Source organism: Mustela erminea, chromosome 20 (genome assembly GCF_009829155.1).
Source record: "Mustela erminea isolate mMusErm1 chromosome 20, mMusErm1.Pri, whole genome shotgun sequence".
NCBI classification, from domain to species: Eukaryota; Metazoa; Chordata; class Mammalia; order Carnivora; family Mustelidae; genus Mustela; species Mustela erminea.
The window spans coordinates 7160584-7700360 of record NC_045633.1 but is presented as its reverse complement, the minus strand read 5'-3'; the positions used below and the strand labels follow the sequence as shown (position 1 = coordinate 7700360).

General features: G+C 37.8%; 6 protein-coding genes and 3 pseudogenes across 15 annotated transcripts; 5 read left to right on the top strand and 4 right to left on the bottom strand.

The window, feature by feature from the left end:
• Positions 1 to 12949: 12949 nt before the first annotated feature.
• Positions 12950 to 24778, bottom strand: ZP2 (zona pellucida glycoprotein 2). Its single transcript, XM_032328496.1, has 18 exons — positions 24690 to 24778; positions 24512 to 24600; positions 23229 to 23312; positions 22746 to 22840; positions 21005 to 21157; positions 20176 to 20217; positions 19640 to 19807; positions 18793 to 18889; positions 18518 to 18699; positions 17418 to 17544; positions 16584 to 16771; positions 16409 to 16500; positions 16183 to 16307; positions 15829 to 16018; positions 15076 to 15211; positions 14908 to 15004; positions 14213 to 14296; positions 12950 to 13095 (listed from the first exon to the last, which is right to left on the bottom strand). The coding sequence occupies exons 1-18, from the start codon at positions 24764 to 24766 to the stop codon at positions 12950 to 12952; spliced, it is 2172 nt and encodes a 723-aa protein (XP_032184387.1). The 5' UTR covers positions 24767 to 24778.
• An 11330-nt stretch (positions 24779 to 36108) lies between these two features.
• ANKS4B (ankyrin repeat and sterile alpha motif domain containing 4B) lies at positions 36109 to 45114 on the top strand. The gene is made up of 2 exons (XM_032328599.1): positions 36109 to 36329; positions 43091 to 45114. Exons 1-2 carry the CDS (start codon positions 36166 to 36168, stop codon positions 44157 to 44159), a joined length of 1233 nt encoding a protein of 410 aa, XP_032184490.1. The 5' UTR covers positions 36109 to 36165; the 3' UTR covers positions 44160 to 45114.
• A 5226-nt stretch (positions 45115 to 50340) lies between these two features.
• CRYM (crystallin mu) lies at positions 50341 to 67675 on the bottom strand. The gene is made up of 8 exons (XM_032328508.1): positions 67404 to 67675; positions 66747 to 66900; positions 64251 to 64313; positions 59782 to 59883; positions 57315 to 57498; positions 54044 to 54165; positions 52845 to 52929; positions 50341 to 50684 (listed from the first exon to the last, which is right to left on the bottom strand). Exons 1-8 carry the CDS (start codon positions 67571 to 67573, stop codon positions 50620 to 50622), a joined length of 945 nt encoding a protein of 314 aa, XP_032184399.1. The 5' UTR covers positions 67574 to 67675; the 3' UTR covers positions 50341 to 50619.
• A 5841-nt stretch (positions 67676 to 73516) lies between these two features.
• LOC116581395 (ATP-binding cassette sub-family A member 3-like) lies at positions 73517 to 224358 on the top strand. 4 transcript variants are annotated; one of them, XM_032328561.1, is made up of 31 exons: positions 73517 to 73674; positions 86744 to 86860; positions 87211 to 87466; positions 103284 to 103414; positions 108731 to 108884; positions 120104 to 120363; positions 127768 to 127884; positions 128230 to 128347; positions 132703 to 132876; positions 139827 to 140008; positions 142298 to 142435; positions 146933 to 147062; positions 154365 to 154519; positions 154762 to 154917; positions 155223 to 155433; positions 157397 to 157547; positions 166020 to 166118; positions 177393 to 177546; positions 179726 to 180026; positions 181660 to 181903; positions 182120 to 182324; positions 190523 to 190742; positions 194542 to 194694; positions 195555 to 195733; positions 202356 to 202481; positions 202709 to 202903; positions 215015 to 215202; positions 215827 to 215997; positions 216365 to 216555; positions 223649 to 223722; positions 224118 to 224358. In XM_032328561.1, exons 2-31 carry the CDS (start codon positions 86801 to 86803, stop codon positions 224238 to 224240), a joined length of 5016 nt encoding a protein of 1671 aa, XP_032184452.1. In that variant the 5' UTR covers positions 73517 to 73674; positions 86744 to 86800; the 3' UTR covers positions 224241 to 224358. The 4 variants fall into 4 exon arrangements, with proteins under 4 accessions (XP_032184452.1, XP_032184454.1, XP_032184453.1 ...); XM_032328563.1 differs by lacking the exon at positions 132703 to 132876; XM_032328562.1 differs by lacking the exons at positions 223649 to 223722; positions 224118 to 224358 and adding an exon at positions 216718 to 216811.
• Positions 157748 to 158274, top strand: LOC116580967 (annotated as a pseudogene).
• A 2672-nt stretch (positions 224359 to 227030) lies between the features above and the next one.
• Positions 227031 to 351450, top strand: LOC116581390 (ATP-binding cassette sub-family A member 3-like). 2 transcript variants are annotated; one of them, XM_032328554.1, is made up of 32 exons: positions 227031 to 227116; positions 241214 to 241282; positions 241630 to 241894; positions 246332 to 246459; positions 248221 to 248368; positions 250338 to 250597; positions 258546 to 258662; positions 259018 to 259135; positions 267547 to 267720; positions 268415 to 268593; positions 269366 to 269500; positions 278875 to 279004; positions 287297 to 287451; positions 287701 to 287856; positions 288205 to 288415; positions 293982 to 294132; positions 299959 to 300057; positions 300567 to 300723; positions 301721 to 302021; positions 307816 to 308065; positions 308987 to 309191; positions 312291 to 312507; positions 316603 to 316773; positions 318975 to 319153; positions 331589 to 331714; positions 331962 to 332156; positions 343546 to 343733; positions 344348 to 344518; positions 344897 to 345087; positions 349930 to 350003; positions 350405 to 350519; positions 351196 to 351450. In XM_032328554.1, the coding sequence occupies exons 2-32, from the start codon at positions 241223 to 241225 to the stop codon at positions 351213 to 351215; spliced, it is 5046 nt and encodes a 1681-aa protein (XP_032184445.1). In that variant the 5' UTR covers positions 227031 to 227116; positions 241214 to 241222; the 3' UTR covers positions 351216 to 351450. The 2 variants fall into 2 exon arrangements, with proteins under 2 accessions (XP_032184445.1, XP_032184446.1); XM_032328555.1 differs by lacking the exon at positions 278875 to 279004 and adding an exon at positions 272443 to 272557.
• Positions 351451 to 353496: 2046 nt separating this feature from the next.
• On the top strand, positions 353497 to 537047 carry LOC116581350 (ATP-binding cassette sub-family A member 3-like). 6 transcript variants are annotated; one of them, XM_032328502.1, is made up of 31 exons: positions 353497 to 353650; positions 360973 to 361085; positions 361637 to 361889; positions 367423 to 367550; positions 377263 to 377404; positions 381641 to 381900; positions 384346 to 384462; positions 386060 to 386177; positions 391397 to 391570; positions 394445 to 394626; positions 398167 to 398304; positions 410271 to 410388; positions 420179 to 420333; positions 427807 to 427962; positions 428287 to 428497; positions 431201 to 431351; positions 442727 to 442825; positions 464637 to 464808; positions 465763 to 466057; positions 471194 to 471440; positions 471580 to 471784; positions 472688 to 472907; positions 490895 to 491059; positions 504546 to 504733; positions 512682 to 512807; positions 513088 to 513282; positions 527162 to 527349; positions 527828 to 527998; positions 528383 to 528573; positions 536450 to 536523; positions 536899 to 537047. In XM_032328502.1, the coding sequence occupies exons 2-31, from the start codon at positions 361026 to 361028 to the stop codon at positions 537037 to 537039; spliced, it is 5040 nt and encodes a 1679-aa protein (XP_032184393.1). In that variant the 5' UTR covers positions 353497 to 353650; positions 360973 to 361025; the 3' UTR covers positions 537040 to 537047. The 6 variants fall into 6 exon arrangements, with proteins under 6 accessions (XP_032184393.1, XP_032184394.1, XP_032184395.1 ...); XM_032328503.1 differs by lacking the exon at positions 360973 to 361085; XM_032328504.1 differs by lacking the exon at positions 490895 to 491059.
• Positions 420333 to 420500, bottom strand: LOC116581544 (annotated as a pseudogene).
• On the bottom strand, positions 453326 to 453659 carry LOC116581352 (annotated as a pseudogene).
• Positions 537048 to 539777: the final 2730 nt, after the last annotated feature.

Sequence of the window (539777 nt, the reverse complement as noted above, 5' to 3'; positions counted from 1 at the left end):
TGATTGGACAGACTTGGGTCATGTGAGCAATCCTGAACCAGTCACAGGGGTCAGGAGGGTAAACCATGGTGATGGGGCAGGGCTGGGCTATAGGTTCAAGCCGGAACCATGGGTGGTTTACGTAAGCCCCACTGGTTTCACATGGGGTAGGGTGCATACTACTAAAGGAATATGAAACGGAGAGGAAGTATTTGCTGGGCAGACAAAATATAAGCCAAGACATAAAAGCCTTAATCTGGAAACTTCTGAATCCCATGACAGCCACGCCTGTCCCTTAAAGGTGGCTTTCCTTCTTAGAGGGAAAAGAACTGCCTTTTCTGCCAGCACATGGAGTAGTACTAATTGGTGTTTATTACATTTTTCTTTTCTTCATGCAATTGTCTGCTCACATCTGTCTACTGCCATCTACCCATCTGGGTAGTAATGAGAAATGAAAAGGTCCCTGGCCTCCAGAAGTTTGCTTTCTAATACAAAAGTCGCTTAACAAGTGTATTAACTGTTGCTGTATAACAGTTTCCCACAAACTATAGACTTTAAAGAATATATGTTATCTCACATTTTCAGTGTGTTGGTAGTCCTGGCTCAGCCAGGTCCTTTGCAAAACTTCCAAGCACAGTGTTGCCAGGGCTGGGTTCTCATCTGAGGCTCAACTGGGGAAGGATCCACATCCAAGCCCACATGGTCATTGGTGGCATCCCGTTCTTTGCAGGCTATATGGGACATCACACATGGCAGCTTGCATCTTTGAAGCCACCAAGAGAGAGATTCTCTTAGCAAGGCAGGCATTACATTCTTATGTAGCATAAGCATATATGTATTATCACGTGTATCTTGTCACTTTCACCATATTCCATGGGTTAGAAGCAATCGCGGGTCCCAACCACACTCGAGAGGGGAATCACACAAAGGCATGTGTACCAGAGGTCAGGATCATGGACTCGACTCTAGGGGCTACCTGCTACAACCAGTAAACAAAATAGTAGATTGTGATAAGCGTATCAGGAGAAAGTAAAAGGGTGACATACAACCAGGGGAGGCCACTTTCATCGGAGCAAGCAAAGATTTCTTCTCTGAACCAAAGAATGAGAAGTTACAGCCATGCCAAGAGTTCGGGGTGGGTGTTCCCAGAACAGGGCACAGGGATGCAAAGGCCCAAAGATTGGGAAAGAAATGATATCAGTGTGGCTGGACCTGGTGAGCAAAGGGTAGATGAAAGAGAGACAGAAGCCCATCATTCAGGGCCCCTTAGAGTAAGAAGTTTACTCCAAAGAGCAAAGGGAAGATGATGCACTTTTTTCTTTTTATTTTGAAGATTTTATTTATTTACTTAATAGACAGATCACAAGTAGGCAGACAGAGGCAGGCAGAGAGAGAGGAGGAAGCAGGCTCCCTGCTAAGCGGAGAGCCCGATGCGGGGCTCGATCCCAGGACACTGGGATCATGACCCGAGCCGAAGGCAGAGGCTTTAACCCACTGAGCCACCCAGGCGCCCCGGGAAGATGATGCACTTTAAAGGGACATAATCAGACTTGGATTTTTAAAGATAACTCCATGGCCAATGGATGAAGGCCAGTTAGGTCTGCAGAAGATGGTTATGGTGCCACGCGAGGATGGAGGTATGAAGACCTTCCTCATTTGGAGAGCTGGCAGCAGTTGGTGATTGGTTGCCTGTGGGTGATGAAGGAAAGTGGAACATGGGATGGCACCTAAATTTTTAAACTTGAGCCAAAAGGTAGATGGGGACGCTATTTTCTGAGATGGGGCTGGGTGAATATTCAAGATCTCCTTTGCTCATATGAAGTCAGGTAGGCCTTTTTTAACACTACTAGGGTGTGTGAAGTAGACAGTTGGTTTAGAGTGTAAGGGATCGAGCCCAACATCAGGCTCTGTGCTCAGCAGGAAGCCTGCTTCCTCCTCTCTCTCTGCCTGCCTCTCTCTGCCTACTTGTGATCTGCCAAGTAAATAAATAAAATCTTTTTAAAAAAATATTTCTGATTCCATAAACATCCTTGCTTCAAACTCTGCAAACTGCAAGGTGCTTTCCCTTTCCCACTGTACTTGGGTAAGACCCATCACAAGCTGCCTCTACTGGCTTCTCATTTTTTATATCCCATCAGCCTCTGGATTTTAGAGGTGAAACTAAGGTTTAGAGCAGAACTGACTAATTCTGCCAGAAAACGTGGCATCTAAATCATGGCTTTGCAATTCAGGCTCTCCATCACATTGGCTAGAGCTCAAGGCCTTTTCTGATCAAACAAAGTAAAATAATGTACAAAACCCAGCAGAACGCCTGCCCCAGAATAGGGCCATAAAGCACAGTTGTCAAAACGCACAGTGCACCATCATTTAAAACTGACTGGAACAGAAATGTGTGAAAGGCTTATTGTCAGCCAGGCTTGAAGGAATTTTAGGACTCCCCGATTATTCAAAAGGTGCCTGCCTTTTAGACATAGTTCAATGTGTGGCTCATTTGGAAAGGTAATTTATCCTTACAGCATGAAAACCATGATTTTATACAGCCAGAATGTTAATTTATCAGTTAGTTTGTCCAGGTGTCTGTTTTTTTTTGTTTTGTTTTATTTTGTTTGTTTGTTTGTTTGTTTAAGAGTTTATTTATTTGACAGAGAGTACAAGCAGGGGGAGTAGCAGAGAGAGAGAGAGGCAGGCTCCCGCTGAGCAGAGAGCGCGATGCGGGGCTTGATCCCAGGACCCTGAGATCAGGACCTGAGCTGAAGGCGATGCCCAACGACTGAGCCACCCAGGCACCCCCAGGTGTCTGTTTTTGCCATGTGTTGGGTGCTATCTTAAACCCTCTACAAATCAATACACATTTTCGGTCAGTCCTCACTACTACCCATCTTAGAGATAAAAATGCTGACAGATTGAGCGGTTAAGTTGTCAAGGGCCCATGGAAACAAGTGGGATGCAAGCCCAGTTTGCCTGACTGCAAAACCGACCCTTGTACTCAGCATGTGGTTCAATGTCAACTCCTCCACCTGCCTTTGAGGCCTTATGAGATTTGGACCCGTGCCCTAATATATGCTGTCTCTGACAGTATCCATAACCTTTGCCGCTGTGTCAGATGACTCCAGGGTTTGCTGGTTTCATTAAATGCAATGGGAATGGTTGGCTTCCCTAGAGTTGTCCCCAAAGAGGTACCCTTTCAACTAGCACTGTGTGTGGCTTCTGTTGTCTGTTCTGCATAGACCAGAGGATTCAGGGTTGTCTGGCTGGCTCATTCGGTGGAGCATGTGACTCTGGATTTCGGGCTTGTGAGTTTGAGCCCCACATTGGGTATAGAGATTACCCTAAATAAATAAATAAATAAAATTAAAAAAAAAAAAACAAAAACCCAAAGACAAACAGGAGATTCAGCCCAGAAGTTGCAACACTCTGGCAAAGGCATGATCGGGTGTGAGTTGTCACAAGGTTGAGTACTTTCATGTAGGTTTTGCTGTGCTTCCTTGAGTGGGAGAGAAAAAGTGGAGCTAGAGAGAGGGGGTAGAATTTGAGAATAACCTGCTTTCCCTTACCTATGCCATGGTACCACCCAAAACATGTGCACGCATGCATATACGTATGGTGAGTGATCCAATAGGTGTGCACGCGCGCACACACACACACACACACACACATCTGGAGTGATTGGTGAGAGTTGTGACAATTATGAATTAATGAAGCGCTCTCTTTGCCTTCCTGGGGGAAAGGTGTGGGGATTACATACAAATCTGGCGGGCCTCTTGGGTGTGTCGTTATGGTGGATAGTATCCCTCATATGTGGCCGAAAAGTTGAAAACCAGTGATGCCAGAGCATCCCTTGTCCAAACCTCCCATCTCAAAAGATTTCCACCTTCCACAGTCCAGCTCCAGGTTCATACCTCTGTGAAGTTATGTCTTGCTATGTGCACCCTCTTTATACTTACAGCCCTCGTGGAACAGGCCTGTTGAGCAAGTGACAGCCTCTCTGTGCATTGACTTCCTCAGTCTGTAAAGAGAACGCATCCGACTGGAGTCTTTGGGAAACTGAGGCAAGTGGTCTCTAGATTATGAAAGTGCTACAACACCATCAAAAAATTATACCCCTGCTCAACTGACGTGTCTCTCATTTGCTGCTATTCTCTTGCATTTACCTTTCCTCCCACCCTCCCTACCTGCCCCCTCTCCACCAGTGCTCTGGGGATGGAAACAAGGCCTGCATATTCACTTTGGATAGCCTAGAACCTTATACATAGAAACCCCTGGACAACATTTTCCATTGATTAGAAAATTCTGAGAGGTGCGAATCTAGAGCCTGTATATCCCAGGACATTTGGCAGCGTGTGGAGGCATTTTTGATTCTCATGACTGTGTGTGTTTGGGAGAGGGGTTGCCCCTGACATGCTCCTGGTGGTGGATGAGGTCAGGGATGCTGTTAACCGTCCTACAATGCACATGACAGCCCCTTACAGAAAGAATTATTTGGGCACAAATGTCAGTGCTGAGGTTGAGAAATCCTGATGGAGACAAGAATTAAGAACATCAGGCTTCACGACAGCAGAGCTCATCTGGGATGAGGCTGGAATCGGCCAGGCCTGTACTAGATCTGCCAGTTATAGTAATGGCATCAGGAAAACTACCTTGACATTTGTGAAAGATGTCATTACCATTTTTGACCTTTCACAACAGTTTTGCAAGTTCCCTCTGTTCCATCTTCCTGCCATACTCCTCAACCGGCAGAAGACGAAACTGGGCCAACAGGTAATAATTTGCCAAATGTCTCAGAGCTGGCTAGTGACTGTGCCACAAGAACAGCATCATTGGCTGCCAGCTCAGGCTTGGTTTTCTCCCCTCTCCCTGCTTTTCTGTTAAAGCAGAATGACAAGGATGAGACATAGGGAAGGTGGGCTACTTAGGCAGTTGGGAATTGGAGAGCCGTCTAGGTCGGAGAGGACAGTGGGTGTCGTTTGGCTTCCCATGACTTGAGAGGAGACTCAAGGCCCCATACACTGTGCTAGGAGACCTTATGCCCCTACTTAGGTGCTGGAGCTTCAATCCCCATCTGAACCCCTTAAAAACAAACAAACGGAAAACCAGCAGGTGGAAATGGAACAGAGATGTTTCCTGAAGTCGGTGCTTACTTGTTGAGCCAGAAGAGGGAGCTCACATCTAGCGATCTGAAGCTGGCTCTGCCCGGAACAGCCCTGAGAGCTGAAAGAGACTTTGCACTTGTGCATCTTAGATGTTACTATGCATCTGTACAAGGGGTCCTGCTAAAAGGCAGGTCCTAAGTCTGTAGGTCTGAGTTTCTTCCAGCTCCCAGGGAAAGCCTTCCACAGACCACACCTTGGGTAACAAGGCCATAGAAACCCTCTTCAGTCCTCCTTCTAAAGATGGCACACCTGGGGGAGCCTGGGTGGCTCAATGGGTTAAAGCCTCTGCCTTCGGCTCAGGTCATGATTCCAGAGTTCTGGGATCGAGCCCCGCATCATCTGGCTCTCTGCTCAGTGGGGAGCCTGCTTCCTCCTCTCTCTCTGCCTGCCTCTCTGCCTGCTTGTAATCTCCGTCTGTCAAATAAATAAATAAAGTCTTAAAAAAAAATTCTTTAAAGATGGCACACCTGAAGCCAGAGAGGAGCCATGACTCTACCTGCAGCCACTGTAAGTCTGCAGCACCTGGGCTGGGACCCATGCCTTGCATCTGGGGCTTGCTTCACAGCATCTTCCCTGCTCCTCTGACCCTAACAGAATGAAGTGGGGAGGATCCATCTCCAGGTATGGAAGCAAAGAGACCATATTATCTGCTTTGAATTCTTTTTTTTTTTTTTTTAAGATTTTATTTATTTGACAGAAATCACAAGTAGGCAGAGAGGCAGGAAGGGAAGCAGGCTCCCACTGAGCAGAGAGTCCGATGTGGAACTCGATCCCAGGACCCTGAGATCATGACCTGAGCCGAAGGCAGAGGCTTTAACCCACTGAGCCACCCAGGCGTCCCTCTGCTTTGAATTCTTAACCTCAAAAATATACTGCCAGTTACTTTCCCAGCAGAAGAGGTGTTTATTTGGGAATCAACGAGAATCGCAATCTGGGGCAAACAAGCTGCGGCAAAACTGTAGGCAAGTCCAGGGAATAAAGGAGAGGCACACCTATTCATTCATTCATTCATTCATTTGAGAGAGAGCGTGAGAGCACACAAGTGGGAGGGGCAGAGGGAGAGAGAGAATCTCAAGTGGACTCCACCCTGATCAGCGGAGCCTGATGTAGGGCTTGATCTCATCACCCTGAGATCATGACCTGAGTCAAACCCAAGAATCAGACAACTAACCGACTGCACCATCCAGGTGCCCCAAGGCTCACTTCTATAAGGAGAGAAGGGGTGAATTGGGAATGCTGTTATGAACTGAAAGTCCATTAGAGAAAACTGGGAGTCAAAAGTATAGTGGCTTCTCATTGGCTGTTGCCTAGAGGCTGGCGGTGGGGAATGAGGAAATCAGCTCTTCCTCCGGCTGGAATAGAAGAGTGGTATCTATGTTCACAGTCAAATCAGTCTCTTCCTGTTGGGTCTGCAGTTGATTCAGAGTGTTAGGGTGTGGGAACTCCCCCTGCCAAAACTTCCAGGTTCCATTTAGTGGGGTTTCCCTTTACTAATTTTCACAGAATCAAGCTTCTTTGTACTATATTTTTGGTGAAATCACTTCCCTCCCATAAGGACCTCTGGGAATCCAAAGATGAACAGAATAAGACTCTGGTTCTCTTGCGCCTTGGGGGAGCCAAAGCAAAGTAAATTCGTTAACAGAAGGTGTTCTTATTTGTGGTTTATATAAATTTGGTTATTAATCTGAAGGAAACCTTACATGTAACTTGGTGTGTTCTTAGAGATGCAAACTATAGCCATAGCTGATCTCCTAAAAGTAATGCTGTTTTAATCCTGAATCATTTTGAATGCTTTTATCTGCAAGAAACAAACTACATCCCTTAAAAAAAGGGAACCCTTAGCATCTCACTAAACATGAAAGATTGCTAAAGAACAAAATTTCAATTGAGTAAACTTGAAGATCTAATTGGTTTTATGAATCGAGTCATGAATCCCACCTAGCGTGTAGAGGGGAGCTCTGAGGAGTTGTAGAAAATGGAAGGTTTCTATAGGAAGGAGGGTCGAGCAAAGACGTTATTAGCTAAAGAAAAGATTGCTTTAGGCAAGGTCACTTACCCTTAGGTGGAAGGGCTGGGAGTCTTACACAGATGACCTCATCTTCCTTTGGGGAATGGAGGGCCCATGTGACAATTACCTCATTAGTGCTGACTAGAAAAGTCCTGACTGACCAGTTAAGACTTCATTTCTGGGGAAGGTTAAAACTGTAATTAGATTAGGTATTAAGCTCCCTTTGAGGTCCTGTGGTTTTCTTCTTAACAAGATGCAAGTGATTGCAGGGTTGATTGAGGAAACACAACAAAGTAATCAGGAATCTAGATTTTCCATGTTTTTAGTCTACCATTCTCAGTGTCATTAGGCTGTTTCCTCATGGTCACAAGATGGCTGCCACAACTCAAAGACTCACAATGTCACACCACCACATCCATAGACAGGAAGAAAAGGGGCTAGCTTTACATACTTTTTTTTTTTTTTTTTAAACAAGGAAGAAAAAGACAGATGCCTCCCTTGCAATATCCCTTTAAATCTCATTGAACAGAAACATATGCCTCCTGGTAGCTGATCTGCAAGGGAAGTGAGAGTTCATCTTGATTATTTAGCACCATCAGGGTGTGTCACCTAGGGATATATTATGCCATTCCAGAACAGTCAAAGTTCTCTTATTAGGGAAGAAGGGGACAGGGAGAAAAATGAGGATTCTGGGACCCAATTCTATGTGTATGGGGGTTACCCCACCAAGCAATTCTCTGGTGCCATTTGGGTGTCCTACAATTCAACTCACTTCTCACTACCTACTTGGAGATAGCATCAGATACCACAGGTTAAGGGCTCAGTCCTACAAGACTGTTCCTACCTACCGTACCCCACTTTAGATGCCAGTCACAAGTCCAGGTACGTGTGGTCCTCATGATCTGGCTACAGGTGGGAGGTTCTGATGACACCTTATTGGGTTTGATTGATTTGCTAGAGTGTCCCACAGAACTCAGAAAAACAGTGTATTTATTAGATTACTGGTTTATTATTAAAGGATGTAACTCAGGAACAGCCAGATGGAAGAGAAGCATAGGGATGGAGAAAGGACAAGGAACTTCCATGTCCTCTCTGAAAACACCATTCTCCCCAAATCTCCACATGTTCTCCAACCTGGAAGCTCTCTGAACCCTCTGCTTTGGGGTTTTAATGGAAGCTTCATTATATAGGCATGATCAACTGGCCGAGTCCCAGAAATCAAGGGGGTAAGACTGAAAGTTTCTACCTTCTGTTCAAGATTGGTTTCCCTGGCAACCAGCCCCCTTCTCTAAGTTATTTAGGGGCTTTCCCAAAGTCATCTATTAATGTAACAAAAGGCTCCTTAATTGCTCTCAACACTTAAGAAGTTCCAAGTGTTTTAGGAGCTCTATGCTACAGGGGGACAAAGACCAAATAAATATTTCTTACTATAAATCACAATATCACAGGAAGAGAAAGTGGGAAGGAAACCTTTTCAGATTAAGCAGCCTACGCCAACTATTAGTGGCAGTTCAGTCATGAGTTTATTCACAAAGCAAAGTTCCTTGGGTGTTGTGTGATCAAAGGTCAGGGTCAAGGAGAGGTTAGGCAGAATTCTAACCTCTGTCAGGGAAATCTACTCTCAAGAGAGGAAGTGGTACTTAGGCTACCCAAGAGCCCAGCCTACACACAATGGAGTCCGTTGACTCATCAGGGGGAAGCTGCTATGACCAAGACTATGGATATGCCAGGCACTATATGTTCTACCTTCTGCTGATCCCCTGTCCTCCAGCAGTGAGGTAGCTTCCTACTCCATGCACCACCACCTTCAAGCCAGAAGCAATGTTACCCCATGGATTTTCTACTTATTGGCACAGTAGTGACAACCGTAGAAGGTAATTCTAATTCTGGTACCTCAGTGGGTTACAACTTCAATTCCCATCTCAGGATGGACTTGTGTTCTCAGCAACTCTTCAATTCCACCAGGATATACTATGGTTTAGAAATGAAGCTGATTGCAACTTGAATCTGCCAAGCCCTTGAAACAATAAACCGCTCCCATGTTAGTCCCCGTGTAGGAGCAACAGTGTGAGTTTGTAACACGTTGTCTATGACAAAGTTTGCTGGCTTCTGCCTTAGTCTAACACAGCAATTCTTACCCAGAGGTGTATGTCAGATCACTGGAGGAGCTTGTATTAGTTTCTTCTTTCTGCTGTAACAAATTATCACAAGGTCAGTGGCTTAAAAATAACCAATTTATTCTGGAGGTCAGAGGTTTGAAATCAGTTTCACTGGGCTAAATTCCAGGTGCCAGTGAGGCTGGTCCCTTCTAGAGGCTCTAGAGGAGAGTCCTTTTCTTGAACTCCTTTAGTTCAGTGTCCATCTGTGGTCCTCAGCTGGTAGCCCCTCCCTTGTCATCATGGTGCATCACTCCAGTCCCTGCCTCCATCATCACATTACCTTTCCCTTCCTGTCGCCAGATCTCACCCTGTCTCCCTCTTATAGGGATCCCTGTGATTGCAGTTAGGTCCCACCTGGGTGATCCAGAGAATTTCCCCATGCAGGATCCTTAAATTAATCATGTACATAAAGTCCCTTTTTCCCATGGAAGGGAACATTCACAGGTTTCTGAGATTAGGACATAGATATTTGGGGGCTATTATATGGCTTCAGAGCCCAAACATGCTTAGACCCCTCTCTTTAAAGGTTCTAGTTTAGTAGGTAGGGTCAGGACATGTATATTTTTCGAAATATGTGCCTGATTAAGAATCTCTCACCTAGCACATAGCTTTATCCAACCCTCAGTTGCTTATAATTTTCCCCTGAGGTTTTATTTAGATGGCTGCAGTGCTGACTGGGCAGCTCAGACACTAAGACTTTGACTACTGACTATCTCATTGAACCCTCACGTGCTTTCAGAGTAGGTTTTGTTTTTAAGACTTTGTGTAATCTCTACACTCAACACGGGGCTCAGACCAACAACCCCAAGATCAAGAGTCACATGTCCTACTGACTGAGCCATCTGTGTGCCCCCAAAATAAGTTTTTTGTTTTGTTTTTATCAAAATAGGTTTTATTCTCATTTTAAAGATGTGGAAATAGGCTCAGAGATTGTTCCACCTGCCTAAGGTCACACAGCAAGAGCGACATATATCCAGAACCCAAACACAACTCTTATTCTAGAACTTGACAAATTTCATGAAACTGCCTGAGTCAGCAGATCGGGGCAGGGAAGGAAAGTTAAACATGACAGGGGCCTTCCCAAGGCATGTAGGTCCATTCCCAGCTCCTGTAACCTTTGCTGTTCAAACTGTTGGGTCGAGTGTTAGAATCCACATACCCCTCATCTACCTCCTGGGACCTGTTACAACTATGGCTCATCCCTACTGCATAAGCAAGATTGCAAACATGAGTTTGGTGAGGGAGCAGTCTCTCGGGATTTGAGCTCCCTCTCTCCCCATAGCACAAGGCTGCCTCTCCCACGTACAGTAGGAGGATGTGAACCTTTGGAAGTTGAGAGCATAACTTGAGTCAGTCACTTATTGTACTTGTTCCTGGCTTCCATGGCAACAAGTGTTCATCCCAGCAGTTGCTCCACAGTTGGCTTAGCTTTTCTCCCAAGTTCTGTCCCAGCATTTGTGGCAAACATCAGAACCAAGCCCTGCTGTGGGGACAGGCTGGAGACCAGGTCACCGTGATCCTGACTTGTGACCATATACAAACAGACCAACCTGGAGAAGAGAGGCTCCAGCTCCTTCATCAAGATCATATATCTTGGATAAGCTACCCTAGGGCCCATGTTGCTCTTCTGTAAAATGTGTGCATTTCTAGCAAAGTGATGGCTTTAGGGACTCATTAGAGTTTGTATTTATTACCTATTGCTGTTGTAACAAATTCATATAAACTTAGCATCTTGAAATACAGGTTATTTCACAACTCTGGAATTCAGAAGTCCAAAACGGGGCAGTGGAATTGTATTCCTTGAGGCTCTAGTGGAGACCCATTTCCTTGCCATCCCTAGCTAATATTGGCTCCCCATATTCCATAGCTTGTGACCCCCATCACTCTGATTTCTGCTTCCATTGGGACATCTTCTAACTCTGATCCTTCTGCCCTTTTTATAAGGATCCTTGTGATTGGGTCTTATTGGATAATATCCCCGTGTCAGGACTCTCGGGCACATCTGCAAGGTCCATTTGGAACCATGTAAAGAGAATATTCAAATTCTGGGGAATAAGAAGTGGACCTGTTGGGGTGGTCATTATTTAGCCTATCACTGGGGATCAGGAAGCCCCTTAAGTGGCCAAATTTAAATGCCATTTTAAAAAGTACAACATACACGGGTTTTCTGGCTCTAATGTGGAACACTGTGCCTGGTCAGTCACAGAAAAGCTTGACTCCAAGACCATTTATCATTATCAAATTAAGGCCTTATTCCCTTCTAAAGCAATATCCCAAGAATGGCTTTGATGACTAACTTGAACTTTTGACTCCTAGAACTCTAGAAAGACCAGAGCTTTCACACAATGTGAGTAGTTTCCTTCCCCACACCATAGCTGAGTTCTACTGTATAAATGTAGTCAAATAATTTAGAATGAAAAGGTGTATTGGGAGAGGAGGCAGAATGCATCTCAAAGAGCTGCAGTATAGGTCGCCTGGGAGGCTCAGTGGGTTGGGTCTCTGCCTTCTGCTCCAGTCATGATCTCAGGGTCCTGGGATCCAGCCCCGAATCCCAGCTCTCTGCTCAGCGGGGAGCCTGCAACCCCCTTCCTCTCTGCCTGCCTCTCTGTCTACTTGTGATCTCTGTCAAATAAATAAAATCTTAAAAAAAAAAAAGAGCTACAGTATATTTAACATTCTTCAAATTTTAAAAAGCGAGACTATGACTACTCCGAAAAAAGTTCCCAACACACTGAAGACTTTGTTTTTACCTCCTAGCCCCGTACAGATATTTTAAAGCTTTTTGAGTTTTTTTTCCTAGCCAAAGCTCTCGTACAATCTATGTTTTTTCTAGTTGAAGGATACAAGCGAGTTCATTTCTGTATTACCTTGAACATAGTCTGTTAAGAGCTACAGTGGGAAGCAAACACTAGTCCTTTTGATATAATTGTGGTGTAGAAGCTGGGGGACCCTGAGGGGGACAAGACACAGAAGGAAGGAATAATCGCATGTAGGCAGTGGGAAAGCCACTCTCCAGCCTCAGCTAAGGGGCTGGTGTACAGCTGTGGAGTCTTAACGAGACTAGGAATGTTGTAACTGCACCTAAGAAAACCAGAACCTTTATTCATTTCCATTCCCCCAGGGAGATTGCTGGTCTCAAATTGCATGATGAATTCAGGGAACAATGTAACTGAAAACCTTGAAGTTCTCAGGCAAAGTTTCTTTCAAAGAGTAATTTGAGTTAGGAAATATGGAAGCAGAACGCTAGATTAATTCCTTGGGAACACCTCCTTACCCTGCCCTTCTAGGGCAGGGAAATCGTGCCCATGACTAAGGCTGAGCTTTCATCTCCACATCTTGCATATGTGAATGGAGGAGTGAAAGACGAGTCGCCTGAAGGCAGCCCCAGAGGGGCGCTGGAGCGAAGACCTGCTGCTGGTTCAGTTTTCCAGCTCAGCCAGTTTGGGGAGTGGAGGTCAGAGAAAGCTGAATGACAGGAAACAATTAAGTCCTGAATTTCCTTATTCTTATCTACACAGCCAAAGCCCATTAGGATGGTGGAGAGGTTCTACATGACCTCTACCGAGTGACCCCAAGAAGCCATCCTTGAACTCCATGTAAGGTTAATGAGGTAAGAGCAAGCAGCTTGCTTCAACCACTTTATTTGAAAATCCTTAGTGATTTAACATCATGATTCTTTTCTTGCGGAGGTAGCTAATGAGGCCTAGAGTTGCCAGCAGGCCTGCTAAGGCAGTCACAACCACCATAGTCTTAAAAGCAACATATCCGGCAGCCTTGGGCTGTTTCGAGTCCACAGCATCTGGGAAGGAAGGAGACATTCAAGTCTTAAGATCATTAAAAATCAAAAGGCCTAAGTTAAAGTCTGAGGCTGCCCAGCGAAGTGATATGAAGCCTCACAGGGCTCATTTGGGAAGCTCATAACAAGGTATACAGTCTTACTCCTGGAGCCAACCTCCACCTCTCGCTGCTCTGCTCCCACAGCTGTTCCCACCTCCCGCTTGCTTCTTTTCCTTCTACAATCAGATGAACTGACACTCAAAAAGAACCTTACTGTTTCAGCCTTTTTAACATTATGGCACTAATAGAAATGATCCCGAGTGCATGGTTTCTTGCAGGTTGTTAGGGATTTAAGGCCACTTACTTTCAAATTATGGGTCTGTAATTAAGACCAGCTGGGATCAAGATAGGAGATATTAACAAGAACACAACCTAGTACAGAATGAAGTTTGGCAGGAGTAAGTCACATGCCTTCCGATTGAATAGTTCACTTCTAGAAAGATATCCCAGGGGTGCCTGAGTGTTTCAGTCAGTTAAGTGTCTGACTCTTGCTTTTGGCTCAGGTTGTGATCTCAGGGTCTTGAGTCAGAGCTCCCAGGATGAGATCCGGGCTCAACCGAAATCTGCTTGACATTCTCTTCCCCTCTCCCTGCCCCTTCAGTTTGTGTTCTAAAATAAATCTTAAAGAAAAAAAAAAAAAAAGCTATCCTGGATTTGTGTAGTAGGCAAAGATTTAAGAGGAGGATTCTACTGGAGCATTAGTGACAAAATTGGAAATAACCTGGACACCCATGAATGAAGACTGTGGTTAAGACAGAGCCATGTGGATGGAATCCTATATAGCTGTTAGCAGTGAGGTAGTTCTCTGTGCAGATTAAATGCTTCAAAACAAGTAAAAAAAAATTTACAGCAAGTAGGTAGAATATGTGATAATGATGTTTTCACTTGCATTAAAAGCTTTTTTTTTTAAGGGGGGTTTTTGGAAGAGTACACAAGAAACTTAGAGTTATGGCTAGGAAGAGAGACTCATTCTTTTATTATATTTAGGATTACCATAGGCATGTATTATTTGTGCATGGTTAAATTTAACAAAGCCAAGAACTTGAGTCCAGGAAGTGCCCTAGGCTTTAAATCCATACCTCTGAGTGAAGAGCCATTTGACAACAGGAGGATGGGTCCCGGGAGACTTACTATCATTTTCTCTTCTTCAGTGGTACCTGTGGCTGGGGACAGAGATTGGACTTAGTATCTGACCTTGGGAGTAGTGACCCAGAGAGAGGTGTGTCGATGAACTTAGACAACATCTCTGCCGAGTTCCCTGCTCTATGTAGGGTTTTGCCTCTCCTACCTTTGTAGGAGGGCATAAACTTTACTGTAAAAACAGAATAAACTCTCCAGGAATATCCCCAGGAAGATTAAGTTCCCAGTCCACCCAGACTTTGCAAGAGTAACTTTGCAGAGTCACCTGTGCAGAAGATCAGGCTCCAGTCCATGTGCAAAACCAGACTTGCTCATAGTCTGATCCGGAACTTGCCATCTCAGCCTTATCCTATGGGCAGGGAGGCAGTCCTCCCTGAGGTTTCTTGGAACAAGAAACCTGAGAACACTTCTTAGAAGATAAAGAGTCCCAATAAAGCCCCCCCACTTTTTTTTTTTTCATTTTATATGACTTGTACACTCATTGGTACCCACTAGCAGCTCAAGATCAAGAGTTGTAGGCTCTACTGACTGAGGCAGTCAGGCTCTCCACAGCCCTCATTCTTAAGGTTTCCAGTTCTGAGAAGATAAGGCTTGCTTTGAGGGCTCATGGTAATGAAGACTTGAAGTTTTTTACCTCGCCTGTGTCTGAATGACACAGGGCAAGTCACAGAACACAGAGGGGAGTCTGGAGAAAGTTGATTGCAGATTAACGCGCTGCAGTGGAAGTAGACCTGGAGATAGAAGAGTCGAGTGGAACTGATGCACTCACATTCAGTCTGTCCCAGGGGACTTAATTGCTTACCAGGCTAGAGAGCACTTGGGCCTCGGATACAAAGGCAAAGGTCTTCACATCGAACCTCTGATAGTGATTAGGATAGGTCACAGATGAACCAACTGGATGGAAGGTAGTTCTGTGGTTGTCTAGATTGTATTCACAGCTGGAAGGCACACACCAGGGCAGAACATCAGCAATGTTATTCCCTACCCCCCCCCACCCCAAGTTTGACTCAACAATTGCCCAAATTCAGCCACACGTATTCTAACACCTTGTGAACTGTTCTACTTTCTACCTGTGCCTTTTATTTAATATACTTTCTGATGTGGTCTACCCAACAATATCAAGTCATGAGTTGTACATACTAGTTCTATTTTTCTAACATAGTAATACAATGTAAGTACTGATTAGTTTGCTAGGTAAGCCTCTCAGGAGCCTCAAGTTTTATATGTAGTTTTTATATTGGCTTAATTCTTCCTACTAATCTGAGTGCCTAGTATGTCCCAGGCAGTTAGAATGGTTACTAATGAACACAGACAAAGATCAGGGCCTTTGTGACTGTGCTCTTCTGAAACCCAGGGGGGTGTTATTTCCTCTTCACTGTCACTTTTTTTTTTTTAAGATTTTTTTTTTTTTAAAGTCATCTCTACCCCCAACATGGGGCCCAAACTCATAACCCAGAGATCAAGAGTCTCATGCTTTATTGACTGAGCCAGGTAGGCACCCTTTCGCTGGTAATTTTTCATTAACGGAGCTACCTTATGGGTGGAGAATACCTACCCATCCATGATAATATTCCACTGGGGAAGTGAGGCTGGGTTCACAGTGGGTGTTGCCCAGCAGTCATCTAAGACCAGCTTGATATTGGGGTCAGCCCTATTAAGGACTCTTAGTTCCAGGTAAATTGGTTGGCGGAGGTATCTCACCACAGGGTACTCCTTGTCCCCATAAGGTCGAAGGTAAGATTGGTCTGAAATGGAATAGGAACATCTTCACTACGCAAGTTGTTGATGGTTGCAGTATGAGCTAAAGCATCATTACTATTCCATTAGTCTGGCAGCATCAGAAAGCTCAGGTTGGGGCAGAGTTCTCTGAAAGTATTTAAGCGGGGTGTCTTAGGTTATGATGGCTCACCTGGGTAGGTTTGCATGCTCAAGGCAAGTGGACCTGGCCTCACAGAGGCCACTGGAGGAGGAAGGCTTTGGACATCAGTGTTTATTAGCAGGTCATCTCTGCTGTAATGGCACCTCACAGTCATTCTGTAATGAATGTGGGGAGGGGCCAAGTGGTAAGAAGAATTTTAGGTTAGAAGACTGCTTTAACCTAACGTGGAGCTTAAGAAGTAGCAATTTCATCACACCTGAATTCACTATCTCTGGAAATTGTGCGTGGAGGGAGATCTGCCCAGAGAGCATGTATTTCATTTTCATAGATGACTTTGTCGTCCTTGAACTTAAAATTAGAGGAAGGTTAGAAGTGGGTGACCAGTGATCTTAAGGTCCAGTCTTAACACCTCGAAGTCTGCTGGTACTCACCTTATGTCTTGTTCCGCATCTGCTCAGGGGGATATGAAACACTGTCAGCCCTTGAGATGGAACCTTGAAGGTAGGTTGGCAGGTTGAGTCCCCCACCCTGAGGGTATCCAAGTTTAGAGCTGGTTTTGTTTGGTGGCTGTAGACCTTGACATCCATAAACCCATCCTGGTTGCACAGGTCACCTATAACTAGATGGTGTTAAGAGTTTAAAGAAACATGTCTGCCATATTAATGGTCCTCTACCAACCTTCAAGTGTGGATGAAGAGAACTGTGAGAAAACTCTGAGGGGCTAAAGTGAGTTGAGGGTCAGATTATGGCTTCAAGTGTAATGTCTTGTGTCATTATGTATCTTCTTTCAAGTCTCACAAATCCTGAGTGCTTTGAGGAAAGGAATGGGTGGGGGGTGGTTAGTTGATGCAGGAACTAGTTTTTCCCATTGGCCTGATGGGATATGGTAAATAAGTAAGCACAGGGACAGAGCCAATACTGAACAAAACCACCTATTCCACATCCTTATGCAATTTGTAGGCATTTGGGTGATGTCCCTTAAACTTTAGTAGTCCTTCTGACTACAGGTTGGAATCAATCTTATTTAGATAATGGGCTCAGGCTCCTAATGCAGAATATATCCTGGCTACTTAAACATGGATACATTATAGTGAGATCTACCCGTATATATATTTTGGAGATACTATCTTCTTAGGGCTCTGTTCATGGCAGCTACACTGAGGTTTCTGATCTGATGAGTTTCCTCACAATGTAAGCAATACAGAGTCTGAAACGCTGTATGTTTTCCCCTATACACAAGAGCTGAGGGAGAAGAGATTTCTTACCTACAGAAACCGGTGACTCACAGACACACTCAGGATAAACTACCATTGATACAGTCTCACGTTTGAAGGTGAAGGTCAGCTTGAGTGAAGCTAAGTAGAACTGATGGGGTAGGCATTTTTCAGAGGACTGAAAGGAGACAAGAATGTCGATGAGCAGCTGCAGCCATGTGGGCCCAGCAAAGCCCACAGTGAGGCAGGAAGGAAGTACACTGAATACCTGTAGGGCACCCTCCAGAATTAATCGGGTTTCCCTTTAAACCAGAACAAGAGAGAGCCTATCACTTCTCCAGATCAGGATGCTTTCCTAGGCAGGAAATTTATTGCTTTAAACTCATGCCCTGAAATACCCAGCTCTGCATGCTCTTTGTATTAGATACCGAAGCCTGAATTAACAGATCAGATTCCAAAGAGCTGAGTACTCTGCCAAGCCAGGTCTGAGTAAAAAGGACTCTGCAAATGTTGTCAGATGTCACTGCAAACCACCCCTTACCCCGACATAAGATTACTCTCTGCTCTCCCTGGCAACTGCATCTGTTAAGAATGGCCTCAGTAAGAACAATTGAGGACAGTTTTGTTTGGATCAAGCTGCCCTATTAAAAATAGGGCATAAGAGGGTCATCATTAGCAACTTAAAAGCAGTGCAATGAATGGAGGGGGTAAAAAAAAAACCACACACAAGAAAACTTCCATTGCAGTGGCTCAAAGAGGCTTGGTGTTTGAGAGTGAATTTCAGTTATTTAAAAATTCACTTAGGCAAAGTGATCAAATGAGGCCTTCCAGAATTTGAATCCATTATATGGATAATTAAGAATTTATGGTCAGGGTGCCTGGGTGGCTCAGTGGGTTAAGCCTCTGCCTTGGGCTCAGGTCATGATCTCAGGGTCCTGGGATCAAGCCCCACGTTAGGCTCTCTGCTCAGCAGGGAGCCTACTCCTCCCACCCCAGCCCTCTCTCTGCCTGCCTCTCTGCCTACTTGTGATCTTTGTCAAATAAATAAAATCTTAAAAAAAAAAAAAAAGAATTTATGGTCAAGCCGTCAACTGTATCCTCAAGACTGTGCTTCAAGCTAGGCTTCCATAAAGTTCATGCTTGGAACATACTTTGATTTTGAGTAGGGTTTTGCTGAAGTGCAATCTCAAGCCCTTGGATTCTTCCTTATGGATCCCATGGTCATGCAGCTGGCTTAGAGCAAAGCTCCTGTTTTCAAAGCTCACAGAGGTCAACTTCCAAGGAAACTCCGGTATGGTGACCGTCACATGTGTGGCATTACAGTTCACGGGATCTAGAAGGAATGGCCGACATGATGTCTGTGATCAGCTTTAAGGCCCCGGAACAGTGTCTCCCACAACGGAGTTGCCCTTTCCTAGGGCCTTACCTGATATACAAAGCACTCGTGTTGTTAAGATGAGCTTCTGCCCAGTAGATTCTTGTATCAACTTCAGAGGTGCAGTGTAGAGGTGCCTGTTACCTTGCTGAGCGTGAGGTTTGGGGTAGAAACAGTTTTAAAGACATCTGTTTACTTGAATATCTAACCAATGCTGGAAGAATTGTCAGAGCAAACATATGCTTAAGTATTGACACTATTTTGGTCCGAGTAGAATTTAAGCATTCTGCCTAGGGACTGTTCGTCAGGTGTTCTAGTTTTAAAATCTTGTATTTCGTAACATCTGGCAAGTTAGTGTTGTCTACTGATAGGACCTATAGGCGATTGCTAGGCAGATGTGAGCAAAAGCTGATTTTATGGTAACAGCATTCAGAGAAAAGTGTTTGCAGGACTCCACCCGCACATTTATAATCAATGACTAACAGGGCTGTTCTTGTTAAGATGGCGGACGTGTAAGTGCTTTCTTAGGTGCCAAGACCTGTTCCAAGTACTTTGGCACATTAACTCATTAACTTCATTTCTTGGTCGCTGGCCCCCCAAAGCACCAATTCCTACAGTAGAACCATATTATAGGAAAATGATAAAACAGAACACCTTAATTCATAGAAGAATTTAGTACCACCTCCTATCACATTATAGAATCAGTATTCATCTATTGGAAGAACAATCTGTTCTATTCACCTTTGCATCTTTAGTTTTCAGTGCAGGGCTTAGCACATTAAGATACCTGTTAAATCAGTTGTATTCTCAGTTCATATGAACACATGGTTGAGAGGACATTTGGACTTAGAAATACTGGTCTGTGCTTGGGTGGTGGTACAAGGAGATTCACACCTACCACATAGTCAGTCACTCCGATGGCATTGAATGGCATTTGGATGCTCAGCTTTTGTTTCTCGTCGAAGAAGATACTATATCCTCGGGTCACAGCCTCCTGCAAAGTCAGAGTTTGGACTTTTGCACCGTCACCAATCTCCAAGATCCATCTCAGCAGAGTCTTGGAATCCTAAAGACACAAGTTTCATTTAGAGGGCTGGTGCTCACCTTAATCCCGAGACTATTTGTCTATTTAATGTTTTATTTAATTTTTTATTTTTTAAGGTTTTATTTGTCAGAGAGAGAGAGAGAACAAGTGTGCACATAAGCAGCAGGAACTGCAGGCAGAGAGAGAAGCAGGCTCCCTGCTGAGCAAGGAGCCCGATGCGGGACTCGATCCCAGGACCCTGCGATCATGATCTGAGTGGAAGGCAGACACTTAATTGACTGAGCCATCCAGGCATCCTATACTTCATATTTTAAAACCAGGATTCAAGTTCGGTTACTTTCACTATAGAAGTAAAGTTACTTAGGTAATTTAAAAAGTTACTTCCATACCGAATTTTCATCAGCCATGTCTGGAATAACATTGAAGGTAAACTGAAAAAAAAAAAAAAGAAAAAGAAAAGAAAGAAACCATGATGTGAGGTCTTGATTTAGAAGAGCAAGTTTCTGAAATCCCACTACCTGACAGCATGTGCAAGATGCCCAGAGCAACTGCTATGCAGTTCTTACACCAAGAGGCCTGATAGTGGGCATAGTAAGAAAACGCACAGGCCCACTTGTGAAAACTACCCTGAGCTTCTGATCGGAAGATCTAAGCTCCCTTCCAGTTCTAAGTTAAGACCGTGGATTCTTAGGTGCACATTTTTTACCTTCATGAATAGGAATCAATAATTAGGTCAAACCACGCAGTTCTATCATTGTTCTAACAAAACATGAATGTATTTTAGTTGTCCATTATCAATATTTGTTAGGTTAGACTATAGACGTCCTAAATAGGTGATTGGAATATTGTGCTTTTTAACTATATACTATCATCTGGCAAAGAACCTGGGACATGATAGCTATTCCATTTGCTGAATGATTATTATTAACATGACTGCAGCTACCAATGGAATCTTTTCTACTACCAGGTATGATGTTCTGAGGACTATAGTATATACCCTCTCAATTGTTATCACCACCCTCTGAGATATTATTGCCCCCTCTTTGGGACCTGAAATCAAAAGCTCAATGTGGTTAAGAAATCAATCCAAAGCCACCCAACAAGTTAGTAGTTGAATACAGGATGGTAAGCCTGATCCTGTTCCTAACCCCAGCTCTGTGTAGACCAGCACATTTCCCCCGCAGTAGCCATGAGAAGCAGTCACCCTGCTTCACTCACAGACATGGAATCCTTTGTGCAGATAGTGGATCCGGCATGCTCCTGGGTTTCTTCTGCTTGTGCAACTGGACATCTGATGTGATATATGAAAGTCGTAGATGGTAAAGCAGTAGTGTTGTCCAGGAGACCGATGGCAATCAGGTGCTGGCCATGCTGTGTGTAAATGGCACGATAAGAAGAGTAAGTGCTGGGACCTCCGTGGGAAAGCCAAATCTGTGATACCATTGGACCCAGCTGAGTAGTCCAACTCTTGAGGTTACCAATATCACAGGTTCTGGAAGGTACCTCATTGCTCTATCAACAGACTCTACAACTAGCCCTTTTAGATATCCCAGGAAGATGCCGGTCTTGGCAGCAAATAGCTCCTTGAGCTTCAGGGATTGGAGTTCTATTTTTGAATTCTTGACATTTACCTTTGTCTGAATATCATGGTTCTGGCTAATTTGGAGTCTCTACCCAAGTCATTCTCACATGTATTGAGCACCTACATAGCAGTCATTGCTCCAGGTGCTGGACAGAGCCAACTTTGGTATTTCCCCTGGTTTAGGAAAGTCATAGTTTCAAGTAAGGGAGAGCCACCCTTTTTCTATAAAATATCAGTAAATATTTTAGGCATCTTAGGCCACATATGATTTCTAGCATGTACTTTAAGTCCTTAAAAACCTAACCATTCTTAGCTCAAGGACCATTACACACATGCACACGTGCATACCATGAGCTAAATGTGCCCATCCCCAGGTTTTAGTTTGCAAACCCTTGATCTACAGGAAATCAACCCTAAGCTCCCAAGTTGCTAAGGGCTATTTCAGAAAGGGAAAAATTACTGAAGATCCTCACCGAGTAATTAGATGAAGTGGTCAGTTAAATATACAGATTTCTACCGTGTATCTCAGACCTAAGTCATCAACTAAAGGAACTAAAGGAACTAAGTCTATACTTTCCCAATTCCCCAAGGGAGTCTTTGCATACAAGCTGGAGAACTGCTTGACGGGTTTCTTTTACTGCTCCCAATAACCCTGATTAGGCAATACCGTTGCTTGGCAATGGAGAAAACCCTATTGCTCAGCTGCTGTTTTCCTTCCCACACCTGTTTTTATAGCATAGCAGTTCTGTTTGCCAGCACCAAAATAGCCTTCCCTTTCCCATGGAGGTTACAGATCAAAATAGCTCCTTTTGAGCGTTTGTTCTATCTTGTTGCTGTGCCAGGTTCTTCATCTGCATCTTATCATTCATCTTTAGATACCCTTTGAAGAGGGTGCCAAGCAAAGAAAGATTAGATCACTTGCTAGAGATCACAACTAGATAGTGGCAAAGCCAGGACTCACACCAAGGCTCCAACTTCAGGATTTCTCTACCTCAGCGTTATTGGCATTTCAGGCCTGAAATCCCTGTCAGAGGGGGCCCCCTGGGCAAATGTGGGCTATTGAGCTGCAACCTCAACTTGTACAGACAGCCCCCCACTCTAGTTGTGGCAGCCAATAAGGTCTTCAAAATGTTTCCAAACACTACCAAATATTCCCTGGGCAGACAAAACAGAAAGCAAAAACAAAACAATACAAAACAAAAAACAAAACAAAACAAAAAAAACCAACCAACCAATGTCCCAATGCTTAGGGACTTTAAACAACCCTGGTTGAGAATAAAAGCTCTACTCTCAAGCCTATACCCTTAATTAGTAGGGTTACTAGTAGTAACCACTAGGTTACTCTTTCCCAAATCACTCTTCAAAGCTATTACTTACCACTCTCTTGGTACAGGTCTCATATGGGACATTCAGGGTGAGCTTTTCTGAGTCCAGGATGGAAATGCAGTTCCATGATTTAAAACTAGTGGGATCTACAGAAGCCAGAGCAAAGAGCCAAAAAGTACATTTCAGTGGCAAAGTAAACCAGAGCTACGTAGCCAGTCCTGCCAATCCATTTCTAAGTGATTTCAAACCACTTCACGTTTTATTGTCCCATCTGGTGATAGGACCCAAGCTTTGAGAGATGCTGTGATTTGCAACTAAAGAATTCCCAGGGGATTCTGAGAGAAGACACATTTCTGAGGAAAGACAAGGTCTTCCACTCTTGGTGGTATCATGCAAATCAGAGACCCCTAGGGCATCGTGGTAATTGGATGCCAGTTGCTCCCGAGTGTGTATTCTGTTCACCTGAAAAATGGGGCTAGCCTTGAGCCCAGGCCTTCCTACTAAGACCAAGATAAGAATATCCACATTACCTACCCACCACAGATGCATGCCATTTTTCGGCGCCCAGATTGCTTGGAAATTCCACTACCATTCTATTTTCATTGCAAATGACAGTACCTGAAGAGAAAAGGAAGCAACTGGAGTATATCTGAGCTGTAGGAGACAGGATTCCTCCAGAAGGATATGGAGGACCTCTTCTCCAATAGGTATCAAGGAAGGGTACCATTTTTGAGAGGCAAAGCTTGACGCCCCCACCCTCAAGGAGCTCACAGATTGGTGAAAAGATGTACTTACTGTGCAACATACTAACTATAAGAAAGATATCAAATGCCTGGGACTTTCTGAAGTTCTAGCTTAGGTTTAACCACGCATACAGAGACCGGTCTAGAACCTTCACAGCAGAGCTGTTGGAGGTGGGGATGGTAGGTCTGTGAAGAACTGGAGAAGAAATGTTCTGTCTAAACACTTTTGAACTTGCAGTTTAAAAAAACAAAAAACCCCACAAAAAACCCTACATGGAGCACCTGGCTGGCTCGGTCGGAAGAGCATGTGGGACTCTTGATCTTGGGGTGGGAAGTTCGAGCCCCACATTGAGTGTAGAGATTACTTAAGTAAACTTCAAATGAAATGCCCCTTGTAAGCCAAAGGACACTTCTTAAAGGCTAAATTCTCTTTTAGCCTTTTTTTAAAGGCTAAATTCTACTTATAATCTGCTACTTTACATCCTCTCACTCAGGTGAAAGTTTGAAAAGCTCTTATGAGTGGAACAACTTCAGTTTTGTCTGTTATGCTGATGCTTTCCTTAAGTACGAGTTTGGGTTTGAAAATGACTACTCCTGAAGATGGGGGCTTAATATTGTGTTTCACTGTTCTTTAGACAGATACCATAAATCTTGAGGTAATGAGGGAGTAGAAAGTAGTATGGGTGTTTTTGTTTTGTTTTGTTTTTTTATTTGACAGAGAGATCACAAGTAGGCAGAGAGGCAGGCAGAGAGAGGAGGGGAAGCAGGCTCCCCGCTGAGCAGAGAGCCCGATGTGGGGCTTGATCCCAGGACCCTGAGATCATGACCTAAGTTGAAGGCAGTGGCTTGACCCACTGAGCCACCTAGGCGCCCCAGTAGTATGGGTGTTTTGCAAGATCTTTTGTTTAGCTAGTATAGCAAGCCATAGGAGAGCAATGAAAAAATCTTCTGACTTGATCAATGTAAGAAAGGGGTGAGTCGAGATTGTCTGAGCCGTATTCAGGTTCCCTAGCTATCTAGTTGCAACCTGTTTTAGAGATGCTAAGAGCATTTCCCCTCACCCAACAGGCATACCTGGGAAGACAGGATCTCCCAACTGAAAAGCACCTGTTGAGCTCACTGAAGTCACAAGGATGAAGAATAAAGAAAGTGACCTGTAGGTGCTAAAAGGGGATTGGAGAGGATTAAGGAGGAATGAATTCCAACAGATAAGGCCATTGTGTCCCCTCCCTCTACTGTCAGGATTACTCACCTCCAATCTGCTCTAAACCAGCTTGAGGGGCTCCCACACGCTCCCTTCTGTCTGCACGCCATGACCAAATGTATCATCAAATCAGCCAGGTAGGTGGGTGGGCGCCTCCTTTTTTTTTTTTTATAGCAGAAAACAGGATGTGACCCTGCCCTCTCCCATTGGAGACACCTGAGTCCTCTCCAGCCCTCGGAGCTGAGAGGGAGGGATTTGGAACAGGAGAGGCTTTCTGGAAGGCCTGAAGGAAGCATCATTCTGCCCTTTCTGACACTTGCATTTCTGTTATCCTACCAGGTGCTCTGCAGGCTGCCATGAAACCAGAGCTCCCTGAAATTGGCTCCAGGTGAATGAATTGGTGTTTTTCTCCATAACACTGGGCAAAATTAGTTTCTTTGGGCGAAATATTTACAACTCCAATGTGGAGTGAAAGAAGGAGGTGGGTTTTATTGAGGAATGAATATCTCTTGTTCATACCACCTTTCCTTTAAGTAACCCCCCTAGTCTCCTGGCTATTGGAGACATTACCCTGGTAACTAACCTTTACAGAAAATGGATGATCTAAAGGGGTGCCTGGGTGGCTCAGTGGGTTAAAGCCTCTGACTTTGGCTCAGGTCATGATCTCGGGGTCCTGGGATCGAGCCCCACCTCAGGCTCTCTGCTCAGTGGGGAGCCTGTTTCCACCCTTCCCATTGCCTCCCTCTCTGACTACTTGTGATCTCTATCTGTCAAATAAATAAATAAAATCTTAAAAAAAAAAAGAAAATGGATAATATATTATTTACCCCAAGTATAAAATTTAAAACCTACTGCAAAAAAATGTAGGCAATTATAGAAGGCTACAAAGAAAAGGAAATAGTCACCTGTAATCTCGTCACTGCTGAGATTTAGGTATGTAACTTTATGGACTTTTTATACAAACACCACACACACTTAAAACCAACAACTTGGGATCAAAGTTTAAGTTATGTTTCATAACCAGCTTTTACTATTTTACACGTGGTGGACATTTTATTTATCAAACATAAAGATTGCCATTACCATTTTTAAGGATGCATCACGTTCAATGTCTAGATAAATCAGTGTTTAACTGTTTCTAATGACGGACATTAAAAAGCTTCCAATTTTCCCGTTCATTCAGGATGAAATCCTGGAGGTAGAAATTCTGGGTCAAAAAGAGTAGTGATCTAAATAAGAGTGTCATATTGTACCAGTGGGGAGTTTACACATGGGGAAGAGGAGGCAAAGCAACTTGTCTCAGCCTGTTGACAACTGAGTGTCAGAGCCATGTTGAGAACTCAGATTTTCTAAGGCCCAATTGACATATCTTTTCAGCATCTCCCACTGCAATTTGAGAACCTAGATGTCTGCAACCCTTGTTCTATTAATAGGTGATTAATGTTCAAAGTCTGTGCAAGTTGCAGGGTCACATTTGCAATTATTGATTTATGTGTTGTCTTTGTGGTGTAACTTTAGGAGTAATCTCCACTCCCCGTTACAGGTGTCTGAAATGCAATTGTAGGTTAGAGTAGTATTTCCCCAACCTCCTTGATCAAAACATCACATGCATCTCTCATTAACAGCACAGATTCCTGGGTCTCACCCAAAAGCTGTGGAATCAGGCTTCAGGGGAGCGTCCAGAGTGGATGGATGTATTGTTTAACAAGCACTCCAGGTGAGTCTTAAGATCAAGGAAATTTGGCAAATACCTGGAGGGAGGGAGGCAAGACAATGAGTGGTTGCTAGCAGTTAACTTCTTCATGGGAATTAACCCATTCTGTTATAAGGAATTGGGGGGCCAGAGCAAAAGCCAAGATAAGCAAGTTTCTGGGAGTAGACGTGGTGAAAGAATTTGGATTCGGAGCAGAGGCACAATAGCAACAGTTAATCCTTTCCTCTGAAGTGTATTTTCTGAAAAGCGACACCTGTTCTGCAAATGTGAAGGTATTCTACCATGATGGTTAAGACTATGATGGGAAGGCAGTAGAGTGTGGAGGGATGATTCCGAGAAACCTGGTCAGAAGGTGGTCAGAGAGCCAGTAGGCGAATGTGTTGCTCTACCTTCTGAGGTCCCACCCCCAGGCTCTTCCCCCCTTCCCCCATGCTGTGCTTTTTGTCTAGAGTGTTAGGTCTTGCTTTAGGAAGGGCAGCTCTGGTCTCAGCCCCAAACTCGGGGTTGTGGGAGATGAAAGGGCAACACAAAAGCCCTGAGCAGGAGGCATGGAGAGAAGGAGGATCCCTATGGGCGCTGGAGAAGGTGGTGAGCCCACCAGAGACTTATTTCATTAGCACACTTCGCTAATCACTACAAGGTATTTCCTCTTCTCTCCGAATGGGTCTCTCCTGGAATGTCTTGAGGTGACTTACCTCTTGCTAATTGCCAGGCATTTCTTGAAGGGAATTTTGGGTTGTTATGCATAGGACCAAGAGTATTGTTGCCCCATTTGGGCAGGTGCCCTCCTTACTTCTGAAAACCAGTTCTTACAAACAACAGTTTAAAATTCTTAAATTCCAAGCTTGTTGTCTTATTTTCTACAATATGAACATATTAATAGAATACAGCCTAAATGTTATCATCAGGAGATGGTTAGATGAACCATCTTCAAATACTAAGATGGATCTGTGGATTCAGGTGATCTGTGGAGGCTGATATTGAAGATGTCCACAATGAAATCGGAGCTTGGAGGTGTATAATTGTTTTCATATTTTACTTTAAAAAAAGAAAGTAACTGTGTGTGTGTCTATACATTTATGTGTCCTTGCATGGGTATATAAATGTGCATTTGCACTGAAAAGCCAGGAAGGCATTTCCGGCAAGCTAACCATGTTACCCAGGGAAGGAGACCATGCAGGTCTTTAGGCGGTCCAGCCCAGTCCAGCTATGCTCGCCATTTATAACTGTTGTCGATTCTGATTGGTTTGTGCTCTCGTTCTACTACTGGTTATAAATGTATGTACTGTATCATCCGTAGGAATAGGGAGGTGGGAAACTCCTGTTTTCTGACTTTATTTTTTTCTGTGTTGATTGAATTGTCTTGTGATAAAATAACAAAATAACTTCAGGGGCACCTGAGTGGCCCAGTCATTAAAGCATCTGCCTTTCGCTCAGATCATGAACTCAGCGTCCTGGGATCGAGTTCCGCATCAGGCTCCCTGCTTGGCAGAAGTCTGCTTCTCCCTCTCCCACTCCCCCTGCTTGTGTTCCTTCTCTCACTGAGTTTCTCTCTGTCAAATAAATAAATAAAATCTTAAAAAAAAAAAGACCCTAATATTAAATAAAATAAAATAATTTTAAAGTGATAACAGCAGTAACAGTAAATCTGAGTTATATTTAAGTGAACAGTGTAAGCTGTAGAATCACAGGCTCTGGTGGGGTTATGGACATTGGGGAGGGAATGTGCTATGGTGAGTGATGTGAAGTGTGTAAACCTGGCGATTCACAGACCTGTACCTCTGGGGCTAATAATACATTATATGTTTATAAAAAAAAAAAAATTAAAAAAAAATCAAAGGCTCATGGGTTCCAACTTCCTGAAATAAAGGTATAACACCCGAATGAGTGGATTTGGTTCATGAGGCTTCCAAAGTCCATATCCCTATTGTAAAATGCAGAAATGATGCTTAAGAGGTTTAATAACTTGCTCAAGATCATATGGAAAATTAGCAGCAGAGCTCCAGTGATAAACTAGGTCTCAATGTCCATTCCCCAGCTCTAATTCATTATGATTTTCTCTCTCTTTCTCCCTCTCTGTGTGCGTGTCTGTGCATGTATGAGGGGGTGTTTTAAAACTCCGTGCTTCTCCTGCAGTTTCAGTTAGCTTTAGAAGTACAAGATGGCATTAATTAGAATTTAGCAGTATAAGATAAATAAGAAGTCTAGAAACTTCTACCAGCTATGCTAATAGCACTTAAAATAGCTTTCAAATGTCAGATATGAATTTAACTTGGGAAAATAAGTTAGACTATGTCAATGAGAATGCTCATGAACATCATATGGTAGTTCCTTTAACACTGTAACTCTACATTGTTAATGTCATTTCCCCCTTTGGTTCTTTAGAGAGATCCAAGTTGAATAAGCTTCCTGATAATCATGGGCTCAGAAAGAACTAGGACAAAGGCATACGAAGTTTCAGTGACCTGTAAATATAAGGACAGGGAAGCTTAGGGAATAGGATGACAGAGATGGCTCAAAAGCTCTACGTAAAAATCCATTTATATACAAGTATTAACATGAATTGCTCCACAGGTAGCTAGGGCAGTGGTTACCACAGAAATAGAGAAAAGGTTTCCTTGGCAATGCAGTTTATTCCTTTTAGTTGATAGAATATATGTTAAATACGAAAGTTCTGAAGCTGATGCAGAGATCTGTTGCAAAAGTCACAATCTTCCACCTCTTCCTATACTTCTGTCCCTTTATTATATGCTTTGAGGTCAGCTTATTCCCTGTGCCCTTCCTTCCCCCTAAATCTGGCTGGTTTGACCAACAGAATGTGGTAGAAATGGGAATATGCCAGTCTGAGCCTCGCTCTTTGGAGGTCTTTTTATTTAGAGGTAGAACCTCTAAATTAACTTAAAATGACATCATTAGAGTGGGCCATAATGCAGTATGCCTGCTGTCCCTAACAGAAGAGGAAATTTGGGCACAGACATACACCAAGGGAAGACAATGTGAAGACACAAGGAGAAGATGGCCACCTATAAGCCAAGGACAGAGGCCCAGAACAGTCCCTCACAGCCCTTCGGAGGAGCCAACCCTGCTCACACTTTGATTTCAGATTTCTAACTTCCAGAACTATAAGAAAAAAAATTCTGTTGGCTAAGCCACCAAGTTTGAGGCATTTTATTGTGGTAGCCCTAGAAGACAAATACATATGTTCTCATTTTACTGTAACATGGGGATAGGACCAAAAAAACTGAGTCCTAGTTATTGTTACTTAGGAAAAAAATGCAGAGAAGTTTTAAGAAAATGCAGTAATTAGGGGCGCCTGAGTGGCTCAGTGGGTTAAACCTTTTACTTCAGTTCAGGTTATGGTCTCAGGGTTCTGGGATTGGAGGCCCACATCGGGCTCTCTGCTTGGCAGGGAGCCTGCTTCCCTCTCTCTCTCTGCCTGTAACTCTGCCTACTTGTGATCTCTCTCTGTCAAATAAATAAATAAAATCTTAAAAAAAGAAAATGAAGTAATTATACATCTATGATTGACCTAAAGAAGAGGGAGAGAGTTCCTACTTTTCTAGTAGTAGTACTTCTGCTTCTACTCTACTTCTGCTTCTATTTCCAGTAGAATGACTACTAATTTACGTTCACTGAGTAATGACTACACACCACACACTGTGTGAAGTATTTTACAAAGACTAACTCTATATCTAGTTACTTGCAACAGCCCTGTAAATAATATTACTTGCAATAACTCTGTGAAGTTTTCTCTTGATTTTACTGGCAAGGAAATGAAACTCAGAAGTAATCTGTCCAAATGAATGGCATAATCGAATTTCTGGTTTAGTGTCTGTCAGTCTCTGACTTAAGAATCTGTGTTCTTAACCGTTACTGTGTTAGAAATTTGTTTCAACACAATGCATGGTGTTCACATTTGCCTGGTTTCCAATCCAACTATCATCTTTGAGAGAACTGAATGGTTTTGATGGTATTTGATTATTTGCTAAAGGGTGCTAAAACATACCTCCCTTGTGGTAAATTCTGCCATCTTGAAAAAAAAATGGCAGTGAATATTGGTTTCCCAGTGATCATTGTTCTTGCAATTTGTTTTAAGAACTTAAGCTTTGGGTAAGGATTCATGTCATATGAGTTTATTGATTGAAGTCCTCAATTCACAGAGCCACTCATTAAGGAGAAAGGGGAAAAGGCAAAAGAAAAAGGAAATTTGTCTAGCTAATAAAGCCAGCTGATTGAAGTGTAGAATTTAAATTCATAGTCCCTGCTTAGACTATCCAGTGTTCACATTTTAAAGAATTTGTTTTTGGAAACCTTTCTAAAACTCTCCACTGTTACAATGTAATGCCATCTGGGATTTAGCATTTATAAAATGTGCAGTTAAGAGATGCCAAGAGATTCCTCATGCAAACCAGATGGTACAATAACAGCTCTGTCTGTTTTTCTGGCAGAGAAATGGGGCTTTGAATGGCTTGAAACTTATGTGAATAAATTAAGCCCAATCAATACTTCAGGGACATTACAATTTCAATAGTCAACTTACCCACCTAAATATTTTCATAAATGTTTTCATTTGGAGAAGGAAAAAACAAAAGTGCAGACAATGGTTCCTTTGATTGCCTCATGTTTGTATTTAACAATGTTTCTAAGAAAAATACCACCAATGACCTTCAACGTGGGAAAGAAAGTTTCTCCGTATTTTAAGAGTGGTATATGTGTTTAAATAAGAAGCAAGGTTTTTCAGTCTCTTTTGAATAGGAAAAATCCACATCAGATAGGTTGAAGAGTTTTATTGCTATGCAGAGGAGGAAAAAAAATACATGTGTGAGTGACATTTTCTTGATAATGGACTTGAGAATGTCTTTACCTCAACAGGTAGGTTTCTCACAAACCCAAGTTCAGCACATAAAGTCGTGTATTAATGATGCCTTTTATGACCTTGCTTAATTTCTGTAAGTTTTCTATGCAACAACAGGGCTTTTGTAATCCTTTTTAATTATTTTCACTTTCTGTTTTTGCCTTTATTTTCATTAGAATTCATAATAAGATGCTCATTAGATGAAGTAATCTTGTTAAAAGCAAACATTTTGCTTAGCTCTTTTCTTTTTCCTTATTAGGTGAAAATGTGCTTCCCTACCATACAAGTGAATTTCCTCTGTAATTAGGCATGAATAGCTTTGGAGAACAAATACAGGCTGCTTTTGAAAACCAGATCTCTTGAGGTTTAGGGGGCAATCTCATTAATAAAAATATGTGTTTCTGGATTGCACAAGCCATTGAATTCCTTTCCCAATTAGCAGTGAATGGTTTTTCAGAACAAAGGAGAAGTTTGGTTTCCACTTTGCTGGCATTGGTTTGCCTTGGTGTAGACTGGAGGTACCACTTACTACTAATCTTTGTTCCTTCCATCTCTTTCCCTGGGCAAAGAAACACACAGGACTCTGTTTTATAGATAAGACAGAATCCCAGGTAAATTCTCCATCCAAAGGCTTCTTCCTCTCAGCCAGGATTGGACTCCAGGGTAGATGGGACAACTGCTCAGATGGGACAACAACACTCAGCTGTCATGTAGCTGGGTGGTGGCAGGAGAGGCCAGAAAATGATAAACACAGCAGTAAAGAGTGGACAATGCCTTTACTTTTTGCGTGGAGGAGGAGACCCTTAGTGAGAGACTCTTTCCAAGTGCTTTCCCTGGGGGCCCAATTAACCCTTTTTTTCCTGAGTCATTGGCAAAAAAGAAAGAGTATTTGGGTCTATGGGCCTCTCAAAAGTGAAATAGTTAAATGCTTGAAATGTCAGGTAATAAGTGAGGTTTCAGGAAAACGAAGGAGGAAAGGAAGCCTACTCCCTTTGAACCTAAGTGGCAGCCAGAGGAACATAGAAGTCCATAGCTAGATGTTTCTCTAAAGTTATACTAATATCACAGAGTATAGGCAGGTGGGGAAGGGCAGGTTTTTGTTACAGGAGAAGTTGATGAAGACCTTGCTTGCCTTGCTTGGTAATGGAACAATTTGGGAGAGGGTCATGGACATTTAAGTCTGACCCTTAAAGTCTCTCCACCAGTGTAGAGGGCAGATATTTTTCTCTGAGCTTCAAAGAGCCCAACAGCATACTGTTGGAACAGATTCAACTACTTATTTCCACAAGGCCAATTACCATCAAAACATAAAGTCACAAGCCACAGTTGCCCCACAATTATCCAGACCCGTTATGAACAGTTAGGGTCTAAATTATATGCAAATCTGTCTTATTTTCATTAATCTCTGCTCTCATCATCTCCTACCAATTTTTTTCCTTTGTACTTTGAGAAGTACAGCAGAAAATAAGAAAAAAAAGACCAATTACTAAGTTTCAATTCTCTACTCCCTTAGCCACAATCACATGGCTCCTTCCCATTTGTAAAACCATACTTTACAGTTTGTAAGAAATTTTATCTCATTTCACTTTCACTACTATAAGCTTAGATGATGATATGATCATACGCAATATTCCCGGATCTTAATATTTTTAATATATTTAATATTTTAATATTTTTTCTTCACAAAGAAATGGAGATTCAAGTAGATGCTGTAATTTCTTCTAGATCATATGGACTTCAGGTCTTCTAGGTCTCAGTTCAACCCCCTTTGAAGAAGTTTTTCCAAGCAGATGCCAAAGGGTGCCAGCATATTTACTATTAAAAAAACAAACAAACCAACTCAGATGTCTTACTGTTTCACAGGAGAGTTTAGGTCCAAGACATAAATACTGCTGGAGTTGAGAAACTTCCTTCTTCCTCCATTTTCAACGCTTCTTTTCATCTGACGTTTACTGAGGCCTGTACTGATTTTATTAGGGGGACAATTTTTATAAAATTTTTCTGTTTGCTTGAAAAGAACATGTATTTTCTAAAGAGTATAGAGTTCTACATAGGATTTTTAAATCAAGCTTTTTAACTGTGTTCAGATCTTTTGTATTTTTACTGATCTTTTGTCTGATATATAATGTCAAGACGGAATATTAAAATCTACTGTGATTGTGGATTTGTTCTTTCTCTTCTAATTCTATTAGTTTTTTGTTTTTTTTTTTCTATTTTGGGGCTATGTTATTATGTACATACCAGTTTAGGACTATCATATTTTCTTGATGATTTTTTCCTTTCATTGTTACATATTATCTGTCTTTATCCCTAGCAATATTTTTTTGGCTTAAACTGTATTTTGTCTGATGTAAATATAGCTATACCGTTTTTTTGGTCAGTATTTCCTTTTTATTAAGATTTGATTTATTTATTGAGAAAGAGAGAGAGTGCATGTGCTTGTGTGTGGCAGGGAAAGGCAGAGGGAGAGAGAGAGAATTTCAAGCAGACTCCGTGCAGGGTGCAGAGTCCAAAGCAGGGTTCTATCTCACCATCCTGAAATCATGACCTTAGAGGAAATAAAGGGTTGAATGCTTAACCAACTGAACCACCGAGGTGTCCCTGTCAGCATTTTCTTGATGAAACTTTTCCATTTTTGTTCTCAATTTTTCTGCAATTTTATATTTTAGCTCTATTAGAAATAACATATGGCTGGGTCTTCTGACTGATGAACTTGATCCATTTACTTTTTTTTTTAAAGATTTTATTTCTTTGACAGAGAGAGATCACAAGTAGGCAGAGAGGCAGGCAGAGAGAGAGGAGGAAGCAGGCTTCCTGCCGAGCAGAGAGCCCGATGTGGGACTTGATCCCAAGACCCTGAGATCATGACCTGAGCTGAAGGCAGAGGCTTAACACACTGAGCCAACCAGGCGCTCCTACATTTATTTTTATTACAGATAGATTTGAACAATTTTTTGGTTTTATATTATGCTCTTTATTTACTAATTTTTCCATTGTTTTTTCCTTTCTTTAGGGTGGAAGTTTAAATTATTGATTTGAGATATTTTTCCTTTTCAGAACCAGTCATAAAATTGCTGATTTCTTCCCCAAGTTCTGTTTTACATGCATCCTATAAATTTTGAGATGTTGTGTTCTCATTTTCATTCAGTTTAAAATAAATCTGGTAAAGAATTTTTGTCCAAAATATATAAAGAAGTCTGGGGCACCTGAGTAGTCGAGTCGGTTAAGTATCTGCCTTTGTCTCAGGTCATGATCCCAGGGTCCTGTGATGAAGCCCTACATCCAGCACCCTGCTCAGTGGAGAGCCTGCTTCTCCCTCTCCCTTTGCCTGTCTACCCCACTCCCTTCTGCTGCTTGTGTACTCTCTCTTTCTGAAAGAAAGAAATAAATAATCTTATTTCAGAAATACTCTTTCTGAAATAAATAAATAAATAAACAATCTCTTTCTGAAATAAATAAATAATCTTTAGAGAACTCTTGTAACTCAATAATATGATAATATCCCAATGAGAAAAATGGGCAAAGAATTCAAACATAAGATGTAAGAATGGTTAGTAAGCACAGTGACAATATGCTCAACATCATTAACCAGTAGGAAATGCAAATTAAAAACCAGAATGATACCACTTCATACCCACTAAGGATAGCCATAAACAAAAAGACAATAGAGGCTGCAAGAATAGGGAGAAATTTTTACCATCCATTGCTGATGGGACCGTAAAACAGTCTGGTCACTTTGGGAAACAATTTGGCAATTTCTGAAAAAGTTAAATATAAATTGCCATATAACCCAGCCATTCCACTCTTTGGTACAAACATGACACACAAAACGAGGCATAAAATTATATGTCTACACAGACACATGTTTGAATGCTCAGAGCAGCGTTACTCATAAAACCAAAAAGAGGAAACAATCTAAATGTCCATCAGCTCCTGGTTGAATAATGAAAATTTGGTATATTGGTATAATAGAATATTACTCAGCAATAAAAAGGAAGTATTGTTACATGCTAAAAAATAAATGAACCTCAAAAAATTATGCGAAGCTTAAAAAAACCTCTGGACAGGGCGCCTGGGTGGCTCAGTGGGTTAAGTCGATGCCTTTGGCTCGGGTCATGATCTCAGGGTCCTGGGATCGAGGCCCGCATCGGGCTCTCTGCTAAGCTGGGAGCCTGCTTCCCTCTCTCTCTCTCTCTCTGCCTGCCTCTCTGTCTACTTGTGATCTCTCTCTGTCAAATAAATAAATAAAATCTTAAAAACCAAACAAACAAACAAACGAAAAAAAAAACACCTCTGGACAGAAAGACCATATATTTTACGATTTCATTTATATGAAATGCCCATATAAAGCAAATCTATAGAGATCGAGAATGCTGATTAGTGGTTTCCTGAGGTTGGGCATGGGAATGGGGACTGACTACAGATGAACATGAGGAATATTTTAAGAGTGATAGATATGTTCTAAAATTTGATTATAGTGATCCTTGCACCACTGTAAATTTGCTGACAATCTTTGAATTAGACACTTAAAATGGGTGAATTTCATAGTATATAAATTATACCTCAATAAAAGAGTTTTAAAAAATAGACCCTCCCCTGAGAACTAGACTAGTTCTGAATGGTTTGGAAATTATCTAGGCACATTCTGTGCCTAGATGACCAACATTACATTCAAGACTTGCTAATGGACATAAATTAAATGTGACTCACAGCACTAAAGATGAACCCAGCAGGCCTCAATACTCGATGTCCTAGCTATGCCAGAAAGGAAAGGTCCAAGGTCAGGGCCATGAACCTTTCTGGCTGCCTTCCATGGGGGGAAGCTGGAATGAGCTTTGTCCTGGGGTGACGCTCTACCTTGTCACTGATTAACCAGCTTTGTAGGAAGGCTGCTTCACTGACAACCTGCTCTGCCTGGAGAGTGATATCAGGCCAGGCTTTGGCAAGCAGAAAAAATGTCCACTCGCTACCACCAAGCGGCTAGTGATAGCTACCTGGAACTTCTGAAAGAGGCTACTAAGAGAGATCTGAATCTTTCTGATGAAGATGGCATGACTCCCACACTCCTGGCAGCCTACCATGGGAATCTGGAAGCCCTAGAAATAATCTGCAGCCGAGGGTGAGTTCAACCTACTAGTTTTGACTGGATACAGTGCTTCTGGTAGGATTTTGCAGACAATAGCAAGAGACAGGGAAGTCAATGAAAATACTTTGTCCTTTCTAGACTGTGTAAATAATTGGCTTTTTAGAGAAAGTGAAAAAACTGCCTGGAGGTGCTCTTTTCACACTAACAGCAGGTACCATGGGGATGGCTTATCCCTTATGAGCCACACAGAGAATGATTCTAAGCCCTTAGGCTTTGTTATCTGCCTTGGGGATGAGACATATATTTTAATTCTGTGCTTTTAAAAATCTTTTCCCTGAAATGTAAACGGTTGACTTTAAAAACGAATCACTATTCTACTTGACTTGAAGATGTCAAACTTGATTGGAACAAATGGTGTGTTTTTTATTTTTTATTTATTTATTTTTTGTCTGTGGCATTATGATCCCGCAGCCTTTTATTAATATTCAGTCCTGACTCAAGCCCGTGATTCTTAGATGAAGTAGTTGGCTTTACAAGCTATTAAAGGGAACCTCAGCCTGTCTGAACTTTACTAGCTATTAGATACATACACATGACCACACACCACCCTCCAAATTTCTAATGCTGGAATTAGCTAGCTCTTTTCTTCTGCTTGTTCCCATAGGGGCTAGGCAGTGTTGGCAACTGTAACCCAATACATGAAAAAAAGGAAAAAAAGAAAATGTTAATAAAGGCGCTAAGTGAGTTAATTTCAAATTCGTACATATTGATTTATATATATATCTGCAATGTACCGGCCATTTTATTGGCCACTGGAGATGCTGGGAGGAACAAGAGAGACACCATTCCCCTCCTCATGGTGATCAGATTTAAGAGAGGAAGACAGAAATTAAGTAAGTCATGTTTAATATAGGTTACAAAGTGGGGGGAAAGGCAGCACTAAATCGGTAACACAGGCATCTATCCCAATCCAAGGAGTGTGGATAGGCTTTCCAGAGCCTTGGAGCTGGGACTTGAAAGGTGAGGAGAAGCTGGCCAGAAGATGGAAGGAAGAATGTTTCCTGCAAGTGAGAGCGCTGTGCATTCCAGACATTGAAGCTGAGCATGGCTGGGTGTGGATTTCACGGGGAGAGGCCAGGATTTAAGGAGGAAGACCAGATCCCAAGAGCCTTAGAAACTCTGTTGCAGAGTTAATTGAACTTTGTCCCAAAGACACAAGAAGCCATTGTCAGGTTTACTCTGGGTAACTGACGTGGTAGATTTGTGTTTATAAAACTTGCTTGGGCACCTGTATAGCAGGCACAGAAAATGTTCTGGGGCATTTTAGTGGTTGAGATGAGAGACAAACTGGACAAGGGCAGTGGCCATGGGGATGAGGAGACAGGGATGTTTTTGAGTGGCAGTTTGGATGCTGCATCAATTACAGTTGACTGGATGTTGTGGTGGGTAGAGGAAGAGGAAGGTGAGGCCCCATGTTCTGTTGTGTTAAGTTTCCCTGAGGTACACAGGTTGAAAAAAATGTCTTGTACAGGTTTTCTTAGGTTCCCATACTGACCATAGCTTAGGAGCTGTGTGAGATCAGTTTGCCAATCAGATTTAAGAGGCTTCAAAAGGGAAACAAATTAAAAATTGAATTTAGATGTTAATCAATCATGTATCATTGACAGTGGCTCACGTGGTAACCATTAATATCCAATATCTGGCTTTGTTAAAAATTGTTTCTTGCTTTTCAAAATTTAAAGATGAAAAGCAGTAATTACATATGTTATCTTACACTTGGAAGATGGCCCCAATTAACAAAATTTCATTTTGCCTATAAAGTATACATGGATTTTTTTTAGTTTTGTTTCTTTCTCTAATGGAAGCAAGTGATATACCTCCCTGATTTTTTTTTCCAAGACTTTATTTATTTGACACAGAGAGAGAGAGAGAGAGAGAGCACAAGGAGGGGGAGCCTGAGGAGGAGAATCAGGATCCCTGCTGAGCAAGGGGGCCTACGTAGAACTCAATCCCAGAGGCCCCTGGATCATGACCTGAACAGAAGTCAGATGTTTAACTAACTGAGCCACCTAAGCGCCCCTTCCTCCCTGATTCTTAGTGGAACACACACTTATTGCAAAATTTTGCATTGTTCTTAGAAAGACATATTTAGGGTCACATGGGTGGCTCAGCTGGTTAAGTGGCTGCCTTCGGCTCATGTCATGATCCCAGGATCCTGGGGTTGAGCCCTGCATCGGGCTCCCTGCTCCATGGAGAGCCTATTTCTCCCTTTCCCTGCCAGTCTGCCTACTTGGGCTTTCTCTCTCTCTCTGTCTTTGTCAAATAAATAAATAAAATCTTAAAAAAAAAAAAGAAAGAAAGAAAGACATTTAATAAAATAAAAATCAAACCAATTTTCACAGTCATTAACATTTGGGCATATATTCTTCCAGACTTTTTCCTTTTTGAACATATACACATAAGCACATTCCCCCCCCCCCCTTATAAAAGGCAATCATGTTATACAAACTATTCTAAAGCCTGATTCTAATTATTTAAGAATAGATTATGGGCCATTTGAACTTTTTTTTTTTCCATTTGTAACTTTAAAGGAGAAATCTACTCCACTGTTTTGTTTTTTTTTTTAAAGATTTTTTATTTATTTGACAGAGAGAGAAATCACAAGTAGGCAGAGGGCAGGCAGAGAGAGAGAGAGAGGGGAGGAAGCAGCCCGATACAGGGCTCCATCCCAGGACCCTGGGATCATGACCTGAGCTGAAGGCAGAGGCTTTAACCCACTGAGCCATCCAGGCGCCCCTACTCCACTGTTTTTTAACGACTACGTGGTATTCTGTTTTATGGTTTCTTCATAATTTATTTAATCAGTTGCTTGGTCATGACATTTAAATTTGAATCCAGTCTTTTAACATATAAATAAGTTGAAGTGAACATCCTTGCTTATTCATCTTTGTACAAAGGTCTAATATTTCCTTAGAATAAACTCTTAAAGGCAGAATTGTTGATTCAAGAGAGTGCTATGTTTTAAAAGCTTTTGGCACATGTTGTGCCAGGAAATTTGAACCACTTTATAATTCCTCCATCAATGTTTATTTGCCAATACTCTTGCCAAAACTGAGTATTACTATTCTTTTTAATCCTTGCTTATCTGATGGGCAGGAAAATTGTTTTCATTTACATTTCTTTGATTATTAGTAAGTCCAAATATTCTTTATGTAGAAAAACCTTTTTGAAAGACTGATTTTTTTCAGAGAACAGCTTCACCAAAAAAAAAAAAAAAAAAAAAAAAAAATCAAATTAACTCCAAAAGAAAGATTTGAAAAGGACCAGATGCTCAGAGTAAGTTGATATAAGCAAATTGTCTATTTAGTGACCATACCAATCCAGCTTTAGAAACTGATGGGAATAGCATGAGGGGAAACTCCTGAATTAGCTTTCCAACAGTCTCATCTATAAATTTGAAATTTTGCATTTGAAATTTTCTTAAGATGAGACCCATCTTTGGGGTCATCTCAAGGTTTTCTTCATGTTCTTCCTCCCATTTTGAAAGGTTCATTTAAGTTCTCTTGAGAAAGGAAAACTCCACTACTTTACTTGTCTCAAAGCGTGTAGATTTAACCCAAACGTCTTACTACCCTTAACATCCCCACCATAGCTCACTCCGCTCAGTAATTTCTTTTTTAAGTTATCCAATTCAATAATAATTTCAGCAAATTTAGCCAGTTTGTTTCTGTTTAGGTTTACAGTACCATCCTGGATGTTTTTAACAATCCTTCTTTGATGTCTAGAGTACTTAAGGAGTCTTTTAGATATGGTGCTTGGTTAAAATAAATAAAAAGTAAAACTACACCTTTGGGGGTGAGGCACTATGTGCCCCCCTAAGGTACACATTTGTGCTAAGGCTGGAAGAGCTTTCCTTTGCTCCAAAACAAATCAGGAGTACTGACCAGATCTCTTGGAAGTGACTGCCCAACAGAACTGTCTTATTTAATATTTTCTTTCCTTAGATTAAATTCCATTTTCATGCCTTCCTCTTTGCCTGGATTTCTCTCGCCCCCATCTCCATGCACTCTGGTCACGCTGAAAGGTCCTCCTGGTCCCCCAGATATGCCATGTTTAACATCACCCATATGGGCATCTGTTCATGCTGTTCTCTGCTCAGAAGGAAGTTGCCAGCGGCCAGCTTATGGGCTGGATCTAGTCCACAAATGTGTTTTATTTGGACTTCACAGTATTTTTCTTTTAAATTTGAGCCAACATTAAAAAAAAAAAAAATCTCGCATGAAATTCCTGACTTCTGGCTCCACTTGGAAAATGGAAGGTCTGGCCATACCATGTCCGCTGGGATTCAAGGTGGCAGTCAGATGCTTCTGAATGACAGCTCTCCTTTTGCATTGAAGCTTGCACTCAGCTATGACTTTATAGAAAGAAGAAACCCGGCTCCATTCAGCTACCTGCTTGGTTTCTTTGGGTTGAGTTTGAGACTTCTGCTGGGAGATCCCACACAAAGGACAAAAAGACACAGGTGTGGCTCTCCAAGGCCTATTATCTAATTAGGGAGACTGACAAATGTAAATGTTGGACAAATTAAGTAAGATTTCAAGTGTTAAAAAGTTGCAGACGCTATTACGGGCGCTATTACGGAAATTCATCAGATGGGTGTGAGGAAAAAATAAATATATGAAATTAGGGATTATGAGTTTAGAGACAAGGGAAATTATAATAAATTTATTGGAGATTAACTAGGTACCAAGCACTTGTCTAATGCTTTATGTTAACTTTTTCACATAACAAATCCATGAAAATTATCCTCATCCTCATCCAGGGGAGGACACCAAGTCCTATAAAAGTTCAGCTTGAGGCCTTATAGCTGGGCAGGTAGAAAAACGGAGGTGTGTTAAGGTAAGACTCTATTGTGCTAGAGACCATTCGACTTCAGGACAGGCCTGATCCCAAGTGTGCTGCCTGTGTCACACCAGACCAATGAGTTAGGCACTTGGAGCCTTATTTTATCCCTCTGATAATTATCCTGGTCTTTATCCAAGAAGGAGATGGTGACAGTTTTGGCTGGAATGGCACTGAATGTATAGATGCTCATAACTGAAGAGCAGGAGGAGATCAGGGGTTCCCAAGAGGAGTTTTATAAATCTGATCCATTAAATTACGGGACACCAGTTGGGCTGCATTAACCGGGAGGACTCTTTTCAATCTGCAGTGAGCCTATCTATCACCTTGGGATCTTGTTAAACTTCAGATCCTGATTCAGGAAGTCTGGGCAGGGGTCCAAGATTCCGCATGTATAGAAAACTAGCAGCCGCAGGCACTCTTACTAATGTAGGGACCAAATTTGAGTAGCACAGAATAGTGGAAGCGCCCCAGACCATTGAGGTGTCTGTCGCAAGGGCACAGATCTTCTCTCCTCTTTCCACATCCTACTGACCAAGAATGTCAAGAAGCCTTCTCAGGCCCTCTTTCCTGACCTCCCGCAGGGCCAGCCTGGGGAAAGTTTAGTGAGGTCCTGATTTGGGGATCTAGTCTAGGGTGGGGAAAGATGACCTTTAGTCCCTGTATTATTAGAGTTCTCAGCGGGGATTTGGGCTTAAGGCCAGAGCCATAGTAACTATAAGTTACTACTTTATTTTCTGTTTGTGTCTGTCGGTAACTCATCATCTCATAGGAGGGGTGCGGTGGTAGCCTGGGGCAAGATTCTATTAGGCATTCATTCATCTCACACATGTTTACTGAGCATTGACCAAGTGCCTGTTTCTGTGCTGGCATGGGGTTTCTGGCCATCTAACAGTGCCCCTAATTCCACCCCAAACTGTTATAGAACTATTCACAAAGGGGACACTATAATTACAGGGAAGTAAGTTGGGGAATCAATGGAAATGTTCTACCCTTTATATGAATACTGGTTATAGTAGACATGGTTACTTACCCAATATTCATTCCCCTCTTTTTGCTGGTGGGATTCCAGTTTTGTTCAGATATTTGTTTTCCTACACATGACTCTGGTGACATAACACTGTCAGAGTGAAAACCTGCTCTTACCAGCTCATGAGAGATGATTCTAAGTTTTCAGAAGTCTGAGAGTCTGTTAAAGAGGCATTACTAAAAATATTTAAACTTAAAATTTAACAAACTGTATTTTTAAATACTCAAAATGTAACACTTCCTAATGATTTGAGTACATTTTACTATTATTTATACTCTTAAGATTTTGCATGTCTATTACATCTTTATGTATGGTGGGAATAATTTATGAAGATGTGGTACTGTACATCTCTTCCCAACTCCTGTAATATAACATTAGTAGCTTGGATTTTGCCACGGTGGGTATATTTCCAACCAAAAACTGGCACATGCTATAAATCAGAGCTTTGATCTCCCCCCTTAACAGGTTGTTAAACATTTACCAGCACACCACTGGATAATCTTATCCCTAACTGCAGGGGAAGATTTTAATCGACTTAAGTTTAAAATGGTAGCTCTTTCTCTCTTCCTAGAGAAAAGAAATGGCATGTGACCCAATTGTGGACAACAAGACACGAAAATTGCTTTTTTGCGAGAGTTCTTGGAAAGCTTTCCCTGCTTCTAAAAAGGAGATAAAAGGTAGAGGTTAGTTCTTTCTGTTTCTGATCCTATGATGCCTAGATGTGATATAGCTGGACTTTCAGAATGCTGAGGCAGGATTAACATTTTTATTATTTATTTTTATTAATATTTCTTTTTTTTTTGGACCTCACATTCTAAGAAAAAACACTTTTTGTATGTATTTTTCATATTTTCTCTTCCAGAGGGGACCCCAATAGATGTGACATCTGGGGAAATACTCCTCTGCACGTTGCAGCCTCCAATGGTCATACCCACTGTGTTTCATTCCTGGTCAACTTTGGTGCCAACATCTTTGCCCTGGACAACAACTTCCAGTCTCCGCTGGATGCTGCTGCCAGTAGAGAACAAAATGAATGTGTTGCTCTCCTGGATAAGGCTGCCACTGCCCAGAATATCATGAACCCCAAGAAAGTTATCAGGCTGAAGGAGCAAGCTCAGAAGAATGCTAGGAGGCAGATCAAAGAATGTGAGAAGCTCCAAGAGAAGCATGAAAGTAAGATGGCTCGAAACTACAACAAGGAGGAATCTGGGACTCTTTCCTCTTCCATGTCATCCCTTTCAAAAGCTTCTGCTCCTGGTACATTTGGGTCCCTGTCTAAGGGCATTAAAGACACCTTCAAGATAAAGTTCAAGAAGAACAAAGACACAGCAGAGCAGGTAGGAAAGGAGAGGAGGAGTGAGCAGAGGAATGTGATGGAAGTGTTCAGAGAAGAGGAAGAAGACAGATTCTCAGGGGATTTCCAAGACAGACTCCAGTTCTCGGAAGAGGAGGGCAGTTGTGTGCAACAGGAATCCATTCTCAACCGTCCAGGTCTAGGAAATATTGTTTTTAGAAGGAACAAACTATCAAGTGCCGAAGACATCTCAGACAGCAAGAGGGAGTTAGGGTTTAAAATGAGCAGCGAATTGCTGCAGAGACAAGGAGCAGCAGAGGCTGATGAAGCCGAGGCTGGTAGAGAGGACAACAGCCATGAAGACGTTCTGCCTTGGGATGAGGATGAAGTGGAGTGGGAGGAAGATGTGGTTGATGCTACTCCTCTGGAAGTATTTTTGCAGTCCCATCATCTGGAAGAATTCCTTCCCATTTTCATGAGAGAGCAGATTGATCTAGAAGCTCTGTTGCTTTGCACTGATGAGGACCTTCAGAGTATACAGATGCAGCTTGGTCCCAGGAAGAAAGTTCTTAATGCCATAAACAGAAGGAAGCAGGTGCTACAACAGCCTGGGCAACTGGTCGACACCAGCCTCTGATGGAATGTTGGGTCCACAGGGTGAGCCTGCAGCGATGGGGTGATGCTGTGGCCCACTGGAAACACTCAGGCAACACCCCCTCTGCCCAATGCCAGACCACTGGGATTGGTTTCTAGGGTTTCAGAGATACCCTCCTAAAAAAAGAAGCCCAAATTATACTCTGAGAAATACTCTATACCTGTGTACTCTGACCACCAGTGAGCAACTCAGGGAGACCTGGGATTAAGAAAAGGGTGTTTCTCTTCAATTGTCTTTTTGATATTTTTGGGTATAGAAAGTGTTAACTGGATGACAGAGAAGAGAGAAACTTTCTTTACTTTTCCAACTCTGGACTTAAAAAGTATAATCTCTCATCACGCAAGTGTGGTGCATACTTTCTAATCCTCGTAGCCTGGGGACTTCCAACTCCAGTTCTGTCCTTAGCTCTATGACTTTGTCTGTTGGTGGAGACTTGACTTCCTCCACTGGCCTGAGGCTTCACGCCCAACTTGAATGTGTCTAACCCATCAACACATGTCTGCATGTTTACAAGTAATGGACATGGGTCTGTAATACGCCTTCCTGGGAACAGAGACAGAGTGGCACATAGGGAGAGTGAAGAATGAAATAGAATACTGGGTACCTTTTATAAAATATGAATTGTATCTCTCCTAAATTCATATATTGAAACTTAAGCCCCAACATAGCTGTATTTGGAGGTAGGACATTTAAAGGGGTGATTAAGGCTAAATGATGTCATAAGGGTCATAAGGGACACAAGTGGATGGTGTCCTTGTAAGAGGAAGAGACACTGGGGATGCACATGCACAGAGAAAAGGTCATGTGAGGACCCAGCAAGAAGACAGCCCCCTACAAGCCAAAGAGAGAGGCTTCAGGAAAAACCAAACCTTCCAACACCTTGACCTTGCATTTCCAGGCTTCAGAGATGTAAGAAAATAAATTTCTGTTGTTTAAGCCACCCAGTCTGTGGTATTCTGTTATGGCAGTCTTAGCAGTCTAACACAGTGCTGAAGCAAGAGGATAAGAGTGGAGAGAAAAGAAGGATAGTGAAAAAAGGTCTGACCTCTTTGATAATTTTCCTAAAGGTAAGTGGCTTCTGAGATTTCAAAAAGGAGGGAAAACCCAGGTCATTTGTAGGAGAAGGCTGATGATAAAAGGAAATTTTACATTTTCAAGTGTGTTATGTGCTCATCTTTTATTTACTGTTGTCTGTCACCATTACCACATGTCTGAATACACGTACATTCTGCAATATAAATTGGCAGCATTGCTGCTGACATTTCTGAATGGCAATCCCAAATTCAAATTGAAGCCCAAATGAATAGTTAAGCTTCCCTGGATTTTTATAGCCAGGACTTACATCAAGTGGAATTTACCATTGATTGTGTGTGTAATATAGAAACAGCTGTTCATCTTCAGCATGGTTTCTCTCGCGCATCTGTTTGGGTTGCTTCAAGAGGCACCATGGAGAGGATACGCTTAAGGAGGATACAGATGTTTACATCTGATGAACAATTGGCTCATTCTTCCTCAATAGATTGATTCAGAAAGATTGTCAGTCATAGAATAAATATGTTGCCCTAGGAGATGATTGTGTTTGCAAATACCATATTTTGTTGGTCTGGAACAAAACGGAGGTTGCATTTGTTTTCAAAAAACGTGCACAAAAACAGTTGCTGTATAGAAGACACCCAGAAAAAGTTCATTGTATCTGAACCTGCCAGTATTGTACCTCCTTATTTTAGATGCCAGGATCCTCTCTCTACGTATTCCCCAGAATCTGCCTAATGAGATCTTGGTTCCCAGGATATAGGAGAAGTAGAAGTCACCAGAAGAGTGTTGCTGTTAAGAAAAAAGGTGCTTTCTAGTGGTGCTTTGTACATCATTGTCAGAAGTAAAAGTAATATAGAAAGCCTGGTGATATATTCTAGCAAATGAGAGGCAGCATGAGGTTGTACAAAGAATTTTGAGCTGGAAACCAGCATTGCTGTGCGGAGGATAGAATATCACATTATGGAAATGGAAAGATACCTCTTTGGGAGAACGAGAAAAGTCAGGCCAGTGGAAATGTTACCGGATCTTAGATTTAAAGGATTTAATTCTAAGTGCTTCGTGGGAGTTCCTCGTTTCTATTTGGAATTTTCCAGGCTGTCCTACTGGAGGGGCAGCATTTGGCTCAGAAAATACAGGAAGGAGAATGTTTATTTGTCCAGTAGAACTGGAGCTCTGACCGCGACCACCCCCTTGGCCTTCATGTCAATTTTGTGCTGAGAGAAAAGGATATGTATTTGAAGGACATGTGGGTTGTAAAACATCACCTAAAAATTCCATCAAAAATTCCTAGAGGAAAAGGAGGAACCAAACATAATCCCTTTATGTTATCCCTATGAATAATCATAAACCTTTGTGAGGCCAGAATGGGTGGTCAGAGTTGTATTTTTTTTTCAACTGCTGAATTTTATTTTCATGAAGGTAACTCAGCTTGTAGGCTCCATTGGCTTCTCTACCACTCCCCAAACATCTTCTGTTGCTTCATCTAAAGGGTAATTACCATATCGGCAATAGTCGCAAAAATTGTCTCAAAATATATGAGTGAAACAGTGAGAATTACTGCTGTGGCTCCGATACGTGCCGAGTTCCCTAACTGCTTATGCCAACTCAGCGAGGATTGGTAGCATCTTCCTACTGTTGCTGGCCCTGCCAGGCTTTACCATCCCTTCCTGCTCCCTGTAACTCGCCCCTCTCCTTTCTCAACAGTCCCTTCATGAAATTCTCTCCAATCCCCCCTTTTTGAGTGTGGCAATAATTTCCTGCTGGGCCCTTGACTGTGTGTTTCTGCGACACTGAGGCATGGTCCTGTAATTGTCTTTTTACAGCTCTGTTATCCTAGACTGTGTGCTTTTGGAGATGAGGACTTTGGTTTTTGTTTGTGTTTGTGTTTTTATTAACATATACTTGACATACAATATTACATTCGTTTCAGGTGTACAACACAGTAATTTGACAATTATATACTTTATGAAATGGGCAACCATGATAAGTGTAGTCACTCTCTGTCCCTGTACAATGTTATCACAATATTATTGACTATAGTGCCTGTGCTGTACTTTTCATCTCCATGACTTATTTTTAGAACTAGAAGTTTATACCTCTTAATTACCTCTGTGAGGACTGTTTCTTTTCTGTTCTAACTTGGTGGTCTAGAATAGAGTTATGGTATGGGTTCTTCAAGAAAGAACAAAAGAAGATCTCTATGAATTAAGGCAATTTTAAAAAATTTTAATTTCAGTATAGTTAATGTACAGTGTTATATTAGTTTCAGGTACACAATATAGTGATTAAATAATTCTACACAGTACTCAGTGCTCTTCGGGATACGTGTATTTCTTAATCCCCTTCACCCATCCTCTGGCTCGCCTTCCCTCTAGTAACCATCAGTTTGTTCTGTGTAGTTAAGGGTCTGGTTTTTTTGGTTTCTTTCTTTCTTTCGTTTTTTTTTTTTTTTAGTTTTGCTCAATTGTTTCTTAAATTCTACATGTGAGTGAAGTCATATGGGATTTGCCTTTCTCTGACTGACTTATTTCACTTAGCATTATATCTTCTAGATCCACCCATGTTGTTGCAAATGGCAAGATTTCATTCTTTTTTATGATTGAGTGATATTCCATTAAATACACACACACACACACACACACACACACACACACACACATATCTTTATCCATTCATCTATCAATGGATACTTGTACTGTTTCCATAATTTGGCTATTCTAAATAATGCTGCAATAAACACAGGGGTGCATCTATCTTTTTTGAATTATGTTTTCATTTTCTTTAAGTCAATACCCAATAATGGAATTACTGGATCATATGGTAGTTCTATTTTTAAGTTTTTTCTATTTTTAGTTCTTTGAGGAACCTCCATACTCTTTTCCACAGTGGCTGCACAAATTTGCATTCCCAGCAACAACACATAATAATTCCTTTTTCTCTACATCCTTGCCAGCACTTGTTGCTGCTTGTGGTTTTGATTCTAGCCATTCTGACAGGTGCGAGGTGATACCTCATTGTGGTTTTGATTTGCATGTCCCTGATGATGAGTGATGTGGAGCATTGTTTCATGTGTCTGTTGGCCATCTGGATGTCATCTTGGGAGAAATGTCTGTTCAAATCTTCTGCCCATTTTTTAACTGGATTGTTTGTTTTTCTGGTGTTGAGTTGTATATATTTTTTATACATTTTGGATACTAACTCTTTATTATATATGTCACTTGCAAATATCCTCTCCCATTCAGTAAGTTGTCTTTTAGTTTTGTTGTTTGTTTCCTTTGCTGTGCAGAAGTTTTTTATTTTTATGTGGTCCCAATAGTTTATTCTTGCTTTTGTTTCCCTTGCCTAAGAGACATATCTAGAAAGAAGTTGCTATGGCCAACGTCAGAGAAATTACTGTAATCGAGGCAATTTTAATAATCCCATTACCATACACCCTTCCCTACACATCCTTTAGTGTTGTGACCATTAAGGTCCCCAGAAGGACTTCACAGTCACTTGGGATGTGCAGATGCAGATCAAATGGATATTTTATTCCAGTGCAATGGCCCCCATTCAGACAGTCTGGCAAACATGATAAACTAGGGTAGGGGTTAGGTCACGTAGAACATGAAAAAAGGACCTATTAGGAAGAGTTTGGGTAGGAAAACAAAGTAATAGAAAATGCTTTTGTTTGCTGCTGACTTATCTGATAACCAGCCTGGGAATGGGGGTGGATTTGGATGGGGTCTTCGGCAGGCCAAAGGTCACACAACTCTGCTAGTGATTCAGGGGAGCTAGGGAAAACACACCTCAGTTTCCCCAACTGTAAGTTGGGAAGGTTGGACTAGATGACTCTTTTTTTTTTTTTTTAAATTTATTTTTTATTTTCAGCAGAACAGTATTCATTATTTTTGCACCACCCCCAGTGCTCCATGCAATCCGTGCCCTCTATAATACCCACCACCTGGTACCCCAACCTCCCACCCCCTGCCCCTTCAAAACCCTCAAATTGTTTTTCAGAGTCCATAGTCTCTCATGGTTCACCTCCCCTTCCAATTTCCCCCAACTCCCTTCTCCTCTCTAACTCCCCATGTCCTCCATGCTATTTGTTATGGACTAGATGATTCTTAATGACCCTCTCAACACTGATACTTTGGTGGACATCTATAGATTTGCCTATCCAATATTCATTTCTCCCTCTTTTTGCTAAGAGACCCCTTCCCTTCTATTAGTTCATGTGGTCAGGTGGGCTGAGTCTATTCTTGACTTCAAGGGGGAGCTTGTGACCCAGGCCTGGATAATAGGGACATCAGATTCCCCTGGATGATATTTCTTTGGGATAGGCAAATGGCACTGGCCTGGACCAGATTGATCTATCTCATTTAGCCAGAATGTTAAGCACGGAAATGGGCACATAACCTACAGGGTCCACTGAGTCTCAGTTCTGGGATAATCTCCATTTCTGCTAGGGTTGCTAAAGAGGATAGCCAGGGGGAAAACTTACTTAGTAATGGGACCAACACTGAAGAAAACAGAGCTGAGGGATTGGGGAGAGCAAAACTGGGTCCTGTGGACACTTGGAGACCTGGAAACAGCTGTAGCTTATGACCTGTTACATGGGTTCTTCTTAAATACTAGAAACAATACATTCCACTCCTCTTTCATTCATTCTGCCTAAGGTAGTTTGCGTTGTGGTCGCTACCACTTGTGACCAAAGGAGTCTTGGCCAATATAGAAGCTCCACTGTTTCTTGAGATTTAAATTCTAAAAAGCCAGAAATGAAAGTCTACATAATGTTTGATTCCATTTATGTGAAATGTCCAGAGGAGGCAAGTCCATAAAGATAGAAAGTAGATCAGTGGTTGGCAGGGCTGGGAAGAAGGGAGAAAGGGGAGTGACTGCTATTGAGTACCAGGGTTCTTTTTGGGAGTGCTGAAATGTTCTGGAATTAGAGAGTCTTGATGGTTGCTCCCTGTAAGCATGCTAAAAGCACTGAATTGTGTACTTCACACGGGTATAAGAATTGTATGCTAATTTAAAAAATAGAAATAAATTTAATTATAGTCATTGAAACTCCCCCAGGGAATGAATGGAAGCAGATGCTCCCCTCACTTTCTTTGCCATGAAACACAGAAATGACCAAAGCAAGAACAGCAGAATTGGAAATGCTTTATTTCAAGGAATTACAAAATGCAGTGAAATACAGGGGAAAGGGAGTATTACTATAAACAGATGTAACAGAAGAAATGGCCACCTAGTTTTGCTACACACACAAATAGGGATCTCATTATTTAAGGTAAGATATGATAAGCTCAAAACTATAGCTCCCTAGGCATGGGGCTCCCTTATTTGATCTAGAAATCACAAGACAGCTGGTAACAACATCCCTTGAGCCGTAGCTTCTACCTCAATGGAAAGTTCCTTTGTTTTATTTACCAGATGACCAGGATTCATACACTAGCTTGGCTGCAACCAGGTCTTCCACCGCCATTCCTGGAATGGACAGAAATGTGGTTCATTTTTTGTCAGAACAACTTTTCCTGCCACAGCCCAGGCCCTGTGACTTGCAGTTTCCTAATACATTGTCCGTGCTACTAATGCCCGTCTGGGGAAACATGGACTGATATCCAGAGGTGAGCTTAGGCTTGGGAGGTCTGTGAGGGAATGGGGGGCAGGGGGGAGGGGGAAGGGGTCAGGGAAACGATGCTAAGTGAGCAATGCCCACTAAACACATTTTAAGGGTCCTTCAAAGTTGAGTTCAGGGGCCAGAAAACTTTCTATAAGGGTCCAGATGGTACATGTGTAGGCTTTGCAGGCCCTGTGGTGTCTTGGGATTAAGTCTGCCATTGTACTGCAAAAGCAGTCCTACCAGAGAGGTAAACAAATGAGCCTGGCCATGTTCCAATAACATTTTCTTTATGGACACTGAAGTTTGAATTTCATATAATTTTCATCTGTCATAAAATAGTCTTCCTTTATTATTTTTTTTTCCCAGTCATTTCATAAGAAAACTTTCCTAGTTTGAAGGCAGGATAAAAACAGGTGATGGGCTTGGTATGGCCCACAGGCTATCGTTTGTGGATCCTTGGTCTAGTCTAATCCCCACATCCTTCAGCAACCCCACTTGTCTTGCTATTTTGGATACATAACTTCACCTCAAGTGGGTATAGGTTCTCCAAGGACAGGGGCTGATTTTTATTAATTTTCATAGACACCCCTGCCCCCAGTACAGATTCTAATACATAATAAGTATTTAATATGCACTTGCTAGATGAAAAAATGTGTCAATAAACCAATCCCCAAAGCAAGAAAACAAGCATTGCTCAAAAAGGGTACAGCAGGGGTGCCTGGGTGGCTCAGTGGGTTAAAGCCTCTGCCTTCGGCTCAGGTCATGATCCCAGGGTCATGGGATGGAGCCCCGCATCAGGCTCTCTGCTAAGCAGAGAGCCTGCCTCCTCCTTTCTCTCAGCCTGCCTCTCTGCCTGCTTGTGATCTCTCTCTGTGACAAATAAATAAATAAAATCTTAAAAAAAAAAAAAAGAAAAGCTTTGGGTGCTTGATACTAGGAAATAGGGGAGATCTTGAGAGATGGCAGATGGCATCCCTGAGGGGCTCAGGGCAGTAACTACTTATCAACCGATTTGGGAGTCTTTCAGTATTTTAGATGTATCAGAAAATTATCAGCTCTGTTACTACACGTGTCCATTTCCTTAGGTCTGCTGGGGTGGAGTTGCTGCACTCAGGGGCAGACCGGCCAGGTTCAAGGGAGCCTGCCCTTGGTTGGGCTTCTGCCTGCACAACTCTGGTGGTAACGAGGCTCCCCATGGAAGCCCTTCTCCAGTCAGCAAGCAGGAGGATAGGAGGGGAAGGGAATAAAGGGGTCTCAGGTCATACTTCCTGTGTGGGTCTCTTCCGGTGGGTCTCCCTGCTATTTCTCTTAAGCTCTCTGTCTTGTAACAACTTTATCCCCCATCCCCACCTCTGATGGATACTTTCTTTCTGACTTTCATCACTTTATTATTATTTTTTTGGTTTTATTTAAATCTAAGGTAGTTAACACCTAGTGTATTATAAACTTCAGGAGTAGAGTTTAGTGATTCGTCAGTTGGGTATAGCACCCTGGGCTCATTACCTCTCACGTCCTCCTTAATGCCCATCACCCAGTTACCCCATCTCCCCATCCCCCACCCCTCCAGCAACCCTCAATTTGTTTCTGATGATTCAGAGTCTCATGGTTTGTCTCCCTCTCTGTTTTCAATCTTATTTGATTCTTCTGACTTCCGTTTAGATCTAAGTCTAAATTATTTACTGCTGACACTTGCTATGTGCAAATCATTGTACATACACATCACTGAATTCTCATAAACACTAGAGGTAACAAGCAGTGAAGAGACCGCCGTGGCTCAGACAGGTGAGGTGAGGTCCCTTGCCCAAGGACGCATGTCCAGGGAGTGGCAGAGAAGGGAAGCCCAGGACCACCCAGTTTCAGAGTTCCTGGGCTTACCTACTATTCTAAGACATGTAAATAATTGACCCAAGTGACGGATTTTATAACTCAGCTGTTGAGTCAGGTGACTCATTCCTCTTTCCACCAGTGGGCAAATCTGCGTTGTGCTCTGGTTGGATATATGCCCTGGGAGCTAGAGTCCTTACCCAAAGACTTGAACACCGTAGTCTTGTCACAGAGTGCTGGTTTCACTCCCTTCACCACTTCTCCCAGCTCAGCAAAAATCTCGGCCTGGGAAACAAACACACACTGACCTAGACCATGGAGCCAATGTCCACTCCAGCCACATTCTGAGGGAGGACAGGGAGGGCAGCCACCACTGGTAAGGGAGAAACTTGACAAAAAGACCATATGCAAACTGGCTTTCCCCATTAAAAAAATAAATAAGCATATATCATAAATAAGCATATATATGCTTATTTAATTAAAAATAATATATATATATTTAATAGAAATAAATAAATAAAAATAAATGTATACATTTAAATAATATATATTTGAATATATAAATATATTAAAACAATATACTTAATATATATGAATAACATTTCTATATATTTAAATAATATATAATAAATAATATATAAATATGTATTTAAATAATATATAAATATATATCTCTATATATTTAAATAATATATAAAATATATATTTCTATATATTTAAATAATATATAAAATATATATTTAATTATATATAAATAATATATAATTAATATATAATATATATAACAATATAAATGACATATAATATATGATATATATATAATATATATGTTATATATATATTATATATATATATATGCTATTTGCATAGCATCTGTCTTTGTGATACCATGAATGTCGAGATATAAGTTTGTGGCTGGGGTAATGTCTGGCCAAGATGGTATGTCAGTGAGGAAATCAGCATGTTCTTATCTGAACACTCATTTTGGCAGCCCTCTTCTGGATCCTATGCTCTGTTTACAAAAGAATGAGGCCAGAAAGTGGCCAACCCCAGTCCTGTGTTGTTGGCCACACTGGGAAGGTTTCCGGGCACTTCTCTCCCAATCTTACCGCCTTATAGGACAACTCAGTCTGACGGAAAAAATCCGTCAAGCTGCTCTCTCCAGGCAAAGGGGACAGGAAAACACATGTCAACACCATAATGGCCACATTACCCTAGACTGGGATTAGAAAGGGTTAAGAGATGTTTTAGGAGCTGCCAATTTTTCCCCCTCCCCAACCCCCAAAAGAGGTGGGGGTGACTGAGGTTTGGAGGAGTCCAAATGGAAGGGGAGGTTAATGGAACCCTGGGATCCCACTGAAGCCTCCTGGACAGCAGCCTCCCAGGAGGAGGGGCTCACCCCTGACAAGAGGACATCTCCGGACTCTTTCAGGGCAGCCTCATGGGAGTCCACGTAAAGCACAGCCTGTTTCATCAGCTCATCATCCAGCTCTCTCCAGTCGGGTCTGCTGGCTCCGATGGCTAAGAGACAGCAAAACAGACCGTGAGCCCAGAAACAGTGACAAAGGACACTACACGTGCCAAAGAACGGAAGAAGGGTGGGGGGAAAGCGGTGACCTAGGACACATGAGAACATTCAGATTTGGGGTGCCGCCTTTCCCAATGCCAACCCCTCCTGATCAGCAAGAATGAACACTCATCAGTAAGAACTCCTTTTTTTTTTCTTTCTTTCATTTCATATCATGATCTTTCTAAAAGATTTTGAAGCAACTTAGCATTCATTTATTGGTTGCCTCCTAGCCGTGGGATGTTTCACACATATTATTTATAGTCCTCACAAGTACGCTTCGTGTCTGATTCTCACTTAAAAGATGCACACACAGAAGTTCAAAGAAGTGGAGGTGCCTGCCACAGTTCTGTCTCTGATAAGTGCACCTAACGACTCAGAGGGAGCCATGCATTCCACGCCTCTTCTGTTTATCCGGGGCAGCGACTTCTGGACAAAAACCCTGAAACAGAGACATCACCCGCCGCTTATTCACAACCCATTCTCCTCCGTCTTTTGCCGATCTGCTTCCTCCTGAATCATTCTCATTCGTCACCCCTAACCATTTCTCTCTTAACTTTGACAAAAGAGCCCAGCACCAGGGTCACGGAGTAACCCTGATCAAGAGGAAGCTGGCTCCATCCTGGTCCCGAGATTTCATGTCCTTTGCAGAGAGCCCAGGAATTTAATGAAGAATCCAAGGAAACATGCCTCCTGGCAGATAAGACAATGCAGAGGCCACCACCAAATGCCCGCGGGGCTGGTCAGAGGGACCGCACTGGAAATGGTGGGGACCTAAGTTCACAGAAGAAAGCCGGCCCATGTAGAGAGGGCAGGCATCCTGCAGCTCAAGCTGATTGAGGCCATGTGAGAAAGCAGGGCTGCCATTAGTCTCTCCTTCCTCCTTTTTTCCCCCTTTTTTCTTAAAAGAGAAGCAGGAAATCTATTTGCATGTGTTATTTCTTGATTTTTTAGAGCATGCTATGGTCCAAACAAAACACATCTGCTGGCTGGAAGCAGCCCATGGCCAACTAGTCTTTGGAAACCACTACAAAGCCTCATGCCAACATATTATGTGCCTTCTCACACTGCGTCCAGTTTTCCCTACTTGCTCCCGCTCCTGCTGTGGTCCCTCCTCTAATTTTCAAAGAGAGTGGTGTAAAAATGTCCTTGAAGGTCATTTGTGTGAGGGGTTCTACAGAACAAAAGCACGAACCAAATGAAGCTTGTAAATAAATCATAAGCTGGTGGGAAAAACCCTGGTTTCTCAAGCCATCCCTTCTCATGGCACTTGGGTCTCCCCCCAACCCTCCCCTGCCCCAATTCTTCTGAGCAGGGCGAGTTCTCAAAGGGCTGTGGGAGGCCACTTGGGCAGATGGAGGTGTGCCAGGCAGCAAAGGGAGGGGCCTGACTTAGACGCGACCCTGGCCTTGCTTCAGTGAAGCTAGAATGGGTGAGGGTCAGACCCTGGCTGGGGGAGGGGGGCAGTGGTGCGGGGAGAGGATGAGCGAAATGCAGGCGAGAGTGGAATTGGGCCTATCTCTTAGCCAAGCTGCAAAGCAAGTAAAATCTGTTGCTGGTGTTTCCCTGTCAACCGCACTGGTAACATACTCTGAAGTATATGTGATGCCTCTGTAAACACACAAACCAATTTTGTCTTTAGGCTAGGGACGCAGAAGCGATGCCTTGACTCACAATTGAGGCAGCCCTTCCTGGAGATTCACAGTGTGAGAGAGATTCCCTGTTGCTGGCACTGAAAATGGAGCATCCACATTACAGGGAACGTGGGCGGCCTCTAGAAGCTGAGATTCGCCCCCAGGAAGCCAGCACTCTTGTCCTACCTGAGCCTGGAACAGGGGTCTGGCCTCTAGCTGAAACCGAAGCTTGGACAACACCTTGATTTCCCCCTTGTGTGAGCAGAGGACCCAGCTGACCCCTGCCCAGCCTTCCGAAACCACAGAAACTACAAGGTAATAAGTACACGCTGTTTTAGGCTGGGGAAAAAAAAAATCATTTCCATCTTGCTGAAGATTCAGCTCTTGTCTGTTTCTCCAAGAATGGGTTTCTCGTGATTTCCGATGACCTTCCAGAAAAGGGGGCTACTGTCCATAAAGCCAGAACTCACCCATCTCTTGTCTACTTATTCCCTGAAGCCTCGTCCTAACACCAGTCCCACTGAGACCTTCACTTCACTTTGGCCCTTTCCTCAGACGTGCCACACTTTTGTCTACTCCACAGAAATTAATCTTTAGCTGGAACCATCTATTTGTTTCATCTGTTTGTTTATCTGTTATCTACTCCCCCTCCCTAGAATGCAAGCACCAGGAAGGCAGTGACCTTGAGTGTGGCTTATTCTGGCCTGCCCAGCATCTAGAACAGTGCCTGGCACATGGTAGGAACGCAATACACATTAGGGATAGAATGCGTAATCTTGGCTCCTGCTTGCTCATCTGCCAGTAGGTACAGAAATCTCAGCTTCTGAGTTCACACCATGTGCTTGTCACTAAAACAGAAAACCGATAACATGTTTAAATCTCTAGTATTTGCCTCGCTATGCACAGACTCCAGTCTTCTTACTGGAAGATAATATAGAACGTAATTTAAGAGCTTGGGCTCTGAGGGTAGATCGCCCCAGTTCAAATCTTCAGAAAAATCTTCAAAACTTCAGAAGCCCCAGGAACTCTTATATTTGGAGTCCCACCCATTCCAGCACACGTGCTAATGAGCGCCCACAAGTCACAAGAAATGTCTTTTGTGCTGTAATAAAAAAACTATTTTGAGGGAGGGTGGGAATAATTCTAAGTATTGTTAAGAAAGAATGACTCATGTGGCTTTTGTGATTTAAATTTCATTACATTTATGAACTTAGCGGTGCCTGACCACCTGCCATAATGTTACCTTTTATAGAACTTTAATTAAATTTGTTGTAAGTTTCAGGCTTGTGACTTTTGTTTCATAATTTTTGAGTGAATATTGTTTTTCGGGGCTCACATGTTTCTGAAAACCTTAAAAGGCTTGGCCATTCTGCATGAGTAAAAGAGCTCTGCAGATGCAGCCACTCGGTCCAGCCTAAGGGACAACTCTGGTCACCACCTACCCACACTCACGGAGCCATTCTACTTACCATTGATGTGAGCCCCAGGCTTCACCCATTCACCAAACAAAATGGGCTCTGTTGCCATGGTAACTGTGATGATCACATCTGCTCCTGTCACAGCCTCCTGGACCGATGAACAGACCTCTACCTCTCCTTGAACCGTGTCCGCAAACTTCTCTGCATTTTCTTTGGTGCGGTTCCATATCCTCACCTTCGTTGGGGGGTAACAAGAGGGACACTGGTGTCATGATTGTTTGGCTGTTTAAGTTTCATCCAGCCCAGAGTACCAGGGGAAAGATGAGCCTCTCTAGGGTAAGGGCTTTGGTTATTTAAATCATCTCCTACGGAGAAAGAACATCTAACCAAGGGCACAGCATTGATTGCGGCAGACACCTGACCAAATATTTGAAAATGACCTTTCTCTACTCCTTTCTCCTTGCAAGAAGCAGGAACAGTCTTTCACTTCTAGCCAGAGATACCCTGCCTCTGTAGCTTAATAGCTACATAATCTAATCATTAGTGGAGCAAATTGTGGAGCTAGGAAGGCTTGGAATCAATCCTCACTCTGTCCCATACTGCTCACTCCTGAAATGACTCAACCTCACGCAGCCTAAGTTTTCAGGTCTACGAAACGCACATGATAACTGGGCACGGTCAGCATCCAACTCCCACCTTGTGTTTGAGACTGTAAAGGAGTCAGAGCAGATGTGGGCTTCTAGGACAGCACTGTGTGTGGAATAACTTGATCTCTGAAGGGGAGGTAGGGGGTTGAAAACAAGAAGGGTTTGAGCAGTGAGGAGTGCAGGGAGTAGTGACTAGTTAGAGTCCTGGCAGACGCTGGCAGGAGCCGGATAGTTCGCCTCACCAGGTGGCAGGGAGTTGCTGGCTTGCTTAGCGAACTTGCAAGCGAGGAGTGGGGGTTGTCGACCCTCAACAGAAAACAAGGCCTAAAGCATCTCCCAAAAGGAAAGGTAAGAAATACAGAAGTAAATGTTATGCCTAACTAAGTTCATCAACCAAGGTAAAAAAGAATACAGTATACCCTATCAAAGGAGAATGGTTACCCACAGCACCTTCTGGATAAAAAAATGATGCAAGTGGATATAAAAAATGGGTAACCTGCAAAGTGATGATGTTAGCACATTTCATGGAAAGATAGGATATACAACTGGGTATATCTAACATGATGGACACTACTTTATGAAAAACTAAAGAGAGGATTGGAAAGTGGTAACTGCTTATCTCTGAAAACAGATAAAAGGCATTTTTCTTTGTTCTTCCTTACAGTCGATATTTGCCAAAGCAGGGGTATTATTTTTATCATTAAAAAGTCATATTTTATGGAATGCCTGGGTGGCTCAATCCACTGAGGGCTGACTCTTGATTTCAGCTCAGGTCATGACCTCAGGGTTGTGGGATCAAGCCCTGCTTAGGGAATCCTTGCTCAGTGGGGAGTCTGCTTGCTTGATTCTCTCTCTCCCTTTGCCCCTCCGTTCTCTATGTTTTTTCTCTCTTTCTGTCTCAAATGAGTAAATAAGTCATTTTTTTAAAATGTCATATTGAGGCACCTGGGTGGCTCCATCTGTTAAGCATCTGCCTTTGGCTCAGGTCCTGATCCCAGGATTCTGGGATGGAGCCCTGCTTGGGGAGTCCTTGCTCAGTGGGGAGTCTGCTTCTCCCTCTTCATCTGCCCCCCCTCCTACCTGGGCTTGCTCGCTTTCTCAAATAAATAAAATCTTAAGAAATTAAAAAAAAAATTTAAAAATGCCATATTTTAAATCTGCCCTACCTCTCTTACACATGTGCAAAAAATAAAAGCATAAAATGTTTCCATAAGAAGTGGGAGGCAGGGATGCCTGGGTGGCTCAGTTGGTTGGACGACTGCCTTCGGCTCAGGTCATGATCCTGGAGTCCGGGGATCGAGTCCCACATCGGGCTCCCAGCTCCATGGGGAGTCTGCTTCTCTCTCTGACCTTCTCCTCACTCATGATCTCTCTCACTGTCTCTCTCTCAAATAAATAAATAAATAATCTTTTTTTAAAAAATTAATTAATTAAAAAAAAAAAAAAAGAAGTGGGAGGCATAACTGGGGCAAAGGCAGACCAGCACTGGGGCTATTGAGGCAGGGTGCTGTGGTCTCTTGCCCTCTAGGCCTCGTTCCCAGTTTGTGTGTCCATACCCATGAATGCCTAAAAAATCCCAGAGTCTCCTTAGAGAAGCACAGAGAGGGACAGAAAGGAAAACTGAATGTATGCAATGGATATAACACAATCTTTTAACCAAGTGGGCTTGCTGCGTCCTCTGGCATACCCTAGGAATGGGAAGCTGGAGACAGGTGATTCAGGTCTCTTTGCCTCCAACGGGACTTCTGGGCGAGTCATGAAAAGAGATCAGACTTGACCTATTTCAGAATAGCCCAGGTCGCAGTGAAGGAGTAGAGCTAAAGGCCCCAACTGCTCCCTCCCCTCTTCTCCCTCAAGCTTCCTGGACTTACCTCCTTAAAGGAGAACTGCTCTGTGAAGACCTCGTAGTGGCTGTAGGCCTGGACGCCAGCCCCAAGGATGCACAACACTTGACTGCTGGGTGGTTTCAAAAACTATGGGAGACAAACGAGGTGAAGGTCAAGGGAGAAAGAGCGGCCAGATGAAGAACAGATACAGTTTGAACATGAGGTGCCCAATGCTCTATCTTTGTCTCCCTCCCTATGTCAGGCAATGAAGAAGATGGAATTTTATGTTTCAGTTTCCCCTCTGTGGCGTGTGGAGAGGAGGAAGGAGCCTTCACCGAGCACCCAGTATATACCAATGCTTTATCCTCCTGATCTCATTTAGACCAGCCAAGGACCCCATGAGCTAGGCACTCCTACTTTCATCTTCCTCTTCCAGATAAAGAAATCGGGGTCTGGAGAGGTTAAGGAACTTGCTCAGAGTCCTACAACTATGACATGGCACGCTGAGGCTCCAAAACCACGTCTCTGATTCTCCAAAACCCACATTTGTTCTCCTGGGCTGCCCTGTCTTGGGGACATGAGAAGCTACACCCACTTCTCAGAGCCCCGAGTTACTTTGAAGAGCTACCTAGAACCCATGGCTCAGCCTCCATGTAGAGCCAGCCTCTGGGGCACATGCTCTGGATGTATGTGTGTCCGTGTTTGGGAGTGGGATTTATGATCACCTTCCATCAATGACTCCAGTGAAGTCATTCTGACCTCCCTGGGTGAAGTTACCACTTCACAATGCTTATTTGTTTACAGAGTCATTTTCTTGTCCTGGTCTATGAGCCCATGAGGACAGAGATGGTCTCATGTGCACAGATTTAGCACATACCTACAACTATGCATAAGAAATCAAGTGAGGTTGTTAAACCTCAGCTCTACTGACATTTAGGCTGGATAATTCCCCATTGGCTGGGGTGGGGGGCTGGGTCGTCCCATGCTTTACAGGTTGTTCAGCAGCTTCCCTAACTATGCATTAGATGCAGTATCCCCTACCTCCCCTAGTTGTGACAACCAAAAATGTCTCCCACTCCTCGATGTCCTTGGGGCCAGAGGCAAAATCATTCTGTGTGGAGAACTACTGGCATAGAGGATATCACTTGCTCCTCAAACCATCCATATTAAGCAAGACCCTCTCTTGCCGTTTCTCTATCTCATGTAGCAAATTTTAGTTCCTTGGGCCTGCTCTTTCTTACAATGTTAATTATAGCATTTCTGGAATGTAATCTTAAAAGTGAAAGTCTCTTGAATTATTAATTACTAGCAAAACGGAGTCTCAGAAATACGAGCAGATGTTCATCTCTCCTATAGCTGCAGAAGGGGAGATATCATTTTGTGCCATTAAATAGCATTCAAAGTATCTGATTTGAAACATTTTCAGAATTACAATATCCACAGAACCCCTCAATCTTATGCTCTTATGCAACGAGGAGAATTAGCTGATTTTTCTTTAACTAAATCAATCGTTTTTTCTGTTCTCAGTTAATATGAATCTATTCTAAGAAGTATGCGTGGGTTTCAGAAATTGTTGTTGTGTCCTGTAAAAGTAACCTTCAACTTCTGAAACTAAATCTTTAATTCTGATTGTTGTCTTGATAATTTGTTGCCTTGGTAATAATGTTACAATTGACATCCCTTTCCCTAAATAGTATAACTTTTGTAAGATTTATTTAAAAAAAAGAAGAGGACTAGTGGTACTTCATTCTTTTACCATAGCATGCAGATAATAAAAATATGTTGAATCTGGTAGGTTTCTTATGGTAGAGTTTGAAAGTGTGTGTGTCATCGGCGTCTGCTAATGAGTAGCACTGTGTCCGTCTAGCCTTGCCATGTCTCCAGCTCCCACTTAAGAAATGCTCCCCTGCACTTCCTGTCCTTTAGCCACACCAGCTTCTTTGCAGACTCCCAAGCACATGTACTTCCATCAACCACAGGGCCTTTGCACAGATTTTCCTCTTCATGGAATACTTTCCTTTCTGTCCCTTACGAGTAATTCCTACTAAACTTCAAATTTCTGCTCAGATATCCTTTATACAGGAAAAGCCTTCCCAAATTCAACAGACCTTCTGTTATACCCTCTCACAGCATTTCTTCTCTTGCATTCAATGTATTTGTCAGGGTTGTGATTTTACATTTGTTGGTATGATCTTTGGGTTAATATCTGTTTCCGCAAATGGACTCTGTGTTCCATGATGGCAGGTACTGTTTAGCTCACCATTCTATGCTCTATGCGGAGCACTGGGCCTGGACCCTGGTGGGCACTCAAATATTTGTTGAACAGATACATGCCAGGGATAAACCCTGATATATACTGTCATCTTGAGAAAGCATGTCAGAGTACTCAACTCAGGTTACGTGCAACCCATATGCAAAGAAGTTGTTACAGTGACTGTCAGGCCCGAAAACTTCCCATACATCTCATCCTCCCTAAAGCCCTAAACGAAAGAGAAGCAGAAAAGAAAACATTCTCTGTTCCAGGGAAAAAAGTATAATAGCCCCTTTGTTCCTTATTGAAATAACCCATCTGTATCCTTGGGCATAAAGCTGTGACATTTCAGCCTAAGTTCTGAGCATCAACTCAATGATTCTTAACTCTTGTGGGAGTGCAGATTTTTATCAATGCAAAAAAGCCCAGTGTAACTGGATGCTGCAAGAGTTTGGTTTCCACAGGGTGCCTGGGTGGTTCAGTTGGTTAAGCATCTGCCTCCGGTTCAGGTTATGATCCTGGAGTCCTGGGACTGAGCCTCGGAAGACCCCGCAGCTACACGGCATCAGGAAGCCCTAGCCTCCATCTCCTCCCACAGCAAATGGGGCCAATAATATCTTCTTTGCTTTCCTCACAGAAACCCAAAGATATGTCAAGACAATGGGCTGGAAATTATTTTGACAAGACCTTCACACACAAATGTAAGGCAGTATTGTACCCTTGAACATACATGTGTTCCTCAGGGAGTCCCTTGCTCATTTCAGTCTGAGTTAGGTCTGGAGATAATTCAAAAAACCAGTTCGTCCAGCTGTGTCCTGTAGTCTGCCCCCTTCCTACACGATTACCAGATTAATCCTACATTCTTCTCCCCCCATCCTGCGTTTAAAAAATCTTAACCATCTTACGATCTGAACACCTGGTGTATGCTCCTCTCCACATCCCACACTTCCTTTATGCTCAGGCGTCACAAACTAGCATCAGCAGACCTTGTACTTCTCCATTTCATGTGAAGACACCCGGTTTTCCAATGCTCCTCTTCTTAACCCTAACCTAACCTCTAAAAATACTGTTTTTCTTGTAGGATGACCTGACACTGCTTGGGAACATCATCGCTTTCCCTTCTGCCTGAAGAGTGTCCCCCTCCCCTCTTCACTCACTTGCTTCCTTCAGTCTCTACTCCAATGTCACCTTCTGGGAGGGGTGAGGTCCTCCCTGGATAATTTGGGAAGTCACCACTCCCAACTGAGGATATTCTCAATTCTGCTTTAGTTTGTCCAGCACACTGTTTTCTGCTGGAAGTAGGTTTTGTTTTGTTTTTAAAAGCAAATCCTGGGTGCCTGGGTGGCTCAGTGGGTTAAGCCGCTGCCTTCGGCTCAGGTCATGATCTCAGGGTCCTGGGATCGAGTCCCGCATCGGGCTCTCTGCTCAGCAGGGAGCCTGCTTCCTCCTCTCTCTCTCTCTCTCTGCCTGCCTTTCTGCCTACTTGTGATCTCTCTCTGTCAAATAAATAAATAAAATCTAAAAAGAATTAAAAAAAAAAAAAGCAAATCCTATTATATTATATTATATTATATTATATTATATATAGTATAGTATATTATTAAATTCAAAAGGGATTTGTTGTTGGTTAATTATTTTCTTGGCAAATCAAACTTTTCACCTTGTTTATTGTCTAACCAACCGTGCCTGTTTTGCGCATTGCCATATCCCTGATATTTAGAACAGTGCCCAATACATGGTAGGATCTCAGACAGTATTAGCCAAATGAATACATGAATCTGCTCAGATCTCTTCAGCTCCCCCTCAGCTTCTTGGCTTTGACCTGTGGCAACCACACTGATTTACCAGGAGCAATGTGGGATAGGGGCCGCAAAGCAGTCCTGGAGTCATAAAAGTCAAATATTAAATTCTTGCTCTGTCACTTAGTAGCTGTGCAATCTTGGGCAACTCACCTAACCTCTCTGAACCACATTCACTAAATCTGGCAAATGAAGATAATCGTATCTACTTTGCAAGGTTGATGTGAAGATTGGGCATAATGTATGTAGAGTACCTAGAATCCAGTAGTGCTCATTAAATGGTAGCTAATAATTTCGTGAATCACTGTGTTCACCTTATGTCCCATACTTGTCATTTGGAGTTCCAGCTGTGTCCAAAGGAATACCAAAATAAGTTCCTCACATCGTCCTTAGGCTTTCAAGCTGGAGACACCCAACCTGACTCTCCAGCAAACCTTAGCAGTACAGCCTGGCACTAGTCTTACCTTGGTGGCGATGGCAGAAACTGCAGCTGTTCTCTTTGCAGTTATGATGTTTCCATCCATGACCTTGGAGGAAAGGAGCGACAGTGAGCAAGGGGCACTCCTCACCAGAACTTAAGCAGAGAGAAGCAGCTCAAAATGAGCAGCCCTAGGAAGCATCATACTATCCTACAGAGAGCACAGGCTTGCTATCAGATTTGGATCAAATTCTTCCACTTAATGAGAAATGCAACTTTGAAGAAACATCTTACTCTCTAAGGACCATTTTCCTCACCTGTAAAAACAAAGAAATAATGCCAACCATTCAGAGGATTTTTATGAGGCTTAAAAGCAGTCACAGAAATGTAGATGTCTCATATACGATGAGCCCTCAAGAATTGCCCATTTTCTTCTCTTGCCCTGGGTTTCTCAAAGCATCAAGTGAAGGAGGAATTTGAGGAATTAGAGTAAGTCATCTGACATCTGTTCAAGGGCCATGAAATTCTGTCTCTGCCACACATGTGGGGAGCTTTGTGAAGTTACAGAGGCCCAGACACATTAACTACTCTGTATCTCGAAGGGAGGGACACAGGCATCCTTGTTTTCAAAAGCTCCCCAGGTGATTCTGAATTACATCTTGCTAAAAATAATCACCATCCTTTGCACTATCCTCCTGTTTTTAAGTTAGCCATCTTGGTTGAAATTTACCAGGTAGCACCAGTGTTCTCATATTTACAGAAAAGGAAGTGAATCACTTACTACTGAACAGATTCAGGAAGGATCTAAAGGTCTTGTCATTTCGTTAAAAGCCCGAGGTCGTCCCGCTTTGCTAGGGAACCACCTTTGGCAGGTGGTGTGAATGTCATCTCCTTTGAATGAGTGTAGGTTGGGAAGAGCTAGTCTTTCCAGAGGAGTAATGTACAGCTGGGTTCCTGTACTCAGGGAGCCTGAAATTCAGGGGAGGAGGATTTAAGATCCAGAGATTTGGGTGGAATAATGAAGATTGTCCCTGGTAACAACTCAACTGCCTGGTCTCAGAGCCAGCTTGCAGGGTAGAGGGCACAGAGCACATGAGTACAGAGTACAAGTCCCATGATCATACAGGTCTAGCAACGATTCCCTGGGCCTTTCACAAACCAGCTGTGTGACCTCAAGCAAAGTGGGCTCAACTACTTTGAGCCTCAGGGACTCCAACAGAAATTGGGGGAGGGGGATGTGAATTAAAATCTCCCGGGTCTCCTGGGTGGCTCAGATGGCTAAGCGTCTGCCTTCGGCTCAGGTCATGATCTCAGGGTCCTGGGATCCAGCCCTGCATCGAGCTCTCTGCTCAGCAGGAAGCCTGCTTCCCCCTCTGTCAGCCTGCCTCTCTGCCTACTTGTGATTTCTCTTTCTCTGTCAAATAAATAAATAGAATCTTTCAAAAAAAAACAACAAAAAACCTCTCCGCATATTAATTCACTGGGAGAAGGCATCTTGTGATAGTGCTCCATTTAATAGGGAATATATCATTAACGGATGCCTGGGTGGCTCAGTGGGTTAAGCCTCTGCCTTCGGCTCAGGTCATGCTCTCAGGGTCCTGGGTCCTGGGTCCTGATCGAACCCCGCATTGGGCTCTCTGCTCAACAGGGAGCCTGCTTCCCCCTCTCTCCCTGCCTGCCTCTCTGCCTACTTGTGATCTCTCTCTCTCTGTCAAATAAATAAATAAAATCTTTAAAAAAAACCCCTCCCATCGAGGAATATTGTCATAACTGAGATCAATTTCTCTTCCTTAGCACATGGTAAGCTCTCAGTAAATGGCAGTTGGAAAGGCAGGAGACACAGTCTCCAGAGGATATGGACCATGGACTTAACACTGAATAGGTCTGAAGTATAGTTATGTAAACCTGGGTAAGATGGGCATCGTTGCTCTAGGACTCAGTTTCCTCATCTGTAAAATGGGGGCAAATACTACTACTTACCTCACAGAGTGGCTTTAAGTATTGAGGGAGTGAATACAGGTAAAGCGTTCAGAACCATGCCTAGCCAATACAAAGTGCTCAGTAAAAGGACTACTGCTCTATTTTGATGCTATCATGAAATGTTAAAACAGGTTACTGTGTATCTCTCAGGAAAGACTCCCCAGGATTACAGGACACTCGTTTTCTTCCACATTACAGAGGTTCACTAAATAAATGTTTCCTTGGCTACTGAGTTTGATTAAACTGTATATTGGAGTAACTTGTATAGGACAAGAAGCTCTTGTCCTATACAAGCTCAGGAATGAGGAGATTGTTACTTCCACACTGTCTGTCACACACTTGAAGCAACAGTGGGCTCTGGTGCTGGGCTATATGCATCTTCAGGCAGGCCTAGAAACAGACACACGCTCACAGGTAATCTTCACCGCGGCTAGTATCCAGAGACATCATCATCGTTCAGACAGGGGCACGTGTCTCCCCGTGCTCACTCAGAGAACTAATTTCGGAGGCTAGCGCTGGGCCCAGGGGCCCCACCTCACCCCAGGGCAGGGAGTTTGCTCACCGCCAGAAGGGAGCCATTGCTGGGCTCAAAGAGCAGCACAGTGGCCTGGTGAGAAGGGACCGTGGAGGCGGTGCTGTGGCCCTCGTAGAAGGTGACCAGCTTGGTGGTCAGGGCATCCTCGGCAGCACTGTAGGCGGGCATGACCCCCAGGAAACTACAAAGAGAGAGGGAGTGAGTAGCTTCAATCCCTTCTTACCAAGACTGGGGGTGTCCTATCAAGTCCCCATATACCTTCCTTTCTCTTTCCTCAGTCACTGCCCTACTGTCCTCCGTTGCCCCCACTCCTCTGTCCTACCTTTAGGCAGTACATAGAGTACATTCAACAGCACAGAGCCATCTGGATGAGAAAAACCATTCCAGTTCTGCCACTACCTATGTCATCTTGGGTAAGTCACTTCACCTCTCTGAGTCTCAATTGTCCCCATCAATAAAATATTATCAATACCTACCTATACGGATAATGTGTTGAATTTAACAAGATAAATCTCTATAAAGCGTCACTTGACCGGTGGCTAGCGCCAATATTAGGTGGCAGCTGTTACCAGCAATGATTAGGCAGGCAAGCCCTCTTTTCCTTTCTCCCGCTGCCCCCTTCGCTTGCCTCGCGTTCCACCTTTCCAGTTTCTCCAGCCCTTAACCCCGGCCTTCCTCACTCACCCCCTGTGCTTGGCCACGGGCACCACGGTGCGCACCGGCTGCATAACTCCTCCGTCGGGGCCGCTGGAGAAGTTGGCCAGAGCCGCCTCCAGCGGCGGGATGAGGAGGCTGGAGCTGCGGAGGTGCTTTTGCACCTCGGCTGCGCTCAAGAACGCTGGCGCCCGGCTCATCTTGCCACCGACCTCCTAATTGCAGCTAGGGCAAAGCGCTCGGTGTTTCCTGGGGCTGCGCCCTATATGAGCGCACGGCGCCGCGGTGCCGCCTACTGGTCACCGCCCAGCTTCAGGGGCGGAGCAATGCTGGTCTCCGCCCACACCCCCCCTCCCCCGCGCCCCCAACCCGCGCCGGCCTCGGTTGGTTGAGCTGGGTCCCCTCCAGCTACGGATTCCCCAGGATCGCAGTTCAGGCGGTGGGTTGGTAGGTAGTATTCTTGGGTCCGGTTTCACAATTCCTCTGGTTAGCTGTAGTCACGTTACTTGCAAAGGGCTTAGGCACCCCCCATCCCTCCGCCCCCCACCCCCACCAGTCGTCCCCTCCGGGAAAGAGGAGGCAGGGGAGATGGAGGGCAAATGTTAGTGAGGGTCCCTTTTTCTTAAATTATTATCTGCTGCTAGGAGACCTTAGATCAAAGGAGATGGTTATTAAAAAAAAAAAAATCATTTCTTTTCAGTTCTGCCCCTACCTGGAGTCCCTTACCTCAACCACCTTCCTACTCCCACCGCCAGATCCTACACCACTGATTGCTTTAAGTGCAATTTTCTTTTAGGCTAACTCAACTAACCTTCACGTTTTTAAAAGGGGAAAGTTTCCAGGACAATATGTAACGGCCTCAGTCACACAAAGAGCCAAAATGCCTAAGGATGCTTACGACGATTTAGATCTTTTCTTCAAGGAGCTTGTTCTAGAGAAGAGGAAATAAGACAGTGGGTGCACAGGAAGGAAACCACCAATACGGGGCACTAAATTCTAGCTGTCAAATCAGTGATAGGAAAAATAAATGTTTGATAATTTAAAGAAAAGTGATCATTTTGACATTGATTGCTTAGATAAAGGTTTTATGAAGGATGGGGAACAAATCAAATAAAATTAATGGTAACAGCAACAACAAATGATAACAGGGACAGATTACTAATCTTTATTATGTACCAAGTACTGTACCATGCATTTTATGTGCATCATCTCATTGAATTATCCAACAACCTCTGTGATAGGTAGGTAGGTGTTTTTAGCTGTGCTATTTGAGGCTCTGAGAGGTGAAGGGCTTTGTCCAAGGTCATCCAACATATCAGTAGGGATTAGATCAGTTGGGATCTGTCAGTCTCCAGAACTCTACTCCTAACAGTTAAGCTACACTGGCAGAAAGAGAGAAAGGGGGCACTTCAGGCTAGGTGAAACCTATGGTGGAAGGAATATTGTCTAGTCTTTAGAAACAGTATCTTGCCAGACAGAACTGGGTTGGAACAGGGTGTGTGTATTGGGATGGGAGCTGATGTCTGGGGAGCACCAGAAGATAAAACTAGGAAAGCTTTAAGAAGCTTTCCTAGAAGGCTAAGAAGTGTGATTCTTTGAAAAGAAACAACAGACTCCAAAAAGCTGACAGTTGGGGCACCTGGGTGGCTCAGTGGATTGAGCCGCTGCCTTTGGCTCAGGTCATGATCTCAGGGTCCTGGGATCGAGTCCCGCGTCGGGCTCTCTGCTCAGTGGTGAGCCTGCTTCCCTCTCTCTCTCTCTACCTGCCTCTCTGTCTACTGTGATCTCTCTCTGTCAAATAAATAAATAAAATATAAAAAAAAAACAACAGGGGCGCCTGGGTGGCTCAGTTGGTTAAGCCGCTGCCTTCGGCACGGGTCGTGATCTCAGGGTCCTGAGATCGAGTCCCGCGCCGGGCTCTCTGCTCAGCAGGGGGCCTGCTTCCCTTCCTCTCTCTGTGATCTCTTCCCTTCCTCTCTCCTACTGTGATCTCTCTCTGTCAAATAAATAAATAAAATCTAAAAAAAAAACCAACAACAAAACAAACAAACAAAAAAACCTGACAGTTTAAAAAAGATGATTCTTGCATCAATGTATGGGATGAAGCAGAGGACCAAAAGTGTATTCTGGGAGACAGATCAGGAGGTTGGAGTACCTGTGTTGTCACTCCTCTAATATTTGGGTTGGGAGCTGTGTAGGACATTTTTCAGGAAATGGTCACATTGCAATAAAAGGCAGTGTGTGGGGGAAGTGTCAAAATATTTACCGAAGAAATAAATTGTATATCATATACTTAACACAGGTCTTGGCACAATAAATTATATGGCATATACTTAGCACGGGTCTTGGAATTACAGAAACATTTATGGGACATTACTTGTGTTGTTATTATTATGTCATATTCATTGGATTTAAAAAATATAGAAGCATAGGGGTGCTTGGGTGGCCTAGTCTGTTAAGCATCTGCCTTCAGCTCAGGTCATGATCCCAGGGCCCTAGGATAGAGCCTCATATCGGGCTCTCTGTTGAGCGGGAAGCCTGCTTCTGCCGCTCCCTCTGGGTGCTGCTCCCCCTGCTTGTGCTCTCTCATACTCTCTCAAATACATAAATTAAAATTTTAAAAAATATTTAGAGGTATAAAGAAAATAAAGAGTTCAGCCTGTTATTCTTGAGGGGAAAAGAAGCAAAACTAAATACTCACTAACTCAAATGATTTTCCTTACAAAGCTTTGGGTATCATTACCCAGGTCCTCAGTAAAGTAGCGCTGGGAAAATTGGTCATGATTGACTTAATTCTGTTGTGGCCAGTGACACAGAGTAGTTACTAGTCTCGATGCTCCAGAAACTTCTCTTTTCTTTTCTTTCTTTCTTTTTTTTTTTTTTTAAGATTTTATTTATTTATTTATTTGAGAGAGTGCAAGAGAGAAAGAGAGAGCACACAAGCAGAGGCTGAGCTCCCATTGAGCAAGGAGCCAGTGTGGGGCTCCATCCCAGGACCCTGGGATCATGACCTGAGCCAAATGTAGAGGCTTAACCAACTGAGACACCCAAGTGCTCCAACTTCCTATGAAATATATAGATATAAAAGAATTTCACTCATGTCTTATTGGAGCTATATTCCTCTGGTGTTTAAATTCCCCTAGGTTGTGTGTTTTAGTAAAGTACTTTAAATAACTATTTGTATCTCTTGTTTCACGAATTAAGCAATATTCGACTATTTGTAACCCTTGAAAGTTTGGAGCTAGAAGAACTGTTAGAAAATATTTCCTGAGCCGAAGGCAGACACTTAACTGACTGAGCCACCCAGGCACCCCTCCAGAACCTTTTCAAAATGAAAGTTATGCAATATCTCTGGCTGGGATCAGGAGTTGTACCACCTGGCAGGTAGAAGGGAAATTTTAGGTGACCACATATACCAGAAGTCCAACTGCCAAGTTCTGTGGAGGATCTACCACCTCCTGATGTCTCTTTTATCATTTACTTAACATATTTTGTTAAAAATTAAAATACCTTCTTTAGCTTTAGTAGGAGCAAAATTAGCACATGATTTAATGTGCTGTTTTAGTCATTTTTAATTTGCATCAAAATAAGTGCATAACTATTTAAAAGACAGGGTCTGGGAATTATCTAAAATTATCTTCCTTACATGGCTTTGGGTAAGGTCACCCAAGTCCTTAATAGAATTTTAGTTGTCAAACATGAAGGTCTGGTTTGAAGAAGTCCTGGTTGGAAGAAGTCCTCATAAAAGTGTAGGGCAGCCTTCTTCCTCCTACACAGACTGCTGGTAGCAGCAGTGGTTTTAGGGAGGCTGGTTGGCTCTGAATTCCAGGTGCCCAGCACAAGTTTGATGTCCAGCTGTAGAGCATGATCCAGAATCTACATTAGAAACTGGTTTTGCAGGTACGGACAGAAAGTAGACCAACCAATTGTACAACAAACACCCCCTTGCCCCAAATGTTCCAGAGGGGGGGTGTCACTGAAGTACCAGTGTCCTATCGCTTGGCTGAGGCAGTGGGGGATACAGCATGCTTTTGGGTGACATAGAAATAAACACCCTTTTATGCCTACTTTAGAAAGAGCTTTCATCTGAAATGGTTGTTACAAGTTTTATATACATTTTGGGATTTATGGAAGTAATTACTATCGACACTTGAACAACATGGCAGTTAGGAGTACCAATATACCCCCTCAAAAATCTGCACATATCTTTTGACTCCCAAAAGCATAACTACTTTTGACCAGAAGACTTATCGATAACATAACATACCCATGAATATATAATTTGTATTGTATACTGTATTCTTCAGCTAGAGAAAAGAAAATGTTAGTAAGAAAATCATAAGGAAGAGAAAATACACTTACAATACTGCAGTGTATTTATTAAAAGAATCTGAAGTGGACCTGTGTACTTGAAACGTGTATTGCTGAAGCCCCAACTACAAAATGTTTTCCTAGTTTAACTCATTGATGTGATGCGCTGTAACAGATGTCCTCATATCCCAATTTGTTTCTAAAGTTTTTATTGGCATTTTAATGCCTTTTCTGATGAAATTTCCACCAAATCACTCGCAGGTAGAGGATTAGGAGCTTCTTGATTAGTGATTCCCAAGAAAGGGCTCTGAGGTTAGCTAGTATGGATTTGGATCCTGCTTCTACCACTTGTGCATTCTGGAGGTACAAGAGACTTCACCACCTTGGCCCTTTAACTATAAAATCAGATAATACTAATAATATTAGAACCAAGAATTGTCATGAGGCGTAAATGAAATAATTTTATTGTGTTTAGCAGGTTGGTGTCTTAGTAACAAGTATTGCATTAGTATTACTTGCTGTTATTGATTTTTTACTTTATTATTATTAAAATGATTATTCTTAGTAATAATGACTTATTAGAAAGAATATTAATAAACTTGTTAGTAATGTAGGGGCCGGTAAATAGGTCACAGGTATAACTCTCCCTTCCCTATCCTCCCCCAAGGCTTTGTCCTGGGACAGGGCAAACCTGCTTTTGGAATTCCGGAAGTTCCCTGCTATCCCCTTCGACCACCTGCCCCCCCAACCCTGCCCCTTGCACTTTAGATTTTCTGCCACTACGATACTGAAGGTGACAGCAGGACAGAGCTGTCACTAGGATGAGGAGAACACAGTTGCTGAGGTAATCACTCTCAGCGCCAAATTAAAGGGACATATTGAGAACTCAAAATACACAGTGCTGAAGATTTTTAAAAAACTATTTTAAGGGACGCCTGGGAGGCTCAGCTGGTTAAGCGTCTGCCTTCCGCTGGGGTCATGATCCTGAGGTCTAGGTATCCAGTCCTGCAGTGGGCGCCTTGTTGGGCTGGGAGTCTGCTTCTCCCTCTGCCTGCCTCTTCCCTGCTTGTACATGCTCTCTCTTGGGCACACACTCTCTCTCTGGCAAATAAATAATTAAAATTTAAAAAAAAAAAAAAAAACCCCAAACCCTTCTTAATTATGCAATGTTGAAAAAAATTAAAACACCAAAAACAATGCATGATGAACACAATATTAAAATTTTAAATAAAAACAGGGTCAGGATTCCTGATTTCTCCCTTTTGCTTTAGCCTCCCATGTAGCACTTTATGGCACTTAAAAAAAAATTTTTTTTAAGATTTTATTTATTTTTTTTGACAGATCACAAGTAGGCAGAGAGGCAGGCAGGGGGGGGGGGGAGCAGGCTCCCCGCCAAGCAGAGAGCCCAATGTGGGGCTCGATCCTAGGACCCTGGGATCATGACCTGAGCCGAAGGCAGAGGCTTTAAACCCACTGTGCCACCCAGGTGCCCCTTTCATGGCACTTTTATATTTAATTATTTTTTTAATTTGGAAATTAAAAATTAATTAAAAATTTTATCTCCAATACTGAGTTCGCGTCCCCTATGTGCGGCAGCCAAGGCAAGCGTCTTACGGCCCTCCTAATCTCTGCAGAGAGTGGCCGAACTGCGGGGTGGGCAGGAAGGAGGAAGCAGTGAGTGTTGGGAAATCCGGAAGCGGGGTCGGCCTTCTGCGGGTTGGATGGGTGGTGAGAAGGGACAAGCCCAGGACCCGCGCTCTTGGGCACGTGGGCGCAGGCGCGGTGCTGGAGCGCAGACGGCGCGCTCTGCGCGCTTCTGTCGGCGCGTGGGCTAGCGCACCTTTGAGAGGTCGCAAGACACCGAGGCGATAACCGGCTGCTGGGCGGTTGCGGGGGGCGTTGGGTGGTGGTGTCTGAGGACCAAGCGCTCACACTTGAGCCGCAGAGGTGCACCGGGAGGCGCCGGGGGTGCTGCTTGGAGGCTTGTGTGGTGAGTATTGGAATCTCTCCGCCCTGGTGTCCTCCCAGCCCTGGCTTGTCCTCCCCAAGTGCCCAGGCTGAGGCAGAGGTGCTCCCTGAACTTCCCCATAGGCCAACCCCGCTGTCCGTATCCCATCTCCAAATCCGTACGTCCACATTCCCCCAAAACAAATACAAACACCAAAACCCACTGGAGACTTAGGGTTTAATTTGAACGGTTTTAAATTTTATGTTGATTGTAGCTTAGTGGTTAGAAGGTTTTGGCGAACAACAGGGTGGCTCAGTCGGTTGAGCCGCCTAGTCTTGGTTTCCTCCTGGTTGTGGTCTGGGGGTTGTGAGGTCGAGCCCCGCTGGGGCTCCAACCTTAGCAAGGAGTCGGCATGGGATTCTCTCTCTCTCCCCCTGGCCGCCCCCCCCCCCCCCCCGCTGTGAGTGCAGGCGTATTCTTTATCTCTAGAAGAAATCAATCTTTTCTTAAAAGATTGATTTATTAGAGAGCGCACAGTGGAGGAGGTGCAGAGAGGGAGAGAGAAACTCAAGAAGATTCCCTGTTGAGCGCCAGCTCAAGGTGGGGCCTCCATCCATCTCAGGATCCTGAGATTATGACCTGAGGGGAAGCCAGAAGTCCAAAGCTTAGCGGATTGTGCCACCCGAGGGTCCCATAAATACATAAATCTGTAAAAAAAAAAAAAAAAGTTTTAGGAGATGCCGCAGCTTTGGTTTTAATTTGAATTTAGGGAAGTGAGTTGATCTTTGCAAACCTCAGCTATAATGTAGGAATATCCTCTTACCCATCTCATGGGGTTTTTCTTTTTTTACATTGAGGAAAAAATTATTTCTACCATTTTATTTTACTTTTTATTTATTTTTCATCTCTACCATTTAAAGTATTAGAACTCTGTGGTTTTGTTACATTCACAGGGTTGTGCCACCATTACCACTATCTAATTCCAGAACATTTTTGTTTGGTTTTGTTTTATTTACAGCATTTTTTATCATCCTTAAAATAAATCCTGTACTCATTGAACAGTCACTTGCTGTTATTACCTCTTATCTCTAGTCCCTGGCTACCACTGATCTATCTCCATGGATTTGCCAATTCTGGGTATTTCACATAAATAGAATCAAAAAATATGTTGCCTTTTGCGTTTGGCTTCTTTTACTTAGCATAATATTTTCAGGGTTCTTGAATGTTGTTCCATACTTCATTCTTCTTTTGGATATACTACATTTGTTTATCCTTTCATCAGTTGATTAACTTTTGGGTTTCTACTTTTTGACTATCGCCGGTAATGCTGCTATGAACTTTAGTATACATGTTTTTGCATGGACAGGTTTTCTGTTCCATTGGTTATATAGGAGTGGAGTTGCAGGAACTCCCAGACATTTTTACAGCAGCTATACCATTTTACATTCCTACCAGCAGTGTTTTAGGGTTCCAGTTTTCCAAGTTCTTGCCAACAGTTGTTTTTTTATTTTTTTTCCATTAAAAAAAGTTATTGTTTTGGGGTGCCTGAGTGGCTCAGTGGTTGAAGCCTCTGCCTTCAGCTCAGGTCGTGATCCCAGGGTCCTGGGATCCAGCCCTGCATTGGGCTCTCTGCTTGGTGGGGAGCCTGCTTCCTCTTCTCTCTGCCTGCCTCTCTGCCTACTTGTGACCTCTCTCTGTCAAATAAATAAATAAAATCTTAAAAAAAAATTACTGTTTTGTTTTCTATTATAACCATTCTAGTGCGTAAGTGGTATCTCACTATAGTTTCGATTTGTGTTTCTCTAATGACTAGTGACGTTGAGCATCTTTTTATGTCCTTCTTGGCCATTTGTGTAATTTCTTTGGAGAAATGTCTTTTTAAATCTTTTGCTCATTACTGAATTGGTTTGTCATTTTGTTGTTGAGTTGTAAGAATGGTTTATATATATTCAGTATATGAAACCCTTAACAGATATATAATATGAAAATATTTTATTCCATTCATGAGTTGCTTTTTTGTGTCCTTAAATACTCAAAAGGTTTTGATTTTGATGAAGCCAAACTTACCTACATTTTTATTTGGTGTTCTAAGAATGCATTGCTACATCGAGATTATGAAGATTTACTCCAGTATTTTCTTCTAAGAGTTTATTGTTTTAGCTCTTACATTTGACTGTTTGATTCATTTTGAATTAGTGTTTGTATATGGTACAGGCAGGAGTTCAATTTTATCCTTTTGTAAGTTGCTTAAGCACTATTTGTTTGAAAGACTGCCATTTCCATATTGAGTGAACTTGGCCCTCTTACTGAAAATCAGTTGACCATAGATGACTGGGTTTATTTATAGACTCCTAATTCTGTTCCCTTGATTTATGTATCTGTGTGCTTATGTCAGTACCATACTGTTTTGATTATTGTCCCTTTGTAGGAACTATTGAAATCAGTAAGTGTGAGACCTCAAACTTAGTTTTTCTTCAGGATTCTTTCAGCTATCCAGGGTTCCTTGACATTCCATATGAGTTTTGAATCAGTGTGTTCATGTCTGAAAAAGGGCAGCTGGGGATTGATTGGTTCTCAAGATCAATTTGAGGAGTGCTGCCTTCTCAAAATATTAAATCTTTAGTCCATGAACATGGGATGTCTTTTCATTTATTTAGATGTTCTTTAATTTCTTATTTTTTCTAGTTTTAGTGAGGTATAATTGATAAATGAAATTGTAGTGTATTTAAAGTGTACAACATGATGATTTGGTGTACATATACACTGTGGAAGAATCCCCTCATTCGAGTTGATTAACACATCTGTCACCTCACATAGTTTTCCCTTTGTGTGTGTGAGAGAGAACACTTGAGATCTACTGTTACAGCAAACTTCAATTGTACAATACAGTTTAATCAAATATAGTCATATTATACATTAAATCCTCAGAATTTATTAATCTTATAACTGAAAGTTTGTCCCCTTTTACCATTCTTTCCCTACTTCCCTCCACTTCTCAGCCCTTGGCAGCCTGGAGATTACATAGAATCTATAGATGACTTGAGGCAATATGGACATTTTAACAATAAGGAACTCAGGATAACTTTTCTGTTCATTTGTATATTCAATTTCTTTCATAAGTGACTTATAGTTTTCAGTGAGTGTATCTTTCATTTCCTTATTTTAAATTTATTTCCAAGTATTTTATTATTTTTGATGCTATTGTGACTAGGGTGGTTTTCTCTCTCTTTGTTGAACTTCTTTATTTTTTTTTAAGATTTTATTTATTTGACAGATAAGGATCACAGATAGGCAGAGAGGCGGGTGGGGGGGTGGGCAGCAGGCTTCCTGCTGAGCAGATAGCCTGATGTGGGGCTCTATCCTAGGATCCTGGGACCATGACCTGAGCCGAAGACAGAGGCTTTAACCCACTGAGCCATCCAGGCGCCCCATCATTTTGTTATTTTTTTAAAAACTTTGTTCTTCTCTTGTTTTTCTAATTCATTATATTGTTTATCTGTTTTCTCTGGAAATCTTTGAGCATCTTTGGAACATTTATTTTGAAGTATTTCTTGGGCAATTGAATTATCTCTGCTTGGGGTCAGTTACTGAAAGTTTACTTTTTTGAAAGTTTACAAGATGTCATCTTTCTCCTATTCTTTGTGATTCTAGTAGCCTTGCATTTGAGTCTGCATATTGGAAGAGGCAGTCACCTTTTCCAGACCTTATGGGTCAACTTTGGTAATGAAAGACCTTCACTTGTTGGTGGGAATATGCTGAAGTGTGTTGTGACACCTGGTCTAGTGATACAGGATTCCAGGTGCATATGGATGCTCTGGGTCTAGGGGAACAGGATGTCTTTTAGGGGATCCACAGCATTGGGGGGTCAACACTGCTGGAGTCCACAGCATTGACAACAGTGTAGCCTTTGGTGAGCACCAAGGGGGGGTTCACTTTTACTGCAAAGACTGCTGGGGTCCTCAGAGACACTTCCAGATATGAGGCTATGGTCCAGGACAGGTAGCAGTGGTGGCTGGAGCACATAGTGTATACATTCTTAGCTCTGATGGCCAGTTGCTGGTACCCATGTAGTGGCAGGGGATGGTTGCAGACAGACACACCGTGGTGGGAACCAGAGCCAACTGAGGATACACTGACAGCTCTGGGTGCCCTGAATGTTGGCATGCCCTCTGTGGCTAGGATCTCATGTTAAGTACTTACTACAGTAGAGGCTGGGGACATAAGTCTGGCTATTTGGGTGCAGATGTACAGCTAGTGGGGCTAGCTTCGGGTAAGCCCAGTGGTGCAGGCCAGTGACGGGAGACAAAGCTGGACCTGGGCCCACAGGAAGCTCTGGATGCCCTGGCTGTCAGTGTGCACTATTATGGCTGCAATCTCCACAGCATTGGAGGCCAGTGTTAAGAGTCAGGTTAGGGGTTTGCAGGTGCATAGCTGGAGGGGCTAGCTGCAGATCAACCCAGTAGTGCTGGCCAGCGCCTAGAGATAGGGCCAAATCTGGGCCCACAAGCAGCCTTAGGGGCTTTGGCTGTTGTGTGCATTTTGTGGCTGTAGACTATGGGCCACAGGTAGGCACACTTTAGTAGAATCTGGTGATGGGAAATCAGGCTGGTAGTAGGCAGGTGCATAGCTGGAGGCGCTAGCATCATGTGTATGAGGGTGGAGGTCAGTCACAGAGTGCCAGATTGACATTTTGTACTTGTGCAGCTACAGAAGCCTGAGCCTGGCTGCCAGTGTGGATCCTGGGATTTGGTATGGATAGGGAGCCTGGGAGGGGTGCAAGTATCTGGTGTTTACAAGTCCAAATACATGTGGGATGAAAACTAGTGAAATCTGGAGGCTATCTGCAGTTGGCTTTGCTGCCCAATGTTTTCTTCATTGGTGAAAATTCCTTTGCAGAACAAGTCACTGAGAACCAGGGTCACTCCTACTACTTGGCTGATACTGGTAGCCCCTGACTTTCTTCCTTGTTACTAGCCATCTCTCTCTATATATCAGCTTTGCTGGTCTCTGGGTGGGGTGAAACATATTCGGGTACTTTGTGTGGTGCACCAAGACTGCGAAAGCCTGTTGCTCAACTTGATCTCCCTTTCCGTAGATGGGAACTCTTTCTAGGTGGGGTACTTCCTCTTGGTATTGAGAAGTGCCAGTCTGGGGGACCAGGATGATGCAGACCAAATGAATCTGTTCTGTCTACTCTTTTTCTGTGGTTATTCCCAGTTTTTGGTTCCATTGTGTTCTTGAAGTTTCTTAAATGGACTCAGGGGCAATCCCAGAGCTATTTTTGTTCATGGAGAGCTGTCTAATTGTTGATATTTGTGAAGGAATGGAGAGGCTGGGGTTTCCTACTTTGCCATCTTGGTATTATCATTCCCTTTTTTTCCTAAATGTAGGCAATCATTACTATCAACTTACTTCTTAGAACTGCTTTTGTTAGCATTCTGTAAGTTTTGGTGTGTTGTGTTTCCATTTTAATTTGTTCCAAGATTTTTTTTTAAATGCAGGCTCCATACCTGGTTGTGGAGCCCAAAGTGGGGCTTGGACTCATGACCCTGAGATCAATACCTGAGCTGAAATCAAGAGTCAGATGCTTAACTGACTGAGCTGCCTAGGTGCCCCTCAAAATTATTTTTTATTTCCCTTTTGATTTCTTCTTTGACTCATTGATATTTCAGGAGCATGTTGTTTAATTTCCACATATTTTAAAATTTCCACTGAATTTTCCAGTTTTCCTCTTGTTATGGGTTTCTAGTTTTACACCATTTATTGTTGGAAATGATGCTTGATGTGATTTCAGTGTTCTTACACTTGTTAAGATTTCTTGTGTGGTGTAACATATTATCTCTCCCTGAAAATGCTCTGTGTGTGCTTGAGAAGAATGTACATTGCTTTTCTTTCTTTCTTTCTTTCTTTCTTCCTTCCTTCCTTCCTTCCTTCCTTCCTTTCTTTCTTTCTTTCTTTCTTTCTTTCTTTCTTTCTCTTTTTTTTTAAAGTAGGCTCCACACCTAGAATGAATCCCAGCATGGGGTTGGAACTCAAAACCCTGAGATCAAGACCTGAGCTGAGATCAAGAATTGGATGCTTAACTGACAGAGCTACCCAGGTGCCCCTGGGAAGAATGTATATTCTGCCGCTGTTTGGTGAAATATTCTACATATGCCCATTAGGTCCATCTGGTCTAGTGTATAGTTTAAGTCCCATGTTCCTTGGATTTTCTGTCTGGATGATAAATCCCTTGTTGGAAACAGGGTATTGAAGACCCTTCTATTATTATTGTATTGCTGACTATTTCTCCCTTCACTTCTTCTAATACTTGCTTTATACATTTAGGTGCTCTGATGTCTGATGCATAAATATTTACAATTGTTATATCCTCTTAATTGACCCCTTTATTATTATGCAATGACCTCATTTGTCTCTTGTTATAATCCTAGGGCTTAAAGTCTACTTTGTTTGCTATAACTATAGCTACCCCTGCCTTCTTGTGGTCTCCATTTGCATGGAATATGTTTTTTCTTTTTAAAATTTTATTTTATTTTATTTATTTATATGATAGAGACCACAAGCAGAGAGAGAGGCAGACAGAGAGAGAGGAAGGGAAGCAGGCTCCCTGCCAAGCAGAGAGCCAATACGGTGCTCGATCCCAGGATCCTGGGATCATGGCCTGAGCCGAAGGCAGAGGCTTTAACCCACTGAGCCACCCAGGTGCCCCCATGGAATGTGTTTTTTCTTTCCCTTTAGTTTGAGCCTATGTGTCTCCTTAAAGCTGAAGTGAGTCTTTTTATATATTCAGCTACTCTGTGTCTTTCGATTAGAGAATTTAGTACATTTACATTTAAAATAATTATTGACAAGTATGGATTTACTCTTGTCATCTTATTAATTTTTTTTCTCTTTTATAGTTCCTTTGCTCCTTTCTCCTTCTCTTGCTCTCTTCCTTTATGATTTAATAATTTTCTGTAGTGGTGTGCTTTGATTCTTTTTTTTTTTTTGTAAAGATTTTCTTTATTTCTTAGACAGACAGAGATTATAAGTAGGCAGAGAGACAAGCAGAGAGAGAGGAGAAAGCAGGCTCCCCTCTAAGCAGAGAGCCTGATGCGGGGCTCAATGCCAGTACGCTGGGATCATGACCCGAGCTGAAGGCAGAGACTTTAACCGGCTGAGCCACCCAGGCACCCTGATTCCTTTCTTTTTACCTTTTTTAAAATTTATTTATTTTAATTTATTTTTTATTTTTTATAAACATATAATATATTTTTACCCCAGGGGTAGAGGTCTGTGAATTGCCAGGTTTACACACTTCACAATGCTCACCAAAGCACATACCCTCCCCAATATCCATAACCGCACCCCCTTCTCCCAACCCCCTCCCCCCAGCAACCCTCAGTTTGTTTTGTGAGATTAAGAGTCACTTATGGTTTGTCTCCCTCTCAATCCCATCTTATTTCATTTATTCTTCTCCTACCCCCTTAAGCCCCCATGTTGCATCACCACTTCCTCATATCAGGGAGATCATATGATAGTTGTCTTTCTCCACTTGACTTATTTTCCTAAGCATGATACCCTCTAGTTCCATCCACATTGTCGCAAATGGCAAGATTTCTTCTTTTGATGGCTGCATAGTATTCCATTGTGTATATATACAACGTCTTCTTTATCCATTCATCTGTTGATGGACATCTAGGTTCTTTCCATAGTTTGGCTATTGTGGACATTGCTGCTATAAACATTTGGGTGCACGTGCCCCTTCAGATCACTACGTTTGTATCTTTAGGGTAAATACCCAGTAGTGCGATTGCTGGGTCATAGGGCAGTTCTATTTTCAACATTTTGAGGAACCTCCATGCTATTTTCCAGAGTGGTTGCACGAGCTTGCATTCCCACCGACAGTGTAGGAGGGTTCCCCTTTCTCCGCATCCTCACCAGCATCTATCATTTCCTGACTTGTTAATTTTAGCCATTCTGACTGGTGTGAGGTGATATCTCATTGTGGTTTTGATTTGTATTTCCCTGATGCTGAGTGATATGGAGCACTTTTTCATGTGTCTGTTGGCCATCTGGATGTCTTCTTTGCATAAATTTCTGTTCATGTCCTCTGCCCATTTCTTGATTGGATTATTTGTTTTTGAGTGTTGAGTTTGCTAAGTTCTTTATAGATTTTGGACACCAGCCCTTTATCTGATATGTCGTTTGCAAATATCCTCTCCCATTCTGTCAGTTGTCTTTTGGTTTTGTTAACTGTTTCCTTTGCTGTGCAAAAGCTTTTGATCTTGATAAAATCTCAATAGTTCATTTTTGCCCTTGCTTCCCTTGCCTTTGGCGATGTTCCTAGGAAGATGTTGCTGCAGCTGAGGTCAAAGAGGTTGATGCTTGTGTTCTCCTCAAGGATTTTGATGGATTCCTTTCTCACATTGAGGTCCTTCATCCATTTTGAGTCTGTTTTCGTGTGTGGTTTAAGGAAATGGTCCAATTTCATTTTTCTGCATGTGGATGTCCAATTTTCCCGACACCGTTTATTGAAGAGGCTGTCTTTTTTCCATTGGACATTCTTTTCTGCTTTGCTGAAGATTAGTTGACCATAGAGTTGAGGGTCTATTTCTGGGCTCTCTATTCTTTTCCATTGATCTTTGTGTCTGTTTTTGTGCCAGTACCATGCTGTCTTGATGATGACAGCTTTGTAATAGAGCTTGAAGTCCGGAATTGTGATGCCACCAAGTTTGGCTTTCTTTTTCAATATTCCTTTGGCTATTCGAGGTCTTTTCTGGTTCCATATAAATTTTAGGATTATTTGTTCCATTTCTTTGAAAAAGATGGATGGTACTTTGATAGGAATTGCATTAAATGTGTAGATTGCTTTAGGTAGCATAGACATTTTCACAATATTTATTCTTCCAATCCAGGAGCATGGAACATTTTTCCATTTCTTTCTGTCTTCCTCAATTTCTTTCATGAGTACTTTATAGTTTTCTGAGTATAGATTCTGTGCCTCTTTGGTTAGGTTTATTCCTAGGTATCTTATGGTTTTGGGTGCAATTGTAAATGGGGTTGACTCCTTAATTTCTCTTTCTTCTGTCTTGTTGGTGTAGAGAAATGCAACTGATTTCTGTGCATTGATTTTATATCCTGACACTTTACTGAATTCCTGTACAAGTTCTAGCAGTTTTGGAGTGGAGTCTTTTGGGTTTTCCACATATAGTATCATATCATCTGCGAAGAGTGATAGTTTGACTTCTTCTTTGCCGATTTGGATGCCTTTAATTTCCTTTTGTTGTCTGATTGCTGAGGCTAGGACTTCTAGTACTATGTTGAATAGCAGTGGTGATAATGGACATCCCTGCCGTGTTCCTGGCCTTAGCGGAAAAGTTTTCAGTTTTTCTCCATTGAGAATGATATTTGCTCTGGGTGTTTCATAAATGGCTTTGATAATCTTGAGGTATGTGCCCTCTATCCCTACACTTTGTTCAGAGTTTTGATCAGGAAGGGATGCTGTACTTTGTCAAATGCTTTTTCAGCATCTATTGAGAGTATCATATGGTTCTTGTTCTTTTCTTTTATTGATGTGTTGTATCACATTGATTGATTTGTGGATGTTGAACCAACCTTGCAGCCTTGGAATAAATCCCACTTGGTCGTGGTGAATAATCCTTTTAATGTACTGTTGAATCCTATTGGGTAGTATTTTGGCGAGGATTTTTGCATCTGTGTTCATCAAGGATATTGGTCTATAGCTCTCTTTTTTGATGGGATCCTTGTCTGGTTTTGGGATCAAGGTGATGCTGGCCCCATAAAATGAGTTTGGAAGTTTTCCTTCCATTTCTATTTTTTGGAACAGTTTCAGGAGAATAGGAATTAGTTCTTCTTTAAATTTTTGGTAGAATTCCCCCGGGAAGCCGTCTGGCCCTGGGCTTTTGTTTGTTTGGAGATTTTTAGTGACTGTTTCAATCTCCTTACTGGTTATGGGTCTGTTCAGGCTTTCTATTTCTTCCTGGTTCAATTGTGGTAGTTTATGTGTTTCTAGGAATGCATCCATTTCTTCCAGATTGTCAAATTTGTTGGCGTAGAGTTGCTCATAATATGTTCTTATAATTGTTTGTATTTCTTCAGTGTTAGTTGTGATCTCTCCTCTATCATTCATGATTTTATTAATTTGGGTCCTTTCTCTTTTCTTTTTGATAAGTCTCTCCAGGGGTTTATCAATTTTATTAATTCTTTGAAAGAACCAGCTCCTAGTTTCGTTGATTTGTTCTGTTGTTTTTTTGGTTTCTGTTTCATTAATTTCTGCTCTGATCTTTATGATTTCTCTTCTCCTGTTAGGTTTAGGGTTTCTTTCTTGTTCTTTTTCCAGCTCCTTTAGGTGTAGGATTAGTTTGTGTACCTGAGACCTTTCTTGTTTCTTGAGAAAGGCTTGTACCGCTATATATTTTCCTCACAGGACTGCCTTTGTTGTTTCCCACAGATTTTGAACCGTTGTATTTTCATTATCATTTGTTTCCATGATTTTTTTCATTTCTTCCTTAATTTCCTGGTTGACCCATTCATTCTTAGGAAGGATGCTGTTTAGTCTCCATGTATTTGGGTTCTTTCCAAACTCCCTCTTGTGGTTGAGTTCTAGCTTCAGAGCATTGTGGTCTGAAAATATGCAGGGAATGATCCCAATCTGTTAATACCAGTTGAGTCCTGATTTAGGACCGAGGATGTGATCAGTTCTGGAGAATGTTCCATGTGCACTAGAGAGGAATGTGTATTCTGTTGTTTTGGGATGAAATGTTCTGAATATATCTGTGATGTCCATCTGGTCCAGTGTGTCATTTAAGGCCTTTATTTCCTTGTTGATCTTTTGCTTGGATGATCTGTCCATTTCAGTGAGGGGAGTGTTAGAGTCCCCTACTATTATTGTATTATTGTTGATGTGTTTCTTTGATTTTGTTATTAATTGGTTTATATAGTCTGCTGCTCCCACGTTGGGGGCATAGATATTTAAAATTGTTAGATCTTCTTGTTGGACAGACCCTTTGAGTATGGTATCGTGTCCTTCCTCATCTCTTATTATAGTCTTTGGCTTAAAATCTAATTAATCTGATATAAGGATTGCCACTCCAGCTTTCTTCTCATGTCCATTAGCATGGTAACTTGTTTTCCACCCCCTCACTTTAAATCTGGAGGTGTCTTCGGGCTTAAAATGAGTTTCTTGTAGGCAACATATAGATGGTTTTTATAGCCTATCTCTGTGGGCTGTGGTTGCAATGTCAATTCAGTTTTTTTTTTAATTTGTAATTTTTTATTTGAGAAATTGACAGTCACTTCAGGCACGGGAACAATATAAGTTTTTAGGACATGTTAAACCATCGTCTTATTTATTTATTTTTGAAGTATAGTTGACACACAATGTTACGTTAGTTTCAGGTGTACAACATAGTGATTCAGCAACTTTTTATATTATACTATGCTCACTATAAGCATAGCCATCACCTGTTAGTATACAATACTATTAAAATACCATTGACTGTGTTCCCTATGTTGTACCTTTCATCCTCGTGAGTTATTCATTCCATAACTGGAAACACTCCCCTTCACCCACTTTTGCCCATTTCCCCATCCTCCTCCCCTCTGGGATGCACTGCTTTGTTTTCCATTTCACCCGTTTCTGCTTTACTTGTTTTTTTTTTTTTTTTCAATTCCACGTACAAGTGAAATCACATGGTGGTTGTTTTTCTCTGTCTGACACATCTTACTTAGCATAATTTCCCCTAGGTCCATCCATGTTAATCACTGTCAATTCATCTTTTTAAAACTGTGCTGTTCTATCTGGATCTTCCTGGGTCTTAGTCTTACAGCTCACTCATTGAAGTGATTAGTATGCTAACTGGGATGAGATCAATTTATGTTCAGGCCAAGGCTGAGCTCCTCCTGTTCCTCTCTCTCTCTCTCCTGTACCTTTAGGTTCTCTGAGGCAGTATTCATCTTGGTCTTCTGGCCAGAAACTGCCTTTACCGTGAATCTTTGCCACCAAAAATTCAGAAGCACTTAAGGTGCTTCTCCTTGCTGCAGTCCCTGATTACTCTTTCTGATTCACTCACTGAAAGCATGTGACACCTTTTAGTACTAATGCAATACACACCACATCCTTCTGTCCCTTTAGTATGTCTTGAAGTCTAGTTCTGGTTTTGAAAGCCCTATGAGACTGTTAAAAGTGGTACATTTATGAAGGCAGTTCTGGCACATGGTGCAATATGGATAAACTTCGAAGACATTTTATGCTAAGTGAAATAAGCCAGTTACAAAAGGACAAATACTGTCACAATGAAGTAATTCCACCTATATGAGGTCCCTAAAGGAGTCAAATTCATAGGTACAGAATGTGGAATGGTGGTTGCCAGTGACCAGGGGGAGTAAGGAATAGAGAGTGATTGTTTAGTGGCCATGGAGTATTAGTTTGGGAAGATGAAAAAATTTCTAGGGGTAGATAATGGTGATGGTTGCACAACAACATGAATGTGACTGGTGTCGTTGAACTGTACAATTAAGCATGGTTAAAGTGGCAGATCTTACCTTCTGAATATTTTATCATAGTTTTTAAAAGGGCATAGTAACAAATCGCTCCAGGGGAATACGTTATAAGGTAAGTACTGTGATTTTTCTGATTTTACAGATGATAAGCAGCTATAGGTTATTTTGCTCAAAATTTTACACCTTGTGAGAGAGTTAGGATTTGAACTCAAATGGCCCAACTTTAGATCAATTACTGTACTATTCATACCATGAGGAAAGGATCACAATTGTTTTGAATATACTTAATGCCTAGCATAGAATATAGCACAGAGTAGATATTAAATAGGAAGCTCCCAGAATTATAATTTGTAGGAATTTATCTCAGAGCCAATCAGAATGATAATTAACATTCCAAATTTACAGTTTAAGTCTTTCTTTGTGAATGTGGGTCTGCAACCTATTACATTTTGCATCTCTGTCATCTAATATTTTCCTGCATATTAGAAGACCATTAGATGTCTAATATAAAAATAGGAGCAGACGAATACTTATTTCAAGATTGATGAAAGAAGAGTAAAACAATGAAGTAATCCTTTCAGTTGACTAAATTTAACATTTTTGCCAGGTGATGTAAGTTTTTGAAATGTTTACTTCCCGTTGAAATTCCATTCTTTGTGATAAAATGGACTTGTTGTGGCTCAACCAATTTGCAGTCCTCCTCTGGAAAAATTTCGTTTTAAAGGTAAGTGGAGGTGTCTGTGGGAAATGATTGTAAAGGCTAATGAACCTGAAGGGGAGAACTTTAAATAGTTTTTTTCACTTCATTTTAGTTTATGGGGGTTTTTTGGTCCTTTTAGTTCCATGGCTTAATGTAGCAATTCTAATTCTGAAGAGTACTCATAGGATGTATCAATAGAATAGATAATGAAATGTGGAAAAGGGTGAAAAAGGCTAGAAAGCCATTCATATTGTAGAATGGAGCTGAACAATATATTTAAATTGTATACACATATATGCACAAGAATATAGAATCACACACAGATACACGTATATAGACTCTTAATTATCACAATCCTTTTGTTTCTTTTGCAGAAAAGGAAGATACTTTCTTTAGTTGTGGAAATCTGCATGACAGTCTTCTTCTCTCTATTGATTTTGCTTTATCGCAGCAATACAAAGAAGACGTTTCAGAATGTCACGGTTTTCCGTCCTCTTTATTTGATGACTCCGCCTGATTTCATCTTTAAGGGGGACCTTGAATATGAATTAGCTTATGTGCCTTCTACAAGTGATGTGGTAAAAAATATTACTGAGACAGTGAAAAACAAATTAAATATCAATTTTACAGGTTAGAAATTGTGATGTCTAAAATGTTTTTTGTAAGGATGCCTGGGTGGCTTAGTTGGTTAAGCATCTGCTTTTGGGTCAGGTCATGATCCCAGGGTCCTGGGATGGAACCCTGCATCTGGCCCACTGCTTTTCTGGGAGCCTGCTTTTCTCTTTCCGTTTCTTTGCGACCCCCTGCCCCCAACTTATGTGTGCTCTCTCTCTTTCTCTGTCAAACAAAAATCTTAAAAAAATTTTTTTGGTAGCGTAATTATTAGCTTGTTTTTGAAGAGACATACTTCAGTGAGCATGAACTTGTGCATTAGTCTCCTGAGTATAATAATATGAGCTCTGTCACATAATATCAGACATATTCTTGTCATAGTCATAAACAAAATATATTTAAAATTAGATGATGAAATTATGTAATTGTAAATCTTTGTCTCTGACTGCATTCTTTTTTTTAATTTTTTTTAAAGGTTTTATTTATTTATTTGACAGAGAGGGAGAGGCAGAGATCACAAGCAGGCAGAGAGGCAGGCAGAGGCAGAGAGAGAAGCAGGCTCCCCGCTGAGCAAGGAGCCGATGCGGGGCTCGATCCCAGGACCCTGATCATGACCTGAGCTGAAGGCAGCAGCTTAACCCACTGAGCCACCCAGGCGCCCCTCTGACTGCATTCTTAAACTAGGGTCAGCACTTAGTAGTGTGCCAAAGAGACACAGAACGTCAGAATGACTTGAGCAGTTTCTTCTTGAATGCAAGCATAAACTCTACCTCGAGGTGGTTAATTTTAATGAAAATATTACTTAAGTGTGATATATGAATACATCTGAAAAGAGTAAAACAGTGTAGAATTATACCAGAACAATCCTCATTGCCTTACAGTCGCCTCCCTCTGCACCTGTTTCTCTTCTCTGTCTCCAATGTTAAAAACACTGTCAGAATTTTGGTAAGCATCTCTCCCATCTTGTCTCATGATTTTACACGTGTGTGGGGGTTTATTCTGTTACATACTCACACAATTATGTATTTATTTTCCTCATTTTAAGGGCAGGGCTTTGAGATGGGGGGAAGGATAGAAACTATATATTTACTTTGCTATCTTAAAAACCATCTTTAAAAAATAAAGCTTTACATTGTATAACTTAATGCAAAATTCCCATGGATTTTAAAATTAGAGATGAATCTCCAAAGAAAATTAGTGCTTGTGGTGGGCTTAAAGTTACCTTTTTAACTATCCCTTTATGTGAGGGTGGGGAATAGAGAACAGGCTGCTGTGCTCTCATGGGAAAGTCTAAGAGGTATTGTTACTCTGTCATAAAGCCTTCATGAGAAAGTCTGAAGAATGGAGTAGAAATCTGATGCATTGAAAGTCCGTGGTGGCATTTGTTAATTAATGTCTAATAGAGTAAAGCACTAATTTAAAGGGAAGGAAGCTGAGAAATTTTCCTCCTCTTGACTGGGCCAGACACCTTGTTCTAGTTTCTGTTGAACCATTTCTAGCAAAATAGCTCAGTAGATTTGAGAGGATATGTGCAAAAGTCTTCATTTGGAAAACTTCCATATTCAGATTATAATCTACTCTGAAGAATTATAACTTCTTTTTTTGAATTAACATATAATGTATTATAGGCCCCAGGGGTACAGGTCTGTGAATCGCCAGGATTACACACTTCACAGCACTCACCATAGCACATACCATCCCCAGTGTCCATAACCCCACCACCCTCTCCCTACCTACCTCCCCCGGCAACCCTCATTTTGTTTTGTGAGATTAAGAGTCTCTTATGGTTTGTCTCCCGATCCCATCTTGTTTCATGTATTCTTTTCCTACACCCCAAACCCCAACCCCCATTGCATCTCCACTTCCTCATATCAGGGAGATCACATGATATTTGTCTTTCTCCAATTGACTTATTTCACTAAGCATGATACCCTTTAGTTCATCCATGTCATCGTTAATGGCAAAATTTCATTTCTTTTGATGGCTGCATAGTATTCCATTGTGTGTGTGTGTGTGTGTGTGTGTGTGTGTGTGTGTGTGTATGTATGTATGCGTATACACACACCACATCTTTATCCATTCATCTGTTGATGGACATCTATTTTCTTTCCATAGTTTGGTTATTGTGGATATTGCTGCTATAAACATTCAGGTGCATGTGCCCTTCAGATCACTACGTTTGTATCTTTAGGGTAAATACCCAGTAGTGCAATTGCTGGGTCATAGGGCAGTTCTATTTTCAACATTTTGAGGAACCTCCATGCTGTTTTCCAGAGTGGTTGCACCAGCTTGCATTCCCACCGACAGTGTAGGAGGGTTCCCCTTTCTCCGCATCCTCGCCAGCATCTGTGCTTTCCTGACTTGTTAATTTTAGCCATTCTGACTGGTGTGAGGTGATATCTCATTGTGGTTTTGATTTGTATTTCCTTGATTCCAAGTGATATGGAGCACTTTTTCATGTGTCTGTTGGCCATCTGGATGTCTTCTTTGCAGAAATATCTGTTCATGTCTTCTGCCCATTTCTTGATTGGATTATTTGTTCCTTGGGTGTTGAGTTTGCTAAGTTCTTTATAGATTTTGGACACTAGCCCTTTATCTGATATGTCATTTGCAAATATCTTCTCCCATTCTGTCAGTTGTATTTTGGTTTTGTTAACTGTTTCCTTTGCTGTGCAAAAGCTTTTGATCTTGATAAAATCCCAATAAAAGTTCATTTTTGCCCTTGCTTCCCTTGCCTTTGGCAATGTTCCTAGGAAGATGTTGCTGCAGCTGAGGTCGAAGAGGTTGATGCCTGTGTTATCAAGGATTTTGATGGATTCCTTTCTCACATTGAGGTCCTTCATCCATTTTGAGTCTGTTTTCATGTGTGGTGTAAGGAATTGGTGCAATTTCATTTTTCTGCATGTGGCTGTTCAGTTTTTCCAAAACCATTTGTTGAAGAGGCTGTCTTTTTTCTTTTTCTTTTTTAAAAGATTTTAGTTATTCATTTGACAGAGAGAAAGATCACAAGTAGAGAGAGAGGGGGAAGCAGGCTCCCCGCTGAGCAGAGAGCCTGACGTGGGGCTCGATCCCAGGATGCTGAGCTCATGACCTGAGCCAAAAGCAGAGGCTTAACCCGCTGAACCACGCAGGCGCCCCAAAGAGAAAAATGCCCATTTTTCCAATGGACATTCTTTCCTGCTTTGTTGAAGATTAGTTGACCATAGAGTTGAGGGTCTATTTCTGGGCTGTCTATTCTGTTCCATTCATCTATGTGTCTGTTTTTGTGCCAGTACCTTACTGTCTTGATGATGACAGCTTTGTAATAGAGCTTAAAGTCTGGACTTGTGATGCCACCAACTTTGGCTTTCTTTTTCAATATTCTTTTGGTTATTCGAGGTCTTTTCTGGTTCCATATAAATTTTAGGATTATTTGTTCCAGTTCTTTGAAAAAAATGGATGAATTTTGATAGGAATTGCCTTAAATGTGTAGATTGCTGTAGGTAGCATAGACATTTTCACAATACTTGCTCTTCCAATCCATGAGCATGGAACATTTTTCCTTCACTTTGTGTCTTCCTCAATTTCTTTCATGAGTACTTTATAGTTTTCTGAGTATAGATTCTTTGCCTCCTTGGTTAGGTTTATTCCTAGATATCTTTTGGTTTTGGGTGCAGTTGTAAATGGGATTGGCTCCTTAATTTCTCTTTCTTCTGTCTTGTTGTTGGTGTAAAGAAATGCAACTGATTTCTGTGCATTGATTTTATACCCTGAGAGTTTACTGAATTTCTGTACAAATTCTAGCAGAGTTGTTGTGGAGTCTTTGAGTTTTCCACATATAGTATCATATCATCTGTGAAGAGTGATAGTTTGACTTCTTCTTTTCCAATTTGGATGCCTTTAATTTTTGTTGTCTGATTGCTGAGGCTAGGACTTCTAGTACTATATTGAATAGCAGTGGTGATAATGGACATCCCTACCGTGTTCCTGACCTTAGCTGAAAAGTTTTCAGTTTTTCTCCATTGAGAATAATATTCGCGGTGGGTTTTTCATAGATGGCTTTGATAATCTTGAGGTATGTGCCCTCTATCCCTACACTTTGAAGAGTTTTGATCAGGAAGGGATGCTGTACTTTGTCAAATGCTTTTTCAGCATCTATTGAGAGTATCGTATGGATCTTGTTCTTTCTTTTATTAATGTATTATATCACACTGATTGATTTGAGGATGTTGAATCAACCAACCTTGCAGCCCTGGAATAAATCCCACTTGGTCGTGGTGAATAATCCTTTTAATGTACTGTTGGATCCTGTTGGCTAGTATTTTAGTGAGAACTTTCACATCTGTGTTCATCAAGGATATTGGTCTGTAATTCTCTTTTTTGATGGTATCCTCGTCTGGTTTGGGGATCAAGGTGATGCTGGCCTCATAAAATGCGTTTGGAAGTTTTCTTTCCATTTCTACTTTTTGGAACAGTTTCAGGAGAATAGGTATTAATTCTTCTTTAAATGTTTGGTAGAATTCCCCTGGGAAGCTCTCTGGTCCTGAGCTTTTGTTTGTTTGGAGATTTTTTTTTTAAAGATTATTACTATTTTTTAAAATTTTTTTCAGCATAACAGAATTCATTGTTTTTGCACCACACCCAGTGCTCCATGCAATACGTGCCCTCCTTAATACACTCCACCTGGCTTCCCCAACCTCCCACCCCTGACCCTTTAAAACCCTCAGATTGTTTTTCAGAGTCCATAGTCTCTCATGGTTCACGTCCCCTTCCAATTTCCCTCAACTCCCATCTCTTCTCCATCTCCCTAAGTCCTCCATGTTATTTGTTATGCTCCACAAATAAGTGAAACCATGTGATAACTGACTCTGCTTGACTTATTTTGCTCAGCATAATCTCTTTGAGTCCCATCCATGTTGCTACAAAAGTTGGGTATTCATCCTTTCTGATGGAGGCATAATACTCCATAGTGTATATGGACTGCATCTTCCTTATCCATTCGTCCGTTGAAGGGCATCTTGGTTCTTTCCACAGATTGGTGACCATGGCCATCGCTGCTATAAACATTGGGGTACAGATGGCCTTTCTTTTCACTACATCTTAATCTTTGGGGTAAATACCCAGTAGTGCAATTGCAGGGTCATAGGGAAGTTCTATTTTTAATTTCTTGAGGAATCTCCACACTGTTCTCCAAAGTGGCTGCACCAACTTGCATTCCCACCAACAGTGTAAGAGGGTTCCCCTTTCTCCACATCCCCTCCAACACATGTTGTTTCCTGTCTTACTAATTTTGGCCATTCTAACTGGTGTAAGGTGGTATCTCAATGTGGTTTTAATTTTAATCTCCCTGATGGCTAGTGATGATGAACATTTTTTCATGTGTCTGATAGCCATTTGTATGTCTTTATTGGAGAAGTGTCTGTTCATATCTTCTGCCCATTTTTTGATATAATTATCTGTTTTGTGTGTGTTGAGTTTGAGAAGTTCTTTATAGATCGTGGATATCAATCTTTTGTCTGTACTGTCATTTGCAGTATCTTCTCCCATTCCGTGGGTTGCCTCTTTGTTTTGTTGACTGTTTCCTTTGCTGTGCAGAAGCTTTTGATCTTGATGAAGTCCCAAAAGTTGATCTTTGCTTTTGTTTTCTTTGCCTTTGGAGACATATCTTGAAAGAAGTTGCTGTGGCTGATATCGAAGAGGTTACTGCCTATGTTCTCCTCTAGGATTCTGATGGATTCTTGTCTCACATTGAGGTCTTTTATCCATTTTGAGTTTATCTTTGTGTACGGTGTAAGAGAATGGTCGATTTTCATTCTTCTACATATAGCTGTCCAGTTTTCCCAGCACCATTTATTGAAGAGATTGTCTTTTTTCCACTGTATATTTTTTTCCTGCTTTGTCGAAGATTATTTGCCCATAGAGTTGAGGGTCCATATCTGGGCTCTCTACTCTGTTCCACTGGTCTATATGTCTGTTTTTATGCCAGTACCATGCTGTCTTGGTGATCACAGCTTTGTAGTAAAGCTTGAAATCAGGTAATGTGATGCTGCCTGTTTTATTTTTGTTTTTCAACATTTCCTTAGCAATTCGGGGCTCTTCTGATTCCATACAAATTTTAGGATTATTTGCTCCAGCTCTTTGAGAAATACCGGTGGAATTTTTTTTTTGTCTTTTTTTTTTAATTTTTTATTTTTTATAAACATATATTTTTATCCCCAGGGGCTGGTGGAAATTTTTTTAAAGATTTTTATTTATTTATTTGACAGGCAGAGATCACAAGTAGGCAGAGAGGCAGGCAGAAAGAGAGGAAGGGAAATAGGCTCCCCACTGAGCAGAGAGCCCAATACGAGGCTCAATCCCAGGACCCTGGGATCATGACCTGAGCAGAAGGCAGAGGCTTTAACCCACTGAGCCACCCAGGTGCCCCAATACCAGTGGAATTTTGATCAGAATGTTCCCAAACCAGTGAAAGACCCCACTAAAAAGGAGAATTTCAAACCAATATCATTGATGAATATGGATGCTAAGATTCTCAACAAGTTCCTAGCAAACAGGATCCAACAGCACATTAAAAAGATTATGTACCATGACCAGGTGGGATTCATCCCTGGATTATAAGGATGATTCAACATTTTCAAATCAATCAATGTGATAGAACATATCAATAAGAGAAGAGAGAAGAACCACATGGTCCTCTCAATTGATGCAGAAAAAGCATTTGACAAAATCCAGCATCCGTTCCTGATTAAAATGCTTTAAAGTGTAGGGATTCCTGAACTTCATCAAATCTATCTATGAAAGACCCACAGCAAATATCATCCTCAGTGGGAAAAAGCTCACAGCCTTCCTGTTGAGATCAGGAACACGATAAGGATGCCCACTCTCACCATTCTTGTTCAGCATAGTATTAGAAGTCCTAGCAACAACAATCAGGCAACAAAGAGAAATAAAAGATATCCAAATTGGCAATGAAGAAGTCAAATTCTCTCTCTTCGCAGATGACATGATTCTTTATATGGAAAACTCAAAAGACTCCACCCCCAAAGTACTAGAACTCATACAGCCATTCAGTAATGTGGCAGGATACAAAGTCAATGTATAGAAATCAGTGGCTTTCTTATACATTAACAATGAAAATACAGAAAGGGAAATTAGAGAATCGATTTCATTTACTATAGCACCAAGAACCATAAGCTACCTGGGACTAAACTTAACCAATGAGGTAAAGGATCTGTGCTTGAGGAACTACAGAACACTCATGAAAGAAATCGAAGAAGACACAAAAAGGTGGAAGAGCATTCCATGCTCTTGGATCAGACGAATAAACATTGTTACAATGTTTGGAGATTTTTGATGACTGCTTCAATCTCCTTACTGGTTAGGGGTTTGTTCAGGTTTTCTATTTCTTCCTAGTTCAGTTTTGGTAGTTTATATGTCTCTAGGAATGAATCCATTTCTTCCAGATTGTCAAATTTGCTGGCATAGAGTTGCTCATAATATGTTCTTATAATTGTTTGTATTTCTTTGGTGTTGGTTGTGATCTCTCCTCTTTCATTCATGATTTTATTTATTTGGGTCCTTTCTCTTTTCTTTTTCTTAATTCTGGTCAGGGGTTTATCAATCTTATTAATTCTTTCAAAGAACCAGCTCCTAGTTTTGTTGATTTGTTCTGTTGTTTTTTTTTGGTTTCTATTTCATTGATTTCTGCTCTGATCTTTATTATTTCTCTTCTCCTGCTGGGTTTAGGCTTTCTTTGTTGTTCTTTCTCTAGCTCCTTTAGGTGTAGTGTTAGGTTGTGTATTTGAGACTTTTATTGTTTCTTGAGAAAATCTTGTATCACTATATACTTTCCTCTCAGGACTGCCTTTGCTGTGTCCCACAGATTTTGAACCATTGTGTTTTTATTATCATTTGTTTCCATGAATTTTTTCAATTCTTCTTTAATTTTATGGTTGACCCATTCATTCTTTAGAAGGATGTTGTTTAGTTTCCATGCATTTGGGATCTTTCCAAATTTCTTCTTGTGATTGAGTTCTAGCTTCAGAGCATTGTGGTCTGAAAATATGCAGGGAATGTTCCCAATACTGGTTGAGACCTGATTTATGATCCAGGATGTGTTCTGGAGAATGTTCCATGTACACTAGAGAAGAATTTGTATTCTGTTGCTTTGGGATGGAATGTTCTATATATATTTGTGATGTCCATCTGGTCCAGTGTGTCATTTAAGGCCTTTATTTCCATGTTGATCTTTGGCTTGAATGATCTGTCCATTTCAGTGAAGGGAGTGTTAAAGTCCCCTACTCATTATGACTGTATTATTGTTGATGTATTTCTTTGATTTTGTTATTAATTGGTTTATGTAGTTGGCTCCTCCCATGTTAGGAGCATAGATATTTAAAGTTGTTAGATCTTCTTGTTGGACGGACCCTTTGAGTATGATATAGTGTCCTTTCTCATCTATTATAGTCTTTAGCTTAAAATCTAATTGATCTGATACAAGGATTGCCACCCCAGCTTTCTTTTGATGTCCATTAGCATGGTAAATTGTTTTCCACCCCCCTTACTTTAAATCTGGAGGCATCTTTGGGTCTAAAATGAGTTTCTTGTAGACAGCATATTGATGGTTTTTTTTTAAAAATATTTTATTTATTTATTTGTCAGAGAGAGAGGGAGAGAGAGCGAGCACAGGTGGACAGAATGGCAGACAGAGGCAGAGGGAGAAGCAGGCTCCCTGCCAAGCAAGGAGCCTGATGTGGGACTCGATCCCAGGACACTGGGATCATGACCTGAGCCTAAGGCAGTGGCTTAACCCACTGAGCCACCCAGGCGTCCCTGATGGTTTTTTTTTTTTAATCCATTCTGATACCCTTTGTCTTTTGACTGGGGCATTTAGCCCTTTTACATTCAGGGTAACTATTGAGAGATATGAATTTAGTGCCATTGTATTACCTGTGAGGTGACTGTTACTGTTTATTGTCTCTATTCTTTTCTGATCTACTATTTTTAGGCTCTCTCTTTGCATAGAAGACCCCTTTCATTATTTTCTATAGAGCTGGTTTGGTGTTTGCAAATTCTTTTAGTTTTTGTTTGTTCTGGAAGCTTTTTATCTCTCCTTTTATCTTCAATGATAGCCTAGTTGGATATTGTATTCTTGGCTGCATATTTTTCTTGTTTAGTGCTCTGAATATATCATGCCAGTTCTTTCTGGCCTTCCAGGTCTCTGGGGATAAGTCTATTGCCAATCTAATATTTTTACCATTGTATGTTACAGACTTCTTGTCCTGGGCTGCTTTTAGGATTTTCTCTTTGTCGCTAAGACTTGTAAATTTTACTATTAGATGACAGGGTGTGGACCTATTCTTATTGATTTTGAGGGGTGTTCTCTGTGCCTCCTGGATTTTGATACTTGTTCCCTTTGCCATGTTAGGAAAATTCTCTACAATAATTATTTCCAATATACCTTCTGCTCCCCTCTCTCTTTCTTCTTCCAGAATCCCAGTTATTCAAATATTGTTTTGTCTTATGGTATCACTTATCTCTCGAATTCTCCCTTCGGCATCCAGTAGTTGTTTGTCTGTTTTGCTCGGCTTCTTTATTCTCTGTCATTTGGTCTTCTGTATCACTAATTATCTCTTCTGACTCACATGTCCTAGCAGTAAGAGCCTCCATTTTTTATTGCACCTCATTAATAGCTTTTTTGATTTCAATTTGGTTAGATTTTAATTCCTTTATTTCTCCAGAAAGGGCTTTTATTTCTCCAGACAGGATTTGTCTAATATCTTCCATGCCTTTTTCGAGCCCGGCTAGCACCTTCAGAATCGTCATTCTGAACACTAGATCTGACGTTATTACCAATATCTGTATTGATTAGGTCCTGGTCTTTGGTACTGCCTCTTGTTCTTTTTTTTTGTGGTGAGTTTTTCTGCCTTGTCATTTTATCCAGGTAAGAATATAAGAAAGAGTGAATAAAATACTAAAAGGGTGGTAAAGACCCCAGTAAAATGTGCTTTAACCAAATCAGAGGAGACCCCAAATTGTGGGGGGAAGAAAGAGGCTAAAAAGAAGTTCAGAGAAAAAAATTAAAAAGAGAAAAAAATAAAACAAAATATAAAAAAGAAAATATGTATATATTAGACTGGTGAATAGGACAAGTTCACTCACTTAATTTTGGGAGTATTTTGGTGTCTTAGAAGAAACTACGTCCCAGAATTTTTAAGAATGAAAAACATATATAAGGGTAGACACAATGAAGGGATGGAATATGAGTATAAAGATGAAAAAAATGTTTTTTTAATTTCTAAAAAAGGTGTTGATAAGTTGTTTGGGGGAATAAAGAAAATGAAAGTGGAGAGAATTGCTCAGGCTGGAGATTAGAACAAAACCCTGTTCTAGATTTAGGGAATATTTTGATCTGTTAGAAGTTTATCCCAGATATTTTTAGAAGAAAAAAACCCTTTATGTATATAAAAAAAAAGTTAGATACAATGAAGGATAAAATGTGAGTATAATAATGAAGGTTCAAAAAAGATTTTTTTTGAAAGGTGTTGTTAAGATAAACTAGTTAAAAAATGTTAAAAGAGAAAAGGGTAAAAGTTAAAAAAATTTAGCAGAAGAAAAAAATAAAATAAAATAAATTAATTAACTTTGCAAGACTAAAGAATCATGGGGAGAAAGCCATGAATTCCATGCTTAGCTTTCTCCTCCTCTGGAATTCCACTGTTCTCCTTGGTAAGTGAACTTGGTTGTGGCTGGATTTCTTGCTGATCTTCTTGGGGAGGGGCCTATTGTAATGATTCTCAAATGTCTTCGTCCAGGACAAAACGGCAGCGCCCTTACCAGGGGCCAGGCTAAGTAATCCACTCGGGTTCCCTTTTGGGAGGTTTTGTTTCCTGAACACTTTCCATAGAGTTCCGGAGGACAGGAATGATAATGGTGGCCTCCCAGTCCCTGGCCCGGAGTAGCGGAGAGCTCGGGCCCCACTCCTCAGTGCACCCTCAGAAAAAGTACTCAATCACTCCCGTCTCCCTGGCCTCTGGCTGAGTTCTGAGCTCACCCAGGCTGTGACCAAGTGTCTCTGTCTCTGGCACACAGCCCTGCCTGGAGTCTCTGAACCCCGCAGATCCCTGAGCTCTTCCGGGAGAGTCTCCGCAGGTCTTTTGGGGTCTCCGCTCACAGAGCAGTGACCTGTGCCACAGATCACGGTAAGGTAACCCTGAAATGAGAGCTCATTCCTCGGCTCTGTCTCTGTAGCCGGCTTCTCTGTGGAGCAGACTTAAAAGTTCTGATTTTGTGCTCCCTTGCTCTGCCACTTGCTGGGAGCCGGCCCCTCCCCCAGTGGTCTATCTTCCCGCCGCTTTAGATTCACTTCTCTGCTGATCCTACCTTTTAGAAAGTGGTCGATTTTCTGTTTCTAGAATTGTTGCTCTTCTTCTCTTCGATCTCCTGTTGGATTTGTAGGTGTTTGGGATGGCTTGATAAGCTATCTAGCTGATCTGCTACCTGCTGTCCTCTCAGCCTGCTACTTCTCCACCATCTTGACTCCTCCTGAATTATAACTTCTTAAAACAACTATTCACTAGAAACTTTTATTTATTATGTTTATTTTTATTTTATTTTTTAAAAGATTTTATTTATTGATTTGACAAGAGAGAGAGATCACAAGCAGACAGAGAAGCAGGCAGAGAGAGAGGGGCAAGCAGGCTCCCTGCTGAGCAGAGAGCCCGAAGTGGGGCTCAATCCTAGGACCCTGAGATCATGACCTGAGCCAAAGGCAGAGGCTTAACCCACTAAGCCACCCAGGTGCCCCTATTATGTTTTAAAGATTTTATTTATTTAAGAGAGAGTGTGCAGCATGTACAAGTGGGAGGGAGAAGCAGACTCCCAGGACCTGGGAATCAGGTTTTTAGCCAAAGACAGACACTTAACTAACTGAACCACCCAGATGCCCCTACAAGCTTTTTATATACCAATTCAAGTTCAGATGATACAGTATCTGAATAGCATAGTATAGTGTATCTACTATTAGTATAATTGTGATAAGAAAGCTGGTGTTGGGTAAGACACTGATAATGGTATTTGATAACTTGGTTTAGTCAGTATGTAGCAATAATGTCTGTTAAAATCTGTGGCAGAGGGGACCCCTGGGTGGCTCGGTCAGTTAAGTGTCTGCCCAGGGTCCTGGGTTTGACTCCTGCATTGGGCTCCCTGCTTGGTGGGGAGCCTGCTGCTCCCTCTCCCTCTGCCTGCTGCTCTGCCTGCTTGTGCTCTCTCTCTGTCAAATAAATAAATAAAATCTTAAAAAAAAAATCTGTGGCAAAGAATTCTTGAGGATTATGTAGTACTTTACTTTTAGCACAGTGGAAGGGCCCAGTAGACACATACACACTTGATTTTGAAAAATTTCAAACCTATGGAGAAAATGCAAATATGCTGCAATTTACCAAATAACATTTGCCACACTTACTTTTTTATTAGCCCTCTATATACACACACATTTACATGCACACATGTAATATGTATGTAAGTATGTGAAACTAAAAGGATATATATAAAATTGCTGGATTTTTTTTCCTCATCCATTGAGAATAAGTTGTATTCATCATGACATATCACCTTCAAACACTATATATATCTCCTAATAATGACGTTGTCCAATATAACCTTTACAGTTATTATACCCAAGAATTTTAAAATTGATACAATGATGTTATCTAATATATGGTCAATATCTGTATTTTCCTAATTGTCCTAATGAGGTTCTTTAGAGCTTTTTTTTCTTTTTTGTAATCCAGCATCCAGTTATTGATTTTTAAAAAAGATTTTACTTATTTATTTACTTATTATTTATTTAGAGAGTGTGTGTGAGTGTAGTTGGGGAGCAGAAGAAAACAGAATCTCAAGCAGACTCTACTCCTCAAGCACAGAGCCTGTCTTGGGGCCTGATCCCAGAACCCTAAGATAGTGACCTGAGCTGAAACCAAGAGTTGGATACCCAACCAACAGCCACCCAGGCTCCTCCCTGTTGGAGATTTTAAAAAATTCACTGGGCTTGGCAAACTTTTCTGTGAAGGGCCAGACAGGAAATATGTTAGGTTTTATGGGCTATGTGGGTTTCTATCAAATATTCTTTTTTTTTTTTTTTTTTTTTTTTTTATTGAGGAGCCCTTTAGAGATGTTAAAAACATCCAAAGCTCCCAGGCCCATACCAAAGCAGACTGGGGTAGATTTGACCTGCACAGGACCGTAATTTGCTGACCTCTGGCTTAGAATACTTTCTTAGATTGTTTTTGTTGTTTTGTCTTTAATGACATTGATATTTTTAAAAGACTTGGCCAGTTATTTTGCAGAAGTCTTAATTTGTATTTGCTTGTTTCTTTACATTTAGTTCAGTTTGGTCATTTGTGTTGAAAATACTACATCTTTCTTATAAGATCCTCTTAGTGAATCACTTTTGAAACCTTATTACCTGTTTGTTCCTCAACTCGTGGTATCATGCTTGCTCATTTTAGAGTAAGATGGATTCCCACCAGTTTCCATTATCAAGGCAGTTTTCCTTCTTGCAGTTAATAAGGAATCTGTAATTTTAAGTTAGAGCACTTTCAGCACTCTAGAAGCTTCTTTTGTGCCAAAGTTGCAGTTAAGACTCCTCCAAATTTAATTACTATTTTGACTTCTAAGACCATAGATTAGTTTTGCCTGCTTCTCACCTTACATAAATGAAGATATTCGCTATGTCCCGTTATGGCATTCTCTGTTATATATGGTATGATATAGTTTTAGTGTGCGTGCTTTCACGTAGCAGCACATTTGTAAGAGTCATCCAAATTGTGTGAGATCATAAATCACTAATTTTCTTTATAGAATCCGATTATGTTAATATTATACAACCAATTTATCTGTTTATTATTGATGAACATTTGAGTAGATTCCACATTTTAACTATTATGAGTAGTGCTTTATGAACATAACAAAAGGTTAAGAGCCTTTTGATGAACATAAAATACATATATACACGTTTTTGTTTGGTATATAGCTAGGAGTGAAATTGTTGGGTCTTGGGGGATATAACATACAGAAATGTATGAGAGTTTCAGTTCCATATCTTCACCAACACTTGATATGTTATATCTTTTGATAGGAAGTAACTAATAAAGCTATTCTTCTCTGTTCCCTGTCTCTGGAGAAAATTTTTCAGTATTTACCCAGTGAGCAACATATTTATTATATGTTACTTGTAGATGTTCTTTATCGGGTTTAGAAAGCTTCCTTCTATTCCTTGTTTACCAAGATTTAAAAAAAATCATTAATTAGTATTAAATTTTGTCAAATGCCTTTTCTGTTGTTCTTGAGATGGTCATGTGACTTTTCTTATTTTTGTTAATGTAATGATTTTTCAACTATTGAATCATTCATCCATTTACTTGTGTTTATTCTGTGAATTTTATTTGCTTCTATTTTGTTAAAAAATTTTACATGCATGTTTAAGACATCAGTCTGTTTTTTAAAGTTTTACTTATTTATTTGAGAGAGAGAGTGAGTGTAGGGTGAGGGTCAGAGAGAGAAGGAGACTCGCCAAGCAGGAAGCCTGATGTGGAACTCCACCCTGGGACTCCGGAATAACGACCTGAGCCAAGGGGAGATGCTTAACCAACTGAGCCCCAAGACATTAGTCTATTTTGTGTTCTTTGTTCCATGAGTTATTGAGAGTATATTTCCTCCACACCCAGTGTGGAGCACATGCAAGACTTGAACTCACAACCCTGAGATCAAGAATCAGATGCTTAACCAGCTGAGCACGGAGATGCCCTAAAAGCTCATCTTTTAATACACTTTGTTATTCACCCATTGTGTTTCCATATAAATTTTAGAATTGGTTTGTAATTTTTCATAAAAATTGTTCGGATTTTTTTGGGAAATGTTTTATTTTTTTAATTTTATTTACCAGTTTTATTTTTATATTATTTATGATTGACAAAAACTGTATATATTTAGGTCATATAATAGGATGTTTTGGTATACATATACCTTTAGTGTCACAATCAAGCTAATTAACATATCCATCAGCTTACATATTTACCTTTTTTTGTGGTGAGACCTCTTGAGATCTAGAAGATTGATATTTTATTATGTTTTGTTTTGTTTTATTTAAATCCAAGTTAGTTAACAGATTGTTTGGATTTTTACTAGAATTACATTGACTTTATATGTCAATTTTTACAGAAGAGACATCTTTATGGTATGGATCTTTGCACATGTTATATAACTTTATTTTTAAAAAAACTTTAGTCATTTAAGTTACCTGTATGTGTGTGGTTGTGTGTGTTTTGTTTTGAGAGTGTGTTTTTTAAAATTTCATACAGATTCATTTGTGAATAAGAAAAGTACTACTTTTATTAATTTTTTATTTTTTAAAAATTTTATTTTTAAATTTATAATTTAAATTCACAATGGTTTTCTAGAATACAATTTATTCTACAATTACTTTTCAAAATAAACCTTCTACAGAAATAATTTTGTCACTTATTTCCTCTCAAATTTTTTTTAATCACTATATTTCAAAATACAATTGAAAAACTCCCCTTGTCACAGTTTACTTTAATACACAGTTATTGTAATGATTAAATATTGTTTATAATGTGTTCCAACTTTTATAAAACACAAGAGTTTTTGTGTAGCCCAGATATCCATTAGGTCACCTTGATATTGTTTTAAAATGAGTAATAATGTTTTAATTGAGTAATAATGTTTTAAAATGTATTGTGTTATGACAGAATTATGGTATTCATGGTACAGATAGGGATAATCATTAGACATTTTCCATTTATGTGATGACTTACTGAGATTTTTTTCTCTACAGTTCGAGGCTTTTCTTCAGAAGCACAGTTTGAGAAGTATGTTCAGTATGAAAAGAAGCCTACGGTTCGTGTGGTGGCTGCTGTTGTATTTGATCATGACTTCAAAAATAGCGATGACCGTTTGCCACTTCAGGTAAGAAATTTTTGTCTAAAGAATTTATAATTAAATGTTAGGTTTCAGAGGTTTAATGAGATACAGGTAACCTCCCCATTTTATAAATGGGAAAAATTTTAAGTTGCCCAAGATCTTAACTTCTAGTAGATAATAAAACCAGGATTTGAATCCTGTGCCAATTTATTTTATTATATTTTACTTTTTAAAATGTTTATATATTTGTCAGAGAGTGCATAAGCTGAGGGAGTGGCAGGCAGAGGGAGAGGGAGAAGTAGGTTCCACTGAGCAAGGCACCCAATGTAGGACTGGATCCCAGGACACTGGGATCATGACCTGAGCCCAAGGGAGCTGCTTAACCAACTGAGCCACCCAGGTGTTTCTGTGCCAACTTATTTTAATACCTTTTGTTTTTACTCTGAGGAGAAAACGGTTTCCTGCTACCTTATGGTCTTAAATTCAGAAGATAGAATAATAGGAGCTTTAGTAAGGATATTCACTTTACAAATCTCCCTGGCCAAGCAGATCCTTCCAGTCTTGCCGATGGTGGTTAAGAAAATAACAATGTAGCTAGGTAAAAAAGATGGGTAGCAATGTCCGTTCCCTGTTCAAATGCCTTCTGGAATTTCATATAGTGCATATCTGTAATATGATATTTAAACTCTTTAATGAGCTAATTTTAAGTGTAATTGGCATTCTAACTTTGTATATGAAGTGACTTTCATAACAAAGCTATTATTATATGAAAGTTAAAAGTCAAAGTAAAAACAAGAACTGAACACTTCACTCATATCTGGGTGTCTTTTAAGCTGAGGTAGCCCCCTTTCCTGGGACTGTGAACTCCAGAAGGCATTTTTATGTCCTCCTAGAACAATCCACTTGCTTCTTGTTTTGCTTTGGTGAATGCCCCCTGTTTTTTACTTTGTATAAAGTTTTAATGTATTTGTTTTAGGTCTCCAAAGAGGTAATTGCTTTAACTTTCAGAATTCTTGATTATCACTGGTAGTGTGAATGGAAGGTTCTGTAACCCCACCAGTAACTGGTCTGGAGGTCCTTGAAATGTTAAAGTTTGGCCATTAAAAAAAACAAAAGGCATATGCGTATATACCAGCAGAGATTCCAGCATGAAAGACTTATTTCTTTTGAGTGAATTACCTAATTTCTAAATCTCTAGTGTCAGCTTTTAGGGTTTTCCAACTTGATTCAGAATTAGGACAGACCCCAGGAAAGACTCTGATAACATCCCTTAAGGAGAGAAAATGGGTAGTGTTCGAACTTTGGTAACTTGGTGTATCTCTTTACCACAAGTTAGAGATGAGCCAGCTAGGGTTGAGGGAAATGCTCAAACTATAGTATTTATGCACAGAGCTAAATCCTGTTTAGGATACAAGTTTGCTAATGGAAGGAAGGAAAGAGAAAGGAAAATCACTGGTAGGACAGTAGGTAGCCTTTCTTTCTGTTCTGTCCTCTCCTCACTTTTCCTAGCTGTGCCTACTTTACACTAATTATAACATCAGAAGTATATGCTGATGGCGATACAGGTTCATTGGTATATGTAGAGCTTCTGGTTCAAATTTCAAATAACTTTGGTGCGGTACAAGCTTCCATTTTGTTGATGTTTCACTGTGTCTAGCATTTAGAATGGATACCTGACAAGATTTTTCCCCAGGTTATTTCCCTAGGTGTCTGTTCTCTTTTTCCACAGTTTATCAAACAAGATGTCTTACCTGTTTTCTGAGTTTGTGGCCAGCTCTACCCTCCCTGCCCCTGAAAACCAACTCTTCTGTAACTTAGCTGATTTTCCTGGTCAAGACCTCTCTCTACTATAGATACCACAATGATACACCAAGAACACAGAAAAGACCATGTCATTGTGCTGTGTAAAACACTCCAGGGGTTCTCCATGAACTACAGAAGGTCTTTTGTGTGGAATTCAAGGTCATTAGTAACCCGTTTTCTGAATAACCCTTCGCCTCATGTTGCCTCTTCTTTCTTTGAACTTCATGCTTTAGCAATATTGAACCAGTAGTAGTTGTTTGTATATATTATGTGGTCTATTACTTCTCTACCTTTGATCACATTATCCTCTTTCCTTTTGATGCTCTGCCTGTCCTTCTTTTTCTGGAGTAACTCTTAGTATTAATTTCTATAAAACTCGTGCTGTAAGTATCTATCCAAATTCTCCCCTTCTCTCTTCTGTGCTTCCTGAATACTTGGTCACTTCCTTGGGCTAAAGAATTGTATATTGATAGTATGTAGCTACTTAAAATGTTGCTTTTGAATTACTGAATTGTGTGAATGTTTCTAGACTTGGTGCACTTGCCAGTTCCTTCTCAGGCTATTGACTTCTTTCTCTGTTCAGCCTCTACTGGCTTTTGGCAACTGTAGGTTCTTGCTTTGTTAGGCTACTCAGATCTACCATAATTTACCCTGAGGTTGGCTCAGCTCTCTAGATAAATCATTTTCTTTTCATGTAATTTATAAAATACATAGCATTCTACATTTTAATTTTATTAACCCTACTTTCATTATATCTGGGCTTTTTCCTTTTCTGTTAGTCACTTTTTAAAGGGGGAGATAATCACTATATCTGGGCTTTTTCCTTTTCTGTTAGTCACCTTTTAAAGGGGGAGATAATCACTATATCTGGGCTTTTTCCTTTTCTGTTGGTCACTTTTTAAAGGGGGAGATAATCTTTATCATAGTTGGCTAACATAATAGGAAAGAAAATAAATAGAATTGTTGAAGTAGTTAGGCAAGCCAGTTGTGGATGTAGAAAAATAACATTGGTAATCATCAAGGTACCACTGTTGGAATCAATTCTCTAATTTCCCTTTCTATATTTTCATTGTTAGTGGATAAGAATGCAACTGATTTCTGTGCTTTGGCTTTGTATCCTGCCAACATTACTGAATTGCTATATGAGTTTTAGTAGTTTGGGGGTGGAGTCTTTTGGGTTTTCCATATAAAGAATCATGTCATCTGTGAAGAGAGACAGTTTGACGTATTCTTTGCCAGTTTGAATAACTTTTATTTCTTTTTGTTGTCTGATTGCTGTTGCTAGGACTTTTAGTACTATAATGAACAAGGGTGGTGAGAGTGGGCATCCCTGTTGTGTTCCTGATCTTGATGGGAGGGCTGTCAGCTTTTCCCCAATGAGGATGATATTCGCTATGGATTTTTCATAGATAGATTTTATGAACTTTAGGAATGTTCCCTCTATCTGTATACTTTGAAGAGTTATGGCACCAAGAACCATGCGATACCTTGGAATAAACCTAACCAAAGAGGTAAAGGATCTGTACTCTAGGAACTACAGAACATTCATGAAAGAAATTGAAGAAGACATAAAAAGATGGAAAAGTGTTCCATGGTCATGGATCAGAAGAATGAACATTGCTAACTGTCTGTACTGCCCAGAGCAGTCTATACTTTCAATGCCATCCCAATCAAAATTCCACTGGCATTTTTCAAAGTGCTGGAACAAACAATCCTTAAATTTATTTTGAACCAGAAAAGACCCCAAATCACTAAGGAAATGTTGAAGAAAAAAAAAAAAAAGCTGGGGGCATCATGTTGCCTGATTTTACTACTAATTTGTGATCACCAAGACAACATGGTACTGGCACAAAAACAGACACATAGACCAATGAAACAGAGTAGAGAGTACAGATATGGACCCTCAACTCTGTGGTTAAATAATCTTTGGCAAGGCAGAAAAAAATGCCTAGTGGAAAAAAGACAGCATCTTCAATAAATGGTGCTGAGAAAATTGGATAGCTATGTATAGAAGAATGAAGCTCGACCATTCTCTTACATGATACACAAAGATAAACTTGAAGTGGATAAAAGACCACAACATGAGACAGGAATTTATCAAAATCCTAGAGTAGAACATAGGCAGTAACCTCTTCACATCATCCATGGCAACTTCTTTCAAGACATGTCTCCATAGGCAAAGGAAACAAAAGCAAAAATGAACTTTTGGGACTTCCATCAAGATAAAAGCTTCTGCACAGCAAAGGAAGCAGTCAACAAAACAAAGAGGCAACCCAAAGAATAGGAGAAGATATTTGCAAATGACACTACAGACAAAGGATTGATATCCAAGATCTATAAAGAACTCCTCAAACTCAACACCCAGAAAATAGATAATCACATCAAAAAATGGGCAGAAGACATGAACAGACACTTCTCCAAAGAAGACATACAAATGGCTATCAGAGACATGAAAAATTTTCATCATCATTAGCCATCATGGAAATTCAAATCAAAAAAACCACATTGAGATACCATCTTACACCAGTTAGAACGGCCAAAATTAACAAGACAGTAAACAACAAGCATTGGAGAGGATGTAGGGAAAGAGGAAGGGTGCAAATGCAAGTTGGTGCAGCCACTTTGGAAAACAGTGTTGTGATTCTTCAAAAAATTAAAGATAGAGCTACCCTATGACCCTGCAATTGCACTACTGGGTATTTACCCCAAAGATACAGATGTAGTGAAAGGAAGGCCCAAATGTACCCCAATGTTCATAGCAGCAATGGCCACAATCACCAAACTGTGGAAAGAGCCAAGATGCCCTTCAACAGATGAATGGATAAAGAATATATGGTCCATATATATAATGGAATATTATGTCTCCATCAGAAAGGATGAATACCCAACTTTGTATCAAGATGGACAGGACTGGAAGAGATAATGCTGAGTGAAATAAGTCAAGCAGAGGGAGTCAGTTATATGGTTTCATTTACTTATGGAGCATAAAGAATAACATGGAGGACATTAGGAGAAGGAAAGGAAAAGTTAATTGGGGTAAATCAGAGGGGGAGATGAACCATGAGAGACTGTGGACTCTGAGAAACAAACAGGCTTTTGGAAGGGGAGGTGGTTGGGGGAATGGGTGAGTCTGGTGGCTAGTATTAAGGAGGGCACGTATTGCATGGAGCACTGGGTTTGGTGTAATAACAGTGAATCTTGGAACACTGGAAAAAAATGAACAATAAAAAGAAATTTTTAAAAAAAGGTACCACTGTTGGCATCTTTGTAACTCAAAAATCCTAAAGATGATAGAGCAGAGATACAAATTTAATTGATTTCAGACTTTTTGATTATGGCACATGAGGCTTGCTTCTTGTCCCTTGCATCAGTGATACTATTATTTCTTACCATTTAGAATACTGAATTGCTCACATTTCTTACCATTTGGAATACTGAATTGCTCACTCTGCTAAAACACAAATTTTAGCTTTGTATTTTCTTTTCCTCTCACTGTTGATACTTGCTTTTAGTGTTCATTGATCTAACATGTTGTTTGTATTCTATTGTCTATTCCAGGTAAAATATCATCTGCGTTTTGGTACAGGTACTGAGAGAACTTCGGATTTTCTAAGCTCCTTAGTAGATACTGGATGGCATACACACATTCTGTTTCCAGAGGTACCTGATATAGGACCCAGGAGCCCATTAAGTAATGATGGGGGAGATCCTGGTGAGCTGTCCCTCAGAATTCTTACATTAATATTTTGCATTCAAGCTAGCAGTCATATCAACATGTGTGAATCATTTTTTTTCAGTGAGTGAAAAAGTTTATTCATTGTGGCAGTTCATATTTAAAATTGAGTTTTTATTGTAAAAACAAGCATTTAGAAAACCTTATACATTTGAAAAATATCTTCCTATTACTGTAAATCATTTCCCGAATTTTATCAGTATGTATCCTTGCATTTATATAGTCTTCATTAGTAAACATTGACTCTGCTGACTTAATAGACACATCTTCGTAAACTAACATTGTCTGCATATTTATGGTTCTAAATTTATTTTTTTAATTTAAATTTTGGATAGTTAACATAGGATGCAATATTGGTTTCTGGAGTAGAGTTAAGTGACTCATCACTTACATACAATGCTCAATGCTCAGCACAGCACATGCCTTCTTTAATACCCATTGCCCATCTAGCTCATCCCCTACCCACCTCTCTGTTTGTTCTCTATCCTTGCATGGCTTGTTTCCCCCTCTCTCTTTTTTCTTTCCCCCCTTCCATATGTTTATCTGTTTTCTTTCTTAAATTCCACATGAGTGAGATCATATAGTATTTATCTTTCTCTAACTTATTTCACTTAGCATAATATCTGTTAGCTCCATCCACATCTTTGCAAATAGCAAGATTTCATTCTTTTTTTTTTTCATTCTTTTTTTTTAAATTTAATTTCTTTTCAGTGTAACAGAATTCATTGTTTATGCACCACACCCAGTGCTCCATGCGATACATGCCCTCCATAATACCACCAGCCTGCTGGTATTATGGAGGGCACAATACCACAATACCACCAGGGCATAATACCACCAGCCTGGTAGTGCTGGTGGCATAATACCACCAGCACTACCAGGCTGGTGGTATTATGGTAGAGATTGCCTTAAATGTATAGATTGCTTTGGGTAATAGAGACATTTTAATAATATGAGTTCCTCTAGTTCTTAAAATATAGAGATTTTAATAATATGAGTTCTTCTAGTTCATGAGTATGGAATACTTTTCCATTTCTTTGTGTCCTCTTCAGTTTCTTTCCTCTTCTGTAGTTTTCAGAATACAGATCTTTTACTTCTTTAGTTAGATTATTCCTAGGTATCTTATTGTTTTTGGTGCAGTTGCAAATAGGATCAATTCCTTGATTTTTTTTTTGGCTGCTTTGTTATTGGCATATAGAAATGTAACAGATTTCTACACATTGATTTTATATACTGCAACTTTGCTGAATTCATGTATGAGTTCTAGTAATTTTTTGGTGGAGACTTTCAGAGTATTATGTCAACTGTAAATAATGAAATAATGAAAGTTTGACTTCTACCTTGCCACCTTGCCAATTTGGATGCCTTTTATTTCTTTTTGTTGTCTATTCAAACAGGCTAAGACTTCCAGTACTATGTTAAGTACCAGTGGTGAGAATGGACATCCTTGTCTTTTTCCTGACTGTAGGGGAAATGCTCTCAGTTTTTCCTTACTGAGAATGATATTAGCTGTTGGCCTTTCATATATGACCTTTAGGATGTTGTGATATGTTCCGTCTATCCCTACTTTGTTGAGGTTTTTTTTGGGGGGGGGAGATTTTATTTATTTATTTGACAGAGAGAGAGAGAGAGCCCAGCAGGGGGAGGAGCAGGCAGAGGGAGAGGGAGAAGCAGGCTCACCGACCAGGGATCCCAATGCAGGACTCGATCCTGGGACCCCGGGATTATGACCAGAGCTGAAGGCAGATGCTTAACTGACTAAGCTACCGAGGTGCCCCAGATTGAGGGTTTGGAATAGGATGCTGTATTTTGTCAAATGCTTTTTCTTCATTTATTGACAGGATCATATGGTTCCTATCCTTTCTTTAATTAATATGGTGTATCCTGTTGATTGATTTGCAGATGTTGAACCACTCTTGTAGCCCAGGAATAAATCCTGCTTGATTATGGTGAACAATTCATTAAATGTATTTTTGAATTCAATTTTCTAGTATTTTGTTGCATCTATGTTCATCAGGGATATTGACCTATAATTTTGGAATTTGGAGAATAGTATTAACTCTTCTTTCAGTGTCTGGTAGAATTCTCCTGGGAATTTGTCTGCCCCTAGGCTTTTGTTTGTTGGGAAATTTTTAATTACTGAGTCAATTTCTTTGCTGGTTATGGTCTGTTCAAATTTTCTATTTCTTTTTCAGTTTTGGTAGTTTGTAGGTTCATAGAAATTTGTCCATTTCTTCTTGTTTGCTCAGTTTGTTGCATATAATTTTTTATAGTATTCTAGTTGTATTTCTGTGGTATTGGTTGTGATATGTCCTCTTTCATTTATTATTTTACCTATTTGGGTCCTTTTATATTTTTGATAAATATGACTATGGTTTTATCAATTTTATTCATTCTTTTAGAGAATTCTTTGAAAAATGAGCTCTTAGTTTCATTAATATGAAATCTCTTAATTTTGTTATATTTTTGTTTCTATATCATTTATTTCTGCTCTAATCTTTTATTATTTCCCTTTTTCTACTGGCCTGAGGCTTTATTTGCTGTTCCTTTTCTAGCTCCTTTAGGTGTAAGGTTACGTTGTATATTTTAGACTATTTTTGCTTCTTGAATTAGGCTTGTATTGCAATAAACTTCCCCATAGGACTGCTTTCACTGCATCAGGTTTAGATTGTTTTGTTTTCATTTTTACTTGCTGCCTTGTATTTTTTTTTTTTAAAGATTTTATTTATTTATTTGACAGACAGAGATCACAAGTAGGCAGAGAGGCAGGCAGAGAGAGAGAGAGGGAAGCAGGCTCTCCGCTGAGCAGAGAGCCCGATGCGGGGCTCGATCCCAGGACCCTGAGATCATGACCTGAGCCGAAGGCAGCGGCTTAACCCACTGAGCCACGCAGGTGCCCCATATTTTTTTAATTTCTTTTTTTAAAGATTTTATTTATTTATTTGACAGACAGAGATCACAAGTAGGCAGAGGCAGGCAGAGAGAGAGGTGGAAGCAGGCTCCCTGCTGAGCAGAGAGCCCGATGCGGGGCTCTGTCCCAGGACTCTGGGATCATGACCTGAGCTGAAGGCAGAGGCTTTAACCCACTGAGCCACCCAGGTGCCCCTTTATTTCTTTTTTTAATGTAATGACTGTATATTTATTGTGTTCAGTTAGCCAGCATATAGTACATCATTAATTTTTTTATTAATTTATTTATTTTCAGCATAACAGTATTCATTATTTTTTCACCACACCCAGTGCTCCATGAAGTCCGTGCCCTCTATAGTACCCACCACCTGGAACCCCGACCTCCCACCCCCCACTTCAAACCCCTCAGATTGTTTTTCAGAGTCCATAGTCTCTCATGGTTCACCTCCCCTTCCAATTTACCCCAACTCCCTTCTCCTCTCTAACACCCCTTGTCCTCCATGATATTTGTTATGCTCCACAAATAAGTGAAACCATATGATAATTAACTCTCTCTGCTTGACTTATTTCACTCAGCATAATCTCTTCCAGTCCCGTCCATGTTGCTACAAAAGTTGAGTATTCATCCTTTCTGATGGAAGCATAATACTCCATAGTGTATATGAACCACATTGTCCTTATCCATTCGTCCGTTGAAGGGCATCTTGGTTCTTTCCATAGTTTGGCGACAGTGGCCATTGCTGCTATAAACATTGGGGTACAGATAGCCCTTTTTTTCACGACATCTGTTAATTTTTGATGTAGTGTTCAGTGATTCATTAGTTGCATATAATGCTCAGAGCTCATCACAACATGTGCCCTCCTTAGTACCCATCACCTGGTTACCCCATCCCTCCTCACTTCTATAACCCTCAGTTTGTTTTCCAGAGTCCAGAGTCTCTCATGGTTTGTCTCCCTCTCTGATTTCTTCCCATTCAGTTTTCCCTCCCTTTCACTGTGGTCCTCTGTACTTACTAAAAATTTCTTCTTTAATTTTCTGCTTAACTAATTCATTCATTTTCTTTAATTTTTTAAATAAGTCAAGCAGACAGAGTCAATTATCATACGGTTTCACTTATCTGTGGAGCATAACAAATAGCATGGAGTACAAGGGGAGTTAGAGAAGAGAAGGGAGTTGAGGGAAATTGGAAGGGGAGGTGAACCATGAGAGTCTACGGACTCTGAAAAACAATCTGAGGGGTTTGAAGGGGCAGGGGGTGGGAGGTTGGGGGAACCAGGTGGTGGGTATTAGAGAGGGCACGGATTGCTTGGAGCACTGGGTGTGGTGCAAAAACAATGAATACTATTATGCTGAAAATAAAAATAAATAAATAAACAAACAAATAAATAAATTTTAGCTTTATTCGTTTTTTAGTAGGATGCTCTTTAACTTCCAGGTATTTGTGGTCTTTCCAATTTTTTTTGTGGTTGACTTAAAGTTTCATAGCATTGTGGTTAAATTATTCTTTTTGGTTGATGAATGAGTTTTAATTATGCAGTGGTAATTTAAAATTCTTTTTTAATACCTTGAAAGAAAAAAGTAAACAGTAAGGGCTTTGAACTGGTTAACTAACAATATTGAGAAGTATCTTTTTTTAAAAAAAATTTTATTTTTTATAAACATATATTTTTAACCCCAGGGGTACAGGTCTATGAATCGTTACGTTTACACACTTCACAATGCTCACCATACCACATACCCCCGCCAATGTCTATAACCCCACCCCTCTTCTCCCAACCCCCTATTCTCCAGCAATCCTCAGTTTGTTTTGTGAGATTTAGAGTCACTTATGGTTTGTCTCCCTCCCAATCCCATCTTGTTTCATTTATTCTTCTCCTGCCCTCTTAACCCCCCATGTTGCATCTCCACTTCCTCATATCAGGGAGATCATATGATAGTTGTCTTTCTCCTCTTGACTTATTTCGTTAATCACGATACCCTCTAGTTCCATTCACGTCGTCGCAAATGGCAAGATTTTATTTCTTTTGATGGCTGCATAGTATTCCATTGTGTATGTATCTTCTTTATCCATTCATCTGTTGATGGACATTTGGGTTCTTTCCATAGTTTGGCTATTGTGGACATTGCTGCTATAAACATTCGGGTGCACGCGCCCCTTTGGATCACTACGTTTGTATCTTTAGGGTAAATACCCAGTAGTGCAATTGCTGGGTCATAGGGTAGTTCTATTTATTCTATTTATTTATTTGACAGTCTCCCACAATCATCAAGGTTGGAGGTGGTAACACATGCAGATTCCGGTTTGTCCTAAGTTCCATGCTGTCATTCTCTCCAGTATACCTTTTGCTCGCCTCTCTCTTTCTTCTTCTTCTGGAATCCCAATTATTCTAATGTTGTTTCGTCTTATGGTGTCACTTATCTCTCAAATTCTCCCCTCGTGGTCCAGTAGCTGTTGTGCCTCTTTTGCTCAGTTTCTTTATTCTCTGTCATTTGGTCTTCTATATCACTAATTCTTTCTTCTGCCTCATTTATCCTAGCAGTGAGAGCCTCCATTTTTGATTGCACCTCATTAATAGCTTTTTTTATTTCAACTTGGTTAGATTTTAGTTCTTTTATTTCTCCAGAAAGGGCTTTTATATCTCCTGAGAGGGTTTCTCTAATATCTTCCATGCCTTTTTTGAGCCTGACTAGAACCTTGAGAATCGTCATTCTGAACTCTAGATCTGACATATTACCAATGTCTGTGTTGATTAGGTCCCTAGCCTTCGGTACTGCCTCTTGTTCTTTTTTTTGTGGTGAAATTTTCCGCCTTGTCATTTTGTCCAGGTAAGAGTATATGAAGGAGCAAGTAAAATACTAAACGGGTGGCAACAACCCCAGGAAAATATGCTTTAACCAAATCAGAAGAGATCCCAAATCATGAAGGGGAAGAAAGGGGATAAAAAGAGGTTCAGAAAGAAAAAAAAAAAGAAAAGAAACAATTAAAAAAAAATGAATAAAGAAAAAGTATAAAAAAGAAAAAAAATATATATATATTAGATAAACTAGTTAAAAAACGTTAAAAAAGAAAAAGGTAAAAGTTAAAAAAAATTTAGCAGAAGAAGAGAAAAAAATTGAAAAAGAAAAAAAATTAAATTAATGCAAGACTAAAGAATCATGGGGAGAAAGCCATGAGTTCCATGCTTTGCTTTCTCCTCCTCTGGAATTCAACTGCTCTCCTTGGTATTGAAAGTGTACTCCTTGGTAGGTGAACTTGGTCTTACCTGGATTTCTTGTTGATCTTCTCCGGGAGGGGCCTGTTGTGGGATTCTCAAGTGTCTTTGCCCAAGGTGGAATTGCACCGCCCTTACCAGGGGCCGGCCTGAGTGATCTGCTTGAGTTCACTTTTGGGAGCTTTTGTTCCCTGAGCACTTTCCGTAGAGTTCCAGAGAACAGGAATGAAAATGGCGGCCTCCTGGTCTCAGGCCTGGAAGAGCCGGGACCTCGGGGCCCCACTCCTCGGTGTGCCCTCAGAGAACAGTGCCCATTTACTCCCGTCTCCCTAGCCTCCAGCCACGCTCCGAGCTCACCGAGCTTGCGACCAGTTCAAGGTAACGCCGAGCTGAGAGCCCACTCCTCAGCTCTGTCTCTGTAGCCGGCTTCCCCATTTTAATGCCTGCAAGCTCTGTGACACTCAGACACCCCTGATCCTTCTGTGACCATGCGGGACCTGAGGCCACGCTGACCCTGCATGGTCTTCACCCTGGTTTAGCCTCTGGAGTGATGTCCCTCAGCAGAACAGACTTTTCAAAGTCCTGATTTTGTGCTCCATTGCTCCGCTGCTTGCCGGGAGCTGGCCACTACCCCCCGCCCCAGGTCCATCTTCCCATCACTTCTCCGCCAGTCCTACCTTTCAGAAAGTGGTTGATTTTCTGTTTCTAGAGTTGCTGTTCTTCTCTTAGATCTCCCGTTGGATTTGTAGTTGTTTGCAATCTTTAGATAAGCTATCTAGCTGATCTCCTGCTAGCTGAAATAGTCTCAGCCTGCTACTTCTCCGCCATCTTGACTCCTCTTTGAGAAGTTATCTTTAAGAAATCATTCAACAGCAGACAAAAGCTATGTGTAATTGAACTATTATGAATAAAAATTGGCAACAATCAAAACCGTGTATAATAAGTATCTGGTTAAGAATATGAGGATATGTCAGTTTGGTAACTACCATGTAGTGGTTAAATATAATCCTTATTAGGCCTAATAAATAGGGAACCATATATATAGAATCATAACTATGAGACGTATGTATAAACCTATACAACAATTGAGATGGCTGTCCAAAAATGAATATAGTTAAACTAGAGTGATGGTATTGATTGCATGTTGTTATTTCATCTTATCAAAAACATCTTGAATATTTTTCCAAGCAAAAGTTAAAAAGGAATCTGGTGGTGCGCCTGGGTGGTTTAGTGGGTTAAAGCCTCTGCTTTCGGCTCAGGTCATGATCCCAGGGTCCCGGGATCAAGCCCCGCATCGGACTCTCTGCTCGGCAGGGAGCCTGCTTCCACCTCTCTCTCTGCCTGCCTCTCTGCCTACTTGTGATCTATTCCTCTCAGATAAATAAATAAAATCTTAAAAAAAAAAGGAATCTGGCCTTTCTTACAATTAATCTTCTGTAAATTAAATGTAATTTGTGAGAGTAAGTTAATTGAAAATAGCATGATCTTGGTAGAAAAAGTAATTTAAACGAGAAAGAAGAGTTGGTCACATAAAAATATTTTAAATAGAGCATTTCTTCTGGAAGGAGGTGTTTCCTTAAAAAGACCATTTTCTATAAAACAAGAAAGAAGATAATCAGGCAAATTCCAACGATTGAGTGATACTGTATAGCAAATTTACATTAAAAAATTGGTGTAAGGGGACACTCTGGTTAAAGTGTGGTGACTAGGAGTTAGGTGACTTGATGTATTTTGTTCAGACTCTATTCATTGGTAGCTTTATTATCCTAAACGTTCTGGATTAAGTTTCTTCATCTGAAAAAGGAATGTTTGGATGAGGTCACCATTTAGGTCCCTTTTGACTGAAGATTCTATGATATTAATTATTAGAACTTTAGCTGATTAAATTAGCTGAGGATAGGTGATGAGAGAGAAGATCAGAATTAGTTCAGTGAAATTTAAAAGTGAGATTTTAAAATTGTAATAAGAACACTTAAGATGAGATATACCCTCTAACTTTTAAGTGCCCAATACAATATTGTTAATTATAGCCATGTTGTTGTACAATAGATTTTTTTAAATTTTATTTTTTCAGTGTTCCAAGATTCATTGTTTATGTACCACACTCAGTGCTCTATGCAATACATGCCCTCCTTAATACCACCATCAGGCTCACCCATCCCCCCAACTCCCCTCCCCTCCAAAACCCTCAGTTTTTTTCTCAGAGTCCACAGTCTCTGATTTCTAAAACTTTTAATATTGCAAACCTGAAATGCTATCCATTAAACACTTCTTAATATTTCCCTCTATCCAGCTGCTGGAAACAAAGATTCTGCTTTCTGTTTCCATGAATGTAGGTCAAATGCCCAATATAAGTAGAATCATGCATTAATTGTCCTTTTGTGCATAATGTCTTCAGGGTGCATCCATGTTGTAGAATATGACAGAATTTCTCTCTTTTTAAAGGCTTAATAATATTTTACACTATGTATATGGTGTATTTTGTTTATCCATTCATCTGTGGAGGGACAGAGGTTGCTTTTACCTCTTGGCTATTGTGAATAATGCTGAATGAACATAAGTGTGCAGATTATCTTTTTGAGATCCTTTCTTCGGTTCTTTTGGTTATATGCCCAAAAGTGGGATTGCTAGATCATACGGTAGTCATTTTTAGTATCTTGAGAAACTTCCATACTGTGCACCATTTTATATTCCTATCAACAGAGCACAAGTTTTCTGATTTCTTTACATCATCATTAACACTTGTTCTTTTATGGTTTTTTGGTAGTGGCCATCCTAACAGTTATGAAGTGATCTTTCATTGTGATTTGGATATGTATTTCTGTGATAATTAGTGAAGTTGAATGTTTTTTCCTGTGTTTTTTTTGACCATTCGTGTGTTTTCTTTGGAGAAATGTCTTTATGAGTACTTTGCCCATTGTTTTTTCTTTGCCCATTTTAGAATCAGCTTATTTTTGTTATTGAGTTAGAGGAATTCTTTATGTACTCTTTTTTTTAAAGATTTATTTACTTTATTTTTATTTTACTTTTACTTTTTATTTATTTATTTTTAAACATCTTAATTTTTTTTTTCAGTGTTCCAAGGTTCATTGTTTATGCGCCAAACCAGTGATCCATGCAATACATGCCCTCCTTAATACCCACCACCAGGCTCACCCATCCTCTCCAAACCCTCCTTTTCAAAACCCTCTTTGTTTCTCAGAGTCCACAGTCTCTCATGGTTCATCTCCTCCTATGATTTCCCCCAATTCACTTTTTCTTTCTTTCTCCTAATGTCCTCAATGATATTCCTTATGCTTCTCAAGTAAGTGAAACCATATGATAATTGACTTTCTCCGCTTGACTTATTTCACTCAGCATGATCTCCTCCAAGTCCTGTCCATGTTGATAACAAAAGTTGAGTTCATTAAATGATCTGTCTATTGCTGAAAGTGGTGTGTTAAGATACCCTACAATTAATGTATTCATATCAATATAACTCTTTATTTTGTTTAACAGTTGGCTTCTGTAGTTGGTTGCTCCCATGTTGGGGGCATAAATATTTATAATTGTTAGATCTTCTTGGTGGATAGACCCTTTAAGAATTATGTAGTATCCTTCTGTATCTCTGACTAGTGTTTAGCTTAAAATCTAATTTTTCTAACATGAGAATCACTACCCCAGCTTTCTTTTGAGGCCCATTGGCATGAAAGATGGTTCTCCATTCCTTTACTTTCAGTCTGGATGTATCTTTAGGTTCAAAATGTGTCTTTTGTAGACAGCATATGGACGGGTCTTGTTGTTTTATCCAGTCTGTAACTCTGTGCCATTTTATGGGAGCATTTAGGCCATTCACATTGAGAGTGATAATTGAAAGATAAGTTATTATTGACATTATGTTGCCTGTGAAGTCCTTGTTTCTATAGATTGTCTTTTTAAATTTCTGTTCTGTGTCACTCTTGGGTTCTTTCTTCTTTTATAGAACCTCCTTAATATTTCTTGTAGTGCTGGCTTGGTGGTCACATAACCTTTTAAACTTTGACGGTCTTGGAGGCTCTTTATCTCTTTTGTTTTAACTTTTGCATGCAGTTTAAGGTAAGGATCTAACTTCATTCTTTGGCATGTGGATATCCAGTTTATCCACCACCATTTGTTTTGAAGAGAGTATCCTTTCTCCTGGTGGCCTTGTCAAAGACATTTGACCATGTATGTGAGAATTTATTTCTGAGATGTCTGTTCTGTTGGTCTCTATGCTGCTAGTATACCAGTACTGTTTTGATTACTGTAATTTTGCATTATATTTTGAATCAGGAAGTACAAGGCCTTCAGCTCACAAGAGCAAGTACTCTCTTTTCTTGGGATTATTTTGGCTATTCGAGATTCTTTACAATTTCATATGGATTTTAGGATTGTTTTTTTCTGTTTCTGAAAAAAATGCCATTGGGATTTTTAAAAAAGTTTTTAAAAGAATTCTGGTTAGTTAACATACAGTGTAATATTAGCTTGGGTATACAATTTAATGCTTCAGCACTTCCATACATACACCTGGTGCTCATCACAAGGATTTTGATAGAGGTTGCATTGAATCTGTAGATAATTCTGGGTAATATGGATATTTTAACAACAGTGAGTCTCCCAATCCAGGAACATGGAATGTCTTACATTTACTTGTGTCATCTTTAATTTCTTTCTGCAGTGTTTAGTAGTTTTCAGTGTAGAAGTCTTTTCACCTCCTTGGTTAAGTTTATTCCTATGTATTTTATTCTTTTTGATGCTATTATAAATGGGATTGTTTCACATCTTGTTTTGAGCATCACTTCTGTTTACATGTCGGGTATGTCTAGTATTGAATTCTCATTTATTTTGGCTGATAAAATTACATAAAGCAACAGTATCATTTTCATATAGTATTTTAGTTTTGAAAAGATAGTAATACAATTTCATGTTATCTATTATCTGTGTCCCAAATCACTATAGGTTTTGGGAAATTGTTTTGTTCTTTGAGTTAAAAGCTTTGAATTACCCAAATTGCCTTCTTTGTTTGCCTGGCTATTTCTTGGTATACTGAACTTGATCATCTTTGTTTTCTCATTTAGGGTACATCAGAGAAGGGTTCCTGCTTTTGCAGCATATCATAGACCAGGCCATCATTATATACCACAACGGCGAAGCTGCAGAACAAATGTTAAATGATGCCATCATTTTTCTTAATAGGTTTCCATACCCTGCTTATTATATGGATTCTTTTTGGTACAGTTTTTCAGCTCTCTTCCCTTTGATAGTTGTACTTGCATTTTCTCTAACTGAACTTACCCTCATCAGGACCATTGTTTCAGAAAAGGAAAAGAGATTAAAGGTAATTTCACTTTCTTTGTAGCATTTTGGGCCCAAGGAACAGATTTTGTGCTCTATACCTTTGACATTGGTAAATAATTATATCACAATAACAGTGTACAAATATACAAATTTTCTGATGGCCTACTTTTATCTAAATTCTTGATTTGGCCTATAGCTTTATTGACTAATGGCTAGTTAACATGAATATTATGGAGAGAGGTCATATATTAAATATGCTGAATCTTTTTTGGAATAAAATAGGCAACAAAGAAATAATCATATGAGGTCTTGAGTTAGACTGATTTAAGATGCACTACAATTCCAAGATTTGAGATGCATGTCAGTGTTGAGTCAAATTAAGACCAAATTGTAACAGTGGCTCTAAAGTAGCTAAGAATACATTATATGTATTTTTATACATATATTAAATGTATAAATTTTATATGTGGGGCTAAAATACATTATATGTTTATAAAAAATTTTAAAAAAAGGGAAAACCATTGATTCATCCATCTGTCCATTAATCTGTTCATTTATTTATTAATTACCAACTTCTTATCAGGGACTTTGATAGAGCTTAATTTTAAATATTGGCTCCACCAATAATTAACTCTGTGATAATAGCCTGCTTCTTAAGATGTAAATTGAAGATAATACCAAATTTCTAGGGTTATCAGGGGGATTAAGTGATGTTTTGTTTTAAAAACTACCTAGGTCAGTCTCTCACCTATAGTAAGAACTCAACAAATGGCAGTTAAAAAGAGAGGACACAATTTCTACCTACTAGTAAAGGTTTAGTTGAGGAGATAGTAATAAACTGAGTTACTTTTATAATATTAAGTACCTACAGGTGTGGAAAAGCTATTCTTAAAGTATTGAGGTTGTACTGCTTGATCTGTGCAATGGGGGACGGCACCAGAGGATGGACTTTAAGACAACTGGTGTCCTATCAGTGCTGCTGGCAGAAGAATGACTCTGGAAAGGAATGTGGGGGTAGCATGGTTTAGATTAAGGGTTGGCAAGCTTTGTGTGGAAAGCACAGAATAGTAAATTTTTTAGGCTTGTGGGCCACATGCATCTCTGTCACATATCCTTTTCCTTTACTCCTCCCCCTCCCATTTGGTCCATAGACGTAGTTGGCTCACATAAAGTTTAACTATGATATCAAGACTGAAGATGTGGAACCAATTGTGAAGCAACTAGATCAGGAGAAAAGCAGGGAGTGCCTATGGCAGGGTGATTTAGTATAAAGGAGGGAAGAGTTTAGGAAGTATTTGGGTGGTAGAAACCAGTGGAAATGGATATGTACATAGTTAACTTCATATTCTGAAATTTTGCACATACTTTTTTCAGTAGCTTTCTTTTCCACAAATCATGTTGTTCTTAAGGTAGTTTGATCTTACTGTATTGGGGTGAGGATATATGCTATGTTTCCTTAAGGGATGGTGATGGTTGGGTTTAATGAAGACAGAAAAATACAGAAAGATAAATCATTCTTTTCTGAGGCAGGGTATTTTCCCTCTTTCCAGATTGCCTGGATATGCTAATGAAACTTACCATCCTCCAAATCACTAAGGCTTGAAACCTCAGTCTTATCAGTATAGTATAGTATAGTATAGTACAGTGTTGTGTAGTATGGTATATACAGTATTTAGAATGCTGCCATTCTTTGCCTCTATAACTTCTAGGTACGTTTCTTAACTTCTCTGTGCCTTGACAGTAAAATGGAGGTAAAAGTATTCCTATCACATAGGGTTATGGCAATAATTCAAGAGATACTGGCTATAGTATATAGAAAATGTGATGTAGATGTCCACAATAGTTATCTGTTTTCTAAATTCTGCTTCTTTCTCTCTATGTGTAGAAATGTCATTTTCTAGTGTAAACTCTTACTGATTTTTTACCATCCAGCAATTTCAGAAATTCTCTCATTGGTTTCCCTAACCACTGTTTTTCCTTAGTCTTATTTTACATTAAGCCCTTTTCTTTCCACCCCAAGTGGTTAATTTTGTACCATTCTTATTTTTGTTTCTCTGACCAGCATGTCTTTTTCTCTCTTTTCTAAGTAGTGAGTAATCTCTTTGAAATCTATTTTCGACTACAATTTACTAGTTTTCTCTTTGTGTCTCCAGGTCATGTTATACAAACTTCCATCAGGTAGTTTAGATTTCTAATTAGTTTTTCATTTTAAAGTTTATAATTGAACTATAAAATACATACATATAAAATATACATACCTATGTGTGGATCACTGAGTTATCCAACATGAACACACCCATATAACTACTATTCCAGTCAAGAAATATAATGCCTGCAATCCAGAATTCCTCACATTCCTTCCAAATCACTGCACCTTCCCTCTTCCACAAAGATAACCACTAACTTCTAAAACCCTATGTCGGCATTACCTGGTTTTAAACTTTATTTGAATAGGATTATACAATAGCTATCCTTTTGTGGCCTGTATAGTTATAACTCTGCCATTTTCTTTGCTGTGTACTATTACATTTAATGAATATATCACAGTTTATCACTCTTCTGTGGATGGATGCATGATTGTTCCAGTATTGGGCTATTACAGTAAGCTACTGTGAATATGCACATGTGCACATTTTTTTGTTGGGCTTATACCTAGGATTGAGGTTGATGGAGTATACAGTATACATGTTTTCAACCCTGTTAAATGAGGCCAAATGTTTTGCCAAAATGTTTGTGTCAGTTTGTTCTCTTAATCAGTAATGTATGGGAGTTAACTCTTGGTCTGTATGTATGCCGACACTTGGTGGTGTTAGTCTTTTTAAATATTAACCATTCTGGAAGGCATATATTGATGCCTCATTGTGGTTTTATTTTATTTTAATATTTATGTATTTATACATTTATTTATTAAATTTAAGTTCAGTTAGCCAAGGTACAGTATAATCATTGTTGTTTTAATTTGATTCACCTCATTAACTGATGTTGTTGAACATCTTTTCATATACTTATTGGCCACATGGATATCCTCTTTTGTGAAGTATCAGTTCAGAAGTCTTTTCCCCATTTTTCTGTGGGGTTGTGTGTCATTCATCTATTTATAAGCATTCTTTATATTTTTGAATACTAGTTTTTAGTATGATGTTTATATTGCAAGTATTAACTCCCAGTCTCTAGCTTGTCTTAATGGTGTCTTTGGATTTATAAAAGTTACTAATTTTAATGTAAGTCTTTAACCTTATGATTAGTGCTTTCTGTGTCCAGCCTATGCTGGCTGAGTTCTCCCCAGGTCTTTAGATACTCTTCTTTTCTAAACTTTGTATTTAAGCTTCTTTTTTTTTTAAATTAAATTTATTTGTTTTCAGCATAACAGTATTCATTATTTTTTCACCACACCCAGTGCTCCATGCAATCTGTGTCCTCTCTAATACCCACCACCTTGTACCCCAACCTCCTACCTCTCTGCCACTTCAAACCCTTCAGATTGTTTTTCAGAGTCCATAGTCTCTCATGATTCACCTACCCTTCTAATTTCCCCCAACTCCCTTCTCCTCTCTAACTCCCCATTGTATTTAAGCTTCTAAATTTCCCTCTAGTCCTAATTTTAGTTGCATCCTACAAATTGAAGTATAGTATTTTCTTTATCATATAGTTCAAAGAGTTTCTAATTTTCATTTTCATTTTTTCTTTGACCCATAAGATAATTAGAAAAGCATTTAAAATTTTTCAAATATATTAGGAGCCAGTATTTGAGTTAAAATTTTTGAAATTTTGATGGCATTAGCTTTGTGGGCTAGACTGTAGCCAATTTTAGCAAATATTCCACATGCATGTGTGCACTAAAGCCAATGTGTACTGTGTGTTCAATGGGTGCAGTTTTCTCTGCATGTTATAATAAGTTAGTCATGTTGTTCATATTTTTTTTTTAGAGAGAGAGAGGAGGTTGGGAGGGACAGAGGAAGAAGGTGAGTGAGAATGTTAAGCAGGCCCTATGCCCATTGTGGAGCCTGATTGTGGAGGCTGGATCTCACAACCCTGAGATCATGACTTGAAACAAAATCAAGAGCTAGGCACTTCTCCAACTGAACCACCCAAGCACCCCTGTATTGTTCATTACTTTTTAAAAATTTTTATTATCTTTTTTTTTTAAGTGATCTATACACCCAGTGTAGAGTGTAGAGATCTCTACACTGGGTGTAGAGATTACTTAAACCCCCAGTGGGGGTTGAACTCACAACCCTTAGGTCAAGAGTCACATCATGCTCTACTGACTTGAGTCAGACAGGCTTCCCTGTTGTTCATATTTTTAAAAGATTTTATTTATTTATCTGAGAGAGAGAGAGCATGCACATGTGTCAGGGAGAGGGACAAGTAGATTCGCTGCTGTGCAGGGAGCCCGATGCAGGGCTTGATCCTAGCCCACCGAGATCATTACCTAAACTGAATGCAGACGCTTAACTGATCCACCCAGGTGTCCCTGTTTAGATCTTTAACATGGACTTTTATGTTAATATATCAGTTATGGGGAGAAGTATGTTGAAGATCTCCCTCTATTATTATTGATTATTGAGTTGTTGGTGTTCATGATTGATTGTTATTAGAGCACTTTTTTATGATAGCTGCTTTAAAGTCATTATTAGATAATTCTAATATCTATGTCATCTTGATTTGGCATTTGAGGATTTTCTTTTTGTTTTTAGAGCTTAGATTTTCCTTATCTTGGTTTGTTGAATAATTTGGGGTTGTATCTTGAATATTTTGAATATTGTGTTATAAATCCCTTGACCATTTTGAAAATTTTCCATTTCAGTTTCTAGCTATCTCTTCGTGCTTAGAATACACATCTTTGCAAATGGCAAAATCCCATTCTTGTTTTTGGCTGATTAATATTTCATTATATATATGCTACATCTTCCTGATCCATCTGTTGATAGGCCCTTGGGTTGCTTGCGTATCTTGGCTACTATAAATAATGCTGCGGTAGACATAGGGAAACATATATCTTTTGGAATTAGTGGTTTCATTTTCTTTGGGTAAATACCCAATAGTGGAATTAGTAGATCATATGGTAATTCTATTTTTAATTTTCTGAGGAACCTCTACACTGTTTTCCACAGTAGCTACACCCATTTGCATTCCCACCAACAGTATGAGAGGGTTCCTTTTTCTTATTATCCTCACCAATACTTATTTCTTGTCTTTCTGATTCTAGCCATTCTGGCAGATATGAAGTGTTATATCTTATATTTTGATTTGCATTTCCTGAGGATTAGTAATCTTGAACATCTTTTCATGTCTGTTGATTATCTGTATGTCTTCTTTGGAAAAATGTCTATTCAGGGCCTCTCTATATGTTAAGTGGATCATTTGTTTTTTTGGGGATTGAGTTGTGTAAGTTCTTAATATATTTTGGGATGATAACCCCTTACTGGATATATCATTTAGAAAGACCTTCTCCCATTCAGTGGCTTGTCTTATTTTTGTTGCTTGTTTCCTTTAATGTGCAGAAGCTTTTTATTCTGATGTAGTCCCAATAGTTTATTTTTGCTTTTGTTTCTAGATATATCTAGAAGAATGTCACTATGACTGATGTCAAAGAAGTTACTGACTGTCTTCTCCTCTGGGATTTTAATGGTTTCCTGTCTCATGTGAGGTCTTTAATCCATTTTGAATCTTTGTCTGTGGTATAAAAGATGGTCCAGTTTCATTCTTTTGCATGTTGCTGTCCGGTTTCCCCAACACCATTTGCTGCAGAGACTATTTCCATTGTATGATCTTTCCTTTTTTGTAGAAGATTAATTGACCACGTAGTTGTGGTTGATTTCTCAATTTTCTCTTCTATTCTGTTGGTCACTGTGTCTGTTTTTGTGCCAGTACCATACTGTTTTGATCACTACAGTTTTGTAGTATAACTTGAAATCTGGAATTGTAATACCTCTAGTTTTTTCTTTTCAAGACTACTTTGGTTATTCAGGGTCTTTTGTGGTTTCATATAAATTCTAGGATTGTTTGTTCTAGTTCTGTGAAAAATGCTGGTGGTATTTTGATGGGGATTTCATTAAATTTGTAGATTGCTCTGGGAGTGTAGACATTTTAACAATCTATGTTCTTCTAATCTGTAAGCATGGAATTTCTTTCCATTTGTGTCATCTTTAGTTTCTTTCATTGATATTTTATAGTTTCAGAGTATGGGTCTGTCAGTTCTTCAGTTAAGTTTATTACTAGGGTTTGTTTTTTTCTCCACATCCTTACCAACACCTATTGTTTATTATGTTTTTGATTTTAGCCATTCTGATAAGTGTGAGGTGATACCTCATTTGATTTGCATTTCCCTGATGATAAGTGATGATGAGCATCTTTTCGTGTGTCGTGGTTGTTTATATTGTTTGTATGTCTTCTTTGGAGAAATTTCTGTTCCTGCCTTCTACCCATTTTTAATTGGATTTTTTGGCTTTTGGGTGTTGAATTTTGTAGGTTCTTTATATATTTTTGCATACTATGCTGACTTATGGTTCATGAAGCTCACTTTTAAAACTCCACTTCTAAAACAATCTTGCCCATTATGTTATTTGGATTTTAGTGTTCATAGATGAGGACATTGAGGCACAGAGAGGTAAAGGAGTTTGCTCAAGGTTATATTGCTGGTAAGTGGCCGGAAGAATGAGGATTCAAACTGGGGGTATCAGTCTCAGGTTTATTACCAGGGAAACTTAGCCTCAGAAATGTACAGAGACAGCATGATGGAAGGGGAGGAGCACAGAACACGGAGCTCTCACACAGAACAGGGAGCAACTCACCCTCTTTGAGTCTGGCTTTTATGATCTGTAAAATTAGGAGGGTGTATATAAATTAGGGAATGGCAAACTTTACCTGTAAACAAAACCAGATAACACATATTTCAGGCCGTGCAGCCCTTACTACAGCTATCAGCTCTATTGTAGGATGAATGCAGCCACAGTACAGAAATGAGGGAGCAGGGTTCTATGCCAATAAAGCTTTAGTTATAAAAGTATGAGGCAGCCTGGATTTAGGCCATAGGCTGTGGTTTTGCCTGTCCCTGCTTTAATCTGTAATTGAATTAAAGCTTATATACCTTCCTTTAATATTTCTGGAGGTAGAACATAATAAAAAGAAAGGTGGTCTTATTTTTTGTGTTTAAATTTTTAATTAAGTATTTCTTGTGTTAGAACCACAGTTGGTAAGTTATCAGGGAGAAGATCTGGACTCAGAATTCTGAGTTGGAATTGTAGCCCTGCTGCTCATTAGACGGATGATTTTGGTCGGATCACTTAACTATTCTGAGACTTGATTTCTCTGTAAAATGAGGGTGATAATACTTAGCTTATGTAGGTTTTTGTGGGAAATAAGTCAGTTAATATTTATGAATGCATTTTGAAAACTATGAATTGTTTTTCATGACATTTGATTTGTGTTTACTCTCCTACAGGAGTACCAGCTCATGATAGGACTCAGTAATGCTATGCTCTGGGCTTCCTATTTTGTCTCATTCTTTCTGATGTTTTTAATTATCATCTGTTTACTGTGCGTGATTTTATTTGTCAAGGCAAGTATGTATTTGAATGCAGTAGGCTGCATCTAAAGCTCGAGAGGGATAAAATAACTGGGGATGGGCTGAGTGAGTTTTAGGTTACAAAAGAATATATGCATTTTTCTTTGAGTCCCCTTGGGAATTCAGAAGCTGCTCAGTTTTATCAGCACACAAAACCATAGACCTAGATGGGCAACCCTTCCCCAAGAAAAGAGTTACTTAGTTAACTTTGCATCTCTCTGAGCAGTGACTCTTTCACTAGGGTTATTGAAGTGGTAAGGGTATTTTCTTTGGCCTCCCTTGTTTATCTATGACACCTCTTACAGTAGGACTAAACTGGCATCCCGGTTGTTTTGTTAGATTGCACCTGAAGTAGTCATCCAGTACAGTGACCCGTCTCTTGTCTTCGTCTTTTTCCTGTGCTTTGTCATCACCTCTATATCCTTCGGCTTTCTGATTTCCACACTTTTTGATACAGGTGAGTCTAAGACTCCCCCACTTGACAGATTCTCAGCATTTCGGTTGACAAAAGAGGATTTCGTTTGGGAGCTCCTTCCAGACCTCAGCTGCCAACTCATATCCAGCGTCTGCTTATTACACTTTAACAAAAAAGACAGATATCATATGCATGTAAAATGATTTGAGAGGAAGGACAAAGATCAGGAAAATCAATACAGCAGAGGATGCCCATAAGAAGAGGATAAAAACCAACATAAGATTACATGTGACAGTAGGGTATTGACTAAAATAGGGTGATGTGGAAATATTCATTCACTCACCTGCTCTTTTAAGTCTTTGGATCACTCTTCACATGCCAGGAACCATGTCGAGTATGCAAAATGCTCCTGAGAATCGACTTCCTGCCCTTCATGTTCTCACGTATGAGAGGGATGTGTAACTGGATAAATTCAGACTGGGCTAAGTTAGGAAATTTGTACAATTACTTCTCCAGTGGTCATTTTCTGTTATCACTTACTAAAAAAAAAATGTCTTCTTTTTCAGACAACAAATATTCACCATTTTCATTTTTATAACTTAGATATGCTGAATAATTAGAGTATTACTTTCAGTCATTTAAGGTATAAGTACTATAAAACAAATTGCTTTATGGTAAAATTTACATTTCATAGGTATTTTTATTGTTTTCAGCAATAACACTGCTACCAGTTGGTGCATTCTTACAAAATAGAGAGTCATACCTACCACCTATCATGATGTATAGTAAAACTTCGAGTGCAGAGAATCATTATGTCAAAGTTAGGCTGAAGGTGACTTGCTGAAGAGCAGGTTAAAGTGGACTAATGCCAAGGAACAAATCATTGGCCAAAACAACTATGATACTGATTAAATATTTTTAAAAATCCCTTCTGTTTATAAAATCCAAAAATTAGGTGACCTAGAAGGTGATTGAAAACCAAAGATAGCTTTTGTGTTGGGATTTTCTGTTGAGCACCAGAGATTTTGGTGTTTTCTTCTGCCAGCAATTCAGGAGCTAATTTAAGTCCAGAGAACCTGCCAAAAGTGGACTATGTAAGAAGACTCCTCAAATAAAGGTAAAACCTCAAAGAGCCGCTCTTCCTGTGCAGGTGAATGAGAAACAGAGGTGCCGCACAGACTGCAAATTCTTGCCTTCCTTAAATTCACCAAGGTCTTAAGATTGTGGTTTATGTGAGAAGGACATCAGTGAATGCAGTCAGCAGATAAAAATTCCAAGTTTTAATAGCAGAAGATTAGTGAGTTATATAAAGTTTTATATTTTGGAAGTTACAGAAGTGCCTCTTTATCCCTCTTGCAGTCTCCTTATATTCTGAAGTTTTTTGGTTGTTTTTTGTGATTCCAGTTTTAGTTGGCTTTTTGACTAAATGAAACTGCATGTATTATGTAGGGAATGATCTATATATGAAGTGGTATCATTCTGTTATTTTTCTACTGATGCTTTTCCATATCTGCTTTTTTATTATAAGTCCTTTAAGTTTTTTCATGGCATGAAATGGATAACAAATGCAAGAGTGTATATACAGTGTACCTAATAATAAAATGAACACCGAGGTGCTCACCCAAGTACCGAACATACCATATTGAAAAATTGCTAGTACCTAAGGAACACTTTAGGTGTTCCTTTCTAATAATAACCACTATTCTGACTGACTTTTCTTTACAGCTTTTCTGCTTATATGTCTATCACTAGCTAATGTATTGCTAGTGTTATAGTGAAATTATACCGTATGATTTGGATACAACATGGTGTTATGATTTAAGTGTTATCTACATAGTTGTGATTTAATTTTTACCGCGGTATAGTGTTCTCTTGTACAATCATCAGTTTTATACTTCATAGGTATTTATATTATTTCTAGTTAGTTATTGTTATGAATAATATTGATGTGAACATTCTTGTATATGTCAGCTGGTAGAGCTGTACAAGATTTTTTCTGGGGCACATAATTAGGAGTGAAATTTCTTACTCAGGTAGGATATGTGAGCATGTTACCTTACTGGATTATAGAAAAACTGTTTCCAAAGAGGTTGTACAATTTCAAATTCCTCCTAGAAGTAGGTAAGAATCTCTATTGTTACTAGCTTTTAAAATTTGTATCATATTTTGAGGTGTGAAAGGCATCTCATTGATGCCAATCATGTTTTTAGGTTAATAAGAACCCTGTGTGTTTTTCTCTATAAAATGCCTGTTTATATCTTTTGACCACATATTTTTATAGCTTTATAAATGTATAATATACATGCTATAAAATTCACCCACTAGTAAATTTTTCAAGTTATGCAACCATCACCAAATCTCATTTTAGAAATTTTCCATCACTCCTGAAATTTCCTTTGAGCTAATTTTTGGTCAGTCCTCATTTTTATCTCTCTGGTACAAGGCAACAAGTCAACTGCTTTCTCTCTACATAAATCTGGGTTATCTTGCCATTTGGTATATATAGATAAAATGTGGAGTCTTCTAAAACATTTAGTTTCTTTTACTTATAATGATTTTGAAATCCATTCATGTTTTAGCATGTATCAGTATTTCCTTTCTGTTAATTGTTGAATAATATTTTAATTATATGGATATACAACATTTTGTTTATACATCCCAGGGTTAAAGGACATTTAAATTGTTCATAGTATTTTTGGCCATTAATAACACTGCTATGGCTATTTACATGCAAGTCTTTGTGTGGACATATGTTTTCACTTCTCCACGAAATGGAATTGTTGGATTGTGAGATAAATTTATATTTAACTTTTAGAGAACATCCTCAAATTTTTCCAGTGTGGCTGTATAATTTTATATGTATCCCTATCAGTCATTTAGGTGTGGGGCTCTAGGACCCCTAGGTTAGGGGTTTGATAATAATCCAATAAGGACTTAAGGTGATTGAAAAGGATCTGTTTCTGTTACATCCATACTTTAGATGTAGCCCTTCAGGGCACGCAGTAAAAGTTTGAGGTATTAATTATGGCTTCTTTTCTTTAGTATGTCTTAATTTCTGTATGCCTTTGACACTGTCAGAAACTCTGCTCAGTCCCTCAGACTCTTTTTAAAAAATTATTTTATGTCAGTCACCATACTGTACATTATGAGTTTTTGATGTAGTGTTCCATGATTCATTGTTTGCGTATAACACCCAGTGCTCCATGCAGTCCAGGGCTTCCTTAATACACATCACCTGGTTCAAATAGGCAGTAACCTCTTTGACATCAGCCACAGCAACTTCTTTCAAGACACACCTCCAAAGGCAAGGGAAACAAAAGCAAAAATGAGCTTTTGGGACTTCATTTTGGGACTCTCCTGTGCACAGCAAAGGAAATCATCAAGACAAGAGGCAACCCACAGGATGGGAGAAGATATTTGTAAATGACACTATAGACAAAGGGCTGATATCCAAGATCTGTAAAAAACATCAAACTCAACACCCAAAAACTAAATAATCTAGTAAAAAAAATGGGCAGAAGACATGAGCAGACACTTCTCCAAAGTCCCTCAGACTCTAAGCCATAGTTTGGATTTTACAAATGCTTCGAGGTGGAAATTAGCACCAAATTTTAGACTGATTGCTCTTGAGTTCTTGTCTTTTACCTTGATTTTGGCCGTATAAATTGTCCTTGCTTGGTAGCTTTCTGTCACTCAACATACTTAAAAAGTAATACTTTAACAAATCAATCAATCAATCAACAAACAAAAAATAATTTTTCTAGATTTTTCTGTTGTCATTGCAAGAGTTGGTCTGAAATAATGCAGTCCCCATAATACAGAGCTAATCCAGATGCTTCTGTTACACTTTTTCCCTGTCTTCTTAATGTACTGTTTTATAAAGTATTATAAATAAATATTCAAAGTAACATAAATAAGACTGGAAATATATCTAAAACCACTGTCAACTTTTTCAGTTTTCATCTTCCAAAATTCCAAAATAAATGGAAATGTGTAGGTGTATTCATACGATGTAATTAGTGGTAGTGTACATCTTGAGATTGTTAGACTGAGTAGTCATGAATAAAAATGAAAAAGAATGTTTCTATAAACATAAGGATAAATCCTTTTTTAGATTAGTAAATATCCACAATTATAGCCTTAGAAGGAGGATAAATTCCAGAAAAGTTTATTCCTTGTATCATTCATTCATTCATTCATTTGAGCAAATATATTTACTGAGCACCTGTCTATGTTCAACACTGTTCTAGATGCTCATGAGAGAGTGGTGACCAAGACTGTTTCCCTTCTTTTGTAGGATCTACATTTTAGAGCTCTTTTATAATAAGATGAGATTTCTACATTAAGCTTTTGTAGTTTACTTGAACTGATTCTATATTTTCCTTCTTTCTTTTCAGCTACTTTGGCTGTTTCTGTTGGAGGTTTCCTCTATTTTCTCACCTTCTTTCCATATATATTCGTGCAAACCATATATACACAAATGGCCCTCACCGAGAAGCTGGTTTTCTGTCTCCTTTCAAATGTTGCAGTAGCTTTGGGGGCTAATATTATAAGCCAGATGGAAATGAAGCGTGAGTCTTTCCTTTATAAAATTAACTTTGATGATGATCCCAGGAAGAAAAGGCATGTTGTCTGGGGTTGCCAGTGGAGTGGGTGGGGCAGTGGGTGAGAGATGATTGTAATGTTTCCTAAATATTTTTTCTGGATTGTAATTTTTTTATCATAAAAATGATATCTCTGTATTATATGTATGCATGCACCATATATATGTATACCTGTGTACATGAACATGTATATGCAAATATGTATTTACGTATGTATTTACATGTCTTTATATCAGTATGCTCATCTTGGTGGGCAGTTTTGCCACCTAGGGGATATTGAGAATTCTGGAGATATATTTGGTGTTTGATGATCATGTCTAGTGAAGGATTGCTACTGATATCTAGTGTGTAGAAGCCAGAGATGCCACTAAATATCCTACAAAGTACAGGACATTCCCTGAAACAGAAGTATACAGGCTCAAATGTCAGTAGTGCCAAGGATGAGACATCCAGCTAATATCCATATTTTAACATCTGTGAGTTCACACTGTTGGATCCAATTCCTATCTAGTATCAAGAGTTCTTCCTAGTTTTTCCCTATCCCATATATATACTTCCCTGTCCAACCATGAGAAATGTTGCTTGCTACCATTATCAGTATAATTACACATTTGTTCAGTTTTGCCTTACTCTGGAAATAGGGAACCACTCATCCATACCACTGTAAACAACAAACATATTAAGTATGGTAATTGTTTGTAATTCTACATTTCTCCTTCAGAATCTTCAGATTCTCTCCAGAATCTTTAGGATTTTCCATATATAAGCTTAAGTCATCTGTGAGTAAGAGTAGTTTTAGTTCCTCCTACGTAATTTGCCTTATCTTTTTATTTGGCTTAACTTCTATGGCTGTAACTTCACGTGTGTACAGTGTTGAATAGAAGTGGGAGAGTGAACATGTTTATCTTGTTCCTGATCTTTGGAAGAAAGCTTTCTGTCTTTTACGGGTTTTTTTTTTAAGATTTTTATTTATTTACTTGACAGACGGAGCTCACAAGTAGTCATAGAGGCAGGCAGAGAGAGAGATGTGGAAGCAGGTTCCCTGCTGAGCAGAGAGCCAGATGCGATGCGGGGCTGGATCCCAGGACCTTGAGATCATGACCTGAGCCGAAGGCAGAGGCTTAATGCACTGAGCCACCAAGGCGCCGTGTCTTTTACTTTTTTTTTTATTATTTAGTTGTGGGTTTTTCATAGGTGACCTTTATCCAATTAAGAAAATGCTTTCTCTTTCCATTTTTAAATGTTTTATTATTGTTGTTATTATGAAAGAGTATTGGTATTGTCAGATATTCTTTCTGCATCAATAGGAATGAGCATGTAACTTTTTTCCCTCCTTTTTTCCAGCTTTATTGAGGTATAACTCATAAAAAATGTATATATTTAGGTTTTCAGTGCGATTCTTTAAAGGTGTACAGTCATACATGATGATTTAATATATAACATATAGACTGTGACATGACGATCAGAATAAAGTTAACACATCTATTACTTTAGATACTATATGTGTCTGTGTGTGCGTGTGTGGTAATAACTTTTAAGATCAATTTCTTAGCAAATTTCAAGTATACAAAAATTATTATTAACTATAATTACCATATTGTACATCAGATTCACAGAATTTATTCATCTTAAACTGAAAACTTATACCCTTTGACCAACATCTCACAATTATACCCAACCCACAGTCCCAGGAAATCATTCTTTTGCTCTCTGGTTCCATGAGCTTTTTAGATAAAATACATAAATGAGATCATACATTATTTGTATTTCTGTGTCTGGCCAGTTTCACTTAGTATAATGTATTCCAAATTCATTCATGTTGTTGCAAATGGCAGGATTTCCTTCCTTTTTATGGTCAAATAATATTCCTGTGTGTGTGTGTGTGTGTGTGTGTACATGTATGTATATATACACATAGTTGACCCTTGAACAATATGGGGGTTAGGGCACTGACTGCCCATACAGTTGAAAATCTGTATATAACTTCTGACTCCCTAAAAATGTTACTAATAGTCTAGTATTGGCTGGAAGTCTTACCAATAGCATAAGCATTTGCTTAATTCATATTTTGTATGTTATATGTATTATATACTATATTCTTTTAATAAAGTAAGCTAAAAAAGAAAATTTTATTAAGAAGATCATGAGGAAGACAAAATGCATTTACAGTATTGTACATATATATTTTTTAAGATTTTTATTTATCTGAGAGCACAGACATGAGAAGGGGCAGAGCGGGGAGAGAGAATCTCTCAAGCAGACTGTGCACTGAGTGTGGAGCCTAACATGGGGCTCTATCTCACAGTCTTGAGATCATGACTTCAGCCTAAACCAAGAGTCAGACACTCAACTGACTGAGCCACCCAGGCACCCCTGTACATGTATTTATTGGAAAAAAAATGTATAAGTAGACCCACAGTTCAAACCCATGTCGTTCATGGGTCAAATGTGTATATATCACATATTTTCTTGGTTAATGGAATGGGTATTTTCTTTTTCCATTCATCTGTTGATGGATACTTAGGTTGTTTCCATACCTCGGCTGCCAGAATAATGGTGAAGTGAATTTGGGGGTACAGCTATCTTCAAGATCCTGTTTTCATTTCATTTCTTTTTTTTATCTGTTTTCATTTCTTTTGGATATATACCTAGGAGAGGGGTTGCTGAATCATATGTTCTAAATTTTTTAGGAACTTCTCCTGCTTTCTGTAGTGGCTGTATCAGTTTACAGTCCCATTAACGGTGCATCTGGGTCAAGAAAAGAATATGTAGGAGAGGGATGTTATTTTAACACAAACGGTAAAAGGGAATAAAATGGAAAGTTTGTCTACATTAGAGTTCAGTTCATATATCCTGATATAATTAAATCACATAAGTAGGAACGAATAGTTCTATATACATTTCCATTTCCCTGAGGGCTCATTCTAAATGCAAGTGTACATAGTGTAAGAACGTATAGAGCCTGCTTCTCTGGTGTCATTGCCTAGTAAAAAAGTAATAGACACCACCAACAAAATAGTCTAAAAGCTGCCTCCAAAATTAACATTAAAGGGGTTCTCAGGGAAGTCATTATGTAGTATGTTTGTTTTGTCTTTGACTATGTGTTTAACTATCACATTCAATAGGAGTTCATATACAATATAAAAATTAAAAAAAAAAACAGAAAAACTCAGACTACCCTACAATACACAGATATAACAAAGTATACATGGTCAGAGATTCCATAAAGTATTTAAAGATGCATTTACTTATATTCTATTTTTAGTACCTAAAGTGTTTTGAGTGTCCATTTTTTAGTATATGTATTTTTTTTTAAATTTTTTTTTTTATTTCCAGCATAACAGTATTCATTATTTTTGCACCACACCCCGTGCTCCATGCAATCCGTGCCCTCTATAATACCCACCACCCGGTACCCCAACCTCCCACCCCCCCGTCATGGAGTATAGTAGTAACAAATCCTGTATTAAGTTCAATTCAAATTGGGTTTTGCAAGTTAGTAACTTAAGTGCTTTGACAAAGTTATAGAAAGTACATTTTCTTATTTTCTATTTTCATACAGTATATAATTTTTTGGTGTTTATACCTTTTAAAAGTTAAAGTCAACCAAATATTAAGCAATACGTACCCTAAAAGTTTAGGTGGTAGTTTGTATTTTAAAAGAAGCAATTTCCTTATGATTTGCCTCAAGTAAGTAGCATTAATAATAAAAATTGAGAAAAGCCCATTGAAAATACTGATTTAATTTGGCAGCAAATGGTTATTCTTTGGAGACTAATGAAGGTAGACATGACCCATCAAGATGAAGTGGGCCCTTTCAAATACTCAGTAGTCTACATAAAATTAAAAAAATATATTTCTAAAGAAGCATCTGTAGCTACTAACAAAGCGATGCCATGTTTATAATAACTTGAAGCAAAACAAATGCTCATGGGAAAAAAGCTGTGTTTTAATATTATCTAAATACACATTTAGTTAATAGCCCAGTAACATTTTCCTTTCAGTGCAATTCTCTTTCTGTATAAGGCAGTTCCTGGAAGCCAGACAGTTTAGATAATGAAGGAGTTAAGTTAGGGAGTAATTGCTTGCAGGTTTTTTTTTTTTTCAAGATTTTATTTATTTGTCAGCAAGAGAGAGAGAGCACAGGCTGGGAGAGCTGCAAGCAGAGGGAGAAGCAGGCCCCCCGCTGAGCAGGGAGCCTGTGTCTAGGGCTCAATCCCAGGACCCTGGGATTATGACCTGAGCCAAAGGCCGATGCTTAGCAACTGAGCTACCCAGGTGCACCTACTTGCAGTTTAAATAGCAACTTTTTGCTTTCCAGTCAGTGTGCTAATAGTTGTGCCTAACAAAAAAAGCGCTTCTTAAAAGGTACCATTTCTGATTTTTTCATTATATGTAATCTTTGTATATGAATCATGGGAAACTACAAAATTAGCAAATGTCTTGAGATCCTTATGTACAACATACATTATCCCTGAAATCCATGTATCTGTGTATTCAAATTCCATGTACTCAAATCCATGTATTTGTGTAGCACTTAACCTTTACAAAGAAAAGCAGCTCCAAAGATAGTCTTAGACACAGGAAACTGATCCTTTTTCACTTTGTACCCACCTCACACCCTGATTTTAATTGTCTTGGTCATGGACCTTTCCAAGAAGAGATTTTTTATATTTCAGTTCCATAGTTGGTTATCAGGAAACCCTCCTTTCCTCTCTTGAAGGGGTTAGGTCCAATATATTGATGTTGGTGTATCCCCTCCAATATTTTCCAGTTTCAGGAAGCATGTCCTCTGGTTCTCTGCCTTCGCCTTCATTTAAAGCTGCTGCCACTTACAGGTTTGTGGAGCAAGAAATGGAAGTTTCTTTAATTTGGGTGTACTTGATCCAAGTTAAATGAGTACGGATAATTCTTTCTCTGCCATCTGACCCCACACCCAGACTTGGAGGTCTGCGGCTTCTCATTCAGCTGGTCACTTCTCAGCACTGTGACTGGAACTTCCCCCCGTTACTCCATAGCCTGCAGTTAGATGTGGCTTTTTTTTTTACTTCTCTCTCTTACCTTTCTGTCCATCATTGTCGCTGCCCCATCCCCTCCTGTAGCTTTTACACCAAGGACTCTGGCATTTCTTTTTTATTCTTTCTTAGAATTTCCATCTCTCTGCACACATTATCCATCTGATCTTGCATGTTGTATATTTCTTCCATTAAAGCACTTACCATGGGGTGCCTGGGTGGCTCATTCGTTAAGCTCTGCCTTCAGCTCAGGTCATGATCTCAGAGTCCTAGGATGGAGCCCCACATTGGGCTCTCTGCTTGACAGGACGCCTGCTTCTCCCTCTCCCACTCCCCCTGCTTGTATTCCCTCTCTCACTGTATCTCTCCCTATCAAATAAAAGCACTTACCATGTTAATCACAGTTTTTAAAAATTCCTGGTCTGATGATCCTAACATCTTTGTTATATCAAAGTCTAATTCAGATGCTTGTTCACTCTCTTCAAACTGTGTTCTTTGACCTTCAGTATGCCTGATAATTTTTTGTTGTAAGATGGACAAGAGGGGGGCACCTGGGTACTCAGTCAGTTAAGTGTCTGACTCTTGATTGCAGCTCAGGTCATGATCTTAGGATCCTGAGACTGAGACCCCCGTCAGGCTCTGTGCTTAGCAGGGAGTCTGCTTGGGATTCTTTCCCTCCCTCTCCCCTTCCCACTTTCGTTCTGTCTCTCTCAAATTAAATAAATCAAATCAAATCTTAACATAAAAAAATAATGAAAATAAAGTGAATCCCTTATAAGCAGTTTAAAAAAAAAAAGGTGGCTATGGAGTACTGGGTAAAAGGAACACACAGTAAATAGGCCTTTAGCGATGTAGAGGTAGGATGTGTAGCTCTATGACTTGGCTTCAATCACTTGGTAAGTTTGTACCCTTGGACTATGAACTCCATTAGTGCTTCTCAGTTTTTTGCCCTGCTTAGATGGGGCAGGATGGCTCGAGGGAACTAGAGTTAGGTATTTACCTTCCCCTAGGTGAGTTAGGCTCTGGTAAGATAGTTTCTTATGAAGAAAGGCCTGATTAGGAATGAAGTGCACAAGAACATTTCCAAATAGCTCTTTCCCTCTCCCTGCTAGGAGTATGAGGGGATTTTTCTCTGATATTCACTGTAAGGAATTGGCAGGGCTCCCAAAGGTAAAACTTGCAAAAGCCTCAATGACTTGATCCCCTGGAATATTTAATCCTCAGGCTTGTTTACCCTGGGTTTGGCAATTCATCAGTTATAGTTTAGGTTTTCCTACCCCAGTTCTCATTCCCTTGGAGGTTTTTGCTCGAAGTTTGTTTCATTAAATTCTCTGTGCCTGCCTGTCTGTCTCTCCAGTTGTGGGGGCAGTGGTTTGCCTTGTGACCTCATGTCTCTAATAGATCTAAGAAAAATTTCAGTTCACCTTTTTACTTCTTGTTAGAATGGAGCGGTGGTTCCTGCATTCCTTACAGGCCAGACTTGAAACTAGAAGCCAAACCTTGTTTTTGTATTTATGAATGTTATTTCCAAATGTATATATCTTGCTGGTTATTTCGGTGGAGATTCACATGAAAGAGAATGGAGTAATAGGGCCGCCATCACAACCAGTAGGTCTGTTATGGCTTTAAAGCTTACCTTATGGACTTTTTGTGACTATTTTTGTTTCAGTCACTACTAACTTTTAGTTGAGTTTGGCTGTAGAAGGAGGCAAATTGTTTCATTACTTACTTTATTATTGTCTTGGACAGCCTGAATTTCAAAGTATCAGTGAATAGCAAACAGACAGTACCTGTCTTCAGAGAATACCAATACTTTCTTATTGTTTAATGATGAAGTAGCTGGATAAGTTTGTTCTAGTCACAGTTGGGCACCTCAGGTAACTGTCTACTATTGTGTTTCAGAATATGGTGTCCAGTGGGATAACATCCAGTCACCCGTGAGCCCAGATGATGATCTTCGTTTTGTCCATATTATGGGAATGCTTTTATTTGATGCTGCCTTGTTTGGCCTTATGGCCTGGTATATGGATGCTGTCTTTCCAGGGAGGTATGGTGTTCCCAAGCCTTGGTATTTCTTTGTGCAGGTAAGTTCTAATGATTCTATCATTGAGAGAAACCCCAGTTCTTATGTATTTAGTTTGTTAAACAGTGAACGTTGTTACCTTAAACACCCTCTCTGTGGTTCTCCAGTCTTATGATACTAATACAGTTTTTATTCTTTCTGAAGTAAAACCATTACAAGTCAACTTTGTGACATGTACAATAGAATCAAATAGCTTTCTACAGGAAAAAAAAAAATCACCTGTCTGAGTGAATGTGTGGTGGTGCCCTTAGATCCTAGTGAGGACGAAATGAATTGTGTCTCATATCTGGTTTATCAGCACCTGCTTTTTTTTCTACTATTAGCCCAAATTACTTAGAATCAAAGCCACAGCAAAGTGAGAAGCATCTCTATCTTAGTCTATTTGCAGTCTACTTCTTTATTGTTCTGTGATTCAAAGTGAGTGGTTCCCAAACTCTTAGTCTCAGAAATCCTTTATACTCCTAAAAATTATTGAGCACCCCAAAGAGCTGTGATTAATATGGGTTTTATCTATCAATATTAACCATATTTAGAAATTTAAAAAATATTTGTCAACTTATTTAAATATATTACTAATAAATGCATTGCATGTTGAGGTCAGGATTTTGGGGATAAATAGCTTTTTTTCAAAATTTAAAAATATTTGAAGAGTGTCCTGTTTTATAATTTTTTTCAAATATTTTTTATATTTACTTAATAAAATAACTAGATTCTCATTGGAGAGCGTATTTCTGCTTTTAATTTTTTACATTGTTTTTTTGCTTAAAATATATGGAGAAAATAAAGCCTCACGCAGATACATAGTTGAAAGATGAGGAGTATATCAGTAGACTTTTAAACAAATTTGGGTATTTGCTGTGTCAAGACTAATGATAATTTTCTACCAGGTAGTTGAAGTTTGGAATCTGAAAACACATTAACAAGCATTTCTTATTCTGTTTTATAATAATATTCATTGGTGTATCTTGTGATCTGATAGATCTTTAACCATGCATAAATTTATAACATCATATTTTGGTTATTTGAAAAATATTGGTTCATCAATACAAACCTTCCAAGTGATGACACATTTCATCATACATTATCAAAGCATCATCTATTAATATCAACATGATGTTATGATAGTTTTCAAGAATTATAAATTTGTCACGCAAGAGTAGGTATCAGTTTTTCAAAATTCTAGTTTTCACTTGAAAGTTCCAGTTACATCATTAGCAGCAAGTATTGTCAGTTCCTTTCTTTTAAGTAATAAGATTTCTCCATTAATTTTCTTTTTTTTCATGGGTAAAGTGATAGAAGTTTATTAAGTGAAGATACAGTAAAAGCTCTTAAGAGTGAGAGAGGTCCCGACAGGATTGCTAACAAGGGCCTTTACAGTTGGTCTTTTATAGAAAGCTAACCAGCGAACTTAAATCCTTTCAGCACCTTCAATGGCTTCCTTCCTTTTTAGGGTCTTCATTAATTTTCAAGAAAATGTCTGCTAGATATCCAAATCTAAAGAACCATAATTTTTGTATCTGTCATTCTTTCAGAAAAAAGTGGTTTCCATGAAAAAAGTGGCTAGTTCATAACTCAAATGACACAAGTAATTTTTCTTAGAGCTTCCATTATATTTTCATTTGCTATAGAAATGCTTTATTCATATTTCCCACTTCATCACACAGAATATTTAAAGTATCATATTCAAGGAATGAAACTTAATAACTAATTTTTACTTTTTCATAAAAGACACAATTAAGTGAAATAAATTGATTTATTACTGTGTCTAGTGGTGAAGAGGATGGTGATTGCTTAGTACACTTTTATGCTACTAATTTGATTCGCATTAAAGCACCAGGCATTTTATGCAACATTTCTTTTATACCACCAATGAAGATATCAATGCAATAGAAAGATGAATAATGTATTTTTAGAAGTATTTTTATGAAAAAGAATTTTGAACTCACAGACTCATGAAAATGTTTAAGGAATCTCCAGGTATCTATCTGTATACTGCATGTCCAAATAAAGACACTCAACTTAGAGTGATAGAATGCTTTTTGCCAAACCATTTTTAAGTAGATTTTATTTTGTTTTTCTTCTTGGACAGTGAGCTTTTAAATAACAGGTTTTGTGCTTACTGTGTAGAAGTTCACATTCTAGGTAGTTTGCTTTCAATTTTGTTTCAATGTATGTGTTTCAACCCATCTTGAAACCAAAGTGAAATGAGCCAAAGTGTTAAGAGCGTTTCATTTTTCATTGACATCATTTCACTGACATCCTGATGACTATGGTTTTGGTCTTTTCTTAGAAGTCCTACTGGTTTGGCAAAGCTTTAAGCGTTAAGTATAAAGAAGATAAGCGAATTATTGACACAATTAAAAGTGATTATTTTGAAGAAGAGCCTGTTGATTTGGTGGCTGGTATTAGGATCCAACATCTATACAAGGTACTGTTTTCTAAGTCTCTTTTCCCCAATGCACAGAAAGTTAGTTGATGGTGTATAGTAAATGTTTTCACTGGCCATGGTCCTACCCCCCCACCATAAGATGTTAATAAAAGTTGTATTCAGCACATTAATTGTTTGAGAAAATGAAAATGAAAGATGTGCAAGTAAAGTAAAAATCCATGTATTTCTCATTTCTTCAGAATGGAATACAGCTTTGTATTATGATAATGGTGTCTTTTACAGTATTCCCACTATAAGAGCTAATGTCTAGCTGGGACCATGATGATTTGATGTGTAAATATTAATTTATGTTTACAGTTATGGTTTTACTTGTTCTACCAATTATGCATTAGACTATTTGGCTGAATTCTCTTTTGTCCAAATTTTTGGTGAGGAGATGTTCCTGGATATATTAGTTTATTTGGATCAATTAAGTGCCCCTATGTAGGCCTTTGTTGCTATAAACGTTGCTCTTAGTACAGCTTTTTGTTATATGAGCAATTACTTGCGAAAAATGAAATGGAGGAATCTGGAAGAAATGGAGGCATTCCTAGAAACATATAAACTACCAGACTGAACAGGAGGAAATAGACAACCTGAACAGACCCATAACCAACAAAGAAATGGAATCAATAATCAAAAATCTCCAAACAAAAGTCCAGGGCCAGATAGCCTCCCTGTGAAATTCTACAAAACATTTAAAGAATTAATACATGTTCTTCTTAAGCTGTTTCAAAAAAATAGAAATGGAAGGAATATTTCCAAACACTTTGACCAGAATTACCTTGATCCCAAAACTGGACATAGACCCTACCAAAAAGTAGAATTACAGACCAATATTCTGGGTGCAAAATTTCTCAACAAGGTACTAGCTAATAGGATCCAGTGGGCAACATTTAAAGGATTATTCACCATGATAAAGGGGGATTTATTCCTGGGCTGCAAGCCTGATTAAACATCCACAGATCAATCAATATGATACACCACATTAATAAAAGAAAGGGTAAGAACCATATGGTCCTATCAATAGATGCAGAAAAAGCATTTGACAAAATACAGCATCCTTTCTTGATAAAAACTTTCTGCAGTGTAGGGATAGATGGTACATACCTCAATACCATAAAAGCCATATATGAAAACCCCACAGTGAATATCATCCTCAATGGAGAAAAACTGAGAGCTTTCCCTCTAAGGTCAGGAACATGACAGGGATGTCCACTCTCACCACTGTTGTTTAACATGGTACAGGAAGTCCTAGCCTCAGCAATAGACAACAAAAAGAAATGAAAGTCATCCAAATTGACAAGGAAGAAGTCAGACTCACTCTTTGTAGACAACATGATACTCCGTGTAGAAAACCTAAAAGATTCCACCCCAAAATTGCTAGAACCGATACAGGAATTCAGCAGAGCCACAGGATATAAATCGATGCACAACAGTTAGTTACATTTCTATTCACTAACAATGAGGCAGAAGAAAGAGAAATCAAGGAATTGATCCCATTTTCATTTGCACAAAAACCAGTAAGAGACCTGGGAATAAACCTAATCAAACAGGTAAAAGATCTGTACTCTGAAAACTGGAGAACGCTTATTTTTTTAAAGATTTTATTTACTTATTTGACAGAGAGAGAGAGAGCGCGAGCATAAGCAAGGCGAGTGGCAGGCAGAAGGAGAGGGGCAAGCACTGAGCAGGGTGCCTGATGTGGGGTCTGATCTAGGACCTTGGGGTCATGACATGAGCCAAAGGCAGTTGCTTAACAACTGAGCCACCAGGCACCCCTGGAGAACACTTATGAAAGAAATTGAGGAAGACACAAAAAATGGAAAACCATTCCATGCTCATAGATTGGAAGAACACATGTTAAAATATCTGTGCTACCCAAAGCAGTCTACAAATTCAGTGCAATCCCTATCAAAACACCATCAGCGTTTTTTTCACAGCACTAGAACAAACAATCCTAAAATTTGTATGGAACTGGAAAAGACCCGAATAGCCAAAGCAATCCTGAAAAAGAAAAGCAGAGCTGAAGGTATGAAATTCTGGACTTCAAGCTGTATTGCAAAGCTGTAATCATCAAGAGAGTATGTAATGACACAAAAACAGACACATAGATCAATGGAACAGAATAGAGAGCCCAGAAATGGACCCTCAGCTCTATGGCCAACTAATCTTCAACAAAGCAGGAAATGATATCCAATGGAAAGAAGGCAGTCTTTTCAACAAATGGTGTTGGGAAAATGAGACACATGCCGAAGAATGAAACTGAAGCACTTCCTACACCATACAAAAAAATAAAATAAAATAAAATGGATGAAAGACCTAAATATGAGACAGGAATCCATCAAAATTCCAGAAGAGAACACAGGAAGCAACCTCTTCTCCCTCACCGCAATGACTTTTCATCGGACCTTCCCCTTTTACCAGCAAAACACTTTTCCACTCCTCCTACTGGCCTGCATTGGCTTGGAGTCTCTGCTGGACCCAGGCCGTGGTGGCCGCCCACAGACTCTGTCTGCTCTCAGAGGTGATTAGTCTGGGGAATACATAAAAGCACTCAGAATACTACCCAGGCCCAGTATCATACACTCCCACAAGTAAAGTAAAAATCCTTTTCCTTCCTGCCTGCTGGACACATCTCCAAAGGCAAGGGAAACAAAAGCAAAAATGAACTGAACATAATAAAAAAATTTTTAAATTTACCCCAAAGATACAGATGTAGTGAACAGAAGGGCCGTCTTTACCCCAATGTTCATAGCAGCAATGGCCACAGTTGCCAGACTGTGGAAAGAGCCAAGATGCCCTTCAGCAGACGAATGGATAAAGAAGATATGGTCCATATATATGATAGAGTTTTATGCCTCCATCAGAAAGGATGAATACCCAACTTTTGTATCAACATGGACAGGACTGGAGGAGATTATGCTGAGTGAAATAAGTCAAACAGAGTCAATTATCATATGGTTTCACTTACTTGTGGAGCATAAGGAATAACAGAGGACACTGGGAGAAGGAGAGGAGAAGTGAGTTGGGAAATCGAAGGGGGTGATGAAGCATGAGAGACTGTGGACTCTGAGAAACAATCTGAGGGTTTTGAAGGGGAGGGGGGTAAGGGTTGGGAGGGCCTGGTGGTGGGTATTAAGGAGGGCACATATTGCATGGAGCACTGGGTGTGTGCATAAACATTGAATCTTGGAACACTGAAAAAATAAATAAAGAAAAGAATTTAAAATAGAGACTTTAAAAAATGAACTATTAGGACTTCATCAGGGTAGGAAGCTTTTGCACAGCCAAGGAAACAGTTAACTAAAAGGCAAAATACATGTGGTGTGTGTGTGTATACACACCTAGACACACACACACACACACACACACACACACACACACACACTGGAATTTTACTCAGCCATATAAAAGAATGAAATCTTGCCATTTGCAATGTCATGGATGAAACTAGAGGGTATTATGTTAAGTGAAGTAAGTCAGAGAAAGACAAATACCATATGATGTCATTCATATGTGAAATTTAGGAAACAAAACAGATAAACATAGAGGAAATGAAGGAAAAATAAAATAGGATGAAAATTGAGAGAGAGGCAAACCAGAAGAGATGCTGAACTCTAAGAAACAAACTGAGGGCTGCTGGAGGGGACATGGGGTGGGGGATGGAATAACTGGATAGGGTACTGGTTGTAATGAGCACTAGGTGTTATATGCAACAGATGAATCCCTAAATTATACCTCCGAACCTAATCAGAAAAGCTATATGACTTCAAGGAGCTTTACTTGACTATTTTATACAAAGTAGCACCATCTACCAATGTTACTACGATAGATAATCATTTACAGGTTTTTGATTTCTATGTGTTCCTTCTACTGGAATTTTTCTGTCAGGAGAGCAGGAGCTGTTTTGGTCTTCTTCATTAATGTATTCATAGTACCTTACACAATGTATGCCACAAAGTATGGGCCCACAGTAAATATTTGTTGACTGAAGGGATTGATTAGCAGTGATTTGTTTTAGTAGACGAGGCAGAAGGAAGTGTGTAAGGTAAGTCAGTCTCAGGTTTCTCTCTTTATATCTACGTGGGTTGTGGTAAGGAATGTGGCACGAGGAATACATTTTCCGGTATGCTAATGAGTAGTGTTTGGAGTACCTCAAGGAAAGTATAATGTGTGTCCACCATGAAGTTCTAGAACTTAGCAGGAAGACATAGAGAAGCAGACTGTGGTGTTATCAGCCTCAGGACAGTAGATGGACTGAAGTGGGACTGACTGAGATGAGGAGTTTTGTAGACCTACTTTTAAGGTCTCTGCATATATTGCCTTTAAATATTGTTTATTTTTCAGTTTTATCTTTTTAATGCTTTGGCTTTTTCTTCTTTTGAGATTAATGTTCTGTCATTTTGTCCTTTTCTAGATAGTTGATAGACATACCTGCCCTTTATAAGCAGTAATAATAAACAGAAAGCTAGTACTTTTTAAAAATTTTCACAGGAATTCACAGTGGAGAAGGATACCATCGTAGCAGTAAAAAACTTAACTTTCAATGTATATGAGGGTCAAATCACTATTCTTCTGGGACCTAATGGAGCAGGAAAGACTACCACCTTATCGATTCTTACAGGTAAGTTTTTAGGGTCACCCTGATCACAGATACCATACATCAAACTCTGAAGCTTCTGTGTACCCTCTTGACATTGACATCATTGTTATTTAAGTTATATACACAGTTGTTGATTAATTCACACTCTTCTTAAAGTGCAGAACATTTGTTACAAAGTTTAAAAATCAGTATTTGTTTTTGCATCTCACATGCCTTTTCTTCATAATATATTATTCCCATTGGTGAATGCAAACGCCCTTTAATTTTCAATTCTTACTCATTTATTCTTTCCTGTTCTTTTGTCTTACTTTCACTTTTATTCCCCTGTCCCCTTTGTAGGAAAATCATTCTAATTCAATTTACATAGTTTTCATTGTAAAATATCTGATATATATTCTGATGAATGGATTATTATATATATTAAAAATTTTTCAATCAACAAAACTAAAAGGCAATCTACAGAATGAGAGAAGATATTTGCAAATGACATTACAAATAAAGGGCTGGTATCCAAGATCCATAAAGAACTTCTCAAACTCAACACCCAAAAAACAAATAATCCAGTCAAAAATGGGCGGAAGACATGAACAGACACTTCTCCAGAGAAGACATACAAGTGGCCAATAGACACATGAAAAAATGCTCCACATCAGTCGTCATCAGGGAAATACAAATAAAAACCACAATGAGATACCACCTTTTACCAGTTAAAATGGCAAACAAAATAGGAAACAACAAATATTGGCAAGGATATGGAGAAAGGGGAACACTCTTATGCTGTTGGTGGGAATCCAAGCTGGTGCAGCTATTCTGGAAAACAGTATGGATCTTCCTCAAAAAGTTAAAAATAGAGCCACCCTACAGCCCTAGCAGCAGTGTCCACAATAGCCAAACTGCAGAAGGAGCCAAGATGTCCTTCAATGGATGAATTGATAAAGAAGAAGTGGTACATATATGTACAATGGAATATTATTCAGCCATCAGAAAGGATGAATATCTAGCATTTACATCGACATGGATGGAACTAGAGGGTATTATGCTGAATGAAATAAAGTCAGTCAGAGAAAGATAATTATCATATGGTTTCACTCATATGTGGAACATGAAGAATAGTGCAGAGGACAATAGGGATGGGGGGAAAATGGAATGGAATCAGAGAGGGAGACCAACCATATGAGACTCTTGATTCTGAGAAACTAAGGGTTTCAGAAAGGGATATAGGTGAGGGGATAGGGTAACTGGGTGATGGCATTAACGAGGGTACATGATGTGATGAGCACTGGGTGTTATACTGAACTGATGAATCATTGAACGTTATCTTAGAAACCAATGATGTACTGTACCTTGGCTAATTGAATTTTTTTTTTTTTTTTTTTACTTGCAGTCAAACTATTTTATTTTTATTTATTTATTTATTTATTTATTTATTTATTTATTTATTTTTATTTCCAGCATAACAGTATTCATTATTTTTGTACCACACCCCGTGCTCCATGCAATCCGTGCCCTCTATAATACCCACCACCTGGTTTTTAAAAAAGATTTTATTTATTTATTTGACACAGAGAGATCACAAGCAGGCAGAGAGGCAGGCAGAGAGAGAGAGGGGGAAGCAGGCTCCCCACTGAGCAGAGAGCCCGATGTGGGGCTCGATCCCAGGACCCTGAGATCATGACCTGAGGCGAAGGCAGAGGCTTTAACCCACTGAGCCACCCAGGCTCCCCTTGGCTAATTGAATTTAAGTAAAAAAATGTCAAACATTCATCCAAGATGAAAGATTTTGCACCCTTCTCTACCAACTAGATTCTACTATTTTTGTATTTTGCCACACTTGTCACATGTCTATTGATCCCAATTTTAGGCATCTCAAAATTAATTTTAGATGTTAGTATACTTCTTACTAAATAATTTGATAATATCATTAACTATAATTTTCTTTTGTGTAAAACCTTATTATGATGAAACACTTAAATTTTGTGAGTGTGTGTGTGTGTGTGTTTTGCTGAATTTTGACATGTGCATACATCTCTGTAATCCAATTGCCTGTTAAGCTGGAGAAATTCACTACTATGCCAGAAGAGTCTCACTTTGCTCGAGTGATCCACTTGTAATTCATAGCAACTGATAGATTTCAGATGAGGCAGTAATTTCATTCATGTCATCATTGTATACTAATAAGCCAGGTGTTTGAGTTTTTAAAAAGGAGTTAAGGTTCATTTATTTATTTATTTAATTTTTCAAATTTTATTTAAATTCCACTTAACCTATAGTGTAATACTAGATTCAAGAGTAGAATTCAGTGATTCCTTACTACATATAAGACCCAGTGCTCATCACAGAAAATGACCTCCTAATAGCTATCACTCATTTAACACAACCTCAGCCTACCTCCCCTCCAGCAGCCCTCAGTTCATTCTGTGTAGTTTTTTGTTTCCCTTCCCCTATTTTCATCAGTTTTATTTATTAAATTCCACATAAGTGAAATCATATATTGTCTTTCTCTGACTTATTTTACTTAGCAAGATACACGCTAGCTCCATCCTGGTCATTACAAATGGCATTCTTTTTGGTGACTGAGTAATATTCTGTTGTACATATATGCCACATCATCTATACCCATTCTTCAGCTGATTGCCATTTGGGCTCTTTCCACAGTTTGGCTATTGTTGATAATGCTGCTGTAAACATCAGGGTACATGTACTCCTTTAAACCAGTATTTTTGTATCCTTTGGATAAATACCTAGTAAGCACTTGCTGGGTTGTAAGGTAGTTCTATTTTTAATGTTTTTGAGGCACCACCATACTGTTTTCCAGAGTGGCTGCATCAGTTTGCATTCCCACCAACAGTGTAAAAGGGTTCCCCTTTGTCCACATCCTCACCAAAATCAGTTGTTTCTTGTGTTGTTTATTTTAGCCATTTAGACGTGTGAGGTGGTATCTCATTTTGGTTTTGATTTGCATTTCCTGGGATGCTCAGGTGATGTTGAACATCTTTTCATATGTCTGTTAGCCATCTGGCTATCCTCTTTGGAAAAGTGTCTATTCATGTCTTCTCCCCATTTCCTAACTGGCTTATTTGTTTTTTGAATTTGTTGAATTTGGTAAGTTCTGTATAGATTTTGGGTAGTAACCTTTTTATCAAATATGTCATTGCAAGTATCTTTTCCTATTCCAAAGGTTGCCTTTTAGTTTTGTTGATTATTTCCTTCACTGTGCAGAAGCTTTTTATCCTAATGAAGTCCCAGTAGTTCATTTTTGCTTTTGTTTCCCTTGTCTCTGGAGATGTCTCTAGTAAGTTGCTATGGCTGATGTTATAGAGGTTGCTGCCTTTGTTCTCCTCCAGGATTTTAATGTTTCCTGTCTCACATTTAGGTCTTTCATCCATTTTGAGTTTATTTTTGTGTATAGAGTAAGAAAGTGGTCCAGTTTCATTCTTCTGCATGTTGCTGTCCAGTTTTCCCAACGCCGTTTGTTAGACTGTCTTTCTTTCCATTGGTTATCCTTTCCTGCATTGCCAACGATTAGTTGACCATACAGTTGTGAGTTCATTTCTGGGTTCTCTGTTCTGTTCCACTGATCTATGTGTCTATTTTTGTGCCAGTATCCTACTGTCTTGATGACTACAGCATTTTAATACAGCTTGAAGTCCAGAATTTGATGCCTCCAGATTTTCTTTTCTTTTACAAGATTGCTTTGGCTATTCTGGTCTTTGGTGATTCCATACAAATTTTAGGATTGTTTATTTTAGTTCTGTGAGAAATTCTTATTGTATTTTGATAGGGACTGCATTAAATATGTGGATTGCCTTGGGTAGTATAGATATTTCAACAATGGGTAATCTTTCAATCCATTAGCATGGAATGCTATTCCATTTCTTTGTGTCCTCTTCAATTTCTTTCATAAGTGTTCTCTAGTTTTCAGAGTATAGATCTTTTCCCTGTTTGGTTAGGTTTATTCCTAGGTATCTTATTGTTTCTGTTGCAGTTGTAAATGGGATTGATTCCTTGATTTCTCTTCCTTCTGCTTCATTATTCAGGTATAGAAATGCAACAGATTTCTGTATGTTGATTTTGTATTGTATGACTTTCCTGAATTTCGGTATCAGTTCTAGCAACTTTTTGGTGTAATATTTTTGTTTTTCTGCAAAGAGTATCATGGCATCTACAAATAGAGAAAGTTTGACTTCTTCTTTACCAATTTGGATTCCTTTTATTTCTGTTGTCTGATTGCTGAGGCTAGTACTTCCAGTTCTTTGTTAAATAACAGTGGTGAGGGAGGATATCCTTTTCTTGTTCCTGACCACAGAGGGAAAAGTTCTGAGGATAATATTTGTTGTGGGTCTTTCATCTATGCCCTTTATGATGTTGAGGTATATTCCCTCTATTTCTACTTTATTTAAGGTTTTTATCAAGAATGGGTGCTATACTTTGTCAAATGCTTTTTCTCCATCTATTGAGAGGATCACATGGTTCATATCCTTTTTAAAAAAAATTTTTTTCAATTTATTTATTTTCAGAAAAACAGTATTCATTATTTTTTCACCACACCCAGTGCTCCATACAATCCGTGCCCTCTATAATACCCACCCCCCGGTACCCCAACCTTCCACACCCCCGCCACTTCACACCCCTTAGATTGTTTTTCAGGGTCCATAGTCTCTCATGATTCACCTCCCCTTCCAATTTACCCCAGCTCCCTTCTCCTCTCTAACACCCCTTGTCCTCCATATTTGTTATGCTCCACAAATAAGTGAAACCATATGATAATTGACTCTCTCTGCTGACTTATTTCACTCAGCATAATCTCTTCTAGTCCCGTCCATGTTGCTACAAAAGTTGGGTATTCGTCCTTTCTGATGGAGGCATAATACTCCCTAGTGTATATGGACCACATCTTCCTTATCCATTCGTCCGTTGAAGGGCATCTTGGTTCTTTCCATAGTTTGGCGACCGTGGCCATTGCTGCTATAAACATTGGGATACAGATGGCCCTTCTTTTCACAACATCTGTATCTTTGGCGTAAATACCCAGGAGTGCAATTCCAGGGTCATAGGAAAGTTCTATTTTTAATTTCTTGAGGAATCTCCACACTGTTCTGTTTATAATAATAAATTATTATTTATTTTTTTTAGAGCGTTGTTGGGGAGGGGCAGTGGGAGAAAGAGAATCTCAACAAACTACATGCTGGGTGCAGAGCCCCACACAGGGCTTAGCCTCACAATCCCGAGATCATGACCCGGGCTGAAATCAAGAGCTGGTTGCTTAATTGACAGAGCCACCCAGGTGCCCCTCGGAGTGTACTTTTTAAAGTGGATTTTTTTTTTAAAGATCTATTTTATTTATTTTAGAGAGAGAGCATGTGGTGGGAAGAAAAGAGAAACACAAGCAGACTCCATGCTGAGCAGGAAGCTCAGCACGGGGCTCGATCCCATGACCCTGAGATCAGATCAGAGCCAAAACCAAGAGTCCAGTGCTCAACCACTTTAAGTGCCCCTTAGAATGGAATTATTGAGTTGTAGAACTTAAGAAGGAGTTTTGTAACTATATTTAGTATATTATCCAACTGTTTCACCAGAAAAGTGGCCCAGTTGCCATCTATGCATAAATGTTATACAAATATTTTTAGACTATTACACATGATTATGTTTTATCTTCCAACAAAATTTTAACTTCTAGAGGGTAGGGGGCCTACATTCTGAATTTTTCATTTAAAAAAAAATCACCAGGACAGCATGGTACTGGCATAAAAACAGACATATAGACCAGTGGAACAGAGTAGAGAGCCCATATATGGACCCTCAACTCTGGTCAATTAATCTTCGACAAAACAGGAAAAAATATACAGTGGAAAAAAGACAGTCTCTTCAATAAATGGTGCTGGGAAAACTGGACAGCTATAAGTAGAAGAATGAAACTCGACCATTCTCTTACACCGTACACAAAGATAAACTCAAAATGGATAAAAGACCTCAATGTGAGACAGGAATCCATCAGAATCCTAGAGGAGAACATAGGCAGTAATCTCTTCGATATCAGCCACAGCAACTTCTTTCAAGATATGTCTCCAAAGGCAAAGGAAACAAAAGTGAAAATAAACTTTTGGGACTTCATCAAAATCAAAAGCTTCTGCACAGCAAAGGAAACAGTCAACAAAACAAAGAGGCAACCCACGGAATGGGAGAAGATATTTGCAAATGACAATACAGACAAAAGGTTAATATCCAGGATCTATAATGAACTCCTCAAACTCAACACACATGAAACAGGCAAACATATCAAAAAAGGGGAAGAAGATATGAACAGACATTTCTCTAATCAAGACATACAAATGGCTATCAGACACATGAAAAAATGTTCATCATCATTAGCCCTCAGGGAGATTCAAATTAAAACCACATTGAAATATCACCTTACACCAGTTAGAATGGCCAAAATTAACAAAACAGGAAACACATGTGTTGGAGAGGATGTGGAGAAAGGGGAACCCTCTTACACTGTTGGTGGGAATGCAAGTTGGTGCAGCCTCTTTGGAGAACAGTGTGGAGATTCCTCAAGAAATTAAAAATAGAACTTTCCTATGACCCTGGAATTGCACTCCTGGGTATTTACCCCAAAGATACAGATGTTGTGAAAAGAAGGGCCATCTGTACCCCAATGTTTATAGCAGCAATGGCCACGGTCGCCAAACTATGGAAAGAACCAAGATGCCCTTCAACGGACGAATGGATAAGGAAGATGTGGTCCATATACACTAGGGAGTATTATGTCTCCATCAGAAAGGATGAATACCCAACTTTTGTAGCAACATGGACGGGACTAGAAGAGATTATGCTGAGTGAAATAAGTCAGCAGAGAGAGTCAATTATCATATGGTTTCACTTATTTGTGGAGCATAACAAATATCATGGAGGACAAGGGTTATTAGAGAGAAGAAGGGAGTTGGGGTAAATTGGAAGGGGAGGTGAATCATGAGAGACTATGGACTCTGAAAAACAATCTAAGGGGTTTGAAGTGGCGGGGTGGTGGGAGGTTGGGGTACCGGGTGGTGGGTATTATGGAGGGCACGGATTGCATAGAGCACTGGGTGTGGTGAAAAAATAATGAATATTGTTTTTCTGAAAATAAATAAATAAATTTTAAAAAAATTTATTTAAAAAAATTTTATTTAAAAAATTTGTATTTACCAGACTGTTTCTTCTGTAGAAGACTCTGATAACTTTTTTTAGTAATCCTAGAGTAGACTGAAGTTTAGGTGCTAATGGACAGTTGTCAGGTTCTCTCACAGAAGCTAAGCTTCTGTGATGTCTTCTGCTTAATTCCAGGTTTGACTCTTCCTACAAGTGGAAAGGTGTATATTAGTGGATATGATATCTCAAAAGACATGGTTCACATCAGGAATGACTTGGGCTTTTGCCCCCAGGATGACATATTGTTTTCAGAATTGACAGTATCAGAACATCTCTATTTCTACTGTGTGGTGAGTCAGAGTGATGTTCTTTTCCTCCACTCATATGCTTCAGGCAGTGTGACCAAGGATCAACATCCTTACCCTAATTTAGTGGAAGCGTTTTTGGCATTGTTCTTTTACCATAAAGGAAAAAACAAAAGGATAAAGAATTGTCTTATATATAGATAACTGTGTAAGAGAAGTTCTGATATAAGAATTTTTTTAAGCATAAAGTTGGAAGCACCTTGTAAACTCTGGTCCTCTCTTTCTAGATAAAAGGAGTACCTCCAGAGATACGTGCCACAGAAGTTAATAACGTGCTGACTTCTTTTGATCTGCTGGAAAAGCGTGATGCACTTGCACAGTCACTGAGTGGAGGAATGAAGCGCAAACTCTCTATCATTATAGCACTTATAGGAGGCTCCAAGGTAAAGGATGGTTAACATGAGTCCCTGCTCCAGCTGATAAATGAAATTCACCTGACACAAACCTAAGAGCTGATATGAATCTAACTTTCTAAAAGGAACTTCTGAAATGATAAGCAGAGGGGGTTCCCATTATTGACCTGGTGGTGTAATGTGATTATGGGTTTTGAGATTATTATTAATTTTGCAGAGTTCTTAATATAATGTAGTGTAGCTTTTGTATCTTAACTTACATAGGCACCCCACAAACAGTAAGTTATCCCATAAGGGACACAGCATGGATCATGAATTGTTCTTTTGGTCTTCAGGTGGTGATACTTGATGAGCCAACATCTGGCATGGACCCAGTTTCGAGAAGATTCACCTGGAGTGTCCTTGAGCAGTATAGATATGATCGTACCATCTTACTCACCACCCATCACATGGATGAAGCTGATGTCCTGGGTGACCGTATAGCCATCATGGTCAAGGGATCCCTTCAGTGTTGTGGCTCTTCAATTTTCCTGAAAAGAATATACGGTCTCTCTCTCTGATCATTGTTTGGATGCTAATGGCTTAATTATATTATTCTAACATGATTATTACAATTTTTTGTCGCTCTACACAGGTCTTCAAAAGCTTCCTGTGTCCTATTATGTTAGATCTAAACTATTTAAATCAACTCTTTGTAATTTAGACAGTTCCTATCTAGTTGATTACTTCCCATTATTACTTAACAAGTATATTCTAACTTGGAAAATATTCTTTTTTGACCCCACAAAGGTCATGTTTATTTCTTTCATATAGCTTCTACTGAAATGTTAATTTGTTGCAGGAGTAAGGTAATTCTTCTGAAGGATTTGGTACATATATTCATGGCTTGGAGAGGAAAAAATCAGTGACTAGATATTTCTTACCCTTTCCAATAAAATCAATATCAAACTCCCAGTATAATGAGTTAAATACTTTCAGGTTTATTTTCATGAATAATATTCCTGAGATGTGGCAGTTGATCAATAAGAATTTACTGAACAGAAAATGAACAATGGAATAAAATTATCTTGACTTTGATAAATACAGTCTGGTTAGTCAGTGAAACTAGTAAAATGAAAATGAACAATATAAAAACCTACATAATTACATGGCTCAAAGCAGTGAGTGCTTCAAAATTGGGAGGAAACATGAGAATAGTTAAACATGGTGTTCCTTTAATCATGAATTCAGTATTTGAATTCATTCATCCAATCACATATATTATAGGTAAGTTACTATATTCATATTTACACACATTATCTCATCTAATCTTTATGAAATCACCATTTTAATGAAGCAGAACACTGGAGCTTTTACTAGGTAATGTATTCAAACCATGTGAGTAAGTGGACCTATGGGTCCCTCTGGCACCAAAACCCATGCTTTGTACTCTCATATGCTACTACTTCCCATGCAAGAAGATGTTGGGTTTAAATAGTCAGTTTGGTGAATGTCAGAAAGAGAGGGACTCATATTGTTGAATGCTTTTGTACTAACAGACGAGGATATAGAAATAGATATACCCATAGTAGGTTAGTTATAGACACAAAAGTGTTACTCAAGTATATTGATTATCCATAGAATGTCTTTAGTTGCAGGCTCTTTAAAGGCAATGGAGAAAAGAACGTGATTTTTAAGGAAGTTGGATAAGTAAATGAAAGCAAGTGACTATATTACCCCTAGAACAATGAGTAAGTCAGCCTGGATCGTAAGGTTTTTTGGGAGGATCAATAAGAAATTAAGTGTGATGGTTAGGGATAGAAAATGGAAGGGCATTGAAAAAAAACAAGAGTGGTTTTCATTAGATGTACACATGTATATATAAGAAGAAGTTAGAAATAGTGGATTTCAAAGCTCCATTCTAGGATTTAACCGTAAGCCACCTTAATGTGATGAATTATAAAATAATAAGAGCAACAAGACCAGAAAAATGAATATGTGTGTATACCTATACACACATGTGTGCACATGAACGTGAGCGTGTGTATAAAATTCCAAAGGTATCAGGCAGACTTGGTGTTAGAAGTCCATATAGCCTGTTTTCATATGACAAAGTGAAGACCTCCTAGTACAGTAAGGTAAAATTTTACAGTTTTCGTTCATTAACATGAATGACATGTGTCTGAAACTTTGACATGTGTCTGAAAAGTGGTGAGTAAGCATTAAGTATTTAAAGAATGATGGAAGGAAGAAAATCCAAATAAAAAAGATATATAACAATAAAACTTTAACAAGTTTAAATTGTGGTCAGAGTAAAAAACCTATATACCCAAAGGTTAAAGAGTCAGGGACTGTCTAAGAGGAATGGATTGAAGGTAATTTGAAATCCATTTGCTCTTAAGCACAAACATGATTCCTCTTAAAAAAAAATGATATTTTTAACAGGCAAGAGCCTGTTTTTTATGGGGGGGGTTGTTTAATTTGGAAGGTTACCTTTTTAAAATTTTGATTTTTAAATGGTTGTTTTCAGGTGTGGGATACCACATAATTGTGGTGAAGGAACCTCACTGTAATGTTGAAGAAGTTATTGAAGTGATTGATCAACATATACCTGAGGCCAGATTGGAGAGCGATGTTGCAGCTGAATTATCATTTATCTTACCCAAAAAGTACACACACAGGTACGGATCCAGAAAAATCTCAGATAAGTGATTTTGGGTTACCAGAAATAACTATTGCTTTTCCGGGTTTTCTTGGGCTTGGCAAGCAGATTATTTCTCATTGCCACTTGACAAGTAATAGTCAGTTTACTTTCCAGGGCACCCGGTGAGAGAGCCTATTACTAGTCTTCAGCTTCAGTGGGCTTTGAAGCCCCAGAAGTTTCAGCACAGTGAGCTCAGTTGGGGCAGGGTATAAATTGTCAGCCTCTACATTCTGTCCTGATGGAAGAGTTTTTCAAGTTGTATATGCTGTTAAGGCTGTGAATAGTAGTATAGCTATTGGAATCAGATGTAAAAATGGTGTCATCTTTGGGGTAGAAAAGCTAGTCCTTTCTCAGCTATACAAAAGGGTTCCAATGAATGACTTTTTAATGTTGGTCGGCTTTTGGAATGACACTGGCAGATTTGTTGGCAGATGCTTATTCCTTAGCAGACATTGCAAGAGAAGCAGCTTCCAACTTTAGATCTAATTTTGCCCATAACTTTCCATTACAATGTCTTGCAGATAGAGTGGCTATGTATATACATACATATACACTGTACAGTGCTGTTAGACCTTTTGGTTCTGTCTACATATTAGGGTCTTATAGTGTGAATGATGGTGCACAGCTCTACATCAGAAGTTTCATATGGAAATTGGGACTGTGCCATTGCCAAAGCGAGGCAAACAACAAAGACCAGAAACTAAGGGAAGAGGAAACTTACCATAAACTTCCAGGACCAGGCCAACTTCATCTTCTTGCAAGATGTAATTACTAGCTTCATATTCCTTTAAAGCAAGCTTGTTGGCATTCTCAAAAGAAAAGTAGAGGGGAACTTCTTCAACTGGATAAGGAATATCTACAAAAAGCCTGTAGCTAACATCATGCTCAATGGTGAGAAACTTGAAGCTTTCCCATTAATAGCAGGAACAAAGCAAGGAAGTCCTCTCTCACCACCTCTCTCAACATCATGCTGAAAGTCCTAGCTAATGTGATAAGAAAAGACAAGGAAATGTATGTAGATTGGGAAAGAAGAAATAAAACTGCCTTTGTTTACAGATGATATGATCATCTTATACAAAATGTCTGAAAGAATTGACCAAAAAAACCCCCCCAAACTTCTGGAATTAATAAGTGATTAAAGCAAAGATTCAGTATACAAAGTTAATATGCAAAAGTAAGTCACTTTCCTATATATTAGCAATGAATAAGTGTAATTTGAAATTATAAACACAGTTCTAAATTTAGCACCTCCAAAAATGAAATGCTTAGGTATAAGTCTACCAAATATATGCAAGCTCTATATGAGGAAAACTATCAAACTTGGATGAATGAAATAAAAAAACTAAAAAACAAGATATTTTATGTTTATGTATAGATGTCAGATTACTGTCAATATTGTCAGATGTCTGTTTTTCCCAGTTCGCTCTATAATTCAGTGCAGTCCGTTTTTTTTTTTTTCTTTTTAAGTATGCTCCATGCCCAGCATGGAGCTCAGACTCACAAACCTAAGATCAAATTCTGAGCTGAGATCAAGAGTCAGACCCTCAACTGACTGAGCCATACAGTCACTCCGTCATTCAATGCAATCTAAATCAAAATCTCAATAAATTATTTGATAGATATCAACAAATTGATTCTAAAGTTTATGGAGAGGTAAAAGGCAGGCAACACAGTATTGAAGGAGAACAGTTGGAGGACTGACACTCACCAGTTTCAAGACTTGTTATAAATCTGCCATAATCATGACAGTATGATATTAGTGAGAGAATAGAAAAATAAATCAATGGAACAGAAACATGTCCAGAAATAGACCCAACATCAGTATAGGCAACTGATCTTTGTCAAAAAAGCAAAGGCAATACAGTGGAAAAAAGATTGTATCTTCAGCAAATGGTACTAGAACCACTGGACATCCATACGCAAAAAAGTTAGTAAGACACGTATCTTAACACCCTTCACAAAAGTAACTCAAAATGGATCGTAGGTCTAAATGTGAAATGAAAACCTATAAAACTGCTAGAAGATGGGGCACCTGAGTGTCTCAGATGGTTAAACCACTGCCTTCGGCTCAGGTCATGATCCCGGAGTCCAAGGATCAAGTCCTGCATTGGACTCTCAGCTCCACAGGGAGTCTGCCTCTCCCTCTGACCTTCTCCCCTCTCATGCTCTCTCTCTCTCTCTCTCTCTCAAATAAATAAAATAAAAACTGCTGGAGATCTAGGAGAAAACCTAGATGCCCTTTGGTATGGCAATGAGTTTTTAGATACAAAACCAGCAGCAGGATCTCTGAAAGAAATCATTGAAAAGCTGGGCTTTATTAAAATGAAAAATTGCTCTGTGATGGGCAATATCCAGAGAATTAGAAATCAAGCCACAGATTGGGAGAAATATTTGTAGGAGACACAAGTGATAAAGGACTGTTATCCAAAATATTCAAAGAACTCTTAGAACACAACAATAAGAAGACATACAACTCAATTTTAAAATGGGCCAAAAACTTTTTTAAAAGACTTATTTATTTGTTTTAGAGAGAGAGAAAAAGAGTATGCGAGGGGGAAAGGCAGAGGGAGAGGTAAACAGAGAATCCCAAGCAGACTATGCACTGAGTGCAGAGCCCAACATGGGGCTCAGTCTCATGACCCATGAGATAACAACTTGAGCCAAAACCAAAAGTCTGATGCTTAACTGACTGAGCCACTCATGCACTCCTAAAAATGAGCCAAAGACTTTAACAGACACCTCACCAAAGAAGACATATGAGTGGCAGATAAACATACGAAAAGATGCTTACCTCGTATCAGGTAAATACAAATTAAAACAATAATTAGATACCACTACACACTGATTAGGATGACCTAAATCCGGAGCACTGACAACACCAAATACTGACAAGGCTGTGGATTTGACAAGGACTTCTCAGAATGTAAAATGGCACAACCACTTTGGAAGACAATTTGGTGGTTGTCTACAAAACTAAACATAATTTTGCCATTTGATTCAGCAATAACATGCCTTGGTATATATCCAAAGTAGTTAAAAACTTACATACACACAAAACCCTACACATAGATACTTATAACAACTTTATTCATAATTACCAAGACTTGGGAAGCAAGCAAGATGTCCTCAGTAAGTGAATGGATGAACATTCATCCTGACAATGAAATATTATTCAGCATTTCGCAGAAATGAGGTATCAAACTGTGAGGAGACATGGGGACCTTAAATGCATATTATTAAGTGAAAGAAGCCAATCTGAAAAGGCTACATACCAGATGATTTCAACTCTCAAAATTCTGGAAAAGGTAAAACTATGGAGACAATGAAAAGATGAGTGGTTGCCAAGGGTGTAGGTGGGGTGAGGTAAGTAGGCACAGATATTTAGGGCAGTGAAAATACTCTGTAATAATACTCTGTAATGTCCAAACTTTTGAATATATAGCACTTTGAGTAAACTCTCGATGTTAGGTGAGTATGATATGTCAATGAAAGCTCATTTTTGGTGAAAAAAAACCGTGATATTCTGGTGAGTGATAGTGGTAGTGGGGGTGGCTATGTTTGTTGGAGCAGGGGTATATAGGAAATCTCTGTACCTTTCTTTCAATTTTATTGTAAACCTAAAACTATTTTAAAAATAAAGTATTAAAAGTTACTTATGGTTTATTTTTAGAATAGTTTTAGGTTTACAATAAAATTGAAAGAAAGGTACAGAGATTTCCTATATACCCCTGCTCCAACCATAAGTGATTCTTAATCTTACAAAACAAACTGAGGGTTGCTGGGGGGATGGGGGTTGGGAGAAGGGGCGGTGGGGTTATGGACATTGGTGAGGGTATGTGCTTTGGTGAGTGCTGATTCACAGACCTGTACCCCTGGGGATAAAAATACATGTTTATAAAAAACAAAAAATTAAAAAAAAAGTTATCTACTCTAAAAAAAAATTAAAAAAATAAAGTATTAAAAAAAGACTCAAGAAAAAAAATCTGATTAGACCTCTAGCAAGTTGAGATTGAATTAGGAATCAGAATCTTTCATAGTGAAACGACAAGGGTCAGGTGGCTTCAGTGGTGAGTCTACCAAATGTTTAAGTAAAGATGAATACAGTCTTTTGCAAACTGTTCCATAATAGAAGAAGGAACTAGTTCCATTTTATGCAGCCAGTATAACCATATAATAAAACTAGAAAAAGAAAACTATAGAAAATCATTTTTAGAATATTGAGGCAAAAAAGCCAAAACAAAAACAAAAACAATTCAACCCAAACACAAAATACTAGCAAAACCAATCCACAAGCATTTAAAAAGGATTATATACCTCGACCTAGTCAGATTTGTCTCAGGAGTACAGGGTTGGTCCACATGCAAAAATTATCAATGTAGCATACCACATTAATAGAATAAAGAACAAACATGATGATCTCAAAAAATGAAGTACCTTTGACACAATCCAGAGCCATTCATTACAAAAAAAAAAAAAAAACAACCCTCAACAAATTAGGAATAGAAAGCAAGTTTCTCAGCTTGTTAACAGGCATCTGTGAAAAACCCACAACTAGCATCATATTTAGTGGTGAAAGGATAAAAGCTTTCCCTGTAGGATAAGGAACAAACTAAGACATCTTTTACCATTTGTATGAAACCTTGTACCAGCAGGCAATTAGAGATGAAAGATAAGTAAAAGGAATCCAAATCAGAAAGAGGAGTGAAACTATCTATCTTCATAGATAACATGTTCTTATATAGGGAAAATTATAAACAACAAACTTGAAAAATGTATTAGGACTAATAAACTATCTCAGTGAAGTTTCAAGATATAATATTAAAATATTACTTATATTCTCTGTATACTAGCAGTGAGCAGTCCAAAAATGAAATTAAGAAAGTAATTCCATATACAAGACTATAGAAATAATAAAATAGCAAAAATTTAACAAAAGAACTGTATGACATACAACTTTTTGAAAACTATAAAAAATCATTGAAAGAAGTTAAAGAAGACCCAAGGAAATGGAATGACATCCTGTTTTCATGGATTGATATTAAGATGGCAGTACTCCCTACATAATCAACATGATGCCTATAAAAAATTCCAACTGTTTCAAGATACAACCTAGGATTCTAACTGTATTTAGTTATCATGTCTCCTTATTCTCCTACATTCTTTGACAGTTGTTCTTTCTTTTGTTTCATGACCTTGACATTTTTTTAACATCTTAATTTAATTTTATTTTTTTCAGTGTTCCAAGATTCACTGTTTATGCACCACACCCAGTGCTCCATGCAATACGTGCCCTCCTTAATACCCACCACCAGGCTCATCCATCCCCCTCCCAAAACCCTCAGTTTGTTTCTCAGAGTCCACAGACTCTCATTCATGTTTCATTTCTCCCTCCTATTTCCCCCAATTCACCTTTCCTTTCCTTCTCCTAATGTCCTCCATGTTGTTCCTTATACTCCATAAGTAAGTGAAACCATATGATAATTGACTTTCTCTGCTTGGCTTATTGAACCACTGTTAATTTCTTATTTTAGTAGGTGAAATATGTTAATGTTAGAGAAATCTGGATGAAGGGTATACAGGAATTTTTCTTAATATCTTCACAACTCTTCCATAAAATTACTCCAAAATAAAAAGTCTTTAAGAAGTAAAAAATTCCAACTGCCATTTTTTTTTTGCAGAAATTAACAGGCTGATCCTAAAATTAATATGGAATGTAAGGGTTGCTAAATAACCAAACAATCTTGAAAAAGAGGAAAGTTTGAGGATTCATATTTCTTGATTTCAAAACTTGTTATGAAACTATAGAAATCAAACTATGTGGTACTAGAATAAGGATAGACATGCACAGAAATGAAGTAAATCAGAATTCAAGATAACTGTATTACATAAAATTGAGTTTCTCAATCACCCAGAAATAGTTCAGTTGGGGAAATAATAGTCTTTTTAGCAAACGATGCCAGAACATTGGGTATTCACATGCAAAAGAATAAAGCTGGATCCTCACTCTCACACCATAGACGAAAAATTAGGTTGGGGTGCCTGGGTGGCTCAGTGGATTAAAGCCTCTGCCTTCTGCTCAGGTCATGATCTCAGGGTCCTGGGATCGAGTCCCACATTGGGCTCTCTGCTCGGCAGGGAGCCAGCTTCCCCCTTTCTCTCTGCCTGCCTCTCCCTACTTGTGATCTCTATCTCTCAAATAAATAAATAAAATCTTTTTAAAAATGTCAAATGGAGCAAAGGCCTAAATATAAGAGTGGAGCTTTTAGGAAAAATATACAGGCATAAATCTTAGTGACCTTGGATTAGGCAATTTTTCTTAGATATTACATGAAAAGTATAAGCAACCAAGAAATAGAAACAGATAAATTGACTTCATGAAAAATTAAAACGTTTCACCTTCAAGTACACTATCAAGAAAAAGACAGCCCAAATAATGGGGGAAAATTGTAAATTACATATATCTGATAAATGACTAGTACACAGAATATATAAAATATCTTTTCACCTTACTCTTAAAAGACCAGTCATTCCCACCAACAGTGTAAGAGGGTTCCCCTTTCTCCACATCCTCTCCAACACTTCAGAAAGGATGAACACCCAACTTTTGGACGGGATTGGAGGAGATTATGCTGAGTGAAATAAGTCAAGCAGAGAGAGTCAGTTATCATATGGTTTCACTTATTTGTGGAACATAACAAATAGCATGGTGGACATGGGGAGTTAGGAGAAGGGAGTTAGGGGGAATTGGAGGGGGAGGTGAACCATGAGAGACTATGGACTCTGAAAAACAATCTGAGGGTTTTGAAGGGGCGGAGGGTAGGAGGTTGGGGGAACCAGGTGGGTATTGGAGAGGGCACGGATTGCATGGAGCACTGGGTCTGGTGCAAAAAACAATGAATACTGTTACGCTGAAAAAAATAAATATTTTTAAAAAGGCAATTCATTTAATTTAGAAATGGGCAAAGAATTTGAATAGATGTTTTTCAAAAAATATGTATAAATGACCAAGACACATGAATTGGTGCTCAATATCATTAGTATTATAAAAGCAGAAAATAATATCCACAGTGAGATACTGCTGTACATCCAGTAGATGGGATAATATTTTCTTAAAGAAAATACAAGTTTGAGTTTGGATATGGAGAAGTCAGAACCCTTATACATTGCTGGTAAGCATGTAGAATAGTGTAGCCACTTTGGAAAAGTATTTATGAATTCCTCAAAAAGATTGAGTTACCATTTGATCCAGTAATTCCACATCTTGGTATATACCCAGGAGTTTTGGAAATTTTATGTCCACAAATGCCTCTCCATCTACTTGTGATTTCTCTCTGTCAAATAAATAAATAAAATCTTTTTAAAAAAAAGTTTTTAGTAGCATTATTAATAATAGTCAAAAAGTAGAAGTTACCCAAATGTCCATTGATTCATGTATGGTAAAATAAAATATGGTATATCCATATAATGGAATAAAAAATATTAAAGGAATGAAATGTTCTATATGCTACAACTTGGATGAACTTTGAAGTCATTAAGACAAGTGAAAGAAGACATAAAGGGCACATACTGTATAATTCCATTTATATGACATATTCAGAATAGGCAAATCCAAATAGGATGTTTATATGTAATTTTTTTCTTTTCATGATTGCTCGATGTAGACTCACAGTGTCCTTTTTAATCTTAACTGAGATAATGAAGAAGAAAATTTCCAAATTTTTAAAATTTATATAGTTCTATATTGTGCAAGGGATACAGGACTGAATAGTAATAGAAAGTTGATATGCCTGACATCATATTATTCATCTATTTGTTTATTGTATTGACTTATACTAAAATGTTATATCGGGGACTTAGTTTTTTTCACTTCTGTGTCTCTTGGACCCAGAACATTTTCTAGCACATATTTGGCACTACATAAATATTTGATGGATGGGTGAAATAATCATTGATGAGTCAAAATTATAAAAATTATTTAGAGAAGGGCAAGATGCTCTTATATTAGAATCATGAGGAAAAGTGAGCAACATGTAAACCAATATTCAAATGATGAATAAAATTTAGGTAGGAGAGGAGGTGGGTTAGAAACAATTTTTGGAAAAAAAAATCAGAAATTAAAAAGGACAAGTCACATTTGAGAGCCTAGACAAAGGCCAGTATGGCTGGAGCATGCAGGGATAAGTACACAGATATGACTGTTGTTGAATTGGAATCTTTTTCTGTCCCTTCGCTTTAGTTTTTTGACACTCAATTTCTTTTATTTTCCTTTTTTCTTTTCTTTCTTCTCTTCTCTCTTTTCTCTTCTTTACTTTTCTCTCTCCCTTTCTTTTTTCCTTCCTTCCTTCCTTCCTTCCTCCACTGCTGAAGGAAATTAATTAGGAACAAGAAATATTAATTTGAAAATAATCTGTTTTGGTGGTAACTTTCACTCTTCTTTTCCTTACTCTAGGTTTAAAGACCTGCTTAGTGATCTGGAAAACAGGCAGAAAGAGCTGGGCATTAGTAGCTTTGGTGTCTCAATTACTACCATGGAAGAAGTTTTCCTTAGGTGAGTAATGATGCTGGGAGGGACAGGAGAGAGGAAAAATCTCTTCCTCTATAATTGGATTTCATTTTGAAATCAAACCCCATAACTGGAGTCATTGAAGAAATAGTATTAGATTGTTATGTATGGTAATCTTCTATGAAGGCCAACAGACCAGTGTATGCCCCTTGCTCCTCTGATGGGCTGAGGCTCCTATGAGTCGTGGGACTAGGGTGAGAATAGCAATTCATTGAGCTGAAAAGACAGGATCTTCCCTGCAAATCATGAGGGTGTGGAACCGCAGAAAATAACTAAACCCAGGTACTAAATACCCAGGGTAGTGGAGTATTGGGTGGGAAAGTTATTTATGAAACTTTTGGGTTTGTATTTGGGTGCCTGTGCCTTTCAAGAGTGGGGATTAGGACTGGCCTAGAGCAAAGAGAATTTATGGGTCACAGCGCAAGTCCAGTATCTAAATTAGAGGTCGAAAAATAAATAAATAAATAAATTAGAGGTCGTAGTGAGGATGACTTTAAAATCTTTAATCTAGTCATGTCTCTGTAACCTACTTAAATTGTCCATGGTTTATGGTCTGAGATTACCTTGCACTGTCTGAAAGCTCAAAGAGAAGGTGCCCAGGGATTTCAGGATGCTGCTAAGAGAAGGCCAACTGGTTAGCAGTGAAAAGATCTCACAAAAAGTCTTTTCTGGACTTTTCTAGACTTCAGTCTCTCAGGCTTAGAAATAGTCCCCCCCCCTTTTTTTTTAAAAGATTCTATTTATTTATTTGACAGACAGAGATCACAACTAGGCAGAGAGAGAGGAGGAAGCAGGCTCCCTGCTGAGCAGAGAGCCTAATGCAGGGCTTGATCCCAGGACCCTGAGATCATGACCTGAGCCAAAGGCAGAGGCTTTAACCCACTAAGCCACCCAGGTGCCCCAGCATGTGACTCTTGATCTCAGAGTTTTGAGTTTGAGCCCCATGTTGAATATAGAAATTGCTTAAAAACAATAGCAGACATCAGAAAGGATGAATTCCCAACTTTTGTAGCAACATGGACAGGACTGGAAGAGATTATGCTGAGTGAAATAAATCAAGCAGAGAGAGTCAATTATCATATGGTTTCACTTATTTGTGGAGCATAACAAATAGCAGGACAAGGGGACAAGGGGAGTTAGAGAGCAGAAGGGAGTTGGGGGAAATTGGAAGGGGAGGTGAACCATGAGAGACTATGGACTCTGAAAAACAATCTGAGGGTTTTGAAGGGGCAGGGGGGGTGGGAGGTTGGGGGAACCAGGTGGTGGGTATTAGAGAGGGCACTGATTACATGGAGCACTGGGTGTGGTGCAAAAACAAGGAATACTGTTATGCTGAAAATTAAAAAAAAATATTAACATTGAAGTAAAGTTAAAAAAAAAAAGCAAACAAAACCAAAAAACAGTGGTACCAAAACCCTAAGATACCTAGTAATAAACCTAACCAAAGAGATAAAAGAACTGTGCTCTGAATGCTCTAGAACACGTATGAAAGAAATTGAAGAGGATACAAAGAGAAAAACATTCCATGTTCTTGGATTAGAATAAGAAATAATGTTAAAATGTCTATATTACCCAAAGCAATCTACACATTTAATGTAATCCCTATCAAAATAACAGCAGCATTTTTCACAGAGCTAGAACAATTAATCCTAAGGGGTGCTTCAGTGGCTCAGTCAGTTAAGTGTTCAGCTCTTGATTTCTGCTCAGGTCATGATATTGGGGTCCTGGGATTGAGACCCATGTCAGGCTCTCTGCTCAGCAAACCAAGGAATCTACATGAGGATTCTCTTTTCCTCTCCCCCTCTCCACCAACTTACATGTGTGCTCTCTCTCCCTCTCTCTCTCTCAAATAAATAAGTCTTCAACAATCCTAAAATTTGTATGGAACCACAAAAGACCCTGAATAGCTAAAGCAATCTTGAAAAAGAAAAGCAAAGCTGAAGATACCAAAATTCCGAATTTCAAGCTATATTACAAAGCTGTAATCATCAGAACAATATGATACTGACATAAAAACTGACACACAGATCATTGGAACAAAACTCGAAAACCCAGAAAAGGCCTACAACTATGTGGTCAATTCATCTTTGACAGAGCAGGAAAGAATATCCAATGGAGAAATCACAGTCTTTTCAACATCTGGGGTTGGGAAAATGGGACAGCAATATAGACGAATGAAACCGGGCCACTTTCTTACACATACACAAAAATAAATTCAAAATGAATGAGAGACCTTAGTGTGAGGCAGTGCCTCCTCTCAGTAGGAGAACAGAGGCAGCAACCTCTTTGACCTTGGCTGCAGCAACTTCTTACTATACACATCACCGGAGGCAAGGAAGACAAAAGCAAAAATGAACTATTGGAACTTCATCAAGATAAAAACTTTGGTGCCTGGGTGGCTCAGTTGGTTAAGTAACTGCCTTCAGCTCAGGTCATGATCCCAGAGTCCTGGGATTGAGTCCTGCATCAGGCTCCAGGCTCCATGGGGAGTCTGCTTCTCCCTTTGACCTTCTCCCTTCTCATGCTCTCTGTCTCACTCTCTCTTTCTCAAATAAATATATAAAATCTTAAAAAACAACACCAACAACAAAAACCTCTGTCCAGCAAAGGAAGCAACCAAGAAAACTAAAAGTCAGCCTATGTAATGGGAGAAGATACTTGCAAATGACATATCTGATAAAGGGTTGGTATGAAAAATCTATAAAGAACTTATCAATCTCAACAGCCAAAAAACCAGATAATTCAATTAAGAAATGAGCAGAAGATATTGTTGTAGGATTGCAGGGTTCTTGTCTCATTGAGTTGAAGAATGAATCTCTGGACACAAAAGGGTGAAATGAAGTGTAAGTTTATTAAGTGAAGGTGAGAGCAGAAAAGAAAGAAAAAGCTCTCTATAGAGTGAGAGAAGACCCCTGAGTTGCCAGTGAGTGTTTTAGGACTGGTCTTTTATTGAAAAGTTAACCAGAAAGCTTGTGGCCTTGAGATTCTTATGCCATCTTGATTTCTGCAATTGATGACATCCTTAATGACTTACTTCTTTGAGGTAAATTTTTAATAATAGAATGGCTTTATATTTACAGAAAAGTAGCAAAGATAATGCAGAAATACTGTATGCCCCTCATGCAGTTTCCCAGTTGTTAACACCCTTCACTACCACAGTACATTGGTCATGACTAAGAAACCAACATTGGCAAATTGCTATTAATTAAGCCTACATTTTATTCACATTTCACTAGTTTTTCCACTAAAGTCCACTAAAGTCCATTTTCTCTTCCAGGATCCCATCCAGCATATGTTATATTTAGTCATTTCTCTTTAGTCTCATCTGGTTTGTGAGAGTTTCTTATACCTTCCTTGTTTTCATAACCTTGGACATTCTGATCAGATGTTTTGTGTAATATTCTTGAATTTGGGTTTGTCTTATGTTTTTCTCATGGTTAGAATGGGGTTATGGCTTTTGGGGAAGAATATTGCAAAGATGAAGTGCCTTCTTCCTCTTATCCTGTGGGGGGTTACATGATAGTAACATGACATATTACTGTGATGGAACTACTACTTTGATCACCTGGCCAAGGTAGTATGGACATGAGTCCATACTGATATAAGTAGGGGGCTGAATGAATAAATGGAGAAGAGAGACAAATCTTCCTTGTAGAATTCCAGATAATGTTATAGCTACTGTCCTTCCAGGAAGAGTATGTATTCAGCCCTTCTCGCCTTGAGTATTGAGTATGATCTGTGTCTGATGACGTTTCTAAAGAACACAGTACAAAATGGGGAGAAAAGGTAATTTTACAGTGGAAAAATCATATTTTAATATTATTGTATATACATTTTTGCATCCGTAAACATGTATAAGCATGTTTTATGAGCTTAATGTTTTATATAAATGGTATATTTTTTTTTTAGATTTTTTATTTATTTATCAGAGAGAGAGAGGAGCGAGAGTGAGCACAGGCAGACAGAGTGGCAGGTAGAGGCAGAGGGAGAAGCAGGCTCCCTGCCAAGCAAGGAGCCCGATGTGGGACTCGATCCCAGGACGCTGGGATCATGACCTGGGCTGAAGGCAGCTGCTTAACCAACTGAGCCACCCAGGCGTCCCTATAAATGGTATATTTAACAGCCCTGAAAAATACTTTTTTCCCTCTAAAAGATTAGACATTTTATATCTCTCCATGTTGACATTTGTATAAGGAGAAATTTCGTTCATTCCCTCCAATTGATATATATCATATTTCATTACATAAATATCGTGTTTTTTATTACATTGTATTATTTATTCCAGTATTTTGCCATTACACACTTTAGTGAATATCTTTGTATCTGTCTTCTGGGCAAATATGTGAGATTTCTCTAGAGTGTATATCTAACAATGGAATTTCTAAATTGTGGAAGGTGGGTATTTTCAACTCACTGGATGTTGTCATGTATTCACCAATGCATTAGAACTAGCTCACTGTACAATTGGCAGGATTTGAGTCTTTCCTTTTCATCAGCACAATACTAGACATGCATTGACAAAGTACTAGACATGCATTGACAAAGTTATTTTGCCCATTCTAAGTCCTCTTTATTGAATCAGAAATTTTAGAATCAGCTGATTAGTTGTTACAAAAACTTCTAGTATGCTGGTTTATCTGGCTGGAATTGATCTGATTAGAAACCATAGGTCAATTTGGGGAGAATTTATATCTTTAAAATATTGAGTCTTCTAACTGAACTCTGTATAGTATATCTGCATTTATTTTAATCTTCCTTAATCTTTCTCAGTAATGCTTTACTGTGTAGATTTTATACATCTTTTGTCAGATTCATCCCAAAGTATTCTTCATTTTTAGATGCTATTGAAGATGGAGTTTTTTAAAATTTCAATTTCAGATTGTTCCTTACCAGTATATAGAAAATATTTGACTTTTGGATGTTACATTTTCTTACCCTGCTGCAATGGGTAGACCTCTAGTAAAGTCTTGAATGGAAGTACTTAAGAATATTCCTTTCTGAACTCAGAGAAAAAACATTTAGTTTTTCATAAGTAAGTATGATACAAGCTGTAGGTTTTTTATAGTTGCCCTTTATAAGTTTGAGAAAGATCTCTTCCATTCCTATATTAATGATAGTTTTTATCAGGAATGAATATTGGATTTTGTCAATTTTTTTCCATATCTAATGAGATGATTAAGTGCCTTTCTTTTTTAGTTTCATAAAATGGTAAATTTTATGAATTTTTGAATGTTAAAACATTAAATGAACCCTTGCATTATTATAACAAACCCTGTTTAGTTTTGATATATCATTAATTTTATTATCATATTGTTAAATTTGATTTCAAATTTTGTTCAGAATTTTTGCATTTATGTTCATGAGATACTGGTTTGTGATTTTTTTTTAACATTGAATCAACTTTCTTTCTTTCTTTTTCTTTCTGTTTTTATTTAAATTCTATTTAGTTTTTTAAATTCTAATTAATTGAGGTACTGGCTCAGTCAATTAAGTGTCTGCTCTGAACTTGGGGTTGTAAGATTGATTCCAGTGTCAGGTTTTGGGATTCTCTCTCTCTACCTCTTCCTCTGCCCCTCCCCCATACTGTTCACACACTCTCTCTCTCTAAAAGAAAATTCTAGTTACTTGACATGTAGTGTAATATAGGTTTCAGGAGTAGAATTTAGTGGCTCATCACTTACATATAACACCCAGTGCTCACGATAAGAGTGTCGTTCTCGACCCGCAAGAACGACCCGCAGACGAGGTTGAGTGGCAAACTTCTTTATTGTCAGTCTTCTACATATCTTGATTCGGGAACCCCGCTCCTCAAATTAAGCCCCTTATTATAGTATCAGTAGTTACAAATGCCCAATCACCATATCACGTGATTCACCTAAACACCAATCAGAAGGACTACTAGTGACCTTATCCATGAGCATGTGAGATGCTCGTGAGCACCTACGTGACTCCATAGGTTTCTATTGTTCTACAGATCTTGTGCCTTTCCCAAAACTGCAGGTTAATCATATACCCTCCTTGTGACTCCAGGCATTGAACGTGCGTCGTCCATGAGCGCACCCATTTTTCTTTGGGTTAAACATTCACAGCCCTTCCTCCTCAGGCATATCCATCTACGTGACTTCCAGCTCTTGCTACATGGCTCCCCACATCTCCCCCTTTTTTTATTATTTATATGGCAGGGATCGTGCCTGTCTTAGGTTGCCAATCCTCAACACGCATGCTTACCCGTCATCGGGTACTCCCCCTGGTCGAGGAGCCCCTGTCTTAGGTTGCTATGGTGAGGGATCAGTCTTACCCGTCTTTGGCTGCCGATCCAGCATACTAAGCCATATTTGGGGAGGTACCAGCTTCTAGAGCCCTTATCGTGAGCGTCTGAGTCAGGTCTGGCTTGAGGAGGAGGCCGGCATAGTTTGTTTAACCAATATTGGAGTCAAAGGGTAACTTGGTGACGACTAAGGCCGTTCCTTGAGCTTGCCGCGATTGGCCAGCTGCTGGTTACGTACGGTGGCTCTTAGCTTGTAAACTTCTGCAAGAATTATTTTAGCCGCATAGGGCAAGAGACACATGAAAAGAATAACTACTACTAGCACACCTATAATAGTTCCTATAACATACCATACATGCGTCAGGGAAGGAAAGTGAGAAAATAAAGAGCTTACAAAGTTTTAAGCGTCAGTAACAAACATGAGTTAGGGTGAGAAGATTGCACTCTATGCTGAGCCATTTAAAGAAGGGCTTGAAGCTGGGCAGTCTCTTGTCTCGACCACAGTTGAATTGGCTCCGCCTTCATGGGAACAGGCTGTAGGACAGTCATCGTCACTATCATCACCATCACTAGCACCCTCCACAGGTTCCACTCCGGCACCCAGAGTGGAGCAGGCGCATCCTGTGGGAAAACACAAAGGGAACCTCGGTGCCATCTAAGCACCGGGTCGGGTTTGGATAATTGGCCTTGCAAGTCTCCTGCCCCTTTCAGTGTCTTCCAAGCCCTGAGGGCCGCTGTGGCTATCTGTTGATACATCGCAGGGGGGTATGTACTCTGCACTTGGGCCCCGAGGTATGGCCCCGTGCCTGTCAGCATTTCCAAATTCCATTGCAGGTTACCCGCGGCTGCATTTCTCCGTGCTGTGTCCAGACAATTGTCCTGATTTTGGATTTTCCATTCTAGATATTGCCCTCCACTTAATATCGCCCTGGCCAAGTTGGCCCAATCCTCGGGAACCAGGTAGAGTGCTCCCAGCGACTCCACAAGGGAGACCGTAAAGGCTGCCTGGGGCCCATAGCCGGTAACTGCCTCCTTCAGCTGCTTTACCAACTTAAAATCTAGTGGCTGGTGGTACCTCTGCTGATTCTGATCTTCTAACACTGGGAAAAAACCTTTTCCCGGGCCAAGGACCTCTCTCCAATTTTCCGCAGCGCAGCCCGAACAATAGCACGTCTTGGTGCAGTTGGGCTTATAAGGCGGGGGCCACTCATGGGGTGGCGCTGTGGAGCTAGAATGCGGAAGCGGCGTAACTTTCGTTTTTAATTTCGATTGCGCTACAACTGCGGCTTTCGCCCCTGCTCTCAGCTGCGCCATTACTTCTCCCTGTGTCGTTCTCGACCCGCAAGAACGACCCGCAGACGAGGTTGAGTGGCAAACTTCTTTATTGTCAGTCTTCTACATATCTTGATTCGGGAACCCCGCTCCTCAAATTAAGCCCCTTATTATAGTATCAGTAGTTACAAATGCCCAATCACCATATCACGCGATTCACCTAAACACCAATCAGAAGGACTACTAGTGACCTTATCCATGAGCATGTGAGATGCTCGTGAGCACCTACGTGACTCCATAGGTTTCTATTGTTCTACAGATCTTGTGCCTTTCCCAAAACTGCAGGTTAATCATATACCCTCCTTGTGACTCCAGGCATTGAACGTGCGTCGTCCATGAGCGCACCCATTTTTCTTTGGGTTAAACATTCACAGCCCTTCCTCCTCAGGCATATCCATCTATGTGACTTCCAGCTCTTGCTACATGGCTCCCCACATAAGAGGGTTCTTCTTTCTCTGCATCCCCATCAGCATCTGTTTTTTCCTGTGTTGTTCATTTTAGCCATTCTGACTGGTGTGAGGCGGTATTTTATAGTGGTTTTGATTTGTATTTCCCTGATGCTGAATGATGTTGAGCATTTTCTCATGTTTCTGTTGGCCATTTGTATGACTTCTTTGCAGAAATGTCTTTTCATGTCTTCTGTCCATTTCCTTTTTTTTCCCCCTAAGATTTTATTTATTTATTTGAGAGAGAGAGAGAGAGGGAGAGAGAGCATGAGAGGGGAAAAGGTCAGAAGGAGAAGCAGACTCCCCTTGGACCAGGGAGCCTGATGGCAGGACTCGATCCCGGGACTCCAGGATCCTGACTCCAGCTAAAGGCAGTCTCCCAACCAACAGAACTACCCGGGCGCCCTCTTCTCTCCATTTCTTGATGGATTTTTTTGGGGGGGTGGGAGGGGGATGTTAAATTTGTTAAGTTCTTTGTTGGTTTTGAATACTAGGCCTTTATCTGATAAGTCATTTGCAAATATCTTCTCCTGTTCCATAGGTTGCCTTTTAGTTTTGTTGACTGTTTCCTGACCTATGCAAAGCTATTTATCCTGTTGAAGTCCCAGTAGTTCATTTTGCTTTTGTTTCCGTTGTCTCTGGAGATGTGTTTAGTAAGTAGTTAATGCGTCTGAGGTCAGAGATGTTGTTGCCTGTGTTCACCTCTAGGATTCTGATGGATTCCTGTCTCACATTTAGGTCTTTCATCCATTTTGAGTTTATTTTTGTATATGGTGTAAGAAAGTGGTCCAATTTCATTCTTTTGCATGTGGCTGTCCAATTTTCCCAACACCTAGAATGAATGTAAATAATTTTAGAAGCAAGTTGCATTACAGTGTATTATAGCAGATCCAAATTTTGCATTTTATGTGTGTGTATACATACATTCATGCCTGTGCATATGTGGACGTAGAAAAATCATTTGTATCTGCCTGGGTTGTAAGATCTTGAGTATTTTTTTTCCTCTGGCTTATTGTAATTTTTAAAACTTTTCCCATTCTTCTACATATAGCTGTCCAGTTTTCCCAGCACCATTTATTGAAGAGACTGTCTTTTTTCCACTGTATATTTTTTCCTGTTTTGTCGAAGATTATTTGACTATAGAGTTGAGGGTCCATATCTGGGCTCTCTACTCTGTTCCACTGGTCTATGTGTCTGTTTTTATGCCAGTACCATGCTGTCTTGGTGATCACAGCTTTGTAGTAAAGCTTGAAATCAGAATAACGTGATGCCCCCAGTTTTTTTCTTTTTTCAACATTTCCTTAGCGATTCGGGGTCTCTTCTGATTCCATACAAATTTTTGGATTATTTGCTCCAGCTCTTTGAAAAATACCGGTGGAATTTTGATCGGAATGGCATTAAAAGTATAGATTGCTCTAGGCAGTATAGACATTTTAACAATGTTTATTCTTCCGATCCAAGAGCATGGAATGGTCTTCCATCTTTTTGTGTCTTCAATTTCTTTCATGAGTGTTCTGTAGTTCCTCGAGTACATATCCTTTACCTCTTTGGTTAGGTTTATTCCCAGGTATCTTATGGTTCTTGGTGCTATAGTAAATGGAATTGATTCTCTAATTTCCCTTTCTGTATTTTCATTGTCTTACACTGTACACAAAGATAAACTCAAAATGGATAAAAGACCTCAACATGAGACAGGAATCCATCAGAATCCTAGAGGAGAACATAGGCAGTAACCTCTTTGATATCAGCCACAGCAACTTCTTTCAAGATATGTCTCCAAAGGCAAAGGAAACAAAAGCGAAAATAAACTTTTGGGACTTCATCAAAATCAACAGCTTCTGCACAGCAAAGGAAACAGTCAACAAAACAAAGAGGCAACCCATGGAATGGGAGAAGATATTTGCAAATGACAGTACAGACAAAAGGTTGATATCCAGGATCTATAATGAACTCCTCAAACTCAACACACACAAAACAGGCAAACATATCAAAAAAGGGGAAGAAGATATGAACAGACATTTCTCTAATCAAGACATACAAATGGCTATCAGACACATGAAAAAATGTTCATCATCACTGGGACTGGAAGAGATTATGCTGAGTGAAATAAGTCAGCAGAGAGAGTCAATTATCATATGGTTTCACTTATTTGTGGAGCATAACAAATATCATGGAGGGCAAGGGTTGTTAGAGAGAAGAAGGGAGTTGGGGTAAATTGGAAGGAGAGGTGAATCATGAGAGACTATGGACTCTGAAAAACAATCTAAGGGGTTTGAAGTGGCGGGGTGGTGGGAGGTTGGGGTACCGGGTGGTGGGTATTATGGAGGGCACGGATTGCATAGAGCACTGGGTGTGGTGAAAAAATAATGAATATTGTTTTTCTGAAAATAAATAAATAAATTAAAAAAAAAATTAAAAAAAACTTTTCCCATTGACTGTGTCTTATAAAATTAATAAAAACCTAATAAAGGAGTTAGAAGAAAAAGGCAAGGTAAGAGCTGTACTCGTCTTCAGTAGTATCTTTTTTTTTTTTTTTTTTTACTGTTTTATCACAGTGAACAGATATAGCACAAATACTACCTTGAATTTAAAACATTATTATCAGACCAAATCAGTATCTGATGTGCTTTTTTGTGGTCCTGGTCAAAGAAAGGTATTAAAAAGTCTTGCTGGTTCACTGGTTTAGAGTGAAAAATTTATCTTTTCAAATCATGAGATTTCATCACAGGTTTCAGAATGACCGTGGTTGGACCTCAGATCTCTATAGTATGAATTTTATGATTCCATTTATCATTTTTTCCATATATTAAAATTAAATAACAATGTCTGTTTCTCCCATAGAGTCGTGAACTCTTAGAGGATAACTGAACTCTGTGGTCATTTGCTCATAAACCATTACAGATGTTTAGATTGCCTGGAGCAGAAAGTTGAGAAAACAAATCTGTTAAACTGGCATACACTTAGAAACATTATAGAAATAAAAGTCTGCTAGAATTAGTATCATTCTTCAAAATAAATGTACTAGCTCTCTCTTCCAAAAAAAGATACTGTCTTATACCTTTAACTTAATTAAGTTCAGTTTATTTTATCCAATATTAGTATTAACATTATATAACTGTGCTTGTTTTTTTTTTTTTAATTTTTGCCATCAACCATGAGAATCTTGCAATGAAACCACTGTTATGGTTAAAATGAATATTTGCTTGTGTGTAGGGTCATCAGGAAGGATGAGGAAGCTTTCCAGACCCCATCCCTAAAGGAGAAAAACAGAAGAGAAGACATGAACCAGAATATGAATGCTTCTGGAAGTTTTGAGAGATACTCTCCTACTGCAAGTGAACACTCTAATATTAAGTTTAATACTGGGGTGAGCATTTCTACTAAGAATGCTATGCTAGTGGTATACATTTGGATGGGATAAAAGATAAATTTTATTTTAATGTTTGAATTCAAAGGAGACTTTGAATTTTGAGTTCTTAGCCAAGGAAGGCCAAGTAAGGAAGAGTCTGTAAAACAATCCAATTAATTATCTAATTCAAAAGTTAAAATATGATAGTTAAAAATCAGATTTTACTTTCAGCATTATTTCATTTTTTTAAAATTTAATTTAATTTTTTCAGTGTTCCAAGATTCATTGTTTATGCACCACACCCAGTGCTCCATGCAATACATGCCCTCCTTAATACCCATCAGCAGGCTCACACCTCCACCCCACCCCAATACCCTCAGTTTGTTTCTGAGTCTACAGCCTCTCATGATTCGTCTTCCCCTCCAATTTCCCCCAATTCACTTTTCCTTTCCTTCTCCTAATGTCCTCCATGTTATTGCTTATGCTCCTTATTTCTGAGTTACTTATCTCGGTTTTTAAAATTGCTTGTTCATTCAGAGTTGAAAAAGGGCCTTAACAAAAGTTACCACTATTTATACATATAAAAGCCATTAAAATTTTTTTTTAAATTCTATTAGCCAGCATATAGTACATACTTAGTATCACATGTAGTGTTCAATAATTTATCGTGTCTAGGAACCAGTGCATTAAAGCCACTTAAATTTATGCCTCGGAATGTGTTGCACTTCTAATAGACTGTTCCCCAACCATTTCCTCATTAGTATGGGAAAATTCATTGGATTGCCAGTAATTTCTTTTGTTGTTCTCCGATTGTCTTTTCCCTACAGTTTCCCTAATGAAGACTAGGGATTCTGAGATGATCAGCATTTTTCAGAGTTGCCCATAAGCATGCCTTCACTGAGGGGCCTATGAGCTAGTTGTGAAGCAGAATGGGTATTGTACAACCAGAGTGCAGAATTTTGAGCCAATTGGAACTGGAATTCCTATTCTATCATTTCCTGTCTATTTGACTTTGACCAAAATAGTTACCATATTTGTGTTTCAATTTCATTCTCTGTGAGACTGTTTTAATGAGTTAATACTAGTAAAGTTTGATTTTCATGATGTTTGGCATGAATCAGTTATAAAATGTGGTTTTTCTTGTCTTCTTGCTTTCTCATTTCTCCTTCTCTATCACTCTTCCCTATTTCCCTCTCTTATGAAGATGTAGATGAAGGAAGATTTGCAGACTAGTCTAGAAAAGTTGTTTCTTAGCTTCGTATATTCTTTCACTCTAGTAATATATTTAATAAACCATCTTATAAAAGTCAGAAAGCACATTCTTCTACTTTGAAGACAATGTGTGAAAAAATTTTTCCTTCTAAACTTTACCTTATTTTTGGCCAGCGACAATAACCAAATGCTGATTTTTTTTTCATTCAGATGATATTAGTTGATTGATTAGGGATTTTTTTTTTCATGATGAATTGTGGGGTGTCCAAAATGTTGGGAAATATTGTTAAGCTATTGGTTACATATTCCAAGTAATATGCTCTCTATGCTTATCTTTAATATTCACACTACCTTTTCAGGATTTGTCTCTACATTTAAAACAACAGGTTTTTGTTGTTAACCTGATAAAAATATATAATCAACTATAGCTGGGCCAAAAAGCTTGAAAAAATAAAGAAAATAGTATATTTAGGTACATTTTTCAAAATAACAATTAGACACTTTGCTTTAAATTTAGAAGTTGAAGAAAAGGGGCTGAACACATTATTGCAGTTTAAAAATAAATTCATTTTCTGTTTCCTGACTATCCACTATCACATGAATTAAAACCTAACAATGGAAACTCTTACATACGTACATTTTGGGAATGCTTTACTTATCAAATAGAGATAGGATTGAAGAATCATGATTTAATATTGATGAAGACTGATGTCATGTTGTCTGCTCAGAGAGGCTACGAATATGTTAGTGATAAAAATCATCCTTTTGAGTTTTCCAGTATAATTTGATTAGAAGCCAAGCCTCAACAAACTACCCAGGAAGGAGTTTTTGCTTGTTACCTGTGTGCTCACCATGGCTGTGTTCTATTCAAGGATATATTTATAGAATGTGTACATCTTGTACCATAAGATTCAGAAAATTAATGTCAGTGAGTTTCATTAAGGTTTGTAACCATTGTAATGCCATCTTTCTCTCCTCTTTTCAGTGGTCTCTTCACTGGCAGCAGTTCTACGCCATGTTCATAAAGAGGGCTATGTTCTCTTGGCGCAACTGGAGTTTGTTGTTGATGCAGATACTGGGACTTCTGGGCATTGTTTATTTTCTCATGAAAGGAGACAAGATTTCAAGAAATACAATTGAACCTGCCAGGGAAATGGATTTGGAACAATATGGTCAAACCACTGTGCTTTTCTCAGATGATAGCCATTCTGAATTTTCTCAGAATTTAACAAAAATTCTTGATATCATGCTAAAGGCTAAGAAACAAAAACTTCAGGAAGTGAAAGGTAAGGCTCTTTCAGAAAGAAAACGACTGCTAATAGATGAAAACTTGCTTGTATCACTCCCAAAGAGAGGTCCTAACTGGAATATCATTGCTCTTTTCTTTCTTGAGACTCACCAATCTCACAAAGGCAGCCCAATCAGAGACAAGGATCATCCTTTAAGGAGACTGGCCACAAAAGTTAATTATTAATGGAGGCACTTTGACCGTGGGTCATCTGACAGCTTTAGCTACACCTTCTAGGGAATGAATTGAATTAAAATACTTTGTTTTGTAAAATTTAGGACAAAATCTCACATAAAACCAGGCTCACAGTGTGATACTAAATCCCAAAAGCCTTCGCAGCAGTCTCTAGATTAGCTATATTTTAAAACAGGTTAGGTTGAAGACTTTATGGGCAGGCTTACTTATTTGGAAGGCAGTAGTAATAATTGATTCCATGTACTGAATACTACCTTTGGCAAGAACTTTTCTAAATATTTCAATTATCTCAATTTCTATAACATACTTGCTTGAGGCTTAGAGATGTTAACTAAGTTGCCCCAGATAATGTATCTAGTATGTATTAGAGGAGGGACTAGATTTTAGGACTTCCTGGTGGGTGTCTGCAATATTAACCCACTCACCACACTAAATCACAAGGAGCAAATATCGTCTTTCAAGGCTGATCATTTCCTTACAGGTGTTTGCATTTCCTTCAGCTACTGCCTTGTTGACTGTTGGTTTAAGTTAGCATAGAGCCTGTGCAGTTCGGCAGGTTTTTTCTCTTTTATCCTTTAGGTTCCATTGTCAGAGATGAAAATGCACTGCGAAATATTGGTTATTACTCCTATCATAATCCTGATTTTACAACATGCACATTATAGGTTGGGTGGTATAAAAGCTGTCATTAAATCACATATCCCTTTTCTTCCTCCATGACAGGAGTACTAGATGAACACTTACTGTCAAAGATCACATAGTTTAGCAGAGAAGAGGGGAGAGAAAAGGGAGAAATTAATTACCATAATGCATAATGTGGTCCCTTTTCTACTATATTATGTTGTTTATACAAAAATAAAGACTGTACCTCACAGATATATCAGTAGTAATGTTTCAAATGGCAAGATTGCATTCCTTTTTCATGCTGAGTAATATGCATGTGTGTATCTAACATATACATGTATATATGTGTGTATATATATCTACTCTTCATCTGTTCATCTGTCACTGGACACTTGGGTTGCTTCCATAATTTGGCTATTGTAAATAATTCTGCAGTAAACAGAGGGGTTTCAAGTTAGTGTTTTTGTTTTCCTTGGGTCAGTACCCAGTAGTGGAATCACTGGATCATATGGTATTTCTATTTTCAATGTTTTGGGGAACCTCCATAACATTTTCCACAGTGGCTATACCAGTTCGTATTACCACCAACAGTACACAAGTGTTATCTGTTCTCCACATCCTCATCAAAATCATCCTGACTCTATTAATAGAATAGAGTTCTTGACCAAGATGTGTCAGAGCTGTTGTGAGACACTGGAAATAGAAAAAGTATCAGGCAAGTGAAATGATTGGGTTCTCCCTCTCCACACTGCATATTAAGTGATCTCTACCGCATGCTGAGCCTGTGGTCATTTATTGTTTTCTCATTCCAGGTGACTTACAGACATACTTGCAGGACAGTCAAGAATGCATTTACTCGTGCATTATCGCAATTTCCTTTAGGGATCAAAAGGTAGTTACACTTTGGTTCAACAACGTGGCATACCATTCACCACCATTATCCCTGGCAGTATTAGACAATCTTATTTTTATGGCACTTTCTGGCCCTGATGCTTCAATTACGGTCTCCAACAAACCTCAGCCTCAAAATATTGTTTCTAAAAAACTTGAGGGAAGGTATGTATGCTTTTTTATTGGGATTGTGCTTGGTATTTAAATATAGCCCTATTCCCCTATCTGAACACATTCTTCATAAAAAGTTAATTTTAAAGTTAATAAAGTAATAAAATAAATAAAAATATAATTTATAATAAATAAAAAGTTATTTTTAGAAACTAATATTTTCCACTTCATTATCTTACCAATGTATCCTCTTTATTCATTCCTTTGTAGAAGAATCCCAGGACAGCAGGTAGCCTTGAATTTGTATCTTGGTGTGAGTATTTTCGTCAGTGGCTTTTGTCTTCTGACAGTGACTGAGAGAATCAATAAGGCAAAGCACATCCAGTTTGTGAGTGGGGTCTCTGCTATTAATTTCTGGCTCTCTGCTCTGCTGTGGGACTTCATGCTCTACTTCATTGCCTGCTGCTTACTCTTGGTGAGTGTTAAAGTCCTTTGTGGGGCTTAGTTTCTGGTACATCCCAGAAAATTCTACTCAGATAATATTAATTATCCTAATTAATATTAATATTGAAATCTCTCAAGAAAGAAAGAAATACTTTGTCACATTATATCAGGGAATACATTGTGGAATATGTCCCAGTGAAAATCTTTTCCTTTACATTCTTCTTTTAAAACAAAATGTTCTCGTTTGAAGAAACAACCGTCTTTTAAGATACCTTCCAGACATGCTTGCTCTCTAATATGTATTGGCCCCACAGCTGCTACAAATATGGAAGGGTTTGACCTGTTATACTACAACACCAATCCCATATTAAACGAAGACAAATATTTTTATAAATTCTTTTCTCCTCCCTGTAGTCATCTGATTGCACTGCAAGAATAGTAGTGGAATCACTGGATCATATGGTATTTCTATTTTCAGTGTTTTGGGGAACCTCCATACAGTTTTCCACAGTGGCTGCACCAGTTTGCATTCCCACCAGTAGTGCACAAGAGTTATCTGTTCTCCACATCCTCATCAGTAGCTATGTGTGAGGTAGTATCTCATTGTGGTTTTGATTTGTATTTCCTGGTGGACTATATTTTCTCAGTGAAATTAAGCTAAAAGGTGTGAGGTTTGTGTGGATTATTAATAGAACAGAGTTCTTGAGTTAAATGGTTAAAATGTTTGACTTTGTGCCATGGACCATTCAAATTTTATGCATGTGTTCAAGCACTTGAACACTGAATAGATAATGAAGAATTATTGAAACTCTTATTTTTTTAAAGTTTTTATTTATTTTTTTGACAGAGAGTGACTGCGAGAGAGGGAACACAAGCAGGGGAAGTGGGAGAGGGAAAACAGGCTTTCCGGGGAGAGCAGGGAGCCTGATGTGGGCGAGGCTTAATCCTAGGATCCTGGGATCATGACCTGAGCCAAAGGCAGAGGCTTAACAGCTGAGCCACCCAGGCGCCCCTGAAAATCTTATTATTGAAAGTAAAGTCAGGAGGATGTTTGTGGTCTGTTTTTACTTGTCACTTTCCTCATCTTTTCTACATCTGGCATCTCCGGAGCCATCCTTCTATGAGAAGGCCAGTGAGGTACTGCTGTGAAAGTTAAAGCAAACCCATTTGTTTTTTTTGTTTGTTTTGTTTTTTTAAATTTTCTTTTTCTTTTTCTTTTTCTTTTTCATTTATTTATTTTCAGCATCACAGTATCATTATTTTTTCACCACACCCAGTGCTCCATGCAATCCCTGCCCTCTATAATACCCACCACCTGGTACCCCGACCTCCCACCCCGCCCCCCCGCCACTTCAAACCCCTCAGATTGTTTTTCAGAGTCCATAGTCTCTCATGATTCACCTCCCCTTCCAATTTACCCCAACCCCCTTCTCTCTAACTCCCCATGTCCTCCATGCTTTTTCAGACCCGTTTGTTTAAAAACAAAACAAAACAAAAAACCCCATTTGTTTTAAATGAAATGTAGGTCATAGTAACACCCACTCATGACAACACGTGCTGTCCTTAATACCCATTTCGTTTGGTGTGCTCCCTCCTTGCCTCTGTGAATGAATCATTAAACACTACATCAGAAACTCTAATGATGTCCTATAGAGTAGCTAACTGAACATAATTTTAAAAAGGAATTAAAAAGACAAAATAAATTTAAAAATAAATGAGATGTGGGGCTCGGAGGCCAGTTTCACTGGCTCCCATGCCGTTAGAAAACAGGATCATTGTTCATGGTGCTCTAGGGTTGGAAGATTATAACTTTTGGTTCTGAGGAGGAATGATGCTCCTGTGTAAACTAGAACAGATTTAAAAGAGATTAGAGGCTGGAAGTGGTGGGGAGAGCACTTCATGAATACAGAGATCTTTTATTTAAAAATTTTAAGGAGACACATGATATGAGTGCTGGGGTTACACTGAACTGATGAATCATTGAACATTGTATCAAAAACCAGTGATGTACTATACCTTGGCTAATTGGATTTAAATAAAAATAAATAAAAGTAAAATATATATAAAAATATTTTAAAGACTTTATTTACTTGAGAGAGAGAGAGAGAGAGAGAACAAATGAGAGAGAATCCACCAGTGGGGGAGAGGTATAAGGGAGAGGGAAAAGCAAACTCTCTGCTGAGCAGGGAGCCTGACCTGGGGCTCAATCCCAGCATCCCAGGACCATGACCTGACCCAAAGGCAGATGCTTAAGTGACTGAACCACCAAGGTACCCCAAACATGCACATTGGATTAATTACTGCCAGTGCAAGTTACTGCTTTTACCACTTTCCTGATAGTGCTAAGACCTTACAGCCTTGTCATTCCAATGATGCCCTCCAACTTTTTGATTATGATAAGTCATTTTAATTTTACATATTTATCATACAAAATCTGCTGTGATTTTTGTTACAATAAATATTGACTCATGATTTTTTCCATTGCTTTTGTTTCATTTCTGAAATTTTATCTGGGATCATTTTTCTCTTCCTGAAGAACTTCCTATGATACTTCTTTTAGGAAAGTTTGGACTTCCAAAACAAAACATCTTGTAGATTTTGTTTGGGAATAATTTCATTTTTCTTATCCTTTGAAGAATATTTTACTGGGTTTCCCCCCTGCTCTTTAGTGATGCTGTTCCCTTGTCATGGCTTGCTTTATCATTTTTCAACAAGGACTCAGCTGTCAGACTTCTTATATTTACTTGGAAAGTAATATGTCTTTTTTGCCCTGTTTTCTTTTACTATTCATCCTTTGAGGTAGGTTTAGCATTCTTACTGTAATGTGCTTAGCTTTCTTTGCATTTACCCTGCTTGGTGTGTTCAAAGCTTCCTGAGTCTAAAGATTGGTGTCTATTATCAGTTTTGTAAATTTCCTGGTAATTCTCTTACTTTGCCTCATCTTCCTTCTCTTTTTGTTCTCTGTTTGCACCTGTATTGTTTTTTTTCACTGTGTCATGGATGTCTCAAGCACTGTTCTCTTTATTTCCCTTTTTTTCTTCCTTTTTTTTTTTAAGATTTTATTTATTCATTTAACAGAGAGAGAAATCACAAGTAGGCAAAGAGGCAGAGAGAGAGAAGGGGGGAAACAGGCTCCCCACCAAGCAGAGAGCCCGATATGGGACTCGATCCCAGGACCTCGAGATCATGACCTGAGCCGAAGGCAGAGGCCCAATTCACTGAGCCACCCAGGTGCCCCTTATTTCCCTTTTTTTCTTCTCTACTTTGTATTTCTTGGTGTATTTTCTATTGACTTCTTTTCCAATTTATCAATCCTACTTTCTGCCTCCATCTACTCAACTGTTAAACCTATCTAATGAGTTCTTAATTTCAGATTTGTGTTCCTCAGATATAAAACTTCCAGTTAATTCTTTTCTTTTCTTTTAAAAAGATTTTGTTTATTTGACAGAGATCACAAGTAGGCAGAGAGGCAGGCAGCAGGGGGAACCAGTTAATTCTTTTCAAAAATTTAAATTATCTTGTGACATCATTCATCTATGAACCTATGCTCTTTGCTTTTTTATTTTCTCAGACATAGTCAGCATAGTTCTTTTAATGTTCTTAGGAGTAACTTCATATCTGGATCATATTCTGTGTATAATTCTTTAGCAGTAAGACTAGGACAGTTAAATAAAAAAAAAAGAGAAAGAGGTTAGAACTGGTATATCATAAAAGAAGATATCCAAGTGGCCCAAAAACATATGGAAAAGCATCAATTGCATTAATTATTGAGAAAATACTTAGCAAAAACATAATGATAAATGTTTTCAACAAGATAGCATAGGAGGAAGTCCCAAGTCCTTTCTCCCCTGTGGAGGAAAAAAGAAAACAAGTGAAATTCAACCAAGTTTATAGGAACTCTAGAAAACAGTCATAGGTCTGTGCCCCAAACAAAAAAATGTCACATTCAAAATGACAGGAATTTCATAGCATGTTTATGGGCTCTTTTTTTTTTTTTTTTTTTTAATCACAAGTAGTCAGAGAGGCAGGCAGAGAGAGAGAGAGGGAAGCAGGCTCCCTGCTGATCAGAGAGCCCAACGTGGGACTCGATCCCAGGACCCTGAGGCAGCGGCTTAACCCACTGAGCCACCCAGGTGCCCCTGTTTATGGGCTCTTGACTCAGCCTGTCCCTAGTATAGCTCTGGAGGGTATAGCAGTCCAGTTGCCACCTGTCCGCTGAAGTGGAAGAAATAGAACAGACCTTCCTTATTTTCAACATTTTGGCCTGTCTAGAGGCTGAAAGAAGGATTGCTCTCTTTCTTGTCTAAGATTTTAGGTATGGAAAAGCAATAGTAGCTACTGGCTGTGAACCTGCAGGGGCACCACAGACCTGAAGATGCCTGGAAGAAAAAATGATGAGTTGAAACATAAAATAGACTGCCTAAGGCTTCAAGGAGAGCCTAGTGTAAGGTCCTGGGAAATTAAGACATGTCAAAGCAGCTCTATATATAAGGGAGGGAATCAAGAAACAATACATAGGCCAAGACAGTGCACATGCTCATAAAGACCTGAGAATACTTTAATCTTGATGGTATAGGAATGATCCCTAGTCTCAGAACTGCCCTGACAGTGTCAGTACAAGGATTGAAAGAGGTGCCTGGGTATTTTAAATACCCAAGTTTATACAGCAACATCATAAGGCCTACAAATAAAAAGGAAAATATGGTCTATTCAAGGGAAGAAAATTAAATGACAGCAACCATCCCTGAAGTACAAACAGGGGAGCTGTTAGACAAAGACTTAAAACTACTGTCTTAAGTAAGTGGAGGAAGTTAATTACCACTAAACTTACCCCACAAGAAATGCTGAAGGATTCCTTTAGGTTGAAATGAAAGAATGCTGGACAGTAATTCAAACAATGTAAAGGTCTCCAGAAAAGGAAATACAAAAACTAGTTGTCTTAGTCAGCTCTGACCACTCTAACAAAATAGATACAGTGGATTACATAGCACAAATTTATTTTCTCACAGTTCCATAGGCTAGGAAGTCCAAGACCAAGGGGCATTTGATTTGGTTTTCCAATGAGGGCTCTCTTCCTGGTTTGAAGATGACTATCTTCTCACTGTGTCACACATGGCAGAGAGGGGAGAGAGGGAGAAGGAGAGAGCGAGCTAGAAAGAGTGGGAGAGGGAGAGAGAGAGAGCAAGAGAGCAAGAGGTCGAGCTCAAGAGCCTGCTTTCACCTTTTTTATTGTAAGGATACTATCCCATCACAGGACCCCACCCTCAAGGCCTTGTCTTAACCTGATTACATCCCAAAGGCCACACCTCCAGATACTAGCACAGTGGAGATTAGGGCTCAAAAATACTAAGCTTCCAGCTTTGAAGATAAAGGAAGCTGCCTTGAGCTGAGAGATACAAACAGCCTCTGGAAGCTTGAAAAGGCAAAAAATGGAATTTCTCCTAGAGCCTCCAGAAGGAATACAGTCCTGTGGACTTTTTTATCTTAGTCTAGTGAGAACCATTCCAAAACTGTAAGATAACTTTGTGTTGTTTTAGCCACTAATTTGTGAATTTGGTACAACAGCATTAGAAAACAAATACAGAGGCTAATATATACCTATCAGAATAGCTAAAATCTAGAAAGCTAAAATACCAAATATGGATAATAATTTAATGCAGTGGAGGGGGCAGTTATTACTGATGGGAACATAAATTGGTCCAGTTACTTTGGTAAACAATTTGACATTTTCTTCTAAAACTTTGAAGATATATATATATATACATATATATGTAAACACACACAATATGTATATATGGTATATATATCTAAAACTTTTTTAGATATATATATCTAAACTTTATATATATTCTAAAACTTTGAAGATATATATATGATATATATATATGATCTCCAATGCATATATATGTGCAAGAGACATGTACAAAAAGGTTTTTAAGAATGCTATTAATAATTGACTCTCTCTGCTTGACTTATTTCACTCAGCATAATCTCTTCCAGTCCCGTCCATGTTGCTACAAAAGTTGGGTATTCATCCTTTCTGATGGAGGCATAATACTCTATCCCCAGGGGTACAGGTCTGTGAATCACCAGGTTTACACACTTCACAGCACTCACCAAAGCACGCATAACAAATAGCATGGAGGACATGGGGACTTAGAGTGGAGAAGGGAGTTGGGGGAAATTGGAAGGGGAGGTGAACCATGAGAGACTATGGACTCTGAAAAACAATCTGAGGGTTTTGAAGGGACGGGGGGTGGGAGGTTGGGGTACCAGGTGGTGGGTATTATAGAGGGCACGGATTGCATGGAGCACGGGGTGTGGTGCAAAAATAATGAATACTGTTATGCTGGAAATAAAAAAAAAAAAAAAAAAAAAAGAATGCTATTAATAAACAATAAACATGGCAAACAACTCAAGTATTTATCAAATATAACAGACGAATAAAAGTGATACAATAATACCCTAGAATACTAAAGAGCAATGAAAATGAACTGCCACACTAGGCAACAGTAGGGATGAATTTCACAAATACAATGTTAGCAAAAGAAGCCAGGTAGGAAGAAGTACGTACTATATAGCTCCATGTATAGTTGAAAAATAAAAGTAGTATTTAGGGATGTTTTTGTTAAAACTGTAAAGAAAAGAAGGAAAGTAATTATCATAGAGGTTAGGATAGTGTTGACCTTCACAGAGGAGGGAGATGTTGTGCCTTGAGTTGCATTGGTATCTTTGGTAATTTTCACAGCAGTGTTTGTTTTGTAATATTTGAGTGATCTGTTCATCTGTATTTTGTACAATTTTGAATGTGTTACATTTCAAAATAAAATTTTCACTTGATAATTATTTTTAGAGACTGTCTACAAAAGTTTTTTTAAGACCCAAGATAAAATAAATTACAGTGCTCATTCTGGCTGTTTATATGCCTGATTTAAAAGATACTTCCATGGGGCACCTGGGCGGTTCAGTCAGTTAAGTGTCTGGCTTCAGCTCAGGTCATTGTCCCAGGGTCCTGGGATCGAGCCCCATACGGGCTCCCTACTTGGCAGAGAGTCTGCTTCTCCCTCCCTTTACCCCTGCTTATACTCTCTCTCTTTCTCTCTCTCTCTCAAATAAATAAATAAAATCTGTAAAAAAATAATAAAATATTCAAATGAATATCTTATTGATATTTTTGTTTATAGACTAATTTGGGGAATAGCTGCATTCTTACAATGTTGAGTCTTCCTACCTAAAAATGTACATTTTATAACTAGTGAAATCCCTAAGCATCATAAATCTTTCAATGAAAAAAATACCTAGATCATTCAAAATTCTAAATAAGTATTTACATTCACTTCATTTCTCTTGAGACTGAAAGTCTGTGATGACAGAAGCAAAGTAGCCATGCTTATAATTCCCAAATATTTTCATCTATGCTGTGTTTGTTTGTTTGTTTGTTTATTTACTTATTTTTGCTGCTTTTTCTACTACCACTGAGAACCTGCTTTCAATCACTGGTAGCAATTCTCAATTTAATCCTACCATCCACTTCTCAAGGTTCTTGCTACATAAACATTTAATAGCTCAAAATAAATGATTCTGGAATATTTGGAGAAACCACAGTTTTAACAACTTATAAGATGTCGATTTCTGGAGATTTATTTTCTGTAACAACTCTATATATTCTCTGTTACCCTTCTTAGATCCCCTCTTAATTTTGAGTTTCCCTGTGTGCTTCTCAACTGAGTGGCTGACATGGGGAAAGGAGGAGTAGGAAAACAGAGTAGAGCCAATAGGCAGAATCTAAAAATGGAGAGCCATGAAAGGCATGTCCTTAGCATTACAGTTTACATCTGCCAGAATGTAAATCTTAAAAAAAAAAAAAAAAAAAAAAAAAAGGTTTTTCTCCTAGGGGATCTCATTTCTGGGAATACTGAGAATTTGGTTTACTTGGGGTTAGAGGAAGGAAAAGAAAGAATATACTTTGATCTTGTTCAAGGAGAACAAAATGAAACTTTCAAGTAGATGAAAACAAAGAGAATGGCAGTTGGAGGCAATTCTCCCTCACTTGAGGGAGAAGCCGAAGAACCTCAATAGACAGGCTCACAGACAAAATTGTTTGGTTAATAAAATACTTAGTGTTCTAACAAAGGAAGACTTTTCCACTTTTCTAAGTTATTAGACTGAATTCTTAGTCATTGCATAGTTTTCTCCACTTTGACTTTACTTGTGTACTCTCCGTCTCAGGTGGTGTTCCTGTTATCTGGATTGGATGAACTGACCAAGAATTACCGCTTTCTAGACACACTGATCATCTTCATGCTGTTTGGCTGGTCCGTCATTCCCTTCACGTACCTGATAAGTTTCCTTTTTTCTAGTCATACCAGCGCCTACATCAAGCTTGTGATGTTAAACTACTTTGCAGGAGTTTTCGGCATAGTACTGGAGTCAGTAATAACTACATCAGGTAAGGACATCACACCATTTCCCCCATAAATAAAGAAATACAGTCTTGAAGATAAGAACAATACAAAGTTATTTTGTTCTGGATTTCTGGGAAAACTTACACTGCTTGTAAGTTAATAATCTTTTGTTAAGCGTCACTGATGTTATAGGCATTATGTTGGGGGCAATGCAAGACGAGTTAAGACACTACATTTTCACTAACCCAGTCCTTCAGTCCGTTGGCCCAGGCTCAGTACAATATTTATTATTTCATTTTCCTCCTTTGACTTTAAGATTATGGAGAGATTGATTGGATTGGCAATGATGGCAAAGAGAAGTTTCTTAGAGCACAAATGCTGCCACTACTTTATTAAATGACCCTGTGAACATTAATTAGATCTGTTTTAAGTAATTCAGCCATACTAGGTCTTGCAAAGACTGAGACCAAGAGGCTTCTAACCCATTTACTGACCTTGGGTCTTGCCCTCCCACAAAAGAATTCCCTGAGATAGTTGGAAACATATTTTAATACTCCTTGCCCACCTCTTCAAGGTGCAATATTAAGCCACATGAAGAAGAACTGATCTCTGAATAATAGACTAAGAAACATGTAGAAGTATTTATACTGTGGTGCTCATTTATAATGTGACTACTGAGTTAGTCACATTGCTGTCAATTAGTTTCTGTGTTAGTTTTCTATTGCTGCAGTAGCAGGTCACTGCAAACTTAGTAAATTATACAAATGTATCATCCTACAGCTCTGTAGATGAGAAGTCTATCAGAGGGCACATTGGGCTAAAATCAAGTTGGCTGGGCTGCAAGGCAGCATCCCTCTCAGAGGTCTTTTTATTTTTATTTATTTATTTATTTTTATTATGTTCAGTTAGCCACCATATAGTACATCATTAGTTTTTGATATAGTGTTCAGTGATTCATCAGTTGCACATGACATCCAGTACTCATCACAACACGTGCTCTTCTTAATACCCATCACCCTGCTACTCCACCCCCAAAGCCCCTCCCTTCTGTAACCCTCAGTTCGTTTCCCAGCGTCTATAGTCCCTCATGGTTTGTCTCCCTCTCTGATCCACCCGCCTTCAGTTTTCCCTCCCTTCCCCAATGGTCCTCTGTGCTATTCTTTATGTTCCACATATTAGTGAAACCATGTGATGATTGTCTTTCTCTGCTTATTTCACTTAGCATAATCCCCTCCACTTCCATCCATGTCGATGTGGATGGTGGGTTTTCAACCTTTCTGATGGTTGAGTAATACTCCATTGTATATATGAACCACATCTTCTTTATCCATTCATCTGTTGAAATGCATCTCAGCATCTTCCACAGTTTGGCTATTGTGAACATTGCTGCTATGAACATTGGGGTGCATGTGCTCCTTCTTTGACTACATCTGTATCTTTGGGGTAAATACCTAGTGGTGCAGTTTCTGGATTGTAGGGTAGCTCTATTTTTAACGTCTTGAGGAACCTCTGTACTCTTTACCAAAGTGAAGCTTACATTCCCACCAACAATGTAAGAGTACTCCCCTTTATCTACAACCTTGCCAACATTCGTTTCCTGCCTTGTTAATTTGTGCCATTCTAACTGGTGTAAGGTGGTATCTCAGTGTGGTTTTGATTTGAATTTCCCTGATGACTAATGATGATGAACACGTTTTCATGTGTCTGTTAGCCATTTGTATGCTGCCTTCTTTTTTTTTTTTTTTAAGATTTTATTTATTTATTTGACCGAGAAATACACAGCAGTGAGAGAGGGAACACAGGCAGGGGGAGTAGGAGAGAGAGAAACAGGCTTCCTGCCGAGCAGGGAACCTGGCATGGGGCTCAATTCCAGGACCCTAGGATCATGACCTGAGATGGAGGCAGATGCTTAGCGACTGAGCCACCCAGGCATCCCACTTCTTTCTTTTTTTTTTTAAATTTTTTTTTTTCCAGTGTTCCAAGATTCACTGTTTATGTACCACACCCAGTGCTTCATGCAATACGTGCCCTCCTTAAAACCCACTACCAGGCTTCTTTGGAGAAGTGTCTGTTCGTGTCTTCTGCCCATTTTTTTACTTCGTTATCTGTTTTGGGGGTGTTGAATTTGAGAAGTTCTTTATAGATCTTGGATATCAGCCCTTTGTCTGTAGTGTCATTTGCAAATATATTCTCCCATTCTGTGGGTTGCCAACATTCCCTTTCAAATCAATGTTACACCTAAGGCCCTAGTTAATGTAGTAATAGGTGAGAATAAAGAATGTGAAATTAGAAAAGATACTGAACTCATTATTCAGAGATGATAAGAAAATCAGGAAACTATTTTCAGAAATATGGAGAATATAGAGAGGCAAACCAAAACAACAGATAGTAATTCTCCTTTTCTCTAAATCCTACAGAGTGAGTTAATTTTTGGTCATTACACACAAAATGGCCGCACTGTTTATGATTGTATCTAGTTTGGTTGATTGGTATTCTACTCCTATTGGTTTGTACACATGCTGATCTGGAAGATAAGTATTTTTAAAACATTATCCATGCATTTACAACCATTTTTTCCTCAGTTTTTGTATCCCTCCACACCCCATTCTTATGGTGCCCTTCAGCAGTTTGCCAGCTAAGGAATCATATTACTTAAAAAATTTTTTTAAATTTTTTTATTGATTGCGTAAATTGATTTTTGTTTTTGTTACATGACAAAATTGAATCAAAACCAGTTATATTAGCATATTACTTTATGCAGGAAGATCTTCCTCTACTCCTTAGAAGTAAGAGGATATTTATAGGGGCACCTGGGTGGCTCAGTCGGTTAAGCTTCAGCTCAGGTCATGATCCCAAAGTCCTGGGATCAAGCCCCACATCAGCCTCCCTATTCAGCGGAAAGCCTGCTTCTCCCTTTACATCTGCCACTCCCACTGCTTGTTCTCTCTCTTTCTGTCAAATGCATAAATAGATTTTTTTTTAAGATGAAAAGAGAATATTTGTATTCTATGGAGAAAGGCTAAATACTTTATAACATTAGCTCCTTGTTATTTTTGGCATCTATTCAGGTGGCCAGTCAGTGTCCAGAATTCTTTCTGGATAATAGATTATTTGCATATATGCCAATTGTTAGCCTCTTTGAGGCAGGGTTGGTATGACTTTACCACTTAGAAAATTTGTATCTTAGGAACTTCACTCATTCCCTGTCTTCCTTGGTTGACCATCTCACTTTTATCAAAGTGTCTTACAAAGATGTTTTCTGCCCAGGCATATCATCTTATATTTATTACCAACAGTCTGAGGTCGGTCTTGAAGTCCTACAATGACCTTCGTTAACTTAACTTGTAATCGTGTTGCCTATTCCTTCATATATAGTCTTCAACTATTATACACATTAAGTTAATATTTAAAGAAACCTCAGTGAGCTTTAGACTTGGTTCTCTGAAGATCTATCTCCTTTCAGCTGATAAAATATTTATCTCTTTCCTACTGTTGTCATATGCTGACTTTTCTACCACAACTTTGTTTCTTTATTCATCCGTGATAAGAAAAATGATAAGATAAGATAAAGAAAAATGAGAAATCAGTATGCATTTCCTATTCACATCAGATGACAGAAGACAGGTTATATGGATATCAACTTTGCCAAGGATTTTCTAGTGCTATAATTATCAATATAAACTATGCTACAGAACATATACTTAGTGGCAAGAAGTGAGAGTTTTGTGAGGATAATAATATAGCTTTGTAATTTTCTCCATTTAATTCATTGGGGCGGTTTTGTTTTCCTGGAGCAATTCATTTTGTATAAAGCATGCTAATGTTATCTTTTTAATCACAAAGGATCTGATTCTAAAAGCCTTCTGCTTGATTCATTGATGGTGTTACCCATATATAACTTTGGGATGAGCATCAGTAAATATTTTAATAACCAAAATACAAGGCTGCTGTGTTCCTCAAAAGACGTTCCTGCCTTCGTAAATTGTAGTAAAGCAAGTGAGTATCTGGGACTTGTCAGACACCACTGGCCTATTACTTTTTTGACATACATAGCTCTACCTTTATTATTTTGAATCTTCACAATGACCATCAAGTTATGTGTTGTTATATTCACTATGAGGAAACTAAAGTTTATATAAAATTGAATAACTTACTCTGTCACACAATTTGTACAAGTTAGAGCTAAGATTCAAAACTTTAGCATAATGCATTTTCTCATGGGATAGAATCTCCATGGATGAATGGATAAAGAAAATGTGATACATACTTATGCATATATGCATATATTATACACACACACACACACACACACACACATATATATAAATTTAGAACCTTGTAATTATTACCTTTTTCTCATAAGCAATTGAAAAAGTGTCAGCTGTTTAGCACTTCCAACTCAGCTTAAATGTTAGTATTCCCTTATAGGTAAGAGTGTTTGCATATGTAGCATATTCCAGGTGATTCTACTGCCACCGCTCCACATTTTCAGACCCAACATCTGAAGTAGTTTCAAAGGAAATGTATTTTGGGGCAAGGAAAGCCTCTGTTGCTACCCACTACTCTGATTAGTGTGAACAGGCATTCGCCCAAAGGTTCTGGCTGTATGGTACCATATTGGTAATGGATGCCTAGAACTATAGCAAGACAAAATTCATGGAATTAAAGGATCTTGAAGATATTTTGCATGACATATGAAGTCATCAAAAATACCATTAAATATAGTATTTTGTGTTTATTTGGTAATCATTCTATTTGATTCTGTAGTACTTCCAGTTTGTTGACTTCTTATAGTTTTCTTATTGAAATAATTTTTTAAAATAAACCTGTATCTTTTTCTTTGTCATTGACATCAGTAACTGAGATGAATGTATATGGTTTGGAAAAAGATGCAATAGGAAAATTTTTAATTGCGATGGCTGTTTTGGGATTTATTTTCTTCGTCTTGATTTTCCTTTTGGAGACCACCTCATGGAAAGTGAAAACCTTTGTGTTTCACTATATTTTCTTTGGTATCTACAAGAAATTTAATAAGGTAAGTACCTGGCTATGGATCTTAGGGATATCTCTAAGACCAAAAACATGTCTCCACATATGCCGAATTCCATTATTGGATATGGAAATATAAATCAGTTTATATTGATTGAAATCCATGTTAATCAAAGATCTTCATTGTAATTTGAACTTTGTGGTTTCTAAACATTCTGAGCTTTGCTAGTCAAAATATGGTTATTTTTTATAGTTTTATTATAATAGAAAGCTTTCCTTTGAACATCTCTTATCAGAGGTCCATTTCCTCCCAAAGTGCTCATGCACCCTAATTTGGTCCCTAGCTATTTAACAAACTCCCAGGTGGTATTGATTCTGCCAGCCTACAGAGTGCACACTTCATAGTAAGACTCTGTAGCAGTTGCTCTCAAAATCTGGCATTTACCAGACTCCTGGAAGTCTTCTTAAAATACAAGTTGCTGGTCTCTGCTCCATGAGTTGCTGATTTTGTGAACCTTAGGTAGGGCCTGAACTTGCATATGTAATACATTTTCAAGTAGTGCTTCTGCAACTCCTTCATGCTTTGAGAACCACTGTCTGAAGTGTTTTTAGAAGAAAGAATATTTTGAGGCAAAAGGAGCCTCCCTGTTATCAAAATAGATGAAATTGCATGACTGTCCCATAAGCTTAGACTTCAGTCCAAAGTCTTACTATGCCAATGTGGTCTTTCTTCACATTTCCCAGTACAGATCTGACTCCATAGGTACTCAAGATACAATGTGCATGAGTAAGGTATGAATGATAGCACTAATGGAGGCATAAAAGGCAGGGAATATCCCAGAATTGCCTCCAGAAGTGGGGAAGATGCTGAGCAAAGGCTCAGCTCTGGTGTCATCAATAGAGCCAGCACCTGGTGTCCAGATCTTATGAGTGTCTCCTATTCAGCTGAACCATTAATCTGCAAGATTACATAGGGAATTTCTCAGTGGGTAGGAAAAGCCCAGGAACTGAAGGGTCAGGTCAAGTGAACACGCAAAAAGCTTGTTAGCACCAGCAAAGTCCAACACCCAAGGCTGAGGTCATACATTCCAAAGATATGCCTCAGGTACCTACTATGTACCTGGTATCATACTAGATGTTGGACAGGTCTCAGATTCCTGGGAGAGGCCCAGAAGGAACAAACAGATTCCCAGACTTGGAAGAGAGGGTAAAGGAGACCTCCATAGAGATATAAGAGAAAGGGTTTCAAGACAGGGACCAAATCAGAGTTCAGACAAATACAATCCAAAAAATATGTGCTCTAATAAACAGAAACTCAAAATACTGTAAATGCATCTAGGTGTCACAAAACCAAGCTTTGGGCATTGGGTGACACTTGAGAAAGTGAGTCCAAGGCATAGAGGTCAACTTATGAACAGACAAGGAGCTGGAAAACATTCAAGGAGCTATTATTATGTCTGGAGCCAAGGTTTTGGAAGGCAGGACAGGATGACTGCAACAAATAATACATTATATGTCCAAAAAAAAAAAAAAAAAGAAAAGAAAAGAAAGAAAAAAGAAAAAAAGTGATGTGGCTGAGCTGGGAAAGGCCTCCAAAGTGCCATGCTAAGGATCTTGAACTTCATTCTGAGGGCAGTCGAGTTTTGGGAATGAGGAATTTAATGGCAAAATTATATGGACTTGGGATTTTTTTTGAGGGAAAGTTTGTAATAAGAGTTTCAAATTACATAACGTTGGAATGTGCAGGTTTTCTCTTCTTTTCTCATTTTGCACTTTCCAAGGAATGTGCCAGTTTCATCTAAATCATCAAATGTATCGACAACAATCTGTTCGCAGTGTTCTTCTGTTTTGTTCTTAATATCCGTTAGTAGTTTGTAGTTTTTCTGCACCCCCAACCTTGTTTTCTTAATTACTCTTGATAGGTGTTTGTTTAACCAGTTAATCTCTCCGAAGAACCAACTTTTGAATTTTTTACTTCTCTGTTATATGTTTTGTTTTCTATTTTATTGATTTATTTTCTTACCTTTATTTTTCTGTCTTACTGTCTTGTGAGGCCATAATAACTTAGAGAATAATAGCTATAAATAATGCTACAAAACAGAAAAATTACAGATGAATTATATTTATGGACACAGATGCAAAAATCCTTCACAAAAATGTTAGTTTGAATTCATCACCTGGTAAGGTTTATTACAGGAATGCAAGCATAGTGTAACACTTTATTTTTTCTTAATTTTTAACTTAAATTCAATTTAAGTTAACAGTGTAACACTTTAAGTCATCATACTAATAAAACATAATTCACTATATTAATAAGAAAAATCAGAAAAACAATTACAGTCCTGAGAGATTCAGAAAAAAGATTTGATAAAATTATATTTCTTATAAAATTCTTTAGCAAACCAAAACCAGAAAGGAACTTCCTTAATATGGTAAAAAGTAACCACAAGAAGAATCTACATCAAATAATATTATTTTTTTTTAAGATTTCATTTATTTACCTGACAGAGAGCACAAGCAGGAGAAGTGGCAGGCAGAGGGAGAGGGAGAAGCAGGCTCTGCACTGAGCAGGGAACCCACTGCAGAGCTTGATCCCAGGACCCTAGGATCATGACCCAAGTTGAACAATGTTAGATTAGTTTCAAGTGTCAACATAGTAAGTTCACAAGTTTATATGTTATGCTATGCTTACCACAAGTGTAGCTACCATCTGTCACCATACAACACTACTGCAACACCATTAACTATATTCCCTATGCTATACCTTTTATTCCCTTTTATTCCATTTTTTTAAAAGATTTTATTTATTTATTTATTTGACAAAGAGAGACCACAAGTAGGCAGAGAGGCAGGCAGAGAGAGAAGGAAGCGGGCTCCCTGCCAAGCAGAGAGCCCGATGCGGGACTCAATCCCAGGACCCTGAGATCATGACCTGAGCCAAAGGCAGCGGCTGAACCCACTGAGCCACCCAGGTGCCCTCTTTTATTCCATTTTTAAATTCAATTTTTATCCAAGCTATTATAGGTATTAATGCAATAGGGCAAGAAAAAAAATGATGAGCATAAAATTATAAAAATTTAAAAATTCATTATTTACAAATGACACCATTGTGTACATAGTTAAAGGAATGAAATGTTAAAATTAATATGCTAAATACAAAGTCTGTATAGAAAAATCAGTTATATATCCATATATAAGCCACAAACAAGTGACATGTCAAATGTTGTTATTCAAATAACATAAAAAGAAAAAGTATCTAGGAATAAGTCTAACAGAATTTATACAAGACCTTTATATGGAGAAGTACAAAACAGTATTGAAAGATTGAAGAAGACCTATAAATGAAGGAATACCATGTACTTGCTTTGGAAAACCCAATATTGGGAAAATGATAGTTTTTTCCCAAATTGATCTAAAGATTCAAAACAATTCCAATCAAAATGCTAGTGGGTATTTTTGTGTGTACATGTTTGTGTGTGGAAAATGATCAGCTGATTCTAAAGTTTGCATGGAAATGCAAAATGCCAAGGATAGCCAAGGAAGTGTTGAAGGAGAACAAAAGTGGTGCACTAACACTACCATATATAAGTATTTTTTTAAATAAACTATAGTAACTAAAACAGACAAATAAAACAATGTATTAGAAAAATAATTTTCCTTAAGGCATGGTTTTTTGTAGTAGCTTGGAATTTTTCTTTTTTAAAAATGCAAGTTCTTGGGGCACCTGGGTGGCTCAATGGGTTAAAGCCTCTGCCTTCGGCTCAGGTCATGATCTCAGGGTCCTGGGATCGAGCCCCACATTGGGCTCTCTGCTCAGCAGGGAGCCTGCTTCCCCCACTCTCTCTGCCTGCCACTCTGCCTACTTGTAATCTCTGTCTGTCAAATTAAAAAAAAAAAAAAGGAAATGCAAGTTCTTGGACCCCACCCCAGACCTACTAAAATCAGAAGCTTTTGGTTTTATTTTATGTTTTATAAGCCATCCAGCTGATTCTGACACATGCTAAAATTCAAGAACAAATGGAATAGAATGTCTAGAAATAGATGCACAAATATGTGGTCACCTGATATATGACAACATTGACACATAATGCAGTGGAGAAAGGATATTCTTTTCAATTAATGGTGCTGATCCAGTTGGTTATCCACATTGAGAATAAGGAAGTTGACTCCTGTCTTACTCTGTACAAATAATTTGTAACTTAACAACTTTTCTGTAGATCTAAATGTGAAAGGTAAAATAATAAACTTTTAGAACAAAAACATAACAAATACCTTCATGATAGTGAGGGCATCATTATCAAAAGACATCAAGTGAATGAAAAGGCAAGTCACCAACTGGAAAAAGATTTTTGAATTGTTAATTAGTAAGAAAAAGACAGAAAGCCCAATTTAAAAGTGGGCAAAAGACTTGAGACACTGACTTTACAGAAAAGAATATCCAAATATGCAATAAATATACGTAAAAATTCACAACATTAGTAGTCATCAGTAAATGTTAATTAAAGCCACTAAAGGACACCACAGCATACTCATAAAAATAGTAAGTGCTGAGGCTGCAGAATGACTAGAAATCTCAAACACTGGTGTTGGGAATATAAACTGATCACTCTTTAGAAAACTGTCTGGCATTACCTTCTAAAGTATTGTCTTCATATGTTTATGAAAATGAGCACATACTCAGACCCAGAAGCTCCCCTTCTAGGTATAAATCCAACATAAATGCAGGCTCATGTTCACCAAAAGACATTTACAAGAATGTTCACACAGCATTATTCATATAGACCCCCTTTAAAAAAGAGAAAGAAGCAGACCACATGTTTGTCAGTCATATAATGGGCATTAGGGGAAAGAAGGGAAAACTGAAGTGGGGGAGAAATCAGAGAGGAGTGTGAACCATGACTGATTATGGATTCTGGGAAATAATCTGAGGGTTTCAGAGGGGAGACAGGTTGGGGGGGGAATGGGTTAGCCTCATCATGGTTATTAAGGAAGGCATGTGTTGTAATGAGCCCAGGGTGTTATATACAAAAATGAATCCAGGGATGCTACATCAAAAACTAATGACGTACTGTATGATGAATAACATAACAAAAGAAATGTCTGTTCTCATAATAGAATATAGCAATAAGAAGAAGCAGGCTATAAACTCATATGAAACAGCATGGAATAATAACACAACTATCATATTGCCCCAAAGAAGCCAGACACAGAAAAGTTACATAAAGTAGAATTCTTTTAAGAGAAAGAGACTGTCAGACCAAGAAACAGACTCTTAACTATAGAGAACAAACTCACAGTCACCAGAGGTGAGGTTGGTGGGTGGAATGGGTGAAATAGGTGAAGGGGATTAAGAGTACACATCACAATGAACTTGAGTCATATGTAGAATTGTCGAATCACTATATTATACACCAAAAACCAATTTAAAGCTCTGTGTTTACTGGAATTAAACTTAATTTAAAAATTAAAAAATAAAGTAGAATTCCATTCATATAAATTTCAAAAACAGACAAAACTAATATATAATATTTGGAGTTACAAGTCAGGATTCCAGTTACTGTTGAGATAATGCTCTGTTTTCTTTATCAGAGGTGGTTACATAAATATGTTCACCTTGTGAAAAATCATTAAGATGTAGGTTATGATTTATGCACTTGTCTGGATATGTCGTTCTTTAAAAGTTTAGACTAAAAGTGGCATTAAAATTATTCAGCATATTTTGCACTAAACTACAATAAAATCTGTAGTTCCTAGAATTGAACCAATGTTAATTTCTTTATTTTGATCAGTGTACCGTGACTGTGTAAGGTGTTAACATTAGAAGGCTAAAATGCATACTGGAATTATCCTGTGTTTATAATTGTCTATAAATCAAAATTTTTTCAAAACAGGAAGTTAAAAATTAAAATAGGGTAATGGACATATCTTAGATTATTCTTTCATACTCTTTTACCATGTGGAATGCCCTGCCCTTTTTTCTCCCTTCCCATTATAAGTCTCCTAATTAACTCCTATTTACTTTTTAAAATTCAGTTTATTTACCTTGTGAAATGGTCCTTGGATTCCACTCTTCCTCTCAGAAAAGAAAGAGTTAATCTTCCCTATTCCTAGTTGTATTGATATTTTATAAAATAAATGTAATTAGCAAATAGTATTTGGTTATAATTTATAGTGTGTTGTGGTTCCAGTTTTTTCCCCAAGATTTTATTTATTTATTTGAGAGAGAGAGAGAGAGAGCATGAGAGGAGAGAGGTCAGCAGGAGAAGCAGACTCTCCACTGAGCAGAAAGCCCAATGTGGGACTCGATCCCGGACTCCAGGATCACAACCTGAGCCAAAGGCAGTCACTTAACCAACTGGAGCCACCCAGGAGCCCATGGATCCAGTTTTTGATGAAGTGTCCGTTTTGATAGGAACAAACTACTTGCTCTCTGGGTAGGAGTATAGTTTTTAAACTTCGGAAATAGGGGATAGGTATATCCCCTATTGTATATGTCATATACACGACAGTGTGACAGGTATGTAGGAAGTTTTTGGGGAATGATTTGAAATTTCTTTTCTGACATGTTTGAGATTAATCCCCAGTTAAGCCTTCCTGAAGTCAATCAGTTATCTAGACTAGATGTCTAAGAGGTCTCCATCTCTGTGATGCTGTTTTTGAAAATATAGGAAATAGTGTCCACAGAATTATCTGGGGAATCTGAAGATGATGATGTGCAAGCTGAGAGAAACAGAATCCTGGAGCAACCTCAGGAATCCCTGAATTTCACAGTACTTATTAAGGAACTCACAAAGGTAATATTGTTCAATGGCCAATTTATGATTTCATTCCTATTAAAGATCATGTCATGAGCGTCAAGGGCTCACTGTGGTCTTCTGAATCTGTGTATTAGTCCAACAGAGTAGGAGAGTTTTTGTGAAGTTGTATGAGGTCCATAGTGGTCCATAGGGGTCTGATGTATTTTTTTTTAATTTAACCTATACATATCTTTTGCTACATTGTGTTTTCTGTATTTTTTAAGATATATTTTACATGGCCAGCTGTTTTGGCTGTCAGAAATATCTCCCTTGGAATCCAAAAGAAGGAATGCTTTGGATTGCTTGGATTAAATGGAGCTGGAAAAACTACTACCTTCAAAATATTGACTGGAGAAGAGACTGCTACCTCTGGGGATGTGTTTATTGAGAACTTAAGTATCACCAAAAATCTTCTAGAGGTAAGACATGATTACTATCTGAGATGTGAGTAGCATGATTACTTGGGGGAGAGACAAGAGGAAAGTAGTGGAAAGTGATAGGTAGGAATCATGGCAGGTAGTGATACTGATACTGTTGACTCAGCCAGCGGATTTCAGAGGGAGAAATACATTTTTGAGGGAAGTGATAGGATAATAAGAGCAGCCTTACTCTGAGAATCTAAGACAAGAGTGTCTTTACTGTTCTTTGAAACTACTAGAGAATGAGATGGTGAAATAGGAGGCTCCTAACTTTCCCTCATTCCATGGATACACTGAATAAATAGTTACACAGAGATCATTTCCTTCTGCGAGAAATCCAGAAATGAATTGGTAGATTCTTACACATCATACAATTGAGGAAATACTCACATAAAAAAGGGTAGGATAAGCTGAAACACATTCTCTCTGTAAACCCCACCTACAACACAGTGTCTTATATTCAGGAGGGAATCCCCAATTCCCAGCTTCTGCCTGAGGATTGAAAAGTTTAAACCATACATGTAGCTCCTCAGTTTTTATGGCTTCCACCCCAGGGACTGGTCCCCAGATCTAGCTCTGGGTCTGACAGGATGGCTCAGTAAAAGCAAGTAGGCCAACATACCCAGCTCCGTTTCTTGCCAGGAGGGGCTAGACTACAGATCTAACATCCCAAAAAAAGTTGAACTTCAAATTAATCTGCATCTGGGAACTAATGGGGCAAGCAATTAGTATTCTTCCAGGAACCTGAATGAACTTGTGGGCACTTCCTCTGCTTGATGGGATTTGATACACTCTAATCTCCCAGGGTCACTAACATAAGCAGTGGTTTTGACAAGCACAAAGTTTTAAGAGGTTTGGAGAACCCCTGGCCAGATGATTTCTTCTATGTAAGGCCAACTTATCTAGGCAGGGAGAGTTGGCTTTTTTATTTAATTAATTTATTTAATGCAATATAGAGAGGAAAAAGGAAGAGACAGTGAAATATATTGTAAACAAAAGAGCAAGGTAAATATCCAGAAAAGACCATAATGAGATAGGTGATTTATCTGCTGGAGAGTTCAAAGCAATGATTTTAAGTATGCTAACCAAGTTCAGGATATCAAAGCATGATCTAAATGAGAATTTCAATAAAGAGAAGCATAAAAGTATCAAAAATCATATATCTGAAGAATCTAACAACTGAACTGAAAAATTCAATAGAGAAATTCAGCAGTGGACTACATCAAGCAGAAGAAAGGGTAAGATTACAAAGACAAGTCAGTGGAAATCCTCTGATAAGAGAGAAAGGAAAAGAAATGAAAAAAGTGAAGATAGCATAAGAAACATAAGGGACACTATCAGGAGGACCAATATATGCATTACAGAAGCTTAAGAAGGAAGAAAGAGAAAGGAGCAGAAAACTTATTCAAAATAAGAGATAAAAACTGCAAAACTGGGGAAGGACATAGGCATCAGATCTAGAAGACCAAAGCATTAAAAGAAAAATGTACATCCAAAGAAACCCACACTGAGACACATAATCAAGTTATGAAAAGTTAAATACAAAGAATTTTGCAAATGGCAAGAGGAAAGTGACTTGTTACATACAAGAGAACCCCCATAAATGTTCATAAAATTGTTCAGCAGAAACAGGCTAGAAGTGAGTGGGGTGATATAGTCAAAAAAATAAAAATAAAAATAAACAAAACAGAGTGCTGAAAGACAAAAATAGCCAACAAAGAGTACTATACCCAGCAAATGTGTACTTCAGTATAGGGGAGATCTCAGACAAACGAAAGCTGAGGGAATTTAACACCACTAGAAGACTCTTCCAAAAAACAACAACAACAAAACAAAAACAAGACAAAACAAAAAAACTAAACAGGGTTCTTCAAGTTAAAAGAAAAGATAGAAAACAATATGAGAGCCTAACAAAATATGAAGCTCGTTGATAAAGATCAAAACCAGAAATGTTTTACTATATGGGTGGTGGGTAAATTGCTTTTAATTATACTGTAAAAGTTAAAAAAGTATTTAGGGGCGCCTGGCAGCTTAGTTGTTAGGCATCTATCTGCCTTTGGCTCAGATTGTGATCCCACGATCCTAGGATGGCTTGCTGTGTCTTTCTCTGTCAAATAAATAAAATCTTAGAAAAATAGAAAAGAAAAAATTATTTAAACAGCTATAACTAAGTTATGTTAATGGATGTATAATACAAGACAGGTAGATATAAATTATGACATAAATAGCATATAATGTAGAGGAAAAAGAAAAAAGCAGAGAATTTAAGTTGTTAAAAAGAGCTTAAAAGAGACTGTGATAAAACATTTTGTGTAAGCCCTGGTAACCACAAAGAAAATATCTAAGAAGTTACATTAAAGAAAAGGAAAAGGAATTAACACCTATCAGTCAGTCAGTCAATCAAAAAGCAACAACAATGACACACAAAGGAATACAGCGAGAGAGAAAAAGAGGGACAGAGAACTATAAGACAAATAAAAAACAGTTAACAAAATGGCAATGACAAATCTTTCTCTATCAGTAAGTCTCAACAGACTAAACTCCACCACCCCCCACCAGAAAAAAACAGGCTGAATGGATAAGATTCAACTGTGATCTTATTAATTCTTTCTAAGAATCAGCTTCTAGTTTCACTTATGGTTCTGCTATTTTTCTGATTTCTATTTCATCGATTTCTGCTCTAATCTTTATTATTTCTCCTCTCCTGCTTGGCTTAGGCTTTATTTGCTTTTCTTTCTCCAGGTCCTTTAGGTGTAAGTTTACCTCATGCATTTGGGATTTTTCTAATTTTTTGAGAGATGCTTGGATGGTTATGTATTTCTCTCTTAGGACTGCCTCATTCATATGTGGAACATAAGGAATAGTGCAGAGGACAATGGGGGAAGGGAGGGAAAACTGAATGGGAAAAAAATAAGAGAGGGAGACAAACAGTGTGAGACACTTGACTCCAGGAAACAAACTGAGGGTTGTAGAAAGGGAGGTGGGTGGGGTAATGGGGTAACTGGGTCATGGGAATTAAAGAGCGCATGTGATAGAATGAGCACTGGGTGTTATATTCAACTAATGAATCAATGAACATTATATCAAAAACTAACTATACCTTGGCTAATTGAACTTAAATTTTAAAAAAAGGAAAAAAGAAAATGAAAAAAAAATCCAACTATGATGTGTCTACAAAAAACTCTTTCAGATTCAAGGATACACATTGACTGAAAGTGAAGTTAAGGAAACATATTTCATACAATTGGTAAGCAAAAGAAAGCAGGAATGACTAGACTTATGTCAGACAAAGTAAACTAATTAAAACTCTCAGGAGACACTAATGATAAAAAGTGTCATTTCAATAGGAGGATATAATAATTGTAAATATATATGCACCCAACATCAGAACACCTAACTATATGAATATCTACAGATCTGAAAAAAGAAACTGATACAATAACAGGAAACCTCAATAATGGATAGAACACCCAGACAGAAAATCAGTTAAGAGTGAATTTAACCAGCATTATAAATCAAAATGGACCTGACAAACGGAACTTTAAACCTAACAGCAAAAGAATATACATTCTTTTCAAGCACATGAGTAGTATGTTAGATGACATGTCTGGATGACATGTTAGGTCACAAAACAAGTCTTAACAATTTAAAAAAGATACTGATGTGGAAAACTTTATGTCAGTTCCCCTCCAAAATAGAGTTATTATATGGTCTGGAAATTCTCCTTCTGGCTATATAAAATCCAAACAGACCAATAATGACTATGGAAATTGTAGTAATAATCAAACCTCCTCTAAGAAAGAAAAGCCCAAGACCAGATGATTTCAGTGGTGAATTCTACCAAACGTTTAAAGAATTAATGCCACTTCTTCCCCAAATCTTCCAAAAAATTGAAGGTAACACTTTCACACTCAGTTTACGAAGTCAGAATTATTCTCACACCAAAGCCCATATAAGGACACTACAATAAAAGGAAACCATAGGCCAGTATGAAGGTGAATATAGATGCAAGTGTTCTCAACAAAATACTAGTAAACCGAATTCAGTAGTGCAATTCAAGCATCATGCACCTATATCAAGTGGTATTCATCCTTAAGATTCAAAGATAATTCAGGAAATAGAATCAATAAGTGTGATGGACTACAGTAATAGAATAAAAGGTTAAAATCACATGATCATTTCAAAATGTTCTGAGAGAGCATCTCATGATGAATGCAAAGTAATATTTCATTGTTGTTTTGATTTGCCTATTTTCTTGCTTGTTGGCCATTTGTTTATATTCTTTGAAGAAATGTCTATTCAACTCCTTAACCCATTTTTGAATCAGTCTGTTGTTTTGTTGTTGACTTTTAGGTCTTCTCTATAAATCCCAGGTATTGATCTCTTATGGGGTATAAAATTTAGTTTCTTCAGGGCACCTGGGTGACTCAGTGGGTTAAGCCTCTGCCTTCGGTTCAGGTCATGATCTCAGGGTCCTGGGATAGAAACCCGCATCAGGCTCTCTGCTCAGTGGGGAGCCTGCTTCCCTCTCTCTCTCTCTGCCTACTTGTGATCTCTCTCTGTGTGTCAAATAAATAAATAAAATCTTTTTTAAAAATTTAGTTTCTTCCTCCCATTCTGTGGGTTGCATTTTTACTTTGTTGATAGTGTTTTTTTGATGCACAACATTTTTGAATTTTCATGAAGTCCAGCCTTTTCATTGCCTTTGGTGTCATATTTAAGAAATCATTGCCAAATCCGATGTTGTGAAGCATTGGGCCTTGCCTCCCCCCGCCCCTTAGTCTGTTTAGCTACAGGTTTGTCAATTTTTTTATCTTTTCAAAGAACCAACTTTTGGTTTCACTGATGTTCTTTATTTTTCTCTTTTCTGTTTCATTTATTTCTGCTCTGCTCTATTACTTCCTGCGTTCTGCTAGCTTTGTGTTTAGTTTCTTCTTTTTATGTTTCCTTGAGTTGAAAAGTTAGACTGTGGATTTGAGATGTTATTTTTTAGTGTAACTGTTTAAAGCTACACTTTGGCTCTTTTTTTTGTTTGTTTGTTTTTATTTGACAGACAGAGATCACAAGTTGGCAGAGAGGCAGGCAGAGAGAGAGAGAGAAAGAGAGAGAGGGAAGCAGGCTTCCTGCGGAGCAGAGAGCCCGATGCAGGGCTCAATCCCAGGACCCTGAGATCATGACCCGAGCCGAAGGCAGCAGCCCAAACCACTGAGCCACCCAGGCACCCCTACACTTTGGCTCTTAAGCAGTGCTTTCCTGAGCCATATAGGTTTTGGTACATTCTGCTTTCATTTTCATTCATCGCTACATTTTTCTAATATTCTTTGTGATTTCTTCTTTGATCCCTTGATTAAAAGGGTGTTCAATTTCTAAAAATTTATGAATTTTCTAGTTTTATTTTGTAATTCATTTTTAACTTCTTCACACTGTAATTAAGAAGTATTTGGTATGACCTGGGAATAAACCTAACCAAAGAGGTAAAGGATCTGTACTCGAGGAACTAAAGAACACTCATGAAAGAAATTGAAGAAGACACAAAAATATGGAAGACCATTCCATGCTCTTGGATCAGAAGAATAAACATTGTTAAAACGTCTATACTGCCTAGAGCAATCTATACTTTTAAAGCCATTCTGATCAAAATTCCACTGTTATTTTTCAAAAAGCTGGAGTAAATAATCCTAAAATTTGTATGGAATCAGAAGAGACCCCAAATCACTAAGGAAATGTTGAAAAAGAAAAACAAAACTGGGGGCATCACGTTACCCGATTTCAAGCTTTACTACAAAGCTGTGATCACCAAGACAGCATGGTACTGGCATTAAAACAGATACATAGACTAGTGGTACAGAGTAGAGAACCCAGATATGGACCCTCAACTCTATGGTCAAATAATCTTCGACAAAGCAGGAAAATATATACAGTGGAAAAAAGACAGTCTCTTCAATAAATGGTGCTGGGAAAACTGGACAGCTATATGTAGAAGAATGAAACTCAACCATTCTCTTACACCATACACAAAGATAAACTTGAAATGGATAAAAGACCTCAACATGAGATAGGAATCCATCAGAATTCTAGAGGAGAACATAGGCAGTAACCTCTTCGATATCAGCCACAGCAACTTCTTTCAAGATATGTCTCCAAAGGCAAAGGAAACAAAAGCAAAAATGAACTTTTGGGATTTCATCAAGATCAAAAGCTTTTGCACAGCAAAGGAAACAGTTAAAACCAAAAGACAACTGAGAGAATGGGAGAAGATATTTGCAAACGACATATCAGATAAAGGGCTAGTGTCCAAAATCTATAAAAACTTAGCAAACTCAACACCCAAAGAACAAATAATCCAATCAAGAAATGGGCAGAGGACATGAACAGACATTTCTGCAAAGAAGACATCCAGATGGCCAACAGACACATGAAAAAGTGCTCCATATCATTTGGCATCAGGGATATACAAATCAAAACTACAATGAGATATCACCTCACACCAGTCAGAATGGCTAAAATTAACAAGTCAGGAAATGACAGATGCTGGCGAGGATGTGGAGAAAGGGGAACCCTCCTACACTGTTGGTGGGAATGCAAGCTGGTGCAACCACTCTGGAAAACAGCATGGAGGCTCCTCAAAAAGTTGAAAATAGAACTACCCTATGACCCAGCAATAGCACTACTGGGTATTTACCCTACAGATACAAATGTAGTGATCCTAAGGGGCCCGTGCATCCATATGTTTATAGCAGCAATGTCTACAATAGCCAAACTATGGAAAGAACCTAGATGTCCATCAACAGATGAAGGGATAAAGAAGATGCGGTATATATAATACAGTGGAATACTATGCAGCCATCAAAAGAAATGAAATCTTGCCATTTGCGACGATGTGGATGGAACTAGAGGGTATCATGCTTAGTGAAATAAGTCAGTCAGAGAAAGACAACTATCATATGATCTCCCTGATATGAGGAAGTGGAGATGCAACGTGGGGGGCTTGGGGGGTAGGAAAAGAATAAATGAAACAAGATGGGATCGGGAGGGAAACAAACCATAAGAGACTCTTAATCTCACAAAACAAATTGAGGGTTGCTGGGGGGAGGGGGGTCAGGAGAGGGGGATGGGGTTATGGACATTGGGGAGGGTATGTGCTATGGTGAGTGCTGTGAAGTGTGTAAACCTGGCGATTCACAGACCTGTACCCCTGGGGATAAAAATACATTATATGTTTATAAAAAAATAAAAAATAAAAAAAAGATTAAAAAAAAAGCTTCTGCACAGCAAAGGAAACAGTCAACAAAAGAAACAAAGAGGCAACCCACAGAATGGGAGAATATAATTGCAAATGACAGTACAGACAAAAGGTTCATATCCAGGATCTGTAAAGAACTCCTCAAACTCAACACACACAAAACAGATAATCATATCAAAAAATGGGCAGAAGATATGAACAGACACTTCTCCAGTGAAATACAAATGGCTATCAGACACATGAAAAAATGTTCATCATCACTAGCCCTCAGGGAGATTCAAATTAAAACCACATTGAGATATCACCTTACACCACTTAGAATGGCCAAAATTAGCAAGACAGGAAACAACATGTGTTGGAGGGGATGTGGAGAAAGGGGAACCCTCTTCCACTGTTGGTGGGAGTGCAAGTTGGTGCAGCCTCTTTGGAGAACAGTGTGGAGATTCCTCATGAAATTAAAAATAGAGCTTCCCTATGACCCTGCAATTGCACTACTGGGTAATTATGCCAAAGATACAGATGTCGTGAAAAGAAGGGCCATCTGTACCCCAATGTTTATAGCAGCAATGGCCGCGGTCGCCATACTGTGGAAAGAACCAAGATGCCCTTCAACAGACGAATGGATAAGGAAGATGTGGTCCATATACACTATGGAGTATTATGCCTCCATCAGAAAGGACGAATACCCAACTTTTGTTGCAACATGGACAGGACTGGAAGAGATGATGCTGAGTGAAATAAGTCAAGCAGAGAGAGTCAGTTATCATATGGTTTCACTTATTTGTGGAGCATAACAAAGAGCATGGAGGATATGGGGAGTTAGAGAGGAGAAGGGAGTTGGGGTAAATTGGAAGGGGAGGCGAATCATGAGAGACTATGGACTCTGAAAAAGAATCTGAGGGTTTTGAAGTGGCGGGAGTTGGGAGGTTAGGGTACCAGGTGGTGGGTATTATAGAGGACACGGATTGCATGGAGCACTGGGTGTGGTGCAAAAATAATGAATACTGTTATGCTGAAAATAAATAAAAAATAAATTTAAAAAAATCCTTGTGGAGAACACAGGCAGCAAACTCTTCAACCTCGGCCGCAGCAACATCTTCCTAGGAACGTAGCCAAACGCAAGCGAAGCAAGGACAAAAATGAACTGTTGGGATTTTATCAAGATCCCTTTTGCACAGCAAAGGAAACAGTTAACAAAACCAAAAGACAACTGACAGAATGGGAGAAGATATTTGCAAAAGAAAGTAGTTTTAAAGTATTTGTATAACAGATCTATCATCAGGTCTTACTCAGGGACAGTGTCTATTGACTTATTTTCTTCCTTTGAATGGGCTCTACTTTCCTGTTTGTGAAAGAAGCAGCAATAAGCAATTAGAACACAGAGGCCCAATATTTGGAGGACAGGATCCCTTTAGGCCATCTGGCTCCCCCAGCTCTTTGCAAGCTGCTCCAGGAACATATGCACAGATGCTACTGTAGTGCTAGGAATAAAGGATGGTAAGTGCTAGTGTGCCAAAAGCTGGAATTGATTAAAATTAACCCCAATTTATGGTCTAAATCTTCTCTTGGAATTCCAAAGCGTTCAATATACTCCAGAGTTCCAAAATAGTTCTATCAGTCAGATTCTGCCAGTGTAATATAGTCTAGATGGGGAGATAAATTAGAGCTTCCTACTTTGCCATCTTTCCAGAATCTGCTGAATCTGTTTTTTTTTTAATGTTATGAGTTAACTTCTAAATTATATTTTTTACATTTAAAAAAATTTTATGTGTTCAGTTAATCAACATACAGTTTTTGATATAGTGTTCATCAATTCATGAGTTGTGTATAATGCCCAGTGCTCATCACAACACATGTCCTCCTCGGTACCTGTCACCCAGTTACTCCATCCTTCCAGTCCCTCCCTTCTGTAACCCTCAGTTTGTTTCCCAGAGTTAAGAGTCTCTCATGGTTTGTCTCTCTTTCTGATTTATTCCCATTTAGTTTTCCCCCTCTTCCCCTATGGTGCTCGGCACTATTTATTATGCTCCACATATGAATGAAACCATATGATAATAGTCTTTCTCTGCTTGATTTATTTCACTTTGCATACTACCCTCAACTTCCATCTATGTCAGTGCAAATGGTAGGTATTCATCCTTTCTGATGGCTTAGAAATATTCCATTGTATTTATGAACCACATCTTCTTTATCCATTCATCCACTGAAGGACATCTCAGCATCTTCCACAGTTTGGCTATTGTGGATATTGCTGCTATGGACATAGGGGTGCATATGCCCCTTTTCACTACATCTGCATCTTTGGGGTAAATATCTAGTAGTGCAATTTCTGGGTCATAGGGTAGCTTTATTTTTAACACCTTGTGGAAATAATGTTTTCCAGAGTGGCTGTACCAGCTTGCATTCCTACCAACAGTGTAAGAGGGTTCTCCTGTCTCCAAATCCTTGCCAGCACTTGTTGCTTCCTGTTTTGTTAATTTTTGCCATTCTAACTATGATAAGGTGGTATCTCATTGTAAGCTTTATCCTTAAGGTCAGGAACACAACAGGGATGCCCACTCTCACCATTATTGTTCAACATAGTACTAGTAGTCCTAGCCTGAGCAATCAGACAACAAAAAGAAATAAAAGGCATTCAAATTGGCAAAGAGGAAGTCAAAATCTCTCTCTTCACAGATGATGTGATACTTTATGTGGAAAACCAAAAAGACTCCACCCCCAGGTTTCTAGAACTCATACAGCAATTCAGCAACATGGCGGGATACAAAATCAATGCACAGAAATCAGTTGAATTTCTATACACTAAAAATGTAATTTAAGAAAGATGAATTAAGGAATCAGTTCCATTTCAATAGCACCAAAACCCATAAGATACCTAGAAATAAACCTAACCAAAGAGGTAAAGGATCTATACTCTAGGAACTACAGAACACTAATGAAGGAAATGGAGGAAGACACAAAGTGATTCCATGCTCACGAATTGGAAGAATAAACATTGTGAAAATGTCTATGCTACCCAGAGCAATCTATGCTTTCAGGGCAATTCTTACGAAAATACCATTGGCATTTTTCACAGAGCTGAAACAAATAATTGTAAAATTTGTATGGATCCAGAAAAGTTCCCCGAATCACCAGGGGAATATTGAAAAAGGAAACCAAAGCTGGGGTCATCACATTGCCTGACTTCAAGTTATATTACAAAGCTGTAAGCATCAAGACAATATTGTTCTAGCATGAAAACAGACCTATAGGCCAATGGAACAGAATAGAGAGCCCAGAAATGGACCCTCAATTCTATGGTCAACTAATCTTCAACAAACCAGGACAGAACATCCAATGGAAAAAAGACAGTCTCTTAAATAAGTGGTGCTGGGAAAACTGGACAACCACATGCAGAAGAATGAAACTTGACCATTCTCTTACACCATACACAAAGATAAACTCAAAATGAGTGAAAGACCTCAATGTGAGACAGGAATCCATCCAAATCCCAGATGAGAACATAGGCAGTAACCTCTTTGACATCGGCCACAGTGACAAGACAAGACATGTCCCCAAAGGCAAGGGAACCGGAAGCAAAAATGAACTTTTGGGACTTCATCAAGATAAAAAACTTCTTCACATCAAAGGAAACAGTAAAACAAAACTAAGAGACAATGCATGGAATGGGAGAAGAAATTTGCAAATGACATTTCAGATAAAGGACTGGTATCCAGGATCTATAAAGAACTTACCAAACTCCACACCCAAAAAACAAATAATCCAGTCAAAAAATGGACAGAAGATATGAACAGACCTTTCTCCATGAAAGACATACAAATGGCTAACAGACACATGAAAAAATGTTCAACATCAACAGCCATCAGGGAAATACAAATGAATTATTTATTTAATTAATAAGCTTTCACTGTTTAAAGTGGCCTTCTTACTGCATCAAAATATTTTTTGTTCAAAATATTGCAAGATGTATTGAGTTTTAACACCTGAATTGAGTGTAGTCTTAGAAATTTGTTTTAAAACTTGTATAGAGGTTTTTAAAATATTCATTGTTTTTATTACTGATTTTAACTAAAATTTTAGTCAGATATTTTGTCTAAATATTATAAAATTTTTATAGTACACTGAGTCTTCCTTTACCATCAACAGATGGCTGAAATAAGAGCTAGGATCTTAGTTCTATTCACCTACATTTTAAACGATAGTCATAAAGTCATATGGCATATAAAAGAGCTGCGGAAGACACTGTTACTGCCCAACTATCTACTGCCATTATCAGAAAGTAGGATGTCACTGAGCTGAACCTAGATATTATTGTTGAACATCTCCTTCTAGACAGTCTTCAGTTATCCTAGCATCCCTTGAGACTAAACCAATGAAGACTTAGAAAACAAGGTACCATTATTCAAAAATATCCACTCAGTTATTAACATTGTACATCACACTGGTTGTTTAAATCTCTTGCTTTTTAGGGTCATCAGAATTTCCTCTAGAAAAGGTTGAGCCAATGGTAGACTAACCTCTTTCTAGCTCATTCTGCTTTTCCAGGTGAATATACTTATGTAAATAGGTGTACTGTTAATTTAAGATTATTTTCCACTTATTTCATAGATTGATTATGGCATATATATGGAGATAGCATCATTATAGAAAAATCCATAGTCTTGCACAAATGTGTTCCAATATATGACAGTAACCTCCAGTTGGAATGATTCATAATCACTGGAGGAGAAATTCTTTGGAAAAACTCTGTGAGTTCTAACCTGTTTAGATGCATGAGCTGGAGAACTACAGGTCTTCTATCTTATCTGTATTTACTATATGCTCAGTAAGATAGTTGAATTGTATCCATCGTTATTCTCTTATTTCAGGTAAGGTCAAAAATGGGCTATTGTCCACAGTTTGATGCTTTGCTGGATTACATGACTGCCCGGGAAATTATGGTCATGTATGCCAGGTTGTGGGGGGTTCCTGAGACCCAGATTACACAATATGTGAATAAATTGTTGCAGTCACTGAATCTGGAACTCTATGCTGACAAGTTTATTTACACTTACAGGTGAGATATTACACTTGTGCTCTCATTGCAGCTAATATTGATGAGTCTCCTGTGTTTCTGCTCTTTGGAATGGGTGCCGACTGTTTAACCAGAGTTCCACTGACAGACAGAGGCAACTGTGAAGCAATCTCGTGCCCTGCCAGGGTTTAGATGACTGCAGTAAAGCAGACCTAGACAGTATCGTATCTTCCCTTTGCAGAGATGGAACTCAAAATCTTGGTGCTATTAGAATTGTAGCCATTGAATTACAAAAGAACATGTTTTTCTACCTGTATTGTTCTGTGTCTTTCAAGTAAGGAAAATGTAAGGTTCTTTGTATTAGCCTGGCCACTATGTAGTTTATGTATCTAGGAATCCAAGGAATCTCAAGAATAAGATTATAAATTGCACTGATAACCTGACTAAAATTGATGTTGTAAACAAAAGTGACCTTTCTACGTTTCAAATGAAAATGATTTGATTAATACAGGTGGTTTTGGGTCTGGTGCATTTTTAGTACCACTGCTTGTTCCCTGACTCAGCATTTTGGAAACAGGCGAATTGTTAATGTGTTAAATAGATGTTTGATGTATTAAATTACTGTAACTTAATTTAATCTCTGCTTCTGCTTTCTTGACCATGAAGTGGAGGAAACAAACGTAGACTGAGTAATGCCATTGCCCTAATGGGAAAGCCCTCAGTCATCTTTCTGGATGAGCCATCAACTGGCATGGACCCAATGGCCCGGCGTCTGCTCTGGAACACAGTAACAAGGGCACGTGAAAGTGGCAAAGTCATCATCATTACCTCTCACAGGTGTGGTTTATTGGGAGGCTTGATTAAGTGTTGCAAGTGTTTTCATGGCTATGGGAGGGCATTATCTGGGGATTGTAATATTGGACAGTAAATGTGCCTAAGTATGAACTCCTACTGAATCCTAGAGAAAGGAATGATTAAGAATTTTCACTGAGAGGAGAGGGCAGAAAGTTTATGATCTGTTCCATTTGAGAATTTGGTCTTCAACTGCTTTGTACTTGAAAGTGTCTCCACTTTCCATGATGATGATGGGCAAATGCAACTTCCCATTTTAAAGAGTTATAAAATCCTGGAAAGTTGAACTACAAAATATCTTCCAACGGAGATCTTTTCAGCCTTACATCGTTCTGGTGTCTTGTTTTGCTAGCATGGAAGAATGTGATGCCCTCTGTACCAGGCTGGCCATCATGGTGAAGGGAAAATTCAGGTGCCTGGGTAGCCCTCAGCACCTCAAGAACAAGTTTGGCAATGTTTACATTCTGAAGGTTAAGTTAAAGATGGATACAGATGAGAATGAATTAGAGGATTTTAAAACCTACATTGCAACAGTTTTCCCAGGTAAATTAGGTTGGTTTGGCTAACTTTGTTAGAGATGTGTTAAATCATATTAGTTGTTTTCACCGTCCTGGGGGCATCTCCAATAACTATTTCTTGTGAGATATTGATACTTATTGATCTTCCATATTGATATCCTTTTTATTTTTAAAAAACTATTTTTAGAGAGAGAGGATGCACAAACCAGGATGGAGAGGGATAGATGTAGAGAGAAAATCTTAAGCAGGCACCCATGCTGAGTGTGGAGCCCAATGTGGGGCTTTATCTCACAACCTGAGATCATAACCTGAGCCAAAATTATGAGTTGGATGCCTAACCAACTGAGCCACCCACGTACCATTGGAGATCCTTTTCAATGTTTGTTCTTATAAAGTTCTTGTGCCTGGTTGTGATAAGAAGTTTTCACAGGAAAAAACCCACAAACAAATACAGTTGACCCTTGAACAACATGGGTTTGAATGCATGGATCAATTTATACAAGGATTTTTTTTTAGGTAAGTATAGTACTGTAAATGTATTTTCCTTATAGTTTTCTTAATAGCATTTTCTTTTCTCTTACTGTATTGTAATAATCCAGCATATAATACATATGACATACACAACATATGTTAACTGACCATCAGTAAGGCTTCTGGTCAATAGTAGGCTATCAGTAGTTAAGTTTTGGGGGAGTCGAAAGATATACACTAATCCCTGTATTGCTCAAATGTCAATAGTATTCACCAACCTTTTGTATATTAACTAGTAGGGCAGTTGTAGATCAGGACTATCTGTATGATTTATATATCTTAAGTCATATGTTTGAGCATAATTCTCAATTACTTGCCCATATAGTCTGTATAAGTCTGCTAGGGATGCTATAATAAAATACCACAGACAAGGTGGCTTAAACAACAGAAATTTATTTTCTCACAGTTCCCTGGATAGAAGTCAAATATCAAGGTTTCAAAAAGTCTGGTTTTCCCTGAGACCCCTCTCTTTGGCTTGCTAATAGCTGCCTTCTTGCTGTGTCTTCCCACAGTCTTATCTCTGTGTGCACATCCCTGATGTCTTTTCTTCCTCTTGAAGGGACACCAGTTATAGTGGACTGAAGCCCTATCCTTAAAGCCACATTTAATTTTAATTACCTCCTTAAAGGCCTTTTGTCCAAACACAATCACATTTGGGATTAGGATATGAATTTGGAGGGATACAATTCAGTCCATAATATCATCCATCAAAACTTTAAAGGTTTTTGGGCTGCCTGGGTGGCTCAGTGGGTTAAGCCTCTGCCTTTGGCTCAGGTCATGATCTCAGGGTCCTGAAATCGAGCCACACATTGGGCTCCCTGTTCAGTGGGGAGTCTGCTTTCCCATCTCCCTCTGCCCCCCCCCACTTTGCACACTCTCTTGCACATGCTCTCTCTCTTTCAAATGAATACATAAAATTATAAAATAAATTAATAAAGTAAACATTTCAGAAATAACTAAGTACCAGGAACAAAAAGTATAGGAGGTGTAAGGGAAATGGAGACTGGAATGGAGAAAAAGAGGAAAACATCACACAAAAAGATAAACAAGCTTTTGAGAGAAAGTAAGAAAGAAAGGAATGTTAATACAACACAACCGTAAAAGTAGTCTACAATGAAAAACGTCACAGAATAGAATAACTACTAAATACTATCAAGAAAATTTCCTAAAATAAAAGAAGACCACTGAAAAGGCATCAGACACCCACCCAAAAAACTGACCTCAAATTTTTAATGCCAATGAATATTCTAATGTAATTATTGCACTTTAATAATAAAGTAAGGGGGGGACCTTTGGATTTGCAGACAAAAAGACAAGTAATATATAAAGGAAATAAAATCAGATTGAGCACAGACTTTACAACAAAAAAATTTTATGCTAGGAGAGCATGTAAGATATTAAGATACTCTGTGAAAGAAAAATGCAAGCAAAGTTTTTTCCTCCAACCAAAATGACTTTGAAGATTAAAAGTCACAGTCATGAACACATAAGAACCAGAGGATATTGTTCCCGTCAGCCCTTTCTGAGGAAAATACAAACTAAAAAGTTACAGATCAACTAAGAAATGATTAGAGAAGCTTTTGCATAAGAACTAATAGACATTGAAAAAATGTAACTATAGAACTAGGGCTAAATGAAGGGTATTCATGTGATAAAATATCACATAATTGATGTATATTTTAGAAATGTATGCATAATACAATTATCAAAAATGGGAAGAAGGCAAAGAATATATGGGAAGTTAAATATTATTGAATATATACTAGGTATTATCTGTGAATGATAAAATATTGCTTGAAATTGCATGTTTTTGAAGGAACTAAGAGATTACTAGCACAGAGAATGTTGTTCATAAGTGGAAACAAAAGACAGTATTTCTTTTTTTTTTTTTACATTTTTAAAAAGATTTTATTTATTTATTTACTTGACAGAGAGAGACACAGTGAGAGAGGGAACACAAGCAGGGGGAGTAGGAGAGGGAGAAGCAGATTCCCCACTGAGCAAGGAGCATGATGTGGGACTTGATCCCAGGACCCTAGGATCATAACCCAAGCTGAAGGCAGACACCCAACAACTGAGCCACCCAGGTGCCCCCAAAAGACAGTATTTCAAAAATATGGGATTATAGACACTAGTATAAAGATATTAATATGAAGTTATTCATTAGAACAAAAATATAAACCTTGTATATTGCAAATATAACTTACTGAGAGTATGTTCATTTATGTATGTACATAGATCTGTGCATTTCCATTTCCATGTAAAATAGAACAGTGTAGGGGAACTGCTACAGAACATATTGGTACTATCAGTCAATCAATAAATAAAAAGGCCTGGGGCACCTGGGTGGCTCAGTTGATTAAGCGACTGCCTTCAGCTCAGGTCATGATCCTGGAGTCCGGGAATCAAGTCCCACATCAGGCTCCTAGTTCCATGGGGAGTCTGCTTCTCCCTCTGACCTTCTCCCCTCTCATGCTCTCTCTCACTCTCTCTCTCTCAAATAAATAAAGTCTTTAAAAAAAAAAAAAGTCTTAACTCCAAAAAAAATGAAAAAAAAAAAACCCTTTTTCAATTTGCCTAACAAGCAAATTCCAACTCTCTGCTGTATATAAAAAAAATACTACTAAAGCAAACTGAATAAGAGAGATTAAAAGAAAAGAATGGTCTTCATGATTTTATACAATATATTAAAATTTTAGAAAAATCTTACTATCTGGTGTCCATCAATGCTTGCCTTTTATAAGCAAATACTTTCATCCTGTTTCTTCCTGCAGGTACCTATCTCTCCCCACATACTTTGTTAGTTGTTTGTCCAGTGTTTGCCTAATCACAGAACTGATAAGTTAAAAAAAGACATTACTTTGCAGTTTGTCCAAACTTTCCTTGTTTGAAGTGTGGGAGTGACACCCTTTCCCACTTTTCACATCTCTGAGGTGAAACCAAAGTTGGTACAACCAATTATAAAAAGAGCAATGCCCCCAAATTCCAGCTTTAGGTATATCTTAGATACTTGCATCTACCCCTCCTGTGAGAAAAGTAAAATTTAAAATTTAAATCAGTGATATTCACAATATTCAGACTCTAGAAGCCCCCCCAATATGTCTATCAGCATGGAAAATGAATGAATGAAAATAAATTATGAAGTATCATATACCAAATTACTGTACAGAAAGGAAAAATGAGTGCATCATAACTATATGAAAACAGCATGAATGAAACTTACAAATATTGAGTGATGTCATCAAGATGACAATTCTTGACCTCAGTCCCAGTTACAAGAAGAACAACTGGGAATTATCCATAGTTGAGACACCACTGTGAAAATCCCAAAACCTGGGAATGAGGCTAAAGCTGCCTCCTGGACAGCAGAGACTGAGAAGGACCACATTCGAAGGGTAAGAGGAGCAGCTACATACTGACCTCATCACCCTTTTCCCCAGGCCAGCACATTGAGAATGCCCTCCCAGGCCTATCATTTCTCTAGTGGGAAAAAGAGAGCCAAAGGTAAACATCAGGTTCTCCAGTTTTCCTGGACACTTTCTGGGAGGCTTACTTGGGTCTCACCGTACAGAGATCACTGAGGAGATTTACCACTGAGCATCGCATTGGAACAGAGAAGGTGGGTGGTACTTAAAGCAACCAGCACTCAGATCATGGCAGACCACACCGTTAATTGTACTGGCATTGGAGCAAAGTTCCCAGTCAGTGGCTCTGCTCATCTGCAGAGCTGAGCTGGTGCTGTGTCTGGCCTGGGAGCTGGAGGGTACTTCTGCCTGATTTGGGTCCCCAGTCAACAAGCTGTGCCAGGTGTGGAGCCCATTCTACAGCCTTGCTGCCCAGAGAAGCAAATGCAAATTACCGACCAACTGCTGAGTATAGCCTCCAGTCCTGCCCAATGGTGAAGTTTGGCCAGAGAACCCAGGAAGCCAATGAGGCCACCCTGCAACTGTATTTTCATCATTATCTTGTCAGAGATTCCAGCTGATAGACCTGCCCAGTTGTGGAGCTGAGCCATTGGCCCTATCTGACCAGTGACCTCGGTGGGCAGCCTGCTTTATATGGGTCCCCAGCCAACAAGCTGTGCCAGCTATGAAGCTTTTTCTATAGCCCTACCTGGAGAGAGAAACAAATTTGCAGCCACACTCAGCTGCTGAGTATAGCCTATGACCGACCTGATCAGGAAGCTTGGACTGGGAATCAAACCAACAGTCCTGTCCTACTGTTAAGTATAATCTCTGGCCCCACATAACCAGGGAGCATGCACAGTGATCTTGGACAGCCTTGGAATCAGGCCTGTGGTACTGCTCACCAGCGGATCCTAGATTGTGACCTTGCCCAATTGCTGAACAAAGCCTATGGAGCCCAGCCATGACCCCACATAGTCATGGAACATACCTGGTGGCCCTGTCTGAAGACAGAACCCAGACAGTGACTCTGCCCAACTGTGGAACACAGTCTCTAGCTCCATGTAACCATCAGATATAGCTGGAGGCCCCCCCAAAAGTAGCCCAGCCTGTGACCTTACCCAACAATGAAACACAGCGAGCAGCTTACTAGATTGTAAGGGCCAGCCAGCCATCCTGCCCCCCATTTGAGACACAGTCATAGTCCCTGCATAATTTTAGAGTGCAACCTAGGCCTTATCTGACTCTTAGGCCTTTCTTGTGGCTCCACTGGAACACAGAGACCAGACGGTAACACCATCCCATTGGGGAGCACAGTCCAAGGTCTCCCCCAAACAAAAGCAATGGTGCTTAGCCCCTAGCCCTACTCCAATTTGAATTCCAAACACCTACTGGCACCACCCTGGTAAGGAACACAGCCTGTACTTCATCTGCGCAGAAGTGGTTACAGAACCCAGGTAATGCTCAAATGCAAGCTCAGCTGGTAGGATAATCAAACCATAGAACACAGATAGCCACCCCTCTTTTCCCCCCCGCCTCAGTGCACAAGCATTGGACCCACCCAAACCAAGACCCTGATAACAAGCATTGCCTGCCCATGGAAGTTACCACATAAATAGTCCAGTACCTCAAGCTGATGGGGGAAGGTCTGTCCCTGCTGAAGTGAACCTATAAAGTCTAGGAGGCTACTTACTGGAATGTGCAGGACCACGGAGAATCAGGTAACATAATACCACCAAAAGAAACTAATAGATCTCCAATAACTGACCCTAAAGAGAGATCTATGAACTATCTGACAAAGAATTTAGAATAAATTTTTTTAAAGAGGTTTAGCAAATTACAAGAACACCCAGACAACTAAATAAAATTATTTATACAATGCATGAACAAAATGTGCTTGTGGTGGGTGTGCAGACAGTGAGTGCATGGAATGGGTGACCTCCTAAGATAAATGTTCCTCCTATGTCAAGCATTTACTCCCTGGATGAGTCCCTTGAGCTGCAACAAGAATCCAACCAGTTTCCAGCCCAGAAACCTTAAAATCGTCCAGCTTTCCAGAGACTCCTTTGCTTTTCAACTAGTCTTATCCAGGGAGGCATGTGTTTATTAACTGTCCAGCCAGGCACTCTGAAGTCCCACAATCTTCAAGCACAGTGTGAAAGCAGTGAGCACAAAGGGCTCGGCGAGTACCTATGTGTGTTTGTTCTTTGCTCCCAGAGCCATTGGACAGGAGGGCACTTTTGACCCATGTTCTGACACCAGAACTGTTAAAAGATAAACTGGTGCATATTACAATTTTCAAGAATTTATTAGAGCATATATCAATTTTAATTGGGTAGCACCATGCTAAAGGTGATGAGGAGGACTCCACAACCACGAGCTAAGGGAGAAGGTTTACATAGAAAAGACGTGTGGGTAAGGAAGGGAATATTTGGTTGGCTATAGCTTAAGCTGTTGCCTAATTTACAAAAATTTAGTTGGCTATTTGTAGCTGTCTGTTCTTGAGTTTTGTTTTCTGAGGTTCAAGTGCATTTTACTCTGGTTTAGGTTTTGATTTGCTTACAGGCTACCAAGATACTGGACCCACCTCAGCCTCATGACTTCTTTGATTACTTCGACATATATTTTAAAACAATTATAACCCCAATTAATTGAACTGGTAATAATTTGAAAATATGCAATGATAAGTATGAAATGGATAGCCCCCCCTTCCCTCTCTCATTCCACCAGTGGATTCTTATTCACCTGAAAAAGAAATAAGACACACAACCTGACATCTGGGGATTTATATGTGTGATTTCCTCTTTCACAGGGTGTGTGAAGAGTAGTAAGTCTTGCCCCGCTTTACTCCCCAGCAAACACACTCTACATGCATACAAACACAGCCAGAATGAAAATCCTGGCAGTTCATAGTCTCAAAACTTGATTTATCATAACAAGAGCATTTTAGAAGACTCAAGTTTTTTACTTTGTGCCTATGAGCTAATAATTTTTTTATGACTGAAGCCTGATAAAAGAAGTAACCATGTCCTGTATAGTAAAGAGGTGAGCTTTTTGATAACGACCCTCTGTTATCTGCCACATTTATTCATCCCTTTATTGTTTATAATTAAGATGATATTGCAATATTTTAAAACTTTAAAATGAAATCTGTAAGATTATTCATCTATCTTTCTTTCTTAGGTAGTGAATTAAAACAGGAGAATCAAGGGATTCTTAACTACTACATTCCCAGAGAAGACAATGGCTGGGGAAAGGTGATTGTAGCAACCATGCTCTTCTAATGTTACTTGTTAAGAAAGCACTAATGATGGGAAGTGTTTGGGACTGTCACACAGAATGGGAGCCTGATTTTGTAGAAGGAGCAGAGATTATAAGTTACTTTCCAATGGTTCCTAGAGTTTAATTGCTTCAAATTTCCATCTCCAAATCACAGTTTTTGTCCCCCTCAAGAAAATGGGAACAGAGAACTGCTTCCTCGCAGATTCTCAATGATCTTGTCATTTTCTCATCTCCCCTGTCTGTGCCTTTTGTTATCAAACAATAACTTGGTAGGAGTTGGAGGAAGTGGTGGAGAGGCTCACCTGGGTTGGTCGCTGGAGGGGATGCCTGCAGTGGTAACTGTACTTTTTTACTGCTGTCATTGCTAAAGGTGTTTGGTATTCTGGAGGAAGTCAAAGAGAAATTCAGTTTAGAAGACTATTCCATCAGTCAGATAACGCTGGAACAAGTCTTCCTGAACTTTGCTAGCCCAGAGAACAAAGGAGGTGACTGAAACAAAAAGGTGCAATGAAATTCACTTCTAACTAATGATACTATGTCTTCCTTAGTACTCTACTATCCTTGGATACATAGAGGGGCATTTCTGTATGTATATCTTATTTATTTATGTAATAAAGAGTCCCCCAAAGGAGACCATATGTTAATTCTTTGAGATTTACAGGGATGGCATGTACAAATCTAAAGACACTTGATAAAATTCCTGTTTTCAATGCTAGGAACATGTCAGAGCAGCATTTATCAGGGTGGGGAAAAGGACTTATTTCTGAGTATTTTGAATGTTTGAACAGAAACATTCAGAAATGATCAGGCTGTCAGATGGGATAGCCTGAAGAGCAAAAGCTTTATGTTTTAGCAGCTGAATTATATGTAAGAGGATCGTAAGGCCTGGGAAACAAATTATCTTTCCCATGGATATCGATGAGCGTGCACACACACACACACACACCAATTTTAAAACAAAAATTGTGAAAATCAATATCAGCATTTATGTGGATAAGTTATTTCCAAAATTTGAAACAAGATTCTACATTTGTCTATAAGAGATCTTTGCACCAATAATATTTAGACTCCAAGAAAGGAAGAAAAAACGTTCTTTAAAAATAGTATGTTTACTTCTCTACTCTTGCCCATTTCTCTGATTAAGAATGAATGGAGAAATAAGGTATGGAGGGAAACAGAGTTCTTGTGATTCTTGTTTGGGCACATGGAGTCCCCCATAAAAACACATGAGAAATCTAATCACTGCTCTAGATTCATGTGCAGATAAACAGACAAGGAGAATGATCCTCCTGAAATTTCAAGATGGAAAGAGTCACTGAAGCTGTTCTATTTTGGGGTGGTTTGGGGGTGATGGTTTTTATATCCTCAATTGGATATTGTAATGAAGTGATATCCAGTTTTTAGCTGGTGTATAACTTTCTGTGGGTTCCAACCAATATTACTCATAGATCTCTGCCACGTGATTTCAGTGACTGCAAAATTTATTTCCCAGGCGGCCATCTCTAAAAAAGGAGAGGAAAGTCATTTTATTAATTTAAATTAATTTTATTAATTTTATTAATTTGCAGCTCATCATCAGTTGGTTTTATTAATGATCCTTTAAAAAATTCCTTTAGTCAGGTAGTCTTTTTCACTGTCCCTGTTTCTCACCCAATTTCTTATCTTCCAGCAAGAAACAACAAAAAAAAATGTGTACATTTCTCTAAGCACTTTACATACATTGCATCATTTAATCCTACTACAAACCTCTGGGTTAGGTAGTGCTGCTATTATTCCTCATAGTACATGGAGGCTCAGGGGGTAAAGGGATTTACCCAGGGTGACCCAGCAAGCAAGCAGATATATCTGTCAATATCCCCATTAGGAGCCAGGGAACAACACAGCAATTTGAACAGGGAAAGTTAAAAGAATTTATTAACTATAACAGGGAGTTAACCATAAGAAAGTACAGAGAAGGCTCAAGAATACACTACAGCAGAGAGAAAATACGCAAGGAAGAAACAAACTTTGGAAGAAGACTCCTCCCCAAAGCTGAGATTCATATCTTTTTGGAGAAGGTCAAGTTGGGAAATTCCTTGGCCTTGGGTCAAGGCATTTACACACCTGCGGAGCAAGCAGGAAGTGCCCCTATGGGGTACAGGCTGCCTAGGCCGGCCAACAGGGAACTGGCAGGACCTAGCAAGCAGGGAACTTTTCTGTGGTTGTTGACGGGCTGGTAGTAGGAAGGGGCACCTGCGAGAGCCACTGAGTATCCACTGTTAATGAGGGTGGGCCTGTAGGGTGAATGCTGCGAAATGTCCTCCACACCTGCTGCTGACAGCAGCAAGGTGATAGCAAGAAGAATCAGAAAAAACACCTGACCCTGGAACAGCAGCCCTTGGTCCTGCAGGGTCCCTCCAGCACCCGCTCCCAACAAAGCTTAACCTGATCCTTCAAGAGCCCAGCTCCATTTAGCGCTGAGGCCGGAACTCGATACCTGGTCTAGTAGGGAAGAGATCTGCCCAGAGTTCAGAACCTGGGCTTCCAACCATCAAGCTACGGTGGAGATGCCTGTTGGCGGGGAGGATGCGCCAAGAGAAGCGGCCATCAATGCCTTGGAGCAGCATGAGAAAGGTGGGGGGCTGAGGCCCACTGAGTGGCTGGTGGGTCAGGGCAGGGCGCACAGTGCAGTGGGGAGCGGGGGGTCTCCACGCGCGGAGCGTGCACGGGCAAAGGCGGCGCATGCCACCCGGGCGAGGCGAGGGCCCCTCAGATGGGGTCGCTCCGCGTCTGAATTTGAGGGGCCCCGGGAGCAGGGTTGCGGGCCCGGGTGCCAGCACCTCCCGCAAGTTTTCTGTTGATGCCCACAACCTTGGAGGGCGGCGGCCACTGATCTCCTCCCACTTTATCCTCCCATCTCCTCCTGCCACCGGCTACTGGGTGACCATGACACATGAGGGAGAAGGGAGTCAGCGACAGAGGGAAGGATGGTTGGGTCCTCCAGTGGGGTGCAGAGGCGAAGCGCCTGGGAGCAAGCGAAAGGGCCTGAGGTAGCGCCCTCATGGGCCTGGGGCCTGGGGCAGGGTGCGAAGTAAGAGTTTAGTGAGGCCTCACGCTCTGAGGGGTCCCGGGGAGGGTCCGGGTGCGCTTGTGGGAGAGGGAGACTGGCTGGAAAGGCGGTGAAGCCCGAGTGCGCAAGGGCTGCAGGGAGTCAGGGGTGGGCTGGGGACTGGGCAAGTGCGCGCATGCGCGAGGAAGGCGGCCGGAAGCGCTGAAGCAGCCCGTGGCAGGGCGGTTGGGCCAGGCGTTGCGAGGGGCTAGGCGTCGGTGACCCAAGTCCCTCTGAAGTGGAGGTGGAGGTGTGGCCTTGGCGGTTTCGAGCCCTGACGGGTGAGTTGGGACCTGCCTACCCGCTCTGTCTTCTCCCCAGATTCCCCCGGGGGAGGCGGAAGGTGCTCCTGGGACTGCCCCTGGAGGCCGACCGGCCGACCCCACTCTGAGCGCAGGGCCCGAAAGTGTGAACAGCACGCAACACCCCAAACCCCCAAATACACTGGAACCCTCCACAACCCTCTGGACTCCCCTCCAAAATGATCCCCAAATCCCCCTGTGTGTAGTATACATAATATTTATACATAATATTACCTTATAACTCATGTCGAATGTCAGGGGCCGCCACACCCAGTGCCGACCCTCCACCCCGTTTTGCTTTTCCCTCCCTGGACCTCACTCCCATCCTTTCCCTCTCCAGGTCCCCCTGCATTGGAGAGTGCACCCAGGGCTCCCCAGGCGGGGAGAAAGTGTCCTCCCCCTCAAAAACACCAAAACAAGCACAGGAAGTGAAAGCCACTTCTCTGGACCCCGAAACACACAGAGAAGCTAACCAGAGCAAATTACACAAAATTTGCATTTTGGCTGTGCCAAGTATTTGAAAGCCAGGGCTCTGGAGGCACATGTTGTGGGTCTAGCTAGGCCTGGGGAATCCCAGTTTATTTGCTGTGTGACTGTCCAGTCAGCTGGAGCTGCTGTAACAGAGTACTGCAGGCTGGGTGACTTGAACACAACCAGTGTACTACTGACAGTTCTGGAAACTGGGAAGTCTGTGATCAACGCTCCACGCAGATTCAGTGTGTGGTGAGAGCCTGCTTTCTGGTTCAGACAGGCATCTTCTCACTGTGTCCTTCACAGGGCGGAGGGAGCAAGGGAGCTCTCGGGCGTGTGTCATAAGGACACTAATGCCATTCATCAGGGCTCCATCCTCATGACCTAATCACACGCCACGTGTCTCTGATGGTGATACCATCACACTGGGGTTAGGATTTCAACATACCAATTTGGGGAGAAGAGGAAGACACAGACACTCAGATTATAGCAATGACCTAATAATGTAAATTAGGTATCATCGTCTAAAAGAAACTGGATACCACTTGTACCCATCTCTGAGGGTAATTTGAATATTTCAACTGATAGAACCTAGTAAATGTTCCATAAGTAGAGGAAGTGTATGGAAGTTAAATGCTGCAGGAAGCTCAGGTGTCTCCATTCTCCTCTGCCAAAGCAGAGATTACATGAACTAAGTTAAACAGCCAAGGAAGACTTTATGCAAGGCTCTAGGAACTGGGAGGAGAAGTCAGAACTCAGTCTGAGCTCAGTTCTGCTGAAACAAAGGATGAGAAGGTGTCTGAGGGCTGAATGAGACAGTGGGAATGTGCTGGAGGACTGTAAAGGGGAGGCTGACCAGTAAAACACACTGAGTAACTTCCTGAAGTTTGTTCTGTGGTTCTCTGTGCTTAGGCCATGTGTGTTTTCCATTGGTGCCTGTTAGAAGCTAGCTCCTACACTCCTACAGAGACTGGAATGGGGTGCTATCTTCCTTCAGGATTGCATTTCAAAGGATGACTTCCAGGTCCTTCAGAGAGAGAATTTGAGGTGGTAAAACAGGAAAGAGGCTTATAAAAAAGAGTTACATATGTTTGAAACAAAGAAAGTCCGTATAATGTTTTCTAAAGCAGAAAGGCAGAGAAAAGGGTGGTCAGGACCTACAGCCAGGGTGAGTCATATGTATGGTATTAGTCCAGCTCAGAGGAACATTCAAGCCGTCTTGGTCACCTCATTTTATGCAAAGTAGGCAGAATATTTAAAAGGAAAGGTACATCTCTTTTACCAGAATTAAGAAAGCTGCTGTGTTTCATTCAGAACAGCTCAGTGCTTTACAGAAAAGGAAAAGTGTGTGAGTATAAATCTCATTCTAAGAATTTAGGACTGTAGGCATTGTAATGGTTTAATTTTCTTTGACTCCTTTTATTATTATTATTATTATTATTTTAGAGTCCACACATCAATAGATTGCCTTAAATTTTTCAGACAGTCTAAGTTCATGTGCCTTCAACTTCCTCCTCCTTTCCCTCCCACCCGAATTTTGCATCCAAGTTTGAGATGGACAGGAGTGGGAACGCATTTAGTACTTAGGGTATTAAAAGTTCAGAAATAGTAGAAGTAAAACCAATCACTGAAGTAGTAATTACTGAAAGTTTTGTGCATACACCAAAAAGACAGTTCATGAACTGGGAGCACTCAAAGCAAAACATGGAATGATTGGATATATTGTCATAAAGCAGCTAATAGCATGAGAAGTCAGTGACTGTGTATTCCTCATAGTGATTTGTTATGATATTAGAATATTTTAAATGATAGAGACTGGCTAGTGGTTATAGCAATTTTGGGAAAACAGTTTTAAGTTTTGCTCATGATTTCCAAAGGCATAAGCCAGAAGTGACTGAGGTTGAGTTAGCCTAGCTAAATTAAGTTTTGTATATTTAAACTGTTTTTGTCTGTTCAGGGAATTTTCAAGGCTGGTCTCTGATTGTTTTATTTTTCATTTTAACAAGGGACGGGATATTGAGGGTAAGGTGGTTTCCTTGCTAGGCTCTTTTGGAGTCAGACCTCTCCAGCCCTAAGAGTCTCCCATGTCTATCTGGAGAATAGTGAAGGAGATAGGATGACAGGACCCTAAGAAACTGCTTTTCCTCTTTGTGCATAACTTCATATCTGTTGTTTTTATCCTAGAAAGGATAAAGGGAGAGAACCGGCCTCAGCCTCTTTAGTCCTTGAGACCAAAAAAAAAGAAAAAGAAAAAGAAAGAAAAAGGAAAAAAAAAATTGGGGGATGAAACACTAAGTATTGAACCAAAAACATATAGTTGATATTTCAAGTTATTAATCACTATAAGAGCATGAGAAAAAAAGTTCCTGGACCGTTAGGTATTTTATTATCTTTGGTGCAATTGTAAATTGTTGAGAGTTGTTTGATTACTGATTCACTTTCATTGCTGGCAATTGGTTCAAATTGGTTCTATCTTTTTCTTGAATCAGCTTGGGAGGTTATACATTTCTAGGTATTTATCCCTTTCTTTTAGGTTGTCCAGATTGTTGGCATATAATTTTTCTTAATATCTTCTTATAATTCTTTTTATTTTTGTAGTGTCAGTTGTTATTTCTCTCTTATAATTTTATTTATTTGGGGCCATTTTCTTATCTTATTGATAATTCTGGCTAGATGTTTATCAATTTTGTTCACAAATTAAACTAGATGGATACTTAGATACCTAGAAATAAACCTAACCAAATGGGTGAAAGACCTGTATTCTGAAAACTACAAAATACTAATGAAAGAATTGAAGAGAACATAAAGACATTGCACTCTCATGGATTGGAAGAACAAATATTGTTATAATGTCCATACTACCAAAAGCAATCTATAGATTTAATATAATCCCTTTCAGATGCCAACAGGATTTTTTACAGAAGTAGACCAAAAAGCCAAACAGCCAAAGAAATTTTGAAAAAGAAAAGCAAAGTTGGAGATACTACAGTTCCAGACTTCCAGTTATATTGCAAAGCTATCATAAAACAGTATGTTACTGGCACAAAAATAGACACATGATCAATGGAACAAAATAGAAAACCCAGAAAGAAGCCCACCACAGTATGGTGAATTAATCTTTGAAACAGGAGAGTAGACTATTCAATGGGAAAAAGACAGTCTCTTCAACAAATGGTGTTGGAAAAACTAGTCAACAACATGTAAAAGAATGAGACTGGAACATGGTTTTTCACCATACACAAAAATAAATTCAAAATCAATTAAAGATCTAAACATGAGACCTGAAACCATAAATTTCCTAGAAGAGAACACAGACAGTAAGAGCTCTGCCAGGAACATTTTTTGTAGATGTGTCTCCTCAGGCAAGTAAAATAAAAACAAAAATAAACTATTAGGAGAATAGGTGCTATTTCTTCTTTGAAAGTTTGGTAGAATTCCCCAGGGAATCCATCAGGTCCTGGGCCCTTGTTTTTTGGGAGGTTTTTGATCGCTGCTTCAATCTTGTTACTAGATATTGGTATATTCAGGTTGTCGGTTTCTTCCTGGTTCAAATTTGGGAGTTTATAGTTTTCCAGGAATGCATCCATTTCATCTAGGTTGCTTAGCTTATTGGCATATAACTGTTGATAATAACTTCTGATGATTGTTTCTACTTCCTTGGTGTTCGTTGTGATCTCTCCCTTTTTATTCATAATTTTATTAATTTGGGCTTTCTCTCTTTTCTTTTGGATTAGTGTGGCCAGTGGTTTATCAATCTTATTGATTCCTCCAAAAACCAGCTTCTAGTTTCATTGATACGTTTACTGTATCTCTGGTTTCTACCTCATTGATCTCAGCTCTAATCTTGATTATTTCCCTTCTTATGTGTGGAGTTGGTTTGATTTGTTGTTGATTCTCCAGTTCTTTAAGGTGTAGAGACAGCTGGTGTGTTCCGGATTTTTCAATTTTTTTGAGGGAGGCTTGGATGGCTATGTATTTCCCCCTTAGGACCACCTTTGCTGTATCCCATAGTTTTTGGACCAAAATGTCTTCATTCTCAATGACTTCCATGAATTGTTTCAGTTCTTCTTTGATCTCCTGGTTGATCCAAGCATTCTTAAGCAAGATGTTCAGCAGAAGGAAAATTTCCAGACTCTTTCTATGAAGCCAGCATTACCCTGATCCCCAAACCAGGCAAAGACCCTACCAAAAAGGAGAATTTCAGACCAATATCACTGATGAATATGGATGCTAAGATTCTCAACAAGATCCTAGCAAATAGGATCCAACAATACATGAAAAAGATTATGCACCATGACCAGGTGGGATTCATCCCTGGGTTATAAGGATGGTTCAACATTCGCAAATCAATCAATGTGATAGAACATATCAATAAGAGAAGAGAGAAGAATCACATGGTCCTCTCAAGTGATGCAGAAAAAGCATTTGACAAAATCCAGCATCCATTCCTGATTAAATAAAACTCTTTAAAGTGTAGGGATAGAGGAAACATTCCTGAACTTCATCAAATCTATCTATGAAAGACCCACAGCAAATATCATCCTCAGTGGGAAAAAGCTCACAGCCTTCCCGTTGAGATCAGGTACATGATAAGGATGCCCACTCTCACCACTCTTGTTCAACATAGTATTAGAAGTCCTAGCAACAGCAATCAGACAACAAAGAGAGATAAAAGGTATCCAAATTGGCAATGAAGAAGTCAAACTCTCTCTCTTTGCAGATGACATGATTCTTTATATGGAAAACCCAAAAGACTCCACCCCCAAACTACTAGAACTCACAAAGCAATTCAGTAATGTGGCAGGATACAAAGTCAATGTACAGAAATCAGTGGCTTTCTTATACACTAACAATGAAAATACAGAAAGGGAAATTAGAGAATCATTTCCATTTACTATAGCACCAAGAACTATAAGATACCTGGGACTAAACCTAACCAAAGAGGTAAAGGATCTGTACTTGAGGAATTACAGAACACTCATGAAAGAAATCGAAGAAGACACAAAAAGATGGAAGACCATTCCATGCTCTTGGATCGGAAGAATAAACATTGTGAAAATGTCTATACTGCCTAGAGCAATCTATACTTTTAATGCCATTCCAATCAAAGTTCCACTGGTATTTTTCAAAGAGCTAGAGCAGCAATAATCCAAAAATTTGTATAGAATCAGAAGAGACCCTGAATCGCTAAGGAAATGTTGATAAAAATGAAACTGGGGACATCACATTATACCTGATTTCAAGCTTTACTACAAAGCCGTGATCACCAAGACAGCATGGTACTGGCATAAAAACAGACACATAGACCAGTGAAACAGAGTAGAGAGCCCAGATATCAACTCTATGGGCAAATAATCTTTGACAAAGCAGGAAAAAATATACAGTGGAAAAAAGACAAGTCTCTTCAATAAATAGTGCTGGGAAAACTGGACCTCAGGGAGACTCAAATTAAAACCACATTGAGATAGCACCTTACACCAGTTAGAATGCCAAAAATTAACAAAACAGGAAACAACATGTGTTGGAGAGGATGTGGAGAAAGGGGAACCCTCTTACACTGTTGGTGGAATGCAAGTTGGGGGAGCCTCTTTGGAGAACAGTGTGGAGATTCCTCAAGAAATTAAAAATAGAACTTCACTATGACCCTGCAATTGCACTACTGGGTATTTACCCCAAAGATACAGATGTCGTGAAAAGAAGGGCCATCTGTACCCCAATGTTTATAGCAGCAATGGCCACGGTTGCCAAACTATGGAAAGAACCAAGATGCCCTTCAGCGGACGAATGGATAAGGAAGATGTGGTCCATATACACTATGGAGTATTATGCCTCCATCAGAAAGGATGAATACCCAACTTTTGTAGCAACATGGATGGGACTCAAAGAGATTATGCTGAGTGAAATAAGTCAAGCAGAGAGAGTCAATTATCATATGGTTTCACTTATTTGTGGAGCATAACAAATATCATGGAGGACGAGGGGTGTTAGAGAGGAGAAGGGAGTTGGGGTAAATTGGAAGGGGAGGTGAATCATGAGAGACTATGGACTCTCTAAGGGGTTTGAAGTGGCGGGGGGGTGGAAGGTTGGGGTACCAGGTGGTGGGTACTATAGAGGGTATGGATTGCATGGAGCACTGGGTTTGGTGAAAAAAATAATACTGTTTTTCTGAAAATAAATAAATAAATTTAATAAAAAAAAAAAACCGGACAGCTATATGTAGAAGAATGAAACTCAACCATTCTCTTACACCGTACACAAAGATAAACTCAAAATGGATAAATGACTTCAACTTGAGACAGGAATTCATCAGAATCCTAGAGGAGAACATAGGCAGTAATCTCTTCGATATCAGCCACAGCAACTTCTTTCAAGATATGTCTCCAAAGGCAATGGAAACAAAAGCAAAAATGAACTTTTGGGACTTCATCAAGATCAAAAGCTTCTGCACAGCAAAGGAAACAGTCAACAAAACAAAGAGGCAACCCACGGAATGGGAGAAGGTATTTGCAAATGACCGTATAGACAAAAGGTTGATATCCAGGATCTATAAAGAACTTCTCAAACTCAACACACACAAAACAGATAATCATATCAAAAAATGGGCAGATGATATGAACAGACACTTCTCCCATGAAGACATACAAATGGCTATCAGACACATGAAAAAATGCTCATCATCACTAGCCATTAGGGAGATTCAAAGTAAAACCACATTGAGATACCACCTTACACTAGTTAGAATGGCCAAAGTTAGCAAGACAGGAAACAACATGTGTTGGAGGGGATGTGGAGAAAGGGGAACCCTCTTACACTGTTGGTGGGAATGCAAGTTGGTGCAGCCACTTTGGAGAACAGTGTGAAGATTCCTCACGAAACTAAAAATAGAGCTTCCCTATGACCCTGCAATTGCACTACTAGGTATTTACCCCAAAGATAAAGATGTAGTGAAAAGAAGGGCCATCTGTACCCCAATGTTTATAGCAGCAACTGCCACGGTCGCCAAACTGTGGAAAGAGCCAAGATGCCCTTCAATGGGCGAATGGATAAGGAAGATGTGGTCCATATACACTATGGAGTATTATGCCTCCATCAGAAAGGATGAATACTCAACTTTTGTAGCAACATGGACGGCACTGGAAGAGATTATGCTGAGCGAAATAAGTCAAGCAGAGAGAGTCAATTATCATGTGGCTTCACTTATTTGTGGAGCATAATAAATATCATGGAGGACAAGGGGAGTTAGAGAGGAGAAGGGAGTTGAGGGAAATTGGAAGGGGAGGTGAACCATGAGAGACTATAGACTCTGAAAAACAATCTGAGGGTTTTGAAGGGGTGGGGGGTGGAAGGTTGGGGGAACCAGGTGGTGGGTATTAGAGAGGGAATGGATTGCATGGAGCACTGGGTGTAGTGCAAAAACAATGAATACTGTTATGCCTAAAATAAATTTAAAAAATGAAAAAAATAAACTATTAGGACTACATCAAAATATAAAGCTTCTGCACAGTGAAGGAAACAACAAAACTAAAAGTAATTTATGGGATGGGAGAGCATATTTGTAAATGGAAAATCCAGTAAAGGGTTAGTATTCAAAATATATAAAGAACCGATACAACTTGATGCCCCCAAAAACAAATAATCCAATTGAAATATGGGCAGAAGTCATGAGCAGACATTTCTCCAGAGAAGACATCTTGTTCACCAACAAACACATGAAAAGATGCTCAACATCACTCATCATCAGGAAAATGCAAATCAAAACTAGGATCAGATATCACCTCACACCTGAAGGGCTAAAACCAACCACACAAGAAACACTAGGTATTGGTGAGAAGGTGAAGAAAGATGACTCCTCTTTCACGTTAGAGGGAATGTAAACCTGTGCAGCCACACTGGAAAAGAGTATGGAGGTGACTCAAAAATTTAAAAATAGATCTATCCTTTGATCCATTAATTGCACTACTAAGTATTTACCCAGAAACATAAGAGTGCTAATTCAAATGGATACATGTACCCCCATGTTTATAGCAGCATTATCTATAATAGCCAAACTATAGAAAGAGCCGAAATGTCCATCAACTGATGAATGGATAAAGAAGTGTTATGTACACACACATACACAGAGAAATATTACTTACCCATAAAGAATGAAATCTAGTCATTTGCAATGATACAGTTGGAGCTAGAGAGTATTATGCTAAGTGAAATAAGACAAATAATGCTAAGACAAATACCATATCTATTTGAGAGAGAGAGAGCATACAGGGGGAGGAGCAGAGGGAAAGGTACAAGCAGACTCCACGCTAAGCCCAACCCAGGACTCAATTCTCAGGACCCTGAGATCATGACTCGGGCCAAAACCAAGAGTTGGATGCTCAACTGATTGAACCACCCAGGCATCCTCACTCATGTGTGTAATTTAAGAACAAACAAGCAAAGGGGAAAAGAGAGGCAAACCAAGAAACAGACTCTTATCTATGGAGAACAAACTGAGGGTTCCTGGAGGGGAGGTGGATGGGGGGATGGGTTAAATAGGTGATGGGGATTAAGGAGTGCAATTGTTGTGATGTGCAGTGGGTGTTGTATACAATTGTTGAATCACTATATTGTACAACTGAGACTAATATTACACTATGTGTTAACTAACTGGAATTTAAATTAAAACTTAAAAAAAAATGGAATTACCTTAGTGATCCAGTAATTCAACTACTGGGTATTTATTCAAAGAAAATGAAAACATTAATTCGAAAAGGTATATGCACCCATGCAGCATTATTTACCATAGCCACCTTATGGGAGCTTCCAGTGCCATCCATGTTGCTACAAAAGTTGAGTATTCATCCTTTCTGATGGAGGCATAATACTCCATAGTGTATATGGACCACATCTTCCTTATCCACAAGTATCCACTGATAGGCGAAAGGATAAACAAGATGTGAGATATATATACATATATATATATATATGATGGAATATTATATCTTATATAGATAAATATATGATGGAATATTACTCAGCCATAGAAAAGAATTAAAATCTGGCCATCTGCAGTGACATGGATAGAGCTAAATAGTATAATGCTAAGTGTAGTCAGTCCGTCAGGAAAATACCAGATGATTCACTCATATGTGGAATTTAAGAAACAAAACAAATGAATAAAGAAAGAAAGAGATCAACTAAAAAAGACTCTTGACTATAGAGAACAAACTGGTGGTTACCAGAGGGGAGGTGCGTGGGGAGGGGTGAAAAAGATAATGGGGGTTAAGAGCACACTTATAACAAGCACTGAGTAATGTATACAATTGCTGAATCACTATATGGTACACCTGAAACTAAAATAACACTGATAATTGAACTGGAATTTAAAAAAAATAAGTAACAATTTAGAAAAACTGCTGAGGCTTTCCAAAGTGTTTGCATCATTTTGTACTCCCACCAGTAATTTATGAGACATTTTGCCTTGCATCACCTCAAATATTATGTGTTGTCAGTCATTTTAGTGTGTATGTTGAGGTATCTCATTTTGGTTTTATTTGTACTTCACTGATGACTTAAGAGAAGTTTATTGAGAAGTTTTTCCTGTGATTTTTTGTTAATATTTTCCTTCTTTAAGAGCAGTTTTAGGTTCCCAGCAAACTTGAGGAAAGGTGTAGCTGTTTCCTGTATACCGACAACCCATGTGCATATGTGGCTTCTCTCATACCACTCCCTCACAGGGTGTAATTTTTGTTAAAATTGATGACTCTTATACTTACCTACACATCGTTATCATTCAAAGTCCATGGTTTACATTAGGGTTCAGTTTTGCTGACACATTCTGTGGGTTTGGACAAATATCTAATGACATGTATCCACTGGTGTAGTGTCTATATAAAACAATTTCACTGCCCTAAAAATTCCCTCAGCTCCATCTATTCATTCCTGTTCCCTCTACCCCCAAGGCCTAGGAACCACTGATCTTTTTATACTGTGCCCATAGTGTTGCTTTCTTGAATGTCATATTGTTGGAATCATAGAATGTAGCCTTTCTAGATTGGCTTCTGTCATTTAGCATTAAGCACTTAAGGTTTTTCCATGTCTTTTCATGGCTTGATGCCTCATTTCTTTTTAGCACTGAATAATATTTTGTTGTCTGGGGGTACTATAGTATATTTATCCATTCATCTACTGAAAGATATCTTGGTTGCTAATAAGTTTTGGAAATTATGAGTAAAGCTTCTGTAAGCATCCCTGTGAAAGTTTTTATAGGGACATATGTTTTTCAACTACTTTGTGTAAATACCAAGGACTGTAATTGCTGGACTGTATGGTAAGAGTATGTTGAGTTTTATAGAAAACTGCCCAATTCTTTTCCATTCAAAAGTGGTTACATATTTTGCATTCCCACCAGCAATGAATGAGAGTTTCTTTTGCTCTATATACTTGTCACATTTGGTATCATTAGTATTACAGATTTTGGCTCTGATAGATGTGCAGTAGTATCTCATTGTCATTTTAATTTACATTTACTGAATGATATATGCTATGGAACATTTTTTCATATGCTTATTTGTCATCTGTATGCCTTCTATGGTGAGCTGTACGTTAAAGACTTTGGTCCATTTTAAAATTAGTTTTCTGTGCTACTTGGCAATATATACATCTTTCCCTCTCCAGATTTAATATATAATTGGCATAAAACATTGTATAAGTTTAAGGTGTACAGTCTGATGTTTTGACATATGTTTATATTGTAAATGATTACCACAATAAACTTAGTTGACACATATATCACCTCACATAGTTTTTTTGTGTGTGTTGTGAGAACTTTTAGATTTATTTTCTTAGCAACTTTCAAATATGTAATACAATATTAAGAACCACAGTCACCGTGCTGTACCATATATCCCCAGAATTTACTCATAACTGGAAGTTTTTGCTTTTTGACTGTTTTCACCTATTTCATTCACTCCCATCCCTTGTCTAAGCACTCACCAATCATACAGTATTTGTACCTCTGTCTCTTATTTATTTTACTTACCGTAATGCTTTCGAGTGCATATTTTTTATATTGTTATTGTATTTCCTTTTTATGGTTGAATAATATTCTATTGCATATACATACCATACTTTCTCTCTCTCTCTCTTTTCTTTTTTTTTTTTTTTGAAGATAGAGTGTTTTTATTTTTATGTATCATATTTTCTATATCCATTCATCTGTTGTTAGACACTTAGGTTGTTTCCATGGCTTTTGCGAATCTTGCTGCTATGAACATGGCAGTATAGATGTGTTTCTGAAATAATGATTTCATTTCCTTTGGATAAATACCCAAAAGTGATATTGTAGTGTCATATGGCAGATCTGTTTTTGATTATTTGAGAAATTGCCAGACTGTATTCCATAGTGGCTGAACCAGTTTGCCTCCTTGCCTGGATAGGGTCATAGGATGGGCTCCACGGCCAGTAGGCCTCATTGGCTTAGGATCCGAATCAGATAGAACTGTTTACTCGGCTCTCTGGCCAGATGGGGCCACCTGCTCAGGTCAGCCTGGTTCTGGGGTTTTCATAGTGCTGTCTTGACTATGGATAGTTACTAGCTGGTCTTTTTGGAGGACAAATTATGCTGGGAATGACTTAGGTCACTGTCTTGATGCTCTCTCATATATATTATTTTAATTAAATGTCTTTCTAAAGTCTTTACAATTTTTAAAGTTTGGTTGTCATATTTTTAAAAGATTTTTTTAAAATTTATTTATTTGACACAGAGAGAGAGAGCACAAGTAGGCAGAGAGGCGGGCAGAGAGAGGGGTGAAGCAGGCTCCCTGCAAAGCAGAGAGCCCAATGCAGGGCTGGATCCCAGGGCCCTGAGATGATGACCTGAGCCGAAGGCAGAGGCTTTAACCCACTGAGCCACCCAGGTGCCCCAGGTTATCATATTTTTATTTATATTTTTATTATTGGCTCATAGCAATGCTTTATATATTCTATATATTCTGGATATGTCTTTTGTTAGGTAAATGTGTTAGAAAGTTTTTTTCCTCTTCTTTGGCTTTCCTTATTTTCACAATGGTATTTTTTGATTAGCAGAAATTTAATTTAATTTAATTTAAATTTTGATGAAGCCCTCTTTTACAGCTTGTAATTTTTTCATTCACTTTAGGAAATTTCTGTGTGTCCAAGGCCACAGAGATATTCTCCTATCTGTTTTCTTATATTTTATAGTTTAGCTTTTATGCTTAGGTCTAGGAGCCCTTCTTCCTTCACACTTTGAGATCCTAATCTAATGTCTTTTTGTGGAGTTTCTAAACCTTCTATGTTTTTTTGCCTTGAAAATGGTAAGCGTTGTTATTTTAAATTTTAGTACAGATAACTTCACCCCAGATGTAAGGAGTGCCAGATATTGTATGCAGAAAATTGCTTGGAGGAATAGCTAACTCTACAGGATATTTTTTTTTTCCAGAAAGGATTTATTTTCTTATACCAGGTACCTGTAGGCCTTTGTAATATGGGATACCTTCATCTGGTATCAAAGATTGAAATTTGAAATTGCCCTGCAGTTCCTGGGAAAGCCAGTCTCCTTCACTAACATCATTATTTATAAGGTGAGGTCCTAAAATAATGTCTCCCCTTCCAGGGCCTGAATTTTATCTATCTCCCTGGTAGCTGCAAGAATTGAAGTCAAGTTTTCAAGATCACACAGATATTAGTAGAGCTGGGAATCAACCTAGACAGTCCAACTTCAGCTCCTGGGTTATTGATAGCCCGCTATGCCACCATACCATGAAGGAAGGGTTTAATTTGTTACGTTTCCCATTATATACCTACACTTAACATGTCACTTAATATTCAGCAAATATTTGTGAAGTATAAGAATGAATCTCTTCCCATTAGTAATATTATTAATGGAGGTACTTTCAACCGTGGTAATTGCTGAGTGGCATTTTGGGATTGTAGCTGTGATGTGATTTTACATACCATTTTAAAAAAGATTTTTATTTATTTATTTGACAGAGATCACAAGCAGGCAGAGAGGCAGGCAGAGGGAGAGGAAGGGGGGAAGCAGGCTCCCTGCTGAGCAGAGAGCCTGATGTGGGGCTTGACCCCAGGACCCTGGGATCATGACCTGAGCTGAAGGCAGAGGCTTTAACCTACTGAGCCACCAAGGCGTCCCTCCATTAAGTGCTCGGTGCTCGATCCCAGGACCCCAGTCTCAAAACCCGAGCCGAAGGTAGAGAAGCCTTAACCCACCAAGCCACCCAGGAGCCCCTGCATACCATTTTGTCTTTTTGCTGATGGTGATGATTTTTGGGTGTTATTTCTTAATTAGTGTTTTGGTAATAATTGGGAAAAGTACTGGTCAAATTTACCTGGAAACTTGCATCAATAACTCACTGAACTTTGTTTTGTGCTTGAAATTTTATAAATATTAGAAACTCAGAAGTTACTGAGTAAGGATGTAGGGCTAAAAAGCTTCTCAAATATTTCAAATGTTTATTGTTTCTTTTTGTCATCCTTTAAGCTTGACTAGAAAATGAAGCAATTCGAATTTAAGTAATTTGTTTGTCTAAAATTTATATTTTGTTATATAATCTTAATTCCTTTTTTGTAAAATCTTTACTCCCTTCATAGAGTTGAAGAATGGATTTCTTATGGTTTTACAAATTTGTGGCTCTTCTGTGGAAGAATTTTATTTTAAAGGTAAGTTGAGCTATCTATAGGATTTTTGCAATATCTAAGACACCATAATGGGAAAATTCTTACAACCTGATCACTGCATTTCAGTTTATATTGTTGTATTTTTGTCAGTTCTATGGCTGGAGGTATTTCTTCCAAATACGAAGAGTCCTCATAGCAGAATGACACGTAGAAAGGAAAGGAAAAAATGGTCCAGGAAATTACTGCTATTATAGAGTGAAGCTGTTCTTTATTTTGGCAGCTATATATCTTCTTTTAAGAAGTGTCTCTTAGTATAAAACAATTTGCATTTGCAGAGGTAGTGAACTCATAGGACTTTAACATAATCTTTTTTTTTTCCCATCTCCTAGAGACGGCAATTGGTGGCATTAATTGTGGAAATCATTCTAACATTGCTATTTGCTAGCACACTTTTGTTAACACGCAAGTCATTGATTATAAAGAAGTCTGGACCTTTCAATTACTCTCTTCAGCCTGTTGATGAGTTGCCTGCATTACTTGAAATGGCCATCACTTTTCCTGGTCAGTGGGAATTGGCTTTCGTGCCTTCCAAAAGTGTTGTAGTGAAGAACATCATTGAACTGGTGAAAAGGGATTTACACTATAATTTCTCAGGTTAGAAATTAAAGTTTTTTGAAAAAAATGTATTATTTTACATTTTAAATTGGGTTTCAGTGAAGACACATGTATAATCTTTTAACTAGATATTAATCTCCCAAGTAAAACTTTGTAGGATATATCCTTATAACCAGATAGTAACCTCCTAGGTATAATATTATACATTATTATACTTGAGAGTTAAATTCATATAAAATATTTTCTCCTAGAGCCCAAAACACATAGTAATATTTAAAAATTAGATAATCAATTTATATTATTTTAGGTTACTATCCAATTCTGTGATACTGTCTTCCTTGTATTCTGTGATACTGTTTCTGGTTGTGCTTCTTAACCTGGTAAGTATGACCCCAGGGCTCTATCTGATGGTGTGCCAAAGGAACACACAGCTTAAGCATGAGCCCTCATTCTAGATGCACTCCCAGTGGTCAGTTATTTCAAACATTGTTCATATAAAAATGTTACAGAAGATGTAACATTAGAAAAGACTCAGGTTATGTACAATTATCGTAAAAGCCCCCAAGTGAGCTTATCCTCACATTCTCAGTTTTTCTCCTCTTTCTCCCAGGGAGAAGCGCAGTCAGAAGTTAGGTGAGCATCTCTCTGGTGCCTCTTCCTTTAAATACACACGTGTATTCAGTAGTGTATTTTTTTCAACTTTTTGTTGTCTGTCAATGATTTGAGGGTCCTTGAGAGTAGATGCCATCTGAAAACATAACTTAAAAAAACCAAACAAACAGTGAAGCAGAAGAATGCATATACTGATAGATTTTTAAGTATATAACACAAATATCCCAATAAATGTAGTGCTGGAGGCCACTTTGGGTTACCCAGAATATTTCATAATTTCCATCTGATTTCTTCTTTGATGATTTCTTCTTTCTTTCTTTTATATTTTATATATACTTTTATATATTACTTTACTTTAAAACATTCTGAATTTGTTGTTATCTTTCTGTTTTTTTTAATTTCTATTTTAATTTCCTTGAATCAGTATATTCTAGGATTTCAGTTTGAAATTTTGAGAATTTTTTATGCCCACATTAAGATATATTTTGAAAAATGTACCATGTACATTTGTAAAGACTGTGTATTCTGTAGATTTTGCTTATAGTGTTATATAAATGCCACCCAGGTAAAGTTGTCAAGTTGATGAATCATAGTGCTTTTCAAATATGTATTCTTACTATCATGTATTCTTACTATCTTTGCTTATTCTCTCAGTTATTGAAAGAAATACTAGCATTTCTAGTTAGGTGTTGTTAGTATTAAATAGGTTGTGTGTGTTTGTTAAAATTTCTTTTTGCCTACATGTTTTGAAACTTGGGTCATGTGAATTGTTGAATTATTTTTAAAAGTATTTCTCTATTCCGGAATTTCCATTTGTCCTGTTTTTAATAGGTCTCTAGAGAAATGTTCTAGCTTTATTAACCCTACTAACAATAGTTACTTTATTTACTTTTTTTTTTTAGATTATTTATTTATTTGACAGACAGAGATCACAAGTAGGCAGAGAGGCAGGCAGAGAGAGAGGAGGAAGCAGGCTCCCTGCTGAACAGAGAGCCCGATGTGGGGCTCGATCCCAGGACCCTGGGACCATGACCTGAGCCGAAGGCAGAGGCTTTAACCCACTGTGCCACCCAGGCGCCCCAACCATAGTTACTTTAAAGTCACTGCCAGAAAGTTCTGGTATCTAGATTACTTGTATATATCTTTTTCTCTTCAATCATTGAGTTCTGTTTTATAGCATATTTTGTATATTTTTATTGAATGGCAGGTGTTGTGAATTAAAAATATTAGAGGCTCTTGAGGGTACTTGTTTATCCATAGAGAGAGTTAAGTTTTCTTCTGGATGATTGCAAACTGACAGAGCATCTTGATTCCTTCGAAGTCTGGTTTGAGGCTTTGTAAGGAGAGCTCGGTTTCACTTTTGTCTTTACTTGTGCAACTTATCCCTTGTCCTAGGGCATGGCTCTTCTAGGGTGTTACCTAGAAGCCAGAATATTCATGAAGGCTCCTCTTCCTTTGTGGGGCTTGTACTCTATTGTCTGGTTCATCAATATTGCCTACCTGCTGTTATTTTCTTGGTTTCATGATCTGAACTTAGGCAGTTTCAATGGGAGGTTGACTGGTGACTTAGGGGAATTTACAAGCCGATTTTTCACTTCTTTGCTATTTTCTTGGCAGTCTCAACTCTCACCTTTTTTCTTCATCCCAGTAAGTCTGCAGTTTTCCGCAAATGCTTTCAGGGCGAATACCAGGGTGAATATGGCACTAACCTTGTGCATCTCCCTTTTTCAAGCTATGTAAGTCCATAATTATTCATTGCAACATTATTTATAAGATAGAGAAGCCACCGAAGTGTCTACCAACAGATGGATACATAGAGAAAATGTGATTATTCAGCTACAGAAAAGAAGGAAATCCTGTCATTTGTAACAGTATGTCTGTTTGGCGGACATTATGCTAAGTGAAAGCTGGACACGGACAAATACTATATTATCTCACTTATTTTGTGTTACCTAAAAATGTTGAGCTCACAGAAACAGAGTAGAATCATGGTTTCAGAAGAAAAGAATCATGGTTGCATTGAAGTTGAGGGTAAGTGGAGAAAATGGAGAGATGTTGGTCAAATTTTATGAACTTTCTGTTATAAAGATAAATAAGTCCTGACAATCTAATGTACATGGTGACTATAGTTAACAGTATTGTATAGTGTATATGAAATTTACTCAGAGAGTAGATCTTGCAGTGGTCTCACAAAAAAAGATGATAACTATGTAAGGCAATAGGTATGTTAATTAACCTGGTTTTGGTAATCATTTTGCAATGTATGCAGATCTTGAAACATCACATTGTTCATCTTAAAATCATGTTATACAACCTACACATATACAATTTTAATTTATCAGTGATACCTCAATAACTGGCCAGAAAATTTTGAAAATAAAATAAGTGGTAACTGTGTGGTCATGGATGTATTAATTAGCTTGATTTTGGCAGTTAATTCTCAGTGTATACATCATCATCATCATGTTTCGTACCTTAAATACATAATTTTTTTTTGTGTCATGTGTTTCAACAAAGCTGGGGTAAAAATAGAGCCACCCAGGTAATAAATGAAAATAAATAAATAAATTTCCCTCTAGTTCTGTTTTCTGGGAAATCTAGGCAAAGACACGTCTTAGCCTCATAAAGTACTCAAAACTCACTCTCCCTCCCTTTATCTCTCATACTTCTGCTTAAGCAGGTAATATCTTTCTTGAAGCTCAGTTAAATTAATGAAAACAGACCGGTAGGTCCCTCCTCAGTCCCTCGTCAACCATGGCCAGGCAGTTACAAAGACCTGTGGCTATTCCCACAACATTCAGTGGTTAAGGCAAAGAGATTGGGAGGTTTCCTGGCACATAAAGGATGCGCGGGTGAGATGGATGAATTAGGCTTAGATGCAGAAGTAGAGGCTACGTGCCCCAAAGTGTGCCTGATTACCTGCTTGTACACACTTCACTTTGTTGACAGTGTACTTTCAATATTAGATTCTATTTCCAGCTGTGTTCCCAAGTTTTGTTTTGTTTAACTTGGTGGACTTTGTTTTTCCAGCTTTAATCATTTGAATTCTCTGAGGACTTTGTTTTATCTTGCTTCTGGTCACCTTGTGTAGGTGCAAATCTGATTCTGGTCCCTGAGATCCTACTCATACCTTTGGGATTTATAGCCCAGCTGCGCTCACGCTGAGAAAAGTGCGGCATACTTGGCATTTCCCAACCATACAAAAAATAATGATTATGACACATAATAACCTCAAATATCAAAGTTGAGAAGTTTCATTCTTCTGCTTCTGAGTATTTTTAAATCAGATATTATAGATTCCATCTTCTAAGACTTTGAATAGATTGCATGGATCAATTTTGTTATTTCCTTCCAAGGTAGAAATTTCAAAACACATTGGAAATATCCCTCTTCCTTACCTTACTTCACTATGCAGTTATTACAATGATTAGTTATATTTTAAACTTTTTGATAAAACTTTTAAAACTCTTTTTTAAAAGATATTTATTTATTTGAGGGAGAGTGAGAGCATAAGCGAGAAGGGGGCAGAGGGAGAGAGAGAAGCAGATTCCCCACTTAGCAGGGAGTCCCGTGTGGGGCTCCATCCCAGGACCCTACGACCTTGACCTGTGCTGAAGACAGACACTTAACCGGCTAAGCCACCCAGGCACCCAAAATTTGTAAAACTCTTAAAAAAAATTTTTTATGCATTCCTAATATCCATTAGTTTGTTATGCCAATGATTGAGCAGCAGTATTTTGAAATTAATATTTTGATAGTTTTTCATCCATGTAAAGCGTTTTCCCATTTTATAGATAGAAAAGGCAGTCAGATAGTTTGCCTTTATGTGGGCAACTCATGCATTTGATTCTTTTCTCTCTACAGTTCAAGGGTTTTCTTCAGAAAGAGATTTTGAAAAGTATGTTAAGCAAGAGAATAACTCTAAAAAAGTGTTGGTTGCTATTATTTTTGACCATGAGTTCCAAAATAGCAATGATCCCCTGCCATTTAAGGTAAGAAGTTTTTAATGTAGAAACATCATAAGTGTACTTTGTATTTCTGAGGCTTAATGAAGTAGAGGCGTAATTATTTCATTTATTAAGTGGGGAGACTGCAACTTACGTACAGTCATACTGCTTGTACATAGTAGAGTAGAGATTTAAATCCATATCTAATTTTTGTGTCGATGCCTTTATTTAGCCAGAGCTTTAGGTAGATGGGGCAAGAATTGATTTCACCACATACCAGGTTTTCTCCTTATAAATCATAATCATAGGAGATGTTGACCTTTACCACTGGATCTAATATAGCTGCTATCTCCAACTCTGGGCGTGATGGTGAAGTACATGCACATTTCCCAGGTCAAAAGACCTGAGGTGTTAAAGCAGATGCATCTTCACCAGGATGGAACACAACATGAAAATGTACCTCTTTCTTTTGACCAAATCTCATCATTTTTTTCCAAAATCTAAACCTGGAACACAGTATTAAGGCTTAGCCAAGCAGAATCAGAATTAGGACATAGGCAGACACTGAGATTCTGATAACAACTTCCAAGAAAAGAGATGAGGACTATGCTTTGAACTTGGCATCCCTGGTGTTGAGGGAAATAGCCAAGTTATGTTACAGATGTATGCACAGGGCTATAATTCTACATTTAAGATACAGATGGTTGTCAATGGAATGAAAAAGTAAAGAAAATCCCTGGGTCATAAGTATAGTTGTAAGTATCTTATGTTCTGTCCCATCATTCCCTCATTCCTTTCATGTTTATTAAATTCCCTCAAGTCACTGATTCAGTGTAAGTGATGCTGATGTAGGCTCATCGGTGTATACATCGAGTGCAGTCAAAATGTTTTTGGTACAGTTTCAAACCTCACCTTGTACGATCTCCTGACTGTTCCGGCCCCTTAGCTGATTCTTACCTTTAACACTGCTACTGTGACTCGCTCTACAGTCGCTCTCCCAACCACACCCACCCCTTCTTCATCTTCCCATAAATGCCCTGTACATATTACTATTACTGAATTTACGATAGTGTAATATATATATGTATGTATGTATGTATGTATGTCTCAACTAGAATTTGAGCTCCTTGAGGAATAGGTGCTATATCTTAATCCTTGAACACACAGTAAGTGCCTAAAACTTTTGTCTTGGTAACTTGAGTGTATTAATATTTACCTAGGTTTATGATATCTGCCTGCCCCTCCTGGTGTTACTGATTTCTTTGGTCTGACCCCTGACTTTAGGCAACTGCTGGACCATTTGCTGTCTTGCAAAGCGACTTAGATCCATCATGATCTACCTTGAAGTTTAGTTCTCTAGAATTAGTATTATCTTTTCATTTAATAATGAAATCATGCAGTATTTCACTTTTATACTTTCACGTATCTCATCTGTCTTCATGTGGGATTCTTTCTTAGGTTCTAATCACTTTTAGGAAAGGAAGAGATTTTCCTTTTGGAACACTTGGCTGTCATAATGGGAAGAGAAATTAGCAATACCTTTCGGTATGTTTCATTTCAGTATGCATGCCACCTGTCTATTTTGGGAAAGAGACATTGGCAATGGTGTGCAATGTTTGCTTACCACAAACCCACACTAGCCACACAGCAAGTCTGCTCCGTTGGCTGATGTTCAGAATCTGCTTAGTGCTCAACACTCTACCTCAGAATCATACATGTGCAATTTTTCTTTAACTTCCTTTTGTTTCTCATTCTCACTTAATTATTTTTTCACTTACAGATATTGTTTCTTTTTGTTCCTTATAGGTAAAATATTTTCTGCGTTTCAGTAGTTTTCAGAGGAACAAGTATGTGACTTTTTTCCGAACGGACGGCTGGGAAACAGGTGTTCTCTTTCCACCTTTTCCTTCTGCGGGACCCAGAAGTCAAAGTAATTCAAATGGGGGACAGCCTGGTGAGCCTATCTTTAGTTATACTTATTTTAATATCCAAGTAATAAAAAAAGAACCGTCACTTATTTATACCTTCAAGCTTGTGATAGAAATTTGTTAATTTTTAACTTACTATATTGCTGGTGATTTCTTTATTTAAAATTTTCAGCGTCCAAAAGCTTGTGTAAAATTTCTGTACATTGGAACAATATATTTTTATGCAGGTTCAGCTCAACTCAACTAAACTCTTGGAATTTAAATGGTCAGCTCCTCCCTTTAGGTGTATGACAACGGAGGGGACTAGCAACTTTAAGAAAACAGAACAAACAATTATATACTTTAGTGTCCACTGTTCATTTCATTTCACAATTTCTGGCATAAGATCCAAAATTATAGGATATGCAAACAAGCAGGAAAATGTTACATAAAATTAAAAGAAAAAAAGAGTCAATATAAGTAAGTGGACAGATAAGCTAGATGCTGGAATTGCAGACAAAGAGTTTAAAATAGTTTTGAGTGTTTTGATGTCATGTTGTTGTTAGCAAATATTCTCTGATATAATGTGATGAAGAGGACACTTTACCTCTGTAAAACTTGTAACTCTGTTAGTGAAAAAAGATCATTCAAATACAAAATACAGAACGTACTCCAAAATACATGCCCAGTATTCTTGAAAACTCTCAAGGTCGTGAAAAACAAGAAAGGATAATAAAGTTTCATAGATCAGAGGAGACTATGGAGACATGGCAACTAAATCCAATGTAGTACCCTAGGTGGGAACAGGAAAAAAAATGACACTGGGGAAAAACTGGTGAAATCCAAACAAAGTTTGTATAAACTAGAAATTGTTTTGTGTCAATACTAATTTCTTAGTACCATGTACCATGGTAATATAAGATGTCATATTCAGGAAGCTGGGTGCAGGGTGTAAGTAATATTTTTCAGTCTTTTTTTTTTCATTATTGCCAGAAAATGTATTACTATAAAAGAAAAAATTGACAGATAGAACTTCATTAAAATTAAATTCAGCCCATGTGAAGGACTCTATTAAAAGAGTAAGGTGGGACCCAGAAAGGAGAAAACGTGACACAGATTCACATTCAAAATCTATAAGGAAGTTATGTTGATGAACAGAAAATTCAGTTTTTAGATGTCATAGCATTGCCAAATCTTAATAAAAGTTTTAAGTGTTAGCTCATTTTTATACTAAACTTATGTAACAGTAAGTAGCTATTTGCATATTGTGACATATCCAAAGACCACACTGAGTAGCTCTGCTTTTGTGGACATCAGCTCATGTAACTCACTCCATATGAACTTCACTTAATTTTTCAAATATCAAGGGTACAGAATTAAAGTCTTTTCCTATGCTATAGTTTATTCAGTTCTCATCCAGTTTATTGAAATTGCAGAAAGCAGCTCTGTAATTTCACACAATATTTTACTTTCTAGGAAGCTGGGAATTAGGATCCTTTTAAAAAGAATCTAAAAAAACCCACAAATGAGCGAACAAAAAGCGGAATCAGACCTACAAATACAGAGAACAAGCCGATGATTGCCAAAGGGAGGGATAGGCAAAGTGCGGGAAGGGGAGATACAGGCTTCCAGTTAAGGAATGGGAATAAAAGGCAAAGCACAAGGAATATAGTCAATTGTACTATAATAGCATTGTATGGTGACAAATGTTATCCACAGTTGTGGTGAGCACAGCACAATATGTACTCATATTGAATCACAACATTGTACACCTGAAACTAATGTAACATTGTGCATCAAACATACTCAAGTAAATAAAAATTTAAATAATAAAAAATATTTATTGTGTATTTTGTGGGGAAACCATAATAGCTGTGAAATTTAGACCATTTTAACAGGAGCCTCTTCACGATAATTAACTTTGTTGTTTCTGACATACTTTAGTTACGTTTTTCTTTGTTCATTTCAGCTATTTCTTGTTCTGTTGTACTTAGCAATCCTTGTTTTGTCATTTAGGGTACATCACTGAAGGGTTTCTGGCAATGCAGCATGCCGTGGATCAGGCCATCATGAAATATTATAACCACACAGCTACACAAAAGCTATTCCAAGATGTCACTGTCTTTGTTCAAAGATTTCCATATCCAGAATATTCTCATGATTACTTCTTTACCTTTTTTGGTATTGTCATCCCGTTAGTAATATTATTTATCTTCTCTATGAATCATCTTACCCTCATTCAGTCTATTGTGTGGGAAAAGGAAAAGCGATTGAAGGTAACTCTGCTTTTCTTGCGGTAAATAGAGCTTCTGGAGAAAAAGCTGGGTCTATAGCATAAATTGGAGGCTGGATTATTTCTACCCACTCAGCCCTGGTAGATGGTCATGTTTCAGTAGCAGCCAGAAAGTGAACACTGATTTCTCTTGGCAATTTTCTAGAATTTTGTATTTATTGGAGTTCTTCGGTTTTATTTCTAGAAGACTACTTCACAAGATTATTGCAAATAGAATTTAAATGCCAAATCTCTAAAATCCCTCTGGAATAGCTGGGTTGCAAAGACTTAATCAACTGGACTAATAGAATTGTCTTGATGAATTTAGATACAAGTAAATTTCAAGATTCTGTAATTCTATGATTAGTTTTCCTGAGTTGTTTTTTTTTTCTAAATGACCTCTTATTGTCCCCTTCAGAATTTGTATGTCTTGGTAGAGACCATGTTGTGTTATGGCCAGAGGCTTTAATTTAATTTAATTTATTTACTTTACTTTTTTATTTATTTTAATTATTTAATTTAATAATTAATGTATGATTATTAGCATATATAATTATAAGTAATACATTATTACATATTTAACATATATGATATACAATAATATTATAGTATAAATAGAGAGGGAGAGATTATTTATATAATTATATATAATTGATTTATTGCCTAATTTGTTTCAGGAACTCTGATAAATCATAGATTTGAATCCTATCTCTGTTATTTTTTGACTCTGACATGTCATATGACTTTTTAGGCTTTTTTCTCAGCTATAAATTGAGTATAACAATAACAACCAATTTGGAGGGCTGTCATGATAGTAAGCTAGATATTGTGTAAAAAATTATCACCATCAAAACAGCTGGGCCTGATGTTGTGAGGTGGAAAGGAGGAAATAGCAGTTGAGGGTTTGGTACATAGTCAGGTACCTTGTGAGTGTTCAATAGCTATTAGATGTGGCTGTTAACATCAGTCATCTCTCCATTTCACTTATCTCCTTGTGTAGTCTTAAATCATGTCATTTTTCTCTCTTTCCTCTCTTAGTGGCTGCACCACTTCACAGATCAGCCTCCCATTGTTTCTCACCATCACTTCTTCTCACTCCGGGCTCTTTTCACACATCTCCTCACCCTTCAGCTTTCCTCTGGATCTACCTTGTACATTGTTGCCAGGGTTATTGTCCTCTAACACAGATGGCTATAAATAGATTTAAGGTTGTATTTACCTTTGTTCTCTCCTGAATAAATTCCACTTAAGCATATACATTTTCTAATATTTGGCCTCTGCCTGCTCCTTGTTTTGTTGTTATTGTTTACAAATATAATTTAAATGCCAAATGCTGCCAAACATCTCTGGAATAAGGAGAACTACAGAGAAATAATCTACTGGATTTGTGGAGCTGTGTTAGATACAGATCAATACCAAGATTCTATGATTCTGTGATTGAAGAAGAAATTTCTTATGGAAGTATTGTTGACACACAGTGTTACATTAGTTTCATCCGTACAGCACTGAACACATTTGCACATTGGGCTATGCTTAGGACAGGTGTTAACTACCATCTGTCAACATGAAACACTATTACAATACTTCTGACTATATTTCCTATGCTGTACCTCTCCTCTCTATTACTTACTCATTTGATAACCGGAAGCTGGTAACTCCCACTCCCTTTCACCGATTTTGCCCATGCCCCCCACTCTCCTCTCTGGCACCCAGCAGTTCTCTGTATTTATAGAGATGTCTTTGTTTTTGTTAATTTGTTTGTAGTCCATCTATAGTTGGATGAATAAAGAAGATGTTGCATAGAGCTACAATGGAATATTAGCCATTAAAAAAAGAGATCTTGCCATTTGTGACAGTATGGGTGTCATTACTTTTTGATGTCATGTTCAGTGATTCATTAGCTGCATGTTTTTAACTTCTTGAGGAACCTCCATACTGTTTTCCAGCTTGCATTCCCACCAACAGTGTAAGAGGGTTCTCCTTTCTCCATATCCTTGCCAATAGTTGTTTCCTATCCGGTTAATTTTGTCCATTCTAACTGGTGTAATGTGATACCTCATTATGGTTTTGAATTGCAATTCCCTGACAACAAGTGATGTGGAGCATTTTTTTCCATGTGTCAGTTAGCCACATTTCTATGTCTTCTCTAGAGGAGTGTCTGTTCATGTCTAATGCCCATTTTTTGACTGGATTATTTGTTTTTTGAGTGTTGAGTTTGGGAAGTTCTTTATAGATCTTGGATATTAGCCCTTTATCTGTATTGTTGTGTGCAAATATCTTCTCCCATTCCATAGGTTGCCTTTTAGTTTTGTTGACTGTTTCCTTTGCTGTGCAGAAGCTTTTCATCTTGATGAAGTCCCAAAAGTTCATTTTTTATTTTTGGTTCCCTTGCCTCTAAAGATGTATCTTGGAAGAAGTTGCTGTGGCCAAGGTTGAAGAGGTTACTGCCTATGTTCTCCTCTAGGATTTTGATGGATTCCTGTCTCACATTGAGGTCTTTCAATCATTTTGAGTTAATCTTTGTGTATGGTGTAAGAGAATGATGCAGTTTCATTCTTCTGCATGTGGCTGTCCTGTTTTCCCAGCATCATATATTGAAGAGACTGTCTTTTCCATTGGATATTCTTTCCTGGTTTGTCAAAGATCAGTTGACCATAGAGTTGAGGGTCAATTTCTGGAGTCTCTATTCTGTTCTATTGGTCTGCGTGTCTGTTTTTGTGCCAGAACCATACTGTCTTGCTAATTACAGCTTTGTAATTGAGCTTGAAGTCCAGAATTGTGATGCCTCCAGCTTTGGTTTTCTTTTTTACCATTCCCCTAGCAATTTGGGGTCTTTTCTGGTTCCATACAAATTTTAGAATTGTTTGTTCCAACTCTATGAAAAATATAGATGTTATTTTGATAGGGATTGCACTGAATGTATAGATTGCTCTGGGCAACATAAACATTTTAACAATGTTTATTCAGCAACGTGGCAGGATACAAAATTAATGCACAGAAATCAGGCCCATTTCTATACCCTGAACAGTGTGTCTGAAGAAAGAGAAATCAAGGTGTTTATCCCATTTACAATTGCATAAAAACCATAAGATACCTAGGAATAAACCTAATGAACAAGGTAAAGGATCTGTACTCTAGAAACTATAGAACACTTATATTTCATTTTTAAAATATTTTCATTGAAGTATAACATACATACACACAGAAAAGTGCACAAATCAGAAGTATATATATTTTAATCCATTCAGGCTACTGTAATAAAAATATCATAAACTATATAGCTTATAAGCAAAAGAAACTTATTTGTCTCAGTTCTGTGGCCTGGAAAGTCCAAGAACAAGGTGCCAATAGATTCAGAATGTCTGATGAGAAACTGCTCTGCTGTTTGTAGATGGCATCTCATTGATCACTGTCTTCCCATGTAACAGAAGAAATGTGAGCTTTCTGGGATCTCCTTTATAATTCATGAGGATTCATGAGGGCTCAGTCCTCACCACCTAATTATCTCTCAGGGGCCCCACCTTAACGTGCCGTCACACAGGGGACTACGTTTTCAATTTAGGAATTTTGAGGAGATACTAGCATTCAAACTTTCATGAAGAAAGTATGCCCATTTTATCGTGACCCCTGTAAGAAATAAAATACTGCTAACACTCTAGAAGTCTTCTTGTGTACGCCTCTAAACATTTTCCCCAAAGTACACACTAACCTGATATTATGAGTTAGTTTTGTCTGCCTTGACCTTGATAAATGGAATCATGCAGTGTATTATGTTGTGTCTGTGATTCTTTCAGCTAAATATGTAGCTGTAGTTCATTTATATTCATTGAGATATATGAATTTTAAGAGTCCATAATATGACTATCACAATTTATCTATTTTCCTCTAGGGTTTGGAGTTAGGGTATTATAAGTAATTCTTTGGGGCGCCTGGGTGGCTCAGTGGGTTAAAGCCTTTGCCTTCAGCTTGGGTCATGATCTCAGGGTCCTGGGATCGAGCCCCGCATCGGGCTCTCTGCTCGGCAGGGAGCCTGCTTCCCTTCCTCTCTCGGCTTGCCTTTCTGTCTACTTGTGATCTCCATCTCTCAAATAAATAAAATCTTTAAAAAAAAAAACACAATATAAGTAATTCTTCTATGAATATTTTACATATTTTTTTGCTGCATGTTAGATTATGCATATTTACCTTCAATATATAGTGCTAAAGTTTGTCAGTAAAATTTTGCCGATTTTCACATCCATTAGCAATGTATGAAAATTCTGTTTGCTCTACATTTCACCAAAATTTTTTCTAATTTTATCTAATTTTCTAATTTTTTTAAATTTATGGGACTGTAATGGCCTCAAAAATGTAGAGATCTTTCACTTTTCATTGTTTTAATTGTTAAAGTCTTTCACCTCCTTGGTTGAGTTTATTCCTAAATATTTTACTCTTTTTTATTTGAGAGAGAGAGAGACCACCAGCAGGGTAAAGAGCAGAGGGATGGGCAGACTCTCTGCTGAGCAGAGAGCCCCATTTGCAACTCAATCCTGAGGACTTGATCCTGGGAATCCTGGATCACGATATGAGTTGAAGGCAGATGCTTAACTATTGAGCCAAAGGGGCACCCCATAGTTTTTTGGTTTTTTTTTTTAAAATTATTTATTTATTTAACAGAAACTCAGCAACAGAGGGAACACAAGCAGGGGGATTGGGAAAGGGAGAAGCAGGCTTCCCCCTGAGCAGAGAGCCCAATGTGGACTCAATCCAAGGACCCTGGGATCATGACCTTAGCCAAAGGCAGACGCTTAACCACCGAGCCACCCAGGTGCCCCAGCACTCCGTATTTTACTCATTTTGATGTTCTTATAAATGGAATTGTTTTCTTTTTTTTTTTTAAGATTTTATTTATTTATTTGACAGATATCACAAATAGACAGAGAAGAAGGCAGAGAGAGAGAGGGAAGCAGGCTTCCTGCTGAGCAGAGAGCCTGCTGCAGGACTCGATCCCTGAACCCTGAGATCATGACCTGAGCCGAAGGCAGTGGCTTAACCCACTGAGCCACCCAGGCACCGTGGAACTGTTTTCTTAATTCCCATTTTAGATTGCTTATTGGTAGTGTATAGAAGTTCAACTGATCTTTGTTTGTTGACTTTGTATTCTTCTACTTTGAGAGTCATTTATTAACTCTTTTTAGTGTGGAATCTGATTTGCATGTAACATTGTCTCATCTACTTGGATGCCTTATATATTTTTTTTTTCTAAATTGTCAGTTTAGAAAATTGTCAGTTTTCTAAATTGTCCTCCCATTGTGTATTTTTTACTTCTTTGTCATAAATTAATTGGCCGTACATGTGTGAGTTTATCTCTGTGCTCTCTATTCTGTTGCATTGCTCAATGATTTAATGTCTGTCTTAATGTCTGTTTTTTTTTTTTTTTTTTTAAAGATTTTATTTATTTATTTGACAGAGAACACAAGTAGGCAGAGAGGCAGACAGAGAGAGAGGAGGAAGCAGGCTCCCTGCTGAGCAGAGAGCCCGATGCGGGACTCGATCCCAGGACCCTGAGATCATGACCTGAGCCGAAGGCAGCGGCTTAACCCACTGAGCCACCCAGGCGCCCCTGTCTTAATGTCTGTTTTAATGACAGTACTGGATTTGGTTACTATAGATTTGTAATATAGTTTGAAATTAGGAAGTGGAATGTTCCAGCTTTTTTCTTCTTTCTGAAGATTGCTTTGCCTATTTGGGGTATTTTGTGGTTCCTTATAAATTTTAGGATTGTTAGGGGTACCTGGGTGGCTCAGTGGGTAAAGCCTCTGCCTTTGGCTCAACTCACGATCTCAGGGTCCTGGGATTGAGCCCTGCATCAGGCTCTCTGCTCAGTGGGGAGCCTGCTTCCCCCTCTCTCTCTCTGCCTGCCTCTCTCCCTACTTGTGATCACTCCCTCTCTTCCAAATAAAAAAAAGTTTTTTTAAGGATTGTTCTATTTCTGTGAAAAATGACATTGGAATTTTGATGGGGATTGCATTGAATTTGTCCATTGTTTTGGGTAGTATGGACATTTTACCAATATTAATTTTTCCAATCCACAAGCATGGTATACCTGTTTATTTGTTTGTGTTGTTGTCAGTTTTTTTCTTTAGTATCTAGAGTTTTCAGTGTACAGATCTTTCACTTCCTTCGTTAAATTTATTCCCAGGTATCTTACTCTTTTTGCTGCATTTGTAAATGGATTTTTAAAAAATTTCTCTTTCTAATATTTCTTTATTAGTGAATAGAACTGCAATAGGTTTTTGTATTTTGGGTTTGTATCCTCCAACTTTACTGAAATTGTTGATTAGTTCTAAAAACTTTTTTGGTGAAATTGTTAGGGTTTCCTATCATGTCATAAGCTAGTAATTCTGATTTGCCTCCATTATTTCTTTCTTGCGCAGTGGCCCAAACTAGAACTTCTAATAGTATATTGAATTAATGGGTTATTAATTCCTACAGTGTCTTTCCTACAGTTAGGTTTCCTTTAATTGCTCTCGACAGTGTTTCAGTTTTCAGAGTAGAAGTTTTACACTTTTTTAAAAAGATTTATTTATTTATTTTAGAGAGAGCAGGGGGAGGGGCAAGGGTAAAAAGAGATACTGAAGCAGATTCCCCACTGGGCAAGGAGCTGGATGTGGGACTCAATCCCAGGCCCCAAGATCATGACCTGAGCTGAAACCAAGAGTTTGCCGCCCAACAGACTGAGCTGCTCAGACACCCCAGAAATCTTGCTTCTTTTGTTAAATGTAATTTGTCATTTTCATTGGTTATGAAAACTTGCTAAGTAAGTCTGGCCGTAGCATTGATTGCAAGGAACCATTTATCCCTATTTCTGTCCCCTGTGCATAATAAAGTGGGCCTTTGCCCATTTTTAAGAACTTTGCAAAGTATGCAAATTCCAGTGCTCTTCACATTCATTCATTTGTCCCTTCAACAAACATTTATTAAACTCTTTGTATGGGCCAGGCAGATACGGATAGGCATAGTCTCTGCCCTCTACCCTAGAAGAGCTTATAGTTACAGAATTTAATATTGGTACATCAGTGAAATTCAGCAGAAATATTTAAAATAGCCTGTGAAGGCTCATACCACTCATTTGAATCTTTTTATCGGTTTTCTACATTATATGCTTAGCTAAACTTTTTTATGTTCTTTTGATAACACTTGAAATAACAAGTATTTCTTTGAAGAATATAGTTCATAAAGATTATTTCTAAAACTGAATTTTCCCCCTTACTTTTTTTGATGGTTTTAGTGTTTGCTTCCATTTTTTATAATTTAATTAAAATATATTAACATTATTTAATACCTTCTAGAAGAAGGCATGAGAAAAAGAAAGGGGATATTAATCTAAACAGTTTATAGTTTTATTTAAGAGTTTTTCATACCTGAGCAATATCAGGTAAGTTTTTGGTGAGATCATCTGTAGGCTTATAAGCTTCATAGCCTTGCCACATACTAGCTGAGTAATTTTAATCAAGTCATTAATCTCCTCCTCTATAAATTGGGCATGATAATATTTATTTTTTTTAATTTTTTATTTTTTATAAACATATATTTTTATCCCCAGGGGTACAGGTATGTGAATCGCCAGGTTTATACACTTCACAGCACTCACCATAGCACACACCCTCCCCAATGTCCATAACCCCACCCCCCTTCTCCCGACCCCCCCGACCCCCCAGCAACCCTCAGTTTCTTTTGTGAGATTAAGAGTCACTTATGGTTTGTCTCCCTCCCGATCCCATCTTGTTTCATTGATTCTTCTCCTACCCCCTTAACCCCCCATGTTGCATCACCACTTCCTCATACATGATAATATTTCTTATTTAACCAATTTTGATTGTGGCAGAAATAAATCAGATAATCTTTGTGAATACATTTTGTATAATTATATTGTTTTACATGATGTTTGATTTGTGTGAACTCTCCCACAGGAGTATCTGCTCATGATAGGACTCAGTAATTGGATGCTCTGGGCTGCCTATTTCTTCACATTCCTCTCTTTGTATTCAGTTATCATCCTTTTGATGTGCATTATTTTCTTTGCCAAGGCAAGTGTCTATTTCACTGTAGTATGATATAGCTAAACTTCAAGAGGAAAAACAAGCACCGTGGTGTGGGCCTAATAGATTCAGGTTGTCAGGAAGTGAACATGTGCCTATTGTTGACACCACTCTGGAAATTCAGGAGCTGCTTAGTCTCTCAGCATACTAAACTTACTAAATATACTAAGTCTAGATGTGTGGACCTTTTGTAGTTAATGAATTGTTTCCTCATCTCCCTGAAGTTTGTCATTAGTTTCCGTAGGACCATTAAAATGTTTAAAGATGTTTCATTTCTCCTCTTTTGTTTTACTGTGATGCCATATAGAGTATGACTCAACTGGCTTCCTGATTGTTTTGTTAGATAGAACCTGTGCCAGTCATCCAGCACAGTGACCCATCTCTTGTCTTCGTCTTTTTGCTGTGTTTTGCCATCGCCACAATATTCTTCAGCTTCATGGTTAGCACGTTCTTCAATAAAGGTGAGACTGAAACTCCTGGAAAAGATAATTAGTGAAACAATGGGGACTATATTTGGAATCTTCTGAGACCTTCATTTGCTATCTCATCTGGAGCCTCTGTTTACATTCTAACTAAACAGATAAGTATTGTAAGCACATGGAATGATAAAAGGGAATGAAGGGAGCAGTGAAAATTAATCTAGCATAGTATACATGTGAAAAAGGATGAAAAACAAAATAACGTCCTACGTGAGTGTTCTTTTTAACCTTTAACTGCCGCTTTTTATATGGTATCGATTTAACTATCTAGCAGGAGTGGTAGTGATGGGGATGGCTTCTGTATATTCTATTGGAGGGAATAAAGTCTGTCAGTATCTGATGATGATCTGGAGTATATAAAGAGAAAGAAAACAAAAAAAAAATATTTCTTGCCTGAAAGAAAGGGCCTGTGTACTTCATTAATAGATCTTTATTTTGTGTTTGCTGTGTATTCGAAATACAGTGTATGTCCCATACAGCTGACATTGACCTCATGGATGTGCATATCATCAGCCCAAAAAATTACTTGATAGGACATGCAGAAAGCAAGGAAAATTTATGAATCATAGTATGTATAGGAAAAAAGGATTAAAATACTCTAACTCCATATAAGATTGAGATAAACCTAATAATTATTCCTATAAAGGTTACTTTTTAAACATTTTTGAAAGACCGGAAGATTGGAATGGGTTAGGGTTAAGGTTGTACTGGTACAGTATCTAATAAACAAAGGCAATTGAAAGTTGTTTCCTTGCTTTTTGAAGGCTCTCATGCTACTAGCAGTCATGACTTTTATTTTTAACTCTATTTCATTTTATTTTTCTCTGTACATTATCATGAGTATTGATAGTTAATGGGGACATGACCACATGTACAACCTATAAGCATCCCAAACAAGCAGATACAACCAACCAACCCTGGAGGTAAAGAAAAGTGGTGTGTTGATCAATGTAAGGCAGAATGTGTTAAATCAAAGAGAAAAATGAGATAGTCAGAAAGCAGATACTTTCATTTTCTGTTTCTGGAATTATGACAGACTCTATATTTAGAGCATTTTTATATGTGTCTTTAGTTTATATGTGTTAGACTTTAACTATGGTACATACGTAGAAAAGGAATTGCTGGGTCATAGGGTTTGTAAATGTCCAACTTGACTACCTGAATCCAACACTTCCAAAGTGGTTCTGTGCATTTACAGCCCCACTGGAAGAAGATGAGAATTCCAATTATTCCATGTTGTTGCATACTTACTACATCAAAATTTATTACATCAAACTTTTATTTGGGGCGCCTGGGTGGCTCAGTGGGTTAAGCCACTGCCTTCAGCTCAGGTCATGATCCCAGGGTCCTGGGATCGAGCCCCACATCGGGCTCTCTGCTCAGCAGGGAGCCTGCTTCCTCCTCTCTCTCTCTCTCTCTCTGCCTGCCTCTCTGCCTACTTGTGATTTCTCTCTGTCAAATAAATAAATAAAATCTTTAAAAAAAAAAAAAACTTTTATTTGTGCCATACTGGATATGAAATGCTATCTTATGGCCATTCAAACCTGCATTTTCTCACTTACTGATGAAGCTGTGTTTGTTATTAATATCAGCCATGTATTTCCTTTTCTGTAAAATCTCTGCATTCATATCTGTTATGATTATTGATTTGCAGGAGTTTATATATATGTTCCTGCTACCTAGTTGCAAATGTGTAGCAAAACTTATCCCAGTTTGGAGCTTTCAGCTTGTGTGTGTGTGTGTGTGTGTGTGTGTGTGTGTGTGTGTGTCTTTTAATAGTTACTAATTTTAACACAACCAAACATTTCCTTTACCGATCTTTTCCTTCATAGTTTGTGATATTAAATATTTCAGTGAAAAAAATTTTCTACTCCAACGTCATCGTAAAATTATCTTCCTGTGTTCTTTTGTGTGTGATATGATGTAGCAAATTGACTGTTCTCCCAAGTGCTTAGGCAGTTGTCCTAGCAACATGTGATAAATAGTTTACCTTTTCCTCACTACTCTGCAATACCTACTCTGCTGTCTGTCAAATTCCCACTCGTGTGCATTTCTTTGGAGGTGATCCTTTCACTGAAAGAGAAATTAAGAAAATGACCCTGTTTACACTTGCCCAGAAATAACAAAATGCCTAGGGATGAATTTAACCACAAAGGTGAAGCACCTATACTCTGTAAACTATAAAACATTGATGAAAGAAATTAAAGAAGATATCTGCAAATGACACTATAGACAAGGGGCTGATATCTAAGATCTATAAAGAGTTTCTCAAATCCAACAGCCAAAAAACAGATAATCAATATAAAAAAAAGTGGGCAGAAGACATGAGCAGACACTTCTCCAAAGAAGACTTACAAATGGCTAACAGCCACATGGAAAGTGTTCATTATCATTAGCCATCAGGGAAATTCATATCAAAACCACATTGAGATACCACCTTACACCAGTTAGAATGGCAAAAATCAGCAAGGCAAGAAACAACAAATGTTGGAGAAATTGTGGAGAAAGGGGAGCACTCTTACACTATTGATGGGAATGCAAATTGGTGTACCCACTTTAGAAAACATTGCGGAGATTCCTCAAAAAATTAAAAATAGAGCTACCCTGTGACCCAGCAATTGCACTACTGGGTATTTACCCCAAAGATACAGATGTAGTGAAAAGAAGGGACATATGCACTCCAGTATGCCACAATGTCAACATATGCATCAATGTCCACAATAGCCAAACTCTGGAAAGAGCCAAGTCCCTTTAACAAATGATGCTAGGAAAACTGGACATTTACATGCAAAAGAATGAAACTGGACCACTTTCTTATACTATACACAAAAATAAACTCAAAATGAATTAAAGATGTCTGGTCTCTAAGCGGACATGAAAAATGCCCAACATTGTTGACCATCAGGGAAATGCAAATCGTAACTACAGTGAGATATCACCTCACACCTGTCAATGGTTAAAATCAAAAGCAAAAATATCGAGTGTTGGTGAAAACGTGGAGAAAAAGTTGGTGCTTTTGGTGAGAATGAAACTGGTGTAGCCACTGTGGATAACAGTATGGAGGTTCCTCAAAAAATTAAAAATAGAACTACCCTATGATCCAGTAATTCCCCTACTGGTATTTACCCCCCAAAATACAAAAACACTTAATTCAAAGGGACAAATGCACCTCTATGTTATAGCATTATTAACAATAGCCAAATTATGGAAAAATCCCAAGTATCCATCAATAGATGAATGGTTAAAGAAGAGGTGGTTTATATATACCATGGAATATGATTCAGCCATAGAAAAGAATGAAATCTGGCCATTTGCAACAACATGGATGGAGCTAGAGAGAATAATGCTAAGTGAAATAAGTTACTCAAAGACAAATACCATATGATTTTACTCACATGTGGAATTTAAGACACAAAGGACAAAAAATAAAGGAGAGAGAGGTAAACCAAAAACAGGCTCTTAACTATAGGGAACTAACTGAAGGTTATCAGAGAGGAGGTAGTTGGGGGATGGATACAATAGGTGAATGGAATTAAGAATACAATTATCATGATGAGCACTGATGTATAGAATTGCTGAATCAGTGTTTGGTAAACCTGAAACTAATGTTAATTATACTGGAATTAAACATTAAAACCTTAAAAAAATGGTGCTGTATTCAGTTTACTAGATTTTGTTGATGACTTTTGCATTTGTAACTCACAAATTTTATTTTCTTTTGATGTCTTTCTCTGACTTTATTACTTGGGTTATTCTGACCTCAAAGAATGAGTTATGAAGCATTCCTTTCTCTATATATTTTGGAAAGTTCACGAGGGATTGATGTTCATTGTTCTCTAAATTTCCATATAATTTACCAGTGAATCCATTGGGTACTTTGCTTTAAAAAAAAAAAAAAAGACTTCATTTATTTATTTGAGAGAGAGCAAGCATGAGTCGGGGGAGAGGGGCAGAGGAAGAGGGAGAAGCAGCTCCCCACTGAGCAGGGATCTCGGCACAAGGCTTGATCCCAGGACCCCAAGATCATGACTCAAGCCAAAGACAGCAGTTTGATGGCCTGAGCCACCCAGACGTCCTTGGTACTTTGCTTTTTTTAATTGGAAAGGTTTTTGGAATTAATACAATATCTTTGCTTGTTATAGGTTCATTCAGATTTTCTGAATCTACTTGAATTAGTATTGGTAGGTTCTGCATTTCAAAGATTTTGTCCATTGCATCTAGGTTATGTAATTTCTTTGTTATTATTAATATTTATTATCATTACTTTCAAGTCAGTATGAAAATCCATTGAGTTGTCTTTTTTTAATTTAAATTTTGTTAGTTAACATATAGTGAAATATTGGTTGCTGGAGTAGACTTCAGTGATTCATCACTTACAAACAGCAGTCAGTGGTCATCACAAGTGCCTGCTTTTTTTTTCTTTTAAGATTTTATTTATTTATTTGACAGAGAGAGGGAGATCACATGTAGGCAGAGAGGCAAGCAGAGAGAGAGAGGAGAGGAAGCAGGCTCGCCGCTGAGCAGAGAGCCCGATGCTGGGCTCAATCCCAGGACCCTGGAATCATGACCCAAGCCAAAGGCAGGACTTTAACCCACTGAGCCTCCCAGGTGCCCCACAAGTGCCTTCTTTAATACCCATCACCCATCTAGCCTATCCTCCACCCACCTGCCTCCATCAATGCTCAGTTTGTTTTCTGTCAGTAAGAGTTCCTTATGGCTTGTTTCCCTCCCTCTCTCCTTTTTAAAATTTTTTCTTTTCCTGCTTTCCATGTTTGCCTGTTTTCCATCCTAAATTCCACATATGAGTGAGAACATACCGTATTTACCTTTCTCTGATGACTTACTTAATTTAACGTAATACACTGTAGCTCCATCCATATTGTTGCAAATGGCAGGAATACATTCTTTTTGATGGCTGAGTTATATGCATATTGTGGCTATCGTGGACATTGCTGCTATAAGCATTCTGCTCTTTTGAATCACTGTTTATATCCTTTGGATAAATACCTAGTAGTGTAATTGCTGAGTCATGGGGTATTTCTATTTTTAACTTTTGTGAGGAACCACCATACTGTTTCCCGAGTGGCTGTACCAGTTTGCATTCCCACCAACACTGTAAGAGGGCTCCCCTTCTCCACATCCTCATCAATATCTGTTGTTTCCTGAGTTGCTCATTTTAGTCATTTTGACAGGTGTGAGGTGGTATCTCATTGTGGTTTTGATTTGTATTTCCATGATGCCCAGGAGCATTTTTTCATGTCCGTTAGCCATCTGTATGTCTTCTTTGCGGAAATGTCTGTTCACATCTTGTGCCCATTTCTAAACTGGATTTTTTGGTTTTGGGGTGTTGAGTTTAATAAGTTCTTCATAGATTTTGGAAAATAGATCTTTATCTGACATTCCATTTGTAAAAATCTCCCATTCTGTAGGTTGCCTTTTAGTTTTGTTGATTGTTTCCTTTGCTGTGCAAAGCTTTTTATCCTGATGAAGTCCCAACAGTTCATTTTTACTTTTGTTTCCCTTGCCTTTGGTGATGTATCTAGCAAGAAGTTGCTGTGGCCAAGGTTGAAGAGGTTTCAGCCTGTGTTCTTCTCTAGGACTGTGATGGATTCCTGTCTCACATTTAGGTCTTTTATCCATTTGAATTTATTTTGTGTAAGATGCAAGAAAGTGGTTTAGCTTCATTCCAAGGATGTACACGACTGTAGTGGACTTCTGCAAGTTCCAATTCTGTGCTCTGCTGGTTATAATACTTTGGGGTAGCCTCCTTAAACAGGCTTCCTCCCCTCTGCATTTATATCACACTGGGTTCAAGTCTCAGAACCCTCTACCTTCCAAATGGTGGTTGCTTTTCTACTTGTAGACTTGCAGCATGTGTTTTCTCAGATCTCCCATTGAATTCTTAGGTGTTCAGAATGATTTGGTGAATATCTAGTTGTATCTGAGGGATAAGAAAAACTTAGGGTCCCCCTACACCGCCACCATCTTAACTTTTCCTCCTCTTTAGCAGATTAATTGAGCCCAAGGATGAGGTCCTTGGAAACTCTGATCTTTAGTCAGCAGAAGCAAAGCTAATAACCTGGGCTTGTGACTGAAGTTTGGGTAAGGGAAATAGCCAGGTAGGGCTAAATCCTTAAACTGTAGAATCTGGTGCTGTCTTGGAAAAAATAGTGTCAAAATTGAGTTGAACATTATGACACCCAACTAATGTCTTGGACACTTGCTTGATGGTGTGGGGAAAATCCCCCTACATAACCACCAAGTTGACTGGAAAATTTTAAATTATATAGGTATATAATTTATCAGGTTAAAAAGGTTTTGTTTATTTACTGTTCTAAGAATTTTATCTGCACTAAGGATGTAGAGTTTTATTTAGAATTTTTATTTGCATTTATTGAAATGCTAAAATTATCTTTTCTTCTTAACAATGTACATTATATAAGATGATTTTTAAGTATACCAATCTCATACTCTTGGAATAAATTTAAATTCGCCCTGATATTTGTATTTTCCTTTGTATTCCTGCTGGATTAATTAAACTAATTTTTGGTTTAAGGTTTTTACCTATATGTTCAGGTTAAATTTCTCTATAATTTCCTTTTTATACTGTCACTGTTGATTTTGTTATCAAGTTATGGTAGTTTTATAAAAGTATTTGGGAAGGTTGTCCTCTATTTCTGTATCTCTGTCTCTCTTGGAATTTCAGTGCAGTGGTTTGATTATTTCTTCTTTGACTGTCTGCTAGAAATTGCTGAAAAAGCATTGGGAAAGGTTTTAATTATTGATTCAATTTCTTTTATGACCTTAGGACATTCAGGTTAGAGTTCTTTCAGTTTTGGTAAGTTGTATTTTCTTTAACTTACATTTTTAGTTTTGAAATTTATTGGTGAAGTATCACTAATTTAATATGGTTTTTTATGTTCTTAATGTCTTTACTAATGTCTGTCATGATATATGCTTTTTTACTTCTTATACTAGTAATTTGTGCCTTTTTTTTTCTTCATCAGTTTCACAACAGGTTTGGTTGCAGTATTAGTCTCTACAGAGAATCCCCTTTTGGCTTTGCTGATCCTCTTACCATTCCATAAATTTTGTATTTATTGCCATTTTTTAAATCTTGTGATAGTGAATGTTTGTCTTATGTCTTTTAATAAATGAATTTAAGGCTAGTTGTTTCCCTCTTAGTACTGGTTTGACTACATGACACAAATTTTGGTAAATAAGCTTTTCCCTGTTGTTAAAATGTTTTATAATTGTCCTTATAATTTTAATTAATTGAGAATTATTCAAAGAGGGATGTCTTAAATTGCTCAACATAATGGATATTTTTGGATATCTTCTGGTTATTGATTGCCAATTTAATGTAATTCCTTTGAAATTTGTTAAGATTTATGTTATAACCTAGTCAATTCCAGTTTTTTAAAATCAGTATGTTTGAAAAAGATGTTTATTTTGAGGTTGTTTGGGATAGTTGACATGTATTTTCATTAGGTCAAGTTTGTTAATTCTGATAAAGATGGTTAAAATCTCTACTATGATTATACATTTGTATATTAATTGTTACTTTTTGCATTATATATTTTGATGCCATTTTATCAGGTGTGTCTGATATATTTGTTAGCTCTTATTTGTCCCCTCTCATTCTGTTTATAATTTTAATTTTAAAAAAGAATACACATTGATGAGTATATAAAGTGTTCTAGTTTGTGAATATGGTATGTAGAGTGAGGTAGAGAGGGAAAGGAAGAATCATTCCTAATAGTGGAATAGTGGCAATGGAATAATACATTGTACTTTATAACATACCATTTTTACTTAGATGCTGAATTTTAACTCCTGATAATGTTAATTGGTTTATTAACAGGAATTTTCTTTTTAGTGTTTTATCAGAGTCACATTTTTGGAACTCTTCATATACTAAACCATATCTGCTTTTTTGAGACCCAATTTTGTATTCCTGTTTATTCAAGTATCCTTCTTTTCCCTCAGTATCATGACATAGACTGAATCTCATAGTATCTGGAAATACAATCTAGATATTTTCTGATTATGTCAATAATAGTATTTACATTTATAATTTTTATGCTGAATATTAAATATGTAAATTTTCCATTAAGAACTATAATATTCATAGCTACTATATTATATAATGATAAATTCCAGAAAAAATTGTTACTGAAATGTTTAATTTCAGGCTTTTATTCATTCAGAAAATACTTTCAAGCACCTCCTAAGTGCCACGCATTTTATAATGGTGAGCAAATGGTGAACAAAAGAAATTTCTATTCTCACTGTGCTTGTTTTATTACACTCTTCCAGTAAGACAAAGATTTTGTAGCTTAGGTTTCTGCATGTAGCTTTAATTGACCTTATAATTTCCTTCTTATTTCCAGCACATTTTGCTGTTTCTGTTGGAGGTTTCATTTATTTTGCCACTTACTTTCCATTTGCTACAGTCTCTACAAACTTTGCACAAATGACATTCACCCAGAAGCTGGCTTCCTGTCTCAGCTCAAATATTGCAATGGCACTGGGAACTAAATTCCTAGTCAAGGCAGAAATGGAAAGTGAGTATTTACCTTCTAAATTTGATGATATTCTCATAAGATATTCACAATTTTAAAATTAATATTGTTAAACTGTCCTTCAAAAAATGATATTATTTCATACCACCTCCGGTAGCACATGAGTGCTTCCACATTCTCTCCATAAATTTGCTCAAGTCTATTTGTATCTTTCCCTACTCATTTGGAGCTCCTGGCTGCTGTTTAGTGCTAGGACAGGAAGCAAAACAGGTTTGCTTTCAGTAACTTTTAGTCTTCCTTTTTTCATCAGGGCAATATCTACATAAAAATTCTTCTAGTCTTCTCTCTTGTAGATAGCATTTATCCCTGCTTTTCAATGATTATGGTTTTCTAAAATTATCTTTCCCAGTGAACATTCAGCATGAGGAGGGGTGGAGAGGAAGGAGTCTGTGTCTTAACCCATAGGTTTGCTTATTTTTCTTAATGTTTATATTCCTTAGTATATTTTATTTTTGTTTCATTCATCTGATTGTTTTCTGGCACACTAGGAAGTATCTTACATGATTACTTGCTTAGATGCCCTAAATTCTAATGGTATAAGAAAGTAACTTGACTATAAAAGGAATCTCTGTAGAATATTAACACCTTTTTCCTTCACTCTTTAATTATGATGCAGTTGAATAACTCTTTTAGTGTCAGTTGGCACCTTAATTAAATGTCAACTGTTATCTCTTAGAAATTGGAATTAAATGGAGTAACATCTTTTCATCACCCAAAATGGAGAACTTTGACTTTACCCATGTACTGGGAATGTTTTTATTTGATGCTTTCTTATATGGCCTTGTGGCCTGGTATATAGAAGCTGTCTTTCCAGGGGAGTATGGTGTGCCCAAGCCATGGAACTTTTTCTTGCTGGTGAGTTCTAATGCTTCTGTTGCTGACAGAGGTCACTCCTTATGAACAAGTATTGTAATTTCTATAAAAGCCACCATGAGCTAATTTTGCACTGTCTATAATTGATCCACTAGTTCTGGTGCAAGAATAATTTTAATGACTCTGGCCACTCATTGGCCTTTTCCTAATACACTTTAAAGCACCCAGTATATATAACTATAAATAATGTGTGGATCATGGCACCTAACTCCAAACTTTAAAAATTCTGAGTATTCCATCACAGTTACAGACAAGTAGCTCATAAACAATTAAACTTGGGCATAAAGAAATTAATATAGTATGGGTCTTTGGGTAGTAAAAGCAGAGGTTTAATTATGCCCCCTGTCTGGACACTTACCACCTGTTTTATATCATTGTTTAGTACAGATGTCTTAGAGTCTGACCCATGCATGGGAATCATGTATATCTTGCCTTCCATTCTCAGTCTTTTCCCTTCTTGTATTGGCTTATGTATTGGTAAGAGAAGATATGACAAGGAGTGATATAATTGTTTTTGTTATGGCCTCATTTTAGAGCAATTTACATTTGTCCCTCTTGGACAGTTATGATTTTAATAGAGCAGTCTGCTCTTATGCCTTGGGGCTTCAGATTAAGCCATTTAGCTCCAAAATTTAACCCCAAGAAATTTTCATCAGTCCATCTCAGTACAAAAGGTAACAAGCTAAAGTATTTTCTGTTGCATCACTTTTCAAAAACGTTTGCAGTAATTTCACTTTTATTCCCCCTTTTTCAGCGTTCTCACTGGTTTGGAGAAACACCTGAGGAGAAAAAGGAAACAAGGCAATTTTATGAAACAAATGAAAGCAAGTATTTTGAAGCAGAGCCTACTGATTTGGTGGCAGGTATCCAAATCAAACATTTGTGCAAGGTATTGTTTCAAAACTTTTTTCTTCCTGATGGAACTGAAATTTAGGTTATAGTTCATTGTAAATGATTATTACTAGAAATACCAGGAAAAAGATCACATGCTAATAGAAAGTCATGGCCTTTCTTTTAAGAAAGATCAAAATAAAATTTTTTCAGTATGTAATAAAATGTCATATCTTTCTCCTTCCTCCAGAATAGATTCTAAACTATAGAAACTATAGTTTATAGTTTCTATAAACTATATGGTGTCTTCCACAAGTGCTCTCATTCTAAAAGGTAGAGTCTATCGGAGATGAATAATTTGTGTGAACATTAATTTCTGTTCAGAAATGTTTTGCATTTATTTGTTATGTAATCTCCCTCTGTCAAGGAATTCATCAAGGGGGGACTTTTGAATCTCTTAATTTATCAACTGTATTTATTTACCAACTGTAGGCATGCAGTATTTAAGTAACCTAAACATTGGCTAGTATTGCCTCTCACAGGTCTACCTAAGTTTTGTTTGAGCTCCTAACCCCACAGCCTTGGGAAACCCAGAGCCTCCCTGCCAATACAGCTGATTTTGAAGATGAGTGTATAACCATCAACAAAATAAAACAGCCTATAGAATGGGAGAAGATATTTGCAAATGATATAATCTGTTAAAGGGTTAATATTCCAAAATATGTAAAAACCCATACAAGCCAACACCAAAAAAATGAAACAATCTGATTTAAAAATGGGCAGAGGACCTGAATAGACATTTTTCCAAAGCAGATGACCAACAGACACATAAAGAGATGCTCAGCATCACTCATTAGGGAAATGCAAATCAAAACCACAAGGAGTTTTTACCTCACCCTGGTAATAATGGCTAAAATAAAAAACACAAGAAACAACAGTGATGGCAAGGATGTGGAGAAAAAGGAACCCTCATGTACTGTTGGTGGGAATGTAAATTGGTCCAGCCACTGTGGAAAACAGGATGGAAGTTCCTCAAAAAACTAAAAGTAAAAAAACCGAAACAAAACAAAACAAAAAACTAAAAGTAGAATTACCATATGATCCAATAATTCTACTCTTGAGCATTTACCCTGGGAAAATGTACACACTAGGATATGTGTACCTCAGTGTTTATTGCAACATTATTTACTGTGGCCAAAACATGGAAGCAACCCAAGTGCCCATCAGTAGATGAATGGATAAGGAAAATGTGTATATATGCAATGGAATATTACACAGTCATCAGAAAGCATGAGATTGTGCCATTTAACACAATATGGGTGGACCTAGACTATATTATGCTATATGAAATAAGTCAGATTGAGAAAGACAAATATGTCTCATATTTCACTCATTTTTCACAATATGTCACTCATAAGTGGAGGCTAAAAAGTGAATAAACAAAAAACAGAACCAGAACTATAAATAAGGAGAACAAATTGATGGTTCTAGAAAGCAGGGAGATGGGAGTTTGGGGAAAATAGATGAAGAGGGAAGAAAGATATTGGCCTCCAGTTGTGTCATGAGTAAGTCAGGGGAATAAAAAGCAGAGCATAAGGAATATAGTCAATGATTTCATAATACTGATGTAATGGAACAGATGGTAGCTATAATTGTGGTGAACACAGCATAATGTATAAACTTGTAAAATCACTAAGCTGTAGCCCTGAAACTAATGTAATGTTGTGTGTCAACTATAACCAAAAACTATAACCAAAGAAATAAAAATGTTGAGTAAAACCTTTGTTTCAGATGGATAAATAGCTAAGGTTGTGCCTCAGAGTGTCGTTTAATCAAACATTAGGGACAATAGTGACTTAGGGCATTATTTGCAGGAACCTCAACAGAAGCCAAAGGTAAAGGATTATCTCACATATATTTGTGGGAGTGGCTTTTGTGGCTTGCATGAGCAAAATTTAAATAAAATTGTGCTATAAGAAATACCCCTAGCTTCTTTAAAAGAACCAATATAGTAAAAAATGAATAGAGGCCTTTGAACTGCCAAACTCCTACAAATAGAAAGCAGGCTAGAAAAAATAGCTGAAACCATGGTATGCTTTTCATGGTGAAGGAAGCATGATTGAGAAGTCAGAGTCAAGAATAGAAAGTGGAGTCAAGTACCTTGGAGAATTATCCTTTAGTCTTGGGTCCTAATCAAAGAACTGCCGACAGTTAAAAATAGTAGATTTCAGAATTTCATTTGACTGCTTTATTCTTCTTACCTCCCACTTACTTTACTGAGAGTTATGTATGTGTAGTGGTTAAGTTACGAATATCCCACTAGTTTGTGTTGGGTTTGCGGGGAGAGTGGAAGATGGTAGATTTCAAGTCCCTTTTGATCACGTGTCTTCCACTATAGAGTAATGGTGCTCTAAGAGGTAATCTCTAGAAACTAGACCACGGGAGGCTCATCAACACCTGGACCTGATTTAGATGGCAGGACCCTGGACTTTGAGCTGATGCTATAACTGGTTGAGACATTTGTAGCATTGAGAGCCGGTGAAGGTGTTTTAATGTGAGAACAAAATGAGTCATTGGAGGCAGAGGATGGACTGTGGTTGCTGGAAGCTTTCATGATGGCCCCCAGGGATCCTCAATGATATTCACATTTCTGTGCAGGCCCGTTCTGCAGTGACTAGGCTGATCTTGTAACCTTTATAATACTCTGCAAGTGAAGTATAGGACTTCCAAAACTGGGTCATAGAAGTCATTGTGGCCTTTGACTTAGTTGTGAATTGCTTGCTCTGGAGATAGCACCATGTCATTCAAGCTGGTCATATAGACAAGAACTGAATCTTCCCCAGACAATCAGTATGAACTTGAGTAGGCCTAGAAGTGGATACCCTGGTCTCGGTCAAGTCTTCAGATGACTTTAGCCCAGGTTACCTCTTGACTGCAACCTTAGAAAGACCCTGACCCAGTTTCACCCACTTAATCTACTACATGACCATGCTTTTGCAGGTGTGCCCAGTCAGAGCAATGAGGAATATACTAGTGAGAGGAATACCAGCATCACTGATAAAGTCTGGCAGTAGGAGATACCTTAACAGACATGGACTCGCTAGTAGAAGTGGAGGTAATGTGAGTCCAACATAATAGAGGATAGGTGGTCACACAGGCAGGAACAATTTTTCAAATAAAGTGTCAAGTATGGAGTGGCAGTCTGGGACACCTGGTCCACAAATGAGGGTTAACAGAGCACAGTTCTCTTGAGGCAACACAGCAGGATAGTTAATGAGGATATTGCCCAACCTGTACTACCAGGAGAAATAAAAGTTGTATCATCAGGAGCTAAGATAGCACCTGATATGTAAATTCATGGTCTCCTCCACAGTTTCCAATTTGCAGAGCTCACACTCATTGAACAAAGGAAGGTCTGGATTGGCTAGGTAGAAGTGTTCTGCAACATTACCAAATGTACATGAGGATTACCCAAGTCGGACAAAGGGACTTCAAGCAATTTACTTGGGTAACCATACTTGGAGATCCAAAGTACCATCACTATCCTACTGTTAGAGCAAGTCTATGTGCAGCTAGGTAATAAATGTAATCTTGGCTGTTGATGACTTATGGTAGATACACTGGGACTACAGTACCATCTAGTGGACATTTCTGTAGTTGCCAAATGTATAATTACAAATTTAGGCATCAATTCCATTCACTTCTTTAGTTAGGTTTATTTCTAGGTTATGGTTTTTGAATGGAATTCATTCATAAGAATGGTTTTGAATTCCATTCAAAAACCATAAGATACCTAGGAATAAACCTAACTAAAGAAGTAAAGGATCTGTGCTCTAGAAACTACAGAACACTTATGAAAGAAATTGAGAAAGACACAAAAAGATGGAAAAATATTCCATGCTCATGGTTTGGAAGAATTAAAAAAAAAAAGTCTATGCTGCCCAGAGCAATCTATACTTTCAATGCCATCCTGATGAAAATACCATTGGCACTTTTTAAAGAGCTGGAACAAAAAGTTCTAAAATTTGTGCAGAACAGAAAATACCCTGAACTGCCAGGGGAATGATAATGAAAAAGAAAGACAAAGCTGGGGGGCATCACGTTGCCTGATTTCAAGCTGTATTGCGAAGCTGTGATCACCAAGACAGCACGGTATTGGCACAAAGATGGACACATAGACCAATGGAAAAAAATAGAGACTCCAGAAATGGAACTTCAATTCTATAGCAGCTAATCAGGAAAAAAATATTCATTGGATAAAAGACAGTCTTTTCAACAAATGGTCCTGGAAAAAATGGGCAGCTACATATAGAAGAATGAAATTGGACCATTCTCTTACACCATACACAAAGATAAACCCAAAATGGATGAAAGACCTCAATGTGAGACAGGAATCCATCAAAATCCTAGAAGAGAACATAGGCAGTAACCTCTTCAACCTTGGCCACAGCAACTTCTTTGAAGACACGTCTCCAAAGACAAGGGAACCAAAAGCAAAAATGAACTTTTGGGACTTCATCAAGATAAAAAAAACTTCTAAACACCAAAGGCAACTGTCAACAAAACAAAGAGTCAACCCAGAGAATGGGAGAAGGTATTTGCAAATGACACTACAAACAAAAGGCTGATATCCAATATCTATAAAGAACTTCTTGGGCGCCTGGGTGGCTCAGTGGGTTAAGCCGCTGCCTTCGGCTCAGGTCATGATCTCAGGGTCCTGGGATCGAGTCCCGCATCGGGCTCTCTGCTCAGCAGGGAGCCTGCTTCCTCCTCTCTCTCTCTCTCTGCCTGCCTCTCTGCCTACTTGTGATCTCTCTCTGTCAAATAAATAAATAAAATCTTTAAAAAAAAAAAAAAAAAAGAACTTCTCAAACTCAACACTCAAAAAACAAATAATCAAGTCAAAAAATGGACAGAAGACCTGAACAGACACTTCTCCAAAGAAGACATACAAATGGCTAAGAGACATGAAAAAATGTCCAACATCACTAGCCATCAGAGAAATACAAATCAAAACCACAATGATGCATCACCTTACACCGATGAGAATGGCAAAAATTAACAAAACAGGAAACAACAAAAACAAATGTTGGCAAGGATGTGGAGAAAGGGGAACCCTCTTACACTGGTGGTGGGAATGCAAGTTGGTACAGCCACTCTGGAAAACAGTATGGAGGTTCTGCAATATGTTAAGAATAGAGCTACCCTATGACCCAGCAATTGCACTACTAGGTATTTACCTCAAAGATACAGACATAGTAAAAAGAAGGGCCATATGGACCCTAATGTTCATAGCAGCAGTGTCCACAGTAACCAAACTATGGAAGGAGCTGAGATGCCCTTCAACAGACAAATAGATAAAGAAGATGTGGTCCATATATATAATGGGGTATTACTCAGACATCAGAAAGGATGAATACCCAACTTTTGCATCAACATGGATGGAACTGGAGGGGATTATGCTAAGTGAAACAAGTCAAGCAGAGAAAGCCAATTATGTGGTTTCACTTACTTGTGGAACATAAGGAACAGCACAGAGGACATTAGGAGAAGGAAGGGGAAAATGAAGGGGGTAATCAGAGAGGAAGAGGAGCCATGAGAGACTGTGGACTCTGGGAAACAAACTGAGGGTTTCATAGGGAAAAAGGAGTGAGGAGATGGGTTAGCCCGGTGATGGATATTAAGGAGGGCACGTTTTGCATGGAGCACTGGGTTTTATACACAAAGGATGAATCATGGAACACTTTATCAAAAACTAATTATATACTGATGGTGGCTAACAAAATTTTAAAAAATGAAAAGAAAAAAAAAAAGCAATGACATACCTGATGGTTGGTGTAAATCCTTATTTTGATTCATTGGCCTCTGGGGAAGAGCTGTTCTATTAGAAAAGCCAGGTGGAACCCTTTGAAACTGCCTACCCCCACTGGCCAAGATGGTAAATAAAAGGCAATATCACATTCTTGGGAAGGTGGCAGAGATGAAAGTGGCATGAGTAGCAATTCCCCTTAACCCTATTTAACTCTCCCCTCTGGTACTTGCAAACCTGCAGAATGACAGTGGATCTATCCCAGATTCAAAAAAATAGTTCAACTATTTGCAGTTTTTGTGTCAGATGTGGTAATTTTCACTTATGGAAGATAATTACAGATTATAATTATAATTATAATAATTACAATGATTACAATTACAGATTACAGCCTCAGAATGTGGTATAGGGCCACTGATTTGGCACGTTTGTTTTTCCTGTACCATCAAAATGGGAATCAGAGATCTTTGTATTCATTTGAATGGATAGCAACAGTATATATCTATTTGTCCAGGGTTATAGGATCTTGAGATCTCTGTCCTAATATAATCTGAAGGGAGCTGGATTAGCTATACATTTTGCAGAGTATCACTTTGACCCACTATATAGATAATTGGATCAGATAAGCAAGAAATGGCAAGTTTGTTGGAGGCCTTGGTCAGACATGTATTCTGAAGAGGGAACAAATAAAGCCTATGAAGATTCAGGGACTCACTACATTAGTAAAAATTTTAGGAGTTAGTGATCTCATATCTGCTAGTAATTCTTCCCAAAGTATAGGATAATTTAGTGCATTTTATACCTTCCACTGTAAAAAAGGAAAATAGTGCCTACTGGCTACTTCAGGTTTTGAGGCCAATATAGTCTGTACCTGATAATACTGTTTTTACCTCTATACTAAATGATACAAAAATACCTGCCAACTTTGAGTGGAGTCTGCAGCAGAAAAGGACACTGCAACAGGTCCAGGAGGTAGTAGAAGCATTCCTGCTGCTTAGTCATCCCAATTCAGCCGACTTTGTATCTGTGGGTGTAACACTGGGAAAGTATATCATGTTGATTTTATGGTAAAGCTCAATGGGAGTGTAACAATGCAGACATCTAGGGTTCTGGATCAAGGCCATGCCATCATCAGTTGAAGCAGAGAGTTATATTTTTCAAAAAACAGTTCTGACATGCTGTTGAGCCTTGGTAGACACGAAGCAACTGATCATGGGATACCAAGTATCCAGATAGTTGGAAAACTAGGTAGAGATAATTAAAATAGAAAATTCAAACCTTTGAGATTGAAAGGAGTTTCATTTGTTGAGGAACACAGACTAGATTAAAGTTGGAGTAAAGAAAAGAAAGAGAAAGAATGACATGAAATGAATTTGGTGATATAGTCACAACATAAACCATGCAGGGGGCTGTGAAGGCCATGATAAAGCTCGGATTCCATTTTTTTTTTAATATTAGAAAATAATTGTTGACCTTTATTATTTTTTCTCCCAAGTTTTTATTTAAATTCCAGTTAGTAACATACAGTGTAACATTTGTTTCAGATGTAGAATTTAGTGATTCATCACTTAACATACAACACCCAGTGCTCATCACAAGTGCCCTCCTTAATATCCACCACCCATTTAACCCATCCTCCCCAGCTACCTCCCCTCGTGTGACTGTGTTTGTTCTCTGTAGTGAGGCTTTTCTTATTTGCCTCCCCCCTACTCCATATTAATTTGTTTCTTAAATTCTACATATGAGCAAAATCATATCTTATTTGTCTTTCTCTGACCACTTTGGTTAGCATTACACTCTAGCTCCATCCACATCATTGCCTCACACCAGTCAGAATGGCTAAAAGTAACACAGAAAATAACAGGTGTTGGCGAGAATGTGGAGAAAGGGTAGTTCTTGTTGGTAGGAATACAAATGGGTGCAGCTACTCTGGAGAACAATACAAAGGTTCCTCAGAAAGTTAAAAATAGAACCACCCTATGATCCACCAATGATGAGATATTTATGATGAGATATTTACCTATAAGAATACAAAATTACTAATTTGAAGGGATATATGTACCCCAATGTTTATAGCCAAACTATGGAAGGAGCCCAAATGTGCATCAACCAATACTGGCCTTTATTAAGTAAAGAAACATGATCTAATTTTTCTGTGAGAATACTCTGACTGCTGTGAGGATTATGAGTGGAAGAAAGAAGATAAGTCAGGGGCTTTTATAATAGCTTGGGTAAGATGTGGTGGCAGTGTGGACTGGTCTCATGGAGATAGAAGTATAGAAATTCAGAATATATCTGGGAGCAGAGCTGAAAAGGTTTACTCTCTGGATGTAAAATTGAAGAAAAAGGAGTAAACTAAAGTAGTTGGTTTTGTGCCTTGAGCAATGGATGGCTGGTGGAGCAATTTATGGATACTGGAGATATTGGGGGAGAATTTGAGGTTTTTCATTAGTTGGTTTTAAAGTGAAACTTTAAGAAATTAAGAGCTTCATTTTGGATGTAAAACTTTACACATTCATTTAATTAGAGATTTCAAATAAGCGGTTCATGAAGCTGGTAGCTTTGGTCTAAGGAAAAGAGAGGATGAGGACATCTATGGAGAAAACATTTATTGCCATTTAGGGTAAAAGAGAAATCACTTTTTTTGTTACACAAGATGTTTTGCTTTTTTCACCATCAATGGGTTATACTGGAAGGAACATATGTATAAAGTCTGAATGAAATGGGCTTAAATCCCAAGTTTTTGATTTAGATATTGTGTTTCTTAAAGTATTTTTACTTCATTTGCATTACAAATTTAACCAAAATCTTTTTATTAGTTACATACTACCTTTGTCTCCTCCACATAAAGGAGGAGACATCATCTCTTCTTAAAGGTATCTATTTTTTCTCAAATTCAAGGCTAATTGGTTGCCTGGAAACATCACTACTCTGATGAATTCAAGAAAATTTATGATTTTTTTAGATTATTTAAACAAGTTTCTTATTTTCTAGAGTGAGAGTGATGCTCCTTCCATATTTTTGCATCTTTTTAAGGAGAATTTTCTTTATTTCTTTATTTGTTTGTTTGTTTGTTTTTGAGAGAGTGTGAACAGGAGAGGGAGAGAGAATCTGAAGCAGACTCTGTGCCCAATGGACAGGGCTTGATTTCATGACCAGGAGATCATGACCTGAGGTGAAACCAAGAATTGAATCCTTAACCACCTGAGCCACTAGGCACTAAGAAACCCTGCTAAACTCACATAAGAAGTTTGAGATGCCTATAAAACATTTATGGTTTAGATATTCTATCCAGGTATTTTATTGGCAATTCTCCAAACCAGGACAAATTTATGGACTAGAGAATATTATGGCATTATCAGCTTTAAGATGTTAATTGAATCAAGGCATGAATGGATATTACTGAGGGGATATTTATAGACTTACTATGAAATTTTATAGCTCATGTTATGCCTTCAGATATTTTTTCCAGTCACATTTTCAGCCTTCTTAATTTTGGATTTTTTTATTTCCTCATGAGATTAATTATGTGGTATAATTTCTTGTATATATAGTTGATATGAGTGCTTGTCCTTCCAAAGTGATAATGATAAAGTCAACATATTGTGGGTTTTCCTCAACAGGAATTCCGGGTGCAAAATACTACCAAGATAGCTATAAAAGACTTGTCTTTGAATTTATATGTGGGGCAGATCACTGTTCTTCTAGGACACAATGGGGCAGGAAAATCCACTACCCTATCTATTCTCTCAGGTAAGTGTATATATCTGTCCAGAGTATCCTAACATAGACACTGTAGATCAAGCCTATAAGACTTTTTTGTATTCTTTTGATATTTACAATTTAGCCAGTTCAGTGATGCATAAAATTGTTCAGTTATGTTTCTTTTTAAATTTTAAATAATTTTATATGAAAGATAGCAGATAACAGGTTTTACGAAGATTTTACAAAGTGACCATTATAAATATGCTCAAAGAACTAAAGGAAACCATGATTAAAGAAGTAATGTAATATATGAAAACAGTATGAAATAGAAAGTATCAATGAAAAGATAGAAATTATTTAAAAAACCAGGTGGGAATTCTGGAGTTTGAAAAGTACAATAACCAAAGTGAAAAATTCGTTAAAGGGGCTCAACAGTAAATTTCATGAATTGTAACAAGAGAACACCAGTGAACTTGAAGATAGATTTTATAAAATGTGAATAAAATTAAGGAAAAAGAAGAGGGAAAGTTAACAGTTTGATAGGAATTTTTGATACCTTTAAATGCACCAGCATACATGTAACTGGGATGTAAGAGAGGAGAAAGAGAACAAAGCCAAAAAGGTAATGGCTGAAAACATTAATTTACACATTCAAGAAGCTCCGCTAACTTCCAATAGGATAAATGTGAAGAGATCTTCACCCACAAATATTACAGTAAAAATTAAGGAGAAAATCTTCAAAGCAAGAAGCCAGAATTGTCACATTCAGATGCACCCCAACAAGACCAGAAGCTGACTTCTAATTAGAAACAATGGAGGCCAAAAGGGATGATATTTAATAAAAAGTTGAAAATTTGAAATTATCAGTTACTAATAATGAAACTGAATCAGTAATGAAAAAACTCCCAATGACCCAAAGTCCAGGAACAGATGTCTTTGCAGGCGAATTTTATCAAACATTTAAAAGATTTAATGTTCATTCTTCTCAAGGTATTCCAAAAAATTAAGAGGAAGAAAACTTTCAAATTCATTCTGCAAGGTCAGCATTATCCTGATACCAAATCAAGCACCGTACGTAAAATTACAGGTCAGTATTTCTGATGAACATATATGTAAACCTCAAGAAAATGTTAGCAAACCAAATTAACAATAGATTAACAGGATTCATCATGATCGTGTTGGATTTATGCCACAGATGCAAGGGTGATTCAGTACTGGCAAATCAATCAAAATGAACAATCAAATGAACAAGAGGAAGGATAAAAACCATATGATCATCTCAGTAGATGCAGAAAAAAAGCATTTGACAAAATGTGACATCCATTCTTGATTCAAAACTCTCTAAGTTTGGAGGGAACTCCAAAAGTATGTTTGGAGGGAATATATTTCAATATTATTAAGGCCATCTGTGATAAACTTACAGCTAAAATAATACTCAGTGGTGAAAAACTGAAATCTTTTTTTCTGAGATCAATAACAAGACAAACATGTCTGCTCCTACCACTTTAATTCAACATAATAGTGGATGCCGTAGTGACAGCAATCAGACAAGAAAAAGAAATAAAAGGCATTAAATTGGTAAGACTTAATACCATAACTATTAGCAAATGATGTATGTAGAAAACCCTAAAGACACCACCAAAAAACTATTAGAACTAATAAATGAATTCCATAGGTTGCAGAACACAAAATTAATATGCAGGGGTAGTTTGGGAAGATGGCAGAGTAGGAGGACCCTGAGCTCACCCCATACCATGTTTACAACTAGATATTATCCTTATCCAAGTAAATAGAATTGCAAGTGTTCCAAAGATTAGCAGAACAAACTCTACAACTAAATATAGACAAAAAACTGCATCTGAAAGATTAGGAAGGTCAGAAAGGCAGAGGGAGGCTGCCTGCAAGAGGGAGGGAGTTGTACACAGAAAGAGCAGAGAAATTGATCTTTGCTTCAAGGAGCTCACATGGGGAAGACTGGTCCCCATCGCTTTTAAAACCAGAAGAGCTGAATTCTGTGAATGTGTATAACCATTGGAACTTAGAGCCTGGGGTTTTAAAAGTCAGCTGACTCAGCATGGGCAAGCAGGGATGGCTAATGTCCCTTGAAGAAAGAACAGTCTGCACAGAGAGACAACATAAAAACAGCAGTTTCCAGGACAGGGGCTAATGGGAGAAGGATCTGTTCATACTGATCTCAGAGATGTTGGGGACTTCTTCAAAACTGAGGGAGCTGGCAGGTACCATTTCCCCCTTTCTCACTCCTACCCCCAATCCTCTGGTCCCAGCATAAACACAAGGTTATCTGCAGGCAGCAGGACTGCAGATTCACTTGCTACCTAACCTGCTAGTAGTACATAATGCCCATGAGTTCTCCTGAGGACTCACCCACTTTAAGCCTGCTAGCTTCAGTCCCAGGCTCAGGACAAATTTTGTTAAAGCCACAACTGCACCCTGTCCTGCCATTGTGTTCCCTAAATACCTGCTGTGCTACACTCAACCATTCTTGTGCACCAAGCCCAGGCTCTGCCCCCAGCCACTTCAGCACTTTGGGGGATCCAGCATAAGACCAGTGGCCCAGAGCAAGTTTGCTAACACTGCCACCACGCTCTAAAGTTCCCTGGCAGGTATACCCTTTCAGAGCTGTCCTTTCTGGGGCTGCTTGGGTGGATCAGTCTGTTAAATGTCTGCCTTCAGCTCAGATCATGATCCTAGGATTCTGGGCTCCTTGCTGGCCTGTCTAGATCCTACTAATATCACAGAGAACAATCGTGCCTACAAAAGTTGAGGAGTCACTGCAGATGACTTCACTGAAAGGAAAAGTGACTCAGACACAACAGTAGGGTATAAACAACACACGTTTTTGAAGTGCCAAATTCTGGTGAACAGGGGATGCTGCACTGCAGAGCACTCCAGGTCCTCTTCTTCATAAAGTCACTACTTTCAAGAGCAGAAGACATAGCTGACTTTGCTAATACACAGAAACAGACATAGGCAGACAAAGTGAGGAGACAGAAAAATTTATTCCAAATGTGAAAACAGGACAAGGCCACAGCCAGAGATCTAAGCAAAACAGATAAAAGTAACATGCCTGATAGGAGTTTAAAGTAATGATAATAAGGATACTCACTGGAATTGAAAAAAGAGTGGAAGATGCAAATGAGACCCTTAACACAGGAGTAAGGAACAACATAACAGAGACAAAGGGCTCAATAAACAAAATGAGATATATGCCTGATGGAATGAACTGCAAGATGGGAAAAGCAGAAGAATGAATTAGTGACCCAGAAGGCAGACTAGGGGAAAGTAATCAAGCTGAACAAAAGAGGGAACAAAGAATTATGCAAAATTAGAATAGATTTAGGAAACTCTGATTCCATCCAATATAATAACATTCATATTATAAGAGTCCCAGAAGAAGATAGAGAAAAGGGGGTGGGTAAATTATTTGAAGAAATAATAGCTAAAAACATCCCTACCTGGGGAAGGAAACATATCCAGATCCAGGAGGCACAGAGAACCCCCATCAAAATCAGCAAAAGCAGATCCACAATAAGATATATTATAATTCAACTGGCAAAATATAGTAATAAAGAAAAAAATTTAAAGCAGCAAGACAAAAGGAAACTGTAACCTACAAGGGGAAACCCATAAGACTAGCAGGAGATTTTTCAGCAGAAATTTTGCAAACCAGAAGAGAGTGGAATATTAAAAGTGTTGACTGGGAAAAATCTGTAGCCAAGAATACTTCTATCCAGCAAGGCTATCATTCAGAATAGGAGAGATAAAGAAACTCCCAGACACACAAAAAAACCAAAGGAGTTCATGACCACTAAACCAACCCTGCAAGAAATATTAAAAGGGACTTTAAAGAGTGGAAAGGAAAGACCGAAAATGACAGTGTAAAGGGAGGAAGCACAAAAGCAATAAAAATGAATATTTCTATTAAAAAATTAGTCAAGGAACTCACAAAATAAAATAATATAGAAATAACAACATATACCTAAAACATGGGGAGGAGAAGAAAAAAGAATGGGTTCAAATCTGGACAGTCATCAACTCAATATAAATTGCTATATGCAGAGTGGTTATATACAAACCTAATGGTCACCATTTATCAAAACCCACTGATAAATGTGCAGAGAATAAAGGAAATCTATATGTGTATCACTGAAAAAATCAGCAAAACATGAGAGAAAACCTGAATGGGAGAATATATTTGCAAATGACATATCCAGTAAGGGGTTAATATCCAGAATGGGTAAAGAACTCATAAAACTCAACACCAAAAAAGGGACACAATCTGATTAAAAAGTGAACAGAGGACCTGAGTATATATTTTTCCAAAGACATATAGATGACCAATAGACATATGAAAAGATGCTCAAGGGAAGCCTGGGTAGCTGTCAGTTAAGCATCCATCTTTGGCTAAGATCATGGACCCAGGGTCCTGGGATTGAGCCCCATGTTGGGTTCCCTGCTCAGCAGGGAGTCTACTTCTCCCTCTGAGGGGGAGGGAGGGAGAAGCAGACTCTCTGCTCTCAAATAAATTTTTTAAAAATCTATTTTTTAAAAAGATGCTCAACATCAGTCATCATTATTTAATGCAAATTGAAACCACAGTGAAATATCACTTCACACCGGTTAGAATGGTTAGTGTCAAAAGGACAAGAAATAACAAGTGTTGGGGAGAATGTGGAGGAAAGAGAACCCTCATGCACTATTGGTGGGAATGTAAATTGGTTAAGCCACAGTAGAAAATAGCTTGAAATTTCCTCAAAAAATTAAAAACAGAAATACGATATGATCCAGTAACTTCACTAATGAGAATTTACTCAAAGAAAATAAAAATAGTAATTTAAAAATATGCATGTACCCCTACATTTACTGCAGCATTATTTATAACAACTAAGAAATAGAAGCAACCCGAGTATCCATCAACACATGAATGGATAAGGAAGATGTGATACAGGTATATATATACACACACATACATACACACTATATATAATGTTTATGTATATGTATGTGGACAGTAAATCAATACATATTTTCCTTTAATTTCAAAAGAAATTCTATAAAAATATTTATATTATTGTAATGTTGGGCCTGTAATTCAGAAAAGTAATAAATTTGACAGTAATAGCATAAAGGAGGTGGATGGGTGCCAAGTTGTAATAGAGTAAGGAAGGGATACTAGATGGGAACACAAATCCATAGGAACAAATGAAGAGAACCAAAAATGCAAAATAAGAAGTAAGTTTAACAAACTATAATTACATGCTTACTCTCCTTTATCCACTTCAGTAATAGGCATAAAATCCTGTAACTATTAATTATACAGTGTATTGTAGGAATGGTAACACATGTAGATGAACTGTGTATAATAGCAGCACAAAAATAGAGAAGAGAGAGCAGCTCTCTAGAATTAAGTTAACATAAATCTGATAAATATGCCTAGTAAGCCTCAGAACAACTACTAAGAAAATAATTCAAAAATACATATATAGTGGAAAAAATCATTAAAGGAATTTAAATGTTACGCTAGAAAATAATCAAGGCAAAAGAAAGCGATAAAGAAGAAATAGAGTAACAAAAATGACATGAGACATAAAAATGAAAAAGCTGACTTAAACCCAGCTATATCGATAATAATATTGTTAGTGGATTGTACAATCCATAGAAAAGGCTGATTATCAGATGTATTAAAATAAAATCCAGCTCTCTGCTTTGTACAGGAGACACATTTTAGATTCAAAGATACAAATACTTTGAAAGTAAAAGGATGTAAAGAATACGTAAAATGCAACCAAAGTGGGGCGCCTGGGTGGCTCAGTGGGTTAAGCCGCTGCCTTCAGTTCAGGTCATGATCTCGGGGTCCTGGGATCGAGTCCCGCATCAGGCTCTCTGCTCAGCTGGGAGCCTGCTTCCCTCTCTCTCTCTGCCTGCCTCTCTATCTACCTGTGATCTCTCTCTGTCAAATAAATAAATAAAATCTTTAAAAAAAAAAAATGCAACCAAAGTAAATCTCCAGTAGCTATGCAAATATCAGACTCTGAAACAAAGTGTTACTAGAAAAAGAGAAGGATATTTTGTAATGATAAAGGGGTCAATTTACCTTGAAGTTGTAACATTTATAAATTTATATGCACCTAACAACAAAGTTCCCAAATATATGAAGCAAAAACTGTCAGAATTTAAGGCAGAAAAAGACAAATGCAAAAGTAATAATTGTAGATTTCAGTATCCCACTTTTAATAAAAGATAGCAAGTAGGCAGAATATCAACAACACATAGATGACTTGAAAAATATTACATACATGGGACGCCTGGGTGGCTCAGTTGGTTAAGCAGCTGCCTTCGGCTCAGGTCATGATCCCAGCGTCCTGGGATCGAGTCCCGCATCGGGCTCCTTGCTCCGCAGGGAGCCTGCTTCTCCCTCTGACTCTGCCTTCCACTCTGTCTGCCTGTGCTCGCTCTTGCTCCCTTACTCTCTGACAAATAAATAAATAAAATCTTTAAAAAAAATACATACAAAATAGATCTTTTAAGTATCTATACACATTTCATCTAACAACAGCAAAATCTATGTTGTTCTCAACCACATGTAGAATATTCTCTATAGTAGACTATACATTAGGCCACCAAAAAAGCCTGAATAAATTTAAAAGATTGAAATGACACAAAGTGTAGTCACTGATTACATTGGAGTAAAATTATAAATTTACAACAGGAAGAAATGATAAATTTACATATTTGTGGAAATTAAACAACACACTTCTAAATACTAATAGTGAAAGAAGAAATTACAAAGAAAATGAAGAAATATTTGACATGAATGAAAATGATATAACATACAAAACTAATGAGATGCAGCCAAAGCAGTGCTTAGAGGGAAACTAATAGCTCTAAATTCCTACATTAAAAAGTTCTCAGTTAAACAATCTGTCCACCTTAAGAGACTTAAAAAAAGAATAGCCATATAAATCCAAAGCAAGAAAAAAGAAGGAAGTAGGGGTATTAATGAAACCAAAAGTTAGTCTTTGAAAAGATCAATTAAAGTGACAGACCTTCAGCTATACTGACCAGGAAAAAAAAAAAAAAATGAAGAAACAAAAAACAGAGGATTCAAATCACTAAAATCAGAAATAAACTAAAATCACTAAACTACAGAAATAAGTCAAAGGGGGCTTATCAGCTAAACAGTCTCATTTCAGTGCATCTAAAATTAGATTGCATTGTTGAAAATGAAAACTTCTGGAATAAACATGACAATAGAGGGAACTGCCGCACAACAGGGATAATGTGAGACATCATGTTGGATGGATATTTCTGAACGTATTTATCCTCTTGGTCATGTTTTCTTTTTTTATAATGAAGTATAACTGACATACAATGTTATGTTAGTTTCAGGTATAAAACATAGGGATTTCACAATTCTATACAATACTCAATGCTTACCTCAGTAAGTGCAAAGTAGGATTAATGAGTTACTGGATTTGAAATGATATTCTTCTTTAAACTTCATCAATAATTATGAGAGCTATGGATAAAAATTATACAAATATTTTGAAACTATTTTAGGTTATTATGTGTTATCTCCCCTGACTAGAATTTAAATTCTTCTAACAGTTTTATTATCTGCATTTTCAAGCTTTAATTAAAAGAGTTTACCATAGTCTAGGTCAGTGTATGATCCTTACACAATTCATAAATGTCACATAGCTGATGGCAATGCTGTTAAATTCTAATAAAACAAACTCTATTGTTTTTATATTCCTGAGTGATTTGTACTCATATTCATTGACTATTAGAACATGCAGTTAATCAAATAAAAATAAAAATTAAATATTTTTAATCTCATCACCTCAAATACAATTTTATGGAATTGAACATAATGGTCACCATTTATCAAAACCCACTGATAAATGTGCAGAGAATAAAGGAAATCTATATGTGTATCACTGAAAAAATCAGCAAAACATGAGAGAAAACCTGAATGGGAGAATATATTTGCAAATGACATATCCAGTAAGGGGTTAATATCCAGAATGGGTAAAGAACTCATAAAACTCAACACCAAAAAAGGGACACAATCTGATTAAAAAGTGAACAGAGGACCTGAGTATATATTTTTCCAAAGACATATAGATGACCAATAGACATATGAAAAGATGCTCAAGGAATTGAGCAGTATTTTATGGAATTTTCTTCTGAGAGATATTGCTAATTCTAACAAATAATCCATATATAGATTTCAAATTTAAGTTTTTAATGAAAAGTTTGTTGTCATGTTCCCTCATGAAAGCTAAGGTATTAGTATGTCTTCTGCTTGATCCCTAGGTCTCTATCCTGCTACCAGTGGAGAGGCCTATATTAATGGATATGACATTTCACAGCAGATGGTACAGATCAGGAAAAGCCTGGGCTTGTGTCCTCAACAAAACTTGTTGTTTAATTACTTGACCGTGTCAGAACACCTTTATTTCTATTGTGTGGTAAGCCAATAAAGATATGTTCCTTTTTCCCCACTCTACTGATGTACTTTAAGTAGATTCCCAACTATCAATATCCTTATTTTTAGAAAGTTCAAAAACTGATTTTTTATTAATTCTCCTTTAAATATAAAGACAGGCTAAGGAAAGAAGACACTACAGAAATAATATAAGAAAATATATAACTTTTGTATAAAGTTTTTCTAAGGAAAAAGCTGGAAACACCATGTAAATTCTGGCTTCTCTTTGTAGGTAAAAGGAATACCTCGAAAGACACGTCTTCTGGAAATTGATCATATGCTGGCTGCTTTTAACCTTCTAGATAAGCGTAATGAATTTTCATGTTCACTGAGTGGAGGAATGAAGCGCAGACTCTCCATGATCATAGCACTTCTAGGGGGTTCCAAGGTAAAAAAAAAAAAATGTGGGGGTACTAAAAATGTATCCCCACTGAAGCTAGTCTAAAAAATTTAGCCAACAAAAACCTGAGAGCTGATAAAAATCTAACACTGTAAAAGGAAACTTACAAATTAAATCCCATGTAGAATTCACATTATCAAGTTATTGTAATAAATTTTTCACAAATTTAGAATTATTCTAGCATTCCTAATTCAGTTTTAGTCTAAACTTGTTATCTTAGCTTAATTGAACAAGTGACTGAAAAACAAAACCAGAGTAACCCTCATAAGTGGTAAGATCTTAGTGACACTAGTACATAATGCTTAATGGTTATGAAATTGTTCTTCTGGTCTTCAGGTGGTGATACTTGATGAGCCAACCTCTGGCATGGACCCAGCCTCAAGGAGGGCCACCTGGGATGTCCTTCAGCAGTATAAACAGGATCGTACCATCTTATTGACCACCCACTACATGGATGAAGCTGACTTCCTGGGTGATCGCATAGCCATCATGGTCGAGGGATCCCTGCGGTGCTGTGGCTCTTCAGTTTTCCTGAAAAAAATATACGGTCTCTTTCCCTTTGATTATTTTTTGGGTATTGATATCTCAATATTCTTCTAACATAATCTTCATGAATATTGATATCTTAGTAATATTATTCTAATATAATTTCCATAATTTTTTGTCTGTCTCCCCAAAACTTCTATGATTTCCTCTTTTTATTGGGGCTTTGAAGTAATGATCATAGTTTATTTATTTTTAGTATGGAGGTATAATTGACATACAGTGCCCTATTATTTTCAGGTGTACCTCATAGTGATTCAGTATTTTATAAATATAAAATTTAATAAATATATTATAATTGTAATAAATATATTATTACAGAGTGATCCTCATGATAAGTCTAGTTACAATCTGTAACCATACAAAGTTATTACAATATTATTGACTGTATTTCCCATGCTGTATATTATATCTGCATTGCTTATTTATTTTGTATCCAGGAGTTTACTCCTCTTAATCCCCCTTACTTATTTGCATGGCCTCCAACCCCTTCTGTTTCTGGTAACTGACAAAGTTTGTTTCTTGTATCTTTGAGTCTGTTTTGTCTCTGTGTTTTTTTTTTTTTTTTAAGATTACATGTAAGTGAAATTATTCAGTATTTGTCTTTGTCTGATTTATTTCACTTAGCATGATACCATCTAGGTCTAGCCATGTTGCTACAAATGGAAGGATTTCATTTTTATGGCTATATAATATTCCATTGTATATATTTACCACATCTTCTTGATTTGTTCATCAGTGAGTGGACACTTAGGTTGCTTCCATAACTCAGCTCTGGTAAATAATGCTGCAATAAACATAGGGGTGCATATATCTTTTTGAATTGGCATGTTTGTGTTCTTTGAGTAAATACCCAGTAGTGGAAATCCTGGATCGTATAGTAGTTCTACTTTTAATTTTTTGAGGAATCTTCACAATGTGTTCCACAGTGGTTCCATCAGTTTCCATTTCTGCCAACAGTCCAGAGGGTTCTTTTTTCTCCGCATCCTCACCATCACCTATTATTTCTTGTATTACAGTTTTAGCCATTCTTTTTTTCATTATTATGTTCAGTTAGCCATAGTATAGTACATCATTAGTTTTTGACATAGTGTTCAATGATTCATTAGTTACGTATAATACCCAGTGCTCATCACAACACATGCCCTCCTTAATACCCATCACCCTGTTACCCCCTCCCCTGACCCCTACCCTCTGAAACTCTGTTTGTTTCCCATGAGCATAGTCTCTCATGGTTCATCTCTCTCTCTGGTTTCTCCTCCTTCAGATTCCCCCCCCCTTCCCCTATGCTCCTCTGTGCTATTGCTTATGTTCCACATATGAGTGAAACCTTATGATAATTGTCTTTCTCTGCTTGACTTACTTCATTTAGCATAATCCTCTCTAATCCCCTATGCTCCTCTGTGCTATTGCTTATGTTCCACATATGAGTGAAACCTTATGATAATTGTCTTTCTCTGCTTGACTTACTTCATTTAGCATAATCCTCTCTAGTTCCATCCATGTTGATGCAAATGGTGAATATTCATCCTTTCTGATGGCTGAATCGTATGTGTGTACTGGAAAGGAACCAGTCAACAAAACTAAGAGGCAAGCAAGGGTCCCTGGTGGCTTAGGCGTTAAGTGTCTGCCTTCGGCTCAGGTTATGATCCCAGGGTCCTGGGATGGAACCCCACATCGGGCTCCCTGCTCAGTGGGAAGCCTGCTTCTCCCTCTCCCACTCACCCTGCTTGTCTTCCCTCTCGCTGTGTCTCTCTCTAATAAATAAATAAAAATCTTAAAAAAAAAACAAACAACTAAGAGGCAGGCCACAGAATGGGAGAATATATTTGCAAAGGACATTATAGATAAAGGACTGGTATCTGTGATCAAAAAAAACAATCCAGTCAACACCCAAAAAACAATCCAGTCAAAATATGGGCAGAAGACATGAACAGACACTTCTCCAGAGAAGACATACAAATGGCTAGGAGACACATGAAAAAGTGTTCAACATCACTAGTCATCAGGGAAATACAAATGAAGACCATAATGAGATACCACCTTACACCAGTTAGAATGGCCAAAATTAACAAGACAGGGAATAACAAATGTTGGCAAGGATATGGAAAAAGGGAAACCCTCTTACTCTGTTGGTGGGAATGCCAGCTGGTACAGCCACTCTGGAAAACAGTATGGAGCTTCCTCAAGAAGTTAAAAATAGAGACACCCTATGACCCAACAATTGCACTTCTAGGTATCTACTGCAAAGATACAGATATAAAGAAAAGAAGGTAAACATGCACCCCAATGTTCATAGCAGCAATGTCAACTATAGTCAAACTGTGGAAGGAGCCAAGATGCCCTTCAACAGATGAATGGGTAAAGAAGATGTGGTTTTAGCCATTCTGACAGGTGTGAAGTGATACCTCCTTGTGGTTCTGATTTGTAATTCCCTGGTGATGAGTGATGTTGAGCACATTTTCACGTATCAATTAGCCTTCTATATGTCTTTGGAGAAATGTCTGTTCATGTCTTCTGCCTGTTTTTAAATTGGATTATTTGGTCTTTGGTGTTGAGTTGTGTAATTTCTTTGTATATTGTGGATGTTATCCCTTTATTTGATATCATTTACAAATATCTTCTCCCACTCACAATGCTGTCTTTTTGTTTTGTTAGCAATTTCCTTCCCTGCGCAAAAGCTAGGTTTGATGTAGTCTCAATAGTTTAATTTTGCTTTTGTTTCCCTTGCCAGAGGAGACCCAGCTAGAAAAATGTTTCTATAGTCAATATCAAAGAGATTACATCCTGTGTTTTCACCTAGGAATTTTTGGTTTGCAAGCATTTTCTTTTATTCTGTAGGTTGCCTTCCATTTTGTTGTTTCCTTTGTCATTCAGAATCTTTTTATTTTTTTAATTTTTAAAAAAGATTTATTGATTTATTTTAGAGAGAGAGAGAGAGAGTGATTGGAGGGAGATGTAGAGGGAGGGAATCTTCAAGCAGACTCTCCACTGAGCACATAGCCTGACTCAGGGCTCAGTCCCACAACCATGAGATCCTGGCCTGAGCTGAAGCCAAGAATTGGATACCAAACAGACTGAGCCACCCAGGCACCCCCATCCTCTTTTTAGTTTGTTGTGGACACACTTGTCTATTTTTTCTTTTCTTTGCTATGCTTCTGGTTTCATATCCAAAAAACATCATTGCCAGGACCAATGTCAATAAGATTTTACCCAGTGTTTTCTTGTAGGAGTAGATCTTACTTTTTTCATTAAATCTATTCATTTGTTCTGTCTTTTTGTTTGGAGAGTTTAATCTGTTTATATTTAATACAGATTTCTATAGGGAAGTACTCCTTTGTTAATTGTGTTCTCTTTGTCTTATAATTCTGTGTCCTTCTTTTCCTGTCTTGCTGTCTTCATTTCTTCTTTACTGATTTTTTTGGTATTGATATGCTTTGATTTCTTTATTTTGTGTAATTTCTAGACATATTTTCTTTGTGGTTATCATGGAACTAACATAAAATATAACTTCATGTTATAAGCTGATAACTTAAACTCCATTGCATACAAAAAACTGTTCTCTTTACTTCCCTCACAACATTTTAGTTGTTGATGGTACACATATATATTTGTATTGTGTAATTGTGCATTGAATATCTTATTTTTTGTTAACATGTTTTAGTAATAATATTTACTTTAGTAAATCCTTCATTTTTGAAGGATAGTTTTACCAAATAGAGTACTCTTGGTTGGTATTTTTTCTTTCAGCACTTTAAATATATCTCGTTATGCCCTCTAGCCTTCAAGATTTTTGCTGAAAAATCAGCTAATGAGCAGTCCCTTGTATGTAACAACTTGCTTTTCCCTTGCTGCTTTTAAAATCTCTTTGTCTTTGACTTTTTACTATTTGATTTATAATGTATCTTATTGTAGATATCTTTGGATTCATCTTGTTTAGATCCTTTGCATTTGTGTCTCTGAATGTCCATTTCCTTTCCTTGGTTGGGAAGTTTTCAGCCATTATTTCTTTGAATAAACTTTCTAGCTCCTCCTCTTTCTCCTCCCTCTCTCTCTCCGTCTCTCCTTCCCTCCATTATGGGACTCCCATATTGTATATATTGCTCTACTTAGTGATACTCTAAGTCTCTTGGGCTTTATTTATTCTTTTTCATTTTTTTTTCTTTTTGTTCCTCTGAGTGAACAGTTTCCAGTGACTTGACTTTGAGGTCACTTATCCTTTTGTCCACTTTATGTAGTCCACTTTTGAACCCCTTTAATGAATTTTTCATTTTAGTTACTATATTCTTCAGCTCTATGACTTCTTTTTGGTACTTCTTATACTTTGTTTCTTTGTTGAAATTCTCACTTTGTTCATGTGTTGGTATCCTGACCTTGGTGAGTATCTTTATAATGTTATTTTAAACTCTGTCAGGTAAATTATGTAGATCTCCATTTAATAGAGTCATATTCTGGAGATAATATTTTTCCTTTGTTTGGAAAACATTTCTATTTCTGCTTCTCTATTTTTTCCCATCACATTTAGGTTTCTATTTTCTAGTTTCCTTGCATGTTTTTTTAAATGATTAAATTTGGAATATAATAATATGGGACTAAAGTAATTGATATTTATCTCCAGAAAATGGTATACCCTGGTCTGTTATGCCACTATTATGGAAGACTTAGTCACTATAATCTATATTTGAGCAAATACTGGGATGTATTACACCTATGTATAGATTCTCTCCATCACTGTCTTCAAATGTTTTAGTAATAGGATCAGGATTTTGCTTTTAGCAGAGGTTGGGATCTGTACATGAATGAGATCATGGAGATCTCTTTAAGCTATAGTCCAGTTCCCAGGTTTTTGTATCTAACAGATGCTCTTTGATTTCCATTTCTGCACTATTTTCTTTACCTTAAAGGTTTTCTGTCTACCCTGCTGCCCTCTCTCTAACCTTCAAAGGGCCATTGCAGTGAAGGGCTAATGTACCACAGATGTGTTTCTCTCAGCTCTTTTTCTGTCCTGAGCTGTCAGAGTACCATTGCAGTGTTTTCCACAAAGTTCTGGAGTGCCCTGGAGACATTTTTTTCCTACTTCTTACACTTTCCTCCAGCTTTGCAAGACAAGTATAGTGCATCTGGTGGACGTGGAGAATACTTTGGAAAGATTTCTCAGATATCCAATGGAAGGGACTTTTATCTGATTAATTTACTGCCTTACTTATAATAGGCTCCAAATAGATATCTGTTTAATGAATATTAACCTTGTCTTCTCAGATCTCAATGTCAATAGAATAAAAGGCCATATATTTTTTTCCAAATATATGGAAGTTTCCCAAATATATGTTTTTTTTCCAAAAAAAAAAAAAAACCCAGATTTTTTTTTCCATCTCTGTTCTATCAGTCCCTAAGAAAATTAATGAAATTATGAAAGAAGTACTAATTAGACTTCTTAGACTTATAGTCATATGATTAACATGCTTTATCTTCTTCTAGCTCACCTAAAACATGGAAAGCCAACTATGGTCTCCCAAGAATATTGGAAATACAAAATTGTTTCATTTGTTCTTCTAAATGGATTTTCTCAGGTGTGGGATACCACATTGTCATGGTGAAGGAAGCTCACTGTAATGTTGAAGAAATCTCCAAATTGCTTCAGTATTACATACCAACAGCCACTTTGGAGAAGAATGTTAATAAAGAAGTATCTTTTATTCTACCCAAAGAGTACACCCACAGGTATGAGTCCAGAGAATGCAAAATGATTAATGTTTAGATAACCAGATATCATTATTGCTTTCCCAGGCATCTTCAGTCTTAGTAAATAGAGTTTATTTAACAAGCCAGAACTCTAGTCATTGCTGTCACTTGCACTGAAAAGAAGGATGCCACATTTGGCTATAGATTCCTGGTTTTAATTGGTTATTACTGATTGTATGTTTTGGTGGCACCAAAATTGGTGAGTAAAGTGAACAGAAATATAAATGAGATGAAAATGATTTTAGTGGTGGCTCTTGAAGCCAAGGTGATGGGAACTCAGTTTAAAAAGGCAGTTTGCACTCACTAGCCCAGTTTTTCATCAAAGGTAGTCACAAAGAATAATAACTCTACCTAAGATAACCATGCTGATAAAGGGAAACCAAAACTAAGTATACTCATCAGTGACTTTGAGAGTATAATATTTTTATCTTTTTCTAATATATAAGTAGGTAGCTGTAGTATTTCCTCAAGCCTGTTGTCATATTCCAGAAGAATATGAAGGATTTTAATGCCCTCTTTTCTAGGAAAAGGAGGAATGTTTCAAAAAGCAGAAAAAGAAGGAAAAGGAACTGCATCCTGTCAACATTGTTCATTTAGTAAATTTGAAAGTTCTTGAGAAGCAGCAGCATAGAATAGTGTGATCAAGCAGCAGAATGGAATCAAGATTCTAGCCATAAGCTGGAATGAGTGAATTAAATATCATGGAGAATTAGAAATAAAATTCTAGATATGTATCTTCAGTGATACATGGTGGTTGACTCATTCAGAAAAGTTGGGAACCAAATGGGTGTTTTGGCCCATTGTGATAGTTGTTGTCCATGTGAAGCTGCAGAGTCTCTCTGAAGGAGACATAAAGTTAAAGCACTTGCTTAAACTTATCACACTATCTGCCTATCCTCATTCATATGGACACAAATGACATTCTCAAAGAATGTCTAAAAGAGGAAATGAAAGTATTCTGAAGCAGATGATGTCTTTTATCATCATAGTTATAGTATCTTCATATTTTATCATATCTTCATATTTGAAAGCAGAAGGTCTTTATCATCTATTCTTACTAATCATTGGGGCTTAAGAGAACAGGAAAAGGAAGAAGATCCAAGAGGTGAACTATTAATTTTAGATTACTGGGCCATATAATGATGTACTGACTCCAGAATAAACTTGGAAGTCATGAAATGAGGGAAGAATGTGTTTTTCTAACAGGGAGATGTTTTATTTTAAAAAAAACAAAACACAGTTTTTTAAAAAGTCAGCTCCACATCCAGCATGGACCCCAACACAGGATTTGAACTCACAACCTTGAGATCAAGACCTGAGCTAAGATCAAGAGCTGGATGCTTAATTGACTGAGCCAACCAGGTACCCCTAATAGGGAGATACTTTAAACTAAGAAATGGAAAAAAAACAATTTGAAGGAAAAGAAATCACTATGAATCTATTTTTTTTCAGAATATAATATGAAAAAAAATGAAATGATGGTTGAATTCTTGGTGATTTTTATTCCAGCTAAGATTTTTATAACTGATAGTAATTGAACAGTAACTTTTTGTAAGATATTATTCTAGTATGGGTTAATTTACAAATTTAAATAAATAATGAAGAGAATAAGCATTTTAGTTGCATATATCTGTATTCTGATTCATTGAATGTCTCTCACAAGGAAAGTACTCTTGAAATTTTAAAACAGTATTGTAACTTGCTGTAAAACAATGCTGAGACTTGTTGGAATGAAGCTTAAGTTTAGAATGTTGCCTGGGGAGTGGAGTGAATGGAAGTGATATGCAGAGACGTAAAAAAATTACCAGAATAGTGTTACATAGGAAATATTTATATGTTTAAAATTCATGAATTAGAGACTGTAAATATAAAGGGAAACCAGTGGGTGGCAATAGAAGAAAGAAACAAATACCGTTTTATGAAGCACCTACAAATTAAAAGGAGGAAATGTACTATTCCTGGTACAAGGTTTAAGCAAGATAACATGGTAAAGAGAGTAATTCAAGTATAGACACACAACAGATATTTCATTCACCTCAAAGCAAGTCTACTGATGTGTCTCTAAGGTTTGTTGCCAACAATTACCTCTTAGAAAGATGGCAGGAGGAGGAACAGAGGTAATTAAAAACAAACTAATACTATAAATCTAAATCTGCTAATCAAGAAAATGTTGGTTGAAGGCAAAAAAAAAAAAAAAGATATTTTATGGGAAATTTATGTCATTGTGGTGAACTTCAGGACAGAAAAGAAGAAAGGATCTTGGTAGACTTAGAAGCTAACATTATATAGAATATACATAAGATATATAGAAAAGCAAATTTCTATAACATAACCCAAGATTGTTTGGAAGCTTCAAAAATGAAATTCTGAACACAGATCCCAAAGTTGAAAAAAATAGAGTGACAGCTAAAATTCAATAAACAAAGATAAGTAATAGAGTTGATACAGAATATCATCAGGAATTTTATCACCCCAATCTGTTATTCAAAGGATTTAAAAAGCGGTTCATTTAATATTAATTTGGGGTGTTTTGAGCAGGTTTAGCTCCTAAGCAGTGAAGTTGGAAAGATGTATGAGGGTTACAAGTATGTATTTGGTATAGTAGAAAGAGCTCTAGTATTTGAGATAATCCAGCATATTAGCCAGGAAGAAAAAGAAGAGAAATTAAATGTATACATGATAAATCTAGATAATTGTTATGCAAGGCCACTTTGGAAGTGTCCTGATAACCTTCCTGTAGTTTGGCCTTGACTTGTCTTAAAGGCATGAGATTTTGAGGTTGGGACCTGGAAATGAGAAAAGACTAAAATATTGTCACCAAGAATTTCAAGGAAAGGAAGTTTCACTGTCGGCATCAAGTAAAGACAAATTTTCAATTCCTGTTTTGATTCATTCTTTCAACCAAAGAGAATGATCTTTTAATTTAAAATACAAGAACAGGGACGCCTGGGTGGCTCAGTTGGTTGGACGACTGCCTTCAGCTCAGGTCATGATCCGGAAGTCCCGAGATCGAGTCCCACATCGGGCTCCCAGCTCCACGGGGAGTCTGCTTCTCTCTCTGACCTTCTCCTCACTCATGCTCTCTCTCACTGTCTCTCTCTCAAATAAATAAATAAAATCTTTAAAATAAAATAAAATAAAATAAAATACAAGAACAAACAGGGAGAAAGGGAGAAATTTTCAGTGTGCTTCTCACAGCTGTAAAGAAGTTCAAGTTTCCAAGCTGTAATGAAGTGCATATGAGACACTCACATCACTATGAAGTGACTGCAGAGGAATAAATGTTAGTTCAAGTGAAATAATTTTGCAACAAATAAGGGAAGAAAATAAAATGTACTTAATTTTACCTTTTTCGAAGTGACTCTGTTTACAAGATGATTCTTAAATTTAGAAAGATTATACCAAATAGTAAGATTAAATCAGTAGTAAATCAAGAGAGATTAAATCAAATAGTCATGGTGATACTGTTGGTTTAAAACACAAGACAGTTAGAAAACTAGAGATGTGCCAATCTCATTCTAATTTTAAACTTGAGAAATTGACACTGATGTTCCCATGGTTGATTCAGAGCAAAACACACACACACACCCCAAAACCTTGAATGATAACTAATAAATCACTAAATCATGCAAAAACTCATTTTGGTCTTGTACAGAATTACCTCCATATGTTTTATATGATTTTAAGTCAGTCCTGAATAAATATCAATCTCTTTCTAAGGATGAGCAGGAAAAAGAATGGGCTGTAGAAAAGATACTGCATTTTGAAATAAAAGCACTAATCTAAGAAATAATAAGAAATGCCTACTTTGAAAATAATTTCCCAATATGGAAATTCAGAAATTCTCTGCTATATAGTCTCAATCAAATTAAAGAGGGCACTAAATGTAGAGCAGTTTGGAGGATAGGAAAATGAGATAAAATGATGTGAAATTCCTGATCAACTAATAAAAATCTGACCAATACTTAGGCAGAAAAGAGAACTACTAAAAGAGAACTACTATGCCAAAAATTTTTCCCTATGAGGAAACCTGCAAAAAATAAAGAGACCAACCAGTACATTAGCACTACACACCCACAAGAATGGCTCAAACTAAAAAGACAGCTTATAACATATGAACATGGTAAATGGATCTCATTGCTAATAGAAATATAAAATGGTAAAACTGCTTTGGAAAATGAGTGATCTTCTTTTTACTAAGCTAAATATGTGCTTAAACTATGATATCACATACATATATTGATACGGATACAATAATAATAATTAGTTTTATAACTTTTTTTTTAAGGATTATTTATTTATTTATTTGACAGACAGCAATCGCAAGTAGGCAGAGAGACAGGCAGAGAGAGAGGCAGAAGCATGCTCCCTGCTGAGCAGAGAGCCCGATGTGGGGCTCGATCCCAGGACCCTGGGACCATGACCTGAGCTGAAGACAGAGGCTTTACCCCCCTGAACCACCCAGGCGCCCCTAGTTTTATAACTTAACAGAAATGAAATCCTATCATAATAATGTTCTGAATCTTGTTTTGTTTACTTACCTGCATTTTTGGTCAGTGGTTTATGGTAAGACTTTTAGGACTTCCCATTTTTCAGATAACTCGAGGGGAAATCTGCACTTTACTACATCTTTCTCTTTCATAGTATCATACCAGAATGAATGTATTCATTAAGCTGTTAATGGATATTTATCTCCACTTAGTGCTATAGTTGTGCATTTTAAGGCCTCATACAGTTTGATTTTGTCCTATATTGTATAAAGCCAAAGGAAACAAAAATAAATAAATATGCCAAAATATTAGTGTATTAATTAATTAATTAATTAATGTATTAGTGTATTAGTGTAGATATCTATGAGGCATGATATTGTGATATTTACATTTTTGTACATTCGTTTCTAAATTTTATAAGATGCACAAATTAACTTCTTAACTAAAATCAAAGAAAAAGAGAGAAAATGTGTGAATCCTGATTGAAAACCCAAGCATTGGGAATGAAGAAAATGGGCTTAAAACATGTGAAGCGCTGTCATGTGGGTAGATTATACCTGTTCTATATAATTAATGGTGTAAGTTTAGAACTAATGTGCAAAACTAAATAGAATTAAGTGGAAAATAATTTAAGTTTGAATATGGAGGAAATTTTGGTCTTCCAAAAGAGGGAATTTTGAATTCCTCCAACATTGAGAGTGTGCATACATAGTTTACATGGTCCTCACTGAAAATATATTTGATGGTTTTGAGACCTAGAGGTTTTTGGAAAAGATCATCTTATAAATGTGAAGTATGTAAATTCTTCCCAGGGAAACTATTATTTAAACATCTTGATGTCTCTATGCTGCATCTGGCTCAAATTCCATGGTTTTTCTTGACTATTGAATCACTTGATTCTGTCTATGCCTCCCATTTCTACTGCACCTTCTCCATTGTCTATGTGAGTGGCTTTTTTCTCCTGTTAATTTGAATAATCTTTTTAAAAACTTACTGAATAATAAGAACCATAGCATTTATATGTGTGTGATAATTCACACGAGCTAGCTAGAGTTATTAGCATATAGAGTCTCTCGGTAGTTTATTAGAAGACGAAAATTATGTGTTTTCAAGAACTAGGGTGAGAAACAATGCACAAGAGCAGTTTACTTGTTTCTGTATTAATAACCGAAGTGAAGAATGAGCTACACTGCCCCCGCTGCTGAAGGGGAATCAGTTCAGAATAATATGAAAATCTTCTGATTTGGTACTAACTTTTATTCCTCCCCTTCTCACTTTCCCTCCCCTGCCCTTTTTTTTTCCATTCATATTCTAGCTTTGAAGCTCTATTTACTGATCTGGAAAAGAGACAATATGACTTAGGCATTGCTAGCTTTGGTGCCTCTATTACTACCATGGAAGAAGTCTTTTTTAGGTGAGCAAGGGATGCATAGGGAAAATAAAAACCATTGGGGAAAAAGAACCACAGCTTGGTCCCTTTTTTAAACTCCCCAAACTCACAGTCACACATTAGACATTTAAGAGGTGTGGAGAGCTAAGAGAACTGACGTGATTTTTTTTTTTTTTAATGGTAATAACCCTGGAAAAAAACACCACTATCATTTTTTAAAATAACAAGTATTTTGGTTTATCTGAAGTATGATTTAGATGTTAATCTTTAACTCGAATCAGTTCTACTTAATGAAACATTCAATAGCTTTGCCCTAATTTTCTTAGCCTTACTATGGTCTGCCAGCAGTCCTGTGACTGGTGTTTGGGAACCACTCCTCTACCAGAGTGGCCTCCACATAATGCCCCTGCCAAGTCAGTAAGCAAACCCAGAGCCTTCTGAGTTGAATGTTGTTAACTCACATTCTCTAAACAAGATATTATAAGAGTAGAGTTGAAATTAAATGATTTGTGCTATTTTTATTTTTAATGTAGAGTCAGTAATCTGGAAGATTCACAAACAGGTATCCAAGCTACCCAAACTCCACCTCCCTCTGTGATGAGTGAAGTCTCAGTTAAGAACCAGAATTGGAGTATGCCAAGCAATTTTTCTACCATGAATGAAATCCCTGCTATTATGTTTAATACTGGGGTAAGGGCCTTTGCTAAGAAAGCTGATGTATATTTACTTGAGTAGGGCACAGGAAGTACATTTTTGTTTACTATTTGAACAAAGGTACTGTGGAGTTTTGAACCACTGCACCCTCCAGACAGGGAGCAGTCTGTACCATATAACCTAATTAATTTCCCAACACAGAAGCAATGAAGTCTAGGCAAAAATTTCAGCTCTCACTCTCACCATTGCTATTCCTCAGGTTTTTTTTTTTTTTTAATGTCTTAGAATTCTTTTTTTTTTTTTTTTTCCAAATTGCTAACCCAGAAATTTGGTAGTTCACTGAAGCTGGAGTGAACTGGAAAGAGCACGATTTTTGGTAATCAAACATGCCCAATATTATAAGTTTTTGCAATGGGAATTGATAATGCATAAGGTGTCTTTCCCTAATGAGTGCAGTCCTCAGCACGGGAAGTCCCTATGAGTTGCCCAGCATTTCTTTTCTTCCCCTTCTAATTAGTTCTTCATCCTATAAAGAAGCCTGGTTTTCTCTAGTGTTAGGAGTCTGGGGAAAATCATCCTTTTGCGATTTCAGGGGTGTTATATGAAAAGGCAGACTTAAACACTATTTAATACCTTACAACAGAGGTCACCAAACTTAACATAAGGGAATAATAGATATGTAAAGTGGGGGTGGCCACACGGTCTCTCTTGCAATCGCTCTATTCTGTCCTTGTAGCACAAAAACAACCATAGATAACACAGAAATGAATGGGTATAGCTGTGTTCCAGGAAACTTGATTTACATAAACAGGTCATGGTTTGTTGACCCCTGCCATATAAGGAAAAGACTGATCATACTCTTATGTAATATCATACTGTGCTTAGATTCTATTCTCAGTATTTATTTAGATAAATTTTATATGTCTTGTACATAAAATTCCAGAGTGTTCATTCATCTTAACGAATTTGATCATGAATGATCTGTTTGTGTCCATGAATATTGTAATATTATGTTTCTTTCTTCCTTCTTTAGTATTCCCTCTATCACCAGCAGTTCCGTGCCCTGTTCATAAAAAGGGCAATGTTCAGTTGGCGGAATTGGAAACTGATTTTGCTACAGATCCTGGCACTTCTAGGTTCCTTTACTTTTCTCTCAAAGGCTGATAAATTTTTACATAATAATGATGAAAAGCCCAGACAAATGGATTTGGATCAATATGGTCGAACAATTGTGCCTTTTTCTGTTTCTGGGAATTCTAATTTGACCCTGATTTTCCTAAAACATCTTAGGAGTATGCTAGAGTCTCACAAACACACGCTTAAGGAAGTACAAGGTAAGACTCATTAGGTATAAAAGACTGCTGCTCTTAGATGAAGATCTGGTTGTATGATTTGCAAAGAAGGTCAGATGTTTATTAGCTCAGTATAAATACTCAATGTGATAGCTCCTCTGAATACATTTATTTTTAAGATAGTAATAATAAAAATTTACATTTACTGAGCATTTGTTTTTGGCAAGAACCCAGCTAAGTATTTTACCTGTATATCATTTAATCTGAGCAATCACCCCGATTTAGTAGGTATTTTTATTACGGACACCAGTTAAATGAGGAGCACTGATATTTAAGGAAGCTCAGAAGTTTGCATCAAATCAGACATGTAGTAAATATAGAGACTTGAATTTAACCTGTTCTACCTGATGTCTGCATATCACTCACTGCATCACATTACCTCTCTGATCATAAAGTCTATTCTCTTTCAAGTCATCATTTCCTCCTAGATACCATATATATATGTATATATTCTTTTTAACTGCCACCTGATGAACAGTGTTCTTCTGAGTTAGCAAACAGCATGCATTACTGGCAAACCTGTGTGGTTCTTTTTTTCCTCTCATTAAGGTCCTATTGTGAAAATACATTTTAGAAATTATTGTTCCTTATAATACTGACTCTACAACCTACAGGTAATAGATTGGCTGACTACAAGTAATTGTCCCTATTACTCTCCACTATAAATAATAAGTAAGCATTTGTTAACCAGGGTCACACAAAAGGACAGAGGATAAAGGATAAAATCATTATTTTTTTAAAAATTACAGTATACTGCTTATTTTAAAAAGTGAAATGACTAACTGAATATGTTTGTTATATTGATAATGAGACTAAGTGCAATAGAATAATACAGTAGCCACACTGATAGCCACACTGATATCCATTTTCAATTGTTATTGTTTCGTTCATTAGCTAGAAATTATCTAGACATAGGCAGATAATACTTAGGCTTAACCAATCTCACTTTGTTTTAAGAAGCTTACATGTAATTTTCTTTTTTTGTTTTTAAAGATTTTATTTATTTATTTGACAGACAGAGATCACAAGTAGGCAGAGAGGCAGACAGAGAGAGAGAGAGGGAAGAAGGCTCCCTGCAGGGCAGAGAGCCTGATGCGGGACTCGATCCCAGGACCCTGAGATCATGACCTGAGCCAAAGGCAGCAGCTTAACCCACTGAGTCACCCAGGTGCCTTACATGTACTTTTCTAAGTTGTGCCCTCATTATCTTAGTTACAGAACCTTGCATAACTGAATTCTACTAATTTTATATGGTTTCTATTCCCACCTGCATGCCTTTTTTAACTGAATTTTTTAGGATAAAGATAGAGCAAGAAATCCTTTATAACTTGCTCTCTCTTTTCCCCAAACTACAAGAAAATGTTTTGGGGGCACCTGTGTGGCACAGTGGGTTGAGCATCCACACTTGGTTTCGGCTCAGATTGTGATCTCATGGTTGTGTGGGGCTCCATACTCAGAGTGGAGTCTGCTTGAGATTCTCTTCCCTTCTCCCTCTGCCCCCCCAAATAAATAAATCTTAAAAAAAGAATGCTTATTAATGGGAAAATAGATTTCTAGATAATTTCTCATCTGTAGCTTTCTTCTCAAATAGTACATGCATTAACACTGGGGAAATCACTGCTAACTCTTTAAGCAGAGCCATAAAATAAGTGGGTTTGTGCTTTAGAAAGGATATGAGCTTATAATAACTGAAAATGCCATCTGCCCTCCCAAACAGAAGTTTACATTTCCTCTTCATCCACAATTTAGATGAATGCCTCTTTTTTGGAATTTATCTCACTGAATTACAGTAGCACTTCCTTCGTGCATCTCTCAAATTAATTATGGAGAGGCCACAACTTCTTTTATATCTCTAGAACTCAGTTCCTGGCTCACAATGAGTGTATATTTAAATAGTCTTATCCAGTAGACCAATTCCTCCTGCTTTTTTCTTGTTTTCTAAAGTTGCTTAGTTCCTTTGTTTTTCCATTTCAATTTTAGAATAAGCTTGTCTATAAATACAAAACATTTTTGTTAGAATTTTGATAGGATTTTATTGAATCTGTATATCAATTTGGGGAGAAATGACATCTTTACTATGAACACAATCCATGTTCAATCCATGAACACAACTGATTTATTTAGAATTCCATTTATTAAGAACTTCTTTCTTTCATCAGTGCTGTGTACTTTTCATCACACATGTCTTGTGTGACATGTTTTGCTAAATTTACACCCAAGTATTTCTTGAGTAAATATAAATGGCATTGTGTTCTTAATTTTGGCGTCCATATGGTTGGTTATTCTAATGCATAGAAAATAATTGATTTTTATATCTTTATTTTGTAACTTGCAACTTTGATGAACTCACATGTTAGTTTAAAAATTTTTTGTGTGAATTTCTTTGGGTTTTCTACATAAACAGTCATCTCACCTGCAAATAAAAGCAGTTTCACCTCTTCTTTTATTATCTGTATGCCTATTATTCCCTATTTATGCTTTATTACACTGGGTTGAACCTCCTGCACAGTACTAAATCAGGGTGGTGAGAATGGGCATTTTTCCCTTGTTCCCAGTTTTAGGGGGGAAAGTATGCAGTCTTTCATCAAAAGTATAATCTTAGCTGTAGAGATTTTTTAGATGTTCTGTATAAAAGTGTGGAAGTTTAGCTCTATAACCTTTTTTCCAGAGCTTTCTCACGAATGATTACTAAGTTTTGTCAAATTCTTTTGTATAAATTTATATGATTATTAATGATTTTTCTACTTCAGCCTGAAGTGAATATGGTGAATAACACTGGCTGAGTTTTAAACATTGAGATAGCCTTGAATCCCTGGAATAGACCCCACTTGACCATAGTTGTAATTCTTTCTATAGATTAATGAATTTTATTTGCTAATATTTTGTTAAGGAGTGTTACATTATTTATGTGAAAGATATCGGTCTTTAATTTTCCTTTTTCTTGATATTGTCTTTTATGATTTTTCTATCAGAGTAATACTAACTTGATAAAATGAATTCAAAAATGTTCCCTCGTCCTGTATTTTCTGAAAGATATTATATAAATGTTGATTCTTCCTTAAATATTCTGTAGAATTCTCCAGTGAAAACATCTAGACCCAATTGCTTCTCAGCCTTTTGGCTAAGATCAAGTGAAAACATCTAGATCTGGAGATTCCTTTGGGAGGAATTTTTAATTTATGAGTTTCCTTAAGAATTACAATTATTCAAATGACCTATATTGAGAGATCTGTTGTAATTTGTGTGTTTTGAGAAAGTGTTCTATTTCATCTAAATTATCAAATTATGTTTGTAGAGTTGTTCACAGTATTCCTTTGTTACTGTTTTGATGTCTTCAGTATTTGTAGTGATTTCCCCTAAGTCATTTTTAATATTGGTAAATTATGTTTTATCTTTGTTTCCCATTCTCTTTCTCACTGTGCTTTTAGCTGAGCATTTTTTTTTTAAAGAATGTATTTATTTACCTGACAGAGAGAGACACAGTGAGAGAGGGAACACAAGCAGGGGGAGTGGGAGAAGGAGAAGCAGGCTTCCCATGGAGCAGGGAGCCTGATGTGGGGCTCAATCCCAGGACCCTGGGATCATGACCTGAGCTGAAGGCAGACACTTAAAGACTGAGCCACCCAAGCACCCCTTAGCTGAGTATTTACTTTATTTTTTATTTTTTACTAACATATAACGTATTATTTGTTTCAGGTGTACAGGTCTGTGATTCATCAGTCTCAAACAATTCACAGCAATCACCACAGCACATACCTTCCCCAGTGTCCATCACCCAGCCACCCCATCCCTCCCATCCCCCTCCATTCCAGGAACGCTCAATTTGAGATTAAGAGTCTCTCTCTCTCTCTCTTTTTAAGATTTTATTTATTTATTTGAGAGAGAGAGTGAGAGAGAGCATGAGAGGGTAGAAGGTCAGAGGGAGAAGCAGACTCCCCATGGAGCCAGCAGCTTGATGCGGGACTCGATTCCGGGACTCTGGGATCATGACCTGAGCTGAAAGCAGTCACTTACCAACTGAGCCACCCAGGAACCCTAAGAGTCTCTTATGCTTTGTCTCCCTCTCTTGTTTCATTTTTCCCTCCCTTCCCTATGATCCTCTGTATTTCTCAAACTTCTCATGTCAGTGAGATCATATGATAATTGTCTTTCTCTGATTGACTTATTTTGTTTAGCATAATATCCTTTAGTTTCATCGACGCCATAGCAAATGGCCAGATTTTGGGGGGAGGGGGTTGATGGCTGCATAATATTTCATTTTATACACACACACACACATACACACATACATACCACATCTTTATCCATTCATCTGTTGATGGACATCTGGTCTCTTTCCATATTTTGCCTATTGTGGACATTGCTGCTATGAACATTGGGGTGCACATGCCCCATCAAGTCACTACATTTGTATCTTTAGGGTAAATACCCAGTAATGCTATTGCTGGGTCATAGGGTAGCTCTATTTTCAACTACTTGAGGAACCTCCATACTGTTTTCTGGAGTGGCTATACTAGCTTGCATTCCCACCAATAGTGTAGGAGGGTTCCCCTTTCTCTGTGTCCTGGCCAACACCTATCTTTTCCTGACCTGTTAATTTTACCCATTCTGACTGGTGGGAGGTGGTATCTCACTAGCTGAGTATTTTCTAATTAACCTGTCTTCCCGTTTCCTGTCTACCATTTGTGTCCAACCTCCCATTTCTTAATCATAATTGATGTTTATATTTTTCAATTCTAACATAAATATTTGATATTTTCTATGGACTCCAGTTCTCTGAAGTATTCTGTCTCTTATATCTAGTTTATATGTAGATCTATTTCTATAATCTGTGCTTTTTCTTGGTTCTGTTTTTTGGTATACCTAGTAATTTTTTAATTGAATGCCAGATGTATGTATGAAAATTATGTAGACTGTACTTGAGATCATCTTCTCCAGAGGAAGCTTAATTTAACTCCTAAAAGGCACTGAGTTTAAGGGAAGATCTAAATCCAATTAGGGATTTAAGTGCCTTGAGACTGGGTTGAAATTTTTATATGAACTGACCTATATCTTACTCACTCTTACAGTATAGCCACTGAAAGCTTGAGGATTTACCAGTGCATTCCATCACTTATAAATCTAAAATGCCTTAAAGAAAAATAGGGTTTGGAATGTTTGGCTCAATTCAGTGCATTTCAGTCCTTCTAAGGGCTTATCCCCCAAATGATCAACATTTGCTTTTTTAGATATCTCTTTCAAAGAGGTGATTTCTTATTTATTTAATCCAGCTTTTTAAGTTTTCATGGTTTTATTTTCTGCTTTAATCAATAAGATCTATAAGTAGAAATACTTACAGATGTTTTTAAGGTATATTAGGAGAGCCTGGGTGGTTCAGTCAGTTATGCATCTACCTTTGGCTCAGGTCATGATCCCAGGGTCCTTGGCCGGGAGCCTGCTTCTCCCTCCTCCCCATTCATGCTCTCTCTCTCATAAGTAAAAAAAAAAAAAAAAAAAAAAAAAAAATCTTTAAAAACAAAAGATAGATAAGTTAAGAAAATCTATACCATGTTGCCTGTATTTTCTCAGTGAAGTAGCAATCTAGGTCATAGACTAGGAAGTGAGAGAGCTTGGAATTTAATGATAAAATGTTTGAAGAGAATAACAAATGTTTGAAATAATCAAAAGAAACTTGAAAGGGATGAGAACAAAGTAAAATTATTTGTTCCTTTTCTCAACATATATTGTAGATGATTTCTTCCTGGGTAACCTGACCAATGTTATTTCCTCATCTTAGGTGACCTACTGAAATACTTAATGGAAAATGAAGATTGTATTCACTTGTGCATTGTCGCATTTTCCATTGAGGTGAAGACAAACAAAATAATTCTTACTGGTCTTTTCAACAATCAGGCATATCATTCACCATCTCTGACCCTGGCAATATTAGACAATATTCTTCTCATGACAATTGCTGGCTCTAATGCTTCCATAACCGTCTTCAATAAACCTCAGCCACACTTTAAGGATAAAAAACAAAGTGGAACGTAAGTTATTCTTTTTATTAAAATTTGCTATTTCTTTTTTCTTTTTGTCTTTTTCTGTCTGATTTATTTCATTTAAGCATAATGCCCTTGAAGTCCATTTGTGTTGTTGCAAATGGCAAGATCTTATTTTTAAGGCTAAGTAATATTTCATTGTGTGTATGTGTGTGTATCTCACATATTCTTTTTTTTTCCTTTTTTTCCTTTTTTATTTCTTTTCAGTGTTCCAGAATTCATTGTATATGCACCACACCCAGTGCTCCGTGCAATACATGCCCTCCTTAATACCCACCACCAGGCTCACCCAACCCCCCCACCCCCCTCCAAAACCCTCAGTTTTTTCTCAGTGTCCACAGTCTCTCTCATGGTTCATCTCCCCCTCCAATTTCCCCCAAATCCCTTCTCCTCTCCATTTCCCCATGTCCTCCGTGTTATTCCTTATGCTCCACAAGTAAGTGAAACCATATGATAATTGACTCTCTATACTTGACTTATTTTACTCAGCATAATCTCTTCCAGTCCCGCCCATGTTGATACAAAAGTTGGGTATTCATCCTTTCTGATGGAGGCTAATACTCCATAGTATATGTGGACCATATCTTCTTTATTTATTAAAGATTTATTCATTTATTTGAGGGAGTGAGAGAGAGCAAGAACAGAAGCAAGGGGGAGGGTCAAGGGAGAGGGAGAAACAGACTCTCCTTGGGATCAAGGCTAGATCCCAAGACCCCAGGATCATGACCTGAGCCAAAGGCAGATGCTTAGCCAACTGAGCCACCCAGGTACCCCTACAATTTGATATTTTAAATGTATCTCTCCTATCTTACATGATTACATTTACATGATTAAAAATAGCTATTGGTAGAAATTTATGTTTTCTGCTATATTGATTTCCTGATATATCTACTTTTTTCCCTTCTGTAGATTATCGGATGGAGTCCAGGTGGCCTTATATATACACTTTGGCATGGCTCTTTTAATCAGTGGCTTTTCTCTCCTGACAGTGACTGAACGAGTCACTAAAGCAAAGCACATCCAACTTTTGAGTGGGGTTTCTGTCCCTGTGTACTGGTTTTCTGCTCTACTGTGGGATTTCATCATCTTCTTCATTACCTGCTGCTTACTACTTGTAAGTGTTAGATACAGTTTGTTCAGGGTTCATTTTCCTTCCGTACCCCCCAGAAAATTCCTGTTTTCTAATTATGTAACTCAAACTGGGGAAATAGGGCCTTCAAAGAGGTGATAAAATTAAAATGAAGTATCTAGGGTATGCCCTAATCCATTCTGACTGGTATGCTTTTTAAGAAGAAGATATTTGAACATACAAAAAGACATAAGGAGTGCACATGCACATAGTGAAGACCATGTGGGGACACAGCCAAAAGGTGGACAACTGGATAACTATCAAATAATTCTAAATACTCCAGAAATCAACCTGAAGACTGACAGAACAAACTCCACAACTAAAGGGAGAGAAGAGTCACATGATAGAAGGTAGGAAGTGTGGAGATCGGTTTAGGGGAGAAATAGATCACTGATGCTATGAAGGGGAGGGAGCTATGGTCACAAAGAAGAGCGAGAGAAAGTAGAGCATAAGGGAATGCACAAGGCAAACATTTTCCTAAAGCCATGGCTGGGAAAATGAGAGGGTATGATTTTGGTGAGTTCTTGCAACCATCAGGGCTTAAAGCCTGGAGTTTTAGAAGTCAGCATGTTTGGCTAGTATAGAGCCATGAAGGTACTATGCTGCTCCTGGAACATAGAAACAATGATCTGAAAAACACCTGACACATGGTGGGGGGAGATAATTTGCTCTTCTCAGAGTGCTTCCCTGAGAGGTAACTTTAACAGAAATATCTCTCTGGGAGACAAAGGAACTGGCTGGTACTATTTAACCCCCCTGCCCCTCATCATAAATACACAACCACCTTCAGGAAGCAGTGCAACACCTATACAAGCATGCTGCCTAATTTGCTTACAATAAGTCCCAGTGCTGTGGTGAGACTGCCCTTCCCAGTCACGCATGTATCAGTCCCAGTGCCATGGACCCTTTCCCCAGAAGACGAGCAGAAATCCCTGACCATACCACATCTCTCAACCAGAGTTCTGCTGGGCTTCAGTTCTAGTGGAAGTCATATCAGGTTTCATATAATAAGCAGACTAAAGTACACCTGGAATTTAAAAAACAAAACAGAGGACCATAGGGGAAGAGAGGGAAAAAAATGAAATAAGACAAGACAAGAAGGAGAGATGAGCCATAAGAGACTCTTAATTTCAGGAAATAAACTGAGGGTTGCTGGGCAGGAGAAGGAAGAGGGGATGGGGTAATTGGGCTATGGACACTGGGGAGAGCATGTGTTATAATGAGCACTGGGTGTTATATAAGACTGATGAATCACAGACCTGTACCCCTGAAACAAATAATGCATTATATATTAATTAATTGAATTTAAATTAAATAAATAATTTTTTAAAATGCAGGCCTATGCTATCATTGCATTTTATTAAATTACATATCTGTGTAACTGAAAATATTGTAATATGTATTGTGTCTATCCATTAGATAAAGAATCCATACATGTGAAGTTTTTATTTATTTATTTTTTTTATTAAAAGATTCTATTCATTTGAGAGATTGAGAGAGAGAGAGCTCTCTGCTGAGCAGGGAGCCTGATGTGGATCCCTATCCCAGGACCCCAGGATCATGACCTGAGCTGAAGGCAGACACTTAACCAACTGAGCCACCCAGGTGCTCCTGTGTGAAAATGTTTTAAAAAGTTGAATAGCAGGACAAAGAGTTTGTATTTTAAATAAATTGTGACCACTAAAAAAGTAAATTTTAAAAAATTAAAAAACAATTACTAATACCATAAAAAATAAAGCATAATCATAAAGATACTTACTGGGCTTATGAAAAGAATGGAAGACATCAGGGAGACCCTTTACCACAGAAATAGTAAAAAAGAGTTAAAAATGAGCCCATCAGAAATGAAGAATGCAATAACTGAGATTGGAAACAGGTTTCATGTAATGAATAGTTAGGCTGGAAAAAGCAGAGGAATGAATTAGTGATATAGAAGACAAAATAATGGAAAATAATGAAGCTGTACAAAAGAGAGAAAAAAAGAATTATGGAACATGAAAATAGACTTAGGTAACTCAGTGACTCCATCAAACATTATAACATCCTTTTTAAGAGTCCCAGAAGAAGAAGAGAGAGAAAAGGAGGCAGAAAACTTATGTGAGGAAATAATAGCTGAAAATTTCCCTTACCCAGGGAAGCAAACAGACAGCAAAATCCAGGAGGCACACAGAACTCCCATCAAGATCAACAAAAGCAGGCCAATAAGATGTTTTGTAATTAAATTTGCAAAATAAAGTGATTAAGAAAAAAATCTCAAAAATACAAGACAAAAGAAGTCCTTAACATACAAGGGAAAACTCATACGGTTAGCGGATCAGATCACGGCAAGCCAGAAGAAAGTGGCATGATAAATTCAACATCCTGAATGGGAAAAATCTGCAGCCAAGAATAGTCTGTCCAGCAAGGCTACCATTCAGAATAGAAAAAAACATAGTTTCCCAGACAAGCAAAAACTAAAGAAGTTTGTGACCACTAAACCAGTTCTGCAAGAAACATTAAAGAGGATTCTTTGAGTGGAAAGAAAAGACCAAAAAATGACAAAGGCAAGAAAAGACCAGAGAAAATCTCCAAAAACGACCAAATAATAAAATAGCAGTAAATAAGTATCTGTCAATAATTAAGCCCCAGAGTTTCTTGGGTGGATGTGACAGGAGTGGGGAGTAGTGTAGTGAACCAAGAGACTTGGTTCAAAAATATGATAGGTAAGGTATAACCAGAGATTAAAAAATCTTTAGCAAAATAGGCTCTCTAGAATAGTTATCTTTATGGGAAAGGTGAGAGTTAGCCTTACTGGGGGAAACTATACTGATTTGTTAATTAAAAAACCATTCTGGGCAGAAAAAAAATAAAGGGAATTATGGTGGTTCTGCTCATTGGACTATCCTCTGGTGAAGTACAGGTAGAAGTATCTTACTTCATGCTCCTAGTTTGAAGTATTTTTTAGAGGTTAATTCATTTAATTGACAAATACTTCCATGCTAACTAGCAATAAGACTTGCTATCTCCTCTATAAACATTCTGGCCTGCATTATTTTTGACTTGGGCCTTCACCTTGCCTTTATCTCTATGCACTCTGTGTTTCAGGGAGCATTCAAATTCTGCCAGTTGGATATTTACATCACAGATTACCGTTTTCTGGACACAATGCTCATCTTCATGCTATATGGCTGGTCTGCCATTCCCCTTACATACCTGCTGAGCTTCTTGTTTACTAGAAGTACTTCTGCCTACATCAAACTTGTCCTATTCAACTACCTTTCGGGCATTTTCAGTCTCCTCATAGACGTCACACTTCAATTCGGTAAGGGGTAAGGGCTTCACAAAGTTTCTTTTTACACAGAAGGAAGCAGTAAATAAATAAGTAGATAGGGACTAAGGACATTAGTAGACAATTAAGTTCTGGGTTTTGGGACAACCCTGTACTTGATGTAAGTCATAAAATTATTTCTGAGTGCCTATCATATTCTGGGTGCTGTGTTAGAGCTGGGATCCTCATGCTGAACGTGACCTACATCTCTAACAACTCCATCTCCTTTACCACATAACTTCACCACCTCCAGTAACTCCACCACATGACTTAAGGAATCTGTTTTGCAACAGATATGGGAAATTTTAGGAACATTTATCCTGAGATTCATTTGCCAGCAAGGGAGAGTGAAGAAAAAAAAAAGCAGCTTTCTTTTTAAAAGAGCCGGTCTCAGAAAGAATAAATTCTGTCTCAAATATATGAGGCCATTGTTATCTTTAAAGGTGTTCTGCCTTGATGATACGGCAGTTTGTAGTGAGATGAAGAGAGGGACGTGTGGAAGGAAATCTTGAGTTCTCGGGAGAGGCTGACAGTTTTGTTTTTTGGAAGAAAAGGTTTTATGGTGTGGCTTTTCTTCCCTAATTCAAAGAAAAGGCACAAGTTTGTGAACACCCTAACCAGATTTTCCAGGAAGAAAATCTCTATATGCATCTGACATAGACATAATTACTTAAGCCCATTTTTTCCTCTTTCAGGATTGGTTTCTACAGTATTCATGAATTTGTATTTCCTTCTTTTCTCTAGTTTTAGATTTGGGAAGATCATCACGTTGTTGTAAGTGGAGTTGGTGTTTCCCCCTCTAAGGTGCCTTTCAATAGGCCTCAGCACTTTTTCACATCCTCCCTTTGTTGTTGCTCCACAATCACTGGCTCCTGCCTTGTTCCCTTGGCCCTTCACTGGTCACAAAAGAATAGCTTGTAATTTCCTTTGAGAATGAATATTAATGAATATTAATATTAATATTAATGAATATTATAAGACTTAAGCTTATGCATAGCTGATGAAAAAACTTGTTAACAGATATGACTTAGCACTCGTTCTCACAAAAGGGTACCCAAATTATGGAAAGCAGATGTTTGTATATTGTTGCACACTTGTCAAAAGAGTGCTACTTCATGACGTGAGGAAGACTCACTTGAAAGCATTTGAGTTTGTGAGCCCTAATCTAAAAGGAAATGATCACTTAAGGGGCTTAAGAGAAATAGTTGTTTCAGAGTAAGACTAGGAATAAATTACTGTTTTAGAAGGTTTTTGAAAGAGTTTTTTAGGAGGACTATGTTGCAAAGAGTAATGCAAAATAGGATGAGAACAAAATGGAAGCCAGTATATTTGGCAATTAGAAAATCAAAGGAGACTTCCATTTTTAAGCAGCAGAACAAATGCTATGATACTATGATACAAAAATAATGAACTGAGAAGAAAGTATGGAATTGGCAGAGGCCAACAATAAAATGAAAACAAATGTCCCCAAAGGTAAGCAAGCATCAAAGATAGCTTTGACTTGTGGTTATTGACAGTATCTGTTGACCTTCATTTTCCATTTTTTAAGTTGTGTGGAACTTAGAAGTCAGAATAAAGAACATAAAGGTGTAAGAAAGATTTAGTATCTTCTATTGAAATTAGAATTTCAAAAGACTATGTCCTCATTATAAGGAAGAACAAAACTAACACCACAATAGGACACAGAAAGGAAATTTGTAAAGATTGATTTGGCACTGAAATGAAGAATAATAATTTCCCTTTGGAATTTTTAAACACATGCAACTATTCATACTGGCTTGTGTCCTAAAATCAGAGAACCAATGTAAGCTGAAAAACATACCCTGGTAATTTATTTTAAGTAATCTCGGTTGGTTGTGCCCTCAGGTGAATGGCAAAGGGACACATAATTCCTTGACTTCAAAGTATTCCCATAGTTATATTTGCTGGAGAACTTAAGATCGAATAAAGGAAGGAAAAGAGGAAAAAACCAAGGTCTGGAGCAAGTGTTAGTAGAAACCATAAATTGTAGAATCAGAATCAGACCTCCAAAATTAAGATTTGGGATTTTTAGAATGATATAAAATATGTATGCCTAAAATATTTAAATTGTAACAGAGTCTTAGGAATATGAGCAAATAATAGAATATAAATGATAGAACATATAACAAATAATAGAACATGTATCATATATGTTATATATGCATACAAATATATGTTTAAATTATTAATATGTATAATATGTGTATTTCATAAATTGTAAAAGAGTGTCTCAGGAATATATGTATATAGTATATATATAACATATATCATGGAATATATAATAAATAATAGAAATATATACATTTATGCATATGCTATATATGTACGTGTATGTTTTATATGTGTATTATACACACACACACACACACACACACACACAGAACAAGTAGATTTGGAAAAGATCCAAAAAGAATCCTGAGAAATGTTAAGATTTAATAATAATTTAAATTAAGAACTCAATGGATAGAAGTGACACCATATAGATGGGTATTGTTTTTTTATCCATTCCGTCACCCTATGTCTTTTGATTGGAGCATTTGGCCCATTTACATTGAAACTAATTACTGAAAGATATGTATTCATTGCCATTTTATTACTTGCTTTGTGGTTGTTTCTGAAGTTTTCCCCTGATCTTTTCTTGTCTTTCATGTTTTGTTTATTTTCTTTAGTGATATATTTAGAGTTCTTTTCTTCATTGTTTACAAATTTATTTGTGGTTTTCGACTTGTGGTTACCATTAGGTTTGTATATGACAAGTCCTGCATATAGCAGTCTATATTAAATCGATGGTCATGTAAGTTTGAACCCATTCTTTTCTCCTCTCCGTTTTATGTGTATGTGTTATATTTTTTGTGAAATTAAATACAATTAAAATTTCGTTCCACGGCTACAATGGGCACATTTCAAGTGCTCAATAGCCAGTTGTGTGTATTGGTACAGCTATAGAGCTATTCCGTATTCATAAAAAGATAGTGCTGGTATATATTGTGCCATTTTTGGTATCTGTTTAATTGGCTAATATCCTGGAATTTTCAATCTGGATCAATTACTTGACACTAGACACAGTCACCATGGGTTGGACACTTAAGTTTTGCTCTTGGCCATCTCTCTTTGCCCAAAGTGTCTTATATGAAATTTCTGTTTAGACTAGATTTTATCTTCTTTGTAAATACTGAATTCATAAAAAAATAAAAATAAAAATAAAAACGAATACTGAATTCATGATCAAGATTCCATAATGTCAATTCATAAATTAAGCATGTTTATATTATCAGGAATTTAGTCTCTAATAATTGTTCATATTAAATACATTCTTGAACAATTATCACATGATCTCCCTGATATGAGGGAGAGGCAACGTGGGGGGCTTAGGGGTTAGGAAAGGAATAAATGAAACAAGATGGGATTGGGAGGAAGACAAGCCATAAGAGAGTCTTAGTCTCACAAAACAAACTGAGGGTTGTTGGTGGGGAGGGGGAAAAGGGAGAGGTTGGTTGGGTTATGGACATTGGGGAAGGTATGTGCTATGGTAAGTGCTGTGAAGTGTAAACCTGGTGATTCACAGACCTGTACCCCTGGGGCTAATAACATATTATATGTTAATAAAAAAAATTAAAAAATACATTCTTGATACAGATAGCAATTATCTATCAGCTGGTTCCTTGAAGATTTTTCTACTCTCAAACATGTCATAATTTCCCTAATTGCTCCCTGCTATTGAATTATAGGGTTTATCTCCAACTTCTACTTTATTGCCTTTCTTGATCGATTAGGATTAGATATAAAAAATAGTAGTGGTTTCCTATCCATATCAGGTGTCAGGAAGTCTTATCACATGGACACCCACTTCACCAAAGAGACTTTTCAGAACTCTGCAGTATCAACACAAAATGTGCCACTGGGTGTCAATTGGAACAACTTATTGGAAGTAATTAGTGTTCTTCAAATATAATCATCTGTTTTTTTTTTTTTAATTCCCTGAGCTTGCTTTGACCATCCTTGGTGGATTTGTTGTCCTGGAGAAAGTTAATTTCCTATAATGAAATCTAATCTTATCATCTTTTTCAGAAGTTCAACATAAGATGTCAAAAACCACCAGAGCCTTCATACTTAATTCATTACTGCTCTTTCCCAATTACAACCTTGCGAAGTGTATCAGTGACTATTTTACTTTCCACCTGATAAAGAAATGGTGCTCTGGAAATAAGCCTCCTATCTACCTTAATTGTAGTAAAGAAAGTAAGTATTATTAACCTTAAACATAAAATTGCCAGTAATTTTTCCAGCAAAAATGGGTTAACTGGGGAATGGCACAGAATTGCAATGCAGGATAAAAAGTTAGAGCAAATCATAGGCAAGTCTCATAAGCATTGTTTTAGAGAGGAGTATTATTCAGGAGGAGGGAGGAAGCTGGGACAGACACTTGGAAAAAGAAAAAAAAAAGTCCATTGGAGAGAAGCAAGAGTTTAGGGTGATGACTTTCTAGTTGGCTGAGTTGCAGGAGTAGTCAGTTTCTCATAGGAGATACAGTGTACATTTTTGTTGTTGTTGGGTCCTGTCATGGATGATTCTTTTCTATTGAGTCTTCTTTTGGATCTATAATTGATAATTCTTGTCATTAACAAGTCTTAGGGTGTGAGAATTCCCCCTGCTGGCATCCCCACTCCACTTTAGAGAAGCTTCCCTTTATTAATCTTCACAGTATTCTTGGCATCCCTAAGTCTAAGAAATTAGTCTCAGGCTTAACCCATGAGACATGTGGGGAATCAGACCTTATTTCAAAGGAGGGAGTCAGGACACATGTTCAATACATAGGGTCGTTTTGCAAGACTAGGGGGAAACCTTTGGAAATATAATAAAACCTCAGAAGCAAAGCCAAGGTAAGTTTAAAGTAGTCATCAGATAAAAAAAGAGCTACTAATAATCAACCATCTAGTAACTACATACATTATTTTAAATTGCCACAACTTCAAGTTCTCAGTTTTTACACTCATTTCAAGGAAGAGGACTATGTGCCCTCTGCCACTCAGCTTTTATGGTCCAGAACTGGGATTCACTGTTTATGTTCCCTCATTGCATAAAGCATTTCATCTTTGGAAAAGAACCTCCAGGGGAAGAATTTGTATTATATTTACTTTTCCTATTTTCCACCACCTTCACCACTCATAAGCACCCACACTTACCTGCCCACAACTTATTTGAAGGAATGGATGAAATCCATTCTCCAGTGTTTAATATAGTATCTGCATGTAGAGGAATTCAACTGTTTATCGGTTTTTGTTTTTGTTTTTTAATTGTTGTTGTTGTCATTTTAGATAAATAGGTAAAGTTCAGGATGTGATAATTTGGGTGATAAAGAGATGTACAGTAAAGAAAAAGTACAGCAAAGAAAAAAAAACAAAGAAAAGTAAGAGAAAGGCAAACAGTACTGCAGATTTTTTGAAAAGGGTAAACATTCATGTTAACTCTAGAAATCCTCATGGTAGTGCTGTATCATTTAGTAGGTAATTTTGAAAATACCTTACTTTGGTGAGAGTGGGCAGAGTGAGAAGGAATACTTAGTAAGCCAGATCTTACCTAGAACTGTAGTCAATGACCTCAAGAGGGAAGCTCAGTGTTCAGAACTATAAATTGTATGATAATAAATTTTAGGGGATGAAGTGAGGTAGAAAGAAATGGAAGAGAAACATTTCAAGTAAAATATAGTTACATGGAAAGTTAGATATTATTGAGTCTCCATAGGACAGGGAATATTTTGCACAATGTAGAAGTGTTCCAGTTTCTCTATATCCTCTCCAACAATTGTTATTTTTCCATTTTTTAAAAATTATATAGCCTTTCTAATAGGTATGAAGTTGTATCACATTATTGTTTCAATTTGCATATCTCTAATGTTACCAGTGATGATGAGCATCTTTTTGTTATCTGTTATCCATTCATGTATTTTTTTCATAGAAATTCAAGTATATAGTTTTCTTGTAACAGAAATTCTATGGCTTTTATTCAACTTTCTTCTCAAAGCTCAAGAAATATCACTAATGGTCATTTTTACCTTTTAAAGCAAAGTGTTATCTTTTATATGAGTATTTGTGCTTTAATACTTTCTTCTAATTATTAACTTAAGATTTCAGATGTCTGAAAGGATTTGGGGCTTATTTTTTATAGCATCCAATAATAAGCATATCAGTAAATATATTAATATATGCTTACTTGATTATTATATATTATATTCATGAAATTAACCTTCAAAATTCATTGTTGAAAAGTTATTTGGGTAGTAGGATAACCACTTTTCACACTCCAAATAGTTTACTTGTCCCAATTAGCCTAATACTTCATTCCATCTTTTATTTCTTCTTTATTGTTTTTTAGTCCTTGTTTATGGTGTATTAAGATCGCTCTCTTTCAATCCACCTCCCCCCTCCCCCCGCCATTTTCAGGAACTGCAAAGAACATTTATTCTTTGGAAGAGAAAATGATTGGAAAGTACATGATTATAATGAGTATCACAGGCTATATTTGCCTTCTCTTCATTTTCTTTTTGGACACTACTTTGTGGAAGATAAGAACATTTTTCAATCAGTATATTTACTTTGGTATCTATAAGACATTCAGGAAGGTGAGTAATTATGCATGAGCCTTAACTCCAAGCAGAATCTTTAAAAAAAAAAAAAAAAGTAGGGGGGAGGGTGCTTGGGTGGCCCAGTTGGTTAAGCCTCTGCCTTTGGCTCAGGTCATGATCTCAGAGTCCTGGTTCAAGCCCCACATCGGGCTTCCTGCTAGTGGAGAGTCTGTTTCTCACTCTCCCTTTGCCTCTCCCTGGTTTGTACTCACATCTGTCTTGCTCACTGTCTCTCAAATAAATAAATCTTAAAAAAAAAAAAAAAAGAAAGAAAGAATAACTCCAAGCAACTGGAACATTAAACCTAAAAATTATATATATCTATACATGACTATCTCATTTACTGGTAAAAGAAAAATCAGTGTTCACAGAAATGTATTCTTTTTTTAAAAATGTATTTATTTGTTTGAGAAAGAGTGTGTGTGAGTTGGGGATGTGGGGGCAGAGAGAGAATCCTGAAGCACACTCCCTGCTGAGCTCAGAGTGCAGAGCCCAGCAGGGGACTGGCTTGGTCCTAGGAGTCTGAGATCATGACCTGAGCTGAAACCAAGAGTGGCTGCTTAACTGACTGAGCCACACAGGTGTCCCAGAAACATATTTTCTTAAATAAAATCTGATGAAGTTCTAGAACATAAGTGAGGTTTGGTGGGGTGAGTTCCGGAGCCGATGACCAAGAAAGAATTCTTGAGACATCTTTGGTGCAAAATGGTGGTTTATTAAAGGGGACAGGACTCGTGGGCAGGTGGAGATGCTGCTGCCCTGGGTTGTGAGGGAAGGCAGGCTAAGAACCCTGCGGTTGGGGGAAGGTGAGGGAAAGGGAGGTTTCAACAGAGCTTTCATATGCTAAAGAGGACCTACGAGGTGCCGGGATCATTGTTGTCTTTTGGCAAGCCATTAACATCAAGATAGTTGGGAGATTACTATCTTGCAGGATTGGGATCTCTGCAAGTCAAATATTTGTTTCTCCTTTAAGGTGGTCAGCGGTGCCTTAGAATTGTTACACATATTACCGAGGGGAGCAGGTGGAGAGGGAGTGCAAGATGCCAGCTTTTGCTTTGTCCTCAGCCAACCTTCTGCTCCCTCATCAAAATCCACTGAGGTTTAGTTTACCTACAATAAAATGCACTTGTTTTTATTCATTATTTCAAAGAACCAAATTTTTCTTTACTAATTTTCTTTATTTTTGATTGCTTTCTCTTTCATTGATATTTTTGAGCTTTATTTAAAATTTTTTCTTCCTGCTGCTTGCTTTTGGGATACTTCTTCCTACCTTCCTTATGAGAAGAATGAAACTACAGGTTTTAGGTCTTTCTTCTGTAATAACATAAACATTTAAAGCAAAACATTTCCCTGCAAACAGTCCTCTAACTCTATCCTGAAAAAAATTTGATTACTTCTATTTTCATTATCATTCAAATGTTTAACTATTTTTAAATTTAAATTTTTTTAATTTTTTATAAATGTATGATGTATTTTTAGCCCCAGGGGTACAGGTCTGTGAATTGCCAGGTTTACACACTTCACAGCACTCACCATAGCACATACCTTCCCCAATGTCCATAACCCCATCACCCTCTCCTGAACCCCTCCCAACCCCCCAACCCCCCCCCCCCCCCCCCCCCGCCGGCAACCCTCAGTTTGTTTTGTGAGATTAAGAGTCTCTTATGGTTTGTCTCCCTCCCAATCCCATCTTGTTTCATTTATTCTTTTCCTAACCCCCAAGCCCCCCACGTTGCATCTCTGCTTCCTCATATCAAGGAGATCATATGATAGTTGTGTTTCTCTGATTGACTTATTTCACTAACCATAATACCCTCTAGTTCCATCCACGTCATCACAAATGGCAAGATTTCATTTCTTTTGATGGCTGCATAGTATTCCATTGTATATATATACACCACTTCTTCTTTATCCATTCATCTGTTGATGGACATCTAGGTTCCTTCCATAGTTTAGCTATTGTGAACATTGCTGCTATAAACATTGGGGTGCACGTGCCCCTTCAGATCACTACATTTGTATCTTTAGGGTAAATACCCAGTAGTTCAATTCCTGGGTCATAGGGTAGCTCTAGTTTCAACTTTTTGAGGAACATCCATGCTGTTTTCCAGAGTGGCTGCACCAGCTTACATTCCCACCAACAGTGTAGGAGGGTTCCCCTTTCTCCTCATCCTCGCCAGCATCTGTCGTTTCCTGACTTGTTAATTTTAGTCATCCTGACTGGCATGAGGTGGTATCTCATTGTGGTTTTGATTTGTATTTCCCTGATGCCGAGTGATATGGAGCACTTTTTCATGTGTCCTTTGGCCATCTGGATGTCTTCTTTGCAGAAATGTCTGTTCATGTCCTCTGCCCATTTCTTGATTGGATTATTTGTTCTTTGGGTGTTGAGTTTGCTAAGTTCTTTATAGATTTTGGACACCAGCCCTTTATCTGATATGACATTTGCAAATATCTTCTCCCATTCTGTCAGTTGTCGTTTGGTTTTGTTAACTGTTTGCTTTGCTGTGCAAAAGCTTTTGATCTTGATGAAATCCCAATAGTTCATTTTTGCCCTTGCTTCCCTTGCCTTTGGCAATGTTCCTAGGAAGAAGTTGAGGTGGCTGAGGCCGAAGAGGTTGCTGCCTGCATTTTCCTCAAGGATTTTGATGGATTCCTTTCTCACATTGAGGTCCTTCATCCATTTTCAGTCTATTTTCGTGTGGGGTGTAAGAAAATGGTCCAGTTTCATTTTTCTGCATGTGTCTGTCCAATTTTCCCAACACCATTTGTTGAAGATGCTGTCTTTTTTCCATTGGACATTCTTTCCTGCTTTGTCGAAGATTAGTTGACCATAGAGTTGAGGGCCCATTTCTGGGCTCTCTATTCTGTTCCATTGTTCTATGTGTTTTTGTGCCAGTACCACACTGTCTTGATAATGACAGCTTTGTAATAGAGCTTGAAGTCTGGAATTGTGATGCCACCAACTTTGGCTTTGTTTTTCAATATTCCTTTGGCTATTCGAGGTCTTTTCTGGTTCCATATAAATTTTAGGATTATTTGTTCCATTTCTTTGAAAAAAATGGATGGTATTTTTATAGGGATTGCATTAAATGTGCAGATTGCTTTAGGTAGCATAGACATTTTCACAATATTTGTTCTTCCAATCCAGAAGCATGGAACCTTTTTCCATTTCTTTGAGTCTTCCTCAATTTCTTTCATGAGTATAGTTTTCTGAGTATAGATTCTTTGCCTCTTTGGTTAGGTTTATTCCTAGGTATCTTTTGGCTTTGGGTGCAATTGTAAATGAGATAGACTCCTTAATTTCTCTTTCTTCTGTCTTGTTGTTGGTGTAAAGAAATGCAACTGATTTCTGTGCATTGATTTTATATCCTGACACTTTACTGAATTCCTGTACAAGTTCTAGCAGATTTGGAGTGGAGTCTTTTGGGTTTTCCACATATAGTATCATATCATCTGCAAAGAGTGATAGTTTGACTTCTTCTTTGCCGATTTGGATGCCTTTAATTTCTTTTTGTTGTCTGATTGCTGAGGCTAGGACTTCTAGCTTTCAGTTTTTCTCCATTGAGAATGATATTGCGGTGGGTTTTTCATAGATGGCTTTGATCATATTGAGGTATGTGCCCTCTATTCCTACACTTTAAAGAGTTTTGATCAGGAAGGGATGCTATACTTTGTCAAATGCTTTTTCAGCATCTATTGAGAGTATCATATGGTTCTTGTTCTTTCTTTTATTAATGTATTGTATCACATTGATTGATATGCGGATGTTGAACTAAACTTGCAGTCCTGGAATAAATCCCACTTGGTCGTGGTGAATAATGCTTTTAATGTACTGTTGGATCCTATGACTAGTATTTTGGTGAGAATTTTTACATCTGTGTTCATCAAGGATATTGGTCTGTAATTCTCTTTTTTGATGGGATCCTTGTCTGGTTTTGGGATCAAGGTGATGCTGGCCTCATAAAATGAGTTTGGAAGTTTTCCTTCCATTTCTATTTTTTGAAACAGTTTCAGGAGAATAGGAATTAATTCTTCTTTAAATGTTTGGTAGAATTCCCCTGGGAAGCTGTCTGGCCCTGGGCTTTTGTTTGTTTGGAGACAAATGTTTAAGTATTTTTAAAATTTCCTGTATAATTTCTTTTTTTGATTTATGGATTACTGAAAAGTTAAATAAATTTCAAAATATTTGGGAAGTTTCTAGATATATTAATTATTATTGATTTCTAGTTTAATTCCTTCATAGTCAAAAAACACACTCTATAGTCAATCCTTTTAAATTAATTCATAATTGCTCTATGGCTCAGCATGCAATCAATCTTGGTGATATGCCATATGCATGTGAAATAAATGTGTCTTTTGTATTTGTTAGTTATAATGTTCTATAAATATCAATTAGGTTATGATGAGTGATGGGATTGCTTACATCACCTAGTTTCTAACTGATATTTTTGTTAGATTTATCTTTCAATTGCTGAGAAAAGAATGTAAAATCTCCAATCCTAGTTATAGGTTTGTTTATTTTTCCCTTTAGTTCTGTCACTTTTATTTTTTTTTTAAAGATTTATTTATTTATTTGACAGAGAGAGAAAAATCACAAGTGGGCAGAGGCAGGCAGAGAGAGAGGGAGAAGCAGGCTCCCCGCTGAGCAAGGAGCCCGACTTGGGGCTGAGATCATGATCTGAGCCGAAGGCAGAGGCTTTAACCCACTGAGACACCAGGCAGAGGCTTTAACCCACTGAGACACCCAGGCACCCCAGTTCTGTCATTTTTAAAAATATATATTTGAATCTCTATCATTAAGCTAATAAACATTTATTATTATATGTCTTTCTGATTAATTGAATTATGGAGTATCATGGGTAATGACATATGTCTCTGATAATATTCTTTGTCTTAATGTCTATTTCCTGTGACATTAATGGGCACCTTCACTCTTGTACAGTTTCTCATGGTATGTCATTTTACATATATTTATTTTGTTTTTTTTTAATCTTCATTTTATTTTATTTTTTTCAGTGTTTCAAGCTTCATTGTTTATGCAACACACCCAGTGCCCCATGCAATACGTGCCCTCCTTAATACACACGACCAGGCTCACTCATCCCCCAACTTCCCTCATCTCTGTAACCCTCAGTTTGTTTCTCAGAATCAAGTCTCTCCTCTTTTGTCTCTCCCTCCAATTTACCCCATTCACTTTTCCTTTCCTTCTCCCAGTGTCCTCCATTTTATTCCTTATGTTCTACAAGTAAGTGAAACCCTATGATAATTGACTTTCTCTGCTTGACTTATTTCACTCAGCATAATCTCCTCCAGTCTCATCCATGTTGATACAAAAGTTGGGTATTGGGGTGCCTGGGTGGCTCAGTGGGTTTAAAACCTCTGCCTTCAGCTCAGGTCGTGATCCTAGGGTATTGGGATGGAGCCCCACATTGGGCCCTCTGCTCAGCAGGGAGCCTGCTTTCCCTGTCCACCCCCCCCCCCCCCGCCCCCCGGCCCTGGCCTCCCTGCTGCTCTGCCTACTTGAGCTCTCTGTCTGTCAAATAAACAAAATCTTAAAAAAAAAAAAAAAAAAAACAAAGTTGGGTATTCATTCTTTCTGATGGCTCCATAATATTCCATTATATATGTGGACCACATCTTCTTTATCCATTCATCTGTTGAAGGGCATCTTCGGTCTTTCCAGAGTTTGGTGATTGTAGCCATTGCTGCTATGAACATTGGGATACATATGGGTCTTCTTTTCACTACATCTGTATCTTTGGGGTAAATCCTAGTAGTGCAGTTGCAGGGCCATAGGATAGCTCTATTTTTAATTTTTTGAGGAATCTCCACACTGTTTTCCAAAGTGCCTGCACCAACTTACATTCCCACCAACAGTGTAAGAGGGTTGCCCTTTCTCCACATCCTCTCTAACACTTCTTGTTTCCTGTCCTGCTGATTTTTGGCCATTCTAACTGGTGTAATGTGGTGTATCTCAATCTGTTTTTTTTTTTTTTTAAGATTTTATTTATTTATTTGACAGACAGATTACAAGTAGGCAGAGAGGCAGGCCTAGAGAGAGAGGAAGGGAAGCAGTTTCCCTGCTGAGCAGAGAGCCTGAGGTGGGGCTTGATTCCAGGACCCTGGGATCAAGACCTGAGCCAAAGGCAGAGGCTTTAAACCCACTGAGCTACCTAGGCATCCCAATACCCAACTTTAACCCAGGCGCCCCTCAATGTGGTTTTGATTTGAATTTCCCTGACTGCTAGTGATGATGAACATTTTTTCATTTGTCTGTTAGCCATTTGTATGTCTTCTTTGGAGAAGTGTCCGTTCATGTCTTCTGCCCATTTTTTGACATGATTGTCTGTTTTGTGTGTGTTGAGTTTGAGGAGTTCTTTATAGATCTTGGGTATCAGCCTTTTATCTGTAGTGTCATTTGTGAATATCTTCTTTTTTTTTTTTTTTTTTAAAGGGTTATTTATTTATTTGACACAGGAGTTCTTTTTAGATCTTGGATATCAGCCTTTTACCTGTAGTGTCATTTGTGAATATCTTTTATTTATTTATTTTTTTAAAGATTTATTTATTTATTTATTTGACAGAGGTCACAAGTAGGCAGAGAGGCAGGCAGAGAGAGAGAAAGAAGCAGGTTCTCCACAGAGCAGAGAGCCTGATTTGGGGCTCGATCCCAGGACCCTGGGATCATGACTCGAGCCGAAGGTAGAGGCCTTCACCTACTAAGCCACCCAGGCACCCCTGAATATCTTCTTACATATATTTATTTTCAAAATTCTGTGTCTTTTTTTTTTTTTAAGATTTTATTTATTTATTTGACAGATGGAGATTACAAGTAGGCAAAGAAGCAGGGAGAGTGAGAGGAGGAAGCAGGCTCCCAGCTGAGCAGAGAGCCTGATGTAGGGCTCGATCCCAGGACCCTGGGAACACGACCTGAGCTGAAGGCAGAGGCTTTAACCTACTGAGCCACCCAGGCACCCCCAAAATTCTATGTCTTTACATTTAAACTGGCTCAATGCAAACAGTGTGTAATTGGGTCCTAACTTTTTATCCATTTGGATATTTTATCTATTCGGATAATCTCTGACTTTCCAATTTGAGCATTTGGTCCTTTGTATTTCCATCTACCACATATTTTATTTGTCTTCTGTTTGTCCCTTCAGTTTTTTGTTTCACTCTTTTCATATTTCTGCCTTAACTTGGGTTAATTGAATATGTTGGAATTCCATTTTAATTTTTCAGTTCACTCTAGCAATACTTTTATATTTATCTTTAGTGGTCAATGCAGGCTTTACAAAATATATAGTTAATTTTCCATAGTGTTTTTAGAGTTAATATTGTAAAATGTAGTAAATATGAAACCATAAATGTCCATTTCTATCCCTTGTTTTTTTTAATGCTAAAGTTGGTGTATGTCTTACATCTATACATGTCATTGTTATTAACCATGAAAAATAATATATTATGTATTTCAAAGTAGCCAACAGGAAAATGAGTTTGTATTTATGTAGATACTTAGCCTCTCTGGTGCTATTCATTCTTTCCTGAATATATGAGTTTTCCTTTAGACTGAAATCTTACTTAAGGACTTATTTTAATATGACAAAAAGAATATAAAATATTTCAATGTGTTAAAATGACAATATTTTGGATATATTTGCTTAAATAAAATGTGTTTCCTACCTTTATACTGTCACTTCCAGTCTTTCCTTTCCTCTCTTTAAAGTCCCCTTTAATATTTCTTGCAGGGATGATTTAGCAGGCATGAACTCCTTTAGTTTTTCTTGTGTCTGGGAATCTCTATACCTTTCCTTCTATTCTGAATGATGGCCTTGCTGGACAGAACCATTCTTAGCTGCAGATTTTTCCCAGTCAGCACTTTGAATATATTTTGTCACTTTCTTTTGGCTTGCAAAGTTTCTGCTTGAAAATCTCATGCTATCCTTGTGGGTTTTCCCTCACAAGTTATGATTTCCTTTTGTCTTCCTGACTAATTTTTTTTTCTTTTCACTATATTTTGCCAATTTAATTATAGCAAGTCTTGATGTGGGTCTGCTTCTCTGTGCCTCCTACATCTGAATATCTGTTTCCTTCCCCAGATAGGGATGTTTTTAGTTATTTCTTCAAATAAATTTTCTGCCCCCTTTCCTCTCTTTTTCTTCTGGAACTGCTATATGAATGTTATTACATTTGATGGAGTCACAGAGTTTCCCTAAGTCTATTTTCATTTTGCATTAATCTTTTATCTCTTTGGTTCAGTTTAGTTACTTTCTGTTACTCTGTCTTTTAGGTCATTAATTCATTCCTCTGCTTCTTCCATCCTGTCTTTCATTCCATCAAATATGCTTCTCATTTTGTTTATTGAGCCCTTTATCTATGTTGTGTTATTTCTTATCTCTGTGTTAAGAATCTCACTCATATCTTTCATTCTTTTCTTAAGTCCTATGAGTATCCTTATAATCACTGCTTTAAATTCTGTATCAGGCATGTTACTTATATCTGTTTCTTTTAGATCTCTGGCTATGGCCTTGTCCTTTTCTTCCATTTGGGATAATTTTCTCAGTCAGCTCTTTCTTCTGCTCTTAAAAGTGGTGACTTTAGGAAAAAGAGGCCCTGTACTGCCTTGCAGTGTAGTGTCCTGCTCAACAGGACCTGACACTTTAGGAGGCTATTCTTTGTGTGTTACTTATGCCCTGCTGTTGTCTCTGAGACATTTCAGTGCAGCCATCTGCACTCACTGCCTGTTGTGGGCTATGCTCACTCTCTGTGGTATTAGTGGGATCCAAACAGGGCCAGCTCTAAGGGGCATGTCTGCCAGGGATCGCGAGAGTGAGGCAGTGGTTTTAGCAAAATTTTAGCTGGGCTACTAGTCCTATACTAGATCCCCTGAAGCACTCCAGCAGATGAGGGCTCTAGGCCATGGCAGCAGAGGGGGTGAGTCTGAGCCAGCAATGGCTGGACACATCTGGGTCTCGTGCATGAAGGTGGCTCTGGGAGCATGGCTCAGTCCCAAGTTGGATATGCACAGTGCACTGCCACAACTGTGTACCATACAGTTGTGTAGGAGCACACGTGCCAACAAAATTTGCCCTGAGCCCAGCGCCAATGCTAAGCCCATGATTTCTCCTGAGGACTCACTTACTCCGAGCCTGTAAGCCTTGGCGCTGGGCTCAGGGCATATTTATGAGTGCGTACTCTGGTTTCTCTTCAGATCGCATACATCTTTCACCTTTTACAAATATTTATGGGTGCAAAACCATTACAATCTCATCATACTCGAAATATAGAATATTTCCATCATATCAGAAATTGTCCTTTGCAAGGAGCTTACCTTGCAAAGGTTTACCCCTTTAGTATTCTTCTGAGGTTCAGAATATCTATAGTAATGGCCCTTTATTTATTCTTCATACTGGTAATTTGTTTTCTTCATACTGGTAATTTGTTTATTTTTTTATTGATCAGTTATACTAAAGGTTATTGAATTTTGCAGATATTTTAATTAACCTACTTTTGTTTTCATTGATTTTTTTCTTCCATTATTTGTTTCTAATATCATTGAGTTCACTCTTGTCATTATAATATCTTTCTGCTTATTACAGATTTACTTGTATTATTTGACTTTTATTTCTAGTTTCTTCTGGTAGAAGTTTGGACCACTGAGACTTTATTCTTTTTTTTTTAATTTTTATTCTTTTTAATGTAAATATTTTATGATATAAATCTCTCTAATCACTGCTTTAGGTGCAGCTCATAAGTTTTGAAATATCATGTTTTCATTTCATTCTCTTCAAAACATATTCTAATATCTTCTGTGATTCCTTTTTTGATGCATAAGTTATTTATAAAGTGTTGCTTAATTTCTAAATATTTAAAAATTTTATAGGTATTGTTCTGCTGTTGATTTCTTTTTTTATTATTATTATTTCTGGAGTACATATTCTTCTGTCTCCATGAATTTATGAAGAGTTGTTTCATGGCTCAAAATATGCCCTATCTTGGTGAATGTTCCTTGTGTACTTGAAAGAATGCATATTCTGCTCTTCTTGGATTCAGTGTTCTTTAATTGTTAACTAGATAAAGTTGTTTAATAATATTCAATTTTTCTATATTCTTATTTTTTCCTCAACCTATTATACCAATTTTCAAGAGATTAAAGATTCTAAGTATGACAGTGGATGTGCCTATTTCTCCTCCTTTATTTATTTGTTTACTTACTTACTTGTTTACTTACTTATTTTTATTTTTTGGTTTTAGCCTTATCTGTTTATAACCTAAAATATTAGGCACACATGCACTTAGGATTTTTATATTCTCTTGATGAATTGACCATCAGTCATTATGTAATTACTTTTTGAAAAATCTCTGGTGATATTCCTTGTTCTATAATATATCCTGTCTGATGTTACTCTGCCAGTTTTTTCATGTATACATTTTGCATGATGTCTCTTTTTAATCATTTGACCTTTAACCTGTATTATTATTATATTTGAAATGAGTTTCATTTTTTTTTAAGATTTTATTTATTTGACAAACAGAGATCACAAATAGGCAGAGAGGCAGGCACAGAGAGAGAGGAGGAAGCAGGCTCCCTGCTGAGCAAAGAGCCTGATGTGGGACTTGATTCCAGGACCCTGGGATCAAGACCTGAGCCGAAGGCAGAGGCTTTAGCCCACTGAGCCACCCAGGCACCCCTGAAATGAGTTTTTTATAGAGAGCATAATTTACTTAGTTTTTTATTCAATCTGATAATCTCTACATTTTAATAGAATTTAGACTATATTGAATGTAACTTTTTTTTTTTTGAGATTTTATTTATTTATTTGCAGAGAGATAGAGTACAGGCAGGCAGAGTGGAGGAGCAGGCTCCCTGCAGACCAAGGAGCCCTATGTGGGACTCGATCCCAGGATGCTGGGATCATGACCTGAGCTGAAGGCAGCCGCTTAACCGACTGAGCCACCCAGGCATCCCTTGAATGTAACTTTTTATATGGTTGGGTTTAAGTTTGTCATTTTGCTTTTTATTTTCTTTCACATCTATACTTTAGTTTTTCTCTTTTCATGTCTTCTTTTGGATTAGCAGTACCTTGTGATTCATTTGCATTTGCGCTACTAATTGATTAGCTGAGCCTCTTGGTTATAACAATATAATTTCTTCCAATCCATGTGCACAGAATATCTTTTCCTTTGTGTCTGTTTTAATTTCTTTAATTGTCTTATAGTTCTCAGTTCACAAGAATTTTGCCTCCATGTTTAAATTTATTCCTAGGCATTTTATTCTTTATAATGTAGTTGTAAATGGGATTGACTTTATTCTTTCTAATGTAGTTGTAAGTGGGATTGTTTTCATGATTTCCCTTTCTGATAGACCATTATTAGTGTATAGAAATGCAACAAATTTTTGTACATTGATTTTGTAAACTACAACTTTAATGAATTCATTAGTTCTCCTTCTTATGATTTTATATTCTTTTGAACTTCTCTTTTGTTCATATTTTATTTTCCTAATTTCATTAAATTGTCTATTTGTATTCTCTTATGGCTCACTGAGCTTCTTTAAGACAATTATTTTGAATTATTTTGTCAGGTAGTTTTAAAATCTATATTTCTTTGGGGTAAGTTACATGAAATTCCCTGTGTTCCTTTAGTGGTGTCATGTTTCATGTTCAAAATTATTTTTTGCTTTTCCTTGATTTTTGTGTGTGTTCCTTGTAGCCTCATATATACATCTGTGCATTTGTAGGAACAGTCACCTCTTCCAGGCTTTATAGACTGGGAAAAGACCAGTCTATAAAGGTGGGAAAAGACCTTTACCTTCATATGAATATGAGGGCACCAGATGGGTGGAGTCTGGTATCTCTGGCTCTGGTTTCAATGGGGTACAACAGCATCTCTGACTCAAGGTGTTGGGGTGAACAGTGGAATAAATTCTGGATTGTTCCATCAGCTGAGTTTAGCATTATTGAAGACTGTAAGTGTTTTGGCAGTGACAACTGTAGTGTCTCTAGCAGCAATGAGGGCTGCTGGTGTACCTCATGACAGTGGCCACTGGGATCTTCGTGCCCTACTTTTCTCTCAAGAAGAGAGATTGTGAACAAAGAGATTCTTCTTGGTACCAAGCTGTGCTAAGCTGAGGAATGGGTTGATGTGGGTAAAATGCATCCTCTACTTTTTTATATGGTCATCCATGGAATTTCTACTCCATCAGGTTGCTGCATCCTCTTTAACTGTACTCCAGAGCTCTCCCAGGGTTATTTTCTCTGTGGATATTTGTTAAACCATTGATATGGAGGATGGCAGCAAGCACCAGGTTCTCCTAATCAACCAGCAAGCTGATATCACTCTTCATCGGTTTTTGTAAAAAGTTAGGTGCTGCTCCTATTGGAAATCTCTTATAAGTGATAAGTATTTATCTCTTGCTTATTTCAAATATAGGGAAAAGTGTCCAAGGAACTATCTGGAGAATCTGATGATGAAGATATACAAAATGAAAGACAGAGAATCCTGGGGCAGCCTCAGGGGTTACTAGATTCCCCAGTGATTATTAAGGAACTCACAAAGGTAATATCATTCACTGGCCAATATATACTGGCTTGTTATCCCCAAGAGCATGGCATCAGTGTCAGGGGCACACTATGGGTTTTTTCTTTTCTTTTTTTTTTTTTTTTAGAATATATGTTTATTTCCCCAGTATAATAGAAGAGTTCTTATGAAACTACCTGAAGTCATGCTCCATAGGGATCTGAGGTATTTTTTTGATCTTCAAATACTATTTACTGCATTGTGTTTTCTGGATTTTTTTTTTAAGATATATTTTAAGTATCCTGTCATTCTGGCTGTGAAAAATATTTCTGTTACAATCCAAAGAGGAGAGTGCTTTGCATTGCTTGGATTCAATGGAGCTGGAAAAACTACTACCTTCAAAATTTTGACTGGAGAAGAGACTGTTACCTCTGGGGATGTGTTCATTGAGCACTTTAGCATCACTAAAAGTCTCCCAAAGGTAAGACACTATTACAATCTAAGATATGAGAAGCTTGGGGCATCTGGGTGACTCAGTCATAAAGCATCTGCCTTCGGCTCAGGTCCTGATCCCAGGGTTCTGGGATCAAGCCCCGCATCTGGCTCCCTGCTCAGTGGGTAGCCGCCTTCTTCCTCTCCCGTTCCCCCTGCTTGTGTTCCTTGTGTGTGTGTGTGTGTGTGTGTGTGTGTGTGTGTGTGTGTGTGAAATAAATAAATAAATAAATAAATAAATAAATAAATAAAATCTTAAAAAAAAGATTTGAGAAGCTTGATGTCTTGGGAGTACAGGTAACAGGCAGGCACTGAAGATAATAGATGGCAATCATGGTAGACATTGATACTGACAGTATTAGTCAACTCAGTAGATTCTGGAGAGAGAAAAAAAAAATTTTGAGGAGAGAGAGGAGGCAACAAGTATAGAATCTAAGACAAGATTATCTTTTGTGTTCTTTGAAACTGCTAGAGTAAAAGGCAAGTTCTCTCAACAATACATCAAACATATGCCAGACAAGATGCTGTAGAGGGAAAGACAGGGTAAAAGATGCAGTTCACTTATAAATGCAGTTCACTTGTAACTGTGGTCTTCATGCCCTTTAGAGCTCTGGAACAGGATAAACTTTCAGAATGGTCCCAAATCAAGGCAAGGTAGCTTTCTTTTATATCTCTGAATCAGCCAGCCATTGGGTACACATGCTGCTTGGGAGAGAGTGCATAACCTTGGGGAAAGCTAAATGGGAAGAAAAATTAAAGATGAAGAAACTGGTCAATGGTGTCAGATTCCAGGAAATCTCCAGCAATGTAAGATTGAATAGAGTGTATTGGATTTAGCAATCAGAACTTCAGTGATGCAGTTAGCAAGAACTATTGTGCTATGGTCAGTTGAGTGGTAGTAATGGGATCCTAAATGGTGTATTTCTTACCTCTTTAGCTCATGGCACTTCGTCATTATGACATCAGGAAGATGGGGTTGTGGGATCCTGCATGCTCTAGGATAAATAGTATTCTACTAACAGAGGTGAAGCTAAGAATATGGGTTATGCTTTGAACAAAGTTAGCTTTGAAGCTAAACGAAACATTAGAATTCACCCAAAGTTGTGAGAATGAGACAGGAGATATTTTATACATTAAATAACTTGACCACATTTATACTAGAAGGGAAAAAAATGAAATAGAGGAAGAGGTGATGTATGGTGAAAGGAGGTGAATGGGTTCTTCCAGATGGTTCTTGGGGTTTTCTTTGGGTAAATACACAGTAGTGAATATTCCAGATTGTATGATATTTCTATTTTTATTTTTTTGAGGAACTGCCTGCTGGGTATTTTGGATTCTCTGACCCCAAGAACCATGTCTGACGACATGCAGGGAATAATCTTAATCTTTTGATATTGGTTGAGACCTGATTTGTGACCCAGTATGTGATCTGTTCTGGAGAAAGTTCCATGTGCACTTGAGAAGAATGATTAGTCTGGTGTTTCAGGATGGAATGTTCTGTATATATCTACAAAGTTCATCTGGTCCAATGTGTCATTCAAAGCTCTTGTTCTTTATTGAGCTTCTATGTAGATTATCTATCTCTTGTTGTAAGTGGAGTGTTGAAGTCTCCTACTATTAATTATTATTCTCAATAGGATTCTTTATTTTGGTTAATAGTTGGCTTATGTAGTTGGCTGCTTCCATGTTTGGGGCATAGATATTTACAATTGTTAGGTTTTCTTGTTGGATAGACACTTTAAGTATGACATAGTGTCTCTGTACAGCTCTTACTACAGTCTTTGGTTTAAAATCTAATTTGTCTGAAATGAAAATCGCAACCCTACCTTTCTTTTTAGGTCTGTTAGCATGAGAAATGGTTTTCCATCTCCTTGCTTTCAGTCTGGAGGTGTCTTTAGGTTCAGAATGAGTCTTATAGACAGCATATGTATGGGTGCTGCTTTCTTAGCCAACTTGAAACCTGTGCTGTTTGATGGGAGTATTCAGCCTGTTCACATTGAGAGTAACTATTGAAAGCTATGAGTGAAAGGGGAGAAATCACAACTAATAGGAAGGAAATAGAGGCAATTATTACCAGCAGCGAGATGCCAACTTATTACCAGTAGCTATATGTCAACAAAACAGGCAACCTGGAAGAAATGGGTGCATTCTTGGACACATATAAACTATCAAGACTTAAACAGGAAGAAAAAAAAAGACAATATGAACAGACCATAGCCAGCAAGGAAATTGAAACAGTAATCAAAAAGCTCCCAACAAACAAGAGTCCATGGCCAGATGGCTTCTCAAAGGAATCCTACCAAACATTTAGAGAAGAAATCATAGCTATTCTACTGAAGCTGTTTCAAAAAGTAGAAATGGAAGGAAAACGTCCAGACTTATTCTGAGACCATAATTACCCTGATCCCAAAACCAGATAAAGACCCCATCCAAAAGGAGTACTACAGACCAATATCCCTGATTAACATGGATGCCAAAATACTCAACAAGGTCCTAGCCAATAGGATCCAGCAGTACATTAAAAGAATTATTCACTACTACCAGGTGGAGTTTTTTCCTGGGATACAATGGTGGCTCAATATTTGGAAATCAATCAATGTGATATATCATATTAACAAAAGAGACAAGAGCTGTATAATTCTCTCAATTGGTGCAGAAAAAGCATTTTGACAAAATATGGTATTGTTTCCTGATTAAAACTATTCAAAACACAGGGATAGAGAGAACATACCTCAAGGTAATAAAATCCATCTATGTAAAGCCCATAGCTAGTATCATTCTCAATAGGGAAAAGCTGAGCTTCTCCCTTAAGGCAAGGAGGATGACAGGGATGCCCACTCTCAACACTTTTGTTCAACATAGTACTAGAAGTCCTAGCCTCAGCATTCAAATTGACAAAAAATTGTCAAAATTGACAAGTCAAACTCTCTCTCTTCGCAGATTACATGATACTTTATGTGGAAAACCCAAAAGACTCCACCTCCAAATTAATAGAACTTATATAATAATTCAGCAAATGTGGCAGAATAGAAAATCAATGCACAGAAACCAGCTGCATTTCTATACACTAACAATGTGACTGAAGAAAGAGAAATGAAGGAATCGATTCCATGTATAATAGGACCAAAAACCATAAGATACCTAGGAATAAACCTAATAAACCTCCAGAATAAATCAAAGAGGTAAGGGATCTATACTCTAGAAATTATATAACACTTATAAAAGAAATTGAGGAAGATGCAAAGAGATGGATAAACATTCCATGCTCATGGATTGGAAGAATAAACATTGTAAAAATGTCTGTGCTGCCCAGAACAATCTATAAATTCAGTGCAATCCTTATCAAAATATCATTGACATTTTTCACAGAGCTGGAACAAACAATCCTAAAATTTGTATGGAACCAGAAAAAGTTACCAAATCACCAGGGGAATGTTGAAAAAGAAAACCAAAGCTGGGAGCATCCCAATTACTGACTTCAAGCTATATTACAAAGCTATGATTATTGAGACAGCATGGTACTAGCACAAAAACAGGCCCATAGATCAATGGAGCAGAATAGAAAGCCCAGAAATGGACTCTCAACCCTATGGTTAACTCATCTTTACAAAGCAGAAATGAATATCCAATTTAAAAAGACAGTCTCTTCAATAAATGGCACTGGGAAAATTGGACAGCCACACAGAGAAGAAAGAAACTGGACCACTTTCTTATGCCGTACACAAAGATAAACTCAAAATGGTTGAAAGACCTAAATGTGAGACAGGAATCTATCAAAATCCTTCAGGAGTACATAGGCAGTAACCTCTTCAACATTGACCATAGTGATCCAACTTTCAAGACATGTCTACAAAGGCAAGGGAAACAAAAGCAAAAATGAACTTTGGGGACTTAAGAGAAAAGGCTTTTGCACAGCAAAGGAAACAGTCAACAAAACTAAGAGGAAACCCACAGAATGGGAGAAAATATTTGCAAATAATCATACAGTTAAGGGCCATTATCTAAGATCTATAAAGAACATCTCAAACTCAACCTCCCCAAAACAAAAAACCCAGTCAAGAAATGGGCAGAAGATATGAATAGACACTTCTCCAAGGAAGACATACAAATGACTAACAGACACATGCAAAAATGTTCAACATCATTCTAGCCATCAGGGATAAAATCAAAACCATAATGAGATACCACCTTACACCAGTTAGAATGGCAAAAATTAACAGGTCAGGAAACAACACATGTTGGAAAGGTTGTGGAGAAAGGTGAACCCTCGTACACTCTTGGTGGGAATGCAAGCTGGTACAGACACTCTGGAAAACAGTATGGAGGTTCCTCAGAATGTTCAAAATAGAGCTACCCTACAACCCAGCAATTGCACTCCTGGGTAGTTACCCCAAAGATGCAGATGTAGTGAAAAGAAGGGGCATATGCATCCCATTGTTCATAGCAGGAAAGTTCACTGTAGAAGGAGTCACGAAGTCCTTCAACAGATGAATAGATAAAGAAGATGTGGTCCATATATACAACGAAATATTACTCAGCCATCAAAAATGATGAATACCCACGATTTTCATTGATATGGATGGAAATGGATGGGATTATGCTAAGTGAAATAAGTCAAGCAGAGAAAGACAATTATCATATGGTTTCCACTCATATGTGGAACATAAGGAATAGTGCAAAGGACCACAGGGGAAGGGAGGGAAAAGTGAATGGGAAGAAATCAGAGAGGGAGACAAGCCATGAGAGACTATGGACTGCAGGAAACAAACTGAAGGTTACATAGAGGAGGAGGGTGGGGGGTGGAGTAACAAGGTGACGGGTATTAAGGAGGGCATGTGTGGTGATGAGCACTGGATGTTATATGCCACTAATGAAACACTGAACACCACATCAAAAATGAACAATATATGTTAGCTAATTGAACATAAATATTTTTAAAAAATAAACATTAAAAAATTAAAAAAAAATGGAAAATGAACAAAGAAAAACAGAAAGGAACTCTAGATACAAAAAACAAACTGAGGGTTTCCAAAAGAGGAGGGGATAAGGAGATAGACAAAATAGGTGAAGGGGATTAAGAGGTACAAACTTCCAGTTATAAAATAAGTAAGTAATGGAGATGATAAACACAGCATAGGGGATATAGTCAATAATATTATAATAACATTGTTTAGTGACAAATGGTAACTATACTTATCATGGTGAGCACTGCATACTGTATAAAATTGAATTACTATGTTGTACTCCTGAAACTAATATAATATTGTATGCCAACTATACTTCCATAATAAAATTTAAAGAAAATAAGTAAAAGTATAGTATTGAAGTCTCCAACTCATATTTTTCAGCTGTTTATTTTTCCCTTCAAATCTATTATTCTTTTCTTCATATAATCTGGAGCTCTGATGTTTGGTGCATATATATGTATAACTATTATATCTTCATGGTAAATTGATCTTTCATCAATATATAATACTGTATTTGTCCTTGTCATAGTTAGTGGCTTTGTCTATTTTGTCTAATAATTGTTTAGGCCCATCTCTTTGGGGCATTATTTGCATGAAATTTTTTCATGTCCTTTAACTCTCATCCTATTTATGTACTTAAACATAAGTCAGTCTGACTAGATAGCAGATATTTGGATCACGTTTGCTTTTTTAATTCATTTTGCCAATCTATGCATTTTGATTGGGGAATTAAATCCATTTACATTTAAAGTAATTACCGATAGAGGGACATCTGGGTGACTCAGTTGGTTAAGTGTCTGCCTTTTGCTCAGGTCATGATCCTGGGTCCTGGGATCAAACCCTGCTTATTACACTTCCCGCTCACCAGGGAGTCTGCCTCTCCCTTTCCTGCAGCTCCTCCCCACTACTTATGCTCTTTCTCTCAAATAAATACATAACATCTTTTTAAAAATAAAGGAATCTCTACTAGAGAAGAACTTACTTTTGCCATTTCTTGTTTTATGTATCTCTTGTGTTTTTTACCCCTAATTTCCTCCATTACTGCTTTACATTGTGTTTAGCTGATTTTTTTTTTGTAGTTGGATGTTTTGATACACTTATTTCCTTTTGTATATATTATAAAGTTATTTTCCTTGTGATTATCTTTGGGATTTCATTTAACATCTTAAAGTTGTAACCATCTCTTTTGAATTGGTATCAACTGAAATTCAATCACACACAAAACTCTACTTCTGTACACCTCTGTTCCCATGTCCACACTTTGTCATTGTTGTCACAAAATACATCTTTATACTTTGTGTACCATTAAATGTTATTTTATGCATTTGCCTTTTAAATACTGTATAAAATAAATAGTTGAATCATAAGTCAAAATTGTAATAATTCTGGTTTTAAATGTGCCAATCTATTAGCTTTACCAGAGATCTTTATCTCTTCATACAGCTTTAATTTACTGTCTAGTGTCCTTTAATTTCAGTGTAAAGGATGGGTTTTAGTGTTTATTATAGGGTAAATCTGATGGTAATAAACTCCCTCATTTTTTTATTTATTGGGGAATTTCTTATTTTCTCCCTATTTTTGAAGGACAGTTTTGTTGGTATAGAATTCTTGGCTGATTCTTTTTCTCACTTTAAATATATCATTCCACTCACTACTTTATAGCCTTAAAAGTTTCTACTGAGGGACTCTTGGGTGACTCAGTTAAGAATCCAACTCTTGATTTTGGCTAAGATCATGATCTCAGGGTCCTGGGATAGAGCCCTGGATCGGGGTCCAAGCTCAGTGGGGAACCTGCTTGAGGGTTTTCTCTCTCCCTCTTTTTCTGCCCCTCCCACTGCTCATGCTCTCTATCTCAAATAAATAAATAAGTCTTTTTTAATTAAATAAAAATTAAATTATAGATGAATTGAGGAATTAGCTTATCTTTGTGTAAAAATCCTAGAATTTTAAGTGGGATTTTAGAAGATTGACAGACTTATAGTGAACATAATACATCTTTCCAGGTGTTGGATCTCACTAAATGTCTCAGAATAATGGTTTTAAATTGGGGTTTTACACTAAATTTTAGGGATTTTACACTAAAGAGGCAATTTAGTTTGTTTGGATATAAGATCTTGAAAAAATAGTACTGTGTGTAATTTATTTCTACATATTATGTTTTAACATTTAAGTGATTTTATATTTTATTATATGCCGATTGTCTATTGAGTGCAACTGATTTTTAAAAAGATTTATTTTAATTTTTTATTATTTTTATTATGTTATGTTAGTCACCATACAGTACATCATTAGTTTTTGATGTAGTGTTCTAAGATTCATTGTTTACATATAATACCCAGTGCTCCATGCATTATGTGCTTCCTTAATACCCATCATCAGTCCAACAGAGAGCAAGGGGAGGGGCAGAGAAAGAGGGAGAAAAGCACACTCTCCCCACTGAGCACAGAGCCCACTGTGGGGCTGGATCTCAGGACCCTGAAGTCATGACTTGAACTGAAATCAAGAACCTGATGCTTAACCAGCTGAGCCACCCAGGTACCCTGAGTGTGACTGATTTTTAAATATTGAAGTTGTATTCAATAAAATTACTAAACTCTCTTAATTCTAGTATTTGTCTATAAATTATATTGGAATGTTTACTTTTGGAGGGGAATGTTTACTTTTAAATCATGACTGCTACAAATAACAATTTATTTTTCTTTCCAATCTTATGCTTTTTTTCTAGCCATGGCTAGAACCTCTCCTTGGCACAGAGTAGAAATGGCAATTGCAGATTCTCAATCTGAAACTCACGGGCAAATTTTCTTATTCATGTTTTGTTTTTTATCTGTAAATTCCTCTTAATTACCCTCATTGGCAAAAGATATTTTCACTGTGTATAGAAATTTGAGGTTTGCCATTATTTTTCTTTAGCAAATTGACCTGTTGTCTCCCTATCATCTAGTTCCCATCACTACTTTTGAGAAATTAGCTCATTCTGATATTCCTTTATAGATAAACTTTCTTTTCTCTGTAGCTTTTATATTTTATCTTTGTTTTACATAAGCTTCAATATGAAATATTTAGATATGAATCTAAAATTTTGTCCTGCTTGGAATGTGTTGACATTCTTCAATTTATCGATTGGTGTCTCTAATCGGTTCTGTAACATTTTCACTTAACAATTTCTTCAAATATTTCTCCTGTTCCTTTCTCTCCTTCTGCAACTTTGGCTATCCACATATTTCCAATTTATCCTTCACTTTCACACTTCCCCATTTTTAATTTTTCTGCTGCATCCCAGCTGCTTTCTTATTACCTAATCTCCAGGTTAAGTTAATTTGTTCAATTGTCATTAAATTGCTGTCAAATGCATTCACAAAGTTTGTAGCCTGCTTTATTTATGGACTTACTTTATTTATTTATTTATTTATGTTTAGTTTTTAGATGTTATATGTGGTTCATTCCCAAAATATCCAAGTGACTTTATACTTTTCTTTCTCATAAAGATATTAAAAATTTTATTAAGCTTTTTATTTTAATTCCAGTGTGATTAGCATATAGTATAATATTAATTTCAGGTGGACAGTGTAGTGATTCAACAATTCCATACATTATTCAGTGCTCATCATGATAAATATATTTTTCATTACCATCACCTATTTCACCCACTGCCTACCACCTCTTCTATGATAACCATCAATTTGTCCTCTATAGTTAAGAGTCTGTTTCTTGGGTTGTCTCTCTCTCTTTTCACTTTTGTTTGTTTCCTTGTTTCTTAAGTTCTGCATATGGAATGAAATCATGTCGTATTTTTCTTTCTCTGACATTTCACTTTGCTTGATACTCTCTAGATCCATCCCTGTGGTTGCAAATGGCAAGTTTTCATTCTTTTTTATGCCTGAGTAATATTCCATTGTATATCTATGTATATACTGCTTCTTCTTTATCCATTCATCAATCAATGTACAGTTAGTCTGCCTCTATAATTTGGCTATTATAAATAATGCTACAATAAACACTGGGGTGCATTTATCCATCTGAATTGTGGTTTTCTGTCTTTGGAGTAAATTTCCAATAGTGGAATTACTAGACCATAGGGTAGTTCTATTTTTAATTTTTTGAGGAAACTCTACTGTTTTCCACAGTGGCTGTTCCAGTTTTCATTCTCACCAACAATGCAGGAGGGTTTTCCTCTCTTCACACCCTCAGCAACACCTGTTGTTTCTTGTGTGTCTGACATGTGTGAGATGGTATCTCCGTATAGTTTTGATTTGCATTTCCCTGTTGATGAGTGATGAGCATCTTTTCATGTGTCTGTTGGCCATCTGGATGTCTTCTTTAGAGAAATTTCTGCTCATGTCTTCTGCCCATTTTTAAATTGGATTATTTGCTTTTTGGGTGAAATTTAAACATATTTTGGATACTAACCCTTTATATGTCATTTCCAAATATCTTCTCCCATTCAGTAGCTTGTCTTTTATTTTGTTGTTGTTGTTGTTGTTTCCTTCACTGTGGAGAAGCGTTCTATTTTAATATGGTCCCAATATTTTATTTTTGCTTTGATTTTGTCTCGGGAGACATATCTAGAAAAATATTTCTATGGCCAAAGCAGAGAAATTACTACCTGTGTTCTCTCCGAGAATTTTTATGGTTTCAGATCTCACATTTAGGTCTTTAATCCATTTTGAGTTTATTTTTGTATGTGGTAAAAGAAAGTAGCCCAGTTTCATTCTTTTGTTGATGAGACTGGAGACTGTTTTTGTCACATTGCATATTTTTGTCTCTTTTGTCAAAGATTAATTGACCATATAATCATGGGTTTCTTTCTGGGCTTTCTGCCCTTGTTCCATTTATCTGTGTGTCTGTTTTTTGTGCCAGTACCATACTGTTTTGATTACTACAGGCTTGTAGTACAACTTGAAATCTGGAATTGTGATACTTCCAGCTTCATTTTTTTTCATGAATATATTTTAAAGTATTAAAAATTTATTTAAACATAATAAGCACAATCATTTTCACATCTGCTGATAATTCCAACATCTGAAGTCACTTCAAATATGTTTCTCGTGAGTATCGTTTCTACCCATGGCATTCATGGTATCTTTTTCTTTGTTAGTTGAGTTATGGTTGTATGCAGCTCATTTACTTTCAAAAATTATATGGGAGAATAATTTTAAACCTTTAAAATAGAAAAAAGTGTTTCTTTTATGACCCAGCAATTGCCCTACTGGGTATTTATTCCCAAAGATACAGATGTAGTGAAAAGAAGGAGCACATGCACCCCAATGTTCATAGCAGCAATGTCCGCAATAGCCAGACTGTGGAAAGAGCAGAGATGCCCTTCAACCAATGAATCAATAAAGATGTGGCCCTTATATACGATGGAATATTTCTCAGCCATCAGAAAGGCTGAATACCCAACTTTTGCTTCAACATAGATAGGACTGGAAGAGATTATGCTAAGTGAAATAAGTCAGCCAAATTATCATATGGTTTCACTTATTTGTGGAACATAAGGAATAGCATGGAGGACATTAGGAGAAGGAAGGGAAAATGAAAGGGGGAAAATCAGATGGGGAGACAAACCATGAGAGACTAGGGACTCCAGGAAACAAACTGAGGGTTTTAGAGATGAAGGGGGAGTGGAGATGGATTAGCTCAGTGATGGGTATTAAGGAGGGGATGTATTACATGGAGCACTAGGTGTTGTACACAAACAATGGATCATGGAACACTACATCAAAAACTAATGCTGTACTATATGGTGACTAATGTAACATAGTTTTTTAATAATGGGTTTGTTTTGATTTCTACCAAGAGATTAGGGGTATAAACAATCTGGGATTACTATAAATTAGTAAAATCTCAGAGGAAAAGTAAGAACTTTAAGTATTTAGAATAATTTTAACTATTTTTAATTTTAATTTTGATAAAATGATGTTATTTTTTATCTATGTGCATCTGAATGCAAATCCATAAAAGGATTAGTTATTGGCAAAACAATAGTCATTGCATTCTCCTGTTTGTGGAAGTGGGGAAAGTCTTTGCTTCTGGTTCAGCCTTACTATGAAACAAGATCTATACCAGGCTGTGCAGGTTGTGCAGTGCAAAAAACTTCAATGATGGCCATGTCCTTTAGAGTTTCTTATTACTGAGGGGAGAATCTTGTATTCTAATACTCCTCCAAATTCAGTGGGCACTGGGATTTTAACTTTTTATTGCTAAGATCTTTAAAAATCAATTGAGGAAGCTGTTATTCCAACTTAATATAATAGGTCCAATAACCATCATTGTTCAGACTTAAAGAATAAAAATTCTTGGTAGGACTCTTAGAGACATGGTCTGGAAAACTGTGGTCTTCTATCTCATCCAGGGATGACCAGTGGAATAGATAACTTGGGTCCTTATTAAAGCAATTCTTGTAATCAGGTGAAGTCAAGAGTTGGCTATTGTCCTCAATATGATGCATTGTTGGAATACATGACTGGTCGGGAAATAATGATCATGTGTGCCAGATTATGGGGAGTATCTGAGCCCCAGATTCAGCTCTATGTGAATAGATGGTTGAGTTCAATGCAACTGGAAGCCCATGCTGACAAGCTTATCAGAACCTACAGGTGAGTCATTTCATTATGATGATCTTTGTGTTGCTGCCATTAATGCTGACATGCTTCCCTGTATTTCTGGTGTTTGAAATAAATGAGCACAGTTTCACTTAGGTCCCTCTATCACACAATTATCTAATGGTAAAACTATTTCACAAGTTGCTAGATTTCAGATAATACTAATAAGACATATCAATGTAGTTCCAAGTATTTCCTTTGCAGAGATGAAACTAAAAATTCTTATTCTATTTGAATTGTAGCCTCTAAATCTCAAAATGGATTATTGTATTCTTCCTAGTGTCCATATGGTTCTTTGTCTCATAAGAAAGTAGGAATATAGGCCCTTTGAATTATGGTAGATTTTTATACTTGGAAAATCATGGTACCCTAGGCACAGGTGAATAAATGCCCCTGACAGTGTACCTAAAATCAGTCACTCATCTACGTTTCAAATGAAAATTAATTGATATGTACACCTGTACTGGGTTTGCTAATGTATTGAAGTGTAACTAATCAACATTGTGGAATTCCATATTACGTGTTTGTTGATATGTTTATGCTCTTTCCTATAAGGAACTAATTTATATAACCTCTCTTTCCCTTCTTCTCCTTCTATGACCATAAAGTGGAGGAACCAAACGTAGGCTGAGTACTGCTATTGCCCTAATGGGAAAGACCTCAGTCATTTTGCTGGATGAGCCATCAACGGGCATGGACCCTGTAGCCCGACACCTGCTCTGGAATGCTGTGACATGGACATGTGAAAGTGGCAAAGCCATCATTATAACTTCCCATAGGTGTGGCTCATTTGGAGGCTTGAATGAGGGTTGGCAAGTATTGTAGTGGCTATAAGTGAGAATTATTTGATGCTAGGAATATTGATAATAAATTTGCTTAGGTATTTGATTTTCTCCTTAATATTAATGAATGGAATGGCCAAAAATCTTCATTGAGTTAAAGAATTTTGAATGGGGAGAGAGCAGGAAGTTCAGGAGATGTGTTTGGGGACATGTACCCTACTACTAATTATTTTAAAAAATTTCACTTTTCAACTATGATCTTTATGATGAGCAAATTCCATTTCACACTGAAAAGAGAGTCATAAAATCCTGGCTCTGTTTGAACTACAGAATGTTCTCCAAAACAGAATTTTTTATGCTATTATGTTTTGCTAGATTGGAGGAATGTGATGCCTTCTGTACCAGGCTGGCCATAATGGTGCAGGGAAAGTTTCTGTGCCTGGGTAGCCCTCAACATCTCAAAAACAAGTTTGGCAACATTTACATCCTGAAGGTCAAGGTCAAGATTGATGCACAGAAGGGTAAACTGGATGGTTTAAAGTATTTCATCACACTGACATTCCCCGGTAAATTAAATTGAACTAACTTTTATATAGATGTTTTAAAGCATGGGCTTTTCTGTTTCACCATCCATATGTTTTATGTCTTCAATAACTGTTTCTTATGGTTTATTGATATTTATTGATCTTCCACACATACAAAAGTTCTCACTCAGCTCTTGTATCATTTTAATATGGCAGCTTTGGATTCAAGCTGTCAATATAAATTACATCACTAAAGTCATGTTTTTTAATACAATTCCTAATTATTTTCACATATTACCCATGCAAAGTTTTAAGGCTTTTTTCCTCCACCTATGCATGTATCCCCAGTCTTTTGGTATCTCGGCCAGGATGTGGTATAGAAATGCAAACGAGAACCACTAAGCTTTTCTCTTCTCTCAAAACTAGTTCTGCTTCTGCTGCTAAATTCAACAAGCACCTCTCTGCCTACATGGCATAATATCAGAGATAGCAACTATTTCTTTTGTGTCCTTTCCCTCTCTTTCCAAACATAAAGCAGAAGCTTGGCAAAGATTTTAATAATGCTGGTTTTTCATCTTACCTTCCACTTTGTTAGGCTGAGCAAAATATCACAGAAGTTCCTATTGTATGTCAGGTTGAGGAGTTGTAAGTTTATCTTCCAAGCAATGGAAAATAGCATGATTGATTGCAGAGTAGGAATAGAGATCACAAAACAGATAAGAAATGAATGGAAGAGCAGATGTAAAAAACAGATGTATGGGAAAATGATTACACCAGTGTTGGTCATAGTGATGGTGAGGTCCTATGACACCTGCAGATGGATGTGTCCATTACGAAGTTTAATACTCACTTAATGCATTCATTCAGCACGTATTTTTGAGTACTTATTCTATCAGACTTCTATTTCATGTGGTGTCTAAAGAAGCTGTGACGAAAAAACCCTCACTTATTGTGTGCTGTCCTAGCTCTGCTTGAAGGAAGGACACTAAACTCTGACCCAAGACCTTGAGGATGTGGACACAAGAGGTTTAATGAGAATGTGGGTTTGAGACACATTCTCAACTATAAGGTGGTTGTTGCCCTGTTCTTCCTTACATCATCCTGGAGCAAATACCTATTTAAATATGACAGAATCAAAAAGAAACCTGGCATGGAACCTACACGTAAATGTTGATTTTTAAAAAGAAGAAATAAATATTACAAGCAAAAGTCATCTAGAATGTATACTTTAAAGAGGATTTGCCACTATAATCAGATACTTAGAATAAATTATTCTACATAATCCCAAGGAAATTTAAATGGTGTGAGTTCTTTTTTTAAAATGCAAAGATGATTCTATTTCTACAACATGGAAGATTATATATTCTGAAAAGTACTGTTGGTAAAACAAAACTAAAAATTGATCAAAATTAAAACAAATACATTTTTAATACAATAATTGGCTTACAAAAAAAAGAGAGAACAAATTTTAACCTGCAAACAGGAAGGAATAAAAAAAAGAAGAAACAAAACAAAGGAAAAAGTGAGCACTTAGAAAATGCTAATTGTGGAAGCAAATGCCATTGTAGCGCTGGGATCACTCTGGATCCTCTTCAGTTGAGAAGCTTATGCTGAGACTGTCATGTAAAGGGGGACCCTCAAGTGGGCGGTCAGGGGCATCCTATGATTCCAAGCAGGAGCAAGCAGAGATCCTCTCTGGAGGAAAGGATCTGAAATTTAAGCTTTGAGTGTGGGGAGAAACAGAGGATGCAGGTATGAGAGAGTGCCAGAGGAAGATCTACACTGGGAGGCTTTATTACTTTATACATCCCAGAAGACTCTCAGAAGGAATCGGACTGGACTAAAGCTAAGAAAGATATTCTGTCCCACCTCACCTTCTACATAGGAAACTCCTTCTAAAGCTTTAAGAAAAGTAATTTCATTTAAAGATAAATGACTGAAAAGATTATAAATTGTAAAAGATTATAATTGAATCCCACAGAAAAATATCATAAATAAAAGAGGATAAAAGAAAATACCTATAGACATTGAAAGAACAGCAGAGCTATAAGGCCACAAAGCAGATGAAACTATTATCTAATATTTCAACATAAGCCTAAAGAATTAAGAAGGCAATGAATGGTATACAAGAAAATCCTAAATTTCAATTGAAAAGATAAAGAGATTAGATGGCTAGCCAACAGGGTGATATGCAGACATTGAAAAGGGTATTTTAAGTTAGACATTTCAGAAATACTTATCAAGAGCAAATAAACCACATAGAAAGCACAAGGGAAATGGAGATTGGAAAGGAGAAAAACAGAAAACCACTGAACAGAAACACAGGTGAGGTTTCAAAATAAAGTAAGCAAGAGGCAAGGCAAGGACAGTCCAACACAACAATGAAATTAGTCCAAAAGGAGAAAAGCAATGCCATAGATTAGAACACATACTAAAAAACAAACAAACAACAAAAATACCTAAAAACTATCATTCAAGAAAATTTCCTAAGATGAGACAAACTTGTTTACTGAAAAGACAACCTGAAAAATATCAACACCACCAAGGAATTTTCCAATCTAACTGTTGTATTTTAATAAAAAAGTGGAATGACCTTTGGATCCCAGATTTAAAAAAACAAGGGGAAGAAGGAAAATTTATAAGGGAAAGAAAATTAGATTGATTTTGGGCTTTGTGACAAAACCTCTTATGCCAAGAAAAATGTAAGCCATAGTTTTCATATATAGCCAAAATGATGTTCAAGAATAAAATTCAAAAAGAGTTATAAACAGGTATTCAGGGGATATTACTCCTGATGGCTCTGCCTGAAGACTATGCAGACAAAAATTTCATGTCAACCGAGGAATGACTAGAGAGGTGTCTGCACAGGAACTATTGGTGAGCCCTGAATGTTTATTCCAGTATCTTAAAAAGATGGGACAATTTAACTTTAGAATGAAGTTAACCATTAGAACAAAATAAATACTCTATCACAAGTATAACAGTAAGAAAAAGAACCACCCACAAAGTGAAACACATATACACACAGTCATATTTTGTATATTTACATTTGTATTTATATTTATGCATTTACCTGGTATATATGCATATATAACTTTACAAATTATATAGGAAGACTGTAACTAAATATATTGTTCCATTCAATATGCATAAATAGACTTAACTCCTGCATTAAATGAAAAAAAAAAAAAGTCAGCTTGGCTCACAGGCAAAATTCAGTTCTCTGGTAAGAAGTAAGCACTACCAAAAAACACAAATTAAAGAGGTTAAAATTTTAAAAATGGGTTTCATAATTCCCTTGCTATCCCATATTTGATCTTCAGCAATTTATTACATTTTTTATTTCAGCTTATGTTATCTAGTTGTGTCTGCCTTGTACAAGCAAATGCTATGGGTCTGATCTTCTCTGTAGATGCCTGTCTCTACCCAGATATGGGTTAGTTATTTGCCCTGAGTTTGTCCTGTCAGGAAACTGAGGGGTTCAAGAAATGCAATAATTTGCAATATGTCCAGCTTTCTTGTACTAACAGTGGGAGTGACAGTCTTTCCAAGTCACTATATCTCACAGGTGAAACTGGACCAATTTTTTAAAAAGCAATGGCCCAATGATTCTACCTACAGCTATATTTTAGACACTTGCATCCACCTATAAAAAGAGATAAGTAAAATAATATTTAAGTCAGTAACATTCACAACAGTCAGACAGTAGCCTATGTCTATCAGTAGCCTAATGGAAAATAAATTGCAGAATATTCATATGCCAGATTACTATTTAGAGAAGAAAATGAATTATAGCTATATGCAACCGCATGAATGAATCTCACAAACACTGAATGAAAGAAGAAGAAAGTAAAGAAAATATACTAGATGATTCCATTCACATAAAGGTCAAAGGTAGGAAAACTCTACCTCAGTTTTTAGAGGTATATGCATGGTAAAAACACCTTGAAAAAAAAATGTCCACAATAACAATGAAGGTATTGGTAATTTTTTATTGGGAATTAGAGGCTGAGGAGTGGGACAAGGGTGAGTTTGGGTTACTATTACTTGGCCTAAATAGGGTGAATTCATGAGGGTTTGCTTTGAAAAATTCATTAAACTCCATGCTTCAAATTTTTCGCACACAAAAAAGAGCTTTATGGGATCACGGAGGCAATACATGCATTAAAATTCACATTAAGAAAATACACTCATCCTTACGAACATGTATTTTTTACTTTAAAACATTTTGACCCCAGTATCCAATTTGCAACGACCTACAAATCATGCACTGATAAGTGTAAACACATTTATTTGTTTCAATTAGAAGTGCTTACCACCCTCTCCCCTTTTGTTCCACCAGTGGGTTCTTATTCCCAGCAAACAAAACCAGAACCCACAGCCTGACTTCGGTGACTCCCATGTATGATTTCCTCTTTCACAGGGCATGTAATAATGAAAAAGCAAGGAGGCCTTGTCCTGCTCTCCTCCCCAACAAGCACACCGCACATGCATATGTAGCCACACAACCAGAGTGAAAATCTGGCCAGTTCATATTCTCAGTACTATGTTCAGGAATAAAGTCTTTCTAATGTTAGAATTTTAGAAGGCTCAGAGTTTTTACATAGGGTTATCAGAGCTGACAATTTTACTGTCCCGGAAAGCCTGCACTCAATAATTGCTATGAACTCCACATAATAAGACTATTTCATCAGGAATAAATCCAAAAGTAATTAACCATGCCATATATATCAAAGAGAGCAGGTTATTTGGCCATGTTCCTTTTTGTATTAACAATGTCTATTCATCCCTCTATTGTGAATAATTAAGCTAATGTAGCAATATTTTGGAAATTTAAAATGATATATGCAAGATTATTCATCTATCCTGTCTTTCATTTCTTAGATAGTGTATTAAAGCAGGAGAACCAAGGGATCCTTACCTACTATATTCCCAGCAAGGACAAGAGCTGGGGAAAGGTAATGTAGAAACCATGACCTTCGAACATTACATACTAAGAAAGCACCAATGATTGGGGGGGGGGGGTATTTGATATCCAAGTATGTGTAATGGGAGCCTGACCTTGTATGAGGAGCAGAAAAGTAACGTAAAGTATGTTATTTTCCAAAAGTCCCTAGAGTTTAATTAATTTGTTCCTTAAATCCCATTGTTAGTCTATGTCCATTAAGAGAATGGGGACAGAACTGCTTCCTTAGAGATTCTCAATTATGTTTTCTACATTTTCTTGTCTCCCCCTTTTGTCCTCCAACATTAACTTGACAGGATTTGGAGGAAGTGCGGGAGAGGCTTATCTGGGTTGGGCACTGGAAGGGAGGACTATAATGGTAACTGTGCTTTTTTATTGCTGTTGTTACTAAAGGTATTTGGTATTTTGGAGGATGCTAAAGAACAATTCAATTTAGAAGACTATTCCATCAGTCAGATAACACTGGAACAAATCTTCCTGGCCTTTGCTAGCCCGGAGAACACAGAAGGTGATTATAAAGAAAAGGTACCATGAGATTCACTCCCAACCAGTGACACTTAGGTCTTTCTCAGACTCTCCATCTACACATGGACACACAGATGGGCATCACTATGTGTGGGCATATCTTGATAGAAGTATATTTACATAATAAAGACTCCCTTTCCCCCGAAGAACATATGTCACTCTTCTGTAGATTTACATGAGTGGCCTGTGCATACAGCACATCCAAATCTAAAGACATTTGTTGAAATTCCTGTTCATTTTCCTAGCAATATAAAAGAGCGTCATTAATCAGGGTAGGGAAAGGACCTCTTCCTGAGCATTCTGAATGTTTAAACAGAAACATTTAGAAATGGCGGTGCTGTCAGATGGGACAGCTTGAAAAGCACGAGGATGATGGGTCAGTACTCGAGTTATGGCTAAGAGGAGCATTAAGCCTGTATCCGATCATCTTTCCCATGACTGCACACATAATTTTATACCAAAAAGGATCTAATTAAAATCAATATCAAAGTTTAAGGGGTAGGGTAAGTTGGGTTTTTATTTCCAAAACTCAAACCAAGATTCTTCATTTGTAAGAGAATCTTTGTACCAAGACATTTAGTGTGCCAAGAACAGAAAGCAAAACAGTGCTCTAAAAACAGTGTGTTTTCTTCCCTATTCTCATCCCACTTCTGATTAAGAGGGAAAGAAGAAGAAATGAAGTGGAGAGGGAGACAGAGAGCTCTTCCTCAAATCTTGTTTGGGCACATGGAGTCCCCCATAAGCCACATGAGAACTCTCATCACGTTCAAGATTCATGGGCAGATGAGCAGATGAGTAGGGATGACTGTTGTCCAGTTGCAAGACAGAAGGAGTCCATGAAGCTACTCTATTTTGAGATGGTTTGTTTAAGGTTTCTAGATTCTCATTTGGATTTTGTGAGTAATAAAATAATACCCAGAAGCTATTCTGTGTTTTATTGTTTTTAGGTATAACTCTTTATGGGTTCAACTCCCATACATGCCATACATTACCAGTGATTTCAGTAATTGCAAAATTTGTTTACAAGGCTTGCCACCTTTAAAAGGGGAGAGAGAACTCATTTGATTAAGTTATTACTTGCATCTGGTCTCACAGCTGGGATCAATAATGACTCTTTTTAATATTCCTTTAATGTGGTACTCTCTTTCACTGTCCCTCCCTATCTTACAATCCACCTCTTATCTTCCAGCAAGAAACAAACAAAAAATTGTAGGCCTGTTCCTCTACTAAGCACTTTGCATGCATTGCATCATTTAGTCCTACTACAAACCTCTGAAGTAAGTAGTGCAGCTATTATTATCCTCACTGTACATGGAAGACACAGAGGGGTGAAGGATTCATCCAGGGTCACCCAGCAAGCAAGCAGGAATATCTCTTAAGAGCCTGGAAACCACACAGCAATTTGAATAGGGCGTTCTCTTTCTCTATACCTCCTTATAGCTACTTCAGAGGTTTGTAGTAGGATTAAATGATGCAGTGCTTCCAAAGTGCTTAGTAGAATTCCAAAAACAGTGAAGAATACACTATGGCCGGGCGCCTGGGTGGCTCAGTGGGTTAAAGCCTCTGCCTTCCGTTAGGGTCATGGTCCCAGGGTCTTGGGATCCAGCCCCGCATCTGGCTCTCTGCTCAGCGGGAAGCCTGCTTCCTCCTCTCTCTGCCTGCTTGTGATCTCTGTCTGTCAAATAAATAAATTCTTAAATAAAAAAGAAAAAAAAAAAGAATACACTATGGCTGAGGGAAAATACTCAAGGAAGAAACAAACTTGGAAGAAGACTCCTCCCTAAGGCTGGGATGCAGACCTTCTTGGAAAAGGTAAAGTTGGTGGGAAGTTCCTTGGCCTTGGGTCAAGGCATTTACACACCTGCGGAGCAAGCAGGAAGTGCCCCTATGGGGTACAGGCTGCCTAGGCCGGCCAACAGGGAACTGGCTGGACCTAGCAAGCAGGGAACTTTTCTGTGGTTGTTGACGGGCTGGTAGTAGGAAGGGGCACCTGCGAGAGGCACTGAGTATCCACTGTTAATGAGAGTGGGCCTGTAGGGTAAATGCTGCGAAATGTCCTCCACACCTGCTGCTGACAGCAGCAAGGTGATAGCAAGAAGAATCAGAGAAAACACCTGACCCTGGACAGCAGCCCTTGGTCCTGCAGGGTCCCTCCAGCACCCGCTCCCAACAAAGCTTAACCTGATCCTTCAAGAGCCCAGCTCCATTTAGCGCTGAGGCCGGAACTCGATACCTGGTCTAGTAGGGAAGAGATCTGTCCAGAGTTCAGAACCTGGGCTTCCAACCATCAAGCTACGGTGGAGATGCCTTTTGGCGGGGAGGATGCGCCAAGAGAAGCGGCCATCAATGCCTTGGAGCAGCATGAGAAAGGTGGGGGGCTGAGGCCCACTGAGTGGCTGGTGGGTCACGGCAGGGCGCACAGAGGGTGCAGTGGGGAGCGGGGGGTCTCCACGCGCGGAGCGTGCACGGGCAAAGGCGGCGCCTGCCACCCGGGCGAGGCGAGTGGCGACGTGCCTCAGATGGGGTCGCTCCGCATCTGGGCTTTGCGGGCCCCTGTGCCAGCACCTCCGCAAGTTTTCTGTTGATGCCCACAACCTTGGAGGGCGGCGGCCACTGATCTCCTCCCACTTTATCCTCCCATCTCCTCCTGCCACCGGCTACTGGGTGACCGTGACACATGAGGGAGAAGGGAGTCAGCGACAGAGGGAAGGATGGTTGGGTCCTCCAGTGGGGTGCAGAGGCGAAGCGCCTGGGAGCAAGCGAAAGGGCCCGAGGTAGGGCCCTCATGGGCCTGGGGCAGCGTCCGAAGTAAGAGTTTAGTGAGGCCTCGCGCTCTGAGGGCTCCCGGGGAGGGTCCCGGTGCGCACGTGGGAGAGGGAGACTGGCTGGAAAGGCGGTGAAGCCCGAGTGCGCAAGGGCTGCAGGGAGTCAGGGGCGGGCTGGGGACTGGGCAAGTGCGCGCATGCGCGAGGAAGGCGGCGGGAAGCGCTGAAGCAGCCCGTGGCAGGGCGGTTGGGGCAGGCGTTGTGAGGAGGCTCGGCGCGGGTGACGCGAGTTCCTCTTAGGTGGAGGTGGAGGTGGAGGTGTGGCCTTGGCGGTTTCGAGCCCTGACAGGTGAGTGTGGGACCTGCCTACCTGCTCTGTCTTCTCCCCAGATTCCCCCGGGGGAGGCAGAAGGTGCTCCCGGGACTGCCCCTGGAGGCCGACCGGCCGACCCCACTCTGAGCGCAGGGCCCGAAAGTGTGAACAGCACGCAACACCCCAAACCCCCAAATACACTGGAACCCTCCACAACCCTCTGGACTCCCCTCTGAAATGATCCCCAAATCCCCTTGTGTGTAGTATACATAATATTTATACATAATATTACCTTATACCTCATGTCGAATGTCAGGGGCCGCCACACCCAGTGCCGACCCTCCACCCCGTTTTGCTTTTCCCTCCCTGGACCTCACTCCCATCCTTTCCCTCTCCAGGTCCCCCTGCATTGGAGAGTGCACCCAGGGCTCCCCAGGCGGGGAGAAAGTGTCCTCCCCCTCAAAAACACCAAAACAAGCACAGGAAGTGAAAGCCACTTCTCTGGACCCCGAAACACACAGAGAAGCTAACCAGAGCAAATTACACAAAATTTGCATTTTGGCTGTGCCCAGTATTTGAAAGCCAGGGCTCTGGAGGCACATGTTGTGGGTCTAGCTAGGCCTGGGGAATCCCAGTTTATTTGCTGTGTGACTGTCCAGTCAGCTGGGGCTGCTGTAACAGAGTACTGCAGGCTGGGTGACTTGAACACAACCAGTGTACTACTGACAGTTCTGGAAACTGGGAAGTCTGTGATCAACGCTCCACGCAGATTCAGTGTGTGGTGAGAGCCTGCTTTCTGGTTCAGACAGGCATCTTCTCACTGTGTCCTTCACAGGGCGGAGGGAGCAAGGGAGCTCTCGGGCGTGTGTCATAAGGACACTAATGCCATTCATCAGGGCTCCATCCTCATGACCTAATCACACGCCACGTGTCCCTGATGGTGATACCATCACACTGGGGTTAGGATTTCAACATACCAATTTGGGGAGAAGAGGAAGACAGACATTCAGATTATAGCAATGACCTAATAATGTAAATTAGGTATCATCGTCTAAAAGAAACTGGATACCACTTGTACCCATCTCTGAGGGTAATTTGAATTATTTCAACTGATAGAACCTAGTAAATGTTCCGTACGTAGAGGAAGGGTATGGAAGTTAAATGCTGCAGGAAGCTCAAGTGTCTTAGTTCTCCTCTGCCAAAGTGGAAATTGCACTGAACTAAGGTTGACCAGTAGAACACATTGAGTAAGTTCCTGAAGTTTGTTCCTGTGGTTTTCTGTGATTAAGCCATGTGTGTTTTTTATTGGTGACTGTTAGAAGCTAGCTCCTACAGTCCTATAGAGACTGGAAAGGGGTGCTGTCTTCCTTCAGGATTACATTACATTACAAAGGATGACTCCCAGGTCCTTCAGAGAGTGAGTTTGGGGTGGTGAAACAGGTAAGAGGCTCGTTAAAAGAGTTGCATATGTTTTAGACAGAGAAAGGATGTATAATTAAAGGTTTTCTAAAGGAGATACCCAGAGAAAAGGGTGATCAGGACTTACAGCCAGGGAGAGTCCTATATATGGTATTAGTCCAGCTCAGAGGAACATCCAAGCCATCCTGGTCACCTCATTTTATGCAAAGTAGGCAGAAGATTTAAAAGGAAAGATACTTTTGTTTTACCAGAATTAAGAAAGCTGTTGTGTTTCATTCAGAACAGCTCAGTGCTTTTTAGAAAAGAAAATGAAGTATAGTGAGTATATGTCTCATTCTAAGAATTTAGGACTATAAGGAATATAATGGCTTAATTTTCAGTAACTCCATTTAATTGTTTTTTTAGAGACCACACATCAGTAGGTTGCCTTAAAACTTTTTAGACACACCAGCTTCATGTGCCTTCAACTTCCTCCTCTTCTCCTTCCCACTCCAGGGTTGCATCCAAGTTTGGGGTGGACAGGAGTGGGTGTGCATTTAGTATTTAAGGCCAGATTATTATAGATGAACTGGTTCCTAGCCTGGCTCTTGTGGAGTCAGAATTCCTCTGCCTGAAGATTCTCCCAGATCTGTTCCTCGGGATAGTAAAGAAGGTGGGATGACAGGGTATTAAGAAGCTTTGCTTTTCCTCTTTGTGCATAATTTCAAATCATTTGTGTTACCCTAGAAAGGGTAATTGGAAAGAACTAGATTTTGTCCTTTTAGGCTTAGGTGTTCCTCTCTCTTTTTGAGACCGGAAAAAAAAATTTTTTTTTTTGAATGGGGGATGGGACACTAAAATTGTATGAAGTTGGAAACTTACAGTTAATATTTTGAAATATTACCCACTATAAGAGCAAGAGAAAGAAGTTCTTGGGTCAATCAGTACATCGGGTAGTTCTTCACAGATTTATAACTCCCAACATCTGAAGAAACGATTAGAAAAATGGTACATGTGCATTGTAGAGAACTCAAGTCTTACAGACATAACAAATTGTAGAATGTGTTAATCTATATTTCACTCTTGAGAGACAAATAATGTCAACAAATTAGAATATATTCTGCCATTTTTCTTCTCTCTACATAAAATAATATATATGTATATCTTTACAAAAAAGTATTTATATCAAATAGAATGCTTTTCATCTTTTCCCCCTTCACAATATATTATCCTCCCATGAAAACACAGTTTTTATCCTCCTCTTTGAAACAGATAAATAGGATTTTACTGAAGGGATTGCTATTATTTATGTAATCATTCTATCTGTGTACATTTTATCTTACTAATTCCAGTGTTCTGGTGAATGATGACCTTTCTGTATGAATCTTTGTTTTGCTTTAAACCCCTTTATTGTTAATGTAGCAGACACCTACTAAGTGTCTTTTATCTACCACTGAGGGGTAATATTTACCCTTATGTGAAGCCCTACCTTTTAATGAAAAATTCAAGAATGGCATAATTGCACAGTTAGAAGACTGTATGAATTATAAATTGATGTTATGCCATTGTCATGTAAACAAAACACCTGCCATGCCATTTTGAATAAGGTTAGTCTTGTATTAATTGAGGTGTTCAGGATTGCAGTCTTTAAATAAATAATGGGCAATGCACTAGGCTTCATGTTGTTTGGGACCCAAAGGAAAATGACACTATCCCCACTATAGGGCTGTCAAAGGTGTCTTGTCACAATCTTAATGCTGAAGATTGTTTTTTAGCCTCCGCGCTTAGTATATAGGAGCTGTAATGATATTAAAATTTTTTTCACTTGAAGTATAATTTACATAATATGGAATGCCCAGGTTTTGAGTGACAGTTTGATCAGTTTTGAAAAATGTATACCTCTGTGAAGACACAGACCATTTGTATCACAACAGAGAATATCCTCCTGCCCCTTTGTTTTCAACCACCACTCACCCTGGACACCCTAACCCTTGATAGGATTTTGCCTCTTCCAAGTATTCCATATGAATGCAATCATGTGGGATGTACGTTTTGTGCCTGGCTCTTTCTTCTTATACCCTTTCTCACATCCTCCCATACTTAGAGTACTGCTCTGTTTTATGTCTCTGTAATTTTCTATGACTTGTATTCTAGATAGGAGATCTTGATCAGATACATGTATTGTAAACATTTTCTTTTTCTGGCTTGCCTTTTAGTTTTCTTAGCAGTGTCTTTTGAACAGTAAAAGTTTTTTGTTTTTGTTTTTGTTTTTTTTTATTACTTACGTCCAGTTTATTTCTCTTTTGCGTCCTAAGTCAGAAATCTTCACATACCAGATTTTGAGGATTTTCTCCTGTTTTCTTTTGAAAGCTTTAATTTTTAGGCTTTTAATATAGATCTGTGATATATTTTGGATTCATTTTTATGTGTGGTATGAGGTAAGATCAGTGCTCATTTTTTTTTCCCATACACATACCCAGTTGTCCTAGCACCATTTTTTGAAGTCTTTTCTTTACCTGTTGAATTTCCTTGGTAATTTGTAGAAAATATTTGACCACAGTTATGTGGATCATAAATATCTGATTGTATTTCTGGACCCTTATCTGTGTTGTTGGTCTGTTTCTGTCTCTTCACCAATACCACACTATTTTTTTTTTTCTATTTTTTGGTGCTTATTTCGCCCTTCCATTTTAGAGAGATTAGCCCTTTGCCTATGAGTTGCTAGTTTTCTCAGTTTGTCATTTGTTTCTTTAATTTACTCATGTTAACCGCACAAAACGTACTTTAAAAACATGTTATTTTATGAAACTTGTATTACTAGTGGATTTTAATTCGTGGAGTCTTTTCCCACTCCCACGTTTTATCTGTTTCCAAATGACCATTTATTCCAGCAACATTTTTTTAAAAAAATACATCTTTTACCCAGTGAATTCAGTGTTACCTACAGCATATCCTGAGTTTCTGTATGTACTTTGGTTTATTTCCAGACTTTGTATTTTGTTCCATTTCTTTGGCTTACGATTAATGTACTAGTACCACTTTTTTTTTTTTTTTTTTTTTAACTAGGCTCCACAGGAGCCCAGTGCAGGGCTTAAACTCAGGACCTTGAGATCAAGACCTGAGCTGAGATCAAGCATCAGATGCTTAACCACCTGTGCTACCCCGTTGCCCCTACCACCCATTTTTTTAAAAAGATTATTTATTTATTTATTTGACAGAGAAATCACAAGAAGGCAGACGTAGGCAGAGAGACAGGCAGATAGAGAGAGAGAGAAGCAGGCTCCCTGCTGAGCAGAGAGCCTGATGTGAGGCTCCATCCCAGGACCCTGGGATCATGACCTGAGCCGAAGGCAGAGGCTTAACCTACTGAGCTACCTAGGCATCCCAGCTATCACCCATTTTTAAGTGTAGAGACTTTATAGTATGTTTTAGCATCTGGTAGAGCTAAAGTTCACCTCATTAATCTTATTTTTCAGTATTTTCCTACCTGTTCTTTATTACCTTTCCAAATAACTTTAGAATGAAAGGATACTTACTGATTATTATTTTCATTGGGATAACATTAAATATATGTGGACTTTGGAGAAAAATGACATATTTATGATTTTGGATCATCCTATTGAAAAACAAGGAATATTTTTCTAACTGTTCAAATCTGTTTCTGAGTTTTACAAGAGGGCTTTATTTATTTTTAAAGATTTTATTTATTTATTTGAGAGAGAGACAGAGAGAGCAGAGCATAGAGGGAGAGTGAGAGGGAGCAGCAGGCTCCCCACTGGACAGACAGACTGACATGGGGCTCAGTCCCAGGACCTGAGATTGTGTCCTGAGCTGAAGGCAGATGCTTAACCGAATAAGTCACCCAGGCACCCCTATAAGAGGCCTTTAAAGTTTTCTTCATATAAACCTGCAGCATTTTTTATTACATTTATTTATAAGATTTTTGTCTTTTTGTTGCCATTATAAACTAGAGTATTCTCTTTATGTCTTGTAATGAGTTTTTTGTTTATAAGTTCTGTGTATATGAAAGTTACTGGTTTTTATGTTATATATCGCACTATAAATAAGTAAAGTTTTATATCCTATGAAAATTCAAAAGATTGAATTTTTTTTAAATTTAAGTTTTAGTTAACATACAATGCAAAATTGGTCTCAGGAGTAGAATTCAGTGAATGATCGCTTTTATACAACACCCAGTGATCATCACAAGTGTACTCTTTAATACCCATCACCCTTCTAGCCCATTCCCACTTACCAACCCTTAGTTTGTTCTCTATCTTTAAGAGTCTCTTATGGTTTATCCCCCCCTCCACTGTCTACTTTCCATATGTTCATCTGTTTTCTTTCTCTGACTGACTTATTTCACTTAGCATAATACTTTGGAGTTCCATCCACATTATTATAAATGGCAAGATTTCATTCTTTTTGATGACCGAATAATATTCCATTGTATATTTATACCATATCTTCTTTATCCATTCTTCAGTTGATGGACATGTGGACTCTCTCCATCACTTGGTTATTATTGATAATGCTGCTATAAAGATCAGGGTGCATGTATACCTTCAAATCTTTATTTTTCTGTCCTTAAGAAGATTAAATTTTTTATTTTTCACATTGGTTTTCTTGGGTCAAGCAATTATATCTGCAGGTAGAGATAGTTTTACTCTTGTTTTGTCTGATTTCATTGTCTAAAATCCTAATACATTGTTAACCTGTAGTGGGAATAGTAGCCATCATTATTTTTTCTAAAGTGGGGTATATACATTTTACTGTATTAGGACATATTCATGAATTCCTATTAGTTTTTAAGTGATTTTAATCAGGAACAGAAGTTCAATTTTGTCAGAGGCCTTTTTAAGAAGGTAATTATAAGGCCTTTTTAAGAAGGTAATTATAAGACTTTTCCATGTGAGATATATGAACATTGTGAGTTCCACAATAGATTTTCTAATAGTGAACCATCTTTTTTTTCCTGGAATAATGCCACTTGCTTATAGTATAATTTTTTTAATACTTGGATTATATTTGGTAGTATTTAGAATATCTCATTGATATGTAAGTGGAATTATGTTGTTTCTTTTGGGGGAGTTGGGTTTGCTTCCTAAAAATAACTTGATTGTTTCACTTCTGTGCTCTTGAAAGCTTAAGTAGTGTTGGAATTATCTGATTATCAAAGGTTTGACAGAATTTCCCTATGCTTTGATGGAGCATTTCTTAGATAATCTTTCTGTTTCTTCACTGAAAATTCACATATTTTATATCTCCATGAGGATAATTTTGGTATAAAAATTGAGGTTCCAGATGACTGTATAAGCTTCTTTCTGTGAGATATCATTGAGCTCTGGCAAGGACAAAGGAGTGCATAAGAATGGTGGTCTCCCTGCTTACATTCCCTAGGTCCACGTACTTAGCCTCTAAGTGTGTGAAACCTTATGTCTGTCCCTAAGATTGAAACTCTAGACTAAGTAAATAGGCCTGTTTTACAGGAAAACTGAGCTTGTTTTGCAGTCTCCTGTCAATGCAGTGCCCTGGCAATGGTGGTCTGCCAAGAATTATCTTTCCACTTGTTACAGTCCCATGGACTGTAACATTTTTGGTATTACAAGTATTTATATTAGTGTATTCATGGATATTTTCCTTATTACATGTACGTATGTGTTTTATTGGACTAAATATATCATTGTGAGACCATTCACGCCATCATTCTGTGAAAGAATTAGGATTCAGCCCTCATACCTTCAGGCACATAACCATTTGGAGAAATGGAACCACATCTTATATTTTAAATGTATTAGAAGTTCATTAGATATCAAGTAAACAAATATAAAAATGAAAACAAGAGGACTTTCTTTATTTCCAATATGTAGTTATTCCTGCTATCAATATTTGAGGCCGATTAAGAAGAACATTAGGAGAAAGAAGTAATTCTGTTATTTGCTTGATGTTCACATTATTAGGTGACTTAATATTATAAAACCTTTCCTCTACCCCTGGAGGTGAATTGTAGAGAATGGATTTGTTGACATTCAACCAATTTGCAGTGCTCCTCTGGAAAAATTTTACCTTAAAGGTGGGTAAAGGCTGTGTAAAATGTTCATAAATGGCCATTTGTTGCAGTTCAGGGTTGTGTGTATATGTGTGTATACATACTTTTGAAAAAATCAGTTCCAGAGCTCTAAGGTAGCTCTTCCAAATGTATAAAACTGAGTTAATCAGTAGAATAGTATGGCCTATAAGAAAGTTGGGAACAGGAGGCGCCTGGGTGGCTCAGTGGGTTAAACCTCTGCCTTCGGCTCAGGTCATGATCTCAGGGTCCTGGGATTGAGCCCTGCATTGAGGGGGTGGGTGGTCTCTGCTCAGTGGGGAGCCTGCTTCCCTCTCCCCCTCTGCCTGCCTCTCTGTCTACTTGTGATTTCTCTGTCAAATAAATCTTTATTAAAAAAAAAAAAAAGAAAGAAAGCAAGTTGGGAGGGATGGAGGTGAAGGTGCAACAAGACAGTCTGGGAAGTACTTGGCTGTTCCAGAGTAAAACCGTCATGAGTTTAATATCATAGAACTATTCATTTGCATTGAATGTGTGTCCTTAAATTAATTAACACCATCTTTTTGTTTCTCTTCTAGAGGAGGCAGTTCTTTACTTTAACATTGGAAATCTTAACAGCACTGGTGTTCCCAGTGATGATTTTGGTATTCCGTACACACATTGCTATAAAAGTTGTTGGACCTTATAGTTATACTCCTCAGCCCGTCAATTCTTTGCCTTCTTTCCTCAAAAATCCTGAAGAGTGGGAATTGACTTATGTGCCTTCTAATATTGATGTGATACAGGAGATCATTGAGAATGTAAAGAGGAATCTGAACACCAGTATAAAAGGTTAGAAATTAAGGTTTTCTGTAACACTTACAAAATTGTTTTTCAGTGGAGATAAAGCAGTGTTTTTAAAAAAAAGAATAAAAGGAGTCACAATTTTCAATTTTAATTTCCCAATTTTAAATTCCCAGTTTTGAAACTTGCAATGTAACTATAAAGATAGTGTGGTATTGGTGGAGGGATAGACATATAGATAAATGAAACAATATAGGCATACCACAGGTTCAGTTTCAGACCACTGCAGTAAAGCTAGTCAAATGAATTTTTTCATTTCCCAGTGCATATAAAAGTTATGTTTACACTATACTATAGTCTGTTAAGTATGCAGTCACATTATGTCTAAAAAAGCAACTCATACCTGAACTTAAAAATACTTTATTGCTAAAAAATACTACCATCTGAGCTTTCATTAAGTCATAGTCACTGATCACATATAATAATGATGAAAAAGTTTGAAATATTTCAAGAATTACCAAAATGTGACATATAGATGAAATGAGTTAATGCTATTGGAAAATGGTATCACTAGACTTGCTTGACTCAGGGTTGCCACAGACCTTCAATTTTTAAAAAACACAGTATCTGCAAAGTGCAATAAAACAAATTATACCTGTAGAGAATACAGAGATAGAACTACACAAATATGCCAAAATACTGTCTACAATAGTGGAAGGGTAAGTTTTTCAACAAATAGTGCTAAACAATTATACATCATTAGCCAAAACAATGAAACCTCACATCAAAATGGATCACAGGTCTAAAAGAATCTACATTACAGATCTAAAAAAATACATCAAAATGGATCACAGATATAAAAGTAAACTGAGAGACACCTGGGTGGCTCAGTCAGTTAAGCATCTGACTTCAGCTCAGGTCATGATCCCAGGGTCCTGGGATGGAACCCCATGTCAGGCCCTCTGCTTAGATGGGACTCTGCTTCCCTGTCTCCCTCTGCCTGCTGCACTGCCTGCTTTTGCTCTCTCTCTCTCTCTGTCAAATAAATATATAAAATCTTTAAAAAAATAAAAATAAAAGAATAAAAGTAAAATGATAAAATATTTAGGAGAGAACAGAAAATTTTTGTAACTTCATAAAGAGTTAGTTGAAGGATTCTTACACACCATGAAAGAAAAAAATGAAAAATTGGACTTATGATATAATATTATTTGCTCTTGGGTTTAAAAAAATGCATGCATAATTTTTCACAATCAACTTAAAACATTTTACTACTTTATTTTCACATCTACACAAAGGAAAACTATATCAGAAAGTGTTGTGATTTATGAACGTATTTTAAAGAACTTAAGAAAACTATTTACCCAGATATTTACCATAGCTCTTGTTTGTAGCCTCATTCTTTTTTTTTATTATGTTAAGTTAGCTACCATATAGTACATCGTTAGTTTTTGATGTAATGTTCAGTGATTCATCAATTGCATATAACACCCAGTGCTTACTACAGCACGTGCCCTCCTTAATATCCATCACCCAGTGACCCCATCCTTCAATCCCCACCCCTCTGAAACCTTCAGTTTGTTTCCCAGAGTCCATACTCTCTCATGGTTTGTCTCCCTCTCTGATTTCCTCCTCCAGTTTTCCCTCCCTTCACCTATAGTCTTCAGTGCTATTTATGTTCCACATATGAGTGAAACCATATGTTAATTGTCTTTCTCTGCTTGACTTATTTTACTTACCATAATCCGCTCCAGTTCCATCCATATTGGTGCAAATGGTTGGTATTCATCCTTTCTGATGGCTGAGTAATATTCCATTGTATATATGGACCACATCTTCATCCATTCATCTGTTGAAGGACATCTTGGCTCCTTCCACAGTTTGGCTATTGTGGACATTGCTGCTATGAACATTGGGGTGCATGTGCTCCTTCTTTTCACTACATCTGCATCTTTGAGGTAAATACCCAGTAGTGCGATTGCTGGGTCATAGGGTAGCTCTATTTTGAATATCCTGAGGAACCTCCATACTGTTTTCTAGAGTGGCTGTACCAGCTTGCATTCCCACCAACAGTGTTAAGAGTGTTCACCTTTCTCCATGTCTTTGCCAACACTTGTTTCCTGTCTTGTTACTTTTTGCCATTCTAACTGGTGTAAGGTGGTATCTCGATGTGGTTTTGATTTGAATTTCCCTGATGTTTAGTGATGTTGAATACTTAATTTTTTTTCTGTTAGCCATTTGTATGTCTTCTTTGGAGAAGTGTCTGTTCATGTCTTCTGCCCATTTTTTGACTGGATTATTTCTTTTTTATGGGTGTTGAGTTTGAGAAGTTCTTTATAGATCTTGGAAACTGGCCCTTTGTCTGTAGTGTCATTTGCAAATATCTTCTTCCATTCTGTGGTTTGCTTCTTAGTTTTGTTGACTGTTTCCTTTGCTGTGCAGAAGCTTTTCATATTGATGAAGTCAATATAAAAGTTCATTTTTGGGGCACCTGGATGGCTCAGTCATTAAGTGTCTACCTGTGGCTCAGGTCATGATCCCAGAGTCCTAGGATCGAGCCCCACATTGGGCTCCCTGCTTCCCATTCCCCCTGCTTGTGTTCCTTCTCTGACTGTCTCTTTCTTTGTCAAAAAATAAAAACTTTTTTTTAAAAGTTCATTTTGCTTCTGTTTCCTTTGCCTTTGGAGACACATCATGAAAGAAGTTGCTGTGGCCAATTTCAAAGAGTACTGCCTATGTTCTCCTCTAGGATTTTGATGGATTCCTGTCTGACAGTGAGGTCTTTCCTCCATTTAGAGTTTATCCTTATGTATGGTGTAAGAGAATGGTCCAGTTTCATTCTTCTTTATGAGCTGTCCAGTTTTCCCACATGATTTATTGAAGAAACTGTCTTTTTTCCATTGGATATTTTTTCCTGATTTGTCGAAAGATTAGTTGACCATAGAGTTGAGGGTCCATTTCTTGAGTCTCTGTTCTGTTCCATTGATCTATTTGTCTGTTTTTGTGCCACTATCATGCTGTCTTGATGATCAGAGCTTTTGTAATATGGCATAAAATCAAGCAGAGTGATGCCCCCAGCTTTGTTTTTGAATTTCCAAGTTCCAGGTTTCTTCTTCTATCATTTTCCTTCTTTCTAAAGAATTTTAACAATTTTTCAGAACAAGTCTTCTGACAATGAGTTCCCTTTGTTTTCCTTCATCTAAGAATGTCTTTAATTCATTCCTAAAGATTATTTCATTTGGTATAAAATTTGGGGTTGACAGTCCTCTCAACATATTTAAAAAGTATTTTTCAGTTTCTTCTGACCTCATTGGTTTTTGAGAAGAATCCTTGTTTTCTTGTAGGTGATGTATCATTTCTCTCTGGCTGCTTTCAAGATATTTTCTGTCCTTACTTATCAAAACTATGATTATGATATGTCTAAGTGTAGATTCTTTTGGTTTATTCTGTTCGGGGTTTACTGAGCGTTTTGAATCTGTAAGTTTCTTGTCTTTCACCAAAGTTGGAGAGTTTTCAACAATTATTTCTGAAAGTCGTATTGTCCCATAAATAAATCTGGAATTTAAATAAAAACTTTTTAAAAAGGATATAGAAAAAAAATTTAAAACATGGCTGCATTAAAACATAAAAATCTAGTCATCAAAAGAAAATCTTATCACCACAAAAAAACTGAAAGGAAAGCCACAAACTGGAGAAATATACCTAGATTCACTTAACCCAACTCCACCACCTTTTGGTTCGCATTACCCACAATCCACCACCTTTTGGTAGGTAGGTACAGAGACTTGGATTCAGGGAGACAGAGCTGAGGATACCATGGTGAGGAAGGAGCCTGCTTACAGAGTGAAATGCAAAATCAGAGGTTTTAAAAGTCTGCTACTGTGGGGGATGTAAACTTACTACAATGCTTACTACAAAACTTACTACAATGCTACAGTAATTAAAACAGTCTTGCACTGGCATAAGAACAGGAATAGACCAATGATATAAAATTGAGAGTCTAGAAGTCCACATATTTATGACCAATTTTTGAAAATGGTGCAAAGTACTACTAAAGATACAAATGTAGTGATCCAAAGGGGCACGTGCACCTGAATGTTTATGGCAGCAATGTCCACAATAATCAAACTATGAAAAGAACCTAAATGTTCGTCAACAGATGAATGGGTAAAGAAGATGTGAAAATACATTGTGTGTGTGCGTGTGTGTGTGTGTGTGTGTGTGTGTATTTAAGAATCTATTTGAGTTTTTTCCCATTTTTCCCCCTCTCTTGTTCAGATTAGGTGATGTCTACTGATCTGTCTTCACTGACTCCTTCCTCTGTTATCTCTGTATAGCTATTGAGCCATCAAATGTGTTATTTTTTTCAAAAGCACAATTTGAAATGATCTCTGCCTCTGATTTATCTTGTTTTGAGACAGCTTTTTGTGGGCCCCTGGCTGGCTCAGTTGGTAGAGCCTGTGACTCTTGCTTTCAGGGTTGGGATTTCAAGCCCCACATTGGGTGTGGAGCCTGCTTTAAAAAAAAAAAGAAAAGAAAAAAAAAAAAAGAAAAGAAACTGCGAAACAGCTTTTTGAGATCTAAAACACATACCATATATTCACCCATTTAAAGCATATAATTCAGTGGCTTTTGGTATATTCACAGAGTTGTGTATCCACTACCACAATCAATTATAGGGCATTTTTGTCACCAAAAATAAACTCTGGAACCTTCAGTCATGACTCTATAATTTTCCATCCCACCAGGATTAGGAAAACACTAATCTAAATCTACTTTTAGATTCACCTACCTTTTATGTAAATGGTTTATGTATAAAATTTTTATTTAAATTCTATGTATATGGAAGTTGTGGTCTTTTGTGACTGGCTTTTTCCACTTAGCATACTGTTTTCAAGGTTCATCTATGTTGTAGTTTGTATCAATACTTCATTACTTTTCATTGTCAGGTAATAGCCCATTGTATGGATATACTGCATTTACTTTGTATATCCTTCATCAGTTGATGGACATTTGGGTTGTTTCCACCTTTTCTTTTGCCTGTTATAAATTGTACTGCTATGAACATTCATCTCTAAGTTTTATATAGACATAAGTTTTCATTTCTTTTGGTTATATACCTAAGAGTGGAATGAATATGTCCTGTAGTAACTGTGTTTAACTTTTTGAGGGGATACCAAAAGTTGTTATCTAAAATTATCTAAAATTGTTTTACTATTTTATACTCTGATCAGCAGCGTATGAAGGTTCCAGTTTTTCCATGTTCTCACCAGCACTTGTTATCATGAGTCTTTTTGTTTATAACTATCTCAGTGGATTTGAATTGGTATCTCATCGTGATTTTGATTTGCATTTCCCTTATGACAAATTACTTGTCTTTATATATATTTTATAATGATTGCTATTTAAAATTAAAGTAAAAATTGTTTTGAACCCAGTATCCATTAAGTAGTTATGATACCAATATTTGAAAAACAGTGTTTTTAAGTTAATAGTATTAGGATAAGATTTTATCCAGGTATTCCCCCTCAGGAGGAATTACCAGATATTCCCATTATAATGAACATAACCTTTTTTACAGTTCGAGGGTTTGCTTCAGAAATGGAGCTTGAGAACTACCTTAAGTATGACTATGGATCTCATAAAGTACTGGCTGCCATCATTTTTGACACTGACTTCAAAAGCAGCAGTGACCCTCTGCCTCTTCAGGTGAGAATGTTATATTTAGAGTTTTCTAAATTCATAGTTTTCTAGTAGTTGTACTTCCAGTTTCTAGGATGACTTTGCTATTACTAACCCAGTTTTATGGATGAAGCAACCAATTTTCCCAATATCAAACTACTAGTATACAATAGAACAAGATTGTGAATCCAGGTCTGAGTAACTAATTTCTGTGCTGTTAATTGTTGGGACTATGATAGGAACTACACACAGAAGGCCTTAGACTCATGGGAAACTTTGACTTCTCAGGCATTGCTTCTAGTTCTATGAAGAGTGGTGATATAAGCTACAGAGCAGATGCATTTTCACTAACAAGGAGCCAAGCATGTAAAGACAAAAAAAATTCTTTTTCTTTGAATGAAACACATAACTTAAGTCCTTTCATAAATGAACAGAAAAGAGTCCAAGGCTCAGCCAATTGATTCAGAACTAGGATATCCATAAGCACTAAGAAAAGATCTGATTATACCATAGCCTATGGGAAGGAGAAAGAAATACAGTGCCTTGAACTTGGTGTCTGCTTATCAGATCTTGTTAGGCATTCTATCCTGGTGGTGTTAGAAATAAATTATCAATCTATAATTTCTAGACATGGAGCCAAGTTCTATGTTTATAATGCAGATGCATGTTAGTAGAAGGTAAAATGAATAAAACTCCTGGTAGGACAATATATATTCTTTCTGTATGTCCCATCCTTCCATGACTCCATGCTTCCATACCAACTGCCTTCCATTTACTAAGTCAAAATTATCCATATGCTGATAATGGATTTAGGCTCAACAGTATGCATTGGCTCGAAGTGTGTACTTAACATTTCAAGTTTTATTATAATTACTATTTGACTGTGTTTGTGTCCCCAGGTATTTGTACTAGATTCCAGCTACTACCTGTATGCTAAACTGAAATAGGCTCACTGCTTGATGTAATGATAGATTTAAATAGGATCCTGTCTCCCAACATAATTGAGAAAATGAATAGGATAAAATAGAAAATTATCTGTCCATAAAGATCCAAGAAAACCACAATTTTGGGGGGGGCTCTGATTCATTTATTTACAGAATAATATTACATTATATAAAGAGATCACAATTTACTTATCAGTTTGCTACTGGACACCTGGGATGTTTATAGCTTTTTTTTTTTGCTACTGAAACAGTGCTACTATGAACATTAGATACTCTGGGTATATGCTTGTACATAGAATTTCTGGGGCATGGTCACATCTTAAAATTTATTACATAAATTCTGTTGTTTTCTGTAGCGATGACACTAGTTCAGACTCCCAGCAACAGTGTCTGAAAGTTCTTATTATTAAACTTAATATTTTCACATGTTTATATTTACTAATTCCATGGATATGAATTAGTTAATTCCACAGTTGTGAAGTGGTCTGCAACTTTTGGCTTGAATTTCCATTTCCTTGGTTCCTGATGAGATTAGCATATGTCCATGTTTTAAGTGATAAATTATTCTTTAGTGAGGTATATATTTGATCTTTCCCCCCAATTTTCTGTGGCAAAATCTATTTTACATATTAATTGGCCAATTTCTTTGTATATCCTACACAAGGACCCCTTGTCTCTCATATGTATTACAAGTATATTTTTCCAGTTTGTGGCTTTCCTTTCAGTTTTGTGTGTGTGTGTGTGTGTGTGTGTGTGTGGTGATCAGATTTTCTTTTGATGACTAGATTTTTATGTTTTAATGCAGCCAAGTTTTTAAATTTTTTAAAAAGTTTTTTAAAATTTTTTATTTTTTAAATAGTTTTTAAAAAGTTTTCTTTTTAAAAAGTTTTTATTTTAATTCCAATTAGTTAACAGACAGTGCTTTATTTCAGGTGTACAATATAGTGATTCAGTAATTCTGTACATTACTCAGTGCTCATTACAAATGCACTCTTTAATCCTTATCACCTATTTCATTCATTTCTCTGCCCACCTCCCCTCTGGTAACATCAGTTCTCTAAAATTAAGACTCTGTTTCTTGATTTCTCTCTCTCTCTCTCTTTTATTTTTTTCCCTTTCCTTGCTTTTTTTTTTTCTTTTTCCTTGCTTGTTTTGAAGAAAACTACAATTTGAATGAGTAAAAACAATCAACTGACACAAACATGGAGATGAATCAGAGGGTGGAATTATCTAACAAAGATTTCAAAGCAGCCACCATAAAAAATGTTTCAACAATAAATTAAAATTGTCTTGAAATGAAAAAGAAAATCTTAGCAAAGACACAGAAATTATAAACAAGGAATTATAAACTTAAAAATACAATGATGTATTAAAAAAAAAAAACTAGTTGAATGGCTGAATAGTAGAAAGGACAGAGCAGAGGATATAATACTGAAGAATAAATTTAGCCAAAGAGGTGCAAGGGGCTTACGGTGAAAACTACAATGCACTGTTGAAAGAAGTTAAAGAAGTTTTAAATAAATGTGAAGATGGCCAAAGTTCCTGGGTAGGAAGACCTAATATTGTTAAGATGTCTTTGGGGGCACATGGGTGGCTCAGTCGGATAAGTGTCTGACTCTTGATCTCAGTTCAGGTCTTGATCTCAGGTTTGTGAGTTCAAGCTGTGCATTGGGCTACACACTGGTTTTGGAGCCTACTTAAAAAACAAAGATGTCAGTACTACCCATAATTAACCTACTGATCCATCACAATCACTATCAAAAGCTTTTTATGCAGAAAGAGAAAAGCCAGTCTTCAAATTCATATAGAATTGCAAGAGACCCAACTTGTAAAAACAGTTTTAAAAAAGAGCAAAGTTAGAGGAGTCACACTACCCAACTCCACCACCTTTTGGTTCACATTACCCATAATCCACCACCTTTTGGTAGGTAGGTACAGAGATTTGAATTCAGAGAGACAGAGTTGTGAATACCATGGTGAGGGAGGAGCCTGCTTACAGAGTGAAATGCAAAATCAGAGCTTATAGAAGTCTGCTACTGTGGGGGATGTAAACTTACTACAATGCTTACTACAGAACTTACTACAATGCTACAGTAATTAAAACAGTCTTGCACTGGCATAAGAACAGGAATAGACCAATGATATAAAATTGAGAGTCTAGAAGTCCACATATTTATGACCAATTTTTGAAAATGGTGCAAAGTACTACTAAAGATACAAATGTAGTAATCCAAAGGGGCACATGCACCTGAATATTTATGGCAGCAATGTCCACAATAATCAAACTATGGAAAGAACCAAATGTCCACCAACAGATGAATGGGTAAAGAAGATGTGATATAGGGCGCCTGGGTGGCTCAGTGGGTTAAGCCGCTGCCTTCGGCTCAGGTCATGATCTCAGGGTCCTGGGATCGAGTCCCGCATCGGGCTCTCTGCTCAGCAGGGAGCCTGCTTCCCTCTCTCTCTCTCTCTCTCTCTCTGCCTGCCTCTCCATCTACTTGTGATTTCTCTCTGTCAAATAAATAAATAAATAAATAAATAAATAAAAAGAAGATGTGATATATATTCACACACACACACACACACACACACACACACACACACAGTGGAATACTATGCAGCCATAAAAAACCTGAAATCTTGCCATTTGCAATGATGTGGATGGAACTAGAGGTTTATGCTAAGTGAAAGAAGTCAATCAGAGAAAGACAATTATCATATGTTCTCTCTGATATGAAGAGTTTGAGAGTCAGGGTGGGGGTCATGGGGGGAAGGGAGGGAAAAAAACAAAACAAAATGGGACCAGAGAGGGAGACAAACTGTAAGAGACTCTTAATCTCAGGAAACAAACCGAGGGTTGCTGGAGGGTAGGGGGGATAAGGATAGAGTGGCTGGGTTGTGGACATTGGGGAGGGTTTATGCTATGGTGAGTGCTGTGAATTGTGTAAGACTGATGATGATTCACAGACCTGTACCGCTGAAGCAAATAATACATTATATGTTAAATAAATAAATACTTAAGAAAATGATGCAAAGTCCATTCTGTGGGAGAGAACAATTTCTTTAACAAATGATGTTAGGACAACTGATTTCCCATATACAAAAGACTAAAAATGGGCCACTACTTCACCCTATATACAAAAATCAACTCAAAATGGACTAATGATCTAAACACAGGAGCTAAAAACAAAACTCTCAGAAGTGCAGATGTGAATAAATCTTTATGAGGGGTGGAGTTAAGATGATGGAGGATTAGGGGCACCCTAAACTTGTCCCTTGACTATAGCTAATTAATTATCAAATCACTCTGAACACCTAGGAAATCAATCAGAGATCCAAGAGAACAAAAACTACAAGTCTACAGGTAGAAAATCCACCACCTTTTGGTAGGTAGGTACAGGGACTTGAATTCAGGGAGACAGAGCTGTGGATACCATGGTGAGGAAGGAGCCTGCTTACAGAGTGAAATGCAGAATCAGAGGTTTTAGAAGTCTGCTACTGAGGGGGATGTGCCTAACTTAAAGGTGCTCAGGTGGTGAAGCAAGGTAGAATTCCAGGTGTGACACCCTGGTCTGAGAATCACCTGGGTCACGAGAACGGGTGGCAACTAAGTGCTGTACTGTTCCCAGTATAACAGTGAGTCTAGGTGCCAGCTCTCTGCTCTGTGTTGCCATAAACTGTGAACCACAGTTCACACGGTTCACACAGGTGTGGTCCTGCAACCACTTTCCTGGGACAGGCCAGCAAATGGCAGAAATGTAAGTTCTCCCTAGGAGGATCAGTGTGGGTCCATGCCACAGGAGTTCCTAAAATCTGAATCTGAAACTCAGTCATGGACCTGAAATAAAAAAACTGGGACACAGGCAGCGTGAAGGCAGGGTTCTGACAGAAACCAGGGTGATAAGAGAGATTGGTTGCTCTTCTCTGAGCACTCACTGAAGAGTAGAGGGTGTAAACTTCCAACCCTGGGGCTAGGGAGGGGGTCTCTGCCATATTTATCCCACTCATCAGTGCTGAAACCCCTCAGGGAGAAAACAGCACCACGTAGTGGAATCCAGACCCACTTATACCAGTCCCTGCTGCCCTGTGCTCTGGAGGCGATTTTTGCTAGGGTAAGGCCACCTGAGCATCAGTGCAATGGCCCCCTTCCTCAGAAGACCAATAAAAACAACTCTCCCACAGTTCATTGATCATAGAGGGCTGCAAAGTTTCAGCTCCAGGGGAAAGTAGTATCTAGCCTTCTTTACACTTTTATTCTTTTTATTATTATTATTTCATTTATTTTTTTATTTTTTCAAGTTTTTCCCTATTTTTATTTATATATACTTTGTGTGCGTGTATGTGTGTATAATTTATTTTTTGTTTACTTTCATTATATTTTATTTTACTTTCTTATTTTGGAGTCTAGATTCTTTTTTTTTTTTTTTAAGATTTTTTTATTTTATTTATTTGTCATAGAGAGAGAAGTGAGAGCAAGCACAGGCAGACAGAGTGGAAGGCAGAGGCAGAGGGAGAAGCAGGCTCCCTGCCAAGCAAGGAGCCCGATGTGGGACTCGATCCCAGGACGCTGGGATCATGACCTGAGCCGAAGGCAGCCGCTCAACCAACTGAGCCACCCAGGTGTCCCTGGAGTCTAGATTCTTTTAACAAGAAGACCAAACATATGCCCAGGATTTAGTTTTATTGTTGTTGTTTTGTTGTTGTTTTCTTTTTATTCTTTTCTTTCCTGGACAAAATGATGAGACAAGAGAAATTCACGCCAAAATAAAGAGCAGGCGTTAGTACTTACGGCCAGGAATTTCATCAATACAGATATAAGTTAAGATGTCTGAACTAGAATTTAAAATGAGTATAATTTATTAGCTGGGCTTGGAAAAAAGCATAGAAGACCTTAGGAAATCCATTACTGCAGAATTAAAGAACTAAAATCTATTCAGGCCAAAATTTAAAATGCTATAAACAAAATGCAGTCCCAAGTGGAAGCCATAAAAAACAAGAATGGATGAAGCAGAGGAGTGAATCAGTGATATGGAAGATAAAATTATGGAAAACAATGAAGCTGAAAAGGAGGGAAAGAAAGGTAACGGACCACAAAGATAGGCTTAAGGAACTCAATGACTTCTTAAAATGTAGTAACATTCATGGGGCACCTAGGTGGCTCAGTGGGTTAAAGCCTCTGCCTTCGGTGCAGGTCATGATCCCAGGGTCCTGGGATCGAGCCACACATCAGACTTTCTGCTCAACAGGGAGTCTGCTTCCTCCTCCTCTCTCTCTCTCTCTCTGCCTGCCTTTCTACCTACTTGTGATCTCTGTCTGTCAAATAAATAAATAAATAAATTTTTAAAAAATGTAGTGACATTCATATCTTGGTAGTCCCAGAAGATGAAAAGAGAGAGAGGGAGACAGAAGTTTTATTCAAACAAATTATAGCTGAAAAACTTCCCTAATCTGGGGAAGGACACAGATATCAAAATCTGGGAAGCACAGAGAACTCCCACTCAACAACAAAAGCCAACCATCGCCAAGGCATAGCATATTCAAATTCACAAAATATACAGATAAGTAAAGAATCCTGAAAGGAGAAAGGGGAAAAAAGTTCTTAACCTGCAAGGGAAGGTATATTAAGTTCACAGCAAATCTGTCTGCAGAAACTTGGCAGGCTAGAAAAGAGGAAATATTCAACATACTGAATGGGGGAAAGTCTGCAGCCAGGAATACTTTATCTATCAAGGCAGTCATTCAAAACAGAAGGAGAAAGAAAGAGGTTATCAAAACCTGAAGGAGTTCATGACCACTAACCCAGCCCTGTAAGAAATTTTAAGGGGGATTCTTTGAGTAAAGAAGAAAAAAGAACAAAAGCAACAAAGACTAGAAAAGACCAGAGAACATCACAAGAAACACCAACTCTACGGGTTAACACAATGGTACTACATTCATATCTTTCAATAATCACTGTGAATGTAGATGGACTAAATGATCCAATCAAAAGGCATAGGGTATCAAATGGATTTTAAAACAAGATCCATCTATATGCTGCATACAAGAGACTCATTTTAGACCTAAAGACATCTGCATATTGAAAGTGAGAGGACAGAAAACCATCTTTCATGCTAATGGATGTCAAAAGAAAACAAGAATAGCCATACTTACATCAGAAAAAAACTAGATTTTAAACCAAAGATGTAAGAAGACATGAAAAAGGGATTTATATTATACTTAAGGGGTCTATTCATCAGGAAGATCTAACTATTGTAAATATGCCCCCAACTTGGGAGCTTCCAAATATATAAGTTAATTAAGAATAAACATAAAGAAACTCATTGATAATACAATAATTGTAGGGGACTTTAACACCCCACTCATAGCAATGGATAGATCATTGAAGCTCAACAAGAAAACAATGGCTTTGAATGTCAGATGGACTTAACAGATATACTCTGAACATTGAACATTTCATCCTAAAGCAGTAGAATACACTTCTTTTCAAGTGCGCATGGAACATTCTCCAGAATAGATCATATACTGGGTCACAATTCAGCCCTCAACTTGTACAAAAAGATGGACCCCACAGCGCTATGAAACTGGAAGTGAACCAAAGGAAAAATTTGGAAAGACCACATATACATGGAGACTAAAGAACATCCTACTAAAGAATGAATGGGTTACCCAGGAAATTAAAGAAGAATTTTTAAAATATATGGAAGCAAATGAAAATGAAAACAATAATTCCAAATCTTTGGTGATGTAGCAAAGGCAGTCCTAAGAAGATAGTATACTGCAATACAGGTCTATTAATATAGGTATATTGCAACGCCTCAAGAAGCAAGAAAAGTCTGAAGTACACAACCTAACCTTACATCTAAAAGAGGTAGAAAAGGAATAGCAAATAAAGCCTAATGCCAGCAGAAGAAGGGAAATAGCACAGATTAGAGCAGAAATAAATGATATAGAAACAACAACAACAAAACAGTAGAATAGATTAATGAAACTAATTAGCTTCTGCTTTGAAAGAATTAATAAAATTGATAAACTCCCAGCAAGACTTATCAAGAACAAAAGAGATGGGATGCCTGGGTGGCTCAGTCAAGTGTCTGCCTTCAGCTCAAGTCATGAATCCAGGGTCCTAGGATCGAGTCCTGTCTCAGGCTCTCTGCTCAGCAGGAAGCCTACTTCTTCCTCTCTGCCTGCCATTCTGTCTGCTTGTGCTTTCTCTCAAATAAATAAATAAAATCTTTTTAAAAAGAGAGAGAGAGGACCCAAATAGATAAAATCATGAATGAAAAAGATCACAGACAAACCCAGAGAAATACAAAGAATTATCAGAGAATACCATGAAAAATTGTATGCCAACAAACTGGGTAGTCTGAAAGAAATGGATAAATTCCTGGAAACCTACAAATTACCAAAACGGAGTCAGGGAGAAATAGAAAGTGTGAACAGACTTCTAACCAGCAAAAAAAATTGAATCAGTAATCAGAAATCTAAAAAAACCAAAGTGCAGAGCCAGATGGGTTCCCAGGGGAATTCTACCAGACATTTTTTTTTTAAAGATTTTATTTATTTATTTGACAGAGAGAAATCACAAGTAGATGGAGAGGCAGGCAGAGAGAGAGAGAGAGGGAAGCAGGCTCCCTGCCGAGCAGAGAGCCCGATGCGGGACTCGATCCCAGGACCCTGAGATCATGACCTGAGCCGAAGGCAGCGGCTTAACCCACTGAGCCACCCAGGCGCCCCTCTACCAGACATTTAAAGAAGAGTTAATACCTATTTTCCTCAAAACAGTTCCAAAAAATAGAAATGGAAGGAAAACTTGCAAACTCATTCTACAAAGCCACCATTACCTTGATTCCAAAATCAAAGACTACATGAAAAAGAAAAATTACAGGGCAATATCCCTGATGAATACGGATGCCAAAATTCTCACCAAGGTACTAGCCAATAGGATCCAACAGTACATTAAAAGAATTATTCACCACGATCAAGTGGGATTTATTCCTGGATTGCAGGGATGGTTCAGTATTTGCAAGTCAATGAACATGATATACCATATTAATGAAAGAATAAAAACCATATGATTCTCCGTAGATGCAGAAAAAGCATTTATCTTTTCAAGTTTTCTAGTATGATCAATATGATTTCTGTTTTCTGACTGTAGCTTAAACAAATGTATAGCTTTCTGTCGTGTACAGGTTCCACCTTTTGTGCCATCTCCTTTGAGCAAGTAGGTTGATTCCCAAATATTTATACCACAAATAATGTTACAACAAATTTGTTCATGTTTCCTTTATATTGTTAGAGGTGTACAAGTCTGTTCCTGGAAGTAGGATTGTTGAATCAAACCATAAATGCATGTGTAGTTTTATTAAACTTTACCATATTCTCTATTATAGTTGTGTCATTTTGCCTCCCACAACCAATGTATTAAAGTGCCTGTTTGTCTACAGCTTCACTCACAGAGCTTCTAGTGTGATGGGTAAGAAATAGCTCTGTAATTTTAATTTGTGTTTATTTCATTGTATGACATTGAGAAACTTTTCATATGTTTATGGGCCATTTGTATGTGTCTTTTTGTGAACTACCTGTATTCTGAGAGGACTTTAGATATTCTTATGATCAGAGGACTAGTGCTTTCAGTCACTGTAATTTCTAAGTATTCAGAATCACTGACATCAGATGAGTCTCATCTTTCAAACCATGTGTTTTCCCATTTGGACTTAACTTTTCTTTATTTTTAATATGTGCATTTCAGTTTTATATGGTTTTAAACATGATTTGTTTCCTATTGCTGCTTCTAGGTAAAATATCATCTGCGTTTTATTAGGATACAGAGATCTTTGATGTGGCCAGAGAGACTGGGCTGGAAGACATCCTTACTCTTTCCTGTTCATCCTCCTGTAGGACCCAGGAATGCAGATTATGATGATGGAGGAAGTCCTGGTGCGCAAATCGTCGAACATCCTTATTTCATTATCTCAGTTGCATGTTTACCTACATATATGGTTATATGTATGTTTTATACATGTATATACCCATTGCATATGTGTTCTTAACTTGTAATTTTTTAATTTAATTTATATTTTATCAAAACTACTTTCAATTCTGTACATTAGTGGTGGTTTAGTGTTTTGCTTTCCAAATACAAATACCTTCATTTGTTGGCATCGCTTGCCTATTCATGTCTATATATAATTTTACTGATTTGATATTGTGGTAATTTTAAAAAAGATTTATTTATTTGACAGACAGAGATCACAAGTAGGCAGAGTGGCAGTCAGAGAGAGAGGGGGAAGCAGGCTCCCTGCTGAGCAGAGAGCCTGATGTGGGGCTCGATCCCAGGACCCTGGGATCATGAGCTGAGCCAAAGGCAGAGGCTTTAACCCACTGAGCCACCCAGGCGCCCCAAAACTGTGGTAATTTTTAATTCAGATTTTTATTTTGAAAATTATCTTACATGAAAAATCATTGATGTGGAACTTTGGATTTACCAACTATCTTGAGATTTTTATCTTTAGCAAATATTTATAGAAGAAAAAAGCTGTGCATATTCTAGCACAAGGAACAAAAGTTGGAAACAACTTAAAATCAGTAAAAGAATAGTTGAGCCTATTAGACAGTCCTTAAAAATAAACCGTACAGAGTCTACTCTAAGATTGAATTTAAGTTTAAGGATTAAACTGAGTCAATACATACATGTATTTAAATAGTTAGTTGGAGATGGGTGGTGATTATTTCAGGCAGTGGAAGTAAAATCATGAACACATACAGGACAGGATGCCACATTCAGGGAACTGCATGGCCTTTTGTTTGTTTTCTTTCTTTATTAGCTAGAATAGATGGTGCATGTAAGGCTGTTATAAATGAGGTTAAGGGGTGCCTGGGTAGCTCAGTGGGTTAAAGCCTCTGCCTTCGGCTCAGAAGCTTCTGCCTTTGGCTCAATCCTGGAATCGAGTCCCACATCAGGCTCTCTGCTTGGCAGGAAGCCTGCTTCCCTCTCTCTCTCTCTGCCTTCCCCTCTGCCTACATAAGAGCTCTGTCTTTCAAATAAATAAATAAAATTAAAAAAGAAAAAAGAAATGAAGTTAAGAGGCAAAAACGTCATTAAAGACCTGGCATATAGGTGAAGGAGTATGAAATTTCTCCTGGAAATTATGAGAGACACAGGTTATAGCAATATTCAGCTTTAATAGGAGAAATGATTTATTATGGTAGTGGATGCATATCTCCAAGCGATAACACTCATAGTTTATCTTTGGTTTTTGTTGTATACTGTTGCAGAGCAAATAGTACTGTGGCCTGTGTTTCACAATTTATATAATAATTATATAAATGATCAAGATATTTCAGAGAATGTTCAACAAAGGAGGACAAAGGTACAAAGACTAAGAAAGATTGGCAGGGAAATGAGTAGAAAATTAAGATAATCTATTACATGAACCAAGGGAGGAGTGGAAAACTATGCTTAAATTTTCAGTTATATTACCACAAATGAACTTTTGTGATATTTTAAAGCTTAAAACAACATTCCTCCACAGAACACAGTTTCAAATAATCTAACACACATTTTGTTTAGATATCTATTTAAAGATTTATATTTATTTGGGAGTTCCATGTTTTCAGATATATTATTGGTTCCAAATTTTGAAAATATGTTTTTCCAACTTTTGATTTTATCTATGCTGTCCTTTATTGAAATAGCAGAGATCTTTAATTAGATGTAATTTGTCATATTTTGGCCACATGGTCTTTTTCTGGGCTTTCGTTTAAGAAGTCCATCCCTACTTCAAAAATATTCTTCTACTATTTCCTCTTTATGGTTTTTCCTTCAGTAATTTGGTTGTTAATCCATGAGGAAGTAGTTCATGTTTGTGTGTAGTTGGGCTAGGGATTCAGTATTGTTTTTTTACCACAGAGAGGAAAATAGTTTTCCCAAAACTGTTTAAAATAATGTCCTAAAATTCTTTTTTTCTATTAGTCTATTTTTTTTTAAATTTTTTACTACTACTACTACTACTACTACTACTACTATCATTAATATTATTATTTGAGAGAGAGAGACAGCAACAGAAATAGCGAGAGAGAGCATAAGCAGGGAGGAGAGGGAGAAGCAGACTCTGCACTGAGCAGGGAGCCCAACATGGGGCACAATCCCAGAAACCTGGGATTGCCACCTGAGCTGAAGGCAGACGCTTAACCGACTGAGCTACCCAGGTGCCCCTAGTCTTTCTACTCTTAAACTAATATAGTATTACTATTAGAGTGGTTTTGTGTACTGCATCTTAATATCAACTGAGACTCCAAAAAAAAACTCAGAATATGGAACTAGCAGATAAGAACTTGTTGTAATGTGGCTATTATAACTATTCTCAGTCATTGAATTAAAATGTGTACAATGAAAGAAGTGGTAAGTCTCAGCAGAGAATTAGAAACCATAAAAAAGGAATAAAACAAAGTCTAGAATTGGAAAATATAGGACAGATTTAATAATGAAGATAACAGAAGAAAGAGTAAATGAACTTGGAACAATAAAATGTGTTCAGTTTGAAAAACAAAAAAATTGACTTTCATTGAAATGTGGAGCAATACCAAAAGTTCTAACATAAGTGTAATTAGAATCCCTGATGGGTAAAAGAAGAGAGAAGAAAAACGTATGTGTAGAAAAATGGCTTTAAGAGTCTTAAATGTGTAACAAACTGAGGATTGCTGGGGGGTGCGGGTCTAGGGATATGGTGGCTGGGTCATGGACACTGGGGAGGGTATGTGCTATGGTGAGTGCTGTGAAATGTGTAAGTCTGATGTACCTCTGGGGCAAATAATACATTATATGTTAATTTTTTTAAAGTGTCTTAAATGTGATTAAAGATAGTAACCATAAAGTGGCTGGAGCAGGTATACACATATCTGATAAGACAGATTTCAAGACAAAGGATCAATTTGTCAGGAAGATATAACGATTCTAAATATGTATATATTTAATAACAGCTTCAAAATACATGAAGCAAAAATTGACAGAATTAAAGGGAGAATTGGGCAATACCATAGTTGTCAATGGAGATAATAATATCCTTCTCTCAATAGTTGACAGAACATCTAAACAAAAAAAATTGTAAAGAAGTAGATGATATGAAGAATGTTCTAAGTTTCCCTGAGCTGATTGACATTTACAGAGCAATTACTCAACAGTGGTAGAAAACACATTCTTTTTAAGTTCACATGGCATTTTCACCAGAATAACTCTTATATTGAGTTGTAAAATAAATCACATTGAAATTAAAAAGACTGAAATCATATAGAGTGTAATGAGTCAAAGAAGTCACAAATCAGAAAATATTTTAAATCGAATAATAAGAAAACCTGACATGTTAAGATATGGGAGCAAAACTGGAGGATTATAGCTAAAGCCATGCTTAGAATTTTATAGTTTTAAATGTTCATATTAGAAAAATGGAAAAGTGCAAAATTAATGATCAGAGTTCCAATTTTAGAAAATGGATAAAAACAAATTAAATCCTAAGTTGTCTTTTAGTTGTATGGTTGCTTTTTAGTTGTATGGTTAATGTGGACCAATTTTTCTTGCATTTTTCTGCGTTACTCTGTAGAATTTATCTGTGATTCTCAGCCTCATTTCTGTATTTCTTCATCTCTCTAATATCTAATTAAATCTGCCTTCTTTTTAAAATACAGATTACATTAACAAGCCTTCCACTGTTACTAAGTATATGTAATTTTGGGAAGATGTGAATCAGATTCAGCTGAAGATGTATCCCTTATTTCTTTTTCTTTTCTTTTCTTTTTTTTTTTTAAGATTTATTTATTTATTTATTTGACAGGCAGAGATCACAAATAGGCAGAGAGGCAGGCAGAGAGAGAGGAGGAAGCAGGCTCCCCACTGAGCAGAGAGCCCGACTTGAGGCTCGATCCCAGGACCCTGGGATCATGACCTGAGCCGAAGGCAGAGGCTTTAACCCACTGGCCACCCAGATGCCCCGTATCCCTTATTTCTGTGTCAAAACAATGATATGTTTTCAGGGTAATTAAGTGCATTTAGCCTCGATACACCAGTAAATTTGTGTTCTGTAGGTGACAAACTATGACTTACTTGAATTGCCATGTTATTTATGTGTCTGAGCAATTCCTTGGTCTGCTTTATTTGACATTGTTTGTTTTCTCTTGCAGGGTACATCAGAGAAGGGTTCCTGGCCGTACAGCATGCCTTGGATAAGGCCATCATGCTGTATCATGAAAGCAGTGCTAGCCAGAAACTGTTTGATAATATCAGTATCTTTATCCAGAGATTTCCACACCCAGCTTATTCTCATGATGGATTAATTTGGATCATTAGTTCCTTCCTCCCTTTGATGTTCATCCTGATGTTCTCTCCAACTGTACTTTCCATCATGCGATCCATTGTCTGGGAAAGGGAAAAAAGATTGAAGGTAATCTCAGTTTCTTTGTTTCAAGTTATTAAATTCCATTTATTTAAATTTATCTAAATTCCAGTTAGGTAACATATAATGTAGAATTTAGAGATTCATCACTTATATACAACACCTGGGGCCCATCACAAGTGCTCTCTTTAATCCCCATCACCTATTTAAACCACCCCACCACCCCACTTCCCCTCCAGCAGCCCCAAGTTTGTTCTGTATAGTTAAGAGTCTGTTCTATGGTTTGCCTCTCTCTTTTTTCACTTCTATGTTCATCTGTTTCTGTAAAAATGTTTTTAGGCATGTGGGACTCTTTTGTATAGAGAGTTGGATTATTTCTATATATTTGTCATTAGTAGGTAGTTGTTACATCCCAGTAGCAGGAAACGTAAAATAAGAAAAGTGAGTACTGATATCATTTGTCAGTTTTTCAAGCTGGCAGAATTTCAGAAAGAAACTTGTCTCTTGGGAGCAATGGGAAGAGAAAACCTAAAGGCATGCAGGGGGACAAAAAAGGTCACTGGAAGGATTTAAAACCTTAATAATTAGAGTATCAATGAACAGGTCCTGGCTAAATTAAAATAAAACCCCACATCTTAGGCCTTTACCTTCATATCTGTTACCCTAATGTCTGGGTATCAACAAAAAAATTATTAGGCACACCAAAAATTAAGAAAAAAACTTGGTCCAAAGAGGCAAATCAGTTACCAGAACCAGACACAGATAAAACACAAATGTTGGAAATACCAGACAAGGAATTTTAAATTACTATAATTAATTATTTAAAGGCTCTAAGGGAAAGGTAGATGTGTCCAGGATCCTCAAGATAGCCCCTAGTTTCTGAAATTCTCTAGAAGGACTAGTGGGACTTGGCATATAGTTTTTGCTCACAGCGAGGCATTATTATAGTGGTATAGGAAGTAAATAAACATAGCTGGCTCAGAAGAGGCTATGACACAGGCAAAGCCTAGAGGAATTCACCTGCAGGCTTCTTCAGTTAACCCCACAAGAGGTCACACAGAGCACACTCTTGCCCCAGCAATGAAAACCCAGTATGTTTGTAAAGAAAATCCAGCAGTATGTTTGTGATGTTTGTGTCCAGGGGAGTCCATTAGAGATTTAGCACCCGAGGTTTTGATGGGGACTGGTCATGTAGACACCCTTTGCCTAGCATTTACCAAAATTCCACACTCCTAGAAAGCAGGTATTCAGCATAAACCATAGTGTTTGTACCAACAGTTTTGGCACAGTCACCTACACTTATCATTTAAGGAAAGTTTTGTATCAGTGTAGGGAGCAGTTTACCAACCAAGTTCCCATATACGAGCCAAGGGCCAACTTGTAAATATGTCTTTCTTTTTTTTTTTCCCCAAATTAATTTATTTTTTATTTAAATTCAATTAACATATAGTGTATTATTAGTTTCAGAGATAGAGTTTATTGATTCATCAGTTGCATATAACATCCAGTGCCCATTACATGCCTTTCTAAGAATAGTAGTCTTGGGCCTCCTTTGTTAACTCTTTCTACACAGTAGGTAACACGCAAGATCAGATAGGTAATGTTATCAGACTATAAGGAGTCAAATAGAATTTCTAGACATAAAAAACATGCTAACAAAAATGAAGAACACTTTTGATGGGCTCATCACTAGACTTGAGGAAAGAATCATAGAATTGAATATGACAGTTGAAATTACACAAACTGAAATGCAAAGACAAAATTGTAAAATGTAAATGTAAAAAGTAAAAACCCAGAATAAAGCATTTAAAAAGTATAGGACAATATAAATAGTATAACGTATACACAAGTTAAATCCCCAAAAAGGAGATAAGAGAATAGAGCCAAAGAAATAACAGCAGAGAATTTTCCAAATTTAATGATAGACATCAAATCACAGGTCTAAGAAGCTCAGAGAACACACAGCAGGAAAAATAACATGCACACACACACACACACACACACACACAGACACACACACACACACAGTATATTCGAACTGTTGAAAATTAAAGACCAAAAAGAAAATCTTGAAAACAACTAGAAGGGGATAAAGACATGTTGCCTAAAAGGAGCAAACATAAGTATAGTCAATTGGATTAAAAAAAAAGACACACTTTTCTTATACTCCAGGAAGTAGAGTATAATAGAAAAGAGAGCTTAATATTTCAAAATTTTAATTTTAGATATTTTACCTTTTGTTCCGTTATAAGGTGTGGTAATGAAGAAAGATCTCTGAACTCAGGAGAAGTCTATTTTAATGCCAGCACTGCCCTAATTGACTGCATAATTCTGAATGACATACTTTCTGAGACTTGACTTTTCTTATTCATGACATGGAGATGGTATTAACCATTCACATAGTTTTTTATGGAGATTTAAATAGAAAAATATATGTAAGTGGTATGAATTGCTGATGTATTTAATATTTGATTTGTGTTGACTTTCCTACAGGAGTACCAGCTTATAATTGGACTTAAAAACTGGATCATCTGGGCTGCCTATTTCTTCACATTCTTCTTTTTTTATATTATTATTATCTCTATGATATGTATTTTATTCTCTGCCAAGGCAAGTGTGTAATTTCATGCTACCCAGTAAAAATACCATGAGTCACATATGTAATACTGGTTTTTTAGTAACCAGTAGAAATTTTTAAAACCATAAAAAACAGGTGAAATTATGTTAATGATATTTTAAATTTAACCTAATACATACAAAATATTTGAATATGCAACCAATTTAAAAATGAGATTTTTTTACATTCTTTTTTATATTGTATTTATTTATTTATATTGTTTATTTGAAAGAGCGAGAGATTTATTTATTTGAGAGAGAGAGCATGAGAATGGCGCGGGGGTGGGGGGAACAGACTCCCCACTTAGCAGGGAGCCTGACACAGGGCTATATCCCAGGACCCCAGGATCATGACCTGAGCTGAAGGCAGATTCTTAACCAACTGAGCCACCCAGGCACCCCTACATTTTTTTGTACTGTCTTCCTACTTCAGGGTGTGTTTTATATTTACAGCACATCTGAATTCATATGCTGTATTTTCATCAGAAATACTTGATCCGGGGATGCCTGGGTGGCTCAGTCTGTTGAACGTCTGCCATTGGCTCAGGTCACTATCCCTGGGGATTGAGCCCTACCTTGGGCTCCCTGCTCCACGGAAAGCCTACTTTTCCCTCTCTCTTTACCTGCCACTCTGCTACTTGTGCTCTCTCCATCAAATAAATAAATAAAATCCTTAAAAAAAAAAAAAGTCTTCTTTAAAAAAAAAAAGAAATACTTGATCTGTATTAGACAATGCCTTCATTTTTTCAATTTAAATCAAGATAACTAAAATTAAATGAAAATAAAAATTTAGTTCCTCATGGGGCACCTGGGTGGCTCAGTGGGTTAAAGCCTCTGCCTTCAGCTCGGGTCATGATCTCAGGGTCCTGGGATCGGGCCCCGCATCGGGCTCTCTGCTCAGTGGGGAGCCTGCTTCCTCCTCTCTCTCTCTCTGCCTGCCTCTCTGCCTACTTGTGATCTGTCTGTCAAATAAATAAATAAAAATCTTTTTAAAAAAATTTAGTTCCTGGGGCGCCGGGGTGGCTCAGTGGGTTGAGCTGCTGCCTTCGGCTCAGGCCATGATCTCAGGGTCCTGGGATCGAGTCCCGCATTGGGCTCTCTGCTCAGCAGGGAGCCTGCTTCCTTCTCTCTCTCTCTGCCTGCCTCTCCGTCTACTTGTGATTTCTCTCTGTCAAATAAATAAATAAAATCTTTAAAAAAAAATTTAGTTCCTCAGTCACACTAGCTACCTTTCACGTGCTCAATAGCTACATGTGTTAGACATCTTAGTTTTTGCTGATTATAGCCTGCCCCAATTACCCTTTGGCAGTCAAAAGGTAATTTTATGGTGAGCCGGTTGGTCTCAGGTGCCAGGAGAATGAAATACAGATTTTATTTCTGCTGTGGAAACTTAGAGGCTGCTATATCTCTGAGAAAAACATAAACCCTTCTGTAAGAAGTAAGTTGCTTAGTTAAATTTCATCTAGTTGAGTTTCAGTCACTTAGCAGTAATCTACCACATTAGCACTAGCATTTTCTCCCTCTTTTCTTATGTTTATGTGACAGTAATTTATCATGTACCTTACCTGATGTCATAATTGGTTTTTTGTAGATTTTCAGTGAGCCAATCTTTCGCTTCAGTGACGGTAGTTTCGTCTTTGTCTTTCTTATGTGTTACGCCATTGCTTCAATATTCTTTGCCTTTATGGTTAGCACGTTCTTCAATAAAGGTAGGTCTAAGACTCATTCTATAATAGATTTTTGGGGTATTTGTTTACTAAATTCCACTGTAATTAATGTATAGTGTCATATTAGTTTCAGGTATACAATACAGTGATTCAATAATTATGTACATTACTCAGTGCAAATTACAATAAGTGTGCCCTTAATTCCCTTCACCTGTTTCATCCATCCCTTCAAATTTAAAAATAAAACTACTCTATGATTGGGCGCCTGGGTGGCTCAGTGGGTTAAAAGCCTCTGCCTTCAGCTCAGGTCATGATCCCAGGGCCCTGGGATTGAACCCTGCATCGGGCTCTCTGCTCAGCAGGGAGTCTGCTTCCCAATCTCTCTCTCTGCCTGCCTCTCTGCCTACTTGGGATCTCTGTCTGTCAAATAAATAAATAAAATCTTTTTTAAAAAATTAAAAACTACTCTATGGTTCAGAAATCACACTGTAGGTATCTATCCTAAAATACAGAAACACTAATAAAAAGGGATACATGTACCCCTATGTTGATAACAGCATTATTTACAATATCTAAGATGTGGAAGCAGCCCAGGTATCCATCAATTGATGAACGAACAAAGAAGATGTGGTGTATAAATATTATTCAGCCATAAAAAATGAAGTCTTGCCATTTGCAATAACATGGGTGGAGCTAGAAAGTATAATGCTAAGCAAAATAAGTGAGTCAGAGAAAGACATATGCTATACGATTTCACTCATGTGTGAATTTATGACCAAAGGGAGAAAAAGAGAGAAATAAACTAAGAAACAGACTCTTAATTGTGGAGAACAGACTGATGGTTACCAAAGGGGACATGAATGGGGTATGGGGAAAATAGGGGATTGGGATTAAGGAATACGTATATCATGATGGGAAAAAAATTAATAGATAAGTAAAAATGTATAAATAAATAAGTGAAATATCTGCATTGTTGTATTCATTATTCACAATAGACAAACCACAAAAGCAACCTAAATTGTCCTTCAGTGGGTGAATGGCTAAAAAAAAATGTGGTATATACATTCAAAGGGATATTTTTCTGCCTTACAAACAAAGGAAATTCTGCCATTTGTAAAAATACTGACCCTAGAAGACATCAAGTTGTAAACAAGCAAGACACAGAAAATAAGACATGATGCCACTTATATAAGAAATGTAAAGTAGGGGCGCCTGGGTGGCTCAGTGGGTTAAGCCTCTGCCTTCAGCTCATGTCATGATCTCAGGGTCCTGGGATCGAGCCCCACACGGGGCTCTCTGCTCAGCAGGGAGCCTGATTCCCCCTCCCCCACCCCACCTGCTGCTCTGCCTACTTGCGATCTCTCTCTCTCTGTCAATAAATAAAATCTTAAAAAAAAAATCTAACTCCCCACGTCCTCCATGCTATTTGTTATGCTCCACAAATAAGTGAAACCATATGATAATTGACTCTCTCTGCTTGACTGATTTCACTCAGCATAATCTCTTCCAGTCCCGTCCATGTTGCTACAAAAGTTGGGTATTCATCCTTTCTGATGGAGGCATAATACTCCATAGTGTATATGGACCACATCTTCCTTATCCATTCATCCTTTGAAGGGCATCTTGGGAGTTAGAGAGGAGAAAGGAGTTGGGGGATATTGGAAGGGGAGGTGAACCATGAGAGACTATGGACTCTGAAAAACAATCTGAGGGGTTTTAAGTGGTGGGGGGTGGGAGGTCGGGGGAACCAGGTGGTGGGTATTAGAGAGGGCACGGATTGCATGGAGCACTGGCTGTGGTGCAAAAACAATGAATACTGTTATGCTGAAAAGAAATAAAAAATAAATTTAAAAAAAGTACACTTATCTTGATAAGCACTGAGTAATATATATAACCATTGAATCACTATATTATACATCTGAAATGAATAAAATACTGTATGTTAACTATACTGGAATTAAAATAAAAAAAAACACAATTGATTTATACTGAATTAAATTAATATTAAATTTAAAAAAACATCTAAAGTAGTCATACTTTATACACAGTATAGAATGGTTGTTTCCTGGGAGTTGGGGGAAAGGGAAGCAGGGAGGTATTAATGAAAGGGTACAGAGTTTCATTACGCAAGATGAAGAAGTATCTTAGAGATCTACTAAAAGACATAGTGCCTATAAGTAATAGTAATACTGTAGTATTACAGTAATACTGTACTATACACTTAAAAAACTTGCTAAGAGGTACATTTTATGTTAAGTATTCATTATCACCAAAAAGATAATAAGTAAACAGGGCAGAAGGAAACTTTGGGAGGTGATAGATATGTTTATAGTATAGATTATAATGTATTCACAAGTATTCACAGGTATATACCTACCTCCAGACTCATCAAATTGTTTACATTAAGTATGTACAGCTCTTTATATGTCAGTTATACCTCAATAAAGTGATTTAAAGGAAGAATGAGACAGTTGATATCATTGTAATTTGAGTGTTTTTTTGTGTTTGCCTTTTTAACTTTATTTTTTTGTTTCAAGTTTTTATTTAAATTCTAGTTAGTTAACATATAGTGTAATACTGGTTGCAGAAGTAGAATTTGGCAGTTCATCACTTACATATAGCAGCCCTTGCTCATCACAACATGTGCCCCCCTTAATACACATTATCCATTTAGCCCATCCACAACCCACCTCCCTCCATCAACCCTCAGTGTGTTCTCTATAATTAGTCTCTTATGGTTTTCCTCTCTCTTTTTCTTTCCCCTTTCTCCTGTGTTAATCTGTTTTGTTTCTTAATTCCACATATGAGTGAAGTCATAAGGTATTTGTCTTCCTCTGACATTTCATTTAGTAGTTCCATCTACATCATGGCATAGGGCAAGATTTCATTCTTTTTGATGGCTGAGTAATATTCCACTGTGGGGTGTGTGTGTGTGTGTGTGTGTGTGTGTGTGTGTTGTACTACATCTTCTTTATCAGTAAGTAGACCTTTGGACTCTTTCCATAGTTTGGCTATCATTGATAATGCTGCTATGAACATTAGGGTTCATGTACCCCTCTGAATCTATAATTTTTATATCCTTTGGGTAAATACCGAGTAGTACAATTGCTGGGTTGTAGGATAGTTCTATTTTTAACTTTTTGAAGAACCTCCATACTGTTGTCTGGAGTGGCTGCACTAGTTTTCATTCCCACCAACAGTGTAAGAGTGTTCCTCTTTCTCCATATCCTTGCCAACATCTGTTGTTTCTTGTGCTGTTAACTTTAGCCATTCTGATAGGTCTGAGGTGGTTTCTCATCATGATTTTGGTTTGTATTTCCCTGATCCTGAGTGATGCTGAGCATCTTTTCATGTATCTGTAAGCTATCTGGGTGTCTTCTTTGGAAAAATGTCTGTTTGTGTCTTCTGCCCATTTCTAAACTGGATTATTTGTTTTTCAGGTGTTGAATTTAATAAGTTCTTTATAGATTTTAGATACTCTTTATCAGATAAGTTGTTTGCAAATATCTTTTCCCATTCCATAGGTTGCCTTTTAGTTTTGTTTCTTCAACATGCAGAAGTCCTAAGAGTTCATTTTTGCTTTTGTTTCCCTTGTCTCCTACGATGTGCCTAGCAAGCAGTTGATATGGCCTAAGTGAAAGAGGTTGCTGCCTGTGTTCTCCTCTAGGATTTCAATGGTTTCCTGTCTCACTTTGAGGTCTTTTATCCATTCTGAATTTATTTTTGTATATGATTTGAGAAGGTGGTCCAGTTTCATTCTTCTGCATGTGGCTGTCCAGTTTGCCCAACACCATTTGTTGAAGAGAGTGTCTTTTTTTTCCATTGGATATTCTTTCCTGCTTTGTTGAAGATTAGTTGACCATGATTTGGGTGTTATTACTTTCTTCTTTAATGTTGACTTTATGTCATCTCAATGATAATCTTAACAAGAATTCTTTTTTGAGCCCATAGGATCCAATGCTTATGGACCTAACCATATCCAACTCTCAGTAGTTAGCAATTTATTCAGCTATTCTTTTTTTTTTTAAGATTTTATTTATTTATTTGACAGACAGAGATCACAAGTAGGCAGAGAGGCAGGCAGAGAGAGAGGAGGAAGCAGGCTCCCTCCTGAGCAGAGAGCCCGATGTGGGGCTCAATCCCAGGACTCTGGGATCATGACCTGAGCAGAATGCAGAGGCCTGGGTATTAACCCCAAAGATACAGATGTAGTGAAAAGAAGGGCCATCTGTACTCCCAATGTTTATAGCAGCAATGGCCATGGTCGCCAAACTATGGAAAGAAACAAGATGCCCTTCAACGGACGAATGGATAAGGAAGATGTGGTCCATATACACTATGGAGTATTATGCCTCTATCAGAAAGGATGAATACCCAACTTTTGTAGCTACATGGACGGGACTGGAAGAGATGATGCTGAGTGAAATAAGTCAAGCAGAGAGAGTCAATTATCATATGGTTTCACTTATTTGTGGAGCATAACAAATAGCATGGAGGACATGGGAAGTTAGAGAGGAAAAGGGAGTTCGGGGAAATTGGAAGGGAAGGTGAATCATGAGAGACTATGGACTCTGAAAAACAATCTAAGGGGTTTGAAGTGGTGGGGTGGTGGGAGGTTGGGGTACCAGGTAGTGGGTATTAGAGAGGGCACGGATTGCATGGAGCACTGGGTGTGGTGAAAAATTAATGAATACTGTTATGCTGAAAATAAATAAATTTAATTAAAAAAATAAAAAATTAAAAATTAAAAAAAAAAAAAAAGAATGCAGAGGCTTTAACACACTGAGCCACCCAGGCACCCCTATTCAGCTATTCTTTATTTGGGGCATCGTGATTGAGATTGGAAGCATATGTTTATTTTTTTCTTTCTTTTTTTTCTTTTTTTTTGTTTATGTTTAAAACTTCATGTTTTATATGTTTAAAACTTCATACAGAGTTTTTTATTCTACCCAGTACTTAAGACTCTGGAAACTCTAGCTGTTATTTACTGATAGTGTGCATTTATAATTTCTCAAGCCCAGTGCTCATGAATAAATCTTCATTTAAATGACTATAAATATCCTGTACACAAACTATTAATTCATTTATTTAACACATATTTAGGGAGCATGTACTGTGAGCCTGATGGTGATACAAGGATGAAAAAGAAAGACAAATACTCTTCCCTCATAGAGCTTACATTCTTTTCTCTATAATGTAGTAGAAAAAGTCATTGTTTTGCATATTGCTTTAGAGTGACCTTATAATTTCCTTATTTTCAGTCCATTTGGCTGCTTCTGCTGGAAGTCTTCTATATTTTGCCAGTTTCTTTCCATTTAATACTATTAATCAATTCTACGGACAGATGACCCTTACCAAGAAGGTGGCTGCCTGTCTCAGCTCAAATGTTGCATTGGCACTAGGGATTAGTCGTCTGCTCAAGTTGGAAGTAAGACGTATGTGTTTGCCCTGCAAATTTTGCCTTTGCTGTTTGATTCCCTGAAAGGTGGAATTGAGACAACATAGGTGGGACAGTGGGTAACGAAGTAAGAAAATCCTATACAAATTATTTATCCCTAGATTTGTTTATTGTAAAAACAGTTAAGTGAACTAAAAAAAGAAAAACCAGAGTTGTGAAAAATTATAAGTTCCCCATTACTCCACAATAAGCCTCCAGTTATACTCTCAAAGTAGTTTTAAACCTGTTCTGCTGCTTGCTTTATTTAACTTAATAATCTGTTAGACCTCTTCTCACATAGAGAAATACTAACTTTTTACACAGTCATTTAATATTCCATCCATTGTGACGTACTATAATTGATTAGTTCTCTAGCAATGTATATTTAAGTAGTTTCCAGTTTTTTGCTATTAGTATAACAACACACATATATTTGCTCAAACATTATGCATACTAATGTAAATAATTTTTTCAATATAAAAATACTATCTTATAAGATATTCATAGCTTAGCTTTGATTGCTATTGCTGTTGTGATAACTCAGTAAGTGCAGAGTAGATACTTCTGCCAGTTTGAGCTAAGAATTTAATTTTATTTTCCATATGAAAATCAAGCTATTACCATCATTTATTGGATAATTTGTTGATCTCTACTGGTTTCAAATTCCATTTTTGTTTTATGTCAAGTTTCCACATATGCATGTATCTTTCTGGTGATTTTTTCCAGTCTTTTGATCTCTTTTATTCTACTTTTGTGTCAGTACTACAATGGTTTTCTCATAGCTTTATAACAAGTCTTAATATGTTCTTATCCCCAGACCTTGTTTTTTATTCATGTCACTTTGAGAATACCTTTATCAAAATCTATGAAAACTCTTACCGGGATTTAGTGGGAATTTCATTACATTTATTCATTAATGAAGATGATTAAGGACTTAATTTTTTCACCTGTGAACAAAAACCTACTCCCAATGAACAGCCAGTCAGAAGAATATACATATGATTTCTGTATGGATACTTGCATTTTTCTTTCTTTATACCTGAAACATTAAAATTTCACTGGTATTTATCTAGATGTGGGATTTTCATTGGCTTAGTCTACAACAGAATGTATACTTTTTGGTTTTCTAATTAGTTTTTTAAAAGGTTTTTACTTATTTATTTGAGAGAGAGAGAGAGAAAGAGAGTGAGAGTATAGGAGGGGAGAGGGTCAGAGGGAGAAGCAGACTCCCCACAGAGCTGGGAGCCTGATGTGGAGCTCGATACAGGACTCCAGGATCATGACCTGAGCCGAAGGCAGGCGCTTAACCAACTGAGCCACCTAGGCACCCACTTTTTTGTTTTCTAATTGAATTATTTTTTATTGGGTTAGTTTATTTTATTTAGTTATTTTTTTCTATATTTTCTCTTTCACGAACTCCTGTTGTGTTCTGGCTGGGAGGATTTCTCAAGGTACAGCAGACTTCCTAAAATTGCATTCTACCTTTGTTGTTGTTGTTGCTAATTTGCTGTTCACGGTCTCTCAAAATGGCTTTCATTTTTATAATTTTTTAAAAAGATTTTATTTATTTATTTGACAGAGAGAGATCACAAGTAGGCAGAGAGGCAGGCAGAGAGAGAGAGGAGAAAGCAGGCTCCCTGCCGAGCAGAGAGTCCGATGCGGGACTCGATCCCAGGACCCTGAGATCATGACCTGAGCTGAAGGCAGTGGCTTAACTCACTGAGCCACCCAGGCGCCCTCATTTTGATAATTTTTAACTCTACCAAATACTTTTTCTTAAGCTGTTACTTTTTTATAGCTTTTTCAAATACACAGTGCTAGTGAATATTCTGATGGTATTGATCTGTAGGAAAGGGAGGCTGAAGCTGAAGAAAGGACAAGTTTCACTGACCATATTCATGAAATGTCTTTGAATTAGGAGTTCACTGCAAGCCCCCATGCTTTTTAAGTTATGCTATACTTTGTCCAAAAATAGAAGAAATAGAACAAAGGATAACTTTTTTTTAAGATATTTTTTAAAATTTTATTTATTTATTTGACAGACAGAGATCACAAGTAGGCAGAAAGGCAGGCAGAGAGAGAGGAAGAGAAGCAGGCTCCCTGCTGAGCAGAGAGTCCCATGCGGGGCTCAATCCCAGGACCCTGGGATCGTGACCTGAGCCGAAGGCAGAGGCTTTAACCCATTGAGCCACCCAGGTGCCCCACAAAGGATAACTTTTTTAATGATTTTCTTTTTCTCTTCTTTCAGAACTTTATTTATTGATTGATTTAGAGAGAGTTGTATGTGCCATGTGTGTGAGTGGGGGAGGAAGAGCAGAGGTAGAGGGAGAGAGAGAATCAAGCAAGCTCCACACCCAGCATGGAGCCCAGTGCAGGGCTGGATCTTATGACCCTGACATCATGACCTGAGCCAAAATCAAGAGTTGGACACTTAACCAACTGAGCTACCCAGGTGCCCCAGAACTATATTTAAGCAAAATCTCTTTTTCTTCTGCTTTGTAATATAGTCAGCATCCATCTCTAGTGCTGTTGAATATTTTTCCAGATTTGTGTACTCTGATGGTAGTTTAAATGTGAATTTAGTATGAAGGGATAGAAAAATAGGATCTAATAGACTTGCTTTTTTCTTGCCATTTTTGTTATTATTGTTTCATTCATTGACCCTGTCTCAGTCATTCCTATTTATTTTTGTAGATTCTAAATTGAGGTCAGAAGAACCCAGTATTATTACATATTCTATCATTTTCTTAGATGACTTAAACAATAAGGGTATTAACATATAGATAATTCACAGTGACAGGATTTAGAGTATCAACTTTTTTCTTTGCTGTTTCACAGAGCTGTCATCCATGGTATCTCCTTTTTATTTCAGAAACTGGTATTAGATGGAGTAATATTTGGACACCAGTCAGCCTTGAGGATAATCTCATGTTTGGCTATATTTTGTTGATGCTTTTACTTGATGCTTTCTTGTATGGCCTTGTGACCTGGTATATAGAAACTGTCTTTCCAGGGCAGTATGGTGTGCCCCAACCATGGTACTTTTTTCTTATGGTGAGTACTAATGCTGATGTTATTATAAAAAGTCATAGTCCTTTTGAGCCTATTTCTTTTAATATTTATAGGCAAATCAAAAGGTCAGATGCAGAATAATTTGCCTGTGCATGCCAGCCATATGAAAATGCTAGCTATTTCTTGATCTCTTAAAGCCTTCCACATATACAAATGCATATCTGTGGATAAGACACTGAAACCCCATACATTTAAAAATTGCGAGTAATAGAACTCTTCTTCAGCTACATGGTACATAGTAAATTAGATTGAGGGATAAAGAAACCTGAAAGTCTGCAGAAGATTTTCCCAGCTAAATAACATGCAATGATTTCTTAGATCCTGGTAAGTAGAGGATTGGTTATTTCCCGTATCTCTGTCCTTACCACCTGTTTACTTTCAAGGAGTAGAGCAGTTTACTTAGAGTGGAAGAGTTTCTGCATCTTGCCCTCCACATTATTCCTGAATAATACACAGTACAAAGAAAGTATTCTGAGTGTGATAAAATGCATTGGCTGTGACTTCATTGTTGAATAATTCCGTTTTGTCTCTTCTTCCTGAACACTAACATTTCAAAGCAATTTTTACTTCTAAATCCTAGAGACATAAATAATACACAATTTTGCTGCAAAGTTCAATCCCTTGAAGTATGCAATAGCCACAGAGTAAGCCAGTGTTTTTTCAAGTTCTTAGAGTACTTCATTTCTTTTTTCACCTTAAAATTTTTAATTCCAATGAAATTCATATGTTAAAACTAACTATTTTGAAGTGGAACAAAACATGGGAGGTTAGTACATTTACAATGTACTTGCACATATCTAGTTCCAAAATATTTATCACCCCCAAAAATAAAGCCTTATACCCATTAAGAAGTCACATCCCATTTTTCCCTATCCCAAAGCCCCTAGCAAGCACTAATCAGCTTTCTTTTTCTATGACTTACTATTCTGGATGTCTTTTATAAATAAAATCATATAATATGTGACTATTCAGCTTCTTTCACTTAACATAATGTTTTTGAAGTTTATACATGAATATGTATCAGCACTTCATTCTTTTTGATTACCGAATAACATTCCATTGTAAGTATATAGGACAATTCCTTTATCAACCTATAGTTAGAAATGTAGGTCATCTTTTGGCTGTTTGAATAGCGCTGCTAGGAATATTTATCTATAAATATTTGCTTGTGTACCTGTTTCAGTTCTTTTGGGAATATACCTTGGAGTAGAATTGCTAGTATTTAGGATAATTCTGTTTCCTGTCTTCAGTAATCACTAAACTGTTTTTTGCAGTGACTGCACCATTTGTACATTCCCACAAGCAATGTACCGGGGTTCCAATTTCTCCACAGCCTCAAAACCCTTTTTTATTCTTTTTCCTTTATTATGGCCATCCTTGTGGGTATAAAGTGGTCTCATGGTTTTGATATGCATTTCTCTAATGATTAATCATGTTGAGATATTTTCATGGGCTTGCTTCTTGGCCATTGGATATGTTACTTACAGAAATGTCTATTCAAACTCTGTGACTTTTTTTTTTAAATATATATTCTGGACAGTATATCCTTATCAGATACATGATTTACAAATATTTTATTCCATTCTCTGATTTATCTTTTCATTCTCTTTGTAGTACTCTTCCATGCACAGTAATTTTTAACTTTGATTCAAAACCAATTAAAAAATTTTTGTTGGTTGTGAATTTTGTGTCATATCTAATCCAAAGTCATCAAAATTTACCCCTGTGTTTTCTTCTAAGAATTTGATGGTTTTTTAAAAAAGAATTGTATGGTTTTATCTTTTAAATTTAGATCACTGATCAGTTTTGAGTTGATTTTCATATAGTATGAGATAGGGGATTCAGCTTCATTTTTTGGCTGTGGATATCCTTTTGTCCCAATACCATTCTTTGGAAAGACTGTTTTTTTCCCCATTGAATGGTCTTAGCACCCTTGTTGCAAATTGATTGACCATAAATGTATGGTTTCACTCTTGCATACTTAAGTTTATTGCATTGGCCTATACATCTGTTCTTTTGTCAATACCACACTGTTTGATTACTATAGTTTTATAGTAAGTTTTAAAATCTGAAAATGTCATCCAGCTTTTTCTCTTCTTTTTCAAGATTGTTTTGGCTATTAGGAGGTCTTGGAGTCCATAAGAACTTGGGATCAGCTTCTCTATATCTGTAAAAGTAACCATTAGAATATTTATAGGAATTACAGTGAATCTGTTGATTGCTTTAAGTAGTAGTGCTGTATTAAAAGTGCTGTCTCTCACAGGGTTTGAAATTTATTTGTAAGGATCAGAAAGAGGGGGAAATGAGACAGAAAAGGAAAGCAGCCAGGAAAGAACATGTCAGCACTGTGGGCCCCTGGAGCCCTGTGATGCAGGGAACTCTGGGAATCAGTGCAAAGCACACAGTGATGATCTCAGAATCACCCCCCCGCCACCACCACCACCAGAAAAATATTGCCTTTCAGTCCATGAACTTTCTTCTTCTTTTTTGGCTTTCTATTTATATTGTCTTTAAATTCTTTCATTGAGGTGTTATAGTTTCAGTATATGAGTCGTTCACCTCTCTAACTTTGTTCCTAAGTATTTTACTCTTTTGGATCCTATTATAAATAGAATTGTTAGAATAGGATTTTCTTTTCGTATTGTTCATAGTTCACAACTGATGTATACATGTTGATCTTGTATCCTGCCTCTTTGCTGAATTTGTTTATTAGCTCTAATAGTGTATATAGGAGAGGATTCTTTGGGCATATCAGTATGTAGAATCACATTATCTTCAAATATAGGTAGTTTTACTTCTTTCTTTCCAGTTTGGTTATCTTTTATTTCTGTGAATAGCAAGGATGAAAGCAGGTATCCTTGTCTTATTCCTGATTTTAGAGGAAAAGCTTAAGTCTTTCACTATTGAAGACTAAGCTGTGGGTTTTTTCATAAGTTCCCTGATGAATTTCAAGAAACTGTTCCTAGTTTTCCAAGTGTTTTTTTAATCATGAAACACTTTGTCAGAGGCTTTATTTGTTTCAGTTGAAATGATCATGTTCCATTTGTTCTATTAGTGTGATATATTTCATTGATTGATTTTTGTACGTTAAACCTCTCTGAATTCCTAGGATAAGTCCCACTGTGCCATGATGAATATTCCTTTTGATATGCTATTAGATTTAGTTTACAAGTATATTTTGAAGATTTTAAAATCTGTATTAGTAAGGGATATTGGTCTGTAGTTTATTTTCCTTGTGATGTCTTTGTCTGACTTTGGAGTTTGCTTTTCAAGTAACACTGAGCTCATAGAATGAGTTAGAAACTGTTCCTTTCTCTTACATTTTTGAAAGGCTTAGAGAACAATTTTCGTTAACTCTTGTTTAAATGGTTGGTACCAGTGATGATATCTGGTCCTGGACTTTTCTTTGTAGACCCATTTTGATTACTAAGTCAGTCATTTTATTCATTATAGATGTGTTCAGATGAAATGCTTCATTTCTGAAAGCTCATCCTAGTAATTACATTTTGGCTTTCTTTGTAGCACTCCTACTGGTTTGGTGAACCAAAAACTAGAAGGAAGAAAGAAGAGATGAAAAACTGTGGGGAAGCTCCAAACAAGTATTTTGAGCCTGAACCTACTACTTTGGTGGCAGGTATCCAGATCAAACATTTGCACAAGGTATTTCTTTCAAAGGTCTCTTTTTCCTGCAAAGACTGAAAGCCATATACTGTGCCCTGGATTTGTAACTAGCCATTTCTAGAAAACAAATAATATGCTTAATAATGAATGGGTCATAATCAGTATAATTGTAATTTAAGAGACATCCATAGAATGCATAGATATATCTTTACACTATAGTATTTACTTCATTATGCTTTTAATCTCCTCTGATGGGCTTGGCAACAAGTGATATTTCAATTTTGTAATAAATTCTGTGAAGAAAATAAGCTAGATACCTTAGTAACATCTGAGTGTAAGTGCAGAGGATGACACTAAATGTAGTTAAAGGGAAATCTCTCTGAGGAGATGACCTTTGAGCTGAGATCTGAAAAATGAGTAGAACTAATTTTTTTGAAAAGCTAAGTAAGAAAAGAATAATACCCACAGTCAGCAAATAACAAATTCAATGAACTGAGGTGAGAAAGATCTCCATGTATTTGAGGAGCAAAAAGAAGTCAGTATATTTGGAGGCAAAAGAATGATAATAAATAGCTTCATTGGAAAGCCATTGATTGGTGATCACTAGAGGAAAATGATACACGTGTTTTAAAGATCATTTTGGCTACAGTATGGAAAACAGGGTGTTGAAGGGTGGGGAGTTGAAAAGGAAAAGAATGGGAAAAAGAAGACTGGGTGCTACTTTTTGTAAGAAATAAGAATTGGATAAGGGTTGTGGAAGTGTACATGAAGACAAATGGACAGATCCAAGAGATTGCCAACAGAACTGAGAATACTGGGGGGTGGGAGGACACTGAAGGAAGAGGAGTAGACTAGAATAATTCCTAGAATGAGAAACTAGACTAGCATGTTAAAAACAGCAAGTCTGTCATTTACCAAGTTGTAGTAGATTTTCTTAAATACATGTTTCTTGTTTCCTGTGCTCCCTTAGGACAATTCCTGAAGATGATATGTGATTTTTTTGTTGTTGTTTTGTTTTTGAATTTTCACAACTTTTCTTGTTTCACTGGGGAGTGGGTCTGTGGATCCACTTTTCATGCTGATTTCCTAGCAGTGAAGCTCCCTAGTTTGGCTATTGTGCACATTGCTGCTATAAACATTCACGTGCATGTGCCCCTTTGTATCACTACATTTGTATTTTGAGGGTAAACACCTAGCAGTGCTATTGGTGGGTTATAAGTCAGCTCTATTTTCAACTTTTTGAGGAACCTCCATGCTGTATTCCAGAGTGGTTGCACCAGCTTGCATTCCCATTAACTATGTAGGAGGGTTCCTCTTTCTTCACATTCTTGCCAACATCTGTCATTTCCTGACTTGTTAATTTTAGCCTTTCTGACTGGTGTGAGGTGATATCTCACGGTGGTTTTGATTTGTATTTCCCTGATGCCAAGTGATGTTGAGGATTTTTTCATGTGTCTGTTGGCCAGTTGGATGTCTTCTTTGCAGAAATGTCTGTTCATGTCTTCTGCCCATTTCTTTAGATTAGATTACTTGTTCATTGGGTGTTAAGTTTGATAAGTTATTTATAGATTTTTGGATACTAGCCCTTTATCTGAGATGTCATTTGCAAATATCTCAAATATTTGCTGTTGTGATAACTCAGTAAGCACAGAGTAGGTATATCAAATATCTCCCATCTTTTGATTGTCTTTTGGTTTTGTTGATTGTTTCCTTTGCTGTGCAAAGCTTTTGATCTTGATGAAGTCCCAATTGTTGATTTTTGCCCTGCTTCCCTGGCCTTTGGCAATGTTTCTAGAAAGAAGTTGGAGCAGCTGAGGTCCAAGAGGTTATTGCCTCTGTTCTCCTCAAAGATTTGGGTGGATTCCTGTCTCACATTGAGGTCTTTCATCCATTTGGAGTCTGTTATCGTGTGTGGTGTAAGGAAATGGTCCAGTTTCATTCTTCTGCATGTGGCTGTCCAATTTTACCAAAAGCATTTGTTGAAGAGGCTGTCTTTTTTCCATTGGATATTTTTTCCTACTTTGTTAAAGATTAGTTGACCATAGAGTTGAGGGTCCATTTCTGGGCTGTCTATTCTGTTCCATTGATCTATGTGTTTGTTTTTGTGCCAGTATCATACTGTCTTGAGGATTACAGCTTTGTAATAGAGTTTGAAGTCTGGAATTGTGATGATGCCAACTTTGGTTTTCTTTTTCAACATTCCTCTGGCAATTTGAGGTCCTTTCTGGTTCCATATAAATTTTAAAATTATTTGTTCTATTTCTTTGAAAAAAAATGGATGGTATTTTGATAGGGATTGCATTAAATGTCTAGATTGCTTTAGGTAGCAGAGACATTTTCACAATATTTGTTCTTCCAATCCGTGAGCATGGAACATTTTTCCTTTACTTTGTGTCTTCCTCAATTTCTTTCATGAGGACTTTATAGTTTTCTGAATACAGATTCTTTGCCTCCTTAGTTAGGTTTATTCCTAGGTATTTTATGGTTTTGGATACAGTTGTAAATGGGATTGACTCCTTAATTTCTCATTCTTCTGTCTTGCTGTTGGTATAGAAATGCGACTGATTTCTGTGCATTGATTTTATATCCTGACACTTTACTGAATTCCTGTATGAGTTCTAGCAGTTTTGGGTGAAGTCTTTTGGGTTTTCCACATAAAGGACCATATCATCTACAAAGAGTGAGAGTTTGACTTCTCCTTTGCCAATTCAGATGCCTTTTATTTCTCCCATCCAAGTACTAACCAGGCCCGACCCTGCTTAGCTTCCGAGATCAGACGAGATCGGGCGCGTTCAGGGTGGTATGGCCGTAGACAGATGCCTTTTATTTCTTTTTGTTGTCTGATTGCTAAGGCTGGGACTTCCAGTACTATGTTGAATAGCAGTGGTGACAGTAGACAGCCCTGCCATGTTCCTGACCTTAGGGGAAAAGCTCTCAGTTTTTCCCCATTGAGAATGATATTCGCTGTGGGTTTTTCATAGATGGCTTTGATGATATTGAGGAATCTACCCTCTATGCCTACACTGTGAAGAGTTTTGATCAGGAAGCGATGCTTGCTTTGTCAAATGCTTTTTCAGCATCTATTGAGAGTAACAGATGGTTCTTGTTCTTTCTTTTATTAACGTATTGTATCAAGTTGTTTTGTGAATGTTGAACCAACCTTGCAGCCCCAGAATAAATCCCACTTGGTTGTTGTGAATAATACTTTTAATGACTTGTTGGATCCTATTAGCTAGTATTTTGGTGAGAATTTTTGCATCCATCTTCATCAGGAATATTGGTCTGTAATTCTCCTTTTTGATTGGGTCTTTGTCTGGTTTTGGGATGAAGGTAATGCTGGCCTCATAAAGTGAGTTTGGAGGTTTTCCTTCCATTTCTATAGTTTCGGTAGAGTAGGTATTAATTCTTCTTTAAATGCTTGGTAGAATTCCCCTGGGAAGCCATCTGGCCCTGGGCTCTTGTTTGTTGGAAGATTTTTGATTACTGCTTCAATCTCTTTACTGGTATGGGTCTTTTCAGGTTTTCTATTTCTTCCTGGTTCTGTTTTGGTAGTTTATAAGTCTCTAGGAATGCATCCATTTCTTCCAGATTGTCAAATTTGCTGGCGTAAAGTTGATCAAATATATTCTTATAATTGTTTGTATTTCTTTGGTGTTGGTTGTGATCTCTCCTCTTTTCATTCATGATTTTATTTATTTCGGTCCTTTCTCTTTTCTTTTTGATAAGTCGGGCCAAGGGTTTATCAATCTTATTCATCCTTTCAAAGAACCAGCTCCTAGTTAATTCTTTCAAAGAACAAGCTCCTGTTCTTTTTGTTTCTATTTCACTGCTTTCAGCTCTGATCTTTATTATTTCTCTTCTCCTGCTGGATTTGGGCTTTCTTTGTGTTCTTTCTCCAGCTTCTTTAGGTGTAGGGTTAGGTTGTGTACTTTAGACCTTTCTTGTTTCTTGAGAAAGGCTGTATCTCTATGTATTTTCTTCTCATGACCACCGTTGCTATGTCCCACATATTTTGAACAGTTGTGTTTTCATTCTCATTTGTTTCCAGGACTTTTTAAAATTCTTCTTTAATTTCCTGGTTGGCCCATTCATTCTTTAGTAGGATGCTCTTAGCCTCCATGTATTTGAGTTCTTTCCAACTTTCCTCTTGTGATGGAGTTCTAGTTTCAGAGCACTGTGGTCTTAAAACATGCAGAGAATGATCCCAAGATCATTCATTACATCCCAAGATGTAATCATTTCTGGAGAATGTTCCATGTGCACTAGAGAAGACTGTGTATTCTGTTGCTTTGGGATAGAATGTTCTGAATATATCTGTGATGTCCATCTGGTCCAGTGTGTCTTTTAAGGCCTTTATTTCCTTGTTGATCTTTTGCTTGGATGATCTGCCCATTTCAGTGATAGGGGTGTTAAAGTCCCCTACTATTATTGTATTATTGTCAATGTGTTTCTTTGATTTTGTTATTAATTGGTTTATATAGTTGGCTGCTCCCATGTTAGGGGCATAGATACTTAAAATTGTTAGAGCTTCTTGTTGGACAGACCCTTTGAGTATGATATAGTGTCCTTCCCCATCTCTTATTATAGTCTTTGGCTTAAGATCAAATTTATCTGATATAATGATTGTCACCTAAGGTTTCTTTTGATGTCCATTAGCATGGTAAGTTGTTTTCCATCCCCTCACCTTAAATCTGGAGGTGTCTTTGGGTCTAAAATGAGTTTCTTGTAGACTGCATATTGATGGGTTTTATTTTTCTATCCATTCTGATATTTTGTGTCTTTTGATTGGGGCACTTAGTCCATTTACATTCCAGGTAACTATTGGAAGATACAGATTTAGTGCCACTGTATTGTCTATAAGTGACTTACTTAGACAATAAGTGACTTATTGTCTCTGTTCCTTTCTGGTCTACTACTTTTAGGCTCTCTCTTTGCTTAGAGGACCCCTTTCAATATTTTCTGTAGGGCTGTTTTGGAGTTTGCAGATTCCTTTCATTTTTGTTTGTCCTGGAGCCTTTTTATCTATCCTTCTATTTCAGTGATAACCTATCTGGGTAGAGTTCTTGGCTGCATGTCTTTCTCATTTAGTGCTCTGAGTATATCATGCCAGTCTTTTGTGGCCTGCCAGGTCTCAGTGGATAAGTCTGCTACCAATCTAATATTTCTACCATTGTATGTTACAGACTTCTTGTACTGAGCTTCTTTCAGGATTTTCTCTTTGTCACTGAGATTTGTAAGTTTTACTATTAGATGACAAGGTGTGGACCTATTTTTATTGGTTTTGAGGGGGGCTCTCTGTGCCTCCTGGATTTTGATGTTTGTTCCCTTTGCCATATTAGGGAAATTCTCTACTATAATTCACTCCAATATACCTTCTTCCCCCTCTCTCTTTCTTCTTTTTCTGGAATCCCAATTATTCTAATGTTGTTTCGTCTTATGGTATCACTTATCTCTCAAATTCTCCCCTCGTGTTCTAGTAGTTGTTTGTCTCTCTTTTGCTCAGCTTCTTTATTCTCCGTCATTTGGTCTTCTATATCACTAATTCTCTCTTCTGCCTCTTTTATTCTGGCAGTAAGAGCCTCCATTTTTGATTCCACCTCATTAATAGCTTTTTTTTATTTCAACTTGGTTAGATTTTAGTTCTTTTATTTCTCCAGAAAAGGATTTTATTTCTTCAGAAAGGTATTTTCTAATATCTCCCATGCCTTTTTCAAGCCCAGCTAGCACCTTCGGAATCATCATTCTAAACTCTAGTTCTGACATATTACCAATATCCATATTGGTCTGTAGGGACCAAGGTTTCTAGCGGTTTTCTCTTGGTTTTTTTTGTGGTGAGTTTTTCCGCCTTGTCATTTTATCCAGATAAGAATATATGAATGACCCCTGGGGCTAATAATACATTATATGTTTTTTTTAAATTATTTTAAAAAACCAATCATATTTAAAAATGGAAAAAAAAAGAATATATGAACGATGGAATAAAATACTAAAAGGGTTCCAAAGACCCCAGAAAAATGTATGATAACCAAATCAGAAGAGACCCAAGACTGGGGGGAGAAGAAAGGAGGGAAAAAGAAATTAAAAAAAAAAATATATATATATATATGTGTGTGTGTGTGTGTGTGTGTATGTACGTATATATATATATGACTGGTGAATAGAACAGACCCACCCACTTGACTTTGAGGGTATTTTGGTCTCTTAGAAGAAGCTACCTCCCAAAATTTTAAAGAAATTTTGTGTGTGTGTGTGTGTATACGTATATATGTATATACGTACACAAGTACATGCACACAAGTAAGGATAAATACATTAAAGGGATGGAATATGACTATAAAGATGAAAATTTTTAAAAGATACATATAATGTATTTACCCTTATTTGTGTGTGTGTGTGTGTACACGCATATATGCACACATCAAAAATAAGGGTAAATACATTGAAGGGATGGAATATGACTATAAAGATGAAATATTTTAAAAAATTCTAAAAAAGGGATTGATAAGGTAAATTGGAAAAGGAAAAAAAAGAGGAGTGCATGTGCTCAGGCAGGAGACCAGAACAAAACTCTGTGCTTAATTTAGGGTATATTTTGGTCTATTAGAAGAATTTGTATCCCAAAACTTTTTAGAAAAAACCTATATGTATACAAAAAATAAGGTTTAATACAATGAAGTGATAAAATAGGACTATAATAATGACTTATTTTTTTCTTAAGAAAGGTATTGTTAAGATAAACTAGTTAAAAAATGTTAAAAGAGGAAAGTTTAAAAAATGGAATAAGAAAAATAAAATAAGAAAAAAATTAACTTTGCAAGACTAAAGGATCATGGGGAAAAAGCCATGAATTGTTTGCATTGCTTTCCCCTTAGCTCTGGAGTTCTGCTGTTCTCCTTGATTGGTGAGTTTGGTCTTGGCTGGATTTTCTTGCTAATCTTCTGGGGGGAGGGGCCTGTTGCAGTGATTCTCAAATGTCTTTGCCCCAGGCAGAATTGCACCACCCTTGCCAGGGGCCAGGCTAAGTAATCTGCTTGGGTTTGGTCTCAGGAGCTTTTGTTCCCTGAATACTTTCCATAAAGCTCTGGAGGACGGGAATGAAAATGGTGGCCTTCTAATCTCTGGTCTGGAGGAGCTGAGCTTAGGGTCCCACTCCTCAGTGTGCTCAGAGATAAGCTATCAATCACTCCTGTCTCCCTGGTCTCCGGCCATGTTCTGTGCTCACCCAGCCTGTGACTGAGTGTTTCTATCTCTGGTGCACAGCCCTGTTTGGAGTCTCCAAACCCAGGAGATTCCTGCCACACTGCTCCTTCCAGAGGAGGAAGGTGAATCTCCCTGGATCTGTCCCTTGTGGGGTCTCTCCTCGAAGAACAGTGGCCCGACTGTGCCTTTGATCATGGCTTAATGTAACCCTGATCTGAAAGCTCACTCCTCAGCTCTATCTCTGTAGTCGGCTTCCCTGCTCTGATGCCTGGGAGTTCTGCCACACTCAGAAATTCCTGTTCTTTCTGTGACCCCACGGGACCTGAGACCATACTATCTCCACAAGTGTTCCACCCCCGGTTACCCTCTGGAGTGATGTCCCTCAGTGGAGTAGACTTCTAAAATTTCTGATTTTGTGCTGTGCTGCTCTACTGCTTGCTGGGAGCCAGCCCCTCCCACCATGGTCTGTCTTGCTGTAGCTTTAGATTCACTTTTCCACACATCCTACTTTCCAGAAAGTGATCGATTTTCTGTTCCTAGAATTTCTGCTCTGCTCTTCCATCTCCTGTTGAGTTTGAGTTTGTAGGTGTTCAGAATGGTTTGATAACTATGTAGCTGAACTCCTGAGACCTGATGTCCTGTCAGTTGGCTACTCCTCCACCATCTTGCCTCTCTCCTCTTTTTCTTTTTTCTTTTGCAGCATCTAACCTGCATTTGTAAATATCATGCATTATATTTTCATTTTAGGAATTAGTTTTTATCACTATAAGTTATGTTTCTTTTTAGTTTTTATCTTCTTTTCCTCTTAACTTAAATTCAGTTAGCCAACAAATAATACATTAGTAGCTTTTCTTGTAAAGTTCAGTAATACATTAGTTGCATATAACACCCAGTGCTCATCACTTCACATGACCTCCTTACTGCCCATCAACCAGTTACCCCATCCCTGAACTCACCTCCCTTTCCACAACCATCAGTTTGTTTCCTGGAGTCATGGTTTGTGTCCCTCTCTGATTTCTTCCCAATCAGTTTTTTCTCCTTGTCCCTGCAATACTCTACACTATTCCTTATATTCTGCATTTGAGTGAAACCATATGATATTGTCTTTCTCTCCTTGACTTATTCACTTAGCATAATCCCCTGTAGTTCCATCCATATCGATGTAAATGGTAGGTAGTCATCCTTTCTGATGGCTGACTAATACTCCATTCTATATATGAACCACATCTTCTTAATCCTTTCATCTGTTGAAGGACATCTCAGCTCCTTCCACAGTTTGGCTATTGTAGACATTGCTGCTATGAACATTGGGGTGCATGTGCCCCTTCTTTCACTACATCTGTATTTTGGGGGTAAATACCCAGTAGTGCAATTGCTGAGTCGTAGGGTAGCTCTATTTTGAACATCCTGAGGAAACTCCATACTGTTTTCCAGAGTGGCTATACCAGCTTGCCTTCCTACCAACAGTGTAAGAGGGTCACCTTTCTCCACAACCTTTCCAACATTTGTTGTTTCCTGACTTGTTAATTTTTGCCACTCTAACTGGTATAAGGTGGTATCTCATTGTAGTTTTGATATGTATTTTCCTGATGACAAGTAATATGGAGCATTTTTTCATGTGTCTTTGGCCGTTTGTATGTATTCTTGGGAGAAGTGTCTGTTCATGTCTTCTGCCCATTCTTTGACTGGATTTTTTGTTTTCCAGATGTTGATTTTGAGAAGTTCTTTAAAGATCTTGGATACCAGCCCTTTATCTGTACTGTCATTTGTAAATATCTTCTTCCATTCCATAGGTTACCTTTTAGTTTTGTTGACTATGTCCTTTGCTGTGCAGAAGTTTTTATCTTGATAAGGTCCAAATAGTTCAGTTTTGCTTTTGTTTCCTTTGCCTTTAGAGATGTGTATTGCAAGAAATTGCTGTGACTGAGGTTGATGAGGTGGCTGCCTGTGTTCTCCTCTAGAATTTTGATGGATTCCTTTCCCATACTGAAGTCTTTCATCCATTTTGAGTTTATCTCTGCATACGATGGAAGAAAGTAATTCAGTTTCATTCTTCTCTTTGTGGCTGTCCAATTTTCCCAGCACCACTTATTGAAGAGACTGTCTTTTTTTTCCATTGGATATTCATTCCTGCTTTGTTAAAAATTAGTTGAGAGTCCATATCTTGGCTCTCTGTTCTGTTCCATTGATCTATGTGCCTGTTTTGTGCCAGTACTATGCTGTTTTAATGATAACAGCTTTGCAATATAGGATGAAGTCAGGCAACATGATGCCCCCAGTTTTGGTTTTCTTTTTCAACATTCCCCTGGCTATTTGGTATCCTTTCTGGTTCCATATAAATTTTGGGATTGTTTGTCCCAGGTCTGTGAAAAATGCCAATGGAATTTTGATAGGAATTGTACTGAATGTGTAGATTGCTCTGGGTACTATAGACATTTTCACAATGTTAATTTTTCCAATCCATGAGCATGGAGTGCTTTTCCATCTTTTTGTGTCTTCCTCAATTTCTTTCATAAGTGTTCTATAGTTTCTAGAGTATATATCCTTTATTTCTTTTGTTAGGTTTATTCCTAGGTATCTCTTATGAGTTTTGCTGCAATTGTAAGTGGGATCAATTCCTTCGCTTCTGTTTCTTCAATCACATTGTTAGTGTATAGAAATTCTTCTGAAACTGTTCCAAAAAGTAGAAATGGAGGGAAAACTTCCAATTTCATTCTATGAAGCCAGCATTACCTTAATCCCCAAACCAGAGAAAATCCCCTCTCAGAGGATAATTACAGACCAATATCCCTGATGAACATGGATAAAAAATATATTCTTACAATTTCTATGCTTATCATATCTTTTAATAGATAAGATGACTCCATAAATAAGGTGGGGGGAAGTCCTATAACAAATTTTTATTTAGGGGAGTAAAAAAGTGGGAGAAAGTTTATAATAATCACTTCCTATGTCATTTCTAGAAGCCAAAGTCTATTAAAGTTGTAATTAGTTGTGGAGCATGAGGAATAACATGGAGGACATTGGGAGATGGAGAGAAGTGAGATGGGGGAAGTCTGAGGGGGAGTCAAATCATGAGAGACTGTGGACTCTGAGAAACAAACTGAGGGTTTTGGAGGGGAGGAGGATTGAGGGATGGGTGCACCTGGTGGTGGGTATTATGGAGGGCACATATTACATGGAGCACTGGGTGTGGTGTATAAACAATGAATTTTAGAACAGTGAAAAGAAATAAAATGGGAAAAAAAAAGAAATTCAGCTGAGTTCTGTCTTGATTTTTTTATCCTGCCATGTTGCTGAAGTGGAGTCTTTAGGATTTTCCACATGAAGTATCATTCCATCTTCGAAGAGTGAAAAAGTTTGACTTTTTCTTTGCCAGTTTGCTTTTTATTTCTTTTCATTGTCTGATTGCTGAGGCTAGAACTTCTAGTATTGTGTTGAACAGCAGTGGTGAGAGTAGGCATCCCTGTCATGTTCCTGACCTTAGGGAAAATCTCTCAGATTTTCCCCCATTGAGAATGATTTTTGCTGTGGGCTGTTCATGGATGGCTTTTATGATATTGAGGTATGTTCCCTCTATCCCTATATTTTGAAGAATTTTAATCAAGAAAGGATGCTGTATTTTTTTTTAATTTTATTTATTTATTTGACAGAGAGAGATCACAAGCAGGCAGAGAGGTAGGCAGAGAGAGAGAAGGAAGCAGGCTCCCCGCCGAGCAGAGAGCCCGATGCGGGGCTCAATCCCAGGACCCTGAGATCATGACCTGAGCCGAAGGCAGAGGCCTTAACCTACTGAGCCACCCAGGCGCCCCAGGATGCTGTATTTTATCAAATGCTTTTTCTGCATCAGTTGAGAGGATCATATGGTTCTTGTACTTTCTTTTATTAATGTGGTGTATCATATTGATTGATTTGCAAATGTGAAACTACCCTGGCATCCCAGGAATAATCCCATCTGGTCATGGTGAATAATGTTTTTAATATAGTGTTGGATCCTACTGGGTAGTATCTTAGTGAGAATTTTGGCATCCATGTTTATCAGGGATATTGCTCTATAATTTTTCTTTCTGGCAGGGTCTTTGTCTGGTTTTGGGATCAAGGTAATGCTGGCCTCATAGAGTTTGAAAGTGTTCCTTCCATTTCTATTTTTTGAAACAGCTTCAGAAATTAGTAAATGTATTAATTCTGCTTAGAATCTCAAGAATCTCCGGGCATGCTCTTGTGAATCACCAAACTTCTGGCTGAAATCATGGCATCAGTGGCAACTTCTATGAAGTTTCCTAGCTCTTACTACAATTGAATAAGCCCATAATTACTATATTACACTCTTCCAACATAGACTATAGAAAGGCCTCCATTTTCCTTACCAAATCACACCTATTTTACCTAATATATAAACTCAGTGACCTACAAATGTTGTTCATTGTTCACATTATCTTTTTTCACAAGTTGGTAGTATAAGATTGCTTTTTTTTTTTTTTTTTTTTTACTACTTTGTTGAACTATAGTTGACTCATAGTGTTACATTAGCTTCAGGTGGACAACATAGTTATTTGACAAGTGTGTATGTTATGTTGCACTCACCACCAGCAAACTACCACCTGTCACCCTACAATGCTGTTATAGTACCATTGACCATATCCTCTGTACTATACCTTTCATGCCCATGACTTGCATAACTGGAAACCTGTACCTCCTACCTTCACCTGTTTTATAATGTTGTTTCTTCTAAGGGTAGAGTATGTGAGTGTTTTGTCTTTCATAAGTGATAGTGACAGATAACAATTCTTTCTTTTATCTCACAGGAATTTGGTGACAAAGTAGTAGTAAACAACATGTCTTTGAATTTATATAAGGGGCAAATCACTATTCTTCTAGGACAAAATGGGGCAGGAAAAACCACAGTCTTGTCTCTTCTCATAGGTATGTATTTATTTCTGTTTAGAGCAGAAGTCAGGTTCCTTCTAAGGCTTCAAACCAATCAGCACCTTGTGGTATTGAGTATGTTGTTATTTCAGTGTTGCGGTTTTTATTACACTTTAATTATTTACAACCAAGATGCCCTTGGTAATGTAATAAATTCATTTATTCAATGAAAATACTTATATGCCTATCCTTTTATAGGAATTGGTAATACAGTGGATAATACAGTGATGATTAGAGGGTTGTTATCCTCAATTTTGTACGCTGGTGGAGATAGAGGAAAGAAACTTAAAACTAACATCATAAGTGTAAAAAGAGATGTTATATGTGGGATGCTGTTCACCTAACAGAATGCAACATAACCTGTCTTGGGGGTGGTGAGAACAAGGGAAGTGTCATCAAATCTGAGACAAATAGGATATCTAAAGGTCCATGAATGGAACCAAAGAATATTATAGACATAGCAAAGACTAGGAGACTTGAAAGGAGGGAACTGACTAGATCAGAGATAGAATCTGAATAATAGCAAAAGGTAAAGCTAGAGGAATAATCAAGTGGTCAAATCATGAAAGGTTTGAGGGAAGCCGTGCTATGAAGATTAGAATTTATGCTGACCGCAATAAGAAGCCATGGGAGAATATTTTATATAGGTTTATATGTTAGACACACTGCATTCACCAGAAGGGAAGAATGGATAAGGAGTACTATGGACAACTAGAATCATGAATCCCATGTTGTGTATGAGGTTAGCATAGGTTGTAGAGGCTGGAACAGGGCTGAGCCTAGTAGTTGAAATATAACAACCTCCCCTTTGAAACTAAAATGATGCCAAAACTAGCTCAGGAAGGACAGACACTACCTGCATTCTCTGCTATTTTATATATTTGAACTGATTTCCTCTAGGTCTCTTTTAAACCTCTTCTTAACAACATGGCTACCTAGGTAGTATCACAAGGTTATGATCTGAATTGTCATTAACTTCATGATAATATATGCATTATATATAGTTGATATGCTTTACATGTTATCTTGGAACACACTCCATGTTCTACATGTAATGACAGAACACATATAATGCACTTTTCCATCTGTATATGCTCATGTCCTTTCTCTCAATGAGAGTGCCTGAACCATCAGTCCACCTATTGAAATCCTATTCATACACTGAGAATGAGCTCAGAAGCAACCATTAGGAGCAAATTCTCAGAGATGGTAACTCCAGGTTCTGGTCCCTTCATAGGCAAGGTATATACAAACAAGCACAAAATGTCAGAATCAATTTTGCCAGAACTCGGGAAACAGGAAAAGGCTTACAGCAATTAAACAAGACTAAATGAAGATAGAGGTAACTTAGAAGCAGGAGGTAAGAGTCACATCAGAAATATGGTAAACTTGGAAGCTCCAGACCCTCCTCCCCATAGAGACACTAAGTTAACAATAATATGCAGACAAACATACCTTTTTAGAAACTCCAAAAACAAGTTTGGATGCTGCAGCATGCAAATGTATGCATGTCAAATACCAAAAAGGGCAGGAACCTTATGGCATTTTCTCACCCCAACTTCTCTACTAGCATGGCATGGCACAATGAGGAGGAAATGCGCCAATTCCAAGCTACTCCCTTGGGACAGAAAGAATAGACTAGAACTTATATCCAATGTTCTGGCTTGTCTAGGGACTGCCCAAGGGACTGGTTTCTGCTTTGCCTAATGGAGAACTAATGGGAGTGGCAATGTATTATGGATGACAGTTTGGAAGTCACAGGAAAACACAGGCAAATGCTGCAGCACTTTAAAGTATTTTAAGGCAGCAGGAAATGTGCAATTCCCCACTCAGATGCCAAGGAAGCAACAGAAAATATGCAGAGAACTACAAAAGAAACACAATCACCAAAATGCTTAAGGAAATTAAGATAGTTTGGAGCGGCCTTATATAGCAGAATGAAAACATATGCAAAACCCCAAAGACCCGTCCCCAGAAAATATTTTAAGGTCCCAAAACCTGAGGTGATGGGTGAAGGACTTCCCATGCATGAAGCTAGTCCATAAATACTATGAGAGATGTCTATTTTTAAATATTTAAATCTCAACGAAATACAAGGCATACAAAACACACACATGCGCGCATGCGTGCGTGCACACACACACGCGCATGCACACACACACGCGCGCACACACACACACACACACACACACATGGAAACCTGCCCCAAAGTAACAAAATAAAGCACTAGAACATGACCCTTAAGAAACACAGATCTCTGAATTACCTGGCAAAAAGTCATTTTAAGATTTTCAGTGACCTAAAAGAGAACACAGACAACAAAATGAAATGAGGAAAACTATGCATGAACAAAATACTAATAGAGGTAGAAGTAATTTTTTAAAAACCCACACAAATCCTGAATATGGAAAATGTAAGAACTAATTTGAAAATTTTTATTAGAGGGTTTCAACAGCATAGTTGAGCAGGTAGGAAAATGAACTAGCAAACTTGAAGATAGGCTATTTGCAATTATTAAGTCAGAGGAGTGAAAAGAAAAAAGAATGAAGAAAAGTGAAGAAGCCTAAATGACTTATGAGATATCAAGTGAGCCACTGTATGCACTATGAATTGTCAAACCTAGTCTAGGTTTGTCAATTATGTTTATCTTTTTAAAAACCAACCTTACTTTCAGTGATTTCTTTTACTATTTTTCTAGTCTCCATTTTGGTTATTTTTTGGTAATCTTTTTATTTCCTTCCTTCTGCAAACCTTGGATTTAGTTATTTTTCTAGTTTTTTGAGATGTAAAGTTAGGATGTGTATTTTTTACCTTTTTTATTTTAAAATGAACACTTATCAGTATTAACTACTTTTTTAGTGCTGTTCTTGCTATATTCCATAGGTTTTAATATTTTGTATTTTCCTTTTTATTTGTCTCAAAATATTTTCTAACTTTCCTTTTTCCCCCCTTTTTTGAACAATTTGTTTTCCAGGAATGTTATGTTTAATTTCCACATTTATGAATTTTTAAATTTTTATTCTTTTGCTTTCATCCCATTGTGGTTTGAAAAGATACTCGGCATATGACTTGAGTCTTAAATTTGTTATTTACAACTTAAAATTGTGTATGATACTTTGTCACTTAACATATGATATATCCTGGAGAATGTTTTATGTGCATTTGAAAAGATGTATATTTTCTGCTGTTAGAATGCTTATTAGATCCATTTGGTCCCTAGTGTTGTTCACTTCTGTTTCATCATTGATTATCTGTCTAGATGTCTTATCCATTATTGAAAGTGTGATATTGAAGTATCCATGTAATATAATATCGCTACTATGTAATCTTCCCTGTAGCTCTGCCAATGTTTACTTAATATATGTAGGTGCTCTAATGTTGGACACATATATTTATAATTGTTATATCTTTCTGTAACTTTATTTATTATGTGATATAACCGTTATATAATACTGTTCTCTCTCTCGTGAATATCTTTTTTCATGCCTTCCTTTTCTGCTTATATATGTCCTTAAATCCAAAGTTCCTTGTAGAATAACAAGTGATGGTTAGGATTTGGAGAAAGGGGAGACCTCTTACACTGTTGATGGGAATGCAAGCTGGTACAGTCACTCTAGTAAACAATATGGAGGTTCCTCAGGTCATTAAAAATAGAGCTACCCTATGACAGAGCAGTTGCACTATGACTACTTTGGAGTATTTAACCCAAAGATACAGTGAAAAGAAGGGGCACCAGTACCCCAATGTTCATAACAGCAATGCCCACAATAGCCAAACTGTGGAAGGAGCTGAGATGTCCTTCAACAGATGAATGGATAAAGAAGATATGGTGTATTTATACACTGGAATATAACTTAGACATCAGGATGAATATCTACCATTTACATTGACATGGATGGAACTAGAGGGGATTATGCTAAGTGAAATAAGTCAACCAGAGGAAGACAATTACATGGTTTCACTAGTGTGGAACATAAGGAATAATGCAGAGGAGGAAAGGGTTGAGGGGGGAAAACTGGGAAGAAATTAGAGAGGGAGATAAACCACATGAGACTCTTGACTCCAGGAAGCAAACTGAAGGTTGTGGAAAGGGAGGTATATGGAAGGGTGAGGTAGCTGGGTGATGGGTGTTAAAGAGGGCATGTGATATGATGAGCACTGGGTGATACACTCAAGTAATGAACATTATATCAAAAACTAATGATGTACTACTATACCTTGGCTAATTGAATTTAAATAAAATAAAAAGTAAAGGTCCTTGTGGAGAGCATTATAATTAGGCATTGTTAGTTTATCCATTTTGGCCACTCTATCTTTTTAGGTCTTTTCATTTAAACTTAAAGTAGTTATTAATAGGGAAGGGCTCACCATTGCCATTTTTAAAATTGTCTTTTCTATAGTTCTTTTGTCCTCTACTTTTTTCTTTCATAAATATATATATATTTATCTTATACATATATATAATATATATATTATCTTATATTACATACTTTGATTTGTTTCTCTTTGTGTTTTATGTTTATTCTGTAGGTATTTTCTTTATGGTTACCTTGGAACTTACATAAAATATTTTATAGCTATAATATTCTATTTAAATTAGTAACAACTGACCTTCAATCACAAACAGAACTCAATTTTATTTCTTCCACATGAACATGCTTTATGTTAATGTCACAATTTACATCTTTTTTATGTTGTATGCTGATGAACATTTTTATATGTATAGTATTTTAATACTTTTGTCTTTTAATTTTTATACAAAAAATGAGTGATTTACTAACCACTATTTTACATGTATTATACTCACCATAGCATTATAGTGTTCTGTATTTGTCTACATTATTTACCTTTACAATGAGTTTTATATTTTAATATGCTTTCATATTACCATTTAGCATCCTTATGTTTCATCCTGAAGAACTCTTAACATTTCTTGTAATGGAGGTCTCCTAGTAATGAACTCTCAACTTTTGTTTGTCTGGTATTCTTAATTTCTTGTTATTCTTTCATTTTTGAAAGACAGTTTTTCTAGGTAATAATGATTCAACAATTCTCTACATCACTCAGTGCTCATCACAATAAGTGTAGTCCTTTTTTAATCTTAATTCCACAGTAGTTAACATACAGTGCTATATTAGTTTTAGCTGTACAATACAGTGATTCAATAGTCCCATATATTACTCAGTGCTCATCAAGGTCTTCATCTTTTTCTTGATAGAAAAACAGGTGCTTTTTTACTTCCCTGATCTTCCACTATCATTGTCATTTAAAACACCTTAAAATGGGGGCGCCTGGGTGGCTCAGTGGGTTAAGCCGCTGCCTTCGGCTCAGGTCATGATCTCAGGGTCCTGGGATCGAGCCCCACATCGGGCTCTCTGCTCAGCAGGGAGCCTGCTTCCCTCTCTCTCTCTCTTTCTGCCTGCCTCTCCATCTACTTGTGATTTCTCTCTGTAAAATAAATAAATAAAACCCACCTTAAAATGTAAGAATTTGAGTAATGATATGAGAAGGAAGGAACCTAATGAAAGTAAAATTCTAAATTTTTCACATCTTTTCAATAAGTCTTTCTTAATTGTTTATAAAATATAATGTTATTACTATGTAACATGATAGTTTGAGTTTAGTTTTTAAAGAATATTACATATTGAAATTTCCTTTTGTGATGTAGTCTGTATATATATTATTTCCAAGGGCACATTGTTTTTTTAGTAGTTACATAGTATTCTTTTTAATAGCCATATAGTAGTCTTTTAAATTAATATGCGGTTGTTAACTTGTCATTTTCTTTTTAATTGTTTTTTTAGCATTTACCATCAATGCTAAATAAGTAGCCTTATTTAGATGTTTTTGAAAGACTTTTCCACTTTGGAATGTATTTTAAAAAATTCTTTTTAGATTTTATTTATTTATTTGCCAGAGATGACAAGTAGGCAAAGATGCAGGCAGAGAGAGAGAAGGGGAAGCAGGCTCCCTGCAGAGCAGAGAGCCGGATGTGGGGCTCCATCCCAGGACTGCAGGATCACGATCTGAGCCGAAGGCAGAGGCTTTAACTCAGTGAGCCACCCTGGTGCCCCTGGAGTATATTTTTAAATATAATTTTCAAAAATATATCTTAAGACTATAAATAGTCTTATTTATAGTCTTTTTCTGCACCTCAATAGATGCAGAAAAACATTTGACAAAATTCTACATCCACTTAAAGACTCTAAACAAACTAGGCATAGAGAGAACATACTTAACATATATAACAAAAGCCATATATGACAAGCCTGCAGCTAACATCATATTCAATAGTAAAAAGCTAAAAGCTTTTCCTCTAAAATAGGAATAATACAAGGATGCCCACTCTTGCCTCTTTTATTTAACACAATTATCAATTAGGCAAGAAAAAGAAATAAAAGCATCAAAATCAAAAAGGAAAAAAATATTTACAGATGACATAATATATATAAAAAACTATAAAGATTCCACTAAAAAACTTTTGTAACTATTAATTCAGTAAAGTTGCAGGACGTAAAGTCTGTCTACAAAAATCTGTTGTGTTTCTATACACAAATAAACTGTCAGAGATGCGCCTGGGAGGCTCAGTTGGTTAAGCATCTGACTCTTGATTTCAATTCAGGTCATGATCTCAGGGTTGTGATATCAAGCCCTGCATTGGGCTTGTACTGAGCATTGAGCCTCTTTGGGATTTTCTCTCCCTCTCCCTCTACCCCTCCCTCCCAGCTTGTGTTTTCTCTCTCTCAAAAATAAAAGAAAGAAAGAAAGAGGAAAACACCATATATAATTACATCAAAAAGAACAAAATACCTAGGAGCAAAATTAACCAAGGGGGTGAAGCACCTGTACACTGAAAGCTATAACACATGAAAAGGAGTGAATAAGACATAAATAAGTGGAAGATACTCCATTAATAACAATATTGTTAATATTGTTACCCAAAACAATCTACAAGTTCAGTGCAAATCCCATCAAAATTTTAATGGCATTTTTCACAGAAATAGAACAGACAATCTTAAAATTTGTATGGAACTGCAGTAGTCCCTAAATAGTCAAAGCAATCTAGAGAAGGTATAAGCATTAAGCTTCCTTATTTCAAACTAGGTTACAAAGCTAGTCATCAAAAATAGTATGGTATTGACATAAAAACAGACACAGAACAGTGAAACAGTATAGAGAGCCTAAAAATAAATGCATGCATATATGATCAGTTAATTTACAATAAAGGAGCCAAGAATACAATGGAGAAAATTGTATTGGTGTTGGGAAAACTGTACCACTCTCATACCATATACTAAAATCAACTCAAAATGGCTCAAAGACATTAACATGTAAGACTTGAAACCACAAAACTCCTGGATGAAAATACAGCCATACAGTAGACTCTTTGACCTCAATCTTGGAGATGATTTTGGGGATTTGACACCAAAAACAAGGCAACAAAAAGCAGTGATAAATAAGTGTAGGGCTACATCAAACTAAAAAGCTTCACAGCAAAGAAAACAATAAAATGAAAAGTAACCCACTGAATAGGAGAAAGTATTTGCAAATCATGTCTGATAAGGTGCTAATATCCAAAATATATAAAGAACTCATGTGACTCATAGCAAAAAAAAAAAAAAAAATCCAATTTAAAAAATGGACAAAGGGGGTGCCTGGATAGCTCAGTTGGTTGGACAACTGCCTTCAGCTCAGGTCATGATCCTAGAGTTCTGGGATCAACTCCCGCATCGGGCTCCCACCTCCATGGGGAGTGTGCTTCTCCCTCTGACCTTCTCGCTCACGCTCTCTCTCACTGTCTCTCTCTCAAATAAATAAATAAAATCAAAAATAAATAAGTAAATAAATAAAATAAAAAATGGACAAAGGATTTGAATAGACATTTTTCAAGAGCAGAAAGCTAGATGGCTAACAAGTACATGAAAAGAGGCTCAACATCACTTACCATGTGGGAAATATAAATCAGAACCACAATGAGATACCACCTGATACCTGTTAGAATGGCTGTTTTCAAAATGCCGAGAAATAGCAAGTGCTGAGAAGGATGTGGAGAAGAGGGAACCCTTGTGCACTGTTTGTGGAAATGTTAATTGGTACAGCCACTATGGAGAACTGTATGAAGTTTCCTCAAAAAATTAAACATAAAACTACCATATGATTCAGCAGTTCCATTTCTGGGTATTTACTTGAAGGAAATGAAAACACAAACAAAGAGTTATCTGCTCCCATGTTTGTTTGTGGCATTATTTATAATAACCAAGGTATGGAAGCAACCTAAGTGTCCTTCAGTAGATGAATGGATTTAAAAAAATGTGGAGTTGATCTTCCTACCGACCTGGATTTTTTGTCTTGGGATTATCATATGAATGCAAAATTTCTGTCTTTTTAAAACTTCTTTGTGGCCTCTTTTATAATAGCAGTTTAGCCTGTATCCTAACTCAGTGTCCTCAAAGTCTGGTCCTCTGACCAACAGCATCATTAATATCACCTGGGAATGTGTTAGAAATGCAAGTTGTCATCAGCTAATGAATAGATAAGATGTCTATATACCCAATGCATTATTATTCAGCCATAAGAATGAAGGAACTCTTGTTGTTTGTGACAACATGGATGGACCTTAAGTGCATTATGCTAAGTGAAATAAGTTGGAGAAAGACAAATAATGTATAGTCTCGCTTATATGTAGAATTTACAAAGAAAAAAAAAATTCACAGATATAAAGAACAGATTGGTGGTTGCCAGAGTCAACAGATGGGGACTGGGCTAATAAGTGAGTGAAGGTGATCAAAAGTTACAAATTTCCAGTTATAAGATAAATAAGTTATGGGATATAACATACAGCATGATGACTATAGTTAATTTTACTGTTTCATATATTTGAAAATTGCTAAGAGAGTAGATCATAAAAGTCTTCATCACAAGAAAAATATTACAGTTGTGTATGGTGATATGCTAACTAGACATTGTATAATCATTTTTTGATATATGCAAATATCAAATCATTATGTTGTACACTGGAAACTAATATATTTTATGTCAACTCTATTTCAAGTTTTAAAAAGAATATATATTTTTAAACAAGATAAATGATTTATAGGATTTAAATGGTCTTATAGTTATTTTTTTTACATGTTATCAAATTGTTGCCAACAAAAAAAAAAATGTTGCCCACAAATCTGGACATTTTGTTATTAGTATTTAAATTTCTTGAAGACAAAAGTTAAGTAATCCTAATCTTATATATATATATTTTTTTAGATATATTTACTTATCTTAGAGAAATGCAGATGCAGGGGGAGGGGCACAGGGAGACAAGGCAAGCAGACTCCCTGCTGAGTGAGGAGCCCAATATGGGGTCCAAACTCAGGACCCCAGAATCATGACCTGAGTCAAAATCAAGAATTAGAGACTCAACTGACTGAGTCACCCAGGAGCCTCAATATTATGTCATAACATCTACACAGTACCTATTTTGATCCACAAATACAGTAAAGTCTAATTGCAATGAGAATGTATTAGAGTATAGCAAATTATTTATGTTTTTATTATCAAGATAATCCTTATCCATTGTAGAAAATTTGTATACAAAAGCAGAAAAGAAAAAAAAAGATAGCTTATCCCAATATCTAGATGTAATTATTGTTATTTTCTTAAACTATTCTGTAGGAGATAGTAATTCTTTTGAGTAATCTGCAAGCAGGCTGAATTTTTAGATACTAATTTACAATGTCTTATAATGCTCTCTCACCAATGCTCAGCTTCTTTTATGTCTTCTGCTTAATCACAGGTTGTTACCCTCCAACTAGAGGAAAGGTTTATATTCATGGATTTGACATCTCAGAGAACATAATTGAGATTCGAAAAAACTTGGGCTTCTGTCCACAACATGACATGTTGTTTAATGACTTGACACTTTCAGAACACCTTTTTTTCTACTCTGTGGTGAGTCAGAAATGTTTTAAAACTATACAGTATATTTATTTTTTCTTTTGATATATAGACATGTGAAGTTTAACATTCAGCTAGCACCACAGAATATTTTCATTATTCCAAAACACTCCCTCATGCTATTCCTACACTTGATCTTAGCCAAAAGGCTGAGAAGTGATTCCCTCGTGCTGTTCCTTTGTAGTCGTCCCTATCCCACCCTGGTAATCACTGGTCTATCCTAATCACTAGTGTCTTGTCTTATTGAGAATACCATATAAATGGAATCATATGGTATGTAACCTTAAAAGATTAGCTCCTTACACAGAGCATAATGCCTTCAAGATCCATCCATACTTGTACGATCAGTATACGTTTCTTTTAATTGTTGGGTAGTATTTCATATTTAGACGTAATGCAGTACACCAATTAAAGGACACTTGGGTTGTTTACATTTTGAGTATGAATAAAGCTGCTCTGAATTTCATGTGAAGTTTTTTGTGTGTAAACATAATTTTCCATTTCTCTCAGAATGAGATTACGGGATCATATTGTAAGTGTTTAACTTTATAAGAAACTATATAGTTTCTGTATAGTCACTGGAGTAACTGAACCATTTTGCACCCCTACCAGCAATGCAGGAAGATTTCAATTGCTCTGTATCCTTGCCAGAATTTGGTATTGTAATACTTTTTAACACCTTTTTTTGAAAGGGAGAGAGAGCTCAAGCAGGGATGGGGACAGAAGGAGAGGGAGAGAGAGACTCTCAAGCAGACTCCACACTCAGTGCAGAGCTCAACATGGGGTTCAGTTTCATGACCCTGAGGTCATGATCTGAGCTGAAATCAAGAGTCAGATGTTTAACCAACTGAGCCACCTAGGCACCCCTTTACATCTTAGCATTTTAACCATTCTAGTAGATGTATAGATGTATATCCTCCTGGTTTTAATTTGCATTTCATGAATGGCTAATGGTGTTGATTATCTTTCACATGATTATTTCCCATTTATACCCTCTTTGATGAAAGGCCCTTTGTACACTTTTAAAATCTGGGTTAATTTTGTTACTTAATTTTTTATAGTTCTTAATATATTCTGGATATATGTCCTTTGTTGGATAATATGCTTTGCAAACACTTTCCTATTTCTGTAGTTTGTCTTTTCATTTTCTTGGAAATGCTTTTTACTGAGCAAAGGTTTTTAATACTGAAATCCAATTTATCACATTTTTATCACATTTTTCTCAAAGGATCCTGCCTTTGCTGTCTTTTCTAGACTCTGTTCCTAACCCCCAAGACATGAAGATTTATTCTGTATATTCTATATTTTTTTATTTTCATGATACACTTAGATCTATGGTCCATTTGTGGGTTAGTCTTTGCTTAAAGGTATAAAATGTAGATCTAAGTTCATTGTCTTGCATATAGATGATCAAAGTTTCTAAAACCATTTTTCAAATGGCCATATTTCTCTGGACTTACTTATCAACTCTCTTTTAATGTGCTATTGATCCACACTGCCCTGATTTGTATATCTTTATGGTAATTCTTAATATGGGATAATGCTATTCATCCAACTATATTCTTTTTCAAAAGTGTTTTAGCTATTATAGCTGTTTGACCCTTCCAGATAATTTGTGTATTATCTCTTTTGTGTCTACAACAGTTGTGCTGTGAGTTTGGTATTAGATTAAACCTGTATATCACTTCAGAGAAAGTTAATATTGTTACCATGTTGTGATTTCAAATCCTTGATCATGGTATTTCTCTCTGTTAATTTAAGTCTTTGCTATCATTACCATTTTTAGTTTTCAGTATAAAAATCCTTTATATATTTTTTATTAATTAATTTATTTTCAGAAAAACAGTATTCATTATTTTTTCACCACACCCAGTGCTCCATGCAATCCGTGGCATCTATAATACCCACCACCTGGTATATTTTTTTCATTATTTGGATACTTAAAATGTTTTTTGATTTCCGGTTGTTTGTTGCTTGTACGTAGAAAAATGATTGATAATTGTATGTTAACCTATTATTCTTTGACCTTACTAAGCTCACTTAATGGGCTTAGGAGGGGTTTTTTTTTTGTAGATTCCTTGGGTTTGTGCATAGACAATCATATTATTGGAGAATGGGGATAGTTTCTTTGTGCCAGTATGTTTACCCTTCCTTCCTTCCTTCCTTCCTTCCTTCCTTCCTTCCTTCCTTCCTTCCTTCCTTTTCTTCTTTCTTCTTTCTTTCTTTCTTTCTTTTTTCATGGCACACTGGCTAGGAACAGCATAATGTGTGGGCATCCTTGACTTGCTTCTGATCTCAAGGGATAGCATTCTGGTTTTCACCATTAAATTTTTTTTCTGCAGATACCCTTTATCACTGTGAGAAAGTTCCTTTCCTTGTTTTTTTAATTTGATTTTAATTCTAATATAGTTAGCATACAGTGTTATATTACTTTCAGGAGTACAACATAGTGATTCAACAATTCTCTACATTAGGGTACTGCTCATCACACTAAGTGTACTCTTAATTTCCTTCACCTGTTTCAGCCACCCCTGTTCTAGTTATCATCTATTCTCCGTAGTTATTTAAGAGTCTGTTTTTTGGTTTGTCTCTTTTTTCCTTTGGTCATTTGTTTCATTTCTTATATTCCATATATGAGTGAAATAATTTGATATTTGTCTTCCTCTGACTGATTTATTTCTCTTGGCATCCATCCATGGTTTTGCAAATGGCAAGATTCCATTCCTTTTTATTGCTGAATAATATTCCTGTGTGTGTGTGTGTGTGTGTGTGTGTGTGTGTGTGTGTAGCACATCTTCTTTATGTGATTCAATGTTATTTAATGGCCTGTTCGTGTGGCTTCTAAAATGATCTGCATTATCTTTCTAATGTAAGCATTTATTGCCATGATTTTTCCTCCTAAGCACTCCTTTGTTGTACCCCACAAGTTTTGATATAATTTTTTATATTTTCATTTTTATTCAGTTCAAAATATTTTCTACATTCATTGAGATTATTCTGTGACTCATCACTTGCAAGTATGATCTTTAATGTATAAGTGATGGGAGGTTGTCCTACTTTCTTTCTGTTATACTTACTTTAATTCTATTTTGGTCAGAGATCATATTTTGTGTAATTATAAGTGTTTTGAAATTGCTAGGGTTTTATGACTGAGGATATGGTCTGTCTTGGTTACTATTCCATATGCACTTGAGAAGAATATGTTTTCTGCTGTTTGGTTGGAATTTTCTGTAAACATCAGTTAGATTCAATAACTTGTTCTTGTTTTATTCTTCTGTATATTTGCTGATTTCTGTCTGGTAATTCTGTTACTTAGAAGTATTTCTGAAATATCCTATAATAGTCATGTATTTTTCTATTATTCATTTTCATTCTATTCATTTTTGTTTCCTGTGCTTTAAGTTCTATTGTTAGAGGTATACACATTTAGGGTTATTATGTCTTATTATTCTCTTAGGAACATGCAGTGTCCGTCTTTTGTCTCTTTTAATTTTTTTTGTTCTGAAATAGACTTTATCTGATATTAGTATAACATTCCAGCTTTCTTCTGATTTGTGCTTTTTGTCAATTAAGTTCAGTTAGCCAACATATAGTACATTAGTGGTTTTTGATGTTGTGTTCAATGATTCTTTAGTTGCATATAATACCCAGGGTTTCGTGTTTTCATGGTGTATCTTCTTTAACAGACTGAGCCACCCAGGTGCCCCTATGGTGTATCTTCTTTAAACACTTCACCTTAAACTAACCTATATAATTAAATTTTAAGTGAGCTCATTGTAGACACTGTGTAAAAAAGTCATGTTTTCTATACAATCTGAAAATTTCTTTTAATTGATATGTTTAGATAATTTAGTAAATTATCTAAATTAAAAACTAGTAAAATTATATCTAAATCTATCCTTTTATTATTCTCACTTTTTTTCTCTGTTTGCCCTTTCCAGTTTTATTTTGGGCTATTGGTTATTTTTTTAGTATTCCATTTTAGTTTGTCAATTGTGATGTTTACTATATTTCATATATACTTCCAGTGTTTGCTCTAGACATGGCAAAACACAGCCTTAGCTTTTCACAGTTATTTAGAATCAATATTTTCTGACTTTATTTGGCATGTAGAAACCTTACCAATTACTTGTAGGTTTTTTTTTTTTTCTTTTCAGCGTAACAGTATTCATTGGCATCTTGGTTCTCTCCATAGTTTGGCGACCGTGGCCATTGCTGCTATAAACATTGGGGTACAGATGGCCCTTCTTTTCACTACATCTGTATCTTTGGGGTAAATACCCAGGAGTGCAATTGCAGGGTCATAGGGAAGTTCTGTTTTTAATTTCTTGAGGAATCTCCACACTGTTCTCCAAAGAGGCTACACCAACTTGCATTCCACCAACAGTGTAAGAGGGTTCCCCTTTCTCCACATCCCCTCCAACACATGTTGTTTCCTGTCTTGCTAATTTTGGCCATTCTAAGTGGTGTAAGGTGGTATCTCAATGTGGTTTTAATTTGAATCTCTCTGATGGCTAGTGATGACGACCATTTTTTCATGTGTCTGATAGGCATTTGTATGTCTTCATTGGAGAAGTCTCTGTTCATATCTTCTGCCCATTTTTTAATCTGATTGTCTGTTTTGTGTGTGTTGAGTTTGAGAAGTTCTTTATAGATCGTGAAGTTCTTTATAGATCGTGGATATAGAAGTTCTTTGTCTGTACTGTCATTTGCAAATATCTTCTCCCATTCCCTGGATTGCCTCTTTTTACAACATCAATTCTTTTTTTATTAATTTATTTATTTTCAGCATAACAGTATTCATTATTTTTGCGCCACACCCAGTGCTCTATGCAATCCGTGTCCTCTCCAATACCCACCACCTGGTACCCCAACCCCCCACCCCCCACCCCTTCAAATCCCTCAGGTTGTTTTTCAGAGTCCATAGTCTTTTATGGTTCACCTACCCTTCCAATTTCCCTCAACTCCCTTCTCCTCTCCATCTCCCCATGTCCTCCGTGCTATTTGTTAATGCTCCACAAATAAGTGAAACCATATGATAATTGACTCTCTCTGCTTGACTTATTTCACTCAGCATAATCTCTTCCAGTCCCATCCATGTTGCTACCGAAGTTGGGTATTCATCCTTTCTGATGGAGGCATAATACTCCGTAGTGTATATGGACCACATCTTCCCTATCCATCCATTGAAGGGCATCTTGGTTCTTTCCACAGTTTGGCGTACTTGTAGGTTCTTTATCCTCTGCTGTGTATGCTATAGTTGTCATATATTACATGTAAAAATACTGAAAACATCAGATAATACTATATTTTTTGCTTAAAACTATCTAGTATGTTTAAAGAACCATAAGAAAATAACAGTTATTATATTTACTATTCCTTTACCATTCATAATGTTTTGGGCTTTCTATATTGTTTCTCTTCTGTTTGCAAAATATTCTTTATCACTTCTTTTATGCCAATGCTCTTGGCTAGTTTCTCTTAGTTTTCCATCACTTGAAAGTACCTTTAATTTACTACCATTTTTCCAGAATATTTTTGCTTGACATAGAAATCTGGGTTAACAGTTCTTTTCCTTCAGCAGTTAAAATTGTTACTCCACTGCTTCCTGGATACCATGGTTTCTGATGAGACCTACAAAGTCATCTGAATTGTTTCTCCTATAAATAATTTGTCTTTTTTCTCTGGGGGCTCTCAACAATTTTTTTGTCTTTACTTTCAGCAATTTAGTTAGGATTTGTTTAGTGCCGATTGCTTTGAGTTTATCTGAATGGAGCTTTAGTCAGCTTCTTCAATCTGTAGGATTGTGTCTTATTCCAAACCTCAGAAGTTTTCAGTCATTATTTCTTCAAATATTATTTCAGCCTTATATTCTTTCTTCTCTCCTTCTGGAACTTCAGTGTCGTGAATGTTCGACATTTTGTTATTGTCCCAAAAGTCCCTTGGGCATTGGTTTTTTTTTTTAAGTTTTTATTTAAATTCCAGTTAGTTAACATACAGTGTCACAATGTTTTCAGGTGTACAATTTAGTGATTCAATACTTACTCATAACTCTTCATTTTTTTAATCATTTATCTCTCTGTTGTTCAGATTGGATAATTTTTATTGATCTACCTTCTAGTTCATTTACCCTTTATAATTTCTGTTCTACTACTGTTGAGTATATCTAATGAGCTTTTTGTTTGGGTCACTGGATTTTTTTGTTTTAAGGTTTCCATTAATTTTTTCTTTATCTTGATGATACTTTCTACTTTAATTCCAGCATCTGTGCCATCCTAACATTGATATCTGTTGATAGTCTTTTCCTAAGTGAGTTGAAATTTTTATGATTCTTTGTATGCCAAGTAATTTTTGTTTTTATCCTGGATGTTTTTAAAAGTAACTTATGAGACTACATCTTGTTTATATGTTATCTGTGGGATATGGTTTTAGTGTCAGCTTTGAAGTCTTAGCAATGATGATCCAGTCTCCCCCATGTTAGTTAGTTCACATCTGGGTAGGGGTTTACCTTAGCATAATTTTAAAGTTTGGTATGCTAATTAGGAGTAGATCCAGGTATGTAAATGATGGGATAAACACATGTGTTCATAAACAACTTTATGGTAATACTTTCCTGCTCCTCTCTCCTGTTACCTAACCAGTATTTCCTGGTTACTGAAGATTCCTTTCTCAGTCCTCCAGCCAGAAATTGTACACTTCACGATTGTGCCATATCCAAGTGGCTGGAAAACAGAGAAGGTGGTAAAGAGCAACTGGGTCTGACCCTGTCCTATTGGAGCCATGTTTCTACTTAACTGAGAAGTTTCCCCTCCCTCAGTATTTTGGCTTTTGCACAATTCCCTTTCCTTTCTACTCTTGCCACCATCCCTGCCACAAGACTCCTAAGGGGTTGGGACACGAAAGGACAGCAAAAAAAAAAAAAAGAAATTGGCCCATCAGAACTACAGAATTTCTCCTTAATCTCACTCTATCTGCACTATCAGGGTTTGGATACTTTGTGTTCAGGCTTAGAGGATACAAGGGGTGAAAAATGATAAACCCAGTGCCGGCTCAGTGATACTTCAAAATCCGGTGTTCTTTCTGATGCAACTGCTGATGTTTACTTTTTATTGTTCTCCAGGTTTAATAATTGAGTTCAGTGGGAAATGAAACCGGGGGTGAGCGGTGGGAGATGGTTTATTCCATCATACCTAGAAAATAGAGATGTTTCTTTTCTCCTTTTCTGAGCTTCAGGTGTCTATAAATCTGAAAATAAATTCCTTTTTTTAGGAATTCTCCTTTAGACTCAAAGAGAGGCAATGGGGAAAAGACACTATGTATCTGTGAGAAAAGAGATCATATAAAATGTTTTAAGGGTGTAGTTGCAAGAAACTTTATTTATCTACATAGATATTCAAAGACAGTTATCTAAAAACATTCCAAGGATAAAGTTGGATGCACTATGTAAATTCTGCCTCCTCTTTTTAGGTAAAAAGAATATATCAAAACATGTATTGTATGGAAATTGACCATATGCTGTCTACTTTTAACCTGCTAGAAAAGCGTGATACATTTTCAAAGTCACTGAGTGGAGGAATGAAGCGCAAACTCGCCATCATCATAGCACTCATAGGGGGCTCCCAGGTATTAAGGAAAAGAGGATGAAAAGGGGAGTGAGGAGGCATGAACCATGGGTTCCTGGTCTAGAAAACTCAGCTGACAAAACCCTGAGAGTTGGTATGAATCTTAAAGAAATGCTGCCAATGATAATTATAAGGAATTTGTCTTATTTGGTTCAATTCTCATAATATGAACAACCAGTAAATATGATTTGGGACTATCTTTTTTCTGGGATTTTTAATCACTATGTACAGTCTAGATTCTTTATCTTAGCTTAAATAATAGCAATTATCTCACAAGTAGCCTAGTATCAATTATCAATGGTCAAGGAATTCTTCTGGTTTTTAGGTAGTGATACTTGATGAACCATTATGTGGCTTGGACCCAGTCTCAAGGAGAGCCACCCGGGATCTCCTTCAACAGTATAAACAGGATCGTACGATCTTAGTGGCCACCAACCACATGGATGAAGCTGATCTCCTGGGTGACCGAATTGCCATCATGGTCAAGGGAACACTGCAGTGCTGTGGCTCTTCTGTCTTCCTGAAACAAATATATGGTTCTCTCTCCCTTTGCTCATTCTTGGGATATTGATGCCTTAGTAATATACTGCTAACATGATTTTAATTATATGTTATCTACATAGCCAAAATTTCAGTGGCTCCCTCTGTCCTACTAATTAAATCTCAGCAGTTCTAACTGGTTTTTAAGGCCATTTGCAACTTGGATATTCCTTATATATATTTATCATTTGTTCTCCAACACATACATTCAGACTCACAAAATATCTTTGTCAACCTACAAAGGCCATGCTTATTTCTCCCATTTTGCACTTAACAATGTTCTTTTTCTGTAGAATATAGTTGTATCCAAATAGATTTACATTGTTGAATAATTAATTGGTTGATGAGAAAAGGAAGTAGAGAAATCAGTCATGTTTGATCCTAATTTCTCATTTGCCAAACAAGTATTAAATCTCCACTGTGATGAGATAATGAGATAACTCTAAAGTATGATAATTGACAGTAAAGATTTAGTACAGAATGAAAGCACCATACACCATTCAACTATAGAATAAAATAGTTGTTGACTTTAATTAAAGTAGAGGGCTTTTTTAGGAGATAAAACTGATATATCAAACAGTGAATTATTGATGAGTAAAATTACAATAGTGAGAATTCAAAATTTGAGGGTATAAACATAAATGTAGATAATAAGAATGAATTGGTTCATCATTCACTTATGCCATATTTGAATTCATTCAACTCACATTAATTATTTACTCTATGCTAGTTATTGTGTTACTGACTTTATATGTCATATTTAATATTCAAAACAACCACCTCATTTTATAGAATATAAAACTGGGCCCTAGATAAATTTTTAAAAATTATCTAAAGTCATATTTATATGCCCATTTAGGTATTCAAAATTTATGATCACCTTATGGGTTTGAGTTTGTGCAGTTGACTTATAATCCAAAATTAGATTTATCTGAATTGGGTATACCTAAGTTATGAGCCACATCATTTAAACAGTTATGCTTTTGATAAAGAAGTCATTTATAATTTCTAACAGCATTCACTGATGTTACTAATTATTGATAAGTTAGTACATAATGCATAAGTAGGTATTTTAAAAGATCTAATACTTTGGAATATTCCAGTCCCTTCTTACATGCTAAACTTTAAATATACTTACTTCTTACATCCTAATCAAAAGCCTAGGATTTTCATTTGCTTCCTTGATGGCATAAGACATTAAATGTTGGTGTTAGCATTCAACTCTCAGTAGCTACCTCACTTCTCTCCAAAAGGAGGGATTTTCTATTCAGTTTTGAGAGCATGAGACAATTGTGTCATGATTCCTGAGGAATGAAAAACAATTCACCTATCAATTTGCAAGTAAAATAAAAGGAGTTTTTGGTTCCAGTAGCTAATAAATAATGGATAAATCACTTTATTCTCAGGATGTAGTTGCCTCTTTGTAAAATGCAATAATGTCTTCCATTCAATAAGCCAAGTAAATAAATCAGACTATCTGATAAGATTTTTTAGATATATATATATATATAAAGTGAATATTAGGGTTTTATATATATATAAGTGAATATTAGGGTTTTAAATATATATTTTTATATATAAAAATATATAAATATATAATATATATAAATATATAATATATATAATATAATATATATAAATATCTATAAATATACGTAAAACTATATAAATATATATACATAAAACTATATAAATATAGTTTTAAATATATATATATTTATATATATAGTTTTAAATATATATATATTCACTTTTTTAATCTTAAGAAGAAACAAATGCAAATAGAATGACCATTTAAAAACATATATTTAGGGGCGCCTGGGTGGCTCAGTGGGTTAAGCCGCTGCCTTCGGCTCGGGTCATGATCTCAGGTCCTGGGATCGAGTCCCACATCGGGCTCTCTGCTCAGCAGGGAGCCTGCTTCCTCCTCTCTCTCTGCCTGCCTCTCTGCCTCCTTGTGATCTCTCTCTCTGTCAAATAAATAAATAAAATCTTTAAAAAAAAAAAAAATAAATAAAAATAAAAACATATATTTAAAAATAATGATGGTTTTCTCTAACTCCAGAAACAATATCTCTGTATAGGGGAAACACTAAGTTAACAGTTCCCTGATGTCTTTAAAGTCACTAGTCAAAAATCCTGTTCTCAGGTTTCTTTCAACACTTACTATATCCCTTTTCTGATTTATTTTTTTCTAACACAGTATATATTTTAACTTACTCCTCTTTATTATTGTCTGCCTCCTTTGACTAGAAAGTAGCTCTTAAGAAGGCAGAATTTTAATATGCTTTGTTTGCTGCTCTATCCCTTGAGCCCAGTTAATGCCTGATATACACTGAACAACCAGTAATAATAAGTAAATATTTATCAAAATTACAGTTTCAAGAGTAATAGGTAGCCAGATTATAGGGGACTTTCTTCATACATCTGTCTTCATACATACATATATACTTTTTCATACATACTAAGTTTCATACATACTAAGTTATTATTATACACTAAGAAAATTATAGAGGGAGTTGATGTTTATACAATATCTTGGTTCTTGGAGTAGCACTTGAAAGTTTTAGGTGTGAGCCTTCCTTGGGTCTTCTTTGTGGACCTAGGTAACTTGAACCATGAAGAGCCAGGTTTGGAATTACAAGGAGATTAAAAAGTATGAAAATGCTTCATGTGGTCTTTTAAATGATTTCTCTCAGGTGCTGGATATCGCATAGTCATGCAGAAGGAATCACATTGTGATGTTGAAAAGATCTCAGAAATAATTCACTCTCATATTCCAGAAGCTACTGTGGAAAACTTTACTGGAGCTGAACTATCAGTTATCCTACCCAAAGAATATACACAGAGGTAAAGAGTCAAAGTTTTGTATGGATGATTTGGGTGACCAGAAAACATTTTTAATTTTCCATGTTTAGCAAACTTAGTGAGTAATATTTTGCCAATAAGCCAGGTGTCCAATTACAGCTGTCTGTTGCTGACTAGATTTGAAAATTTTGTAGCTTAAAACTTCTCTCGTTGAACAAAAGGATTTCCTCATAAGTTTAAGTTCACACAAAGCTTATTTGATTTTTTAAGTGTTTATTTAAATTCCAGTTAGTTAACATACAGTGTAGTATTAGTTTCAGGTATATAATATACTGATTCAACACTTACACCCAGTGCTCATCACAGCAACTGTACTCCCTAAACTCCATAACCTATTTAACCTATCACTCTAACAATATCCCCTCTGGTAGCCATCAGTTTGCTTTCTATAGTTAAGAGTCCATTTCTTGATTTGCCTTCTTTTCTCTCTTTTTTTTTTTCCTTTGCTCATTATTCATTTGTTTCTTTGTCTTTTAAATTCCACATATGCAAGGAATACGAAACATTAACTCCAAGGGATACATGCTCCCCTCCATGTTTATAGCAGCGCTATCAACAATAGCCAAATTATGGATATACCCCAATATCCACTGACATGAATGGATAAAGATGTGGTGAGAGGAGTTAAGATGGCAGGGGAGTAGTGGGACCCTAAGTTTGTCCCATCTTTCAAATACAACTAGATAGTTACATAATTCTGGACACCTGAGAAACCAATTAGAGATTTGAGAAAACAAATGTTGCAAATCTACAAGTAGAAAAGCAAACATCCTTTGGAAGGTAGAAGTTGCAGAGACTTGAATCCAGTGTGATGTAGCTGAGAATATGGTGCAGGGAAAAAAGCCTGCCTAATGAGGCTACTTCAAAGTTTTACAAGCAGCAGAGTGCAGAATTGGAGTTTTTAGAAGTTTGCTACGGTAAGGGATGTGCCAGGCTTAAAGGAGCTCAGGTGGTGAAGCAGGGTGGAATCCCAGGTGTGACAATGTGGTCTGAGGTTCCCTGGGGTTACAAGAAGAACAGATGGTGCCTGAGTGCCACAGAGTTACCAGGCATAAGAGCATGGAAGCCAGCTGAGAACAGTGAGTCTAGGTGCCAGCTTTCTGCTCTGTGTTGCCGTAAACTGCGAACTGCTGTGCATTTCTGTGACTGCTTTCCTGTGATGGGTCCGGCAAAAGGCAGAAGCATGGCAAGACCCTCCCCAGGATGAAGAGAATGAAGAATGCAGGTCCACACGGGGGAGTCCTTAAAGTTTAGAGTTTTGAAACTTGCATGCCTGAGATAAAAACCCTCAGTCACAGGCCACGTGAACAGAGAGTTCTGATGGAAACCGGGGAGACAAGAGTGATTGCGTTTCCATGAAGGCTCACTGAAGAGTTAGGGGTGGAGGGTGTGAATTTTCAGCTCCATATTCACCATTTTTCTTTCTTTCTTCTTTTGGGATCTAGTTTATTGTAACAAACAGACCAAAACACACTCAGTATCCAGTTTTTTTTTCTTTCTCTTTATTCTTTTCTAGACAGAATGACAAGATGGAAAAATTTGCCCTAAAAGTAAGAACAGGGGACGCCTGGGTGGCTCAGTTGGTTAAGTTGCTGCCTTCGGCTCAGGTCGTTATCCCAGGCTCCTGGGATCCTTGCATTGGGCTTCTTGCTCAGCAGGGAGCCTGCGCCTCTCTCTGCCTCTGCCTACTGCTTTACCTGCTTGTGTTCTCCCTAACCCTCTCTCTCTGACAAATAAATAATCTTTAAAAAATAAATAATAAAAGTAAGAACAGGAAGTAGTACAGCCAGGGATTTAATCAATATAGATATAAATAAGATGTCTGAACTAGAATTTAATGGGATTATGAAGATACTAACTGAGTTGAAAAAAAGCATAGAAGACACTGGGGAATCACTTACTATAGAGATAAAAAAACTAATATCTAGTCAGGCCAAAATTAAAAATGCTATTACCAGACGCAGTTCCAAGTGGAGACCATAAAAACAAGATGAACAAATTAGAAGAGTGAATCAGTGATCTATAAGACAAAATTATGGGAAATAAGGAAGCTGAAAAGAAGAGGGAAAGAAAACTATTAGATCATGAAGGTAGATTTAAAGAACTTGGCAATTCCATGAAGTGAATATGAATATTATAGATGAAGAGTAGGAAAAGGGGCTGAAGGTTTATTTACCCACATTATATCTGAGAATGTTCCTAATCTGGGGAAGGAAACAGGCATTCAAGAGGCACAAAGAACTCCTCTTAAAATCAACAAAAATACATCAACACTTTGACATACTATATTGAAAGTTGCAAATTACCAAGATAAAAAGAAAATCCTGAAAGCAGTTTGGACAAGAGCTCCTTAATGTATAATGGTAGACACATAAGGCTGGCAGCAGACCTGTCCACAGAGTCCTGGCAGGCCAGAAAGGACTGGTATGATATTGTCAATGTACTAAATGGGGGGAAATATGCACCCAAGAATACTTTAGCCAGCAAGACTGTCATTCAGAATAGAAGGAGAGAGAAAGGAATGTTGAAAAAAAAAAAAAAAACCAAAGCTGGAGGCATCACAATTCTAGACTTTCTAATACAAGCTGTATTACAGAACACCAATCATCGAGACAGTATGGTACTGACACAAAACAGACACATAGTTCAATGAAACAGAGAACTCAGACCCTCAACTCTCTGGTCAACTAATCTTTGACAAAAAGTAAAGAAAACCCAATGGAAAAAAGACAGTCTCTTCAACAAATGGTGTTGGAAAAATTGGACAGCCACATGCAGAAGAATTAAACTGGACCACTTTCTTACACCAGAAACAAATAAATTCAAAATGGAAATCAAAATCCTAGAGGAGAACACAGGCAGCTACTTCAGTAACTTCTTGTATGACACATCTGTGAAGGAAAGGGAAACAAAAGCAAAAATGAACTATTGGGACCTCATCAAGATAAAAACCTTCTACACAGCAAAGGAAACAGTCAACAAAACTAAAAGGCAACCTATGGAATGGGAGAAGATATTCACAAATGAAACATTACATAAAGGGCTTGTATCCAAGCTCTATAAATAACTTAACAAACTCAGCATCCAAAAAACCAAATAATCCAGTCAAGAAATGGGCAGAAGACATGAACAAACATTTCTCCATAGAAGACATCCAGATTGTTAACAGACACATGAAAAAAAATGCTCATGAAAAAACCCTATGCCCCAGCTATTATACATTAGGTATTTATCCAAAGGATAGAAACATAGTGATTCAAAGGGGTACCTGCTCCCCAATGTTTATAGAAGCAATGTCCACAATAGTCAAAATATGAAAAGAGGCCAGGTGTCCATTGACTGATGAATGGATAAAGAAGAGGTGAAGAGGTGGTTGTGTGTGTGTGTGTGTATGTGTTTGTGCATAATGGAATACTGCTTAGCCATAAAAAGAATGAAATCCAATGAGGTGGATGGAACTAGAGGTTATTATGCTAAGCAAAATAAGTCAGAGAAAGAAAAATACCATATCATTTCACTCACTTGTGAATTTTAAGATAGCAAATAGATGAACAGGTGGGGGAAACAAAAGAGGGGCAAACCAAGAAACACACTCCTAACTACAGAGAGCAAACTGAGGGTTACTGGAGGAGAGGTGGGCAGGAGAATGGGTTAAATCAGTGATGGGTATTAAGGAGTGCACTTGTGATGAATGCTGAGTGTTGTTATGTAAGTGATAAATCACTAAATCCTGCACATTAAACTAATATTATAACTAATTGGAATATAAGTAAAAATTTAAAGAGTGAACAAAATTTATTGATTAATGAAAAAAAGATTGTATTTCTGTAGTGTTGGTTATTTCTCCTCTCTCATTTGTGATTCTATTTATTTGAGTCCCTTCTTTTTTCTTTTTGTTAAGTCTGGCGAGAGGTTTATTGATTTTATTAATTTTTTCATAAAACAAGGAATGGTTTCATTGAACTGTTGTTTTTAGCTTCTCTATCATTTATTTCTGCTCTAAGCTTTATTATTTCCCTTCTTCTGCTGTCTTTAGGCTTGGTTTGTTTTTTTTCTTTCTCTAACTCCTATAGGTGTAAATTTAGGTTGTTTATTTGAGATTGTTCTTGTTTCTTGATGTAAACTAGTATTGCTGTATACTTCCCACCTAGGACCGCTTTTGATGCACCCCAAAGGTTTTGGACCATCATGTTTTCATTTTCATGTACTTTTTATTTCTTATTTTATTTCATGGTTGACCCATTCATTGTTTAGTAGCATGTTGTTTAAACTCCATGTATTTGTGCCCTGTCCAGATTATTTTTTTCTTTTCTTTGACTTCTAGTTTCATAGTGTTGTGGTGGAAAATATGCATGGTATGATTTTATCTTTTTGTATTTGTTGAGGCCTGTTTGTGACCTAATATGTGACCTATTCTGGAGAATGTTTCTTGTGCACTTGAATGTGTATTCTGTTTTAGGATAGAATGTTCTGAATATATCTGTTAAGTCTGTCTGGGTCATTCAAAGCCCTTGTTTCCTTGTTTATTTTCTGTTTAGATAATATGTCAATTGATGTAATTGGGGTGTTAAAGTCCCCTACTGTTCATGTATTATTTTTAATTAGTTCCTTTATATTTATTATTAATCATTTATATATTTCTGTGCTCCCATGTTGGATACATAAATATTTACAATTATTATGTCTTCTTTGGGGATTGTCCCCTTTATGATTATATAGTGTGCTTCTTTGTCTCTTGTTATGGTCTTTGTTTTAAAGTCAAGTTATCTAAGTATTATTTTTAAAAAATTTTTATTAACATATAATGTATAATTATACCCAGGGGTACAGGTCTGTGAATCGCCAGGTTTACACACTTCACAGCACTCACCATAACACATACCTTCCTCAGTGTCCATAACCCAACCACCTTCTCCCTATCCACCTATACCCGCAAACCTGTTTGTTTTGTGAGATTAAGAGTCTCTGATGGTTTGTCTCCCTCCCGATCCCATCCTGTTTCAATTATTCTTTTCTTACCCCCACCAAAACCTCCACATTGCCTCTCAACTTCCTCACATCATGGAGCTCATATGAAAGTTGTTGTTCTCTAATTGACTTATTTCACTAAGCATAACCCCCTCTAGTTCCATCCACATTGTTGCAAATGGCAAGATTTCATTTCTTTTGATGGCTGCATAGTATTCCAGTGTGTGTGTGTGTGTGTGTGTGTGTGTGTGTGTGTGTGTGTGTGTGTAGCACATCTTCTTTATCCATTCTTCTGTTGATGGACATCTAAGTTCTTTCCATAGTTTGGCTATTGTGGACATTGCTGCCATAAACATTTCGCTGCACGTGCCCCTTCAGATCACTACATTTGTATCTTTAGGGTAAATACCCAGTAGTGCAATTCCTGGGTCATAGGTAGCTCTATTTTCAACTATTTGAGGAACTCCATGCTGTTTTCCGGAGTGGTTGCACCAGCTTACATTCCCACCAACAGTGTAGGAGGGTTCCCCTTTCTCTCCGTCCTCTCCAGCATCTGTCATTTCCTGACTTGTTCATTTTAGCCATTCTGACTGATGTGAGGTGGTATCTCATTGTGGTTTTGATTTCTATTTCCCTGATGCCGAGTGATGTGGAGCCCTTTTCATGTGTCTGTTGGCCATTTGGATGTCTTCTTTGCAGAAATGTCTGTTCATGTCCTCTGCCTGTTTCTTGATTGGATTATTTGTTCTTTGGGTATTGAGTTTGATAAGTTCTTTATAGATTTTGGATACTAGCCCTTTATCTGATATGTCATTTGCAAATATCTTCTCCCATTCTGTCAGTTGTCTTTTGGTTTTGTTGATTGTTTCTTTGGCTGTGCAAAAGCTTTTTTGATCTTGATGAAGTCCCAATAGTTGATTTTTGCCCTGCTTCCCTTGCCTTGGGTGATGTTTCTAGGAAGGAGATGCTGCAGCTGAGGTTGAAGAGGTTGCTGTCTGTGTTCTCTTCAAGGATTTGGATGGATCCCTTTCTTACAATGAGGTCTTTCATCCATTTAGAGTCTATTATTGTGTGTGGTATAAGGAAATTGTCTAGTTTCATTTTTCTGCATGTGGCTGTCCAATTTTCCCATCACCATTTGTTGAAGAGGCTGTCTTTTTTCCATTGGGCATTCTTTCCTGCTTTGTCAAAGGTTAACGGACTTAAGTTAATGGTCCATTTCTGGACTGTCTAGTCTATTCTGTTCCATTGATCTATGTGTCTGTTTTTGTGCCAATACCATACTGTCTTGATGATGACAGCTTTTTAATAGAGCTTGAAGTCTGGAATTTTGATACCACCAACTTTGGCTTTCCTTTTCAACATTCCTCTGGCTATGGGGGTGTCTTTTCTGATTCCATATAAATTTTAGAATTATTTGTTCTATTTCTTTGAAAAAAATTGATGGTATTTTGATAGGGATTGCATTAAATGTGTAGATTGCTTTAGGTAGCAGAGATATTTTCACAATACTTGTTCTTCCAATCCATGAGCATGGAACATTTTTCCTTCACTTTGTGTCTTCCTCAATTTCTTTCATGAGGACTTTATAGTTTTCTGAATACAGATTCTTTGCCTCTTTAGTTAGGTTTATTCCTAGGTATCTTACAGTTTTGGATGCAGTTGTAAATGGGATTGACTCCTCAATTTCTCTTTCTTCTGTCTTACTGTTGGTATAGAAATGCAACTGATTTCTGTGCATTGATTTTATATCCTGACACTTTACTGAATTCCTGTATGAGTTCTAGCATTTTTGGATGGAGTCTTTTGGGCTTTCTACATAAAGTATCATATCAGCAGCAAAGAGTGAGAGTTTGACTTATTCTTTGCCAATTCAGATGCCTTTTATTTCTTTTTGCTGTCTGATTGCTGAGGCTAGGACTTTGAGTACTATGTTGAATAGCAGTGGTGACTGTAGACAGCCCTGTCATGTTCCTGACCTTAGGGGAAAAGCTCTCAGTTTTTCCCCATTGAGAATGATATTTGCTGTGGGTTTTTCATAGATGGCTTTGATGATATTGAGGAATCTACCCTCTGTGCCTACACTGTGAAGAGTTTTGATCAGGAAGTGATGCTGTGCTTTGTCAAATGCTTTTTCAGCATCTACTGAGAGTAACATATGGTTCTTGTTCTTTCTTTTATTGATGTGTTGTATCACATTGATTGATTTGTGGATGTTGAACCAACCCTGAAGCCTCAGAATAAATCCCACTTGCTTGTTGTGAATAATACTTTTAATGACTTGTTGGATCCTATTAGCTAGTATTTTGGTGAGAATTTTTGAATCCAATTCCTTCCAATTCTTTCATCGGGAATATTGGTCTGTAATTCTCCTTTTTGATGGAGTCTTTGTCTGGCTTTGGGATGCAGGTAATGCTGACCTCATAAAATGAGTTTGGAGGTTTTCCTTCCATTTCTATTTTTTGGAAGAGTTTCAGGAGAGTGTATTAATGAGACAAACCATAAGTGACTCTTAATCTCACAAAACAAACTGAGGGTTGCTGGGGGGAGGGGGTTTGGGAGAAGGGGGTGGGATTATGGACATTGGGGAGGGTTTGTGCTTTGGTGAGTGCTGTGAATTGTGTAAACCTGGTGATTCACAGACCTGTACCCCTGGGGATAAAAATATATGTTTATAAAAAATAAAAAATTAAAAAAAAAAAATTTAGTAGAATACCCCTGGGAAGCCATCTGGCCCTGGGCTCTTGTTTGTTGGAAGATTTTTGATGACTGCTTCAATCTCCTGACTGGTTATAGGTCTTTTCAGGTTTTATGTTTCTTCCTGGTTCTGTTCTGGTACTTTATATGTCTCTAGGAATGCATCCATTTCTTCCCAGATTGTCAAATTTGCTGGTGTATAGTTGCTCAAAATTGTTCTTATAATTGTTTATATTTCTTTGGTGTTTGTTGTGATCTCTTCTCTTTCATTCATAATTTTATTTATTTGGGTCCTTCTCTTTTCTTTTTGATAAGTCTGTCCAGGGGTTTATCAGTCTTATTAATTCTTTCAAAGAACCAGATCCTCCTTTCATTGATTGTTCTACTGTTCTTTTGGTTTCTATTTCATTGTTTTCTGCTCTGATCTTTATTATTTCTCTTCTCCTGCTGAATTTGGGCTTTCTTTGTGTTCTTCCTCCAGCTCCTTTAGGTGTAGGGTTAGGTTGTGTACTTTAGACCTTTCTTGTTTCTTGAGAAAGGCTGTATCTCTCTATATTTTCCTCTCAGGACCACCTTTGCTGTGTCCCACATATTTTGAACAGTTGTGTTTTCATTTTCATTTGCTTCCAGGAATTTTTTCAATTCTTCTTTAATTTCCTGGTTGGCCCATTCATTCTTTAGTAGGATGCTCTTTAGCCTCCATGTATTTGAGTTCTTTCCAACTTCCCTCTTGTGATTGAGTTCTAGTTTCAGAGCATTGTGGTCTCAAAATATGCAGGGAATGATCCCAAACTTTTGATACCAGTTGAGACCTGATCTGTGACCCAGGATGTGATCTATTCTGGAGAATATTCCACATGCACTAGAGAAGACTGTGTATTCTGTTGCTTTGGGTTAGAATGCTCTGAATATATCTGTGATGTCCATCTGGTCCAGTGTGTCTTTTAAGGCCTTTATTTCCTTGTTGATCTCTTGCTTGGATGATCTTCCTATTTCAGTGATAGGGGTTTTAAAGTCCCCTACTATTATTGTATTATTGTCAATGTGTTTCTTTGATTTTGTTATTAATTGGTTTATATAGTTGGCTGCTCCCATGTTCAGGACATAGATATTTAAAATGGTTAGATCTTCTTGTTGGACAGACCCTTTGAGTATGATATAGTGTCCTTCCCCATCTCTTATTATAGTTTTTGGCTTAAGATCAAATTTATCTGATATAAGGATTGCCACCTCAGCTTTCCTTTGATGTCCATTAGCATGGCCAATTGTTTTCCACCCCCTCACTTTAAATCTGGAGGTGTCTTTGGGTCTAAAATGAGTTTCTTGTAGACTGCATAGTGATGGGTTTTATTTTTTTATCCATTCTGATACCTTGTGTCTTTTGATTGAGACATTTAGCCCATTTACACTCAGGGTAACTATTTATTTATTTATTTATTTATTTAGAAGATTTTATTTATTTATTTGACAGACAGAGATCACAAGTAGGCAGAGAGGCAGGCAGAGAGAGGGGAGGAAAGCAGGCTCCCTGTTGAGCAGAGAGCCCGATGCAGGACTCGAAACCAGGACCCTGAGATCATGACCTGAGCCGAAGGCAGACGCTTAACCCACTGAGCCACCCAGGCGCCCCTCAGGGTAACTATTTAAAGATATGAATTTAGTGCCATTGAATTGCCTCTAAGGTGACTTACTGTATATTGTCCCTGTTCCTTTCTGATCTACTACTTTTAGGCTCTCTTAGCTTAGAGGACCCCTTTCAATATTTCCTGTAGGGCTGGTTTGATGTTTGCAAATTCTTTTAATTTTTGTTTGTCCTGGAAGCTTTTTATCTCTCCTTCTGTTTTCAGTGATAGCCTAGCTGGGATCCAGCTAGTTGTATGTTATAGACCTCTTATCCTGAGCTGTTTTCAGGATTTTTCTCTTTGTCACTGAGACCTGTAAGTTTTACTATTAGATGACAAGGTGTGGACCTATTTTTATTGATTTTGAGGGGGGGTTCTCTGTGCCTCCTGGATGTTGATGTTTGTTCCTTTTGCTAAATTAGGGAAATTCTCTGCTGTAATTTGCTCCAATATTCCTTCTGCCCCTTTCTTCTTCTTCTTCTGGGATCCCAATTATTCTAATACTGTTTCATCTTATGGTATCATTTATCTCTTGAATTCTCCCTTCATAGTCCAGAAGTTGTTTGTCTCTCTTTTGCTCAGTCTCTTTATTCTCCATCATTTGGTCTTCTATATCACTGATTCTCTCTTCTGCCTCATTTTTGAGTAAGAGAAGTAGGAGACTCCATTTTTTATTGCACCTCATTAATAGCTTTTTTAAAAATTTCAACTTGGTTAGACTTTAGTTCTTTTATTTCTCTAGAAAGGGATTTTATTTCTCCAGAAAGGGATTCTCTGATATCTTCCATACTTTTTTCAAGCCCAGCTAGAACCTTGATAATCATCATTCTGAACTCTAGTTCTGACATATTACTAATGTCTGTATTGATTAGGTCCCTAGCCATTGGTACTGCCTCTTGTTCTTTTTTTGTGGTGAGGTTTTCTGCCTCATCATTTTATCCAGATAAGAACAGATGAATGAGGGAACAAGATACTAAAAAGGTAGCAATGACTCCATAAAAATATATACTAACCAAATCAGAAGAGACCCAAAACCAGGGGGAGAAGAAAGTAGGAAAAAAAGAAAATATATATATATGTATATGTGTATCTATATCTATCTATCTATCTATCTATCTATCTATCTATAGATATATATTAGATTGGTGAATAGAACAAGTGGCTGACTCTTGATTTCGGCTCAGGTAATGATCACAGGGTCCTGGGGTGAGCCCTGTGTACTCCCAGCTTAGCAGGTAATCCCTGCTTCTCTCACTCTCCTTCTGCCTCCTACCCCCCTGCTCATTTCCCTTTCTCTCTCTCAAATAAATAAATAAATCTTTTTTAAAAAAGAAAAAAAGGTTAAACATAGACTTACCACATGATTCACCAATTCCACTGCTAGGTATATACCAACAAAAATTGAAAGTAAGAACTTGAACGGGTGTTTGCACACCATTGCTCATAACAGCATTATTCATAAAATCCAAATGATAAAAAATACTCAAATGTCCCACAAATAAATGGATAAACCACATGTTGTATTATCCATACAATGATTATTATTCAGCCTAAAAAGGAATGAATTCTTATACATTCTCCAAGAGATTTGAATTAGAAAGAATTATGCTAAGTGAAATAAGTCAGACACAAAAGGATTCTGTTTTATAGGATGCACTTACAGTAGGAAAACTCAAATTAACAACAAAAAAAAAACCTAAAAAAAAACCCTCAAAGTAAAAGTGAAGCTTAAGGAAGGAATAGAAAATTACTGTTTAATGGGTACAGAATTTTAGTTTAGGATCTTAGGATAGATAGTTTTGGAAATGGATGGTGGTGATTGTTGCGAATATGCTTAATGCTGCTTGAATTGATGAAATAATATATGTAATGTTTCTTATATTTTTCACAATAAAAACTTTTAAGAGAATAATAGGGAGGAATACATTTGGAAATAAAATTAAGTATTAACTGAAAGTGTTCATATATTTTAAAAATTCAATTTAATAGAATATAAAATGAACAACAGCAGAAAAGAAAATGTATCTAGACTAGTGCTAGTTCCTTCTTCTCTTCTTCCTCTCCTTTCAGGTTTGAAGCTCTGATTAATGACCTGGAAAAGAAACAAAAAGAGCTGGGCATTGCCAACTTTGGTGCTTCAATCACTACCATGGAAGAAGTCTTCAATAAGTGAGTAATAATGACCTTTAAAAAAAACAATAACATTTTCATGTGTCTGTTGGCCATCTGGATGTCTTCTTTGCAGAAGTGTCTGTTCATGCAAAGAAATCAAAACCACAATGAGATATCACCTCACACCAGTCAGAATGGCTAAAATAAACAAGTCAGGAAATGACAGATGCTGGCGAGGATGCGGAGAAAGGGGAACCCTCCTACACTGTTGGTGGGAATGCAAGCTGGTGCAGCCACTCTGGAAAACAGCATGGAGGTTCCTCAAAATGTTGAAAATAGAACTGCCCTATGACCCAGCAATTGCACTATTGGGTATTTACCCTAAGGATACAAACGTAGTGATCCAAAGGGGCACATGCACCCGAATGTTTATAGCAGCAATGTCCACAATAGCCAAACTATGGAAAGAACCTAGATGTCCATCAACAGATGAATGGATCAAGAAGATGTGGTATATATACACAATGGAATACTATGCAGCCATCAAAAGAAATGAAATCTTGCCATTTGCGACAACATGGATGGAACTAGAGCGTATCATGCTTAGCGAAATAAGTCAAGCAGAGAAAGACAACTATCATATGATCTCCCTGATATGAGGAAGTGGTGATGCAACATGGGGGCTTAAGTAGGTAGGAGAAGAATAAATGAAACAAGTTGGGATTGGGAGGGAGACAAACCATAAGTGACTTTTAATCTCACAAAACAAACTGAGGGTTGCTGGGGGGAGGGGGTTTGGGAGAAGGGGGTGGGATTATGGACATTGGGGAGGGTATGTGCTTTGGTGAGTGCTGTGAAGTGTGTAAACCTGGTGATTCACAGACCTGTACCCCTGGGGATAGAGTATTATGCCTCCATCAGAAAGGATGAATACCCAACTTTTGTAGCAACATGGATGGGACTGGAAGAGATTATGCTGAGTGAAATAAGTCAAGCAGAGAGAGTCAATTATCATATGGTTTCACTTATTTGTGGAGCATAACAAATAGCATGGAGGACATGGGGACTTAGAGTGGAGAAGGGAGTTGGGGGAAATTGGAAGGGGAGGTGAACCATGAGAGACTATGGACTCTGAAAAACAATCTGAGGGTTTTGAAGGGACGGGGGGTGGGAGGTTGGGGTACCAGGTGGTGGGTATTATAGAGGGCACGGATTGCATGGAGCACGGGGTGTGGTGCAAAAATAATGAATACTGTTATGCTGGAAATAAAAAAAAAATTAAAAAAAAAAAAACAATAACAAATTTCCACCCTTAAAATGTCAGTTGGAGAGCAAACTCCTCCCTCTTCATATTGGAATGAAATCATCACAGTTACAGATTTTTTCAACTATGTTAGTATTTTATGTTAATGCATTTATATATATTCAGCTGAGAGTATGTAAAGATTTGGGGCTTGGGCCTTGATACATGTGTCTTTGTGGTAGATGCTTAAGAGGTAGTCAAGAAAAAGAATATCTATGTCGTCATAGGAAAAGTACTAGTTCAACTTGAAATCTATACTAGAAATTACTTAAAATCTTTAACCTAACCATGTTTTCATAATTTAATTGATGCATGATTTGTTTGGTTTCTTGCACTGTAAAAAAAAAAGTTCAAAATGAATATGTCAAGGGAGTTCAGACTGTCACTAGGCAAAATAGGCTGACTATCCTTCAAAAGATTTCACAAAATGTCCTTTTTCTGGTAAGGTTATGACAGAGCTATGTCTAAACTTCATTCTCTCAGACTCAGTGTTTTAATATTGTCCGTGTCTCAGAATTGACTTGGTGTAATTTTTTCACATGATTTAGGTTTTCAGAAAATTTTTATAAATTAATATCCCACTTTAACTTTATGATAAATAAGTTATAGTAAGCAAAATTTATAATAAGAAATTGCCTCTTGGCTATTCAAGCAAATGTTCTTTTGTCTATTCTAGGGAAGCTATATAGGGAGAAAAGTTATAGTGAGAAACTTCCTTTGTGAATACAGCTAGAACAAACTCTTTAAAGACAGAGACCAAGTCTGTTTTGTTCGCTGACAATACTTGTTGCTACAAACGGTGTCACAAAATAGATACTCAAAATAGTTCTCAGATGAATGAATGAATCAATCAATACTATTTAAAGCCATTAACTGCACAATAGGTGCTTTACTTGCCACTGGGAACTACAGTTTAAAACCATAGGCCAGCATCATGGTATCTGGGTTGTCCTTCTATTTAGGGCCTCTGCCCATATTTTTTCTTTCAAAACTTTATTTAAATTTTAATTAACATATAGCACAATATTGGTTTCTGGAATACAAACCAATACACTTACATATAACACCCAGTGCTTATAAGAAGTGCCCTCTTTAAAACCCACACCCATCTACCCTATCCCCCACCCACCTCCCTCTATCAGCCCTCAGTTTGTTCTCTATCCTTGAGTCTTTTATTGTTTATTTCCCTGCCTCTTTTTCCTTTCCCCTCCTCCTCCCAAATGTTCATTTCTTTTGTTTCTTAAATTCCACATATGAATGAAGTCATATGCTATTTGTCTTTCTCTGATTGACTTACTTTGCTTAGGATAATACACTCTAGCTCCATCCACATTGCAAATCGCAAGGTTTCATTTTTTTTGGTGGCTGGGTAATATTACATTGTGTATATATACCACATCATCTTCATCCATTCATCAGTCAAGGACATTTGGGCTCTTTCCATAGTTTGGCTATTGTTGATAATGCTGCTGTGAACATTGGGGTTCTTGTGCTCTTCTGAATCTGTATTTGTATATCTTTTGTGTAAATACCTAGTAGTACAATAGCTAGATCATAGGGTATTTCTATTTTTAATTTTTTAAGAAACCTCCATACTGTTGTCCAGAGTGACTACACCAGTTTGCATCACCACCTAAAGGAAAGAGGGTTCCCCATTTCTTCACATCACCAGCATCTCTTGTTTCCTGTATTGTTAATTTTAGCCATTTTGACAGGTGTGATGTGGTATCTCACCATGGCTTTGATTTGTATTTTACTGATGATGAGTGTTGTTGAGCATTTTTTCATGTGTCTTCCATCTGGATGTCTTTTTGGAAAAGTGTCTATTCATGTCTTCTGCCCACTTCTTGAATTGATTATTTGATTTTGGGGTGGTGAGTTTGATATGTTCTTTATAGATTTTAGATACTGACCCTTTATCAGATATGAATTTGAAAATATATTCTCCCATTCTGTAGGCTGCCTATTAGTTTTGTTGATTGTTTCCTTTGCTGTGCAGAAGCTTTTTACCTTGATGAAGTCCCAGTACTTCACTTTTGCTTTCCTTTCCATTTCTCAGCCACAGCCAAGGTCAAAAAGGTTGCCGCCTGTGTTCTCCTCTAGTATTTTGGTAGTTTCTTGTCTCCCATTTAGGTCTTTCATCCATTTTGAATTTATTTTTGTATGTGGTGTAAGAAAGTGGTCCAGTTTCATTTTTCTGCATGTGACTGTCCAGTTTTCCCATTACCATTTGTTGAAGAGACTGTCTTTTGTCCATTGGATATTCTTTCCTGCTTTGTCAAAGATTGGTTGACCATATAGTCATATGAGTCCATTTATGACTTTTCTTTACTGTTCCACTGGTCTGTATGTCTGTTTTTGTGCCAGTATCATACTGTGTTGATGACTATAGTTTTGAAATCTGGAGTTATGATGCCTCCAGTTTTGTTTTTCTTTTTCACAATTGCTTTAACTCTTTGGGCTCTTTTCCGTTTCCATACAAATTTTAGGGTTGTTTGTTCTAGCTCTCTGAGACATGCTGGTGGTATTTTGATAGAGATTGCATTAAATGTGTATATTGCTTTGGGTAGTATAGATGTTTTAACAGTGTTTATTCCTCCAATCCATGAGTGTGGAATGCTTTTCCATTTCTTTGTGTCCTCTTCAATTTCTTTCACAAGTGTTCTGTAGTTTTCAGAGAACAGATCTTTTACTTCTTTTGTTAGGCTTATTCCTAAGTATCTTATTCATTTTGGTGCAGTTGTAAACAGGAATTTCTTGTTTTCTCTTTTCCTGCCTCATTATTGGTGTATAGAAATGCAGCAGATTTCCATATGTTGACTTTATTTCCTGGACTTTATTGGATTCGTGTATTAGTTCTAGCAGTTTTTTGGTGGGGTCTTTTAGGTTTTCTGCATAGAGTATCATGATGCTAGCTGTAGGTCTTTCATATATGGCCTTTGTGATGTTGAGGTACATTCTTTCTATCCTACTTTGTTGAGGGTTTTTATCAAGAATGGATACTGTATTTTTGTCAAATGCTTTTTCTGCAACTTTTGAGAGGATCATTTGATTCTTATCCTTTCTTGTATTAATGTGTTGTAACAGGTTGATTGAATTGTGAATATTGAACCAGCCCTGCTACAAATCTGATTCATCTTCCCTTATAGGCCAAGGAATTTTTTTCCTCATGCTGCTTTCAGGATTCTTTCCTTATCTGTGTATTTGTGAATTTGACTATGATATGCCTTGGTGATGGCCATATTTTATTGAATTTAATGGGAGTTCCCTGTACTTCTTGTATTTTGAGGTCTGCCTCCTTCCCCAGATTAAGGAAGTTTTCAGCTCTAATTTTCTCAAATTAACCTTCTCCCCCTTTTTCTCACTTTTCATCTTCTGGGACACCTATGATGTGAATGTTATTCCGTTTTAATAAGTCTACCTTCATGATTCATTACCTTTGTTTCTCTCTTCTTTTAAACTTCATTTTTTCATAGTTATATCTTCTATAATACGGATTCATTCCTCTGATTCATCCATCCTTGTTGTTATGGCATCCATTTGGGTTTGTATTTTTAATTTAGGCTTGACTGGATTTTAGCTCCTTTATCTCTGTAATAAAGGATTCTCTGGTGTCTTCTATGCTTTTGAAAGTCTATCTAGTATCCTTATAATTGTTTTCTTAAAATCTATTTCAGACATCTTACTTTTATCTGTATTGATTAAATCTCTAGCCATCACATCTTCTTGGTCTTTCTTTAGGGGGGAATTCCTCCGTCTTGTCATTTTGGAGGTCCGAAAGAAAGAAAGAAAAGAAAAAATTTTTAATTAAAAAATAAATAAAAGAAACTAGGTATGTTTTGGTCTGCTAATTGAGACCGTCTTGAGAAAAAAAAAAAGAAAGAAAAAATAAAAATTAAAAAATAATTTAAGGGGCGCCTGGGTGGCTCAGTGGGTTAAGCCTCTGCCTTCGGCTCAGGTCATGATCTCAGGGCCCTGGGATCGAGCCCCGCATCGGGCTCTCTGCTCAGCAGGGAGCCTGCTTCCTCCTCTCTCTCTGCCTGCCTGTCTGCCTACATGTAATCTGTCTGTGAAATAAATAAACAAAATCTTTAAAAAATAATAATAATAATAATAATTTAAAAATACAATAAAACAAAATTTAAAAATTGTTCTTTCTGTATCCAAACAAAACAGAAAACAGACAAAAACCCAAAAGAAGGTAGATCCTGTTTCCCACAAAACTGAAGCTTTGTCACATTCTATAATCAATAGTGTTGGTGCATGGAGAGGTTTGTGCTAGTCTTCTGGGTGAAGGGGTCTGCTGCTCCAATTCTTTGGTGGATTTGTCCTAGTGGAAATGCACCAGGAGGGCTCAGCAGGGTGCAGCTTGGTATAGCAGTTCCATTGTCCACTTGGCGCTGTTTAGCAAACTGAGGTTGATCATTGCTGGTGGAAGAGGTCATAAAATGGCTTCTCCCCCCAAAATAAATAGATGGATGATAGATAGATACATAGATAGATAGATAGATAGATACATAGATAGATAGATATATGGATGATAGATAGATAAATGGCTTCGCCCAGCTTTCTTGTCTCTCCAGCAGGAAATTCTGCCCACAACTCTTCAGGAAGCCCTCAGAGATGTGCAAAGAGTCACCCTTCCTGTGTCAGATCCCTGCCTTCACCCTGTCCTTGACTGAGCTGTCCGCCTGCCAAGTGGTACAGTACTCCTGTGTTTTATCTCAGGGACTGCTCTGTTTCAAAACACCACACTTCAGAAACCCCCTCCACAAGGACGGTACTGATCCTCACAGGGAGGTCCTCCCTCCAGTACTGGCTTGTCCCAGAAAACAGTCTGGTAAATTTTAACACATAGCTAGGTTTTGCTACCTTTAACTGGTGTCTTGTTCCTTTACTGGTGAATCCCGCAGCTCAGTGGTGCCCACAGGAGACGTTGCCCATGCAGAGGCCATATCAACTCTACCAAATATACTCCAACCAGGGGAATTGCTTCTCCCTGTGCAACTCAGAGGATCCTCAGACCAGGCTGGGGCTCCACCCTGCTTTCCCTTAGGAGGACCACCAGGCACAACCCTGGCTATGGCGCTGACCTCCCAAACTTCAGACTCCATGCTGTGCTGTTTTTAAAAACTGGTGGTATTGAAGCCCTCTCCTTTTTCCCATTCACTGGTTTTGGGGAACACTTTTCTTGTGCAGTCTCCTGTGTGTTTTCAGTCTTTTCTTTTCTTTTTTTTCCTTCACTCTTTATCTCTCTCATTCTCTCCTGCTACTACCTCCCTTATCAGGGCTCCCTCCCCTGTGCAGCACCCATGGTTCTTTTCTCCCATGAATCAATTCTTCACAGTTCCTATCTTCCACCAGTTGTTTTTACTGTTTACAGAGGTGAAGCTTTGTTTTCTGAGACTTCCAATTGCTTTCTTGGGTGTCCAGAATAATTTAATATTTATCTAGCTGTGTTCAAGGGAGGGGACAAGCTTTGGGTGGTCCCCCTCTCCTCCACCATCTTAATCCTGGGCCCTCCTCATTTTTAATAGAATTACTTTGTTTCCTTGGTGTTGATTTGTTTAAGTTCTTTATATATTTTGGGTATTAAACCCTTATCAGACAAAACAAATTTGCAATTATCTTCTCCCATTCAGTAGGTTGCCTTTTTTTTTTATTGTTTCCTTTGCTGTACAGAGGTTTTTGTTTTGGTTTGTCCCAATAGTTTATTTTTACTTTGTTTCCCTTGCCAGAGGAGACATATCTAGACAAATGTTCCTAAGAGTGATGTCACAGAGATTACTGCCTGTATTTTCTTTTAGCAGTTTTACAGTTTCAGGTCTTACATTTAGGTCTTTAATGCATTTTGAGTTTATTTTTGTTTATGGTGTGAGAAAATGGTCCAGTTTCATTCTTTTACATGTAGCTGTCTAGTTTTCCCAGCACCATTATTCAAGAGACTGTCTTTTCCCCATTGTATATTCTTGCTTCCTTTGTCATAGATGAATTGACCATATGAGAGTGGGTTTATTTCTAAGCTTTCTATTCAGTTCTGTTCTATTCCATTGACCTACATGTCTGCTTTTGTGCCAGTACTGTACTGTCTTGATTACTACAGCTTTTTAGTATATCATGAAATCTAGGATTATGATACCTCCAGCTTTGTTCTTCTTTCTCAAGATTGCTTTTGCTATCTGGGGTCTCTTGTGGTTCCATACAAATTTTAGGATTATTTGTCCTAGTTTTGTGGAAAATGTCATTGGGATTTTGGTAGGGATTTCATTGAAACTGTAGGTTGCTTTGGTTAGTATTGACATTTTAATAATATTAATTCTTTCAGTCTATGAGCATGGAATACCTTTCCACTTGTTTGCATCCTCAATTTTTTTCTTTTTTAATTTTTTTATTATGTTCAATTAGCCAATATATTGTACATCTTTGGTTTTTAATGTAGTTTTAATTTATACCTTTCAGAGTACAGGTCTTTCACCTCCTTGGTTAAGTTTATTTCTAAGTATTTTATTACTTTGGGTGGGATCATAAATGGGATTATTTTCTTAATTTCTCTTTCTGCTACCTCATTATTAGTGTAAGGGATATATATAGATCTGTGATATACAGATTTCTGTATATTAATTTTGTATCCTCTGACTTTACTGAATTCATTTATCAGTTCTAATAGTTTTTTTGTGGAGTCTTTAGGGTTTGCTATATATAGTGTTAGGTTATCTGAACATAATGGAAGTTTAAGACTTCCTTACCAATTTGGATGCCTTTTATTTTTTTTGTTCTCTGACTGATGCAGCTAGAACTGCCAGTCCTATGTTGAATAAAAGTAGTGAGAATGAACTTCCTTGTCTTGTTCTTGATCTTAAAGGAAAAGCTGTCCATTTTTCACTGTTGATTATGTTAGCTCTGAGTTTTTAATAAATGGCCTTCTTGATGTTGAGCTATGTTCCCTCTAAACCCACTTTGTTAAGAGGTTTTTGTTTTTGTTTTTGTTTTTTTGGAGTTTTTTCACCCTTTTTATTTATTTATTTATTTTCAGCATAACAGTATTCATTATTTTTTCACCACACCCAGTGCTCCATGCAATCCGTGCCCTCTATAATACCCACCACCTGGTACCCCAACCTCCCACCCACCCATCAGTTCAAACCCCTCAGACTGTTTTTCAGAGTCCATAGTCTCTCATGGTTCACCTCCCCTTCCAACTTCCTACAACTCCCTTCTCCTCTCCTACTCCCCATGTCCTCCATGCTATTTGTTATACTCCACAAATAAGTGAAACCATATGATAATTGACTCTCTCTGCTTGACTTATTTCACTCAGCATAATATCTTTCAGTCCCGTCCATGTTGCTACAAAAGTTGGGTATTCATACTTTCTGATGGAGGCATAATACTCCATAGTGCATATGGACCACATCTTCCTTATCCATTCGTCCGTTGAAGGGCATCTTGGTTCTTTCCATAGTTTGGTGACCGTGGCCATTGCTGCTATAAACATTGGGGTACAGATGGCCCTTCTTTTCACTCCATCTGTATCTTTGGGGTAAATACCCAGGAGTGCAATTGCAGGGTCATAGGGAAGTTCTATTTTTAATTTCTTGAGGAATCTCCACACTGTTCTCCAAAGAGGCTGCACCAACTTGCATTCCCACCAACAGTGTAAGAGGGTTCCCCTTTCTCCACATCCCCTCCAACACATGTTGTTTCTTGTCTTGTTAATTTTGGCCATTCTAACTGGTGTAAGGTGATATCTCAATGTGGTTTTAATTTGAATCTCCCTGAGGGCTAGTGATGATGAACATTTTTTCATGTGTCTGATAGCCATTTGTATGTCTTCATTGGAGAAGTCTCTGTTCATATCTTCTGCCCATTTTTTGATATGCTTGTCTGTTTTGTGTATGTTGAGTTTGAGGAGTTCATTATAGATCCTGGATATCAACCTTTTGTCTGTACTGTCATTTGCAAACATCTTCTCCCATTCCGTGGGTTGCCTCTTTGTTTTGTTGACTGTTTCCTTTGCTGTGCAGAAGCTTTTGATTTTGATGAAGTCCCAAAAGTTTATTTTTGCTTTTGTTTCCTTTGCCTTTGGAGACATATCTTGAAAGAAGTTGCTGTGGCTGATATCAAAGAGATTACTGCCTATGTTCTCCTCTAGGATTCTGATGGATTCCTGTCTCACATTGAGGTCTTTTATCCATTTTGAGTTTATCTTTGTGTACAGTGTAAGAGAATGGTCGAGTTTCATTCTTCTACATATAGCTGCCCAGTTTTCCCAGCACCATTTATTGAAGAGACTGTCCTTTTTCCACTGTATATTTTTTCCTGCTTTGTCGAAGATTAATTGACCATAGAGTTGAGGGTCCATATCTGGGCTCTCTACTCTGTTCCACTGGTCTATGTGTCTGTTTTTATGCCAGTACCATGCTGTCTTGGTGATCACAGCTTTGTAGTAAAGCTTGAAATCAGGTAGAGTGATGCCCCCAATTTTATTTTTGTTTTTCAACATTTCCTTAGTGATTTGGGGTCTCTCCTGGTTCTATACAAATTTTTGGATTATTTGCTCCAGCTCTTTGAAGAATACCAGTGGAATTTTGATCGGAATGGCATTAAAAGTGTAGATTGCTCTAGACAGTATCAACATTTTAACAATGTTTATCCTTGCAGCCTTCCCGTTGAGATCAGGAACACGACAAGGATGCCCACTCTCGCCACTCTCGTTCAACATAGTATTAGAAGTTCTAGCAACAGCAGTCAGACAACAAAGAGAAATAAAAGGTATCCAAATTGGCAATGAAGAAGTCAAACTCTCTCTCTTCGCAGATGACTTGATTCTTTATATGGAAAACCCAAAAGACTCCACCCCCAAACTACTAGAACTCATACAGCAATTCAGCAATGTGGCAGGATACAAAGTCAATGTATAGAAATCAGTGGCTTTCTTATACACTAACAATGAAAATACAGAAAGGGAAATTAGAGAATTGATTCGATTTACTATAGCACCAAGAACCATAAGATACCTGGGAATAAACCTAACCAAAGAGGTAAAGGATCTGTATTCGAGGAACTAACGAACACTCATGAAAGAAATTGAAGAAGACACAAAAAGACGGAAGACCATTCCATGCTCTTGGATTGGAAGTATAAGGTGGTATCTTGATGTAGTTTTGATTTGAATCTACCTGATGGCTAATGGGTTTATCCAACTTATTAAATATATTTTAGGACAGCTGCAACCACAGATTTCAATTCCAGAATTATTTCTTTGCTCATTCTTCTTTGTCTTTTCTTTCCCAAATAACTCTTTCAGATATGGATCAAGGTAGACTTTGTCTTCCTCATATTTTGTCCAATGCTCTTTAGGCAAGATACTCTGCTTCATGGTCAGGTCCAGTACTCTCTTAATGTGAAACATCCTGTCATTATAAAGTTCCCAGGAAGCCTTATTAAGGCGTCTTTCATATCATCATTCTTGTATATTGTATCATCTTACATTGACACCTGTTTATTGAACCCTACAGCATTGTAAAACCATTTTTTAATATCCTCCAGCCACTGGCTTGATGCTACTATAGCAGGACTGCTCACCATTTTGACCTGAAACTGCAAGGTGCATAGATATTTACAATTGTTATATTCTCTTGTCACATGTTTCCCTTTATCATCACATAGTCCTCTTCTTTATCTTTTGCTACAGCCTATTTCAAAATCAATGATGCCTGATATAAGTACTACCATTCTGGTTTACTTTTTTCTTCCACTTACGTGTTAGATGTTTTTCTAGCCCTTCACTTTCAGTCTTTACATGTCTTTAGGTCTGAAGTGAGTCTCTTGTAGGCAGCATATAGATGTATTCAGTCACCCTTTGTCTTTTTATTGGAGCATTTACTCCATTTAACTTAAAGTAGCTATTGATGAGTATGTATTTATTGCCATTTTATTCATTTTTTAGTTGCTTTTGTACTTCTCTTCTTTCTTGTTCTTTTCCCTTATGGTTTCTTGGCTTTGTTTAGCCTTGTTTGGATTTCACTCTTTATTTTTTTTGTATATCTGTTATAGATCTTTTATTTGTAGTTATTATTGCTATTACATTCATATATAACATCTTATGTGTGTAGAAGTCGTATTAATTTGATGGTTGCATAAGTTTGAACACATTCAAAAAGCACTAAATTTTTACCCCTCCCTATGTCTTTATGTATACAATGTGCATATGTTACATTGTTATATTTTGTGTATCCCTTGGACTGATTTTTGTAGACATAATTGGTTACCACTTTTGCATTTTAAACCCCGTACTGGCTTTATAAGTGATTGATCTACTACTTTATTATATATTTGATTTTTCCTGTGAAATTTTTTCTTTTTGTCATTTTCTTCTAGTTATGGCCTTTTCTTTCCACTGAAGGAATTCCCTTTAACATTTCTCTTGTAAGGTTTATTTAGTGGTGATGAACTCTTTTATCTTTTGCTTTTATCTCTCCTTTTATTCTGAATGATAATCTTGCCAGGTAGAGTATTATTGGTTGCAGGGTTTTTTTCCTTTCAATGCTTTGAATATATCATGCCCCACCCTTCTGGCCTGCAAGTTTCTGCTAAAAAATCAGCTGATAGCCTTATGGGGTATTTCTTGTATGTAGCTGTTTTCATTTTTCTTGCTGCTTTTTTTTTTTTTTTAGAGATTTTATTTACTTATTTGACAGCCAGAGATCACAAGTACACAGAGAGGCTGGGCAGGGGTTGGGGGGAAGCAGGCTCCCCGCCGAGCAGAGAGCCCAACTTGGGGCTCGATCCCAGGACCCTGAGATCATGACCTGAGCTGAAGGCAAAGGCCCAACCCACTGAGCCACCCAGGTGACCCTTTCTTGCTGCTTTTAAAATTCTCTTTATCATGACTTTTTGTCATTTTAATTATGTTGTGTCCTGGCATAGGCCTGCTTGGGTTAATCTTGTTAGGGGATATCTGAACTTCCTCAATCCAGCTGTTTGTCTCCTCCCTTCCTTAGAAAAGTTTTTAGCTATTACTTCTTCAGTAAATTTTCTGCCTTCTCGCTCTCTCTTTCTTCTGATATGATATGAATGTAATTGTGTTTGATGATGTCACCAGAGTCCCCTTAACTTAAACTCATTTCTTATTTTATGTTTTTCTTTTAGCTGTTTGGCATGGTTGGTCTCCAGGACCCTATCTTTCATCTCACTGATTCATTTTTCTGCATCTTCTAATCTGCTATTGATTTCCTTAAGTGTATTTTTTAATTCAGTTATGGAATTTTTCAGCTCTAACTAGTTCTTTTTTTTAAAATTTTTTATTTCTTTTCAGCATAACAATATTCATTGTTTTTGCAGCACACCCAGTGCTCCATGCAATCCGTGCCCTCTATGATACCCACCACCTGGTACCCCGACCTCCCACCTGTGCCCCTTCAAAACTCTTAATCTCACTAAACAAACTGAGGGTTGCTGGGGGGAGGGGGGTTGGGAGAAGGGGGTGGTATTATGGACATTGGGGAGGGTGTGTGCTTTGGTGAGTGCTGTGAAGTGTGTAAACCTGGTGATTCACAGACCTGTACCCCTGGGGATAAAAATATATGTTTATAAAAAATTAAAAATTAAAAAAAAAACCCTCAGATTGTTTTTCAGAGTCCATAGTCTCTCATGGTTCACCTCCCCTTCCAATTTCCCTCAACTCCCTTCTCCTCTCCATCTCCCCTTGTCCTCCATGCTATTTGTTATGCTCCACAAATAAGTGAAACCATATGATAATTGACTCTCTCTGCTTGACTTATTTCACTCAGCATAATCTCTTCCAGTCCCATCCATGTTGCTACAAAAGTCGGGTATTCATCCTTCCTGATGGAGGCATAATACTCCATAGTGCATATGGACCACATCTTCCTTATCCGTTCATCCGTTGAACGGCATCTTGGTTCTTTCCACAGTTTGGCAACCGTGGCCATTGCTGCTATAAACATTGGGGTACAGATGGCCCTTCTTTTCACTCCATCTGTATCTTTGGGGTAAATACCCAGGAGTGCAATTGCAGGGTCATAGGGAAGTTCTATTTTTAATTTCTTGAGGAATCTCCACACTGTTCTCCAAAGAGGCTGCACCAACTTGCATTCCCACCAACAGTGTAAGAGGGTTCCCCTTTCTCCACATCCCCTCCAACACATGTTGTTTCCTGTCTTGCTAATTTTGGCCATTCTAACTGGTGTAAGGTGGTATCTCAGTGTGGTTTTAATTTAAATGTCCCTGATAGCTAATGGTGAATATTTTTTCATGTGTCTGTTGGCCATTTTTATGTCTTCTTTGGAAAAGTGTCTGTTCATGTCTTCTTCCCATTTTCTGACAGGATTGTTTTTTGGGTGTTGAGTTTGAGAAGTTCTTTATAAATATTGGATACCAGTCTTTTATCTGTAATGTCATTTGCAAATATCTTCTCCCATTCTGTGGGTTGCCTCTTACTTTTGGTGATTGTTTCCTTTGCTGTGCAAAGGTGATTGTTTCCTTTGCTGTGCTCTGTATCTTCGTGAAGTCCAAATAATTCATTTTTGCTTTTCTTTTCCTTGCCTTTGGAGATGGGTCTTGAAAGAAGTTGCTGTGGCTTGTGTTAAAGTGGTTACTGTCTATGTTTTCCTCTAGGATGTTGTTGGATTCCTGTCTCACATTAAGGTCTTTCATTCATTTAGAGTTTGTGTATGATATAAGAGAATGCTACAACTTCATTCTTTTGAATGTAGCTGTCCAATTTCCCCAGCACCATTTATTGAAGAGACTGTCTTTTTTTCCATTGGATATTCTTTCCTGATTTGTCAAAAGTTAGTTGACCATAGAGTTGAGGGTCGTTTCCTGGCTCTCTATTCTGTTCCGTTGATCTATGTGTCTGTTTTTGTGCTAATACCATGCTATTTTGATTATCACAGCTTTGTAATAAGCTTGAAGTCAGGGATTGTGATGCTCCTTTTTGGTTTTCTTTTCAACATTCCCTTGGTAATTTGGAGTCTTTTCTGGTTCCCTACAAATTTTAGGATTGTTTGTTCCAGCTCTGTGAAAAATGTCAATGGTATTTTGATAGGGATGGCATTGAAATTGTAGGTAGCATAGACTTTTTCACAATGTTTATTCTTTCAATCCATGAGAATGGAATATTTTTCCATCTTTTTGTATCTTCTTCAATTTCTTTCATAAATGTTCTATAGTTTCTAGAGTATAGATCCTTTACCTTTTTGGCTTGGTTTATTCCTAGGTATCTTATAGGTTTGGGAGCTATTATAATTGGAGTTGATTCCTTAATGTCCCTTTCCATAGTTATATTGTTAGTGTATAGAAAAGCAACTGATTTATTTGCATTGATTTTTCTATCCTGCCACTTTGCTAAATTGCTGTATGAGTTCTAGTATTTTGGGGATGGAGCCTTTTGGGTTTTCCACATAAAGTATTGTGTCATCTCTGTAGAGAGTCTTCTTTGCCAATTTGAATGCATTTTATTTCTTTTTGTTGTCTGATTACTGAGACCAGGACTTCTAGTACTATGTTGAACAATAGTGGTGAGAGTAGGCATCCATGTCGTGCCCCTGATCTTAAGATGATATTCGCTGTGGGTTCTTCATAGATAGTTTTTATATTGAGGAATGTTCCCTCTATCCCTATACTCTGAATATTTTTTATCAGAAAAGGATGCTCTGTTTTGTTAAATGCTTTTTCTGCATTAATTGAGAGGATCATATGGTTCTTTTCTTTTATTACTGTGTTCTATCACATTGATTGATTTACAAAAGTTGAACCACACTTGTATCCCAGGAATTATACCCTGGGATACCATACCTGGTCCTGATGGATAATCTTTTTAATGTACTGTTATATCCTATTGGCTAACATCTTGTTGAGTATTTTGGCATCCATGTTCATCAGGGATATTGGTCTATGATTGTCCTTTGTGATGGGATCTTTGCCTGGTTTTTGGATCAAGGTAATCCTGTTCTCATAGAAAGAGTTTGGAGGTTTTCCTTCTGTTTCTATTTTTTGAAATAGCTTCAGAAGAATAGGTATGATTTCTTCTTTAAATGTTTGGTAGAATTCTCCTAGGAAGCCATCTGGCCTTGGACTTTTGTTTTTTGGGAGGTTTTTGATTATTGCTTCAATTTTGTTACAGGTTATTGGTCTGTTCAGATTGTCTGTTTCTTCCAGTTCCAGTCTCAGTAGTTTATAAGTTTCTAGGAAGGCATCCACTTCTTCCAGGTTGCTTAATTTATTGGCATATAGTTGCTGTTAATAATTTATAATTATTGTTTCTATTTCTTTGATGTTAGTCTTGATCTCTCCCTTTTCATTCATGATTTTATTAATTTGGCTCCTTTCTCCTTTCTTTTGGATAAGTCCAGCCAGAGACTTGTTGATTTTATTAATTCTTTCAGAGAACCAGCTTCTAGTTTTGTTGATCTGCTCTACTGTTTTTCTGGTTTCTATTTCACTGATCTCTAATCTTTATTATTTCTCTTCTCCTGCTTGGTTTAGGTTTTATTTCCTGCTGTTTCTCCAGCACCTTTAGGTGTAAGGTTAGCTTGCGCATTTGGGATTTTTCTACTATTTTGAGAGAGGCTTGGATGGTTATGTATTTTCCCCAAACAGCTGCCTTTGCAGTATCCCATAGGTTTTGGACTGATGCATTTTCATTCTCCTTGATTTCCATGAACTGTTTAAGTTCTTTAATTTTCTCGTTGACCCAATCATTCTTTAGCAGGATGGTCTTTAACTTCCAAGTGTTTCAGTTCCTTCCAAATTTTTTCTTGTGATTGTGTTCCAGTTTCACAACATTGTTGTCTGATGACATGCAGGAAATAATCTTAATCTTTTTTGATATCGGTTGAGACCCAGTTTTTGGTCTGTTCTGGAGAAAGTTACTTGTGCACGTGAGAAGAATGAGTATTCTGTTTTTTTAGAGTGGAATGTTCTGTATATAGCTATGAAGCCCATCTGGTCCAATGTGCCATTCAAAGCTCTTGTTTCTTTGTTGTTCTTCTGCTTAGTTGATCTGTCCATTACTGAAAGTGGAGTGTTGAGGTCTCCTGCTATTAATGTGTCATTATCAATATGATTCTTAATTATGGTTAGCAGTTGGCTTATGTAGTTGTCTGCGGCCATGTTGGGGGCATAGATATTTACAATTGTTAGATTTTCTTGTTGGATAGATCCTTTAAATATGATATAGTGTTCCTCTACATCTTTTACTACAGTCTTTGGTTTAAAATCTAATTTGTCTGAGATGAGAATTGCTACCCCAACTTTCTTTTGAGGTCTGTTAGCATGATAAATGGTTCTCCATCCCCTTACTTTCAATCTGGAGGTGTCTTCAGGTTCAAAATGAGTCTCTTGTAGACAGCAAAAGGATGGGTCCTATCTTTTTATCAATATGCAATCCTGTGCCATTTCATGGGAGAATTTAGGCTGTTTGCATTGAGGGTAACTCTTGAAAGATATGAATTTAGTGCCATCATATTTATTGCCTGTGAATTCCCTGTTCTATAGATTGTCTCTGTAAATTTCTGGACCATGTTACTCCTGGCATCTTTCTTCTTTATAGAATTCCCCTTAAAAATTTTTGCAGGCCTGGGGCACCTGGGTGGCTCAGTGGGTTAAAACCTCTGCCTTTGGCTCACGTCATGATCCCAGGGTCCTGGGATCGAGCCCTGCATTGGGCTCTCTGCTCAGTAGGGAGCCTGCTTCCTCCTCTCTCTCTGCCTGCCTCTCCGCCTACTTGTGATCTCTGTCAAATAAATAAATAAAATCCTAAAAAAAAAAAAATTCTTGCAGGCCTGACTTGGCGGGCACATGTTCTTTCAATTTCTGCTGGTCCTAGAAACTCTGTCTCTCCATCCATTCTGAATGACAGCCTTGCTGGATAAAGTATCCTTGACTGCATGTTTGTCTCATTTAATACCCTCAATATGTCTTGCCAGCCCTTTCTGGCTTGCCAGGTCTCTATGGATAAGCGTGACATATTCTGATGTTCCTCCCTACATATTTAAGAAATATCTTCCCCATAGATGCTCTCAGGATGGCTTCTTTGATTCTAAGATTTACAAGTTTTACTATTTCATGCCAGGATGTTAGTCTGTTCTTACTAATCTTAGGAGGGGTCCTGTCTGCCTCTAAGACATGAACGCTTGTTTCCTTCCCCAGACTAGAGAAGTTCTCAGCTGTGATTTGCTCAAATATGCCTTCTAGTACTCTCTTTGTCTCCACCCCCTCAAGGATCCTAATAATTGTGATGTTGGATCATGGCAATGATCATGGCATCATTGATCTCTCTCAGTCTGATCTCATGGGCTTCTAGCTGTTTATCCCATCCCTATCATATTCAGCTTCCTTCCTTTCTATCAGTTTATCTTCTAGATCACTGATTCATTCTACTGCCTCATTTATCCTGGCTGTTAAGGTATCCAGTTTAGATACTGATGAGTATCTAAAGTACTATCTAAAGTACTGATGAGTACCTAGATGAGTTGACCAATCTCATTCATAGCATTTTTAATTTTAGCCTGATTAGATCTCATTTCTGTCCTCAGAGATTCTATATTGTCACTGATGGTTTTTTCAAGCCTAGCTATTGACTTCATAATTGCTACCCTGAAGTCTGTCTGTAACATCTTGCTTATCTCCATATCCATTAGGTCTGTGGCAGAGGCCATTGTCTCTGGTTCTTTTCTTTGTTGGGAGTTCCTCCTCCTAGTCATTCTGTTGAGGGATGGTTGAGGGAATGTACTGAGTCCAAAATATCAACCATAGCCCAAGCAAGTTGCACCCTAGGAAAACCCAAACTGGTCCACCACTGAAAAGATAAAGCCAAAATGAAACACAAGAATAATATTTATAAAATTATTTTTAATTAGAAAAAAATAAAAATTTTTAAAAAGAGGGGGTGTGAGAAGAGTGGGCTATAATCTCAGTGTGGACAAAGTAGGGTGTTTCATTTGTTCCTGGGTATATTTTGTTCTGTTTGTTAGAGGACACTTCTTCCCAAAATTATAAGGAAAGTAAAACTTGTATGTATATAAAGGTAATATTGAATAGAGAAAAAAGGACTATATTGAAGCATATATCTATTTAAAAAGTATGAAAAAGTACAAGTTTAAAAAAGCTATTATGAAATATATATTAAACACATAGTTGAAATGAGAAAAAGGTAAAAAGAAAAAACAGAAGAAACATAAGGGAAAAAAGAAAAAGAGAGCTGTATCTGAAAAATAAACAAGCCCTGAGACAATGACTGTAACTCAATATACTATTTTCCCCTGATGTTGGGATTTCACAGTTTTATGGGGACCCTAGGGTTATTGTCCTCTTATTCTTCCAGTGTGTCTTCTAGGGGAGGGGACTGCCACACTGTTTCTGCTTGGGCAGAGTTGCCCTGCCCCCTGTTAGGGGGCTGGTCTCAATAGAAACCGGTTTTTTTAGGTTTTGTTCTCTGGTGGCTTTTCTTGCCTCTTCTGAGGGTCAAAGCAAAAGCTGCACCCAGACCCCTGTCCCAGAGCAGAGAAATTGCAGTCTATTTTCTTCACTAAACCCTCCAGAACACAGTCTCTGTTTCTGTATGCACCTCCGAAAACCACAGCCACCCTGGTGCATACCTACAACAACTCTCTAGGGGCTCAACCCAGGGATTGGTGTGTGTCCCTGCCCTTGGTACTTTTAAAACCACAAGTGGCCCCAGGCTCATGGGGGCTTGCATGTGTGCACCCACATGTCCTTGACTAGGATTCTGTCTAGGGCACTGCTCTACTTTCCCTGCCACTACTGCTCTGCAAATTTTTGCCTCCTCCAGGCACAGGACACTTTTGCCCTCTGGAGTTATATCACTTTTCAGGTGCCAGCTTATGGAGGCTCCCTCCCCCTTCTGTTTTTCTTCCACTATCTATCCCACAGACTTATGACTCAGCCTTTCCTACTCGAGACAGGTGGTGTTTTTCTGTTTGTAGAGATCCAGATATATAGTCTTACATTTCAGGCTGATTTCTTGGGTATACAGAATGGTTTAGTAGATATCCAGCTAAATTCAAGGGACCAGTTGAACAAGACTCCCTATTCCTCTGCTATCTTGCCTCTTCTCTCATTTGTTTATTTTTTTAAAGATGTTATTTATTTATTTGACAGAGAGAGAGAGATCACGAGTAGGCAGAGAGGCAGACAGAGAGAGGAGGGGAAGCAGAGAGCCCGATATGGGACCCAGTCTCAGGACCTTGAGATCATGATCTGAGCCAAAGTTAGAGGCTTAACCCACTGAGCCACCCAGGTGCCTCTCATCTGTTTATTTTTTAATCTGACTCTGTGTGTGTGTGTGCGTGCATATTGAGTTATGTAAGTTCTTTATGTATTTTCCATATAAAGACTTAATAGATTTGTCATTTACAATTCTTTTCCCATTCACTAGGTTGCCTTTTTGTTGTGTTGATGGCTTCCTTTGCTGTGCAGAAGCTTTTTATTTTTGTTTAGTACCAACAATTTATTTTTGGTTTTGTTTTCCTGGCCTCAGGAGATATATCCACAATTATGTTCTAAGACCAATGTCCAAGTGATGACTGCCTGTTTTATTTTATGGCTTCAGGTCTCAAATTTAGGTCTTTAATCCATTTTGAGTTTATTTTTGTGTATGGTGTAAGAAACTGGTCCAGTTGCGTTCTTTGTATGTAGCTATCTAGTTTTCCTGACACCATTTATTGAAAAGACAGAATATATTGTATATTCCTGTCTCCTTTGTTGAAGTTTAATTAACCAGATAAGTGTATGTTTATTTCTGGGCCCTCTGGAGGACATTAGGCTAAGTGAAGTAAGCCAAACAGAAAGATGAAAACTGCATGATCTCACTTCTGTGTGGAGTCTTAAAAAAGTTGAACAAAGAATAGAATGGTGGTTCCTAGGTGCAAGGAGGAGGGAAAGTGAGAAAAGTTTGTTAAAGGGTACAAACGTTCAGTTATGAGTAAGTTTTGGAGACCTACTGGTCATCACAAGTACTGCATGGTGACTATACTTAATAATACTTAGTAAATTTGAAATTTGATGAAAGAGTAAATCTCAAGTGTTCCTACCACAAAAAAAGTTACTATGTGCAACGATGGATATGTTAATTTGCTTGATTATGGTAATCATTTTATAATATATACATATAACAAAGTATTGTGTTCTATACCTTAAGCATATAATTTTTATTTCTCAATCATACTTCAAAAAGCTGGGGTAAAATCTGGAAAGTAAGAAGATAAAAAAGAAAACAAATGGATTAAGCATAATCCATTTGCCACTTTTAAGAGAGTGTATATTTGTCCCTTTTTATAAAAGTACTATCTCTAGGTCATAGGAATATTTTGCCTTACACTTATTTATAATCTCTAATGTTTTCCCAATGGAAATTTATTACCAATAAATAAAATATAAAAAGAAAACTTAAGAAAGATGAAAGAAAAAATATTTAATGATTATATTTTAAAAGTACAATAGTCCTCAGACTTTTAGTATCAGTCAAAAAATATGCTACAAGAATATCTTAAAGCAGGTTTTAAAATATGTATTTAATGCACAGTTTTTTTAAGGTATAGAAGTCTTATCGATCTGCTCATGGCTTTTGGTAGTTATAGTTGAGAATTTATTAATGTTCTTTTTCATACAAATGCTAACAGGGAGGTATTAAAAAAAAAAAGATTTTGATAATTCTGTAGTTTAGATGATATACCTGGGGCACCTGGGTGGCTCAGTAGGTTAAGCATCTGCCTTCAGCTCAGGTCATGATCCCAGGGTCCTAGGATTGAGTCATACATTGGGCTCTCCTTGCCTGCTTCTCCTTCTGCCCCTTCTCCTGTTTGTGTGTGCGCTCTCTCTCTCTCACACACACACAGACACACAAAGACACCCACAAATAAATAAAAATCTTTCTTAAAAAGAAAAAGAAAAAATACACCTTTCAAATCATATATTTTCTACTAAGGGTTTTACCACTTTGACCAAGGTAATTAATCTTTCCTGTCTCTCAATATACTGTGATATACTGTTTCGTTCATTTTTTTTTTTAGAATTTTTCTCCTTAGATTATGATTATTCCTTTATAGCTCTTCACCTCTTTCAAGTATCCATACACAAAGAGCCAGTTTTAGACATAGGCAGTAGTAGGAAATGTAGGGACTTTAAAAAAAAAATAAAAAACCACCACCGACCCTGCTATTATATAAATGTCTCCATCATTTCACAAAACAAAGAACATTTAACCCCCAAAGGAGAGTTATTATCTTTGACTAGAGGTAAGTTTTAAATTAAATAAGTTCAGCTTATGAAATATACAATATTGTAATTGCTTTTCTCATGTTGTCTCAGAATGATATAAACTTTGCTGTGGAATTTCAGCAGCCCTCTGGTTTATTGGTTTATCATACTGCCTCTATACAATACACATTACAATCAGTGAGAAAGATCAAGGAGTCTTCCAAATTTGGAACCTTGTTTGACTTTCCCTAAATAAAATAGATTGAGACTATAGTCAAAATGAAATGTTTTGTGCTTTTTGTTGTCTATGTGTGTTTGTAGGGTCAATAACCTGGCAGGTTCCCATATGGATATTCAGGATACCCATGCTACTTCCTTAAAGGGCCAAAAAAAAGGACAAGACATGAAGTGGAATATGAATATATCCAGATATCATGAGAGAGCTGTTTTTTCTAGATTGAATGAAATTGCTGCTATTAAATTTAATACTGGGGTGAGCAAATTCACTAAGAATGTAAACCTAGTATGTTTGGCTTGGGTATAATATATGTAATTTTTTAAATATTTGAACTTAAAAGGTATTTGGAGTTTAGACTTGGAACATCAAGCCAGATAGAAACCCCCAATAATTTCCTGATGCAGGAGAAATGGGTTCTGGATAAAGATCACAGATGCTACTTTCACCATTAATTCTCAGAATCACTTTGAAAAGTTCTCTTTTATTTCCCTTTAAAGATTTTTATTTATTTATTTGACAGACAGAGATCAAAAAGGGGCAGAGAAGCAAGACTGAGAGAGAGAAGGGGAAGCAGGCTCCCTGCCTAGGAGGGAGCCTGGTGCGGGGCTCAATCACAGGACTCTGAGATCATGACCCGAGCCAAAGGCAGACATTTAACCCACTGAGCCACCCAGGCGCCCCTCATTTTATTTTCTTATAAATTTCCCCTTTGTTCAGTTCTAAGACAAGACCCAAAATTATGACTGTTACAATCAGAAGATATTGGTTGAGTGGATTAAGGGCATTTTTTCATGATGAACCATAGTTTGTATATCAAATCTTAACAAAGTATAGTAGTTACATACAAGTTTCATGGGTATATTTGCCTTTAAAACTGACAAATAGATTATGGTTTAATATCAAATAAAAGAAATACAATTTTGTTTTTCTGATCGGAAAGACTACAAGTATATTAATGAATAAAATAAACTTGATAAGGTTTTCAATGTAGTTAGATAAGAAACTAGATATGAATCCTTTCCCTTAATACTGTACACAAATAAAATTTTATACTATCTTATTTATTTTCTTGGGCTAAAGGATAAATTTGTATTATATGTGTATATCTAGTGTGATAAAATTTGGAGCATTTATATTAATGGGTTTCACTATGAATTTCCTACTTGGGTCACTACCCATTGTAATGATATGTTTCTCTCCTCTTTTTAGTTTTCACTTTACTGCCAGCAATTTTATTCCATGTTTATAAAGAGAGCACTATTCACTTGGCGCAATTGGAAGTTGATGTTGCTACAGATATTAGTAATTTTGGTTTTTACTACATATCTCTTAAGAACTGCATACCCGCATTATGACCTTCCCACAAGAGAACTGGACTTGAGTCAATATGGTCAAACAATTGTGCCTTACTCAGTTTCAGGGAATTCTGATTTGGCTCTGAATTTCATAAATAACCTTAAGATTTTTCTAAAACGTAACAATCAAGAACTTTGGGAAGTGCAAGGTAAGACCCATAGGGGAAAAAAAAGAGACTGCTGCTATATGAAGATCCATTTGTATTGCTTAGAAAGAAGGGACTTAATTATGCTATTTTGCTACCCATTTCTTTCTTTTCCTACTAATTACAAGTATCTTAGAGGCAGCTAAATCAGAAGCAAGAAACAAAAAAGTATACTTCAAGACAACTGGCCATAAAAGTTAATAACTAATGGAGACATTTGGCTCTAGGTTGTCTTTCAGCTAATTGCATCATCTTTCAGTGGATGAGTTAAAGAGCCACAATACTGTGAGAAATTTAGCACACAATTTTTATTCTGATCAAGATACAAAAATGTTTCTCTAGGCTCTCAAAGTGAAATGATTCCATGATCTGAAGTTTGCCCTTCTGTATACTATGTTCATTTTTTAAAAACAAGGGGTAGAATACTTAATAGATTGTCTCCTCAGAACTAATTTTTAAAGAGTAGTGTAAATAGTTATATTTAATTTTTTCAATGCTTAGCTTTGGTAAAAACCATACTAAACACTTTCTCTGCATTATCTTTCTTAGTGATAAAAGCAAGCCCTTTATGTAGCTTATTTGTATCTATTCCTTTGTAGAAAATTACCCAAAAATCTAGTGAATGGAAATTTTGACTCTTTTGGTATGATGGAATGAACTCCTTCTCTCACAAAAGCAACAAAGATACTTCAAAAACAGTTTTATAAATCAGCCAATTAAGAACACTGGAAATTAACCAAAACACAGAACAAACTAAAATGTGTCTATTCTAAAAACAAAAAACAAACAAATAAGAAACAACAAGAACAACAAAAAAACTACCAAACCTCTTTAAAAAGAGTAAGGTCTGTGGCATTTCAACTTAGAACTATTTCTATCACTCTCCTTCCTCAACTCAATGAAATGGTAACCACGAAAAGCCTTGAGGTTGATTGAAAGAGCTGATCTATTTAGAGTGGTGTTAAAAGCCCCATCTCTAGAGCACTGTCAGTAATTTAATTAAAATAAGAAGTCCTGAAAAAAACTCCATTCCCAGGGAATTGTTGCTCTTGGATTTGAATCAGGGCTCAGCTTTTTTGGAAAAATCCCTATCCACAGAGCATTAATAAAAACAGTAACAATCTGCTGGTAAGATCATCACAGTTGGCTAAGGTTGTGATTTTAGTTGAGCAACAAGAGCCTGGCCAAAAATTAACTTTGAAGGAATCCCTGGAGAGCTAGAGAACCAAAATGAACTTTAAAAGTTCTGATATTCCTGAGGATATAGAAGGCTCAGAATAGTACTGTGTATGACCAGAAATGACCTAGGGAAGAAGACTCCAGTCAGAAAACTCTAATTTGATGTTGAGACCTGGTCAAACAAGAAGTAAAAGTTGAGGCTGACTTGTAAACTGTCTTAAATTTGAAGTGTGCCTTTATACACAGATCCATTTGGCAAATAATGGAGGACTTACTGGTACTAGGCATTTAAAGAAATATTTTAATTGATTACTAAATTAAACTGACCCAGAATGACTCCTAGGAACTTGTTTTAAAAATAAAAGCCAGAAGACTCAAAATGGATAAAGGACCTCAATGTGCGAAAGGAATCCATCAAAATCCTGGAGGAGAACACAGGCAGCAACCTCTTCGACCTCAGCCGCAGCAATATCTTCCTAGGAACAACACCAAAGGCAAGGGAAGCAAGGGCAAAAATGAACTACTGGGATTTCATCAAGATCAAAAGCTTTTGCACAGCAAAGGAAACAGTTAACAAAATCAAAAGACAACTGACAGAATGGGAGAAGATATTTGCAAACGACATATCAGATAAAGGACTAGTGTCCAGAATCTATAAAGAACTTAGCAAACTCAACACCCAAAGAACAAATAATCCAATCAAGAAATGGGCAGAGGACATGAACAGACATTTCTGCAAAGAAGACATCCAGATGGCCAACAGACACATGAAAAAGTGCTCCATATCACTCGGCATCAGGGAAATACAAATCAAAACTACAATGAGATATCACCTCACACCAGTCAGAATGGCTAAAATCAACAAGTCAGGAAATGACAGATGCTGGCGAGGATGCGGAGAAAGGGGAACCCTCCTACACTGTTGGTGGGAATGCAAGCTGGTGCAGCTACTCTGGAAAAAGCATGGAGGTTCCTCAAAATGTTGAAAATAGAACGGCCCTATGACCCAGCAATTGCACTATTGGGTATTTACCCTAAAGATACAAACGTAGTGATCCAAAGGGGCACGTGCACCCGAATGTTTATAGCAGCAATGTCCACAATAGCCAAACTATGGAAAGAACCTAGATGTCCATCAACAGATGAATGGATCAAGAAGATGTGGTATATATACACAATGGAATACTATGCAGCCATCAAAAGAAATGAAATCTTGCCATTTGCGACAACATGGATGGAACTAGAGCGTATCATGCTTAGCGAAATAAGTCAAGCAGAGAAAGACAACTATCATATGATCTCCCTGATATGAGGAAGTGGTGATGCAACATGGGGGCTTAAGTGGGTAGGAGAAGAATAAATGAAACAAGATGGGATTGGGAGGGAGACAAACCATAAGTGACTCTTAATCTCACAAAACAAACTGAGGGTTGCTGGGGGGAGGGGGTTTGGGAGAAGGGGGTGGGATTATGGACACTGGGGAGGGTATGTGCTTTGGTGAGTGCTGTGAAGTGTGTAAACCTGGTGATTCACAGACCTGTACCCCTGGGGATAAAAACATATGTTTATAAAAAATAAAAAATAAAAAATAAATAAATAAAAATAAAAGCCAGAATTTTTAAAGTCTGCCAGAGAAGTAAGTAACTGCACACTATACAGTACAGAATCTATAGAATTAATCCACATAAGTTACTAACCAAATGAGCAGCAACAAGTTAAAAAAAAAAAGGCAATAATAGCAAACAAGAGATGGGAAGGGGAGTTCAGATATCATCATCTTAAATGTCCAGTTTCCACAAAAATAATAACACAGAAAGGAAAGAACTATGGGCTGAATTGTGTTCCTTCAAAATTCATAAGTTGAAATCCTACCCCCAGTATCTCAGAATGTGACTATATTTGGATATAGTTTCTTTAAAGAAGTAATATAAGACTTAGGGTGGGTCCTAATCCAATATGACCGGTATCCTTATAACAAATGCAGATTAGGAACAGACATGCATATTCAGAAGAAAGACCATGTGAAGACACAGTGAGAAGACAGCCATCTACAAACCAAGGAGAAAAGGCCTTCAGACGAAACCAACCCTGCCGACACCTTGACTTGGACTTCTAGCCTCTAGAACTGAGGGCAAATAAATTTCTGTTATTTAAGCCACTTATTATGTGGTGCATTCTTATGGAAGTCCCAGAAAACTAATACATAAAGAAACAACCATATGACCCATGGTGGGGAAGGGTGCTGAAGCCACTAGCTGTCCTTGAGGGAGGCCAGATGTTGAATTTAATAGACAAAGACTTTAAATCAGCTACTACAAATATTTTCAAAATACTAAGAGAAAAAAAAAAGTGGAAGATGGCAGAGTATGAGGACCCCATCCCACATTTTCAGCTAGACATTGTCCACAACCAAGTCAAAGAACCAAGGAGCAATCCAAAGACTGGCAGAACAAACTGCACAAGTAAATATAAAGAAGCTGCAACTGAAGGGTTGGAAAGATCGGAAAGGCAGAGGGAGGCTGCCTGCAACAGAGAGGGAGCTATATGGGCAGAGAAGGTGGAGAACCCTCACACCATGGCGCTCACATGGGGAAGACTCCTCCCATAACATTGGGCTTTAAAAGCCAGAAGGGCTGAATTGCATAAGTTTATGAAAACAGTGGTCCTTGGAGTGGTACTTCAAAAGTCTGTTGACTAAGCACTGGGTGAGCTAGAAGGTTGAGTCCTACCTTGGTCACCACCCTTAAAGAGATAGCAACCTGCATGGAGGGGCAACATAAAAATGTCAGTTTACATAGCATTTCATACTGATTTTGGAGTGTGTTGGAGAACTTTAAAAATGAGGGAACTGACAGGCGCTGTTTTCTCCCCTGCCCTCCAGCATGAACACAGAGCCACCTGAAAGCATCAGGGGGCTGCACAGACACTTGCTACCTTACCTGCTAGCAGTGCCTCACACCCTGAGTTCTCCTGAAGACTAGCCCACTCCAAGCTTCCTAGCCTAGGCTCTGAGCTCAAGGTAAATTTTGTTAAAACCATGCATGCACTCCAACCAGCTGCTGGGTACACAGCTGATATAGCGTGCCATACACATGTGTAACAGCGCCTAGCCATGTGCCTCCAGCCATGGGCACATGCCACATACTCACAGCTGTCAGCACTTGCCAGGCCCAGTCTTGCCCAACCTCAGCCCCAGCAGCCCTGGTGTGTAACCTCCAGCTTCCGTAGTGCTTCAGGATATCCAGCATAGGACTAGTGGCCCAGCATTAATTTTCCTAATGCCATCTCTTTGTTCCCAAGTTAGCCAGCTGGCATACCCCCTCAGACCTGACCTCCTTGGAGCCCACTAACACCACAGAGAATAAGCACAGCCCATAGCAGGTAGAGAGTCCATGCTGATGACTGCACTGAAAGGAAAAGTGACTCAAACACAACAGTAGGGTGTAAGCAAAATACATAGATACTTTTTTAAAGTGCTAGTTTCTGGTGAACAGAAGTGTTGAACAGATAATACAGAAAGTTTCCATCTCCCAACCCTCCAGTTTCCCCTATTAATAACAACTGACTTGAGTGTAGTGCATTTCTTTAAATGAATGAAACAACATTGATACTTCTATTAACTGAAAGTCCACAGTTTACATTAAAATTCTTTTTGTGCTTTGACATTCTATGAGTATTGACAAATGCATAATGTCAAACATCCCATGTCTGTTTTAGACAAGAATAGAACAAGACATTCTTAGTAATTTACTGTTTTTTCAAGTTATAGTCTATGTGGTGAGATTATTATATGGATTAGTGATGGAGTGGAATTCTTGAGGAGAAACAAAGATTTGAAATAACCATTGTGGGAAGCTAGAAAGGGAAGAGATACAAGGAAAAATCTTTTTTCTCCTCTCCAACTTAAGTAGGTGATTTATTACATGTTGACTTTCTGATCAATTTCTTCCTTTATTCTAGGTAAAGTAACAGAACATATAATGGAAAACAAAGAGTTTCGTGACTTCTCCATTATTGCACTTTCCATTGAGGTTGAAAAAAACAAAATGATACTTACTATTTTGTTCAATAATGAGGCATACCATTCAGCTGCAACATCATTGGCAGTGTTAGACAATGTTCTTTTTATGTCACTTTCTGGCCTCAATGCTTCCATCAGAACCTCCAACAAGCCTCAACCTCTCCCACTTCATGGTCATATCATAATGTATGTATGATTTTCCTGTTACTGTAATTGATCCTTAATAATCACTTGTTATCTGGCCATGTGCATTTAAAAATAGATATTAAATCATCATTTTCTACTTATATTTCATAATTTCTTTCATTTATTTCATCCTCTGTAGACCTACAAATGGATTACAAATAGTAATATGTTTGGCTTTTGGCATGGCTGTTGTGGTTGGTAACTTTGGCCTTCAGACAGTGATGGAGAGAACCACTAGAGCAAAACACATCCAGTTTGTGAGTGGGGTATCTGTGCTTACTTATTGGCTCTCTGCTTTTCTGTGGGATCTCATCTGCTTCTGCATTCTCTGCTTCTTACTACTGGTGAGTGTTACTGATGTTGCATGAAGGCTTATTGTCCTATGTCAACCTAGGAAATTCCTATTCAATAATTTGTATCCTAAAATAAAACTGGCTTATTATGAAATGAAACTGGCTTATTATGCCAGAGAATATATTGTGGAAACCGCATTATGGAGATGTTCTCCTTCATATTTTTTTAACCAGAGAAAACATATTTCTTTGAAAAGTCTTCCCATGTAGCTGTTCAGCATGTCCCAGCCTTGTCCCAAAACCCAAGCTGGCTCGATCTGCAAAACAGAGCTAGTTTTTACTCAGAGATCCAATTTTAGATCCTGAGGATATGCTATAAAGAGCAAGCAAGGATGGTATAACATCTTTTAATGTAATGATTTTGCTCATTGGTGAACTTTGCAACTTCTTTTGTTTTGATGCATATTTGAGGGTGAGGGAGAGAGAAAGCAGCTATATAGTTTCAAGGGGTGAACACATGAATAAGAGGTAAATTTCTGGGACACCTGGGTAGCCCCATCAGTTAAGCATCTGCCTTCAGCTCAGATCATGATCTCTGGATCTTGGGATGGAGGCTTGACTCCAGCTCCCTGCTCAGTGGGGAACCTGCTTCTCCCTCTGCCTCTGCCCCTCCACACCCCCACTCTTGCTCATGTGTACTCTCTCTCATATAAATAGTCTTTAAAAAAAAAAAAAGATAAAGTTTCTTTATGTAAAAGAGGTACTGGGGAAGAAATAGTTCACTTCAGGCTCATAAGCTAAGGCTTTTCTTTTTTTAATGGGTTAAGTGATTGAAGTAATGAATAGCTCTATCTCCTAATGAAGGCAGGGCTTGCTGTTTTTTCTAGGTTTTCTGGCTTGACTTATTGCACACTGTCCTTCACCTTGCACTTACCTCTGCACTCTGTGTCTCAGGGAGTGTTCGCATACTGCGGATTGGAGGCATTTGTTGCAAATTACAACTTTCTGGACACAATGATGATCTTTATGCTGTATGGTTGGTCTGTTGTACCTCTCATGTATCTTGGAAGCTTCCTGTTTTCTAGTAGTACTGCTGCCTACATCAAGCTCACCCTCTTTAACTACTTTTCAACTATTTTCAGTATCAGCGTTTACGTCATAAGACAACAATATGGTAAGGACTTTACAAAATTTTCACTTTCTTCAAGAAATGCATCAAATAAATCAGGATGAAAGAGCTTGAAAATAAAAATATTAATTGCTAAACACTTACTTTCCAGGAATCTAAAAATCTGTGCTTTTGGAAATTTGGGTATGTGAGAGATAGAGATTGAATGAGAGAAGGAGGGAGAGAAGAAATGGGGAAGAGAAAGGGAGAAAGAGAGATAATTTAAGGCTTTAAGGGATCTGGACTCAATATCACTCTAGCCTCATGAAAGAAGGAAAAGAGAAAGAGGTTGCGAGTATGCTGATCCCACCCACCCTTGTCTCCACTTAGAACATGGTTCTTCAGTTTTTATCATCATTAGTACTTTGGAGCAAGGTGTGGAGATGAGAGTGAAAGGTTTTCTGGTATGACTTCCCTAATTTAATGAAGCACAAAATCTTGACACTCCTAAGGAGAATTTTCTTCAGAAGGAAATAATAAATTATGCAACAAATGTAGTCATCATTAAACCAGTTTATTCCTTTAAGGCCTGAGAGGAATTTCCCATATTCCCTCTCTGGTTATGAAATTTAAAGAAAAGCAGACTCCACTGGAGATTATCAGAAATAGGATTCATTTGTTTTTAGAAGATTCTCTTTCTAATTTCTTGTAAACAGGAATTTTGAACTGCATTCATCTATTCAACCCTGCCTTAAGTGGCAGAACCCCACCAAAAGAGGCTTCCAGACTCATTCCCTAATTTTATGCCTTGGCCTTCCACAAAATGAAATTTAGTGAATGAACCAGAAATAGCTTTTTTATTCTTTTGCACAGCTCTCCAAAGAGTAGTAGTATTCCATATTGGGAATACTTGAGCTCATTCTCTGAAATAGTACTATTGTCAATCACTTTTATACGACCTATAGATTCTACTAGTAGTCTGCCCTATTAAAAGATCTTTTACCCATTTGTCTTGCATGTATTTCATTTCTAAATGTTTCCTCTACTAGTAACTTAAACCTTTGGACTCTTGCCCTAAGATCAACTTGAAATTTTCCCTGACACCAGGTGGAACTGAAGGCTATTTCTCCTAGCAGGTTGTCCACCCACCTCCCCTTCCACAAACCCTCAGTGTGTTTTCCAGAGTTCAGTCTCTCATGGTTTGTCTCCCTCTCTGATTTCTTCCCATTCATCTTTTCCTCCCTTCCATTTGGTCCTCTACCCAATTTCTTATATTCCACATATAAGTTAAGCCACATAATTGTCATTCTCTGATTGACTTATTTCATTTAGCACAATACCCTCCAGTTCCATCCATGTCGAAGTAAATGGTAGGTGTTCATCCTTTCTGTTGACTGAGTAAAATTCCATTGCATATATAAGCCACATCTTCTTTATCCATTCATCCGTTGAAGGACATCTTGGCTCCTTCCACACTTTGTCTATTGTGGACATTGCTGCTATGAACATTAGGATGCAGGTGCCCTTCATTTCACTACATCTGTATCTATGGGGTAAATACCCAGGACTACAACTGGTGGGTCATAAACTCTATTTTTTACTTCTGGAGGAACCTCCATACTTTTTTCTCTAGAGTGGCTGTACTGGATTGCATTCCCCCCCCTTTTTTTTTTTTTAGATTTTATTTATTTATTCGACAGACAGAGATCACAAGTAGGCAGAGAGGCAGGCAGAGAGAGAGAGAGGAGGAAGCAGGCTCCCACCAAGGCGAGAGCCCGATGTGGGGCTCGATCCCATGACGCTGGGATCATGACCTGAGCCGAAGGCAGAGGCTTTAACACTCTGAGCCACCCAAGCGCCCCTGCATTCCCCCTTTTGCCACATCCTCACCAACATTTGTTGTTCTCCATGTTATTAATTTTAGCCATTCTAACTGATGTAAGGTGATATCTCATTGTGGATTTGATTTGTATTTCCCTGATGACAAGTGATGTAGAGTATTTTTTTCATGTGTCTGTTGGCCATTTGTATGTCTTTGGAGAAATGTCTGTTCATATCCTCTGCCTATTCCTTGACTGGATTATTTGTTTTTTGGGTGTTGAGTTTGAGAAGTTCTTTATAGATTTTGGAGACAAGCCCTTTATCTGCAATGCCATTGGCAAATATCTTTTCCCATTCATGTTTCCTTGTTGCACATAAGTTTTTATCTTGATGAGGTCCAAATAGTTCAGTTTTTCTTTTGTTTCATTTGTCTTTGGAGGCGAGTCTTGAAAGAAGTTGCTGCAGCCAAGTTAGAAGACGTTGCAGCCTATGTCTTCCTCTAGGATTTTGATAGATTCCTTTCTCACATTTAGGTCTTTCATTCATTTAGAGTTTACCTCTGTTTATGGTGAAAGAAAATAGTCCAGCTTCATTCTTCTTTATATAGCTGTCTAATTTCCCCCAGCACAATTTATTGAAGAGACTGTCTTTTTTCCATTGGATAGTCTTTCCTGCTTTGTCAAAGATTAGTTGATCATAGAGTTGAGGGTCCATTTCTGGGCTCTCTGTTCTGTTTCATTGATTATATGTCTGTTTTTGTGCCAATACGAGGCTATCTTGATGATCACAACTTTGTAATAAGCTTGAAGTCAGGGATTGTGATGTCCTCAGTTTTGGTTTTCTTTTCAACATTCCCTTGGCAGTTCAGGGTCTTTTTCTGTTTCCCTAAAAATTTTAGGATTGTTTGTTCCAGCTCTGTGAAAAACGTCAATGGTATTTTGATAGGGATGGCATTGATAGTGTAGGTTGCTCTAGGAAGCATAGACTTTTTCACAATGTTTATTCTTACAATTCATGAGCATGGAATGTTTTTCCATCTTTTTGTGTCTTCCTCAATTTCTTTCAAAAATGTTCTGTAGTTTTTAGAATATAGATCCTTTACCTCTTTGGTTAGGTTTATTCCTAGGTATCTTATGGACTTTGGTGCTATTATAAATGGAGTTGATTCCGTAATTTCCCTTTCTACAGTTACATTGTGTGTAGAAATGCAGCTGATTTCTGTGCATCGATTTTGTATCCTGCCACCTTGCTGAGTTGCTGTTTGAGTTCTACCAAATTTTTAGTGGTATCTTTTGGGTTTTCCACATGGAGTATCATGTCATCTGTGAAGAATGAGTTTTACTTCCTTGTTGCCAATTTGAATTTCTTTTTGTAGTCTGGTTGCTGAAGCTAGGATTTCTAATACTATGTTGAACAGCAGTGGTGAGAGTGGGCATCCCTGTCATGTTCCTGACCTTAAGAGAAAAGCTCTCGGTTTTTTCCCATTGAGAATGATATTTACTGTGGGCTTTTCATAGACAGTTTTTATGATATTGAGGTATGTTTCCTCTATCTCTAGACTTTGGAGAGTTTTAATCAAGAAAGGATGGTGTATTTTGTCAAATGCTTTTTCTGCATCAGTTGAAAAGATCATATGGTTCTTGTCTTTTCTTTTATTAATGTGCTCCAGCATGTCAATTGATTTGCAGATGTTGCACCATCTTTGCATCCCAGGAATAAATGCCACTTGGTCATAGTGAATAATATTTTATTATTTTTCTTAACTTAAAAAAAATAATCCTTATAATGTAGTGTCAGATCCTATTGGCTCTTATCTTGGTGAGAATTTTGGCATCCATGTTCATCAGGGTTATTGGTCTGTAATTCTCCTTTTGGATGGGATCTTTGTCTGGTTTGGGATAAAGGTAATGCTGGTCTCATAGAAAGAGTGTGGAAGTTTTCTATTTTTTTGAATAGAAAATCCATTTCTATATTTTGAAACAGCTTCAGTAGAATAGGTATTATTTATTCTTTAAATGGTAGAATTTCCCTGGGAAGCAATCTGGCACTGGACTCTTGTTTTTTGGGAGGTTTTTTATTACTGATTCAACTTCCTTGCTGGTTATTGGTCTACTCAGATTCTCTGTTTCCTCCAGTTTCAGTTGTCAGCTTATAAATTTCTAGAAATGCATCCATTTCTTCCAGAGTGCCTAATTTTTTTTGGCATATAGTTGCTTATAATATGTTCTTAAAATTGTTGGCATTTCTTTGATGTTGGTCATGATCCCTCCCCTTTCATTTATGATTTTATTAATTTGAGTCCTTTCTCTTTTCTTTTGGATAAATTTGGCTACAGGTTTATTTATCTTATTAATTCTTTGAAAGAACCACCTTCTAGTTTTGTTTATCTATTCTGTTCTTCTGGTTTCTATTTCATTGATTTCTGGTCTAAACTTTATTATTTCTCTTCTCCTGTTTGGTTTAGGTCTTATTTGTTGTTCTTTCTCCAGCTCCTTTAGGTGTAAAGTTAGCTTGTGTATTTGGGATTTTTTAAATTTTTTGAGAGGCTTGTATAGCAATGTATTTCCCTCTTAGGACCAACTTTGCTGTATCCAAAAGGTTTTGAACAGATGTATTTTCATTCTCATTAGTTTCCATGAATTTTTAGAATTCTTCTTTAATTTCCTGGTTGACCCATTTATTCTTTAATATGATGCTCTTTAGCCTTTATGTATTTGAGTTCTTTCCAAATTTCCTCTTGTGATTGAGCTCCAGTTTCAAAGAATTGTGGTCTGAAAATATTCAGGTAATAATCCCATTCTTTTGGTATCAGTTAAAACCTGATTTATGGCCCAGTATGTGATCTATTCTGGAGAAAGTTCCAGGTGCACCCAAAAAGAGTGAATATTCTGTTGTTTTAGGATGGAATGTTTGTATGTATCTGTGAAATCCATCTGGGTCAGTGTGTCATTCAAAGCGCTTGTTTCTTTGTTGATCTACTTAGAAGATCTGTCAGTTGCTCTGAGTGTGATGATGAAGTCCCCTACTATTAATGTATTATTATCAATGTGTTTCTTTACTTTGGTTATTAATTGGTTTATATAGTTGGCTGCTCCCATGTTGAGGGCACAAATATTTACAATTGTTAGATCTTCTTGTCGGACAGAATCTTTAGGTATGATATGGTGTCTCTCTTCATCTATTATTACAGTCTTTGGTTTAAATTTTATTTTGTTTGATATAAGGATTTTTAACCAATCTTACTTTTGAGGTCCATTAGTATGGTAAATGGTTCTCTACCCCCTAACTTTCAGTCTGGAGATGTCTTTAGGTCTAAAATGTGTCTCTTACAGAGAGAATATCAGTAGGTCTTGCTTTTTTATCCAATCTGATACCATGAGTCTTTTGGTTGGAGCATTTAGTCCATTCATGTTCAGAGTAACTATTGAAAGATAGGAATTTAGTGTCATTGTATTGCTTGTAAAGTCCTTGTTTCTGTAGATTGTTTCTGTTTCTTTCTGGTCTGTTACTCTTGGGCTCTCTCTTTACTTACAGGATCCCCCTTAATATTTTTTTGCAAGGCTGTCTTGGTGGTCACATATTCTTTCAGTTTCTGTCTGTCCTGGAAGCTCTTTATCTCTTCTTCCATTCTGAATTACACCCTTGCTGGATAAAGTATTCTTGGCTGCATTTTCTTCTCATTTAGTATCCTGAATATATATCATGCCAGCCCTTTCTTCCCTGCCAGGTTTCTGTGGATAGGTCTCATGTTAGTCTGATGTTCTTCTCTCTGTAAGTAAGGAGACTCATGTCTTGAGATGTTCTCAGGATTCTTTTTTTCTCTAAAATTTGCAAGCTTCACTATTATATGTCAGGGTGTTGATCTATTTTTATTGACTTTGGGAGGGGTCTTCTCTACTTCTTGGACATGAATACCTGTTTCCTTCCACAGATTAGGGAAGCTCTCAACTATGATTTGCTCAAATATGCCCTCTGGCCCTCTCTCTCTCTCTCTTCCACCTCAGGCATCCCAATAATTCTGTCATTGGTATATTTCATTAATTTCTCAAAACCTTTGTTCATGGGCTATTAATGGCTTTTCCTTTTCCTCAACTTCCTTCTTTTCCATCAGCCTGTCTTCCAGATGATTTACGGTCTCTTCTGCCTCATTCACTCTAGTGAGAGACATATCTGCCTGAAGGGGGCTCAGGAGATGAAAAGGGCAGAATTTTAAGTAGGTCCATGTGGTCTCAGGATTCCAGGAGTGACAGAACTAACAGGGGAGCCTGAGCTCCCTGTTAGTTTTTTCATTTATTTATTTTCAGCATAACAGTATCATTATTTTTTCATCACACCCAGTGCTCCATGCAATCCGTGCCCTCTATAATACCAACCACCTGGTACCCCGACCTCCCACCCACCCCCCGCCACTTCAAACCCTTCAGATTGTTTTTCAGAGTCCATAGTCTCTCATGATTCACCTCCCCTTCCAGTTTACCCCAACCCCCTTCTCTCTAACTCCCCATGTCCTCCATGCTTTTTGTTATGCTCTCAGTTACAGCATTTTTAACTTTGGCCTGATATCATTTCTGCACTAAGAGATTCTATACTGTCTTTTATGCTTTTTTCAAGCCCAGCTATTAACTTAATTATTAATCCTGCATTCCATCTGGACATTTTACTTATATCCATAAGATATGGGGCAGAGAACATTACCTCTGGTTCTTTCTTTTGTTTTGAATTTATCCTTTTAGTCATTTTGCCCAGAGAAGAATGGGTTAGCAAATGAGCAGAATCAAAGATATCTACAGTGACCCAAGCAACATACACACTAGACAAATCCAAAGTGGTTGGAAACCAAAACAGAAAAGCAAACGAAACAAAAAAGAAAGAAAAAAAAGAGGAGGAGAAGAGAGAATATAATCTCACAGGGTAGACAAAGCAAGGTGATCCACTTGTTCCTGGGTGAATTTTTGTCTCTATGTTAGAAGACACTAAATCCCAAAAAAGAAAAAAAAAAAAAGCAAAACTTATATATATATACAAAAATAAAATGGAATAGAGTGAAAAAAAAGGCCAAAAATGAAGTATATGTCGATAAAATCTAGATGTAAAAAACAAAAGTTGAAAAGCTACTTAAAAACAAAGAGTTGATAAGAAACGAGTTGAAATGGAAAAAAGAAAAAAAAGAAATGTAACATTTTAGACTGAAAGATAAATGAATGGTGAGAAAAATTCCTCGGGTTCTATATACTATTTTTCCCTAGTGTTGGAGTTTTACAATCTTGCGGGATCTATAAAGTAGTTGTGCACCTGTTCTTTCCATTGGTCTTCTTGGGGGAGGGGCCTGCTATGCTCCTTCGCACGTGTCTTTGCCTGGGTGGAGTGTCACTACTCCTTGCCAGGGGTTTGGGCTCGGGGTGAGCTGATCCTCTGTGTGGCTTTTGTTCCATGAAGGCTTTCTGCACCTCTTTAGAGAAGCAGAATAAAAAGTGCTGTGCCTCAAACTTCAGCCCCAGAGCCAAAAGATCATGATCCGCCCCTCTTTAGTAAACCCTCTGGAACAAACAGTCTTCACTTTTATGTGTGCCATTCTCTACAGACTCCTGTGGTGTTTGCCCACACCAGGTTCTCTTGCAGGGGAGTCCACGGGACCCACGTTATTGTCCTTTGTGTGCCCTGAGGCTGAGAGCAGTTGCAGGCTCCGTGGCATACCTGCTCCACCACTCCCAGGGGATGGCTGAGTGTCACCCTACTCTCCTTTCCCAGGCCACTGCCCTGAGAGCGGTTGCCTGGTCATGGGTACACCAATTTGCAGTTCACCCTCCCCGTGAGATGGCAGATGGTCTGCACATTCCAGTCCTTTTCAGGGTCCTCCGGCAGAAAGCAGTCACCCAATAGGTCTGGCTTGTGGTATATGGCAACCAAAGCTGAGAGCCCCCTCCTGGGCTCACTGACCATAACCAGTCTCCCAGTTCCACTGCTTGAGCACTCTCTTGGCTCAGGCTCCCCTGTTAGTTCTGTCACTCCTGGAATCCTGAGACCACATGGACCTACTTAAAATTCTGCCCTTTTCATCTCCTGAGCCCCCTTCAGGCAGATATGTCTCTCACTAGAACAGATTTCTAAGGGTTCTAATTTCACCCTTTGGGGCTGTATCACTTTCTAGTAGCCAACTTATGGAGGCTCCCTCCCCCCTCCATTTATCTTACAATATTTCCTCTCAGATTCATGTATCTGCACCTCCTACCTTGCAAAAAGCAAACACTTTTCTACTCATAGAGTCCCAGATATATTTTCATATATCTCAGGCTGAAATCATGGGTGTTCAGAATGGTTTGATAATTATCCCGCTAAGATGAAATGAGGTCCCCTACACTTCTACCATCTTGCATCCTCCTAAAAATAAAATCTTTTAAAAAAATAAAATTTGTCTGCAAGAGATACTGAGCTTAGAAAATCAATTCCATTCCCATAGTTGAAAAAAAAATCTGATTACCATTCTATCCTTGTTGTTTGTTGTGGTAATGTTTCCTATCTTCTTTCTAGTAGTTAAGTTATCCCACCAGTCTTCTCCTTTCTAGGATTCTGTTATTCCCACTGATATCAAGGAAAGCAAATTCCATTGCAACATACCTTACCATCATCTTCACCTTACAGAAGACAATCAACACAGAGCTCTTCAATAATATTTATTTTTACCTTTTACTGAAGTATAGCTTGCATAAAGTTCAGAGACCATAAATTTCACAGCTTGAAATTTTTTCACAAAGTGGGCATAGTAGTGAAACATCCCTCTTCCCAGCCAGCATTTCCCATGGGTCTAGACCAACCAGAAGCCAGGAAGCAAAGAAGTCCCTTTGCTTAGTTTACACAGATAATCTTCCCAGGACAGAAAATATAATGGAGAAGGGTAAAGTACTGGTTTGAAGGGACAAACAGAAGAAATGTGACACAGAGACTATTGGATTTGGCAATGAGAAATTCGGTATAGACTTCTATGTTCAGAAGGTTGAAGGAATGAAAATTGTGAATTGCCCTCACACTTAAAACACTATATACATTGGATTAAAAATTGTTCTTTTTTTTTTTTGCAAGCATTTCTTTTTTTTTAATTTTTAATTTTTTATAAACATGTGTTTTTATCCCCAGGGGTACAGGTCTGTGAATCGCCAGGTTTACACACTTCACAGCACTCACCAAAGCACATACCCTTCCCAATGTCCATAACCCCACCCCCCTTCTCCCTACCTCCCTCCCCCCAGCAACCCTCAGTTTGTTTTGTGAGATTAAGAGTCACTTATGGTTTGTCTCCCTCCCAATCCCATCTTGTTTCATTTATTCTTCTCCTACCCACTTAAGCCCCCATGTTGCATCACCACTTCCTCATATCAGGGAGATCATATGATAGTTGTCTTTCTCTGCTTGACTTATTTCGCTAAGCATGATACGCTCTAGTTCCATCCATGTTGTCGCAAATGGCAAGATTTCATTTCTTTTGATGGCTGCATAGTATTCCATTGTGTATATATACCACATCTTCTTGATCCATTCATCTGTTGATGGACATCTAGGTTCTTTCCATAGTTTGGCTATTGTGGACATTGCTGCTATAAACATTCGGGTGCACGTGCCCCTTTGGATCACTACGTTTGTATCTTTAGGGTAAATACCCAGTAGTGCAGTTGCTGGGTCATAGGGCCGTTCTATTTTCAACATTTTGAGGAACCTCCATGCTGTTTTCCAGAGTGGCTGTACCAGCTTGCATTCCCACCAACAGCGTAGGAGGGTTCCCCTTTCTCCGCATCCTCGCCAGCATCTGTCATTTCCTGACTTGTTGATTTTAGCCATTCTGACTGGTGTGAGGTGGTATCTCATTGTGGTTTTGATTTGTATTTCCCTGATGCCGAGTGATATGGAGCACTTTTTCATGTGTCTGTTGGCCATCTGGATGTCTTCTTTGCAGAAGTGTCTGCTCATGTCCTCTGCCCATTTCTTGATTGGATTATTTGTTCTTTGGGTGTTGAGTTTGATAAGTTCTTTATAGATTTTGGACACTAGTCCTTTATCTGATATGTCGTTTGCAAATATCATCTTCCATTCTGTCAGTTGTCTTTTGATTTTGTTAACTGTTTCCTTTGCTGTGCAAAAGCTTTTGATCTTGATGAAATCCCAATAGTTCATTTTTGCCCTTGCTTCCCTTGCCTTTGGCGATGTTCCTAGGAAGAAGTTGCTGCGGCTGAGGTTGAAGAGGTTGCTGCCTGTGTTCTCCTCAAGGATTTTGATGGATTCCTTTCGCACATTGAGGTCCTTCATCCATTTTGAGTCTATTTTCATGTGTGGTGTAAGGAAATGGTCCAATTTCATTTTTCTGCATGTGGCTGTCCAATTTTCACAGCACCATTTATTGAAGAGGCTGTCTTTTTTCCATTGGATATTCTTTCCTGCTTTGTTGAAGATGAGTTGACCATAGAGTTGAGGGTCTATTTCTGGGCTCTCTATTCTGTTCCATTGATCTATGTGTCTGTTTTTGTGCCAGTACCATGCTGTTTTGATGACAGCTTTGTAATAGAGCTTGAAGTCCGGAATTGTGATGCCACCAACTTTGGCTTTCTTTTTCAATATCCCTTTGGCTATTCGAGGTCTTTTCTGGTTCCATATAAATTTTGGAATTATTTGTTCCATTTCTTTGAAAAAGATGGATGGTACTTTGATAGGAATTGCATTAAATGTGTAGATTGCTTTAGATAGCATAGACATTTTCACAATATTTATTCTTCCAATCCAGGAGCATGGAACATTTTTCCATTTCTTTGTGTCTTCCTCAATTTCTTTCATGAGTACTTTATAGTTTTCTGAGTATACATTCTGTGCCTCTTTGGTTAGATTTATTCCTAGGTATCTTATGGTTTTGGGTGCAGTTGTAAATGGGATTGACTCCTTAATTTCTCTTTCTTCTGTCTTGCTGTTGGTGTAGAGAAATGCAACTGATTTCTGTGCATTGATTTTATATCCTGACACTTTACTGAATTCCTGTACAAGTTCTAGCAGTTTTGGAGTGGACTCTTTTGGGTTTTCCACATATAGTATCATATCATCTGCGAAGAGTGATAATTTGACTTCTTCTTTGCCAATTTGGATGACTTTAATTTCCTTTTGTTGTCTGATTGCTGAGGCTAGGACTTCTAGTACTATGTTGAATAGCAGTTGATAATGGACATCCCTGCCATGTTCCTGACCTTAGCGGAAAAGCTTTTAGTTTTTCTCCATTGAGAATGATATTTGCGGTGGGTTTTTCATAGATGGCTTTGATGATATTGAGGTATGTGCCCTCTATCCCTACACTTTGAAGAGTTTTGATCAGGAAGGAATGCTGTATTTTGTCAAATGCTTTTTCAGCATCTATTGAGAGTATCATATGGTTCTTGTTCTTTCTTTTATTGATGTGTTGTATCACATTGACTGATTTGCGGATGTTGAACCAACCTTGCAGCCCTGGAATAAATCCCACTTGGTCGTGGTGAATAATCCTTTTAATGTACTGTTGAATCCTATTGGCTAGTATTTTGGTGAGAATTTTCGCATCTGTGTTCATCAAGGATATTGGTCTATAGCTCTCTTTTTTGATGGGATCCTTGTCTGGTTTGGGGATCAAGGTGATGTTGGCCTCATAAAATGAGTTTGGAAGTTTTCCTTCCACTTCTATTTTTTGGAACAGTTTCAGGAGAACAGGAATTAGTTCTTCTTTAAATTTTGGTAGAATTCCCCCAGGAAGCCGTCTGGCCCTGGGCTTTTGTTTGTTTGGAGATTTTTAATGACTGTTTCAATCTCCTTACTGGTTATGGGTCTGTTCAGGCTTTTTATTTCTTCCTGGTTCAGTTTTGGTAGTTTATATGTTTCTAGGAATGCATCCATATCTTCCAGATTGTCAAATTTGTTGGCGTAGAGTAGCTCATAGTATGTTCTTATAATAGCTTGTATTTCTTTGGTGTTAGTTGTGATCTCTCCTCTTTCATTCATGATTTTATTTATTTGGGTCCTTTCTCTTTTCTTTTTGATAAGTCTGGCCAGGGGTTTATCAATTTTATTAATTCTTTCAAAGAACCAGCTCCTAGTTTCATTGATTTGCTCTATTGTTTTTATGGTTTCTATTTCATTGATTTCTGCTCTGATCTTTACGATTTCTCTTCTGCTGGGCTTGGGGTTTCTTTCTTGTTCTTTCTCCAACTCCTTTAGGTGTAGGGTTAGGTTGTGTACCTGAGACCTTTCTTGTTTCTTGAGAAAGGCTTGTACTGCTATATATTTTCATCTCAGGACTGCCTTTGTTGTTTCCCACAGATTTTGTACCGTTGTATTTTCATTATCATTTGTTTCCATGATTTTTTTCAATTCTTCTTTAATTTCCCGGTTGACCCATTCATTCTTTAGAAGGATGCTGTTTAGTCTCCATGTATTTGGGTTCTTTCCAAACTTCCTCTTGTGGTTGAGTTCTAGCTTCAGAGCATTATGGTCTGAAAATATGCAGGGAATGATCCCAATCTTTTGATATCGGTTGAGTCCTGATTTAGGACCGAGGATGTGATCTATTCTGGAGAATGTTCCATGTGCACTAGAGAAGAATGTGTATTCTGTTGCTTTGGGATGAAATGTTCTGAATATATCTGTGATGTCCATCTGGTCCAGTGTGTCATTTAAGGCCTTTATTTCCTTGCTGATCTTTTGCTTGGATGATCTGTCCATTTCAGTGAGGGGAGTGTTAAAGTCCCCTACTATTATTGTATTATTGTTTATGTGTTTCTTTGATTTTGTTATTAATTGGTTTATATAGTTGGCCGCTCCCACGTTGGGGGCATAGATATTTAAAATTGTTAGATCTTCTTGTTGGACAGACCCTTTGAGTATGGTATCGTGTCCTTCCTCATCTCTTATTATAGTCTTTGGCTTAAAATCTAATTGATCTGATATAAGGATTGCCACTCCTGATTTCTTCTGATGTCCATTAGCATGGTAAATTCTTTTCCACCCCCTCACTTTAAATCTGGAGGTGTCTTCAGGCTTAAAATGAGTTTCTTGGAGGCAACAGATAGATGGGTTTTGTTTTTTTATTCATTCTGATACCCTGTGTCTTTTGACAGGGGCCTTTAGCCCATTAACATTCAGGGTAACTATTGAGAGATATGAATTTAGTGCCATTGTATTGCCTGTAAGGTGACTGTTACTGTATATTGTCTCTGTACCTTACTGATCTACCACTTGTAGGCTCTCTCTTTGCTTAGAGGACCCCTTTCAATATTTCCTGTAGAGCTGGTTTGGTGTTTGCAAATTCTTTCAGTTTTTGTTTGTCCTGGAAGCTTTTAATCTCTCCTTCTATTTTCAATGATAGCCTAGCTGGATATAGTATTCTTGGCTGCATGTTTTTCTCATTTAGTGCTCTGAAAATATCATGCCAGCTCTTTCTGGCCTTCCAGGTCTCTGTTGATAAGTCAGCTGCCAATCTATTGTTTTTACCATTGTATGTTACAGATTTCTTTTCCCGGGCTGCTTCCAGGATTTTCTCTTTGTCACTGAGACTTGTAAATTTTACTATTAGGTGACGGGGTGTGGGCCTATTCTTATTGATTTTGAGGGGCGTTCTCTGAACCTCCTGAATTTTGATGCTCGTTCCCTTTGCCATATTGGGGAAATTCTCCCCAATAATTCTCTCCAGTATACCTTCTGCTCCCCTCTCTCTTTCTTCTTCTGGAATTCCAATTATTCTAATGTTGTTTCGTCTTATGGTGTCACTTATCTCTCGAATTCTCCCCTCGTGGTCCAGTAGCTGTTTGTCCCTCTTTTGCTCGGCTTCTTTATTCTCTGTCATTTGGTCTTCTATATCAATAATTCTTTCTTCTGCCTCATTTATCCTAGCAGTGCAAGCCTCCATTTTTGACTGCACCTCATTAATAGCTTTTTTTATTTCAACTTGGTTAGATTTTAGTTCTTTTATTTCTCCAGAAAGGGCTTTTGTATCTCCTGAGAAGGTTTCTCTAATATCTTCCATGCCTTTTTCGAGCCCGGCTAGAACCTTGAGAATTGTCATTCTGAACTCTAGATCTGACATATTACCAATGTCTGTATTGATTAGGTCCCTAGCCTTCGGTACTGCCTCTTGTTCTTTTTTTTGTGGTGAATTTTTCCGCCTTGTCATTTTGTCCAGATAAGAGTATATGAAGGAGCAAGTAAAATACTAAAAGGGTGGCAACAACCCCAGGAAAATATGCTTTAACCAAATCAGAAGAGATCCCAAATCGTGAGAGGGGAGAAAGGGGATAAAAAGAGGTTCAAAAAGAAAGAAAGAAAAAAAAAAGAAAAAAGAATTAAAAAAAGAAAACGAATAAAGAAAAAAAGAAAAAATATATATATTAGATAAACTAGTTTAAAAACGTTAAAAAAGAAAAGGGTAAAAGTTAAAAAAAAATTAGCAGAAGAGAAAAAAAATGAAAAAGAAAAAAATTAAATTAACTGCAAGACTAAAAAAATCACAGGGAGAAAGCCATGAGTTCTGTGCTTTGCTTTCTCCTCCTCTGGAATTCCGCTGCTCTCCTTGGTATTGAAACCGCACTCCTTGGTAGGTGAACTTGGTCTTGGCTGGATTTCTTGTTGATCTTCTGGGGGAGGTGCCTGGTGTAGTGATTCTCAAGTGTCTTTGCCCCAGGCGGAATTGCACCGCCCTTACCAGGAGCTGAGTAATCCGCTCGGGTTTGTTTTCAGGAGCTTTTGTTCCCTGAGCGCTTTCCGTAGAGTTCCAGAGGACGGCAGTACAAATGGCGGCCTCCTGGTCTCCGGCCGTAGGAGCCGAGAGCCCAGGGCCCCACTCCTCAGTGCGCCCTCAGAGAACAGCGCCCAGTTACTCCCGTCTGCCTAACCTCTGGCCGCGCTCCGAGTTCACCAAGCCTGCGACCGGTTCAAGGTAACCCCGAGCTGTGATCTTACTGTCGGCTCTGTCTCTGTAGCCGGTTTTCCCGTTCCAATACCCACAAGTTCTGCAACACTCAGACACCCCCGATCCTTCTGTGACCCTGCGGGACCTGAGGCCACGCTGACCCCGCGTGGGCTTCGCCCCGGTTTAGCCTCTGGAGCGATGTCCCTCAGCGGAACAGACTTTTAAAAGTCCTGATTTTGTGCTCCGTTGCTCCGCCGCTTGCCAGGAGCCGGCCCCTCCCCCCGGGGTCTATCTTCCCGTCACTTTGGATTCACTTCTCCGCCGGTCCTACCTTTCAGAAAGTGGTTGTGATTCTGTTTCCAGAATTGCTCTTCTTCTTCTCTTCGATCTGCCGATGGATTTGCAGGTGTTTGCAATCTTTAGATAAGCTATCTAGCTGATCTCCTGCTAGCTGAAGTAGTCTCAGCCTGCTACTTCTCCACCATCTTGACTCCTCCCCTTTGCAAGCATTTCTATCTTTTTGTCTCAGTTGTAGAATTTAGTGATTCATCACTTTCATACAAAACCCAGTGCCCTCCTTAATACCCATGACCCATTTAACCCATACTCCCTGCCCACCTCCCCTCCAGCAACCCTCAGTGTGTTCTACATAGTTAAGAGTCTGTTTTATGGTTTGCCTCTCTCTTTCCCCCCATGTTCATCTGTTTCATTTCTTAAAATCCACACAAGTAAAATCACATGGTATTTATCTTTATCTGACTTATTCACTTAGCATAATACTCTGTAGCTCCATCCAAGCTGTTGCAAATGCTAAGATTTCATTCTTTTTTTGTGGTAATAGTCCATATAACCACATACATGTATATGGAATGTATATATGGAATATCACATCTTTATCCATCCTTCAGCTGATGAACATTTGCACTCTTCCCATAATTTGGCTATTGTTGATAATGCCCCTATAAACACTGGGGTATAAAAATTGTTTAAACATTAAAAAATACCTTTGGAGACATATCTTGAAAGAAGTTGCTGTGGCTGATATCAAAGAGGTTACTGCCTATGTTCTCCTCTAGGATTCTAATGGATTCCTGTCTCATGTTGAGGTCTTTTATCCATTTTGAGTTTATCTTTGTGTATGGTATAAGAGAATGGTTGAGTTTCATTCTTCTACATATAGCTGTCCAATTGTCCCTGCACCATTTATTGAAGAGACTGTCTTTTTTCCACTGTGTATTTTTTCCTGCTTTGTCGAAGACTATTTGACCATAGAGTTGAGGGTCCATATTTGGGCTCTCTACTCTGTTCCACTGGTCTATGTGTCTGTTTTTATGCCAGTACCATGCTGTCTTGGTGATCACAGCTTTGTAGTAAAGCTTAAAATCAGGTAACGTGGTGCCCCCAGTTTTATTTTTGTTTTTCAACATTTCCTTAGTGATTCGGGGGTCTCTTCTGATTCTATACAAATTTTTGGATTATTTACTCCAGCTCTTTGAAAAATACCAGTGGAATTTTTATCAGAATGGCATTAAAAGTATAGATTGCTCTAGGCAGTGTAGACATTTTAACAATGTTTATTCTTCCAATCCAAGAGCATGGAATGGTCTTCCATCTTTTTGTGTCCTCTTCGATTTCTTTCATGAGTGTTCTGTAGTTCCTTGAGTACAGATCCTTTACCTCTTTGGTTAGGTTTATTCCCAGGTATCTTATGGTTCTTGGTGCTATAGTAAATGGAATCAATTCTCTAATTTCCCTTTCTGTATTTTCATTGTTAGTGTATAAGAAAGCCACTGATTTCTGTACATTGACTTTGTATCCTGCCACATTACTGAATTGCTGTAAGAGTTCTAGTAGTTTGAGGGTGGAGTCTTTGGGTTTTCCATATAAAGTATTAAGTCATCTGTGAAGAGAGAGAGTTTTTCTTCATTGCCAATTTGGATACCTTTTATTTCTCTTTGTTGTCTGATTGCTGTTGCTAGGACTTCTAATACTATGTTGAACAAGAGTGGTGAGAGTGGGCATCCTTTTCCTGTTCCTGATCTGAACAGGAAGGCTGTGAGCTTTTTCCCATTGAGGATGATATTTGCTGTGGGTTTTTCATAGATAGATTTTATGAAGTTCAAAAATGTTCCCTCTATCCCTTTACTTTGAAGCATTTTAATCAGAAACGGATGCTGGATTTTGTCAAATGCTTTTTCTGCATGGATTGAGAGGACCATGTGGTTCTTCTCTCTTCTTTTATTGATTTGTTCTATCACATTGATTGGTTTGCAAATGTTGAACCATCTTTGTAACCCAGGGATGAATCCCACCTGGTCATGGTGGATAATCTTTTTAATGTGCTGTTTGATCCTGTTTGCTAGGATCTTGTTGAGAATCTTAGCATCCATATTCACCAGTGATACTGGTTTGAAATTCTCTTTTTGGGTGTGGTCTTTGCCTGGTTTGGGGATCAGGATAATGCTGGCTTCATAAAAAGAGTCTGCAAGTTTTCCTTCTGTTTCACTTTTTTGAAACCGCTTCAGGAGAATAAGTGTTATTTCTTCTTTGAAAGTTTGGTAGAATTCCCCAGGGAATCTGTCAGGTCCCGGCTCTCGTGTTTTGGGAGGTTTTTGATCACTGCTTCAATCTCGTTACTAGATATCAGTCTATTCAGGTTGTCAATTTCTTCCTGGTTCAATTTTGGGAGTTTATAGTTTTCCAGGAATGCATCCATTTCAACTAGGTTGCTTAACTTATTGGCATATAACTGTTGATAATAACTTCTGATGATTGTTTCTATTTCCTTGGTGTTCGTTGTGATCTCTCCCTTTTCATTCACAATTTAATTAATTTGAACCTTCTCTCTTTTCTTTTGGATTCGTGTGGCCAATAGTTTATAAATCTTATTGATTCTTACAAATACCTCACTCATCTAGCAAGAAATTTCAGAATGCAGAAGCCAAATATAAAGTGGGATTCAGAATCCCATGCTTTTCTGTTTTGTAACCTGGATGGGGAACACAGAAGAGTAGAAAGGCTTAGAGCCAAGAGATGGGGGATTTTAATAGCAGACCCACACATAAAGAGGGAAGAAAGCAGATCCTAGGGAAACACCATTAGAAAAAGTCTCTTCTTGAACTCTGTAACTGACAAATCCAAGCCACAAGCTATCAAGGCGAACAAGTTTAGTGACTTAATAACTAATGTTTTCTCAATGATAATGTATTAGATTGGTAATTCTCTGGCTTACAAAATGAATGGTTTAGTCATCTTGGGGAAGTTTGTTGTAATGGGAAGTTCCTTATTTTCTTATAATTAAAAAGCTAATCTATCATTTTTTTAATCATAGGTCTTGATTTTCCTCACTATGCCACAACCCTCATAGATAGTATCTTACTAATGCTTCCTAGTTACAACTTTGCAATGTGTATCAGTAAATTCTTTGATGACTATGAGATGAAAAATCTGTGTGCCAGGCAAATTCCAAGTATACTTGTGAAGTGCAATAAAACATGTGAGTATCTCAGGCTCCATGGGTCCTTAAAAGTAATCTATTCCTTTCCAGGTGTTCACATTTAACATTATTGTGGAAGATAAACCTGTCCTTCCTCCAATGGAGATAGTCAGGCTTGCTGTTTTGAATGCTTTTCTGTACCAAAGTTTTTCTGTACCAAAATTATTTTCATAGACTGTGGGGATAAAGAGAAGTCTCAAAATAAAATCTAAGATAAATTTCATGAAGTCACCACCAGATTTAGAATGAGTTACTCCTAGTAACTCACATACTATGTGAAAATAGTTTTACATACATTATTTTTTTTTAAGATTTTATTTATTTATTTGACAGAGAGAGATCACAAGTAGGCAGAGAGGCAGGCAGAGAGAGAGAGGAGGAAGCAGGCTCCCTGCTGAGCAGAGAGCCCGATGCGGGACTCGATCCCAGGACCCTGAGATCATGACCTGAGCCGAAGGCAGCGGCTTAACCCACTGAGCCACCCAGGCGCCCCATTTACATACATTATTTTAAGCTCTCAGAACACCCTACAAGTTAGCCATTATTATCTCAGTTTAATAAATGAGGAAACTGAACCTGTTACTAAACTGAACATTAAATGAGTTCTCTGGGCCATTTACCTGTGTCACACAGGTAAAGGAAGGTAAATTCACAGCCATATCAAAATCAGGAAATAATACATTCTACTGAATTTTCTAATTTCATATTTTAAATTGATTTTTTAAATTGAGAAATAGCAAGCATATTTACTCTGAATGTGCGTGTATGTATGTGTGTGTGTGTGTGTGTGATTCATTCTGAAACAAAATAATTTATATGTTGCCACAGAAAGAAAAATGTAATCATATTTACCTAAATAAGAAATACCAAATAGGGGCGCCTGGATGGCTCAGTGGGTTAAGCCTCTGCCTTTGGCCCAGGTCATGATCCCAGGGGCCTGGGATCGAGTCCCGCATTGGGCTCTCTGCTCAGCGGGGAGCCTGCTTCTCCTCATCTCTCTCTCTGTCTGTCTCTCTGCCTATTTGTGATCTCTCTCTCTGTCAGATAAATAAATAAAATCTTTAAAAAAAAAAAAAAGAAAGAAATACCAAATATATTATATTTCCGGGGTACCTGGGTGGCTCCGTCAGCTTAGCATCTGCTTTTGGCTCAGGTCATGATCCCAGGTCCTAGAATTGAGCCCCACATTGGGCTCCCTGCTCAGCGAGGAGTCTGCTTCTCCCTCTTCCCCCTGGTCATGCTCTTTTTCTATCTCTCTCTCAAATAAAAAATAAAATCTTAAAAAAAAAACCCAAATGGATTATATTTTCTTACAATCTCTGAATAAGAAAAACGATATCACATTTTAGTTTATATCTTATTTTGACCATAAATTCCTCTCTCTGATTTTTAAGAATGACTCTGTTCAGTTATTATTTATATACCTCAGTCACCAGTTTTAATTAATTTATTTTACTTACTATTTTTAAGAATCTTATAAAGCTGTACAAACATTACCACAAACCAATGTTAGAATATTTCCATATCTGAAAAAAATCCCTCAGGCCTGTTTCCAGTTAATTTTCATTACCACATATAGTCCAGACATCCTCTGCCTCTATAGGTTTAATATTTCTGGATATTTCACATAAATAGAATCAGTTGCATGTATAAGTACAAGTGCATATATCCCTTTGAATCAGTATTTTTGTATCCTTGGTTAAATACCTAGTAGTGCAATTGCATTTTATATAAACTAAATTTAAATTTAAAGAAAAACTTGGGAGGAAAAATCATTCACCACAATCAAATGGGATTTATTCCTGATTTGCAAGGGTGGTTCAATATTTATAAATCCATCAACATGATACAGCGTGTTAATAAAAGAAAGGATAAGAATGTTATGATCATTTCCCTAGATGCAGAAAAAGCATCTGACAAAATACAACATCAATTCTTTTCTTTCTTTTCTTTTTTTAAAATTAATTTACTTATTTTCAGAAAAAACAGTATTCATTATTTTTTCACCACACCCAGTGCTCCATGCAATCCATGCCCTCTATAATACCCACCAGCTGGTACCCCCAACCTCCCACCCCCCCGCCACTTCAAACCCCTCAGATTGTTTTTCAGAGTCCATAGTCTCTCATGATTCACCTCCCCTTCCAATTTACCCCAACTCCCTTCTCCTCTCTAACACCCCTTGTCCTCCATGATATTTGTTATGCTCCACAAATAAGTGAAACCATATGATAATTGACTCTCTCTGCTTGACTTATTTCACTCAGCATAATCTCTTCCAGTCCCGTCCATGTTGCTACAAAGTTGGGTATTCATCCTTTCTGATGGAGGCATAATACTCCATAGTGTATATGGACCACATTTTCCTTATCCATTCATCCATTGAAGGGCATCTTGGTTCTTTCCATAGTTTGGTGACCGTGGCGATTGCTGCTATAAACATTGGGGTACAGAGGGCCCTTCTTTTCACTCCATCTGTATCTTTGGGGTAAATACCCAGGAGTGCAAATGCAGGGTCATAGGGAAGTTCTATTTTTAATTTCTTGAGGAATCTCCACACTGTTCTCGAAAGAGGCTGCACCAACTTGCATTCCCACCAACAGTGTAAGAGGGTTCCCCTTTCTCCACATCCCCTCCAACACATGTTGTTTCTTGTCTTGTTAATTTTGGCCATTCTAACTGGTGTAAGGTGATATCTCAAGACAGCATAGTACTGACATAAAAACAGACACATAGACCAGTGGAACAGAGTAAAGAGCCCAGATATGGACCCTCAACTCTATGGTCAATTAATCTTTGACAAACAGGAAAAAATATACAGTGGAAAAAAGACAGTCTCTTCAATAAATGGTGCTGGGAAAACTGGGCAGCTATATGTAGAAGAATGAAACTCGACCATTCTCTTATACCGTACACAAAGATAAACTCAAAATGGATAAAAGACCTCAATGTGAGACAGGAATCCACCAGAATCCTAGAGGAGAACATAGACAGTAATCTCTTCGATATCAGCCACACCAACTTCTTTCAAGATGTCTCCAAAAGCAAAGGAAACAAAAGCAAAAATAAACTTTTGGGACTTCATCAAAATCAAAAGTTTCTGCACAGGAAAGGAAACAGTCAAGAAAACAAAGAGGCAACCCACGGAATGGGAGAAGATATTTGCAAATGACAGTACAGACAAAAGGTTGATATCCAGGATCTATAATGAACTCCTCAAACTCAACACACACAAAACAGGCAATCATATCAAAAAATGGGCAGAAGATATGAACAGACACTTCTCCAATCAAGACATACAAATGGCTATCAGACACATGAAAAAATGTTCATCATCACTAGCCCTCAGGGAGATTCAAATTGCAACATCAATTCTTGATAGAAACCTTTAACAAAGTAGTATTAGAGGGAACATAGCTCAACATAATAAAGGCCATATATGGAAAACCCACACCTAATATCATCCTCAATAGGGAAAAACAGAACTTTTCCTCTATGGTCAGGAAGAAGACAAGGATTCCACTCTTTTTTTTCTTCCAAGATTTTACTTCAAATTAGTTAACATATGTAGTGTTGGTTTCAGGAGTAGAATTTAGTGATTCATCGCTTACATATAACACCCAGCGCTCTTCACAACACGTGCCTTCCTTAATGACCATCATTTAGTTCATGCTTCCACCTACCTTTCCTCCAGCAACTCTGTTTGTTTTCTAAGTAAGTCTCTTATTGTTTGCCTTCCTCTCTGTTTTTCTTATTTTATTTTTCTTTCCCTTCCCTTATGTTCATGTTTTATTTCTTACATTCCACATATAAGTGAAACCATGTGGTGTTTTTGTATTTGTCTGACTGGCTTATTTCATTTAGCCTAATACACTCTAGTTCCATGCATGTTATTGAAAATGACAAGCTTTCATTCTTTATGATAGCTGAGTAATATTCCATTCTATAGACCCCATCCTCGTGTGTGTGTGTGTGTGTGTGTTTAAGAGACTTACTGTAGATTTATTTATTGTGTTATGTTAGTCACCATACAATACATCATTAATTTTTGATGTAGTGTTCCAAGATTCATTAACACCCAGTGCTCCCTGCAATACATGATAAATGGGACTGAGATATACCACATCTTCTGTATCCATTCATCAGTTGGATATTTAAGCTTTTTCCATAGTTTGACTATTATTGATAATGCTGCTATAAACATTTGATTGCAAGTGCCCCTTTTCATCCATTTTTTGTAAAGGATGTCCACTCTTAGTCAACATAGTAGTGGAAGTCCCAGCCACAGCAATCAGACAACAAATAGAAATAAAAGGCATCCAAACTGGCAAGGAAGAAGTAAAACTTTCACTATTTGCAGATGACATGATATTGTATATAGAAACTCCAAAAAACTACTGTGTCCCTTTGCATCCGTTTTTTTAAAGGATGTCCACTCTTAGTCAACATAGTACTGGAAGTCCTAGCCACACAAATCAGACAACAAATAGAAATAAAAGGCATCCAAATTGGCAAGGAAGAAGTAAAGTTTTCACTATTTGCAGATAACATGATATTGTACATAGAAACTCTAAAAGACCACTGAAAAACTACGTGAATTCAGAAAAGTTGTGGGATACAAAATCAGTGTACAGAAATCTTTTGCATATATAGACCAATAACGAAGCAACAGAAAGAGAAATTAAGGAATCAATTCTATTTATAATTGCACAAGAAACAATAAGATGCCTAGGAATAAACCTAATCAAAGAGGTGAAAGGCTTGTACTCTGAAATCTATAAAACACTGATGAAAGAAATTGAATATGACAGAAAGAAATGGAAAGACATTCCATACTCAAGGACTAGAAGAACAAATACTGTTTAAATGTCCATACTACCCAAAGCAATCTCTACATTTAACACAACCCCTATCAAAATACCACCAGCACTTTTCACAAAACTAGAACAAATAATCCTAAAATTTGTATAGAGCCACAAAAGTTCCCAAATAGCCAAAACATCCTTGACATTGTTTTCTTAATTTTATTTTCTGCTACTCACTGCTTGTATATGGAAATTCAAATGATTTTTTGTATGTACTTAAAATACTATGACTTTTTGGTCTTATATCCCGTGCAATGAATTGACTCGTTTATTAGTTTTAATAGTTTCTTGTTGATTCCTTAAGATTTTTCCCATATGGAGGGTTATGTTTTTTGTGAATACCCTTACTTCTTCCTTCCAAAATTAAGGTTTTATTTTTTCTTTCTTTTTTTATTATTTATTTTAGTTGGCATACAGTACATCATTAGTTTTTGATGTAGTGTTCCATGATTCATTATTTGCGTATAGTGCTCATTACAACCTGTGTCCTCCTTAATACCCATCAGCATTCTACCCTATCCCCCTCTGCTCTGAAACCCTCAGATTGTTTCCCGAAGTCCATAGCCTCTCAAGGTTCATTTCCCCCTCTGATTTCCACCCCTTCAGTTTTCTTACCTTCCCCTAATGTCCTCTGTGCTATTCCTCATGTTCTGCATATGAGTGAAACCATATAATTGTCTCTCTCTGCTTCACTTATTTCACTTACCTTAATCCCCTCCAGCTCCACCCATATCTATATAAATGGTGGGTATTCATCTTTCTGATGGCTGAGCAGTATTCCATTGTATATATGTACCTGTCTTCTTTATCCATTCATCTTCTTAAAGGCATCTTGACTCCTTCCACAGTTTGGCTATTGTGGACATTACTGCTATGAACATTGGGATGCATGTGCCCCTTCTTTTCACTACATCTGTATCTATGGGGTAAATACCCAGTAGTGCAATTGCTGGGTCACAGGATAGCTCTATTTTTAAATTTCTGAGAAACCTCCATATTGTTTTCCAAAGTGGCTGTACCAACTTGCACTCCCACCAACAGTTGTAAGGGGGTTCCCCTTTCTCCACATCCTCTCCAACATTTGCTGTTTTCTGTTTTGTTAATTTTTGCCAATCTAACTGGTGCAAAGTGGTATCTTATTGTGGTTTTGATTTGAATTTCCCTGATGGCTAATGATGGTGAACATTTTTTCATGCGTCTGTTAGTCATTTGTATGTTTACTTTGGAGAAGTGTCTGTTCATGTTGTCTGCCCATTTTTTGGCTGGATTATTTGGTTTTCAGGTGTTGAGTTTGAGAAGTTCTTCATAGATATTGGATACCAGCCCATTTGCAAATATCTTCTCCCATTCTGTGGGTTGCCTCTTAATTTTGTTGACTGTTTCCTTTGATGTGCAGTAGCTTTTTATCTTGATGCGGTCCCAAAAGATCATTTTTGCTTTTGTTTTCTTTGCCTTTGGAGACAGGTCTTGAGAGAAGTTGTTTGCCTGATGTTGAAGACATGTTCTCCTCTAGGATTTTGTTAGATTCCTGTCTCACACTGAGGTCTTTTACCCAGTTTGAGTTTATCTTTGTGTATGGTGTAAGAGAATGGTCCCACTTCATTCTTCTGTATATAACTGTCTAATTTTCCCAGCACCATTTACTGAAGAGACTGTCTTTCTCCATTGGATATTTTTTCCTGATTTGTTGAAAATTAGTTGACCATAGAGTTGAGGGCCCATTTCTGGAGACTCTATTCTGTTCCATTGAACTATGTGTCTGTTTTTGTGCTAATACCATGCTGTCTTGGTGATCACAACTTTGTTATATAGCATGAAATCAGGCAACATGATGTCCCCAGTTTTGTTTCTCTTTTTCAACATTTCCTTGGACATTCAGGGTCTTTTCTATATTTTATTTTACTGACTAGAACTTCCAGTACAGTGTTGAATAGAGGTGATGGAAATAAACATCCTTGCCTTGTTCCCAGTCTTAAGAGGAAAGCAATCCAGTCATTCATCATTAAGTATGATTTTTAGCTGTAGGTTTTTCATAGATTCTCTTTATAAGTTTGAGAAGATCTATTCTATTCCTAGTTTATTAATAGTTTTTGCCTTGAGTGAGATCAAGTGCTTTTTCTGTGTCTTTAGACATATTAAAATGTTAATATAATGTCTTAAGTTAATTGATTTTTCTGATGTTTAACCATATTGTTTAAGAGGACTCTGATGTTAATTTTATTTCCTTTTGCCAATAGCCTCTGAAAACTTCTATCTTCAGAAAATCATTATCTTTAATGTTGTGAAATTGAATCATGAACTATCCAGACATCGATTTTCCCCCTTCATTTTGTTTAGCATTTGATGGCAATGTCAACCCAAAAGTTCTAGTCCTCATTAAGTGCTAGGAGACAATCTATAATTTCATTTATCACTTTTCCTCCATCCCTTCTCTTTTCTCTTTCTTTTTTTTTAAAGATTTTATTTATTTATTTGACAGAGATCACAAGTAGGCAGAGAGGCAGGCAGAGAGAGAGAGGAGGAAGCAGGCTCCCTGCTGAGCAGAGAGCCCAACTCGGGACTTGATCCCAGGACCCTGAGATCATGACCTGAGCCGAAGGCAGCGGCTTAGCCCACTGAGCCACCCAGGTGCCCCTCTTTTCTCTTTCTTGAACTCTTACTATTTGCTGTACCTTGTATTCTAATACTGAGGAAGACAGGTCTCTGGTTTCACATGGCTTTTATTGTAAGGGTTGGGACAGGTGGGAAAAAATTAAAAGGTTAGTACATAAAAACAGTGGTCGCATGTAGAAATAAAACAATAAGAGGGATAAATGAGGTAATTGGATAGAGTAACACAGGCACCTGGGTGGCTCAGTCAGTTAAGTGTCTGCCTTCAGCTCAGGTCATAATCCCCAGGATCCTGGGATTGAGCCCTGTGTCAAGCTCCCTGCTCAGTGGGGAGCCTGCCTCTCCCTCTACCTCTTCCCTTCCCCCTGCTTTCCCCCTTTCTTATGCTGACTTTCTCTCCCAAAAATATAAAATCTTTCTTAAAAAGTAATTTAGGCTACTCCAGATAGAACATTTATAGAGGACATCTCTGCAGAGTGGTATTGGATCTGATGACTAAAAGAATGAGATTGAACTAGCCAGTGAAGAGCTGGAGGAATGACATTCCAGACTGATGGAAGAGCAAGAACAAATGCTTCAAATTAGGGAAGGACTATATGTGTTTAAAGAACAGAATGGAGGCTTGTATGGCTGGTATAAGGTAGAAATAAAGCTGTACAACACCTTTATTAAATACCCTAAATACTGTTTCACAAGACCACAACAAAAATGTTTCATTTAGAGCTTCTCTGGGATTATGTCTCTCAGAGCCCAATTTTTTTTCTTCTGTGGTTTATGCATGACTATCCACTGAGACATCTTTCCCTCTTACAAAAAGTCAACAAAATTTCAAGTTATCTGTTTCCCATTATTTCCCCCACTTCTATTCTCCATGTTTTTATAGATTTATACATTTTTGTATATCTTTAATGATATTTGAAAGATTTTAGGGAAGGAAAGAAGCAAATGTGTGTGCTCAACTGACCATTTGAATGTGGTAAATCTGAAGTTTTTCAGGTAACATAGTAATTATTTGATTTTCGATATAGCTAAACTTATGAAGCTGTCTAAATTTATCGTATTTTTCCTGGGAGCATTTTACCAACTTCTTCAGTTACTGGTCTATTCTTTCTATTGTTCAATTCACATGAGTATGGCCATTTATATTTTTCTTTTAAAAAATTATTTATTCTGAACTCATCACTAATGGCCAATTAATCTCTGACAAAACAGGAAAGAGTATCCAATGGGACAAAGACTTTTCAACAAATGGTGTTGGGAAAACTGGACAGCAACATGCAAAAGAATGAAACCTGGCCACTTTCTCACATCAGATACAAAGATAAACTCAAAATGGATTAAAGACCAAAATGTGAGACTTGAAATCATAAAAATCTGATGAGAGAATACAGACAGTAATCTCTTTGACACCCATAGCAGCCTCCTTCTAGATATGTCTCCTAAGACAAGGGAAACAAAAGCAAAAATAAACTATTAGGACTTATTAAAGTGAAAAGCTTCTGCACAGGGGTGCTTGGGTGGCTACATCAGTTAAGCATCCAACTTTTGATCTCAGCTCAGATCCTGATCTCAGGGTCATAAGTTCAAACACTTGATTTAAGTCTACTTTAAAAAAAAGAAAAGAAAAGAAAAAGAAAACTTCTGCACAGTGAAGGAAACAATCAATAAAACTAAAAGGCAAACTACAGAGTGGGAGAAGATAATTGCAAATGACAAACCAGATAAAGGGTTAGTATTTTAAATATACAAAGAACTTATAAAACTCAACACCTGAAAAAAGAATGATCCAATTAAAAATGCACAGAAAACATGAATAGACATTTTTCCAAAGAGGATATCCAGAGGGCCAACAGATATGAAAAGATACTCAATATCACTAATTATCAGGGAAATGCAAATTAAAACCACAGTGAGTTATCACTTCACACCTGTCAGAATGGCTAAAATCAACCACATAAGAATCAACAAGTGTTGGTAAGGATGTGGAGACAGGGGAACCCTGTTACACTGTTGGTGGGAATCCAAACTGCTGAAGCCACTCTGAAGAACAGTATAGAGGTTCCTCAAAAAATTAAATAGACCTACCCTATGATCCAGCAATGGCATTACTAGTTATTTACCCAAAGAATACAAAAAATATTGATTTGATGGGATACATGCACCCCAATATTTATAGCAGCATTATCTACAATAGCCAAACTATGTAAAGAGCCCAAATGTCCATTGTCTGATGAATGGATAAAGAAGATATGGTATATATATATACATATATATTATATGTATATATATATATATATATATCTGAGTTATATATATGAAACCTTGCCATTTTCAGTGTCATAGATGGAGCTAAAGAGTAGTATGCTAAGCAAAATAAGTCAGCCAGAGAAAGGCAAATGCCACATGATTTCATACATATGTGGAATTTAAGAAACAAAACAAAAGAGCATGGGGGCAGGGGGAAGAGAGGCAGAGACAAACCAAGAAGCAGAGTATTAACTATAAAGAACAAAGTGTTGGTTACCAGAGGGAAGGTGATGGAGGAATGGGTAATGTAGGTGAGGGAGATTAAGGAGTGCAGTTGTGATAAGCACCATATGTTGTATGGAAGTGTTGAATCACTATATTGTAGACCTGAAACTAATATTATACTGTATGATAACTAACTGGAATTTTTAAAAATCTCTCTTTTCTTTTTAAAAAGTTGCTATAAAATATGAGTTTTGAAAAAAATTATTCTCATTTCCAGTCACTGACATAAAATTAAATATAGTTATTTTAGTCTCTTCTGTAAGTCCTGTCTACTTTCCCCTTCCTAATATAGTATACTTGGGGGGAGGTGTTCCCATATATTTTATTACACTTGATCACCAAAGGCTTATATAAATATACATCATTTTCAGGAATCAGCCTTTATTTTTATTCTCCCTTTTTAATTCTTTTTAATTTCTATTTTGTTAATTGCAACATTTTAAATTTTCTTGTCCTGTTTCAAATTTCTAAGCGAATATTTACCTCTCCTTCTTTTTAGAATAAAGTCTTAACAAAGGTATATATCTAATTAGTTTCTTTATATGTAATTTAATATTATAGTTTATATTTAAGTTTTTAAAAATTTCTATTTTGTTCATTTCAGATATTCCTTGTATAATTTGCTTCTGCCTTTGCTTTACTTAGTGTTACTGCATATGGTCACAGTATTTGGCAATTATACTATAAAACTATATCACAAAATGAAAAAACAACCCAGAAAATGGGAGAGAATGTTTGCAAACCACATATCACATAACAGGTTAATATTCAAAATGGATAAGGAATGCGGTCAACTTAATAACAAAAATGATCCAGTTTAAAAATGGGCAGAGAACCATAAGGGAAGGGAAGGAAAACTGAATGGGAAAAAATCAGAGAGGGAAACAAACCATGAAAGACTCTGGACTCTGGGAAACAAACTGAGGGCTGCAGAAGGGAGGGGGTGAGGGATGGGGTGACTGGGTAATGGGTATTAAGGAGGGAATATATTGTGATGAGCACTGGGTGTTGTGCACAACTAATGAATCTTTGAACACTACATCAAAAACTAGTGATGTACTAGTATATGTTGACTAATTGAACATAATTTTAAAAACTTTTAAAAAATGGGCAGAACTAAATAGACATCTTTGTAAAAAGGACATCAAAATGGCCACAGGCACATGAATACTCTACATCAATAGTCATCAGTGAAATGCAAATCAAAATCACAATGAGCTATCACTTCCTATTAGATATCTATACCTATTAGAATACCTATCTAGATATCTAATACCTATTAGAATGGCTGATATCAAGAAGACCATAGATGATAGGTGCTGACAAGGATGTGGTGAAAAGGGAACTTTTATACATTGTTGGTGGAAATTTAAATTACCCCAACCACTATGGAAAACAGTATGGAGTTTCCTCGAAAAGCTAAAAAATAGATCTACCACATGATCCTGCAATTCCTATTCTAAGTAGATGCACAAAGGAAATGAAAACAGGCTTTTGACAAGATATATCCACTCCCATGCATATATCACAGCATTATTCACAACAGCCAAGATATGGAAACAACCCAAATGCCCACCAGTGGATGAATGGGTAGAAAAACAATATGGTACATAAACACAATGGAATGTTATTCAGCCATGGAAACAGAAGATGCTCTTCCATTTGAGACAACATGGGTGAAACAAGCAAATTATGCTAAACAAGATTAGTCAGACTGAAACAAATACTGTATGGTATCACTTATATCTAGAGTCTAAGAAACTTAAACCTGTAAAAAACAGGGTAAAATTTTGGTTAACTGGGAGTGGAGGACAGTTGTTAAGAGTGATGGTGTTTAAAATTATAATGTTTAAATTTATAATGAGTACTAAATAAGCCATAGAGCTCTACTGCACAATATAATAAATATAGATAATAATGTTGTATTATAATTATGTAATGCAATCAATATTACTACATTGGCAATCACATTCCAATACATAAATTTTTTGAAGTAGCATGCTATAACACCTTAAACTTACACAATGTTAAATGTCAAATATATTCAATAAGAAATGCATAGTAGGACATCACTTCTTACCCATGTGGATGGCCATAATAAAAAAATGAAAAATATCCAAGGTTGGTGAAAATGTGGAGAAATTCTTACTTTTCATATATTGCTGGTATGAATGTAAAATGTTATAGCTGCTGTGGAAAAGAGTTTGGTGGTCCCTCAGAAATTTAAACATAGCATTACCATATGACCCAACAATTCCACCCCTGAATATATATCCAAAAGAACTGAAAAGAAGTATTTAAACAAGAACTTGTACACAAATACTCAGAGCAAATTATTCGTAATGGTTTTTTCCCAGAAAAATTGGAAGCAATCAAGATGTTCATGCTCTGATAAGTGGATAACAAAATGTGGTATATCCATACAATGGAGTAATACTCAACAATAAAGAGAAATGAATTACAGGCAGGTGTTACAACATGGGTGAGCCTTCAAACATTCAACATTATGCTAAATGAAAAGAGCCAGATACAAAAGGCTACTTACTCTATGATTCCATTTATATTTAATGTTCGAAATAGGCAAATCCATAGAGACAGATTAGTGGTTACCAGTGGTTAGGGGTAGGGGGTGAATAATGACTGTTTCATAGATACTGGGTTTTCTTTTGGGGTAATGAAATTGTTATGGATCTAGGTAGTGGTAATTGCTACACAACATTGTGAATTTATTAAGTGCCACTGAATTATACACTTTAAAAAGGTAAGTTTTATGTGTATTTTGTTAAAACAAATTGCATTTCTTCATATTAGCACAAATCAGAAAACACAATTCTGATAAAAAGAGTAATTTATCTCACATTTCAGAGATGTCTGCTATTTGAACATGTAGAATTTAGCTGTTTGTATTAGCTAATTTTCTCTGTAGTAAGGCCAAAAACTATAAGCTATTTACATTTCATTCAATGTATTCATTCAAATGGACATTCAAATGTCCATTTACATTTCAACTATTTGTTGTTTTCTTCCTTATAATTATTGCCATCATACACTTTTTTTACTTAAAATTTTTACCTATTTATAGAATAAAGGTTTTTCTCACCTTAAAGGACTTTAATTGTTTGGCATGACCTAGGTATGCCACAAATACCTTTATTTTGTTTGCTTTATATATTTGTTATAAATTAATTACTAAGCATTGTGTTCATGGAGGCTCAGCCTTTAAAATTCATTGAGTATGTGGTTATGTTGTCCTGGTAAAAACTAGAGGAAAAAAAAAATCACTGGCAGAAGAACTTTTATAAAAACCATAAATATCCAGAAAGATAAATTGATAAAATATTAAGATAATTATTTCCCATATTCTATACTTCCTTAAATATAATTTAAAATTCATTTGACCCATATTTCTTAACTTTGGTGTCACCTTAGACTTTGTATCAGTTTTTAAAGTAAGGCTATTTGTCTTTTATCATCCTCAGCTACTGAGAAGAGTGTCTATAATTTTGAAACACATGGGATTGCAAAGTATTTGACTGCATTGGCTGTCTTGGGCTTATTTTATCTCCTTTTGCTTTTGTGTGTGGAGACTACATCCTGGAGCCTGCAAAACTTTATCTCTCATAAAATTTTATCTAATGTGCACAACCTATTTACAAAAGGCATGAAGGTGAGTAACTAAGGTAGACTTTAGATACAATTCAAAGAAAGCTCATTATTAGGCCAAAATGTATGAATCTACATATTCTTACCTCTATTACTTGATAATGAAAATATCACACAGTTATGTCAAGATCTAACTGGAACTAATTTGAATCATAAACCTCATTTTAATTGGGTTGACTATGATAGAAAGCACTGACTTGTGCACTTACTGTCTTTGAGATGTATTTGGTTATAATTATGGAATTGATTTCTTAAAAGCTTTGTAGTGGTGGCTATTAAGAATAGCATGTTTTCTTGGGTGATTCACAGACCTGTACCCCTGGGGATAAAAACATATGTTTATAAAAAATAAAAAATTAAAAAAAAAAAAAGAATAGCATGTTTTGGGATGAGCAGTGGGTGTTATAGACAGCTAATGAATTGTTGAACACTACAACAAAAACTTATGATGTATGATATGATGGCTAACTGAAATATATACATGACATATGATATATATATCACTTATCATCATATAACTTTTGATGTATGATATGATGGCTAACTGAAACATATATATATGTTCTCTCTCTAAAATAAGTAAATAAAATTTTAAGATTCTCTCTCTCTCTGCCCCTCCCCTCTTTGCACACACACACACACACTCTGAAAAAAATACATCATTTTCATTTCACTTCATCTCTTCTCCCACTCCATAGTCTGCCTTTCAGTTTTGTTGATTGTGTCCTTCACTGTGCAGAAGGTTTTTTTTTAATTTATTTTTTATTTATTTTCAGCATAACAATATTCATTATTTTTTCACCACACCCAGTGCTCCATGCAATCCGTGCCCTCTATAATACCCACCACCTGGTTCCCCCAACCTCCCATCCCCCGCCCCTTCAAAACCCTCAGATTGTTTTTCAGAGTCCATAGTCTCTCATGGTTCATGAAGTTCTAATAGTTTATCTTTGCTTTTGTTTCCCTTGCCTCAGGAAACATATCTAGAAGGACGTTACTACAGCCAATGTCAAAGAGGTTACTGCCTGTATTCTCCCCTAGGATTTTTATCCTGTCTCAAATTTAGGTCTCAAATCCATTTTTGTGTGTGGTATAAGAAAGTGGTCCAGTTTCATTCTTTTGCATGTTGCTGTCCAGTTTTCTCAACACCATTTGCTGAAGAGACTGTCTTTTTCCCTGTGGATAGTCTTTCCTGCTTTGTCAGAGAATTAACTGACCATATAGTTGTGGGATCATTTCTGGGTTTTCTATTCTGTTCCATTGACCCTTGTATCTATTTTCATGCTAGTACAATACTCTTCGGATCTCTACAGCTTTGTAATATAACTGGAAGTCTGGAATTATGATGCCTCCAGCTTTGCTTCACTGTTTCAAGGCTGCTTAGGCTATTCAGGGTCTTTTGTGGTTCTAAACAAATTTTAGCTCTGCAAAAAAAAAATTGTTAGTATTTAGGTAGGTATTACATTGAATATGTAGATTGCTTTGTGTAACATGGACATTTTAACAATATTTTTTCTTTTAATCCATGAGTATGGAATGTCTTTCCAATTCTTTATATAATTTTCAATTTCTTTCATCAATGTTTTATAGTTTTCAGGGTACAGATCTTTGGTTAGATTTATTCCTAAGTACCTTGTTTTTTTGTACAATTGTAAATGAGATTGATTCCTTAATTTCTCTTTCTACTGCTTCATTATTAGTGTATAGAAATACAACAGATTCCTGTATGTTGATTTTGTATACTGAAACTTTACTGAATTCATGTATCAGTTCCAATAAATCTTTTTGGTGGAGTCTTTCTACGTTGTTTTCTACATTGAGGATCATGTTGTCTGAAAATAGAGAAAGTTTGACTTCTTCCTTGCTGATTTGGATGCCTTTTATTTTGTTGTCATTGTCGTTCTTGTTGTTGTTGCTGTTGTCTGAATGCCATGGCTAGGACTCAGTACTACGTTAAATAACAGTGATGAGAGTGAACATCTCTGTCTTGCTCCTGACCATAGAGGATGATACCAGCTGTGGGTTTTTCATAGATGGCCTTTATTGTGTTGAGGTATGTTCCCTATAACCCGACTTTGTTGAGATTTTTTTTTTTATCATGAATGAATGTTGTTCTTAGTCAAATGCTTTTTTCTGCATCTTGTGAAATGATCATATGGTTCTTAGCCTAGATGCCCCTGCAATGAAGAAGTTGTTCCCTTTAGCTTTTGGGAGTACTATCTTCAGACAACCTTCACTTGTCATTATCTTTATGGATTGCTTCATCTATAAAAATTCTTATCTCCCAAGGTGACACTTCTTCCCAGATGGCCAGCATCCAATCACTTGCAGATATAAGAGCAAAATGCTTTGTGTTCTCAATGCCTCTCAAAGAACTTCAAGGCTTTCCATGGGGTCAACTGAGAATATCATTTGGCCTGCATCACAGCTTAACTTCTCCCTCTGCCTACTCCCGATTCCTTCCTCTCCTTTACACAGTTCTGGTCCCAAGGGAACTCTACCTGCAAGTTAGTTGCAGGAGAGTTCTAAGAAAGTATATAATAGGATGGGGTTTTAGGACTAGCTGATTCCCCAACTCAGCTGTCAGTGAGGTCCATGTTACTGGTAGCAAAGGAAACAGATTTCCTCTGACACAAAGTAGTAGTCTAGTTGTTAATTTTTTCACCAGTGTTGTCAAGAGTGTCAAGTCAAGAGAATGCACTGATTGATGTGTATATCAGAGAATCAAGAAATATGGGGAAAATAGCACACATTAGAACAATGGAGTTGTGAAACTATTGCTAAGCTCTTTGGTTTAGAAAATAAAAGGCCAGGAGTTACTAGTAGGAAACTGAAAGCCTCCTTTTTCACTTTCACTGTGAAAGTGAAAGGGCTTCCTTGATCACATCTAATGGATCCCTTATTTTCTTCAGTGGAATTGCAAAGAGTCCTGGGATCAATGTCCAATTTTCAGATTTGATGAGCTCCAGGAACATCAAACTATCAATCAAGGCAGATCTTCTATGCCAAGATCACAACTCTTGTTAGAAAGGAATGGGACACTGATACATGGAATAGGGACATCTGAGTTAATGACCCAAAATCTTAAATTCCCAGATTTCCCTAAACAATCTGAGTCTAAAGAAGTGACACACTGGGCACCTGGGTGGCTCAGTGGGTTAAGCCTCTGCCTTCAGTTCAGATCATGATCTTGGGGTCCTGGGATCGAGCCCCACATCAGGCTCTCTGCTCAGTGGGGAACCTGTTTCCTCCTCTCTCTCTGCCTGCCTCTATGCCTACTTGTGATCTCTCTCTCTGTGTCAAATAAATAAATAAAATCTTAAAAAAAAAAAGTGACACACTTCTCTTTGTTAAGAATTCATACTCCCTTTTCAGGCAAAAGAAATTTGGAGGCCTCCCCTGCAAAACAGCATGTTCTCATTCACAGCTTTCATAATCTACCAAATACTCCCTCACTAATCAGTAGAACACAAAGACAGAAAAGACTGTAAGACACTATCTACCAAATAAATCTAATTTGCATTTATAGAACATAACCCATAATAAGAGTAGTACATATGGAACCATCAACCAAAATACATCAGTTACAATTTTAAAATAATAGAAATGCAGTGCTTTCTGATCATCTTTAAATTTGACTATAAATGAATAACAAATATAATGGGAAAACCTCTATAAACATTGGGAAATTAAGAAACACACATCTTTGGAACACATTCATCAAAAAGGAAATTGCAGAGGAAATTAGGAAATATTTTGAACTGAATGAAAATGAAAATACAGGGGCACCTGGGTGGCTCAGTGGGTTAAGCCTCTGCCTTCAGCCAAGGTCATGATCCCAGGGTCCTGGGATCGAGCCCCACGTCGGGCTCTCTGTTCAGCAGGGAGCCTGTTTCCCCTCCTCTCTCTCTACCTGCCTCTCTGCCTACTTGTGATCTCTGTCTGTTAAATAAATAAATAAAATCTTCAAAAAAATTAAAAAAAAAAAAAAGAAAATGAAAATACAACATACCAAAATTTGTGGGATGTGACTAAAGCATTGTTTTAATAGAAATTTAAAGTATTTTTTAAAGATTTTATTTATTGATTTGACAGATAGAGATCACAAGTAGGTAGAGAGGCAGGCAGAGAGAGAGGGGGGAAACAGGCTCCCTGCTGAGCAGAGAGCCTGATGTGGGGCTTGATTCCAGGAACCTGAGAACATGACCTGAGCCAAAGGCAGAGGTTTAACCCACTGAGCCACCCAGGTGCCCCTAGAAATTTAAAGTATTAAATGCTTATATTATTCATGAAAAAAAGTCCAATTTTATTTTTTTATCCCCTTCTTCTGTGTTCATCTGTTTGTTTCTCAAATTCCACATACAAGGGAAATCCTAAGGTATTTGTCTTCCTGACTGAATTATTTCACTTAGTATAATACCCTCTAGTCCCATTCACGTCTTTGCAAATGGCAAGATTTCATGTTTTTTAATGGCTGCAGTGGAAGCTTATATATATATATATATATCTCACATATATGTGAGATATAAATATCATATTTTGATGGCTGCATAGTATTCCATTATGTGTGTGTGTGTATAAATACTGCCATCAGCAGTGGGAGTTCAGTATATATATATCAAGATATATATCTTTATATATATATATATATATATATATATAAAATATATGTGATATATCTGCTAATGGATATCCGGGATTCTTTTATATATTGACTATTGTGAACATTGCTGCTATAAACATTGGGGTGCAGGTGTCCTGTTTGTATCCTCTGGATAAATACCTAGTAGTGCAACAGTGGGGTCTAGGGTAGCTCTATTTTTAAGTTGTTTTTTTTTAAGATTTTATTTATTTATTTGACAGACAGAGTTTACAAATAGGTGGAGAGGCATGTAGAGAGAGAGGAAGGGAAGCAGGCTACCCGCTGAGCAGACAGCCTGATACAGGGCTCGATCCCAGGACACTGGGATCATGACCTGAGCCGAGAACAGAGGCTTTAACCCACTGAGCCACCCAGGAGCCCCTCTATTTTTAAGTTTTTGAGGAACCTCCATCCTCTCTTCAAGAGTGGCTGCAACAGTTTGCATTTCCCCAAACAGTGTAAGAGCATTCCCCTTTCTCCACATCTCGCCAATATCTGTTGTTTCCTGAGTTGTTAATTTTAGCCATTCTGAAAGAGAGTTAACCCATAAGAGATGCTGAATTCTAAGAAATAAACTGAGGATTGCTGGAGAGGAAGTGGTTGGAGGGAAGGGATAATTGGGCAATGGGCATTAAGGAGGGCACTTGATGAAATGAGCACTGGATGTTACACGCAACCAACAAATAACTAAAGTCTACCTCTGAAACTAAAAAAAAAAAAAGTCCCAAGTTAATAATTGAAACTTCCTTCTCAATAAATTAGGAAAAGAAACAAAATATACTCAGAGCAAGCAGAAGTAAATAAAAATAAAAGAAATAAAACTGAAAACAGAAGAGTAATTGAGAAAAATTAATGAATGCAACCAAAAACTAATTTTTAAAAATGATTATAATTGATAAATCTATAGCCAGAGCAATCATGAAATAGAAACAATAGAAACATATTGCTAGTATGAGGACAAATGAAAAGATTTCACTATGGATACCACAGAAGTTAAAATCCAGCCTATGTCATAAATTTGTTACCTTAGATGAAATAGAACAATTCCTAGAAAGACCCAACCTTATCAAAACTCACTCAAGAATAAAGAAACTAAATAGTTTTATTTCAATTAAAGACATTATTTGCATAGTATAAAACCTGCAAAGAAGAAAATGCTAAGCCTGTATAATTTCACATACAAATTCTATCAAAAAAATTAAAGAAACAGCATCAATTCTGCATTCTTTCCTCCAGAAAGAAGAAGTGAGATCATTTTCCAACTCATTTTGTGAAACCATCATTACTCTAATACCAAAATGGAGAAATTAGAAAAAAAAAAAAAAGTATCCCTCAAGAACACAGACACATAAATTCTCAACAAAATATTCACAATAGAACCCAAGAATATATATGGAAGGAAGAATAAACGGTGAACAAATGGAGTTTATTCCATGAATGTAAAGCTAGTTTAATATTTGAAAATGAATATTAGCCACAAGGTCAATAGTCTCAAGAAGAAAAACCACATGTTCATGCCAATTATTGCATAAAAAGCATTTGACAACATTCAACATCCATCTGTGATTTTTCAAAAAACTGCTAACCAAGGAAAGAAAGGAAACATTTCAACCTGATAAGTGGGATTCACTTAGATAGTCTGCAGCAAACATGATGATAAAAGAGTGAATGTTTCCCCCCTAAGATCAAAAGCAAGGAAAAGATGTCCATTTTGACTGCTCCCATACATCCAATTTTTAGACTGGAAAAGAAAAAAACACTTAAAGCAGCTCTCTAGTCACTCTTCTAACTAGCATGTTTACTGAGCTAAATATATTCTCCCACTCCATTCTTCCTTACTGAAGTACCATCAAATGAGCACTTGATGCAAAAATAGACAATTCAAAAACAACAACAACAACAAAGCTGTGCTCAAACACTACAAATTACTATTCACAAAACGTGCCCTGTTGGTTCATTGCTACTTATCTCTCACTGAGCTCCCACTGCTGATAGCAACATACTTTCTTCCCCACCACATCTTCACTCTTTCAATGAATCCCTACTTATTCAAGCTCTGACTTCACCTCGAGAGGGTATTTCCTTTAAAAAAAAAATTCATTCTTTTTAAAAAATTGGATCTCACGACATCTGTATCTTTGGGGTAAATACCCAGGAGTGCAAATGCAGGGTCATAGGGAAGTTCTATTTTTAATTTCTTGAGGAATCTCCACACTGTTCTCGAAAGAGGCTGCACCAACTTGCATTCCCACCAACAGTGTAAGAGGGTTCCCCTTTCTCCACATCCCCTCCAACACATGTTGTTTCCTGTTTTGTTAATTTTGGCCATTCTAACTGGTGTAAGGTGATATCTCAATGTGGTATTAATTTGAATATCCCTGAGGGCTAGTGATGATGAACATTTTTTCATGTGTCTGATAGCCATTTATATGTCTTCATTGGAGAAGTGTCTGTTCATATCTTCTGCCCATTTTTTGATATGATTGTCTGTTTTGTGTGTGTTGAGTTTGAGGAGTTCATTATAGATGCCCTTAAATGGACAAATGGATAAGGAAAATGTGGTCCATATACACTAGGGAGTATTATGCCTCCATCAGAAAGGACAAATACCTAACTTTTGTAGCAACATGGACTGGACTGGAAGAGATTGTGCTGAGTGAAATAAGTCAAGCAGAGAGAGTCAATTATCACATGGTTTCACTTATTTGTGGAGCATAACAAATAGCATGGATGACATGGGGAGTTAGGAGAAGGGAGTTGTGGGAAATTGGAAGGGGAGGTAAATCATGAGAGACTATGGACTCTGAAAAACAATCTGAGGGGTTTGAAGTGGCAGGGGGGTGGGAGGTTGGGGTACAAGGTGGTGGGTATTATAGAGGGCACAGATTGCATGGAGCACTGGGTGTGGTGCAAAAATAATGAATACTGTTATGCTGAAAATAAATAAAAAATAAATTTAAAAAAATTGGATCTCATGGTATCCTCAACATATTTTATTTGTAACAAATCACACTAAACAACAATATTAGTACCACTGTGGCTTTTGTTTTCCATGAAGTACCCATGTTATTGGCAAGAACATACTACTTACTCACAGCTCTAGAAACACTTGCTCTTGAAATCTAAGCAAGTGAAGAATAAACTTATTGCATGAGAGCTCAGGAAATTGGTAGGAATGTTCTCGGAAATTAAGCAAACATTTTCTGACATCTTTGATATTACTTCCTTGGGCCAGCATTCAGAAGGTCTTTCATTTAAACCAGATACTTAAAGTGTATTCTTATCTATGATTTTTGTCTTAAAAATGTAGGCTGTAGTGTCCTGTCAAGTGGTCAAGGACTATGAGGATGAAGATGTAAAAAATGAAGAAAACAGAGCCCTGACACTACCTCCCAAGTTAAAGAATATCCCACTGGTTTTGAAAGAACTTACAAAGGTAATGTCATTCAATAATCAACATTGTCCTAAACTGTAGCCCACCATCCCTGGCAAGAATTTATTGGTAGTACTACTAATCTATTAGTAGAGTACTACTAATCTAATCTACTAATCTCTTAGTTCTATGGGATCTGTATATATCTTGTAAAATAGAAGGCTGAGAGTGGAAGAGTGAAACTGTCACAGGTACCAGTCTATAGGGATTTGAGGTTATGGTTGTAGTTGGCCCATAATCGGTGCTCCAGTACACTATGGGTTTTTTTTCCTTATTTTCTCAGGTTTATTATAAGTGTCCAGTTGTAAAGGCTATAAGAAATATCTCCCTTGTAGTCCAGAAATCTGAGTCCTTTGGATTACTTGGATTAAGTGGAGCTGGGAAAACCACTACCTTCAAAATATTGACTGGAGAGGAGACCACAACATCTGGAGCTGTGTTGATTGATGGCTTTAACATTACCAAAAATATCAGAAAGGTATTTCTGTTACTAATCACTGAGTTGGTACCCTAAAGGAGGAGGCAACTGGGCAAGTAGTTGGGAGACATGAAAGGGAACTTAGAAGTGCATATATATATATATATATATATATATATATATATATATGTGTGTGTGTGTGTGTGTGTGTGTGTAAACATATATACATACTCTTTTTTCAGAAGTAACAGAATCCAGGGACAACAATAGTCATGATACATATTGAGTTTGGGAAAAGGCAAATATTCTTTCTGTTTGAGACAAAGTATGAGTATCTTTAACAGGCCAAATTAGAAACAGTAAGAGTAGTTATTTCACTTAAACTACCATGACACAATTAAGATTTTGGTATGAAAAAAATTATTAGAAAAAGTAATTGTGAAAGATGTTAAGGAAGTCACATTGACAGGGTTTGGTTTCCATTTGGATGTGGGTTATAAGGAAAACAAATTATCTTAAGATATGGCCCAGATTTCTATCATGATCCAGTGGATAGGTGAAAGTTCCACGTACCATTATAGTAAACACAGGAACTGAGTGTGTTTGAAAGAGGATATGTTGAGGCGCCTGGGTGGCTCAGTGCATTAAGCCTCTGCCTTTGGCTCAGGTCATGATCTTGGGGTCCTGGGATCGAGCCCCACATCAGGCTCTCTGCTCAGTGGTGAGCCTGCTTCCTCCTCTCTCTGCCTGCCTCTCTGCCTACTTTTGATCTCTCTCTCTCTCTGTCAAGTGAATGGATAAAATCTTTAAAAAGAAAAAAACAACGTGAAGGGTTTGAAGTGGCGGGGGGAGGTGGGAGGTTGGGGTACCAGGTGGTGGGTATTATAGAGGGCACGAATTGCATGGAGCACTGGGTGTGGTGAAAAAATAATGAATACTGTTATGCTGAAAATAAATAAATTAATTTTAAAAAAAAATTTTTAAAAAAAGAAAAAAAAAGAAAGAGGATATGTTGAGTATAAGAAACCTATGACACCTACCTATGAGAGAACAACCTACAGTTGGAATCTATGAATTGATGTAGAGATATAAATTTGGGATTTATCAAAGTACAAGTGAAATTTGAAATGGGTAGATAAGATAATCTATTGGGCGAATGTAAAATAATGAGAAGAGAGATAGGGAATGAATCCTGAGGACTAACAACATTTCTAAAATAGAATAACTGAAGAAAATATTGGGTGGGATTAGTGAAATAGAAGGAAAATCTGGATAAAGTTTTATTGCACAATCTACATGAAAAGAAGATGTCAAGAAGAAAATAAAACAGAAATGTCAGGCAGGTAGACCTGAATAGTATACACTGGACATCATCAAAACCTGAAGCAGTGAGCTGACACACAGGTGAGGATGGGAAATACTGAATGTGGACAAAACATAAAAGAAAGGCAGCTGTCAAAACAGGAAAAAGAGTGACACCCAGAGTTTTAGAAAATGACAAAGAATCATAATTTCTAGTAACTAGTAACTAAAGCATGTTTGTATAAATGGTGGGAAAGCAGTAAAAAGTTTAAAATATATAGCAACAGGAGCTCTCTGAGAAAAGAATGTATTCCTTCAAATGAACCATAAATCAAAACAATATAAAAAACAATATAAAAAGGTGTACAAATAAGTTTAATTCCCTTTCCTACCCACCTTTCTTTCATCCCTTCCCACAGAAAAAGATAACCACTTTTATCACACTACATACACTTTATGCATATTCAATAAAACATAATTATCTATCTTCTGTTGCATTACACAAAATGTAACATATTATACACAATCTTTAGGATCTTGCCAAAATGGTTATACAAATTTGTACTACACAAGCAATTTTTGCAAATGCCTATTTCTCTAAACCAACCATGATAGAGTATATGATCAACTCTTAGGGATTTTTGCCAGTCTGGTAGATTTTTCTCAAATGGCACTTTGGTGTAGCTTTAATTTTTCTCTTATTATAAGAGAGGTTGCCTAACTTTTTAAAGAAAAATTTTATATAATAAAGGTGTGCAACATGATGGTATATCTATAATAAAGGTGCACAACATTATATATATATGTGTATATATACATACATATATATATACAACATTATATATAATATATAATATATATATATATAATATATATAATAAAGGTGCACAACATTATATATATATATGTATATATACATACATATATATATACAACATTATATATATATATACATACATATATATATACATACATATATATATACATATATATACATACATATATATATACATACATATATATATATACAACATTATATATATATGTGTATATATATACACATATATATATAATGTTGTGCACCTTTATTATAGATATACCATCATGTTGCACACCTTTATTATATAAAATTTTTCTTTATATGTATATATATATGTATATATACATTATATATATATGTGTATATATATATATATCAAACTAATCAACACATCTTCTCTTTATTGAAGAGACTGTCTTTTTTCCATTGGGTATCTTTTTCCTGCTTTATCAAAGATTTGTTGACCAGAGAGTTGAGGGTCCATTTCTGGGTTCTCTGTTCTGTTCTGTTCTGTTGATCTATATGTTTGTTTGTGTTGGGTTTTGTTTTTTAAGATTTTTATTTATTTATTTATTTGACACACAGAGAGAGATCACAAGTAGGCAGAGAGGCAGGCAGAGAGAGAGGGGGAAGCAGGCTCCCCACTGAGCAGAGAGCCCAATGCAGGGCTCAATCCCAGGACCCTGAGATCATGACCTGAGCCGAAGGCAGAGGCTTAACCCGCTGAGCCACCCAGGCAACCCCTATATGTTTGTTTTTGTGTCAGTACCATACTGTCTTGATGATCACAGCTATGTAATAGAGCTTGAAGTCCAGAATTGCAATGCCTCTAGCTTTGGTTTTTTTTTTTAACATTCCTTTGGCTATTCAAGGTTTTTTCTGCTTCCATATAATTTTAGGGTTGTTACAGCTCTGTGAAAAATGTTGATGGTATTGATAGGAATTGCACTGAATGTGTAGATTGCTTTGGGTAGCATAGACATTTTAACAATATTTGTTCTTCCAGCCTATGAGCATGGAACGTTTTTCCTTTTCTTTGTGTCTTCCTTAATTTCTTTCATAAGTGTTCTATAATTTTCAGAGTACAGATCCTTTACTTCTTTGATTAAATTTATTCCTAGGTATCTTATATATTTTGGTACAATTATAAATAGTACCAGTTTCTTAATTTCTCTTTCTTCAGTGACATTGTTAATGTATAGAAATGCAACTGATTTCTGTGCATTGTTTTTATATCCTGCCACATTGCTGAATTCCTGTATGAGATCCAGCAATTTTTGAGCAGAGTATCATGCCATCTTTGAAGAATGACAGTTTGCTTTCTTTTCCAATTTGGATGCCTTTTCTTTCTTTCTCTTCTCTGGTTGCTGAGGATAGGACTTCTAGTGCTATGCTGAACAGCGGTGGTGAGAGTGGACATCCCTGTCATCTCCCTGACCTTAGGGGAAAAGCTCTCAGAGGCAGGAGCAAACTTGAGCTCAGCTTGTTAGCCAGTATTCCTAGAGTATAAGACACTGACATCAGCCAGGTGTTTAGTGGCAGCAATGGCATGAGCTATCAGGAGGAACATCTCAGGTTCTCTTTAGATTTATGATATAGATGCTATCACTTTTCTTTTGTAGATGTTCCACTCCATTTGGAAGTCAAGATTGGTGCTGCACCCTCTTTCTTCATTTGAAAGACATCAAGGGCTCCAGACATTATGAACGTTTTCCTTTAAATTATGACCATATCTCCTCTTTGGCTTGCATAGAAAGGCTAGCCATTATTTCCTTGAGTAATGTCTTTCTGTCCCTCCTCTCTCTCTTTGTTTACTTGGACTTCCATAGTGCAAATATTGATACACTTGGTAGTATCCCGTAAATCCCTTAAATTATCATTCCTCTTTGTCATTCTTTTTTTTCCCCCTCTGGATGATTTCCCTTGGCTTGTCTTTGAGTTCACTGATCCTTTCTTGCATTTCATTTGGTCTGATGTTGATCTCTATAATTGAATTTTCAGTTCAATTATTAGATTCTTCACTTCTATGATTTATGTTTCATACTTTTTAATATTTTCTCTCTTTGTTGACATTCTCACTTTTTTCATGAACTGCTCTCCTCACCTCAGTGAGCATCTTTATGACCATTATTTTGAATTCTTTGTCAGGTAAATCATTTCTCTGCATCCCATTAGGGTCAGTTTCCAGAGATTTATCTTGTTCTTTGTTTGTTCTTTTATTTCATGTTCATTTTCCTTGGCTCTTTGAATTGTTTTCTATGTATTACATTAAAATAGCTATCTCTCCTAGTCTTAACAGACTGAACTTGTAGAAGCTAGTAGGAGATAACCCTTGCCAATCAGCCCAACTAAAGATATGGGTGCCTCTCCAAACTTTGTGCTTGTCCAAACTGCCATGTTTGTTCTTAGTGGGCCCTGAGAGATTAGGTTATACCAAGTTTCATCAGTGCTCTGAAGGCAGAGGAGAAATGCACACACCTGTTCAGGCTCTTGGTGTACTACAAAGTGCCTGCCCCATCAGCTCCTAGATGCAAGATAATTAGAATCCTAACTTGCAGGCAGCATTTGGGAAAGTTGGAATGTTAGATACACCGTCTAGCCCCTTTTAGGGAGAAACTAGTAAGTGGGTGCTTTTGTCTGCTCTCTGTCCCTAGCCAAGGGCAAGAGTGGCTGGGAGTGCTTGTGTGCCTATTTAAAGCCATCTCTTTGTTCTCTGTGGTCCTGGGAGACTAACAAATGCTGAAGACCATCAGCTCCCAGAGTTAGGTGATTTAGAAGCCAGTCCCACAGGTGGCAGCTGTAAAAGTTGGGGTGCTAGGTATGTGGACAAACTCCTTTTCCAGAGAAGCTAGAAACTTGATTTTATCATTAGAGGAAGCCATAGAGAGAAGGCAATTCCTTCATGCTCATTCAGGCTCCTGAAAGACTACACTTACCGGCCCTATAAGCTCCCAAACACAGACTAAGTGGAAGCACAACTCTCGGGCAGCAGTGGGAAAGTATTCAGTCTAACCCATCACAGGGAGAATATGGGAACGGGGTGTTTTTCCCCTTTCCCTCTGCACTGAACCTGAGTGTATAGCCACAGCATATCATTACATGCTTGTTTAAAATCACCTCCTTGACTCTTAATTATAAAGAACAATCTGATGGTTACCAAAGAGGAGATGGGGATGGAGGTGGGAATAGGTCAAATGGGAGATGGGGATTAAGGTGTACACTGGTTCTGATGAGCACAGGGTGATGTATGGAATTGTTGAATTACCATACTGTATACCTGAAACTAATATAACATTGTATGTTAACTAACTGGAATTAAAATAACAACTAAAAGAAAATAAAATAAATTTTAGAAATAAAATATAATTTAAAATACCTTTGCTTTCTGTGGTCCTGGGGACAAACAAATATCAAGCCATATCAGCTCTCAGAGCTGGGTGATTTGGGATCTGATCCCTTAGGTAGCAGTCACAAAAGCTGAGGAATTAGATGTGTGGTCTTGGGCGCCCACCTAGCTCAGTAGACAGAGCATGGTGACTCTTGGTCTCTAGGTTGTGAGTTTAAGCCCTACAGTGGGTCTACAGATTACTAAAAAATAAACTTAAAACAAAAATGTGTACTTGTTATAGAGTGAGACTTCCAATTTAGCAACTCACTTATTGAGGTCACAATGACTTCCCCCCTCTGTGTTAATTAGCTAACTTCTCTCCATTCTTCAATTTTTGGTTAAAGGAAAAAAAAAAAAAAAAAAAAAGGTGTGTGACCGTAAGTTTTCATTCCTCGGGGAAAGACTGGAAAATGGGATTCCTTCCTAACTGTAAGGCACTATGCTAGGAGTAGGGTTTACAGAACAAGTGTGTCTCAGCTTTTCCTACCCATTTTGATGTGGGTATTTTCTGTCACCCAATATGTAGGACTGTCTTAATTTTTTTCTATATTTCTCTCAAAAGGATTTGAACCATATGTATCTGTTTATTTGGTGCATCCATGGAGAGGGGAAGTGAGCAGCTTCCTATTCCACCATCTTGCTGACATCACTACAGCTTTTTATATGTTTAAAAATCTTTTGAATTTCCTCCCCTATGAATAGTCTATTTTTATCCTTTATACATCTTTAACTTATTGACATTTTTCTTTCTTACTTTGAGTTTTTATATGAAGATAATACATGATTATCATTTTCTGCAATATGAGTTTCAAATATATTTTGCATTTGCTTCTTGACTTAGCTCATACTGCTTTTGTCCGGCAAAAACATTTGGTTAAGTAAACACATTACTCTTTCTCTTTTATGGTCATTTGATTCCAAGTCATTGTTAAAGTAAAACTCATTAGCCAGAGATCACTAGAAACATACTTGTAGGGGCACCTGGGTGACTTATTTGGTTAAGCCTCTGCCATTAACTCAGGTCATGATCCCAATGTCCTGGGATAGAGCCCCACATCAGTCTCCCTGCTTAGTGGAGAGACTGCTTCTCCCTTTCTCTCTTCCTCTGTCTCTCCCCCCTGTTTGTGCTCATTCGCTCTATCAAATAAATAAAATCTTTTTAAAAAAAAATTTTTTTAAAAAGAAGCACCCCTGTAGTCAAAAACATTAGGTTTATTCACCTAGTTGTAGCAAAGGGAAATGCATAACAGAAGTAGGGGGGTCTCAGTAAGAGGGAAGAGGGTTATTACAGGATTTGGGTTTGTGCTGGGAATTAGAAAGAATCAGAGATTGGAAGCTGTCAAAAAGTATGGGAAATTTAGTGATTGTTGGTATTTCTAGCCAGAGGCAGAAAGATTAAAACAAGGTTACAGATGTCATTAGAAAAATAAATGCAACAATCACATGTGTAAGTCAGAGGAGAGAGTTGCTTAGTTATTTTTTTTAATTAAATTTATTTATTTTCAGCATAACAGTATTCATTATTTTTTCACCACACCCAGTGCTCCATGCAATCCGTGCCCTCTATAATACCCACCACCTGGTACCCCAACCTTCCACCCCCCTGCAACTTCAAACCCCTCAGATTGTTTTTCAGAGTCCATAGTTATTTTTGTGACTGGAAAATATCCTTGTTTCTGTCTCATTTCAAAATTACAGAGTGGTCCTATTTCAATTTTATTTTCAATTTTGTTCGACCAGAGTTAAGGGAGGTTCCTTGTTTAATTATTGTTTCTAGTTTGTAAGAATTGTTTCTGTCTTGCCTAGGACACCATATGTGTCCAAGACAGATTTACTATTAGATGAATCATGGTAAGAAAGTAGCCATTTATTTTCATTTTTGAGGGCTTTTGAGTATTAAATTATGTCAAATACATTTTCACCATCTATGAAGAAAGTAATACTATTTTTTCCTTATATTTGTTAGTAGTATAAACTTATATAAATTTTCTGATGTTATTCCATCATCGCACCCTGAAATAAATTACAGTTGTTCCTAAGGCATTGTTTCAGGAGTTTACATTACTCAATTTCTATACAGTTATTTTTTTAGGAACTTACATCAATATTCAGAAATGAGATCAGACTTTTATATCCAGTAAAAAATATCTTTTAAAAGTAAACAGGGGCACCTAGGTGGCTCAGATGTTAAGCATCTGCCTTTGGTTCAGGTCAGAGCCCCGTGTCATTTGGGTGTCCAACTCTCTCACATCAAGTCATGAGATTGAGCCCCACATCAGGCTCTGCACTGGGCATGAAGCCTACTTAGGATTCTCTTTCTCTCCCTCTCATAAAATAAAAATAAAAACTAAATTCACACACACACACAAATAAAAATAAATAAATAAATACATTCACATATATAAGTGATGATTTTCAAGAATAAAAGAATTCATTGTTACAGTTAAAGGGTAAAGATTGACAGTTGGATAAAAATAAAGAAACAAAATTTAAACTATATCCTCCTTATAATGGGCATATTTTAAAACATAAAGTTTGAAAGTAAATGGAGAGAAAAAGATATGCTGTGCTTACACTAATCAAAAGAGCAGAGATAGCTGTACTAATATTAGGTAAAACTTTATAGTAGAAATCATTACTAGGATTAGAAAAGTGTAACTACATAATTTTTATCAAAAAGCCAGTTAAAAATTTTAGGTATCTAAAAATATGGTCTCCAAATACATAAAACATAAAAAGGAGGACTTTGAGGACAAACAAACATTCATTGTCATGGTAGCTATTTTTTTTTAATATTTTTTTTTATTTGACAGAGAGAAATCACAACTAGGCAGAGAGGCAGGAGGAAGCAGGCTCCCTGCGGACTAGAGAGCCCAATGCAGGGCTCGATGCCAGGACCCTGAGATCATGACCTGAGCTGAAGGCAGAGGCTTTAACCCACTGAGCCACCCAGGAGCCCCTGTCATGGTAGCTAATTTTAACATACATCTCTCTCATTGTGATAGAAAAAGGACATTAAAAATCATTAATGCTGTATAATATCTGAATAAAACAATTAATAGACTAAATCTAAAGAAATATATAAAGCATTGTACTCAAAAATGAAAGAATGAAACTATTTTTTCATATACACAGGAGTATTTATTTAGAAGAACTTATCATATGTTGGATTAAGGCAAGTCAATAAATTTCAAAGATATAAAAAGATATATAAATAGATATTTGTAAAAGATACCATCAGAAAAATACAAATCTTTGTAAATATCAGAAGGAAAAAAAAGGGAATAACCCCCAGTCATATCAATAAATATAAATAGATCTAAACCACACATTGTTAAAAAAAAGACTTTAAAATTGCAATTCCAAATAAAAGCCAAATCCATGCTAACCTGAAGACACTCCTTATGCAATGATTCAGAAATTTGAAAATAAAATGGAAAGAGTATGAGTCTCAGCCTTAATATAAAGAAGGTGGAATTCAAACTTAAGAGCATCAAAAGTTACCAAAAAGGGCATTAATACTAACATGTAACATTTATAATGGAGATAGAAAAGTTATGAATATTTTTGTACCAAATGATAGGCAACCTCTGTAGGGCAGAAATTATAGGAGATATGAGAAAAAATATATAGTACATAAGATGTTTGATTTTCTTCTTTTAGTCCAAGATAGATTATGTCAGTAAAGAATAGATACAAAGAATACGTAAGTGATAAAGTCAATTTTGTAAGCATGATCAATATCTGTCTAATTCTATATCCCTTAAAAATACTTCATTTATGAATATGACCATTTTTGCATACATTTTTAAAAATACATATATATTCTTCAATTGTAACTGAATTAAACAAGAAAAAACAAAATCAGAATATGAAAACTCCCTTTCTGAAAAATTTTTTAAAGATTATTTTTGTAATTTCTTTGTAATTAATCACACACTCCATCAACTAAGCCAGCCAGGTGCCCCTTTCCCCTTTTGAAATTTAAAAAATCATTTTAGGTGATTTTTGCTTTTACTCAAGAATTATAAAAATTTCTTGGGCGCCTGGGTGGCTCAGAGGGTTAAGCCTCTGCCTTCGGCTCCGGTCATGATCTCAGGGTACTGGGATCGAGTCCCGCATCAGGCTCTCTGCTCAGCAGGGAGCCTGCTTCCTCCTCCTCTCTCTCTGCTTGCCTCTCTGCCTGCTTATGATCTCTGTCTGTCAAATAAATAAATAAAATCTTTAAAAAAAAAGAATTATAAAAATTTCTAGAAAATAATGAAAATATTATATATCAGAAACTATGAGATGCGATAAACTACAGGGAGAGTAATGTATATACACATTATACACTCATTTTAAGAAAAAAGAAAAAAAAAGGGGTGTGTGTGTGTGTCAGTCAGCTAAGCATCTGACTTTGGCTCAGGTCATGATCTCCGCATCCTGAGACAGAGCCTTAAGTCAGGCTTCCTGTTCATCAAGGAGCTGCTTCTCATTCTCCATCTTCCTGCCACTCCCCCAGCTTGTGCTCTCTCTCTATCACATAAATAAATAAAATCTTTAAAAAAAAAAAAAAAAGAAAGAATGAAGAAAAAGAAATAACTGAAAAACATGACTCACTAAAAAATGAATGGAAGGAAAATATATAAAAATGTACACAAGTACATAAATTAATAATTAAAAATATAAAGTCAGCTAACAACAATTAAGTCAAGACACTAGAACTTCGCAAAAATAAAGAGATGGGTAAACCTGCCCCCCTCAAAAGGAGATGTAAATACATTTAAAGAAATGATATGCTAATGCTGCTATAAACATAGGAGTTCATGTATCCCTTTGAAATAGTATTTTTGTATTCTTTTTGTAAATACCTAGTAGTGTAATTGCTGGATCATATTTTTACCTTTTTTTTTTTCAAGTTTTTTTAAATTTATTTTTTATTTATTTTCAGCATAACAGTATTCATTGTTTTTGTACCACACCCAGTGCTCCATGCAATCTGTGCCCTCTCTAATACCCACCACCTGGTTCCCCCAACCTCCCACACCCCTGCCACTTCAAACCCCTCAGATTGTTTTTCAGAGTCCATAGTCTCTCATGGTTCACCTCCCCTTCCAAATTCCCCCAACTCCCTTCTCGTAACTCCCCATGTCCACCATGCTATTTGTTATGCTCCACTAATAAGTGAAACAATATGATAATTGACTCTCTCTTCTTGACTTATTTTACCTTTTTGAGGAACCTCCGTACTGTTTACCAGAGTGGCTGCACCTGTTTGTATTCCCACTGGCAGTGCAAAAGTGTTCCCCTTTCTCCACATCTTTGCCAACACCTGTGGTTTCCTGTGTTGTTGATTTTAACTGATCAGACAGGTGTGACATGATATCTCATTGTGGTTTTGATTTGTATTTCTCTGATGATCAGGGATGTAATAGTAACATTATCTACAATAGCCAAATTATGGAAACAGCTCAAGTATCCATCAAATGGTGAATAGCTAAAGATGTAGGGTATCAACTTTTGTATCAACATGGACAGGACTGGAGGAGATTATGCTGAGTGAAATAAGTCAAGCAGAGAGAGTCAATTATATGGTTTCACTTACTTGTGAAGCATAAGGAATAACATGGAAGTCATTGGGACAAGGAAAGGAGAAGTGAGTTGGGGGAAACCGGAGGGGGAGATGAACCATGAGAGACTGTGGACTCTGAGAAACAAACTGAGGGTTTTGGAGGGGAGAAGGTGGGGGTTTGGGTGAGCCTGGTGGTGGGTATTAAGGAGGGCACATACTGCATGGAGCACTGGGTGTGGTGCATAAACAATGAATTTTGAAACACACACACACAAAATTACATTTAAAAAAAAGATGTGTGTCTGTGTGTGTGTATGATGGAATATAACTCAGACATAAAAAATGAAATACTGCCATTTGCAACCACATGGGTGGAGCTAGAGTATTATGCTAAGAAAAACAAGTCAAATCGGAGAAAGACAAATACTGTATGATTGCATTTGTATGTGGAATTTAAGAAACAAAATAAATGAACAAAGAGGGAAAAAAGAGTGACACAAACCAAGAGACAGACTCTTAACCTATAGAGAACAAATTGATGGTTACCAGAAGAAAGGTGGGTGGGGGAATGGCTGATGGGGATTAAGGAGTGTGCTTGTGATGAGCACTGGGTATTGTATGGAAGTGTTGAATCACTATATTGTACACTTGAAACTAATATTACACTATGTTAACTAACTGGAATTTAAATAAAAACTTCTTTAAAAAATAAGAAATAAACATACAAAAAAAAGAAACACAAGGTACTTGAATTCCATGGAAATAAATCTTAAAATCTTTAAAAGATTTTATTTGATTTTTTATTTGAGAGAGAGAGAGCACATGGAGGAGCAGAGGGAGAGGGACAAACAGACTCCACAATGAACATAGTGCCTAATGTGGGGCTTGACCTCATGATCCTGAGATCATGACCCAAGCCAAAACCAAGAGTCAGACACTCAACCAATTGAGCCACCCAGGTGCCCCAATAAAATTTAAATTTTTAAAGGAACTCATAACTTTCTAACTACAAACAAATTATTAAAACTGATGTTAGAAGAAATAGAAAATAAAAATTGAAACTTTCACAATTTTTATAGAAATAAACTTGTCAAAGATTCACTCTTCAATGAGATAAGATGAAGTTCCAGATGGCTTCACAGGGGCTCTTCCATAAGCTTTTTAAATAGCAGAAAAGAAAAATGGTATTTAAATGTTCACACCCTAGAAAAATTAAAACTTAACAATATAAAATAAAAATATACTTAAAAATAAAGTTTGCATATAAGTGAAATCATATTGTGTCTTTCTCTGTCTAATTTCATGTAGCATAATGCCCTTAAGGTCCATCTATGTTGTCACGAATGTCAGAACTTCCATATTTTTATGGCTGAATAGTATTTCATTGTATAAATATACCATATTTTCCTTATCCATTCAACCGTCATTAGACTGAAATTTCCATGTCATGGCTATTGTAAATAATGCTGCAATGATAGCAGATACTTTTTATAGTTAGCGTGGATAACTTTTTGAGTTAGTGTTTGTGTTTCCTCCAGGTAAATACCCAGATATGGAATTAATGAAGCATGTGGTAGTTCTATGTTTAATCTTTAGAAGAAACTCCAAACTGTTTTCCTGCACCAGCAGTGCACAGATTTCCCTTTTCTCCACATCCTCACCAACATTTGTTATCTCTTGTCTTTTTGGTAATAACCATTCTAACAGGTATGAGGTGATATATCATTATGGTTTCCATTTGTATTTCCCTGATTATTAGTGATACTGAGCACCTTTTAATGTACCCTTTGGTCATCTGGATGTCTTCTTTGGAAAAAATATCTGTTCAGATCCACTTTTTAAAGATTTTATTTATTTGAGAGAGAGAGAGAGAATGAGAGAGAGAGAGAGAAAGCATGAGAGGAGGGAGGTCAGAGGGAGAACCAGACTCCGCCAAGCAGGGAGCCCAATGTGGCACTCTATGCTGAGACTCCAGGATCATGATTTGAGCTGAAGGCAGTTGCTTAACCAGTTGAGCCATTTAGGTGCCCCTATATCCATTTTTCAAACATTGTTTGCTATTGAGTTGTATAAGTTATTTTTATGTATTTTGGAGACTAATCCCTTATCAGAGATATCATTTACAAATATTTTTCCCTTTTAGTAGGTTATCCTTTCATTTTATTCATGGTTTCCATTGCAGTGCAAAAGCTTTTTAGCTTGATGTTGTATGATTGTTTATTTTTGTATTTTTTATGTATATAAAGACACGTATTATATATATCATATAATTCTTATATATGAGTGTTGGCCTAGTAGAAGTTGCTTGACCATTACTAGAAATAAAATCCTATACATTACATTAATAGATTTAATAGAAGAGTTCTTTCCTAATGATATTTTTTTTTTTTTTTTTTTTTTAAAGATTTTATTTTATTTATTTATTTGACAGAGAAATCACAAGTAGATGGAGAGGCAGGCAGAGAGAGAGAGAGGGAAGCAGGCTCCCCGCTGAGCAGAGAGCCCGATGCGGGACTCGATCCCAAGAACCTGAGATCATGACCCGAGCCGAAGGCAGCGGCTTAACCCACTGAGCCACCCAGGCGCCCCCCTAATGATATTTAAATAGGCAACTTCCTCTAACAAAATTCTGTCTTGGGTACCTAGCAGTGCATAGTGAATATGTGTTGAAAATTCCAGTTAGAGAGTTAGTATTGCATCTTACTACAGTGGGTTACACCTAGAAATAAAATAATCCTTGTTGGGAGCTCTTTGGGGACCAAACCTTTTTAGCAACATGGGCTGCAAAACCAGGTTTTCTATCTCACCCTTATTACTATATGCTCAATTAAATAGTTGACTTGGGTCTATTCTTATGATTACTCTCTTGATTCAGATTAGGTCAAGAATTGGCTACTGTCCTCAAAATGACCCCATTCTCAACCACATGACAGGTCAGGAAATGCTGATGATGTATGCCAGGCTGCAAGGGGTCCCTGAGCCAGACATTTGCAAGTATGTGGAAACCTTTTTGTACGCAATGCACCTGGAAACAAATGCTGATGAGTTTGTCCACATATACAGGTCAGATATAGTGCTGTTGCAATTAAGCTGCCTACTTGTGTTTCTACTGTTTAGAATGAATGCCTGCAAACTCAACCTGATCCATCTGTCACACAGGGGCAATGGCTATGAAATAGCCTAAGGTCCTGTCAGGGTTCAGAGGTCAGTAATAAGGCAGATCCCACCTATATGAATTTAAACTTTTGCAGATGTGAGCTGTATACTTCACATTTTATTTTTTAAAAGTACCTTCATCCTTATCTCTTTATTGTTTTTCCTTTCCCTAAAACAAAAATATTTTACCAAAAATGATGCTGAAATAAATTACCAAGAAAAGTCATTTCAATGAAAATTAATTGATATATACATCTGGACTTGGGCCTGCTGCTTTGTGAGTCATATCAAATCAGCATTCTGTATACATGAGCTAATTCCTATGAATTAATGACATGTGTACCCTTATCTTCTTTCTTCTCTACTTTCTCCTTTGGCAATAAAGTGAAGGAAACAGACGTAGACTGAACACTGCTATTGCCCTTATGGGAAAATCCTCAATTGTCTTCCTGGATGAGCCATCTACTGGCTTAGATCCAGCAGCCAGGTGCCTGCTATGGGACACAATTACATGGATGTGTAAAAGAGGCAAAGCTATTGTTGTAACTTCCCACAGGTATGACACATTGGGAAGCTTGGTTGAGAGTATAGGAGGGAATTATGTGGAGCCAGAAATAAAGGCCATGAATGCTTAAGTATATGAGCCACATAGGAGGGATTGTGGGTAGAGGTTGATTCTTGGCTGATGCCAGGAATCCTCAGTTGAATTCAGTAATCCAGAAATGACTGGATAAGAAGGAACCATTCCTATTGTTATTTAGGAATTGACTGCTTTGAATCTTAAGATCTCCTCTTCCCAAATATGGTCTTAGTGGTGATTATCTGCATTACTGCACTTTCCTATAGCAACTGTTACTTTATAATCCTAGCTCTGTTTTGAGATATGGAATTTGCCTGCTGAAAGGCAATCTCTTCAACCACATTTCCTTTGTCTTCCTAGCATAGAAGAATGTGAGGCCCTCTGTACCAGACTAGCCATCATGGTAAAGGGGAGGTTCAAGTGCCTGGGCAGCCCTCAGCACTTAAAAAACAAGTTTGGTAATGCATACACCCTGACAGCAAAGATTAAGTTTGAAAACAATGAAGATAAACTAGAGAAGTTCAAAGAATTCATGACAGCAACTTTCCCAGGTAATGTAGGCAGGACCTCCTTGTGATGACTGTTAAGCTATTACATTGTTCTGCTCCATATCTTCAATAATTAACCTTTCCTGCAAGTTATTTTTTTTACTGAGCTTTTGTGTGTGTGTGTGTGTGTGTGTGTGTGTGTGTGTGTGTAATTGGAATAATTTCTCTATGATATTATCCATGATCTCTTAGCACGTACTTTCTCAAAACAGTAGAGGCTCTCACCATTCTATTATGGGAATCAACCAGTAAGACAAACCTGTTCATATGTATTCATCTAGAATTAAGTTACTGAGATTGTCTGTTTTTTACCCTTGATAATTTTTTTAAGATTGCATTTATTTATTTATTTATTTGAGGGAGAGAGGACAACATAGAGAGAGAGCACAAGCAGGGGGGCATGGTAGAGGGAAACAAAGAAGCAGACTCCGAGTTGAACAGGGAGCCTGATGCAGGACTAGATCCTAAGACCCTGGAATGGTGATCTGAGTCAAAGGCAAATGCTTAACCAGCTGAGCCACCTAGACGCCCTCCCTTGATAATTCTTTAAGGTTTCCTCTTGACCATGTATCTTCTGCCTTTCCTTGGTCCCTAAGACAAGCAATGCTTATGAAATGCAAACTAGAAAAATATACTTCCTTTACTCCTTTCAAGGAGATAATCTAGATGTGTAACACATAAAAATCAATCATTCTGCTTTTGTGGCTAAACTCAGTAAGTGCGTCTCTGTGCTCAAGGTACAGAGTCATTGACAGCCAACTCTATTTGCTTTTATTCCCACTACTTTAATCATTAAGCAGTGACATGGTAAACATTTAAGAATTTTTATTTCCTTAGTCTCCAGCTTGAGTGATCACTCTATCAACATGTAGTGGCCAAATGTTCAGGATACAAGATTAAAAACATGGAGGCTATAATGATGATAAAGCAGTAAATGGTATTGGATTGCACTAAGGAAGTCACAGTAATAAAAGAGAAGAGGATATGATAGGAAATGGATATGATAGGATACACAAGCGTGCATGCTCAGTTAAGGGAAGAAACCACTATGTGGGAAAGATCAAAAGATCATTAATTCAGTATTAACTATATTAAGTATACATAGATATCAGATAAATATGTCTGTTGGGCAGTTGAATATTCATTTAGTCATTCGTTCATAAGATAAAGATTTATGGAGTGCTTATTGCCTGCCGTGCTCAAGTTATGGAATTAACTACACAGTATCAGAAATGCTCTTTCAAACGTATATTTCTTTCTTTTTTCCTTTTCTAGATAATCTTTATGTATGTTATTCAGAAAAGGGGAAAAGAAAGAAAATAGTTGCTCTTTCTATAGCATGGCAGATTATACTCTCAAAAAGATTCTTCTATTACATACTGGAAACATAAAGTAGAATTGTGTTTTAATTATTTGCTTAGACTGATAAAGAAAATGAGAAAAATTCAAAAAATCAAAACAGAACAGAAAAAAAAATCATCAAGCTGAAACTTGATAGTAAAAATTTAAAATGCAAAAGCTGATTTGCCTGAAGCAAATTCCAATACCAGTACTGAGATAGGAGGTGAAACTTTGGCCTCATGGCAATGTTGGGCAGATTAACCTAAGATTCCCATAGTAAGCAAGCACCTTCAAAAATGAACAGATGCTCTGGTTCCAAGCCCAGCACGTAAGAAGTTTGGAAATTGCTACTCTGTCCTAACAACTAAAAAGCTGAACAAACTGAAAAGTCAACAAACTCTTCTAGAATCTAAAAGAGAGATGACGAAACAGGGCAAACCACTGCAGCCAAGATTGGAAAGACAGGTAAATACAGGAAGTCCTGGTTTGCCAAAGCAGACTTAAAAGCAGAAAGCACATTGATAACCAGTGCCAGGGTAAGAAACCCTGAACTGTAACTGAATTGCTAGGTGTGCTGTGTGGCTAATTCTGAGAGGTAAAAATGCCAGGGATGGCAAATACGGGTATTCCTACAACCAGATTGCCACAGTAAATACCGGACAAAAACCCCTGCATATTTCCCACAGGGAGAAGGGAAGAGGAATCATTTTGAAATATACCAGACAGCTCTTTGTAACAAGGCCTGTTCTCAGGAGGAAACTAGTTAAACTAAACCAAACTGAATAGAGTATAATCAGAGCCTGATCTTGAAGAAGGTTAATACCCAACTTTAGCAATCTTTTTCCACATAAGGGAGGAGAAGAAAAAAAAAAACAGAAACTTGTGAACTTTACAATCCAGAAGCATAAGCTCAGTAAAAGTGTGGGAGTTACATAGGCTTCTTCCCAGCACCACACCACCAGATTACTAATGGCCTAATTACAGCAGTTCTTTTTTCCCAAGAAGTCTGGCTATCAGAAAAAAATTACAAAGCATACAAAAAGCAAAAAACACAATTTGAAGAGACAGAACAAACATTATACTAGACATGACAAAGATGTTGGAATTATCAGACCAATAACTGAAAACAACTATGATTACCATGCTCAGGGCTATAATGAATACAGTAGACAGCATGTAAGAACAGATGGGCAATATAAGCAGATTGAGGGAAATCCTATCTAAGAACAAAAAAGTAATGCTTGAGATTTAAAAAAAAACTATAATAGAAATGAAGAATGCATTTGATGGACTTATTATGAGACTGGACTTGGCTGAGGAAAGAATCTCTGAGCTAGAGGATGTATCAACAGAATCACAAAAAAACCAAAAAGCAAAGAAAACAAAGACCCCCCCCCAAAAAAAAACCCAAAACAGAATTTGCAGACTGTAGGACAACTACAAAATGTGTAATATATGTATAATGGGAATACAGAAGAAAAAAAGAGAAAGGAAAAGAAGAAATATTTGAAACCATAATGACTGAGAATCTCACCCAAATTAATGTCAATACCAAACCACAGATTAAGGAAGCTCAGAGAACATCAACAGGATAAGAGTAAAACAAACAAAAAACCATACCCAGGCATATAATTTTTCAAATACAGAAAATCATAGAAAAAGAAAAAAATCTTGAAAGAAACCAGAGGAAAAAGACACCTCATCTATAGAGGAACAAAGATAACAGTCACATCCAACTTCACATCCAAGAAAAGAAAAAAATTGAGGGAATGTTTTGCCAGTAGACATACCTTGGATGGTATGTTAAAAAAGTTCTTTAGAGAGAAGGAAAATGATGCAGGTCAGAAACTCAGATCTACATAAACAAAGGAAGAGTATCAGAGAAGAAATAAGTAAAGATAAAAATGAAAACTTTTATTTTTTCTGATTCTCAACTGACCTAAAAGATAAAAATTTGTTCAAAGTAATAAGAGAATGATGTAATCAAAATGACCAAATATGAGTTTTCTACTGTCTTCTCTACAAAGAACACCCACATGCAAAAGCCCCTTTGTGGAAGTTGGGAGAGTCCAGTAGAGAAGTTCTAGCACCTCAGTAAGCAGGAAATTCCAAGATTGGTCATGTTGATGAGGGGAAGAGAAACAATTTCACTTTACCAGTGTCGCCCTGACCACAATGTGGCACAGCTCAGTGCCAAGAGAAACCTTCTTTACCTACAATTCCCCCCACAAAGTAAAGTAAGAATGAATGAATAAACACCTGGCTTCCCAAGTTGTGAGGGACACTGGCAAAGAGATACACTTTTGTATTTCTCCAACCAGGCTACTGAGATGCACTGCATGACTGGAGCAAGGACAAGCTGGGAGAACAGCAGCAGCCAAGACTCTCAGAGGTCATCGAAGAGAGGCAGATCCTACAAATCACTCTGAAGACCCCATCAAAAAGTCTGCCCATGAGCAGCTGTTAACACCTTGACTACAATTCCCACAACTGGTCCACAAACACCAGTTATGCTCCATGCAAGTCACCCACATGAATATCCTGTGGCTGGCTCCCTATGTGCAACCCCAAGGGTGTCAAGAGTAAGACTTTGCAAATGACTGGTGTGCACACAGAGGGAGCTGGTCCAAATCTATGGGATTGGAAGAAGGTGCACAAAATTAAGCATTCAGCATCATGCTATGGAAAGCAAAGAATATACTCTTATCACCCAGCCTAGCATAGCAGAACTGACAGAATTGTCTTAAGAATTCACTTCCAAGAGGGAACAAGTAGTATGAAGCAAGCTTACCTATTGAAAGAGTCTAAGAAAGCCTCAGAATCCCTACCTGGTTGACAGAAGGCATTTTCTTCCTGAAGGCCTTCGGAAAAGACTGGAGGAGGTGACTGCTACTTCTAATGTAAAGACTCAGGCTCAAAGTGAAGGGATGAATAAAGATACTCCATGCAAACAGAACCAAAGGCGATCAGTATTGCTATATTCATATCAGTTTTAGGTCAAAGGCTGTATCAAATGACAAAGAAGTTCATATAATTACAAAGGAGTCAATTTTATCAAGATGGTATAACAATGTTACTCCCATCACTCTTACTCAACATAATACCAGAAGTCCTAGCCAGATAAAGTAGGCAAGAAAAAGAAATAAAAGTCATTCAAATTAGAAAGTAAAAAGGAAAACAGTCTTTGTTTGCAACAACTGATTCTTTGAAAATACAAATAAAGTCCATAAATATCCAGCCAGGATAACTAAGAAAGAGAAAAGATAGGAACCACTAATATCAGAAATGAAATGGGGCACATCACTGCAGAGGCCAAAGACATTAAAAGGATAATCAAGCAATACTATGAACTATTCTATGTCCACAAATTTGATAATCTAAATGAAATGGACCAATTCTTTGAAAGGCACAATATGCCAAAACTCACCCAAAAAGAAATAAATAATCTGAATAAGACTTTATCTATTAAAGAAATTGTCTCGATAATTGAACTCCCCAGCACCAGGCCCAAATGGATTTACTGGTGAACTCTACCACACATTTAAGGGACAAATTATACCAATTGTCTACATTAACTTTCAGTGGATAGAAGCAAAAGGAATATGTCCTAAATTATTCAGCATTGTGTTTTTTAAAGATTTCATTTATTTGAGAAAGAGTGCAGAAGCAGGGGTGGGGTAGAGAGGGAGAGGGAGAGGGAAAAGTAGACTTCCCACTGAGCAGGGAGCCCAACACAGGGCTTGATCCGAGGACCCCAAGATCATGACCTAAGCTGAAGGCAGATTCTTAACCAACTGAGCCACCCAGGCGCCCCTCAGCATTATCTTAACACCAAAACAGGGCAGGGTGCCTGGGTGGCTCAGTCAGTTAAGCATCCATCTTTTGATCTCAGCTGAGGTCTTGATCTTGGGGTCAAGAGTTCAAGCCCAGCCTTGGGCTCCATACTGGGAAGCCTACTAAAAAGGAAGAAGAAGAAAGAAGAAAAGAGGAGGAGGAGGGAGGGAGGGAGCAAGGAAGGAACAAAGGGTAGGAAGGAAGGAGAGGGAGAGGAAGAGGAAGAAGAAGGAGGAGGAGAAGGAGAAGAAGAAAGAAAGAAAAGAATAAAAAAAAACACCCAGACATATCACAATCATCCAGTGTGATTTAACCCATGGATACAAAGCTGATTCAGCATTCAAAACAGAACTAATAAAATCCAACACATAAATAGGCTAAAGAAGAAAAATTCCATGATTCTATCAATAGATGTAGAAAAAGCATTTGACAAACTTCAACACCTACTTATGGTTTTTAAAACTTGCAGTATACTAGCAACAGGTAGGAATATTCTTAATGTGATAATGAATGTCTACGAAAACATACAGCTATCAACATACTTAAATGTGAGAAACTTGAAGCTTTCCTACTAGAGCCAGGAATAAGGCAAGCATGCCCCATCTAACCACTGCTCTTCAACACTGTACTTGAGAACTCAGCTAAAGACAAGAAAAGGAATAAAAGACATACAGGTTAGGAAGGAAGGAGTGTGGTTTTTTTTTTTTTCCATTGATGACAAGATTGACACATTAGAAAATCTGAAAGATGGACCAAAAACCCTGGGAATTAATAAGTGGTTAAAACAAGGCTGTAGGATACAAGTTTAATATACAAAAGTCAATGACTTTCCTGTATACCATCAATGAACAAGTAGAGTTTGAATTTGAAAACACAGTTCCATATACATTAGCATCCCCCCAAAATGGTATACATAGGTGTAAATCTAACAAAATATATAGAAGATCCACATGAGGAATACTACAAAATTCTGATGAAGGAAGTTGAAGAAGAACCAAATAAATGTAGAGATATTCCATGGTCATGGATAGGATAATTAATTTTGTGACTATCAATAAACTGATTCTAAAGTTTATATGGAGAGGCGAAATTTCCAAAATAGAAAAATTGAAAAAGAAGAAGTTGTAGGACTGACAGTACCTGACTTCAATACTTAATTAAGGTACTACAATCAAGGCAAAAATCCCACTCTTGTTTCTGCAGTGAATAGGTCAGCCCTATTCACTAGGAAAAGGACGAGACAGTTTGGTGAAAACTAGGAGGTAGGGATCATTTGGAGCCATTTAAAAGGCTGGATACCATACCATATATCCACCAACAACAGAGGTGTAGACATACACTGACAACTTTATAGTAATGAACACAAATGAAGTATAGTTATACACAGCAACACTGATGAATCTTGAAAATATAATGATTGAGGGACGCCTGGGTGGCTCAGTTGGTTAAGCAGCTGCCTTCGGCTCAGGTCCTGATCCCAGGGTCCTGGGATCGAGTCCCACATCGGGCTCCTTGCTCGGCAGGGAGCCTGCTTCTCCCTCTGCCTTTGCCTGCCTCTCTGTCTGCCTGTGCTCGCTCACTCTCTCTCCCTCTGTCTCTGACAAATAAATAAAAATCTTTATATAAAAAAATATAATGATTGAGAGAAGCCAGATAAGAATAATACAGACTGTGTTATTGCATTCGTGTGAAGTACATAAAAGGCAAAATCAAATTAATTATAGTATTTATGTTTCCATACTTAGCTAAAACTAATAAAACCATAAAGAACAGGAAAATAAATGCTTACCATAGAGAAGAAGTGAGTCACTAGTGACACATAGCTCACTTCTGGATTGCTGAGTTTCAATCGCATGTCTGTTAGCTTTATTATAATTCACTGAGGTGTACATTTATGTTCCATACATATTACATAGTTTATATGTTTGCTGTATTTCCCAATTTGAAAAGTTTTTTTTACATATTACCTCATGGAATTTATTTAGGGACTCATGACAGGATAAAATCAGTATTATTGATATATATTTTTTAAAAATATATTAATTTCAATTAATTCCATTTTCAATTAATTCCATTTGCAATAATGTCCAGTTGTGTGATAATACATAAAAGTACATCCTATCAGTTAGGAATGGCTACAGTATTACTACCAGATTTTCAAAAACTGTAATATCCCATTTCTCCAGTGAATGCCTTCACATTTATGTTTTATTATTGTGATTTTTAAAATTTCCTTTAGGATAAAGACTGCCTAGTCATAAGAATAGTATAGAGATCCTAAACATACACACGCACGCGCGCCCACACACACACACACACACACGTGCACACACCCATACACACACACACCTGGAGAAAGAAACCACACCCAAATTTTATGAGCATTTTCAGGACAATGGAACATTAGGATTCATGTAAGTCAGGTTTGGTAAAGTAAGTGATGAGCTTGCTGTGATTATCTGACCTTCTGTAATTTTTATGAACTATAGATATAAAGACCATACTTTACATGGAAGTAAATCTATTGAAATATGTAACAAAGTGGCAATATACTAAAAGAGAATGGACTTTGGGATTATATTGTCTTTTGCATTAACATATATTCCCTCTTCCATTGGTATGGACATTTGGAATGGTATTTATTTAGGAATTTTGTAAAACTCATATCACATATGGGGCCCCTTCTGTTACTTTCCTTTCTTAGGTAACATCAAACACCAGGAGCATCAAGGGATTATTAGCTACTATATTCCCAAAGAGGAAATCTGCTGGGGAAAGGTGATTGTAGAAATCATACTCTTCTAACATTATGTGTAACAGAGGACTGATAGAAGGAGGCATTGTGATTCAAACATAAGGAATGGGAGCCTGACATTGGCAGAGAACCTTTGTTACTTTTCAAAGGCACCTATAGTTTGAGACTTCTGACCCTAAATTCTATTATTCTATACTATCAAAAGGATGAAGATGGAAAACTGCCTCTTCTCTATTTTTCAACCTTCTTTTCCTTCTACTTTCTAGCTTCCCCCTTCTGTGTCTTTTTGTCCCTAAGCATACGCCTGGCAGGAATTGGGGAATGATGGGGTGGGGGAAAAGGGTCACTGGAGATATTACAATAGTAATACCATCTTTTTCTTTTTTCCCCTGTTAAAGGTGTTTAATATTTTGGAGGAAGCCAAAGAGCTATTCAATCTAGAAGACTATTCTGTCAGTCAAATAACACTGGAGCACGTCTTCCTGACCATTGCTAATATTGATAAAACAGAAAATATTCGAGAAATAAAAGTGCTATGAGATTCAGTTCCAACCAGTGACTATTATGTCTTGTCTAGATTGCTGCATGCAATTAGATAAAGAGGGAAAAATTTGTAATCTTTGGAGATTAAGATAAGTGACCTGTTGTAAAGAACTGAACTGTAGAGCGTCAGAGATTATACCCTAAGTGAAAGTTACCACATTGGCATGCCACGAATACTGGCAGAAGACCTTGGAATCTTGGGTCAAAGACACAGTAATTTGAAATCAATGAGAGAGAGGCTTTGTTTACACATGGAAGATATGACATAATTGAGATTTCTGTTTTCCATGATTTGATTCATGCAAACAGTGCAATCCCAGTCAAACTCCTAGCCATCTTTTTCCTCTTTTTAGAAAAAAATGAACAAGTTGATTTCAAAATGTATATGGAAATGCGAAGGGTCTAGAATAACCAAACAAATCTTCAAAAGAACACAGTTGAAGAACGTACACTGCTTATTCCTGCTCAATATTAAGACTTAGAGTAAAACTACAGTAATCAAAGTCTTTGGCTTAAAGATAGATCAGTGAAACAATAGAGAGTCCAAAAATAGACCAATCACAATAGGTACTGTCAATTGATTTTTGCCCAGAGTGTCAAGTCAGTTCAGTGGGGAAAAGGAAGTCATTTTATTTTTTTTAAAGATTTATTTATTTATTGGATAGAAAGTGAGAAATCATGAACAGGGTGGAAGGGGAGAGGGAGAAGCAGACTCCCTGCTGAGCAGGATGCCCAATGTGGGACTGGATCCCAAGCCCCAGGGATCATGACCTAAGCTGAGGACCATGCCCAACAGAGTGAACAAGCCAGGTGACCCAGGGGAGTCTTTGTAGTGAATAATTCTGGGTGAATTGGATACTGAAGTGGAAACAAAACAGACCTTGACCCCTACCTCATTCTTTACATACACACATAAATTTGGGAAGGATCATGACCCTAATTATAAAAGACTTAACCAACTTCTGCACTCATCCTTTCCCTTTCATTCTGTTCAAATACATCTGAAGGGCATTTTCATCAGCACAAAATCAAAATCAAATTAAAATTCTAAGCAATAGGAAAAACACTGACCAACTGAAAGTGTTTCTTCTTTCTTTTTTCAGTCTTATATTTGATGGTGTCTTAGAGTGAAATATGGCATATGGGTAGTGTAAAAAATTTTTTAAAACAGAAATTAAAACACACACACACACACACACACACACACACACACACACACACACACTTACAGAGACCCCAGAAGTCTGAGGTTTCTCCTGTTTGCTGTTCTTCAGCCTCCCTACCTACCTGCTGCTACTGGAACATTCCAAGGTGCTTCCTGCCCAGAGCATTTCTCGTCCCATCCCGAGTGCCTTCTGCACAGCTTTCTCCAATTCTGTGGGAGTCCACCCAGCCCTCCTCTTTTCAGAGAGGCCTTCCCTTTGACCTTGTCTGATGCAGGTCCTTCATCCCCTGCTATTGTCCTTCATCTGGGATAAGCTCTTACTTTGTCTCTGTCTCTGTCTACCAATGCCTGGACTTTGCAGACACTCAAGAAGTATTATTTGTCTGGATCAATAGTGTCAAGCTGAGGGCGAATACAGAAGCTGCTCCGTGTCATCCAGGAGAGGGCAGTAGGAAGTCCAGGGAGGAGCTCCTAGAGGAAGGCAGCTTGGTCAGCTTTTCAGCAGGTAGAGCTGCTCAGCGGTGGAGCGAGTGCTTTCTTTGTAGGGCGTGCTCAGGCGGTGGCTTGGTGTTGTTGAAGGGTTCTTGCCCTGGATGTCAGGGTTGACCAGGTCATTGGGAAGGCCCCTTCCAACCAGACAGCCAGTCATGGTTGAGGACTAGTCTCCTCTCTGGTCTGGGGTTCTTTCTCAACTGCAGATGTGGCTCTAACCACTAGACGGCACTAGATGATGCCTTTGAGGACAGTGCCCATCAAATCACCAACAGTGAGAACACAATTGTCTCTCTTTTAATTATTGAAATACAGTTTGATCTATACAATGTTATGTCAATTTGAGGTGTGCAGCATTGCTTATTTGACAAGTCTGTACTTTATTCAGCACTCACCACGATTATGTGTATTCACTGTCTGTCACAGTACATTATTATGATATTATTGATGATATTCCTGAGGTACTTTTCATTTTTGTGAGTTATTTATATAAGTGGAAGTGTGTGCCTCTTAATCCCCATCACCAGTTTCGCTACCCCCTCCCCCACTACCCTCTGGCAATCACCATTCTGTGTTGAAGAGTCTGTTTGGTTTTGTTGGTTTGGAGAACAAACTTCACAAAACAGTCTTTAACTCTTACAATACGTAATGGATGCTGATATTTTCTGTTTAACTCTTGTCATCTGCATTTTCTAAGCTGGGGATTTGCAGACTATTACATTGATTTTGTGAACATGTGTGGGTCACAATTCATTGTTTGAAAAGCACTGTTTTAGACAATGGAGTGTGTTCACCCTTGTAAAACTCTGTGGGTCAGTTTTCCTTGACAGTCTGGGCTTGTAGGTAATTGTGTCCCTTAGTGCATACTTAGTGTGTTTCTGTGCTGAGTTGCTGCCTTGAGTAGCCCAAGGTATTTGCTTCCTTACGGGTGTCTGCTGAGGTGGGCACATGGCCGTCTGTGGGAGACTGGTGGGGACAGGTACAGGAGTAGCACAGACCATAGTCAGGACAGCAGTAAGCCTTGTCGGTGGATAAGAGAACATATGATATCTATCTGAGATGGATATCTGAGAACTT

Coding starts and splice junctions, on each gene's coding strand:
- ZP2 (XM_032328496.1), bottom strand. CDS start 24,766: ATGATACATTTGGTCATGGCGTGCAGACAGAAGGGAGCGTGTGGGAGC. Junction 19,808..20,175: donor ACATGGCTGATGAAAATTCG/GTATGGAAGTAA, acceptor TTGTGTCTTTAG/GATTCCAAGACTCTGCTGAG. Junction 18,700..18,792: donor ACGAGTGCTTTGTATATCAG/GTAAGGCCCTAG, acceptor CATTCCTTCTAG/ATCCCGTGAACTGTAATGCC.
- ANKS4B (XM_032328599.1), top strand. CDS start 36,166: ATGTCCACTCGCTACCACCAAGCGGCTAGTGATAGCTACCTGGAACTT. Junction 36,330..43,090: donor GAAATAATCTGCAGCCGAGG/GTGAGTTCAACC, acceptor TTTCTCTTCCAG/AGGGGACCCCAATAGATGTG.
- CRYM (XM_032328508.1), bottom strand. CDS start 67,573: ATGAGCCGGGCGCCAGCGTTCTTGAGCGCAGCCGAGGTGCAAAAGCAC. Junction 54,166..57,314: donor GCCTGGGGCTCACATCAATG/GTAAGTAGAATG, acceptor GCTGTCTCTTAG/CCATCGGAGCCAGCAGACCC. Junction 52,930..54,043: donor GAGATGTCCTCTTGTCAGGG/GTGAGCCCCTCC, acceptor TTTGTTTCCCAG/GCCGAGATTTTTGCTGAGCT.
- LOC116581395 (XM_032328561.1), top strand. CDS start 86,801: ATGGACTTGTTGTGGCTCAACCAATTTGCAGTCCTCCTCTGGAAAAAT. Junction 86,861..87,210: donor GGAAAAATTTCGTTTTAAAG/GTAAGTGGAGGT, acceptor TTTCTTTTGCAG/AAAAGGAAGATACTTTCTTT. Junction 223,723..224,117: donor AAGACAATGGCTGGGGAAAG/GTGATTGTAGCA, acceptor TCATTGCTAAAG/GTGTTTGGTATTCTGGAGGA.
- LOC116581390 (XM_032328554.1), top strand. CDS start 241,223: ATGGATTTCTTATGGTTTTACAAATTTGTGGCTCTTCTGTGGAAGAAT. Junction 294,133..299,958: donor CCCAAAGAGTACACCCACAG/GTATGAGTCCAG, acceptor TTCATATTCTAG/CTTTGAAGCTCTATTTACTG. Junction 319,154..331,588: donor TCTATAAGACATTCAGGAAG/GTGAGTAATTAT, acceptor TTTCAAATATAG/GGAAAAGTGTCCAAGGAACT.
- LOC116581350 (XM_032328502.1), top strand. CDS start 361,026: ATGGATTTGTTGACATTCAACCAATTTGCAGTGCTCCTCTGGAAAAAT. Junction 361,086..361,636: donor GGAAAAATTTTACCTTAAAG/GTGGGTAAAGGC, acceptor TTTCTCTTCTAG/AGGAGGCAGTTCTTTACTTT. Junction 504,734..512,681: donor TATTTACAAAAGGCATGAAG/GTGAGTAACTAA, acceptor TTAAAAATGTAG/GCTGTAGTGTCCTGTCAAGT.